A 469,574-nucleotide genomic window follows, 5' to 3' on the forward strand; every position below is an offset into this window, starting at 1 on the left:
CTGGGACGTCAGTTATCCGTGGCCACAGCTAGTGCAACCTGGCTGAAACGTCCGAAAAAAGGTAAAATTATGAAATCGAATCGCGTTAGACCCGTTAATGACATTAATTATCATACCTTACCGTCTAACTAGCCAATTAGCCCGTTTGTCCTTATCCGTCATTATGACATTCGCGTTTGTTAGAAAGGGACCGAATTTAACAAAGTTTTGCAAAGTTTTATGCATACGGAAATATAATATATCTATATCACACACGATTTGATATTAATTTAACTTTATATATATATAACGCATCTCCCAATACACTCTTATTAACACAAAATTGAAAATGTAGACACGACACGATTTTTAGGCTTATTAATAGATAGTCAACTCACCTGGAAACCTCATGTTGCTGAGATATGTCAACAACTAAACAAATCTGGTTATGCACTTTCTAAACTATCAAAAATGGTTAGTCAAGACACAGTTCTGTCGGCCTACCATGGAGACTACAAAGTCTCAAGACTCCGATATGGGATTATATTCTGGGGTAATTCAGTCGATAGGGAAAATGTACTTATAGCCCAAAAACGGTGTGTAAGAGCAATATGCGGGAAAAAACCCGGAGAAAGCAGTGTTCCGTTATTCAAAGTAATGAAAATTTTAACATTTCCGTGTATTTATATCTTAGAAATGGCAGTATTTGTTAAATGCAACTCTAATTTGTTCGCTAAAGTCTCAGAGTACCGCAAATATCCAACGCGATCACAATATGACCAGAAGTTGCACAATGAGCAACGGAACACCACATTGATGCGATAAAGCATTTTTGGAATGGCAACCAGAATATATAACAAAATTCCTGATTGTTTAAAAACATTACCAATATCACAATTTAAAAAACAACTGACTGCACTATTAATCGAAAAATGTTATTATAAAATAAACGAATATTTGAATGAAAATTAAATGTATGAATACATTTTATTTCTTAAGTGTATAATTATGCTCTAAATTCTAATGATTAATATTTAATTTACAACTTGTAAATTTTGAAATAAGCATGTTTCATGTTTATAAGTAGTATAGTATTTGCACGCCACTATTGGCAGAGCATGGTGAGACTACGAAACTATAATGTAAGGTCAATCATTGTACCTGTGTTTTCACAAATAAAGAAACTCTCTCTCTCTCTCACACACATTCATTGCCACTAAGTGCTACGGGTTACGCTCGTAGCGCGTAGCCACGGTTTCGGCGTATGTAGCGAGTAGTCGCTACGAACAGTGTACCCGACAGTCGGGTTCTTGGGCCTGAATGTGTTAAGAGCATAGATTAGGACTCATCTAGACGGACCTTAGAGCAATTATTTCATGAAACCGATGCTGCCAAAAATACGAGGTGAGCGAGTCCCGTGCCGTGATTGGTCCGTTTTCAAAGACACGGACGTCACACAAAGACACTTTGACTCGAAAATGGAGTAAAACTACCGTATATTTGTGGCAGAGGGGGTAGCGCTACTATGCTCAGTCTGGAGGATATCTTGTCTGTGGTTAAGAGTACCTACCTACCTACACACCTACCTACACTGCACCGCCAGTAACAAATGTTCATCTGTGAAACCAAGTAGATTCGAATACCTACCACTGTTTATAATTCTCTACCAACGACATCGCATCAAAACAAAATGGCTGTGTTAAAAATACAATCCGCACAAGTTCGCGCTTCTGAAATTAGCAACTGGACGCCACTATTCATAATCAGATTTGGGAACAAAGTTGCGGGCGCGGACAGTTGACATAAACTGACGACCAAAGTTGGGAAACGGGACACCGCGTGTTCTGTGCTAAGGCGTGGCTAGGGTTGCCAGATGGTCGGGATTTGGCGGGATTCTCCCGATTTTTAGCATGTGTTCCCGATTCCCGACAAAGTGAAAATTGTCCCGAAAAACAGCTTCACGTTATAAAATAATAATTTCAAGTTCCGAACTGTCGTCGAGCGAGCGAGCGACCCACGTCGAGCATAGTGCCCTTAATGTAAAATATCGTTGTTTTTTATACAATTACTTTAATTTGAATGTTTTTTTTTTCCCGACTTAAGTCCCAAAATCCCGAAAAAAATATATTTTTCCCTATAAAAGCACCTTTCGATCTGGCAACCCTAGGTGTGGCTATATGATTCCAAATTCAAATATTTATGCTGCTGCTGTTAAGCTAGAGATATACGTGAGGATACTACAGATGTGTCCCTGAGATCTGTAAGTGTTTGGCGGAGTAGTATTACTCTGATCTGAGGATAGCCTGAAAATCGATATCAGCCTCTTTATTGAAATACAGAAGATTTGGTGGCTTATGAACTTTTGGCAGCCCTGGGCCACAAGCAATAATTGAAAACGGGAGCAAATGATTAAAACGCGCACCATGGTTACACTGTGTGAAACCAATTTGTGTTATTCTAGAGTCTGGCTACTGAAATATTACACAAATGTTTGGCGGGAAATTCAAAAAATGTTGGGCTGGTCACACTTTGTGTAGTAGGAATCAAAGTTTTGATACTAGAAAATATTTTTGATTTTCTGTGCACACGTAAGGTACCTAAGGATATAAGTTAAATATACGTTGACGTGCACTCAAAGTCAGCTCATATAATTTCTACCACAATGTAAAGTACAGTCAACGATAAACACATATGTTAACACTTTCTCACCATATATCATTGTAACAAGGCGTAAAATGAAATGTAGTGTAAATAAGACCTAGCTCGATAATACCGTAATACTAATCCATCACGAAAAAAAATACACAAGTATTGCCGAATATGCTAAATGCCAAGTATCAAAATATTTATAGAGCACCAACCTCCTAATTTGTTTACATTTGCTTAGGAGTTGTAAACATTGCAGTTTTTCGTTATACAACGCTACACGTCGACTTCGCACATTGTCGTAATTATTTACGAACTTAAATAATAGATTGCGAACCTCACTCAGTGTAGATGTTGCAGTCAAAAGTGTGAACTGGTCAAAAGAACTTTTAACCGACAAAAACAGGCAAAACTGCTTTTGACTGAGCATGTTGGTCAAAAGTAGTTTTACCTGAAAATCATACCTATTTCTGGCAGCAGTTTTGTTTTTAGGGCGTAGCAAAAAAAAATAACCCTACCCTACCTATCTCTGCGAGTACTTTTGACTGATAGTAACAGTCACAATTACTATTAACCAATGATTTTCAGGTAAAACTACTTTTGACCAACATGCTCAGTCAAAAGCAGTTTTGCCTGTTTTTGTCGGTTAAAACGACGCTTATCATGAACAGTGGTACAACTAAAAATGAAATGCTATTGCATTTAATATTCTATCTTTTACAGGTAAGATTTAAAGTCGAATGGCATTTCATTTTGTTTTGTGTCACTATTCATGATAAGCAACGAAAAGTTCTATTGACCAGTTCACACTTTTGACTGCGACATAGACACTATTCATATTATTTAAAATAAACCCCTTACAAACCGCAAACAATTTGAATGAATGACATAAATTTACAACTGACTTTTAGCTTTTTTTTTAAATCATAGACAATTGGTGATACAACAACGAAATATCTGTCAACAATATTTGGCTAGCCAGACTCTATCAGTATCTATAACACAGATATAGGTTTGCACGGAGAGATTCCACACACACACACACAATAATAGGTAGTAGTAGTAAACACTTTATTGCACAAAACAAGTACATAACACAGAGAGAATAAGTACAGTAAATGTGTAGGTACAAAAGGTTCTGTATAGACATGAAATTGTCAGCATAATTTTTAGCTTGGGATTTTTGCCTCCATGATATTTTTACCTCAGTGTGTTATTTCATGCGTTTTACTCACCTTTTTATATTTCGTGCATATTCATACATAATTATATCTACGATATAACTAACTAAACGACGAAGCTATCAAGTGGATTAATTCTCTGGAGTTAGATTTATGATTTCTCTGTATCTGTAAATATAATATAATGCCATACGATTAAATAAAACTACGAGTACACTGATAAATTCTTAAGCGGCAGCGGCAGCCATGGGCAAGAATGCTGAGAAAATGAGACGTTTATGAATACAAAACACTTTGAAGCTGCGAGTAGTTGCTGATACTTCATTAAAATAGCTTATAGCCAGGCAAGTAGAAAATATGATTAAACAGTAGCTTTATGGCGCCTATTTATTCTGGTAATTTAATGAGACGCTATCAATTATAAATCTTTTCATCACACCAGCTCGGAAAGGCTTACATTGCACTTCAAAAACTGATAGCAAAGTTGCATTTTATTCACATGTGAGGCAAAGTAATCAAATGCAAATTTTGAGTTGTTTTCTTATGTTTGCTGGTAGAATTGACTTTTAAATGATGATTTTGGATGGTAAATATTTAATAACATTCATTTGGATTTAATTTGGTTTGATTTTCTTTGATAGTTTACATTTAATATTTGCTTCGGGTTGGTGTGGTGAAAAATTTTGTGTTTCACTCGGGGACAAATTGTGCTTAGAAACCCTCGCAACGCTCAAGATTCCATTTTTCGAACCACTCGCTACGCTCGTGGTTCAATTTTGGAATCTTTCGCTTGCTCGGGTATCAATATTAGCACGAGCGGTTAAACAACAACTTTGCCCCCTTGTAAAACAAATAACTATTGTAGCATAGTATTAAAATGGGAATGTTTTTGTTAATAAATTATTATTGTGAAAAATGTTGGTGATTCCTTAATAAATTTGGAAATGTTTAGAAGTAGACGAAAGTTTCCGGTGATGCTGTTTAATTGCTTTTAGTCTTTGTTATTGATATTATAATAATTATGTTATCGATGTATTTTATTCAAGTAGGTACCTAAGGTACAGTCAGCATCACAAAGAGCGTGCATTCTTTGCTTAAAAGATATACCTATCTGTCTATATGTACACAGAACAATTATAATGTGACAGATCCTTTTGAACGAAAACTGCAGAGATATAATTATATCTCTATTTTGAAAATAATTTCTAGATGGCAGATACTTTTGGAGCGTTGTTTCATTCGCTACTATTGATGCTTAATTGCTTAGTGTACCTGTGCCAAAGAATCATTCACAATTATTATAAAAGTAAGAAATTTCGAATTGAATTTGAACCTAAATTATTTGTTATTTAGTCTTGGTAAGTATATTCTTAGTAAATCTAAGGAAAACGGTACAAAGCAATAGTGAAGAAAACATACGACTCTATTAAACGCTAGAAGAAAATGCAGCAATATTGTTTTCCGATATTTTCATTCGCAGCCCAGATTGGCATTTTAACAGCGCTCTCCGCTATAAAGTTCGCAATATTTACACCAGTTAATATTAAAAACGAACAAGAGATCCAGGCAAATGCCATGGCACATAACACAACAGCACAAAATTGCAATAAACCGGGATCTGGCCGTTATGAGGACTGCACGGGCAACAATGGTTACGCATTTGCCCCCAATGGACGTAAGTGCCTTGGACCCTTTGCGCGTATTCGCCGTTTTGAGTATCCCAACTTCACCTGTAGCTTTGAGGTAAGAACGACGTAAGTGATTATACTTTTGACCAGGATTTCGTCTTTTTTGATTATGTTTGGTGTCCGAACAGCTGGATAAGTCACGATGAGCCAGCGAACGACTTATTACCTGCCTTTTATTGCTGAAAACCAATTAAGTATACTGGAGCGAAAAAGGGATTCAGATCGCAAATTTAAGGCGATTGCAGTCTAGATTGAGAGAAGATTGAATCAGAAATTTATACCTACAGATATTGAAGATAGTTGTCACTAATTGTGTTTTTACTGGACTATGGAACAATGAAGGTTTAAGAAACGATTTACTTAGTTGCGCATGGAATCTATCTTAGTCATATTGGTTCATTTATCTTTATAAGTCAATACAAAGCAGTTTAATTTAGGATTCTAGGTATGTAGCCAGTGACAACAAAACACTTTATTGGACTAAAACAAGTACAGTCGCCTTCTGGGGCCCATTTCTCGAACAATATTAGGCTAATATTATTAGTGTGTTGTCATAGAAACCCATTGACTTGACAGTTTATGGACTAATATTAGCCTAATACCGTTCGAGAAATGGACCCCAGCCTAACCTAGTAACATATTGAATTCAAGATATTCGGGAGTATTGGCCAAGATATTGTGTGCTTAGTGCCAACTGCCAGCGGCCTTGTCTGTCTTGGAATTAATTGTGCGTTCCAAGAAAATAACCAGATTTCATAAAGTTTTAGTCGATTGACAAACAAATTATACTTACATATATATTATATAACAGATCCGGACGACTCTGTCAACGATGGTATAAAATAACAAAATTATATTTAAATTTGATGTCTAAGGTCAATGTGGCGAAGACCGGTATAATAAAATTTATTGGTGAGAAGACCGTCATAGGGCAAGAACTCTCGTATTTATTTGTATACATTACTTCGCTCAGACACAGTCAGAAAGGAAGAGCTTCACTCCTTCTGCTCTACCGACCTTCTGTAAGTGGAGTATGCGTACAAACGCAGGAGTTAAAAGCGACGAAAGAGCTTGTAGACGGTCTTCCCTTGTTAGACGGTCTTCTCCACATATACCTTAGATACATCATTTGAACAAACCTATTCTTACAACGCATGATAAAATATCATACGACGCCGAGAAGGGATTTGTCTCTACTCTGAAATACATCTGACTTTAGTGATGAAACCATTTATTCAGCAATTGCAATAATCAACCTTCAGTGTACGTGTTTAAGTTAATTTTTCATGAATATGTGAACAGTTACCTACAGGAGTTTGTGTAAGTTAGTAGTTGGTTGAATAGTTTATTCCAATCTGAGTGTCGTGAGAAGCAATCCCGGCTCCTAATCCAGGTAGGATCTTGACTAACAACACACTAGTTATGAAAACAATTTGATTGGATTATATTGTATGTTTAGATTAGGTAGATGTTCCCTTACATGTCGGTATCCCCCATGAAGGGTGGGGCCAAATTTAAACCGATCGACTTTAGAAGTTTAGATATACTTTGGTAATTAGGTAGGTACTTAGTTTGATGATTCTTTTATTTGATTTTCATTTAGCCTTTTTTAGTTTTATGTTGTTTTTAATTTTGGTTTGTAATTTTTACTTTATGGCTTTATTTATTGTTATTTATATGTTTATTATAATAATTTAATTATGTAGGTAAACCTACAATAATAATTAAGTAGTTTGAAGATTTACTATTAGCATTTCGGTAAAGAACACATCGTAATGAAACAGATACAAATAACATCACTTGCTAATCATAACCCTACCCGTATACCAGGGTAAAAATGCCTAAATATTTTATCATTGAAATTACGTACTTAACACGTAACATAATGTTTTAATTAACGCCCCATTAGTTAGACCCTAATGACTCCATGACAATCTTAACAACAATTTGATGAGGGCTTAATGGGCATAAGCCTATTAAGTCATTTTTTTACGATTATGTAGTTTATGTGTTAATTCTGTGTATGAGAGCCCCCATAGAGCTTATTATCGAGCGTGAACGATTTGATCCACCTTTTAAGTACTTAATCTCTACCTACTAATATTATAAATGCTAAAGTATCTCTGTGTGCTTGTCGGTTACCTCTTCACGTTTAAACCGCTGAACCGATTTAGATAAAATCTGGTAGGTATGGAGATAGTCTTAAGCCTTAGGAAGAACATACGATAGTTTTTATCAATGATCATCATCATCCCACGCAGACTAAGTTCGCGAGGAGAAGCTTGTAGGCGTAAAAAGTGGGGTTTGATTTTGACGCGTGTGTTATGTTATGTGACACTTAACGAAAACATTTTATGAATAGGAGTTTATTTTTTAGTTCGGTAAGGAATTCAAAAACATCTTAGATTCAGCATTCATCGTCTTTCATTGCAGGAAAAATCTCTCACAAAAGAAATATAGGTGCGTTTCTCCGGAACGATCCGGAAAAGTTATTTAAAACAGTTAAAAGTAGTATTTAGCTGGTATCTCGATTTGTTAGACAATTTTCACAAAAGCATATTTTCCGAGTAGCAAATTTTCACATCGCATTTTATCACGATCGCAAATTTCATTAATCGTCTTTTTTAATGCAGCGATTTTTCATGTAGCGTTTTTCAATGCTCGTATATTTTACCAGTTGATCATTATATCACAAGCATATATTTCCAGTACCTTTTTTTTACGAACCTTTAATTGCCATACTGATTTTTTTAGTATTAGTAAAGAGTCTAACGTACGAAACTTTGTTTACAAAAAATATTTCCTTTACAACTTAACTAGACGGAGCCCCGCTACGCGGGGCTCCTATTTCTGGGCGGTTTGCCCTTCGGGCATCTGAAGCTACCTAACGAACCTAACCTACCTATTGATTTAGTTTAGTGTGACGTTCGTGAAAATAGTACACTTTGGGGGGAAAAGCCTAGGTAGATAGATACTGGAAATATTTGCTTGTGATATAATGATCAACTGGTAAAATATACGAGCATTGAAAAACGCTACATGAAAAATCGCTGCATTAAAAAAAGCGATTAATGAAATTTGCGATCGTGATAAAATGCGATGTGAAAATTCGCTACTCGGAAAATATGCTTTTGTGAAAATTGTCTAACAAATCGGTATCTCCGAACACCTTACAAAAATTACAAATCTGTCCATTTGTCGTTTAAGCCGATTCTAACTACCTACTTCACACCTAAATAAACAAATGAATGAGTTAAAATACGGTCCTCCAATAGTTACACGTTCAATAAAGTCAGGCACTCACCCTTCTTTTATTATGGAAAAGGTGAAGTGCTAAAGAGCGAAATGGTGGAGTGTCTAGTGATGGAACATAGGCAATAATTACATTTCCAGGAATCGTTGGTTGGAAATACTGCCGCACTAGTGTAAAGATAAGTACTAAGTTAACTAAGTGTTGAACAATATAAGCAGACAGGTACCAGTGATGAAAATGTAATTGTTAAATCGAACTAAAAACAATAAAAATTAAACAACCCAACTACATATACTAGTTCAAAAAGTTCAAAATATGATTCACAATACATGTTGAATATGAATTTTAATATCAATAACAATGTTCTTTTTAACTGGTAATCCAGCTGACCTACCAATGCTGAAACCGCTCGAGTTACAAAGATCCATAGCTTCCAATACCCGGCTACCATCAGACGGGCCATTACAATTGTTCGCTGCCGCCATCTAGCTTCCTAAGGCTCATGAAATTTAAAATATTTTCAGTTAGAATAGAGTTTCATTTGTTTTGTTTCGTTCAATTTTTTAACAAAAGAAAATTAATTATTTTTTTGCAATATTGGTTCAAATATCACTGGCAAATTTTGGATTTGTGTCTTGTAAGGAGGATAGTAGAAAAATTTTGTTGCTGGCAATATATTCTATTACTCTCGAGTTCTTCACATCACTAGGGATGTCGACAAAGAGGTGTTGGGAAATTTTGCGAGTTCGAGTGAATCTCGACGTCTGAGAGTGAGAATTGTCGCATAGATGCTGATCGTTATATTGCCCACTTGGATTACTTATCCCTTTTTGACAAAGTATTATTTGATTTAGCGATTATACAGCCAATCAGAATTGTACAATTGATGAATTTGATTTGTTGTGAAATAAATCATTTATCTATCTATTGATTAACGCATTCACTGCCAGGGAGCGTGGCCTATATAATAGTTCGTTTTTATTAGCATTAGAAAAAGACTACGCGATCTTGGCGTGTCTTTTAATTAAAAAAACCGGCCAAGTGCGAGTCGGACTCGCGTTCCAAGGGTTCCGTATATTACACAATTTTTAACAATCAGTGCCGGATTAAGATATGTTGATGCCCTAAGGATTTCTAGGTACCCCCTCTCCCTCGGGTCATCAAGATTACATTGATTTTTTGGTAAATTGAGAGAAGTTCATTGCCGCGTTACAGCTGAGAATGGAAATCAGTCACATCATTTTATCACGAAAATTGACAGTGCCGCAGCAGTAATGTTGCAACAGAGTACCTAATGCTGTTGCAGTCGCCACCCGAATGTCACCTTTATCATAGCTTAGAAAGTAATAGAAACGCGAGCGAAGCGAGCGCGGAAATATTTCGATATAAAAACGCAATATGATAGACAGTTGTAAATTTTTACTTTAAAAGTAAAACCATAAATTACGTCATCGATTTTTGACGATTTTGGACCCCCCCCCCCCCCTATAATCATCCAAAAATCATGCTTCAAATGACCCCATTTCCTCCTACTTCATGCTACCGTCATCCGATGTCCAGATCCCCCCCCTAATTTGAAATGACGTAATTTATGAATAGCCCCTTAGTATGGAAATCAGTCACATCATTTTATCACGGAAGTTGACAGTACTGCAGCAGTAACGTTGCAACAGAGTAATGTTGCTGCAGTCGCCACTCGAATGTCACCTTTATCATACCTTATAAAGTTATTGAAAACGCGAGCGAAGCGAGCGCGAAAATTTTTCGATATACAAAATTACAAACGCAATTTTACTTTTAGTCCCAACCAGGCGCGAATCCAGGATTTCATACAGAGAAGGGATGGGACAGTTTTCTATCAGCCTAGCTTCGCATAGGGCTCGATATTTCTTAGGCTTCGATATTCGAGGTTGTTTTCATGCATAAAATATGCAAGAAAGCAGAGCTTGGAATTGAATTGGCGAAGTGTGAGAAAGGCAGTAGGCCTAGCTGCGAAAGAGGAAAGCTTGGATTTGGATCCACGCCCAAGTGTAATTAAGGCAGAAGGCCTCGCATAAGACCTAACGCCGAACCGCAAAAGAGTGGGTTGAAATCGAATCTATGCATGTAATCACGACTCTTCTACTGCTACCGATTGTTTCCCAAAGAATTACGCGCCATTATTTTTGCAAATTAGCTTTTGGACAGCTAAAAAAAATCGTGTGGTAAAAACGATGTGTCTGTCCTTAATTTTAAAATTTGTTCACCTTTTTCAACCTGGCATTTTGGTGCCCCTCCTGAACGTGGTGCCCTAAGCACGTGCTTGTTTTGCTTATTGGTTACAAAGTCTTTATTAATTCAACCATTAAAGTCGACGAGTACAAAAAACTTTAAGCTAGCTCTCAATTTAACATTTTTTTTAACATTATTTTTAATTTGACCTTACAATTACTCGTAAGTAGGTAAGACCGTTAAATATTTAAAATGATTATCTTATCAGAAAATTATCACCAATTACTCTAAGAAAACTACTACTCTAAGTAATCCGGCACTGTTAACAATGTATTTTTTATGTGAAACGTGAGTGAAATCTCTTTAAAAATCCGTAGGGGTCGGATAAAAAACTGCAATTAAGTCCGACTCACGCTTGACTGTACATTTCTAATAGGTTTTCCTGTCATCTATAGGTATAGACCTATTTTATGTATTTTTTTCAAAATTTTAGACCTAGTAGTTTCGGAGATAAGGGGGGGGAATGGTCATTTTTTGCCTATTTTCTTGAATAACTTCTAAACTGTTGATTCGAAAATTATAAAAAAAAATTATTTGAAATCCTTACAATAAGCTCTTTCATTTGATATGTAACATGATATAGTTTGAAAAATTTTTTTTTTCATTTTTTCATTTACCCCCCAAAAGTGGCCCCCATGTTTAAAATTCATTTGTTTACGTTACATGTCCGTATTCGGGTCACAAACTTACATATGTGTACCAAATTTCAACTTGATTGGTCCAGTAGTTCCGGAGAAAATCGGCTGTGACAGACGGACAGACAGACAGACAGACGCACGAGTGATCCTATAAGGGTTCCGTTTTTTCCTTTTGAGGTACGGAACCCTAAAAACGCTTTTGAAATTCAGTAACTATTTACTTATGAAAGTAAAAGAGTGTAAATAATCGTATATGATTCATAATTGTTACATATTTGCCGTGACTTATTTATCAAAAGTGTTTTACAATAAAAATACACGTCAAGATTGTTTAGCTTTTTTCTAATGCTAAAAAAACGAACTATAGGAACAAACTTGTTTGACGGTGAGTGCGTAGGTATGTGCGTTGCTGGGTCATTATTTGAGGTGTAAGATAAATGTTACAGAAATAAAAACGCACATTTTGATGTGGTCTGTTTTGTTTTCAACATTAGGATATAGACCGATAAGGTGCTTAATATTGTCAGAGATCGATAAAGCTTATTTTGTTTTAAAAAAGCTAAAATCCAAATTTAATGGTAACGAAAATGAGGTTTATGACCACGTAAAAGAACATTTTCTTTATTTTAGAATCTCATAACTGCACAATTTGAATGGAAATCCGTTCATAAAGAGAAAACAGTGTGTATTATTTAATTAATAATGTATCAACGGAAATTAACAATCCATGTTTATATAAAAAAACATAACTTTATTTGACCACGAAAATGATGACTTCAAATTGTCATTTATGTACCCTCTTAAATACATAGCTTTAAGGACCTTCTCGCTCTTTATAACATACATATAAGTATTATAGATTACAGTGAAGACTGATATCAGTTGCAAGCAATTGACATCAATCTTCGCTGTCTGAAGAAAATATATTTTTGAATATAATTTTACGGCGATAAGGTTCACCGTCACACCGCACATTAAAGCTAGCAGCTGAACTTCTAGATGATCGACGTACACACATGTTGTTGCCCAGAGTGGGTGACGTCAGCAGCCATTGTTTGTCGTAAGGGGTGGGATTTTTAGGACCGGTATTAGCAGAATTACTAAATGGCGTTTGAAGTATACGCGATGTTCTTGGCTTTGGCTGTTGTGGCGATTCAGCAGACGATATCAGTGACAGTGATAGGGATCAGGGAGAAATGATCGGTGAAAGCGATACTGGTGGCAGTGAATCAGAACAGAAAAGAATCAGGACGGTAAATCAATCGCATCAGCTAAAGCCCTCTCAGGAATCTTTATTGTTTTATAATATAATATCTTTCTCTAGCTTTTCGCCTTTCTTCTTCCAGAGCAACAGGATTTTTTAATATTTTTCCATCATGTTATAGGTGAAATCACTTAATAAATATTTTTTGTGGTCTTAAATCAGTTTCGTAGCCCATAGCACCACGAAAATGATGACCTCAAAATTGAGGACTTCTTGCTTTCGCGGCTTTGCAGTAAATATCCTATAGGTTTGAGGAAAATTTAATAGATATTGTATAATTTAACTGTAAATGACACAGCACCAGCGTAACATTATACATATTTATTTACTCAATACTCACCAAATTAAAATCGTAACGAAATTGATGCTCGATCTTTGACGCAAATCTCGCGTGAACCTTTATTTACATTAATTATTGAAAAATAACGATGGATTGCGGTTGATATTATCCTTCAATGTGAGACAGTCTTATTTCTAAGTGGCTTTATAGTTAAAAAGATGATATACAGGCCTATGACCTCTTTTATTGTTAAAAATATTACTAAATAAGTGTGACCACGAAAATGATGGTGTATTTTGGAACAACGGGAAATGTAAAAAATATAATCTTATCAATGACCAAATTTTTTTGTGTTTGTTGCATGCATAGTATAACACAATTATTAACAATTTACCCATAGCAAACCCATAGTAAACAACATTTTTTTGTATACGTTGTATTTTAACAATACTATAAAGTAGTCAGGGTATCATCCGAACCGGACCACGTAATATGACGTTCGTGCAGAAAATTTAAAATATTATCAAAAGAAAGATAAATTATAATAAAATCTATTCACCAAAAGTTTAAGTGATAACATCCGAAGCTCCAAAAATAAATAAACTGTATTTTTCTAAATTATGATTGAAAATTTGAGTCTGAACACAATTGAACCCCTTTTAATAATAACCCTGCTGGTAGTGAACTTAAATTTTGCCCAGCGTTGTCCCAGCGAAAGAATCGGTACCTACTTACCTACAGGCACTAGTTTTTACGATAGCGTCTGCCATTTAGGAAACATAGTAAATAAAAGTTAGATAAGTTGGTAAATAAGTAAGATTGAAGGAGAAGTGTTCAATGTTCAAATATATAGGTACTTGTGTTATGGTCAGCTCGCTTTCATGAGATGTAACTCAGTTTATTAGCTAGGGAATAAAATTATATCCTTATCGGATATTCCCGACAGCGAATTTATTGCTTTGAAGCAAACATGAAACAGTACGGATATGATGGTCGTTCTTGTCTACGTGACAGCGTGATAAAACGGTTACTTTCTATCCACAGTTATTTTATCACGTAGATAAAGATGGATAAAGCCATCCATAATACGCCGGCTGGTAAGATAATATATCTAAAGTTACGCAATTACCTATTTAATTTCGTAAGTAGTGTCCGCTATATCGGATTTTGTAGTTTTTTATTTATTTAATGAATGTTTTCTTTATTCTTTTGTCATGTGTAAACTGTGAAGTTAAATTAACTATTAAAATTATGTTTACACTCAAACCGAAGCTTCGGTTTTGCTCTACCTTCGGCCGAAATCTGATTTTTATGCCAAAACCTGACGGAACCGAAACTTTAGCCGGACACTAGGTACCGGTTCTAAAGATTCGACAGTTTTTTGGCCGAAGTCGAACCTTAGGCCGAAACCAAAGCTTCGGTCGGATACTACCTACTATTACTAACAGTAGTTTTTTTTTATACCAGATCGGTGGCAAACAAGCTTACGGCCGGCCTGATGGTAAGCAGTCACCGTAGCCTATGGACGCCTGCAACTCCAGAGGTGTTACAAGCGCGTTGCCGACCTATTAAAAACCTGTACACTCCTTTTAGAGTAGTAAACTCTTTATTGTAAAAAACATAGTAAAAGTACTTACAATTTAAAAGCTAAGTAGCGACAAACCTTTGCTTTGCTTTGCCTTGGCAAAGGCAGGCCTTTGAGGGATACTATTTATGTACTTCTTTGTATACCTTACGAGGGCAACTAATGTTTACCACCATTTTTGGCATTAAAGTAATATAAAATACTACTCATCTGCGGATTTTACCGCTTTGTAAAACTACGATCCGTTGATAGCTAGTACATTACTTACCGTGTGCAATACATAGATGTAAGTAAATAAAGGTCATTGGTGCAATACGTATGGGTATGCAATATGCAACCCTTGTCCCACTCTTTGCGACTCAAACTCACAACCTCGCCGTTTTTCTATTTTCTCTCAATACTCAAGAGCGACAAGGATACCAAGCTGTTTCGAATATAGAAATAATATATCCACACGAGTGTCGACATAAAAGCTTTGTCTTGCTAATGCACCGGCAAGGGAATAGAAATAGCACTTTCGTCCCTAGGACTCTTATTAGAACAAGCTACATACAGAGTGGAACATTTCTAGACTGAGCTGAAAGGATAGTGTTATGTAAGTGATCTACAATCGAGTTATTATAATCGTAAAGCTGGATTAAAAAGTAAAATAACATCATGTATGAAGTATTTCTATATCAGTGACAACCCTACAAAGTTATTTATATTTTAAATTGACGCATGGGATTATTCAATAGGATCTACTTGCTAGGGTTGAAACATACAGATGTTTGCACTAATGTTTAAGAAACTGTATTTCTAAAACGGTTAGAAATATTAACGTAATTAATAAGTGAAAAATAAATTACGTAGCCTAAACAATTCCCTATTTGCGTAAAAGTCCTTCGTTCTGTTCTGTTCCACCCGATATATGGAAATGTCGATTCTGAGGCTAGTTTCTATGCACTATCAACCTTTGCCTGGGTACAACGATGTTGAAATACCGTGCATTTCATAGTCCTTTCCTTTGGGCCATATAATTCGATACATAAAATAAGGATTTTGGATTTATTAATTTCCGCAGGTACCTAAAGGTTGTTGGAGATCGCCTTTTAGCTATAAGACCACCTGTTGTTTACCTCTACTTAAGTTGCTGAATTCTGTGTTATTTTCTTGTATTAAGATGTGCAATAAAGAAAGAGTTTTTGCTTTTTTCACCTTAGCTGTGTCTTTATTTATTTTATCCATTCTTTTAAGGCGATACCCATACATTTAAATAAATCAATAAATAAATATAAATAAGTATTAGGAGGACATCTTACACAGATCAACCTAGCCCCAAACTAAGCAAAGCTTGTACTATCGGTGCTAGGCGACGATATACATACTTATATAGATAAATACATACTTATATACATAGAAAACACCCATGACTCAGGAACAAACATTTGTGTTCATCACACAAATAAATGCCCTTACCGGGATTCGAACCCAGGACCATCGGCTTCGCAGGCAGGGTCACTACCCACTAGGCCAGACCGGTCGTCAAATTACACACACATAATAATTAATACATTCTTGTACAGGTTTTAATTTAACGCGTTCACTGCCTACCAGCTCGATTCGGAAAATGAATTAGATTTCTACTAGACTTCAACAAGTTACGATACGGATAATTTAAAGATATTTGTAAGATAGATATGTCAAATTTGACGTTTCCGCGATTCTGGAGGTCCTCTTGAACGATTTCGACAAGTTATGACTTAGATATCCAAGTCACATCTAGTCGATATCTAATGTAGATCTAGTTGATCTCTAAATCGTCTCAAGATCTTGTGATTATCTCGAAATCCGAATAGGCCTGTACGTTTTCGTTACGCTCGTAGCCCATCCCAACGTTTTCCCGCTTTGTAGAGCGCCGAGCGGGTTCCCGGCACTCAATGTGATAAGCTTCAATTATGGTCCCATACAGCAGAATACTTGAAAAAAACTTCAAGTGATTTTCTTATCTGTCTTTCCAAATATTTAACTTACATTCTAAAGAATGTAATAAAGATGTAATTTTAGCCAAGCCATCAATATCAAAGTAAATCTTGCAAGCAAGTATTTCATGAAGAATTTTAATAAACTGTATACCTACTTTGATAATGTACTGTCTCTAGAGCTTGTGGAAAATTAGTTCAAACCAGGAGAGACATGAGAATGAATAGATTGGTAATCTTATATTTTTTTGTACTTCATAGTTATAGATGGCGTCAATGTAACATTAGGGCCAAGCCCCACTGGCATAGACTAATAATACTAAACCGCCATGTCAACCCCCCATGACATGACATGCGCTTAACCAAAACGCTGCTTATTTTCCTAGTCGGCCTCTAGCGTCAAATAGCGTATTTATCAGTACCGCTACTTGACGCTAGGTGTCACGAGTGTCGCGACAAACGAAAAGTGTATTGATCAACAATTTACAACTAATATTACAAGCGGCAGGAGTTGAAATAGAATTCCTGTTATAATATTAGCTGAAAACTGAAAGAGTGCGGAGTGTTGGGATCGGTAACGCGTATGTAACAAATCTGGCGTCCATAGGGGACGTGCATGAACTATAGGGGGCAGCATAGGACCCGTCTGATTTTTGGCGCGAGGCGTAAATGTGACGTTTATGCTTCCGATGTAGCCCACAAGATGGCAGAAACTACTATGCACAAGGAAACGTACCTACGAGAACGGTAGATATTGGCACTAGCTTTGGCAATGTACGTGTGCACATATGTTTCCGATACAGGCCACAAGATGGCTGGCCCTCCAACGCGCACGGTCCCTTTTTAGGCTAGATTTTGTACAAAGTTTGACACTCCTTTTTTACTGTAAGTCTTTGGTTGAAACCCAGAGAGCACCTACTCTTGACAAAGTTGCTTCATTGTCTCCGACTCAATTTTACATGCTCTAAGGATGTTTCATATCACACCGTAGCGAGCAAGGCACATAAATTTGCCTAACATCAGGCGGACTTACCGGGAATTCGAACGTACACTTTGACGGCTAAATGGTCATTTATAGTTATTATATCAATATTAGCACGAGCTACAACAATTTTTCTCTCTGTAAAACAAATAACAATTCTAGGTTCGGCACAGTGTATCATGTGCTATATTTGATGTGGAACGCTTAAACCGATAAACGTTTTGATATCTCCATTTAGTTACGTATTCTTAAAGCGTATCAGTATTACTTCGGGGCACAGAGAACGGCTTTCTCAACACTAAAGTTTTTGGATTATGATACTTGCACTGTTCGAAGGGGATAAATTAAGAGCAATATCTTACCTAGCGACGGATCGATATAAGATTTATATAATTCAAGCTGGGGCATCGTTTTCATGCACTACTATTTTGGTAAGTAGATTGATCAAACACATTTAAGAGCAATATCTATTTTATACTAGTAGTTCGCCCCGAACTGAGAACTCGCGGTTAACCAAAAATTATATAGCGATTGACTTTGTTGCACCTACTTAGGTATAGGTACTCGTATAGTGCGATATAAAATAATAGAAAATAAATGAGGGCGCCACTTTCTACGTAACTGTCACATTTTTAACGTAAAATGCTTACACATGGCAACAATTTAGTATGGACATTTTTAAGTTCCATTTTATTTAATTTCTACTATTTTATGTCGCTCTATAGGCTCTATATTGCAAGGTCTGTGGAGCCCTTAACTGATAGATTTAAGAAAAGAGTAGTATGTATAATATAGTTGGCCAAGCAGATCTTGTCCGTAGAAAAAATGTAGGCGCGAAGGGATATGGTTTAATAGAAAATTTGATTTCGCGCCTTTTTCTACTGACAAGCTTTGCTTTTTTGCATCAATTTTGAAGTGCCATTTACAAGTTTAGCGTTAAGTAATATAGATGGCGCAATTTTTTCGAATAAAGGGCTTCGTATACGGCTGTCCCTCCCCTGGATTTGAGTCACCACCATAGAAATTAAAATAAACTGTATCTGTGCTAAGCCGAAATATTTCCTGTCAAATGTCACATATATTATGTTTATACTATTTTATTTTTATCTTGCTAATTATTTCAAAATGGTAAATTTAAAAACGATATTATAAAAGTGTAAGTCGAGCTGTCGAGCACTTTCATTTGATACTAAACTCGACCATGTTTCTTGCAAATAAAATTACCAGAATAGCAAGACCTCTCACAAACAGCTTTTTGGCCTTCTAAGCTCTTCTAGCTCAATAACCCCTTGATCGGGCCTGCTCATAATTTAATGACTAAAATATAATGCCCTCGACTACACGTTTACTCAATTTCATTTAAATTAGAACAAATTTACTTAAGTTATTGAGTATCAAACTATCTTCTGACAGTTCAGCTTAAAAACATCAAAATGCCGGGACGTGCCGCTAGCCAGCCGCGTGTTCAAAGTCGAATGTAAGAACTTCGCTTCGCTCGCTCGTTCGATTATTTGAAGCTGGGGCATCGTTTTCATGCATGCACTACTATTTTATTAGGTAAGTAGATGGATCAAACACATTTTAGAAAAAGGTCACTTCTGCGGACTTTTCTGTGGGTTTTTCCAAGAGCGACTGAAAGATAAATCTCAAGCCATAGACGGTTATGACCCAAGAGCCTTCCTGTCCTGACTTAAGAGTTTTAATTGATATTTCCTGCAATAGTCTTTGCAGAAAAGAGTTGGTAATTATTTGTTGCGGCTTGCTCGGACGGCAACAAAGCAAATTACCAGTAGCTTAGTCAAAGGAGGATGGGAATGAGAATATAAAGGTTTAGTTTGTTGATGATGTGGTCTAGATGCTTTGGAGTTTTTATCCTGCTGTGTACGGATAAGATGGGCGTATTTGTTTTGTCTAGGAGTTTCAATTACGTGGTGTTGTGCATCTCAGCTGAAACTTCGGAATTTAAGTTAAAAATAATGAAAGTATATCGCGGTAGACCCGTTCGTATAATTTATTTATTTATTTAATCGTATGATTATATACATTAAGGGCAATCAGAGTGTAGCCTTGAGGTTGCCAAGCCAAGCAACCAAGTCAGGTGTCACGGTGTTCAGGTCCTCAGCAGGCCCAGGGTTCGTGTAATTAAATATGTGTACAAAACGCGAGTTTAAAGTCTTACAATAGGGTTTCAAAAAGTTCTCCACCCACCAGAAGCTTTATAAAGCACTTTAGAATTAAACATAATTTGAGGTAAGAACAGGCCTGTAGGAGCCTATATCAATTTTTTAAACTTTAGAATAAGTGCTTACTATGTATATTTCCTTACGCGCAACAAACAAAACCATTTTAAATTAATTTCATTGAAAGTAGCTTGCATATTCTATTCTAAAATGTTTGGTATATCTATTTGAGAGCTACGGTTTTTTTTCCGGCCGACTGAGGAATGCCTAACCTGCGAAAACTTTTGTAAGAAGTACATAAGAAGGCTACGCTAAACAAACTTGTCTTGACCTTTTACAGAGCCTTTTTAGAGAACTAATTGGGAAAGTTTGTCAGATACTGTGCTATTTTTATCCTCTAGACTCATGACATGACTCACCATTTGGTTTAGATTCCCACCATGTCTAACACCAACTTTAAGATAAAAATTAGTGTTGTAGTTGAAATAATGTGTTGACATGTAAAATACCTACTTCTATTTTAACCAGGGATGTTGCGAACATTCGCATCCGCATCCGCAACTGCGGAATGCAAATCGGTTATAACCGTAACCGAAATATTCGGTTATAACCGAATATTTTGACAAAATTTCATAACCGAATATCGGAAACTCGAATAACCGGTTACGGTTATTTTCGGTTATTTATTTATGACTTAAATTGTATGTTTTTGTCATCAAATGACTACAAAATCCTGCCATTTTTGGCTGTGACGCCTGTGACTATAATTGTTATCATTCGTTGACTTTAATAACAAAAATATACCAAATTTACTTCCCTTATTTATGAAATATTATTATTGAATATTGTATCACGTTCAAGGTCATATTTTACTTTTACTATATTTGGTGTGTTTTATTAAAAAACGAAGACTTTTACTCACATTCCCTAATACTGTAGGGTCTGTATAGGTACTAAAACAAAGATTTTTGTATTTTTTTTTTTCATTATTTCATTGTACATTTATAATTTTTCGTGTAAAATAACCGTAACCGATTATAACCGATATTCGGTTATTTTTCGGGCATAACCGTAACCGAAACCGGTTATGAAGTTTGGCCGGTTATTACATTCCCTAATCGGCATCCACATCCGCATAAAATCGATGCGGAGCTTAATGCGGATGCGGATGTCGAATAAGTTGGTACAGGAACGTCTTAGCGGCGGCGTAAGTGCTAGAGAGGTAATTTCGTCATTACCGTTAACGAAATCGTATAGATCCAGAAAAGTCGGCCAAGTTACTGTTTATTAAAAATAACGCACCTACTCGTATATTCTTGCTCAAATACTACTCGTTTCGTTTCTTTTTTAAATAAAAATTACTTACTAAAATATAATATTTGACGTCTTTAAGTACCTAATCATGACATCCGCACCCGCGGATATGAGCCTTTAAATATCTGCATCCGCATCCGAAACCGCGGATGTCAAAAAATCTGCATCCGCAACATCCTTGATTTTAACAATAAAAGTTTGATTGATTGATTGACTGCACTTAACCCAACAAACCTTCCCTGTAGTACTAAATAAGTAGTCTAAATACTTCGGGGACACAGAGAGTTAAAGATTTTTTTTTTTTATAATTATTTTATTCATAATGGTGTCATCTTGTTTTACATTTACCGTCCCCTTGTATGAAAACATCTGAAAACAATTTCAACAATTAATAATTATTGTTTCGCGAAGTTGGTAGACCTGAATTAATTTATCATTGTATCCATCACGTTCAGCAAAATTAAACTTGTGTTTACTGTACAATTCCATTTTAAAAGCTCATTCGTGGAGTGCAATAGCTTGTAAATTTTAATTTAAAATGTTGATTAATAATAGTACAAGTATTATCTATAAAATACTTCATTTTCGAGTCTGCTTGCTTGCTAATTTAAGCACCAAATATTTAAATATGTACTATAAAAAAATAAATGCAGGTCTCATGCTAGACCAGGCCGGGCCGAGGCCGAAGGCGTCCGACACGTCATTATGACGGCTGATCGGTGATCGCGTGGTGCTTTCCATAGAAAACGAAGCGCCGGAAGCTCCGGCCCGGCCCCGGCCCGGTCTAGCGTGAGTCACCCTTTATAGGCCATCCGATCAAGGTGGTAACCGTCCCAAATTATCAAAGAAAAAATAATAATTTGATTTGTTCCGCAGTTGCAAAGGAATCCGGATACTCACTAACACCGCAGTTCCGAGCGCAAATGAACCGGCCCGGGTTAAAGTACGTTACGTTGTTCGATCCGCACACGGGCTTGTATTCTGTGGTCGATGGGCAATCCTGCACACATTGTCTCTGCGTGGGAGTATCACTACTGTAAACAGAGTTTTGTCATGTTTTATGGTGCTGAAAGTTCGATTAAGCTGGCGCGTTGTGCAATCAATAGTTTCTATCGACTTCATTGTTTTTGCTAGCATAAAATTGGAATGGAACACTTTTAAGCACGATAGGTAGAGTTACACGAAGAAATGTCTGCAGCAATTTTGATAGCCCACGCAGTGCAAGTGTTATTTATACGTCATAATTTCATAGAAGTTTGACGTTTAAAATGACACTTGCACTGCGTGGGCTATCTAAATCGCTGCAGACTTGACTTGGTCTAACTCTAGAGTATGTGCGGAAAGAGGAGCGTCGTGGAATGTATGCATGGGAGCCCATAAGTTCTACAACTCTTCTCTTTCCGCACAGACTGTACGCATGTACAGTCACCACACAGGATTGTTATGCCATATATAGGGTTGTTGCTAAATTGGAAATTCTATAGCGTAGATATTGAGCAACCAATTTAACTAGGACCCTGAATGGCGCAACAATCGCGGAGCGTAAAGGTACGAGTGCCTTTTATGTACCTTGGTGATACAATTGTGCAGTGCATTGTACTGCATTATTAAGGCCACCGCAAACACATCAGAATTCAGTTGTTCTAGTTCTGATTAAATTCAGATCTGACCGATTTTGATGAACTGACATTTAAATCAGTGCGTTTTGTCAACAATGTCCTAAAATTTATATGAATTGTAGGTAGGTATTGTGTCCGTGTGCCCCAGTGGCCTATTAAACTTAAGGATATATTGTCACTAGGTTGACTGCCGCCTTCTACCAATAGCACCATACTAAAAGCACTCAGTATAAAAACGTAATAAAACCGTTTATGGCTTGCATATTGACATAAAATTTATTGATCTAGTCGCCGCTAGTACCTAACCACATTCGTCTGAAACAAATTTAAATTGCGGTTTGACTTATAATAACTGAATGTGGCCAGAGGGCCTACCGCGAACCACGTTTGACGTGTTCGTGTTGCCTCCCTGTCACACTTACGTACGAATTTGCAAGTGCGACAGAGATACCCTGTGGTAGGTCCTCTGGATCCACGAGTTATTTTTTATTAAATTATTACTTATTTCCGTGGCATCACTGCCAAGTAATCCTTTAGAGTTAGGTCACGTTCTGAAGGCGTCACTTTGAGGTAGGTCACTTTCTGAGGACGTCACTTCCCAAGTTAGTCACTTTCTTAGTACGTCACTTTACGACATGTATACGATCGTTTTTTTGTCCGAAGCGTATTATGCTACCTCGAAAATGACGTCCTCAGAATGTGACCTAACTCGAAAGTGTCCTACTCCACCTAAAGGTAAAGAATTAGATAATTACTAGATTTATTTTTAATATTTTTTCTGCTTGCAATGGGAAACGTTAAAATAAGGGTCAAATACTTACATTTAAAAATACGCTTTAATTTATACATTTTAACAACAAATACTAAATATTCAATGTCAAAATAGTCAAAAACAAGTGTTGTCATAAAATAATTTTAGTTTTTTATTTGTTATTATACCTATGGGCATCTATATATTTTTAATAAAGAAATCTGTAAAAGCCTATTACTTATTAGCATACAAAACATTTTCGCTTAGAAACGAAGCTTAGGTCGGTCGATGTCCGCCCGGACAAAGTATTTAGTTTACCTCAAATAATTGTAAATTATACCCACCCATCTTGGAAAACAATGCTATCTGGGACAGAAGTAGTCATAGCAACAGGTTTTCCTAATATGGCCACGGGATTGTACTCATCAAGGCCTTGTGGCTTCTGATTTTGAATTGACATCTGGTTTCCATTTTGATTCTGGAACTGTTGGTTTCCCTGATTTTGATTTTGAAATTGGTTTCCAGGATTCCAATTTCCAGGTCGGGACTGGCTGATCCCATTCTGAAGTGGAATGTCGTCTAAAGTGCCAGTGTTAAAATTTTGGTTCTGTCCAAAGTTGTTTCCGTTAAAGTTTTGTTGATTTGATTGGGAAGGGTACTGATTTAACTGTTGGTTGATCTGTTGATCTGGAAATTGTACCGGTGATGGGTATTGGTTTTGGCTATTCCCAAAATTGTTTTGGGAGAAGCCACCCTGAGGATATTGTGGCGTCGATTGGAGATGCTGGTCTAAATTTGATTGCGCTTGATTTGGTGTTTGCATTTGTTGCCAATTGTTGAATTGTGCTTGAGGGTTTTGCTGAAAATAACATACGTTTTAAAGATAGAAACTGCTGATTTAAAGTTATTATGATGATTATGTGAAACTTTTTTGATTGGGGTTTTATAATCGTCCCATAGAAAATTTGAATATCGCGCCTTTTTCTACTGACAAGATTTGCTTGACCAACTATGTGTAGGTAAGTATGTTTAGTTTTATATTTTTATTAGTTAGTTACCAAAGAAATTGGACAGGTGGAATACGAGTGGTATTATCGGCTTGCCCTATGGATATGTTCCATTGAAAGTGGTGTTTAACTTAAAGCCGTCTAACTTTAAGTTAAACACCACCTATTATTTATACTTTATTTAACTTAAAACCGACAATCAAAACATGTGAACACCGAATATTTGGATTCTGATTATGGTTAGAGTGAATAAAAGTACTTATGTAAGTCAAGCCAATCCACATTGTTCAGACTATACTGATCTGTTGCCATATAAATGAGAATAATAGCGCCCTCTTGACAATGATCATATATTCCTGGTCAGGCTTTAGTATGGTAATTCAATCAAAGACCTAATTATTACTTTTTTTTTCATCAAGTTATGACGTATATCGACGTGAGGCCCCGCCATTTATTGAATTAGTTATTTTCCGTGTAAATATTTTGACTGATTCCATTGTCGACTCATTATAAACATTATTTTCGTCACGTTTACAAACTAAAAATACTATTACTATTTTTAACAAACAAGAACGGCTCTTTTTTTAAACTATTTTTTTTTACCAACTTCCGGAGAGAAAGTTTGTTTTCGAAAATAAAGTATCTTAAAATGATCTAAAGCACAGGAATAAAGAAAATTGCCTATTACTAATTAATGTTTAACGTAACCGTACGTATCTTTCTTGGGCTATAACAGACTGCCGCACCACCGCACCGCGACCTTGGTGCGCCGCCCATAAGTGACAGCGAGAAAGAGATATCTCTTTATATGGATATGGCTAAGGTAAACGTACTAGTGCTCGACATGCTAATGCCCAATAGATGACACCTTGATAGAGGTGACCTCTATTGACAATGACTTACGTTTCAAGATGACATATTGTACTGGGAACACGTCGAGCACCAGTACGTTTACCTTATTACGGACAGGATAAATTGTCCAGGTACCTACCTGATTGAGATATCCTGGCCCATGGAATATTTGGCCCAAAATATTTTCCAAACCGAAGAATCTGTTCTTTAACTCCGGCTTCTGTGTTGTTGTTGTTGTTGTAATTCCAACATCCTTTGGATGTGCGAAAACCGCGGCTTTGGAAATAATTCAATACATATTTAATTGATACAATTTAAGAGGAAAAATACATTTAAGATATGATATGATATGAATATCTGCGGCGTTATTTTGTTTATATTGGACACGCATTGAAATCCTAAATCTATGAGTAATGAATGATATCCAGTTGGTAAGATATTTAATTCTAAAGAGCTACCTTAAAAAAACAATATACTTGCCTATACTTTAGTAAAAACTTACACGTGTTTGCGTCAATCAATACAACTAGGGTTGCCAGATAGTCGGGATTTGGCGGGATTCTCCCGATTTTTAGCATGTGTTCCCGATTCCCGACAAAGTGAAAACTGTCCCGAAAAACAGCTTCACGTTATATAACAATAATTTCAAGTTTCGAACTGTCGTCGAGCGAGCGAGCAAACCGCGTCGAGCTACTCGCCGCCCCGAATTTTTTTTTGTTTGTTCAAGATCTCAAAGAATTTATACTATTTTTATATAAAAACGTCTATGGGCAGAGCAGCTGACGTAGTGCCAATAATGTCAAATATCATTGTTTTTAATACAATTACTTTAATTTGAATGTTCTTTTCCCGACTTAAGTCTCAAAATCCCGAAAAATTTATATTTTTTCCCGATAATAGCGCCTTTCGATCTGGCAACCCTAAATACAACCGAACAAACATAATATTTGTAGCCCACCATTGAACGTTTTCCCAGTAAGTGTCAATAATAATTATTGTACTATATGTAGGTATCAATGGGATACCAATGTACGTAGTAAATGTGAAAAGGTTTAACAGTGGGCCAGGAATCGAATTCTACCTACGTACTTACCTAAGATAAAACATAATAATATAAACACTAACTCATGTTTGAACATATTAAACATTTTTAATTTACTTTTGTTTACACTATAGTTGTTTCACCATCGATCGAAATAACAAAACTGACAATCACAAGACATTAAGTCTACCCACAACGTCGTTAAGTTGACCTACGTCATATGAAGTTACTCCAAAAATGATATTACTACTTAATGGCTTCGCTAAAAACTCTGTCTAATCGGGTTTTCGTAATTACTGAATCAATAAAACGATAATTTTAGGTGAATTTTTCTGTCGTTCTGTTTGTTAAGGGTTTTCCGTTTCTTGTTGGTATATTTACTGAAAGGTCCGAGTTCGATTCCGGTCTGATCAATCAGCCTTGTCGAGTTTTTTTTTGCTTATGTTATTTTTCATAAACGGCACTGAGGATTCGATGAAAAAAAAATATTTTATGAGAAAATTTATTATACAGAGTTTTGGCAGTAGGTAGTTCAAATAGTATGTAGGTATATAATATATACCTATCTATTGAGCGCGGCGCGCTCATTCTTTCTTCCGTGTATCTATTATAAGGAGCGTAATCCCATCTTAAAGGCCGGCAACGCACTTGTGACCCCTCTGGTGTTGCAAGTGTCCATTTCTATTTAATAATTATACAGATTAACAATTTCTACGCAGACGAAGCTCACACCCACGTGACATAAGCTCAATAAAGCTTGTGTTGTGGGTAGGATAGGATAGTATATATTACCTGCAAACCTACTTATATAATTACTATTGTTTATTTTTGTTTATATGTGTGTATTGTGGCAATCGATTAATGATTTATAAAAAAACTGGGTCAAGCAGATCTTGGCAGTAGAAAAAGGCGGCAAATTTGAAAAATGTAGGCGTGAAAGGATATCATCCCATAGAAAATTTGAATTTCGCGCCTTTTTCTACTGACAAGATTTGCTTGACCATCTATATCTATTGGAACAAACAAAGTAAGCTAATAAGTCTAACGATGATAAAATAATTGAAATTAATGTTTTTTTTTTGTGTTCGCTGATGTAGGTATAATTATTGTAAATAGTAAATAGAATAAGCTATATAACTAAACGAGAGTCCTATCTAAAGATTCTAAAGCACAGATATAAAGTGCCTTAAGTACTTACCTAGCTATTATGGCGAAACTACAAAGTTAACCTATTAAAACGCAGGTGCCGCTAAGATGGACCGGAGCAATTACTGTGATAGTGGGCAATATGTCGCCATTAGCTGTTAACGACCGTTTTGTCCAAGTTACAAAGTAAAAAAGACAATAACAGTGGCTCAGTGATTTACCCAGATTGTACTATTTAGTGCATACCTAGTCTTCAAGTCATATTTTGATTCAATAAGCGCAATGTAAAATCTGTAAGAGTTACATCCCACGATTGTCACGATTTATTTACCGTTAGCTAGCGTAAAATGTAAATGAACGTACATAGAAAAAAAAATAGCCACAACCGAATACAGAACCTCCTCCTTCTATGAAATTGAAGTCGGTTAAAAATGGGGTAGGGTTTAGACACGAATTTTGACTACATGGAACCTACATGGCTTGCAAATTGTTAACTAAAACAAAAATTGTGATTTTTAAACACACGATGCAGCGCCATCTAACTTCAATGGCCGGTCAAAGTATTTAACAGATGGCGCCAGCATAGCTTGCTCTGCATGAATCTAGTATTAAACTGGATTGGGCATGAGTGGTGGGGATAACTGACAGAACGGGATAGTCTTACGTACTTATCTTTCAGTAGGAGTAGCAGAGAAAGCGCTATTATTGTTTGTCCTTATCACAGTCTCACATATTCTTTTGTTCCCCACCTTTTTTTTAGTATGGATAATGGTGGGCAACAAATAAATTCGACCAATCACAGTGTCGCATTTGCGTATGTTTTGTCCCTCACGGAGGCACGCGTATACCACTTCTATACGATCCTACCTTCTATGTTGCTCTGTCAATCCCTAGAATTGTGTCAACATTTTGTTATTTTAATGGAATTTTATGCCCTGGATGCCAGCCCTTTAAGCCAAATCTCATAGAAAAAGGGGCAAGCCATGAATCTAGTATATAACTGGATCAGGCATGAGGGGGGGGGGGGGGGGGGGAATGACCGAACGGGATAGTATTATGTATTCTTCAGTAGGAGTAGCAGCGATAGCGCTATTATTATTTGTCCTTGTCACAGTCTCACATTTTTTTTATTCCCCACCGTAAATTTAGTATGGATTATGGTGGGCAACAAATAAATTCGACCAATCATAGTGTCGCATTGCGTATGTTTTGTCCCTCACGGACGCACGCGTATAGCACATCTATAGGATCCTACCATCTATGGGGCAAACCATGAATCTAGTATTTAACTGGATCAGGCAAGAGGGGTGGATGGAAATGACGGAACGGGATAGTCTTATGTATCATTCAGTAGGAGTAGCAGCGAAAGCGCTATAATTGTTTGTCCTTGTCACAGTCTCACATTTCTTTTATTCCCCACCGTAAATTTAGTATGGATTATGGTGGACAACAAATAAATTCGATCAATCATAGTGTCGCATTGCGTATGTTTTGTCCCTCACGGACGCACCATCCTACCATCTATGGGGCAAACTATGATAGCGCCATCTGTGCAAACCTTTGACAGTTACCAACCACATTGTATAATTGTATAACCCCCTCCACTCTCTAGCCGCGATACGCGTACGTCCGAGCAAAGAATATAATACTCACTAGGAGAAGAACGGTAACTCCATACAAAAAAATGTCCCCAACCGTTTATACGTTTATACTAGTGGCGCCGTCGCTGTGTACCAATGGAACTAAAGTTGACAACCGGTTTAGCCTGGCGGGTATTGGTAGGTAGTAATTCTGTTGATAAACATATTTGTTCTTTTCATATCACGAAATATATGAAAGATGCAAATATTACCCCTTGTTTGTGGTATTATCAATTAATTTAAATAAAAGGCATATTTATGTTTATAAGTTTTATAACATTGTATTATTTTATTTATTAAAAAAATGTTTTACATATAGAAATATACACTGAAAATGAAACCCTGACAACTTAATAAAAAAATAGACATTAATAAAGCGCATTCACAAAGTTTTCAGTATAATACAAATAACTTTAGGCATGCCTACCTATTACACTTTACACACACAGATACACTACACTTTACACACGGCATTTTACACAGATTTCCAACTTGTATTCATACATTTCTTCACGGTTAATTAATACGCTTTCCAGATGCGTTATGACGCGGTTCCTTCTGAACCCACTAAAGCTATGAATTTCACTCAAATATGTATCTTCAACAGCCGTTGCTCCGCATTTAGCACATTTTCTATGTGCATTGCTGTAATCCATGTAGGTACAGACTTAGGCCCCGTTCGCACGGCAGCTTTTTCAACGCGCGTTAAAAAAGCGTCTGAATGACACAAATGGATAACCATGTATGTATTCACACGAAGGCGGTTTTTAGGCGCGGCGCTTTTTTATCGAGCACTGTTCGATTTTCGGCGTTGAGCGTTGGCGTCAAATTGAATAGAGCATACGGAACTCCGTGTATCTGTTCTCACAAGCGTTAAAAAAGCGCCGGCGCTGCTGTCAGTTGACTGTCAAGTGTCAATTTTTGGTGTCAATCGTCAAGATTATTATTAGTTTCACCTTAAAAATGTCAACTTATGCTTACAAATTCCTGAAATATTCAAGCTATATTCAAATAATACGTCGTAATAGCAAATAAAGTATGGCTTTGCTGAGATGCGTACGTGGCAGTACGACTCATAAGTGATTTTTAAGCGTTCATATGAACACAAATATTGGAAACGGTAAAAAAGCGCCAACGTCGGGTTTTAACGCAACGCTTTTTAAGCTGTCGTGCGAATGGGGCCTTACAGAGTCTTAAGTGGTAGTACCGCTACGTTGTATTTATTATTTAAAGATTTAATAACTAAAATTTTCGTTATGAACTTTAACCACAGCAGTTGGACAGAGTCATTGACAAATATTTTTTTTTATTATGGTGGGTAGACGTACCTACCCTCCATATATTTTATGAACATTGATAAAGACAGTTGGAAGCAAATATTCATTATAAAACTTAATCGCTTGTAGTTAAGTTTTAACTGTTTTAAGTCCCGTTTTATGATTAATAATGTAAAAAAATCGTGAAAATATAAATCTTAGTTGGGAGCAATGTTGCTGTAGAAAAATGTTTTTATTTGATTACTGGCAACTTTTTCTAGGAGGCCAAAGCACACATAGAAGCTTCAGGCGCATACATGCGCAATTATTTGGGGACATAACTTTCTTAGGAAGTGAACAGGCCTTGATCGGGCCACGCAGCTATTAAGCCCCCCATTCACACTCCTACCTTGTAGTCCGCCTCGTTGGGTAGGATTGTGTATGGGGGTTGCAGACTACGAGCCGTCCTACCGTTTAGCCGCTTAGAGGATATAACCAACGGAGACGCCATGTCTAAAATTTTCGGTACAAAATAGTCTGCCGTTTTTTGCGGGGGAGGGGCACATCAAATGTATAGGTACGTCATGTCAGATAAACGTCAGACCATACATATGGTTGACATGTGGTTGACCATTGGCCGCCTATTTTCGACAGAGGGGAAACGCCTGTTAATGGCGGCTCCATTGTTAATTACTCCGAGTTTAGCCGTTTGTAGGGCGGCTCGTAGTCCGCAACCCCCATACACAATCCTACCTAACGAGGCGGACTACAAGGTAGGAGTGTGAATGGGGGGCTTAAGTGAGATCCACGGACGTAGAGAGTAAACTGGATAGTGTACACTGGCCAAAAAGTGTGTCCACATGAGAGGTCAAACCTGAGCCCTCCATCTCTTTCTAATTAGGGTGACCATAAGTCATATGAATGTGGGATATTAGCATAAGATGGAATGTATAGTTTGGCCAAGATCTTTTCTCATTCGTGCATAATCACAGAGAATCATACTGTATTTTCCCTATGCTAGTATAATTGCCCCAGAAAAGAGATGGATATAGTTTTTTTCTCTTCTGTAAAACGCTTCACACAACCTTACTTCATTTAGTCGTTATAAAGCTTTTAGTCGTTATAAAAGCTGTTACAGATGGGATGGGCGTATTGGATCGCGATCAATGCGATCATGCTTGATTGTGAGGAAGGTGGTCCACTGTACGTCCATCGTACGTATTGGGTGAAAACCAGCGTAGTGTCTTACAGACACTGCTTATGCTGAGCGGCATCCTATTTGGTGTATGTTTACTCTATTGTGAACTTTATGTTGTACTTACCGTAATGTAGGTATGTTTTTGTACGCCAAATAAATATTTTCTATTTCTATTTATTTCTATCAAAGACAGCTATAAGAGAGAGCGAGACAGATATCCAGGGTCGGGTAAAACGTTGTAGTTGTACTTGGTAATTCGCAAATCGTATCGATTAAAAACGCTGCCTTCGGTCGTGTTTTAATTTATCACCAGTCGTTGCGAATTTAATTCCTACTTTCAACACTTGCAACGCAAATAAATTTATATTATTACTATGCCCACTGGTTATCGATACTAGTCATTTTGTCAAGCCCTAGCGTAGCGTAAAAATTTATGTTTTTACACGAAATTATCTTGATTATTGACTAAAATGATAAAATATTAGCACACGACGAAATAAAAACTTACATTTAACTGTGTAAACCGGCATTCTACACTATTTATGCTCTTCATAATTCATGATTTAACAAAATACCGATCACTATCAATATCATACTCATGGTGTGTTCATATACGTGATGACTTCCCTTTTGCATACTTTAGCTATTCTTTAACCCCTGGAGCGCCCCAGAATTACCGTAGTATGGAACTCCTATACTAGTTACCAGCACACGTGTCTGTGTAGGGCGCTCCACGGGTTAAGGGTAAGCGTCATCGTAGATCTGTAATGGGAACAACATTTTCAAATTTGCCGCTTTTGTATACTGACGGAAATGTCGGCCCAACCTATATAGAATCGATTACATATATATAAATAGTTAGAATTAACGTTCCAGTAATTAAATATTATGTATATATATGAGTCTGTAATGTCCAAGGACTTCGGATTTAATTTTTGGCAATTATGTAGCTCTCATTACGTGAACCGAATAATTAAACATGCCGAAATAAGTATATCTTTATTTATTTATTAGTATACTATTTAGGTAAAGTTATTTTTACATTAAGTATGAAATAACAATTTTGTAAGACCGATCCAAATCGTACCGACATCATAGTCACCCTAATCGTCATCAAGTTGGGGATACCAATTAATATTCAAAGTTACTACAATTTCTACCATATTCAATTTACTGTTTTTTTGTTGCGCACATGCTTGGCTTAATCAGTTAATAATATTAACATCATAATAATTAACAAATTACTTAAAAGATATCAGAACTGTAATTGGAATATAGCTCTAAAATAGTATAAGAAGGTAATGAATTTCAGTAGTATATTGATATAATTTCTACCAAAATGGTATCTTTTTAACATTGGCGACATGTGCGAGTGAGACACAGGGCTCGGGTTTTTCTATCTCATGTGGACCGTTTTCTCTAGTCTGGTACGAACAACATTCTGTCTCGGTGATAAGGTTCAAATTAGTATGACAAAAAAACTGACAACTCGCTCCAACTTCATGGTGAGATCGAGAAATACATTTTGCTGACCTTGTGCTGACCAGACCAAATCAAGGCTGCGGTCCGGTACGCCCGTCTGTTACAGTTTTACATTTGACAAGAACGAATGTAGGGATATTTTATCTGTAACAGGTTTTGTAATTTGTTTGTCTTGTCTGCGCTGCGCCGGACACTGGAATTTTCTGTAATCCGCCGCAAACAAGAGTTTCTTGCGTCAGTTTAGATACATTAGAATACCGCTAACCAGTTTCTTTATTTCGCATCTTAAGCGTAAGTTGTCTTTTATTTCCAGTCAGAAGTAAATTCTTGATAATTTCTCTGCATTGCCAACTATTTGTAAAAGTAATATCGTTCTGACAGGTGCATTACATTGCAGAATACTTTTCGTGGTTTCGCCGGTAACTCACAGGATTCAAGATGAGTTGTCCATTCAACGAGGAACAGCTGGGGCAACTGAAGATGTTCATAGAAATTTGCAAAAGCCAGCCTCAGATCTTGAACCACCCTAAAATAGTATTCTTCAAGGATTACATTACTTCGCTTGGCGGCACAATACCCGCGGCGACTTTTGGTGCTAAAACGTTTACAGCATCTGGAGATAGGTATGATTGCTTTTTGTTAATTGTTTTTTTTTTATGATTCTTATTGTTGAGCAGCGTGTGAAGGCCTCCCATAAATAGGAGTGATGTATGTTATGTAGAGAACATGAGAACGCTAAGTGCGTCAATGGCCAGCGATCTAGTATTTACGCAGTCATTGGGTCAATATCCTGCATGGATCATATTTTAGCTGAAATGTTGCAAAGTATAAACATTTGCAGCTGTTTTATTTCTTTAGTTTGTTTTCATATAGTGTACCAGATTATTATCCATAAGAAAAAAAACATAATAGATTATAAATAGCTAGTAGCAGAGGGTAGCAAGACCTAACTGACTAGCTTTGGTGTGGGCATAGTCCGGGTGCTTTCTCTATTAATAGTATTAATCTATATTTTTGTGGCAGAAGGCCCTGGACAGTCATTCACATTCCTAATTCCCCAATGCCGCTTGCATCTCTAATTATTTTGACCTAAGGGCCACAACCAGGCTTTCACTTTATTATTGCCGGCTGGATTTTATGGAATTTGTCTCATGGGCCGGATTTTAAGGCTTGCGGACCAGATCTAACGCAACCAAAGCTTAGTTTAGGAACCATTGGGCTATATTAATATATATACTGCTTGAAAAATGAGCCATGCTCACTTGAAAACAATATACTGCATATGACCAATTGCATTTATTTCCATATGATTCTAGAACCTGAATATTTAATTTTGCAGTCTCTTGTTAAATTCTATAACTATAATTTACCTTACAGTGTTCCTCCATCAAATAATAATGCTGATAAGATACCTTCATCTGATGAAGAGTCGGACCCGGAGTCAGATGTTGAGCTGGATATGGAAGGCAAGTTTTTAAGCAATTATTATTTATGTAACATTGTTGGTTGTTTGATAAACACAATTTTTTAATTGGATACCTTTAAACAAGCAATTCTTGCTTATTTATTTATATATATATTTCAGGGATCTCGGAAACGGCTCTAACGATTTCGATGAAATTTGCTATATGGGGGTTTTCAGGGGCCATAAATCGATCTAGCTAGGTCTTATCTCTGGAAAAACGAGCATTTTTGAGTTTTTGTACGTTTTCTGAACAAAGCTCGGTCTCCCAGATATTGTAGTTATCATTAAGGCACAAGTGCCTGACCATAACAATAGGCAGTCAAATCATAAATGCTTACTAAAACCAAATTTGCTTTAAGAATTTTAGGAATTAAAATTTTATAGTTACAAACTGTACTTAACAAACAGTTGTGTCATTTTTTTTTCAAATAGAATGAAAAGGCTTGTGTTACTTATCATTATAAAATCTATATCATATTTTAAATATTTTTATTTGGTTCCTTTTAGTGATGTAATCAAGTCTCTCAGTTGAGCTTTAAAGGCCATCAGTATTCTAGCAGTTTCTGTAGTTTGATAATTACATACCATTTTTTCTACATATGTAAGGTAATCTATTCTGTGTTTGTATTATCTTCAATGAAGATTATTGTATTATTGTATTATCTTCAATGAAGATTATTGTATTATTGTATTATCTTCAATCTTCATATTTGTCTTTAAATTTTTTTTACATTAGGTGTCATAGAACCAGATGTACTAGATGATTCTCAAGTCATGGGCGACCAGTCAAAGGAGACCACAGATGAGGAAAGGGACCAGTCGGACGAGAAGAGGTCTGCGGCCATGAGGGCATTCTCGGAGCAGAACTTTGAGGAGGCCATCAAGTTGTATAATGAGGCTATACAGCTGAACCCACAGAGTGCCTTGCTCTTTGCTAAGAGAGGACAGGTAAGAAATGAAAAAATCTTTAAATGATTCTTAGAAATATAGGAAAAGTGGTTTTTCCACTCACAGTGGCGTTGGGGCCCATTGCTCTGCCTATAGGGAGTATTACTGCAATGTTCTGCCGCCAGAGTGCAGCATTAATTTGTTTAGTAAACGAAGCTAGTAACTTATACATACTATGCCTTAAACAGTTTTTTGACAAGTTTTCACTATGACATTGATGCACCAAGGCGGTTTGTTTACAGGTGGCCTACCGCGAAACGCGAAAATCGGGATTTCTTTATCTGCTCTCGCCTTCGCGGTAGGCCATATGTGATTGACCTAGTGACGCATGATGTGTCATGATGTCAATGAGGTTTGTTTACTGTATGTGCTAGTGGTGCCATGTACACAGAGCTTTGCCTAATATTCCCTATTGAGAGTTACCCATTGACTGCGAAGGTTTCCACCATATCATTCATATGCGCCTTAGGAAGCCGCCAAGTGACATCGAAAAGCATTACACTTAAACGGCTACTGAAGTTCCAAGTCATAGTGGAAATTCAGCAGTAATGATGCGCCACTACATACCAAAATACTTATTTTTCTTAATGCAATGAAATCGCCTTACAAATCTCGCGTAATAGATAAAGAAAGATAAAAAAGCGCGTAAATAAGTGCAAAGTATTGTTGAATGTAGATATTGGTAACCTGTAACAATCTAGTTATCATAAAACCTGCAGTGTCATCTACTTATAGCCTCCTATGTCCCTGCGTACAATTTTTTGTACATATTCCAAAATCTATTTTGAACTTTTATTATGTAACTAAGGGTTCCAATTTCAAAAACAAAACAATTGCTTCTGGGTCTCAGGTGTCAAATTGGCTACAATATTTAGCACAAATTTATTTATCTTAGAATTCCGTTAACTAATTAAATTAACCCTAAATTTGACAACGTCTAAAGTGGACATAACCTTTGACCCCCTTTTATGCTATTTTTCCTAAACAGAACTTTTAGACTCTGACCATACAAAAATCAAAACTTGGCAGTAAAACTGCATACAAATCGCTATAAGCTCCATGGCGAAGTGCTTGGCATGAAAACTTACGTGATCTGACTTTAGTAGGTACTATTTAGCATCAAGGAGTTTTGAACTCACAATCTTCCGTGTTTTCTATTGGTGGGTCAATCTTCAGATACCTTGTTATATTAATTGAATGTATTTGGTTGCAGGTGTATCTAAAGCTGAACAAACCGAACGCGTGCATCAAAGACTGCACACAGGCTCTGGAACTCAACTGCGACAGTGCCGCTGCGTACAAATTCCGCGGGAGAGCGTATAGGTTAGTATTTCATGTTAACCCTTTGAACGCCACGCCTGTCGTGTGCGGTGCGCCATCCTGAACCTTGTCGGAATGCAAAAAGGTTGATATTGGGCTGAAGTCGCGCCAGTTGACGTCTTTGGCGGTTACATGGTTAATGCTTTTTTAGTAAGACATTAAAAACAGCCCAAATGTTTCTAAAACTTTAACCTAATCATTTTACTAGTCTGTTAAAAAAAAAATCTTTATATACTTACCTATTGGTAAACTTCTGCACGAGTGCTTTAAAATTATGCTGATAATCCTTACAGGTTGCTGGGCAAGTTCGAGGAGGCATCTCACGACCTGTGCGAGTCGCTGAAGATCGACTACGACGACCAGACTAACGAGTGGCTGCAAGAAGTCAAGCCTAACGCCGAGAAACTGCGCCAGCACAAGCTGACCATGCAACGCAGGAAGGAGGAGAAGGAGGTTTGTATCCTAACATGTATACATCACCACTAGAGGTGATCGACTACGACGACAAAACTGACGAGTAGCTGCAAGAAGTCAAGCCTAACGCCGAGAAACTGCGCCAGCACAAGCTGACCATGCAACGCAGGAAGGAGGAGAAGGAGGTTTGTATCTTAACATGTATACATCACCACTAGAGGTGATCGACTACGACGACAAAACTGACGAGTAGCTGCAAGAGGTCAAGCCTAACGCCGAGAAACTGCGCCAGCACAAGCTGACCATGCAACGCAGGAAGGAGGAGAAGGAGGTTTGTATCCTAACATGTATACATCACCACTAGAGGTGATCGACTACGACGACAAAACTGACGAGTAGCTGCAAGAGGTCAAGTCTAACGCCGAGAAACTGCGCCAGCACAAGCTGACCATGCAACGCAGGAAGGAGGAGAAGGAGGTTTGTATCCTAACATGTATACATCACCACTAGAGGTGATCGACTACGACGACAAAACTGACGAGTAGCTGCAAGAGGTCAAGTCTAACGCCGAGAAACTGCGCCAGCACAAGCTGACCATGCAACGCAGGAAGGAGGAGGAGGTTTGTATCCTAACATGTATACATCACCACTAGAGGTGATCGACTACGACGACAAAACTGACGAGTAGCTGCAAGAGGTCAAATCTAACGCCGAGAAACTGCGTCAGCACAAGCTGACCATGCAACGCAGGAAGGAGGAGAAGGAGGTTTGTATCTTAACATGTATACATCACCACTAGAGGTGATCGACTACGACGACAAAACTGACGAGTAGCTGCAAGAGGTCAAATCTAACGCCGAGAAACTGCGTCAGCACAAGCTGACCATGCAACGCAGGAAGGAGGAGAAGGAGGTTTGTATCTTAACATGTATACATCACCACTAGAGGTGATCGACTACGACGACAAAACTGACGAGTAGCTGCAAGAGGTCAAGCCTAACGCCGAGAAACTGCGCCAGCACAAGCTGACCATGCAATGCAGGAAGGAGGAGAAGGAGGTTTGTATCCTAACATGTATACATCACCACTAGAGGTAATCGACTACGACGACAAAACTGACGAGTAGCTGCAAGAGGTCAAGTCTAACGCCGAGAAACTGCGCCAGCACAAGCTGACCATGCAACGCAGGAAGGAGGAGAAGGAGGTTTGTATCCTAACATGTATACATCACCACTAGAGGTGATCGACTACGACGACAAAACTGACGAGTAGCTGCAAGAGGTCAAGTCTAACGCCGAAAAACTGCGCCAGCACAAGCTGACCATGCAACGCAGGAAGGAGGAGGAGGTTTGTATCCTAACATGTATACATCACCACTAGAGGTAATCGACTACGACGACAAAACTGACGAGTAGCTGCGAGAAGTCAAGCCTAACGCCGAGAAACCGCGCCAGCACAAGCCGACCATGCAACGCAGGAAGGAGGAGAAGGAGGTATTTAAGTGGTTTCGATTACTTTACTTGATGAATTAATTTTATTTTACGGTACAAACGAGTTAGAGTCAGACCGAGAAAAGTCTGCAGCGATTTTGATAGCCCACGCAGTACAGGTGTCATTTTAAACGCCAAACTTCTATGAAATTATGACGTATAAAAACACTTGCACTGCGTGGGTTATCAAAATCGCTGCAGACTTTTCTTGGTCTAATTCTAGCACCATTTCTTCATTTACGCCAAGCGATCCATTTTTTATTCATCAAGTATATTGAATGCTTTCATCCTTCTAGCATCAAGACAAGCTGCGGCGCGCCCGCAAGGCGCAGGAGGCGCGCGCTCGGGCGGCGCAGGCGCAGGCCGACGCCCCGGGCTTCCCCGGCGGCTTCCCGGGCGCGGGCTTCCCCGGCGCGGGCTTCCCCGGCGGCATGCCGCGCGGCGGCGGCGGCGGCATGCCCGACATCGCCAGTCTCATCAGCGATCCCGAGATTATGGCACTCATTCAGGTAAGCACCTCATTTGTTTAAGTTGTATTTTACGCTCCGCACACTCTTACCTTAATTAAATTCTTTGTCAATATTATTTTTGGGCCAATCTGTATTGTATCGATTGGGACTGCAGTACACGTCACGTACACGTTTACCTAATGCCTATACTCTGTATCTTTAGGTATTTAAATAAAAGTAAACAAAATCTACCCTCAAATGGCTCCTTAAGCCAGTTGAAGGTAGAAGAAAACATTACACGATCAAATAATGCAGGTTAAACTCAGGTCGTTCAGTGACTGATCCAGGCGGTTTAATAATTGGTCGGTTAACCAATACATGTTATAACTACCCGAAATTGTTTGTTTATTTTAATTTAAATACCTAAAGATACAGATTATAATACATACTAACGTAAAAGTCATGTTGACTTAATTTCAGGACCCAGACGTAGCCATGGCCTTCCAAGACGTGTCGTCCAACCCGGCCAACTTCGTGAAGTACCAGAACAACCCCAAGGTGGCCGCCGCCATTGAGAAGCTGCAGAGCAAGTTCTTCAGCGCCGCTGGTGGTACGTACTGTCGAATAATGCTTTTGATTGTGTTTCCCGAGGTAATAAAAAGGCTAGCTTTGCGAGGCCCCCCCCAAAAGTGCGAGGCCGTGGGCGAACGCCACATTCGCCCACGCCTAGCTACGCCACTGAGTAGCAGTTATTCGTCTCTCTTTATTTTATTCATTTTTAAGTTTTAAATTTACCGTTATCCTGAAATCTTTTTTTAGAGCATTTCACCGATGGCTATATAATTTTTTCTTCTCGTATCACCACGCAAATTCTGTTGCTTTCTTAGATATCATCCTATTTATACTTATTTTAATGACAAATGATTTGCCTCAGGATTCGGTGGTGCAGGCGCAGGCGCAGGCGCGCCGGGCGCCGGGCCGAAGCCCGCGACTGACGACGACGTGGGCCTCGACTAGGCCGCGCCCGCGCCGCCCGCCCGCCCCGCCCCGCCCCGCCCCGCCTCGCCCGCCCCGCCGCCAGCACCCGAGGTCGCACGGTCGGGCCAAGGAGCGCTTTCATTTCACCGCCGCACTTTACATAACCTGTTATATATTCATTAATAATGTGCATTTGCATCGCATTTGACTATCGGTGCCGTCTTTGGCGCTCCTAAATGTGAATAAGGTTGTATAATGACCACTTTAGTATGAAAAAAGACAACTTTATGACATCTTGTTCGATCCCAAAAGTCAGTCATTATTCATCTATAATTTTACTAGGTATATAAAATTACCGCGGTCGAGACGCTCCAAGACCCGATTTTTTTAAAATAAACCCTAATATAACGCAAATAAATCTTGTATGATATAATATTCAAATTTCCAATACACAGATACGTCGTCCTAATAACTAAGTATAGATATACAATATTTTTAACGCTCCTAAAAAATAAACTTATGAACACTAAAGTACACTTTTTGTACACTACGCTATTTTTATTTTTCGACGCTAAAAATATTAAGTACATTGATTTAACATTATTGTTTTTTATTTCATTAGGGTGTATATAACAAAAAAAATACAACGCTGTGAATTGTGTCGCTTAACTTCAAACTCGAGTAAATCCATTCGACTCTCAGCAAATATCTACCCTATTACCTTTTCTTAATACCAAAATCGCATAATCTGACAGATGGATTTACCCGAGTTTGAAGTTAAGCTAAATTATGGTTTTTAAATGGAATACCTTCAAAATAATATATAAGATATTACGAGTATAACAAAATATTAATTTAAGCGTGTACGATTTCACACGTCATCATTTCTACTAAAACGGGACTTAAACACGTAGAAAATAAAATATCTCACGCCTATATTTAGATAAAAGGGGTTTGAGGTAAATTTGACGAGATTTTAATAAGTTATTGGTCTCATGTATTGCAATATTTTTCTTTTTCTTAGCCCGTTATAGCGTCCCACTGCTGGGCAAAGGCCTCCCCTCGTTTTCTCCACTCGACCCTGTCATCGGCATTTTCCTACCATTTGGGGCAGAATGCGTCCAAGTCGTCCCACCATCTCATTTTCTAAAAATCTATATGGGTGCTAAAACTTTCCCACGTCAAATACAAGATTTTATACCAAAAAAACACTAATTGTCAGTTAACAAAGTGGACAATGGTAAGGGTTAATTTACTTTATACATGATTATGTCCCGTTTTAGTTTGTATAACTTATATTTAGGGGACTGGTAACAGAGGTTAGTGGTGCTTGAATAATTCCACTTAAAATATATTTATTCGTATGCATTTACTAATATATAAAAATCGCTTGTGTACGATGAGTCAAAGCTGCGTGTTTATTTAGTGTATCCAATTATCTTTCACCAGCTTTAAATTTTTCGAGTTAGTGTATAATATAATAAGCAACTTTCTTTATCTAGTTTCACTTTCGAGAAAGTCTGTTGAAATTCCAAAGTAAGTTTTCTAATCATTACAATACTTGATTACTTTTAAAGGCAATTTTGTTTTATTGTGCTAGTTATTTTTGTATTAAATACTTGAATAAAAGTATGGTTTTTCTCTCTACACTCCCTGCATATTATCCCTTCATACAAATGTAGTGCATAGTTATTTTCCTTCGTATTTTCACGGAAACGTTCGAACGTGTCTTGTTATTTCAGTCAGTCTCGGTACAAAAAGTACTGAGGTTGACTGAAGTAGCATGACAAATACGAACGTTTCCGAGAAAAAACGAAGGAAAACAATTAAGGCCTGTGCACACTGGCTTGCGTGTGCGTGACGTGCACGTGCGCGTGCGCTAAAATGTTGGAGCCGCGCACGCACACGTCACGCAAGCGGTGTGCCGTCTCTCATAAGGATCTGTATACTACAACGCCGCACGCACACGTGCACGTCACGCAGCCGGTGTGCACAGGCCTTTATGCACTACATCCGTACCTACCTTAACGTGCGTCGAGATCCGGTAACGCGTCGCGAATGGCCCTCTTTGCGAAAGGGTCGTCAACAGAGGCCCTATCGCGAAAAACGAAATTTCTTATTTATTTATCTGACTTCGCTTGACATTGGTATAAAAAACCTGACTAAGTATAAACTTTTATAGTATTTCTTGAGGGCACTTTTAATTATTAAGAATTTAGGTAAAAGTATCGTTATTCATGGAATTGGGAGTTAAATATCAGAATGAAAATTGTACAAATCCATTTAAAAGCAGATTTCAATTATCTATGGTAAAAAAAAGCACCTAACTGGAAAGTAAAACGCCCTAGAGCAGAAACGTTTCACTTTCTGCACACTTAAAGAAATATTTACTCGATTTGAACCTTAAAAAAACTCGGGTTCGGGTTATTCCAAGTGTCCAATGTCAGTACGTCTCACTCTCCCATTAAAGCAAAATGTGAGACGCCACACACATTGGACAAAGAAATCGGATAGATATGTGGAATACCACTCTTTTATTTACATAAAGATTAACAATCTCATAGGTCCTACGATATTCACCTTTAAAGCCCCCCATTCACACTCCTACCGTGTAGGCCGCCTCGTAGTCCGCCTCGTTGGGTAGGATTGTGTATGGGGGTTGCGGACTACGAGCCGTCCTACCGTTTAGCCGTTTGTAGGACGGCTCGTAGTCCGCAACCCCCATTCACACTCCTACCTTGTAGTCCGCCTCGTAGTCCGCCTCGTTGGGTAGGATTGTGTATGGGGGTTGCGGACAAACGGCTAGACGGTAGGACGGCTCGTAGTCCGCAACCCCCATACACAATCCTACCCAACGAGGCAGACTACGAGGCGGCCTACACGGTAGGAGTGTGAATGGGGGGCTTAAGAGCGCTCTTACAAGAAAAGTCGAAATAATGCAAAATTGATGATACTAGTCGACGAAATTCAGGACTTTGCGCTCATTATTAGAAACAATGAGTACTTGTTCCAGTAAAAGCGTCTTCTTATCTTTATAAATATCGTTGTAAATATTAGAAAAAGGACTTATTAAATTAGTAATGATTTTTTTTCTGATGGTCGTTTCCGAAAAACCCCGTGAAGCACTGAATGGCGAGATCTTATTTGGAAATGTTGAGAATTTTACTCTGCTAAACCTGGCTATTTTGTATTACTAATACCCTGTACTTTAGGCATATCAAACTATATTTTTCCTACATACCTTTGAGAAAGAGAAAATCAAAGTAAAACGAACTCGATTTTCTCTCCGAAACAAGTGTCAATTCCTACGAAAATCTACTTAATATCGAAGTCATTTTCATACTTAAGCAATCTGCAACGTTTGCTTATACTGTTGGTATACATTAGTGTTTATGAAATTCTACTATAATTTTTTGGCAATTTTTTGAAAACTACTCTATATTACCGATGACGCGCGCTGCGCCAGCTCAGTGCCGCGGCAGAGCTTGTAGAGGCAGGACGTGTGTCGGTCGGCTCCGCACATTTTCAACGGCGACGACGAGGTTTTTTATCATTGTGTGCGGCGGGCGCCGTGTAAAACGCTATACTGTGTGCGTGTAAACCGCAACGAGAGACTTTGATCCTAGCACTGTTTTTATAGTATTATAATTTATAATGGTACAGTTTAATAAACTACCGGACAGGATTAAAAATATTTGAAACGACCTGACATTCTATATGTATTTATTTGACTCAAGATAGTACTCAGGGTCTGATGATGGAGCCGGAAGGTGGTCAAAGGTACCAATCAACCATGCAACTAAACCACTTCGTGTTTGGGCTCGTTTGATTCGGCTCAACAAGATCTTTGACTTAAGATAGTACTCAGGGTCTGATGATGGAGCCGGAAGGTGGTCACCAGTACCAATCAACAATGCAACTAAACCACTTCGTGTTTAGGCTCGTTTTATTCGTCTCAACAAGATCTTTGACTTAAGATAGTACTCAGGGTCTGATGATGGAGCCGGAAGGTGGTCACCGGTACCAATCAACCATGCAACTAAACCACTTCGTGTTTGGGCTCGTTTGATTCGTCTCAACAAGATCTTTGGCACAAGATAATACTCAGGGTCTGATGATGGAGCCGGAAGGTGGTCACCGGTACCAATCAACCATGCAACTTAACCACTTCGTGTTTAGGCTCGTTTGATTCGTCTCAACAAGATCTTTGACACAAGATAGTACTCAGGGTCTGATGATGGAGCCGGCAGGTGGTCACCGGTACCAATCAACCATGCCACTAAACCACTTCGTGTTTAGGCTCGTTTTATTCGTTTCTATAAGATCTTTGACACAAGATAGTACTCAGGGTCTGATGTTGGAGCCGGAAGGTGGTCACCGGTACCAATCAACCATGCAACTAAACCACTTCGTGTTTAGGCTCGTTTGATTCGTCTCAACAAGACCTTAGACACAAGATAGTACTCAGGATCTGATGATGGAGCTGGAAGGTGGCCACGGGTACCAGTCTACCATGTAACTGAACCACTTCGTGTTTGGGCTCGTTTGATTTGTCGCAACAAGATCTTTGACACAAGGTAGTACTGAGGGTCTGATGATGGATCCGGAAGGTGGTGACCGGTACCAATCAACCATGCAACTAAGGGGCTGTCCATAAATTACGTCATCGATTTTTGACCCCCCCCCCCCCCCTATAATCATCCAAAAATCATGCTTCAAATGACCCCATTTCCTCCTACTTCATGCTACCGTCATCCGATGTCCAGACCCCCCCCCCTAATTTGAAATGACGTAATTTATGAATAGCCCCTAAACCACTTCGTGTTTGGCTTCGTTCGATTCGTCGCAACAAAATCTTTGACACAAGTTAGTACTCAGGGTCTGATGATGGAGCTGGACTGTGGCCACGGGTACCAGTCTACCATGTAACTGAACCACTTCGTGTTTGGGCTCGTTTGATTTGTCGCAACAAGATCTTTGACACAAGGTAGTACTGAGGGTCTGATGATGGATCCGGAAGGTGGTCACCGGTACCAATCAACCATGCAACTAAACCACTTCGTGTTTGGCTTCGTTCGATTCGTCGCAACAAGATCTTTGACACAAGTTAGTACTCAGGGTCTGATGATGGAGCTGGACTGTGGCCACGGGTACCAGTCTACCATGTAACTGAACCACTTCGTGTTTGGGCTCGTTTGATTCCTCGCAATAAGATGTTTGAGACAAGATACTACTCAGGTACCCGTCGCCACCTTCGCGCTCCATCATCAGACCCTGAGTACTACCTTGTGTCAAAGATCTTGTTGAGATGAATAAAACGTGCCTAAACACGAAATGGTTTAGTTGCATGGTTGATTGGTACCGGTGACCACCTTCCGGCTCCAACATCAGACCCTGAGTACTATCTTGTGTCAAAGATCTTGTTGAAACGAATAAAACGAGCCTAAACACGAAGTGGTTTAGTTGCATGGTTGATTGGTACCGGTGACCACCTTCCAGCTCCATCATCAGACTCTGAGTATCACCTAGTGTCAAAGATCTTGTTGAGACGAATCAAACGATCCTAAACACGATGTGGTTTAGTTGCATGGTTGATTGGTAATGGTACCTTCCAGCTCCATCATCAGACCCTGAGTACTGTCTTGTCTCAAAGATCTTGTTGAGACGAATCAAACGAGCCCAAACACGAAGTTGTTTAGTTACATGATAGACTGGTACCCGTGGCCACCTTCCAGCTCCATCATCAGACCCTGTGTATCTTCAGTGTCAAAGATCTTGTTGAGACGAATCAAACGAGCCTAATCATGTTACTACATGGTTGATTGGTATCCGTGACCACCTTAATCATCATCAGATCCTCAGTACCAGTTCGTTTTTAAACCCTCGTTGATACAAACTTTACAACCTATAGGTACCAAATGCAATGACGAAACATGTAAATAAGCGAGTAGGTACCTATAATTTCTTTCGAGTAATATACCTTCATAAGTACGAGTATGGGGCTATTCATAAATTACGTCGTTTCAAATGGGAGGAGTGGGGGGGGGGTCTGGACATCGGATGATGGTAACATGACGTAGGAGGAAACAGATTCATCCGAAGCTTGATTTTTGGATGATTTGAGGGGTGGGGGGGGGGGGGGGGTCAAAAATCGTCAAAAATAGATGACGTAATTTATGAACAGCCCCTATGTACATTTGCACTGCATTTAGTATTTTCGTACTTACCAAATAACAGTTTTAGAACTTTAAAAGTTAAGTACAGTTAGTGTTGTTATGGTTGATTTCAATATGCTTCGCGAAGGATCAAGAATGTTTAATCCATCATTGTAGTGCGAGTGTGGTAGAAGGGATCGGCGTACTGAGCTCGCACGGCCTGCCGCAGCGCGTAAAATACCTAAACTCGCTCAACGCCGAAATGTAATAGCGCTCTTAAGGCAACACACGTATTGCTACGAAAGTTTACCATGTCAAAAATAAACTGATGATGAAGACCAGAAGTCTTTCAGAACTCTTCGTCGTAAATGCCGATCATCCTAAGACTACTGCATTTTGCGTCGACACATCGTTCGCTAGTTTGAGCATGGTACAGTGCCATCTACCGACAAATTGAGCTTTTTTTCTGACATTTAAGTCATAGCAAGTTCTCCTATAGAGACAAGAGTCAGCAACTACTGTACTTATCCTAGGGCCTCTAAGGGCCACATGCACCATCACACTAACCCGGGGTTAAACCGTTAACCCACGGTCAAATTTCAAGACAGCTGTAAAACGATTAAATTTAAATATTGTCAAGATTGCTTTCAACAAATCTGTCTTATGAAAGTAGCATTTATTGTAATGAATAAAACACCTAGAAATACTAGCAATACGGTTTATTTGATATATTACATTATAATATTAGACATCATTGACTCTTCCCCACTTCAGCCGAATCTTCTTTTCGTGCAACTTGAGCCACGAAGGCATGTCCTTCGGCATTGGATGGGCATTGGGGAATCTGAAATTTAATTTAAATTGATTAAGGCAACTTTAATAACAAAATTTACGTGAAGATCATACACATTTCATTCCAATTTCGACTTTAAGAACGTGAGTGACTAGTTTTTATAAACACATTTGTGGCTTTCCATCAGAGAAGGGTCCTTATGCTTCATGTGCATAAGAACTAGTGATCCAAAGGACTCGAGCCTTTTAGCTCTTTTTTTAGGGCTCGCCTCATTTCTTGACGCCTAAAAGGCTAAAAGCCTATTTAGCTCTTTAGCCCCCGAGCCTAGTTCTATTTAAGATCCTAGACTCTTGGGGCTAATAACCTTATTAAGCCCGGCCAGCCGGTCGGGGGCTAAAGAGCTAAATAGGCTTTTTTTTAGGGGCTTAATAGCCCCAAGATTCTAGGCTCTTAAATAGAACTAGGCTCGGGGGCTAAAGAGCTAAATATGCTTTTAGCCTTTTAGGCGTCAAGAGATGAGGCGAGCCCTAAAAAAAGAGCTCCAAAGGCTCGAGTCTTATGGATCACTAATAAGAACCTTTCCATTAGAAAACCCTTGGAAAGCCACATTTAATATGTTTGAATAGGACCGTTATCACACTGATGCGGTTTCCGCGAGCCTTTACGATGGTGTGCTGAAAAAAAAATTGTTTATGGACAAACGGCCAAGTCAGCAATTCACTTCTTGATTTGTTATCGCGTAATATTATAGCTGTGTCACTTCAGTTTGCGACTTAGGAAAGAGACATCTCACAACGCAACAACTGTCCACATCAGAAATAAAATAAGTAAGTATAAATCAAGAAAGCAGAGCTTATTTGAAAAATTCTTATTAAAAATAAGCTTCATTCTTAATCCTTTGAACGCCACGCCTAGCGCGTCAACGCGAACCTTGTCGGTTTCCACGAAGGTTGATATTGAGCTGTAGCCACGCGCGTCAGTTGACGTCTTTCCCAGTCAAAAGGTTAATTTACCTGAGTGGAGGCGCCGGTTTCTGGAAGGGATTCTCGTCCTTAAGTTTACGTAGCAAGTACTCCTTGTTGATCTTTTTAGGGTCACGGTACTTGTCCATGTAGATGTTGAACGGTTCCTTCTTTGGATATTTTGTTTGGGGCTTGATGTAGGCCTCCGGGAAATCATATTCATATACTGCAAAGTTGAAAAAAAAAATACTCAAACATGTAAATACAGGTATTTCAAAATAATAATTCGTGGATGCGATGCATTTTGTGCATTTGATTTTCTTCTTTAAGGGGCTACCCGAGGTTTTCATCGAGTTCTGACAAGTTTTGAATTGTATCTCCTTTTTTTGCACTACAGATAGAATTGTAAGACAAACGGTTATCGGTTCTTCAATCTTTTATCTCCGGTTTTGTCTACCGGATTTTGAAAGAAATGAATACGTATTTTATATGATTTTTTTAAACATTGTCTAAAAAAAAACACTCTTTTCCTATCTAGTTTGCTGTGAAGGATCTTACATGTACGAAATCTACATATTTGGTTTCATCTTTGACTTTGACGCCTCGAAAATCGTGTCCGGTTTTAATTATAAACTAATTAGGTAACACAAAAATTGTTCAACTTTGATACCAAATATCTCGAAGACAATGAATTTTGAAGTAAATATGTTTAAAGCCGTTGCTGTTAATATAATAAGCTACAAAAAACATTAGAAAACTAAGGGATTCAGATCGAAGGTCATTGGCGTGGGGTAGCCCCTTAAAGCAAAAAAAAAAGTCAATATTTAAAGCATCTTACAAAAAGCTACAGAATCAAGCACAAAAACCATTGGCGAATTAATAAATTAGAGACACAGTCAAAATCGTTTAAAGACTTCGCTTGGGCCGCGTGCCGCCAGTCCGCGGCCTTATAACGACGAACCAAGTACATCAACGAAATTTTGATGTCCTGTCTTGGTACAATATGAATATGAGAATATGAGTATTTAAGCTTAATTACAGCAACTACAGTTATAACGACCATAATCCATACTTCGATTATTAATCGTATGAAGCAAAATGTAGAGTTAATGCTTGATTTTAATGTGAATAACATTATCCCCGTAATATCCAATTATTTTTGAATCAGAAATTAAAATAGTACCAACTAAATTACTCATCAATAAACCATGCAACATTTAGCCTATTAAATATGTGCGGCGCTTCCTCATGAATCTTCCTATAATTCGTCGGCATGCATTCAACAAGGTAGATACTCGTAACATTGGGCTGTAACAGTAGGTGCGTGCGTCAGTTGACGTCTTGGTGGGTAAAGGGTTAAGTAAAGTAACAATTTACCTGGTTCCTTCTTGTCAAGTACATTGTGGAAAAAGTCTTTAACGGTGTAGTCCCAATCAGTTTGGTAGAAGGCCAGACCTGCCGGGGTGATCTTGTCCTGGTACTTTTGGTACCATTCACGAGTCTCAAATGTGCGTGCTGCTAGGGGAGACGTGGATGTCACTGAAGAGCATACAAAATAATTATTTTATTAAAATTGTAATAAATTCACAGATGATCACTAAACACTTATTTTATTTATTTAAGGTGAAACACTTAGTTGTTTTAACAAACATTTAAAATATCTTTACTTTTTATACTGAAATGTACTTAAATCCTAACAAAATTATTATTTTTGGATAGTTAGAATACAATCTTGTTATGCATAATTATATTTTAAGATGTTTTTAAGTATGTCATTATAAAATGTGTATGTTCCCAAAATATGCACCATTGCGCCCTAGACAGTAAAGTGGGGCGCCATGAGAGGCAATCCTCCTCCCCAATCTATATAGAATAGCCTAACTAGCTTAGGGTGCCAAGATTAAATTTTAAACTTGCAAGTTCACCACCACCTGAAAAAGGTTAGGAACCCCAGCACTGGCTGCACTATACTAAAATAATAAAGGAAAATAAACTGCAACCATGTTATTTCCTTGTTTTTAGCCTTGTATAAAGATGATGTAAGTGTGAATAGGAAACTTGGAAATAAAATTATTATTTACATCCCTATTTGAAAGACTTTTGATTGCATTATTGAGATCTCGCTGTAATTCAAATTAAACTCTTACCTTGAGGGATGTCATAAGTTATTCTTCCATCCTGTTTATACAGCACAAAGGAATATCTGTGATATCCTGTGCCCTTCAAGGGAAATGGTTGCAAATATTCCACTACGCTGTCACCCTTTTCAATAAAATTGCCAGGAATGTTAGCAACAAACCAATGCACATATTCCTTGTCATTCTCATTTAAATGTCCATCTAGGCTTGACATAACTAACGTCCACATAGTGTTTCCATCTGATTCAAACGCAACAGTGGGAGGGTTCAGAGCTTCTGCAGGTTTTATAACATTCCCACAATACACCGGCAAGGAACTGCCATCTTTCAGCTCATACAGTACCTCAAGATTCTTGTACGGCACAAAGTACCCTTCGCCATAAAGATGTTCATAGATACCATAATGATCAGCTACTTGTTTTTTATGATTTGGGCCCTGAGTATTCAGCCATTCTTTCCTGACTTCACTCAAATCCACTTTTAGTTTGTGATTGCGAGCCAACTGTTCTAAATTCTTGTCAGCTTTTACTTTTTTCATGCGCTCAATGCGTGCGTCTCTCAATTCTGAGGACGAATTTCTGTAATAAAAAATAAATACAAAAATACATCCTAACCTATATTAGGTACATGTTTACAAAATATTTCTAAAATTAACTTACTTAGGCCGAGGAAATCCGATGTCGATTCGAGTGGTGTAAAGCTCATCCTTATAATTTAATTCATCTAATCTTTCCTTCAAGGTTCGGCAGAATATGGGAGCTTTACCACGGATCCTGTGCCCTAACCTAACTTGTTGCAGCTGTACATTGGGCATGCAAGCCCTTCGAAGCGAGTTCAGCATTGTATTTACTATGTATGTTAATAGTAGTTCCTAATGTACAATTTTTATTCATAGCCCGTATAGTAAAAATACTCTAATATAATCAATTTACTGCAATAAAATTATCAATACGGTACTGTCACGATGACAGTTGTATTGAATGACATAACAATTGTTTTTGAAGCTAGCTTATTTTATTCCCAATTTCTAAACATGTTTACCAAACGGTGATATATAAATGTTTTGTATATTTTTTGTTTTTGTTAAGTAAGATTACAGGAATTGTAAATTTACTATTGATATTAATCATAACATATTAAGCGTGCATAAGTAAAACAATGCTGTTGGGAATACGGTCTAGCTAGCTCCAAGAACGAATTTGAACCGGGTGTGGTGTGGCTCTACTCAAAAGAGAAGAGTATGGCAATAGCAAGCAAAAAGTATCGAATGAAGAATCTCCATTTCCATTGCGTTACGTTACGTTAGTTACGGAATACGGACACAAGAGTTTGTGTACTAAAATTTGTCCGACATCAATCAATATCTCGGAAATAATTAAATGCATTTTAAAGTGCATTGGTTACGTGTTCGTTATCAACTTTTGTGTTGTGGATGGTTTACGTGTGATTAACCTAATGCTATCTAAAAATCTGTGGACATTTGTTTTTATTATCGCAAGATAATAAAGATTTTAGGAGCCATTTACACATGGCGAGAAGTCACGTAGACTTTGTTTGGTAAAATGTGGAGTGGACATCGACGCGTCAAATAGTGAACAAAACCATTCAATTGTTAGCACAAGTAAAATTAATTAAAATGGATAGCAAAATTATACAAAAAAATGCCATGCAGAAAACAGCCGAGTTTACTTTTACGGCGCCGCCTGAGGCTCCTGTGTTTGAGCCCACGGCCGAAGAGTTCATGGATCCACTCGGCTATATCGCCAAAATTCGGCCCGTCGCGGAAAAGACCGGAATATGCAAAATAAAGCCCCCAGCACGATGGCAACCACCATTTTCGTTAGATGTAGACAAATTGAAATTTGTCCCACGGATTCAGAAAGTTAACGAGTTGGAAGCCATTACGCGATTGAAACTTTTGTTTCTTGAAAAAATTTTGAAATTCTGGGATCTCCAAGGCTCTCCTCTTAAAATACCAATGATAGAAAACAAAACTTTGGATTTGTACTGTCTTAAATTCTGGGTTGATGAAGAGGGCGGTTTTGAAAATTGCAATACTCCGAAAAAGTGGCGTAAGATAGCTCATTCCATGGGATACAGTCAGAATGCAAACACAATGAATTTTCTCAGAAATAATTATGATAAAATCCTCCTGCCCTATGATATTTTTGAAAAGAGCAAAGCTGACATATTAAAAACTGTTAAAAAGACCGAATTAAAAGACGAAAATGATGTTAACAAAGCTCACACATTTCGAGAAATATCACTGGAATCCATAAAAAAATTAAAAGAGGAAGAAGAAGAGAATGAAAAACCCCACACCAGTATTAAAAAGATGAAGACAGGGTCAGATATAAAATCAGATGTGGACATCTCTGGAACTAAAACAGAAAATAAACCAGAAAGTGAAGAAATAAAGTGCAACAGAGAACTCAGAAGACTTGCTTGCTATGGTCCAGGTCCTAAAATGCCTGGATTGAATGATGAGGAATTTGATATAACCAAGTCAAGAAAAAGACCAAGATATGAAATGGACCCTTTAGCCATTTATACCTGTGCTATTTGCCAAAAAGACCATAGAGATGATCTGCTTCTGATTTGTAATGGCTGCTCAGACACTTATCACACCTTCTGCCTGAAACCCCCTCTCAGCACAGTACCAGAAGGAGACTGGCGTTGTCCCTGCTGTATAGCAGAAGAAGTCCACAAACCTGCTGAAGCCTTTGGGTTTGCTCAAGCTGAAAGAGAATATACTCTGCAGCAGTTTGGGGAAATGGCAGATAAATTCAAATCTGATTATTTCGGAATGTCAGGACATCTTGTGCCAACCAGTGTGGCTGAAAAAGAATTCTGGAGGATTATTTCATCAGTAGAAGAAGATGTAACCGTGGAGTATGGTGCAGATTTGCACTCAATGGATCATGGCTCTGGATTTCCAACAAAGTCTTCCTTAAATCTTTATCCAGGCGACCAGGAGTATGTGGACTCTGGATGGAATTTAAACAATCTTCCAGTGCTCAATGGCTCCGTGTTGAGATTCATCAATGCTGATATATCAGGCATGACAGTCCCATGGATGTATGTTGGCATGTGTTTTTCTGCTTTCTGCTGGCACAACGAAGACCACTGGAGCTATTCTATCAACTATTTACATTGGGGAGAAGCTAAAACTTGGTATGGAGTGCCAGGAAGTGGAGCAGAGCTTTTAGAGAAAGCCATGAAGGCAGCAGCCCCTGATCTCTTCCAATCTCAGCCAGATCTACTCCATCAACTAGTTACAATAATGAACCCAAACATCCTAATGGCTGCAGGAGTGCCCATCTACAGGACTGATCAGCAAGCAGGAGAGTTTGTTGTCACTTTTCCCAGAGCCTACCATGCAGGTTTCAACCAAGGTTACAACTTTGCAGAAGCTGTTAACTTTGCTCCACCAGACTGGCTTAAAGTTGGAAGGGACTGCATAACACATTATAAAAACTTGAAAAGGTTCTGTGTGTTTTCACATGATGAGCTGATTTGCAAAATGGCACTTGAAGGTGATCGCTTGGACTTGGAAACTGCCTTAGAGACACAAAAGGAGCTAGTCCAGGCAGCCCGTGATGAAGGACACTTACGAGCATTGATGGCTACCAAAGGTCTGAAGAATGTCTGCAGAACTGCATTTGAACTTCTAGGTGATGATGAGCGATTATGTGAAGTATGTAAAACAACATGCTTCTTGTCTTCTGTGTACTGTGGCAATTGTAAATTCATGGCATGCCTGTCCCACGCAGAAGATGCATGCAACTGTCCGTTAGAGCAGAAAACTCTAAATTACCGATATGACATGGATGAGCTTCATATAATGCTGCAAACTATTGACTTTAGAGTCAATAGCTTTGACAAATGGATGACTGAAACGAAAAACATTTTGCTTCCAACTGCACCCGACATTGGACGTCTCCAAAAATTAAAGAACTTGGTAGATGAAGCAGATGAACTTAAAATACCAAAGTGCTCATTATTGTCACAGCTAAAAGAAGAGTATACTAAAGCAAGTGATAATGTTGAACCAATTGTAATAGAATTAGATGATGATTGAACTTCTACAACAAAGTGGTTTAGTACAAAAGTAATTTTAAGTAAGAATCCTTGTATGAAAATTAGATTTGAACTGCACATTAGATGTAGATGGTTGACTTTTTGGTTTCTTATTTAATTGAGTTGGGGTTAAACTTAAATAAATGTTAATAGGCAGCTTAAGTACCTACATTTGCGATTTTATCAAAATTATCTTGGGTAGCAAATTTAAATATGAATGTTAGTGATTTTGCAAGCAAGAATTAATCTAAGAAACTTGATTAATGAATAAAAAACAATGAGTCCAGGATTTAGATATAATTAATGCCTACATGTAGTGTACATGATTCGACTTTTATTATTTATACACTAGCTAGAAATATATTTTATTGTTTGACAAGTGTATACTCCTGACGACTGGCTTTCAAAATTTGCCAGCTTAATTGAAACTCTGTCAAATTGATAGTGTAAAATTAATTGGGGCCTATGTACAGTCACCATCAAATATTTTGGACCAACCACGGCCAAGCCGCTCAACCTTTTCGCCGCCATTGACTTGATATAAAGTCAGTACATTTCGTGCCCCACACGCCACGTCTTGATATGTTATACGGGTTGACTACGTGAAATTTTTGACATGGCGTTGATGACACTTTATTACTCCATTGACGTGGCGGCGAAAAGGTTAATGTCGTCAGGAGGATATATCATAACACAACTTGCTGCTTGTAATTACTGATGCAGTAATAAAAATAAGTGTAAAAAACACAACACTAGTAAGTTATTTTATTCTGAAGACTGTAAATTTAGCAACTAGTGACCATTGAAAATACTTTTGTATCAACTATGTCATCTGTAATTTTCTTATTACTTTGAGGTTTTGGTTAAACTTCTCACCAAAGTAATTTTAACACTGATCTATGTGGTATAGTCAATTCTTTTCATGGAGATATTGGCGAATAATTCACTAATTACTTGAAATGAGTAACCCTACATCCAAGCTAAATTTGTATTGAAAAAAACATTGCAGTTCAGTGAAAAGTTATTTATATTTTCTGAAAGCACTATAAATATTCGTTAACATAAATATTCATTAGGCTATATTTAAAATAAATTGTATAGCAAACTGTCAAAAAATGTAAATTTTGAAGGAAAGTAGGTAGGTATTTTGTTTTATAAGATTGTAAAATAAGCCCACCGAAATTATCCACAAAATAAGGGTGTGGAAATGTTGATGTAAATCATATGCCACTGTAAGAGGAAAAAAATCTGTTCTATTAATTATAAATTGCTATTGATCTCATCATTAGAAGTTAACTGCTTTCCATTGATTCATCAAAATTATTAATTTCGAATGAAGGGCAAGCAATGTTTCCATGGGCATATTGGAGTGGGTAGTCAAACTATATTCACGTCTGTTTTATTGAATACATACTTGAGATACTTAGGGCTGGTTGCACCACGCTCAATCGATAAATTGGTTACTAGAAATAGAGCCGGCAACTGTCACCCCATCCCATTTAGAACTAAAACTTTTCATACAAATTTTAACGCACTACCATTACAGACTTTAGTGCAACCAGTCCTAAGCCAGTAAAATTTTGAGAAACAAGGCTGATTTTTGCATGATATCTGTACACGATGGTAATTCTTTATTATTTTGACTAAGTGCTGACCCAGTGCTCGCATCCTATGGTAGGGTAAACCTACCTATTGTCAGCCCTCTAATTATTAGTCAATTCTGTTGACGCACCCGCTGCATAAGTTGGAAAGGTCTACAGCGTCTAAGTCAAAGGGTGTCTTACCCTACTATTAGGATGAAGAATGTATTAGATATACTATAATTCGATACCTATCCAATGAAAGTATTTGTACTGGAATGGTATTAATGTCATGCATCACAAAAATAATTTATTATGGCATAGTTTTTAATTCTGAGCTCTTAGAATGTAGGAGTAATTTTAATGTTAACATTACGATTTAGGAAACTAAACGTAAGGCTATGACATAACATTGTATTTGTATATTCGCCTGCTTAGTTCAGTTAAGAATAGGTAGCCAGTATTCTTTTCTATTTATTGTAAATTAATGCTCTCCACTTGCGTTCAAATTTACCTAAGTCGCCTAAGTGTTAGTACCGAATTCAATTTATCCATTCAAAATTTGACCTGAGTATATTAAGTACCTATGTATATTTTCATTGTAAAAAACGTAATCTTGTCCCTCATCATGGTATCAACTTATCAAGTCATAATTGAACCTTATAATAAATTCATTAAGGTTCAATATTTGGATTGGTACTTAGCTGTTTTACCCAGCTTCGCGACGGCAATGCCAGAGTTATGTTTTGTATATTAGTGCATACTTTGACATCCCCCTAGTTTCAATGTGTTAAGCTTAAGCCAAATTTGAAAACAGACTCATTTCTGTTAAATTTCCTTTGCCATTGTTCGAATGAGTGTATGATTTTGTGTTTGATTGAAAAGAAATAGACTAAATAAACAGTCTATTTCTGGATAATTCAAATTATTCCAGTTGCGTGATTTGTACTGTGATTGAAGAATTTTGTTTATTTTATGAATGAGACAGATAAAAAGTTTTTAGCCTCCCAATAAGGCTAGTAAACTTTAAAAATTAAGTTTATTGAGTGAGTATTAGAAATAATAAATATGTTAAAATGAGTAATTAAAATCTTATAAGTCTATACAGAGTTGTTTCATTTCCCCTTAGTATTGTTAGATACCGGACCCACCGATGTAAGTATATAGAACTGCGGTTAGAACGTGACAGGTTATAAAAATGCGACCATGCTACAACAGCTGGAAAGGAATGTCAAAATGTTTGGTTGAAATTTGATCCCTGTCATCAAGCAAGACAGTTGATCATAGCAAACTAGAGAAAACGGTCCTAAAGAAAGAGGAAATCGTAACGAGAGGATTAACTCGCTCGCACTAGTTACAGTATTGTCATAAATTTACTAATTTGAATGTTAACATTATTGCCTAATGAATATATAGTCATTCCCTCTTATCCTTTTCGCCGCCATTGACTTGATATAAAGTCAGTAGGTAGGTACATTTTGTTTACGTGCAATTTTTGACAGTTTGACTTCTGTTCCACACTTTTTTGTCGGAGTAATCCTGAAGTAATCAATCTGGAATATATATGCAGGTCCGTAATCTGAACAAGACAATGAAATTTAATTAAAACTCTTTTTCAATCTTCATATACGTATGTCTGCTAAGGCATTATATGAATGAGCATCGGTAGCAGGCCCATAGTTGTTATTCTTAGGCTAAGTTAATTAGCATAAAATAAAATAAAGAATAGTCTTGGTGCATTTAATTTAACAAAATTAAGTGATAATGATAATCTGTATAGAAGAGAAACAATAAATAAACATTTGCTGAAATGATAAAACTAAGAAATATTTTACAATCCTGTACTTAGTTATTATAACGCCAATCGACAGATGTAATCGATCTTTGATCAATAATGAATTCTTTGCATTGTTAAAAGATAGATAAGTAATTTTAATATAATTTTATGATTGACGTAATTTTTTTTCAATGCGCAAATCAAAATCCAATCTGCCCCTAATAAAATAAACATATAATAGACAAAATATATGTGTCGGCGCAGCATGTGCGACATGCGCAGTGAAAGGTTCACCTTTGTATTAGCATGGACTAATAAAACTGAGTGTGTAAGGGTGGTATTCCACCTATCAAATTTCTATTCCAATGTGTATTGGACATTTTGCTCTCACATTTTGCTTTAATGAGAGAGTGAGTTGAGTTAGATACAAAGTTGCGTTTTCAAATATCAGCGCCATCTATTGGACGGAGGTTCAGTTATTTCGACAAGAGGTCTATAAAGCGTCGAACAAAATGTATGGATCTCAGGACTAACTGCGAAAATCGAAGATTGTAAATTTTCAGCAACTATCTCTGTCACTCTAATTACACGTTAATTGGAGTATGAGAGAAACATGCCGATGCCCTTCAAAATAACTCAACTTCCGTTCAATAGATGGCGCTGCGGAACCCGAATCTGAAAACAGAGGTTAACGTATTTTTTTTTTAATATGTATCGTCGGGTGACAAGCAAAAGTCACTAACTAACACCGTTTAAATTATTGGACAATAAACCGTGTTACAAGTGTAATAAAGTACATTGTTACTTTAATTTTTTGATAGTACTTAGTGACTTTTGCTTGTCACCCGACGATATATTTTGGTCAGTTTAAAAAACAGGTATCTGCTTCGCGCAACCTAAATACATCGGTTATGATTGTTACGAGAATATGCATTATAATGAATTATACAATATAAAAATAATGAATAAGGGAATAGCACCTTTTAAGTACTTATTTCACAAATATCACAACCAGGCTTAAGATAAATATAATACTGACAGTTAAGTCTAGAGTTAGTCTGCATCAGTTACGAGTATTGAGTATTCAGAACCCTTAGTGTACAGTCACCTGCAATAATATGTTACTCTTCGAAGGCCGCATAAATATCTGACACGCTCTTATGGCTTTACAAATAAGATAGTGTGAGATATTTTTGCGGCCTTCGTACATTTCATTCGATAGCGAGACGTGATACGCGTTTGATTTAAGTCTAATTTTGTATGGGATTTTGAACAGCGCACCAAGCGGGACGTTATGGAAACTCTAAATGTACTACGTCTGGTGCTGTCTCACACGGATACTGACCACTTATAAGGCAGGGGTATTCAACCTTTTTCACCCCAGAGCCACACTGCATCTTAGGTAAATTCGTTGGGTTCAAAAATAGGTTTAATGGATGATGTAGGTATTTGAGACCCCTGACTTAAGCCCTCGTTGGTGACCAAAAGTGTTAGTGTTAGTGATATTTCTTCAACTCTGACACTTTATAATACAACTAATATTAATAAATCGTAAATACTTACGGCGCGATTCGGGAAATGAATTAGAGATTCACTAGATATTAAATAGTAAAGATATGTGACGTCCCACGTGTAAAGGTACCTTATGGCGGTTGGCGCTTACGCTATTATTAAAGCCGCTCCAATATTATGCGACGTTTCATATCTAGTGAATCTCTAATTCATTTCTCGAATCGCACTGTTATTGTCTCGTTACTTATGAAGATAGTATTTGCGATAACAATTGCAATATTATACCTTTATTTATAACCGAAGTTTAAACGTTTCGTTAATATAGATACTTATAACTAGATATACAAGTGTAAAAGACTTCGAGCAACACCGGCTTCCGACACATCGGAAGGGAGGGGCCCAAGCGATATCTCACCGTACAAATCTTTCTGCCATTTTTCGCGGGGGGAAAGGTGCACACAGTCGCACTTCTCACACACTTACATACAAAATCCAATTTGTAATGACGACACAAATACATAGAAAATGACACACGTCAAAGACACATCTTGCAAACCTCGATCTCTTTTTGTGTACGGACGAGTGACAAGTGTCACAACACGGACACTAACACATTTTCGTTGAAGTATGTTATTGTATTCTGAGAGATGAGAAGTCGGATTTGTCGCTCGACCGATCCGCAATTTGTACTGAGCGAGCAAAATCGATAAATCCAACAATTACATGAGACTAAAATATAATAATTGTGTTTGAATGTAATTAAACGTATGATATGTAAAAAAAATATTACATGTGAAATGTAACACTTTCTTTTTGTAAATTTGATGTCCCCGACCTCTTTTTATAACAAAAAACCGAGCAAACAGGCATTTTTGTGCAGCAGTGTTCACGCGCGCGTCTGGACTCGGTCTAGTGAAAAATCCAAGTGCAACTAGTTTTATTACCCGCGCTAGATTAGATTCACGCGCTAATCTTGTACCTCGGCAGAGGGGAAATAGTGCGAATGCCGCCTCCCTTCCGTGTTGCTCGAAGGTAAAAGATCAATAGCAAAAGCTAACACGTATAAACATTAAAAAGCGGTTACAAAAACAGTCTTTAAAGATTTCAGTGCTTACAATATATAGACTAGTGTGCTATTTAATAGAAAAGTGGTCCCTTTGTATAGTCATAGCTAAAAATAATAGTCATACAAAAGAAAAATCCAAAATCTGCCACATAAATTTGAATCTATAAAGTAGGAAATAAGAGTTGATATTATTTGAGTGAGATTATTATTACATAGTACTTAACGTAAACTTTAATTGAATTTGAAATCAATATTTTAGGAAATATATTTGAATTATTATAGTTATTAAATCGAACGAAACAAAATAAATTCAACTCTGTTCCATTTGAAAATGGTTTGTTTTACATTGAAGTAATTACTCTAATTAGTGAGTACTATGAGTAGACCATGGGCGTTAAAAGGATAGTCTAATATTAACTTACAAGAATAACAAACAACGTGAAAATATGTGACGTTCTCAATCAGAAGGTACCATATTGTCGCTTGTCATAAGGACGCTCTGACAGGTTATTTGTATTAAAGATACAAGCAAATTTCGTCTTTTTAGTCAGCCACAAAGTGGTACCTTTTGATTGAGAACGTCACATACGGAGGTTAAATTTTTTGCTGGACTGCTCAACTATTTTAATCATGTCTCCACAAGTTACATGTCTTACAATTAGTATTTAAATAAGTTAAAAAATGCATAGTATTCACAATTAACTATTTTTAAATTACTTGTATAAATAAATTTATTATTCGAGTCAATAATTAAAAGTAATTACTGTTTACATATTGCTTTTCTTAGTTTAATTATCTTAATTATTCATGTGTCAAAATCAATATAAACATTATTATTATTAAAAATGCAGAGATGGAGTCAATAAATACGCTAAGCTGTGCAAAATTACCGTTCTAACAATTAAATAATATCTATAGTTTGGCAAAAAAGAGTATAAATTAAATAGTGGCAACAATGTAGTGTCGTCCCTTTCAAACCAATTTATGTAAGAAAACGGGACGACACTACAGTGTTGCCACTTTTTAATTTCTACTCTTTTTTGCCAAGCTGTAGTGTGAGATTCATTATAGCAAATGCCTAAAGTAAATAGCAAAAAGTCAACCGAGATACTCGTATAGGTACTCAACGGCCTAACAGAGGGCCTACCACGTGTTGCCTCCTTGTCACACTTACGTACGAATTTACAAGTGCGACAGAGAGGCAACACGTCGAACGTGGTTAGCGGTAGGCCCTTAGGAATAGCAAGTCCCGTCTTTTCCAGTAACGTACCTACGATTGTTGCCAATAAAAATATTATAATACAGGTACATAATTTTTCTCGTACCGCTTTGAGAATCTTACTATTGGTTATAAATAGTAGTATTTCCACTATTTGAATAGAACAGGTCTTGGTGCCATAATGTACCTGAAGAAAATAATAAAGATGTTAATTAAAAAAAATATATTTGCAAGAACACGGTTTAAATAAAAGGCTTAGGTACATTATACGTAAGGCTCTCTTGATTCTTCAAAAACAAATAGAAAAGTTGTTTTTTATCCTCTAGAGCGGCAATAGTAGTTTATGTAACTGCTACATAATGAAAGGCATTAAAATACGAGTGTGGGTTTATGAAACGAATGAAATGAGTTTCATAATAGTATCACGCGAGTGTTTTAATGCCTAATTATGTACAGTTACATACACTGCTTTATCTACACACATATTATAAACTTTCTATGATATATTCACTAACCTCATATACTTAGCCTACTTTGCTCTCTGGCGGAACTCGCGGATATGAGATGGCATCTCCGAAATATCTTTATCGCACATTTTACACGAAGCTTTTGTTACAGTTACTTTAAAAACAACAAAACAAATTATTTTTTACTTACAAACTAATTAAAAGATAAACTTTACCAAAAATAATAGATAGTATAGAGGGGTCCTGTCATTGTAAATTTTGTAGTCACTGTAAATTTACTGCCATCTATCGACACACGACTAAAACTCAAAATGAAAACGTATAAAGTTATCAAAAAATGTATATATATGGATAAATGATTTTATAATTTTTATATCACTTTGATCCATGTTCATTCACTGATATCTATGTGTTAAAATTGTTAAATATGAAACGGTGTCGTCACGCCATCTAGCCGAGGATAGGCTAAAGGTGTGTGCGCCACCTATTCGAGAATGACTTTTACTTGAATTCCGAGGCACGTTTTTTCCTTAGACTTTATTCGTCTTATACGAAGTTACATATGTCTTTGACTTTACTGTACGTCAAATGGCGGCAAATGAAAACTTTTTTCACGCACGTCACGCATCCATGTTTTGTTTTAATTCAGAGACAAACTAGAGTCGGGGTCGATTACCATATCGTCCGATACCAACTTACATGCGAGATTTGTCAATATTGTATGCAAATTGTCATTTGATTTCGAATAAAACGTCATCTCGACTGATATTAGAATAGGGGTCAAATCAAATTGCTTTTTTTTCAGAGATGTTCGAAATTTGAATGCATTACCAAATCGATTTTGATATAGTAATGAAGCTATTACCACATTTTCACAGATAAGAAATTTGCTGTAACAAAACAGTTTATCGTAATGTGGGCCATTATTTACGGATTTTGAAGGCATCATAGACAGTTTATGATATGTGTGTAGATAAAGTAATTTAATGCACATTTTGAGCCAATCACCTCTACATACTCCTTCCGCATAATGGCAGAAAGGATGAACTTTGGAATAACCATTTCAATAGCATTCCTTTGGATTCGAATAGTATTGATTTACGGAAAATTAGTTATCGTTTGCTGCCTCGAGGGTTGAAGAGTTTTCGGAATGTAAACAGACCTTAAGTAGTGGCGTTGACGGACTCGCGCATCTCCCGGCCCTTGTACGGTTATACCATCAGTTTGTCACTGACATAAACGCCGTCGAGAACGTAATTTACTTTCTATACATCTCGCTCGCACTCGCATATTAGTGCAAACGGGATGTATAGAAAGTAAATTACGTTCTCGACGGCGTTTATGTCAGTGACAAACTGATGGTAACCGTATTGGTCTCGATGGGTAGGAGCAGGCAGGCGGCGGCGGCCAGCACGGCGGCGGCCGCGTACACGCCCGTCGCTAACGCTATTGAGTTGTTCAGTAATACTTGAATACTTCCTAGATCTAGGCAACTAGCCTCGTGTAGCCTAGGTTGCGTATGAGTGCTTAGAGGGCTGAAGGGTTTCGGAATGTAAACAGACCTTAAGTAGTGGCGTTGACGGACTCGCGCATCTCCCGGCCCTTGGTCTCGATGGGTAGGAGCAGGCAGGCGGCGGCGGCCAGCACGGCGGCGGCCGCGTACACGCCCGTCGCTAACGCTATCGAGTTTTTTAGCAGCACCTGGAAACATATGTTAAAAAACCAGGTTAAATAATTTTACAGTATCTAATCTAATCGAATTTAGACTGTTGTGAGTCATACTGACATTTAAATATTTTTACTGTTTAACTCACGTGTTTTAAGCCCGTCACGCGATATGTTTCGGTGAATTTTCAATAGTATAGTGCCGATGCCCGATAGTAATGTTTCAAGACTTTCAACCAAAGATATGCTGAGCATCAATTCGCGATACCCGCGCGCCGCGTACTGCCGAAACATGTCGCGCGAGTAACTAAAATCACATTCTGAGTTAAACCGTAAAATTAAAGCACAGGGCGGACACGCCATACATCAAAAATCATTTGCGTTTATATGTGTGCGCGGCATGTCTGTACACACGTCATTGTGTATGTGTGGGTAAGTCGTTTTACTGAGAGGACGCCAGAAGTCCGCCAGATTCATGTCGCGGCCAGTCGGGCGAGGTAATGCGAGTCGGGGCGGGGCGGTGCGTGGCCGTTCTGTATGATAATACTATTACTTATTCTGTGATTAAAGTAACTGTAGGTACAGTAATTTTATGCAATGACGCCATATAGTTGTGGACCTTATTATTATGATACAAGGGTTAAATTAGCGCACCTGCGCGACGTACGGCGTGATCATGGCGCCGAGCCGCGCCACGCCGCTGCAGGCGCCTACGGCCGTCGATCTCAGCGCTGTGGGGTACACCTGCAAGCGACCACTTACTGTAATCCCTGTCCAACACTCGTACACCCTTATTAATAAACGCGCTACAAACCTCAATTAGCTAATAATCGTTTGTCCTTATCTGTTTCTGACTTATGTATTTAAAAGAAAGGGATAAAACATAATTTAACTAAATCAGTCCCGTACAGTTTTATGAAAAGGAGGGTTAGACTGGCACAATGCCGATTTAAGGTCGATAGTCAATCAAATATGAAATTTAATTAATTCGATTAATCATCCATCGTATAATAATCATAAGATAGCCATATATTCATAGTAGTTATAATTAAGGCAAGGACCGCACAGTCGTCATCAGATATATCGGATCGGCCAAGGTGCTCAGAAATATCTGAACACGCACGCTAACGCATTAACAATAGAGGCGTGTTCAGATGTTTGTGAGCACCTTGGCTGCTTACAACATTAACATTACATTATTTTGCGATGCAAAAGAGGTAAATTGCAGGCCCGTTAAGCATGAAATAAACTTGCTATTTTGCGATACATGCCTATGATAGGCCAGGGGCCGATTGCATAACAAACTACAACTAATATTACAAGCGGAACTCCTTATTTAATAAGTGAAATTAGAAAAGGAGTTCCGCTTGTAATATTAGTTGTAGTTTGTTATGCAATCGGCCCCAGGTCGTAAAAACGTGACTTGACCGTGAGTCTTTACATTTTCATGATATTTCTGGTTATTTGGTACATAATAATAATAATAGAGGTGACTGATACCTCTACTATAGTCTGTATCTTTAGGTATTTAAATAAAAGCATGGTATAATAATATACTCCGCCTGGTACTCTATTCCGAGATTCGCGTATGACCTAACTGACACGGGCCTACGTCATCATGCTGTTTACAGGTTCTCAAACTTTGAAATGTGGGAGAATTTTAACGAACGGTGAAAATTATTTTAACGGCATTAATTTTAAGTTATTCATGTAGAAACATAGTAAAATAAAACAAATCTAATGTATTAAATTAACCTTATTTATCTATACAAGACAAACGTTTGAAAAACTAATTCACAGTTACACATTAATTACCAAGCTTACGGCGTGAAAAGTTTGGAAAACACTGCAACTGCTGACACTGAGCGAGCAGGAAATAACAATTAACACGCGTTCGACAAGGATGACGGTCAGGGCATAAAGTTATCTAGATCCGAATTGTCAAATGTGACAGCGCTATCCTGTGTTGTCAGTAGTGTAAACAGAATTACCCGAACGTCTGAAATTTCTGTCGTGAATCGGAAGATATTGCTAACGAATAATTAAAAATGACGTGTTATTGTAAAATTTAAGATAAAATACATATAAATGAAAATTATAAAATTATAAAGAAATATTTTAACTTATTAACCATAGGTATAATGTACCCATGTAACATGTTATGTTGAAATAAAGTGGCAATGTTATTGTGACGTAGGCCCGTGTCACTCTGGGAATAGAAGACCATGTTTTATTAGACCATGAATAAAAGTAAATAAACAATTTGTACATTTTCGGGTAGTTGTAACATTTATTGGTTAACCGACCAAATACAAAACCGCCTGGACCAGTCACTGAACGACCTGACTTTAACCTACATTATTTGATCGTGTTATGTTTTCTTCTACCCTCAACTGGCTTAAGGAGCCATTTGTAGGGTAGATTTTGTTTACTTTTATTTAAATACCTAAAGACACAGAGTATATACAACCGAAATTGTGAATATATAAAATGTGTCTAAAGAAACTCAGGAGCAAAACCGCTCTATTATTGACCCCTCTTGTTTCCACTTAGCTCGCGTGAAATAATTAGACTACAATAATTGCTGCTTACCTCTGGTGTATAAACGTAAGCGGCTTGAAACAGCCCGGCGATGATGCCACGCGCCAAGAACAGAATACATGTCAGAAATACGCGGCTGAAACGTGAAAGAACAATTTCAATTAATTTCAAACAAAAAGCTTAATACATTAGAGTTTGTATGATCTAAATTCCGAAGCAAAGAAATGTGACCATTAATTAATTCACTCAACAATTTTTAGTTTCCTTGAAAGTAAGCATTACACTAGAACTATTTAAATGTATCCTAAGTAAGGGGAGCCAACCTCAAAAGGCGGCATCGTTTATTACATGAGAAAATACGTCAGTAAATCTTATTGATACGAATAGACTAACATGTTACTATCTAACGGAATAACGAAGCAATATTATGTGTTCCGTATTCTACGTCAGAGGTCTTCATCGAGAGAGTAACGCCTCCGGTGTCCGATAGATGCCGCTAGCGTCTATGTAGTCGCTCCGCCCCACGCCGTGACGTAGTTCCGCTTCCCCTTCCTGCGAACTGTTGCTCGCTTTCCGCGACTCGCCGCCATGACGCATTGTTTCGTCGACCGTCTTGTCCGATGGTCCGCAAATTTTTTTTTGCGTACATTTTTGCAGCATGGTGCTTTAAAATTTCCGAACCAAAGCTTGTTCCATTAAATAGTAAGATATAGCAGAGATCGCTATTATTAGTCTTTTGGCGATCCCGCGATCGAAAGTGTTTTTCGATTCTACCCACTTTTTATTTTTATTTTTCTGGCTAAATGAATTTTTACATACCATGCTGCTAAAATCGTTACCGTTAACAAGCCTGGGAGTACCTCGTGTTGTTAGTTGCGCATTGTAAATGCCTACTTTGACAGGCACGGTTCTCAGGCAGGTCGCGCATTTTCGAGATCGAAGTAGGAAGTGCGTCAGTAGTTTTTTTATCAACAAGTGGTAACTTAAGTCGCTCCGCGTTCGGAGAGGGAACGTGCGGTCATCGTGCCTGCGGCGGCCGGGACGGCGCCCGGGGCGGCGCGGAGGCGGAGGGCCTTCGCGCGCTGCTGTTGGGTGCCGCGCTTCAATAGGACTGATAAGGAGGTTTGGATTGTCTCGAACCATCCGGTGAGCCAGTTTAATGATATTCTAGTTTTATTTGGCGTTCAGAAGCGACGCGACAGGGAAGCCCCCGCCCGTGGCACCGGCGCCGCCGACTTTCTTCTGCTGTCGTCCGAGGTGACTCCGAGACGCCGCGACGCTGCGGGCCGGGGCCCGAGGTGTCGCGGGGCGGGCGCTTCCAGTCCGAGACTCCGAGAGAACACGCCCGCTCCTGTTGCTGCGGTCCGGCGCGGGTGGATTACACCTCTCGATCCCGTCCTGGCGCAAAGGTGAAGGCGGACCGCTCCTGAGTCCCGACTGCTCGAAGTGGAAGGAAGGTAAGTTACGTGGAAGCAGTGGAAACATTACAGTACAGCGGCGGTGCCGTTCGCCCGTCGGTTGCCGTCCGTCATAGCGTCGCTGGTGACCTACGCGCCGGTGGAGGCCACTACGATGACGCCGCCGAGGGCAACAGTGTCGCCGTGATGATGCGTACAACTACGAGCCAGCCGCCACGCGCACACTTCACCCCCCCGAACCAGCGGAGGACGCTACGATGGCGCTGCCCGCCACACGCATCGGCGCCTCCCGTGCAGGTAACGTCCGTCATGTGCACCGGCGCCTGTCGAGCTGGCCGCCACGATGGCGCCTCTCGCCTCACGTACCAGCGCCTCCCGAGCCGGCGGCGGCGGTCGCCACGATGGCGCCGCCCTCCTCACGGCTTTCGAGCTAGCTGCTACTATGGCGCCACCTGAGCCTAGCGGCGGCCGCCTCACGTACCAGTGCCTCCCGAGCTGGCCGCTACGATGGCGCCTCTCGCCTCACGCACCGGCGCCTCCCGAGCCGGCGGTGACGACCACCACGTTGGCGCCGCCCGCCACGATGGAGCCGCCCGCCTAACGCACCGGCGCCTCTCGAGCTGGCCGCCACTATGGCGCCTCTCGCCTCACACAACAGCGCCTCCCGAGCCTGGCGGCGGCCGCCTCACGCACTGGTGCTTCCCGAGCTGGCCGCCACGATGGCGCCTCTCGCCTCACGCACCGGCGCCTCCCTAGCCGGCGGCGGCGGCCGCCACGGTGGTGCCACTCGCCTCACGCGACAGCGCCTCTCGAGCGGGCCGCCATGATGGGTCCTCGCCTCACGCACCAGCGTCTCCTGAGCCAGTGGCGGCCGCCATGATAGCGCCGCCCGCCTCGCGCACCGGTGCCTCCCGAGCCGGCCGCCACGATGGCGCCTCTCGTCTCACGAACCGGCGCCTCTCGAGCCGGCCACCACGAGGCGCCTCTCACCTTATGCACCGGCGCCTCCCGAGCGGCGGCGGTTGCCATGATGGCGCCGACAATCACGCCGATGCTGCCCACCGATGCTGCAACTACGACGATGTCGTCCCTTGCAATGGAGCCCATGTTCTGTTCGCAAGAATACCACCGCGAACTTACCCGTCACCGATGCTGCCTACCAAGCTGACGCTGGCGCCACGGTATCAGTTTTGTCCTGTCCACATGGTCCCATTGAGGTACGCAGGCGCCTATAGTCATGGTGCCACAGCACGAACAGACCGCTAAACTCTTGGTTTCGGTTAAGGATGGCGACGGCAGACAAGGTAGTTAGGAGCCTCGTCCTAGCGTGACTCGACTGGCCGGAGTTGAAAGCGGTAAGATATGTCGATACCCAGAGGAAAATACGTCGCGTCCCTGGGCTTCATAAAGGTGCTGATCGACGAGGAGCCGTGCCGCTTCGGGGGTCCTACGACGTCTCGAGGCCAGCGAGCGATCCAACCGGAGAGCAGCTTTGCGACACGATCCTGTGCGACCGCTCACAACCGGTTGAAGGCATCGAAAAGGTCTGCAGTCCTCACATAATTATCTCTCTGCTGCCCGCGCTCTCCAGCTTAAGTTCCGTCTTACAAAGACGAACTCGTTCGCCAAGCCCCTAATAAACAAAATGGGACAAATAAACCCGCTGCGCCTGAACAAGCTTGAGTTTCCGGTGCTAAGAGAAAGGGGCCAAGAGGACTCCAGCAGTTTGCATCTGTCTGTCTTCGACTTTATCGAAACAGTTTTGTTACGCAAAGCGCCAAAATCGATTTTAGACTTGATTTCATCAGTTCGATTTCCTTAAAAGCATGCAGTACCATACCCCTATACTAGCTCAATATAGGCGTTTCTTCGGATAAAGCGAATTAGACCATCACGCTCCTAGACATCACGTGGGACACGCGGCACAGCACCCCGATTGAAAGTTTTCTTTTCGTGACATACAGGCCTGCCTTGCTGCCGAGTTTCTAGCAGAAATGAGACTCAATGCCTCCTGCTTAATAGTCTAAAATTCACAAACTTTAGTTCATGGAGGAAGGTGACACCTTCGCAGTCCCCAGCAACACTTCTGACAGCTGCCGAAAACCTCGTGCCACTTCCCTCCTCATATTATGCCTGCAGTCCGTTACAATCTCCAATAATGGTAGACAATGTACGAGGTAAGGCCCTTTCAGTGGAGAGTAATCGTTAACGGGCCGCATCTGCAGCGCTGACGACAGTAGTGTACTACAAACATACAACCGGACCGTTACAGTATACATAAAACGACGGCAACACTACATCCCTTCCGTTACTACGGCTGTCGCAAAAACTGCTGATGCCAGCAGATCGTCTACAAGTCGCGCTGGTTTCTTGCTACTTACCAGGTCGGTACAACTCCCGAGGGCGACGGTTTATCAAGAAGTCACTGCGCGCCAGAGGGGCAGCTGCGCCCAGAAGCCGCCGAGAATATCTTCGCCTGGTAGGCGCCCTGTTAGCCAGCCTCCGCTTTCGAGAGACCTCGCACTGTGCCACGGTATTTCTTAACAGACTCTTTGAACTGCTACCATGACGCGTTTGGCAGCTGCCGGTGATACGACTTGGCATGGATGTCTCCACCTCCCAGCCTAGTCTGTTTCCTGTGACGGCGTGATGAGGAGAACCTTCACGCAGCTGTGGTAAGCTTGCAATTTACTGGCGGTCCTAGTGAACACAACGTCAGACCGCCCTTCCTAACGAGTCAACGACCTTAAGAATCGAGGCGTAGCTCCTGTCAGATAGGTCAACACCGGGCTGGCGGGATCAGGAGTGACGTCCGCTTGATGTACCTACTGGCGTGACTGGCGCATGCATGCAACATGCCAAGGGCTAACGCTACGTAGCAAACGAGACGCACCTGTCAGTGTCTCACTAATATGGAAGAGTGATAAAGAGACAGAAAGAAACTCAAGTGATCGTCCGGGGGATGCTCCCGGTACTGAGTTTGTATGGCGAGAACCGGGTATTCCCGGTTCCGGTACTGTGTTTATATACAAAACCAGTACCGGGAGCACTCCTTAGATCGTCCCCTTGTCTAGGCCGCCTGTACGCCCACAATGTAGAAATGGTCTTCATGGTGCATCAAAATTAAGATTGATTGCCAGGTACCTCTAATATCCAGTGAAGTAACGAGCTATCTCAGACATCTATTTCTATTGTCCATGTTAGCTTTCAGAACGACACTTGTTCATAAGCCTATCGGACACTATGCCTTCTTCCAAGGCTATTAATAGCGAGACCAGCGCCTCCCAAACCACCAACTTGGGACGCGAGAAATCTAATAAAAATTATTTGCCCTAACTTGAATAGCCCTACAACGTACCTATATAGAAGAGCTGCCGCACTTTTACTGTTAGCATCAGGCCGCAGGGTCAATGACCTTACTCTACTACTTTGTAGCCCGGGCAATTGCATAGATAACTTTCGCGCTATTATTTTGCGTCCGAAATTCGGCTCTAAACCAGATAACGTGTCTTACCGACTGGACTCTTAGAAGCTCCGGAATAAAGTATAGACCCAGTAAGTAGGTAGTCTGGGTACGTCAATTTGTGAGAATTACACAAAATGTTAGGGGACACTGCGCCTATTTCTTCCAGCCACAGTCTCATCCAAGCCGGCCTCGCCTATTACGATTGCTTTCGATCCACGATGTACTTAATCACTAAATTGGCTGGAAAACTATCCAATTAGCTTAAGTTAATTGGAAACATGACTTTTTCTTTAGACGATTCTATCGCCGAGATTCTGCGGATAGGATGCGATTTCGAATGAGAAATCTCTCAAACCAGTTTAACGTCAGATTGGAACCTGGGATTACAATTTAAATTCTCTTTTTCCTGTAATGTATCATTATAACGAGTCACTGTGATTTCATGGGTTGCAATAAGGCGTATATATTTATTCTTTCTCTGAATTCCATGACAGTAGGTGTAGCCCTAACGCTTGCGCGCCCGCTGACTCGCCACCAGGAGATAATAAACAGGTCTCAATGAAGACCTCTGACGTAGAATACGGAACACATAATATAAAAATTTTACCTTCCAATAAAATTGTTATTATGTTTCCTTCTACGTCAGAGGTCTGAGTAATGCCTTCCTGGCAGGCTACTAGGCTACTTTTATGCCAACGGTACTTCTCCTCAACAATGCGTCATGGCGGCGAGTCGCGGAAAGCGAGCAACAGTTCGCAGGAAGGGGAAGCGGAACTACGTCACGGCGTGGGGCGGAGCGACTACATAGACGCTAGCGGCATCTATCGGACACCGGAGGCGTTACTCTCTCGATGAAGACCTCTGACGTAGAAGGAAACATAATAACAATTTTATTGGAAGGTAAAATTTTTATATTATTAATATCAAAATAGTTTTAACACATTCATTGCCAACCAGGCAAACAAGACATCCGCGCCAGGCCACAACAAGGCAGTAATACCACGATCGGGTCGTCCGGCCTGGGAACGAAATCATAAAATCAGGGATTTTGCGGATGCAGATTTTTTGACATCCACGGATGCGGATGCGGATATTTAAAGCCTCACATCCGCGGATGAGGATGTCAAGATTTGGTACTTAAAAAACGTCAAATATTACATTTTTATAGTTCGTTTTTTTAGCATTAGAAAGAACTTAAAAGAAGGTAAGCGATTTTGACATGACTTTTAATTGAAGAACGCTTTTTAAAAATCAAAAACTATTACTTATGAAAGCAGAAGAATATAAATGATCGTATTAGATTCATAATTGTTACATATTTGCCGTAACTTATTTTTAAAATGTGTTTTTCAATTAAAAGACACATCAAGATTGTTTACTTTATTTCTAATGCTAAAAAAACGAACTATAGTAATTTTTATTAAAAAAAACCGGTCAAGTGCGAGTCGGACTCGCGTTCCAAGGGTTCCGTACATAAGTCCGACTCACGCTTGACTGCACATTTTTCATAGGTTTTCCTGTCATCTATAGGTAAAGTGCTATTTTGTGTATTTTTTTCAAAATTTTAGGCCCAGTAGTTTCAGAGATAAAGGGGGGAATGGTCGGACAGACAGACTGACGCACGAGTGATCCTATAAGGGTTCCGTTGTTCCTTTTGAGGTACGGAACCCTAAAAAGGAAACGTTTAGTATTTGAGCAAGAATATAGGTGCGTTTTATTTAATAAACAGTAACTTGGCCGACTTTTCGGGATCTAGACGATTTCGTTATATATAATGACGAAATTACCTAGCACTTACGGCGCCGCTAAGACGTTCCTGTTACCGACTTGGTCAACATCCGTATCCGCATGAGCTCCGCATCGATTTTATGCGGTTGCGGATGCAGATGCGGATGTTGAACATAATGCGGATGTTCCGCGGATGCGGATGCGAATATTCGCAACATCCCTGCATAAAATACCCGATAGTCGGGTTTTCGGCACTGAATGTGTTAAGGCTCTGGCCTTCTTACACACCGGCTGCGTGTGGGTAGGGTAGGCCTACACGTCACGCAAGCGGTGTACCGTCTCTCATAAGAATATGTACATATATTACGTCTACGCACACGCACCCGGTGTGCACAGGCCTTTAGACAGCACCACAACTTACTTCTCATTGTAGATCAGCATACAAACGCAGACGGAGAATATGATGAACTGTGAGGCCATGGTCTTCTTCCGGCCGAACTTCTCGATAATGAATATGGTTGCGAAGATGCCTAAAAAAATTTAAAGTTGAAATATAACATAATATTATGTTTCGCCGACAAAGTACTTAGGTGTATCGAATTCAATCGATCGCTCAATTGCCGCAATATATCCAAAATCGCATGCAATTTGTTACAAGGTGTATGGAGCTCTATAGTCTAACTCCTCAGGGTGTGTAGCCAAGATGCCAACCGAACGATACGGTACTCTCTCTATTCCACATTAGTGCGATTTCGTTATAGTATAAATTATCTCAGATGACTTTTTCGGGCTCGGGTGCTAATCCGTTAAACAAAAGCCTTTGTTTCTTTTAAGAGCGCTCTACAGCACGTGCCAAAGCAACCATTTCGTTTAAAAAGCAACTATCGTGATAGTATTAAGGTTCAAATTCATGGGACAGCTCGTTCAGAGAACAATCAGGGTGGTCTTGTTTTTGGAGATTACAAAACGTCTTATCTCCGTTATGGGCTGTTTTATGAATATGAACCATATAAATAGAATGGTAAGTTTGCTTTTTAAACGGGCTTGTTCCCGTTACTTATGTCGGGGCTATTAGCAGTAAGTAGTGTAACCACTGCATAAAGGAAACAATACCTTTTGTTCAACAGATTAGGGTCGGAGCCCGAAAAAATCACCTGAGATAATTCATACTATAGTTACGGAGCGTAAACAATGGGCATCTTGGTTACGCACCCAGAGCTCGCGTTCGAAATATTTAATGTAAAGTGTCATTCTATGGAACTTGCTAACTATGTAAACTAACCGCCACATTGAAATTGTCTCTGAATGATGAATTTACTAGTGACTTTTGTTTACATAGTTAGCAAGTTCCATAGAATGACACTTTAATGAGTTTAGTCAATACCTATTTATTTTCAAGTCAAAATGGATTGATGAAATACCTACTTCGGATAAAATAATGATGAGATAAAGGAAATAAGTACCTGGGAACTCAGCAAGCGTAGTCCACAATAAATCCATGTAGTCTGTGGTCTGTAGAGGTCGGCAGTCGGCTGCGCAGGGCTCTAAGGAGCCGCCGGGTTCAGTTTCGAAGAGTTCCGTAGTCATCAGCACGAGGCCGTAGTAGCAGAATGCGCAGGACATCCTGATAAAGTAAATAGATTTCAATGAATCGCTCGCATCGTTTTTTCATGGCTAGTTATTTCTTACAACGGAGTTATTTTTAAAGCTACTCGAATATATCTAAACTCAAGTTAGACGACATCACTACACCTTATATTATAAAATTTATAAAACAAAGTCCCTCGTCGCTTCTGTCTGTATATTCGCGATAAACTCAAAAACTACTGAATGGATTTTCATGCCGTTTTCAATTTTCACCAATCGTTAGAGTGATTCTTGAGGAAGGTTTAAGTGTATAATTTGTTAACCCGTGCGAAGCCGGAGCGGGTCGATAGTTACGAAATAAAACCCACAGCAACAGAGAGGAGCAGATATTTGAGCCGCCCCCGTTGTCCTATACCCACTGAGTCGTCGCACACCAGTCGTGCTAACAACATCGGTCGTCTGTTGTCTGCCGCTAACATTAATTAACAAGTAATTACCATATAAACCACAGCAGTAAGCTAGTCGCTCTCAGATGCGGTATGAGCAGATGTTTGAGCCGCCCCCGTTGTCCTATACCCACCGAGTCGTCGCACACCAGTCGTCCTAACAACATCGGTCGTCCGTTGTCTGCCGCTAACATTAATATAACAAGTATTTACCATATAAACCACAGCAGTAAGCTAGTCGCTCTCAGATGCGGTATGAGCAGATGTTTGAGCCGCCCCCGTTGTCCTATACCCACTGAGTCGTCGCACACCAGTCGTCCTAACAACATGGGTCGTCCGTTGTCTGCCGCTAACATTAATATAACAAGTATTTACCATATAAACCACAGCAGTAAGCTAGTCGCTCTCAGATGCGGTATGAGCAGATGTTTGAGCCGTCCCCGTTGTCCTATACCCACCGAGTCGTCGCACACCAGTCGTCCTAACAACAACGGTCGTCCGTTGTCTGCCGCTAACATTAATTAACAAGTAATTACCATATAAACCACAGCAGTAAGCTAGTCTCAGATGCGGTATGAGCAGATATTTGAGCCGTCCCCGTTGTCCTATACTACTATATAAACCACAGCAGTAAGTAGTCACTCTCAGATGCGGTATGAGCAGATGTTTGAGCCGTCCCCGTTGTCCTATACCAACTGAGTCGTCGCACACCAGTCGTCCTAACAACATTGGTCGTCCGTTGTCTGCCGCTAACATTAATATAGCAACTATTTACCATATAAACCACAGCAGTAAGCTAGTCGCTCTCAGATGCGGTATGAGCAGATGTTTGAGCCGTCCCCGTTGTCCTATACCCACTGAGTCGTCGCACACCAGTCGTCCTAACAACATGGGTCGTCCGTTGTCTGCCGCTATCTAAAATTTATAAAAAATATGATTAGTTAATGTGATGATAAGTTGTTACGACAAAATATGTAGGTCAAATTACCTAGCTTTGGCTGCAATGTGACTAGGCCGGGGCTATTCATAAATTACGTCATTTCAAATGGGGGAGGGGGGGTCTGGACATCGGATGATGGTAGCATGACGTAGGAGGAAACGGGGTCATTCGAAGCATGATTTTTTGGATGATTGTAGGGGGGGGGGGGGGGGGGGGGTCAAAACTCGTCAAAAATAGATGACGTAATTTATGAACAGCTCCTTATATGTATAGTCTGTCAAGCCATTTTCATCAGTAGGTAGGAAAAAGCTGCAATTAAAAAAAAAGTAGGCGCGAAGGGTTATTGTATCATACAAAATTTGAATTTCCCGTCTTTTTCTACTGATAAAGTTGTTTGACAGACTATATATGTATTGCTATGAATATATTACCTGTTCCAGCGTGGATAGTGCTTTGTCCGGTTGCCCGCTAGCGACGTGAAACCTCGCCGATTCCGGCAGCCACTGAAACGAAACAAACAAACTCGTAGAACACGAAAACTCTCTACAATCGGACTAAGCTGACTCTGCGTGCCATTTGCAATCTCTAACAAATACAAATACTCTAAACAAATTTAGTTCAAGCTGAAAAATGACCGGCGCTGCAAGGCCAGTGTCAAGATAATATACATATAATTCCATAGAAGGAAGGAATTGTACCTCATAGGCCGACTGAGAAAATCATATGACATTGTTCAGATTTTTTTTAGATTTGAATGGCATAGTTTTTTCAGACTGCACTCACTATAAGAGAACATATTCCGTCATTAAGTCTACCTTCTCAACACATAGTGTGTATAAAGACTTACCGGGCATATGAGAGCGAATATCAGCAGTGGTATAGTGGAGAGAGCCAGTAACCAGTGGAAGCCCAGGGTCGGCATCACCACCAGCGCCAGCGCCACCTCCAAACAAGCTCCCAGCGCCCAGAAACACTACAAAAAAGTTTGGGGCCATTATTGTTATAAATGTTATAATGATTTGGGGGCCGATTTTTGAATTTCGAGCGCTCGATTTCGTTACTCGAAAATCTGTGCAAAACGACGAATTAATATTTTTGAAATATAAGCAATAGAAATTGGGAATCTAGTGGTATTGACCATTCGTGGTGGAGATATATTGAAGGGAGCCACACGACCTCGAGCGTTAAAAATTAAAAAAATCGGTCCCCAGGTCTTCAATAAGATTAGATGAGAAAGTATAAGGTTAGAAGAAGCTTACATCAAGTAGGACGACGCATTTAGCTCTCTGCTTCGTGGGCAGAAACTCTGCGTACAATGTGACACTGAAAGACAAAAAAATCACATTACTTAAACAAAAAAAGAAATGATGAGCATGCTAGTCAAATTTCAATGGTTTAATAATGGCGTTACATTAAAGACCAAACCACACCAGACGCCTAAGGGAGTTTTTATTACCTACATATAATTTGTTACATTAGGTACCCATTTTAAGAACATCTGTAATACCATGGTTTGCGAAAAGGTTAAATTATTATGATTATCATGTAATACAGCTATGGCTTACTTCGTAGATAGGCACTTGTCGTGGAAAAGTGTCATAAAGGGGCCAGGTTTTGAAACAGCTATTTGCATAATTTCGGTAGTTTCGGAGCCAATATTGAACGAGTATAATTTTTGCAAGTGACGGGAAATTAGTGTTCTCACTAAAAAAATGTCGTACAAAATTCGTTGCGAAGCTACCAAAATAACGCAAGTGGCTTTTTCAAAATCATGCTCCTTTATGTCAATTTCCCCCTACGCCAATTGTTATATTACAATTTGGAATTATAGCTATACTCACTGGCAGCCATTGGCGAAACCCACAAGACCTCCAAAAATTAATAGCCCGAAGAAGTTAGGAGGTACCGCGCTCAACAGTTTATAGTAGAACAACAGAATTCACATAAACTCATATGAACTTGTTGAATGAATATATACTTACGACTGTGGCACACAGCCAATGGCGAAGCCCACAAGGCCTCTTAAAAAGAGTAGCCAGAGGAAGTTCGGGGCTATGGCGCTTAGAAGCCCGTAGTAGAACAGCAGGACTCCGCACATGCTTAGAGCCTGTCAATAAAAAAAGGCATTTAACTAAAAACGATTTGACAAATTTACCTTGTTTACAAATTATCGACGTGTAAAAGTATCGACGAAAAATTGTACAAACTACGGTGTTGTGAGGCCTGTGTGAAGCTGTTAAAAAGATCTATCGTCATTATTACACGATACATAACTCATACGTGATTTGGTAAAGCGATTGAAGTCTTAACTTTTTGAACGTAAAAGACGCACACAGCTCACACGGTTACTTTCCATAAGGTTTACAATGTCGCTTGATATATATAACAGGCGTTGCGTTCAATGGGTTTAATTTAAATCCAAATCAATATATTTTTCAATATTTTGTCATCAAACTTTATATACAAACACTATGTAACTGCGTGTAATTCTATATAAGGGGCTGTCCATAAATTACGTCATCTATTTGTGACGATTTTTGTGTGAATCCTAAAATCATCCAAAAATCATGCTTAGAATGACCCCGTTTCTTCCTACGTCCTACGTCATGCTACCATCATCCGATGTCCAGACCCCCCCCCCCCCCCCCCCCCCCAATTTGAAATGACGTAATTTAAGCCCCTATGCTGTCTTCCATGCCACTGAGGCATGGAAGACAGCATTTAACCCTTTGAACGCCAAGCTAGGCGTGGCTCACTCCGCGATTTCGTCGCTTTGCTATAGGTAGCTAAAAGTACATCCGTTCCACACCAATTTTTGGTGGCTAGCCATAAGCCGCGCGTGGCGCTGTCGCCACCTAGCGGCCATGCCTGTCCTGATCGTAACAGACGCGTTTTGTTAGAGGGTGAGTCTTCTGTACCTAGTACTATTATTTATTCTGTGGCCATGCCTATTGAAAGTTGATTGGGCTGTAGCCGCGCGCGTCATATGACGTATTTAGCAGTCAAAGGGTTGAGCAAGCAAACATGCTTACCGTTTTTCGTCCATAGCGGTCGCTGATGTTGCCCCAGAATGTAGAACTTAGCATCATGCCTAGGAACACCACTGTGGTTGTTAAAGCTTGCTGGTATCTGGTAAAACAAACAGATCATAATAGTACTACGCCCACACTGTTAATGTACATTGGTGGACCTTATGCCTTTTGAAATAAGGCCCACCGATGTACAGTTAGGAGTGTTGCTGTTTGTACATAATGATAATTTACATTAAAACTGTGAAAGTGTAAATAAACTTCTCACAGTTTATAAGTAAATTATCTTCAAAGTAATAAAATAGCCATGTGATTGGGATTTTATTTTTCATAGAGCCAGTGGAACAATATTTTACGTTTATTTAATAAAAGAGTAAATCCATCCAATTACCTATATAGTCTAGTACTACTGCGTCTACTACTATGGTTGACAAGTACAATGCCTAATAATGTTCTTTTTGGTTTTGTATGACTTTTTCTTCCTTTTATGAATATGTTTTGGCTTAGAACTGCAACATTCAAATATATATGCCTGAATGAAGATATTCAAGTTAGTTTTTATATAGAAACCACCATTGTGTGCAGTAAATGGTTGGGCTATTAAGACACATACTTGCTTATATTCCATTCACAATGCAGGGCAGGCGAGAGTATGCTCAGGATGGTCATCTCCATGGAGTCCGCCATCCAGCATAGACCTGTGCAGAGCGACAGCTTCACTTGGAACCAGCCAAAGCCCAGGGCGTTCACAGCCTGCGTTACAGTGAATGTATCTGGAATTAAATAACATAAGCTTTTCTTTACTTCAGCGCTGGAAGCCTGGCCGTAACAGCAAACAACTTTTAATCCACAGATTTGCAGGTTCAAACCCTGGGTCATACCAATGAGGTTTTCCAAACGGTGAAGGAAAGTGTCACGAGGAAACAGGACTAATCCCAATAAGGCCTAGTTATCTCTCTGGGTTAGAAGGTCAGATGGCAGTCGCTTTCGTAAAAACTAGTGTGTCGGTACACACTAGTTTTTAAGAAAGCGGTCAATTCTTGGGATTAGTTGACAAGCTGACCCCAGGCTCCCATGAGCATGAGACAAAAAGCCAGGACAATGAAGGGTGGGTGATGATACTGATGATGCTGCTTTTATCAATTAAATTTGTTTATAAATTTATTATTTATCTGAATGTGAAAGGAATGAAAGATACCAAGCCCTAAACTCAAGAGAAACACCAAAAAGTTTGTGTTAACGAGTTTTTGTCTTACTGATATTGACTTAGAGAGGTAAATGAAATATAAAGGTAATAAAATATGGAGTTATTGGTGTTTTACTCCAAAAATTGAACCGAATAGCCCCACTTTACGGTACCTATAGATTTTTATGCATCAGGAAATTTACAGGAGGGTTTGGACTATAGTTCACACACTAGCTCAACATTAATTGGGGTCTTTACACCTTGTGCAGGTGTATTGCAGGTTTCCTCACAATAAATATCAAATGATACTTAAATGTAAATTCCAAGAAACTCATTGCTACAAACTGGATGTGAATAGAATTCTAAAGACAGAATTACCCAAAAGTTATGTTATTTTAGTGCAAACAGAATATAAAATAGATGTTTGTGATTAATATTTATCAAATATGTTTTAATAGAATAAAAAAGTACAGATGTAAGAATGGATGTAGCATTTCTAGGGTCCTGTAACAATATATATATATATACCTATTTGTCCTCCAATGAACTAAAATTCTGATAAAGAAATTGAATTCACAGCTGAAATAAAATAAATCAAGAACTTTGATGGCTTTATTAACAATTTAGACATAACATTTCTTTTAAGAATTTTATTTTCATGCTCAGCGTCATTAACAATCATTACACGCATTCCGGACAGCGTCTGACGTAGTAAAACAATAAATAATAACAGAATACCACATACCATCGGGGACAACCGTCACCGAAGCCATTTCGATTTCCTGGGGCGCAGGCATCGGCATCGGCGGCGGACCAGGCCGCGGCCCCACCGCATTGTCATCCAAATCTTGATATCCTTTAGCACGACGCATCTTTCACATTCAACAAACACAAACAGTTAAAATCTACGTGGACACTTCGGAATAACGGGAGAAAGAGCGGTTGTTTTATTCTACAGCTAGGCAACTGCAAATCTTTCAGTATTCGTAATATTAGTATGCAAAATGTATTATTGTCGGAATGAACTCTCTTAATTTATTACATTTTTAACGATTTGTGATTGTTACAAATAGAAACAAACTTTCGAGTTTCTTCACCAACTTGCGAAAGTTTTTGTGGCGATGACAGTTTGACGTCAACGTCAATATGACAGTTGGTAGCTGCCAAATGAGTTCCGAATTGGATGTAAAATTAAAATACAAATGTAGAAGAAATTAGCTTGACAAAATAAAATAATTCAATTAAAAGCGATAACGCTTGATTTTATAGGTAAATATTAAAAAATATACTGAAATCCGTACATGACAATAACAGCTTTTGTCTCTTTCTAACACTTACCAAACCAAGAGATGCTGGCCATTACACATCAAAAACTTTAAAAATGCCACGTAAAATAAAAATAAAAACATTTTTTTTATTTACTAGCCAGCCTTACATTGATGACATCAAAAAGGCGGCAAATGATGGATATTTGGATATTTTTAAAATGTTATAAGTACTCAAAATCACGAGCTCTTTAGATCCTTATGGGAAAAAGAAAGTGTCGCAAGATTTTTTTTCATTCCATTGCCATATTTTCATTGACTTTGTATGAGGGTAACGGAATGGAAGTAACGAAAAACGTTACTTCCCTTTACTTTATATCGTGCTTTATATTTATACTTACCTCTACCTTTCAAGAGTTTCAAGGCAATGTCAGTGTCACTTGTAAATATTTACTTAAATACCTACATTATTTGTTGATTAGAATAAATTAAAGGTATGTGGTTGTGGAGTGCAAGTCTTCTTCTCCTTCTTCCTCGCGTTATCGGCTTATGGGAGCCTGCTGGGGTCCGCTTGACAACTAATCCCAAGAATTGACGTAGGTAGTTTTTACGAAAGCGACTGCCATCTGACTTACCAACCCAGAGGGGAAACTATGCCTTATTGGGATTAGTCCGGTTTCCTCACGATGTTTTTTTCACCGAAAAGCAACTGGTAAATATTAAATGATATTTCGGGTAGGTACATAAGTTCCGAAAAACTCACTGGTACGAGCCGGGGTTTGAACCCGCGACCTCCGGATTGAAAGTCGCACGCTTTTACCGCTAGGTCACCAGCGCTTAGTGTAAGGCCTGAGTGGACGCTCGGAGCGGAGCGTTCGGCGGGGCGTGCAGCGTGGCGTCGGGCTCACAAGTGATTTGAGCAGCGTGCACTAAGGCCGCTCCTATACGTTTTCATTTGTTTAACATGCACGCCGCACGCCCAGCCCCGCTGCACGCTCAACTCGAGCGTCCACTCAGGCCTTACACTTATGTGGAATGCAAGTAAGAGAACAAATTAAAGTCCCGCATCATGTAGGTATATGAACATTTTAGGAGTGCAAAAGAGGCAAACTACAAAGCAAAAAACATGACCAGTCTTGAGTTTCATAGCGGCCACTAGCGGCCGCTTGAATGTACCAGAACGTAAGCTTAGCGGACTGGAAAAACGAAAAGTTGTACTTAGGAGATACAATGGGTGGTTTTTATACGCAATCACATAATTATTATTTCGGAATTCAATACTTCCAATGACACTTTAACATTATTCCGATTTTCGTCGCACTTTTGATATTATGACAGTTAATCTTGTACATTCCAGGCCTGTGGGTGTAATAAACATAAGTGCTGCGTAATAAAAGATCGAGGAGCGAAGCCGTCTGACAATCTTCACTAAGTAGTTAGTTCAAGAGGCGGTAGAAAAAGATTTGCAAGGTAAGTGTGATTACAATTCAGAACTATTTGCGGGTTGTTAGAGGCCTAAAGTACAATGTCTAACAAGAACAAAATGTCGTATCTAGTTAGTAGATCTGGGACTATTCTGGCTTATTATGACTGACACCACGCCTTATTTGGGACACTTTCCATCCAGATCCAGTTCCTTGTATCCACTTGATCAGTAATTCGGTGACAATGCAATATTAGGATAGTTATTAAGCTAGTCTGATGAAGATGACTATAGGAACTATGAAAGAAAACAACGTAATAAAAAAAGAACGTACTCCGTCTTAAAGGCCTGCAACGCACTTGCAGCCCCTCTGGTGTTGCTGGTGTCCATGGGTGATGGGTTCTCAGGTGATTCGTCTGTTCGTTGGCTTCCTAAAGGCCTGTGCACACCAGCTGCGTGTTCGTAGACGTGCACGTGCACGTTGTAATATGAGATCCTTATGAGCGACGGCACACCGCTTGCGTGACGTGTGCGTGCACGGTTCAAACATTTTTGGAGCACCCGTACCCTTTGGGGAACATATTTTTTTCTTTCGAAGCGATTATTTCCGGATATGCTTACTTTATCAAAAAATATTCGTTGAAGACAGAGTGGACAGAAAAATAATTGTTAGGTACTTACACCTTTTAACCTTACAGCTTTTTCGCCCAATTACAGGTTTCTAGCACAAACGATCACGGAGGATAGCTTCGGACGGACAGACAGACACACGGATATGGCAAAACTATAAGGGTTCCTAGTTGACTACGGAACCCTAATACCAGTGGGATTAAAAAAATCAGGCCCTCCAGTGTGGAAGCCTTACCTCCTCAGTTAATTACCAGCTCTTTCATTTATTTTATTTATTTATTTATTTTTCATTTATTTTCATTTATTTGTATCTACTCTCTTATAAATACAAATACAAATAACGAATAAACAAAATGTACATCCTAAAAGCAAGTACTTATGTGTTCCGCGTTTCATCCCCAGTGCGGCAGTACTATAGGTTAAAGGTTACACGGGCATGCAAGCCTAGGCAACGTAGCAGTTTGCGGCGTATTTACATGCGTACATTATTTGCCTCGTTTCTGAAAACAACGTGTTTTCAACTTGTTGTTTATGGAAACAGGTTGAAAATACACTTGTATTTCAACAGGCGAGCATATTAACCTTTTAATTCGCATACAGATATACGAGTAGGTACCTAGAGTGGCTACCTACCAGTACGTCTGTGTTGTAACTCTCTTGTGTGTCGGCTGAAGATGGCGTTATACGTACTTAGTTGGTAAAAACTCGAGTCATATGAGTCTGTCTAATACCGCCCACCCATCGCCTAGCAGTCATAGTAGGTACAAGCTTAGCTTAGTTTGGGGCTAGGTTGATCTGTTTAAGATGTCACCTAATATTTTTGTTTTATCTACATTAAGAAATCACTGATGTTAGTGTACGTTCGAATTGGCCTGCTTCTCATTATATTGCAGGCGGATATGACGAAACTATAAGGGTGGTTTCAGACTAGCATTTTATACGAGCGTAGGTACGAGTACGCGCGTGTATGCTCGTATAGACCAAATGTCCATACCCTACATTGGAAATTGGGAAAAGTAACGCGCGTGTAAGCTCGTAAAAACCAAATGTAGCTAAAAGTAACGCGGGTGTAAGCTCGTAACACTGAAACGACCGCATACGCGCAGAAAAGTAGGTACGCTATTCTGAAACCGCCCTAAGGATTTTGTTTATAAGCTACTGCGTGGTATGATGACGATGATTGATAAAAACTATCCTATGTCCTTTTTTAGGCCTCAAAATATCACCATACCAAATTTCATCTAAATCGGTTCAGCGGGTTAAGCGTGAAGAGGTAACATACAGAGTTACTTTCGCATTTATAATTTATAATATGTATACTAGCTTTTTCCCGTGACTTCGTCTGCGTGTACTTATTAATTTGGGTAGCTTATTTTTTATCCAATCTGCTTTTTTCGATTGCCCATACAAACTTCCAACCCCCCTTTTCACCTCCTTAAAGGGTGATTTTGGGATAAAAACTACCCTATGTCCTTCCCCGGGACTCAAACTATCTCTATACCAAATTTCAGCTTTTTAGCTTTTGCGCGCGACTTCATCTGCATGGAATTAGTACCAGCAGTTAGAGTAAGTACAGCGCCTGGATAAAATCTAATGGCAATAATTTCGCGCATAATATGCTTAATTGACTCTTGGATTGGATTGATTTATTTGACTCTTGGAGACCCTATACATCTCTAAGGATAATTTGATTAACTATATAATCTTTTAGTTCTAAATAACCTCACCTCTAAATAATTTTAGATTTATGTTTTTGTATGTTTTAAAAAAATATTATTATATTTTTTTGTTTGTAATTCGACATTTAGAGACTTTATACATCTCTAAACGAATGTAATACTTTAGTTCGAATTGATATTTGCGGTTAGATGTATACCTTCCTATGTTATACATTTTGATGTGTTTTTTTTGCTTGTATGTAAATTCCAATTTGACGTGTGCCCTTGTGGCCTAGTTGCTGAATAAATATTGATGTTTGATGTTTGTTTGATGAATTGCTTACTCCAATTAACAGGCAATTCATTAATTTTCTCATTACTACCCACCTTTTCACGCTCTTTAGGGATGACTTCCGACATAAAAAACTATCCTATGTCCATAGTCTAATAAAACAAGGTCTTCTCTTCCCAGAGTGACACAAGCTTACGTCACAATAACATTGCCACTTTATATAGCGCTATCGCATAATATCATTTAGCGCTGTCACATGATGACGTAGGCTTGTGTCAGTCATGTGACCACGAATAGACGGGAAGAGAGTACCAGGCGGAGTATACGAGTATGTATTGTTATACCATGCCTATGTCCTTCCCCGGGACTTAAATTATCTCTATGCCAAATTTAAACTAAATCCGTTCAGCGGTTTAAGCGTGAAGAGGTAACAGACAGACGGACAGACAGACACACTTACGCATTTATAATAATAAGTAGATATGTATTGAGTATGGATTAGTAGCGGATAGGCTGTGGATCTTTCCCAAAAAATATAGCCAAGGAATTAGATTTGTTGATTTGATTTATATTTTGAGTTATAGTTAGGTAGGTATATATGGCTTCAAAAGTGAAGAATGGAAAATTTCAAATCACAGGTCAGTTTATATTGATGTAATGATTTAATTCCCAGTTTTTTTACACAACTTCTTTAAATAGCTCTCTAAGTTTAGGACTTTTGTCCATAGGTACATTTTATGTTATTTCTACTATATGTAATTAAAATAAAACTTTCTATTTCACCAAAGTATGTTTCTATAAAATATAAATTGATAGGCATTTTTTCTTTTCCCGTGCACTTATTTACATTCAGCGGGACGTTTTTAAACAGCATCTATTTTATATTTTACCATTCAACTGGACAGACTATTGAAATAGTAACATGTCTAGGCACTATGATTAAAACTGTTCTTATAAAATACCATGCTCTAAACAAGAAATAAATTTAGATCTCAAAAGAACCTCAAACATTTATACTGTAACGGCTATTAACATTAAGATTTTAATTCAGTAAATGCCTAACTAATTACATTTTTCACATGTTTATTGTAATACTTTACAGATCGCTACTTATTTGTTATCAATCGGGATAATTGCAACTACGGGACAAATGCGTTTTCTTACAAAAGATTACATGCACCCACCACAATGTCCAAAATATGCATTGAATACCTACAACTGCCATTATTTCCTAGCTACTTGTCTTATAGAAAGTAGGTACATTTGCCCCATGGGCACAATTAACTCGGTTGACCTTACCTTTGTTTGGGGTCACAAAGGATCGTTAGTATATACTAGCTCCATTATTTTTGAAACGTCATTAAAGTTAACATTTTGATTTGAACATGAAAACCGAATCGGGAACGTTTCCTTTTCTATAAATCCCCTGAACAACTTGTATATGTCGCAGTCAAAAGTGTGAACTGGTTAAAAGAACTTTTAACCCACAAAAACATGCAAAACTTTTTTTGACTGAGCATGTTGGTCAAAAGTAGTTTTACCTGAAAATCATTGGTTAATAGTAATTGTGACTGTTACTATCAGTCAAAAGTACTCGCAGAGATAGGTAGGTTAGGGTTATTTTTTTTTGCTACGCCCAAAAAACGAAACTGTTCCCAGAGATAGGTAGGTTAGGGTTATTTTTTTTTGCTACGCTTTAGGGCGTAGATTGCGAAACTGCTGGCAGAAATAGGTATGATTTTCAGGTAAAACTACTTTTGACCAACATGCTCAGTCAAAAGCAGTTTTGCCTGTTTTTGTCGGTTAAAAGTTCTTTTGACCAGTTCACACTTTTGCCTATATGTTGCAGGTTGCATATTGTTTATATTTGTTATTTCTCGTTTTCTTCGTAATTGTTTATGAAACTAGTATACTAACGACCCTTTAAATCTAATGACCATCCTCTAATACTGGAAAGTAAATATATAAACAGATATGTTTTAGTTTACAGAGATACCTACGTCCACATATATACTGTACGAAAGTAGGAGCGTACAGAAAAACCAAATGTTTTCCGCGTCTTTCAAGAATGACAAAGGAGTATTTTTAGTAAAAAAGCTAATTTGCTCGAATAGAAACGAGGACGCAATATTATACTCTATTGATTCAATAAAAGGTCTTAGAGACCTGGTAATGTAAAGCCGTAAAGCTAACGATATCACTCATCCTCCCCTCTTTAGAGAACATTCTTACACAGATAGATACGAACTATGTGTTCATTTTTTTGCTTTGCAAAATATTTAGTGGTATTGTCTAGACATTGTAAGTTGAATGAATTAGCACTCGTGTAAAAGTATAAAGAATCTACTTATTCTACCCTCAACATTAGGCCAAGAAAAGTCAGATTTAAAAACTGTTCAATACGACTTAAAACAAGACAAGATTTCTTATAGAGATCTATATAAAATACAATAGCAATTATTTTCATTCCCTCCGAAAGAGCTCAGGAGGTAACTATGTCTCTCTTTTTCCCAGAACCCTCGCTTAGCTCCAGATATAATAGCGCAGATATTCTACAAACATCATTAATAACATTGTATTTCTATCTAAATAATAATACGTCTTAAATATAATCAGTACAGGTATTTACAAATGCACACTTGTGCGAATTGATTAGCTGCCACTCGAAGGAGCAACATTTCGTCGACATCCTTTAGCACATAATTATACCATCGACAATTTAATGGAGATTATAGTCACATTTTGTACGATTATTAACACTCATATTACACGTTATTTAGTTAGTTATATACCATCGTAGTAAACAATCGAAAAATTATTTGACTACTCAGAAGATGATACATAGGACTTTGATATTTCGCCAGAAGTTGACAACAGGACATGTTTACTAATTATAATATTCCAATAAGATGCCTTTAAGTAATGGATATGACCAAACTCTAAGTTTTTTTTGTCGTTTTGATCGTAGGCCCGGGACTTTCCGTCCAGGTCGTTGCAATAGATACCTATTAAGCTACAAATTACTCAGTCTCATAATTGTTGGCGATAGTCAGGAGAATTTCTTTAAGTTGGTATGCGGTGCTTGAGGCCTCGCAGCTCCATGACCAGATCGGAGTCTCCCGCCACGAAACGCTTGTTGATTTTTCGCAATTTTGCCGAGTCCTGTGAGCAAAATAACATGACTTAGTTCTCGGTTTAACAACATTCCATACCTGAAAATAATACGTCTAAAAAGGTTGTTATATTGAGGTAGCATGAAGACGGTGTTGCTAGACAACTAGCGTCGCATAGGTCATTGCAGTTCTGAGAGTTGTTCGAATGACCCGGCCTCCGGGCTCGGGCCGTGTCACCCGCCACCCCCGGCCCGGCCGGCTATTTTTAGACACGGGGGTTTACCGTTTCACCGAGTTGGAAAACAAGTGACATCATTCCGATTCTGAAGCTAAAACACTAAAAAACATTTGATCAATCCCACTCACCTCAGATTGTGTGTGCATTGAATCCTTTTCTTTCTGCAACAGTTTCGCGAGTCTGCCGTAGAATGCCGACGCCCTTTTGTTTTCGTCGCTCTGGTGTTTGTAGGAGTTCGCCGGCCGGGGCACCATGATCTCCGCTTGTCCAACCTTCGCCGTGGTTGTCGTCACTGGCGCGGTAGTAGTGACGCTTCTCTTGTTGCCGCCGTCCCAGTTAATGAAGCCTTCGTCGTTAGGGTAGTCATCTTCTTCTTCGATTTTAGGAACTGTTTTCGGAACGTGGTACAGTGGTTTGCCAGCTAACGCCTTGAGTTCTCGAACATCTTCATCTTCGACGTCCCGCTCTTCGTAGTCGACTGTGGGGAAGGCCGCTCGGGCGTTCTCGCGCCGCCGTTGGGCGTCCTGGGCCATTTGTGTGAGGATCAAGTTGTCCAGGAAAGCCGCGCTCACATCGTCCACGTCATTGGGGCGCCAGTGAGGAGAGGCATCACTTTCAAACCATGTTTCTTGTCCGATCGGGAGAGCTGCGAACCTCTCCTCTTGCCTCTTCGGAGCCTCATTTGTGAAATGTCCGTATGGATCATAGAAGTACGGATAAGGAACTTGCCCGTATACCTCGGGCGCGTTTACTGTGGGATTATCGTAATAGTATTGTGCTTTCGGTGCGTAATAGTAATCATCGTCTTGATATTCATGGGATGGTTGCGGGTACATAGGCCATGCCGAATAGGCACCACATTGCACGGTAAAACAACCAACCACGAAAGCCCACAATCTATAAAAAAAAAGGAAAATATTGAAGTATAAGCACCTATTTGACCTATTGCCAATTATTCACGAAACGAAAATCTTCAAAATGGTCATGAAAATCTTATTAGGCCCAGTTGCACCAACTATATTTAACAGACCGATTAACGCAAACAACAGTAAAGTGTGAAATTTCCCATTCAATCAAATTTAGCGAACGCTTTAACGGTGACAGACGGTTTGGTGCAACCGGCCCTTAATCTTACAAGTATTATTTTTGTTTTTATTTTGGAAAAATGACTAATTTACAAATGCGTTTTACAAATGAATCGGATATCCACCCACCTTATGCTCGGGATCTGCATGTTGCACTTTTTATCACTTTTCGTTGTTACTTGGTTCGCGAGTAGGGCACGACTATGCGAGGCGGGAGCTCCGGGGGGCTTTATAAGGATCGCGCCCACGCGTGCCGCCCACACTCTCAATGAACCTCCGCCCTGCCCCTTCCCTGTACGAGCCCGTGCCTCCCCGGGGGTCGTGTCGCCCCCGTCTCCCCAACTCCACTCTGCTATCGATCGCGCCCGCAGATTATTATTCATCTCGCTAAATTGTGACACTTTTTTTCTCACCAGACACATTCACTACCATATTAGCATAGGCTAGTTATATGCCAAATTAGATGTCGGATTTATGGGTTCTATTATTGAACAGAAAATAATGTCTTGTTCGTGTGGCGGCGCGCTGTGGAATATTTCTTTGTTGAGAAACGTGACTTGTTCAATTCGAATTTGAACTGTAAGGGCGTAAAGGGATTGCATAAAGATAAATCCCTGATAGTAACCGTTTGGCGTAGTGGTCGTTACTGAGCCATATTGACCAGATTGAAAAGACCATTTTCTTATATGTAATTTTTAAAGTTTTATTTGTGCAATTTAAATAAAAAAGAATATATAATTACACTTAAATACTTATGAAGTAAAACATAGTCAGTGTAGTATTCACGAATAGTTAAAAGTATACGAAGTTATTTTTCTGGATTTATATGGGCGTAGCTTGCCCACATAGCGCTTACTTATCCCAGTTAGCTCCCTGGATAATGAGATGGGCGTTCAAACAATATTTGAATTGTTAAATGCCAAAGTTCACCAAGGAAATTTCTAGTACTATTTGATCTAAAACAGACAGGGGTAGCAGCCTAGTTAGTTAACTACCAGTATAATGACTCACTTCTACTCAGTATAGGTAAATCAGCTACTCCTCCTCATTGATGACGGTCATGGTACGCTCTGACGTCGTGTAGGCGTAAAGTCCTTATTTCAATTATTAATCTATTTATTTAATCTTTATTGCACAAAAGAAATACAACGTGCAAAAGGCTAACTTAATCCCGTAAGGCTTGCTCTACCAGTCAACCTTAGACTTTGAGCTTCTTTTCCACCATTTTCTCTAATCTTCTATAAACAGCTTGACGTTTATGGCTGTTCGGATACTTTCCAAAATGTTGGAGAAGTTCTCGGACACTTCATTTAAATTTCATAAGAAATAAACAAAATTAAATTTTATGAAATAGGAAGTTTCATTTCCCTTACAAAATTATAAGAAGTTTCTGAAATTATTCAATGTAGAAATTTCGCAATTTTGGAAACTCCGAAGGCATGTCAGTAAGTCAGACAATCTTGTTGGACTGCCAGTGCCACTGCAGTCCAACAAGATTGTTTTTTCTTTGCCACTTTTCTTTGCCAGTGATCGCTTTTTGTCCAAGATTCCTCTGGTGTTTTCTTTTTAATTAAGCTAACTAACAACTGATATAGGAAGCAAGTTCAGCGAATCTACAGTTAGTTAATATTATTCCTTTTTTATTGTGGGACGTATCACATTACAATTAGGGCTTGCATTCCGGAATTCCGGAATTTCGAAATTCCGGAATCTCGGACAAATTTTCCGATATTACGATTCCGGAATTAATACAACTGAATATCGAAAATTCCGGAATTGGATTTAAGTACTTTTTTAGGTTTTAATACGTTTATCATTGAAAATTATTAAGAAACTACACTGTACTGGTGTTTTTTGTTGTTATTAAGTGCCTCTTAGTCATTCAGTGAACTATAGTATAGGTACATTTAACTTTTCCGTTTGCTAAAGCGGAAAGAGACAATAATGGACTCATAAAAAAAGCAAAGCCATTTACTTGCTTAGAATAGTCAGAATAGTCTGAATCCCTACATAAGCGAATTTTAAGAATTTTAATTTAAAAATATTTGGACTTTTTATCTTCGATTCAGAGAGGTTTTCTCTATCAACGATTTAGGATCCTGTGGAAGCACATAATATATGATATTCTGAATCATAATTAGGAACTAGGAAGGAAAAAGCCAAACTTAGACCTTCAACTTCTTAAACAACACCACTACCTACTAGGTTAGGAAGAGTAGGAAGCTATTATATTTAACTATTTTATAAAATTATGCATCGAATGGTTTGCTAGCCACTATAGTTTCCCCAAATACATACCCCGTATCATAGAAGTGAATAAATATAATCATTTTAATAAGGTGGGTAAATAAGAAGTGAAAAAAAAACGGACTTCAATTTAAATTTCTCTTAAACAATACACATTTTTTGTTGTTTTTTACTAAAAAATCGAATAAAAATACGATAAACTAACTAACTAACTAATTCCGGAACCAGTTCCGGAATTCCGGAATTGGAATCCAATATCGAAAATCAGTTCCGGAATTGGAAACCATCCGATATTGCAAGCCCTAATTACAATCTATATAATTGTATAGGTATATATTATATAGATACAGATGTCAAAAATATTAACTATGATCAACTCTGGCCAACGTAGGATTCGATCCCACATTTTTGGACTGTCGGACCAACGCGTTGGATTTGGAATAATTTTTAGAATCTACACTTGTGATTCATCTCTTAATTGATCCTTCCTTTTGTTTTCCTGCGAGTATATGATTCTTTTGCATTAGCCATAATAAAGTCAAATGACTGTAAGTAATACTTTAATTGCGCTTATGCCTGCGGCGACCAGTGGGCGTCACAAACAATTTCCACCGTCAGTTTTTCTACACTACCTACCATTAACAATAACCTCTCTCAACCGGACAGCTAGTCCCCAGTATTATTTGAACCCAGGATTTGGAACAACTGATGCGTATTCAAAGACCAAATTATACTAGTTTTCAAGTGCTTTGAAAATAAGAATTGCTAGTCGTACCCAACGGACCACGCATTTTCCTTTCAATAGAATATTAATTGGAAAAAGTCAATATAAACGATATGATTGTTTCGACGGCTTTGTATGTAGGCCTCCACAAAGCCAAGCCACAGTCTGAAAATAGCTAAATCTAAAAGGGTGTGTGACTTATGGCCTCGATGCTATCTTTGTTTTGTCTTTGCGTGGGCGGGCGCGAGGACTTATAGGTGTTTAACCCTTCGAGTTATTAATAAAATTATTAATATACCCCGCTCGAGTCAAAAGCTCACTTAATACCGTTGATTAGTACGAGTATTAGGTGTTTTTATTTTCACTACAAGTGATATGCATTGTGAGATATTACGTAAAAAATTGACTATAGGTAGGTACCTATAGAAATCATTTTATTTTATTTCTCAAAAGGAAAAAACGGAGTCCTTATAGGATCACTCATGCGTCTGTCTGTCTGTCTGTCTGTCTGTCGCAGCCTATTTTCTCGGAAACTACTGGACCAATTAAGTTGAAATTTGGTACACATATGTAAATTAGTTGAGGAAAATATGGAGGAATCGCAACATATATAGAGCCACAAAAATCCGACTACTTCGGGCACTTGTATTCCCCATATTCTTGTATGCCTCAGAAACGTGGACCATGCGCGAAGTAGAGAAGAAGAAGATAGACGCCCTAGAGATGTGGTGCTGGAGAAGAATGCTCGGAGTATCGTGGACTAAATTCCGTACCAACGAGTCTATACTTCGAGAACTCGGCATCAAGCAGCGTTTATCATCTTTGGTGCAGTCTCGTATACTCACCTTTTTTGGTCACGTATGCCGCCGAGGGGAGGTGGCTATTGAGAGACTTAATTGTGGTCCAGGGAAAGGTCGAGGGTACCAGGCCACGAGGAAGATCGCCTATGAGGTGGACTGACCAGATAAAGGCGGCAGTAAATGGCTCATCATCACTACATGAATGCACGAGGAAGGCGGTTATCAGAGAAGAGTGGCGACGTGTTGTGAAGCTTGCCACCAACACCTGAAGTGATGACCACGACCACTCTGTCAAGAGTGATACCGACGAAGAAGAATGTAAATTAGTGACCCAAAGATGGACATCTAACTTAAACAAATGAACTTTTAACATGGGGGCCACTTTTGGGGGGTACTTAAAAAAATGAGAAAGTTAAAAAATAGAGTTATTTAGGGTTCCGTACCCAAAGGGTAAAACGGGACCCTATTACTAAGACTCCGCTGTCCGTCCGTCCGTCCGTCCGTCCGTCCGTCTGTCACCAGGCTGTATCTCACGTCACGGAATTTCAAATATATTTTTTTTATAATTTTTATACACAGGTTAGAAGTTATTTCGGAAAATAGACGAAAAATAACCATTCCCCCCATTTATCTCCGAAACTACTGGGTCTAAAATTTTGAGAAAAATACACATAATAGTTCTTAACATATTAGAAATGTGCAGTCAACCGTGAGCCGGACTTAAGATACGGGACCCTTGGAACGCGAGGCCGACTCGCACTTGGCCGGTTTTTATTTTATTTTATTTGAAATTACCTACATGACCTTACAGAAAGATCGAATGCTCCATGAAACAAGATTAACAAACAGGTACATATAAGTTATTACAAATAACAATCAGGTACAAACAAATAATTACAAATAATACAATTAAATATTACACCTTCACGGATGTAGGCCTCGCATCCATTACCTCACAGAATCTCAGGCATTCATTTCATAACGTTAACTTGGTGACTCTTTGGAAACTATATGAGATTTTTTTAACTGGTTTTTAACATGCTCTTAACTAGTTACACATTCTTTCTAGTTTCTAATAGTTACAGGCCTATTCGGATTTCGAGATAATCACAAGATCTTGAGACGATTTAGAGATCAACTAGATCTACATTAGATATCGACTAGATGTGACTTGGATATCAAGGGCCTATTTTAGATTTAAGCTAGCTATTAATTTAGTTTAGTAGTACCACTGTATATATATTGTATGTAAATAAATGATTTAAAAAAAGCAATAAAAAAAAAAAGTCATAACTTGTCGAAATCGTTCAAGAGGACCTCCAGAATCGCGGAAACGTCAAATTTGAGATATCTATCTTACAAATATCTTTAAATTATCCGTATCGTAACTTGTTGAAGTCTAGCAGAAATCTAATTCATTTTCCGAATCGAGCCGTTAGTTATTATTTAATTTTAGTACCTATTGATTGTGAAAATCTAAAGCCGGAATGTCGAGCGCTGCTAGATTGATTTCTGAATATTTTGTAGATAAGTGCAAATAAAATAATGACCTTCAGTTTTAAGAGACGATTATTTTAAGACCTTCTTACGATTAAATTCAATTTTGTTAAAGCGTACAAAAAATAGCGTAAATTTATGTTATAAGTGTAAAATGAATGGATGTTACAAATGATTGCTACGGGCTACGACGTAGCCCCTGGGTGCCTAGTCAAGATGCCAATCGTTCGCTCCGTAACGAACGAAACGGTAATTTGTCTCTATCACTCTTGCACCAGGGAGACACTAGCGTGCTCCGTAGCAAACGATTGGCATCTTGGCTAGGCACCCAGAAGTTTGAATATTTATTTACTAGCTGTGCCCGCGGCTCCGCCCGCGTGGAATTCGGTCTGTGTCAGTAAGCGGCTAATTTCTAATCCTAATTTCTCTCCCTCTCCCCTGGAGGCGGAACTTGAAGTAAAGTTGACAGATGGATATGCTAGAGGACTGTAGTCCAGATAAAATATTTTACAATTAGTTACCACTAAATAAAACTACACTTCAAAATCAATAGTTCTTTTCGCCCTTATTCAAATTGTACACGTGATTTAAACGACAGAGTAGTAGGTGTAACTATATCAGACGATACAGTAAGGTATACACGCGCGAGCGAAAGCGTTTGACTCCGCAAACGACCAGTGCCGGATTAAGATATTTTGATGCCCTAAGCATTTCTAGACCATGGTGCCCCCTCCCCCTAGGGTCATCAAGATTACATTGATTTTTTTTGGTAAATTGAGTGACGTTACTGATGTTCATTGCCGCATCACAGCTGAGAATGGAAATCAGTGACAGTTCTGCAGCAGTAACGTTGCAACAGAGTAATGCTGCTGCAGTCGCCACCCGAATGTCAGCTTTATCATATCATAGAATGTTATTGAAAACGCGAGCGAAGCGAGCGCGAAAATTTTTCGATATAAAAAACGCAATTTGATAGACAGTTGTATATTTTTACTTTTAGCATGGAAATCAGTCACATCATTTTATCACGAAAATTGACAGTGTTGCAGCAGTAACGTTGCAATAGAGTAATGCTGCTGCAGTCGCCACCCGAATACCTTAGAATGTTATTGAAAACGCGAGCGAAGCGAGCGCGAAAATTTTTCGATATAAAAACGCAATTTGATAGGCAGTAGTAAATTTTTACTGTTTTAGTATGGAAATCAGTCACATCATTTTATCACGAAAATTGACAGTGCTGCAGCAGTAACGTTGCAACAGAGTAATGCAGCTGCAGTCGCCACCCGAATGTCACCTTTATCATATCTTAGAATGTTATTGAAAACGCGAGCGAAGCGAGTGCGAAAATTTTTCGATATAGAAATGCAATTAGATAGACATTTTTACTTTTAGTCCCAACCAGGCGCGAATCCAGGATTTCATACAGAGAAGGGATGGGACAGTTTTCAGGCCTCGCATAAGACCTAACTCCCAACTGCAAAAGAGTGGCTTGAAATCGAATCTATGCATGTAATCACGACTGTTCTACTGCTCGCTCTTTGGCTTCACTCGAAGGCGCTTCTTGATAGGATGCTTTTAGTTTTCGGCTTTCACGGGTCCCCTTATAACACTTTGACAGTTAGGTCTCAGGATTGCGGCTAAGGAGCAACTCGGCTTGGCCGACAAATCTGGCAAGAGAGCAAAATTCGCTATAAAATCGGTAACCTATGTCGAAAAAATCGGCTTGCCGCAAGACCGAAAGCAAGATTTTTTTCCATGAGGGCCTCCGCGTAAGGTCAAATCGAAAGCTAGGTTGGAGATGTTCTTACGTACCCTCACTATCTTACTTGATCCCTACGACTCTTCGTTATTAGATGGGTACTTGTACACGTATAAAAGTTTCATGTTTAGTAGGTACCTACTCCACGACGACTGCAATGCTGAAGCAGCCTGCGCGTTTTTTTTGCCTACGGTTTTGGTGCCCCCTAGACGTGGTGCCCTAAGCAAGTGCTTATTTTGCTTAAAAGGGTTAATCCGACACTGCAAATGACAGAGGTCAATGTTTTTTTTTCAAACCTTCGTGGCCATTATTAAGTGCTTAAAGGAGGCGATACGTATGAATTTGGATTTGATATGGATGCGATATAATTACGATTAGGTATAATAAAATTCTTGACGGAGAGAATTAATAATTTTAAATAATTATGCAATTATACGCGTGTTGATATGTATGTTTATTTTACCACTACGTAACTATGTAAACTCATTTTTAGTTTTCTTGATTACTTAATGTTTACTCAGTTCCCCAAAAGATGGCACTGTGCAATCTGTGCAATTGTCGTTTAATTTTGTTGTATTATTAAATCAACATAATTATGCAATTAAATTTGTTGATATCCGTACCCCCTCTTCTAAACTTAAGAGTTAATTTGGCAAAATCCTTCCTCGGTGGCTTATTCATGTCACAACGTATTAAATTCAGCGCCATCTGTTAGTTTATCAGGGTACTCTATAGCGGTAGCACATATTTGAAAAAAGTTTGCCCCTCCTTCCTAAGTAGCACCATAAGATTCAGGGGCAAACTTAAGTCAATCGAGTGTTGTGGCTGGCCTGACCTGGCCGGGGATTTACTCGACAGATTAGTAAAGTTTTCATCAAAATCCGTTCAGCCGTTTTCACGTGATGCGCGGTCAAATAAACAGACAAACAAATAAACAGATAAACAGACAAAAATTCTAAAAACTTTTGGACCGTGTTCTGTTATCGATTCTAAGTATCCCCAGTCATTTTTTGTTCAAATATCTTCCATGTACAGACTTTCGACCCTCTTCAGCTTTATTATATGTATAGATATCACATTTTCTATGTCCGTGGGTGTCCTGCGGCGTTTTACCTAAAGCTGACAACTATATTAAAATGAGTGCTACCTGCGTGAAAAAAAACCTATTCACACTTATGAAAGTATGTATAACATTTTTAAAGTAGGTCGTGTGCAAAATATTTCTATTTAAATCGAAATAAAAAGGAATTTACCTACTACTGATATACTTAACAAGAAAATTAAATGCATTATTTTTCTACCTATGTAAATACATTCATTAAAATCATGATCATATCACTCACACGGGCTTAACTCCACTCAAAATTATAACAAATTAGCTGAATACAACGGAACAAATATAAAATCACTGTGCTAAATTACGAGTTATGGCTGAGGTAATTTAAACATGCGTCGACCATCTTACTCGTATATCGATAGCTCTTCTAAACTATAAGAATTAACGGTATTTTCCAAAATGTCGCCCCAACGGCGCCAGTCGGTCATTGCCCTGATGTTTGCTTCCTCAACCTGATGCGTTCGCCTGCCGAATTGCACCCTGCACCTACCCTACCCCCTCCGATGCGACCTACCCCATGGAGATGCTCTGTGGCTTCACCTACCGCGATATCTCGGTGTGCCCGGGCTGTAAGTTATGTAATGTCTTAGTTCTATTGACTTTTGGATATTTAAATAAATATTTATACAATACAATATATGTAAATACTCTTTATTGCAGACCTCAATAGGAGAAAATAATACAAAAGAAAACTTGTTGTTTTTATGGTAATTCTTCGTGTCGTGAAACTCTTTCGTTTAACATATGTATATCAGTGAAAGAATGAGGATCAAAGATGCCAGTAAATCTACTTTGGCTACATAATTTACCATGACAGTACCTAACTCTCTATACACTCTATTCTCTTTGCTATAGGTATTTTGTGTTGTTGTATTACTTGTATTGTAAGTATGTTTGCAATGTACATTGTTACAGAGAAGTGGTTCTCTGTTGGTCTAGCATACTTACTAAACTACTTATACTGTAAATTCAATACCCTATCTCCACTACGTATTATAATATTCACAAAGTGTTTTCGAAACTTTGTGAAGGATATTGTAACGTGATACCGTCAACTTTCACAACATTACCTACCATGCCTAGCATTGCCTGGCTTAATAAACGGTGATTCTTTACAAATTGTGATTCTTTTCTTTTTCTAATCCCTTAATATTGGCCGCGATTCTCCTATGTTAATTTTTGTAATTAGATATTAGGTAGACAGCTGTTTTTATAAAGAATCACCGTTTTTTTAAGGCAGGCAATGAACATTGATGGTCAGGCAATGCAAATGACGATACAGTCAGCAGTAGGTAGTGGCTAAGCGGGGCAGGTGTATGATGCATAGGCATAGCACGGGTACGCTCTATCTAAACGATAAAGTTGTACATAGACTATTTGAAACACCCGACCTGCTTAGCTCCTTCTGCTGCTAACTGTTCAAAACATTTTGTGAATACTAAACTATAAGACTAAACTAAACTGTAAGAGCGTTTTCACGTTGTTGGACACGATATCAAATGTCAGTTGCCCTTTGAAGAAAAACAGCTGCTAGGAAATGTCCTATGGCATCGAGTCCTTGTTGTAAGAATATTAAAAAAGCACTTTTTGCTTCTTTGTAGTCCTATCTGACGTCCAATATATCATATCGGACGATGTGATAGCGCTCTACGCTGCAGAGACGTCAGGATCAGCAATGATGCCACTAAAGTTGCAAGCGTCACAGGGTGGCCGCTCGCCATCAGGCGGGCCGTAGGTAGGTACATACTTACGATCGTTTGCCACGGCGAGGTATAAAAATAAACATAAGTAATCTCTTTTAATTTGTCTTAGGTTACAAAATTAAAAATATTAAAATGAATTCTTAATCTAACAAGTCTACTTCACCGTAAGTATTTACCTAATTATGACCTCGGTAGTTAAAATATCCGGGAACCCTTAATTAAATTATACAAAAACAACATCCTTAAAATGTTTGTTACAATATCCCTTTAATCTCTTAACTTCCGGATACTGTGCTCATCAAAAATATGTATACAATCTTCGCTTTATTACGATGGAATACGGTGCAAAAGTGTAAACATATATTTGGCGTTTACAGAAGCCGCCGGCAGTCAAACTGCGTCAAAGGATTGTTTTGTGGGTAGACAAGGCTGTGTATTCTTATTACTCGCATCGCCGCTTTTATATGACTGCCCAGTGTAATGTGAGCTCCTGATCCGTTAGAATAATGCGTAATACTCGACCTACTTATACTAGCTTAAATTATTTAGAATAACTAGGATGAGGCTTACAGTAAGGTCGCGTTCAAGGATGACATTAATACGAAACAAGAGAGACTTAATACCACGCATACACAGATGAAGTGTATTGTTTAACGACCTTCGTCTGGGATAATTTTACAAGGATATCTAGCAACAAATGAAAAAACATCAACAACATCATCAACAACAACAACAACAAGGTACACAAGAACAAGGGTTAAGTATGCGTATAAATCCGTTGATCATGTTAACTTAACCACATGTTAAACTAGTATTATTATTATTAAAGAGCTTGTGTCTTGTACTGATTTGATTAGTGATGCGACAATATATCTATGGTTGACTGGTAGAGAATGCCTTTAGGCATTAAGTCCGCCATTTGTATTTTTTTTTGTATTTTGTGCAATAAAGTTTAAATAAATAAATAATAAATAATACCTCTATGTATCAAATATGAACATATTTTTTTAGCAAAATGTAGATAATGAAATTGAAATGCAATTAAGTAATTAAATGTTGCTAAAAGGACATCGTGCTAATGAATGAGTTTTTTTGTACTGCTTTTTTAACTCACAATCAACAATTTAACACTTGTCAAGTAGTACGAGAAACGTTCTTATTTCTAATGACTTAAAAAAGCGGTCCTTAAAAAACTGACACTTATCTGACACATATCACTGGAAGTTATCCCTACTGCATAAAATATACCTCGCAACTTTGAACATTCCCGCTAGGTATTCAAGAAGAAGTTGTGATTGGTCAATAAAAGTTTAGATTGGCTAAAATAAAATTCCATGTGTCAAACTTCTTGCACGACATTAAAATATTTGACGTTTGACAACATGCGCGCAGTATAGTTGAGGCCCGAGGGGTAGTACACGGGAATTTTATAGTGACTAATGGCACTATAAAATTCCCGTGGTGCCATTTTAGAGCTAGTCAGACTTCTTAGCTATTCTTATTCGTTAGCACATACTTATATGTTGGTACATTTTTGCTTTTATTATATTTTTGTATAAAAAAACAAAGCCCACCAAATGTACCTGGTTCGACACGTAAGTACGAGGCCCATTTTTCTACTGACTCCTGGAGTGACCCTTTGAATGTGAACCACTGAACTTGTTTCAGCAAATTGGGTATCGTTTTACGCAAAATGGGCCAAAAATCTGATACTGAGTGATCTGACATGATGCCGTGTAGCTGATATATTTCAGAGGACATTATATTATGGACATTTTTTATCGTAAGTCTTAAAATAAAGGTGATCATAATTTATGGGCATTTTCAGAAAACTTGTAGGCACCTATTAATTAAGTAAGTACTTTATTTCTACTTAGAAACGTTTATTCATATTGCAAAAATAAAAATGTGTCATTAACATGTTCATATTAAAATTTGACATTGTGTACATGTTGTCAAGACACTTTTCCTATTGGGTCGTGTTTAAGCTCCAACTTCCCCCTCTCGTGTGACGCTTCGGGCCTTCGGCCCTTACGCGGAGCTCGGCCTTCGGCCTTCGCGAGCCTCGACGCTACGCCGTCGTTATATCAAAAACGTTATAAAACTTATAAAAGTGTACCCACAGCACAAACCTCCCGCACTACGTGCGCGGGAGGTTCACTGGTAGAGAATGCCTTATGGCATTAAGTTCGCCTTTTGTACAGTGTGTTTTCTTACGTGCAATAAAGATTAAATAAATAAATAAACCTTTTTGAGCTTATTGTGAGACTAGGTCGGTTTGTGTAAGATTGTCCTATCCTATAATATTTAAGTATATTTATTTTATTTTAATCAACCTAATGTTAAAAATACGAGTAGGTAGATGTTTACGACATTCTGGTGACATAGGTGACCTTATTTTGTCTGGAAATTCCAGTGGGAAGTCCTTTTCGTTAAACAGCTAATACATTTATTTTACAGCATCGGACAAAATGCTTATTTTACTGCGAGTACCTATTCTCGTAAGTCCCCGCGTACTTGTCCAAGTACAAATTAAATTCGAGTTTTGAACTCTTATAGAAATAAAAGAAAGTACCTACCAAATTCAAAAGCGCAAAAATTGATTTGGGTCTTACGAGGCTATGTGTCAGTTGGTGGCCTCATTTATTCTCCTTATTTATTTCTCCTCTTAAGTTAGGTTATTTATAATATGAATATAAAAGTAAAAGTATGTATTTTATATTGTTTTGTAAAAGTAATAATAAAAACATTTACAAAACAATATAAAATACATATAAACACATTATAAAAAACCTAACCTAGATTGCCGCCGGCAGCGGGGCTTGGCCCAAGCTGCCGGTGGTCAGGGCCGCAGAGTGAGGAACCGACGTACTATACGCGCCGTGTCCAAAATTACCGCCTTCTGCATCTGACCCTTGATCCAACCAACCAGCGAGAGTCTCTCTAGGTGTTGGTCGAGACTCTTTGCTATGAGACCGTTCACTGAAACGACTATCGGGACAATGATCGTCGAATCAACATCCCACATGGCGGTTATCTCGTGAGCCAAGTCTAGGTACTTACTGGACTTGTCCTTCTCGGGTGGCCTCATTATTATTATTCTTCATCTTCTTCTCGTGCTGATCTGATGATGTAGATCAGAGGTGGCCATAGTAACTCCGTGATAAAACAACACAACTTTAAATTTGCATTTGTTAGGATCGCCTCCTTCAGTACTTAACGCAATCACTGCCAGCGCGAGCTACGTGCTACGAGCGTAGCCGATAACACGGGAAAACCCGTATGTAGCAAAAAGCGCATACCAACAGAAAATAACCTACTTACAGGCTATAACCGCGAAAATCGAAGTTCGCAAATTGCGGGCATTTTTCTCTGTCACTCTAATTACGCCTTCATTGGAGTAAAAGAGAAAGATCCCCGCAATTTGCGAATTTCGGTTTTCGTGGTATAGCCCCTCAGACGGCGATATTTATCAAGAATTAAATGTTTGACAAACAACCTAATTCAACTATGTTTATGTTATGTGTGTTCGCTATATATCATATTATGAATTTATGAATCATAATAATGTCTTTCTTTCAACACATATAAACTATAGCATCCGCCCGCCATTTCGTCCGAGCAGACGCAGAACTTATAAAAAGCTTTTTTTTTTTTGTTAGCCTGGTTAAGTGTCCCACTGCTGGGCAAAGGCCTCCCCTCGCTCCCTCCACTCAACCCTGTCTTTTGTAGTTTCCCGCCAATCCAGACAAAATACGTCCAAGTCGTCCCGCCATCTCCTTTTCGGTCTGCCTGCACTCCGGCTAGCACCATCTATGGTGTTCCGTGGGTCCCACTCCGTAACCATTTTGGCCCACCTTTCAGGGTGCATGCGGCAGACATGTCCAGCCCAGTCCCACTTAAGCTTAGCGGTCTTGACACCTACATCTACAACTCTAGTTCTGAAGCGCAGTTCCGTGTTTCTGATTCTATCAGTCCTGCGAACACCCAGTATACTGCGCTCCATCGCTCGCTGGCAAACCTTGAGTTTGGACTTCAAAGCCTCAGTCAATGACCATGTCTGAGCACCATAGGTTAGGATAGGCAGGATACACATGTCGATGAGTTTGCGCTTGAGACACAGGGGAAGGTCACCCTTCAATAGCGCCTTCATGGACCAGAAGCTCTTCCAGGCGTTAAAAGCTTTTAACTCCATATAATTATACCACCTTCAAAAAGTACTTGCTCAATGCACCTCAAAACCTTTATATTGTTATGTTTGCACTTGCTTCCTTCAAGAATCCATCCCTGTAGAATTCTATTCCCACTTGGTTAGGTTTTACACAGAAACAGCCTCTGAGTAACATGTGTCTCAATTACATTACGTTCCTCGCGTGGGCGTTACACAGGACCCATTAGTACACCGCTGATTTTATTCTGAATTTTATTTTATTCAGGACCTCTTCGCTTGGGTGTAAGTAGAAAATAACTGAAAGGAAAATATAAAGAAGACATTTATTTTATGTAAATTAGTATTTAATTTAGCCTTAATTAAAATAACACAGTTCTTTTTTTCGAGCGGTAATGTATTGCGTAGTAATTAATCCATACTAAGTTAATATTATAAATGCGAAAGTGTTATCTGTCTGTTACCTCTTCACGCTTAGACCGCTAAACCGATTCGGACCAAATTTGGTATGGAGATTGTTTGGGCCCCAAGACAGGACATAGGGTAGTTTTTGTCAATAATCACCATCATTCCACGCAGACGAAGTCGCTGGCAGAATCTAGTACCTATATCATTATATAGATGAAGTAAAATTCAAATACAATTGTAGGTAAGTACCTAAATACATCTATTCAGTACATACATAACCAGTGATCGTTAATTTTCCAGCAATTTTGGTGCAGCATTGTTGGTTAAAAGCATCTGTATGCCCTACTCTAGGTGGAATAGATAATTAGGGTTAATAACAGTAATACTAACCTTAACCAAACCTCTCCCTAAAAAAAAAATTAAGAAAATCCTTTATTTACTATCATATGCTGCACCAAAATTGCTGGAAAATTAACGATCACTCTACATAACACACCTACAAAGATAAAGTTTTAATTTTTTTTTTATAAAATAATGACTTCCATTTCTTTGAAACTGGAAATATAATAATATCACAAAATAAAGCACGTCTAATAAAACGTTCTTTGAAGTGCTTTCGCGAAAAGTAAAACTAAAAACCAGAATTCGTATAAGCGCCCACGCAACGTCGTTAGGATTTTCTAAGAAAAGCTCGCAATGGAAGTCCCTACTTATAAATGTGTATTATAATATTGTATTATGTGTTCGCCTTTGTACATAACATTTTTATTTATGTTTTATTTTGTCCGTTTACTTACATACATACATATTTTTCTTACATAAGCAACTTATACATTAGGTACTTACATTACGATTATAATTGTACACAACATTATCATGGAATAATAATTATTAAGCTAAATACAAATTTTGACTAAAAAGGTTCTGTTATTAAAGATAATAAAAGAATATAGTACAATAAATAGTTAGCACGATAAGATAATAAGTATTTACTTACAATTTTGGGACAACAATTGTGTGTTGATCCGTTCTAGGTATCTATCTAGATTCTAGACGAAAAGCTTCATTTTTTTAACTTAAAGAATGCAGTCTAGTAAGTCAGCAACCTACATTCTATTGCCTTGACACAGTTCAGGCACCTGACACAACCTCAACAGGCATATTCAGAAACGTAAGACACGATACTAATTTAAAGTCAAAATCAATGTGTCGTATTCGCACACATGTAAATGAGCCCTAGAGCGAGCGGGATGGATATCAGCTTCTGAATTTACTAGTAGACACCGCGATTCGGTGACCCACTTCTGACCTGATTGCACACGCATTATTGATTGGTCGACCGTCGTGAAATCAAAATGGTTACCCAAACCCAACATATAAGTCGAAGACTCACACACAACACACAAGCGAATTTAATACTAACTGCTAGTGTTATAAGACTTAGAATCGTGGATACGTTTATGTGGTTATTGTTTACTGAGTTTCAGGAGTGGAAAAATAACGAGCTCTTAGACAAAGTGTTTGTTGTTTAATGTTTTTTTTATGATGTAGGAGGCAAACGAACATACGAATCGCCTGATGGTAAGCAATTGCCGTTGCCCATGGATGGACCTGTAACACCTGTGGGGTTGCAAGTGCGTTGCTGGCATTTAAGATGGAAGTACGTTCTTTTTTTGAAGGTTTCAAAGTCGTATCGGTCTGGAAATACCGCGAGCGACATTCCACAGTTTAGCAGTTTAGTTTCTGGAGAAACGCACAGTTGACTGCCAGCCATTAAAGCGGTTTTGTTGAATAGGTAGCGAGGGACTGAATAATGGACACACTATAAATTACCTACTATAAATGGCTTGTTCTATTAATGTTATGTGCTATTTACGGGTAGCTGAGTCGGATGGAGCCGAAGGCTTTCAAAACAGAGGTCGTAGGTTAGATAGAACCCTTAACGGGCACCAAGTTTTACCAGGACTTATCGAAATATAATTTGACTATGACCATACCCGATATACCAAACTAGAAACCAGACTAATCCTCATTTGTGTTGGAAGGTCACATGGCAATCTCAGACCCTAAGCTCGTACAGATTGCAGAAGGGAAAATGAAGATGAAGGTAGATTGAGGCTAGTTTTAACTTATGTCGCTACGGTAATTTTATCCTGTGTTGTGGAAATTTGTCAGTTCCGGAACTCAAAGGACCTCAAGGATTAGGATCGTATTCTTTAAAACTTTTACATTAATATAATTATATATATTTATTCCTCGAAACGCAGTGATTCAGCATGTCTAGGTACGCCACACTTAAAGGAGATTGCAGAAAAGAATATTAAAAGAACAAGCGTCCCCTGACTACTTGAGACGGCAGTGCACAATGCGAGGGCGAAGTATAGGTACACTTTAACATGTGTTCAGGTAGACAACACATCAAGCGACAACTACATGCATGAATGTATGTACCTACCTATATAGTTACTTGGTACCCACTTCGACCAACAAATAGAACGAATTGACGTGGACATGTGAACGAAAAGACTCGAATAATTGAAATGACTTAGGAAGGCGAAGTAACAACGTGGTGAACATATCGCTCCTTTCGAATTTTGAAAGACGATAGACCGTGAAACGACATGTTGGGTTGCAAAAATAATACATTTTATTTTTGTTTCAGTTATTAACATATTTACATACAAGTTGGGAATAAAATCACACTGACGTAGGTATGTCAGTGTGATTTTATCTCTCTATTTTTAAATGAGAAATGATTCCGTCTGTCTGTCGCTTACGAGTAACTATTTCACGGTAAAAAAAATACAGATCGGATTTCAATAACATTTTTATACAGAAAGTTTTCAACTCTGTGACGTAATAAGTTGCATTATTTTCTGATATCCAACATCGATTCTGCAATGTAAGCTAAAATGTAAGCTAACTTATATAATCAAACACATAATTGCATGACTCCGTCCAAACGTCGCATTTCTAACCATTCAGACGCTATTTCGGTCCACCCACACAGTATTTTTATTCCCGCTAACATAGCTACCCTTAACCCAAGCTTGGCTGACCAGCATACCCGTATTACATGACTGAATGAAAGATAACGAACACTATAATAGTGATAAAAGTCCGAATGAACGTTGGCAACTTGGTATTATACCCCAACTCGCATGTAAAAGGTCGTCAGTGCTAACAGTTTACTGACAAGATCGGCCATTTTGTTGTTGAGTTATCATGACCCGCGGAAAGGTCAACTGGTGGGTGTAGAGCGTTGGAGTTGCATAGGAGCTGCGCAGATCAATGTGGGTCTTCTGACAGGAAAATACTCGACGAAGCTGCTAAATATAACTGAAGTGGCCTTACCTTTCTGTTATCTTACGTAATTTATTGATTCGGGACTTAATTGGGTTCAATCGTATTTACAAAAGGTGATTGGACTGGCTGGTCTATTAATTATTTGTCTTTATTATGAAAGAAAAAAACCGGCCAAGTGCGAGCAGGACTCGCGGACGAAGGGGTACCATTACGCAAAAAACACGTTTGTTGTATGGGAGTCCCACTTAAATATTTATTTTATTTTTAGTATTTGTTGTACTTATAGCGGCAACAGAAATACATCATCTGTGAAAATTTCAACTGTCTATCACGGTTCTTGAGATACAGCCTGGTGACAGACAGACGGACGGACAGACGGACAGCGGAGTCTTAGTAATAGGGTTCCGTTTTACCCTTTGGGTACGGAACCCTTATAAGCTTGGAAATGAACGAGTCTTATAAACTTGGAAATCAACCTTCAATCGATAATATTGTTTCAATAATTGCTGCAATTATTTATCCACTTCCTGGCTCAATTGACTCGTGAAATTTGTTATGCAAGTAATTGCATTTTCATGAGTTGATTGAATTGCTTTGATATTTAATGGTGGCTACAAGTGGCCATAGGAATGCTTTTATAAATAAATAACCTCATTTTGAGTTTGTTTGGTCTCGATAAAATGTGGTTAAAAACAATCTGTTAATTTAAATGTTTGTGAACTCGACTGTACCGCTACGACGACGTACCGCTACGACGACGTAGCGCTTCGAAAGAATTAATCCACCCACTCATTATTTGTGGGATTTTTTGGCTTATGAGAGTTATGAGCAACGGAGACAAGCTACCTACTTTGTATGGAAAATGTATACAAAGTAAACTGGGGGCCTTGCCAAGGTGACAATCTTTGATTTTCTATCAAACGCCATTCAAAACTTTAATAATGTATGGAAAATATAGTCACGTGACTTTTCGTAGCATCTGTCATCCTAATACATTTTTTTTTCGTTTGGCGTTTGTCGATGTACGATTGTCATATTGGCTAGGCCCTCGGTTTTCACTCCTCCTGAGTGCAGGTTCTTCTTTATAAACCTATTTGATATGTAAGTTTCTTACCTAAGCCTAAGCCATAACATATTTTAACTAGGGAACATAAGCTTTCCAAGTTTTATGGATAAATGGTTAAAACTGGAGGCTTGTAACAATAAGGAAACAAGGCTTTTTACTGCGATGAGTTCCAATAATGTACATGCATCGTCTATATTAAGCTGGGATAGCGTGGGACATAAATTGTTTTGGAATATTTTAAAAACGTCGATAGGTAACGTGTATCATTTATTACAGTGCATTGATTTAAAGCCTGACCAGGAATACTTATATGATTTCGAGCCATGTTGCGGAATTTCACTGGAACTAATTTTTTCATACTACTTATACGGAACTGCCACTCTACAGATGATTCCACGACGCAATAAAATAAAAAACAACATCTATATATGAGAATAACAGCGCCCTCTTGACAATGATCATATATTATTCATTACATACATTGAAGAGAAATGAAACGTAGTCGACAAAGCTTTTAAATAATAGTGCTGACAAGAGGGTTTCCTACATTCATTAAATTTCACATAGATTTCTTCCATTGCAAAACTAAATGAAACTATTAATATAAGCTACTGCAACTAGATATGCAATGCAAGCTCCCACACGAATAAGATTACGAGTTGGCAACCCACCAACCGGGTGAAACAAAACGTTTTCCAAGTGCTCTTACTTATCTAAGTCTTTCTAAACTCGGTGAAATTAAATATAAATATACCTACCTAAATATATTTTTTATTCGCCGAGAAACTAGGCCAACCGCCTGACATGCCAGATGAGCTAACATTATAAAAGGATTTTTGTAAGACGTTGTTGTAAGATGGAAACTAGGGCTCAATTTGTCTCGAGAAAATATAAGGTAATGCTAGCTTTCAGTTATGTGGCAAATGTAGGCAGCACTTAAAAACGGATCTGTAACTGGCGAGTTGGCGACATATACTAAACCGAGTGTTCGAAAAAACCGTTGTTACCAATCACAGATCACCACAACAAGCCCTTTCTGTCTTGGCCTGGTTAGGCAACGTACATTATCCAAGAAAGTGATAAAGTGGTATGTACTGAGTCAACAATATTGAATTTGTGGAAAAACACCTTATTCCTCCCAACTGCTCTGAATTACGATCCATTGAAAAATAATGGGCTCGTATGAAGCAAAAGTTCTTAAAACAAAAAAAATAACTCCATATCAGTTGAAAACTTCAAGCCGAAATGGTAGGCATTACAAGAAAATTACTAAATTCCTGTATGTATAAAGTCAAGAGCTGCAAACATGCGTACTTACATGTTGTTTATTACATTTATAACAAGAATTTACCATTGAAACAGTTGGTTTTTAACTGTTGTGTAAAATTTTGTGGAAATTAACATGCATCATATTTTTCTGGGACAAGCTAAACAGGCCTATTCGGATTTCGAGATAATCACAAGATCTAGAGACGATTTAGAGATCAACTAGATCTACATTAGATATCGACTAGATGTGACTTGGATATCTAAGTCATAACTTGTCGAAATCGTTCAAGAGGACCTCCAGAATCGCGGATACGTCAAATTTGACATATCTATCTTACAAATATCTTTAAATTATCCATATCGTAATTTGTTGAAGTCTAGTAGAAATCTAATTCATTTTCCGAATCGAGCCGTTAGTCATATTTGGGTGGTTTTACGGTACTCTTGTTTCAAAATAGCCAAGCCAGTGAAAATCAAGTGCTTATAATATGCTTCGCCATTGAACCGTATAATGTTGGTTTCCGAATGTGGCTCAAGGAGCCGTGTTCTGAATAGCCTAGGGGGGCACGCAGGGAAATTGCTTGTGAGGGGGACACGGAGGGGCGTTCTATATTTAGAACAAGCTGGCAATTGCCGGCATCTGCTTCGTTATAGGACTTAGCATTAATGAGTGGAAACAGAATTAAATGGGGTATTTTTAAACGAAGCCTTTTCGGTGAAATGCGATAAGAGTGGTACATGTGATTCGCGCACGGCTCCAACGTAGAAAATACTAATGGGCAAGGGATATGATATGGGTTGGATATGGGGTGGCTGAAGTTTTTTTTGTACACTTTTGAAAGCACGATCTAGAAACCGTGGATGCTCACTAGCTCGATATATTAAACAGTTAGGTAACTAACTGGTTGTTAGGAACCGAGCTAGTAGAAAAATGCGTAGATATTCGGCAAAAAGTTTCATTTTCGCTACCTTTGTTCGTAAAACAGAGCATGAAGAAGACCCCTGCCACACGGACAGAATTTATAAAAAGCGGCAGCCTTCATGTTCGTGACATTAAAGATAAACTGCAAAAATACGATAAAAGAAACCCTGGCGCTTATTTTGCCAACTTGACAATTGACACCTGACACTGACACTTTTCCGTACATTTCTGGGTGGGTAAGGGTAACATTCCATTTCTGACCGCAGCTGCACTACTAGTATGAACGCGTCGGTGTTATTGTAGATTTCTATAGTAAAATGAACGGTAGTGCTGCTGTCGTTGGAAATGGACTGTCACCATATGCAGCGACGGTACATAGCGTCAGTGTTTACTTGGACCAGCAATGTTGGGTGATCGAGCCCATGCACGGCAGACTTTACTGAAAACCTGATACTTATTTGTCCGGGTTCGACGGATACGTCTGGGAGGACATCATCATCATCGATGTCAGGCGACAATTTGTCAGCGTGGTGAAACATTGGCCTGGAGGTATTGACTGGCTATCACATGCGCGGTAATTGACTTACAAAAGACGATGACGAAGACCACACAAATTGGAGGAGAACAATGGACCCCAGGCTCTAAAGCAGCATCTGAGGATACAAGCCAGGTAAACTTTAAAACGAAGAGAAAAGGCTGAATTGGCCATGTCACACATTATGTAACAATGGGAATGACACTTAGGTAATATAGTTCGTTTTTTTAGCATTAAAAAGAAGGTAAGCGATCTTGACATGTCTTTTAATTGAAAAACGCTTTTTAAAAATCAGTAACTATTACTTATGAAAGCAGAAGATTATAAATGATCGTATTAGATTTAGAGACGTATTAGATTCATAATTATTACATATTTGCCGTGAATTATTTTTAAAACGTGTTTTACAATAAAAAGACACATCAAGATTGTTTACCTTATTTCTAATGCTAAAAAACGAACTATAGTTACGCCTACGTTGCACACATTCATGCTGTATGCATTATTAATTACCTACTTACTCCAGATAATATAAACTCACAGTAACTTGAAAATAAAATTCCACCCACATTTCGTCGCCAATACTAAGAAGAGAGTTTACTTACTAAAGAAAAATAAAATTTTCAATGTAATATTTTTTATATGATTTCATTTCTCAGTAAGCAAGTAACGAGTTCTCGTTAGTAATTAAATATTAAAAACTTGTTAAAATGTTAGAAAGTTTCCAGTATTTATTGGCTTCGTCCGATTCAAGTCCTACGCAGTAGGATGGAAAATAAATATTTAGTTTATTTCAACAATTTCTTTCCAAGTTCAGTTTGTTTTTAGGTTTTCGCGATTGTTTCACAATTGAAAGAAAACTCCAGAAATTTGCTTAGTCACCTTGTCACGTTTTCTGCAGAGCACGTGACATTGGCCTTCGCTGAATTGAGAGAATTGACTTTTAAAAAATGGGTCACGTGCTAAACACGGGTACCGTAAAACAACCCAACTAAAAAGTCATTATATGGAACTTGCTAACTATGTAAACAAAAGTCACTAGTAAATTCATCATTCAGAGACAATTTCAATATGGGGGTTTGTTTACATATTAGCAAGTTCCATATAATGACACTTTAGGCAAAGTCTAGTACCACAACTATGGTCTACGTGTTCAATACGTAATTGAGTGTAAATACGTAATTATGTGTAAATGTTTCTTTCATTTCTCTTATATACGACATTCGAGTAATAGTCACATCTGTATAAATATCGAGTTAATTTTCACCATAATTTTTGTACTTTTGACACATAGCTTTTTGGACTATAGTAGGGTAGTTTTATGATATCCTTATTGATAAAGCCGATCCGCAAACAAGGCCTAGTCTATTTTATTTTTAATCGACTTCGAAATCTCAAAGAAGGAGGTTATCAATTCGGTTGCATGTTTTTTTATATAAATATTTTCATTTCATTTCATTTATCCTTTGGTTATTATATCATTTCCCGCATGACGGTAAACAGCTTTCTTAGCTTTTAACCCTTGGCAACTCTGTTGTTGTCACTTTATATGACCTGTCCACTCGTTTCTTAAATAATCCCATATTTAGTACCTCTAAATTAGCTATTTTGCGCGCTGTATAGGTAGAGTCTGTGCGGAAAGAGAAGAGTCGTGGAATGTATGGGGCACAATACATTTCACGACTCTTCTCTTTCCGAATAGACTCTATATGATGGTTTTTCAGGGATTCTTTATTATGTGAACCGATTTCACACAATGTTTGTTTTATTTGAAAGAAGGTGTTTTTAGTGTAATATCATAGAAATTTTAAGCATAATAAACTCCCGCAAAGGGGTTTTTTAACTTGCAAATCAAAATAGTTTTTTTTTTTTATAGTTAAAAATGTTTTTAAGATAGAGGTGTGATTATATTTTTCCTGTGATATTTATGATAATGTTAAAATTTCATAATTTTTTGTTGGTAATCTTCGCAGATAAAAAAAATATTTTGTAATTTTCAATTTGAGCTCTTTCAAATGATATCCCACTCGACCTAGCACCTAACTAGACTTTGAACTTTTGTCCCCTCTTTATATTGGGTATTTTACCATAATTAATAATAATAAAATTAACACTTTCAATGTATTTGGGTTAGCGTTGTTCATAACTATTCCAAATTTCAAATCGATAGCTTAAGTAGTTCTCAAGATATTTAGCAATGTGATAGACTTACATACAGACAGATGGATAGAGTCGCACCATAAGGATATGCACTTTTGATCGAAATATATTATTACTGAATTAAATAAGGATTCCTTTTGTACCTTTTTGGTACGGTACCCTAAAAATCTTAAAAGTTTTTGATGATGTAGCAGTCACTACAACTGCTATTTAATACTATAACATATGTATATGTTATAACCAGTGATCGTACATTTTCCAGCATTTTTGGTGCACGAAGTGTTGTGAACGGATTTGGTATAAATAATTTCAACCCTAATGATTAATTAGCGGTTATTACGTTGATATTAACCTTATTTTACAATTTCAGTTGAAATTATCTATACCAATTCCGTTAACACCACGCGAACCGATTTGGTGCAGCGGAGTGGTGTTAACGGAGTTGGTATAAATAATTTCAGCCCTAATGATTAATTAGCGTTAATTACGTTAATATTAACCTTATTTTACCATTTCAGTTGAAATTATCTATACCAATTCCGTTAACACCACTCTGCTGCACCAAAAATGCTGGAAAATGTACGATCACTTGGTTATAACCATAAATAAACAAACATAAGGCTCAATTGATTTCACTGCCAGCGCGAGCTACGCGCTACGAGCGTAGGCGATAATACTTACGGGAAAAACCGTAGATGTATGTAGCAAAAAGCACCTGCGAACAGAGAACTTTTTTACTAGAATTATGGCCCGATTCGGATTTTGAATAGACATCTATTAGACATCTTTTAGACATCACCAAGATACGATAACGATATGTTTAAGATCTAACCTGTCAAATTTGACATTTTCGCGATTCTGGAGATACTGTTGAACGATTTCCACAGGATTGACTTAGAGATCCAATTCACATCTAATAGATATCTTACTCTATCTAACGTAAAAGTGACATTGGTTGCCCGAATTGCGCTGCAAAAGAGAACTAGTTGATATCTAAACTATAACGTATCTAGAATGGATCTAGTACGTGTCTTCTCTTGTGAATATCTTGCAGTTCGAATACGGCAGTCAGTCATAAACTGAAACAGATGTCAATGTAATATACATACGTATGTGCCATTCTCAAGTAAAAGGGTAAGAACCTATTGTCGGTTGTCAATATGGCGCTATTTCCAAAGCTTTAATTTGAAATCAACCTTATCGACGACCGACAATGTGGTACCTTTTAGTGGAAAACGTCACACCTATTAAAGGAAATGTGACGTAGCCCTCCAGTGGCGAAGGCTGGATAGAATTCATCAGTAAAGTTCAAGTTATAAATTACTTATAAGGCCCACGGTTAATAAAGGTACATTTAGGGTGCATTAACACCAAACAAGACGCGTCGAGAATACCTCGAAAGTCATAAGCATCATAGCATAGCAATATACTAACGGCGCGATTCGGGAAATGAATTAGAGATTCACTAGATATGAAATAGTAAAGATATGTAACGTTCCACGGCAAAAGGTACCTTATGGCGGCTGGCGCTTACGCTATTATTAACGCCGCTCCAATATTCAGCCGGGGCAATAGTACCTTTAGCCATGGAACGTCACATATCTTTACTATTTTATATCTAGTTAATCTCTAATTCATTTCCCGAATCGCGTCGTAAGCCCACTGTGCACTGTTGCCAAGGCCCGCCGAACTAATGGAAATTTACAAAGAAAATCCCCGAAAACACCCCAACGAATTCTACGCATAGATAATAAAACTGTAAAAAAAACCCAGACGTCAAGGTTATTATGGTGTCTACGCTAGAGACTCTACGTTACAGAAATGAGATCATGATGGTTTTGGGGCTCTCATTCATGAATGTAAGCCTGTACGTCAGTCGACCCACTCGCGGAGGCGCGGTGCCCCTCCCGCCCCACCGCGCACCCCCCCGCCCCGTGCTGGGGAGGCACTGACGTCAATCGTGCGCAACAAGTGCTCAGATATCGCCTGAATACAGGCTATTTTTAACCTGGTAGCTGCATTATGGGTTGTTACTGAAGACTAAATCTGGAAAGGTTATATCAATGATATTATCGATAGGCGTGGGTAGAGAAACGGTTGACCGCTGTCTTATGGTAACTATGTTCAACACGTAGGTAGGTACCTATTTTTAATAAAACACGTCTGTATTTAAACCACTGAACAAAAATGGGCACTCAGCATCTAAATTTGGTATTTAGGGCGGTGGTTTGAGGTTTAAGCTTTGACGTCTAATTTTAGCCTTTATTTTGGTACGTTTATTTTAACTATGGGCTGGGGTAAATAGTTTCACATAATTAAGGTAAATGTGTTGTACTATAAGCAAAGCAATGCAAAATTATGCATCATTTCATTACCTACTTACCTAGAAAACCACCGCTGGTTTGAGGTTTGAACTTTGACGTCTAAATTTAGCCTTTATTTTGGTACGTTTATTTTAACTATGGGCTGGGGTAAATAGTTTCACATAATTAAGGTAAATTTGTTTTACTATAAGCAATGCAATGCAAGATTATGCATCATTTCAGTACCTACTTACCTAGAAGTTAGACCAAGAAAAGTCTGCAACGATTTTGATAGCATACACAGACACAAATAACACTTGCACTGCGTGTGCTATCCAAATCGTTACAGACTTACCTTGGACTGACTCTACCTAATTCCTATTTCTTAGTACTCGTAAGTGCATGTTAGGGAAGTGAACGGCATGGTATCTTTAAACCAACAAAACATTCATTTAAATACTGGGGCCTTACCATGATGTCCTTACTGCGATTCTGTTTCGGACTATATCGGCCCGGCCACGACGTTGTGCGACCGGCGACGGCGGCGGCGGCAAACATAGGTTGGAGCGAGACACAGCGCCGGTCACGCATTGTCGTGGCCGGGCCGTATAAGTTATATAGCTCCGTCCTTTAGCGATTCAGTTTAGGTCCTAAACAGAATCGCAATAAGGACATCATGGTAAGGCCCCAGAACATACGAGTATGTACCTACCTAATATTGGAAAAAAATATTGTGTCTAACTTAACTATACGATGTTTATTGGTTATAGTAGTTTGGTCCAGTTGTGGGATATAGTTAATTATATATCCCGCCAGTTATTACCTAAGTATTGCGTGAGGTGAATAATTAATTATAATTGAGGTTAACGCCATCTAGCGTTATTTAGTCGCATTACTTGAAATCCCTAAGCACATCCCTGTGAGTACTACAGTTATAATAATTAATACCAGTTTGAGGGAAACTCACTAGACGACATTTAAATCAAAAAAGAAAAACACAATGACATCCCAACTAGCAAAATAGTCGTATAAGAATTGATTTACTCAGCCTGTAATCGTATAACAGCTGAGTTACGGTTGTTGAAGCACCAATATATCGTATAATAGCGGTTAACTCGACTATTTAGCAATTTTCGCTAATTAGTGCTATAATCATGTCGTATAAACGTTTATAGCACTATCTTTTAGCACTTTTATTCCACCTTTTAATAAATGCTGAGTTAGTGCTACTAAATCACTTTTATTCAGCATAATTGTTCTATTAAAATCATATAACAGCTATAGATTAGCTAATTGTCTGAATAAGGCGCTTTAATACAACTGTTACTCAACTCTCTTCTCTGTTGCTATAAAAGCCTATTAAAAGCAATCAAATAACCATTTGGCAACAATGCTGCTGTAACAGCGCGCTTATATCATAATTCGGGTAATGGGGTTCAAACCGCTGTTATAGGAGCTGAAGTGTATTTACAGGTTTTATTCAAAATGTATTCAGCTTAGAGTACTTTTAAAGAGTTTTGAACTACATTAACAGCACAAGTCAGCCATGTCGACGTTTCAATATAGTCCGGTGGCCAACTGCATGAAACCCTACCTGACAAAAAAATAGAATAATCCTACTCTGTAGGGGTAGCTGACTTTTAGTAGCATCAACTGTTCTTGGTCGGCCGCGGTTAAATTTGGAAAATTTTGCGCTAATGGCAAAATAGTGGCACAAAAATTCATAAAAAAAAAAACCCATCGTATAATAGAATGAAACTTGTATGGTAGGATAGCTGCCTTTGAGGACAGCAAAACAAAACTGGTCAGCTACATCCTGTGTTGGCAGGTTCTTGTGTCCGACCGAATTTGTGGTACCACGTGACAGCTACAATTTACCTCATCGAAAAATAGAATCAAAACAACTGATTGTAATACCTACATTAAATTTGTTGACATATGTCTTGGTCGGCCTCACCTTAGCCTGACAGCGTTTTCAGTCCGTCCGCATTAAAAAAAAAGTCAATGGCAGCTATCCTACCATACAAGTGACATTCTATTTTTCGATGAGGTAAATTGTAGCTCACTTGGTACCACAAATTCGGTCGGACACAGGAACCCGCCAACACAGGATGTAGCTGACCACTTTTGTTTTTTTGATGAATATTTGTACCACTTTTTTGCCATTTGCGCAAAATTTGCCAAGTTAAGCCACGGCCGACCAAGAGCAGTTGAAGCTGCTAAAAGTCAGCTACCCCTACAGAGTAGGATTTTTCAATTTTTTTATCAGGTAGGGTTTCATGCAGTCGGCCATCGGACTATAAATCCATAAACATGGCGACATCATGTGCTATAAGTGTAGCAGTAAACGCAGTTACTCGATTTATAGTCGAATTAATGAGATATAACAGAAACTAGATCGTGTAAGCAAATTTTTACTTATTTTTATTAATATTTTTTTATTGAAATTTAAGAAAATAGGCGGCCCATGAATATATATGAACCAGTGCCTTTGGTTTTATCAATAAAGTATTTTTCGCGCTGGGTTTTACTGTATTACATGTACTTACAGACAGTAAAAACTTATGTACACAATCACGGTAAAAATAAATGTCATGGATAACAGCAGTAAAAAATACTTAAGTACCTTTTTGTTTTATTAGACACGTGCGAAGACGATTAGGCCTCAAACTTAATCATATAATAACTTACCTGAGATCGTTTTTAGCACATATTAGTTGAATAAAAGCATTTACTGCACTCTTACACATTTAAAATGCCGAGTAAAAGCAATCCGGCTACCTTTACGAAACATTTTTGCTGAGAAAAAGCAGTGCGGCTGCTTTTATAGAACACTTTTACTGAGTAATAGTAAATTGCTAATGTTTACAGAACAAATACTCGAGTAAAAGCACTATCGTTACTATTCAAACACTAGAAGTGCTTTTATCCACTTTTACTCAACTCTTACAGCATCGATTTGCTTCTTATACAGCGCTTACTCGATTTTTATAACACTTTTAGTCTGTATAAGTGCGCCTTTTCGCGTTGAGTAAACGCTTACAGGACTTTTACTCGACTGTTTTTACACCGTTTATAGCACCAAAAAGCGAAAATAAAAACGTGCTCTCGACTTTTATAGCACATAGATTTGCTAGTTGGGATTGTCCGTCACACGTGACGTCACGCAAGCGCCCTGCGCCGCCTAAACGAAATAGCAGGCTCAGGCATACATTTTCGCCGCGCGGTAGAAAGAGAGGGTTACGCCTTACGCTGTCTCGCGTTTAACATTTTTTCCCCGCCTCAAAAAGTGCACAGCGCCGCTAAAGAAGTTTTCACTTCAAAAAAATAAAAAAAACATACAACCGAATTGATAACCTCCTCCTTTTGAGATTTGGAAGTCGGTTAAAAATGTATCGGGATGACAGATGATACGAAAAATCACGTGACTAATTTCATACGTTTTTTTAAGAATTTCGAATGGCGTTTTCTATCTACGGATCCCTATACCTCTACCACCAGTACAGCTACCAAGCCGCAGCAGGTACGGTCACTACGGTCAGCAGCAGAAGTTGCTAAGGGACGAGGTATTGAAAATTACCTTGACACCCTCTTATTCTCTTAACAATAAAGTCGCGTCAAGATAATTTTGAATACCTGGCCCGCTTAGCTGGCTGCTGACTGTACTAATATGACCACTTTTATCGCATAATAGGTATGATAATTTATACATGTTTGGTTGTTATAAATTGATCTAGATATGAGTAGGTATGTATTATCATTTCTATAAAATCATCATCATCATATTACCTGAAATATGTACTTCTATTCTGCCTGTCTGTATAGTATTATGTCTGTATAGAAGGAGGTATCTCGGCCACAATATGTATTCGATCGCGCCCTCAACCAGAGCTCAGTACGGTTACCATCAGTTTGTCACTGACATAAACGCCGTCGAGAACGTAATTTACTTTCTATATATCCCGTTTGCACTAATATGCGAGTGCGAGCGAGATGTATAGAAAGTAAATTACGTTCTCGACGGCGTTTATGTCAGTGACAAACTGATGGTAACCGTACGGCTCCCTTCTATCAGTCGTTCAATCGTAAAGTCATTTTGTAAGAGACGGTTGTTCCCAGATACACATTTTACCTATGCTGCCCTCCTAAGCTAAAAACCGGTATTTGCATTCAATGTTCATTGAAAATACGTCCTTCCCTCCTAAGCTAAAAGGACGTATTTTCAATGAAAATTAAATGCAAATACCGCTTTTTAGCTTAGGAGGGCAGTATGACAGTAAGGATTTTCTCTGACAATTAGTTCTGACGTCAAAAATGACCTAGGTTCGGTTGCTATGCCGCTCACTTAAATACCATCCGTCTATACAGACTACTCTAATAATCAATGACAGAAACGTTCCTACTTAAGGTTGATAAGGTGGGGTAAGACTAACATAGTTTATTTTGCTCGGGGAAATACTAACTTTAAATAAATAAATATAATTAAATAAATATTATAGGACAATTTTACACAGATCGACCTAGTCCCACAGTAAGCTCAATAAGGCTTCTGTTGTGGGTACTAGACGGCGATATATATAATATACACATATATAAATACTTATATAAATACTTATATACATAGAAAACATCCATAACGCAGGAGTAAATATTTGTGATGAACACACAAATAAATGCCCTTACCAGGATTGGAACCCGGGACCTCCTGCTTCGTAAGCAGGGTCACTACTGACTAGGCTAGGAGGCCATTGTAACAGTATGAGGATTCCATTCCATACATGTGATAGTCTTAGGGTCGGTTGCACCAAACTGTTCGTATCGTTATAGAGTTCGCTAAATTTTTATGTATGGAAAGTTTCATAGTAAAGCGCCGGGGGCGCCGGCTGACGTTGATCAGTCTGTCAAATGTGGTTGGTGCAACTGGCTCTATGAGTTTTGAACGATTCACGATTAGTTTCACAAGACTTATACGTCGAAATATCGGTAGCTCGAAAACAATACAAAAGGTAATCACGGTCCATATCCCGGTCGATATTACGTCAAGTGATAGGCTTATCCTGGTGATAGTCTTACCCCACCTTACCATATATAAACAATTTCATTTCGCCCCCGCGATATGTTATCGCTCTTTTCAACTACAATTTGTCACTATGACGCATTTGGAAGGCTATTAAACGATTGTTATTAAATACAGAATTTTAGATTATAACTTTTAATTCTGTTTTAGAGTAAAAGGCTTAAGCGACATTCGTTCAGTCGTCGTCAAAGATATGTGGATAATTTTGCACCTTCTCCCATTGTGATAAGGTGAATAGTGTATACATATTTTTGTAGCAGTATCTTCATTGCTAACATTAGCTGTTTTATCTGAATATTTGAAGTGACTGAACATTCATTACGCATGCGTGACCTGCGTATTGGCTAGACGAGAGGGGAGGTGAAATATACGTGGGACGTACATTTTTATATTTTTTATACCACGATGGTGGTAAATAAGTTTAAGGATACTAGCTTCTACCATTAGTATCATGTTTCATTTCAAGACTGAGTATCTGTTGATGAAGCTTAAAGCCACGACACAAAATAAATAATAGTATGGCCACGATGGATTGCCGGGCGTTGAGTATTTAAAGGGCGGTTAAATGCGTTTCAAAGTTAATTCTCCATTAGCTGCACACTTCCTCGTTAATTCACTGCATAATAAACTATCAATATTACCTACACTTTACGCATTCACTGCCAGCGATCTGCTATGAGTCTGTATCTTTAGGTATATATGGTTGACCTTCACCAATCTGTCTGACGGATGAAACTATGAAAATATGAAAGAAAATATGTTCCAGAACATAAATAAACAGGGTTGCCTCAAGAAATATGGTCAAGGCTGCTTTTTAATAAATTTTTGAAAAAAAAATTTTTTTTTCTCATATTTCATTGATTTATCTGACGAACGAAATAAGTTTCAATGGAAAGTATACAAACTTGTACAACATAAATAAACTAGGTTGCCTATCTTTATCCGGTCACTATTATGTGGTTGCCGTGTTTAAAGAGGTCATTTTATATCGATAATTGCACTCATCTGTCTGACGCTTGAATTATACATCAAAATGATGGTAATTTTATTGCAAATACAATGGTATAGGATTGCTTGCGAAAATCCGGTCACAAATAAGGGTTGCCAGGCTTTTAAATAAAATAAGAAGGGAAGACTTTTAGCGATAACTCATAAACGGCTTAACTGATCAAGTTTGTTTTAATTTTATTTGAATGAGTTTTTTAGGCACTATTTTCATGATTTATTTTATATTTTTTGAAAAGTTAAAAAGAAAAACAACATAAACAACATTAATAAGCAAAAAACAAAAATATATTCTCGAGACGACTTCGTAATTTCTAATTTCAACCGGAAATCCTGAAATCACATCGTGGGTGGAATACCACAACATTCGTAGCGGTAAGCAAAAAATGTTGACATTTATATTATTTCTTTAAGCCTACCCACACCCACGCATATTTCCAACAGTAATCCAATTATTATGAAAGCATAATATTATTAGTAAAGTTGGAAAATTAATGAAATATCACCCCTTTGTGATTCTCTAATTAACTGACAATTTAATCCAATTTCTCGTTTAATTAGTTGCAAGTAACAAAGTAGTTTTGATTTAATTTTAATAATTGCGTCGAATAGAATGGTTAAAAGGTACATACCTACTATAAATTATTATGCTCATCTCGACACTTAATCGGCTTGATAGGCAAGGTCACCCATACCCACTAGGCCATACCGGTCGTAGATATCTTAGACATTAATATCGTGACAACCAATCTTTGATAGTATAACTATACGAGTAGATAGGTTATACTGGTTATATATCGGGTGGAACAGAACGAAGGACTTTTACGTAAACTGGGAATTATTCAGACTACGTACTTTATTTTTCACTTATTAATCACGTTAATATTTCTAGCCGTTTCTGAGATACAGTTTGTTTAACATTAGTGCGAAAATCTTTATGTTTCAACCCTAGAAAGTAGATCGTATGAATGACATGACATGTGTCAATTGAAAATGTAAATAACTTTGTACGGTTCTCACTGATATAAAAATATTTCATTTTAATGATTTAGTTTTACTTTTAAATCCAGCTTTACGATTATAATAACTCGATTGTAGATCACTTAGATAACACTATCTTTTCAGCTCAGTCTCTAGAAATGTTCCACCCTGTATAATATTATGCTCCAAAAATGAAGTACTTAACTTGTGACGATTTTACACTTATTGGACTTTAACTATAACGCGCATGTGACAAACACAAGTCGTCTCTTTTTACTGACTAGGTATTTTCTTTTAATTATGTTCTTCTCTTTTACGCCTTATGCGTATGTAGGTGTATATTGTGCTACCGTGACGTTGTTGGAAGCTTTTTCATTGAAAATCAGGGTTGGCAAGAATATCTACCGTATGGAACTTTACATGCCCATTTTTATCCAAGTAAATAATAAAATTATAATTTTACCAAAAAATATATATTCATTGAATTCTATATAGAGTTATTTCTATTTTTCTATTTCTTTTATAATGAGCTGCGTAAAATTTGTAAGTAGGTACCTATAAAAGTAAAAAAAATAACATTTCTAAAATAACTTCACCACACGTGGAACTTCGCCTTATCATTTCTTATTATGAAAATTATGCCAAATATTAACACTCACCTATTCCAAATACTAAAATGTCGAATACGCTCGTGAATTCCATAAATTCCATAATGCAATGTACTTATAGCAGAATTATGATTTTCTAATTACAGCGAAGTTATGTAGTGAAACTGTTATGATTATGATTCCAATATCATTCTTATATCGGTTTGATGTTAGCAAAAAGAATAGATAGTATAGAGGGGTCCTGTCATTGTAAATTTTGTAGTCACTGTAAATTTACTGCCATCTATCGACACACGACTAAAACTCAAAATGAAAACGTATAAAGTTATCAAAAAATGTATATTAAGTATATGGATAAATTATTTTATTATTTTTATATCATTTTGATCCATGTTCATTCACTGATATCTATGTGTTAAAATTGTTAAATATGAAACGGTGTCGTCACGCCATCTAGCCGAGGATAGGCTAAAGGTGTGTGCGACATCTACTCGAGAATGACTTTTACTTGAATTCCGAGGCACGTTTTTTCCTTAGACTTTATTCGTCTTATACGAAGTTACATATGTCTTTGATGTTAGTACACGTTTGGATTGGTCTGATTGAGAACAGGGTTAGTTCTTATCATTCTTACTCTACTACCATGTAGCGACATCTATTACTTCCTTAATTAGTGATATACCTAGTTTGACCTCAGCTTCACCTGAACTACCAGCGCCACCTATTGGCGTTTAGGCGCAGCGGCGCGCCGGCACAACACAGATTTTAGGAGCTTTTGTAGAGAAGCGAAGCTTTAGAGGTGAACTCAGTGCTTCTTATTACCGCCAGGTGGCTAAAGTTGGCGATTTCGACGATACGCTGTGTGTTCTCTTGCGTTCCACGGTCATAACTCATAACTAGAGATGGGTATTGAGTAAATACTCATGGGTAAATACCGAGTAAATACTCAGTATTTACTCAATTTACCCGTATTTACTCGTTTATACCCGAATTGGTGGGTATAAACTATTTAGAGTGCTGAAAGGCTCAAATAAATTTGAAATATAGGTATATTTTGTAAGCCGCTACTGGATTAAGTACTCAAAATTGTAAGAAAAGTAATTTTAAGAGGGGCACTCCATACATGTAACTAATTGTCACAAAAAAAAAATTTAGAATCCACCTACGTGTTGCATATCATTAAATGGGTCTTTAAAAATAACAGGAATGTTTCTAAGAACTTTTTTGGATAAATTGAATATTTTTGGAAAAAAGCCGTTTTGAAAGGCCAAAATAATGTTTATCTCTCTATAACTTTCGAACCAAAGTTCAGAAAAAATATGAAAACATATCGGGAGATTAGCCGTATAATAGAGTACAAAAAACAATATTTTGAACATCATAGGTTGAGCCATTTTTGAGTTTTCTTTAAAAAACCCTTAATAAAAGGTCGTAAGTGCCGCGTAAACACGCACTTTTAAGCGACATGCAGTTATCTAGAACATCGATAGAATTTAAGTACCATATTTTTAAAGTAAATACCTTCTTATTTAAAACAAAATTGTTAACTATGCATTATCACAATTTGCCTCTCACTGATAATTACCTTTTTTTCCAAAATTAAGCGTCTTATATGCTTTTTATTTTAAAGATATTGTTAATACACGTTAGCACTCTTCAATAAAAGACAATTTTGTTCTTAAATCTCACTTTTTGAATATTTTATAAGCAATCGTTTTTACCCACCTAAATGAGTAAATACGGGTATTTATCGGGTGCTTTGAGTAAATACCGAGTAAATACTCAGTATTTACTCACCCCTACCCATCTCTACTCATAACACTATGTATTTGTATACCTACTAGTACAAATTACTTCCAAAGAAATTTACATCATTATTAAATGGAACAGAGTTGCTTTTGCTTTGTTTCGTTCGTTTTTTAAACGAAACCAATTCAATTCTATTTTCAAGACAAAAATAAATAGAATTAGATCAAGGGAAGTCAGCAACGATTTTGATAGCACACGCAGTCCAAGTGTTATTTATACGTCATAATAAATTCATAATTTAATAGAAGCTTGACGTTTAAAATAACACTTGCAAATTGCAGAAATTTCTGAACAAGAAATAAAAAGAGGAATCGGGCTCCTAGGCGTAAGTTTGTCATATTAATTTTTAATATCTAGACCGAGCTTTGCTCAAAAACATATAAAAACTCAAAAATGCGCGTTTTCCCAGGGATAAGACCTAGCTAGATCGATTTATCGCCCCCGAAAACCCCTATATAGCAAATTTAACCGAAATCGTTAGAGCCGTTTCTGAAATCCCCGAAATATATATACTTAATATAATTGCTCGTTTAAAGGTGATATGCGGCCTTATTGTGATGCACCGTCAACTAAACTGATTGAAAGCATGGTAAAAAATGTGAGTTTAAAAAAATTAAACCCGCATTCATGTTCTTTTTTAAAATATAGATGGTCAAGCAAATCTTGTCAGTAGAAAAAGGCGCGAAATTCAAATTTTCTATGAGACGATATCCCTTCACGCCTAAATTTTTCAAATTTGCCGCCTTTTTTTACTGACAAGATCTGCTTGACCAAGTATAAATAGTTTGGGTTTATAATTTTTAGTTTTTTTAAGTCAATTTTTTGAAATCGGAAATCTGCCAACAGGCACCCACCCTGTCCGTCCTAGTGAAAATAAACCCAAAATTTGAATCTGTTCACACATAGAAAATAATTAAATTTTGAGAGTGGCCAAGCTTAAGAAACGGGCATTCTTAGGCGCAGTTACCGTATGTTTTTTTTTCATATAATCAGCAATTTCCCTCGGGGTATACAAATACTGTCCTGTATTTAATACGAGCAAAAAATTAAACTGTAGGATATAGTCCTCAAACTGACCAACATTTGTTCAGCAACTTTTAAAAACAACTTTTATTTTGAATTTTAACACACTATAAAGTTTATTCTACGACGCAATGTATTGCGAATTTTGTTATGTTTAAAGCATGACATTTGATGACATGCAACGTCAATTACACTGATGACAGCGTACATTGAAGCTAATATTTAATTTGTATGAAAAATACGAAGTCTAAATAAAGTCTTCATAATTTTTAAAAGTAGCTGAACAAAATGTTGGTCAGTTTGAGGAGTACCACCTGCAATAATATGTTTCTCTTCGAGGGCGCAAAAATAGGTGACACGCTCTTATCGCTTAACAAATAAGGTCGTGTCAGATATTTTTGCGGCCTTCGTTGAGTTTAAGTGTATTAGGGGACTACTAGTCAAATCAGTTTTTTTTTCGAACTGTCAAAACGATTTTGCTACTATGGAATTTATACGAGTATGAAACACTAGCATGTGACGTCACAATGGGGTTGGCCGGTGGAAGTTTTTAGCAGATGGCGCCATCATAGCTTGCCCTGTCAATCCCTATAATTGTGTCAAATTTTTGTTTTTTTAATACACTGGATGCCAGTCCTTTAAGCCAAATCTCATAGAAAAAGGGGCAAGCTATGATGGCGCCATCTATGCAAACCTTTGACAGTTGCCAACCCCATTAACCTACAAATTACCTACTCATTATAGTTTTATACGGGTTTTTAAATAGAAAATGTGTCTAAAAATAACTGCTGTCTACGTTTCTCTATTAATCTTCTGGTACTTTATTTCATGCATGGTGTAAAATAATTTATTTTATATACAGTCAAATACCCTTTTCAACGAAACAAGTCAGGAGACTCAGGAGCTACTTACTGTACTTAGCGAATTTAATTAGGTATTTTACTACGTAGGTAATCGATTTATTTTCCTAAATAGGTGCGCGCCGGCTTGCCTTTTTTAGGGTTCCGTACCCAAAGGGTAAAAACGGGACCCTATTACTAAAACTCCGCTGTCCGTCCGTCTGTCACCAGGCTGTATCTCATGAACCGTGATAGCTAGGCAGTTGAAATTTTCACAGATGATGTATTTCTGTTGCCGCTATAACTAAAAAGTACGGAACCGTCGGTGGGCGAGTCCGACTCGCACTTGTCCGGTTTTTCCTGGCACATATTATACGAAAGACATCAACGCGTAAGCTTTTTGCTTTCATTGTAGGTTTCCGACATTAGGTACAAGTTTATCGAATCAGGTATTTCGTTTAGATTCAATACAAAGTACGCCGTTTTCTTTGCTCTTGAGTCTATGTATTTATCGCTGACAGTAGTTGACTGATATAGACTTACCTGTAAATCAGTAAAGTAGAGTTTAATGGACATTAAGCATTCTAAACAATAGCATAATCAATAGGTACCTATATTATTAACAATGTTTTAATTGTGAACTTCCCATAAATACCTATAGGCGTACCTACTATTGGTTTAAGTGTACCTACATAGAAAAATTCTTTCAATATTTCGCTTCAAACTACTACATATTTTAATACTATTAGCAGTAAAAAAGAAGTTAGGGGGTCATTTATTTAACCCTTATTTCACAAAATAAAAACCTTACCGTACAAAAGGCGGACTTAATACCATAAGGAAACCAGTCAACCTTAAGGCAAAGTAGAGAGATTGTAGGCGCCTACTACAACTACAAAAATACTGATAAAGTACAAAATATATAATTTTACCCATAATTGTAAATATAGAGACTACACAATATAAAGCTAATACATTCCTACACTAAGAATCTTTCATTCTGCTTGTAAAGAAGGAACGTCAAGATTGTTTAAATGCAAATTATCAACACCTATTATTAAAAAGGCTAATTTTTTGTAAGAAGTCTTGCTACAAGGACCAATTGCATAATACTTTAAAATCATCATCTTTAGAAAATACATAAAAACCCTATAAGTCGTGCATCCCTAATGACGGCAATAACTTAATATATCTTAATTTACCTGAGCCAGAACCATGGTAAACTTTGTTTTTTTTCGGCCTACCTGTGCCGTATGCGAGCTTCTCGGAATGACTGGTATCATACAATAAGCAGTAGAATCGTTCGGTGGCCGTTATCTTAGCATCATCATCACGCAGCGGAGCTTTGAAAGCTGCGGGGGAGGGGCGGCGTGAAAGCCTCCGCCCGCCAGTGCCGCGCCGACCGCGACGCGACCCGCATGCCGCGCTGCCTCGCGACCAGCTGACACACCGACATAAACATAACTCCAAAGTTATGACAGACCGTGCTTGAATTAAAAACTCGAAGATACCTGAAGTTCAGTGAAAGATTGTTCTGTGTGTGAAGGATTGTAGTGCAGTGCGTGTCACGTGTGTTTACGAAGCGCGTAGGCGCAGGCGGGTCGCACTTTCCGTGAGATATTCGTGCGCGCAGGTCGCGGCCATGTTGCATACCTGAGGCGAGCGAGCGCGCTAGTGTGCGAACAGGACGGAGCGCTTTCGCCGATAATGTTTTTGTTGATGTCATGATGATGAGCGTTGTGGTGCTGCTGCTGGCGCTCGCGGCGCCGGCGGCGGCGGAGCAGATGCAGTCGCGGGCAGTCGACACCGGCGTCGACCTCCGCGTGCCCGAGGACCAGCCTCCCGGCACACTCGTCGGCAAGATCCCCACCAAACCCGGCTTCACGTACCGCTTCAATGAGCCCCCTAAGGAGTTCGTTCTCGACCCTGTCACCGGAGAGATCAGAACTAATATGGTTCTGGACAGGGAGGCTGTTGATCGCTACGCCTTCGTAGTGCTGTCCAGTCAGCCGACATACCCGATAGAGGTTAGGTTGCGAGTGACGGACGTGAATGACAACTACCCGGAGTTCCCGGAACCGAGCATAGCTGTGGCATTCTCCGAGAGCGCCGCGGCTGGCACCAAGCTGCTGCTTGATGCGGCCACTGATAAGGATCTGGGAGAGAATGGGATCGCTAACGACTACAGGATCGTCGATGGTGACAGTGAAGGAAAGTTTCGTCTCAATGTTACTGTCAATCCGAGTGGACAAACGTCCTACCTACACCTGGAAACCACCGGCCGACTCGATAGGGAAACAAACGATTTCTACATCTTGAATATATCGGCACGCGACGGCGGTAGTCCGCCTAAATACGGGTATCTACAAGTGAATGTAACGATTTTAGACGTTAATGACAATCCACCGATATTCGATCAAAGTGACTTTTCAGTGTCGCTAAACGAGAGCGTGCCGCCCGGAACCACTGTTCTAAAAGTGACAGCAACGGACAGTGATTTAGGTGACAACTGTAAAATAACATACGAAGTGACGGATACTGAGAAGCAGTTCGCGGTGGACCCTGAGTCTGGAGTGATAACGACTGCTAAGAAGTTAAATTGCCCCAAGTATTGCAGCAATATGACGTGCAATATGACGTGTGTGCTGACAATCATTGCGCGGGACCACGGGGTACCTCGGCAGGATGCGAGAACGTACGTTACAGTAAATCTCATCGACGCAAATGATCACGACCCAGTCATTACCTTTACCTACGTACCACCCACAGCCAACTTTGCCACAGTCGATGAAAACGCTAAGAACGGCTCACTAGTCGCCGCCATTACTGTAACTGACTTAGATGCGGGATTAAATGGGATTACTAGTGTTAAAATTACAGCTGGTAACGAGCTAAACCATTTCCGTCTCGAGAATACCTCCAGTGTTTATATAGTTCATGTTAATGGTGTACTTGACAGGGAAGAGATCAGTAAGTACAATTTAACTGTTGTTGCTACTGATAAAGGTAGTCCTCCAAGAACTGCTACCTCATTCTTAGTTATACATGTTAATGATGTTAACGACCATGAACCAGTTTTCGAGAAATCAGAATATTCTGCTATTTTAAGTGAACTCGCACCTCCTGGTACGTACATTGCTGGTATTACGGCTACAGATGAAGATACAGGGGTAAATGCAGAAATATATTACGATTTCTATGACGGAAATCAACAGCAATGGTTTTTCATAGATCATTTGACTGGATTAGTAACAACAAGATCTATTCTAGATCGAGAAATACAAGGTACTGTCGAACTTAATGTATCTGCTAGGGATGGTGGGCCAAATCCTAAATGGGCATTCACAAGACTCAAAATAACTATCTTAGATGAAAATGACGAGGCACCTTCTTTTCCGCAGACTGACATTAATGCTACTTTACACGAAAATATTAAGCCAATAAAAGAAATCTTAATCCTCACCGCTTCGGACTACGACCAGGGCACTAACGGCTCAGTTTCATATTACTTGCCATCAAATATCGAGAGAAAATATCCCAAAACGTTTATATTAGATCCATTAACTGGCCAACTCAGTACAATAATTGAATTAGACAGAGAAAGAATTAGTCTGTACGAAATACAAGTTCTAGCCAAAGATCAAGGATTTCCGCCTCAGTCATCTACTGCAACAGTTTATCTAAATGTCCTTGACGTAAATGATAATGATCCGGTATTCTATCCCAAAAGGTATATAGAAACTATTAGTGAAGATGTTCCACCGGGTTCTACTATAGTACAGGTTAAGTCATTTGATTTAGATGAGGGAGATAACGCTAGAGTGACGTATAAGCTAGAAAGCGGCGGAGATGGATTCTTTGACGTAGAACCGTGGACCGGAAATGTCGTCTTACAAAAAGATTTTCACAAAGCGCCGGCTGCATCCTACACATTAAAAATATCTTGCAGAGATAAAGGACACAGAAGAGCTTATGATGATGCTATAGTAGAAATTGTTAAAATGGCACAGCGTAAAAATCTTGAGTTTGAGGAGTATAATGGGTACACTTTCAAAATTGTTGAAGATGAAGGAACACAAAAATATCAAGCCGGCCGCTTTGTTGGTAAGGTCAGTGCTCGGATGTCAAGTGAAAGAATTACTTATCATATTTTGGAGGGTGACCCTAAAAATATATTTAAGATTGACGAAAGGAGTGGTATAATTACAACAGAGTCGAATATTGACCGTGAAGAGAAAATGAACTACCATCTAACAATACTTGCCAAAAGCGGTGTGGCCTTTGGGTTCACTACTGTAAACATATCTGTTTTGGATATAAATGACAACTATCCTGTATTCATCGAAGATAAGGATGAAATTCATATACCTGAAAACATGGCTGTTGGCCACGAAGTTTATTTCGCAAGAGCTACGGACCGTGATTCTGGCTCAAATAGAACTGTATCTTACACATTGACTTACAACCCTGATAATAATTTTCGTATATCAGAAACCACTGGAGTAATTTATCTTAACAAGCCTATATCGACCGAGCCTGGCAGTGTTGTGCCTATTGAAGTTACAGCAACTGACAATGGAAGCCCTGCCCTTGCTACTAAGCATTCCATAGCTGCAATAATAGACGATGTAAATGATCACACTCCCGTGTTCGACCACACTTCTTATGAAACTTCTTTACTGGAATCTACTCTTGTCAACACTCGATTTTTCGCAATTTCTGCTACGGATGCTGATCTTGATGCAAGTGGCTTAATATCGTATGAAATTGCGGAAGGAAATACTGATAACAAGTTTGGTATATTTCCTGATGGATACCTTTACGTCAAAAGTCCATTAGATCGAGAAGAACGGGACTATTACTCCTTAACGATAGTAGCTTCAGATCAGGGAAAGCCAACCAGATCGTCACAAGTACCTGTTGTTATTCACGTACTCGATGAAAATGATAACAGTCCACAGTTTACAAACACAACGTTTGTATTCAAAATTAAAGAAAATGAACCACAAGATACTTTTGTGGGTAAATTGACAGCAACTGATCGAGACATCGGACGAAACGCTGAACTAACTTTCAGCCTCTCGTCGGCGCAAAATGACTTCAGAATAGATACCAGAAACGGATTTATCAAAACTATGAAATCATTTGATAGAGAAAGCTTAGTACACAATACAGGACAAAATTATATTACATTAACAGTAACAGTTACTGACAACGGAAAACAAAGGCTATCTGATTCCGTTAGAGTTACAATTTACATAACAGATGTAAATGACAATTCTCCTATGTTTGTGAGAACTCCATACAAAGTGGAAGTATCTGAGGGAGCTTCCGTTGGAGCTTCAATAATGAGAGTGTACTCAACTGATGCTGACGAAGGTCTTAATGGGGATATATATTACAAACTTATTGGAGGAGATGACATGGGTAACTTTATGTTAGATGAAGCCACAGGTCAATTGTTGATCAAAAAGTCCCTCGATCGAGAAACAGTCGATAATTATAAGCTAACGATATTAGCACACGATTCAGGACAAACTCAACAGCTGTCCGCGACGACGACCATCTCCGTTAAAGTTCTTGATGAGAACGATAATGCTCCAGTATTCACACAAACCCAAATGAAAGTGTCCGTTCTGGAAACAGAACCTATCAATACAAAGATAATCCAATTTCATGCAACAGACGCGGATCTTGGTATCAATAGAGAAGTGCAATTCTCAATAACGTCAGGTAATAGAAAAGAGTCATTCTTCATCGATAATTATTCTGGTGAGCTTTTCTTACATAAGCAATTGGACTATGAAGATTTGACGTCCTATGTTTTGAATATTACTGCAACCGATAACGGAAACCCAAGTTTATCTTCTAGCATCTCCTTCATCGTTAATGTGATCGACGCAAATGACAATGCACCCATATTCACCAATACAGCTATTGTGCGACAAATTAGAGAAGGGATTCCGAAGCATACCCCGATAGTTACGGTTACCGCAGAAGATCCAGATTCAGGCTTGAATGGCAAAGTTTATTATTCAATCACGCACCAAGACCCAAACGACAACAAAAGACATTTCGCTATAAATAATGTAACAGGGGTCATTCATACTTTATTGCCCATTGATAGAGAAAGTATTGACACGTTCCGCATAACTGTTGTCGCGTATGACAGAGCGGAACCTGCGTCGGCCAGGCTGTCTGCCGAGAAACTTGTCACGGTTATAGTAGAAGACATTAATGATAACGCGCCAACCTTCGTATCAATGAATGCAGCCGTGATTAATTCCAAGAGGCTAGGAAGGAGTGCCGGTCGGGGATTATTCATCATGAACGTGATCGCACGCGATCTGGATTCGGGAACGAACGGACTAGTCACCTACAAGCTGATTCACGGTGGAAATGATTTGTTTGATTTGCATAGAAGTAATGGCGAGCTGACTCTTCGGTATCCGCCAGCAAAGCCAGAAGCTCGGTGGAACCTTGTCATCAAGGCAACGGATGAAGCGGTGCTGAGTGAACAAAAAAGTACTGAAACTTACCTTACTGTGATTATGGGTGGCAGTGAGCTGGAAGGCGTGACTTGGACGAACCCGAGATCGGTATCAGTGGCTGAGAATGAACCCGTGGGTACGGCGGTGCTAAACTTAACAAACAATTACAAGTCCGGGTTGGAGTATTACATAGTGAATGTGACCGGTGACGGCCGACAAGTGGACAGACTATTCGATATAGATTCTTCTCTAGGAATCTTGTCTACTGCTGTTTCTTTAGATCGAGAAGCTGGTGTTGACAGATATGAAGTGGAAATTTGTGCCGTGTCTTCGGGATTGCCTCTGCAAACTACTACAACCAAGGTAAGGTTTTATATTTATAAATTAGGGAAAATCAACCTCACGAGTCTGAAAATATGAATACTTTTAGAATTAAACTATTATTTTAAATCGTCAACTTTTAAGGTTGATTACTACTTATAATATTTAATAATAAGTATATGATCACATGTTAATTAAATTTCATCTATTTACATTTAGTAAGAACCAGAGTTCACACACAAAGCGTGGGCGCGTCGCAAGTTAACGCAAATAAGTTCAGTGGCAACATCCCTACGTAAATGAGGATTGTACGAACAGTAGGTACAGAACGCACTGTGTTCTGGGAACTTTACGATTGGCTCCAATAAATGTAGCCCTGACTAGCGACGCAGGAATTACCTACGCTAACCCGATCTAGCGCATTCGATTACCATTTATGACCCCACGATAAACGCACTACCTTAACGAACAAGTCAAATCGTTTCATACTTCATCCAATAACGTAACGATTCATTTTGTTTTTAACTTTTGTTCTCTTGTTTTTGATGTTAAGAATAAAACCTAATTATTTATAGTTTTGTTATCCTGATTTATTTGCTATGTCTATACAATTATTGGCTTGTCATTATAAAATATCGTCAGATGGCATTTATTGTTTCTGTTCAGTAACATGTTAATTGGACTATCGTCCAATTAAGCTTGCGCAATTGTCGGTTAAACAAAACATCGGAAAATAAGGGGATATTTATTTGAAACGAATGCTCGTTAGCGTCGGTTGGCCGCTGTCTAATCGTGGTTCTAAATTAGTGATAAGTCGCGCCTCGGACCGATATCTTAACATTCGTTCTGAAACCTCCGCAGATTACATGAGGAGCACGGGTTTCGTTTGTTAATCGTATTGCTTCATTATACCTCGCATTATCGTTTGCCTTAATTTCTATTTTAATGTTTCCAATTCAACATTTACTTTATATATAAATTATTCTGCGTGATTAGAGGTTTAAAACAAATTTTAATTACACATTTTTAACTAAATCAAATTTTGTAGGCATCTAACCGTGAATTGATTGGGTTAAGTACTTAGAAGTCAAAAAGGTGTGAAAACTTACATATTTAAATTTGTTCTAATAAAAAAAATACACGCATCAATTTCCTTACAATGTTTCTATCAAACACCAACGAAACGCAAAAGGTCGCCGTGGATCGTTTCGCTTCAGAACCTAGCGTAAGTGAATAATTTATCAGCGCCTTTTTGCTCGTCTAAAGATGTTCTAAATGTTTTATAGACCAAACACCCCCGAGCTGTAACGATCGCTTTTTTCACGCCCGTATCTCTCCCGCAACTTTGTAAACCAAGTTGTTAGATACAGTTGGAAGAGTTTATGACTTCTGGTGCCTGCCCTTACTTAAAGGTTTAACCATTTATTCATTAAGTTGGCATTCCTTTGCTGCGTTCTGTAGTGAAATAGCCGTGATTCGTATAATAAACTTGACTGGCGGATGGATCTGAAGCAAGTTTCTAGTAGGTAAGCTATTCTTTGAAGCATTCACACATTCTTTCCCTGAGTTGTTTGATATTATTTTGCACCTGACATTCCTTTACGTTAACCATTTATTTCAAAAACCTTATGAGTTTCTAAAAAACCTTTCCATTTTTAAATAAATGCTATCAAATTTTTATACTTATGAGAATATTTGTTACGATTCAACATATGAAACTAAAAATTCCAAGTCCTTTTTATCGTGAAGTGATTTCCGATCCCAGCTTTAGGTGCTTAAGTCTCAAATTTTGAGACAACCTTAAAAATGTGAGTCATAAAAAACTTAAAAGTGGCTTGGAGATTTTTTCATCTCAAATTTTGATACCTATACTTGAACGAAGGGTTTCGAAAACCGGATGATATTCAATTGTTTAAAACCGTTGACAATATGGTTAGGTTTATGCTGCACGCGTTCGGAGCGATTCTGGCTTGAAGCAATTAACCTTCGAACTGAAAGGGGCCTTTTATAGTAACGAAAGTCAAATGCGACTTTTTACTTGCCCGCAGTAAAACAGCTAAGAGTTTAAGTCGTAAAATTTCTCGTCGCATTACGAATCCGACCCTTATGACGAAACTATAAAATGTTAACCCGCGATAATTCGAGTAAAATTATGTGTACTTAGTGTTTATTATGTACCTACTAGTATTTTTACATTCATTTGACAACGTAATACTTAAACGATTAACTAGGTACTCGTGGTTGATGAAATGATGACGATTTAGAATCAGCATATTATTCCCAAAATGGGATTGCGTACTAACGGTATTTTAACCATCTTCTGAAAATAAAGGCGTAAGTACCTACATAATGGGTTGGATATACTCGTAGAACAGGTTCCTACTTCTGAAAAAATACTAGAAATGATAGGCGCAGTTAAAAAAATTGTACCTATGGCATGTCAGCAATGGTTTGCAAATTATGAAACAAGAAGCTGATTACCACATGTCAGTACCTATTTATTTTATAAATAAAAATGAATTTAATAACATATATAACAAGAAAGTAACTGTTTAAGAAGCCTCTGCATTTGCGGTAAACCGACCGACAGAGACGCTTTTATGTTTAAAATAAAAAGTAAGTGTTGCTGTCTTTTCCTTTTTTTCTATAAATATCATAATAAGGTGTGTACGCTTAAGAAGTAAAACGCATTTGGAAGAAGAGTTTATCCTTCAAAAGCCGCCACTAACAATGAGATAGATTAGTCAATTTGTGTAAAAATGTCCTATAATATTTATTTATTTATTTATTATTTATAGATGGTTGCTGACTAGTTCGATCGACCCTGGGATGTCGGAAAGTCACACACACAGGTTCAAATCTTTTCTTTTTATATTTATTACATTAAAAGGTTACAGATGTAGAGCATAATTATATCCTATCATGTTTTCACGGAAACTCAAAAATAAAAAATAAAATAATATTAGGGAACATCTTACACAGATCAACCTAGCCCCAAACTAAGCAAATAAGCTTGTACTAGGCGACGATATATTTACATAGATTACAACCATGACTCAGGAACAAATATCTGTGTTATCACACAAATAAATGCCCTTACCGGGATTCGAACCCAGGACCATCGGCTTCGCAGGCAGGGTCACTACCCAATAGGCCAGACCGGTCGTCAAACTTACGAACGTGTCCTGCTATTTCAGTCAGTCTCGGTACAAAAAGTATTGATAATTGACTGAACTAGCATGACAAATACGAACGTTTCCGAGAAAATACGATGGAAAACAATTATTATGCACTACATATATCTTTTCCAGTGGTCAGGGAATAGTCTAGAGATATTTAAACATTGTAAATTGTGGATTTGGCCAATTCCTTAACGTGTTCGGCAGTCACCAAGCAAACGCTTGTCTGTGGTTGAGCCATAACATACGACACTATATTGCAGAGTCGGTGCCAAGCCTTTTTACTACTATTTGTACTGACAAACTTGTCCGATATGGACGTGGCGTGCATGTTTGCCGCACCGTTGACATTATGTGCGCACTTAAAATGCACTTTTACGATGTGTTTGATGCGACTGGCGAGGCGTCAGGCCTGGTAATAATATCTACATAGATATTTCTGGATGTTATAGCAACAGATAAAGTTGCTTTTCGACTTACAGCTTATGTTCCAAGTCTGGCGGTAATTATACCCTTGAACGGTAAAAGCCTTATACTGCGTGTCGATTTACCTTTCTACTATCTATCCCGATTGGTCTATCTAAACACGCCGCCAAACTATATCAAAAATTACCTTTAAAAAATCTTTAAAATACTTAATAGTAAAATTTTAAGACTTAGATGTTTCCAATTATTGGTTATTTATTTTTAGCACCTACCCGTCTCAATAGACTAGCATAGCTTTTTATAATAACAATTTGGGTTTATTTTACTGCATGAAGGATGACTCACGCTAGACCGGCCCGGGGCCGGGCGCCGCGGGTTCTGGCGCTTCGTTTTCTATGGAAAGCAGCGATCAGCCGTCATAGAAAAGGACATATCGGATGCCCCCGCCCAGGCACGGCCCGATCGGTCTAGCGTGAGTCATCCTTAATATCTGGCGGTCATGCCCGATCTTTGACCATTCCGTTGAGTTCTGTCTAATGCCTAAAAACATATAGACAATCCACGTACCGCCTTATCTTCACACGCATTCATACTACATTCTTTACCCGTCATTGCTTCCGCAACGACGAAACGGACCGCGTAGTATCCACGCGGAATCCCGATCCAAATCTATTATCGACAATCACAATCAGACATCAAAACGTACCCAGCAAACCGCTTAAACCGTATAAGGGGACACTTACAAAAATTATTGGTGGAAAAAGCTTAAAGGGTGAGCTATCAACCGACACCAAAAGCGCATTAGGGCGCCGCATTCCCAACCTGATTTATGCAACTTGGCTGGGGGCATCGACATCCTTAATGAACCTGCGGGCCGAAGCGAAAATATAGATGCGGGATCAGTGATCAAAAATATCTCAACATCGAAGTTTGATCAGCTCAAATCTTGAGTTCTCTTAAAACTGGAAAAGAGGTCATTAGAGCAAGATGATGTTGTGAACAAACACTTTATCTATTAGATCGAAATTGCGTCTAGGTACTGTAATATCTTCACAAGCCTCTATACGCATGTTAACAATATAATTTGGATCCTTTGCCTGAGAAATGTTACGGAGAATGCTTTCACAAGGCGCAGATTTGCACAAAGTGGTGGTTACACTAACGAGTACTCATCATCATCAGTTTTATTATATGTACATCCTACTGGTTAGTGAAGGCTTCTTTCTATGGAAGACTTGGAACATACTTAAGTCTCCTTACTCTAACAGTTCCGGATGGAAACTTCACATTTGAACTCTTTCGCTAATGTAAATAAGCAAGTTTCCTTAGTATTCCTTATTGTATACAGACATGTTTATTCCTTAACCGACAACGTACTCTGACTGATAGACAAGTTACTGATGACAATTTCTTACATACATTTCGAGGAGGTCACGAGAACGAGTCAGGATTCGAAGTAGACCCACGACCCCGTGTTTGAAAGTCGCTTATACAACTTATTTCGTCAGAACTACCATGGCCTGTAACTATATGACCCATCCAATAACAATGTTAACTCCCTGTATCTACTGACAAGTGACATGCCATCATGTAGCTGGCATTGTATTAAAAACAGAAGAACGGAAATTACTTAATGGCTTTTAGAGATTACGGCTTTCCTTTATCCCGTGGCATGGAGACGTAAGTAATTTTTTTCTTACGATAACACTTTTAGAGGACGCGCCACCCAAACGCCTTATCATTGCACCTCAGGACGCATTAAGGCACAGCTATAGGTTAAATGTTTGATCCAACATTTAAAGTTGTACTGACCGGCCACCAATAAATCCGTTGATAAAAACGAAACGCTAATAAGTTAAACACTGCTGGCAGTAAATCGGCGATTTAGAGTGACGCATTTTGACGATACTAAATACAAATAATTCCGAAGCCAAAACGTCGATACGAACTAAGTGTATGTGATATAGGTACCGATTATGCCTTTTTAAATTGAAGATGAATTAATCGTCGTTGAAGTGCACTTAGTGCATGATAAAATTGATAAATTCAAAGGAAAAGTTGAAGCAAGCTAATTATTTTGGTTTTAAATTGACACCTTACTTACCCTGCGATACCGCAAAATTAAATAACGAAAGTCGAAACCCAAAATGTGTGTAGGTATAGGTAGGCACATAATCAATGTTGCAGGCATCCAGAGGCTACGGTGACTGCTTTTCATCAGGCGGGCCGACGTTTGTCACCGATGTGGTATTAAAAAAAATGAGAACAGTGAATGACTAGGTTTCATTCCGGGGAAAATTTTTATGCAGGACTCAAAAATAGTCGATTTCGATGAATCAAAAACCTCATTTCATTTCTCGATCAACAATAAATTTTGGCTGAAAGTAAGTATTTCAGCCTTAATATATCGCTGGCCCAATATTACAGGGTTCTATGTTTCACTTTTATCGAATTGAAATTTGAACATTGGCATAGTGACATTAAGTCGAATTTCAACTATCTTGAAAATGTAACATAGTACCCTGTAATATTATGCCAGCGATATTGTAGATCGAGAAATGAAATGAGGTTATTTATATTAAGTATTTTATATGCCAATTTATTTTATTTTAAATTACAGCAATTAGATGACGTTGCAACCTCAAAAAAGAAAAGAAATGTCACCCTTTATTTGTGCTTCTGTTGCATCGCTTGTCACTTAAGTTAGCATGAGGTCTGCTAGAACACGGTATTTACAAATATGGCGCACCTAAACTGAAGGATGTAGGATGGTGTTATACTTGCGCAAGAGTCGATTTCGCTTCAATCGGCCGTTAATAGGCGCGAGCGCAGCCCGGTCACGACGACCCGCACAAACACGACGGCTCACCAACTTGTCACTCAATTAGACGAATGCATTGTCCTTAAGAGGCCTTTTGGACGCGAGTTGTGATTGAGATTATTTCTTGGACGAAGAATGGGGATGATATTTCTCAGTTTTATTTGCTACGATTGATGAAGGAATCTACTGTTGCTTACAATGTGGCTAAACTTTCAACCATCTGTTTTTTTAACTACATATGTGCAAAAAAACTTAATAGTATAAACTTCAAGAGAATTATTGACCTGACGTAACTAATAAAGCGTCGGTCGGTGCAGTTAAGACTAAGGGACAAATCCATTATTAATAAGTACATATTACAAGCGAATAGACGATGGGCCCTATCTATTCTCACCTGAAGCGATATCATGGTCGTATTTTTATCACTTGTCATGCCATGCGTCACTTTAGCACTTACATATTTGTTAGAACGTGACAGGCATGGTGACAAATGATAAAGAGCCGTCCATCTTTGCCCTACTGATAGGAAATCAGAGAAATCACGATAGATGGAAATATGTAGATTTAGGAGAGTTAATCTTACCTCGCCGAGATCTACCTACTAGTGTCTGTCGAGAAAAACAGACGACGGCGAAATGTAATCTCACTGGAAATATTTTCAAAAGATAAATAGAACATTTACCTTTACCAATGTGACCAAACAGACAGGTTGATTCGGTTTCTTTTCGTCGTAATCGGGGTATTAAGACATAAAGATATTCTATCAGCTATTTATTACACGACTGGTTTAAAACACATACACATTTAATTTTGTAGATATATTTTATTAGTGTTTTTCATTAACGTCTATATTCTAGAACATAAAATATTTTTTTAACTCAAACAAGGTTTGCAATTTTGGCGGTATTTATCCGCATCAGCGTAACAACCGCGTAACAAAATTATTTAATTTTTATAAAATATTATGTACCTATCATCAACTGGAAAGGCCTCTTAATAACAACTTCAGCTAGGTATAACAGAAACGGCAGCTGTACACGATTTAGCCTTATAGTTATTTTACATGATTACGTACGAATGAAATTATTTAAGTACATATTTTGTATAGGTGTTTCGTTCAATTCAATAATTATGACGTAGATTAAGATAAGTCTGCAACGATTTTGATAACACACGCAGTGCAAGTGTATTTATACGTCATAATTTCATAGAAGTTTGAGGTTTAAAATAACACTTGCACTGTGTGTGCTATCAAAATCGTTGCAGATTTATTATTTACTTATTATTTCATAAAATACCGATGTATTTATTTAAATAAATAAATAAATAAATAAATGTTTTTGCATTCTTTTACGAATACTTATATTGTCTTCTGGAGCCTTATAAAATGTGTTAGTATATTCTTAATAATAACTCGCCTTAAAAATTTAGCAAAGCCTGCATTTTGGGATTCATATTTAACACGTTCATTGATATCTAAATGGCGTGCGATGTTCGTATTTAGTCGCAACTAATCTGATCATGCATTATCATTGGTGGCGCGAGCTCGGGTGTGCCTTGTCCTTGGGTGAACCAGTGTAAAGTAACCTCAATTCCTAACAACTTTACTTAATCGAAAAATGCTTTTGAAACGCATTGGTTGGCCTCTGAACTCGTCTGCGTAAAGCATGCAATTGGAATGTACCCCAGACCATATCGTACAAAAATCCACAATATTGAGGTATCTTGAAAATTTTATCGTCGTAAATGGCGATGATACTTGAAATAAAATTCGAATAACAATAAGACGCCGTCCAATTAACGTAAAATAAACTCAAAATTACAGAGGTGTTAGAGTTTTAGCTGCAAATCGTTACGTGCCTCTATATTTCTGTCAACCTCGCCAATATTGTTTGTATTTTATTATTGTAACAGAAGCGAGAAACGTTTTAATTGGCATAACATGGCAAATAAAGCTATTAAGCTGATAAGGTTTAAAGTAGGCGCTATTAAAATAAGGCCCATCGGACGTAGTAGCCCATTTTATGGTAGAAATCTTAAAACGTTCTTTCGAATGTAGGAATAGTCTGTCCATTAAAAACTTACATTTTTCATGTCGTTTACCTATTCAAACAGATTGTTAGGTAGTGTTCTTGTTGACTTTGTTACATTGAAAAGCGAAATACATGGAAAAAAAGACCGAACAAACATTTAGCATATTGAAGTAAGCTAAAGTAAACTTAAGCAACATACTTAAATCGATCGTAACTTTTCAATGTAAATTCAAATACAAAAGAATATTCCATCAGTTTTAAAGCTATGACAACTGAAGGTATAAATATAGTATGCCCTTGTTTAATAGTTACTTAAACACGGTAGCCAATCTTTAAGGAATTCTTCATATAAAGGCGCAGTTTTAATTGCCCTCAAGTCTGAATCTAGCCTGACCCTAGCAACCTGTAATTGTGGCTTATACAATAGCCGTGAGATTGAGTAGAAAATCGAATCGTTTACGTCGAAGAGAGAGTTGTGAGAGATCGTGCTCAGGCGCACTGATCTGCAAGCCCAGGAAATAAAGTAACAACTATGTATCAGACCGCGTACATACTTAGGACCTTGTGGTAGTATAGTGATCTAGTACGCGATGAACGAGTGACGAGTACAGGTGACTTACAGAACCTGTTACTAAGTAAATAGAGCAAGTGCTTGCGTGAAAACATGGGTGTCACGTTTGTAGCAAACTTTTTATTTCAACAACAGCGAATGTTGATTCAGTTTTCGCAAATACGTGTCGGGCCACGCGAAACTGAGCAAGCTAATAAAACTACTTAATTTATTAGACAACTGGTAAATCTAGGCAAGAATTTTAAGTTCATTACGTAAATCTGCTTCTAACAGTTTTTATACTAATCCAAAGTCATAAATTATGTTTATATACAGCTCAGATAAAGTTGAAATACTGCTTTGAAGCATTTTCTCATACATAAGCTGAGTATGTAGGCAGATAGGTAACATATTTATATGAGAAGCATTATCGGAGACTATTAAACATTGACAAATTGTATGGGCCGCCTAAAATATCAGGTTCCAATATACCAAAGTGATTAATTTGTCAAATGTTATGGACTGCGGCTGGGACGAATCCGTAATGAGCTTGAAATCAAAGATGCTCGGTTCCAATACGTATTCGAGCGGTCGTACTAATGTATTTATATCAATAAAAACTTTATTATCACACTGTGTGATTGATTCCCGTTTCATGTTTCAAATAATGTTTAAATATGCTTCTTTATGAGTACTTCAAATCCCGTTATATTTAATTTCCGAAACGATGTTTATGTAGAGAAAAAATAGAAACAAAACTCAATCTATTATTATTTAGATATTAATTGAGTTGCTTAACTGTAAGTTAAGATCATGCATTACATTTCTGTTTAATACTCGTAGTTACTGTTGTTTTGAAAAACGACGATGGGCAGTTAAATATGATTTTTATTTGTTAATTAGTAACCGTGCACCTTCCTTGATTTTAGATGTTAGCGCGAGAGGGACTCATTAAATTAATAATCAAAATAATTATATTTATTTAAGCTTTGAGTGCCCCTTATTGTTCTTCGTCTTAAACTGTAATGGTTTCTTATACTTATGTTTGAAATTATCTACGTCAATCTAACTAATGAAACTTCTAGAAGGTCAATATCGCAGGCACGGAGAGATTGCCCCGATACCACTAGTGGGCGGCCGAGTGGTGGAAAATGACACTATTATAGCATCTCGGCCGATGGACTCGCCGCCATTTTCTATGTCGAGAAATATGGCAGTTTAACTGGTTTGACCAGCATTCTTGTTTATATTTAATTTTTAAACTCTTTCCCGGCCGCCTTTTAACAAAGCTTACGGCGCGGCGGCGTTAAAATACCTCGTTATAGTAGTGGTTAAAAGTCTCAATGATTTATGGTTAGTGTCTTATTAGTACGTATTTTTTCTGCACATATGCGCTTTTAGAAATTTTTAATGTAAGATGTAAGTAATACCTACCTCAGTGCTTGGCTTGGCTTTAAAGTAAAAACTGTAAAATGTATTTTCAGAAATATATTTTACAATTATATAGGTACATATATAAAAAAAGGTCAAATTATGAGGCACTCGTAACTGTAATCGTCACAAGCATTCTTTCATAGATCGTTTCTTGACAGTTCTTCGGCTGTGCTTGTTTTCTTATCGCTATTGACTGTAACGACCACCTCGAACCGACCTGCCGCCCTCCGCGCGTCCCCTTTCCCGAAGACCGCAGGAGGGACAGTGATCGGACTGTCACAGGCCTCGCTTAATTGGTTGGCTTATATGTATGCATTCACGTGAAGCCAAACCGGTTTGTGGGTCTGTTGCTTTCTACGTCAGATACCGAGGGATATAGGCGTAGTTATAGAGACATGTAGACCATAAGTTTAAACTTGTATGAAGTTTATTATGATTTGTGTATCATTGGCAGCGGCGTGATGGGACTTTAGCCTGCTGGCTTGTAGCTCTCTTATTTATGTTTCTGTATTGGGAGCTTAGTATATGGATCGTCCTAGCATGTTGCCATTAAGCACACGCACCTCATGTGTAAATTGAATGTCAAACAAAATTATCTCGTATGAGAATAGTTGAGCTTCGTGTTTCCAGATCGTTAGTTATTGTGGCTATGCCTACATTGTTGTAGTCTTTTTAGTAGCAGTCAATTGTCATAATTATATTTAAACCGCCGCAGTTATAGTCCGCCTAAGGTAACTTTGCACTGAATTGAAAACAAAGTAAGGGAGAGTCATCATAAACGTCATTGTTTCATCTCAATTAGCTTTGTCATTGCGAACGCCATGCAGACTAACCTAACCAACTTTAGTTAAACTCTAGTGAATGTACCTACTACAGTACCTACAGTACGCCAGTTCTCATTTCCTCTTAAGCATTTAATGTGGAATATTCCTGAATTATATAGATCGGACGCTACCATTGAGTTCCGAATGCCAATAGCTTTTAAATCGACGTTTTACCGCCACCTGTAACTTAAAGGCCGCAAACCTTACGCCTCCACGACGTTTCGCAGCGAAATTGATTTCCTGATGTTATCTAACCTCCCGAGGGAACATTGGATAAATAAATACTTTACGATAATCTGTGGTGATCTGAGACAGCCCAGAATTACAGCACGGCGGAGATATTATTGCATTTTAATACTGCGCGGGCACACCTCCGTCGCGTTATGTTTTGATATAATTTAGTGCGTTATTGTGCCCACTGCCCGAGGTTCTCCTCCCCGTATCACAAATGTATTTCATTTTCGGGGACGCGCTCTCATCTTGATTTCTCGCGCCCGACGTACTAAATTACAATTAAAGGTATAAATTTTGACATATCGCATTATATTTCGGGGCAAACGGTTCATTCGCGTTGATTTTGTGCTTTGATCAGTCGACGAATGCGATGAGATGGCGAGAAACGCTGACTTACTTTCCTTTCAATGGCTTTTGATTAGCTTTATTCAGATTTCTGAAATAAAAATTACAATGTATGATGATATAAATCATCATAAAACGTTTAATGCGTCTATAAAGACGCATTAAATGTTTAACGGTCTTTCTTGTATTGCCTGTTAGCAAAATAGTTCCCGAAAGAACAAGCGACCTCACCAATTGTTCAAGCAAAATTACTAAATTATTATAAGTAAATATTTTATATTTTTACTTTTAAAATAGAAGATAGGAATGAAATAAAATAATGTCATTTGTTAACAGACATCGGATTTTAGACGGCAATATGAAATGACAGGTATAGGGACGATAAACTCAATCATTGATGCTTTTCCCAGCATGTAATGTACTAGTTGATCACTCAAAGTTTTTCTTGTATTAGGTACTTTAATTGTATTAATTAAAGTATGATAACTAAACAAAATAAAAGCTTAGGTACCGACTATATTTATTTATAGCTATCCATTATTTTTAAATCAATATAAGTTTGAATTCCTGGGCTTTTACTCGTAGTATTTGCGATAAGGTCAATGTGGCGAAGTCCGGCATACTTTTTTTTTTTTTTACTTTGGACTGATCTAGTTCCGTTAATTATTCACCTATGTCACTGCTTGTAATCGCATACGATGAAGAATTTAATAATTAAAAGTTTAGCCTTAGTGACAGATCATTTCAAGCACAAATTAAGCAAAAACAATGGCATTTTTTAAAATTCGGCGAGTAGACGGACTTCCCGTGCAGTTTAAGGGAAGTCCGTCTAGTTATGATATCAGCCAATATATGGGTGCGTATATGTTCGTAGTCAAATTCCTAAAAAGAACGGATCAAGACAATGAAAAGTGTATTTTAAACTTGTTAATATACGGTTCAGATTCGAAATAAACACCATTTTTCTAAAACAAAGGCAAGGCATATACTACCAAAATGGGGTGGTAAACCTTTTTTGCAAATACTTATTTTTATGATTTCCGAAATAAAAGATCAATAGTAATTTTAAAATGAATTTTAATCGTTTCTTTTAATATACTGAGATCAAAATTTAATAAAGTAACATCATGCGCACAGTCTGGAGCATTTTTTGATACCTTATCAAATCGTTATAATATTAAAATCGCAAAAACAGTTGGTAATCTCTGATTTAACGAAATTCCGGCATATGACGGACTTGCCTTGAACATAATAGACGGACTTTCCAACTTAGTCAAATTTTAATATGATAAATTGTGGAACGTATAATTACAAAACTAAGCTAATTTCTAATATTTTAAAAATAGAATAAAGACAGCTGGTTCTTATGCTACCTATGTAGTAACTTTCTGATGCACAATCTTTTCAAAAACTATTTTTAACATTTTTTTTTCGAACGGCTGTCGCACTATGACTTCGAGTTCAAAACACGAAATGACTTATTGAGGCGGATTGCTCTGAAGTTGGTTGTCACAGCGCCATCTGTTTTACAGAGACGGAACTAGCGCGAAAAACTGGTTAATCGACTGGACTCCAAAGTCGCATACGCCTTCAAATTCAAAAGTTATAACGTGTTGACGGACTTGCCTTGTAGACGGACTTACCCACAGTGACCTTACCGGTATCTTGCCCCACCATGCATAACAATAACAAAGTATGTTGTTACATTGGAATGCCTTTCAAAGTTGCATTTTATTACGCGAGAATACGGTAAACAATGGTTGAGTTTTTGAATGTCACATTTGATCGTAAAGGTGACATTCGGATACCAACAGCAGCTACATTACTGTTGCGACAATACTGCTGCAGTACCAACGCCGTCACTGTCTCTATCAAAATCTTTGATAAAATGAGTGACGTTCGCTGCCGCATTACTGCCGTGAATCAAGAAAATTGACAGACACAGCGGCTGCAATAACGCCGCCGCACTGTTCTAGCCGTTCTGCCGCATCTAGATAGAAAATATGTAATAAGATACGCTGTTTTGCTGTAACAGAGCAGTGCAGTAATGTAGCAACATTATTAACGTGGGTTATGCAGTTGCAGTTTACATTTTAGTGTCATATTAATGCAAGGTTTGGCGCCCTTTATATGCATATAAATGAGTAAACTAGGCCCGCAAAATTTCTTAGTGTACTACAATCACCTGCAAAAATATGTGACACGCTTTTATTTTTATTTAATTTATTTATGGCTTTACAAATAAGTTCGTGTCACATAATTTTGCGGCCTTCAAAGAGTAACATTTTATTGCAGGTGACTATACCTACTTTATATCTATAATGACAATTTCCATTAAGAACTTTACGTCTCAAATATCTGCCTTATAAGATAACCATGTAGTATATGGAGCTGTCGGTACTCGCCTTAGCAGAATCTTGTTTAAGTACATCGATAAAAGTTGTAAAATGCAAATGCCGATAGTGAAATGTTAAGAATTTCACGCCCGCGCATATCACCGTTACCTTATTTTAAAGCTAATCTACACTATGAGGGCTTGTAACTCAATTATTTTAATAAGCCACTGTTATTTATCATAATTATTATATTTCTAATAAATGTCTTATTTGTGAATGAATTAATGATATTAGAATCTGAATACGCAGATTAAGTTATAATTTAAGTTTTTTTGGAATTGATTTTGTCACTGAAGAATACAGTGATTTATAACTTTATTATAGAAGTTCCAAATAAAGAGTAATGAATTTTCCTCTAGATAGGTAGGTAGAGTATAATTTTAAACCTAGGTATAACTTATTTTCTATTTTTATAGGTTAACGATAAATAAAACCAATCTCATACTATCCACCCTTTTATAACCAAACTTTAGCTAGTCGTAGAAACAACCGAATGTTAGAGCGAGATAATAGGCGGTGCCAGGGCCTACATTTCATCCAATAATTGCAGAGGGCACGAGAGCTGGCCGGCGCTCGCGCAACCGGCAGCTAAACGCCATTTTGTGACTAGGGACGCCCGGAGACGCCATCGATAACGATAAAATCTCGCTTTTTATTCTCACGCGTAGTATGCGTGTTCGTGTGTTCGTTTTGACATTACACGGAATACGTTTTATTTGGATAGACATGGAGTAAAACGAATGATATGTTAAGATTAACCGCTATAAGCCATTAGTCTCTACAAAAATTTACAGTTTTCGATTTCAAGACAGGTTTAATAAAAAAAATCAGTAAGCGGAATATCACAATACATAGGTAAATAACATAGATATTATTAATATTAAAATGTATTCTGTAAGTGTACACTTAAACCTACTCTAAGACTAAAGGTTTAAATCCGTATAATTCGGGTTAGATACGTTTATTTTATTGCTTCAAATGTTTAACTTCTATCAACCGATTCGTTTTAACTACAAGTAACACTCATTTTATGTATTTTAAACGTGTAAATAACACATATCCGCGCGCTTTCTCTTATCCGCATTCATAACCTAACAATCGATATGTGAACGTCAATTATTATCGATGACGGTATTTAGAAAGGCTTTGTTCCACAGCATTGACACATCACTAATCCAAAGGAAACGGACCGTTCAAAATATTTAATTTGGTTGGCGCGTAGCCCATAATTATACGATACATAGTTATTTATGATCAACAGGTTATACGTAAATTCAGCGTTCAATTGGCTTTAGAGACCTTGTTGATTTAAAGTATGTAACTATTTGGATATAATTTATTAATGGACATAGAGCCAAAATAACGGTTATTTTCTCTTACTTGACGACATGATTGTGAGTGAAGTTATGGTTTTATCGACGTACGAAATAACAGTGGACTTGCCATTTTGACAGACTCTTCACTGATGTGAAATAAATATTATTATAACGATGCAAATACTTTATAACCCTTCCTGATAGTGCGATATGGTAGTTTTCACATGCTTTGCCCATAAATTCCCGAAATTACCCTAGACCAGTACCTACATCAAATATGTTTTTTTTTTAATTTAGCTTATCTTCACCTAGAATGCTTCGACAGTTATATCTCATTCTTGTATGTATTAGGTATTCTAGACCTCAAAAGTCCCAGTACAGTCGTGCACCTAAAACCAAACAAGCGCCGAGTCATCTTTTCTCAGAAATGTCACTTGTTAATTGTCTAATAAATCATCAACATCCTCCGCCAAGGTTAACCTTTGACATGGGAAACCTTTCCGATCCACTCAGTCACCGGCGGCAGGCTCAGGCCAAAGAACAGAGGGCCTACCGCGACCACATTCGACGTGTTCCTCTCTGTCGCACTTGTAAATTCATACGTTAGTGTGACAGCGAGGCAACACGTGAAACGTGGTTCGCGGTTGGCCCCGAGGTTGCTTAAATATGCTTCAGATTTGCACCACGGCCAAAACCACGTTTAGTAATAAGCCTATTCAATACTAATTCATGAGAAGCGAGGGGCTTTGATGATTTTTTTGTATTCATTCTTTATTTATTCTGCCATTTATGCTTGAAAGGGCTCTGTTCTAATTAAAACGCCTTATACTAAAAGATGAATGAGGATTAAGTGCGAGGCTTTTGAAGGACTGACGATGAGTGCGCGTTGGATCTCGGTTGATCTCTTTTTACATGTCATTTAATATGGTTTGTAGAGATAGAATTAGATCAAGAAAAGTCTGCAACGATTATGATAGCACACGCAGTGCAAGTGTTATTTAAAACTTCAAACTTCTATGAAATTATGACGTATAAATAACACTTGCACTGCGTGTGCTATCAAAATCGTTGCAGACTTTTCTTGGTCTAACTCTATTTCTATACTATGGTCAGTAGCTCCTAAGCTTGAAAATTAAACTTTTATGTGGTATCGTTACCTGAAGTTTATCGAGGGATTTATAGTATGGAGATCATAATTATGTATTCATCTCTTCACCTTAGGATGGATTGCAATGGATTATCCATTGCAATAAGATGAAAAACGTATACGTATTTATGAACTCGAATATAGTACTGTGTCAAAAATTTGCTTGATTTGTTATTATATACTCATATCCAAACATCCCCAATAGGACAACGCATATAACTGATATAACATACATGTTTAAAAACCTATATCAACGTTTTTAGACCGGACTATAATGAACATTGCAGCTCTCAGTCTCGTTAGATTAAACGTGCGTCGACCGTGAGTCGACTCTTTGTGGTGTCTTTTACCACAATCTCGTTGTTATTGTTGTCAAAAAGAGATCTCAGTGGTAAAATGTTGCAAGTGAATGTGTTATCATAAACTAATGTGACGTTTTTCTTTTGAGGGAGTGGAATGTACCTGCGTCTGAGGCAGGTAGAGGGTTGCTTTAGTCATCAGATTTACGGCTTTTTCTACGGTAACTGGAATTTGAATTAACGAGAGGTTGGATTGGAACTGATTCTTATCGAAACTTACTGTTTAAATTTGACGCCATGCGCTTTTCTATGGTATTGTAAGATTTTAAACTGTAGCGGTATCTTCTTTGGCGTTTTATTTCTTCGTACGAACATATTATAAAAGTGTATAGGACAACGGAAATAGTGTTAGGAAAAAAATACTTTAAGAGCAGGGCTTAATTTCTACTAAGATGACAAAAACTATTAAGATTTTTCCAAAATATCTGTTCTACACATTTTATCTGTTTTCACGTTCAAAAGTTTTTTGTAACAGATGATTCTGTACCGATAAAGGTGACATTCGGACGTCAACTGCAGCTGCATTAAGTACTATTGCACCGCTGTATTTGCCGATTTGCTCGATAAAATGAGTACCTAACGAATTGAACGTCATGATCGCGGCAGTAATGAAGCGGCGAAAGTCACCAATTTTACCAAGGAATTGACAGATCCAGCGGCGGCATCAACGCCGCACAATAATGACGCAACAGTTAATGAAGCTGTAATTCAACATTTGAATGTCACCGTAACGATAAGACAGCATTTTTCTTTCTAGTTTTTTCATTTTTATAAAGTTTATTAAAAAAGGTTGTAGTGAATATAAAATATATCGTGTGTCCCCTGCACACTAAATCAAAACAATTTGCAATTACAACTTACGAAACTAAAATTCTAACTCCTGCAAGAAACCTCTAACCCCTGCACGAAACCATCGAACTCAATGCACATTACATTACGTAACACATGTAAGTAAATACTGGTACCTACTAGAACAAATTAGAATGAAGAATACTCTCGATATGCCAAATACTTCCAAAGAATGTAATAGCATTCTTCGATTTAGGACGGGCATAATAACGCGAGCTTCGTAAATAAATCAGAGGCAACGTTTACGACATGGCTTCATTTAAACTATAAATAAATACAACTCGAACCCTAGACTGACACTAAATCAAAACAATTTATGCATGAAAATGTCTCTTAATTATTGTAGTGAATGTGGGCATCATTAATTTATTACCGTTTAAAATTGCGTCTGGCCATTATGAAGCTGGAACCTTTAAAGTTGAAGATAATTATTGGGTTTGTTAATTACTAAGGAAGTATGAATCGAGCCGGCGACAGGTATCATCACCAGCTCTTATTCACACAGAACGGCAAATTCCCATTTGTCATATTCCTGCATACTTATATACCTTCTTTTAAAACGTGGCTTTCCATTACAGAAGGATCCTTATGCCTCATGTGCAATAAGGACCTTTTTATAAGAATTTCTGTTTGTATTTCAGATGGAAAGGTTGGTAATGTACTAAATGTACTTGTACTGGAAACATAAGGACCCTTCTGTTATAGAAAGCCACAAATATGTAGTTGTTTCCTTTTCAGCTAAACAGTATTAAAAAACCAAATAAACAAACATTTGGGCGTCTAACCTTGATTGAGGACATACTTAGGATAATATCTGTTATTACCAATCATCATCATCACCATTTCACGCACATGAAGTTGCGGACAGAACCTAAATAATAATATTGCTTCTTTACGCTTCTACGAATGATTTTCTCATACCATCAGCTAGCTTTTAAACACGTTGTATGGGCATAGAGATACTAGATTACTACAGAAATTCAGAAAAATGCAGTCTGACACCAACTGACAGACAATTTTATGACAACTTTTTATAGCAAACCTTCAGCCGTAAGAATCTAAGAATACACCATTCCGAGTGAGAGTCGGTAAAGTAAATGGAAAAGTTTTTGTTATTGGGTCCAAAGTTAGCCAAGGTGGCATGTCCAACTCCTCCGAGGCAGGGCTATAAATGCCCGTGTCATAAAACGGAGCCCGTTTATGACCATTTGACGTAGTTGTATCGTTTTGGAAGCTATTTCTTATTGCGAGTGTTGTAGCTACGAGGCTGACTGAGGCTTGTTACGCATTTTTTCTTTTAACAACCGAACCTATAGCAAAGGAATAGTCTATTTTATAAACAGGAAGATAGAAATGTTTATGTTTTAATTATGTATCTTTTTGTGTTATCTGTCGTGGCATCACCGAATGGGCCCTACGGAAGACCAGCGCTGGCTTTATAGCTAGCATTATGCTGAGTTGGGTCCATTTCGTGATGCACACTTATTGTTCTCTTCTGTTCTTGCTGTTGTTGTCTGTACATGTTCGTACATGTTTTCTGATCGTCACGAATAAAAATATTTTATCTTATCTTATCTTATCAAATTTAAATAAGTATAGCGGGGTCACTCATCGACGTGTATTTATGTTTAATTTATGGTGATTTACACGAAAATGGGACGTAAAACAATATCAAGAGTTTTGGATTTAAAGTTTGTATTCTCGGTTTCAAATAGCGCCAGTATTAGTTTCAAAAAACCCTCCGCGATTATATTTTTTATTAAATATTATTCTTCATATCTTAGAAAAATAAACTTTATAACATTTATTAATCGCTTATTACAACCCATGAAGCTAAAGTTCTAACCCCTGCACGAAACCTTTATAAGGAGCCACATGCAATCGAACCCAATGCACATTGCATTACGTAATCACACATGTAAGTTAACTACTATGTTTACATGTTTATCGTGACCGACCATATCGCGTGGTCATTTAGATCATAAAACAATAGAACAGCGGGGGAATGCAAGCTCAGCTATGCAAATGCGAGGTCGCGACCGCATGCATATTGATACTGCATTGTCGAGATCGCAGATCTGCAGATAGTGCGGCCTGCTTTCTATCAGCACGACTTTTAACGAATTACTTGAACATGATACCTATTGTGGCCGGTGATGTTCAAACATTTTAACAGGTAGCGACCAAGAGATGGTAGTCGTATGACGGGATGTTGACTGTATTTAAAATAAATCATTTCACACCATGCATGAAATAAAGCACCAGAAAATTTATAGAGAAACGTAGAAACTGTAGACAGTATTTTATAAATCGTATAGAACTATAAAGAGTAATTAACTTGATCGTGATGTCATATGTTCGGTTTTAAATTAAATTCTACTCGTATAGTGGCAAATCGTTTTGACAGTTCGAAAAAAGAAACTGATTTGACTAGCAGTTAAATACCCTATTAATCGGTAAATGGGCACACGTTGACGTTAGTATGCATAAGTCTGGGAAATCCCGGGGTGTACGACTAGGCATCAGTGTTGGGCATTCAAGAATAAAATCATTATTTGAATAAGAATTTGTAGGAATAAAATCATCTCGATTTTATTCCCGTCAAAAATATTCAAATAATTTTGGCCGGGAATAATTCGTATGAGAAAAAATTTAATGAGAATAACATATTCTTAATCAAATAAATATAATAATGATTTTTATTCGAAATAATATTCCACGAATAAAAATGTGGTCTGGGTACCGTATCGGTACTAATTACGTATAGTTAGGTAGATGTAATAGTAGTAGTTAGTCTCTTGTCTAATTTATACCCATTTTATGGAATAAAATCTTACAAATCAACTGTCGCATAGTTTCAGTAACCGTATTATTTTGAATTTACTAACCAAATCATTAGGTTCAATTTAGCTGGTCTAGGGGCCTAGCTAAGATGCCAATCGCTTGCGCTCCGACAACGAAGCGCTTTCTGTCTCTATCACTCTTACATATTAGTGCGATCTATCGCGACAACAACTATCTCTGGCTCTCTAGAGCCAGAGATAGCGTTTTGTTGTCGTAGCGCAAACCATTGGCATGTTGGCTACGCACTCCCGGTGCCTACCCAAGATGCCAATTTTTGTTTTTAATTTGATAACCAAATCATTAGATAAATTTAGCTGTTCTGGGGGCCTAGCCAACATGCCAATCGCTTGCGCTGCAACAACGAAGCGCTTTCTGTCTCTATCACTCTTACATATTAATGCGAGAGAGACAGAGATAGCGTTTTGTTGTCGTAGCGCAAACGATTGGCTTGTTGGCTACGAACCCAAGATGCCTAGCCAAGATGACAATTTTTGTTCTTAATTTAAAAACCAAATCTTTGGGTACAATTTAGCAGTTCTGGGGGCCTAGCCAACATGCCAATCGCTTGCGCTCCAACAACGAAGCACTTTCTGTCTCTATCACTCTTACATATTAGTCCGATAGAGAGACAGAGATAGCGTTTCGTTGTCGTAGCGCAAACGTTTGGCATGTTGGCTACGCTCCCAAGGTGCCTAGCCAAGGTGGCAATTTGTGTTTTTATTTTAATAACCAAATCATTAGGTAAATTTAGCTGTTTTGGGGGCCTAGCCAACATGCCAATCGCTTTGCGCTCCAACAACGAAGCGCTTTCTGTCTCTATCACTCTTACATATTAGTGCGATACAGAGGCAGAGATAGCGTTTCGTTGTCGTAGCGCAAACGATTGGCAAGTTGGCTAGGCCCCCAGAACTGCTAAATTGTACCCAAAGATTTTGTTATTAAATTAAAAACAAAAATTTTCATCTTGGCTAGGCACCTTGGGTGCGTAGCCAAAATGCCAATCGTTTGCGCTACTACAACGAAACGGTATCTGTCTCTCTATCGCACTAATATGTAAGAGTGATAGAGGCAGAAAGCGCTTCGTTGTTGGAGCGCAAGCGATTGGCATGTTGGCTAGGCCCCCAGAATTGCTAAATTGTACACAAAGATTTGGTTATTAAATTAAAAACAAAAAATGTCCTTGGCTAGGCACCTTGGGTGCGTAGCCAACATGCCAATCGTTTGCGCTACTACAACGACACGGTATCTGTCTCTCTATCGCACCAATATGTAAGAGTGATAGAGGCAGAAAGTGCTTCGTTGTTGGAGCGCAAGCGATTGGCATCTAGGCTAGGCCCCCAGAACTGCTAAATTGTACCCAAAGATTTGGTTATTCAATTAAAAACAAAAATTGTCATCTAGGCTAGGCACCTTGGGTGCGTAGCCAAAATGGCAATCGTTTGTGCTACGACAACGAAACGCTGTCTGTCTCTCTATCGCACTAATTTGTAAGAGTGATAGAAAGAGACTATACGCAACTCTACGGAGCGTTAACGTTTGGCATATTGGCTAAGCACCCTGATCGGATGATAAAACTAGATAGTGTATAGCGGAACTCTTCAATGTGTACTGTACCTAAACTAAAGTAACAAATATCAATTCAATCCGACTTTTAAATAGAAGGGTGAAAATCAACTTACAAAATATAATCGATTGTACTACAAAAATTAACTTAATTCTAAATAACATTTTAATTGAATAAAACCTTATTTAGAATGGTCCCACTTCTAGAATAATTATTCTGTTTTTTATTCCGCATTTAAAATAAAAGTCACATGATTTATTCACCTTAATTTTATTCTAAAATAACTAGTGCAAGAATTATTTTAATTCAAATCGATTTGAATAAGAATAACATTTCTGTTTTTATTCTTATTCTTATTCAAGTTAATTTTTGCCCAACTCTGCTAGGCATGCATATTGATAAATGATAATTGATAACGCATTGTGGGGATCACAGATCTGTAGATAGTGTTTTCTATCTTATGTTCAATCAGCACGACTTTTAATAACGAATTAAGTACTTGAATAGGTATGATGCCCATTTTGACTAGTGATGTTTAGTTCTAAATAGGTAGCTACCAAGAGCCTATGAAGTATGAACTCGTATTCATTGCTGCCAAATGTGTTTATTGATATCGCATTGTCAAGATCAAATATCTAAAGTATATCCCGCCATCTTGCTTTCTATCAACACGATTTTCAGCTAATTCATTAATGTTTAGCCTAGCGGCGCGAATCGGGATATCTTTACTATTTCATATCTAGTGAATCTCTAATTCAATTCCCGAATCGCGCCGTAGTTGTTTTAAAAAATAATGATCAGGTTGCTCTCGAGATTAGTAGATAGTAGTAACTGATTGTGTTAAGTGCATATGTAAAAAACTCCAGCATAGCATTAGGTAGAAGACAACATAGTATTCTGAAAGAAAAAAATGTATACCGGGTGGAACATTTCTAGGGACTGAGCTGAAAGGATAGTGTTATCTAACTGATCTAAAATCGTTATTATAATCGTAATGCTGGATTAAAAAGTAAAAGAAAATCATTGAAATGAAATATTTTTATATTAGTGACAACCCTACAAAGTTATTTACATTTTAAATTGACATATGTCATGTCATTAATAGGATCTTCTTGCTAGAGTTGTAACATACAGATTTTTGTACTAATGTTTAACAAAACTGTATCTCAAAAACGGTTACAAATATAGTATCAAGTCGTAGCCTAAACTAATCCCTTGCATAAAAGTCCCTCGTTCTGTTCCACCCGATTTAGTTCTCGGAAAACGAAATACATAAATACTTAATTCATTCATGTTGTACGGTTGTAGTAGCTGTATTTGAGGCGATTTTTATTAATCACCATGGTACAAGATTTTCTGTCCGTTAAAAAAAGAAACCGAGGAATGACGCCCGCAGGACAGGTGTAAATGGTATTTTACCCGTACCTACCGGAGGGCACTGAGCGTGAGACTGTGCACAAGTGCAATAAACAAGCATTTTCTAATGAACCAAACTAATCAAGACCGAGATCATGAAATTATTTTGTTTTTATTGTTAATAAAATATGATTTGCGAATTTTATAGTTCCATTTTATCGCTCTCGGATCCGTTGTGTGAGAGACTTGTCTGTTCCTTACAATACTCCACAGATACTGAATTAGGTAAGACATAGCCATCGATATAGACACTACGAACAATGTTTTTGTCCAAAGATAACTTTAAGCCCTATGGCTTAAGACATATGTACATACATAAATGTTACCGTTTAAGTTAAAACACTATTTCCCCAGTAAAAAATGGCCTGGGGGTAAAATTATTTTTAAATGAGATTTTTCAGCAAAAACTAGTTTTTGCAAAATATCTTGCTTAGCTAAAACTGGTTTAAACGGTTTTTTTTTTAATTAAAACAAGGTTTTATAAAGCACTTTTATCAAAAGTAGAATTGATTAATTGTTCAAAGGTTTAGGTAGGTGTATAGACTAAAACTAGTTTTGACTAAGCAATACACAAAAACTTATACACTGAAAACATAAATACATTGTCGGTGTCGTTTTCTGTTTCGGTTAATTATATTATACTTCAATAATTATATCTACTATACACTAACACCCTTATTCATAAACGCGTTACAAACCTCAATTAGCTAATAATCGTTTGTCCTTATCTGTCATTTTGACTTATGTATTTGTTAGAAAGGGATAAAACATAAATTAACTAAAACAGTCCCGTAAAGTTTTAAGAATAAGGGGGTTATATTTTAAATACGAAAGTAACTCTGTCTATCTGTCTGTCTAACTCTGTTACCTCTTCACGCTTAAACCGCGAATCGATTTAGATGACATTTGCTATGGAGATAGTTTGAGGCCCGAACAAGGATATAGGATAGTTTTCATCAAATTCCACACAGACGAAGTCGCGGGCAGAAACTATATCGTATTTACAGTATAAATTTGCAAATTTTTAACACGTTTTTTGATTCGGATTACCTGCACACTTTTTAAAACATAACACCCGCTATAAATTACTTTAACAGTGTTCGGCCATTTATGATGCCACAAACTTACTTCCCGTTACCGTTTAATGACCGTTTATATACTTTATATTAGGTAACAAGTGTTGTATGTAACTGAAAAGTACAGTGGACGTCCATTTATAGTGCCCATTCTTATCCTTGGATACTGAGGTACAGGAAAATATTTTTACACTATTTTATTTATTGCCGCCACTTTGGATTTTGCTCGCTACTTCGTCTGCGTAGGTGATGATGATGATTGATTTAAACTATTCTATCTCCTTTCCCGAGCCTCAAACTATGTCCATACCAAGTTTCATTTTAATAGGTTCAGTGGTTTAAGCGTTAAGAGGCAACAGACAAAATTATGTATGTTACTAATTTAAATATTTTATTTTTTGGTTTAAAAATCTTGATATTGGTTGTAAATATGTATTGAATAAACTAATATCGAGTGTTCTTTTGACCTTATGAACATTTAACAAATTCTACTGCATAAAAAAAACTTACATTCTTGTAAAAACAGGCTTTTTGCCGTCTGTTAACCACCTCTCCTACACACCATTACATAAAACGCTAGAGAAATGGATGTTCGGTGAGGCCGGCCTTAGCCGCCTATAACTCAACTTGTTAGGCTATTTAAAATTATGTTCATAGATGAGCGTTGGAAATGACACCACATAATTTTACAAGTCCTAAAATAAACGAAGTAATACGAGAATACAAATGAGCTACAATATACAATGAAGGAATGCGTTTAAGAAGTATTCTTGCACTTTAGTGTGCGCGGGCGCGCGGAGCGAGTTAAGCATGGGCGCAAATTCTTCATATTTTTATTATTTAATAATCACACTGAATATCACTTTATTTGCGAAGCTTTTTACTAATATTAGACCGGATACATAAATAAAATCTAGTTTGAAATATAAAGCTATTTATAAAAATTATAAAAGTTAAGTGGATTCAATCAGGATTCTTTTAATTTAATCCTTCAGTTCGATCCTCTTTCCACAATTTTATGAAACAAACTAGCTTTTGCTTGCGACTTCTTCTGCGTGGGATGATGATTATGACTGATAAAAACTATCCTATATCCTTCCTCGAGCCTCAAACAATCTCCATACAATATTTCATCTAAATCGGTTCAGCGGTGTAAGCATGAAGAGGTAACAGATTTACTTTCGCATTTATAATTTTAGTACCTACGGATTTACCTGTAAGAATTTGCTAGTTTGAATGTATTCATTAAAGTTGATCGTCTTTGTAATACTTACAGCTACAGACCAGATCGAGTTACAATCTATGTTAATGTATACTACAATTACCATAAAATTGATAAAATATTAGCGTTTCACCTAGCTTAAGTTTAGTCCGAAGCAACAGTGTTATAGAACACCAGCACAACAAAAAACCAGAAAGAGAAATATTTACACCGGACAAGTTTTCACCTCGCTATACGACTTCTTTTATTTTTGAAGCGGCACGTTAAGATTGCAAGTAAGTCTCGATTAATAAAAATGACATCTAGCCTGTCTCGCTACGCTAAAACAGCGTAAGTAATTAAGTTTTCATGGCAAATGCGTCTTTATTTACGAGGCAGTAAAGGTGACACCGTAAACAACTTCCACTTCTTTAATAGCGCATGGTGATCATAAATTCACTTTATTATCATTAAAAATCAAAAAGGGAGATTTAAGGCATGCAGTATTTATTCGTTCGGCTGCATGTTTACCTGAATTAACGCGATACAAACTTATCGCTGTGCCTGGTACAGGTAAGTAACGATATTTCTGATCAAATCTTGACGTATGTCTAGACTTATATAGGTACTTATAGGTAAGTAATGTTTCATTAATTTATTGATTTTTAAAGTGTTGCTTAATTAGAGTACAAATTTGCCTAAGCCGAAATTATAAAAAAAAACCGCCCAAGTGCCAGTCGGACGAAGGGTTCCGTACCATTAAGCAAAAAAACGGCCAAAAAAATCGCGTTTGTTTTATGTGAGCCCCACTGAAATATTTATTTTATTGTGTTTTTAGTATTTGTTGTTATAGCGGCAACAAAAATACATCATGTGTGAAAATTTCAATTGCCTAGCTATCACGGTTCATGAGATACAGCCTGGTGACAGACAGACGGACAGCGGAGTCTTAGTAATTTGGTCCCGTTTTTGCCCTTTGGGTACAGAACCCTAAAAATTAAATTACGCTCATCACGGCCTAAATAAATAATAACAAGAACAGGGCAGCTTGTGGCGAGCTGTTGGGGAGTAACGACCCCACGGACCCGAGTGCTCCCGAGAGTCGGTCAGGGTCTCTGTCTCCGGCGTGTCTTCGTCGGTCGGAGTGGACCCCAAGGACTCTCAGCTCTGGCTTGCCTTCATTGGCCGTCCAGAGAGGAGTCGCTAGAGCTATACGCTACAGGGGTGGAAGTGAAAGATGCATAAGACGCGAGTTGGCACAGTGGCTGTTAACAGCCATTGGGTAGAAAGCGGCGCACACCACTTGACACCCCTGAGCCGCTCACACCGGTGTTGCTCCTGGTCGTCTTTACGACGACAGTTTCAGTGGCCCCTCTAGTCAGCGGCAAGTCACCGTCTGCCTCCATAACGTTTGTTAGCATTATTATTTCAGGTGCCCGGACCTCTTTACAATAGCCCAATCTTAAGCTCGAGCCAAACTTCATCCATAGCCCTGAAAACTTTCCATTTTTGTTACTATAGCCCCAATCAATCAATCAATCAATCAATCAATCAAAGCATTTATTTTCAGGCTACTAAGGCCCATAGATACATACCTTACAAACTAACATATATATACAATAAAAAACTTAAATACTAAAAAATCATTTTCGTGACGCAGTTTTCTGTTGCGGCGTCACTTGCTCTGGTGTAGGATTCGGCAGATTCCCACGGAACCGCCGAAATATCACACCCTTCGGCCAGAAGTCCGTGCTCGCGATGGCTTCCAGCAGCGACCGCGGCACGCGCACCACAAACGAGCTGAAGTGCACGTAATGTCGCGATCGCAGCTGGAACACTTTCAACTCGTAACGGGTCTTCTTGCGAAGATATTCCACCACATCGTCTGCCGTGGCGGAAACATGCAGGCGCGATACGTATAGCGCCGTATTCGGCGTGGCAGCCCTCAGTCCAGATGCAATATCTGGCTCCGCTGTGCCACACTGGCTCTTGCGAGGCGCCTTGCGCGGCCGCCTCTCCTTCGACGCCTACAATACCTGCTGAGACCGGTTCACGGGTATCTATTGTTGTAACCGTGAATGGTTTCCAGCAGGCGTTCTACACGACATCAATATTTTCTTAAGAGCCAACGGGAGTGGTCATTTCTCCATACAAACGTACTCCTCGTTTTCCTCCGTGGTTTTTGAAGCTAGAGCAATGATTTTTTCAACACAGATTAATATTGTCAATATCTGTATCGGACCGTTTTGCTTTTTTTGATATTTTTGTTTTTTAAGGCGCTAGAGCCCTTCAAAAATGGCCTAATTGACTATGCCGCAATGAGAGGCGTGGCATTCAAAACTGATATCAATTAGCCGAAAAAGCAAAACGGTCCGACATAGATAATTTCATAATCGTTTAGATTTCCAAATTTGGTTACGATTGGTTAAGTTTTGGAGGAGGAAACAGAGGAGTACGAAACCTCGATTTTTGAGATTTTTACGCAGGATTTTTCGCCTTGTCCTTATCGCACTACTTTTAGGTGCCGCTTCCGTTAGCGAGACGGGTATATTTAGCTAAAATATTTAAAACTCAGCTCCTGTTTCGTCTTAAGGGCATCTGCGCTGTTTGCTTCGGCCCCACGCACGCTTCCCAGTGGTCCGGGACCCCATGGTCCCGAGATATGGTAAGACGTATCAAAAAACATTGATTATTCAAATTAATAACGAAACATGTCTAGAGTGATTCAACTTTTATATGCCAAATATGTTCTTGTGGGATTGCAACTAGTATCTTAGCGAAACTATCCTAATCAAGAGATGTCTCCGGAATTCCATCGCGTAACAATCTCCGGTAGCCAATGATTAACCAATATGCATCGTAGTAGATCGAGATAGCCCACAAGTTGCTCTTTTGGCTGTTATCTAATCTATAAATCGTTAGCAGGCATACACTCATTAAAATTGTAGTTTACTTGAAGCATATTCAGCCGACGGTAAATGGCAGAGTAAGAGTTTCGCAATGCTTATGGTCGGCGTTTTTCTTTTATCTAGGTAAAAATATTTTGAAATCATGAAAAAAAAATAAGATGAAGTGTATAAAATATGTAAATTAATCTTTATCTAAGTCGCATAGTTGAAGTGTCGTTTTGGTAGTCGCAAGACAAGGATCAGAGACGAGGCCGATAGCCCCGCGACCCGGCGCAACGACTTGTAATGAAATTGTAAACCAGCCTAACATTTAGGATTGTAATTACAACATTTACAAACATGGAGACGCGTTGGATATGCACTTAAATTGAATGTGGAAAGATTTAGCTGATAGGACCAGTTTAGTGAGTATTTACTTTATTTTTCTCTCGGCAACAGCCAACAGTGCAATGAAAAGGCCAATTACCAACAGTTAGCACTGGAGTTCACTTCTTTACTCTTCCCTTAGCTTCTGATTTCAACTTCAATGGACGTTGAGTTGTTTAAGGTTGGTAAGATTAATATCATGTAAATTCACGATGGCTTCTATGTATTATATAACCTCTCTAGCGTACCATAACTAAGTCGCATCAACCGCGTTTTTATAAAAAAATGTATTTTTGCGTCCTGCGTCCTCAAGCCACTTTTTAATCCCCCTTCGTCATCTGCTTTAGCAGCATGTTAAGTTATATAGTTTATTCTAGACGTGTTATCGGATCTTTATCAACAATTAATCATAAATTCGATTAAAAAACTGATGCCTCAACATTTATATCAATTTATATTTGTGTCCCAGTGGCAATAATTGCACCCCGTCATTCTCCTCTCAGTTTTTATCGATATCTCAAGTACACCTGCGAAAGAACTCGTCTAGGAAAATGCAGTGTAAATAAAGAATGTAGTGAGGACTTTTTTCCCAAACATGGATTGTGAGAGCCTTGACAAAGTTTTTTTTAATGGTTTATTAAATGAAATTTCGAGAATAATTGCGACATTCATCATAACCCGGTTCATACATAAACATGTAGGTATTCTATTTTGGTGCGCAAGTTTTTCCTCCCCACAGATGGCGAGCTGCAGGTCGAATCGGCATTGTTTATGGTATGCATGTGCTAAAAACGTGCTTAATAGCATTGCTGCCGTAAATCACTGGAAGATATTGATCGTAAATAAAGTCGCAATTTATGACAAAACAGAGATATCTCGAGGCGTTAGCCGTTTGTGCGCCACCCGCGCCCGATAGCCTTTGCTCTCCTGATGGAAATGTCAGCTTTCAAGTAAATAATCGCATAATAATGTTGCCTGTACTGGCTGTGCAGTGTGCACTTACCGAGTGACGCAATTCGCGTACTATAAAGTTATAACACTCTTGAGTTGTGGTTTTGTATTCGCTAACATATATACCGGGTGTGGCCTGTAATATGAGCAAAAAATTAAACTGTGGGCTGTACTCCTCATACTGACCAACATCTGTTCGGCGACTTTTTAAAATAACTTGTGGTTTGATTTTTAATACACTTTAAAGTTTATTTTAAGACGCAATGTATTGCGAATTTTGTTATGTTTAAGGCGTGACAAGCAACGTCAATCACAATGATATGGCGTGGCGATGGCGTCCATTGAAGATAATATTTATTTTGTATGAAAAATAGGGAGTGGAAATACAGCAAAATTTTTAAAAGTTGTTGAACAAAAGTGTCACCGTTTGAGGAGTACAATCTACGTTTTAATTATTTGCTCGTGTTACAGGCCACACCCGGTATTTATTTGAGTTTAATATAAATATTAGTGATGTACCGACTATTGATTTGGCCGACTAGCCGACTAATCGGCGCTCGAATGGCCGATTAGTCGGCCGACTAGTCGGCTAGTCGGCCAGATCATTAGTTTCGTATAAGTTCAGGTGAAAAACAATAGGTTTGCTCCTTTGGTTGCGCTATTCATCATAATTTAGCTTGGCTAAAAGGTGTTCTCTACAGGTTCAAAGACCTATCACAAGAATCCTCGTTCAATTTCTGCCTTTAGTTCTTTTATTTTACGAACCTTAGCAGACCGTCAATACAGCTTGTAGGAGGTATTTCCAAGCAACATGCCCTGACAATTTTACGAGCAACATGCCCTGACTAAGTCTCTAAATTTTGCAATAACATTAATAGTTCCTCATGGCTCCACCATTAAAAAAAAACTGAATAATAATAAAAAAATATAACTATCGAACTTGCACATGAAATTACACGAGAATCAGTTGAGATCGACCTGAAGAGGAAAACACCAGCCCACCAACATACGATAAGGATCAAACGGTCAATTATATGAACAGAAGTTTTCGTTTGCACCCTGAATAGGTATTTTAGTAAAATAAACATAAAACATATGGTAAATATTGACTGATTTCTTTTTTTTTCTGTTTTTAGGGTTCCGTACCTCAAAAGGAAAAAACGGAACCCTTATAGGATCACTCGTGCGTCTGTCTGTCTGTCTGTCTGTCTGTCTGTCTGTCCGTCTGTCACAGCCGATTTTCTCCGGAACTACTGGACCAATCAAGTTGAAATTTGGTACACATATGTAAGTTTGTGACCCAAATACGGACATGTAACGTAAACAAATGCATTTTAAACATGGGGGCCACTTTTGGGGGGTAAATGAAAAAATGAAAAAAAAAAATTTTTCTAACTATATCATGTTACATATCAAATGAAAGAGCTTATTGTAAGGATCTCAAATATATATATTTTATAATTTTCGAATAAACAGTTTAGAAGTTATTCAAGAAAATAGGTAAAAAATGACCATTCCCCCCCCTTATCTCCGAAACTACTAAGTCTTAAATTTTTTAAAAAGTACATAAATAAGGTCTATACCTATAGATGACAGGAAAACCTATTAGAAATGTACAGTCAAGCGTGAGTCGGACTTAATTACAGTTTTTGATCCGACCCCTACGGATTTTTTAAAGAGATTTCACTCACGTTTCACATAAAAAATACATTGTTAACAGTGCCGGATTACTTAGAGTAGTAGTTTTCTTAGAGTAATTGGTGATAATTTTCTGATAAGATAATCATTTTAAATATTTAACGGTCTTACCTACTTACGAGTAATTGTAAGGTCAAATTAAAAATAATGTTTAAAAAAAAATGTTAAATTGAGAGCTAGCTTAAAGTTTTTTGTACTCGTCGACTTTAATGGTTGAATTAATAAAGACTTTGTAACCAATAAGCAAAACAAGCACGTGCTTACGGCACCACGTTCAGGGGGGGCACCAAAGGCCAGGTTGAAAAAGGTGAACAAATTTTAAAATTAGGGACAGACACATCGTTTTTACCACACGATTTTTTTAGCTGTCCAAAAGCTAATTTGCAAAAATAATGGCGCGTAATTCTTTGGGAAACAATCGGTAGCAGTAGAAGAGTCGTGATTACATGCATAGATTCGATTTCAACCCACTCTTTTGCGGTTCGGCGTTAGGTCTTATGCGAGGCCTTCTGCCTTACGGCAAAGTTGATCTTCTGCCTTAATTACACTTGGGCGTGGATCCAAATCCAAGCTTTCCTCTTTCGCAGCTGGGCCTACTGCCTTTCTCACACTTCGCCAATTCAATTCCAAGCTCTGCTTTCTTGCATATTTTATGCATGAAAACAACCTCGCTGAGACCCTTAAATATCGAGCCCTATGCGAAGCTAGGCTGATAGAAAACTGTCCCGTCCCTTCTCTGTATGAAATCCTGGATTCGCGCCTGGTTGGGACTAAAACTAAAATTGCATTTTTATATCGAAAAATTTTCGCGCTCGCTTCGCTCGCGTTTTCAATAACTTTATAAGGTATGATAAAGGTGACATTCGGGTGGCGACTGCAGCAACATTACTCTGTTGCAACGTTACTGCTGCAGTACTGTCAACTTCCGTGATAAAATGATGTGACTGATTTCCATACTAAAAGTAAAAATGTACAACTGTCTATCATATTGCGTTTTTATATCGAAAAATTTCCGCGCTCGCTTCGCTCGCGTTTCTATTACTTTCTAAGCTATGATAAAGGTGACATTCGGGTGGCGACTGCAACAGCATTAGGTACTCTGTTGCAACATTACTGCTGCGGCACTGTCAATTTTCGTGATAAAATGATGTGACTGATTTCCATTCTCAGCTGTAATGCGGCAATGAACTTCTCTCAATTTACCAAAAAATCAATGTAATCTTGATGACCCTAGGGAGAGGGGGCACCTAGAAATGCTTAGGGCATCAAAATATCTTAATCCGGCACTGATTGTTAAAAATTGTGTAATAAACGGAACCCTTGGAACGCGAGTCCGACTCGCACTTGGCCGGTTTTTCTTTCACTAATAAAGTGCCGACTAATCGGCCATTTTTGCCGACTAGTCGCCGACTAATCGCCGACTACAAATGTGGCCGGATAGTCGGCTTTCCCGACTAGTCGGCGACTAGTCGGTACATCCCTAATAAATATGTTTTAAATTATTAATATAATTCAGTCAGATTGTTTAATTTTGTATTTTTTTTTCAGATCTTATCTAAAAATAGTATATTTTTCTTATAAAATTGCAGAAAAAAGGTCTAAATCAATATCTTTTCTCATTATTAAATAATTGTTTTAGCAATAAAAAGTGATAGTGGACACGATTTTTAGTTCTGACATCAGTCTGCAAGGGAACACTGCTAAAATAATTATTCGCATTTGAATCTCGCATAAGAGAAGATACGTTTATGGCTCGTTTAATTGATACGTTACGTGTTGAGTTATAGTAACTGGTGCCGGCCAACATGTACCCCGGGCGTCTATGTATTGGTCAATTTATTTATGTTGTTCTGCATATCCTTTATATTAATACCCTATTTACGATTATGGTCCTCACTAAAGACATTATTCTAAGAATACTAGGTACCTATTTAATTAATCAGAGGTACAAATATCTAAAAAGACATATCATTAAAATTGTTATATAGGTACTTAGTTGATTGTAAAGATTCGTGGTAGTTTTTAAGATGATAGATAAATTAATTTAGTGTTTTTAAGAAGAATTATGAGTGAGTTGAAGACATGTTAAATTGATACTTGGGTTGGATTTATTTTACAGTAATTAAGGTACTAATTCAGTAAATTTTAATGCAGATGACGATGAAAACTTGGGACTTTATTTTCTAATCTATATCTCTCTTCTCTCTTAATAGTATTTTCTAATATTACATTGGTTTTCAGAATATATACAGTAACTGTAAATATATTAAATCACTACCTATATTACGGTATACTTAAAATGGAGGAAAAGCCTGGTTGCTGATCAAATTACAGGAACATCACCGATTAATTATATTAATAATAACAGGTTAATAGTTGGTCAAATCAAATTTGTCAGTAAAAAGAACAAAAAAACTAAACTCATCCTTTTCTTTTGGGTGCTAGTTGCTAGTACTAGTGCAAGATAAAGATAGCATGATTCTGTCTGTCAATATTTGAACCGTCTTTTGACAAACTATACATCTGTACGGATATGATGGTCGTTTTTGTCTACGTGACAGCGTGATAAAACGGTGTCTGTCACTTTCTATCTCACGGTGTTAAAAAGTGACAGATATTTTATCACGTGGATAAAGATGGATAAAGCTATCCATAATACGCCGACTGGATTCGTTATAGAATATGTCGGCAGTCCACAGTGACATTTCTTCTACCAGAAATGTCACGTTTAAGGCTGACCGATCATCTCAAAAACAAATCCACATCACATTCATAACCTCATAACTTGCTATTACAATCAGAATAAGCCTTAATGAACCTGCCAGCGTATTATGGATGACTTTATCCATCTTTATCCACGTGATAAAATAACTGTCACTTTTTAACACCGTGGGATAGAAAGAGACAGACACCGTTTTATCACGCTGTCACATAGACAAAAACGACCATCATATCCGTACTGGAGTAAATATAACGAGAGTTCACTTTAAGTCACCAGTAACCACGAACAAAATTATTCACTCATAAATTCATATTATATATCTCCCCTTAAACATTTCAAATTGAAATAAATGTCATATTGTACTAAGAAAAAGTGACCAAGGCCTCCAGTGCCCTAGGCTGGAATCGAACCAGCGTGCTCTGCTATCGCGGCAGGTTCCTTTTTCTTAGTATATGACATTAATTTCAGTTTATAAGTTACATAGTGGTGTTTCTACTTGATAAAAACAAATTAAAATATTTTCTGAATATAATTTAATTTAAATTACACAAACGGGTCTACCGCGATATACTTTCATGGTTTTTACCTTTAATTCCGACGTTTCAGTTGAGTTGGTGCACCAGCTGTGGTCACGGAAAGGCTCGTAATCGTTTGTGTAATTAAATATGTGTACAAAACGCGAGAGTTTAAAGTGTTATAATTTAATTTGTTCAAATACTTCTAACCTTTTAAATTGTTATACCAAATCATGTTCGAACGTAATTGGTTTACAGACGCACACTATATACACAGTACAAATGTAGACATGACCAGCGATTGTGATCAAGACAAACACCGAGACAAGTTTTTTCATCTCATAGATAATTCATGAGGCAGGTTTAAATGACTAATTTGTCATGGATGAATTCCCTATTAGTTCTACCTTCTTTAGTTTCTAGTACACCGGTAGGTGTCCGTGGGTGTTCATAATGTTTTAATTGATTACAAGCGTTTGTTTGCTATGGAAGTTGTTATCCATTTAATTTTTAACGTAGCGTATAGTGGTTTATCTAAGTGACCGGCTTACTGTGTTTTGAGTCTAATTGCTAGTTTTGTGTTCTGTATTAGTCATAGCCTTTAAATATAAACGTGCTTAGTTAGAGTTAAATACATTCAGAATTTAACCACTTATCATTAACTATTTCAGCTTTCAGCCTTGTTCTAAAAATGTGTACAAGGAACGGATACTAGCCAGTAGCCATTACTAGAATATTTGCTGACGCATAAGCTTCTCCATTAGGTCTTCGTGAGCCATTCCAATAACTGACTTTCAAACAGCAACTCCTATTAAGATACCACGTGTATTTTTGTGCCGTGAAAAAAGGCCGCAAGTGCTCTGTAAAACCGCATTATTGACAACATTTGCTACTGTGACCGTATGTATGCTAATGATCTACTAAGAATGCTATAGCGTGAGAACAGGCGATGTCCACCACCAAATTATGCCAAGAGCGTTCGATTCTCGTCCTTGAAGCGTGATCAGTTCGCTAAGAAGCAGTAAACTGCCATTGGCTTCCATCGCACGTACTTGACAGACGGTTATAAAATATCACGCCATTTTGCTTATTGTAATAGAACGATAAATAGTCGAGCATCCTTAGCGATTTTCTAACGCTCATCTATTTTATTCCTTATTTATATTCAAGCCAGATTCAGATCGTATATAGCTCTTGTTAGGCATGCGTAATTGCGTATATATGTATAAGTAGAAGAAAAATCAGATACCTAAATGTTTTTTTTATTACTTCACAATTTAAAACTTAAATAGGCGCTAAATGTGTACTAAATGCTAAATGTAAACTAGATATAAGTAGAGCAAAGAGAGAATAAATTATAGATAATATATACCAAGTGCGTATTGTGCGTACATAATGGATAAAAATACAACTACCTACATAGTACTCGTATATCTTAAGGTAACATCTGTAAATTAATAGTTAATCATAAATATTTAAGTTTATGTTAATGGATGTACATAGTTACTTAACTTCTCAAAAGTACTTCTTGTTTAGTTTAATTTGTTTATGGCATGGCTGGAACAGTAAACTATCATCGAATAGCAAATTGTACATTGAAAATTGACTTATAATTTGGTGTCGCGGGTCCTCGAATTTACGACCCCGGTCAGACTCAAAGCAATAAACCGCTAGACCACGACTGCTGCTCTCTATATAATTTATGTGTCTATATTAAATTTAGATTAATTTTGCGATTCAAACATACAAGCTGCTATACCGACGTCTGACTATCTTTCGCGATGCTAATTTATATGTATTTCAGTCATAAGTAGGTTACGTGATCCGTATTTTTTAGGTATTTTTTATATTATATATGTATATGCATATTATAGAGACATTCTTACACAAATTGACTAAGTCACACGGTAAGCTCAAGAAGCTAATATCTTACTTTTAAGGTGATATGAACGCAAGTATTTTATGGGTTAGTATTTTTTACGATTTCGTGGTAAATCCTGTAGTATCAACGATATGTATCTCGCGGAATGGGCATAAAAAACAACCTCTATATATCCAAATACTAAACAAATGGCAAAAAATAATGTCATTATCAGACTTAAGCGAAATGATTAAGACGAATATGCGAGCCGAATACGATTACGGCCGCGATTTGGGCCGATGGGATATTCGAGAATGCGATAAAAGATTTTGTGAGGGCGATGTTACACGTATAATTAGTTTCGGAAGCCGGGTAGTTAGCGAGGGGCGGGTTGTCGTCACGATAAATCATAAGTACGCGGCGCATGGGCGGAGCGGGGCGGGGCGAGTGATTTTTAAAAGCTTTTTTGAGTTTCACGACGACCAATGCGTGAGTAAATTCGGCCAACCATTCCGGGCGCGGTGGCTTTTTCTTTTAATTAGGAAAACCATGATTAGCGCGCTCGCGGGACAAGTACTGAGAGCGCTGTAGCTATACTCGTAAGTGCTACCGTAAGACTGTGATGTGAGGTAGTTTGTCGTGTTTTAACTACTCAGTGCGAGATAAACTTGAAAATGAATTATTTTGGCAATTTAAGGCATTTTAATTTTGCGTTTCATTTTGCCATCATAAATTTGTAAGTTAGTATCCAACTTTATCTTCCATTTCCTTCTTCTTCTCTTCCATTTTTTGACTTAATCTAGTAAGACGAAGGGATGCCCCATTCTAATTTTGGAAAATGTTGCTACAATAACTTAATTATATTTAGGTACTAACGTAATAAGTGTTAAGGGGGAGGCCTATGTTAAGGGGGAGGCCTATGTTCAGCAGTGGACGTCTTATGGCTGAGATGATGATGATGATGATGATGACTAACGTAATAATTGATTTTTAACTAGCCTTTTTTACCCGGTTGACAAAGAAGGGAATCTTAGATCTTTTGAGCTTCAGCCTATTAGGTTAAAGTTTTTGGAGTGCGCCATGTCGTAAGATTTGTTTAAAATTGGAAAGAGAGAATGATAGATTAAAATACTCATTAAATCCGTAAAAAAAACTGAAAAAACTTGTCATGCGATAATACAGCTTTCACGTACACCTTGTCACCATATGTCATCGTCCTTAATTATAAGAAGCCCGGATTGTCACCATAATTCTATGTAATTAAACTCTTTTGTTAGTCGGGCAGGTTTTCGTGTTGTGTGCGTGTGTTTTTGCGCGGCGTCGAGTATTGTTCTCGGCTGGATCGCGACATGGTGCCCTTAATTCGTTCTCACTCTGATGGGCGCAGAATACAGATAGCTTCGAAACTCTGTCACGTTTTCTGTTGATATTTTGAAGTTTGGAAGTATTTTCTAGAATACACGGAAGTATTTAGTTTAATCCATAAAAGTTTCAATTTAGTAATTTAACACTACGATTATATGAAAATGATTAGTATGTAAACTCATATTTGTTCTAATCATTACTTATGTATAGTAGGTATCTACTTAATATGTTTTGAATAAGGAATGTCGTAATTTGGATATCAAATGAGTCATTTAAATAGTTCTTTGGTTTGAAAATGGGTAATTTGAACGTAATAAATTAGTGCTTTATTTTATTGATTAACGAAACGTGATACTTAATAATCCATATCAAGTTACCTAAGTTTACCAGTGTTATTTATTTGAATAGGTCACTGAACTTATTTATTTGTTAGTTAGGTACTACTTAGTCTTACCACTTTCCTTATGTGTCTAGGAACTGCACATCTTCCGAGCTCTTGTACCGTGTTCAAACAATCAACACATTAGAAGTCATATTTACTACGCAATATACTACCGTGAAAACAAAATGAGAAATTTCCGCTCGGCAAACCCCAATGAGATTTTATGCCTACTTTTAATTACGTACCTACTTTATTGATCTTAAATTATTTATGAGCCATAGAAATAGAAGACACTAAACAGATATTTATTTAGGTAAGTAAATGTATTATTGGTAATAACTGACAAGGACTGTAAGCTATACTTTAAATTATGGCAGGATTTGTGAGCTGGGTTTTAGATTAGTTTACAATTACATGAGTTTAGTCAAATAAAAATAAAACTTTGGTTGCGTTTAAAATGGACTATAAAATCTGGCATGAAGTTAAAAGTAAAATTCTGACTAACTCAATTATTGGCGAGTTAAAGTTAATTTTATAATAAGCGTTACTCATTGTTTGTTTCATATTTACATACCTACATTAAATGAAGCAACTGAAGCCTTAAAATATAAAAAAATATCCAGGTAATTACACATACGGGTCTACCGCGATATAATTTCATTGTTTTTAATGAAATGTTGGAATTAAAGGTAAAAACAATGAAATTATATCGCGGTAGACCCGTCTGTGTAATTAAATATGTGTACAAAACGCGAGAGTTTAAAGTGTTATATATCCATGTTGTGTGTTGACGACCGGTCTGGCCTAGTGGGTAGTGACCCTGCCTGTGCAGCCGATGGTCCTGGGTTTGAATCCCAGTAAGGGCATTTATTTGTGTGATGACACAGATGATTTGTTCCTGAGTCATGGTTGTTTTCAATGTATTTAAGTATTTATTATATTATATATATCGTTGTCTGAGTACCCACAACACAAGCCTTCTTGAGCTTACTGTGGGACTTAGTCAGTCTGTGTAAGAATGTCCTATAATATTTATTTATTATTTATTTATATATATCCAGGTACTATCTAGGAAGGTGTAATAAATTAATAGAAACAATTGTTTTATCGCCCGATGATCAACAAACGTACCAGCAATCCCAAACCAGTTTGCTCTCACCCGATTCTAACAAGAATTTAACTCGAACGAGTATAAATATCCACGAAACACGAGAAAGGTTACCTCGTCATGTTGAAATTGTTACCAACCGAGATTATACCCTAAATTAATGTATACAAGATTCACTTTTATTTTAATCTACCCGTATTCAAATCCCATTCTGGATGTGGAAATATCGTACAACATTATTCAGTATTTATTATGACACGTTCCAATAAAGTATAAAATTGATTTTATCGTAGATACAACGCATAGTTTTTTTTGTATATATGAAGGTATAACATATACTTAGGTATTATAGCAGACAATTAAACAGGCAGATTGATTATGACCGTGGACGTAAAAATAAATACAGGTTAGTAATCAATAGATAAATAAATAGAAAAATAATTGTTAACTATTAAGTAGGTACTTTTAGACCGTTCTAAAACTCAAGGTTTAGAACTATTTTAACATGAAGTATTTGTGTAATGATAACTAGATTAATCACTACCAATTATTTCAAATTTGCTTGCAATGTTTCTTATTAAATTGTATACGTGAGTAAGTAATCGTATCTACATGATTTATGTGCATAGCATCTGTCATCTGTATCTTAATTTTATTTTGAAAAATACAGAAAGACTAAAATTAATATTATAAATTATAAATATACAACTTTGTGAGCTTAGTCCCTAAGTATAAGTTCCAAAGTTGGACGTAGACTCACTGTCGCTATAAACTTACGATGTCGTATGTATGGGGAAATTAATTTTTGTAACTACCTGGGTTTATTACGGTGATAAATGTCTTTAATTAATTGAATGATATTTTATGTTAATAATGAACCAATATCGAGTATCACAAGATTTACTGCACTACCGGGTTTCTGTGAAATTAATCTAGTTAAACCTTTCATTCCATGTACCTTACCTAATACCTTCTTATATGGTCACTTATTCCCTGGAACCTTCGTTAACACTTCTAAATTAAATAGACATAGTTTAACTGACATATTTTTTACCATTGCCAGTATTCAAACCGACAGATTTCACACTTAATTTTAACATTATATACTATTAATAAGTTTTAAAGCTTAGCGTTGAGCAGTTTTTATGAATTTCGACACGACATACATTTATTTTATCTTTCGCTTGTTCTTGTCCAAGTGAATACAAAACTTACAGGTTTACAGTGCTGACATTGTTACCTGTGTCAGCACTGTTTGTGTAGTCACAAATAACGGGAAAACGTATCTTCATGCTATCCAAATCAATCGCAATCAACTATCGTAAGTTACGTATCGCAACCACTATATTTTATTACATCAATACGTCATTTTATTTGTGCACTTGCGCACTAAAAATGCGGATTATTTTAGTGGACGGTGGACAATGCGCCTCGCGGGCGCGCGGCCCGAGGCTGCGCGCACGCAGGAAAAAAGACGAGTTTCAATAGTCCTCGACGGCCCACACGCCAGCCTATGGCCACTCAATCGTTCGTATTCCTACGTCTGCACAGAGACCTCCGAGGAAACATGCCTATTTGTAATGTTTACGTGTAGATGAGATATTGTAATGTAATTTACAAAACTTTTGCTCGACCTAAACACCGTTTATTAAATGTTATTATGTAGATATTTTATTATAAGTAGGCACTTTAAATATATTTTTTACATAAAACTGATAATTAATATTTTCTTTTTTTGTTACAGGTAAGCCTTCTTCGTGCTCACGATATTAACTACAAATATTCTTCATTTCTCGTAAGTCTACACGTAGAGGTATCAGTAAAGCCTAAGGCTTAGTAAAGGCTAAGCACTGTAATTTTGCGCTAGTATTATGCTGAGTAGATCGTTACTAAATCTAGACGAGACTATATTAAGCGATTATGTGTTGTCTTATTTTAATTTTGTAGAAAATCCCCAAACAGGGACGTCTAACTTAAGCGATAAAGCTGTTTCTCTTTCGCGATTTTTTGTTAATTAAGAACAGGATGAGTAAAAAATATGAAAGTTTAAACCAGTGACATCCATTATAGCACTCAGATTCATTTAAGTAATACTTAATACACTGTATGCTATTTTAATCAAATCAAGTTGTGCATGATGTGCCTTTCCATTGATTAGAAAATCCGTGACTTCTTTGTACACGGTACTTAAGCAAAAAAATTACTTGGAAGCATCATTAAAATTGTACAAACAATTCAATAAGTAGATTTTCAACTTGGCTTTGAAGTTACTTACACAAAGGCCCCCTAAATGCACTTAATTTTAATTGACAAGCGAACTTAATTATGATCTGCAGGTATGTCAAAGTGTGGCAAGAAAAAATAGGAATACTGTTAAGTGACTCTATTCAACATTTTAGTTTTTATTTTGCTATCCGTCCATTCAATTCATTTTTAAGGCTAAATATATATGCAGATTTTTTAAAAAGGTCCAACTTAAATCTATCATTTTGTAAGTTCGTCTTCTTCGTTTTAAACATCTTAATTTTAACATTTTTTTGCTTTCATATAAAGACCTTTCTGTAAATTGGAGATTTCCAAACTTACTGAACTCTTCTTTACTTTAATATGTTACTATCAAAATATATTGTCTATGATAGCGACTCCACTATCCTCTGTCCATAGCCCGAGCAATGACACAGCGGAACTTTCAAGAGATACTTCGATTCTTTACAAGTTAACTTTAAGTCGAACCCAGCTAACGAGTAGAGATTGACTGGAGCCTTTTTTTCGGCTACATAAATGTTTATTTATATTTCGTAACATAGCGCGCACTAATCTACTCATAGATACAGCACTAAGTATCAAGTAAGTATTTTAAGGTACTATTGCTTCACGTTATATTGTAATGACAGTTTTTAGTTTTAGATATTAGATATATTTTCAAGATATGTTTCGAACAGCTGGTTATAATAATTTTATAGTATGTACGCGGGCGTGCATTCATGCTATTATTAGTCTAGAGTAAAGTAATACTTACTTCTGCTATATAGTTAGGTAGTTTATATTTGTGCCGAGTCGGATAAAGTATTCTATGCGGTGTAACAATGCATTGCCTACACGTCGCGGGTCTCAGTGCCTCTCAAGTCAGATTAAGTTAGGAAAGGCGCATTATTAATAACAGCCAATAACTTAAACGCGACTTGAAATATCGGACTTACTTTTGCTTAAGCGACACTCATATATTATCTCGCCTAAGAATGCGTTTCCGGATCGGGGGGATTTTTGTCATTGGTTCTCCTTTGTCGTTCTTTTTGTCGAGGTGTGAACCATTCGTTCACGGTGCGATGAGAAATATGGCATGTAACATGTAATACAAAAGATCAAAATGTCATAGAACACATAAATGATGGAGCAACGACGTGACGACTTATTTCGAAGTCTATGCATTTGACAAACAAGTTGAACAAAATTGCTGTTATGTTTTCATTGTAAGATTTATTTTGGATAAAAAAGGTTATGATGCTGCGTTCGGATTAATGTGTGGGAGCACGGCGAGTGACAGGGGTCCTGTTTGTTTTATGGATATTTTGTGAGACATAACTAAACATGCACCCACATTATGTCAAGTTAAACGCATCCTCGAATGATTCGAACTGAGCCTTGTAATATATTTTAATAATTACTTTAAATAATTATTATTTATTGTGTTTTGAAGATGAGTTATTCCTGTCCGATCTCTGATTTCTGATCCTTGTTATAAGATTTAAAAATAGTTATTAATTATTCAAAATAGTCAAACAAAGGAACATGGCTACGGTTAATGTACAATAAAAATTGTGTAAAATAATTAACATAATGTCACTATCCAGGAAAGAAAATGGGGAATATTTTCATACGGGGAAGCGGCCGTCCTCTACCCTCTTAACTTCATCCCAAACATTCCTCCAGGCTTGGTTCTTAGTCCTAATAATTTGAAGCCCCGTTCTCTAGCGTATTAAGTTACATTGTTCGGATAAAAGGATACCTGACAATCTGACCATTGCACTAGTCAAATGACTCGGTTTATCTCGGAGATAAAGACAAAGTAGATGAATGTGTCACAGGCGGCAATATATCGCCCGGCGTTGTAGCCGGTGCTTATCTCCCCCTTAATGCCCTTGGCCGTGGAAAGCTTTTAAAAGGTCCATCCTTTCAGCAACGAAAGTCCATGACGGCTTAAAATATTAAGCTTTATTTATTGGTGCCGGCTTGTTAACAAACTATCATAGTAAAAGTGAATTATTCTCTTGCATGCGATTACATACCGTAAAATCAGGTAACTTTAGTCCACAACTTACAACTATGGTCCAAATTCAAGTTCCAGTAAAAAATGTATAAGTATTTTTCAAATTATGTTGAGTATATAATATAGAAAGAGCATAAGTGTATCTAAGCTCCAAAATAAATGTAACGTGTACATCATTAAAGCTCGTTAAGAATCAACGTTAAAAACTGGACCATAGGTTGTACTTAAGGACTATAGTTACCTGATTTTACTTGGTACGTTGAGGCTAAGTTCGATGGATAGAGTTAGAAAAGTTATCGAGGATTTTTGTCGCACCTAAACATGTTGTTGACACGAACATGTTTAGCTAATTGTTAACCCTTTGGATGCCAAAGCTCAAATGCAAAATTTTAAATGTATCCTAGACGTTACGAGCATTACATAGTTTAAATTTACCTACATAAATATAAATTAAATTAGGTCTGAAGATCTACTGCAAACATCGAACAATCGAAAACATTTTTACTGGGTCGGTTTTAAGATGACACAATTAAAGCGGGTTTGATGGTCAAAGATTAAATATCATCGTAAAACTAAAAGCACGATTCACCATTTAGTAAAGTCGGCTAGACACAAAAGCCTTTTATTAGTAGTAAATGACAAATACAACGAGGTTTAACACTATCTCGTGGAGCGCGGGACGTAAAGTGCGCTCGGCTAGACATGGTCGGCCGTTTGGCTGAAATGCATCTCTAAATCTTGGCATCGTTGCCTTGGACCGTGTTTACCTTTTTGCATGGTTTAATGAGGTCATGAAGTTGGAAATGTGGATCGTTTAAACGTATCGTTGCGTCAACTAATATACTTGGTTTACAAGTGTATCGTAGTCTCGTACCAACGTAATACCTGTTTATAACAAATCTGTTACCATCCTGAAAATGTTGCAGAAGTCATGTATATATTGATATTAAATTTACTATTGATCATATCAAAAGGCTACCCGACTCGAATTACATAACAGTTAGACAAATGCGCTGAAAACGTGAATAATCGGTTTCAAATTAAATTGTACTCAAAAGCAGGCAATGTTTATGTTATAAATGTAAATTGTATTGTAATTATTCTCGTAACAGCACAAAGGCAGGCGCCATGCAAGGTCACTCGGCCCAGCAATGGCTAAACGGAGCCCTATAATTCAAAGGGCATTTGCTAATATTAATAGTTGGCTGGGTAATCTATAATTCTAGTTGTATCTCAGCTCGGATTTATAGATGCAGGGATCGGCGCCGGTTCTTGATTTGAATGGCGGCATGTGATTGGCGGGCGCCGGGTGCGCAGGCGAACGTATTTGGGTCAGCGCGTGGGTCGAATCTAGCAGCAGCCTTTATACCATATTTGCCGCATAACTATGAGAACTTTTGATTATTTCACACCTTGTTTTGGAATTGGTCTTTGATGGTCACAATAATGAGACACTCCGCAAAATACTTCAACTAACTTATAGATCTAACTCTAACGGTCAAGCCACATATTTTGACTAAGGTGTAGAGTTTGTGATGTTAGGGCTTGTAGAGTTAGAAGCTTGGCTCTATAAGAGATCTGATAACTTTTTGTCAGTGCGAGCCTTATAGTTTAGTCTTGGCAACGTTTTACATGAAAATGTTTTTGGTGGGATCGAACTTTCAACTGTCGCGTTTCACATGTGATAGAGCTAGTGACGCCCTCTACGCAGATATTTGCGTAATATTCCCTATACCTACAGCAAAAAGTATTTTAAGTCTCAGCATAAATTTATGTTCGTTTAGCCCTAGTTCAGAGTCCGACATAAAACTTTCAAGAAAACACATTTACTCGCTGTTTAAACGTTTTATATCCCATTACATAAAAAAAACAATCGTTTGAGTTCTCAACGTAAATTAGAATGAAAGGCTGATTTAGTTGAACTCGTAAATGGAGTTAAAGGGATTATTTTGTGGAAAAGTCTGGAATAATCATAGGAGGTCTGGGCAATGGGCACAATAGGTGCTCGTCTCGGCGAGAGGCACGTAACTCGTAAATACGACGTCCCTTATTATTAGCGACCATTGTTCGACTCCGTACAGTCACACCGACGCAGGTACAGTCACATCGACGCAATAAGAGGCGTTTTTACGGGTTTAATGATTCGATTATACTATTGTTTTAATGACGCGATTGTTTAATCGAAACATTTCGTATTTAAATAAATAAACGGATGTATATTGTAATTAATGTAAGTAATACATTTAACTGTTTTTGAGTTTGAGTAGAGACGCAGCTGAATACGAAAAATGTTAAGACACCACGAGCACAAGTTTTTGATTCTTACTTTTGAAGTAAAAAGTTGTATTTACAAGTGATATCATAATGTTGACTTTACAGCACTAGTGGTGTTAAGAGGAATAGTTCTTATATGTTTTTGCTAACTGTATGTGTACGTGTGTATGTGTTTTGCTAGCTACATGTGAGACTAAAGAATCTAGAGAATCTATTGAGCGTCGATAACTAACTTAGTTGGTTAACGAATAGACCCGGTGTTCCGCAAGGTGTTCCCGGTGTTCGAATCTGCGTGTTGAATTTTTAAATTTTTCTTAAAATTGTAATTCGCTAGCAACTTAGTAAAAATTATATAGAAGAACTATTGTCCCCGTTCTCCCCTATAATTGCAGGCGAGTGTACACCTAGCCGGCGGACATCCGACACCGTAGCTTTACGCCTGTGCGCAGCCGTTGCACAATTCAATCCAAATAAACCCAATCCTGACATAATTACCTGCGGCCCATGATGAATTCGCCATCATGTCGATTTAATTGCACAGCTTAATTATAAAATGTGTTTATTCAATCTGATACAATTTCCATCAAATTACTTTGCTACTCATATATAAAATGCAAATATGTATGTCATTAAATTTTGAAGAACAAAGAGTGCTTTTACTTACGAGCTGGCGTGGTGAAAACAAATTATAATATCTAACCAATTTTTACTATTTTCGTGTCTGACTATTGCTCGATATTAAGCGCTCGAGGGTAATCTGAATTCTGATAAATATTCTGAGGGCCTACCGCGCACTTGTAAATTCTCTGTCGCACTTGTAAATTCGTACGTAAGTGTGACAGGGAGGCAACACGTCGAACGTGTTTCGCGGTAGGCCCTCTGGTTGGGTTGATCGCAGGTAGAGGGGCTTTAGATTCGAATCATTCATCTTATAAGCTGACGTGGCTTTTGTTGCAATTCATTTGGTCCGGATTGAGGACTATTTGTTATTTTCTATCGTGGATTCAATTCATGTGTTATTCATTTGTGTAGGTATGAGATATGGTTTGAATAATAAAAGCTATGTACTTCGGAATCATTTGCGTCATCCTCGCTTTCCCTGGAGAATATTGTCAGGAATTTATTTACTTTGATTAAAATAATACTAAATGGGACATTAAAAATCTTGTGTACCTACTATAGTTAGTATATATTTTTATTAGCCTCCTTTGGTGTCCCACTGTCAGCAAAGGCCTCGTTTTTTTCACTCCAGGGTTGAGCGGAGAAAACGATCATCGGCATTAGTAATTACGTTTTTTTATTGTCTAATGATGCTCCTACACTGGCAGTTATATAACAATGTGCGACAAGGACATAATTTAACACTATCAATACTATGTTGTGGTCCCGGTCACTCGATGTTAATATAACATTATAACAAGTGTGTGGGAGCACCATAATGTAATAAAACTGAAATAGCAATTAGATATGTAGTTAATCGTTAATATCATCGCCACTTTTCGCTAACAAAATTATCTAGAGTTACACCAAGAAACGTCTGCAGCGATTTGGATAGCCCACGCAGTGCAAGTGTTATTTATACGTCATAATTTCATAGAAGTTTGACATTTAAAATAACACTTGCACTGCGGGGGTTATCAATATCGCTGCAGCCTTTTCTTGGTGTAACTCTAGCTTCTTATTAAACCAAGTATATTATACCTCCTGAAATATTTATAATCAACTTTCCGCTATTAAAATATGAAATTGATATCTACTTGCACATTTTTATTAGTTTTTAGTTAATCATTGTTCACAGCTCGAGAACAATAAAAGTTCTTTGTTCTATTGCCGTACGTGCTTCTATTAGGTTCTTGGAATTAAGCCCGTTTCCTCTCTTAGGCAACTAAAATAACTAAAAACCTGATATTAACAACCTTTTATTTATTATTTTGAACTAAATATATCGATAAACTCAATTATCGATGTTTTTCTCTTATACTAGTGATCGCTCCATTTTTGATTGGTAAGAAAACAATTGTACTGAAAATATTAACATGATAAAATCATTTTTTTTTCTAACGATGATAATGGACCCCAAAATAATTCTTACAAACAATATACAAACGAAGCTGGGGCGATCACGAGTATTAGGGAAAAATATCTATAATTTAATTTATCGATATAGGAATTCCCTACCGGTTATAATAATTCTAATCGATTAGTAAACTCTGCGCAAATGCCTATTTATAAGTAATGCGTTCTCGTTTACTGAACTTGTCTGCAGTATTAGTAACATTTAAATACGCCTTGATAAAAAAAATTAAAAATGAGACTAATTATTGATGATGCTCTCCTGACCGATTTCGGCCACAGTGACTGTGTGCTCTGTGGGCGCAGCACGGTTCCATTTTTATCGTCTATCACTATGCGCGTCCCTTTCGCACTTACATACTTGTTAGAACGTGACAGGCATGGTGACAAGGGATAAAAACGCGAAACGCGATTCGCGTTATTAGGGCGTAGTTGATCCACTCTCTGGTGCGCCCTTAGATGGCTCACGTACTCTACCTTCTTGGTAAATACTCGAGCGCATTATTTATTTATTATTTATTTAAGATTCCATAGTTACTTATTCAAAGTCATAATTATTAATTTATTCTATTTGCTATTTTTTTAATGCAAGGATAGATTTATGGTAAGTACTAATCGATTTTGCAGACTTCCGTAGGTAGCAGTTAGTAGAATCATACTCACACACACACACACACACACACACACACACACACACACACACACACACACACACACACACACACACACACACACACACACACGCACACACACACACGCACACACTTAATAATAATAAAAATGTATATTTTAGCTTAAGTTAGTGTAAGGTAGTTTTTAGATTAGATTACACTAAACTAAATCAAATTTTAAATGTATAACGAATAAATTGTTAGAACAAAAATGTTAGCTGGGAAGAGCGGGGTCTCCTGTCACAGGTATAATTATACTTACTAGGAGACTCCATTAACTGTATTGTTAAAACGAAACCTTTACCTAAATATATAATTTTCATTTTCATTTTTCATTTTCATATTACCTTTCTTCCACAGACGTCGTTACAATCACGGACCAATAATAATCCAAAGGAAGGCAATTTTCCATTATTTTCCTTGTTTTATTTTAGTTTTGCAAAGAAACATCCCCAAGATACGACTTAAATTGCAGTCGACAAGGCAAAGGGAGCCTTCGAGCCTTAATTATAAATAAAACGCATAATACCTATCCCTGCAGCTGAGCTTCATTTAGGCGGTTTATTTGTTGAAACGGTACATACATATAGCATATAGTATGAAAAAAAAAATATATTTGTACTCTGAATAAAATTATACGGAATCAAGGGAAAAAATACTGTTTACGCATGGCCTGTTCCGAACCCCGATCCATCAGACGGTGGGCTAAGATAAGCGTAAGCATGCTTCACTTAAGTACTAAAGCGCACCAAAAGTGCCCAATGATTTCTGTCTCTCCTGTGGTTACCTTTTGACGTTTATTCGTAGGTACCGTAAAACGGGGTGAACAGAAATCGCGGGGTGAATAGAGAAATTATGAACTTTTTCTTTCAAGTTGTTATATTTAAAAACGTACATCTCTAAAATTAGATTTTTTGGAATGCGTATAAAGTAGACTATTTATTCTACATTGATACCAAAAGAACTTAATCAAACTGCCTAAAAGTTAGATTTTTTTTACTCTAAAGTAAGGTCTCGCCGAGGTAAGAAATGAAGCCTGTCTGAACTTTGTTCTAGCGGTTAATGTTTTGACATTAACTAAGTAAAAGTTAGCTAACCTGGTAATATAGTATCTGTAGTACCTAAATAATAAATAATATCACCTATTTTCTCTATAATAAAGCATTTTTTTTTGCAAAAAACCAATAACAAGCAAATTTACGTGATAAAGGGGTCAGTGGACACGCATATGGGGTGAACAGTTACGCCATAGGGGGTGATTAGATACAACAGAGGGGTGTAAAGACACGCCTTGGGGGTTAAAAGACACGAAAAAATAATTTTGTATCAAATAACTGTTTAACAGATATATTTACTATTTTCCAATAAAGTATCAACATAATAATGACCAAATTCGATGCCTATGACTACTAAAACTTAATTTTTCTATTCACCCCTTTCTTGTGTCTATCGACCCCGTTTTAAGGATATGGCTAAAATAGGTAGTTTTCTTTGATTTTCTCTGAATTGGGTGGGTAAAAATTGATTTCACAAATGCAAAATTGAAGAGCTAACCAAGACTCAAAAAATGATATGAAAATTATTACTTTTATCATTTGGATTATTGGCGAAAATCGTCCTTGAAGTTGAAAATCGTGTCTTTTCACCCCGTTTTACGGTACCAACATTGTTGTACGGTGTACATATTTTAGACATTTGTGTACTTACTCCAAAACATATAAGTACAAACAAAGCCCCTAAGAATACATAATTTACCTAACAATACATTACATTGGTTTAACTAAGATTTAAGCATCTCGCTCTTGTAAAGAATATTTTTGAAATACTTAACATACATTTATGTATTTCATAGTAAAGCATTTTATTTACTTATCTCATTTTTATTTTATTAACATTTTTATAACATAATATCATTTTATATATGCACGGTGCATATTTATTATTTATATTACAAACATCATAACATCAGGCTATAGTACTTATTTACTTGCTTATGTGTATGTAACTACCCACTGAAAATAAATAAATACATAACTACGACTGTTCAATGAAATACCAGTGTAGGTATTTAAATCCCTAAATAATTTCATCTCCCGTATTGAAATTCAATAATATCTATTAGAAATAGGTACTTATATAACGCAACAATTTAATCTACCTATAAACCAAGTATTGCTTTTAAAACATACTCGTAAAAATCGGACCTATTATGTGTGAATGGGACTACGGTTGTGTAATGGCTGCAGCTTATTAAGAAGCTTTGATTTATGAAGAAGTCATAAAAATAGAATTGGTCTGCGAGGGACATTCACACAGTTTTGTTTTGAGGTTCATTTTGCGGGGTCATTGTTTTTTGTTAAAATTATATAATTAGATGAGCATATGAGCGTTCCGTGACTAGTATACATATATTTATTTACAAAATGTGTCAAATGTGTTCATGCTTTTTATAGGTGTATAAAATATAATTTATTTAAAACTATGGTTGGTATGCAATGACAGGTGTCTTGATATATTACAGGTACTTTTAACGCAAAAATCCAAATTAAATACAGCCTAAATGAGAAAAAAGTCAGTTTTATGCAGGCGTTGTTTCGAGGCAAAACTGCGTACTTACTTCTGTATAGGATTGACAGTTATTTTATACTAAAATTAAAACTAGTACCTATGCGATTAAAGTCGGAAGGCAATTCAGTGGCAGTGTATACCACTCTTTACACTATCCTATCCTATCACACCTATCTTTGTACATAAAACCTTAGAATCGCCTTATAAATAAATACAATTCGTTTATAGTTAGATATTGAATATCGATAGTCTAACAAACGACTAACACTCAGTCAAAAGAAGCAACATTAGTATTACATATTACTGCTATCCGAGCACTGTAATAGAATCACATACATTTTCTTATTTCCTTTTTAGCAGTAATTACGAGCGAGGAACATTAAGGTTTGCAGGCCCTGTGCATCGCATATAAATCGGGTGTTTCTTGAAATATCGGACGCCGTGGGCAACTTCTCCGTCGCCGCCCGTATCTCTCCCGATACGATTTTATACGATATTCCATTTTTCTTTTTTCGACTTTTATGGATCGGTTGTTCGCGGTGTATCGATAATTCGTGATCGCTCGTATATATTGCAGCAGGTAGCGAAAATTCGCTAATATCAAAGATGATTTTGTAAAGAAATGCCTAGATTAGTAGTAATTTATGTTGTGTATAAAATTTCACGTTCACTAGTCTTTTTTTCATAAAAAGCGTTAAGCTATGAACCGGTCCCGCGGCTGGTTCTCACACGGCCCGGCCGCATCATAACTGGCTACTTTATGCTATTGTAATGACCTAGGGGCTGCTAGTACAAAAACGCTCGCATTGTTTCTAGACTAGTTACCGTATACAGTCCTGTATTTTATCACTTCGCACGTCGAGTTCGACACTTCCTAGAAAAACGTTAAAAGTCGGTTGGTTTTTCTAAAACTAGTATTGCGGCGCGCGGGCGGGTGACAGTTTCGCTCGACTTTTTATTGGACTAAGCGCACGCCTTTTTTCTTCTTTTCTTATAGAATAAATTAAGGCACAAAGTTTTCAAACAAAGGAAGACTGGAGTTTTCGAGAATATACTGATTAAAACTAACACTCGTTCCAACACATCTCGGCTGCTCCGCTGTTTATATATTCTTGTTGTGTACACAGTTTTTCGAAAAAGTTTCGCAGACGAATTATTCATAATGAGTGTCAGAAGATAAAATATCGTTAACGAATTTTATGACTTATATTCATGTTATTACGACACTTTTCTGTCCGGAGATGGTCGCGCCCATGTTCGGAATTTATATACGTGGCGCTTTTTAAAAATACCATGTTTGTTGCTCGAGGGGTGCGGGTCCGATCGATCGAGTTTATGATGGGTATTTTTTATTATTTTATGTTAATGCACTAAATATGTAGTTACACGGTTATGATTGCGTGTATCATGGTAATGCGGCCGTGTGCGAGTACCTGCATAATAGGCAGATCTGCATCTCCTTTATGAGCTCACATATTATTTTGTTTCGAGTCTTGACGAACCTTTTAAATAGGTGAACTCGGGTCCACTTGTGTATCATTTTGATCGTATCATTTTCAAGTCTGAAAAAATGCATGAATTTCACCGATTTCAGTAAAACACTAACCCTTCTATTTCAAAAAACTTAGCAATAATTTGTTACATTTTGTGTCTTTCTAACAAACAATTATGTTAAATGACAGATAAGGATAAACGATTACCTATCATAGTTATCAAGGGCTTGTAGAGTTGACAGACGTTTATAAATAACGCCATAAAATCTGTTATTCTGTATTATAGTAAAAATATCATATACCAGCTTACGATCATACCTACTTTTAACTCGGTGTAAAAAAAACTTACATAGTAAAGTCACCTGCGATAATATGTTACACAACGAAGTCCGCAAAAATATCTGACACGATCTTATTTGTAGAGCCATAAGAGCGTGTCACATATTTAATTTGTGGCCTTCGAAAAATAACATACTATTGCAGGTGGTCTGTACCTATGTGCTAGCATAAACTAAAAAAACGAATTTGAGATGGTTTTCTCATATATCTCCGGTCTGAAGATACAAAATGCCTAGATAGAAAGATCAGCTGTCAAACAATATGACGTGACATGCAATAAAAATCTCAAAACGCGACAGCGCGGATATCGGACAGTATCAAAAATAAATGAAACAATTTAGCGCGTCTCGGGTTTGTAGCCGTGTCGCGTCGCGTCGCGCCGACACCGGACACCTCGCGTGTTGCGTGCGAGCTAAATATTTACGCAGGAATATGTTTTACAGTGAGAATGAGAACCGTTGGAGAGGAAAGCTCCTCTTGACCTGTCGCTTCTGTTGCGTGAATCATCCTTTTTCTGTTGAAGGTATTGCTATGTTTTTGTTTGCTGTATTAGGAAAAAGGATCGATTTGCAAATAAAAAAATTAAAAAGCAAATGTGTCTTACAAGTCATATGTAGAGTCCGTCAGAGAAATAGCATTAATTTTATTCCATTACCCTCATGTTCTAGTCCTTCTTAAAAAGCCCTTTTCTACTTTCAATTAGATCACACATTTATTTATTTTGTTACATGCGATTTCAGAACTATATTAAATTAGATTTAGTATAATTACCTAATTACATTTTGATGATAAATTAAGTATAGCTCTATAATTACACATACGAAGAGTTTGTCTCCGGCATAATCTAAAATCGTTTTACCATGTTTGATCATGTTTAGGAATTTCCGAGACCCAGGAATTTGTACTAACTATCGGCGCATACGCAGCTAATCTGGAGTAATCCGGATTCCGAGCTTAGATTACTAGTCCTGTTTGTTTTAAAGGTTTACATATTCATTAATATTCCTACCTACAGTAAAATATTTGATTTAATTTTTTAACTTTATCCAAATCTATATATTTTGCAGTAGGTATTTCAAATCTCTCATTTTTAAACCACCAGTTTGATTTAGGTGGAACTAAGAATCCAACAACCAAAGCAGACCTTTTACAGAATTACTCTTGGATCATTAATAAAATCAACAACAAAAGAAAAATATTCTAATATTATTAAGTAAGTATATTTGCCAGTTTGCTACATTACCTAGTGTTAAAGTGCAGAGCGAAATAAACAATGAAACTTGTGGGAAGCAAAAGCAACGACAATGTTAAATCTCTCATCGTGTCAATTACCTTTTTTATACTGCCGTATTAAAGTAACGACTTCGTTTATTATTATAACTTAATCTGATCAAAATAAGTCTAGTCTATATTATAAATTTTTTTTTTCAAAAGTAAACGTCGACATCGACATCCTAATAATTGCTACATAAACACGTAATGCAGTGACATCTAAACACGAGCTCATATTTAACTATTAAATAATCTCAGATCAAATCGTAAACAAGTAACAAAGAACCACTTATTATCCTTATATTAAGTTTTCTTAGTCCGGAAATTTTCCATTATGAAACACTTTAAACTATCACGAACCATCAGTAATCAAAACAGTACTCTCTTCTTCGCGCATTCGATGCACCGATTTTTAATTTTTTGGAAAGTTTTCGACTTTTTGACGTATTGTTGTTGATTTTTGTGAATTTTTAAAAACATTTACTTACTCTCACACTAAAAGCTGCTACCGCAGATTTATACAAATTGCTATGCCTACTCTGGAGATTACGACGCGATATATCGTAACCACTTATACAAACGTATTACAGGCATTATAATTTTACCACAACAATATTATCTACAGTTCTTGCACAAAAAAAGAGTTCAAGAAAGTAATGTACAATATAGTGACGCCTCTACGACACACCTCATATCGTTTCTGATTACACTTCACGTTACATCCGAGTCCTCTCCTATCGTGCATAAAACTGTCTCTTTCATACCGAGTATGAATGAAGCAGACGGAACAAGCGATGTTTTACACGTGTACCATCTGCCTGAACACTGCAAATGTAGCCATTTCATTATCGCAAGGTGTATTTGACACAAACGTGTTGGAGGCACTCTTGAGAAATTTTTCATGCCTTAATGATGCTTTCTTAGAAATATTGGCAAGCCGTTTTCTTTGTCTGAAGCGTAACAATTAAGAAATATAATAGTGGTTAAAATCTTTCGCGTTCATTTGTTCCGGATGTTTGCTGTAAGCGCTATAACGGTAGAGTTATATTACATTGGCTTGAATGCCTTCTTAATTATCGACATGAAAACTGAGGAACAAGCTTTGTTAAAAAGTTTTTAATGTTTGTTACGACATTTAATTCAAGGTACTGTATGAAAAAAAATGTTAATTTCATAACTTAAGTACTTACATAAACAGAAATTAAACAAAAGCTCTCATTTATCGCGCATTTATTGTAACAGGCTACAGGATCACTAAAATAACATGACATAACCTCCTAATGGTATCGTGCTGCCCCCGTTCCTAAATCCAACCATGCGGCGGAATGCCGGAGAACGAGTTTTCTATGCGTCCCGCTCTCAACTATGGTGTAACTGTGTCTGTCCTTGTCAGCCGCTTGTCATTTTCTATAAGTTTTTCTAACATTCTCCGCTCGCCCGCCCCCTCGGTTTCGGCCAAACGCCAGGTTTCGGCGCTCGCGCTTCGTGTTTGTACAACAGTTATGAGCATTGTTTGAGACACTAATGTTCGTTACGCCGCCACGCGTTGGCTTTACCCAAGTGTTTGCTAACTAATGAAGCTCTATTAAGCCATCCTTCGTGATTCTGGTCTGGAAGCATAACCAATGGATGTAAAGTTCATTGAGCTGATGGGTTTGCTTATCGCAACAGGTTCTACATTGAGGAAAACTACATAATTGTTTCAAAAGATTTTCTTTTATTAATTAAAACAAGCAGCTACACTGCGCTTAACCATTAAGGTAGGGAGGTGTCGACCCGATTTGCCATTGCATTGTAGATAACTATCATCAATAAGGCAGAATTGTTTTACAATTAACATTAGGTCACCCGTGCATAAATTAGAAGTCGCCCTGATAGCGCGTCGGGCAGACGGGACCTCGCAGCCTTTGAACAAAGCCTAAATCTTTATCTCCACTCTCGCTACACAGACTGCTTAATCCTAACAAGTTACAAATTAAAAGAGACCGGGACGTGTGTGCCAAACGAAACTTTATGGGCTTTGCATGTCTTATATCAATAAATTATTAACTACGCTCCTTGTTTGATTCCACGTCCATATTTACTATTTTCCGTTCAAATATGAACTCTAAAGCTCCGTATCAAAGTTTAAAACGACAAACGGTGGCGATAATCGTTGTCGATTTAATTCAAACCCTATTTACTGGGTGCTAATGTTGAATTTGTGTCGGTGAGGTTGGGATACTTATAGACATCCAAAGTAATGTATTTGAGCGTAAGCAAGTAGAGGCGAGAATCTTTAGTTTTAATTAATACCTGGAGCCGGGTACAGAATATTCGCTATTTTCAATTAGAGCTACCTCTGCCGGTAGCATGTTTTGAGTCGTGGTTTAATGAAACACTATATTTCCTGTACATTTGATATTTTGTGAATTTGATTCTAACAAGGTCAGGTTGCGGCGTGGCCGCAACGCATTATAGCGAGCTGTAAAAGTGTATGGCCACTTTATGATAGAATTCCATTCATAATCTGTATATTCAATTTCGCAGCTCACTATACAGGTAACAATTTTTATAATATGTGTTACGATATTTTGGTCTCACTATTATTAGTCCAATTATCGTTACTTTACCTATATATAGAGGAAGCTATGCATGAAATCAAAGAGTGCACTAAATGGAACACTGTTTCAATGGAACAACTATGCACTGGATCAGATTTGCTGATGACATTGCTCTCATGGCAGACACAGAAGAGACGCTCCAAGTAAATATACGAAAAATGGACGAAATTTTCCGAAAGTACAACCTTAAAATAAACGTTAAGAAAACAAAGGTTCTGGTGACAAGCAAAACCAATTCTCCCAGAGTAAACATCGCTCTCAACTCGGAAAGACTACAACAAGTAAACACATTTACGCATCTGGGAAGCAACATCGAAGAAAAAGGCAGAAGCGAGAAAGAAATAAGAACTAGGATAGCAATGGCAAAGAAAGCTTTTACTTCAAATAGACATATTTACAACAGCAAAATCCACATAAACATAAGGAAAAACTTAATCAAAACCTATATTTGGAGCACCGTCCTCTACGGGTGTGAAAGTTGGAACACCACAACACAAGACCGCCGTCGTCTAGAAGCATTCGAAATGTGGTTTTGGCGAAGGATGCTCAAAATCAGCTGGACAGAAAAGCGCACCAACCTTGAAGTTCTAGAGAAGGCAAAATAGAAGAGACAAATAATGCACGTCATTGAAAAACGTAGAGCCAAATGAGTAAGTCACATACTCCGACACGAAGGCCTAAACAAAATCATACTGGAGGGCAGAATTGAGGAAAAAAGAGGAAGAGGAAGACCCAGAATATCATACGTGACACAGATAAAAGAATGGTGATGTAGCCACTCATATCAGGAAGTAAAAACGAAAGCCCAGAATAGGCTGGAATGGAAAATGCTGCAGCGACAGAGGGCCAGGCCCTCTTAATATTAATATATATTGTCACTGGGCTAGGATCCCTGCAGCGTTATCATGGTCGCGTTTTTATCACCTGTCATGCGTCACTTTCGCACTTACCTACATACTTGTTAGAACATGACAGGCATGGTGACAAATGATAAAGAGCCGGCCATCTTAGCCCTTCTGATCTGTAGGTATAATTTTTGCAATTCCCCTGTAGACAAATGTGCTGGAGCAGCATTCATGACAGAAGCCATCAGTATAACTATAAAAGATGTCAACAATTGGTAATGGTAAGATCAAAGTAGATGAACTTATTTAGTACCTAATTGATTAATGCTTAGTTTATTGTGAAAACTAAATTCTGTAAGCTTAAACAGCTTTTTAACATAATATTGTACGTTAATAATATTTTGTTGGTATATTTTGATGGCTGGGCCGTATTATCCCCGCTTCCTATGCCTAATGCTTTTTAATTCGTCTAATCCATACAGAGAAATATATTTAAAACGCTTATTATGTGTGTCTTGATTGATTGATGGTAATCGTATGTACATATTAAATTATATTGTAAATTTCATCTAAAATATATGAGTTCGACGACCCGCTAGTCAAGTGGGAAGAAAAGCAATAAACACTTTTATGGCCCATCTTTTTCAAGTGAGTTTTGCTTAGTATTTATTTGTATAATACATGCAGACAGAGACTAGTGAACACTAGTGATGTTTAATCTCCATGCAAAGTTGTGTAACACAACACAACATAAATGACAAGCTTGTCACATTAAACACAAGTTGTGTTCCTAGGAATACAACTTGTGTTCCTTGTCATTTCTGTTGGTGGCGCCACCATGCGCCACTGTGCTATACATAGGTTCCTTCTTTTATGCTTGTAATCCTTAATATAACATACCATTTCGGCGCTTAACACCCTGGATACGATTCGCACGCCGTTCCGATGTGCGAGCGGGATACGTGCATAGAGTTGTCTAGGTCAAACATCGGAGCGACGTGCGAATCGTATTTAGTGTGCTAAGCGGCTTCTATTAATGGGGTTTCCAATTATTATTAAGTATTTAATTAGTCTAGTTTTATTAGGAAAAATAACCGGTGTTCATTTTTGTACAGCTTAAAATGCTCCACTAAAGTGATTTTTCTAAAAATGTTAAAATACGTCATGATAAATATGAACCTGACAGCTCACTAACGTGACGCTATCTACAACACCTCACTACTGTAAATATATAGTAGACAGTCTGTATTATTTAGTTCTCTGGCGCAACTACGAGTGTTACTTGTCGCTGAGAGTGGGGTGATTTAGAACCGCATTCAAGCAATAATTGAGGGAACTATTTTGTTGACGAGGCGTGGCGTGGAGGGCGTGGCAAACAATAGAAGTACAGGTATCGCTGGGGTCGTGCACCAAGCGTGCAGTGCCCGCTGAACCTTACCTACTACTGAAATTGTAATCGGGTTAACACTATTGTTGATTTCAAGGGGGTCTGTTTGACTCAACCAGAATGACAGATCATAGTTCGAAGCTGAGTTAATTTTCAAAGTAAACTTGGCGAGAAGCCGATTCAATTCTATTCAATAGACATATTAACCTCATAGCTTTGACATAACTCATCCACTTTCTCGTTTAACAAATATTGCCAATATCTATCGTCAGTTTTTGTTTTTAGTTTCCCCGTCCTATAAAAAAGTCCTTGAGTAATTACTGAATTAGTAGGTTCCTACTTAGTGTGTGCACAGATTAAGAGAGATCAAAAATACAAATCACCTGTCTAAGGAAAACCCCTTTGATTCAAATCTCGCTACTTATTTCTTTAGAGTCTTTAGACCTCCAATCATCTCGTGTTCGTCATGCGAAAGTGTTCTAAAGTTCTAATACTGTATACAGTATTACAATCATTTACTACCACTCTCTAAATACTTATACTAAACATACTTAACATTACTATTTCACTAGCCTGTCTCAATACTTAGCGAAGTATTTACTGGAAAGTGCATTTCCGTACCGCCGAGCGCTTTAGGCGTAATTTCTATTCTGACCCATTGGAACATCAAATTACTGGCTTAGCATCAATAACTCCTGACGCCTCGGCTGGCCATTATACTTATAGGTAACTGGCAAGCGCGTTATTATTTACTCTCCTTATAATTAGGGTATGTGTAACGAGAGGACGGTTTGCACGTGTGCGTGTCTCGGCATAGCGATTAAGCGTATTAGACTCCCGTTTAAATTTTAATTTTGAGTTATAAATGGCGAGGACCTGTTGGGCTTAGGTAGGAGAAAAAGTTCTTGAAGACCTAAGGGCCCATCGCGACCCATTACATTCGAACTGTTTGCCTCTCTATCGCTCGAAAACGCAAATGTGATAGAGTGGTAGATTTGATAAGAGGTAGGTTCTCTGAAGTAATTTAGTAGTTCACATCAATGTAATGAATATAAAATAACCTTTATTATGGCCATTTACACACCTTTGACTACTTTTCTAATCAAGTAGCTACTCACAAACTAGATAAATACACCGTTATTTCATTGACTAGTCAATAGTCATGACTGAGAAACAAGTTAAGGTTTTAGATTCCGACTGCAGTAAGTTTAATAGGTTTACTGAGGGTACCGCGAACCATGTTCGAGTTCAACGTATTGCCTTCCTGTCACACTTACGTACGAATTTACAAGTGCGACAGAGAGGCAACACGTCGAGCGTGGTTCGCGGTAGGCCCTCTGTTTATCGGCTAGCATGAAATAAATGTAGTGGAGCGTGGTAGTAGGACTAGTAGGTCGCATATCGACATTGACAGTGCTTGTTCGGAGAGAGGCTTCCGGCCCGCATGCGGCTTTCTCGATCATCGCATCCAACAAGAAATCCAACGTTTAGAATATTGATGTATACTTGCCATATTGGTCGTATAAAATTACAATTTAGGTAGGTAATAGGTAAATAGAATACGACTGGAGAAACCGGAGAGTTGAATTGTTTTTAGATTCTAGATTGTCTGTATCTATGGTATATATTAACAACAGAGGCTTTTCCTTTATGTGAATCATCTAATTTCCATGAAATAGATATTTTCCTGGCAACGAATTACCTACATCTGGCGCCAATTTCACCAATTTGACAATTGACACCTGACTCTGACAATATCCTATACATTTATGGGTCGGTAAGTCAACGACGGCACATAGCCATAAGAAACAAGCATAATATACAAGTATGTGCACAAACATAGGTCGCTTAATTCGGAACCCTTAAATTTAGCTTTGCGGTAGTAAGGTAAAACCTTCAATTCGTGGAAACAAGAGAGTATCAATACTTGCACCCGGAATAGCAAATAGGCAAGATTGCGTGACCATTAATTACAAATATATATAAATATTTCATTATTGTCTTATTGGGGCCTTTCTAACTGCCACTTAGCCAACAATACTGTCAGCCTTTTATGGTTGCACAACTTTGCAGTATATTTAACTGCTGTCTCTTACTTGAGTCGGCTAAAAGCTTTGTAATTAAATTATGTTACAAGTTATTAATGCGTGCTTCGTGTAGGTATAGTTACATAGAAACTTACTTAGGTACATTTAAACCTGCTTGTTTGCCATAGAATTTATGAAAATGGTAAGGGACTTCAAAATCGAAGGAATTTTGTAAAATCCACTTGATACCAATTAATCTGTTCTTAATATATATGCAGCTTTAGAAATGTATTTAGACATGCATAATAATAAAACATTTGTGTTAGTAACCACTAGTAGAAAAAAAATCCTTAATTATTCTAGAGGCTTCATTTTTAGAGTAGGTCTTAGTCTAAATAACATAAACGGATTATTTTTGTCTTAGTTGCAAACTGTAGGTATGGGGCTTACAATTTTCATACAGATATAAGATTACTTACGCATTTCCAATGTTATTATTGTATGTCTATATGTTTCGTAGTCTTTGGGACACTAGTCCAAAGTATTCACGTTCTAAGTAGCGCCAGTAAAATATTCATTTTTATACAAAGAATAAATGACATTGATTTTCATATCGGAATTCATCTTTGATTTAACTAATCGTCTAATTATATTTAGAAACGGCCATTTGTCTGATGGGAAGTTATTTTCTAATTAACAATTTAAGTAAGTTAAGGAGCAATTTACGTCAAGCTCCTCCGTAAGATAAATATTCGTCTTGTTGTGTATGCGCAGTGGAACTCCTAGATCGGTATCGTGACCACATGGAGGGATGTGGGCATTAATGATGTTAGACCTTGTAATTAGTCATATAACTTTAGCTGTGTCAAAGAGCTTGAGTTTTTAAATATTTCCCTTGATTCTATTTTTTTTACATTGTTGGTAATATAAAGAACGCAAGCTATCTAAGTGCTAGGTACTGAAAAATAAATACATTGGCTAGTTTCTCTATTGAGCTCTAAAGAGCAGCATTTGTAGCAAATTGTTTCAAATCTCTCTCAATAATCCAGTAACTTTGTCGAATTTTTTGCAGACTTATTTATGATATTGGCCCAATGAATAATCCAAGTTTGTGACCTCGAGCGCCGAACGCAACTTTGTCAAAAATCGAAAAAACCGCGAAAATTTCGGTTTTCTTTTAGATTTGGGCGATTATAAGCCTGAAAGGCTGGTTTTTGATAGTACCTTCTCATGACGATTTTAAAGTAGACTAAATTTGCTACAGTGCGTCACTAAAATTGTCTCTGTACATCTAATAGTTTCCGAGATAAAGCCTTTTAAATTTTTTAATTATTTCGAACTTGTATTCGTAGGCTAAGTAAGTGCAGTGAGTATGCACTTTTGTCTCAGGCGATGCCACTTGGCACAATTGTTTCTAAGGTGAAACGAAGCTGATCTGGCCCGGTAGCTATGAGATCGTACTCCCCAAAAAGGGCCGGAATGGGTCGGCTCCCTAGGTCCAAATCTATGCTATATTTCTTCCTGTTATATAGCATTTTCATATAATTTAGGGACGTAAATATTATATTTATACTTCTAAAACGCCAAGTTAAGTTTTTTTTTTACATTTTTAACCTTTGACTTTGGCCATAATTACATTTACTCGTATATGGAAATCGTCACTCAATCCGCTACATATTTTTTCAAAGAAATGTATGAATGCGTGCTTTGAAGTGATACTTTATAGAATAAGGAATCCCTAAATTACATGAAAATTATATATAGCTTGCCCTAGTTGCTAAGAGCAGGAAGAAATATAGCATAGATTGGACCTGGGGACCCGACCATTTCCCCTCCCTTTTTGGGGGGTAGGCATGGTACGATCTCAAAGCTACTTGGCGAAATCAGCTTTGTTTGACCTTAGGAACCATCGTGCCAAGCGGCATCCCCTGAGACAAAAGTGCATATTCACTGCACTCACTTAATTAATTAATTCAATTTCAAAAAATTATAAATTTTGAATGGCTATATCTCGGAATCTCCTAGATCTACAAAGACTATTCTAGTCTCGCATTGTAGAAAATTTTGTCTACTTTAAAAACGTCTTTAGAAGATACTATCAAAAACTAGTCCTTTATGGTTATAAATTGGGATTTATAACCATAAAGGACTAGTTTTTGATAGTATCTTCTAAAGACGTTTAGTATAATCTAAACAAAATTTGAAATTTTCGCTGTTTTTTCGATTTTTGACAAAGTTGCGTTCGGCGCTCGAGGTCTCAAACTTGGATTATTCATTGGCCCAACATCATAAACAAGTTTGCAAAAAATCAGAACTACCGGATTTGACGCAAACGCAAAATGTATAAAATTACTGTATTACAATGCAAATATACTTTTTTTATTTATTGTCAAAAAAACATTACAAAACAACATTTAAGTAGGTCCGACAACATGTCATAGTGACAGACCAACAAACCGAGCTTCACTAAACTAACCAATGCCCCGAGATTACAAATATAAAAAGAAAGGTCTCAAAAGATAGGTAATAGGTAAAGACAAAAAAATACGATTCCAGTCGCTTGAGTTGAGTTCTGGATTCATCCATAATTAAATGGTCAACTGTTCAGTACCAGCTTGTATAACAAAGAGCATAAGTAGAATACAACATATTGAAATAGCAGCGATTGCGAGACGCGTATTGTGTGTCCTTTACGGTATGAAACCGTGTACTTCGTCCTTATTCGGTGTAGTATACGATTTCATTCAACTTTGTCAATACATATATTAAACAACCAGAAACTGCCCATTCATTGGAATATGATTGGTAGGTCTATTTTAGAATGTGATTATGTCGTACAATGAGAATACAGAGTACGACTTACCAAAGTTGACCTGTTGAGAAAAGGTCTCTTTTTTTCTAGAATAGCGTGACGTGATGATAAGATTTAATTCCTAGTTAGGTGATGTTTAGGTATTCCCAAAATAACTGTAGCTTCAAATTGATTCGTCAGCCTTTACAACATTCCCACTATATAAACAGATTACTTAGCCAAAGTACCTATTGGTTTATCTTAAATAAGGTACCTAAAAGCGACCCGACAACGAAGGCAGGATATGCATTGACAGTAAAGCATAAAAAGGTGCAGGAAAAATACACCTCGAAATTGGATTTTTAATCAGAATGCGGGGTCATTTTAGAAATTTATTGCCCCTTCGATCCTCTGGTGTTTGTTTCCATCCGCAGGTAACATATCTCGGAACCGCGGGGGGTGTCTGGGCCGAATGCAAAGGATTCTCTATTTAGGTACCTAATCGTGGAACTATTCAATAACATTGAGGTCACCTTGGGGATTAATTCTTACTGCTTAGAGAAGCCTTTTAATGTGACTAATTTGCTTACGTGTGACAGTTTACCCCTTTTTTTAATTATGTTCATTTTTAATTAATTAAAAACTAGAGTTAGTAAATTTTACTAATTTACCAATTTTAAACTGTACCTACCTACCTACCTAAATAATTTTACGTTACTGTGCTACATTACCAAAATTTACCTACGAGTAGAGATTTTGCCGTGGAGAGAGACAGAAAGTACACATTTTTCATAATTTAACCACTAAAAATTCAACATTATTGTTATAATAATTTTAATGTGCAGTCAGATTAACATATCTCAACGTATCCGTTACTTATAGGTAAATAAGTGACAACTCAGGCATAATAGTCATGTTATTTCCGATATAAATCAAGAACCGTTAACTTTGGCGAGATGCCAGATAGGTATAATGCGTGTAAATGTAGAAAGACACAAGATGTGTGGTCTGATTAAAGTATCTAGGTAGTAGTACCTACTCGTACTCGTAATTAATGTAAAAATTCTCACATGCAATTTTAACGAGCTATATTCAGTCACTCCAGACAAAATGGCAAAATAGATTTATTACCCCCTGTTTTTTTTAACTATCAAACCAAGCTATAATAGGAGCCATATAAGCAGAAGCGTGAAATTACGACACACGACAAAGTTCTTAATAACAACGATAAAAGGTTAATTTTACCTTGACTCGTGTGTCTTTTTAAACCTGTGGCCTTAATGTGGAATCGATTAGATGCGTCTCAAAGACATTTCGTCGGATATCCCGATGACTCGTCCCGACTTTTGTGGCTTGATTGCTTTTTGATGCGGCGATAAATGTGACTTACCTTACCTATGTGGTTTTGGGTTAGCGCGCGATAATGACAGCCTTTGTGCACTTGGGCGAGCGATGTGAGTGTTAACGCGCTCATTATTATTGTTGACCGTGATTTATTGTTTACTGTGATTTTGGCGGTCAATGAACTGAATATTAAGCCCAGACGATTATGTAACAATATTTAATGAATGGAAGGAGGGTTATTCTTTTAACGTGTGCAATAGTAACATATTTTTGTTACATTAAATTTATTTCATGATTGGTTACATCATTTCTAGACGTGCACTAACATTTACTATTTAATTTCCAGGTATGTCAACGTAAAAAGGTGACCAGTGGTACGTAGCAGAGATAAACACTCCTTAACTAAGCTTTTATTACACTCAACACGCAAGATAATGACAGAACACTTATCAAACAAAAAGAATTTTAATTTACCGGCTTCATTCCTGCGTGCCGGGGCCAGATAGATCGGCTCTGGCCGGGGCCAGATCGCCGTTGGCGCAGCGTCGGCTACTAGTCAATCTTGCGCAGGCATGCGCCATTTTGCGGACGCGGACGGACAGACGGACGGACGAAGACGCTCCGGCTATAATTGCAACGCTATTCGCCTCTGGCAGTTTTTTCTAAAATAGTTAGATCTCGCAGTTAAGGAGCGGTTTGCTAAGTTGGTTTAATAAGCTTTATAGAGACAGGGTAAAAGTAAGTTGATTAGTAAACAGGGTCGGATTTGCTTTAAGTAATTGAATAGTTAAGTAGTAAGTAACTGTGTTTCCTTGATAACGATTATACCTAACGGCCAACTGACAATACAATATTAAATTATCTCATCCAATTTATTCCCTAATCGACTAGCAATTGAATATTAGGTACCTATACCTACTATTGAATTTCGTTCGACTTATTTGGGTTACGCTATCATGTGTTCATCCATCTTGAATCAGGTACATTGCAAAATTGTACTTATAGCAAATATGGAGCGCGACTTCTCTTGACTGTGGAGCCGATCCTGCGAAAATCTAACTCAAAAATACAAATACAAAAATACCAGCTTCCCAGGAAGAAAAATGTAGGATTATAAGCGTTATGTAAGGCACGTCGCTACCCCATAAATGGTTTGTAATTGGAGGTGAATGTGAGGTGCTTTTTGCACCTGTGATTACTGTCTCTACGAACCGACGCCGCTTTTTGCTACTTCCCAATGATATATTAGAACCCACATTTTCCCTTTGGAGCGAGTCCCAGGAAACGAGTGGAAATGTAGCGCCTCGCCTTTAAAAGAATCTCATGAAATCTAAGACTATTTAAAAGTTTTATTCTACTATTTTACTATAATTTTGTATGCCCCTTAGCCATGAAGATGCGAAAAAGAAGAAAAAGAATAACTGAAATATCCAGAGCTCTTAACGCGATAATCGAAAATTAAAATTTCGTTAGGCCCTCAGAAAAACAGTTTACAAAGTGTTCGAAATAAACAAAAAATAGGCATTAGTGCAATGCAAGGTGTTACAACGATGATGATTACTTGAGCAACATTTTCAATAAGTATTTCGGTTTTGAAGAGACAACATTACAAAAGGCTTGGCCGCGAGGTCAGTGCCGTGGCGCGACTAGCTTGTATTTTATACCTATTTAATCTTTAAAATTGCGGATACGAAAAAATCTTAAAAATCAATTTAAATTTTAGCGAACTGAGATTAATAAAATTGTACCTATACAAGTACACAATTACACATGCCTACGTACTAAGTACTACAGTTAGGAATAGATTGTAATAATATTTCTTATAATACAATTTAAAAATATAGTTTTATGAAGCTGTAGGTATAAAGGGTAATTTTGAAACCGGAACTCATAATTTTAACGAATATAAAATTTTAAATGGAATAAACATACAGGTTGTTGTCGCAGTTTTTCATACAGGTAAAACATAAAAAGTAATGTTTCCAGTCTTTTTTTATAATGTTGAGTCGTGTTCTTATTTAATGTGCATACTGAGTTTGCGCTTGTCAGCTTTTAGAATACCTATAAAAGCGTTTTTTGCTAACAAGAGCTTTTTGCTAACTTAATGACTATCTTTAGAAATAAGCTGTGACTGACAGTTGAAAAACATCTATTCGAGAAAAATACAACTGGAAGATAACATTAAAATTCATTAAGCTAAAGCTGCGGTAGGAAGTCATTTATCTAGTAAAAAAGTGAGAAGAATGTTCTTAGTTGTGTTCCAGAAATTCAGAGGAGTGACTTGAAAATAATTTTACGGACAACCGATCTGTTCTACTTTAAAAAAGTAAAATTTCTTGAAATTATATTTGAAGTCCTACTAAATTAAATATGTCGTGAAATAACGAATTTGCATAACCACGGGACATGTATCAAGATTGTTTTATCAATATCACGCATACATTACCTTGTCCGTATGTCTGGTGACAGTCAGTTTTGCCATAATTTATGCACCGTTTAAATCTAGCCCACGATACATGTCAGGGCATAGATTTTAACATCTCCAGCATTGTTTGCGACGCAATCCATCCTTCGCATGCGCAATGTCGGCGCGTAGGATATGTGTTAACTTTAAACTAAGTTCTTGGATCGAGAGACGTCTGCTATTAATTATCTTGTCAGGTAAATGGAATATCTTGAAATAATCGCTAAAAGACGCCGACGATTCTAGAGCTAGACAACATCGTAATCGACTGTCGACGAAAATGATTTAAATGGACGGAATATTATGTACGTACGCTTAAAATTAGGAAGAGAATCAGGGCAGAATATATACCTACGTGGTTAGCTTATTTTGTTATTAGTTTTGTAGCACATGAGGAAGCAAAATTTGAAGTAGGTTAGCAACATTAGGATAATAATAACTAAATGATTAGGAACGTGTAATTATTGTTTAATAAATAATCTTTCTTATATAAGTTATCATCGGATTTACAGTAGAAGAAAATCTTCTTCTTCTTCTTCTTTGAAGAAAATCTACTATTTTATTAGGCATGTAGTAGATTCTATGTTACCTACCTACAAATGAAATCAATTAGGTTGTAAAAACTACAAACTAGTTTACCCGCCTTTGACTTATCTGTGGCTTATCTACTTACATGACAATTTATCAAATCTGACATAATGACTGCAATTACCTCGCAAAATAACGTTAATTGGTTTCTAATCTACCCAGCTGTCTCATTCGTGCTGTCTTACTGTCACTTTCTAAGTTGTAATTTAAGTACTCACCTACATGATTGAAAGCGATACGCAATGTTTTAATTGTCCATAGGAAGTAACAAATTTGATTCCGGTCATAGCAAAACAAGATTTTCGTTTGCCCCTAATGCGTTTAGCGATTTCATTTGTTTTTGTGTAAGCTTGTACGACCGCAATCAGTTTGGGTCACGTCTCATCTAATTATTATTTGATTTTGAGCTCCGTCATGTGTGGCAAAGAGTGGATTTTTGCATGGATATTTAATTAAACTTGACGCGACTGCGCTATTTCCATTTGGGTGAGTGCGGAAGTAATGTACCACTTTATGTACATGTAAAAGTAACGTCAATGGACTGTGAGAAGTTTCCAGTCGGTATAATACATCTCACCGAGCTTTGTTTGGCGATTAGTTATCACGTTACGAACCGCTTCATTGATGCTGCTAATTTTATTGTAGTATTTGATTGAGGCAAATGGTATATTCAAATATTTGATGATGCGTAGCGCATAAAACAATTTGTCTCGGATAATATTAATAGACTAACAACACGTGTACGAAATTTTTACACTATTGTAAAGTTTTCGTTATTCTTCCTTCTATTTCTGTTAACACCTTACTTCTTTTATTTCTCTTTCAACTAAGTTTATTATTATGTATGTCTTTCATAAGACAATAAGGTTATTCGACCCTGATGTGGTCGTTAGCAAATTGACATACAAGCATCTATAATAGAGTATAATAATATAGTAATATGAACCATATTATATCGAGTCAAGTTATCACGTAGGTAAAGCTTTAAATGCCTAAACTTTGACTAGGTACATTTGTAAGATCTGCTAACACATGACTGAAACATAATTTAGAAATAGAAGTACTTAAAACTCTTAGTGTGCATATATCTCTTTTGAAAAAGCGATAATATTAACTTATTACCTACCTCACACATGCTAGGCATTATTTCTGCTCAGATATATATGTACTTGCAAACAATTCTATAAATCCAAAAAAACTAAAAACAGTGATATAGGTTTCTTGTGACTTAAACATAAGTACATGTTCCCGTCACATATAATGGTGTATGTTTTCGCCTCAAAAACATTATATCATACTTTTTGTGCTAAGTAGTTATCCGCGCTTAACACATCGACTCACCATAACATGAGAAGCTAAGCCGCTTTGCTAATTGCTCATTGTATTTACATGTTTAAGTAAGAGCCGTTCACATTACGCTCATTGTTTGCGGCTCACAGATAGCCATTACTTACTTATTAATAACGTACAGGGACAGTTGACTCTATTAGAAAATGTTAAAAGATGATGACGTGATAATGGCTACCGTATGGTTAGTTTTGTGATATACTTACCTACATATGACAATATGTCTAGCAATATGTATTTTTTGTTAGTCGACAGTTTGGTCGTGAAAACACCGCTTTTCACAAAACCTAGCTGAATGCGATGTCTACGGACTGTTAACGGGTCCTTGGACGTCAAAAAGAATTATTTGACGCGGTAACCTGAAACTGTTTTGTATTTACGCGGAGCTCTTGGGCGATAATTTTGATACCAGAGAGCCGCCTGAGGCCGTATTCATGTGCTATAATGTATAAAAATAACGCATTTGGTTACGTGTGCTCGCTCACACTACAACTTAGCCTCATATGTGTGAAGGCGACGCGCTGAATTTGATATTCAATTGTTTATATATTGATATTGAATTCCCTTTTCTGAATAAGGTCCCTGCGAGAAGTAACGTGGCATTTATGATTTATAATCCGGCCACGACGGGTCCCCTTTTCTGAGAGACAGCGGGTTTAAAAATAATTTTGATTTTAAATTAGATGCAACTTATTAAGTTCGGATTTTATGTGATGGGACATCGTAAGTGATTGGGTGCCCAATGATTTACGATAGACAAGTCCAAACCTGCCATATGTCCTCGTATTTGCCCTTAATTTACAAAGGTTCGGGACCCGATTCGGATTTTGAAATATACATCTATTAGATATCTTTTAGACATCACCAAGATACGATAACGATATGTTTAAGATCTAACCTGTCAAATTTGACATTTGCGCGATTCTGGAGATACTCTTGAACGATTTCCACAGGATATGACTTAGAGATCCAATTCACATCTAATAAATATCTTACTCTATCTAACGTAAAAGTGACATTGGTTGCCCGAATTGCGCTGCAAAAGAGAACTAGTTGATATCTAAACTATAACGTATCTAGAATGGATCTAGTACGTGTCGTCTCTTGTCAATATCTTGAAGTCGAATACGGCAGTTTATGTGCTGGGACATCGTAAGTGATTGGGTGCCCGATGATTTACGATAGACAAGTCCAAACCTGCCATATGTCCTCGTATTTGCCCTTAATTTACAAAGGTTTAGGTAAGATATTTTATTTTGCTGCAAATTTATTATGTTGTTAACGATGTTTAATACATAAATCTTGCTTAAACTTTTTAGGTTCGTTAATTATGTTAGTATATTCTAGCTAATTTGAATACCTGTCTGTAAGGTACCTGCTCCTCGGATACCCGGTTCTTAAGCTTGTCTGCTTCCAAAATTTTATACTTACTTTTAAAAGAAGTGTGGACGGGTTCCATTTTTACGTCCATGTAGTACCTAAATACCATAGACAAACTGCCGGTTAATATAAACATAAGAAAAAAAAATAACGATGGGCTTTCTTTGGTGCAGGTACTTTACATAGTCAAATAAAAATGACTTATCCACAACTACTTATTCTAATTATGGCCACGTTAACCTATTGCCAGTGCAGTGATAATGCACGTACTAAACTCAAGCACGCCGACTTAATTACGACAGTCACGCTTCGACTAAGAACTTTTTCGAAAAAATGCAACAAAAACTGTTAAAGCATATTTTTTCGTCGAAATGACTTTAGTGTCAGGCCGGTGACGGTATAATGAGAAAGTATTGTGCGGCCGCCAGTCGACTCTGTGTCGAATCGTGGCTCCAATGCTCTTATTTTTCCAGGGATGGTGCGCAGGATTCGGGTACCTAATGCCTTTTAGTCCAATCAACTGAGGGTATTAAATCGCTTACTCGAACGTTTAGGAACTAATTCGGTTGCGCTCGGCTTTTGGATAACTCCGGAAGCCTTACGGCTCGGCCACTACATTGAGCGACTTGCGACAGCGGCAGCGACAACCATAGGTGTGAACGAAAGGTCCGAGCTGTGTCTCGCTTCAACCTAAGGTTATCGCTGCCGCCGTCGCAAGTCGCTCAATGTCGTGGCCGAGCTGTTAGTGGTTTGCACCCGTTATAGTATTAGTCCTTGAAGCGCCATATTTAGTATGTTTACGTAGATGACGCGTAAACTCGACAACCCTAACGAGTCGAATGAGAGCGAGTTATGCGTTAGGAAAGAACGGTATGATTCGTGACTTTTAGCTGACAATAAACATTGATTTTGTTAGACTGACAGTCTTTCTGTATGTTAATAATATCACTTATTATATGTTCCACCTTCCTCCTCCTTGCATCGGTTTCCTCATCACTGAGGTCGTGGACACTTCTAGGGAACAGCTTCTCTTTGACAATTTGCCGCCACCTCTTTCTGTCTGTCGCCGAATGTAGGGCACCGTGGAGCGTTGCATCAAGGGCTGTGCGAATTTGGTCTGTCCACCGCATTGGGCTCCTGCATCTCGGATCATTATGTGCTAGCACGAACTAAGCTAGCCTCCTACCAGTAAGAATCGTCACTTTTGCCAATAAATATAAACTTCCTATCATATCCGAAAATTGTGACGCCACTATTTGCTCTCTAGTGTATACGCTGAGGAATATAGGTATTGGTTAGGACCTTTAACAAGACAGTCCAACGCATAAGAGGTACCACTCTGCTACCGTTGGCCCATTCCTGCAATGCTGCATAAAATTTAGTTACCTACGTAAACAGCAACATTAAAAGTTAAGCATAAGCTGGTGATTAAGAACAAAAATACCACAAGATTAACCTTACGGCTTTCTCTTATCCATGGGAAGTTACGTAGCTCCTTGTGACTTTTTTGTAAAAAAAAGCTTGTCCTAACCGCAACACATATATTATGCATCTTCTACAACCACGTTCAGTATTATGCAGGTTAAAACACTAATATAATTAAAGAGAAACGTACCAAAAACCGTGTTGTTTGAATGAATTGATAAAGTTTTATCTTTTACTCATATTCATTTCTTTCATAAAAAAAAACATGCGAGTCAAAAAAATTTTTCTGTGTTATTTGTGCATCCAGAGATGAATATGATGGCTTGAAAATTTTCGGTCAAATAATTGAGAAATTGAGTCAAACGTCTGAATAAAATGGCTCGTTCGACCGGGGTAAGTGATGCCCCAGTGACAACGCATCGTGTTCGCCGCTCGTACCTATTTGTCAGGAAACCGGCACCATGAATATTTAATGTATGTGTTTATATTACAAATGGTTATTGGTCCGACACAAGTGGGGTTTCCAGGGCGGATAATATTTAAAACTAGAAACCTTTATTCTAACTTATTCATTTATTCAAATACTTACATGATATTATTTGTTTTTAGGCGACTTTATAATTACTCCGTGTATTTTTCAATTACAAATGAATAGAAATCTTGATTAACTGTAGCTTTTTTATCAAAATGCTTTTTTAGGCGTTGAAACTTATTAACGCAATACTGTAAATTTTCGCAGACATGTTCATAAGTATAACATAATGCAGACGTCTGAGTGCTCATCACTATCCCAGTATATTATTATGTCATCTTTAAACTAGTACGTCACTAGCAATAGAGGTAACAACAGGGTGTCAACTAGTGGGCATTAGCGTGTCGAGTACTGGGACTTAAGGGGCTAAACCTTAGAATTTGAAGATACTTGTGTACCTATATTGCTTTTACTTTACTTACTTCGTAGACACATAAAAGACAAGAATTGTGATTAGTACAAGACCTATAAACGTAACAAAAAATCTGTGAATGAGTGGCAATAAGCGTTAAGAAGCGTCGTTACAAACGTGCCCTTAATGTCATTCAACTTTAAGAATAAAATGTATCAGATGAATGGATTATCTGAAATGCTTTAGCGGCGCAATCGTGACGGATGCGTCGTGTCGCGCCCGTGACGAATCCCTATGAGAACCGAACCCTCCGGCCTCGCTCAGAACCCAGAAGGCACATTTAGCTCGCTGACGACAGCCAGAGAGAGCTCAGCGATTCATTTGTAGCCAACTCATGCCACAATTGCATTACGGCTAACGGAAACGCTCTTAAACTTCCAACACTTGACACATTTAAAATAAATTAACACACAATTTCGCTGTTTCATAGTAGCCGCCCATATCCACTCACAAATAATGTGCAATATCCAGTTCGACCTAATAGGGTAGTTGTTTATTGCTCTACTAACTCACCTCAAATCGCAAAGCGCCGTTAACTCAGCTTAACTCAAATCCATCAAAGGAAAATTCCGAGAAATTGGCCATTGTGTCTGGTGAGCTCATAACTCGGGAGGTGCTCTCTAACCCCGGTCGTGATGTCGCTCCGACCCCGTCGAATCAGCTCGCCCCATCATAATCGATGCTTTCAATTTACGGTGGCTATTATATCGCCTAACTAAAGGATTATTTGACATGTTCACAAATAAATGCCACTTTTATTTGCTGTCAAATAAACATGTCCATTCGATTCGATTCGACGACCTACTAATGATAATAACCGACCTGACGACGATTGTACCATGACCTGTTTGAAGCTCCTAAAACCCAAGCCAACTTATGCGCTTTTGAATTTGGAACTTTCTTTTATTTCTATAAGAGTTCAAAACTCGAATTTAATTTGTACTTGTACAAGTACGCGGGAACTTACGAGGAGAAAATGGCTTACGTTCGTAGGTATAAATAAAATCCAGTTAATACTCAAAATTAAATCCCTTTTTTAAAGCTAGATAGACAAAGAACCAAGAAATATTTATGGGCAACTTATACTCGCAATCGCAATAAAACTCGTTTCTTTGTATGAAAAATGCACAATTCAATACAAAATCTTCATACACACCACAATATCTGGATACTGGTTACATATAAATTACAATTTAAATAAACTCAGAAGCATTCCAATACCCACGGGAAGTATGGAAACCTTATCAATAAGACGACGGGGGTCCGATCATATCGCGCGGGCAGGGATACCTACACGGCGCGGAGCTACGAATAGGCCCGACAAAGTCGACAGACACACTCGTACATAAATTGATGTAACACCCGATTTTTGTGTAGTACATATAGTATTTATTTTCCTTTATAATTAAAAAGTAACGGTCTATTCGACAATTTGTATATTCTCCGGATTTTTCCCAACGAGAGCGACAAACATCTAAAATCATCTAAAACTTCCGTTTCACGTTTTTAGCACTTTTCAAAGTTTAGGTATGAATAGGTACACAACGTTATAGAAGACTGCCCATGCGTTTATAATATATTTGGACATTAGCATTACGGACTGTTTATAATCGCAAAGAAAGCCTTAAAGTGAAATGAGCTTAAACCTGAATGATGGCCGTTTTCAATACTAAGATATAAATCTTTGAATACTTAGTTAAACGGTACTAGAACTCCTACATTCTTAGGAAATAGGGGTAAATAGGGGCAATCAAGTGTGTCACCATGCTAATAGACGTTAATTGGTTGTAACTATCCTATCGCACTCAATGAAATAAGGTTCGTTTTACGTTTATAAATTAAATGAAAGTTCGTGCAGAAATTTTATATGGAATTTAGATTAATTTGGCCAACGGTGACTAAGCCAAGTAAATTAATTGTGGACATTTATAATATAAATGTTCATACACACGCTCATAAAAAGATAATAATTATACATTTAGATTTTGAAGATAACCTTTCTAAGAATGGTCTCTAAGCAAGGTTAGCAGAAATTGACCGTGCGTCTCTTTGTCACCCAAAAATAAGAGTAAGTAGAGTCAAACAATTAACAAGATAATGATGTGAGACGCTTTCGTGTTATTTTTTCTTGTGACAATGTATAAAGTGGCACAGAATTCATATTGGTTGGCTTTACAGCGCAAGAATGTCATGTGTCGCTGACTCGGAGTAATTAACAATGGAGCCGCCATTAACAGGCGTTCCCCTCTGTCGAAAATAGGCGGCCAATGGTCAACCACATGTCAACCATATGTATGGACTGACGTTTATCTGACATGACGTACCTATACATTTGATGTGCCCCTCCCCCGCAAAAAACGGCAGACTATTTTGTACCGAAAATTTTAGACATGGCGTCTCCGTTGGTTATATCCTCTAAGGTCGCTGAAGCGCTTAAGTGAGCCATGTAAGCTCCTTTTAAGTATAACTTGTATTCAACGTATAAGCTTATAACTAGATAGGTACCTACGAGTATTGTCTTGCCTCCCTCATTTCTTGAGTTCCTTTAAATATCATGTAATCACAAAAAAATTTCGATATGAACTATCAAATCATGTCCAAATAGCGACCCAGGCAAACACAATCATTGCCTGTGTAATACATTCGTTAGTATAAAAACAGCTGCAGCAAAAACTGCCACTTCAAATAAGTTTATGATAAACGCTCTGAGCTTTATGATTCCGCGGCGTATTAAATCGTGAACAAAGATGGCTGGACATAGTTACTAGTAATGGTCGGGGCATTGGTTAGCGCCGAGTTAGGAAACGATTCATCAATTTTTGTTGGTTCGCAAACCGAGATATGATCGCTGGGAGGTATGATAGAGAAATGAATTGCTGGTTGCGGAGTTGCATTGTCCATTCACGCGTACGTTGGAATGGAACCCGTTTTTTGAACTGGGGGTGCGTAGAGTTATTGTCGGCTTCTATTTTAATGGTATGAAAAATTTTGTTATAAATAAAAATAACTATACAGTTTTTACTCTTAAGTGTTGCAATAATAAATAAGGTTTGGTTATAACTGGATACAGTAATATTTTGGTGATGCTAAATGTCAGGTTTAAGCATTTGGTTTCATAAAAGTTCTTTTGGAGTACAATTGACCCTTGCATTTTAAGTCTTATAGCCAATTATATTATGCACATTGGTAAATTTGTAATAGCTAATAATGTATTCAATTATTGACAGCAAATATTTTACTTGTTGTTTCTAAAGTTAGCTACTTATTGTGACCTTCTTGATTTAGTAGGCTCTTTTAGTGATTCAAATGATTATTACTCTTAGTAAGTATGTATGTGTTAACTCACTCAGTCGTTGGTAATTTAATGAGTGAAAGTGTATTTTTTGTCTTAGTTCATTTATTGCTTCGCTTGCGGTTAAGCAGTTGTCGGTCAAGTTGTTATTTTCACTTAACAAGGTTCTTAAATTCAAATACATTTCTGTAGCGCACATTAACATAATATACTAGATAAAAATAAACCATCTGTGATATACCTACAACATTTGCTTTCTTAGAGTAGCAATTAAATGCTCTCCTCATCTCGAAAGTGTAGTTTTTTCCTCAACTGCAGCCATTTACAGCAGCGTGACTGGAAAGCTCTCACTTCACTCATTTTATACACAGCCATTTATATTTTCAAACATTTCCCCGGGCTCATTAATTTTCCTACAGAACGGCGGCTGTTCAACAACTAATGAAGTGGCAAAAGAAACTAGAGAAAGCGAGGTAGTATTGCTTGTTACTTGTACATAACATAGCCACTGGGTCATCAGGATGTAAATCCCTTTATATTTAACTTGTACCTTTATAGTTTATAGTACTTAAGGGTTAAACGAGCTAAAAAGCATGTCTCGCTATGCTCAGTGTAGGGTTCCGTAGTTATCCATCCATCACAATAGGTTTCCTTGAAAGGGGGCTATTAGTACCTAAGGTAAATTATTTAGGTAGGTACTAAACTCATGGTAGATTGTATTTTTTTTTACTCCAGTCGTAGTATTAAACAAAGGTGCGGCGCTAAGTAGTTACAGAAGGATTCCGGCAAGGCAAGTTTGTTTCAAAGCAGACCTGTGATATAAAATTTAACTATAGGCTTTAATCACTCGATGGAAAAACATACAACACGACGCGCACATTCTTTCAGCAGAGAACTGGGGTATGGACTTTAATTGCGCTTTTTAGGGTTTCGTATTCGAAGGTTTATGGAACCATTGTATAATTCGCTCGTGAGTACCTATGTCGAGATCAATTTTCGCACTTCATTAGGAATATTTTTTTTTAAGTTCTTTAAGTTACAGTTGTCCATCAATAAAATATTCATGTTCAATTAAATATTTAGTAATAGTACAAAAAGATACAAATTGGGTTCTCCGTTGAAATCTTTACCTTCTGTATTATATGGAAATGTTAAAATACGAAAAAACTATATGTAAACACATGAAAGTGTCAAAACCCTCTGTGGACACTCCTTACTTGTACTTTAGCGATTTTTTTGTTTACAAGTCGCTGGCTTCAGAAGCACGTGAGGTGTGATTCCCAATTATTTCGATACTACCTAAGTAGAATAGAATAGAATAGAATCATACCTACGTGGGTATTGGATAGGTACTTTAATTATCCAACAAAAAATAAAGGTTTATGTTAAGGATTCTGCTCATACTTAGGATTGAATTTATGTAATTACTAATTAGTCGGGTATTCGAAATTAACTTTCGCCCATACATAGAATAGGTAACTCAGTATTTCCTAACTTTCTTAGAAATAAGTGGAATTTACCCCTGAATTTAAAAAAATTATATTGCAGGTGCAGAAAAGATTGTAGTTTTACATATGTTTTCTTCTATTCGAAGCGAAGTGATTCTTAGTAAAAACAATAGGTACCTACACTCCTTTTTTGGATAATCGTGTATAAATGTCACCCAATTTCTTTAATTTAACAAATTGATTACATTTTAAATATGTCAAAAAAAATACTATAGTTTTTAACGTGCCTTAGGTATTATCATGTAGGTACGGAGCAATGTTGATACTCGTAAGCTTCTAGAATTGCTGTTTTTATCTGCTATTTAGCTGGAACTATATAAATAAATTCACAGTAAACAATATACTGAAACTATTTAAACAGACATACACGAGCAAATTTACTCCGTAATTATGTCCACTTAACGCAGATATGGACCAACGATTTCACGGTCAATTATTCAAGGGTGAAATAAACTGTTCCATTTATAACTTTCTTATCTGCGGGTACTTCTAGACGCTTCGGCCGCCTGAAGCACTGACAATTTAAAAAGGTATGTGGATGTGTCGCTCCGTTTAAAAAGGGACTTAAGAGCGGGGGGGGGGGGCACTTAATTTTTTAATCTTTTATAAGTATACAATGGATCTTAGTAATATATTAAAAGGTTTGTTTGAACCTCCGTAACCCAAAACTTGCGTAACGAATAGGGTCAAATGGGAGATGAAAAGTAAGCCTGTATAGAGGTGTCATTGATAGGCTCCATGCCGATGAAATCGCTAGTAACTGAAGGTAAGCGGCTTCTAAACCGGACGTCGTGATTCACCCGTACAATTGAGTTTCTCGGAAGCTATGTACCGTAAAACCACCCAGCTACAACTATCCAGAAGGGCTAAGATGGCCGGCTCTTTATCATTTGTCACCATGCCACGTTCTAACAAGTATGTAACGCATGACATGACAGGTGATAAAAACGCGACCATGGTACCGCTGCAGTACGGTCAGCCAAGAAAGTGGTTTACCACTTTTCGACTCTATCATCTGATTGATAGAGTCGAAAAGTGGTAAACCACTTTCTTGGCTGACTATACAACTATAGCTCACAAGTAATTAATTGAAACTACCAATGTTCTATTTGGTTTAGTGTGTGTCTTTTCTCCCATTTATACAATTATTTAGCCAACATGGTTTTATGGTAAGTATTTATGAATCATTGATGTTTATTGATGTCTAAGGAAAACTTCAAGAGGAAGGAATTCTGCAATGACTCAAATATGTGTGTTAAGTCCATCCGTTTTGGGGAAGTAAAGGGACTCAAACTCACACAATTTTTTTCAGGAGATGAGGCTTGTTATTAGCTGGTGACATGCCCACCTTAAGGTATCTTTTTATAATGAACGACACATTTAAGGATCAAAATACACTTACGCCGTTTGATATACAACTCTAATGCAGCCTGTCCGCGATCGGCCCCTAGGCCACACTTGGAATTAATCACGCTGTAACTATTAGTACATTTCCTTAGGTATATAAAACATATTTTTAATATCCTATCCTAGCGAGATGAGCTTCTCAAAACAATTTCAGTTTTTCACTTATTGCTATTAAAAAGGGGTTGGATTAAATCTTGTGGCGATTTTATTTATTTTCTCTTTATTTCTATGTGATAGCATCTGATTAATTAAATTTTGGTCTGTACCTACTCGTGATTTCTTAGAGTATCTAAGGCAATGTCAATGTCAATACAACAGACATGAAAGTGCCTTAATTAAATAAATTAAAATCAAACATTATCAGCAAATAAGCGAACGACGCTTTTATGATGTTTGGAACAAACAATCGTTACCTACATGTGTTATGGTAGCATTTAGTGATGTAGCGACTATTGATTTGGCCGACTAGCCGACTAGCCGGCTAGTCGGCTAGTCGGCCAGATCATTAGTTTCGTATAAGTTCAGGTGAAAAACAATAGTTTTGTCCCTTTGGTTCTTTTCATCATATTAGCTTGGCTAAAAGGTGTTCTCTACAGGTTCAAAGACCTATCACAAGAATCCTCGTTCAATTTCTGTCTTTCTTTTATTTTGTGATCCTGAGAAGCCCATCAGTACAACTTGTAGGAGGTATTTCCAAGGCTCTATTTCCCGTACCTACGTAGTCGCCAGTTAAGAACCTATCCCCCGTGGTCAGCGTCTTTACGAGCAACGTGCCCTGTTTATAAGTCTCTAAATTTTGCAATAACATTAATAGTTCCCCATGGCTCCACCATTTAAAAAAAAAAACAAGAACTGAATAATAATAAAATCATTTAACTATGGAACTTGGCCATGAAATTACACGAGAACCAGTTGAGATCGACCTGTAGAGAAAAACATCAAACGGTCAATTATATGAAAAAAAGTTTTCGTATGCACCCTGAATACGTATTTTGGTAAAATAGACATAAAACATATGGTAAATATTGACTTTTGCTTTCTTTTTTTTCTGTTTTTCTTTCACTAATAAAGTGCCGACTAATCGGTCATTTTTGCCGACTTGTCGCCGACTAATCGCCGACTACAAATGTGGCCGGATAGTCGGCTTTCCCGACTAGTCGGCGACTATTCGGTACATCCCTAGTAACATTCCATATCTAACCGCAGCTGCACTACCGGTACTGAACGCGTCGCTGTCATTGTCAATTTCCATAGTAAAATTGACAGTAATGCAGCTGCAGTTAGAAATGGAATGTTACCCTTATGATGCCTCGACGCCCTATGTTGAATCCATCTAATGTCCTTTATATTGTTTTTTTTTATGATATGCGAGATAAACGAGCAGACGAATCGCCTGATGATAAGCACTTAATGTCGCCAATGGACACATGCTACACCAGAGGGGTTACAATTGCGTTGTTGGCATTTAAGATGGGAGTAGGTACGCTCTTTTCTTGAACTTTTTAATGATGTATCGTTCCGGAAATACCACGCTATTCATGCTAATTTTACAATAGTAGAAAGCGCAAGAATGGGTTAAAGTAATCTGATTTTATGATTTTTATTAATAAATCTCGAGGCAATTAGCTACTGATGGTCATGCTCTATAAATACGCATATATTTCTTAATCATATTTTTTATTCCCTATAATATTTGAATATGTCACACTACTATTTAATAAAATTACAAACTAGGTGTAAGTGGATCTATACTGAAAATGTATGTCAGTAAACTTGGGTTCACAATTTCCTGGTGTTTCTTTGAAATCGATTATAATGACACTACCAATAATTCCTAATTATTATGTTTATGGAAGAGTATAATGTTACAAACGGCACCTTTGCTGTAGCTACTTCATTATCTTCAACTCTTAAAATATCATGACAGCCAATGTTCCTGTCTTATTGCCTCGTACCTGTAAAATATTCATGTTTATAATCATTATTGCTCATTTGATTTGGAGAGCAATTGTAAATTTTATGATATGTCTATAAAATTTTATAACTTGCAATTTGAATAGCAAAATTTAGCTCTTCCGTGACATCGATATATTGCTACAATGGCAATACAAACTTTCTTTATTTTTCACCTATAATCCGCCGTTAAAGCTGATGGCCTACCGTGAACACCGAAGTTCGGAAATTACGGGCATCTTTCTCTTTTACTCCAATTGAAGCATTATTAGAGTGACAGAGAAGGATGCTTGCAATTTGGGAACTTCGGTGTTCGCGGTTCTCGTTATGGAGCGAAACATATCAAACAATATTTGACTTTAAATATACAATCCGTTATAATATACAACAAACCTATTGTAAAAAAAAAATTGCACAGTGGTATTGTCGATAAAAAAATAATCTTCTCGGCAACATTTTGCTATAAAATACTTAGTACTAAGCAACATAAATTGCCCTCTAAATGTCTAAACTGTACACATGAGGTATATAAATCTGTATTAAAAAGCATTGTTCCCATTACACCCGTGTGAATGGACCGGTAACCCGCGGCTAGTATAAATTAAACAATTGGACAACATTTTTTGTATAATCAACAAGAAACATCCGTTGCCCAACTAGTTTGTAAACGTAAACGTTACTTGCCCCGATTAGAGAGCCGCTTATCTCCGAACGAGATGAAGATATCACATTCTTCTATACATGGAATCTTGAACGGAATATATACATTTTGTTAGCGACTTTCGTGTCGATACCTAATTAGACTCGTTATATGTATTTTGAAATAAGCATTTAGCTGATGCAATTTATCGGTATGTCGAAGGTGTTATTTCCTGGTTTAAAACAATAGAAACAAGTATAATTTCTAAATTATACTTATACTGCTATGCAAAGTTTAGTATTTGCAGAATTAAAAAAAAACACTATAATCGCAAAAATCGCGCCTCCCTACTTGTACACAATAGAGTATTCCACTAGTCTGGGTCGTACAGAACAGACGCATGTTTTTTCAACATTTTGTGTTTTTGTAAGTACTTAGTTGGAATAGCAGTAACATATCACAATATACATAATATTAACAGTATCCATATTCAAAGAGAATAATGACGCGTTAATAGCTCATTCAAGGAAAAAAACCCTCAACTGCATTTATGATATCCCTCTGAATACATTTCAAGCAACTTAGGCGTAAAATTTCATGATAAATATGTGACGGCGGATATACAAATTACACTATTTAATGGTTCACATTGCTTAATAAAAATGTAGTTTAATCTTTAACTATAGCTACACAAGTTGTGGTCGTGATAGGTGCATCGTATGATTAACTTCCTAATTATTTAAGTTTATAGTAAACATTTATCTGAAGATGAGTCACATACCGATATCGTCAATTTGTAACTAGTTTGAGGAACCAGTTCCGTTATAGGTACATGTGCATTCCACTTGGTACGCGCAGAGGCGAGTCACCTTCTCGGACGAAACATTTAAAAACCAACTTATACATGACACCTACGAGATTAGTTATTGTACAATTTGGAGCGAGAAATCATATGATATTATCGTAGGCAATAATGGACAGGACATTTTCGCACGAACATGTTAAAAAAATTCAAGGTTATAAAATACAAATTCAGCCATGATTTTGTGTTTATTTACATAAGTGTATCGAGAGCATTTAGGTCCTCGTCTGATATTATACGGCGCCTAGTATACCTAATTTTGTATGGGTTTTTTTACTGTGTCGTACCTATTGTTGATAATTTTAACAAACGTTTGCGTTTACAAGCTAAAGGAGAATATTTAAGATAATACGTTTTGTTTTAGTTAAATGATTGTAGTATTAATTTTTAATTACATTTTGTAAAAGACGTGTACCTAAGTAAGAAAAATAGCATCGTTCGCAGACGTTTCTGCTTGTAAAAAATTAAAAGAAAAATATACCTAAAAAATTCTTGCTCATCGTATTTTTGGGCCATCCTTTTCACCTCCACGGCCCGTCCTTGTTTATAGAAGCAGCTGGAATAAGGCGCCACGACACAGCGCCAAGCGCGGCCGCGTTCACATCTCTATCTATTCACGGACTTATTAGATAGGCACCAAGTGTACCTAGGGCAGTAATTAACATTCTGCCTTGATTTGTAGCGTTATCATGACGTCCCGCGAGATACCAATTTATGGCGCCATTCAAAAGTAACTTACAATTACTGAAGACATATTAAATAATTGGACTGAGACTTTGTACGTTTATAGCGGGCTTTAAGGCAAGGTATTTATTGCGACGTGCTTAAATCAGAAGTGTTTCCTTTATGCATATTATTAAACTATAATTATTCACTTAAACAGTGTTGCCGGGGATAGTGGATTGTGTAATATTTTTATAGGGCTATTGCGTTTTTATCGCCTCCGCGCGGCGTGGCGGCTTCACAGGCGCTGAGAATATTGGAGCCTTAAAATGGATGAATGTTACATTGGCTTTTGATTCTACCTATTGACTGAGAAGTTTACGTTCCGGCGGGAAAACAACGAATCAGCATTTTACTTGGCCACAACAATATTATGAGTGTTGTAGCTGTTAAATGCTATGAGCGGGCAAAAAAACATAATTATGGGTGTTCGTTGAAAAAATATGTACATAGCAGAGCTGTCTTTTATAAAAAAAATGTATTTTAGATTAAAAAGATATTAAAGATACCTATCTCAGTTTTTAAGTATGTTGTGTAACGCAAATGCGTAAATACAAATAACGGACTAAAACTGGTTATATTGTACATACACAACATAAGTCACTTAACTCAAATAATTATACTTCCTGCACAAAAAGTGGAAATTTTGTTTCTCTGTCGGGATTAAAAAAAATAACTTTCCTACTTACAAGTAATCAACTAGATTATTTGTAAGTAGAAAAGTTCACAATATTTTCAATAAAGAGTATAGGAATTACAATTTCCAAAATCGCCCATATCTCACATCAACTTTGTACAACATTCACAACATAATAATAAATAGATACTAATTTTTTTTTTCTCGTGCTTAAACGACTTATTCCATTGTTCTATTATGAAGTTTTCATTCAAGATTGTATAAATATCATCTTATTAAGTACAATTTGGAGGGATGCAGGAGAGTTCTGTTAAGCGGCGGCCATATTTTACATCTTCGTGGGAATCGCGACCAGCGCTTGACAGCGCCTAATAGCGCTCTAAGTTACTTTACGATGAGATAAATATTGAATTGCTATTAAAGTTATAATATCGTAGAATCACAACTTAGTACGTAAATAATATTAACGACGGTAAAATAAATTACCGCAGCTCTATTTAATACGTGTAATGTATTATAATGATTTAGCTAGATCATCTTTTTAGTTAATACAATTTGTACAGCGAGCTGCAAAGTTGCATGGACACAATATTGACGAACGTATGGAGCGCCATAATCGCTCAGCGACTAAGCTCCTAAAATTATTTAAAAAAAATGTCCACTGTATGGCACCCATTGCATTGAAGCAATACAAAAGTCAGAAATTACTTTCAAAGTTTGACAAACGGCACTTCATCGTGACGTCACGCTTGAGTCGAAGCTGTTTTGAAGGAAACAAGAAAATTGCAATTTTGACCGCGAAATATTGGGTTTGTGTACAGCCAAGTGTACAAATATGGGTGTAGACAACTTATTTAAAAATATGTCATATAGTTCTTAATTCGCTGACATAAGAGCTATGGGACATATTATTGAGATGATTGAATCCTCTCAAAAATTTTGTGCACCCATATTTTACTTCTAATGTTTAATAAAATGTAAAGAATCGAATTGTAATTTTTTTTCCTTTTGGATGTTAAAAGAACTTAAATTTTGGATTCGAGGTCTTGTATTTTAGTGTCCAATTTATTGTGATAAATGACTCATTTTACACATAGTAAACTAGATTTTGATATAAAATTCAAAGTGTGACATCATCCCAATTGCTATTAAGGAACGACCATACATGTATTAGACATCAACGCAATCCTCTGAACATTGAGATTGAATAACATTTCTCAGATACCTAAACATTACATCACAGACTGTTAACTAAACAAACATAACTATTTGGCTTCGTAACCCAACAAAGCCAACCTTATTATCCCTAGAGAAAGAAAACAAACAGCCGCGGGTGAACAGATGATATCTATCGGAATCCAGGCAATCTGTGTGAGGCTGAATGCCTAACGGGCGCGTCTGCTGCTGGCGGCGTGACGGCCTGACCAGGGCTGTGCTGTCACTCACTCTTCCAGGCTCTGACCTGGCAGATAACTGTAAGTGCACGCGACATATTTTGTCTTAGCTCTCGCATCCTTGTTTGGTTTTGATGACTGTCGTGAAAAGAATCGCCTAGAGCATTTGTAGATAATTTCTATTTAACAAGTCTAGACTAGACTAGAGCTAAAAATTAGCCCACGTGTATATAAAGTAATGATATTTTATTAATGGCAGAAATACTATAGGAACATTGCAGATACCTATACAAAAAACCGGTCAAGTACTAGTCGGACTCGCGTTCCAAGGGTTCCGTACATTACCCAATTTTTTACATTGTATTTTTTTATATGGAACGTGAATGAAATGTCTTTAAAAAACCCGTAAGGGTCGAATCAAAAACTAAGTAATTAAGTCCGACTCACGCTTGACTGCACATTTCTAATAGGTTTTCCTGTCATCTATAGGTAAAGAACTATTTTGTGTAATTTTTTTTTCTAAATTTTAGACCCAGTAGTTTCGGAGATAAAGGGGTGGGGGAAAGGTCGGATAGACAGACAGACGCACGAGTGATCCTATAAGGGTTCCGTTTTTTCCTTTTGAGGTACGGAACCCTAAAAAAGCGGTCAGTAAAATTAGTTTTATACTGCTCAACGGTTATGCTCCACTTACATTTACAAGTTCAACGACGTAGCAAATGTACTACTCTAGCCATTGTTACAGTGTTTCGTTTAATGTATAAGATTTATCATACAAAATAACGTTGAACCATTAACCACGATAATACTCAATTCTCTAAACCTGAATTAATCTCTACCGTTAATTTACAATCGATTCCCACCAAAAATATATAAATCAACCTTATTAATAAAAATGTGGTTTCAAAATAGATGGCCACGTATTAAAAATTATATCCCAAGACGTACTTAGAGGATTTATGTGAATCGTTTTATCCAATAAAGTACTCGGTGAGTCGTAAATCGTTTGAGTAGGGGACGGATGGCCGCGACACCTAGAGTGGGCGCGTCCACCGTTAGGCCTGGCCCTGGGCACTGGGGTGTCGTTGTAAGCGTTTGTTGGGTGCGAGCTAGTAGAAATTTAACAAACCAGTAGAAATAATTTTCAAAATGAGTTAGCGTTTTAGGTTAGTTATTTCTATAGGATGGATTCACAGAAACCCCACTTACTCACGCAAACGTTTTGAGAAAGTTTTCTGATAATCTATATAAATGATCTACCTTTAAATGTGGCATTTGGATGGCGACTGCAGCAAGAAAATAAAATTGGCAGTCCCATATTTAACCAGCAATGTAGCCAGCAGCCAGTAATGCCACCTTTAAGCGTCATAAAACAGACAAGAAATGAGGACACTTCTTCGAATTAGGTTATTTTTTTCTGAAAATTCTATAATTCTTTGAATACTCATGATCGTCACAGATCTCTTGTCATTTTACTTTGGTTTTCTCCTAAGCCCGAGTCAACAGCGAGCTGCGCTCACCCAATGGAAATACTAGGCGAGTCCCGATCGCTCGTCTATCGCTTGCCTATCATACTTACCGCGCTGGAGTTTATGGTTCGACGTCACACGAATATCATTATGTGCATTACTGTCCTTAAACATAAAGTAGGAAGACGTCCCCTTAAGCCGGACATATCTAAGCCGGGATAATTTTGGCTAATTTGACGTCAGGCGGAGTCAGTAAATGGTTAAAGTTTACTTGGCTCAAATAAAAGGGTTGAGATACTTGAAATACACTGCGCTGTCCCGTTTGAAGGTAGGTACTCCGTTTCATATGTAACTATTAGGACTTTACTGCCAAGCATTGTCTGTAGAAAATGGCACGGGATTCAATATTTTTTGGTCTCATACAAACTAAAAATCTTTCATCTACTTATTTCTAGGAACAATGATAAGTATGTAATTTTGAAATGTTAAAGAGTTACCTATGCTATATAGATAGTCGGGAAATCGCTAGCTTAAATAATGTCGGTCACCTCGGAAACCTTGAAAAAGTGACCGATATTCGAGAAAGTTACATGTAATATTGTCTATTCATCAAAAAAACTTAGCTGTTTTTTTGTTTTTACATATTTCTATCTATCCATCTCCATTGTCTCCCTCACGCTGATCTTAGGTGTTCACCGATGCAACGATCGTGCGTTCAGATGAAAAACCTCACCGCAATAAATTCTCCGAGATGAAAACGATATCGTCCTACATAGCACGACGTATCACCTATCTGGTATTAGAATAATCCACGCGTGTAACTGAACGGTTGTGTACGGCGAACGGTACAAATGGTCCGGACCGCGAGCATCCACGTCGCCCCAGAAACGGGTGTCGGGTGCCGCGGCTGAGGTCACGGGGAGTCAATGGAGAGAATCAATGTTTGAACTGCTACATGCAACAGCAAATTGCAGCTGCAAAATTATAGTGCCGTGTTGCAAATATTGCTGCTGCTTGGGACCTCTTCATTTCTGGTGTGTCGGGTTCTTAAATAAATACCTTTCTTTCGAAGAGAAAACGACAAAGATTAGCCAACCAAGATCATCATCCCATTAGGTTTAACACTTTAAACTCTCGCGTTTTGTACACATATTTAATTACACACTCGTAGACCCGTTTGTGTAATTAAATATATCCCATTAGGTACTTATATTTTTGACACTGGTACTGTCAACCGCGATAGGGCCGATAGGCGCATAAAATCATGTAATTCCCCAAGAGACATAAATTATTGGTCAAATTGGTTTCCTCCGAAAGGACCTCGGGACCTTCAGTAACGACTAGTCGTGCGTTGCTCTTGTATGATGGCACACGTTCCCAGCCATTTAGTCTTGATTATCGGTCCATTTTGTTGAGAATTTCCCTACCCCTGCAAAGCCAGATACAAAATTTTATCTAGAAAATCATTTTTGTTTATTCATGGTTAAACGCGTTGATATTGCCTACATTATACGTGATTAATTAATTCAGACTTCTGGTAGGGACACATTACTTGTATTTGTCACTATATAGATGCATTGCGCATTACGCGTCCCCTATTTGTGGCGATTCCTACCAGATCACGAACGTGTCTGAGTTACTGACGCTCATGCGCGGCCTCTATTGCCATTTTTCAGCCCATGTTCACTGCCATAAAATGTTTTTCTACCGTATCTATCGGCTTATAAGTCCAGCGCGGTGACACTCGGCTTCGATCGGCATGACCTGATAGCTACCCGCGTTGTTACACTGTTGTCGCAAATCCTAATACCTATTGCTTAAATAGATCCTTATCAACTTTCTGCCTCGAAAGCTAGCTAAGATTTAACGAGAATAGATAAATAATGCTCTACAGTTTTATAGGTTTCCAGTTTTATGCGTAGTTATTCAAATAGGTATTTATCTCCCCTGTTAATAGAACCTGGAAGTTGCGTGGATTCTCCGCGGCGAATTCGTCCCACACAAAATCTATCCAATAAATATCCAAAAAGCTTGTTCTGTAAGCATTCCTCGTCCATTGTGTGAGTTGCAGATATATCTTGCGTAAGGAGTTTGCGATGCTCACGGCTGCTTTCGCCCCTGCCCACGCCGCGTTAGTCACTATCTGCTGACAAAGTATCCATTACCTCATTGAAGCAAACTGTTATTGGAATCAATGTAGCGTAAGCGGGTAGTGGACGCGACGGTTTTCAATGTGACGTCCAGAGAATAGGGCGAGCGAGCGCGGTGACCGGTTACCTAATGCAACGGTTGACAAATCGCTCAATTGTCCCGGCCCGGTAGGTTGTCGGTACGACTAGTTGGGTGGCGGGTTGCGCAAGTAGTGGCGACTTCAGGCCATTTGACGAATGCCGGAAGACGTCCAGCTTTATTGTGCTTTATTGCGATTGCCTTGTGGTAAATAGTTGACTAAAGGGAAACGCTTTTATTGAATATGTCCGCGTCCAATCAATGCGGCATGTGTTGAATAAAACCAAAGCCGTGAGTCCACGCAAAACGACCACGGCCGTTTTGCTACAGCAGCACTTATTTTATATTTCGTTTAACATTCTTAATAAGTATACTTTATTGGACCGGTAATAAAAGATATCGCGCCTCGCGCGTGTTTTTATCGGTTTATAGGACAGCTCTTCGGTTTTACATCGATAACTTGATTTGCATTAAAGTAGTCTGATCCAGCCTCGATGTTTTGTACCTACTATGTATTCGAAAAGCAAAGTCACAGCGTGACATGCATTCAATTATTATGCAGTGTGTTTATTTAGGTTCGTTTCAAAATATTGGTCCTGCATGCGAAATTAAAATTCCTCCTGTAAATATGTCTTGTAGCCGCAGCGGGGCGTAGTACCCAATTTTAGCGATTTTTGACACATATGAATAAAAATGAAAAATTTGTATTGCTGCCCTTTAATCGTGGTCGTTTAGCATTCCAACTGATTTCTTAATATGCATGACTACCTAATTTATTTGGGTATCAACCTACACCTTTTAAAACCAACGACTTTGTCGTACCTACTGTCCTTTTATTTGCGTAGCTTTCAATATTTATTAATAAAAATAGTTTAAATTTCCCGCTCAGGCAAGTGTCTAGATTCCCCCTAACTGTACCTACAGGAATGCTAGACGCAATAGCCCTTAGGAAGAACTAGCACTTAAGGCCTTGCCACGGCGATCGCCTCGGGCGTAACGTCTTTCAGCAGTTTTCAATTTACCGCATCTGAGTGAATAGATAAACGTTCCCGCCAAAGAAGGAATCCTAATGTGTTCCGATACTACGGACTACAGGCTAAATGTGTTTTTAGAATAACTTCAATGGAAGTGTTAGGGCGTGTTCAATTGTTTATGCAGGCTTCGTACACTCGAAGTAATAGTTCGTGGTGTTAACTGATAATATCAAGGGAAGCACAAGAATGGCGCTTAATGCCTCAAAATGTCAAGGGCTTACACGTAATATAACTAACATATATAACTAAAAGGATTGCTAAAAAGGATGCTAAGTGCTCATATAATAATTTTAACTGTATTAGCAATTAAGTAATAAATTTAAAGTAAACAATTAAGTAATAAATTTATTTTGTATTTTTCAGGTACATGTCCAAATCTGGTTTGTTAGCGTACGTAAGTAAGAGCCTCATTCTGTCATGTAAAAAACATGTTCCATATAGTTACGCGGGCCAAAGGTCAGATGTAGTCGCTGCCTTCAAAGAGACTATAACCACATCGGCAATGCAATGAGTCCAGTATTTCCATACAATAATACATTGTTATGTCTAATGCTAATTGAAATGAGCTACTATTTGGTGCTCGGGACCTACATAATTAATTCTGTCCTTTATTATCGTTTACATCTTTTAGAACGTTGGTAATTACCTATTTGGAGGAACAGTGGGTCCATTCTCGTGTATTGGGATTAGTTCGGCCTGGCCCGCTCATAAGGACTCACGCTATAAAGTCCATAATGTTTATTTGGGATCGCCATCATCGAAAACGATGAGGAGGACTATATATTGAGATTAGATTGAAAATGTAACGGTTGCACCAATCTATGTTTTTATCAAAATAAATAAATGGGTCACTTGTTTTTTTTCCCAGAAATTAAGTGTATTTCGTTACAACTCTTCAACTCTTTCGTTGGCTCTTGTGTAAGCCTGGATATTTTAGTACTTAGATTTAATCCACAGTCAGAAAATAGGCTCCTACACATCTCCTGTATAAGTCGTATTCCGAGGACAAAAAGGGCCACTTGTTATATAACACTTAAATTAACATTAAGTATTATTGAAACTTTAGTTAGGAAAAAAGTTTGCTCGTAAGATCTAAGGCAGTCTACAGAATGTTCAACTTGTCTGTGAATACAAGGTTTACCTTTGTATTGTAATGCTTTTGATAATCACCGCGTCGGAACGCGAGATGGGGGCGTTATTATCTTACTTTAATATCGCATGCACTTTATTTGAATATTGCTTTGAGAGCTGTCAACAATACGTCGAGACAACAGGTGACCTCAATCTGTAACTCTACATTTAAGGTCATAGCTTAATTTGAATATGATGAAGAAGGTATAGGTAGGTACTTACAACGTGACATTTATATGCGGCGTTACCTTTATAAAACTTCCAGATATACGGATGGATTCGCGGGCGAAGGGTAGTTTATTATAATGCTTTATATATTAAAAATAAGTACCCTAATCAATATCTGTAAGTATAGTCGGCCAAGTTGCTAAAAGATGTCTGAACATGCACTTTAACTTCTTGATAATAGAAGCTTTGTTCAGATATTTTCGAACACCTTGAGCGCTGCGATATATCTGTTGGCGACTGTACTACAGCATCTACATCTGACCTTCTTTAGCCTCGTCAATTAAATTTGTGTAGGGGAAAGCGGGGACAAACGCAACACTTTGTACTTTGTACCTTAGTTTCTGGTTAACCGTTATTATTTTGGTGAAATTAATGTAGTCATATATAACTTCAGTTCATGTTCTGTACATTAACACCTTGTTTAACCTTATAATTGTGTATTTTGTATGTATAAGAGTGTCTTTAAAAAAATCCTCTTTTATTTGTTACTTATGTCCCCGTTGGCGTGCCGAAAGTAACACGTCATCGCCCACACTGATAACTATCCATCGTTAAACCTTATTACACAAGGCATAAGATCCACCGATGGACAGTTAAGAGTGTTGCTGTATGTACAACGCAGCGGTCACAAAAAGCGCATATTTCTGTACGAGTGGACGGGCGATGTGATAAGGTTAACATTAATTACTTACTAAATACAATGATGTAAAACGCGCTCTTTCCCGCGGCGCTCGTCACGATGTGTTACTCTACTAATTTATGGACCCATATTAAATTTTAATGAACTGCCTTATTTAAAAACAAGGAAATCAGATGTCGTTTAACGTTGAGCGTCAAGTTAAGGGGACCCATATAATAGCGTTTTTTTATTTAAAATTTTTGATTTCGGGGTTTTCGGGGGTCAACGTTAAACTTAATTTTTTTTTTCTTTTTCAAAGAATAATGAAGGATTGTTTAGAGTCCGTTTGTCAAAAACTTTTACTTTATAGGTAACATAATTAGTTTATTATATACTTTATCGATAAACTCAAGGCATAGTAAAAGTATTCTAACCTAAGTTAATCTATTACACTAACATTCCTCTGTATACGTACATTAGAAACAAGTATAAGATATGAAACAGTCGAGAATACGAGTAGAGCCTCAAAATTTGAGTTTGTGTGAACGGAGCGCCAGTTAAATTTCCTTTTAATTCACTTTACTGCGCTTTTGTAGAAATTAAAACAAAACACAGTTAAAGGTGTATGAATCGTGTGAAACACAAAGAAATCTTCAAATCTCGGTCCGAATGGCCGGCAGGAGGCTGTGTACCGCGAAATATTTCCAGAGATACATCGGCACGAGTGCGATGGGCCGATATCGCGAGAGCGCGAGTTCGAATCGTCTATCTGGTCTATGATCGGCTCCGAACAGGGGTCACGCGCGCTAAACGTAAATCAACATATCTCTCGACGGGAGATCTAGCGAGCATGCGCCCGACCAACAAAAACTGAATTTTATAGCCGTAACACTACACCCGGGAAAAAAGTAAATAAATTGGACGAGATCGAGTGAACGACCGACTCCCGTGATGCCGTACGGACACCTAAAGCGGCTATCAAAGGAATTTTATTTATAGAGGGACATGTTAAGTATTATCGTCCGCGCCAGCTGCTATCTATAAAATCGAACATCCATGTATAACATTACAACGGTAACAAAAATAAAACAAGATCTGAAAAGATTAACGTTGCAACACGTTTTCCTAATTCATGCCTACGATCGCTATATAAGTTTTCATAATTAACTTCTGATAAAAGGTAACCTTGCCGAGATTTCTTGTAGGTACCATAGACACCTATCAGAAAGTATGACGGCAGATCAGTGGAAATCTCAAAATATGTAATATAATCCAAACTTATCCCGAGTAACAAATATGTAGCACAGTGTCGTATCTATTGTCTTTTGCCGCATATCTTCAGTGTATGAATTTTAAGTTCTAAAGTGATGAATAAATACTTTATTAGTGGGAAAAAATATTACTTACTTGAAGTAGGCAAATTAAATAAATGAAGGTTAAAAAAACATATAACTAGGCTGGTTCAAAAGTTATACATTTACTAACTACCTATTATTAATACAAATTAGATAATTCACCTTTAGGATTTCGGTTGGATTTTCACATCGACATCCGACCTTATGAAATTCTAGTCAAATACAAGCATACCCAACCAAACAATAACTATATATACCGAACTATAAAATAGCGTGTATTTTACAACTACCGTAAACTCGGGTTACGTTGATTCAATGGAGGGTAACTTTGACCCACATGAAAACCTCATTTAAAAGGATCTAATAAAAAACATAAAAACGTCAAGGGTTAGATAAAACCAACCTCATGGCATATTTCCATAATTATATTGCAATAATATAACCTGGACCGACTAAATCTCAATGGCCAAAGTTACCCTCTAGGGCTAAAGTAACCCGACTTTACGGTACCAACCTTCGGCGGGACACGTCGGACCTTAGCTAATGTGTCCGATCCAGTACTCTGAGATCAAAAGACGTTACACAGTGATTACCACTCCAGTGATTACTAAGGTCTAAATAAATTGTTGCTCGCTAGCTGCACCTGTTTAATTTGTGCTCTAATGACGTATTGATAAGGTCGACTTTATGTTTACTATTGTGGTTGCTTTCTATGGAATGTCGGGCAAGCTTGTCAGGTGTCCAAAGGTATTAAGAGGGTATGGGGTTAGTGGTGTGTTAGGATGTTGTTTGTGTGGACTGTGGAACTGTCGTGCGTATTGCGGGCGAGCGATTGAGAGAGTAGATGTGTATCATTACGATCGATTCTAATCGTGACAGTTTTACGCGTCCCACCGCAGTCTCACTCGGACCAGAGACATATGAATAATAAAGACTGGTACACTGAGAGAAAAATCATCACCAGGAATTAATAAACAGTTCTGTAATGGGGGAAAAAATGAAGTTTTAGTAGTAATCATGGAAGTTTCACTATTTCTGTAAAATTTATTTATTTCTACAAACAGCTCAGTAATACTAAATCTAATTTCAGCAAACAGACTTTAGTAAATGGAGCATTAAACAAAGTTCAGTATTTGTTACAATCCATTTTTATTACTACTAAAATTCTCCGATTTTTACTAGTAAAGTTTGTGATTTTTGGAAAAAAGCATCTGTGATTTCAAGTTATGATTTTAGTAAATGTCTCACTTACATAGTTTTGTAATATCTAAAAAACGAGTTCGCGGGAATAACATTACCCCATTTAAAATAACAATTCAGTTGTTACTATAGCGACATTACAAAGTTTACTGGTATTTAGTAGATAGACTTGTTGTGTTTATGTTCATTGTTGTACCAATCACTAAACGAGTTTTGTAATACCAACACAGCGAAACGAATGTTAGTGATTTTAGTAAAATTTACTACTTGCTACGTTCATTTGGTTAGAGTTAGTATTGTGTCGGATGTCGGGCGGGCGTGTCTCGTGTCTTCTTTGTTTAAAACAGACTTAAGTTAAATAATAAATTTAGGATATATTGTGGGCCATGGACATATTAACCCGCGACCTACTGTGTAGTTGGTGTCTACAGGAATATATTGTTCTGCACCTTCGAGCTAGCTGTAGTTATTCTAGTGATAATGACATCATAGGTAAATCTAAACTGTTTGCAATTCCAACCTCCCTAGCACAGGTGCGCCTCGAGAGCATGTTGCGCGCGTAATAAATACTAGTCTCTTTCTGACTGTATGAATAAGAAAGGAATGGGTAGAATATCTCGACAGGCTTTTATAGTGCCTCTTTAGTACAGAGATATACTACCAAACGCTTTTTTATTCATACAGACAGAAATAGAGACGGGTAGCTACCACGCGCGCGACATGCTCTCGCGGCGCCCGTTTGCTAGGGGCGGAGGAATTGCAAACAGTTTAGTTTTTGCCTGTGACGTCATTATCTCTAGAATAACAACAGCTAGCTTGGAATCGCAGTACAGTTTAGTAAAACCTATGACGTCATCGTATCCGATATTGCTAAAGCACGCTTAGAATTACAAAACGGTTAGTTTTCACCCATGACGTCATCACCTCCGATATTGCTAAAGCACCTCTCGGAATAACAAAACCAAATTTCTGAAATTACTCTAGCATACTTCAAATTACAAATATAGAAGTTGTATTTCCTACTAAATGGAAATTGCAAAAGTCAATTTGTTCCTATTAGTTGACTCTCCTTGTCCCCGGATTAAGTTTTATTTTTGTAATTCTAAGTGTGTTTTTGTTAGTTTTTTTTCTCAGTGTATACTACATACAAAGTCTCGATCTTCACGTGGAAAGGAGGCCGCATTTACTTTTATTTTATGCTTTGATCTATCCATATTACGACTATTCGGGCGAGCTCACTAGAAATTTATTAAGAAAAGCTCATCTACTATCGTGGCCAGATCTTAGATATTGATCATGAAATTTCATTTTAGAATTGATCACTTGATTATATGTTTAGGTTAGGTTTGACTTTTTCATGGTGTGGCCAACCGATCATTTCGTGAAATGATTGCCACATCATAAAATTATCAATTCTAAGATCTGGTTACGACATTGCTATTAACCATAATTTTAATAAAAGTTTTGTATACATTTTGACTGTCTACTATTTTGTCGTCTGTACCTCAGACCGACCGGATTATTAAGCATGCGACATCTCAAAAATAATTACTCATAATTCTAAATGACAGCTTCTGCCGCGGCTCGGGCGGGAAACGTCGCTTCGTTATGATTTCAAAATGCGTCATGCGAGAGACTTACCGTAAAGATATGTAACATATAATTATATAAAGTATATGCATGTATGTCATGCGAGCGAGAGACTACTCTTATCTGGAATTATAGTTATCGATAGAATGAGCTAAAGGGTGTAAACTTTAATTGGCGGAGGCGGAGATAAACGAAACGTATTATAGGGGAAATACAGATAAAACCCTGCCTTTGTAAGATAAAAATTAATTAATATACGAACGTAAATTTTACATCAAAAGATTATTGAAAGGAAGGATGGAATTTTGTGTCAGACAATCCTATCCTTCTATCATTGTGGATCATCATTCATCATACACTTCTTAGGTTAGCTCGTAAGAATCCAAAAATCAAAACAGTAGTTAGCAGCAAATGTTTTTTTAAATATCTAGTTACAATCATAATTCGGCTTAGGAGCCATAATGATGTTGCGATGCAAAACATAGGTACCTATTTCCTTATTTGTTCGCTAAGTGCTAATTTTGCAGATAATGCTGATATTCAATTAGTGCCTGAAATTGCTACCGATCGGTGCGAGTACCCTACTAGTATACATATATGTTTATATTTATTAACCAAAGTATAAAATCCCAAGCTAATACCACCCATTAAAATAAAACATACTATAATATTTAGAAAATGAATGTACTGGTCGCATTTTCACATCCGACCTTATGAAGCTCAAGTTGTTAGGTACAGAAATTAACATTTATTTAATTTTACGATCTGAGAATAGCTTAAGAAATAGCAATAATCGTAGTAGCCTATTTCCGCAGTAAAAGTATTTAATTATCGCATACACCTCGCGGCGATAAGACTTAATAAGTATTAAGTATTAATTTAGTAACTACTTAACTAGTATAAAATCGACCGACCATAATTGTAAACCAGTTAATTGCTTTAGGTTTTTGGTTTTGCTAATGTTAACCAACTATAATATAACTATTTGTTAATGGATAAGTGCTAATTAATTAGCATGTGGGCCAAAGCAAATTCGATAATTCTACAGAATATAGTGACCAATCATGATATCCCCCATATGACGCCGTCGATAGTCATGTCGACTGCCCTCTACTGGATTTTCATAAGCTTTCTTGATGATGTCAGTTCAATTTATAGTATCCTTCTAGTGCGCCTGCTTTCTTGGCATAATGATATTTTTTCCAATGAGCTGGTAAATAAACTAAGTATAAAATAATTTAAGTCTAAAGATGGCTGATAAAATTTCTACAGCCATACGATTCTTAGCACTTAGTTTTGTATAAGAAATTTTATAGGTAATTATCCAGTTAGGTATGTACAATGGACGTATTATTAGTCCATTGGTGTAAACGGACTTAAGAGTTTCTTATTTCTGCCACGGTTCACGCTACCATAGTTTACCCCCACCACGAAGATTTCACATAGCCAATACCTAAGTACTTTCTGAAGCGATCGCGCATCAGAGCGCGAGCGGTTGTAAAAGTGTTACAGCCTTGTATATTGCCTACGATCCCAAATAAAGCAAGATCTCCATTTTCAACTCTATCTATAAAGATATAGGGGTGATTGTAGTGTAGTAATATGGTCAGGTACGTAGGCAAGTACTAAAACCGCAGGTAACCATAACATGTTCTGAGGAGAGCAAGACGGATGCCGATAGATACCGCAATGCTATTGAGGCTCACGGTGCAAAATAAATGCGTTAGTTTTTTACTCATACATAAATATGTTAAAGAGGCCCCGAGTTTAGTCGCCCAGATAATTAAGACAAATAAGGCCTGAACTTCCGGCTAATACAAATAACTAAGTAATTAGCTTCCTATAAGGACTTTTCCGCTTAAAGTTATTTTTAATTTGTTTTCTATTGTTTGTAATAGTTATTATTTCTAGTTAGTATTTCTGAAAGTTGTACTTACAACTTGAAAAATTGATTTTAAACGTAACTACTACTAGTAGTATGTAATGCACCCAGTTTGTATGGTGCATTGAAGTAACTTCGAATACGGGGTATTTTTGAAAATCAGTAATATGTAGGTACTATTAAACCATCACTTATGCTTGAGTTATGCTAATTACAACACGTTCCGCAAGACATCCTGTTTATTGTTACTACAACAGAAACTGAACGGATTTAGATGCGGTTTTCACCTATCAATAGAGTGATTCTTGATGAAGGTTTAGGTGCAGCAGGAAGAAGAAGAAGAACGTAAAAGTGACATTGGTTGCCCGAATTGCGCTGCAAAAGAGAACTAGTTGATATCTAAACTATAACGTAACTAGAAAGGATCTAGTACGTGTCGTCTCTTGTGAATATCTTGAAGTTCGAATACGGCAGGTTGTCTCATGGTTGTTTTACCTTTGTTTTGTCAACATTTGAAGGTTCTTCGCTACCGCATTAGGTTACTCTTCGGATCAGGTTTCGGCGAACTAGATTTCGAACAGCGGTTTTGGATCTGATACCGAAATCGACCCCTTGTATGTTCCTATTGCTTACAGAAACGAAACCTAAGCACACCGACAGGCAAAATATGTGTGGCTTTATCCGTATGATTTTTAATATCACGTGATTGAAAGAGACTGAGATTGAGAGAGTACTGTCTTTAGCACGTCACGTAAAGAAACACGACCATCGTATCCCCACAGAACGTTTATCTTGAACATGGTGAATCCTAATTTCGTTATGTATCTCTCGCTCGAATACGGATAATAACGAATGGCGATGTTCGCAATAGGGCCTCATTGCTATTGTGGGTTCAAGAATATTCAAGATCTGTAACAGACTTTGTGACTAAAGGGCCAGTTGCACCAACAACGATTAGCAGCGAGTAGGTATCAACGTCACTCAGTAGAGAACTATAAAACTTCCCACAATGTTTTCCAAACTCGAAGGGTTGGCATGACATCTGTCATTTCAATACAATTTTCCGAGATCTGGTTATACATTGACGTCAATTTGATGTCACTATTATCACTGGCCCGTGAAACGCGCTTGTACTTGTATAGGTATGGTCAAGAAGCGTTGAAAGTTAGCATGCCGTTCCACATCGGCATCGTCACATCAGGGGGCCTAGCCAAGTGATCGTTGATAGAAAGCGCCAATCGAAAGTGACAAAATGTATGAAACTTATCACGTGTCTTTTCGTTGCATCTGTCATCCCCATACATTTTTCTTTTCGATCAAGAGTTTGTACAATTTTAGCACTTCAATTTTGGAACCCCAATAACCTAAATAGTTATAATATCATTGGTTTGAATTTCCTGACCTCTGTAAGCAGTTGGAACGACGCGACGCCTTGTTGCGCTCCAGTTTTTTAAGCTTCCGTCCTTTTGTGGCCGAAAACTTGTCAGTATAATAAATTGCTGTATATTGCATACTATTTATTTTTGTATATTATTAAATCAAGCATCCCATTAATATAAACAATTTGTTACGTCCATTGAACACTCAATATGAAAGTTACCTACGTTACATAAATATGTGTGACGTTCCACGGCAAAAGGTACCTTACGGGCTGGCGCTTACGTCGCATAGCGCCGCATTAATATTTGAGCGGCGTTAATAATAACGTAAGCGGCTACCGCCATAAGGTACCTTTACCCGTGGGACGTCACATTTGAGATTTTTTTCAAAGCAATTGTATAAGTACCTACATACAAACATACAAATAAAAAACTCCTCTTAAGTTCAGCATCTTAACTAAAGAAATTACTATTGAATTTTTATAGTCATAACTCATAAACGACTCGACATAACTATTTAAAGCGTTATAACCACTTACATATCTCTCCATAAAATTAACGCATTTGTGATAACAGTTTGCAATAGTTAGTCTTCCATTTCTCGCTTGAAAGTCTTGAAACACTATTAAAATGAAAATAACTCCCTATCAGACTGGCCATGCGACATCAATTAAAATATATAAGTGCCAGCCCCATTAGTAATGCTTATTAGGGTAAGTGCGCCTGTTCCGAGCCCCGCGAGTTAACCGGCGATATCCGCAAAGCGTTAGTTTGTTTTAGATAATTGCGCTCCTGTCCGCCCTCACTGGCCTTGAGTTTCCCTAATGGCCGCGCAATCGTTCAAACCGCGCCACTTCTGTGACGGCAACATGGGTTCATTAACGCTATCACTCGGCATACAGCTATATGTACGGGTGTATAGATATAGACGGGTATGTAGTAAAGGACTTGCAAGGGCGTAAGTGCATCTTATCTCTCGATGCTTTTAGCGGGAGATTACGGATTCTTCACTTTAAATGCGTGTGTTCTGAGTTGGAATCTATTTACCTAAACGGACTATATACTTTTGCGTATATATATTTTCAAGTTTTTATGTACAGATTACTTATAAAATATTTGCGCTCTGTGTAATCTGGTTCGTTTTAAATATAAAGCTGTCATGCATTTCCGGCTGATACTCTTTAATCCAACATGACAAAAACTCAACAATTATCTTTGCCCAGTTAGCTATGCTTATTGATAAATATCAAATCCAATACGAAATATTGGATATGATATAAAAACAAGATAAAAAACAATCATGGAATACTTATGTCATATTGAAATTATACATGCAAGAACATTAAGACAGTTTTTAATATATTTATATAACAATGTTAATCTGAATAATCCGTGTTTTGATCTCGATTCATATCTTTACAGATGTACTTTGTACTAATGGGTCACCTTAATAGCCATTTTACTTTGCACTAATAATCGTAAATTATCCAAGCACATTTTCTAAAGTTGTTTCTAATCAAGTAACAGCCGATAACTCAGATCGAGTTATAATCATAATTAATAGATAGGTATCTGTCACGGAAGTGGGTCGCACGCGTCTCGTTTCATTATAAGTGGAGGCTTCAGTGTACCCTACTTACGCACTTACCCTACTTGTGTCAGTTACGTGCGCGACATGGGAAACTACGGAACGGACACAATTTGACTTTAGGTATTCATTAATTTAAAATACATTTTTTTAAGAATGACGTTTCGGAATTTATAAGGGCATAAGCTCAAATACTTATTAACAAATGTCCCGTATTTTTTTAAACTGAAATTACATGTCATATGAAAATTTTGACTTCATTTGGTTGTCGCTACTACGACAAAAGGTATTTTTATAACTTTTACTAGAACTAGCAGGATTAAAGAATATTATGAGATTTGCATGGTGTCCAGTGTCCACTTACCATCCGGTGAACAGTAGGGCTTTGCACCGTGGTGGTTTAAAAACAAAAGTAAGACTAGGTACCTATGTGTGCCATAAGTATGATACAACCATCGTGCGTAACATAAAATATGTGTTTGTATAACATTGAGTTAAAACTAACCGTTAACCGCTTTATACACAAGTCCGAAAATGCGAAAGTCGAGAAATGATCTCTACCTATAGCTCGTATAACTTTTAATATCTCGCGCGAAATACAAAAATAAGCGAATTAAAAAACATAATTAAGGCCAAGATACTGTGTGCATTGTAAAAAATGGACTTCGAATTCGATAAGATATAATATTTCTAAAAACAGATGTTAAAAGAGTGTAATCTAAGCTACTGATAGCATCCTTCCGATTATTATCAGGTTCAAATTTATCTTAAAGACATGTATTTTACATATTTTATTATACAATTTATCTAAAACAACTGAGAATCAATTATTTGTATTTTTTACGCCAATCTATAGGTGCTTTACCTTAAATTATGTTTAATTAAGCAAACCTTATAAATCTTATAATGATGTGAGATATTTTTTCATATAAGGAATTTAATTCGTAAGATGAGTCCGCTTCGCCTTAAAGAATGATTGAACGATCCTTAATGAACTGACTTAGCCCTTAGGTAATATAACACGGTGGAATAAGTCGTGTGCAGACGATGGCGAGACGGAATCATTCAGTTGTGTGCAATGGACGATGGATTCTTCGAATCTGCTTCATTCAATGAATGTCTTAATTAAATAAGTATGTGACATATGCATATGACATATCAAATAGTAGGATAATATCTGGGAGACCGAGCTTTGCTCGGAAAATATATAAAAAGTGATAAGACCTAGCTAGATCGATATATCGCTCCCGAAAACCCCCATATAGCAAATTTCATCGAAATCGTTAGAGCCGTTTCCGAGATCCCCAAAATATATATATAAATAAATAAACAAGAATTGCTCGTTTAAAGGTATTAGATAGATAGATAGATAGATAGATATACTTAAACTTAATTGATTTTGATATTAAAGCGATTTATGGTGCGATCAATATGAATTACTTAAAAATTAGAGTGAAGAAAATACGTACCTACAAGTATGGCTGTTGGGCATATTAATGTAAAAAATATAATATTTTTGGGTGTTTTACGCCCAGTCGTGCAGTCGTAACAAAATATATACGAAAAACACCAAATGTACATCTACTTTTTGATTTAAACGTAACATTAACTATCCCCTTAGGCGAAATGTATTATTTAAGTTTAACTCGCTATGATTTATTTAAATAAGGATTAACCATACGTAAGAAAAAAATACTTCATCGCGAAGCTCGTGTATAACCCGCCTTACTTTTTGGCGGTTAAAATAAGTGTGAATTATTTTCGCAGTGACGTCCCATCAATTTTTTGCATTTCGATTAAGTTTAGGGCACGATAATGAACCGCGGTATAATCACCCCGAATTTATTAGTCAATCCATATTGGAGTCATTTTTAACGTCATTCTATTCAAGCCCTAATAAAGAATGTTAAAATTTAATGATCTGATGTCGAATTTATGTGTGGGATGAACAGGGGAATAGTATGTAAATAAAACGCGTCCGCTGATAATCAATGCTGTTAATTGACTTGAAGAACATGTATGTACGGCAAAAAGGGAGAATAGGACAACATGTTTCTTTTATCATTCGTAGCAACATACTAATTCACAGGCTTTGCTCCAGATAGAATATATATCTTCTCCTTTTTAGGGTTTCGTAATCACCTAGAAACCCTTATAGTTTCGCCAAGTCTGTCTGTCTGTCTGTCCGAGGCTTTGCTCCGTCATCGTTAGTGCTAGAAAGCTGCAATTTGGCATGGATACATAAATCATGCATTGCGATAGAACGGTAAAATAAAAAGTACAAAAAAAATTTTTTAGGGTTACTCCCATACAAAAAGTATTATTTTGAATTTTTATGCTTTGTCCCGATATTGTGGGGTATCGTTGGATAGGTCTTTCAAAATGAATAAGGGTCTGGTAAAACCAGTTTTTGATATAGTTAATATTTTTGGAAATATGCGCTCCGAAATAAAAAAAATATGTGCCCCCCCCCCCTCTAACTTCTGAACCACGAGTCCAATAAATATGAAAAAAATTGTTAAACAAGAGCTTAATAAATACTTTCAATGAAAACTATAGCGAACATGATCGGTTTAGTCGTATGTCAATTATTGCAAAAAATCTTTTTTTCTTATTAAAAAGACGTAATGTACAAAGCGCTGCCAAGGTACCTACTCTGTTATGATACTTACTAAGAGCCCCCGTTTGGCCTATTTTGACAGAATGGTAACTACGAAACCCTACACTGAGCATGGCCCGACATGCTCTTGGCCGATTATATTTATCTTGTTTCATCTGGTAAAGAAGGAACTGACTGTGCTTACAGCGACTTCCGAGGCCGTTACAGTGGTTTATATAATATTGATACTAACTTTTTCGTAACGTTCCCTTGTTAGGGAACGCTAAAACGGTATCGAACGTAACAAAAGACTATCGCTGGCGGTCGTTAGCCTGAATTTCGTCGAACGGGAACCGAACCCGGGCCCGCGGCTGTCGTGGCTCGCCGACAAGGATCTCGCCACCATTGTGTGCTCTAAACTTTGATAATGCTTCAGTTAAGAAGAATTTTAATGAAAGCACCGTGGGTACCGTGAAAAACGGGAACTAGGTTACTGAGAAACTTTGTTGAATCCGATCAGAATTGTTAGGACTTTTATGCCGTTGTATTTATTATCATTGGGAAACTATGTATCCTCAATAGGTTGCCCCTACAGGTTTGCCATAAATTGTTACTGCGGCATACTCGTATTGTAGGTAATTTTAATTAACGCTTGCGTTTGTGTCCCAAAGGTGAAGGATAATATTTTGAAGTCGTTTTAATATTTAATGACAATTTGGAAACGACGTGTATTATTCCTAAATCCTAAAAAAATCTGTCAACGCATTTGGGTCACTCTGTAAAGATTTGATATGGTTAGATAACAACATTGACAACCCTTAACATTGACTTTATAATATTGCCGTTCTTGTACAGTCGAGTGTAAAAAATATGGGTGCACAAATCATCTCAAAAATACGTCCTATGTCAGCGAATTATGAGACATATTTTTGAGTAAGTTTTCCATCACTTGTCTGTACCTGTCATCTTTATGTTGGGGCTCGCGCGAATGTATTTTATTCATAGGGTCCTCGGCGGTAGCATGGTCGTGTTTTTATCGTCTGTCACCATGCCTGTCCCGTTCTAACTGGTATGTAAGTGCGAAGTGACGCATGACACGACAGGCGATAAAAACGCGGCCATGCTACCGACGCGGGGTATAGCTTTTCAAATAGGTACAATATTAGTTTTCACAAAAGCGTCGGCCATACAACCTGTCAACCTTCGGGGAATCTGTGCTTTGTTAAGATTTATTAATCTACCAGACTATTGCCTGGTTTCCACGTGATGTTTTTCATTGAAAATATAATTATTTTCCGAGTCCGTGACTTATTAGTTTATGCCCGTATTTAGACCTATAAAAATGAACTAGCTATTGCGCGGAGCGGTGCGAAATTAGGAAAATTACGAATTTAGTGTCCAAGAGAGGTTGCGTTTCGGTTTCGGCCAAAAAACTGCCAAACCTTTCGGCCACACCGAAACTGTGTTTTCGGTTGTGTATGGCCGAAGTCTCGGTTTCGGCAGGTTTCGACAAAAATACCGGTCGGACATATATTCCGATTTGTGTTCCGAATGACATTGCTATTTGTAAGCTCATTTTTTGTACCTCACTCTGTACATACATTCTGCATACATTCTACTACAGATGACGCCCGCACCCAAAAAAATATGCTACTTCTCACTGCTTATCCAACAAAGTCGATACCTACGATGTTGTATTTATTTAATCACTACATCAACATGAGTAATCTTTCATGTCGAGCATCAAAACCTGTTCCAACTTTTTACACCGATAATTATACCCACCTACTAGCATTGTCTCCAAATGCCAAGCTTTCTAGCCCCCATGCTTATGTCATTATGTTGCTGATTAAATTGCAATCACGCATCATCGATCAAATGACAAAAACTAGATAAGAGCTATTTCTTACATGGATAAATATTTTGGCTAATGGGATTGTTGGGTTCAAGAAATAGCTAACAGTACTGACAATACACATCCGACGTCAATTAGGTGGGTTGTCCAATAAAGAAGACTTTTATAAAGCTCGAATCTTATATAACGACACGCTTTAAAAATAAACCTTATGTTGTAGTTGTTAAGTTTGAATTTCTGTTCAACAGTGACGTAATATCGGAGGTTGCGAACGTCAGTCGCGAAGTCGATGACTTTTGCTGTAGGTATTTAAAACAGAATGGAGTTGAGAAAAACATTATCCTAGAGGCGATCCATAAATCGTTGTAACGAGCCTTAGTTGGTGGATACTGGAGCCCTATTCAACGTGTTTTACGATAGTTCCTGACATGCCAACAGTTTTCCGAAAAATTGTTCTTGCCATTTTTGCTATTGGTAAATCTATTAAAAACCATTTATTTACATAATTGACATATACAGTGGTACTAGTAAACTATGTAAGTATGTAAATTATATCTATTACAATATGTGGGTCATTATTGAGTGAACGAAGCTCGAAGTAAGGTTCTATTGCCAACTATTATTTAATTATTGTGTTACGATTACATATTCTATCTGTACTTTTTATGCAGTTAATAAAAATACACTTATGTATACAAATGTTATAATTATAACGTACAATAAAACAGCTTCTTTTAACAGTTCTAACTAACGTATAATAGAGAACATCAATAACTACCATAGATATCAAATTTAACTGGGATGCTTATTAATTCAATGCCTTAATATATAATACAACTTCCAGAATGGTAATGGTGTATTCATTTTCTGATTTAAAATGTCTCATAAAATTCCGATAAATTGTGTCATTTTTACGGCAGTGCATTTACAGCGGGTAGTTGGAGGCGCGACGGGCGGTCCCGCGACACTCTGAAACCACAGATATATCTACGCCATAGATAGAGAAAGAAATACTAAACCGCGTAAAGCAGTGTAAAATATTGCAGCCGCAGATTTGATGGTTATTGTAAATGGTGCTCTGCGGTCCTTTATAGTGTATTATACTATACAATAACTGGGTTGTAAAGCGTTAACCTTTGACAACCCAGGTTATACCCAGGTTAGGTTATAACCAAGCATAGCCACAGCATCTTAGTATCGTCTATACCCCATACCAAACTTGGGCTACTACTTGGATCAAATATGTATATGATGAAAAAACAGACTAACACTGACAATTAATCCGATATATTAGCCAAGCACACACCGATTGATATTAAGCTCCCGATGCTCCGAGGCCCTAAGTTTTGACGACATATCCATAACAGGTTGTCCTAGCGACACAACGCAACTTATACAGTTTTGCAAACATGCCAATCTCATAATATAAAAATAATTTATTGAATATTTTTTCTGATTTAATCTTTAATTATCATTAAATTTTATTTTGATCTAGTCAGTTAAATAAATATGCTGATAAAAAATCTAAATTGATCAAAAATGTTAACCGGTTAAAAATGAATCGGTTAATATTTATGTAATAGCTCATTAAAAACCCCTATCTCTGTCATATAGCATACATTCATAAGTGACTTCGTTAGAGTTTTTTACTTATCGTTGAAATTATCATGGAACCATGGCACGGTATGCTTACACAAAAGTCGCGCTGTACGCGACTTCTATTTAATTGTATGTCTGTGGCTCGACACCATCTAGGTAGGTATGTCTGCTACTTTATTTACATCTAGAGAAACCACATATAACTAACTGCGTCAGATGATTTGTCTAACATTCCCGTGCTGAAGAATAATCAATATCATTTTAATAGTTTACGCTAGTTAACAAACCATAATGTATGTATTGTATGTAGTAGGTAGGTACGTGGTACATACATACATTAGATAGGTATTGAATGTGCCATGACAGTGTCAGTCTTTTTCAATCGCGTGCTGTTAAAAAGTGACACTTATTTTATCACGTGGATAAAAGCCAACCATAATACCTACCTACACCTGCGAAAATGCCTAGGTATGGAAAGTAATGATACTTATATTAGGTACTTACATATTTTCTATATCTCTTCAAAATCATAAGAAATTGTACCTACAAATATTCTTAAAGTTTTTTACACTATAGGTAGGTACGTAGGTATTTATAAAAATAATAGGTAAATAGGTAAATAGTTCTGATAAATTAGGTATAATTAAATGTAGGTACTTATGTCGATTAAAAATGCAAACATGACTTATCTAGTCGCTACCCAATTACTGTCCAACTCATTCTTTATAATTAAGCGCCTACGAATCCGAAGAATGTACCTAAAAAATGATCTGACGTCGGCTCGGGTTCAATACACTTATCTTTATCTGACAGACAAATCGTATCTATAGTTGAGCGTGTAAATCGGCCGTGCGGAAAGCGGCTAGCCAAACTAAACACGGGGCACAATAGTCGGGTCGAGTCGGAAAAAGTCGTGACCGACTCAGTCGGGACGCTGCGGGCGTAAATAATGCTCCGATCTTAATTATCGCTCCATCGTTAGATGACCGACGGGCACTCCGAAATCGGTGTGTTGCGACAGAAGTGGCCGGTCATTATCGGACGTATCGCGTACCGATAAATCGTTAGAACCACCTGCGATTTGGCGGGCGTGTTAATTCTTTTGTTATTGCTATTATTTTTGTTGTGACTGGTGATGAGGCGAAGACGTGGCTACAAATTTTCGTAAAAAGCCGTGTGTAATTTGTAGAGCTTATGGTGTACGTGCTTATTGGCTGTCTATTGTTGTTATTGGTTGTAAATTGCAAATTCAAAGTCGTGTAGGTACTTACCTACAATACAATAACTAACATTTATTTTATTACGGATTTTAATATTCTATTCTATTCTAGAAGTTCAGAAGAATTGGAGTTTTTTGCATAAAATCATGGAGAAAATGAGTTTTCCAAGTTAGGCTTGGAAAACTCATTTTCTCATAGATCTACATTTTGTCTTTATAAACCCTCCTACACTCCCTATAGGTACCTACCTAACATATTCCATGTTTATTTCAGATGTTCCAGGAAGCTCTCTCTCTCTCATCTTGCGCGTCTTTTTGAGCAAATATACTTACACATTTTATTTTTAATTATCTTGTTATAAAATCATAATGGTGCACATTTGCACATTATTAAACACACTAATCGTTGCCCCAAAAGTCTACCAGTAAGTACCTACAAGAAAAGGGCCCGCTAATTAGGGTAGTAATTATGAACAATTTAGCCAAGTTTATCATTGAAATGAATGAATAAACATTACGTAATAAAATGATATGGTTTATTTGGTCCCAGTTCGTTAATCGTCCCCGCTTTGTGGTCGCCGCTGCGCCGGACTCGATCGCGATGCGCGCGCGACGTTGAAAAATTCAGCGGTCGTGATTTTCGTTCGTGTACTTCATTTATTTGCCGCATATTCGTGTTTGCAAGCGCACAAATAGTCAATTAAACCAGAGTAAAACTGCCCTTTACAATTATAATATTTAGTCGTAATCGGGGGGCGCTTTATACCGGTCACCTGAGTGTAAGATTCAGCTAAATGTGGAATAACAGTTGGACGGCGAATATTGTTTACGGCAAACTGTTAGATTGTTTCCGCTATTCATTTCAGTTGTTATCTTTGCTTTATTTTTGTTCCTTGTCTCGTTTTGTGTTTAATTTGCGCTAAACAATGCTTGGAACACCTCTGACCCTTGTTAAGTGATATTTTTTGTAATTTACATGGTGTATATCTTGGCCTATTAAATTTTGCTCTATTAGGTAGAATATTTTATGGAGCATTATGTTGTCTTTAATAAAGAAATTTTAATTTAATTTGATCAGGTCAAATTTGGTACGTATATACTTGTTATGTATTTATTTGACAAAACCTAGTTGTATAGTTACCTAGACTAGAGGGACACCAGTACATGGATTCCACAAAAAAACTGGTAGACATAAGAGCTACTTATTTTTCAGTTTCATTCAGAAAGCTGAAAAATGCAACAATTTCTAACTACGACTATTTGACTGAAATGTTATAATGTCAACAGCCTACTGATTTTAAATCACTGTAATTTGCGTGCTAAAATATTCCAAGCACAGTTATTACGCATTTATCTGATATCGACAAATAAAGTATCAATTTTGCGTAAAATTCAGTTTAAGAATGTACCAATTTTGTCATTCTGGGAAAGCGCACGAGCCTCAGGCAAGGAAGGGTATAGGCAAGGAGTTCAGCTTGCCGTGGCACTCTGAATCTTATGAAGAAGATAATAGAATTGATATTAAGGGCCCTGGAAAACCGGGAAAGGATATGATGTGGTCTTGTCATGGCATTGTATTGATTTTGAACTTTATTTAGCAGGCAATAGAATTGGTATTACGAGGCTCGGGTACATGCAACGTGGTCTGCTGATCATGGCACTGGGTTTGAATTCGAACTTTATTTACAAGGTAGTAGAATTCTTATTCCTGTGCGGTTCTTTGTAGGGTTGTGCGCCAGCTTTGATTACCAGAGAAAAGTCAAAAAGTCAATACTGACTTCCATACAAAGTAGCATTCCCTTCATTCATCATTGTTTTAACTATTAGGCTTTAAGGTCTTGAGTATTTTATAACTTTTATAAGACACGTTGCTGACAATGACGGGCTTAATATATTTTAGAGACTTTACTAGATGACGTCACGAAATTCAAATCCATAGGCAAAATAAGAGGCGTGTGCTTTTCTATCTACGTAGATGTAGGTACATTAATGGAAAAGAGACCAAGTTTTTACAGAAATTGACAGTCTATATCGTTTACATGTCTCTCAGATTACTAAGGGATTTTATATGCATATTAGCAAACTAACCAACTGTTGCATGGGTTATTCTCCTAACTGATTGGCCCACTGTTTTGCATAGCTAATATAGGAAAGTAGTCTTCAACTTCTTGAGAGCACGCGATGTTGTCGTTAATTTGTTACGTTGTAACATTTGTATTTGTACATTTGTGTTTGTACTTTTATAAAGTGACGTTCGACGTGTTGCCTCTGTCACACTTGTAGATTCGTACGTAAGTGCGACAGGGAGGCAACACGTCGAACGTGGTTCTCGATAGGCGCTACGTAAGTACGTAGTTGAAGAATATTGCTAGAGTTTCTGAAGATGCCAAGATGGGCTGTGTTGCCTCCGAGGGTTACAGTTATTGCCGTTTAATTAGTTTTCACATGCGTACTAGTGCATCTGTTACGGTGGTTCAGGTAGGCCGTACACTTGTTTACCACCATCGTGAAATAAAAATAACTCTGTTATTATAAAATTATAGTATCGATCACGCAATAATAGGCTCGGGCGCCCGAGGTTGCGAATTTAGGCGAAATTGTGTTCGCGTGCGACCCATACGCTAACTGCGGCGTTTTGCGGCGCTGTTCCAATTGCTAAGATAGTAAAGGCGAGTTGAATGATATACATATAATATAATAATGCAAACCAGAATGACTTTTTTTGCAATCAGAAACTTTTCGACAATGAAAAGGAAATGATTTTCTTAAAAAAAGATAATAGTTTAATTGCCGTCAGCAGACTGATTACATACAAATATTAATTTGGTATGGCATAGCGAATTGGTACTAAAGATGTTCATATAAGCTTGATTCAGCAGATATCATGAGATAGTTCAGTACAGTTACTGAACTTCTGGATAAGGAACTTGAGAGTACTGACTCTCAGTAGGTAAATGTCTCTATATAGGCGTGTAAGGCAATCAAGGATAGGATAGAATTTTTTGCCAGAATCGGGCAAGCATACGTACCTCAATTGATAGAACACAGTATCTCGCCCGCGAGATAGACTACCCGTGCTCTGACGAATATAGTTAGAAAATGACGGGTAACTAGTCTGTCACCCGGGTGAAATACCTACTCGTCCATCAACTCACCTTATTCGATCGCATGTTACACTGGTAGGTACCCATACACCGCTTTTGGGTGGTATACCCATTAGGAATACGGGACTTGATAAAATATGCAGCGAAATCATACGGCACGTAAAACAACTTTCCAATTCACGCAATCCTTAAATTGTTTGGGAAATTGTTCAAATTTCCAGTGATTATTGTGGTTAAAACACTTTGATACCCTTTTTGTGCCACTTAATGTCAAATGCTTGCATAAATACATATTTAAATTTAATTGTATGGAATTTTATGTTATTGTAAGTACCTATTTCCTACAGGTCTGGCACGCATGAACTTTAAAACATGCTGGAACTTAAGGTTCCAACTTATTAGGGTGCTAGCCATACCTCTATATTTCTGTTTAGTATGTTTAATGAAATAAACTAGATCTCCAAGAGACAACCTTCCCTTATTGTGTTTTAGCACTAAAAGTAGCAGGTATTAGAACTCCCTAAATTAGGTATGTTAATATCATACACATCTATAAAACGTGCTCAAAGCTAGGAAAGCGCTGTAACAACTTTTTTATCCTGAAAGTATATAGTATATTTCTCTAATAAAAAAAACCTGTAACAGACACAGGCACCAATGTAATCACGTACAGACGCCAAAACTTCCGAATTTACACATTAAACCTCAAAACACCGAAACCGTTAGCTACAGGTCATTCATCACCTCACACCGTCATTAGCATCCCCGGTACCATCATTTACATCCCCCAGAATTCCCAAAACGGGTGACGTTTCTCGCTATTTCAAACATATCGCCATGGACAAATAAAAGAAGAAGACCGACAACGTATATACAAAATCACATTCCTCCAATACTCAGGTTACGATAACTCAGTTCCATACATTATATTCGGCGAATAGACCTCTGTTCTCGGGTTCGAATTCCGCAGCGCCGTCAATTGAGTGGAAATTGAGTTAGTTCGCCTAGTTCAGTTCCATGCATTTTATTCGACACTTAGAACTTTTGGACAAAATAACTCCCGTTCACGGACTGATACTGCCAGTCTTCTTGTTTTGTTGGTCCATGATATCGCCGAATATTCGCCGGCCCCGAGCGATGCAAATTGCGTCGCAGTATCGCTGCACTTTATCCGGGGTTCTTTGTGCATATTTTACATATATTTGCGGGGATGCGATAGCCGAGTGGGCGTTGCGATGCTAATGCGAGACGCAGATCATTTACTTACTCGATGAAACATATTGAATTTTAGCCGTATGACAGTAGCACAGCTCTGACAGCTATGTCACACATTATTAATTGCCATGAAAGCTCACATTTTTGACACAACATTGCTTTATAGTGGCCCGGCCAACGAAAGAAAAGTCTTCTAGAAATCGATTTTAACAGTCGGGTTTTTTGTTTGTTTTAATAATAGTTGCAGTTTAATGTAACAGATAATTATACTTTTTCAACTTGATGTACTTTTCTTATTTTTTGATATATCTGGTTAATTATTTTTTAACATTATATAGAGAATATTCACAGTCATTTGGTGTGTATTTTAGACTAATCCATTCAGCCATTTTCAGTTTAGAGCACTTGAAAGTCAACAGTGGATTGTGAAATTTTTGAACGTTTTCTAATAATTTGTTAGACCAAGTATTGAAAATGTTACAGTATGTTATATATTTGTGATCTATTCACAATGCCCTTTCATTTGGTACCCCACATGGTATGTTTAAAAGAAACTTAAAAAAAAGTTTGTACGGCAGACTTTATGACGCCACAGAAACTACCCCCACCACTTTCGCGCTTGTCATCTCATATATTTGTATTCAGGGCATTACACTGAATACATCGATACCATATTCACCCATATCCGAGACGACATGAACGAAACCTAACCTAAAACCTGAAATTACGGCCTGCTATTAAGTATATTTAAGTTAGAAGATAGACGAGTGGTGGTCACCCCACATTAATAATTATTAACTAGTCTAGTGCTGCCATAAACTTCATAAACTCATGTACGAAAAGTCAGACACCGAAATAATAATCTAAGTGTTTGTAAATTTACAGGAACCAAAAAAGTTCTTATTCTTTCTCTACACTAGTTCGACTTATTTAATTGAAGATTTATGACCTATACTTACTACAAAAAATTATCAGCAAAATTTAGTTTTAGGGTTAACTACTGGCTGTTATGGTACAAAATGTTGCAGCTTGTAACTGACTGACGAGTCAGTCATTCCATTTCTAGGTGCGTCGTGTCGTTTATATATGTATGTGCGGCGAGGTGACCACGAGTCCTGGTAAACGCTTTATGCGGTGTCTGTGGCAAACAGTCTATGATGCAAGAACACCGATTCTCATACGAAACGGTCGTAACAGGCCCGCTTTAGGCAAATCTTACGTCGGTTTTGGTTAGAAAGGCAACAGACGGCAGTTAGGCGCATAGTTCCATTTAAACGTGCTTTTTAGGTTCCAACCAAAATATGCATAGCATAAAACGTATTTTGTTTAGGTTTATAAATAAAAATGTTTATAAAAAATAAAATATTACTATACATTTGTAGTATGTATAGGTACTTGTGGTCAATTAATAATGATTATCATTTCGATATTTAAAATAATTTGGATGTGAATAAAAACGCTGGAAAATAATGATAACAAGTACCTACCTTGGGACAGATACAAGTAACAATGACGACAGAGAATACTTTAATTTTAGTATACGCAGCAAGTATATATGACATAAGTACGAGTTTATGCTTGGACATTAAGACATCTGACTCAATAAAATTAGTTCTAATATTAAACGATCTTCAGATAAAACCGCGCATCCAAATATCTCCCCGTTCCCTATCGCTCCGGCAACTAATCTTTAGGCATAACATAATTTGTAACGAGTCCCGGGGGTATAGCGGGCCGCGCGCAGTCACGAGCGGTCTAAACACAGAGCGGGTCTAAACGATGCCACCATATCCGTCGGCGTCCCGCGCGCTATGCGAGCGCAGGGCCCTGTGAAACATAACATGGTTTACCGAGCGATCGACTCAAGAAGACCAGTATTACAGAACTCTTGGCTATAGTTCGTTTTTTTAGCATTAGAAATAAGGTAAACAAAGTTGATGTGTCTTTTAATTGATAAAGACATTTCAAAAATAAGTTACGGCAAATATGTAACAATTATGAATCTAATACGATCATTTATATTCTTCTGCTTTCATAAGTAATAGTCATTGATTTTTAAAAAGCGTTTTTCAATTAAAAGACATGTTAAGATCGCTTACCTTCTTTCAAGTTCTTTCTAATGCTAAAAAACGAACTATAGATTTAGAGTGTCCTCTCTAAAGTCAATTTGTTGGTCTGAAACTATTAAGTTTGAATGCCAAGTGCAAGAGCTGACTTAACCTAGACTGGGCCTAAACGATGCCACCATATCCGTCGGCGTCCCGCGCGCTATGCGGGCGCAGGGCCCTGTAAAACATAACATGGTTTTGGTTTACCGAGCGATCGACTCAAGTAGACCAGTACCACAGAACTCTTGGCTGGACTCGGAGTGTCTATTCTTTTAGTCAATTTGTTAGTCTGAATCTGTTAAGTTGGAATGCATTTGCGACCTGTCATAACATAAAGGGGGCCTAAACGTTGCCACCATATCTGTCGGCGTCCCGTGCGCTATGCACACGTGCAGGGTTTTGCATTATCATGGCTTTTCAATCGACTCTTTCAGAACAATGGAATGTGGCTAGATTTATTAAATTTGGAAATTTTAGGATACCCTGTTCTCTCGTATTAGAATCGAAAGAGTTCTAGCAGAAATTACAAAAAAAAAACATAATCTAAAGGTTCAGATTTTTCTAATAGTATGATGGTAACGTTCGGGTAGTATCTTATATACCTACTGCACCTGCATTTAAGCAAAAGTATCCTTACCATGAATATGACTCTGACATATTGGCTAGCGACTACGTAAACTATACTCTGTATCTTTAGGTATTTAAATAAAGGTAAACAAAATCTACCAATCAAAAAATGTAGGTTAAAGGCAGGTCGTTCAGGGACAGATCCAGGTGGTTTCGTATTTGGTTGGTTAACCAATAAATGTTGTAACTACCCGAAAAAGTACAAATTGTTTGTTTACTTTAATTTAAATACCTAAAGATACAGACTTATGTGATATTTCATAAGATTTCAAGAATAAATTATAATTATTTTGCGTGAGTTATGTTAAACTTATGGCATTCAGTGGGTAGTGATTAAAAATGTGATTTGTGTTTACACGAATATTTGTTAATTAATCTGTGGGTAGTCGCGAAAATGACCCTTCTCTCCTACCCGCCAATTCTAATGAGGAAAAAGTATAAAATGTAACTTACCATGGGATGGAGGGATCATTCTCGCTTGGCGCTTGAACCAGTAACGTGTAGCACGAAGGTTACGGCTTGTTAACTAAATATTGTTAAAGAGTGTTGAAGTAAGAAGTTGGAGTAAAATAAAAGTAATTGATTGTACGAAGGACTTTGATTCATCACACTTATAAGTCACATTCACAATGCATCTCTCTCGTAACTGGCATTGGTGCAAGCGAAATGCACTGCGTTTTGAGTTAACGCAGTCGCTAGCGTTTGAAGCCGCGTAATTAAAATTCATGGTGAGGGTTAAGCTCGCTTGTGGTCGGTAACCGATTGGAATGATAAGTGTGGGCATTTTTCACGTAAACACAAAAACGTACGGAATATTCTCCGACGTGGAAATGAAGTGATTGATACGGAGGCATATTTTAGTTTTGCTTTGTTAGAAGCAATAATATCCTAGCAGTAATTTTGCAGTTATACCTAGCCAGAATTTAATGTTGATGGAGACAAAAATGTGCAAAAAGATATAGCAGGTGAATTATAGAGGTGGCAGTAATTAATCTTGATTTTCCTTCAACATTCCATACCACAATATTATTTCTATCGCAAGGTGTAATATAAATTGCATTCAAGAAATGGAGCAGACATGTGGCTGTAAAGGATTGCCGGTGAAATTTCCGGAGTAAACGATTTTAATGATTGATGTTCCTAAAATTACTTCCAAAAAGAATTTACAAACGAACATGGGAGGAAAGTTTTTTTGGTTACGAGACAGGGTCGATGTCCGTTGATTAAAAAAACGGCGAATGTAAAAATAGGTATGTTTTTATAGGAAGATTTAATAGGCTTACCTAGTATGATCGTTGTTACTCTGTCCTAATAGATCTTTAAATTAATCATATGAATGGTGCACTACATGAAAACGCTCATAAGGTCTTATTAATCTAGTAGCGGAGCATAATCAATTATCGAAACTTGACTAATCGATGATCCCTCTAAGCCGACGTTCTGTCATTTCTCTTCCCTTAATCGATTACTTCAAACATGAGCGGCAGGGGGTCCTCTAGCATACCACGACCTATACGGACGCTTTTTGTTCATGATAAATCTTTTTTGTTTAATATTATAAGCGTTGTGTGGCACCACGCCAGGCGTCTCTTATTTTAAAGTTTTAACTACCAATAAAGAGCATATAAGTTTAATTTCCCCATCAAAACACTAATAAAAAGAAATATCAATAAAATCACCACAATAGTTCCAACAGTTTCTCATACTTTCTCCGGACAACAAATTTTATTAACACATTTCAAATTATTTTGTAAAGACGTGGGATCGGACAATCAGCGTTAATTGCTGCTTCTGTTACGTTACGTAGGCGTCAAGAGCATTCCTGTAGGTACCTATTGAGTCGTTCGACTCTACCCTACAATGAAAAGATTGAGTCATCATAACAAATGCGGCGCGCGTCCTCCGAGGGCACGGAACTCTCCACAATCGCGCTCTTATCTGTGACGGCCCCGATCATTGTGCCCAAAATTCTTCGAGTCCGAAGCACCGATCTACTCACAGATGACGAAATGCTAGCGTCTTGGTCTTTTACTCCTCTGTTCCTTTGTTGACTTGTCGAGTTTGTTCCGAATGGCTTTTTGTAAACGTCCACCGGCTGCGTTTGTAAAGCTCGCTTTTGACTTTATTAATCTTATCTCTCTGATGCATCGCAGGCAATGAGAATTAAACAACGACCGTTACCTTTGGACGGATCAATAAAATCAAGTCACTATTTTTTGTGTAAGAATATGAAGATAGTTTTATCTAGTAAGTCATGCTCAGGAGTTTTGTATAAAAGGTTTCTGGCATGTTTACCTACAGTTATTTAAATTGCTAAAACTGATAAGAGATACAAATCAAATTTCAAAGTGTTAAATTTTGGATAATGAAACCTCAATTCATTGCAAAACTCTTTCATAAAAACCGCAGTAGGTATCACCTCTGGTATAACAAAAGAAATGATGTATGAAACAAAATGGACACAAAAAATAACGTAAGAGAAACAAGTTCATTAATCATATTGATGAATGCATAGGACCACAGATAGGAAAGCCGAGAGCGCTCCTGCTCAATTTCTTCTTGATTTTCTTTCAATTCAGTTCTTTAACGACACCCGAAATCATTAAATTATGCAATTCATCTCAGGCCCGGACAAGGTACTCGTGGAGCAACAAAAAAGCAACAATAATTTAGGCAGGTTCCGAAGATCCCTGAGTATGATACATTAATCCAGTGAACATCGGGTTTCGATTATAAATAAATAATAAAATTATGCATTATGAATTCGATCTAACTATTTAGTTTAGTTACAGCGATTAGCCTTTCAAGATAATCTTTAAAATATCTAAACGGTTTTTATTTGTGGCGGATGAGTTTGAACAGTCTCAAAACACACAAAGTGCGCATTAATGGTTGTTAAGCTTTGCATACATAGTGTTGTTTTTTGTACCGCCTAACTGCATTGTTGCAATTTGCAACCATATAAGTAGTGGTTCGCACAGAGAAAATTCACGACTCGGGATGTGTCATGTGTCGAACACCTTATGGCATTGACATAGCTTGTATTGTCTCGTGGATTAGGTGCAACATTTCCGTAGTTTTGGTGTTTTTACCCTGACTGGTTTGAGCGTACTGAGTCCCACAGGACTGTCGGCCCTGCCGAACAGTTTCACGTCCCCAAAGGGCCACATTGTGTTTATTATTCCGCCCGTCGGAGGAGTCACACTTGTCGAGACAGCCGCTCGCTGGCTGCATTTTTAGAATTATTAATTTGGTTTGTGTTCTTATATTGTGTTAAATTGGCCGATTTTGTGCCAATCTTATGAATAAAACATCACCAGCCTTCTTCTGAGACGGTTTTGTGGCAGTCCAGACATGTTTAAATGCTTTATTACGATTTCACTTTGTTTAACTTTAAAAGACATTGTATTGGGAGTTGATTAAATAGCATTTAAGTTTATTTAAAAATGCACCTTATCTTTTATAATATTTATTGTCAACAAATGAAGTTATAGATAAATAGTGTTGGCATGTGAGAGTGAAGGTACAATAAACCTGTAATAAAGTTTCCATTGGTTAAAAAGGCATTTCATCATTTTTTACCGCATATACCTACTAAATCTGATTCCCATAAGTTGGCATTTAGTTTACATCTACCTAAAAATTTCCAACTTGACAAGGGTCCATTATTCAATCTATTCACGATACTTTTTTTTTTATTTCAGGTCGAGGTCGTGATCTTGGATAAAAATGACAGTCCCCCGGTGTTCAAAAACATTCCGCCGGCGTATTTCGCCTCGGAGGACTTGGCGCCAGGGCAACTGGTGGCCACAATAATCGCGGAAGACCCGGACACCATCGGAACCATCACGTATGGCATCCTGTCGGAGGAGCATACTCCCTTTACACTGGATCCAAACTCAGGCGTTCTGACGCTGAAGGATCCTTTGGATAGGGAGACCATTTCGGAATACCAAGTCGTGATCAGAGCTGACGATGGAGTGCAATTTACTGATGTCACTGTGGTTGTGCAGGTGAGTTTATTTAGACAAAGTTGGTTTTAATATGCAATTTATAATTTATTACAGTAATTCAGTTACAGAAATGTATATAAATTACACACAAAGAAACTTTTCGCAACAAAGTTCAGAAGCGAAATCAATGCTGCTGATATTAAAGAAGTTATACTTATTGTTACTTCTTATAAAACAAGTTAAGTTTAAATGTATGTAAGCAACAATTTGAGCCAAATATAGTAATTAGTTGCCTATGCGCAAATATTAAATCATATAGCGCTCATAAGACTTTTCGCTACAGAACTTATTTGAATAGCAATCGTAAGGAGTGAGCTCAGCGAGCGGCTGTCTCGACAAGTGTGACTCCTCCGACGGGCGGAATAATAAACACAATGTGGCCCTTTGGGGACGTGAAACTGTTCGGACAGGGCCGACAGTCCTGTGGTACTCAGTACGCTCAAACCAGTCAGGGTAAAAACACCAATAGCAAACTAAAAATAATTCATCAACTGGTCATTAATTAGCTGAAACTCCATAAAATTAGGACAGGAAATTAATAGAAGCATAGGAAAAGATTTAAATATCTTCTGAGAATTGCCAGCAAATCTCAAACGTGATTGAATGGACTTTGTACTTGTTAAGGTGACGGACTCCAATGACAACCCGCCCGTATTCAAGGAGAGCGCATATTCCTTCGACATCCTGGAGAACGCCGCCCGGGGCTCCATCGTGGGCACGGTGGCGGCCTACGACCTGGACGCGGGGCCGAACGCCCAGCTCACGTACACGCTCATCAGCGATTGGGCCAATGACGTGTTCTCGCTGAACCCGCAGACTGGCGTGTTCACGCTTACTGCCAGGCTGGACTATGAAGAGGTTAGTAACACATTGGTCTTCGACTTTTATGCTCCAATGCCCAGGTCACTTACATGCTCATCAGCGTCAGCTCATGAGTCCACTACTCCGAGCCGGCTAATTTACGCTCACGGCTAGGTTCAGCTATGAAGAGATAAACTAATGGCGCGATTCGGGAAATGAATGAAAGATTAACTTGATACGATATAGTAAAGATAATATATATTATCTTTACTATTTCATATCTACTCGTAGTAAATCTCTAATTCATTTCCCGAATCGCGGCGCCAGCCGCCATAAGGTACCTTTTGCCATGAAACGTCACATATCTTTGCTATATCGTATCTAGTTAATCTCTAATTCATTTCCCGAATCGAGCCGTAAGTCCCCTCTTCTAAATAGCGATATCTCAAATGAAAATTGAATGCAAACATGTACCTTAAATTATTTATCTGAAGGTGCCATTCTCAAGATCATTTGTTTTTGAGATATCGCCATTTAGCTTAAAGGGGCAGATTGTTGTGAAGCAGTTTCATAGTGGTATGTATCACATGTTTTAAAAAAGGGTGTTTAAGTTCAAATATAGATCGACCCTCCCAAGGCGCATGGCCACGCTACGCACGCTTGAACAATGTTTGTAGATCCGCCCATGTGGCTTGCAATCCTGCGGGGCTTTTGTCGTAGTGGATTCGCTGTAAATATGTTATTCGATCTTTTTTATGATTTAGTCACTCTAAAATTGTTTCAATGTCTTGAGAACGTAGGCAAAAAACGCGAAAAAAATCCACTGCCTAGCTACGCAAAAGAAAACCATGACCACCTAAAATGGTAGTCTTCCACAGAAATGAGAATTAAAATCGGCGCTAAATGATCTCCGCGAATTCAAACGTCTTATTAAAACGTACATAAAATAAACAAATAATTAGCAAATTAAAACAAGATCCAACCAGACAATTGAGTAGCCATGTTTATTCTCAATTAACAAAAGTAGTAAGATAAAGGACAGCGTAAAAGGTGCAGCGACCGTAAAGACAGACCAAATGTTCAATTAAACACATTTTATAATAAATTAAGTGATTACCATGCAAAGTATTCGCACTCAAGCGAAATACCGCTTGAGGACTTCAAGAACCTTGACATTTTGCGAAGGATTTTTATTGGTATATTTGCAAATGAGTACACGAGAACTCGCCCTTACATGCCTCCAGTGGCCTGATTGATTCCGCTCCCGCTTTCGATTATTTGTTGCCAATAAATAACCGTATCGCATGTCCGTCCGCAGTACCTACACCCTATTTATTTTATCTCTCGCTACTACTGGTATATTGTAATTAACACAACACTTTAGCCCGGAATGCGTCAGTAATTAACAATGAAAATAAAGCTTGTCAACATTAACTGGCCGCACCGAATTAAATCATAAACGGTATCAATAAATTGTCCACTTTAGGGAACGTAAAACACTTAAGTTACGGTCAAGTCTGATTGATAAATAACCCGGAAAATCGTGAACAGGGGTGATAAGTATACGTCGGGAGAGTCGCTTGGCCGCCATGCTTTACGATCGTTAGGCCCTCAACGGAGAGCAATCTAGGTACTCGGACAATGATTTTGTAGGTATATATTTGGTGGATACTTTTGACATTTTCGGTTCTGTGAAGTTCTGTCGCATTTTGTGGGAAAAAGTAAATACAGCGTTGATCAAAAGTACAAAGTTTCCCATGGCACCGATATGAAAATCGTGAATAAAATATACTCCTGAGCCCATACGTTTCGTCTACTTCGGGTCGTCAAGGGTGTACTACTGTACATTAGATTTATTTTCGCGATTTTGTGGTTTGGTGGGAAATCTGTTTATTATGACCATCTTCACACATTTTTAACATTCAGGATCACAACCCCAAAATCACCCAGTAATCTGTGTCGTATTTTCAAAATTTAATATCTTTACTAGCAATTCTAAAAACATTTTTATAATCGTTTTTATGCAGAAATCCAATGTTTTAATGTTCCTAAACAGCTATTTCATCCTTTATAAATACGTTTATAACTCATAATGAATGAGCAATATCTTCCTTATTTTTATATGCACGTAAATGCAGAAGCATTATTATTCCAACATAGACAAGTTCTATATCACAACGCCCAAGGGATATTGTTGGCAATTAAAAGTTTAGTGTCAATGGGGAGATAAGGAAGAGACTATTAAAAGAGTAGGTAAGGCCCATAAAATAGTAACGGTGAAAATAAAGCCTATTTTCCAATCAAGCACTAACTTGAGTGTTGTACTAATGGCTTTTAATTAATTTTATTACTCCTGAGAACCACGGAATGTACAGAAGTTACATACTTATCTAGGTACCATTATGTAAATACTAACTTTCAAAAGTTATTTCAAATATTTTTGATATGAAACTTAGATGGCAAATCTACATATAATAAATAAGTTTAGTGAGAATTAAGCACGAATTAAGAGTTTATGGTGCATCACATTTTGACACATTTCACTACACTTTATAAAACATAATCCTCCGCCGCGTCTGTCTGTCTGTATGTTCGTGATAAACTCAAAAACTAGGTACTGAACGGATTTGCATGCGGTTTTCAATCGTGCGGTCATCTATTAATAGAATGATTCTTGAGGAAAGCTTATTATGGTTTTTTGTAACCCATGCGAAGGCGGGGCGGGTCGCTAGTCGTTGCAATATAATAAATATATAGATTGAAATAGTTATAAAACACGGTGGGCACGAATAAATAGAACGAAAAAGACTTTTCTTAAAAAATCAGAGTAAATTTCGGATAGTATGACCTAAGCTCTTAGAGCATTTAATAACCGGAGTCGCCTTTAAGAGCTTACCCCTCTGCCGAAAACCTTGCACAACTGTGCAAACTTTTGTATGGACCGACGTTTATCTGACATGGCTATTTGTACGTTACGTACAAATCATGTACAAATAGCCATACATTTGACGTGCCCCTCCCCCGCAAAAATCGGCAGACTGTTTTGTACAGAAAATGACAGCCACGGCGTCTCCAGTTACTAAATACTCAAAGTCTAAGCTACTCGACGTTTCGAAGCAGCAAGATTGATACAAAACATTTTTACATCAACATAACACAAATCGGTCGTAGCATTTCTCGGCTAAAAATACTTCACACGTCCCGCAAATTCGAACGCTAAAATACTCATTATGTACCTATTATTACTACGAGTACCTAGACACTTAAAAGTTTATTTTTAAAGTACACATGTCTGATTTAGTCTCCGCTCGAGGCTTATTGCGGTCCAAAGAATTATCTAAGCATAGATCTACAAGAGGGCGTTGACCGGACAACTTATATTGGACGTGATGTATAAGTAGCACAGATATGTCGGACAAAAGCCTGTCGCATTTGCTTTTGATCAGTTCTTATGCACTTGTTCATTATAAAATGTATAAATGGAACGTATGTAAGTTGGAATGTATATAAATGATTCTTAATAGAATAAATAAGTACTTAAATACCTCCATATAAAATTGCACGATAATTGGGAGCTACAAAAGTACGAGTAGGTAGGGAAGGGATCGACATTCGACGCGAGAGGTATAAACTCACCAGCTTTTTATTTAGTTATAATTATATAAATACAACTTTATTTAAATTCTTACATATTACTTATATTAGAAGAATACCATATTATCATAGTTTGACGTATTTCAAACCGATTCAAAGTTCTTACCTGTAACATTTGCCATAGCCGCTCTATGAGGGATGCATACCTAAATACAAAAATGCCATTAATATAATAAGACAAGTTAAAAATATACCTATATATTATTTTGTTTTTCCTACTTGAAACCGCACAATTACCTCGTAAAACATTACCCGAGCTATTTGCCGGTATGCCTTTTGGGTATAAAAGTAAAAAAAGTTTATAAAAAATATATTGCACGATGCGTAAACCCCTGCGCGTAGGCAATTCGGAAACGAAGGACGTCCATGCCCCCGAGCGTGTTTTAATTCACCATGTATAAAATAGATTCATAAAACTGTACACAATTTTGACGTTTACTTCCATAGCCACAGCGTTTAAAATTGAACAACACTAACTGGACAGGTTGCCGCTCCTGGACCTGTTGTATATCCAAACGACATCGACGTCGCATTTTATATTGATATTTTTAAGACTGCATATTTTATGATGATTTCATTCAGATCACATATATAGTCATTGTTTTGACTGCACTTATTGTTAAATATACAAGTACTAAGTACTATTAATGCGCTAATTTAATATCCTATTTCCATATTCGTCCAGCAGGCGTTATTATGGCCACTCTTATCTCACTTTCAGATAGGTACCGCGCGTTTAGATATACGGCTCGATTCGGAAAATGAATTAGATTTCTACTAGACTTCAACAAGTTACGATTACGGATATTAATTTAAAGATATTTGTAAGATAGATAAGTATGTCAAATTTAACGTTTCCGCGATTCTGGAGGTCCTCTTGAACGATTTCGACAAGTTATGACTTAGATATCCAAGTCACATCTAGTCGATATCTAATGTAGATCTAGTTGATCTCTAAATCGTCTCAAGATCTTGTGATTATCTCGAAATCCGAATAGGCCTGATAAACGCTATATCTTAACGCGCGGTATCAATAAGAGCTCTATAACGTATACCTCATACAATAAGTTGCCATCAAAGAATCTCTTCTCATTATCCAGCTATCGTAAAGAGCCGTCTGTGTTTAATTAGATATAATCACCTATTGAAACGCAGATGCCTTGAAACGTATCGCAAAATAAGTTATCCGCCCGTCAGACTGACTTACAAACCCGACTTTCAACAAAAAGGATACTTCTAGAATATTTTAATAGTTACTATTGAAACACTAAAAAACTCGTTCCATTGTTTGTTAAATTTATCTCCACGTTTCGTCAGTTGGCCTTTCTCGGCGCTGGAGCGCGCGGGCCGCAAGGGCGCAAGTCGCGGCGCGGCCGAGCCGTCGCCGGAGACTCATCAAGTCGGCCAAGCTCGCTAATTAATAAAAACAATTCGGGGTACACTCGTTCTGTCGACCGCCCGCCAATTCCGCGTACCCCGCTAGAGAGCTGCTAATTTCATCCAGGTACAGTTTTTTCCCGTCGCGCATCATATTCGGCATTTGCCCGCTCGATCCACCATCGAAATTAAGGCTCAAACAATGTCAGACAAAGCAGCCGTCTGCAAAACATCCGCGAGCCGGATTCCGCGAGCACGAACCGTTTTTTAAACGGCCAACTCAGTTCACGATCCGAGAATGAAGGAGCTTGTCATAGCTGGGAGGTTTCGGTGTCGTACTATGTATAATGAAAAATCGACATTACTTTCTCGACCTCATATCTCACTTTTGCGTTATTTAGAAATGTACTTTATTTTGCATAGGGCAAGGTTGCTTTTACAACGGTATTTATAGGTAAAATGAGATGTTGAAAAAGTAAACAGTGGAAATCTGAATGCCAGCGACGTCCGTGAAATGTTACAGCAGCGCTTTATTGCTGTGTGGTTTTTGATATAAATTACGCTATTAAATACTTGTAATTGTCCACATTTATGGTGTTATGCCGGTTATGGGTAAAATACAACTGGACGTTACGATGTCGTTTCGTCAATATTTACAAATCACGTTGTAAATTGCACGGCGTCACGTTATGTCAGTCACAACACCATGTAATACCGCAATACCATACCATACCGTATCGTATGTTGTGGCCATTCCATTTTTATACTTGGTTCTAGCAAATTATACTAACTCTGGTGTTTGTTTATGCTTAAACTACTTAAATGCAACATTTAATTCGAAAACCACATAACAACAAAGATCTTAACTACTTAAATTTAAAAAGCCTTCAAAAATATTAGAGACAATTATGCTGAGAATTTTCGGAATTTTAGTTTTTGACATCACGCGCTTCTGTAGCTTGTGCTTCGTTATTCGGAATTTGAAGCATTTGAGCCATTTTAAACACGCAGCTTGCATTGTTTTATTACTAGCTTTAATAGTAGTATTGGCCATTTTCCAAATCTATAGTTACTTAGGTAACTATCAGACCTGAACAATGATAATACAGTGTAAACTCTATAGTAAGTAACTTAGTGTACACTCAAGGGACTGGACGTTTTTTGACGCTATAGAGAGTTTTCGTTATACAGAGAGAAATTAATATGAAAGTAAAGCAACTAAAGCCAACAAATGTCGACGTTATAGGGAGTGAATCGTTATATTAAGTGACGTTATATGGAGTTTACACTGAATACCTATTGGTTTTCGCACAGGTTTTGTCCACTGCTTATCCCCCACAGTTAAACCTAAAACCAACCTTAACCTGCACCTTTATTTAAGCTTCAATCTTCCATTTTCCAGACGCAGCACTATATCCTGGTAACTCAGGCCGTGGACAATGGTCGGCCCTCGCTCTCGGGCACCGTGACGGTGTACATCAACGTGGTGGACCTCAATGACAACGCGCCGGTCTTCGACCCCATGAGCTTCTCCAATGAGATCCCTGAGGACGTTCCTATCGGCACTTCTGTTGTTACTATCAGTGCTACGGATTTAGATTCGGGTATGTTGAGAAATTTTATGTATGTGATGAGTTTCTTTGCAAAAATGTAATGGTTTGCAATTGAAGCGAAAATGGTTATTTCGATTGGACGTTATAACAATCAGGAAAAGTCGGAGATTTGTGTAATTTTTTTAATACCACATCGTTGGCAAACAATAATAGTATCACACTTTAAACTCTCGCGTATTGTACACATATTTAATTACACCAACGGGTCTACCGCGATATAATTTCATTGTTTTTACCTTTAATTCCGACGTTTCAGCTGAGTTGCACCAGCTGAAACGTCAGCAGTTGTACCGTGTACAATAAACATTAAACTTTAACGGGTAGCTGCAATTTCTTTGTCTTCCCCGAAAATTTTTATAGACAAGACTAATTTCGGGTAGTTTAGTGGTGTTTTATTAATATCTCCGTTGACATTTGTTGGAACGTCAGTCCAAAGAGTAAAGTAAGTATATAGGTAAAGAGAGCCCTCTTGAAGCATTTTAGGGTCGTTCTCTCATTTCGTGCAAATCGGTGATGTTCTCTCGATTTGTAAATTTTCTTTTAAATGGTAAATTTTTGGGTTTTCATGCATTGTGGATTCATTTATTGACACTTTTATGCTAAAGGCACCTTCGTAACCTTATTCCTTTTCTTTTAATAAGACTGGTGGTAATGAACTACGCGCTGGTAATGAAATGGGCATGGATGGTAATTTTATCAGTGGAGGGTAATGAAACAAACTTATGAAATCGCAATAAAAAAACTTCAGTTAACGAAAATTAACACCATTAATATAATGAACAACATTGAAATCACGTGTCTTAAGCGCGGTGCAGACGATCAAGCCGACTTAACAAATACTCCGGCTTGACAATCGCGACTTATGATTTACCACCTAGCTTGTAGCGATTGTCAAGCACAATTTACGTGATTGAAGACGTATTTCTTGTACTGTTTATTTATTTAATGATTACACAGCACTACATCAGTCTTGTCACCAACACACTGAGAAACTACATACTTTAATTTAAAATTAACATCCAAATACACTCGACTGCCAATCCATCCACCGTAGCTCCATAAACTCGCAAAATCTCAAGCACTCATGAGTCAACAGGAGATGCACCAGGAGAAGCCTAAGGGTTATATTTCTAATGTCCGGTACAAAAAGTCTTACAAGCCTCTCTACTAGTTCAAGGCAGCCAGAGTCTCCACGAAAAGCCCAACAAGCTAAAAGTAGTAGGCTTAAGTTGTGCCTCACCTCCAAAGAAATGAAGCCCAGGGTTCCTAAAATAAATATTTTTTGGTAATACATCCTAAGGAAATTCTTTTGGACCTTTTCCAATAGTAGAATGTACGTTGACTCGTAAGGGATCCAGGCTAATGCTGACGCCTCCGACTTGCTTCTGACTAGAACATTGTAAAAAACTTTTATGGGGCAAGGGTCATGGAATTATTTGACGTTGCAAGTGACAAAGCCTAATCTACTGAAGCTACAGTACCAAGTGCTTTGATATGGTCGTGAAATGTTAGCCGCGTATCGAATATGACCGCAAGATCTTATTATTACGACTCTTGTTATTACAAGAGTCTATTGATCTAAGAGTCTATTGGCTCAGGTCCAAGAAAAAATTGAGCATGTGTAGGAAATAGGGCTTGATTAAAACTACACACTTGACACTTAGCCGCATTGAAAGTCAGTTTGTTATCACGACTCCATTGGAACAGAGATGAAACATCCTCCTGCAGCAACTTACAATCCTCCTCCTTCTCAACTCAATATACCAATTTAAGATCGTCAGCGTAGAGTAGACAACGAGCGTTATGGATAACCGAGGGCAGGTCATTGACCATTATTCCAAAAAGGAAAGGCCCCAAGATTGAATCTTGGCTGTCACCAGAACGAGTATGGTACGGATCTGGTACGAAGTGATCATGCTGGTCGTTGCATACTGCGGTTGATCACGCAGATAACTGGCAAAAATGTTAAGCAAATGTGGATTGAACCCAATATAGCGTCTAGTTTGTGTAGGAATACATCGTTACCCACACGATTGAAGGCTTTTCGGAAATCATAATACAGGACGTCTATCAGGATATCAATGTCCAGATGCTCTGAGATGGTGTCAACCAAGGTCAGGTTAGTTTTCACAGACCGTTTCGCTCTGAAACCATGCTGAGTGTTGCACAGGAATAATGGTTTCACTTGTTTCGACAACGTGCCATGGATTATGGACTCAAACAGCTTTGCTAAAGCTGAAAGAAAAGAATACCTTGACTTTGGGATCGCTCTTACCCGTGAAATCTTCCAATGGTGAGGATATGTACTTGTGGAGAGTAGGTACCAGATTAAGCATGGAGTGTATTGGACCATTCAAATGCTCTAAACACCCCTTTAAGATATATGCAGGTACCTAAGTAGTCTGGACCAACAGCATAGAAGCCCGAAAAACTTACTTTGGTGTTAAGACCCCTTATGCAGGTATCTAAGGAATCTGGATCAACAGCATAGAAGCCCGAAAAACTTACTTTGGAGTTAAGACCCCTTAAAGGAAGTACAGAGCGTGCATAGCCTTCGGACACGTACCGCGTGTGTGGAGGATGGTAAAGGTAACGTACTTGCCTAAACCAGGCAAAGCAGATTACACAGAAGCCAAATCATACAGGCCTATAAGTCTGTCATCATTTTTCCTCAAAACACTGGAGAAACTGGTAGACAGACACATAAGGGATGGTCCTCTTAAGAGGCATCCGCTGCACCAATTGCAGTGTGCGTATCAGCCGGGTAAATCGACTGAAACGGCACTACACCTGGTGACAACCAGAGCGGAACAGGCGATAGAGAACAAAGAACTATGTCTGGCCACTTTTATAGACGTGGAGGGGGCATTTGACCGCACCACGTATCAGGCAATCAATATTGCAGCATCTAAACATGGCATAGAACCAACAATCTGTAGATGGATTGGTACTATGCTAAATAGCCGACTAATAAAATCCTCCCTTATGGGAGATGAAATATTAGCTACGGCTACGAAGGGTTGTCCACAGGGTGGGGTTCTCTCACCAACTCTCTGGAGTCTGGTAGTTAACTCACTGTTGGAAGAACTAAACAAAGGCCCAATACACACGGTAGGGTACGCAGATGATTTAGTGATTCTTGTAAACGGGAAATTCCCGGGAACAGTATCGGAAATCATGAATAAATCACTGAAGCAAGTGGAAAGATGGTGCAACTGTCATCAACTCTCCATAAACCCAGGCAAAACAGTGGTAATACCGTTTACCAGGAAAAAGACCCTTAATGGCATAAAGCAGCTGAAGCTTTATGGAAGGGTACCGGAAATGTCCAATGAAGTGAAATATCTAGGCGTTACACTAGATAAAGAGCTGAACTGGAGAAAGCATGTCGAACTAACAACCACCAAGGCACTTAGAGTGTTTGGAATGTGTAGATCGGCTTATGGCAAAACGTGGGGTCTAAACCCAAAGGTACTAAGATGGATCTATACCATGATGGTAAGACCTATCATCTTGTACGGATGCCTGGCATGGTGGCCAAGGACACTAAAGAGCACATGCAGGGATGCCCTTATGAAAATACAAAGAACGGCATGCATGGCTATTACTGGCGCGTTTAGAACGACGCCAACAGCGGCGATGGAGGTACTGCTAGACCTCTCGCCGCTACACCTAGTGATACAATCTGAGGCGCGGAAATCGCTACACAGGTTGACCCTAACAGGCCTCTGGAGCGATAGCAAGCCAAAGACCAAACACACAAACATGGAATGCGACAATTTCATGAAAAGGATTACGAACATGGGCTGCGATAAGATGCAACCCAAGTTTATGTTCCATAAGAATTTTAACGTTAAAATTCCAACAAGGGCTGAGTGGACCGAAGGTCTTGAAGCACCAATCTCTGATGAAAACGACATTATATGGTACACAGATGGGTCTAAGACAGAATCTGGTACGGGGGCAGGCATTTATGCAAATGACTTTAGTAGTAGTATAAGCATGGGCAATTACGCCACTGTCTTCCAAGCCGAGACATTCGCTATAATTGCCTGTGTGCATGAGAATATAGTTAGGCGAACCCAAGGGAAGAATATCTATATACTCAGCGACAGTCAGGCCGCTCTCAAAGCGCTCGAAGCTCCCAGAGTGGACTCTAGACTGGTATATAATGGCGTCCAAGCTCTGAACCAGCTTGGAAGGCAAAACAGGGTGCAACTGGTATGGATCCCAGGGCACGAGGGATTCATAGGCAATGAAAATGCAGATGAACTCGCCAGAGCCGGATCTGTAAGTAACCTTATAGGTCCGGAACCATTCGTGGGGCTCTCACAGGGAACCACCACAACGGCTATTAAAGACCATACCAAGACCAAACACCAGGAAGAATGGGATAGTCTGACGGGTCTAAAGCATGCAAAACTCTTTATGCAAGGAATAGACTCCGGCTGGAGCAAAAAGCTTTGGAAACTTAGCAAAAGACAACTCCAAATCATAACGGGGGTGTTTACTGGCCATTACGGGGTCAAAGGATTTCTGGCCAAGATGGGACACTCTGACAACACCGATTGTCGTATGTGTGGCGAAGAGGAAGAGACAGTAAGACACTTAATGTGTGAATGTCACGCCCTCGCCAGACAAAGAATGAAGGACTTTGGAGCAGGATACCTGGAACCAAAGGACTTTAAAACGCTACCCATGAGCTCCATCATCCGACACATGGATATGGTGGGAAAAGCTCTTGAGTAGTTGACGGATCTCTTCTAGGGGGTAACTGCACAAAAGATCCCTATGGGTCGAAGTGTATCCGCAAGGGCCCCCGAAAACAATAAGATAAGATAAGATAAGATAAGATAAGACCCCTTACATTTTGGTAAATTAGATCCAGTGAAGGTTTCAAATCAGGATTCCGAACTAAGCATTACTGGTTTTTGTCTGACTCCCATTGACGTTGGATTTACGAAATGACCACGATTATCGGGCTACATAGTTGGAAATAAACAGGATTCATACATTGTCGAGGGTACTCCTATTTTGAAAGTCTTGGAGTCCCCTTTGAGCTTAAGTTCATCGACAGTGCACCATGAATAACAGCAGATATGCCCCTATGTCCTCTGATCCTCAAGCTATATTCCACAGATGGATGAACTTGCGATGGTCCACCGCCCTGAGAGGGATTTTACACCGCTTTTTACTGCTGGTATCATTTTTCTGAGATTTATCACGAACGGATTGGGAATTGTCGCTTTTGACGGCGGAGGCACTATTATTGCTTATCGGCCTGTGTTTATGTTTCTGTAGTTTCTGCCCTTTATTCCAAACATTTGCCCCGTTCTCTACCTTATCGTCGACAGGTATCAGATGATTCCAACTCACTTAGTCTCTTAGTAACGTGTCAAATTTCTCAGCACAGTCCTTGAGTGCGGTCTGGTATTATATGTAGAGCGGCAGATTATGTTAATCTACTGCGCTCTAGTTAAATCCAAAAAATCACCAGTGGGCTCCTCTATATATTAATACATACCGTTTTAAATGCTTATACCAACATTCTATTTATAATAACTTAACCCTCTTTCCATTAAGTGCATACTGCCTCAAATACTTCATTACCTTCTAAATTCGTTCATTACCTTCCCTGGCAAAATTGGAAGGAAAAGAAATGAATGAAACAGATATGAATGAAGTTTTGGAAGTTTTCGTCACCTAGGTCGGTTGATATCAGACCTTGATTTTGCAGAATAAGCCACACGAAAGGCAACCCTAAAATACATCAATTAGGTATAATTTTAATAATGTACAATTGGTACTTACTGTATAAATCACTAGATGGCGATGAAGATTTATCTGAACCACACTCCTTCCCGACACGAGAGAACGTAGGTATTTTCGTCAAAAGCAACATACGGACGATCGCTGTGGTAGCACGCGGCCAACTGACTGACGAACAATGTGTTGTATCCGCGGGAAGTGCTATATACCCTTGCTATATAGCAAAAAATAGCTAATCCATTTCTCGCGTCGGTAATGAAGAAATTGCTTGGACCATCACTTATAAGGCTGTATAGTTTTATTGTTAATTTCTTAGCGTATAATATTATAGGATATAAAACATAACTAAATTACTTGTTTACTGAACCAACAACAAGTTTTCTATTTTTAGTATATTAAGGTTCAAATGGAGGTCAAAGTTTAACTTCACGCGTTACATGCAGAGAGGAATGAAAATAGTGGGGTTAATTGTAAATATAAAGAAAATAACCACCTTTTTAGAATTGTTCATGGCGGGCCAATATACTTTAGGTCCTATGTTACAACCTTGCATTAACAGATATTCGAAAACACCATCACATTTTTGGTAAATTGCAAATAATACCGATTTGCACGAAATGCGAGAATGACCCTTTATGGAAACTCATTTGAAAGCGCCATCTTTGATTGTCCCCCGAAACTAAGTATGTATGTGTGCGTGCACAACTACATATGCATCCATACGTGTACTTTCGTCCCACATAATATTAGGTCTACTTGGTCGGTTTACAAGTCCATTTTTGTTTGGTTTCTTGTAACAAATAACTTTAATTGTTTACAAGAAAATAAACAAAAAATGTACTTGTAAACCGCCCAAGAAGACCTAACATTATGTGGAAAAGGTTAATGTTATCAATAATGGAATAAAAAAACAGAATATTAAAGTAAAATGTTTATTGCTTTAATTTTGTTGATAGCGTAAGTAATTAAATAAGTGCAGGGAAAATAGTAACAGAGACAACAGAGTAAGTGTACTCGTAAACTTGTTCTCTTTACCTCTCGTGCTTATATCGAGGTCAAAACATGCGAAATATTCCAAAATTAGTAGTGTATAGAGAGATTAAAAAAGTGGAATCTTGACCGTTGCAGAGTCACGAGAAGCGAGCAAACTTTGCTGCCGAGAGTAATACATAGCACTTTAAACTCTCGCGTTTTGTACACATATTTAATTACACAAACGGGTCTACCGCGATATAATTTCATTGTTTTTACCTTTAATTCCGACGTTTCAGCTGAGTTGAGTAGACCCGTTTGTGTAATTAAATATGAGAGTAATACATGTTTTACACCACATTATCGCTAGGAAAGTACAATTTTAGGTAAACAATAGAAAAGAAAGCGTGAGGTAAAAAAGCATTCACACACAAGAAAATACATATTAATAAGAAAATAACACAGAACACAAAATAACAAACACAATACACAACACATAAATCAGCGAATGCAGAGAACTGGAATTACTTCTCAACGACAAGGCGGAGCAACAGAGATACAACTCAACGCACTTTCTGGGGGTTTTCACAACAGGGCATGTGTTTTCATTCGGGCTATAATCGAATTTCCTCCAGAATCATAACGAATAAAATGGCTCAACCATCACTAAAATATTTTAAATTTAGGTACCCTCTTCCAGTGACAGCAAAAAAATTGCATGTCTTGGCATGGTCTTGGCGATTATGCATGTGTTGCCAGCATAAACAAACAGCATAATTAATCACATTTTAAATAAATTCTTATTTTGTCGCAAAATTAATTGAAAATTATAATAATTACAAATATTAATTCGTACTTATTTTAATTTAAATATTAATGCCACTAAAATTATATCAATTTTATAGTGACATCTGGTGACGTAGTTTGTGTAATCGGAAGTCAACTAATGTTGTCGGGAGCAAGATATAGAAGTCGCCTGTATCTTTACTGACGTTAACTACATTCCTAGTGTCCCCCCCCCCCCCCCTGCGTCAGTCTTTCCGTGACCACAGCTGGTGCAACTCAGCTGAAACGTCGGAATTAAAGGTAAAAACAATGAAATTATATCGCGGTAGAGGTCGTTGGTGTAATTAAATATGAATAATAGTAGGTATCATTTGTCAGATAATTCACCAAGGATATTACAATTTATGGATCTAAACTGATACTTTATACTTTCATGCGTATCTAAGCAGGAAAATTTAAAGTAAGTAAAATTAGGATATGCATAGACAAATAATTTACATATAAACGATTCAGATAGGCTCGCTGAAATAGGTACTTCCAGGCTTAAACCAATTTTATTAACTTGAAAAATATTACATAACATAGGTACTTATTTAAATATGAACTGGAGAAAACGTAAACAAAGACATAATAATGTCCAATTGTCCACATGCGACCTATAATTTGTGACAGTTTTCAGTTTTGATTTCAATAAATCATTATTTATGCATCCTTTTGTTTTGTTTGTCTCGGAAGCGCGAAATAAATATCGTTATGTACAATTTCCAGGATTAAACGGCAAGTTGACCTACAATATCACATCAGGAGATGACGCACAGGACTTCGTTATCGCTCCGAACGGGACGATGTACACCGCACGGGCGCTGGACCGGGAGACGCTGCCCATCTACTACCTCGTTGTAACTGCGAAGGACTCGGCGCGCCCGCCCGAGCCGCAGCTGTCGTCTACCGTGCAGGTACCTACAATATCACATCAGGAGACGACGCACAGGACTTCGTCATCGCTCCGAACGGGACGATGTACACCGCACGGGCGCTGGACCGGGAGACGCTGCCCATCTACTACCTCGTTGTGACTGCGAAGGACTCGGCGCGCCCGCCCGAGCCGCAGCTGTCGTCTACCGTGCAGGTACCTACAATATCACATCAGGAGACGACGCACAGGACTTCGTCATCGCTCCGAACGGGACGATGTACACCGCACGGGCGCTGGATCGGGAGACGCTGCCCATCTACTACCTCGTTGTGACTGAGAAGGACTCGGCGCGCCCGCCCGAGCCGCAGCTGTCGTCTACCGTGCAGGTACCTACATTATCTGTATTATCTGTCTTCAAAAAAGTTTACTGATTATTTGTAAATTTTATTGCAAAGCAACAAGGTCTACCAATAGCCAGTTAGCTGTAATAAGATATAACAACGGCTTAACCCAGTAACTATCAGAAACATTATCGTTTAAACCACTCTCCAAAAAATATGGTTGTCTGTAAAGTCGGTTTACGGACGATAATTTTGCGTGATAACGTCATAAAAAAACATTGATGAAAAATTGCATACTTTGGCCGTAAAGTTACCATGGAGATCTGTCCACAACGTGACACTTTTTCGTGCATGCTACCGGTGTTCATCGATTTATAAGACGTTATCACGTCAAAATATATTAACTAAGTTATTATCTATTTCCCTGTTTGGGAGCTACGGACCTATGCGATTTCTGTTATTTGTGTGGTTTGTTAGTGATTATGATCCCCTCGTCGATCTTTCCTATTTTTCCATTTCTCTACCGCACCTTCGATCCTTAACTTTGAAAACACTTATCAATAGATTTCCCGTATACACGTAGTACAGGCATCATTATTCAGATTAATAGCAATGAAACAAACATAATAAAATAGATTGTTTAAGTTTGCAAATGTGTTAAAATCCTACCCACATCATTAAAACTACTCCAGATCTCACAATCACTGTGTACACAGTTCACTTGTGAAAAAACTTCAGTTTACTCTTGATCATTCGGCCTGTCCAAATGTAGCCGCGGCAATATTTGCTTTAGCGGACACGTGTTATTTTTAGTGGCACTCCTCTAACAAGCTATCACCTCTCCGAATACTATCCCTAACTTAACAAGCCCTTGTGGTTTATGGGAACAAGTCGTTTTCTTATGAAAATTATGTAAAAATGTCAAATTATTTTTTCTTTGAATAATTTCCATGCACACGAAATGATGTCAGTTAGCTTCAAGTTGAAGTAAAAGTAAAAATGTTTTATAAACTTACGTTCATTAGCTCGCATTGTTAAAGAGTGCTATTGTTAAAGAGCACAATATGCCACTGATGAGAGAGAATAAGCAGCTGTGCCTAGGCACTACGAGTACTTACAGTTCATATTCCTTCGTTTATTTTTATAAATCTTCTATTTACAGAAAAGAGATTTATCAGCTCCCCAATTTTATTTGCTGATGTATTTATTTTGTTTCTATACAAATACGCACATTATATGCAGATTTTAAAATATTTCCAAGATAAAATTATTAACTAACGTATATTTTGTGTATTTTTCAGGTCACCATACAATTAAAAGATGTCAATGATATGGCCCCAGAATTCGTTTCTGCAAATGTAATAACCATTTCCGAGAATATTCCTCTCAACACTGTCGTGATGACTGTCAAGGCTGTGGATAAAGACGAGGGAAGAAACGGATATGTTGAGTATTTTATGGCATCGGACCAAGAAGTTAATGGCTACTTTTCGTTGGGAAATGTTGATGGAATACTAAGAGCCACGGGCAAGCTTGATAGAGAACTAAAATCAAGCTATATGCTTTCTGTAACAGCTAAAGATAGGGGTGATCCTCCGAAAGTATCAAAAACGTTGATCGAAGTAAAAATTTTGGATGAAAATGATAACAGTCCTGTATTTGATCCAAAACAGTACAGTGCATCCGTACCAGAAAATGCTAGCATCGGAGCAAGTGTCTTGCAGGTATATATTTGATAAAAAATACTTGTTGATTTGCTTTAAAAATTAAGCGGTACCTTCTTAAAAAAATGATTTGCTATTGCTGAGATTTTCATTTATTTTTTTACAGGTTTCGGCTACTGATATAGATGAAGATGCTAATGGAAGAGTTAGATACTCTATAGCTTCTGGAGACGAGAACCGTGATTTCAGTATTAGCGAAGATACAGGAATTGTAAGGGTTGCTAAAAACCTTAATTTTGAAAGGAAAGCTCGTTACATTCTAACCATAAGGGCCGAAGATTGTGCGGAAGACGACGTTAAATTTGACACGGCTCAGCTGTCTATCTCAATTCAAGACATTAACGATAACCCGCCTACGTTCTTAGATTCACCGTACTTAGCGTACGTAATGGAAAATGTAATACCTCCTAATGGCGGCTATGTTATAACCATTCATGCTTATGACGCCGACTCTCCGCCGTTCAATAATCAAGTGCGCTATTTTATAAAAGAAGGTGATGCTGACCTGTTTAAAATAAATGCGTCTACTGGACAAATATCGTTGTTAAGAACACTCGATCGAGAAATACAAGATGAATACACACTATCACTCGTAGCTATGGATACAGGTAAGGGAGCGTTTACTTAAGAAAATGTAAAGTATTTTTTATTTTGTTCATTGTTGTTTCTTGTTATTTTTTTGCTGTTTTTGGTATCATATCAAATTATTGATTTATTTTGTCTTTTTCAGGTTCACCTCCTTTAACCGGGTCTGGTACAGTGAAAATAATCATACAAGATGTCAATGACAACAGTCCCATATTTGAAAGACAAAGTTACAAAACAAGAGTCAAAGAGAATTTGCCAACAGGAACTATAATACTTAGCCCAAAAGCAACAGATAAGGATATTGGAAATAATGCTAAAATTCGTTACAGCCTTCTGGGTGACAAATCTGAAAGATTTCAAATTGATGCTGGAACAGGCGTTATCTCCACTAATGCATCTTTAGACAGAGAAGAGTGGGATGTCTATTATCTAATAATAATGGCACAAGATTCATCCACGACTGATCCACGCACAGCTACGGCCAATCTTACAATTGTCGTTGACGATGAAAATGACAACACGCCAACCTTTTCTCAACCTGAATACGAAACCTACATTTCAGATCGCACTATCACGGGAGATTTTATTTTTGGTGTTAAAGCTACAGATAGCGATATAGGCTTAAACAAGAAAATAAAATATGATTTAAAAGGTGAACATCAAAATTTATTCACTATAAACAAAGAAACTGGAGTAATAAAAGCGGAGGAAAATCTTATGAAATATCGAGGCAAAAGTGGTTCAACTTTCAATTTAATAATAGTTGCTACAGATTCAGGTACTGCACCGAGACAAACCACAGCTGAATTAAAGCTCATACCCAAGTCAGTAAGAAATTTTCCAAAATTTGCGGTTACTAATAAATTAACCTTCACATTTTCGGAAGATACACCTGAAGGTGTTTTAGTTACAAGACTATCAGCATCATCACCAAAGACAGGTCCAACAGGCCTATTACAATACGCCATTGCTGGCGGCAACGTAGGTGATGCTTTGAGAGTAGAGCCAATGAGTGGAGAAGTTTTTGTCACTGGAAAAGGTCTTGATTATGAAACAATGCCTTTATATGAAGTTTGGTTTGAAGTAAGAGATTCAGATAACCCACCACTAAAGTCTTTTATAGAAATCGAAATCAAAGTAACTGATGCAAACGATAATGCTCCCGTCATTGAACAGGCACTCTACAATGCCACTGTCTTAGAAGAAGAGTCCCCTTCACAACTTGTCATTAAAATAGAAGCTCACGATGATGATTCTAATGAAAATGGTAGAATTAGTTACAGATTGGTTAATGATTATGAAGAAACATTTGAAATCGACTCTGAAAGTGGGGAAATATATACTAATATGGCTTTGGACAGAGAAACAACTCCATTTTATGAATTATTGGTAGAAGCCTACGATCATGGAACTCCTCAGTTGGTAGGAAGTTCAACAGTTATTGTAACTGTTTTAGATAAAAATGACAATCCGCCACGATTTACAAGGCTGTTTAGCGTCAACGTCACAGAAAATGCAGAAATTGGATCCTTTGTAATCAAAGTAACTAGTTCCGATTTGGACTCGGGGCCAAATGCTAATGCGACATACAGTTTTGTAGAAAACCCCGGTGGAAAGTTTGTCATCGATCCCATCAGCGGTAATGTGACTGTCGTTGGATCCTTGGACAGAGAACTACAAGACGAATACATATTAAAAGTTGCCGCTATTGACGGAGCGTGGAGATCAGAAACACCCTTGACAATAACCATACAGGACCAAAATGATAATGCTCCAGAATTTGAGTACTCCTACTACAGTTTCAACTTCCCAGAGTTACAAAAGAAGAATAGTTTTGTAGGACAAGTCATTGCAAATGATAGAGATAAACAAGGACCAAATTCTATAATATCTTATGCATTACAGCAACCTTCGGATATATTTACGATCGATCCTGCAACAGGTGAAATATTGAGCAAATATGTCCTGAGATACAAAAGAACTTCGATAAATTCTTCACCTGAAAATACTTATTCCGTGATTGTCATAGCCACAGATAATGGTAAACCCCCAATGTCATCAGAATGCTTGGTTACGATCAATGTTGTGGATGCGAATAACAATTCGCCAAAATTCCGTGACCACGAAAGATTGGTACCTGTTCCAAAGGATGCTACTTTAGGCGAAAAAATCGTCAAACTGACCGCTGAAGATAATTTGGACTTTGGAATTAACGCAGAAGTTGAATATTACGTGTCCGGAGGCAATGGGTCAACATATTTCACCATCGATAAAAGAGACGGCTGGATAATTGTCAAGAAACAATTTTATGATCTTGGTCAATATTACGACCTGAAAGTAAAAGCCGTTGATCGTGGAGTTCCTCCGCAATCAGATGAAACGTATTTGTCTTTCGTTGTAACTGGTGAGAATATGTTTGCACCTAAATTTACAGCACTAAGCTATCAAGTTATAGTACCAGAAAATGAACCAACCGGATCTTCTATACTAACAGTTAAAGCTAGCGACGATGACGAAGGTCCAAACGGAATAGTCCGATATGCTATATCATCTGGGAATTTCGGAAAATATTTTGCAGTTGATCCCGTATCAGGCACGATAAGCATTCTACGGCCACTTGATTACGACACAATTCAAGAGTATCGTTTGAATATAACTGCCAGCGATCTAGGCTTTAAGCCAAAAGAGACAACAGCTACATTGACTATTATTTTAACCGACATCAATGATAATGCTCCTCTTTTCAACCAAACTCACTATACCGCCTTTTTACCAGAAAATTCACCAGTGAATAGTTTCATTTTCACAGTGAAGGCAATTGATATAGATTCGCCAAAAAATGCAATTATTAAGTATTCAATTAAAAATAATGAAATGAAGTCTCTATTTCGTATTGATGCAAATACTGGCGAAATATTTTCAAAAGAAATATTTGATTATGAAGAAAAGTCCATGTACAAAATTGAAATAATGGCTTCAAATCCAGATACTACAATGAAAAGTATGACTGAAGTATTAGTAGAAATTACAGGCGTAAACGAATTTTATCCAAAGTTTATTCAGCCAGTATTTCACTTTGATGTATCGGAATCAGCTGAGGTTGGCACAAATGTTGGCGTTATTCAAGCAACTGATCAAGATAGCGGTGATGATGGAATAATTTACTACCTATTCGTGGGTTCTAGTAACGATAAAGGCTTCAGTATTAACTCTCAAACCGGTGTTATAAGAGTCGCTCGATACTTAGACAGAGAAACTCAAAATAGAGTAGTGTTGACAGTGCTTGCAAAAAATTCAGGAGGAATACATGGAAACGACACTGACGAAGCACAAGTAATAATATCTATACAAGATGGTAACGATCCACCCGAATTCTTGCGCCATAACTACGAGGCGGTCATTTCTGAAGGTGCAAATATAGGACACCAAGTCATACAAGTTCAAGCCCTTGACAAAGATGTTCGCCCGCAGAATAATCAGTTCAGCTTTTCAATAATTGGAGGAAATGTCAATCAAGATTTTAAAATAGACCCATTATCTGGTGAAATAGAAGTTGCACGTCAGCTGGACAGAGAGGCACTGCCCACATATTCTTTGATTGTTGGCGCAATTGATACCGGTGTTCCACCTCAAACTGGTACAGCCACAGTCACGATAACCTTAACTGACATTAATGACAATGGGCCTATATTTGATGTCGCCAACTTTAATGGCGCTGTTTTTGAAAATGAACCACCAAACACCAGCATAACAACACTCACTGCAAATGATCCCGATCTTCCACCAAACGGTGCTCCATTTTCTTATTCTATCATAGGAGGAAAACATCAAAATTTCGTTAAAGTACACAAACATACAGGAGTTATGTTAACTACAAAGAAAATAGACAGGGAACTGACTCCTTATTTAGAAATAATCATACAGATAGAAGACAGCGGAACACCCGTCATGTCATCAAATTATACAATACCTATAAAAGTGCTAGATCGTAATGATAACCCACCAACATCAAGATCAGTGCATGTACTTGTCTATGCATTTAACAATAAAGTGCCTTCTGGAAAAATTGCCGACGTTAAACCAAATGACCTAGACATTGTTGGTGACTACAAATGCAAAATTATCAAAGACTCGACATCCGACCTCACACTTTCTTTATTGTATGTCAAAAAGGGATGTGAGTTACACACAAATGCAGTGAGACCAGGCCAAGGATATTCATTTTCTGTGTCTGGTAATGATGGCATTCACAGAGATGTGGTCTCATCCGTTAGCGTGGAATACTTCTCTTTTGATAATAATACAGTAGAGCAGTCTGTAACCCTGAGAATTATTAATATGACGGCATCTCATTTCCTGACGCACTATTACAGAAGTTTACTTGAAACTCTTAAAACGGGACTCAAAAGCACAGAAAGTGTTTATTTATACAGTATCAATGAGGATGATGGTAACTTGTATCTTACAATAGCTACTAAAGGAAATCATTCAGTCTGGAAAAGAGAGCTTACAGAAAAACACTTGAAAGCCAAAGAGCGTGACATGTCAAAGTTATTAAAGAGTCAAATAATAGTATCTTACATGCCGTGTTCTTTCCACGAATGTCAAAATAATGGTATTTGCTTCGATTCAATAAAAGTTTTAGACCAAACTAAAATAACAGAAAGTGCCGCTTTGATTCTTTCGTCGCCTTTAGTGCGGCACGAGTTCACTTGTCATTGCACGGAAGGATTTATGGGCGACAAATGTGAAAAACGACAAGATCCGTGCTCTCCAAACCCATGTCGCTTTGGAGGTCAATGTCGAAAACAGGGTCATGACTTTGTTTGTACATGTCAGCCTCGCCGTGAAGGCAAAACGTGTGAATTGGAAAGAGACGACTTATGTAATACAAATCCATGTAAAAATGGTGGATCTTGCAAAGAAAGTGCCGATAGAAAAACATTCTTCTGTTTGTGCCGTCCAGGTTATCGCGGGAATGAGTGTGAAGCCTTAGTGGACTCCTGCAGACCCAACCCATGCCTCAATGGTGGAATATGTATAAGCCTGAAGCCTGGATACAAGTGCAGTTGCACAAATGGCCGTTACGGTGCTCATTGTGAAAGCTCTACTTTCGGATTTAATGAACTATCTTATATGCAATTTCCGGCCTTGGATGCTTCTACCAACGACATAACAATCATATTTGCAACTACTAAGTCTGATGCGCTGCTACTGTACAACTACGGGGCACAAACAGGCGGGAGATCCGATTTTATTGCAATTGAGCTTCTAGGAGGAACACCCGTATTTTCATTTGGAGGTGCAAGGACATCTATTGCTTCAGTTGCTATCACGGATACTAGGAAGAACTTCGCAGACGGCGGATGGTACAAGTTGACCGCAACCAGGAACGGCCGTGTTATCTCGTTGAGCGTCACTTCTTGCATAGACCATGGCGACGTTTGCATGGAATGCGAACCCGGCGACCACTCCTGCTACAACGACGAAACTGGCCAAGCAGGGTACGTATTTGATCACTTAACTCATATTTGTATTAATAGCTACCTTTTCTTGAAATTAAATATTAAAGTCCATTCCATCTTACAAACTAGTTTGAAGATATATGTGTAGTAGGTATATTATTAAAATATATAAAAAAAATATAGTGATGATAGGCAAGACCTGTGAAAGCGTTATTGATTACGGTTATTTTTTAAAATTGACGTTTTGTGTGATTGTTTTCAGGACATTAAACTTCAACAACGAACGCCTTCTCATCGGTGGTCTTCACAAAGCTGATCCAGTCCTAGAACGCCCGGGACAAATTCACACTGATGACTTTATCGGATGTATCCACAGCATATCAATAAATGGACGCTTATTAAATTTAACAAATCCCATAAAATCCCGTGGAGTTGAGCCAAATTGTGGTCGAGAAGAAAAGGGAGCTTGTTATAAAAAGGACGTGTGTGGCAACGGTGAATGCCTAGACCGATGGAAGACAAATTACTGTAAATGCAATGGCAATGTTTTATCCCCAGACTGCGGTTCGTCATTCCAGCCTATATCTGTTGGTGGTAATGGATTTGTCTACTATACAATCTCAGAAAAACATCGAAGAATGCAGCTGTTGGAGACATTCTACATAGAAGACACAGCTTGGAACAAAAAATCTAGTAGACTTTCTGAAAAACACATAAATCCAGCTAAATCACTCACGTTCTTTTTTAGAACGTATCGTAAAGAAGGCATACTATTTTATTCAGCAACTGACAAGTATTACACTTTGATTGAATTAATGGGAGGAAAAATTGTTTACACTTCAAAACAAAATACTATCGTCAATATGACACAACTGGAACAGGTAGATGTTGCTGACGGCACCTGGCACAATGTCACTTTGTTCTCTCTTGGAAGAAGTATTCGCCTTATAGTAGATGGTGCAAATGTAGGCGAAGAACTAGACGCTGCCGGGGTGCATGATTTTTTGGACCCTTATTTAACAGTAATTTCATTTGGCGGCGTAAAAACAGAATTTTTGCCCGTTACTAGCAACAACAATTTTGAAGGCTGTTTAGCAAACTTTTCAATTAATAACGAAATACAACCTTTTACTGGAAACGGAAGTATATTTAAAGAAATAATTCGTAAAGGAAAAATATTGGCTGGATGCCATAGTAGCTTCGGAGTCGGCCTAGCGCAAAATCCTGATCCTCTCAGTATCGGTATTACCCTAGTCATCGTCTTCTTTATTATTCTGATTGTTGCCATTTTAGTATCGTTCGTCGTATTCCGTCTTCGAAAGCAAAAGAAAGAAAAGGGTAACATGCCAACGGGTAAAAGCATCATGCATTCCAAACAAAACGGTGGTCCTGCTATGTTGAATGCACCGAACTTGATAGCTGGTACAAATGACAGTATGATGAGTCGAAATTTACACAGCAACGAGACAAGTCTGAACAGCTATATGTCTGATAATGCTGACATTATGCGAAACGTCGGTCATATAGTTGGCCCAGAACTACTATCTAAAAAGTACAAAGATCGTGAAATAATGAATATAGACCCGCCACGGCCACAAAGACCTGATATCATAGAGCGTGAAGTAGTGGGCAAAAGTCCTGCGCTAAGAGAAGATCATCACCCACCACCGCCACCATCTACAAATAATTCCCATCATACACATGACCACCCAAGTGGAATGGATTTGAACTCAGAGATACCTGAGCATTATGATCTCGAAAACGCCAGTTCTATTGCGCCATCGGACATAGATATTGTTTACCATTACAAGGGATTCCGAGAAGCTGCAGGTATTCGTAAATATAAAGCAACACCTCCTCCCATAGCTGGGTACCACCACAAGCACCAAACACCTCAACACAGGCATTCACCACATCATGCCGGTTACCCACCAAGAGTCCTACCACAACCGTCTCAGCCTCCGTCACAACCAAGACAACACCAAACCACACCATTAGCCCGATTGTCTCCTAGTAGTGAACTAAGCCAACAACCAAGGATACTAACTCTTCACGATATCTCAGGAAAGCCTCTACAAAGCGCATTACTCGCAACTACGTCAAGCTCAGGAGGCGTCGGTAAAGATGCTCTTCATAGCAATAGCGAACGAAGCTTGAACAGTCCGGTCATGTCTCAATTAAGTGGCCAGAGTTCATCCGCTGGGAGAAAAACGCCTAGTGCCCCACCTCAAGTTCCTCAAGTAGTTTCTGTAGGGTCGGGAGCGGTCGGTCTAACCGCAGAAGAAATAGAGAGAATGAATGCACGACAACGAACTTCAAGTCTAGTGTCAACCTTAGATGCAGTATCAAGCTCGAGCGAAGCACCTCGAGGTGGAGGGGTCGGTCATCATATGTCACACAGGCATCACTCACCACCTGTCGACAATAGAAGTTCAACCGGCTCTGACGATGAAAGTGGTAATGATAGCTTTACATGTTCAGAAGTAGAGTATGATAATAATAGTATAAATGCTGACAAGCCAGAGGATGTGAGAAGGCCCAACGTGGGTAGCAATAATTCGAAGAAGCCTATTTTACCACCTCCGTATGAAAGTTTTGATTCGTCCTTTCGGGGATCTCTCAGTACTTTGGTCGCTTCGGATGATGACCTCGCGCCGCACGTCGGGTCCGCGCTGTACCGGCAGGCTAACGGGTCGCCTGCCCCAGCTACCTTAGGTTGGGACTATCTGCTTAACTGGGGTCCGAATTTTGAAAGTATGATTGGCGTGTTTAAAGATATCGCTGAATTGCCCGACTCCGTTAACGGTCGAATATCTTCCTCTTTAAGACTTCCAAATGGCACCCCTAAGCCATCAGAAGAATACGTGTAATGTATAAATTATTATTTAAGGACATATTGTAAATAGACTGGAGTAATTTTAAGTTTTGTACAAATATTTGTTGCGATCTTGTATCAAGGTCTCTCTAGATTCAATTCTCTTGCCATATCTTGTTGATCGTTTTGTGTAATAAACTTCATGCAATTTTGTAATGTATTGAATGAATATTTTGAATGTATATATAGAATAGGAAGTCACTTTGTATATAAGAAATGAAGTTAAGTTTCTGTCTCGTTTTAATATCTAGTTTTGAGATTGTCGTCAAAAATAAATTTATAAATAAGATTGCAGACAACATCAACAGTATTTTTTGGGTTGTGTATCTGAGGCAAGCAAGCATGATTCATTACTATTTTAACCTTTCTAAAAAAATTTGGTTGTTCTAAAAGATAGTAAAATTATTTGCTGTCCTGCAATTTTATTTATTTCAAAAAATAAGTCTCTCTAAATAGTAATTTGACAATACGACTTCTGTTTAAAATTTTATCGAGCCATACTGTTAGCAAACAAAGTGCCAAATGCCTTTTTGTTTACGATGACCGACTGATTTATGTTAATATGAACAATAAAAAATAACAAATAATTAAATATTTTTTATTTATCGATATCCTGAACCTGCTATGAAATAGATTTTTAACGGAACAGTATAGGGAGCGTGCATGAACTATAGGGGGTAGCATTAGGTTAGGAGCCGTCAGATTTTTGGTGCGAGGCGTAAGGGTAACATTCCATTTCTGACCGCAGCTGCACTACTAGTACGAACGAGTCGGTGTTATTGACAATTTCCATAGTAAAATGAATGGTAGTGCTGCTGTCGTTGGAAATGGACTGTCACCTTAAATGTAAGTTTATGCTTGCGATAGAACCCATAAGATGGCAGAACCTGTTATGCACAAGAAAACATACGAGAACGGTAGACGGTAGAGCACTTGCTTTAGCAATATACAATATGTAGGTACATGTTTATGTTTCCGATTCAGGCCTCAATATGGCAGACCCTCCAACGCGCACGATCCCTATAGACGCTTGAAGCTGGCAGGAAAATCGTGTTCGTCCAACATTTAGCGTCATAATATTGAACGAAAATTGAGTTATTTTGACCAGAGGTATAGGTATTAGGTATAAGCACCGAACAAAATCAATGGAACTGAAACCCGTTTCAAAATAACTAGACTTTCGTCAATCGTATAGAACTGCGCTGCGGAACCTGAACTCCAAACCAGAGGAGATAGGATGACTCGCGTTAGACCGGGCTGTGGCCAGGCCGGACCTTCCGGAGCTTCGTTTTCTATGGAAAGAACCACATGTTTACCACGGCCCGGTCTAGCGTGAGTCATCCTTTCTTTAGGTACTGAACTAAATGGATGGAAATGAGATCTGCTGCGTTATTGATACCGTCTGGCAGTAGCCTATATATTCGAGGAACGCGTTTTTATATAAACAAACGCAAAGAAAAAATCTATCGCGATGACAGATGCTACGAAAAGTCACGTGACAATTTCATGCATTATTCTTTGGATTGGCGTTTTCTATCAACGTTTGGCATTTTGACTAGGCCCCCTGAATAGATAAGTATATACATATCTGAGATAAGTGTTTCCGAACCGTCGTTATAACAGAATTCGCCGTAAATGCCAAAACACACGCCATGAAGATAAGCTAATACTCGTATGGGCATGTTCTTTGCGTTAATTTGAAAACATTAACATATTACAATACAGACAAGACTGTGGAGTGTATTAGAATTTTAAACTTTAAATAAGTTTTTTGTTAATAATTTCATTTTTAGTTTTTATTGCTGAGTGTGAATATACTTGTCTTATGGCGTTGTTTTATCACAGAGTTCCTATGGCCGCCTCTGGCAGATCAGTTCTATCTACAGTACCTCTATGCATGATGCATCATATTGCTTTATCACACAACTAATTTAAGCCTTATCCCTTCAAGTGGCGCCAGCGAAAACGCGAAAAGTAGTCAAGTGGCGCCGCGGATTTGCGCAAAAGCAGTCACGTGGCGGGGCCCCGATGGGTGATCAGCGCAGATTAAAAGAATTTTACAAAATCGTCGATTTAAGCTTTTCTATGTTTGAAAGTATATTAAATCACATATCCTTATAATCAGCGTTAAATACGCTATTTGAATATAGCAATTAAATTATTACAATGTTTATACATTTTGCCAGACCTAATCAAAATCCGGAAGAATGATAGTTTTCCAGTTTCCTTGTTTAAAATGAATACCACCATAAAACAAATTGATAATTGGAGGTGATTGCTATTTAATTATCAAATAAAGACATTTATTTTTAAGATTATATCATTTAAAGGGACCTAACATACAATTTATTGTACAAAACAACCTTTTAAAAATCAAGACTGATCTCTGACTAGGCGGTCCCTCCACAATGAATGGTCCTCACCAACAAATTTTATACCAAGTGTATTTGTGTTTCTTACGGTATGCTATTCTTGTCTAACACGCTACCTAATATTGGGCGCTAGAAGAGCATAACTATACTTAAATGCGTTCAATTTCGTCTCTAAATACGGCAACACCTCATTCACCACTCACTGGTGGCCGACAGTTTACTGGTTTTCGCATCGACCCGTGAATGGTGGGCCGCCAGTTTACTGCTTTTCGATCCGACCTTTAACGGGTTGACCGCCACATGAAGGGTTAAATAGGTCGGACGCATTATTTACTTTTGATTAAGTACTGATTCGGCAGTTCGCGTACAACTACAACTTGCGTGACGAAAAACTAGATAATCCGATTCAGCTAAAGATGAGCGATATTTATTTTTTAATATTAAATACGCACAAAAAAATATTTTTAATTACTGTTCTAGAAGCGAGCGGATAACACCTGTGTATATAAAATAGGTACTTTTGTAAAATATAATATTAGGTATTGTAAAAAAGCATGCCTTTCAAACTCCTTTGTAGCTTGGAATCATAAAATCAGCATTATACGTAATCTTGCCAAATTTAAAATCAATCTGACTGATGTACAACCGATGTACTTAAGCCGTGTTTTTGATGAAAATGTAAAAAGAATAATGGAGCTATTGCAGTTATAACAACAAGTGAGATACGATTTACATAATTACTTCTAAATAAATTCAAGACATTCATAAAGTACCTACACCTGATCTAATAAAAAGGAAATAGCGTCAAAAGATTATAACGACCGCTCCATGCCATTAGTTGTGCTTAAAATTTTCAGTCGCTCTTTGGTCTTGGGCGTAAGAGGCTTTTGAAGCACCGAGGCGTGTCATGTGTTTATATATAGGCGAGAGTTTTACTACATTTAATTGTAATTGTATAGGCCTATCTACTTCTTTGAAAATGGATTGTGCTATCTCTGTTTTTATATTTAGTATTGGTAAGTATTTTTAGCAAAATGCATTGCTTCCAGTTATTATTTTTGTAATCCAAAATACAAATCGAAATTAATGTCGTATAAGAAGGAGAAAATTACCAAGGTCTCCAGTGTCCAAGGCTGGAATCGAACCAGCGTCCTCCGTTTATGCGACAGAAGTCTGAATAAATAGTAATAATTAGTAATTTTAAATAGTAGTGTGTCTACTCAATAATTTATCTGTTTTTATACACAAACAAAAATGTTCTTAAAGTATTTTTTTTGTCTTTGGGATACCCAATAAAGTACTCATATTCTATCAATTTCATTTACCATGCAACGAGTAATGTAGAGTATGTGCGGAAAGAGAAGAGTCGTGGAATGTAAGGGTGCCCATACACTTCACGACTCTTTTCTTTCTGCACAGACTCTAACAGGCAAATTGACTTCAATTGTATCTAATCATCAATATTCTGTTAATTTAAGTTTATCGGCGCTTAATTTTATGAATGCATAATCAAGTACAGTCAAGTGTAAAAATATGGGTGCATATAACTTCTCAAAAATATGTCCCATGGATTTTAATTCGATGACATAAGAGCTATGGGATGGGACATATTTTTGAGTATGATGTGTGCAACCATATTATGTTTACACTTGGCTATGTATTCATAAAATTAAGCGCCTATAAACTTAGTAATGGTGCCTTTAGATTTCCTATAGTAAGTCACCGACCGACAAATGCGAAAAAATTGCGTGAGGTATACTTTTACATATGGAGGGTAGAGCTATATAGTACATTACAATACACATGTAGTGTACAACGTTTTACATCAGTACATACGGCCCTTTAAATTTTCGACATAGGCACGTATTGTCCTTAATCCCGCCCCAGGGCCGTAAAGTAGCACAATATGTACTGTAAATATACTTATGTACCATATGCACTCTTTGGGGTAGAGGTACCTCTACCATCCATACATTTACATTTTTGACAGCAGCCGAGTCGTAACCGTCACAGAAGGTGCGCTCTTATCACAATTGTCTTCCGGCGAACCATTCAACTGACACAAATTGCCAATACAATCATCATTTTTATCATGCCAACAAGCAAAGTAAACTGCATTGAAAATTTAGAAGGATTATTAAGGATTCAATTAATTATAGTGAGATCAAATACAGGTTAATTTAAGGTTTAACATAAATAGCGGGGACCCGTTATAGGGCATATTCGGTATCGTGTTGTGATTAGGAAAAAGTAGAAATAGTAAGATCCTAAGTCAAAGCACTGTATGGCTTTAGATACATACCGGGTGTGGCCTGTAACACGAGCAAATAATTAAAACATAGATTGTACTACTCAAACGGTGACACTTTTGTTCAACAACTTTTAAATATTATGAAGTATTTAGAGTTCCTATTTTTCATACTTACTTACTTACTATGTAAGGGGGAGACCTATGTAAGGGGGAGGCCTATGTAAGGGGGAGGCCTATGTTCAGCAGTGGACGTCTTATGGCTGAGATGATGATGATGACTTACTTACTTACTCCGTTGGCTCAGCGACCCAAAAAGAGACTTGGCCTCCGACCCAAGGAAGCCTATCGGTCGGAGGCCTATTTTTCATACAAAATAAATATTATCTTCAATGGACGCCATCGCCACGCCATATCATTGTGATTGACGTTGCTTGTCACGCCTTAAACATAACAAAATTCGCAATACATTGCGTCTTAGAATAAACTTAAAAGTATATTAAAAATCAAACCACAAGTTATTTTTAAAAGTTGCTGAACAAATGTTGGGCAGTATGAGGAGTACAGCCTACAGTTTAATTTTTTGCTCGTATTACAGGCCACAGGCTGTATAATTTTTGAGTTAAGTAATTAGTTTTCACCTTATTTAGTTTTCAGCTACGCAAGAGCACAACAGGGGTGCGTAACACCGCCGATGGAATGCCCGAACCAAAATATTACATTTTGGCTCTACACGAGGTAGGTAACAAACTATGAGTAAATAGATGTAATACTATACATGTCTATTATTGTGAACACGACAGCAGCGTAGGTACATCCTTAATTGAGATTCACGTAGAAAGTATTTTAGAAAAACCGGGCTAAGTTCCTAGTTGACTACCAAAGCTACAGGTAAGCATGTTATTTAAAATAAAATACCTACTGTTTCTACCATTGCTAGAAAATGGGTAGGTTTATTATTTGGTAGTGAAATTTTAATGACAAACTTTATTTGCACTATAACCTTTTAATTCCGATGTTTACTTAGTCAAAAACTCAAGACAAATAATCGTGGTAAAAAACCACCATGCAATGTTTCGACAGAACACACAACGACAAGACGACTTATAGGAAAGGTATGTCTTACTAAGAAAGACGTTGGTTCATATGCAGGGCCAACGAAGAGAAGCCGCATCAAGTACAAGCCAAGGACACAGACTCCATCAAATCGGCGCCGTGGGTCGTGGACGCTCCCATCAAGATCCTCATCCACGGGTACACAGGCCACAAAGACTATTCGCCCAGCAAGGAAATACGACCAGGTAAAAACAAGAAGGAAACCTTGTTGACTTGTCCTGTGACTATTAGGACATGTTTCTTAATCGGCCCAGAATTTGTCTATAGTACTGGAATTTAATTAATAGCTAGCTCTTACACAAATTCTATGCATCAATTTATATCTATTATTTGTTAAGTGTCACGGTACTTTAAAATGAAACCATAAAGATTTAAAGGATTGTACAAATAAAATCTAGAACCTTTCCAATTTAAGATTTACCTATTTGATATCATGTCTGAATATCTTGCTTACATCGCTCTAACTATTCCCCTAAACTCAGCCTACATGAAATGCTGCAACTACAACGTCATCAGCGTCGACTACAACCCCATCGCGCGCGAGCCGTGCTACTTCCAGGCCGCACGGAACACGGAACTGGTCGGCAAGTGCACAGCCCAACTCATCGACCAACTGGTGACCCAACACGGCTTCGATTTGAAGAAGTTCCACATCATCGGTTTTAGTCTTGGAGGACAAACGGCTGGATTGACTGCAAACTTTTTGACAAGTGGGAAGTTGGAAAGGATATCAGGTAAGTGAACCTACCTCACAGCAACACGACACAGAACTGGTGGGCAAGTGCACGGCCCAACTCATCAACCAGGTTTCCGAGCACGGATTCAATTTAAGGAAATTTCATGTGAACGTCATTAGCTTCAGTCTTGAAGGACAGACTGCTGGGTGAATTAAAAAAAATCTGACCAGTGGGAAATTGCAAATAATATCAGGTGAGATCTATTTTCGAACAATACGGAATACAGTTCTGAGCGCCAAAGTGCACTGGCCAACTTTATTGTCAACAACTCTAATCTTACCAAACTAATACATATTTAATTGCTATTGCATATTGAACTAACAAAGTGGTCTCAAATTATTTTACTCACTCATCCAAAAAATGTTAACATCCTGGGCAATACCACGTACCTATAAGGAATTATTATTTATTTTATCATAATGCATTTTTGCAGCCCTTGATCCAGCCATGCCCTTGTTTGTCACCGAAGATAAGAATAAGAAGGTAACGTATACACTAAAGTATAGGATTCAATTTATGATGCAAAATGGAGACGCATCAGCTTTAATTTAGTACGAAAATCAAACCAAAAATTTGGTTTAACCTCGTGAATAACATGGGGATGTTATTTGTATATTACGTACGTACCTAGTCAATCATACATATAAAGTAAAAATTTGTATGTTAGTAAGTCAGTAAAATACCCAAAATATGGTAATTTCTCTTCTGACTCATTTAATGGGTGTTAAGAGCCAACAGGAGTGGTCATTCCTCCATACAAACGTAGTCCTCGTTTTCCTCCGTGGTTTTTGAAGCTAGAGCAATGATTTTTTCAACACAGATTAATATTGTCAATATCTGTGTCGGACCGTTTTGCTTTTTTTGTTATTTTTGTTTTTTAAGGCGCTAGAGCCCTTCAAAAACGGCCAAAATGGCCTAATAGACTATGCCGCAATGAGAGCCGTGGTATTCAAAACTGATATCAATTAGCCAAAAAAGCAAAACGGTCCGACACAGATAATTTCATAATCATTTAGATTTCCAAATTTGGTTACGATTGGTTAAGTTTTGGGGGAGGAAAAAGAGGACTACGAAACCTCGATTTTTGTCATTTTTACGCAGGATTTTTCGCCTCAGCTGCAGTTGTCCCTATCGCACTAATTTTAGGGGCGGAGTCAAGTTTCTAAATACGTACACAGCCAGAAAAGTGATGGGCAATAGTCGACATTTAATGTCGATAATCTAGTGATGTAAGAAGTTATCGATAAACCGTCTTGTGTGAAAATATCTAGATCCTAAGATACAAGGGGTTTTGGGTTGAGAGTAGGGAACACATTTTTGTAGTTATGATATACAATCTATTATGAACTTTTTGATTCTAATATTTCAAATTAGAAATCAAAATCAAAAATATTTTATTGCATGGTTAAAATGGGTTAACAAAATTTTTAGGTACCTACAGGCACGCTTCGTAATTGTCGAGCAATTTAGGGTCCTAGCTGAATTGGTTGTTCCATACTTACTCGTGCTCTATGGAATGTCCAATTTAGCTAGAACCCTAAATGGCTCAACAATCACGGAGCGTGACAGTACTAATGATTCATGTTCTGTATATCCTGCCCTACAATGGCGTTAATATTTGGTTGTCATGACTATACTTCGTTTTTAAGCATTATTGAAAAAAAAAATAGTAAATACTAATATTAACCACTAAGTACATAACTATTACAAAAAAAGCTAAATAATTATACGATTGCATGCTTAAAAAAGACACGTCACCTTCACTCTAATGCTAAACAAACGAAGAATAAGAACTAACAGCGATAAGACCGCCTGTTGCTACCTTTATCTACATTGTAAATCGGTTTTAGGGTTCCGTACCCAAAGGGTAAAACACGGGACCCTATTACTAAGATTCCGCTGTCCGTCCGTCCGTCTGTCACCAGGCTGTATCTCACGAACCGTGATAGCTAGACAGTTGAAATTTTCACAGATGATTTATTTCTGTTGCCGCTATAACAACAAATACTAAAAACAGGATAAAATAAAAATTTTAGTGGGGCCTCCCATACAACAAACGTGATTTTTGACCGAAGTTAAGCAACGTCGGGCGGGGTCAGTACTTGGATGGGTGACCGTTTTTATAAATAATGGTACGGAACCCTTCGTGTGCGAGTCCGACTTGCATTCGCCGGTTTTTTTTAAATTTGTCTTTATGTTTGTGGTGTAATAAAGAATATATTAGAGTCAGACCAAGAAAAGTCTACAGCAATTTTGATAGCACACGCAGTGCAAGTGTTATTTATATGTCATAATTTCATAGAAGCGACGTTTGAAATAATACTTGCACTGCGTGTTCTATCAAAATCGCTATAGATTTTTCTTGGCCTAACTCTACTTTAAATTACAAAGTAAGGCCTAAATTATAAAATAAGGCCCATCAATGTTTTTTTTTTGTGTTTATTAAACTTGATATTTTGTCTATAGTATTAGCGGACATGGCCTCAAAATTTAAACCCGCTTAAGAATCGGGCCTTATTTCGTGCATTATATACAATACTACCCATTTTTGTGTAGTCATTATTTATACTATAGAAGCATTGTTTGAGTAGCCAATTATTTAAACAGTATTTTTTTAAAGGGCAACGGTGGCAATATTTTAAGGTCTGGATAATAAGATACAGATCTTAATAAGGATATCAATGTAAGTGAATGTTACCATGACTACCAAACAAACAAATGTGATAGAATTTGCCAGCTGGCATTGTAACATTCAGACAGTTACCTATGTACCTAATCTGAAATATGAATAAATTAGTAATATTTTAAACAGGAAAGTAAACCGAATTTTGGCCTTTTGCTGGACACAATCACAATAATAATTTGTTTTACAAGAGGGCAAAGTTTATCGCCACCGGTTGATGCATTTGCAGCACCAATGGTAGAAAATGCAAGCTCATCATCAACTGCATAATCGACGTTTGATATGACTATTGAATCCGAGCTTTTTAATCATGAATCATGATAAAACAAAATTTTAGAAGGTCGCAGAATAGTGGATTTAAAATATTTATTTTCTGTGATCTCAAATATCAGGCACGATCATACAAATTGTACATTTGCTGATCTTGCCTTTGTCATTGAAAGACGTAAGGGTTTACACAGAGAATATATACTTAAGTGTAATATGTGCAAAAAAAAGGAAACGATACACTCTGAAGACCCAAAAAGAAAATGTTAGTAAATACTGCTCCTCCCCATGGTTACTTGGTTCCTTATTCAACCTACCTGAAATTAAACGAGTAGGTTAGTAAATTATATCATTTTACATTATAAAGTTAAATGTTTAGGTATCTCAATCACTTACTCACTGGTGGACATGGACGCAAAATTTTTGCCCATCTACTTATACTATCTTATAAAAAATGAAATTTTGAAAGTTAGCACGCTTAAAGTTCGTTTTTAGGGTTCCGTACCCCAAAAGGAAAAAACGGAACCCTTATAGGATCACTCGTGCGTCTGTCTGACGTCCGTCTGTCACAGCCTATTTTCTCGGAAACTACTGGACCAATTAAGTTGAAATTTGGTACACATATGTAAATTAGTGACCTAAAGATGGAAATGTTTTTTTTTATAATTTTAAAATACATAGGTTCGAAGTTATTTAAGAAAACAGCCAAAAAATTACCATTCACCCCCTTTTATCTCCGAAACTACTGGGTCTAAAATATTGAAAAATACACAAAATAGTTCTTTACCTATAGATGACAGGAAAACCTATTAGAAATGTGCAGTCAAGCGTGAGTCGGACTTATGTACGGGACCCTAGTTTTTGCATTAAGGTAACAGATTTTGACATGTCTTATTAAAAATTACCATTGAAAAATAAGTCATAGCAAATGTGTTAGAATTATAAATCATATTAATCATATTAATGAGCAAGAGCACCCTAAACCGGCGAGCGTGTATGAGGAATGTTATGAATGTGAAGGAAGCGAAAGTGGTATGTCAGGATCGTAGCAAGTGGAAATCCGTGGTCTCTGCCTACCCCTCCGGGAAATAGGCGTGATTGTATGTATGTATGTATTAATCATATACTTTTTTATATTCTTTTGCTTTCATAAGTAATATAAACTAATTTTTGAAAGCGTTTTTCAATAATTATTAATAAAAAGACACGTCATGATTGTTTACCTTCTTTCTAATGCTAAAAAATAACGAACTATAATAACCGGGCCTTATTTGGTACAGAACCTTGATTTGATAGGTACATCGGATATTCTGGGCCCCTGAGCTTGTTACGTAAAGGACAAAATGGTGACATGTGGTTAGAGCTGATACTGTTAAACTAGTGGTTCTGTGCGCTAAGTATAAAAAATAAGCTTCAGCGAACTCATTAAGCCTAGAAAAAACCCTACACCCTACTGCCACTTAAGTCAGTCTTGAGTCTTTGAATCAATTTCCGTAGTAGTACTAGTACTACTAAGGTACTAGGAGGTAATAAGGCCTATAGTAGGTATAATAAGGCCTACCTGAAAAATAATGTTCTTACAACAGTGATGTAACCGTGTTAGTTATTTGAGTAACATATATGTAAAGTGATACAATTAAAAGCTAACAGCAAACCAGTACATAAATTATATCTTATGTACTTCTTATGAATTACACTCTTATAAAGGTTTCGGCTAATTACGCTTAATTACTTGAATAAAGGTAGATGAATTGCGTGCGGTCCAATAGGTAACCACAACTCACGGAGTCCAAAACAATAAGCTGATCAGCAAAGTCAAGTAAACAAAGCCAAGTCACAGTAGTAGAAAGATTATCGAGTTCCGTAAACGTAAGCCGGGTCAAAAAATTCAATCGCAACACAGTAAGTAATAAGTGAACGCCTCGTGGCAGTAACGCACGAAAAATAACATTGCAAATAGGCCTGATGACAAATTTTGAAAACCCTTTTAATATCGTCGGTACACTTGTATTAGTTCCGAAAAACACTATATTTCAGTTATACTCATAAGATTTAACATAGATAATTGCATTTTATTATAGCTAGTTTAAACTTCGCGCGAAAACGCCTCGCATGCCATTTGTGACGTCATTATTTAGTTGGTGGTAGGGTGGTAGATATTGTTTACATACTTACAGTTACGAATTTCCCTTGAATCCGAATGATATTGTTAATTCAGCACCATATATTACGATTAGGGATGATAAATACATTACAAAAATTTATCACAATAACTCATTTTACACAAAAACTCTCACACGGTTGCAGTTTAAGATGAATTATTTAGATACATGTACATTTTGAGTGAAAATCACCGAACGCCGGTTTTACTTTTTAATTTTTCATTTTTTCTAGTTACGACAGCCAACATGGCAATGATAGTTCCATTCAGCCAAATAATTAAAAATGTTTGTTGTTGAAATATCGTATTATTTAGCATTTTATTTAAGTAATAACAAATAGATATCTACTTTATATCGTGTAATAATATTTTTTGGACGTAATAAATGTTTAGTGGCGAAATAACATTTTTTTTTGCACCTTTCGAACTCTTTGGTGCCCACGTATAGATTTCGGTCAATGAGGTTGTCTATGTTGCTCTAAGAAATATGTTATGGATTGATGACGTCACTGTTTGGAACGTTTCTGATTGGCGTTTCAGTAAAAATGGCCGATTGGAGAATTTTGCACTTTTATTTTATTGAATATATTAATAATCCTTCAGTTTATACTGAGATTGGGCCATTTTTTAGAATCATATTAACATATATGTTTCGTTGAAACCATTATTTCCATGATTCTTTGTTACTTGCAACAGGCCTATTGTCGGCAATGAGGCGCGCGCGGGTGCAAGCGTACGCATCTGTGTGCGTGCATTACACACACAAATACAGTCTCTCACGCCCCGTCAGAGCGACGGGTATATTCAGCTTGAAATCTCAAAATTGACTTTTAGCTCAGCTCCCGTTTCGTCTTAAAGGTGGACTCCGGTGACGCTAAGTACGTGGACTGTCTGCACACCAACTCGCTGGAGAAGGGGAAGCTGGAGTCCTGCGGCGTGTCCGACTGGTTCCCCAACGGAGGGCTCACACAGCCCGGTTGCTTGCCTACGAAGGAACAAAGTAATTATTATTTGACAGATGAAGTTATAAATATTTTTGATGACAAATGCCATTCACAATGACGCAGGGTTTATTATTGCCCATAAAAAATAAAGTTTATACCCTATCCTATCAGTTAAGCGAGTCCTCAAAACCGTAGTCACAGTATCCATAAAATCCATATATTGCATAGGTACTGCAATTTATTTGCTGCTCATTATTATTCCAGTAATTGCGATGATAAATTTCAATGATTGTGAAGGCAGCTATAGTGTAAACAACGTTATTTGCGGTATTTGACACATTATGACTGACGTATATAGAGATGTAACTAACGCAAATCGATTGTCACAGCAAGCGATTACGATTGGATGGCACGTAGACTGAGGTATCGAATTGTGACGTATAATGAATTTTTATTTGAGATTTAAATAAAGCTAGAATTATATGGTTTTCCCGCAAGCTACCGGTTGGTCGGTGTATTTAATACACCGACCGAGTAGGTCGCACCCATTGTCAAAATTGAAACTAACTGGGGATCTATTTTAAAGTTTATTTATGTTATTACTGTGTCAAATTTGTTGTCTGTTAAGTGACGATAAATATATCCATATTTACAGTTAATTATCCACCTTTTCCTTATTTTTATTAAAAGAAAAATGAAAAATTCATATCGATTTACTTAGACGACTACCGATTCATAACGGTGGTGTCCGGCCAACCCTAAAATTAAAAAAAAAAAGACGTAGAACGTAAACGTTCGCAGTGCAGTTGTTTTCCTTTGTGATTTCGATGTGCAAAACATTTTACGTAGTATTGCTGTTGTGAGTGACAGACGGGGCATTTCATATGAAGCGGACAGGAAAAAAAAAGTGAGGTTCCCGAATTTGTTTATATTTGGTTTAGTTCTTCTTCTAGTAGGTATAAAACCGGACGCCAAATATTTTTTATATATGACGTTTATTTTAAAAATTATGAGGTTTTCAAAAATTTCCGTAATTGAAATTCCGATTTTTTGAAACTCGAATATCGAATAATTAAAAATATAACTTATTATTAAACCAAGCGTTTTGTATAGAAGTTTTAATGATCTTTTTAGCGAAGAAATCAATTTTGAAAAATAAAAAATAAATAATGGTTAAAACCGGAAGTAAACTTTTCGAAACCATTTTTCGAAAACTTTGACCAGTTTTTTTTTATTTTTTTTCATCTCAAAATATAGCCCTAAGTATGTACAAAATACACTAGATTTTGTAGAATGGGATCTCCATTGGTTAAGACAATAGGTCAATAAATGTACATACGTGTCGCCCTGAGTGCGACGTACCGTACTGGTATATAGCAGCTGTTAGGCGATATATGAAGTTAAGATGTCTGCCATCTTTTAGCAGTGAGAAGAACTAGTTACGTATGCAAGAAAGAGATGGCAGTATGACGCCACGCCATTTTGATTTTCCGTTATTGTTTTAGTTGTTACTGTGACCTTGCTGTGAATTGTGCACATTTTACGACACTTAACAATTTAATTATGGCTCCGTACGGATATCGATGTAATAATCCGTTTCGTTTAGTAAATCATCGAAAGACTAAAAATTTAAGAAAAGTTTCTATGTGCTTAGTGCAAAAGTGGGGCTGTCCACCAAATGTGTATGTGTGTGCATCTTGTAGGAAACGACTTTTAAATGAATCACCTCCAGTGCCAGTGCCTCCAGTAGCTAATGAAAACGTTGTGCAATGCAGTCAAACATCGAGTGAATTTTCGCAGAACAACCAAGATGAACCTTTTATTCCTGAAGACAAATTCAAACATAATTCCACTCAAACTGATACAAACATAGAAAGTGAAGAAATTTTACAGCAATTAAAGGAGAAATTTAATGATCCGTCGACGTCTATTTCCATGAAAACTATGATTTTGACAGTAGCACCAAAATCGTGGACAGAGAATAAACTAGCGGAAGAGTTTGGAACATCTAGGCGACAGGCAAGAAAAGCAAAACTACTTGTAGACAAGTTCGGTATATTTTGGTCTCCCAACCCGCGTGGTAGCAGCCGTAAACTGTCAGCTGAGGTCGAAAATATGGTAAAATGTTTTTATCTCCGAGAAGACATTTTGGTGTTACTGTCAAAATCATAGTTTTCATGGAAATAAACGTCGACGGTTCATTAAATTTCTCCTTTAATTGCTGTAAAATTTCTTCACTTTCTATGTATGTATCAGTTTGAGTGGAATTATGTTTGAATTTGTCTTCAGGAATAAAAGGTTCATCTTGGTTGATCTGCGAAAATTCACTCGATGTTTGACTGCATTGCACAACGTTTTCATTAGCTACTGATGGAGGCACTGGCACTGGAGGTGATTCATTTAAAAGTCGTTTCCTACAAGATGCACACACATACACATTTGGTGGACAGCCCCACTTTTGCAATAAGCACATAGAAACTTTTCTTAAATTTTTAGTCTTTCGATGATTTACTAAACGAAACGGATTATTACATCGATATCCGTACGGAGCCATAATTAAATTGTTAAGTGTCGTAAAATGTGCACAATTCACAGCAAGGTCACAGTAACAACTAAAACAATAACGGAAAATCAAAATGGCGTGGCGTCATACTGCCATCTCTTTCTTGCATACGTAACTAGTTCTTCTCACTGCTAAAAGATGGCAGACGTCTTAACTTCATATATCGCCTAACAGCTGCTATATAATACCAGTACGGTACGTCGCACTCAGGGCGACACGTATGTACATTTATTGACCTATTGTCTTAACCAATGGAGATCCCATTCTACAACTTCTAGTGTATTTTGTACATACTTAGGGCTATATTTTGAGATGAAAAAAAATAAAAAAAAACTGGTCAAAGTTTTCGAAAAATGGTTTCGAAAAGTTTACTTCCGGTTTTAACCATTATTTATTTTTTATTTTTCAAAATTGATTTCTTCGCTGAAAAGATCATTAAAAATTCTATACAAAACGCTTGGTTTAATAATAAGTTATATATTTTAATTATTCGATATTCGAGTTTCAAAAAATCGGAATTTCAATTACGGTAATTTTTGAAAAGCTCATAATTTTTAAAATAAACGTCATATATAAAAAATATTTGGCGTCCGGTTTTATACCTACTAGAAGAAGAACTAAACCAAATATAAACAAATTCGGGAACCTCACTTTTTTTTTCCTGTCCGCTTCATATGAAATGCCCCAGACGTCAAATACCGTAAATAACGTTGTTTACACTATAGAATAGTTTTGTTGTAGTTCGCGCGCGAGTTTATAGTTGCACGCCCTCGCAGAAAACGCCTGTAGATTTTATATGAGCAGTTCAACGAAACCGATATTTGTCGGTCAACGCTAGTTTGTTTAAAAAAAGCGGCCAAGTGCGAGTCGGACTCGCCCATGAATGGTTCCGTAGCAGCAAGTAACATAATAAAATTGCGGTTTACGATTTATGACGTATTAAAAAAAACCGGGCAAGTGCGAGTCGGACTCGCGCACGAAGGGTTCCGTACCATTATGCAAAAAAAAAAAACGAAAAAAACAAGCAAAAAAAACGGTCAACCATCCAAGTACTGACCACTCCCGACGTTGCTTAACTTTGGTCAAAAATCACGTTTGTTGTATGGGAGCCCCATTTAAATCTTTATTTTATTCTGTTTTTAGTATTTGTTGTTATAGCGGCAACAGAAATACATCATCTGTGAAAATTTCAACTGTTCGTGCTCAGTATCAGCGTGCTAGCTATCACGGTTCGTGAGATACAGCCTGGTGACAGACAGACGGACGGACGGACGGACAGCGAAGTCTTAGTAATAGGGTCCCGTTTTACCCTTTGGGTACGGAACCCTAAAAAACTACTTACTAGATCTCTTTCAAACCAATTTTCGGTGGAAGTTTGCATGGTAATGTACATCATATATTTTTTTTAGTTTTATCATTCTCTTATTTTAGAAGTTACAGGGGGGGGGGGGACACATTTTACCACTTTGGAAGTGTCTCTCGCGAAAATTTTGAGTTTCAGTTCTAAGTATGGGGAACCCCCAAAATTTATTGTTTTTTTTTTCTATTTTTGTGTGAAAATTTTAATTCGGTTCACAGAATACATCTACTTACCAAGTTTAAACAGTATAGTTCTTATAGTTACGGAAAAAAGTGGCTGTGATATACGGACGGATAGACAGACAGACAGACATGACGAATCCATAAGGGTTCCGTTTTTTTCCATTTGGCTACGGAACCCTAAAAATTATCCTTATCCTCCCCAGCCATACAAGAAAATAATCCAAAATTTTCAAGTGAAATTTGAACCTATAATTTAGGAAATAGAGTTGATGTTGTTTTGTTCTAAAATTAAACTAAACAAATGCAACTCTTTTTCAATATAAGTACTACCTATAGGGGCTATAGGTAGAACCGTGAGCCTTAGGAGGTTAGGAGCATTATAGGTACCTTGGTCTCCTAGTATTATCAGATACAACATTAGCGTTTGCGGAGAGATAGAAGAGCGGGAGCCAAAGTCTTGCGAAGACTGAGCGAGAGCTGTTTGTTCTACTCTATAGGTCACATTTCTACCGATTCTAATAAAATATTGTAAGCAGATTTTGGCTCAATTTGCAAGTTTCCTGGCAAATACCAGGTAGTAAACTAAACAAAGTTTACTTATTTGAGAATACAATTGTGAGTACTAATTTCTCCAATCTCTCGTTTGCTGAAAAAGTAATCTTTGGTTCTAACTTTTATCGGCTTTTACTTCTACTACTAAAGAGGTAGGTATATTTTTTTTTCAAGTACGTAAGTAAGTATAAATTAAGTACCAATTGTGTACTAAATTCTTAAATAATTAAAAATGCCAAAACGTAGTGTGGGGTTGCCAGAGAGGATGACGTGAATGTAGTGGTCGATTCACCACTAGTATAAAAAGCAAAATGAATTTTCGTTTTGGTCACTCTGTATGCTAGTAGCCAATAACCAACTACGAACTCTAATTAAATTCCAGCTAAATCAGGCTGCGATCACGCTAGAGCTCCGGCGTATTACGCGGAATCCATAACCACCGAGGTCGGCTTCTACGGTACCAAGTGCCACTCGTGGTTCTCCTACATGATCGGGTGGTGCAGCGGGCGGTCTGATGACGACGAGCTATATGGAGAATGGATGTCATTAAAGTAAATATTATATGGCTTCTACCGTACCAAGTACCACGACTCATGTGTTATCGATATTGATACCAAGCTACCACTGCACCTTATAAAACAAAGACACCCGCCGCGTCTGTCTGTTTGTATGTATGTATGTTTGCGATAAACTCAAAAACTACTGAACGGATTTGCATGCAGTTTTCATTTATCAACAGAGTGATTTTTGAGGAAGGTTTAGTTGTATAATTTGTTAAGGTTTTATGTAACCCGTGCGAAGCAGAGGCGGGTCGCTAGTTCCAATAATGACAAAAAAGTGACTCCTCCTTCTCATTCTGGCAAACTTATTCAAGGGACCGTTATAAGTAGGTAGATTTGTCGAGGTTAAAAATTGTATTTGGTTGCTTTTCGTTCTTTTGTCAATGCATTTTTTTTCCAGCGCTTCGGGTCTTTACTTCTTCGTGACCAACTCCGAGTCACCGTACGCCCGTGGCCGCAACAAGAGAGATTCCAGAAGTATTTTCAACCGATAGCATTTGTAAAATATGTTTAGAAGCTTCAGCCTGATTTATTGTTACTAAATTAAATTAAATAAGCCTCTAATCCATATATAAGAGGCACTTGTAAATACAGATTCGATATTTAGTTTGTGGATGTACATTGTTTATAGAATGTCTCTTAATGTGGTGTGCCTGTCGGCATAGGCCTCTTCCAACTCTCTCCAATGCTGTCTATCCAAGGCAATTCTAGTCCAGTGGGGTCCTAAAGTAAGCTGGATGTCATCTTCCCATCTGGTTACTTGTTTTCCGGTGTTGCGCTTACAGCCGAGTGGGTACCAGTGTGTCACTTGTTTGCTCCATTTTTCCCTATTGTCTCGCAGCATGTGACCACATGCCACATGGTCACATGTTACTAAATACTGAAATGTATAATTGTAGATGTAAATAAGTACCTATAACATTTCACCCTAAAAATAAATGAAGTAACAATTAAGAGCACATACTTAAATAAAAATATAAGTAAGTATATAATTATATTTTAGTGTGTATTTTCTGTGGGTATCCCACTTTGTTAAAGATGGTTTGGCATGCGAGCGAACGGTAAGACCACGATCCACGATACAAATATAAAAAATCACAATTGTATCGTAAATAACTATTATGCAACAGAAGAGTTGTAATAGCACACAAGAAAAAAAAATTGCTTATGGTTTCGAAGATTAAGGATATTAACACTTGATCGTATTGTGAAATAACTATAGGTATCACCTAAAACCTTTGACTACGATAGAGGAGAAAATTTTGTCCTCTGTCGTAGTCAAAGGCAATGTACTCTAAGCATCTATTTCGCCAATTTCCTCAACTTTTAGATAAGTACTTACAAAAATACCAAATTGGATTGGATTCTCCATGATTATGACACAGGTGTCCCTGTGCCCCTTAAGCGAGTACCATAGACTCGTAATAAATAGGACCTTAAATTTTCTAATAATAAGCAAAATACGAGGTTAATGTTCGTATTGTTTGTACCTACCAGAAAAAAATATTTCCATGTGAATGAATAGATAGACTGTTGCTGCCCAGTGCTGCAAATATAAGGAAAAAATCGTCCAAACCACTTATAAGCGTATATAGGCAGTACATTATTCCATTCAAGAGCGTGCTGTACTTTCACTTGACATTTCCCTTTTAATTTGAGACGCTTCCTTGAGCTCGAGTTGCAATGTAACACTTGACAGCGACACTCTTGAACAATGTAAAGCAAAGTAGCTAATGTTCTCAGTAAATAAATGGACCTCCAACATGCCGCACTTGGTCCAACTGTCCTCAAAATAATATGTTTTCACTGGTTCATCGGAATTAGATTTAGGTACTTTTAATTGCAACATTTTAATAAGGGATTCAGGGCCTTGAACAACAGAACTGACAGCAGCAATACATCAGTGCGAGCGAGATGAACTGCGATCGAGTTTACGAAGTCGCTAGCGTAAACGTCAAGTTTCAACTCATGGTAGGCGTACTGAAACATAGGTATCACATTGAAATGCTTCAAAAAGAAACATACTCGCATGAGGATTGTACTTATCAGTGACTTTTATAGTTACAATTGTTACAAATCGACCTACAATTTTGTAGGTACATCTACAAAAACTTGAACATCTGCCTACTCCTTTAAGTCATTTCAGTTGTAGGACGCGAAAAAAAATACAGCCAAGTCAAATTATGGTCAATTTATAAAAAACCCGGTCTATAATAACGTACAACCACAATTTTGGATAGGACATTTGCATCAAACATCCTCGAGAGACCATCCCATTGGTTTTGCAACTCCGGTGTTGCAGCACTTTTAGCATCCGAAGCTATTATGACATACGTGCCTGCTAACTATTCAGCGACAGGCAAATGTACCTATTGAGAAGTGTCGTTAGAAGGCATTTTCAGGGTGAGGTCTGGTGGATAGCACAGCTGTGGGCGGCTTAGCGAGCGCACGTACCCTCTACTGAAGGGAGCGTTCATGTAGGAACTGTAAGGTCAGAACTGTAGGTCCCTGTCTATTAAAGCGATGTGTAAATGTCAAATGTTTCCGTAGAAGACAGATGCTTCTTACTAGAGTTAAATGTCAATGATAAGTTAAAATTTATGATTTAGGTCACATACCTAAGCTTGTAAATAGCCTCAGCAGCTGATGTTGTTGGGAGAGTAAAATAGTGAAGCGATGAGCAAGAGAAAAAATCGGGCAAGTGCGAGTCGGACTCGCGCACGAAGGGTTCTGTACCATTTAAAAAAAAAAACAAAAAAAAAAGCAAAAAAAAAAAACGGTCACCCATCCAAGTACTGACCACTCCCGACGTTGCTTAACTTTGGTCAAAAATCACGTTTGTTGTATGGGAGCCCCATTTAAATCTTTATTTTATTCTGTTTTTAGTATTTGTTGTTATAGCGGCAACAGAAATACATCATCTGTGAAGATTTCAACTGTCTAGCTATCACGGTTCGTGAGATACAGCCTGGTGACAGACGGACGGACGGACGGACGGACAGCGAAGTCTTAGTAATAGGGTCCCGTTTTACCCTTTGGGTACGGAACCCTAAAAAAGAGAGAGCGTCTCGAGAATAGATATGTAAGTAAACATATTTTGATGATTTTGACCATATTTGAAAAAATCGGGCAAGTGCGAGTCGGACTCGCGCACGAAGGGTTCCGTACCATATATAAAAAAAAAAAAAAAAAAAGCAAAAAAAAAAACGGTCACCCATCCAAGTACTGACCACTCCCGACGTTGCTTAACTTTGGTCAAAACTCACGTTTGTTGTATGGGAGCCCCATTTAAATCTTTATTTTATTCTGTTTTTAGTATTTGTTGTTATAGCGGCAACAGAAATACATCATTTGTGAAAATTTCAACTGTCTAGCTATCACGGTTCGTGAGATACAGCCTGGTGACAGACGGACGGACGGACGGACGGACGGACGGACGGACGGACGGACGGACGGACAGCGAAGTCTTAGTAATAGGGTCCCGTTTTACCCTTTGGGTACGGAACCCTAATAGGGTCCCGTTTTACCCTTTGGGTACGGAACCCTAAAAAGGGGCCTTAGAGTCCAACCAGTAAGGAAACAGACGAGAAAATGTACATGCATCGCATGTAAATTTTTAACCGCTCATATTACATAGCAAGCTGTAAAGAACATTTTTCATTCATTTATTGCAACACCATCAGTTACACCAGTCCTATAGTTCTTAGTAAAGTTAAACAGGGAATGATGAATAAATACCAGTTATATAATAAACGTCAAATCATTAAGGTCTTAAAATACATATTTGTAAATACACATTTGCCATCTATCCAATTTCAAAACTTATACCGATGGAGTACGAGTCAAAATTGCATGCTTTATTTAACGAGATAGTTCAAGTACTTACTTGATGAGGTAATTCGTTAAACCTTTATGAGCAGTCACCGCACAACCTTTCATTTTTAACATTTTTAAATGGTGTGTCTTTATCTGTGATCGGTAATCGCGATCATATTGTAACGGTGTGCAACTTATAATGCTTACAATCATACAAAAAAGAAATAACGTGTAGGCACTAAATAACTTTTAGCAATAAAAAAAGGGCTGACTTCACAAAACTGTTGGCTCTTTGGGCCCGCGATTTTTCAAATGTCATCCACATTTGAAAAATCGCGGGACACTTCTGGGTGAGACTAGCCCAGGATCGGGATAAGTGGCGTACACGAAGAAAGGCCTATGCTTAGCAGTGGGCGACAGGAGGCTAAAATGATGATGATGATGATGATCTTCATCAGTTCCACTATACTAAATGATGTTTTCCGAAAGCAAACGAGTTACTGTAAAAATACCGACATCACAAAAAAATATTTTAAGAGCTCCCTCGATTTGTCTAAGACCAGATCCTATCCATGGTCTAATAAAACATGGTCTTCTATTCCCAGAGTGACACGGGCCTACGTCACAATAACATTGCCACTTTATTTCAACATAACATGTTACATGGGTACATTATACCTATGGTTAATAAGTTAAAATATTTCTTTATAATATTATAATTTTCATTTATATGTATTTTATCTTAAATTTTACAATAACACGTCATTTTTAATTATTCGTTAGCAATATCTTCCGATTCACGAATGAAATTTCAGACGTTCGGGTAATTCTGTTTACATTACTGGCAACACAGGATAGCGCTGTCACATTTGACAATTCGGATCTAGATAACTTCATGCCCTGACCGTCATCCTTGTCGAACGCGTGTTAATTGTTATTTCCTTCTCGCTCAGTGTCAGCAGTCGCAGTGTTTTCCAAACTTTTCACGTCGTAAGCTTGGTAATTAATGTGTAACTGTGAATTAGTTTTTCAAACGTTTGTCTTGTATAGATAAATAAAGTTTAATTTAATACATTAGATTTGTTTTATTTTACTATGTTTCTACATGAATAACTTAAAATTAATGCCGTTAAAATAATTTTCACCGTTGGTTAAAATTCTCCCACATTTTAAAGTTTGAGAACCTGTAAACAGCATGATGACGTAGGCCCGTGTCAGTTAGGTCATACGCGAATCTCGGAATAGAGTACCAGGCGGAGTATATTATTATACCATGATCCTATCTTGACATTGGGACTAACAGTGTTATCCCTTTCAATCTAAAGAGTGGCTTATGCCTATTTAAGTGAAGCTATTTTGATTTATTATAATGTAAAATTTCACAATACAATACAAATCTTACAATCTACAATATATATAATACAATACAATACAAATCCAAAAATTACTAATGTCTTAACCTAAACTAACAACTAACAAAACTAAAACTATTCACAAAATTCGTTCCGAGTCTCTCCAGATGCAAAGGAGCCCATCACGCTCGCTGCGTTGCCACGTTGCACCGCGATGGACAACCTTTGCAATCAATCAATCTAAAGAAGATTCGATCTAACTTCGAGAAATCAGGAAACATTAAAAATATCCCGAAGAATTTAGAAACTCCTTCTTCGAAATTTTCAAAGTGGGTATAGGTATAGGTACTAATATTTTAAGACGGTTTCATGGTTTAATATAAAAATTCATTCATGTATGTAAAAAATATGGAATCGATTAATAAATGAGTTGTGATCTGAGGAAACAACTTAAAAGATGTTAGGTATTCTGTATTGTTATTAATGGCAATGGGGTGACCCTAAACATCCTCCGTTGTCCTCTGACATAAATAGTAATACATTTTAATTTGCATGCAGTGTTTACCTCAATTTTATTGTAAGAGGTTAGTGATATATGCGTCAGTATAACAGTTACTGGTAAATCAACAAAATAAAATAAAATAAAAAATAAAATAGACTTGACCGCCCAAAAAGGAAAAAAAAAGCCAGTATAAATTAGAGACCAGATTAAAATTTCTTGTGATTTTAAAAAGTCCTGCATTCTTGCTGCCAAGTTTGTGCAAAATTAGCGTGGTCAGAGTCTATTAAGATAATATCAGGTTTAACTATTTGTACCTATCTTAGATAATATCTAAGTACTCGGTCTTTTGCCAGACAGTTTATTAAAGAAGAATAGACTAAATACAGTTACGGCTTAGGTACATAAATACTTATTTATATAACTTATTTATGTAACTAAGCCGTAACTGTATTTAGTCTATTAGTTACTTAACTAAAATAGTACTTGTCTAGCGAATCTCAAACCGGACAGGGAGGTTTACGCAAATGCGAGTGCACTGTTACGATTTAAGCTGTTACATAAAATATATGAGCCGCTGACACGGATGCATTCTGCGGATCCTGTGCGTCAGTCAGCGAAATCAATATATTGCATTCGAGATCTCAGAATTAAATACGTTATGGCCGTCGCCGATTGGGTCAAAAACCGCTTAGTAGTTAAGTTATGAGTTAAGGTTATGTGATTTTCCTGTGGACATCATTAAAAAAATTAAGTTTAAAGCCAAATTTTCTTACTGGACCCTTAAATGAATGTCAAAACCTTTTATTGGGCACTTAAAAACTATACGATGAAAGCCTTAGTAAAATTTACGTAAACCGTTATGTTTCACAATGTCCATCGTAAAGACGCTCGTTTTCCCGAACGCTTTTGAACCGATTGCGAGACTTTCCTGTTTAGAGATTTACGATGTAGACTAGTAAGTACTTGACAGAAAAATCTTAAAACAGACCAAAATAACGTCGGAAACTCTAACAATGTACAGAATAGAATATAACAATAATGATATTTCTAAAACAATCTCAAGTTTAACATTTGCAAGTAGGTATGTAGGTTACTACCATTAACCCAAAAGACCCTTAAAGCCTGTCAAAGTAACATCCCTGCGATCCGTGCGTGTGCGCGTGCGTCTGGTAAGGTTCGCAACCCTAGAGGCCAATTCAAAAGTACATTTTGATATTCGTATCTAAATCATGTCCTTTCAATACAATGTACGAACAAGTACGAGCAAAACGCACGCGTAACATAATAACAGAAGAAAATGTACGTTCCCATTGGCCACCTGTACCTTGGTTGTTTGCTTGTTCCTTATGCGTGTGTGTGACATTTTTGGATATAACAAAAAAAAATGCCCGCAAAATTGTTACCTACTTGACGACCAATGACCTTCTAAGGCCGGAAAAGATTAAGTGAAGTTACGACACTTCCCAGTCAACAGAAAATGCTTAGAACTGCTATTAAGTATAATTTTGCGGTTGTGCGACACAGAAGTACGAGAATTAAATATTACTGCAGTGTATCTATGTGTAAAAAACCTAAAGATTCCGTTCATTTTCATTCATTTTATTTAACAAGATAAGTATCGTTTTCGGAGCCTGCCACCTACAAGACCAATATCAAAGCATGAAAAAAATTATAAATTTAAGCTGTGTATTATGTTGTCCAGATAGCTACATTTGTATGGGGTAAGTTTTGAGCTCTAGTCAGGCTTTTATAGGTAGGTATATCTACGTGGTTATTCTAGTTTAGTGGTGGGCAGTGTGTATATGTATGTATGGCCAGCGATATAATAAAAATGCATCTTGTTGTAAATCTGGCCCTCCTCTGAAATTCCTTCAAGTTTTGACCCCTCATGAAGAAAGTTTGCCCACCATTGTTCTAGTTTGTTGTTTCAGTTAAAAAAAATCTTTAAAATATGTGGGCATAGCATAGGTAATACCACTATGAATTATTTTTAAAATAATGTAGGAAAAACACCGGGTGCATAAAAGAGCAACTTTCGTGCGTTCAAGGGAGTTTTGGAAACGGAACCGGTTGTCGAACGACGGGCGACGCCGGGACGCCCATTCGAACTTACAGATTGATGTCAATTTGATATCATTTTGACATCCCGCGCCCGGGTATCTCGCTTGTGCTTATTTAATAGCTAGGGGTATAAGTACAGATACGTACTAGAGTTAAACCAAGAAAATTCTGCAGAGATTTTGATAGCCCACGCAGAGCAAGTGTTATTTAAAACGGCGAACTTAAATAACACTTGCACTGCGTGGGCTGTCAATCGCAACAGACTCTTCTTGGTCTAACTATAGCTACGTGAGATCTATCTGGGATATGTGTACCGTAAACTCGGGTTACTTTGACCCAATGGCGGGTAACTTTGACCCACATGAAAACCTCATTTAAAAGGGTCCAATAAAAAACATATAAACGTCATTGGGTTAGCTAAAACCAACCTCATGTCATATTTCCATAATTACAGTGCGATAATATAACCTGGACCAAGTAAATCTATTGAGATGAACGTATCTTATTTGCCACTCCAAAGTTACCCTCTAGGGCTAAAGTAACCCGACTTTACGGTATGGCCAACAAATCAGTCAATGTCTGCGGATAGATCTCCGCGGTAAACATATAGGTAAAGTAAGGACGCTAAGCACGAAGAAATTCGTACATTGACCTACCTGTTCCTGTCTCGTTCCCATTAACCGCCGGCGTCATGGGCAGGGGCCCGTTTCTCAAAAGCTTGTAACTTGCAATACAACCGAATGTTACTTTTTGACAGCTTTTGTTAGAAAGGGACTTCCACTTGCATTACAAGTTACAAGCTTTTGAGTAACGGGCCCCTAGATAGCAATATAATTATGCTCGTGTAACCTCTATGGGTGCAAGCAAATTGCACTGTATGTAATCGGTAACACATCAATAACAGGTTATTGAAGTTCGAATAGCACTCCGGGAGGTTTAAACATACTTGGAATCTTAATTAATACGAGCGAGGTTGCCAAACTGTTTAACCGGCATACAAAAAAGAGGACTGCAACCGCGAATCAATAAATGTTTATAGTTATTTGTTTTACAAGGGGGCAAAGTTGTTGTTTAACCGCTTGTGCTAATATTGATACCCGAGCAAGCGAAAGATTCCAAAATTGTTCGAAAAATGGAATCTTGAGCGTTGCGAGGGTTTCAAAGCACGAGGGTTAAACAAAATTTGCCCCCGAGTGAAACACAAAATTTTTCACCACACCAACCCGAAGCAAATATAAAATGTAAAATATCAAACAAAATCAAACCAAATCATATTCAAATGAATGTCATTAAATATTTATCATCCAAAATTATCATTTAAAAGTCAATTCTACCAGCAAACATAAGAAAACCACTCAAAATTTGCATTTGATTACTTTGCCTCACATGTGAATTACTGGTAGCAAAGTGCAACTTTGCTATCCGTTTTTGAAGTGCAAAGTAAGCCTTTCCGACCTGGTGTGGTGAAAAGATATTTATTAAGGCATTACCGATTGCTTCCTAAAGGAGAGAAATTAATAATGAGCTCTAGATTTTACTAATGCTAACTGACATTACTACGTTATTGTTATTTCTCTTTATTCGTCATTTTTCTTAGGCTAGGGTTTTTATAATATTATGAATATAAAAGTAAAATATAAAAACACTTACAAAACAATAAAAAATACATATAAACACATTATAAAAAACCTAACATAGGGTGCCGCCAGCAGCGGGGCAAGGCCCAAGCTACCGGTGGTCAGGGCTGCAGAGAGAGGAACCGACGTACTATCCGCACCGTGTCCAAGACCACCGCCTTCTGCATCTGTCCCTTGATCCAACCACCTAGCGAGAGTCTCTCGAGATGTTGGTCGAGACTCTTCGCTATTAAACCGTTCACTGAAACGACTATCGGGACAACGATCGTCGAATCAACATCCCACATGGCGGTTATCTATTATTATTATTATCGTTTATCGTACTTTATACATTATCAGTACCTAGGTAGATAATAACACAGTAGTAGTAGTAGTGTAGTTTTTAAGTGACATAGTTAGTGTGAAAGAGGCACGATACTTGTCCTAGTCTTTTGATGTTTATGGAAGCACTTCCACACTTTGTTTTTGCAAAGAATGTACGATTAGCTTGATCCGACTTTAGAAACCTTATTCGACTGTACGTATTGTTGTGCTCCTGTTATCTGTTAAGTGACCTGGGTGCGTGGACAAGATGCCAATCGTTCACGCTCAGTAGCGTAGCGTAGTTATCTCTCTCTATCACTCTTCCATATTAGTGCGACGGAGACAGTTGCGTTTCGTTCGCTAACGGAGCGTTAACGACACAGAAATAAGAATAACCTCTTTAATATGTTCTGTGGTTAACGATCTTGTATACGCACCCTGGCATTTTTGTCTCAGGCGACACAAATTAATATAATAGAACCGCGCTAGAGGGACAGAAAATAGCTCTCAGTCTGATATGACTGTGTGTTGCTAGATGCTTACGGCGCGATTCGGGAAATGAATTAGAGATTCACTAGATATGAAATAGTAAAGATATCTGACGTTCCACGGCAAAAGGTACCATTGCCCCGGCAAAATATTGGAGCGGCGTTAATAATAGCGTAAGCGCCAGCCGCCATAAGCTACCTTTTGCCGTGGAACGTCACATATCTTTACTATTTGATATCTAGTGAATCTCTAAATCATTTCCCGAATCGCGCCGTACGTTAGAGATGAGTGTTAAAAACATTTCACAAGATGTATAATTTTATTAACACGTATCTTATTGCCTAATGAATACCTGTCAAAAGTATCCAAATATAAATTAGCGATTGGCATTTATAGTCATTGTGTAAGCGATAGACAATGCATCATTTTGCGTAAGGTGTATCGCTAGAGAATCACGCTCAATAACGCGTACAAAAAAAATCTACGTGCATACATTGTAATATTGTACATTTGTGCACTATTGTACAGGTCCCTGTTTCACCATTGTCACTGTGATAATTCGCCGTAGGTGTATTGCTGGCATAACAAGTAAATGTGTATTGACACTACATACTATTCTTACTTTATCGACCCAGAAGTGTACATAAATTTTATGATGAATGAATGGAACTACACACATAAGTATATATTTTGTATACTTGACGATGACTGATGGTTATTAAATACATAATAGAATCTGTGCGGAAAGAGAAGAGTCGTGGAATGTATGGAAACCAATATATTCTATGAGTTTTCTCCTTCGGCACACACTATAATTATATTAAAAAAAAATGTTTTTGTTTATTTAACTTTAACTCAACAATTATGACAGCCTTCCGCCAGTGACGCACGCCCACTCCTTTCTCAAGGTAGGATAACACGCCTAACATGTGGTTATCATATCCATGGTGCAGCGCAAGAGGAAGCCGCTCGAGGGTCACACTGTCCCAACGTCTCCACTTTCGCTGGCCAGTACCCGCGCGGCACACGACCGGCACACACGCACCCGTGCGACATGATCACGCGGTAAACAATCATATTAGTTATGGTCTGTGATAACAAATATTAATTAGTTATGTTCCGTGTGAAATTGTGATGCTTAGTTAAAATATTTATTGGGAAAATGGTTGATACGAAGTGGTTGCTGGTTGTCGGAGTAGTCCTTTTGCAATTTCCTGGTAAGTAAACGGCGTTTAGTGATAATAATCAGTTTTGCAGCATTTTTGCAGTTTGTAATAATTGCACGTTAACGACAATTAAGACGTTATCTATTCACAAAAAAGGAATTTTAGTACCTACAATACTTTTTATTTCATTAATTTGTTCTGCATTTGCTTACTTATCCTTCTTCAGGTACAGGGTGTTTTCAGTAAATTTACCAATGCAGTAGAATTATCAACTCCTAAATCCGTCCGTCCGGACGTCCGTCGTTATATATCCGTCCTAAATTGCGATTGAGGTAGGTTAAAGAAGCAATGGCTAGACCTCGTCAAGCCAATGCTAGGGTACGAGCTAGTGAAAAATATTCCCAGGATTATGCAAAGTAAAGGGCAGCAAGCTAGCAATCGAAAATTAAAAGCCGGAATAACCATATAGAGTTCAAGTTATTAAACCACTGCGACTTAATAAGCAGCACTTAAATTGAGACGCATCCTTGCGGTAGATTAAAGACGTGACAATGGCTGGGGGCCGATTTTTGAATTTCGATCGCTCGATTTCGTCACTCGAAAATCGGTGGAAAACGGCGAAATGCAATTTTTTTAAATACGAGCGATCGAAATTTGGAATCTAGTGGTATTGACCGCTCGATTTCAATTCTATTAGTAGAAATTAAATGCCTAGTAGTGGAGATATTAATGAACGAAATACACGAAACCGAGCGGTCGAAATTCAAAAATCGGCCCCCTGGACGTCGCCAAGCTGGGCTACGAGCTAATAAAAAAACAGGATTTTACAAGCAAGCAATCGAAAAGGACTAATGGAATTAAAGTCGGAAAAATGTATAGACAAAATTATTTAAATGCAATTTAATTATCATCTCACACTTCGACAGCTACGTAAGTTAACGAATATCATATCGTGCGTGTCGGAAACTGCCGCAAAAACAGAGTCGAAGAGAATTCAGTTTGCGTGCAGTCCTGACAGAAAATGCAACAAGCCTAGTGCATTTGGAAAAACAATATTAATTAGGTATATTGTCTGTAGGTTGATTAAACTTAGTGAAATAATGTGTTTATAACATCAGCGGCAATTGTTCTTTTATGCTCTACGAACAATTATTTACGAACAAACATAGAGATATTTTGTATACCATATACCTTTTTTTTAATTATTAGTTCACTATCTTCTTAATCTTGTATGTATTTATTACCTCTATCTTTCTCGTGCATGGAACAATGGTCTTCCGGGCATTAAGGAGGAGTGCACGAAGGGGATTAACCCTTGACCTTATACGCATGTATACACATTTAAATTGTACTAATATCTTACTGAAAACGAAGTACTAAATAATGGTTTATTTGGATGAAAAAAATTAAACGATTTTTAGTTATCTAAAGCAGAGCCTAAAGTCTCACCTGGAGATCAAGTAATACTGGAGACTGGCTCACAGTCGAGACAGACGGCGCGATTCGGAAAATGATTTAGAGATTCACTAGATATGAAATAGTCAAGATATGTGACGTTCCACGGTAAAATATACTTATGGCGACTGGCGCTTACGCTATTATTAACGCCGCTCCAATATTCAGCCGGGGCAATGGTACCTTTTGCCGTGGAACGTCCATATCTTTACTATTTCATATCTAGTGAATCTCTAATTCATTTCCCGAATCGCGCCGAGAGTGATTTGTAAATAGATAGACAGGCAGAACACAGACCTGACCTACGTGACACGCCACGTTAACACAATGTGGCTAAAATACATATTTGTAAGTATTTACATGACAATGTATTGTATTGTATTATATTCTATCTGTGGCGTAATGTTATAGGCTTTTTGTCATTTATTCATTTTCACCTTTCTCGTTAAGGCTGCTGCAGAGATGTGCGAGGGTGCGTATAGAGAGGAGCGTCTTTGTTAAGATGCAATAGAATATGGTCCTCTAGAGCTGCGCTGGGCGACGGCAGCAGGTACCTAATTGAAGAAGGTAATTCTATTAGTTCTTAACAAACATATCCCTCGCTCGCTACCCATCCTCGCATATCTCTGATGGAAAAGCAGCGTAAAAAGGGTCTATTTAACGCAAAGTTGTAGTTTGTATATTCAATTGTTACACGTTTTTTTAAAGGCATGCCATGAAAACTAGATTGTATTTGTAAGGGCTCCAACCCAAAACCGCTTCAAAGTCAGCTTAATAAAAGAATAACGCGAAAACATGGCTAGTTTTTATTTAATTTCAATTGTACCATGTGCATGCATACCAAAGCAGTTGAAGATTGGTATAAAATCTAGTGATGTAGCCAAGGGACGTGACGAGCAAAATTTAAAGCAGAAGTGTATTTTAATAATAATTAAGGTACTTAATTACATTATAAAATCTTTCGTTCTTAAGACTTTAACAGATACTTAACTCAGAAACAGTGTTTATTAGGTAGGTATTTAATGGACTTAGGATTTGCTTTTAACTTTGTTTTACTCATTTACGTACCAAGTCGTTATGTTATCCTCAAAGTTCATAGCCACTTTTAACCTAACCAACCAGTGATTATCCAATCCCATGCACGCAAGTAATAATTACAGTCCGACCAAGGTAACTCTGCATGGAAAAAGCAATAACAAATTGTGGCAATGTTATATTTAATGTCAAATTTCAATGAAAACATGACGTTTATAATGACACTTACTCACTTTGTCGGTGTGTGTAAAGTTAGCTTAGATGGACTCTGTACCTGTAGTTAACGGCCTCCTAGCCTAGTCGGTAGTGACCTACGAAGCAGGAGGTCCCGGGTTCGAATCCTGGTAAAGGCATTTATTTGTGTGTTTATCATAAATATTTGTTCGTGAGTTATGGATGTTTTCTATGTATGTAAGTATTTATATATAGGTATGTGTATATTATATATATCGACGTCTAGTACCCACAACACAAGCGTTATTGAGCTCAGGTACTGTGGGACTAGGTCGATCTGTGTAAAATTGTCCTATAGTATTTATAAATTGTTATTAGATACGAAGGTAAAGCATAACCTTAATAAAATAACCAACTACCTGGGTCTATTACATTTATCTGAAAACGAAATGATGCTAAAATAAAAGTCAACATTATCCTCACAAATATAAACAGAACCGACTAGAACTTCCTTACGCATAACACTTCCACTGCGCTACTTCCGAACGCAAGCGCAGACCACATTTCATTGCGTAATCCCGCGTGTGCGCGCGCAAGAGAAAGGCGGAGCACACTTTTCAAACATATGAACATAAGACCTTATTCCACAAACTACTCTCACCGTCTTACCTAACTTTGATACGTTACATTGTAAACGTGACTGACTGATTTGGGACAATTTTGAACAGATTCACTTCTTGTTATTGTCACGTTTCTCCCATTCGATGGTATCGCGATTTTGGTAATGGGTTAGGTAATGTGACAACGTTACGAATGAAATGGGAGAAAATCTTTGATAATTTAGGAAACAAAAGATGTCATTGACTACAATAGTCCATAAAAATACATTATTTGTGAATCATGGTTAATGGATATTATTGTCTGATGGAACGACCAATTACTTAGTATATTTTCCTAATTAACATAAATGTCCTCCCGGTTACTTTTTAACAGTCTTGTTTTCTACTTACTTTTTACTAGTCTTGACTTCCCTTCCCTTTTCTTCTCCCTGGGTTCTCGCAGGGCCATCTAAAACTATGTTGGGGCCCTTGGGCACATAATAATTTGGGGCCCTTTTGGAAAGTAAAGAAAGCAAAATTGAACTAACATTTTTCTACTATGACCTTCTATTTATTTTGGGTAATCAAATATACTGTTACTGCCTGATCTCGGGGCCCCCTGAGGATGGGGGCCCTGGGCACGGGCCCCGTGTGCCCTTATGGTAAAGACGGTACTGGTTTCCCGGGTCTTTACCTCTCACATCATGACTATTAGGCGGCGTTTCCACGCGTAGCGAGGAATGTGTTTGTTAAGAACCAATAGTAATATTGTGCTGCGCTGAGCGAGGATAGGTAAAGGAAGTGATTCTATTGATTCTTAACCAACACATCCCTCGCTAGACATTAACAGACAGCATCCTTCCACTGCTGTTCTTAGGCCACCATCATGTTGTTATACCGGATCCTGGGCATCATCTATCAAGTCATTATTGTTAACAGCCATCCTAAGGCAATCTTAACCTTTGCCCCATACAAACATTTATATAGATGCAAAGTAGGTACTGCAATAAAAACCAACATGATCAGTGGCTGGCCAACACTGGACCCTAACATCTTTGCTATAAGATTTACGAATAATCAGACGGTCTACCCAAGGTGACAATCGCTTGCGCATCGAATCGCTGTGTCTCTCTATCACTCTTTCATATTAGTGTGACAGTGACAGTTGCGTTTCGTTCGCTACGTAGCGTTAGCGATTGGCATGTTGTCTACCGGGCCAATTAATAGTGTTGACGATGGTAGAGTCTGTTCAGAAAGAGAAGAGTCGTGGAATGTATTGGGCCTCGTATATTCCACGACTCTTCTCTTTCCGCACAGACTCTATATGATTTGCAGCATAGTTACAAACGTAGCCAATATTTACTATGTGGGTCATGATACTCATGATATACTCTGTATCCCAATCACGTTCTTTTGCGTGCCCGTTGCCTTCGGTAATGGAAATGAGAATACTAATGGACATACAACTCCTATTCATATATCGAACTCACTGTAGGTAGGGTTGGAATTCAGATGAGGAGTGCAACTATTAGGAGTCTCCAAGCATTTGTAAATTAATGTGAACGCCATTGAACTAATGCACGAAGGTGGGTTAGCAAAATCTGTCTCTGGTCACCGGCCGGTTGGCCATACAAAACAAAAAAAATACAATGAGATACACGCTTAGATTATTTACCTACAATGTTCAACCAAAAGCTGCATGCAATTTTATACTTTGATGTCTGAATCGAAATCATTTTCATTCTTCACTTGAGCGACTCTATTATTTATTCCAAACGTTATATAACATAATAACAGTGATTAAACTCCTTTAAAAACCATAATTTTGCAAATTGCATCGATCTTTTGACACAGTATCATCCGAGTTGCGCAAGAGTAGATCCGTGTCAGAGATCGAGTAACATGCAGTCGCGCCTACCAGTTTGTATTATGACATGGTTCGTATGTCCTCGTTATACTTTTTTTCTTGTAAATCTCAGGCTTTTATTTACGATGTATCGCACGAATTTTGTACTTACAGAGGTAATATGTCAGGATCACAGCAGGTGGAAATCCGTGGTCCGCACCGCAAAACTTTAAGCTCTACCTTGGAGACAAATTCGACTTGTTATTTATAATAAATAGTCCGTGACTTCACTCTCGGGTGTGTAATGATCCGTATAACAATTTTTGATATATTTTCAAAAGATATAACAACTTTTGATATAATTTCATGGTGTATTCACTTAAGCGGTATAATGAACTTTTGATATAACAACAAAATAACTATTTTCATGGAGTATAATGCTTAATCGATATAAAAGCTATTCGATATAACGTTTACTGGATATAATGAATATTTGTTATAAGTGTTTATGGTATAATGTATTCTAATGTATAAAAATAAGTTGAGGTTTGTAAAAAAAGTAAAGTAATAAAAAAAGTCGGTTCTGGCGCTTCGCCGGCCGCTACCTCGGCACGCTCGCTTCGCTCGCTCGGCTCGCGCGCTGTAGGGTCGCAGTTCTGCCTAACACTCCTCCTCGCTTCGCTCGTCGTCGTACCTAACTGAGACCTTTTTTTTTTTTTTAAAGAGGGGAAATGCTTTACGCATACCACCCGGCGCGGGGACGGGCCGGGATGGTTATGTGGGACTCCCTGTTGTGGGCTAATGAGACCCCAGGTTTACCCACTAAAACCCCTCTATTGCCGCCTCGCTGCTATATGGCGAGGTCCCAGGAACGCCGAAGTACTCTTCCGCAACCTCGCCAGCGGCCGTCCGGACTCGGACCCGACTCTAGGGGAAATCACCCCTTCACCTCAGTGGGCGCGTTGATTACACATCGCGCCCGCCCACGCAGGGACCTTTGTGTGGGCGACAGACGTCCCCGAGCCTGCCGCCCACAAGTGCCCTTATGGGGGTAACCGGCGGTCGTATGCCAACCGCCGCCGCCCCACGCGCTTGCGGCGCATTGGCTGAGAGGCCGGATCTTCCTCTCTGCTACGCTCCGCTGCCTCCTTCTGCACCATCACGTCCTAGCAGAAGGAGGCCACCGCCTTCCATCGACTCTCCCCACCAAGCATGGCTTTTACCACCGCTGGCAAGGACAAGTCTCTCCCCACTACGGCCACGAGTGCGGCCCTCTCATCAGCCCACGCTGGGCAAATGGCCAGCGTGTGTAGCGCCGTGTCTTCGGCATTGCCGCAGTCATGGCATTGCATAGTTGGTTCCCGTCCCGCCCTCCTACACAGGTATCTCCCGAAGCAACCATGCCCCGAGAGGACCTGAGTAAGGTGGAAGGAGAGGAACCCCCCCTTTCTTCTGATCCATCGCTCCAGAACGGGTCGGAAGGCTTCGACGGTCCAGTGGCCGGCACTTGGCGCCTCCAATCTCTCTTTCCACTTCTGGAGGAGCACTCGACGGGAATCAAATCTCCAGCGTCTTACCTCCTCCAGAGGGCCTAACTGAGATCTGCCTTAAGTTCTAATACGTAGGTTGTTATAATAGTAGTAAATATTACAAATTATACCAGTACTACATTATGCCAACTGAGCGTTATATCGAACATAATTATATCACATATACGTTATACGCTGTTAATGTTAGATTAGAAGTTGTTATATTACAAGTTCATTATACTTGACGATAGTTAGACTGTCTAAGAATATACCATGTATTGTTATAGCAAAAGTGCATTATGTCCCTCAATCGTTATATCGACTAAAAATATATCAAAAGTTGTTATATGGACCGTTACGCACCCTTCACTCTCGTCTTCACTCAGTGAACAGTTAGTGTTAAGTTAGGGCAAAGAAGCCGCCGTAACGATGAGCTTGGGCTTAACCGAATTTAACGACTTATCGACCTTAATATTGTCGCTTTCAAAACACGAATTATATATGATCACGCGCCATGTTGCGGAATTTCACTGGAACTATTTTTTTCATACTATACTGAACTGTCACCCTATACATGAGAATAACAGCGCCCTCTTCTTTTCGATCTTAATTACTGGTCAGGCTTTGAATAAACCTAAAGCAGTAATATAAGAATTAAAGTAGTAAAAATCACCTATTCCAAATGTTACTGTTACATTGCTAACTCTAACTCGCTTCCTAAAGTTTAATTAATTATTAATTATACACTAACTTAAAACTGTCGTAATTGGCGTAGATGGTAAAATATAACCTGATAATGATTGGAAATATTATTAACTACGTAATAATTAATCACTAAATACCAGTCTGACTACATTATTTGCAATACTAACACTGCAATACGGCCAAAGGGCCGTAAACAGATTTACGGCTATTAACTTTTTTAATGTCTACTCATATACTCGTACTTCAATGCAAATAATAACAGGCTGCAAAGGCAGGCTGTGAAAAATTTTAGTTTTTCATCGTACTTGATAATAAATGTATTATTTACTACTACTGCTACTACTACAATAAATAAAAAGTTACTCTATGTTGTAAAATCAAAGTTGGTGATTCACTTCGGAATGAAAACCACTTGTAACATATACGTCTGTGTTTTTTCACAAATATTCTACCTGTGACTAACACCACTGTAGCATCATCACAAGAAGACATGTTTATGTCGTACACTTTCTGTTTCGTTAATTGAACTACGTCTAACAATAGCGGGGTTACTTAACAAGCATTTTCTCGTGAGAAAGGGAGCAAAGTATAGTAATTCTCATGTTTTACTTATTACGAACTCTAAAGGTTAACTTTGTTGAGACCTTAGTATGGCGTTATGAAGACAAATAAGGCGCAATTAGATACAAGATTAGCCGCATTACGCGTTTGATTGTTACTCAATTATTATACTTAATAGCGGCTGAACAGGTTTAGTTGCCGAGTGCCGTTTGATTAATACATGCAGGTTAATTATATCCCCAATTTACATACTTACCTAAAGTGAAATGGGAGCAGAAATTAATGACATAAAATTTGGATGACTTTATGAGATTGTATTTATGTGATTAAAATTAACTTGTGGCACGTTAACTTTAGGCACGTTAACTAGTAGGTACCATTGTGAAAAGACCTACACCGGCATACATTTCTCAACAGACATACCGGGAACTTCGTCAACTGTACTAACTGCAACAGTTTTAGGGAACTACTGGTAGACCTTATGATGCTGAACTAAAGTCCGGTCGGGTTTAAGAGTCATTTTAAGACGACCTTCTGATATAATAATTTCACATGAACATTCAAGTACTTAACATATAATATACAACGTTTAATATAGTCGTTTTCGTGGGTAGAAATATTAATAAAATAGTACATTGTAGGAGAGGACGGAAAACCGATAAAAGATGGACGAGTGACTTTTTGGACCGACACGTTAGTGGAGGCCCCCAAATAATACGAGTCCATCTTTAGCGTTTCTGGCCGAGGCATTACATAGGTAGTGCTTTTCACGACTACTGCGAGGAAATAAGAAAACATTTGCATAACTATAAGTACTAGCTCGCGATTTCTCTGGTAGCAAATTACTAGCCACTGCCTGTGCTGTCTCTTGAATTTCGGTAGGCGTCAGCGTAAGAATATCATTTTCTTCACTAGAATAACTCAATTTTATAGCGAGCGTAGATACGCGTTTCTTGTATTTTTTAGTCAAACACAATTTACACTATCCAATTCAGTGAGTATTTTCCGATCCCGCCATTTTTACTTTTTTTATCACTTTTAAGAGGCGTTTTTCTGTTGTTTGCTTCAAACCGACTCTAAACTTAGAAGCGTTTTTGCTAAAAAACCACAAACAGCTACAAAAGTAAAAAACGCCTTAAGCGTGAATCGAATGGGCCATAATTGTTAAAAAAATGAATCGAATGAACTGACTGAATGAATGAATGGTTTTGACATTTCTTTTTTTTTAAACAAGAAATTGGTCCTATAAATAACCTAATTTTATTTTCACGCCACTGTTCGGAAATGTGGCAATAGATGGTCTAAAACCAAGCTGGAAAGTATAGGCAATAGCTGTAGCACCTGAACCACCACTACTACAATGTTTCATTGTTATCATCATCTGTCATTGGTGACGGTTCGCTACAGCAATGAGTATCATTTAAAACATAAAAATCAATAAAAGGTCTTTATGGCGCAACTTTTTCCTTCAGAAATGAATTTGTTTTGTACGTGGAGCGAGCGAGAGATACGTTAAGGAAAGCGGTGGTGGCCGAGTGGATATAACGTCGGACTTTCAATCCGGAGGTCGCCGGATCAAATCCTGGCTCGTACCAATGAGTTTTTCGGAACCTATGTACGAAATATCATTTGATATTTACCACTAGCTTTTCGGTGAAGGAAAACATCGTGAGGAAACCTGCATACATCTGCGAAGAAATTCAAAGGTGTATGTGAAGTCCCCAATCCGCATTGGGCTAGCGTGGGGACTATTATATAGCCCAAGCCCTCTCGCGCCTGAGAGGAGGCCTGTGCCCAGCAGTGGGACGTATATATAGGCTGAATTATATTATTATTATTATTTATTTGTACGTAACGCTTGTAACCTTTACCTACTCTATTATCTTTTTAAAAATTTTACGATCTTCTTCTTCTTCTAAACAAGTATCAGACATAGATATAGGTATGTTACGTAAATGTTCATGCCAAGTTTCATGTATGTCATCATCATCTGTTTAAGCACTGCGATAGTATGGGAGCGGCTTTTTGGCGGCGGGTTCGTATGAGTGTTAATTGTACCGACACCATTGTAAACCCTAGATTGGCATGTAAAAAGGTGATGAGGCAAGCGACCTCCGTGGTCCTCAAAGGTGGATGTTTCTCAATACATGTCAACCGCAAGGCGATGGTATTGCACGGCGGTAGGTAATGATTATATTATAGACTCATTATAGTCGTTAGATCGCGCGACCACGCGTGTCGGTCTTACGATGCCTTCCTTCATTGTAAACAAATGCTTACAATTACAAATGTACACTACTTTGTTTGATGTGCTTGTGGTTGATTGTTGGTGATCATTGACAGTTTTTTATTCGGATATTCTTTTAAAACCTCTGCTTAGTTTGTTAGCCCCTTATTATTACATTTTACAAGCTTCAATTACCTAGTAGAAATGTATTTATTTAAACAATATGAATAAGAACAGGAATATAAAACTAAAACTAACTACAATTAAAATAACTAAAACTAAAAAGTTATTACCTAGTATGTTATATCTGTTTCTTACACACACGTAAATTAATATGACAGATTAGGAGATTAGGACAAACAATATTATGTATGGAAGCGGCTTTTTGGCGACGTGTTCGTAACTATGTTACAGTGGTAGCATGGCCAATCATGCGGAAAACTAACCACTTTTCCCACTTCATTATTATTCAAAAATTCTGAATGTCAAGACCATTTTTACTAGGTAAGTACCTACGACATTACATAAGTCAGGCATAACATTCATAACGCGTCCACACAGTGCGAACCCGATCAGTGAAAGCGCATTGACTCATTCAGTAGGTATACAAACCACTAGTTGTTGACTCTTGTGATTCATAATGAAATGGGTAAATAATGGATCATATCGTGTTTGCTAATAGTAATGATTTGTGAGAAAACCCGAGCGTTGCGTCGAAACATGATTTGGTTAGGCTGTGGCGGAGGGTGTGGTAAGCGAATCCAGGTGCAACAGATACTAAAGTATAGGTACTATGAATTACTATGAATGTAGTGGGATTACTCATCAAAAATTAAATATTATGAATAGGTATCTGTTTGGTATTTTTATATTTATATATATATATATATCATAAAAATGTGTAACAAGACCCCGTCCATTTAAAACCCGATTGGTGACAGGGAAGCATATTTTTTCTATATAAGCGTATTTTCTATACGTATAGCACTTTCATACGATATGATCGACGATCTAGCACTTAATAAACGCACTCGTAGTAACTTTATCTTACTCTTTACTTGGATGTCGGTGTCATGAAACATTTGTTCGATTACTGTCAGTGAAGAGACCGCTTTCCGCTAAGCGCAGCAACAAAGCGTGACCTTAGTTCATGAGAACATTTTTTATGCTGTATAAATACTATAAAAGATAATAAACAGTGCAGTAATTTATTGAGTTTTATCTATGTAACGAGTACCTACGGGTATGGCGTATCGTCTAACAGGCCTATTCGGATTTCGAGATAAGCACAAGATCTTGAGACGATTTAGAAATCAACTAGATCTACATTAGATATCGACTAGATATGACTTGGATATCTAAGTCATAACTCATAACTTGTCGAAATCGTTCAAGAGGACCTCCAGAATCGCGGAAACGTCAAATTTGACATATCTATCTTACAAATATCTTTAAATTATCCGTATCGTAACTTGTTGAAGTCTAGTAGAAATCTAATTCATTTTCCGAATCGAGCCGTATGTGTGTGACCACCTCGATAAAAGCTGTTTAATTTATTTAAATATAATTGCAAGCTGTCAGGACAAAGGTTTTACTTATGTTGAATGATGGGTAAACCTAACCTCAGTACCTAAACTTACTTAAAGTTCAAAAATCTGGCACTGATATTCTATCGATTTCTCATTATTCTGAATGCATTTTGGGAAAATCTTACTCAGATCGACCTTACCCAAACTAAGCAAACCTTGTACTATGGGATGGGTAGGTACATACTAGGCATACTAGGCGACGATATAGGTACTTAACCCTCTGCAACTGAGGTAGGTTTATTGTAATCATTTTAGTGTGGAGTAGTCTGTCAGACGTACATTTTTCATTATAACCACCATTATTTTTAAAAATTATGAAGTTTTATAGCTATACGTGTATGTTTATTAGTAAGATATAAAACATGTTCCGCTTAATTTAACGTAATTAAACTCACGGATCAGTAAAATATTCAATTTTGTTTAGGTAATATTAATAATCATATTATTCTAGGATTTTTTGACACAGCCGTCTTTAAAAAGCAATATAAAAATATAAGCATAAAATCAACAATTTGTAAGTACTTTGGAATTGCAAAATCATTTGAACATTATTTAAATGACGTGCTTATGTCCTCAGACGTAATTTTAGAAAATTACTAAAACGCTTGGTATTTGAGCTCCTGCAGTAGGTACCTAAAGTCAGCATAGTTTTCTTGAGAGACTACTTGAGGTAAACGAAGCATTGCACAAAACCATTGCATCAAGACATGGCGCATTAGATTTAAAAAAATATGACATTTGTTTGATATTAAGTTAAGTATTAAGAGAACAGTGTGGATACGCACTTACTCGTACGTGGATAGAATTTAATAACAGTAAAAATGCCAACATAACCAGAACAGTGTAACGACTAGTTTCTTTGCGCTCTGTTTATTAGATAATAGCTCACGCAGAATAAATTAAAACAAAGACGTATTTACATATTAGTCGTTTGTTACATAATAAACGTATTCCTCCATTTGTCTTTTTCGTTGGGTCAGGTCAGTGCACAATCTATTTCGAAAAATGTAATTTTTATTTGTGTCAGATTTCTGTATTTTTTTCTAAGCAATGGCCAGTGGGTATTTTATGATTTTTGTAAGAAACACAAGCGATGTCGACAAAACCAGAGAAATTCTTTTATCTCAAACCATAAACTAGGTAGGTATTTGTATCTTTAAAAATATTCGTAGCAATTCGATGAAACGTAATACCAAAGCAATTGGAAGCAATTACTCGTGTCTGTATTCATAAGTAACTTGTTTAGCTGGTTTCAGTACTGTTGTAAATGTAATGTAATGCTGCAATATGTATATAGCAGCATTACATTACATTGTAAGAAGACATCTACCTACTAAAGAAATGTAGTGGTGCAGAAACACTTACCGTTCGGCTATATCGGATAGGATACCTAGGTATCAACTATTCATATCCGTGGATTATGTATAAAGTACACACTCCCGTTATCGCAGAGTTTTGCATTTGATGGGCTAAGCCAGTCAAGCTGCAAAAATCAATTTAATTGGTAGAATGGGACGGGTGAGCCTATTGCATGGCATTTTGCAAAGTCCCAAGGTTAAAGACACCCAAAAAGTAAAAATTTTCATGTCATTACATTACCAAAGAGAAATATTAAAACTGTACTATTCACAACTAATTTTTGAACCATTTGTTGCAGCATCAGAGAGCCAACGCCAACGCAACCCCAACAAGATACGCGTCAATCCCGGACCTCAGCAGCTGCAGGACATATTCAACACCACCTCATGTATCCCTCCGCCTTATCGCTGTCCGCACGCTGGGATGCAGTTCTACCTGTACACCAGGTGAGTGTGGAATTACAAGTACAATGCAACCCAGTTTGTTGTGCATCAAATCCGAAGCCAAACCGCTACAGCAAAAATTCAACACTCTACCGCTGCCTTTTCCCTGGGATGAAGTTCTGCCTCTTCACCAAGTGAGTGATTCATCAGGCAGTGACAACTCAACCCCATCAGTACCTCAACCTGGAATTGTAGCAGTAGGTAATATCAATTCGGGGGTTGGTAGGTAGGTATTTTGGTAATAACGTAATTAACTCCATCTCCTGCATCATACCACTAAACCGCTGCGTGCATCCTGGGTTGCAATTTTTTGTGATCATATACACCAAGAGCATGGGTTACACACTACACAGGGTTACCTGGGGTCGCAGATGACAAATCAGCGTTGTCCTCAGTTTTTTTAAGTTACCCAAATATGCTTAATATTCATGCAACAGCAGGTAGCTTAGAAAACGATATTTTAAAATTCAAAAATGGCTTTTACGGCTCGCCAATGTCGAATGCTAATCCGAGACCCTCGCATCCACCTTTACCTCAACCTCTGCACACAAGGTCGATTAACGTTTTGATTGCTTAAAAAATATGCGCATTGGCGAAGTCAATGGGAAATATTAAATATTTAAAATTATGCATTTTGTTGTTGTGTAACTTTGATTAATGACCGTCATCGAGATGTAAATAGAAGTCTCCACCTGTAGTTGACTATTTTAATAGGCGTAATATATAAGAAAATCATATTAATTGCTAATCTCCATACAAATACTTTAGGATGCAAAAAGCAGATGTAATAGGGCAAGTGAGAAATATTCCAATGAAGTAAAGTTCGTTCTTAATAGTTACCTAAAGTTATAAAAGTCATATAAATACATAATAAAAAAAACTTTTCCAACAATTAATCTTTCATCAGAGTATCTACAATTATTTATTCGTCTACTCTACTGCATTAATTGCCATTTTACAGCTAGTTCTTCTCGTGCCAAATTTGAATAATAATCTTCCGGTTTTTTATTTCTTACGCTGCTCTTACGTAAATTATGTTTCATGCTTAAGTAGTATATTATGTGCATATGAATTTGCTCATAAGTATAGACGTTTCAAGGTTTCTGGATTTGTCGTTTTAGGTAGAGCGGCTTGTTTTGAGTATTTTGTCCCAATTCTATATGATGTGACAAAGTGGGTGAGACATATTATATTACTTATAGAACCGATGGTCATTGGGGCAGAGTGTTTCTCCATATCGTGAACAGGAGTCTAACGGCCCGATTCGAACTATAAGATACGTCAAATATTACCTACGCCTAGAGACGATATGGATGAGATATGTCAGTGTCAAAAGTCACGTTTCTTTAAACAAAAACGTAGCTTAAAGTTCGAATTGGCCGTAAATCTAGCCGATGTCTGTGGACTGGAAAATCGATCTCTACTCATTTTATAATTACGAAAGCAACTCTGTCTGTTATCTCTTCACGCTTAAGCTGCTGAACTGATTTAGAAGCTTGATATGGAGGTAGTTTGAGGCCCTGGGAAGGACATAGGATAGTTTTTATCAGTCATCGTCATCATGATTCTAAGCAGACGAAGTCGCGGACAGAAGCTAGTATTATATCTCTTCTTCGTCGTAACCTCGTGACTGAGGGTCGTGACCGCCATAAGTTGCGTTTTCTTGGATTGCTCTCCAACCTGGCCGATCTTCTGCCTTCCGCATAGAGCCCTGGAACTACCCATATAACCATTCCAGTCGCAGAATCACAAAGTGGTAACTAAATGTCAGATGTGTCGTAACAGAGTCCACACAATGTGTCTAGAATTGTTTCGAAACAAAGTGTCGTCGCCGTGTCTACACTTTTCCGTAACAAGGTGTCGACACATTTGTGTGCACTTTGCGTGCGGTTTGCGACTAAATCTGACAGCAAATTTGTGACAGCAAATGTCAATATAAAATACCTCTTGAAAACCAAGGTTTGTCAAACTACTATTAGTGTCTCGTGTGCTCGTAATTCTAGTAAGTCATCATGGGCAATGCAAATGATAATAATCGACCGAAACCATATAAACACCCAACACCCGTCAACCTTTTACAGAAAAGTTTTTAAAGAAATTCAATAAGCTACTTAGGTCAGACAACGAATGCTCCAAAAGTTGTAGAGGGAAATGCTCGGAACACAATTTTTGACTCCGTAACTCGGTTTGACAAGTTAGGAGGTGAACATATCAAAAGTCCCCGGCCGTAGCCCTTGAGCGGGGGGGAGAGAGGGGGCTTTGAAGGTCCCATTTTCGATTATATCTCGGAAACTATGCATCTCAGCGACATGGCCACTTATACAAAATGAAAGTTAATTTAATTTGTTACAAGTTTATTCGGTCAATTTTTTCGATATGTTGAATAGTTTTTGAGATATCCGCTCTTGATAGTTTATTTAGGGCTCTCAATTTTATCTTGATATATCTATATCAGTGAAGGTGCTAGGCCGTGTTTGGTATCGTTTTCGTATAAATCTGGGGTGCTGAATCCATTTAAGATATCACATTGACACCATTCCACAAAATAAAAATAAATCTTTTTAGGGTTCCGTACCTCAAAAGGAAAAAACGGAACCCTTATAGGATCACTCGTGCGTCTGAATGTATGTCCGTCTGAATACACAAAATAGTTCTTTACCTATAGATGACAGGAAAACCTATTAGAAATGTGCAGTCAAGCGCGAGTCGGACTTAATGTACGGAACCCTTAATACGCGAGTCCGACTCGCACTTGGCCGGTTTTTTTGAAACTCTTCTTGACGCTTAACCGCTGAACCGATTTCGTTGAAATTTGGTATAGAAATAGTTTGCGTCCCGGAACAGGACATAGGATAGATCTTATAACCAAAATCATCTTTTGAAGGTGTGAAAAGTGGCGTGGAAATTTGTACGGGAAATCTATTGATGCTGAACCGATTTATATGAAATTTGGGATGGTCTACATCTTTGATTTAGTTAAAAATGATGAAAAAACATGACTTCAAACCTAAACTTAAACAGTATTAACTTCAAGAAGTCAATTCTGAATTCCCCCCTACACCTCATTTCACACCTTTAAAGGGTGATTTTTGAGATAACTTATTATATCCTGTCTCGGGACTCAAAATATATGTGTACCAAATTTAAATTAAAACTGTTCAGCAGTTTAAGCGTGAAGAGGAGTTTAAAAGAAAGTATTTTAATAAGTTTATGTTTTTACTTCGGAATGGTGTCAATGTGATACCTTAACTAAATTTGGTAGGTACTGCGAATTTATACGAATCCATACCAAAACATGGCCTCGTAGCTTTACTGTTGTAGAAGTCAAAATAAAATTGAGTGCCCTAAATTCTTATTACTTGGCCAAACTTGTGTAGAAGGAAAAGGTAAAATAAAAGTCTTCGGCAGGAATATAAGACACAAATATATATATTTTTTGCGTTACTATTTCATTCATCAAATATAAACATACCTTTACTTAAAAAATTACAAGGTCGAAATGTCACGGAACTTTTTTTTTTTCCTTTATTAAGGGGCTTTTTCGATTGAACGAATATGTCACCCCATAAAAAACAGACTTAATTAACAAAGTTAAAAGAAAGTAAATAGCTACATCTAGTTTAATTACATCACACATTTCTGTCCCTCAGACCGCACTTAACAATATTTAGTACCTTTTCAACAACCTCAGACATGGGGTTCGAAAGGTAGGTATTACATAACCCAATGGAACTGTCATTGTCATGAAATATCTGTCTTCTAAGTCGCTCATTTCGGACACACTCCATTAAAATATGATACACATCCTCGACGCGATTACATAAGGTGCATAATTCCGAATTCACTTTACGCATGAGGTAGGCGAACTTATTCAATGGAATGTGTCCAGAGCGCAATCTCAATAATAAAACTAGATCCTGCCTACACAACACACTATTATCAATCCAAGGAGAATTAAAGGGTTGTGGCTGTATTGTCTTATACCAAATACCTTTGTCCCTAGATCTCTCGTCGAAATATTCCTTCCACAATTCGCGACACTTTAATTTGACTAAATGTAAACAGTCATTATTGCCCCCATATAATGTTTCAAGTGAAATTCAATGCCATCGCTGCATGCCTGTTTTGCTAATGCATCAGCTGTCTCATTGCCACTTATACCTACTTGCGATGGAATCCATTGCAATATTATAACTTTTGCCATAGATTTAGTAATATGTGAAAAATATAAACTTTTATGACAAAAAAAATCTGGACACAATTTAAGAATCACGCAATTGCGTCGAGGAATCATCTGTATTTTTGCTTGTTTCATTACCTTCTCGCTTCTTTTTTGTCCTTTGTATTCTGTAGCAATTTGTTAGATCTGAAAATAAAGATAACTTGCGTCGTCACGGATGTCGATTTATAGGTTTTAGGGAGTGCAGAATTCGAAAACGATGATCATTTTATAATCCAAGATGGCGGCTACGTATTTTGTCATAAAAGTGGAATCCAAAATAGTCATCATTTTCGAAATCTGCGCCCCCTAAAACCTATAAAACGACATCCATGACGACTTTTATGACATAGTGCATGGCCGCCATCTTGGAATCCAAAATAGTCATCATTTTCGAAATCTGCGCCCCCTAAAACCTATAAAACGATATCCATGACGACTTTTATGACATAGTGCATTGCCGCCATTTTTAAATTGAAAATGTTATCATTTTCGAAATCTGCGCCCCCCAAAACCTATAAAACGACACCCATGACGACTTTTATGACATAGTGCATGGCCGCCATTTTGGATTTCAAAATGGTCATCATTTTCTAAATCGGGGCCCCCTAAAACCTATAAAACGACATCCATGACGACTTTTATGACATAGTGCATGGCCGCCATCTTGGAATCCAAAATGGTTATCATTTTCGAAATCTGCGCCCCCTAAAACCTATAAAACGACACCCATGACGACTTTTATGGCATAGTGCATGGCCGCCATTTTGGATTCCAAAATGGTCATCATTTTCAAAATTGGGGCCCCCTAAAACGTATAAAACGACATCCATGACGACTTTTATGACACAGTGCATGGCCGCCATTTCGGATTCCAAAATGGTCATTATTTTCGAAATCGGCACTCCCTAAAACCTATATATCGACACCCATCTCGACTTTTATGACAAAGTGTTTTGCTACCATCTGCATGCAAGACATTTCTATTATTTTTACGTACAAAAATGGCCCCCTGTCAACTTTCAATCGAGATTTAATCGATAATTTATTCGATTAATATTCAGATTAATTCAATTTCAATCTATGTTAGGTCGACTAAACTAATCGCGATTAAAATTTGAGAATTAACTTTTTTTATTCCATTAATTAGTCGAATAAACAGTTAATCGATTAATGCCCATCTCTGACCACGGCATTTTTACACTTTGAGAATATCTGAAAACAAATCAACACAAGGAGCCATTTTGCAAATCCAGTAACATACCAGTAACTTTGTTATTACTTTTGACAGCGCGTGTCATGTGTCAACACAGAGTCGACACAAAGTCGAAACATTGCAACTACTTTGTGACTGCAATATTTCTCAGCCTTGAACCATATTTATACATCATAATTAACAAGTTTCGTAGTATGTAAAGCGTTATTTCTGTTATTTAAGTATAGTATACGCATCGAAGTACTAAAAATGCTTCAAATAATATAGTTATGAACACAGGCACTGAGAAGTAAACAATTTCATTTCCGGCTAAACTAAAACAATGTGGTGGCGCGTTGATTATATTACACTTAGTTTATCAAATCACTCGAGCAGTTTAATTCCCCACAATAATTTAAGTCATATTGTAATATAAATGCAAACAATATATAATTACGTCTTGTAATCCGTTTTAGAGATGGCGTATTAATGTCACTTATTTTTATTTAAGTATTTTTCCATCTGACAGTTTCCATTTGACAGGAACAAAATGAACGAATGAACGAATGATTTTGGCATAAAGTAGTCGCAAACCCGAAACAATGTGTGCACACGGCGACCACACTTTATGTCACTTTGTGTCATGTGTCGACCCTTCCCCATTTCTGGTAACTGTGTCGACACGGCGACGACTCTGCGACTGGAATTGTGACCGAAACAGACGGTGTCGACACAAGATGTGTCAACACCGCGTCGTAACGGCGACTGGAAATGGTTGTATGGGATAGACGCGTGTGACTGCCTCAATGGCATCAAACCAGCGTGTGGGTATTCTGCCTCTGCCTCTATAATATTATATAAGTATTATATAAGTTCTAATAAAAAAATGCTTATCCTCTCATTTCAGAACGACGCAAGCAAAGGGTGAACTCCTCGACACATTAGACAACGACTCCCTCACGAACTCTCGCTTCAACCCCAGCCACCCGACCAAGGTGGTCGTCCACGGCTTCGGCGGCGGCAGGAACCTCTCACCCAGCACTGACATGCGCAAAGCTTACTTCACTAAGGGAGACTACAACATTATTATCGTGGATTATGGCAGTTTGGTCAAGGAGCCTTGTCTTGGGCAGGTTAGTTAGTTATAGCTTTTCGCTTACCAGACTTACACCAATCCCGGCTAAGACCTGGAAATTCGGGACAAGGCCACCCGTATTCGCTACAGGTCCCCGCCCCAATAGACCCGTAATAGACACCTACAAGATTAGACACATCAAATATAGCTTCTATCCGACAAAGAGCAACCGGCCGCCCGTATTTCTAGCGAGGACCGATTGACTCACACAAACAAATGATACAAATTAGAAAAAAAAAGTTAGTTATAGCTTTATTCATTTCAGCTTGCTGGTTAGAGCCAGTGATCGGAAAACAGAAAAAGAGCACAGGATTATCCCGAACTTAATCCAATTTTATTAATGCCATGACATCATGACTAACCTGTGACTAACCCACTATCTAAATAGCTTATTGAGTCGATTCTGTTGATAGCTCAACAAGCTAGTTACTTAACTAACATTGCTTAATCATCAATAGGTAATGCGGAAAAGCTCAAGCGTAGAATAGTTCTAGACTTAGAACTGAAAATGTCACGGCCACAGGCAAAATTAATCAACATTAGTGAAGCCTGACCAGTTATATATACAGGGTGGAACATTTCTAGAGACTGAGCTGAAAGGATAACGTTATCTAAGTGATCTACAATCGAGTTATTATAATCGTAAAGCTGAAGTAACAAATAAAACAAAATCACTAAAATGAAATATTTTTATATCAGTGACAATGACAACCCTACAAAGATATTTACATTTTAAATTGACACATGTCATGTCATACAATAGGATCTACTTGCTAGGATTGTAACATACAGATTTTTGCACTAATGTTTAACAAACTGTATCTCTAAAACGGTTAGAAATATTAACGTGATTAATAAGTGAAAAATAAAGTACGTAGCCTAAACAATTCCCCGTTTGCGTAAAAGTCCTTCGTTCTGTTCCACCCGATATATGATCGTTGTCAAGAGCATAGATGTAAGTAAATTGAGGTAGATATGGTACCAGGCGCACGATCGTGAGCCATTAAATATAGGTTCCGGAACCTATATTTAGTTAGTCGTATGGGTGACGCCAACCTGTCAAGTTGTCAAAATCGTTGGATCAAATTTTAGTTTTGTCAACTATGAACGTCACACGTCTACATAAATAAAAGGTCATTGGTCAAGAGGGCGTTATTCTCATTGTATAGATAGAGTGACAGTTCAGTGTAGTATGAAAAAATTAGTTCCAGTGAAATTCCGCAACATGACGCGTGATATACAATAATAAATATTCCTGGTCAGGCTTTGGATGAATATAATGAGTATAAAGAATGACTGTTTTTTTTTACTTTGTTGCGTAGTTTGTTGGAGTTTAGTAATAAATAATAAATTAAATTAATAGGGAATATTACGCGAAACTGTGCGTAGGAGGCGCCACAACCACTATCCGTCACAATCTGGGGGTCTACCGCGAAACAAGAAAATCTAAATTTTGTTATCTAACTTCTCTATCACTCTTGCATATTCGAGCGATAAAGAGGCAGATATAGCTAAATGTCGATTTTCGCGTTACCGGTAGGCCCTTGTTAACAAACCGCCTTGATGCATCAATCTCATATTTTATTGTCTGTAAAAACTTGTCAAAAACAGTTTAAGGCGCAGTATGTATAAGTTACTCTATGGTTTACTAGAGAAGCTAGTGCTGCACTCTGGTGGCAGAACATTGCAGTAATACAATATAAAATATGAGACCGTAAATTAATATAACATATTCACCTTGATCTTTGGCAACTAATACGTGTACCTCGGAGGTTAAGGTATTTCATATAATTATGTAATATTGTATTATGTATGCAGGGAGAAGGACAAGTGTTGATGAATATATGTATATTGTCATTATCATGAAACTAAGCCTTTTGATAGAGTATTAAGTATGAGCAGGTTATTGCGAAACAAATAATGTATATTTTATTAAAACTAGATGGGTACGCTGATAGATGTCATCTCGTATTGCATTTTTAGGTTATAAATTAGGTATATGGTAATGCCATCTGTCATCGGGATTGAAAAATAGTATAGGATTGAAACAAGAAGCTAAGTTTTGAACGATTTCGGGTTGCGGGTTGCGGTGAATATATTTTTTTAAATTTATAACACTGCAAATAATACTAATTTAATATGTACATCGTTTTCAATTTCCGATTTAAATACCTAACTTTTTTGCGATGATCTGCCCGATCTGTCAGAAAACTTGTTCCTCTCGTAAGAAAACATTCAACAAAATTTACCTCCTTAAACCTTAAAATATATTTGTTCTTCTTGTTCCCGCTTGAATTTTCGCCGAGTAGGTAGATAATGTATTTCTACACTTATAAATCTTCACATTTCAGATCGAATGGGCTCCCCGCTTCGCCGGCATGTGCATAGCGCAGATGCTGGAATACTTACGGAAGCACCCGACGAAGAGTTTTCCACCGGAACAAGTACACACCATCGGGTACAGCGTGGGGGCGCACATTCTGGGCCTGGTCGCCAACTTCCTGCCTAAAAGAAAACTTGGTCGCATTACAGGTAAGCTTGCCTAATGGAGCTAACGTCATTAGAAGATGAGAATAACATCAGGTACAACGTAGTGATTCACGTTTATGGGCGGTCGCGAATCACCTGCCTAAAGGAAAACTTGGACGCATCACATCAGTTAAGGGGTACCTCATTGGAACGGGTGCACAACTGCACATTATCGGGTACCGCCGGCCTAGCCAAGGTTACAATCGCTATCGCTTGGACAACGAAAAGCATTATGTCTCTCTATCACTCTTCCATATTAGCGCGACAGTGACAGTTACGTTTCGATCGCTACGGAGCGTAAGCGATTGGCATCTTGGCTACGCGGCCAGTTTGGGCACTCATTTTGGTCGCGAATTTCCGGCCACAAGGAAAACTTGATCACATCACAGGTAAGAGTACCTACTTACTTGTGATTACTTGTGACGGCTTCATTACTCATTATGTCATTATACCGTTGATTGTGCAACACCAATATAATTAGGGAACCGACGATAATTAACCGACTTAAAATATGTCTAGAAGTGGGTTGTATTGTATTGAACCATATGCAAATAAATGTAACGGTTTATACACTTTTGAAGAGATGATTCAGTTATGACAAGCCCAACACATTTAACTACATCTTTAAGGTTCCCTTGGCATTCTAATATATTTGCATGATAAATGGACATCAGAATTTTTACCATCCGTTAATTAGCATGGTCTATCTACATATACAGTATTAGCCTTTATGGACTGATCGACCTCTAAACACCTTGATTACCTACAAACGTACCGAATGTCATAATTCACCTTGACCATAATATACAAATTATAATATAGGTACACTTAACTATTCGATACAATAACCGGATAGTCAAAAATAAGTGATGTGTTGTTTGATACATGAATAAAGTAGGACCTAACCTATTGTAAAGAAAAACTGCTAAGTTTTGACACTTAAAGAATGAAGATGTTATGATTTCCCCTCGTCTAGAGTCCGTCTAAGCTCTAAAGCCTCTGAACCGACTTTGACGAGACAAAATGTGTGGCAGTGTCATTACATACCTCTTAGTTTCAAAGTATTTTGTCGTTTCATGGTGATTCTTCCACACTCTGTCACTGCAAAGTATGTGCAGAGTTAACCTTGTCCGACTTTATGAACCAACCCATGCCAAACCCAAGGGATTTTTTTTTTCAGGTTTAGACCCAACGATCTTGTTCTACATGGGCAACAACCGTTCTCGGGACCTGGACCATACGGACGCCCTATTTGTGGACATCCTACACACGGGAGCCGGTATACTTGGCCAATGGGGTCCCAATGGCCACGCCGACTTTTACGTCAATGGCGGCTCAAGCCAGCCTGGATGCGCTCATGACACAATCTTCCGTAAGTAACAAACATAACTTTAAAAAATTATAAATTATAAAGACAGCCAAAACCAACAATCATCATCATATATATAAAATTGAAAAACCAGAACGGGGTAAAAAACGAGGGAAGAAGCGAGATGGCGCCTTACAAATTTCTAAAAAAGTTTTTGAAACGTTCACGAATAAGACGCACGTATGATAAGAAAAACCTGTTAAAATCAATTATCTACATATGGGAATAGAACTAGAGCATAAAAACTATCGCTTCCGATGCATATTTAATTTACAATAAGGAAAAGAAATTTTCATAACAATCTTCATTTTACGACATCGGCCATTTCTCGGCAACTCTCGGTTGCTTTCGTTTGGCGGTGCTAAAGATTAGACCAAATAATCCGTAAGTTAAAGTAAACTAAATTATGTTTCTCATGTTGGTATACAGGTATTTCTGAGTTTTTTTACACGAAGTAAAATAAAAAGTGCTGTCAACCTCAACCTTAGTCTATAGAGCCCATACGAGTGATTTATGTCATATATGACTTATCATTCTTATCAATCAAAGTAATTACTATATTATTATTATCAATTTGTATTTTGTTGTTTTAAATTTATTTTTGAGTTATATTATTCAGATTGACTTTCACGGCTTCGGCAAACATTGCCATTCGTCCGGGGAACGGGCTAAGAATGCTGAGATGGGCCAAAAATACAAAGCTGATACTAAGTTATGTAGGTAGATTAAAGTGCATGTTGAAATATTATTGAGCGACCTGATAAAAATAAGCAAATGTACAGTCAGCAGTCAGCCAAATATCGTAATATAATTTTGTTGCCTTAGAAATAAGGATGTGGTCCGATATAGTGGCGAAATATTGAGAGACAAAAGCGGCTAAATTCAGTGGTGGCTCGGACTCTTAGAGAGAATGGGAGAGGATCGTGCCGTGAAGAGAGCGCAGGTACTTGGGACAACAAAATAGGTGACGCCCGAGTGGACGTCCTAGGTACCGCTGAAACGACGTAGTTGCTCAAGACCTGCTCAACCTCGGCCATGGCGACTGGCGAGATGAGGTGGAATCTTGGTATCAGATACCCAGTAAGTGTTAATAATTTAGGAGTATCACCCCATAATAAGGAAGCAATAAATTTAAAATAGTTAGACGGACAAAAACGACAGGCTAAAATAAACAACGATAAGTTAAAGCGAAACCATAAGTAAAAAGGGTGTAATTTATGAGTTGTCCGATGTATAGTTTCGAGGAAATTACAAAAACTACGCAAACAACGTCGATTCTGGCTTTCGCTGGGAGAAATAAAGGGCCGTCACTGTACACAACGGTAAACTAATCTAGAACCTCAACACATGACCCTAAGGTCTACAATACGATACGTAGCGGTATCTACTTTGGTCAATTCGAATGTTTCAGTAACATGTGCGAACTCTGCGCGCGCGTCGCTGGTGGCGGGCATTTTGGCATCCCTGTGCGAGCGAGCGAGACAGAGCAACACCAGCTGATGGCGCCATGTGTGGGAAGAAGACAACAAAACGCGTCTTCGGACGGGACGTCACGACAAACGGGGATGTGCAGACACTTGTAGCGAGAATGTATTTTATTCACCATTAATAAAGTCGACCCTAATTTAAGTAGAGATAAGCGAGTATTGTAAAGGTTTTTCGCTAAGAACGGGCGAGGAGAAGGGACACTCAGATTCCAGACACCAAAGAGGGCGGCGCGACCATTAGATTTGCTCTTGCTACGAAATATCGCCAAGTGTTATCTAACTTTGTAAATTATATTTAATTCTGTATAAAATCAGATCTAGAATCAGTGGTTCCGGTTGGGCGATATAACCAGTTAAGTACTTACCTAGCATTAGGCCAAGAGTAATAATGTTACCTATAGCCTGCCAAGCTATATTATGAGTATTTAAAGGTGACATCCTATAATTATATTATATCTAATGAGTTCGACTCTCATTATTGTTGCCTAATAAATATGGTTAAATACAGCTATAGAATCAGGGATTCAAGCTCCCGCAGATAATTTGATGTAAATGAATTGTATATGGAAATATGTACTGGTATTGTATTTTGTAGTTGAATATTACCGACTAATCATGTTAAACGGTCATTCGCAATTATACTGTGTATACTGTCTTGGAAATTACGAGTAGATTGTTCTTTATTCTTTATTCTTTTTTCAAACACTATGTATAAGTTTACAGCTCCAGCCATTAAATGTTTATTGTTAGATAACTGAAACGTGTAAGCACCAATGTATCTAGACATTACAATGTTGATTATTAAGGGTCGAGCCAAGGTTTTCCTGGGTTTTTCCTTGGTTCGAAGAGTACATACATATTGTTCCCAGGGGGGTATGTGCGTTGGTAATTGTTATTGTATTTAATAAAGACTTCATTCAATTTTGGTAATGGTTCGAGCAATAAAAGGCATAGGTTGCTCTTCATATTTGTATTACCACAGTGTAGAGATTACTTATTGAGTTTATATCCAAGCACGGATAATTGACTTCCAGAAAACTAATGCCTAGTGGAATTTTTCATAGGAACGCACAATACCCCACGAATTTGCGATAATAAATTCAAGTATATAAATCGCCATGCGCATTTTTTCTACAGACACCCCAAAGTAGTTCAGACCCCTGTTATAAGACAGGAATTACATCTAGTTTCTCTCTTTATGATCCAACGACTTAGACTGGTATATTTTATCAACCCCAAATGCCATCTCACGTGATGCCGTGGCGCAGAATCTAGATTTTGTGTCTAAATTAAATTACACAAAAAAAAAAGACACAACTAGAAAAAGAACCTGTAACTAAAAAAAATCAAACACAACGTAGGAAACTTTAAATGTTATTAAAATAATTGACGATCACTATTATATATTTACATACTTGAGAAAGGTCTGAGAGGGGTATTAGGTTACCTAGAGTGCTAATAGACTTTGTTATAAGGTTTAACAATCAAAAATTCCAAGACAGTATACCTACTTATATGTCATTGAATTTTATTTTGTGTGTGTTTTGTGTACAGTGACGTAGATATTTTGTGCTAAACAGTCTTTTGTAGTAAAAGTTTATTTGATTAGTTTAGACTATGGTTTATAATTCGCCTTGAAGGTTGCAAATAGGCGCGAAGCAGGTACCAAACGACGGACTACAATAGGACCAGATGGGTTGCCTGGGCAGTTCAAGATTAGATAGCGTAGTACGAATGCTGTTGTAGAAATATCGACCATAGGACGTAATATAATAGAGTTATTGATGGCGGGATGTGACAGGCGTGGTATTTTACTTAAAGCGGAGAGTGAGATATTTAGATCGAGTTTTAATGTCGCCGAATAAATAGTAACTCTTATAATATAAAGTTAGTAATGTGCGAGCTTCTGTAGCGAAGGACCTTACCTTATGATACGAAGGTCAATTCGGTTGTTATGAGTTTTACGAGGTTACATAAATTATGTACAGCTCTAGTAGAATCAATGTTGTTGCATTTGTTATAGTTGATACTTAAGGGAAACCGAATAATAGTGCAAAACTGAGTAGTATTCGCTTGTGAATTTACGACGAACGCGGTGTATAATTAATTTCAAAGATCATGTAGTATGTATGTATGTCACAAGTAGATATACCGTTTAAAATTGTAGGTTTACACGCACCTCTTGTTGCACATATCTTCCTATAATTAAAGGTACACAAAGTAATTATTTATTTCCATTGATGTTGTTCCACATAAAATGCGTTTATATATTTGCTATTGAAGATGGTCATTAATTATTGAAAGAGAACTAATCAATTATGATTGCCCGTTTTAATAGTCCTTGGTAGTAATTTTACAGATGACACTAATTTCTATTGTTTTACATATGGCAAGCAAGTAAAGCTGTCATTAGCGAGGTTGAACAGACAATATTAGAAAATTACATGTGACATTATGTGCCTGGTTTTAATAAACAACTAGATTTGATCTCAGGTAGAAAAGCTTTGATGTGTACTGGTAGTTTTGACGCTATTAGAGGCAATACACGACGACGCCATTCGGCCTGACTGTGGACGGCCTCTAGTATGCCTCTTGGGTTCATTTTGATTTCCAAATATCTAATTTTCATTACCTATTTTGATTAAAGTTTGCCGCTATTAAACTACGGGGGGTTAAAGCCGTTACTATTGTAACTGCAGGAATAGGGATTTGATTAATTACCAGTACAGACCACGGTTATACGGCTTGCGTAGGATACCCTGTGCCCACCCAAATTGAAGCGCTGAGGGTCAGCACTGGCCATAAATAAAAGAAAAAAAAATTGGTACCGTTTAACATCAAATACTATCACAAACCAACATAGTGCACTTGTGCACTTGCTGACCCTCCATATGAAAAGGCTACGTAGCAATCACACATATTACTGGAGCCAGGCCCTACGTGGGTGGTGCAAACGGGATCAATTCTAGAAGTTTTGGCGTTATGGATGACGGACCCGGTCTAGTCAATCAAACCTATCGTCATTTACGCTTAGGAGCGACTGTTCTTGCGCCCCTCCTCTGTTGGACGCAACAGACCCAGGGAATTAAACACTCTCGTACTAGACGAACGATATTTATAGCAGTTCATGTCCCGCTCCATGAGGAAATGACTCTGTAACGTGTGGCCAGGCCATTGTCTGTTCGAACTATTATTTCTTTTGGAAAAAAAAATCAAGTAACTTACTAAAATTTTACAGCCATATTACATCATTTATAGACTCTATTATAACAGTATTTAAAGACTCCAAAGAAAACATTTAACAAAGGGGCTTTGATATCATGACAGTAATCGAATAAATGAAGGAAAGTAAATTTTACTATAACACAAGATATTATATATCTTAACTCTATTATAACAATATTTAAAGACTCCAAAGAAAACATTTAACAAAGGGGTTTTGATATCATGACAGTAATCGAATAAATGAAGGAAAGTAAATTTTACTATAACACAAGATATTATATATCTTATCAATTGCAATCTAACCATAATTTGGATAACATGGACACGGAAAAGTTTGTTTTAAATGCAGTTTTATGGGGCGAGATCTCTTGACAAAAATACAGGCGTTATTATCAGCAAATGTACAAACATGATGGGTAAATAGTTAATATCATAATGGATGAGAATTAAATTATAATCAACAAACTAATTTGTAATACGTGTGAACTTAGTATGAAAAATCTCTGGCCAGAGTACTGCGTGAATTTGAAAGGAGTGGACGAATGCAACTTAGAATCTTGAGAGGTGAGTGAATATTACGATTGTTAGATGACGAATGAGTCAAGGGATCTCGTCGTTATAACTGTAACTTACGGGCTCGGCAATTTCTCTTAATGAATTTATAATTATATAAACGCATTAGTGTTGAACATACAGCTGTAATTCAATTTCATTATCACATAGGAACAACGTTCAAAGATACGTAACGACTTACGTAGACAGGTAGCGACTTAAGTTCAAGAGTACCTACGAAAATTATTTGTCATTTAAGATAAGCATTAAATGCATACAGTAGTCAACGGGTGTGTAATGTTTAGTATAATTATAAAAAAAAAAACTATCATACATTCGTTATAACGCCATTTGATATATTATTTTATGTTATAATGTAAATTTTTATTATACGTTTCCTTTATTATATAGTGATTTCATCTAAACTGTCATGGATATAATGCCTAATGTAATATAATTTTCAAATAGTATATAGACATGTTTTATAATGACATTTGTTATATTATATTTTTGTATAACGTAATACTTCATACAATTTTATCAAGCATAAATATACATATCGTATAACATTTTTGTCATATTTCATTTACTGATAACGTAAAGTTTTACATACTTTTTATAACTAGTACGCAGGCCTACTGCTTTTGCTAGCTATTTTATTCTAGGAAGGCCGCAGTTCAAACCTAACCCTCTTTTTGTTAGGTAGTTATTCGTTTGTGCGGACTCGCAGTTCCAACCTAACCTAACCCATTTATGTCATGCAACTATTATGCTACATAAATAATTATGTGATGTCACTTGTTATAACAAATAATATGCTTTAGAGTATGTAATAATTATGACAATGTATATTAGACGAAGTGTAAATGTACCTTATGACCATTATACCAATAATAAAATTATGTGTACCGTTAATTAGGTATTACGGTAGTATGCCATTTATTACGTTATTCAAAATAACGATATATCAAACTATAATATATGAAAAGTAATTATAACAAATGTAATGCACCCGTAGTCAACCCCTCCATAATAGTCAATAGCCAGGTAGTCACATAAAACATAAGCGCCGGCGCTAGGGTTTTATTTGTTTATTGCCCACTACAAATCTCATAATAGACCGTGGGTAAAGAAAGACAATGCTCACTTAAGTACGAGAGGACTGGGGTTAGTTTTTTTTAATATCGAGACAGTTATTTGAAGGGAGAGATAGGTTACCAAGATCCTCTGTTGTTCTACATAGTTTGTGTAGAAGACCAAAAGAGAACGATGTAGTTTTGGTCATCTACCCAGAGAGGGGTGTGAGGTGGAATCTTGGTATCAGATACCCAGTAAGTGTTAATAATTTAGGAGTATCACCCCATAATAAGGAAGCAATAAATTTAAAATAGTTAGACGGACAAAAACGACAGGCTAAAATAAACAACGATAAGTTAAAGCGAAACCATAAGTAAAAAGGGTGTAATTTATGAGTTGTCCGATGTATAGTTTCGAGGAAATTACAAAAACTACGCAAACAACGTCGATTCTGGCTTTCGCTGGGAGAAATAAAGGGCCGTCACTGTACACAACGGTAAACTAATCTAGAACCTCAACACATGACCCTAAGGTCTACAATACGATACGTAGCGGTATCTACTTTGGTCAATTCGAATGTTTCAGTAACATGTGCGAACTCTGCGCGCGCGTCGCTGGTGGCGGGCATTTTGGCATCCCTGTGCGAGCGAGCGAGACAGAGCAACACCAGCTGATGGCGCCATGTGTGGGAAGAAGACAACAAAACGCGTCTTCGGACGGGACGTCACGACAAACGGGGATGTGCAGACACTTGTAGCGAGAATGTATTTTATTCACCATTAATAAAGTCGACCCTAATTTAAGTAGAGATAAGCGAGTATTGTAAAGGTTTTTCGCTAAGAACGGGCGAGGAGAAGGGACACTCAGATTCCAGACACCAAAGAGGGCGGCGCGACCATTAGATTTGCTCTTGCTACGAAATATCGCCAAGTGTTATCTAACTTTGTAAATTATATTTAATTCTGTATAAAATCAGATCTAGAATCAGTGGTTCCGGTTGGGCGATATAACCAGTTAAGTACTTACCTAGCATTAGGCCAAGAGTAATAATGTTACCTATAGCCTGCCAAGCTATATTATGAGTATTTAAAGGTGACATCCTATAATTATATTATATCTAATGAGTTCGACTCTCATTATTGTTGCCTAATAAATATGGTTAAATACAGCTATAGAATCAGGGATTCAAGCTCCCGCAGATAATTTGATGTAAATGAATTGTATATGGAAATATGTACTGGTATTGTATTTTGTAGTTGAATATTACCGACTAATCATGTTAAACGGTCATTCGCAATTATACTGTGTATACTGTCTTGGAAATTACGAGTAGATTGTTCTTTATTCTTTATTCTTTTTTCAAACACTATGTATAAGTTTACAGCTCCAGCCATTAAATGTTTATTGTTAGATAACTGAAACGTGTAAGCACCAATGTATCTAGACATTACAATGTTGATTATTAAGGGTCGAGCCAAGGTTTTCCTGGGTTTTTCCTTGGTTCGAAGAGTACATACATATTGTTCCCAGGGGGGTATGTGCGTTGGTAATTGTTATTGTATTTAATAAAGACTTCATTCAATTTTGGTAATGGTTCGAGCAATAAAAGGCATAGGTTGCTCTTCATATTTGTATTACCACAGTGTAGAGATTACTTATTGAGTTTATATCCAAGCACGGATAATTGACTTCCAGAAAACTAATGCCTAGTGGAATTTTTCATAGGAACGCACAATACCCCACGAATTTGCGATAATAAATTCAAGTATATAAATCGCCATGCGCATTTTTTCTACAGACACCCCAAAGTAGTTCAGACCCCTGTTATAAGACAGGAATTACATCTAGTTTCTCTCTTTATGATCCAACGACTTAGACTGGTATATTTTATCAACCCCAAATGCCATCTCAGAGAGCTATCGCAAGACCGAGAGGACTAGACTACCTATGTTTGTATGAAAAGGCGATTTAAGGGCGGTGGTCGTCCATATTCGTCTTAAGGCGAAAATTAATCTAATGAACGTTTTTGCAACTATATAGGCTTATAAGAACAAATAATAATTTTATCTTGAAACAAGTTTTAAATAAATACGACAAATTTGCGAATTGAGTTATCCAAATAACGGCTACAAATAAGAAATCCCTATCACAGTTTTAAACCATGGCAGGGTTGAATACATAATAATGTCGGTATTTAACTAAACATAAGACGAACTCTTTATTTCATTTACGCGAGCGGAGCTGCGGGCCCGTCTAGTATTTTATAAAGTTCAATAAAAAACTGCAGTGAATTACTTGTGCTTAGAGCGTCATCTCTTATCAAAATGTTACACTAACAAGCCTTACTTACCTACGTGAATAATGGGAAAGTACGGTAAAGTGAGTTTTGCTCTGTATTTGATAGAGGCCACTGTAATCTCACTTATTTTAACGCCATCTATTGGTCTAACATTACACTGCGAGTTCAGTGAGTTTGGTGAGTCTTTGTGAAACTTGCAGACAGGGGGCGGGCGTAGCTAAACGGGATACACAGGGGTTAGTAGCCGTTTGATAGAGAATTTTGATTAGGTATTTTGGTATCAGATTATTTTTATTTTTTCAATTCTCCTGGTAACCATATTTATTTATTAATTAAAAAAAAATAATCAGGCAACAAGGCCCATATATTACAAATACCTTACAGAGGGTTTATGAATGAAACCTCCAGATACTTAGGCTGTTGGCTAAAAACGTACGGATACATATTATTCTTATTCCAATTTATTTGTCCAATGTTTCTTGCATCCCACATTTTGATTTAGTGACAGAGTGAGACGCACTGACATTGGACAGGTAGAATACCACCCTAACAAAGGTGTCTTAAGATATATTTGACAACTTTGGCCGTCCCATTCATCTCATGCTGACTTTACCTAATCAAAAAATGTTCAGTTCAAGTATTTGCGAGACAATCAAAAATATAGGTACCTACTGGAAATGTTTGTTAATTTTTTCTTCCACGTTCCAGAAACGCTCTCATGCGACCACACAAAGGTGACGCCGTACTTCATCGAGTCGATCAACTCTCGCGCAGGCTTCTGGGCCGGACCGTGTCCTAGTTTATTCTCCTACCTCATTGGCTGGTGTGAACCTAAGGACACAGAGTATGTGCTCATGGGGGAGCACCTCACGCACAAGTAAGTATTTATCTTATAGTCGTTAAGTAGATCAAGTCTCGCACAGGCTTCTGGGCCGGACCGTGCCGTAGTTTATTCTGCTGCATGCACAAGTAAGGATCATTTTTCTTATAGTCGTTAAGTAGATCAAGTCTCGCGCAGGTGTCTGGACCGAACCATGCCTTTTCCTACCTCCTACCTCATTGACTGGTGTGAGTTAAAATATTTGCAAATATGTCCAAAACCTACAAAATTTGTACCTATGTAAACTGACTCGCGAGCATTGTCCTTCTTACAAAAGATGTATGTTCTGTTTTTTACAGAGCACGTGGCGTGTACTATGTGACGACAAACGCGAAGCCCCCTTACGCACGCGGCTTCCCCGGCAAATCGCGTCGACTGCGTTCCGCACCACCTTATCCTTACAGTTCTAATAGCTGAGGTTCTGCTAACTCAACTACCTGCAAACCAAACTGATGTTCTGGGACGTAGAACTTCTCATTCACACTCGCGCGGTTGTAGGTATAGTGATATGATCCTCAGTTTGGTTATAGCGGCTGCTATAGCAGACTTTTGTTATACCAACCTGACAGTAGGGTACAAAACATAAAGATAGTATATCTTTCTTAGACACATTTGGTTCTCACGGGAAATGGAATTGCAAACAGCGTCCAAAAATGTATGCATACTTAATGCTATAATTACGCTAACGCAGCGTTTAAGAGTCAAGCGGTACATCTAAACGCGGAACAGTCGGAACATCTTGTATTGTATTTGTATTATATCCAACTCATGACACCACTCTAAGCCTTTATAGACCTTGTGGTGTTCGTCGGTCTTCGTTAATAAAAATTCACCGTATGTTTTGACTTTTAACTTCAGTACAAAATAATATTTATCGCTAGGCATCAATGTTGTTATTTGTTGCCTTACGAATTTTCGGTGTATTGAGTGTCAGGTGACAATTGTCAGGTTCGTATAATAGGGGTAATAAATAACAACGGTGGAGCAACTAGGTACTCGTATTATATTATTATCGAATATTGCAAATAGAAGACAATTAATTCAGTTGATCATCCAAATAACGCAATGTAACGAAAATGGCAAGCAAGTTTTTGATCTGTCTAAATGGAGCTTTAGTGGAGTTACAGGCAAATTAAGGATTATACTGATTAAGTTACCAAACATTACTTTAAAAAGTTGACTGTATTTAAATTCCATTAATGGTTGCTACACCGTGTTAGTTCTTTCTGGTTACCATCATTCATAGTTTTAGTTCTTAGTTAGGCATGTGTTTTCTTGTCAATTGAATAGTTCACCAATATAATTTATTAATAGGTCATAGGTGTTTGTGATATTTGCCACTCTTGATAGGTTTACAGACTTTTATCGGTTTTCGGTATGCTTAGTTGACTTATGTTAAGTGTAATACAATTATTTCGTTTTTTTATTAATTTTAGAAGTGATCGCAGACCTAGCGTGTTAGATAGGTACCTATGTTGCAATAGTCTTACTACGAACTAGCTAAAAGTTGATCGCGATTGATTATTCCAATAGGTGCATTCCCATTTGTCCCGCTGGCCACAGGTGGGAAAAGGTGCATTCATATAAATAATCCCCATCTGTCCCCACCTCAGTATGGTGGCGCTCACGTGGGATGGGGACAAATAGGAATACACTTTCCAATAATGTATGGGTACATTATTTTATATTGTCTATCATGTCTATATTGTCTATTGGAATTTGTAATTCTCGCAGTTGGAATTATTATAGATAATATGTAGGTATAATTTAATGTGGTTATTATGATTGTATGTAACAATTATAGTTAGATTATTTGTATTGTTTTTGTATGTCTTTTTGTATTTTGCTTTTTTATCCATATATTTATAAATCCCTAAACTAAGACAAATAAATTAAAGGAATAGGTGATTTTAATTATTATATTTTTGCATTGTAAGTAAACTTTGTAAAAAACGTGTTTTTGTTTTATTAAGGCACCGGCAATGAAATAAAGAACAAAAATTTCATACATTTATTATAAGGGAAGATAATGTCACCATTTAAATTAAACAACATTGAGCTAAAACTCTATACAAGCACATGAAGTAAAGACAAAAAAGATGTTTTAATATATTATACAGTAGATAACAAGTCGAAGCCGAGTATAACACTGAGAAAAGAGTCAACATATAAATGCACTATAAAGTGATATTTAAAATACATCATTAATCTATGACAAATTATCTAACTACTTTATTAATGATGATTGATTAAACTACTTTATCGTTTGCAACATCAATATCAAAAACAGGAAATATAAGGTATCTTTGAATCATCGATATTTTGATTTCTTATTGAACTAAGTAGGTAGGTAATAGAATGTTTCACTTGTATCAGCCAAAGTAAGAAACCTTTTTCGTGAATTTATTGGTTGTAGCTCAAGAAAATTTCTGCTGATAAAGGCTTTAGATTTCTAGTGAGTAAAATGTTGTGTCATCAAAGTAAAAAATAATAATGATTCGAAAGAAAATTTTGTGTAGGTATGAATAAAATATGGGACGACCTAAAAATTAGCTCCGCTGTTAGTTAACCTTGGCTGATACATGCACTCCAATATTATCCCAGCCAAATAAGTGTACATATTAAACAACCATTAATATTGAACATGATTAAGTATGAAGTATCAACATGCTTACATTGAATCGACCACTGTTTCTTTGAAATGTACACCTACAATGTCAACTAGAGTTTAACAAACTTTCAGGATCAAGGCCCTGTTTAATAAACATTACGAATTGTAAATTGTAGATTGTACCTGACAGGTTACAATTCTACAAGTTTCTGTTTAATAAAAATTATAAGTTACAAATTTGTATTAGCGGAAAATTTACAAAATTGTATAATTCTGCCCTCTTAAGCTAAAAAGCCGTATTTGCATTCAGTTTTCATACAAATTGACTGCAAATACGGCTTTTTAGCTTAGGAGGGCAGAATTGTAGATACAATTTTACATAATTCTGTTTAATAAACATTTTCACCTTACAGGTTTACAATTTTGTATGGAAATGTACTTTATTAAACACATAATTGTACTGACAAGTTTATTTTGTAAATTGTAATATAATTACGACAGGTGTTTAAAGCTGTGTCAAAACTTGATTTGAAGTGTGCTTTACGATCTGAATAAGTAAAAAACATGGTTCTAACAACAAGTAGTGACAGTAATAGTGAGGATAGTGATAACGAATATGTAATTCAACGTAATCGGGGAGTTTTTCGTAAAAGGATACATTTTACTTTTGATGTAACGGATTTTACGTTCAACGAAAAATTTCGGGTGAGCAAGACTTCTTTCGAATATTTACTTTTGAAAATAGGGCATAATCTTGAACATGATACAAAAAGAAATGCATATCATGGGTTAATTTTTCGCGAAACCGGCCGAGTAATATATCTTTATTCTCGTATATTAGAGATAAAATTGTAATTTTGTTGTTGTTCTCTATGATTTCAATAGGTAAACCAATTTAATAATTTCTTAATGAGTAACAAATAAGTCTATCCTCATTTATTAAGAACTTGTAGAAAAAACTTACATTTTATGTAAATTGTACCTCACAATTACAATTTTGTAAGGACAATATTGTCATTGAAAGCGACAGGCGTTTTTTACATATGTAAACGTTTATTAAACAATGTTTACAATGGTAATAATTGTAAGTTATTTACTTGTAAGCTTCTTACTTATTTGTAGGATTTATTAAACAGTACTTGTATATAAATTTCACAAATATGTTACTTTTTTACAAAATTGTCGAATTGTAACGTTTATTAAATAGGGCCCAGAAACCACAGTGAAAATATTTACAGTAAAGTTACTATAGTACCCGTAGTCTCCATCGAGAGCATTATTTTACCTTCAACCACCAATCACATCACATTTCCCCGTCTTATCTCATTATTTGTAATTTCCTTCATCTAACTTTCATTTTCTAATTTATGGAAGTTGCCATAGACACACTCTAAACGTTGTGAGCTTGCAAGCTTATATTTATGAAATCTCATGTATCTAAAACCTTATCAAATAATTTAACCCACTTTTTTATTTACAATCTTTGTCGTCTGCGCAACATTTTCAATATTAAATTCATTCAAAGAACTCGTACTGTTTACCTTATATAGTTTACAAGATCTTATCCAAAAAAGTCAGTAACACATAACAGAAATTCTGTTTCTTTGTTAATAATTAATCCAAAACTAGCTTTAAGTTACATAGTTTTCATTTACTGAACTGCAAAAATAATGGCACCTATTTTACTAACTTGACAGTTGACAGATGAGGTTGGCAGTTGGCGGGCAACATGACATATAGTGTCAGTAACATGAGAGCCAGAATTTCAAGCGAAATTGTCAGTGTCAGAAATCGATTGTCAAGTTAGTGAAATAAGGCCTGTTTGTTTTGTACAACTCCTAATTACTAGTTACGATAGGCCAGATTGAAACTAAATGCCGACCACTGTCTTATCCACAGTCAACTTAACTGAGCACACACTACGGTACGTTTATACGACTCGGTGACCTAATAATCTAGCTACTTCATTCTGTAAATACATTTTTTATAACTTTTGTTTTCGACAGTAAAATTAGTGACGAATAAATAAATAAACCTTTTCGGCTTCTGTTTCACCAAATCTCCAATGACAATTCGCAATACGTGTTATATAATATATCATTATATAAGACAAAAGAGTCAAAACATCTTTTGGTTAAAAATAGTAATGCCAAATTGTCAGTGTCAGTTGACAATTGTCAACCTGGTGTAACCAGCTGGAGATTATTTTCTGCTTTTACCACCGCTGCCGGTTAGTATGTAACAAACAACACACAAGTTAATGTAGTAAATGACCGGGTGAACCTTTTTTATTATCTACAAACTGTATTAATCCATAAATGCATGGCTTTTTATTTTGTTTTTGACTGGATGTAGAACCAAGGTGTCAGGTCGAGTAAAACGACTTCAGGTCATATAATAACAAAGTCTTCTTTAACACCAACATTTAATTTGAGCCTGTAACAGAACAAGAGTCAGAGGTCCCAGTAGAAATTACTTCAGTCACAGATTATAGTGTTTAATTTGAAAAGAAAACGGCAGTTCTACAAACGATAACCTATTGCATTACATTACAGTAGCTTGGTGAAATTGTTTCAAAACAATTAATTATTTATGGACTTTTATTTTATGGCATTAAATGGAAATTTACACCATGCATTCAATGGTTGAATAAAGATTAACGCAACAGGATCAAATGAGACTTAAGCGACACAAATTATTTACAGCGGTTGTCAATATCAGGACTTTGAAAGCAAATCCTTAACATGAGTCTAATCAGTAATTGACAAATCAGTGCCTTTGTGTAATTAATACTTACTTCAAGGCTTATGTTAAATATTAATTTGACTTGCAACCATGCAGAGAAATTTACATAATCAAGTTAATGTCCAGTATTTTATCGTGGCAATCGTTTTATATCAACCTGCTGTTGGCCTCTCTCAGAATGGTACTGGTAGAATGGCCGCTCCTAAAATGGTACGAGTAAGAAATCTGTATTCATACAGTTTCATAACATACATAGCAAAGTACATACATTACAGGAAAGTATGTATTTATTGTATGACAACTTCGCCTTTGTACATAAACAAGAATAATCATAATAAGTACATTACATATATTAAAAGATATTAGACCAAGGTTCTCTGCATGAAAACATTCAAAATAAGTATAGTCTATTGTAGGTACAGTCAACTGTAAAAATATGGGTGTAGCCAACTTATTCAAAAATATGTCCCATAGTTCTTAATTCGCTGACATAAGAGCTATGGGACATATTTTTGAGACGATTTGTGCACCCATATTTTTACAGTTGACCCTACATAAATTATCTATGTTATAATTAGTATTCTTATTTTTTTTTAATATCTACTATAGTTCCATTTTTATATCAATCAATAAATTAAATATTATATCTAAGAAAGTAGCCAATGAATTTTCTATAAACACCGCATTCGAACTATTTACATTATTATTTCATTAAAAAGGATAACCAAACGGTACAAAGTCGGAATTATTATATGTATACACAGCATTGTTGTGGAACTGTCTGGACAAACCCAGAAAAGGAACAGAGAGCCTACCCCGAAAAACGCTACTCTTGCATAATCGAGCGATACCTATAGAGAGACAAATTAAGATTTTCGCTTTTGCGGTAGGGCTTCTGCTTCTGAAACGACGAGTATAACTGCCACATGAAGTATAAATACAATATAACAATAGAATATTAAACGGTGATCTAAAATCGCTAATATAATTATACATAGACGAATACGTAGTTGAGCTGAATATATGCATTTTCGTACAATTTACTTTAGATTAAGTATTACAATTTCTATATATGTTTTAAAATATTATTGTCTCTCCCCTTAAGTACGAGATATCAAAATAAAATAAAATAAATATTCTAAAGTAATTTTATACATTTTTAAAGAAGTTTATCTTATGTTGCGTATCATATTGTAACACTTATTATATTCCTTAATTTCTAATTATACAGGCTAATTGTCGTTCCCCAGGGGAACATTATTGTCAACACAGCCTTATAGAGTGAGATCACCCCTTTTAAGAATATAATTATTGTCGTATATTTAACTTACCTAGTAATGCATGTACAGTGATTTCAATAAATAAAAAATATTTAATAGAAATTTAAATGTGATTAAGGTTTGTTATACTAACATAATTATATAAGACCCGGAGGTGTATTCAAATTGTAAGAACAGGTTAAGAATTCGATCGGGATTTCTTTAACTAGGAACATCACTTTTAAAACGGACAGATAAATTTATAACCTCTTATTACAATCAGAATACGTCCCCCGTTGTATTATCACAAAATTGGTAAATTAAGTTGTATAAGAAAATATCCGAATTGTGTGAGCTCTCGTTCTTACAGCTTGGCAAAAAAGAGTAGTCCCTTTCAAACCAATATAATATAAAAAAACGGGATGACGCTACAGTGTTGCCACTTTTTAATTTCTACTCTTTTTTGCCAAGCTATAACTAACATTTTAATTCTCTTATCAAAACAATTAATAACGCGAATGGTTTAAAAATTAAGCACAACAATCAATTCTCTTTAACACAGTATGATAATGATAAATGATAATACAAACCGTATGTCACACGTGAAACTTAATTGCAAAATTATTCATTAGGCAATTAGACTTTATTAGAAAGAAAAGTAACACACACTGACAACTATATAAACGCGACATTTAGCCACTTTAGACGTCGATGGCGTTCTACAAACAAGTCAAGTATCAATAACTGATTCGATGATTACTGGCTATGGATAAATTTAATTATGATTACAATGAGTGTTACGCTAACTTATCCTCCTAAATAGTGCACGTCAAACAAGTGACCGGGTGATCGGTACCCTTCCCGCCATAAACATTGGACATCGTGAAAATTATCATTGATTTTTTTTATACGTTATGATATGATTGAGTTTAGCAATTCTTAGCAAAAATGACCATCTTAACCATTAGAATGTTAAATTATTACACCTTTAAGACGTCAAATTAAAACTCGACCATAATTATTACATGTAATATAGTTACTCAATTGCCAATTATTTTTAATACTTATAAGCTTTGCTAAGTGTTTCAGCTCCGTAGATATTTCACTAAATTGACAATTGTTATATGACATTGACAATTGTCGGTAGGTTTTTATATTAACATATTCACTAGCTGGCCCAATAATGAACAGGGATTGTCAGTTTTAGATTGGTTAACTAGTATTTCTTGTTTCCAAGAGACCTTACGCTGCTTATCGATCCAAAAACGTACCTACGTCAAATTGACACTCTGGGGTGACAATTATCAAGTTGGTGAAATAGGGGATCGGATGCTATTTTTGTTTGTACAAAAATATATTGCGACTCTTTTGAAAATTGTGTCTGGTCAAAGTAGGAAAAAACTTCCTATTCACATGTGCAATAATGTGAATAGGAAGTTTTGCCTTTGATTTGCGTACCTGTAATAAACGTAGTCGCAACATAAGAACTAGAAATATGACACAAGATTAAAAGCTTTATGTCATTTGAAATATAATATTTGTAATTTTCACATTTATTATATTTTTCTAGCTCATATCAAATATACAAATTCTTTAAAATCCAAACGGTTTATCAAAGTTCCACAGTCTTTGAAAAGAACTGAGATACCTGTTAGTTTAAGGATGATCGTCAACGTCACTTTAAACAATTGCATTATTGCTAAAATTATTAACTTTCTAGTCATGATACAAAATACTACACATTCAAGTAATATTTTAAAAGTTAGTCAAAATATTTTACAACACAGAAATTGACGGTGTAGAGATTCTTTAAAACAACCACTTGCTCTATATTATAATTTAAGTCATGAATCTAATGACATGAAAATAATAAAAGATGTTAGTTACTACAATTTTATATCTCTTTGAAAAGTAAAATAACTCGCAGATATGTTTAGACAAAGTTTCACTGAACTACTGGAATCAACGCCCAGCAATCAGGTAAAGCATTGTTTGCCTGGGTATCTAACATGCCTACACCTATGATAATTCTCACCCATGTCCAACAAACCAACTAATAACAGAATTATATTAAGTCGACCTAACCTGGCTATAATGTATATAAATATAAATTACTTATCTTGTTTTTATCAAATGCGCATTTCTCAAAAACATTAAAGACTAGTATGTTAATGTATGCTATCTCCAACCTCTCATTGTCTTAGCTTTAATATCTATCTTCCATTGAATAAAATTAGAGTAGAAGACCGTATAACCTCGAAAATATATGTGGCCTGCATGATGACATTGGCCATTATGTTTGTTTAAATATATCTAACTACTAAAGTTATAGTCGCCTGGGTTAAAATAACGGCATCTTTCGTATATTTTGCACACATTTTCTAAATCTTAACGTGCACCGCATAACAAGTGTTCTTACGCTAGTCTCTTATCCAACATCAGTCATAAATTATTGTCACAAACCTGCTTTTCCATATTGTCGTTGACGCATACCCTGTGAAAGTAGGTTGCCGTGGAGCTATATTGTCAAGTAAGCCACTAAGTTTTGTTAGTTCAAACACCAATAGTGGGAACAGTTTGTTGATCAGCGATATTGCATCGCTGCAGTCAGCTCCTCCAGATATGGGAGCCTTTTGATGTGAATAGTTTACTACGACTTGATTATATTATAGACATTTGAGTAGGTAAAGTGCAACGTGCGAGTCTACTAGTGAAGGTGAGACTGAAAATTGGTGCCGTGCTTTAAACCCAGAAACCATAAGGTGAAAATTAAATATTTTAAAGCAATATTGTGTCATGCATTACACTAACTGTGTATTTACATTCAATAGGTGAGAAAGGATAATCATAAAGTTTGTATATTTTAGACTTATTCTAAGGTGTGCATATGTATTTACAAAAGTGCAAGTTTATATAATAAACTGGTTGGTATTTACAGGTGAATAATAATTATGAGTATACTACTAACTACTTACGTGCATGTTGCCTGCAATGAGATCCGTGGTTTGGGATTCTAAACAATCTACACCTACTGTACCTAAAGTGTAAATATTAGTTAGAAATAATGCTAACGTTGCACGAGATTCATGAGAATATTATTTTCGTAGAGTTATTTTATTATTATCATCAATACTTTCATTTTTGCTTCTTAAAGATCTATTATCACATTATTGACTATGTGGTTGAATTACTGAAACTGAATCACACACATCACATGCCTACTAACAAAATATAACTTAGATTCACGAACGAATCTCTGATATGTAGTGAAAACTCAATGGAATGTTTCACTTGACAAAGCTTAACTACAATAATAACAAAATGACACTAATTTTTCACATTAACCCCTTTGGTATACTTATTTTAAAACACAAATTTACTTTATTTCTTTAACCTTATTTACCCTAGATTAAATACTTTCTTTAATCTTATTAGTATTAGTTACTCTAGGAAGACGGGGAAATGTGTTTCAGATTGCAGATCCATAAATATATTTATGGAAATTTGCTACATATATACAAATTCAAAGCATTGTGATAACAAAGTCCTTAACAGCACAGATACTACTGATATTATATACGTACATTGGATATTATAAGTATTATAACTAATATTTCAACTCATGATCCTCCTAAATGACATTCTTCTTCTTACAAGCAATCACAAAGCTCAAAATGTAAAATGTATGAATGCGTTGTATGTTTTGTAACGTTTTTTAAACTAAATGAGAAATTTAATGCAATAATCTCAACACAAAGCTCGCAAAAAATACACGTGTAATTATTAAACAATGATTGCATTACTTCCCTCTGTAGTTAACATTCCCTAGTAAGTACATAATATATTTCTACATCTATAATATTGTTTTATATTTTAAATAGGTACAGGTAAATCTAAATTTGAACAATTTAATTACATATTTATTTGTAAAGATATAAACATTTTACAACAATTAGCAACAAGAGAGCAATGTATATATATCTATGGGACTCATGCATTAACATTCAGTAACGTGTGTTCTCATTTGCTCAGGCTCGGGATAGTTGCGACGGGAGTGATTAAAATAAATATCGAGGCCATGGCATATTTCACTATTTTGACAATTGTAACCTTACAATGTCAGTTTGTTGTTTATTTATAAGCTACAACAAATAATTAATGGTCGCTAGACACCATTGGATCGTCAGTGTCAGATGACAATTGTCAACTTGGTATAATTATGCGCTTGGTTGATTATGGGCCATTTTATTTAAAGTTGTCCCCTACACATTTTTCAAAATTGGGATTTTTTATGTTATTTCTACTCAGAATCATGAGCTCTTTTGATCCTAATAGGAGAAAAAAAGTGTCCCAAGATTTCCATACATCTTTCGATCTTTCCATTCCGAAACCGCCAGCCATACAAAGTCTATGAAAAAATGGTAACGGAATGGGGAAAAAACCCTGGGACACTTTTTTTCTCCTATTAGGATAGAAAGAGCTCGTGATTCTGAGTAGTAATAACATAAAAAATCCCAATTTTGAAAAAAAAGTGGAGGGGACAACTTTAAATAAAATGGCCCTTATACTAAAAAAAGAGTAATCGCACATAATCCCTGAACGAGGCTGTTCAAATAGTCACACACCTTAAAAGAAAATGAAGTAAAAATAAAACGACCCTAAGGTATATTTATTACTTGATGATATGTCAATAAATATAACGATACTTAACGAGACTTTTTTAAGCTATAAGGAAAATCAGCACGGTTTAAACCGAGCAACAAAACAGACTTCAACCTGAATGGATTTTAATATGAATACGATATAGTACAATGACCGAGTGCATAAAAAAATAACGAAGATCTGAACAGGTACTGTTAATTTCTATAACGATATGACGTAGTACAAGCTAACCATGGCGAGAGTAACAGCACATGTAATTTCACCTATCTACTCGTTTATGACTAGTTCACCACCCGAGCAAGGGGCGGCGCTCGCATCGAGTGGTCAACTAGTTGGAAATACTATAGTGAGCACAAAATCTTGAAAATCAGTAATAGAAAATCATAAACCTCAATATAATACTAGACAAGAAGTAAGATTTTCATCAATCATTACATCAATCTTATGATATTGTGTTGAAATACTTCTTTGAATATTTCGAGAAATCGTCGATAGCGTAAAAAGGACCACTTTGTCAATTCAACTATAAAGTTCATTCGCTGCTATTCTGCGGTCGTAGCCGTTTTATAATGTTTCCCGTTATGGAGTGAACACGGTTTGCAGAGCCGAAATGTCAATGTTTCGTAATTAGTGCTCAATAGATCAAGCCTTATCGTTATGAAAGACAGAAGTCCAGATTTTTTATGGCGACACCTAATGAGGTGTCGCCATACAATGGTATGAGATTCACTAACAAAACATTTTTCTGAAACTTGGGGAACCAATGTAATTATTTTATGTATTTTTTACACCACTGTTTTTCGACTTACAGTCGTAAGAGTGAAGCTTATACGATTTAGTTTGCTAGTTGGCCAGTTCATAATTTTTCTGCAAATTAATAGAGCTGAAAACCAAACCTCAAGTCTAAGTACCGCATTGAGCTACAATCTAGTAAGTGCCGTCATCCGTGAGCTCAGGGTACTGTTGGGCCGGAGGCTGCACGGGCTCCGCCTGATAGAAGGCGCCGGACACGAAGGGGTTGTTGGGCACGTGGGCTTGCGGCGCGGGCGCGGCGCCGGGCGCGGGCGGGCGCGGCGGCGCCACTGCACCGTACCCTGGTGGTGAGCTGCTTTTCAGCGGCGCCGATGGGTTGCCCATCTAGATCAAAAAAAGTATAAAAGCTTATCGTTTTCCCAAGAATCTTACGTGGTTTAGGAAACAAGTTTTTAATTTCTTTAATCCAATTCAAAATTTAACATTTATTTCAAGCCACTTGCTTATGACCTTGTTAAACGTCTGGCCCAACAACCTATGTGCAAAGTTTTATACTGCAGACACAGACATGTTATAGACGATAGCAAAGACATATGTAACTTCGTATAAGACGAATAAAGTCTAAGGAAAAAACGTGCCTCGGAATTCAAGTAAAAGTCATTCTCGAATAGATGGTGCACACACCTTTCGCCTATCCTCGGCTAGATGGCGTGACGACACCGTTTCATATTTAACAATTTTAACACATAGATATCAGTGAATGAACATCGATCAAAATGATATAAAAATAATAAAATCATTTATCCATATATATACATTTTTTGATAACTTTATACGTTTTCATTTTGAGTTTTAGTCGTGTGTCGATAGATGGCAGTAAATTTACAGTGACTACAAAATTTACAATGACAGGACCCTTCTATACGATAGTAAGTAAGTATACCTACAGTTATGTAACAGTAACTTACGAAGGTAAACTCAAGCTCGTTTAATCCACAGGTGACACAATAAATGCCACAGATTCATCCATGTCAATTATACCGCGCTCGATTGTAAGATGAGACAGTATACGGGATTGTTAATCTTACGAAGGTGGTCTCATGGTCTTTAGACTTGACAGGTGATACGTACCTAAGATGGCGGTGGCTCGGCCCTCGACTGCGCCTCACACGACGCGATGATTCGACAATATAGTCAATATACACGATCGTTAGTACTTACGAAGGTGGTCTCATGGTCCTTAGACTTGACAGGTGACTCGTAAGAAGGCGGTGGTTCAGCCCATGACTGCAGCTCGCCCGACGCGAATATACCGTAGATGGTGATGCCGATGAAGTGCACCGTCGCGCCCATTAAGAACACCTCGCGCCATTCTGTTATTGCTTTCTCGAGCTTATCCTGCACGATATATACCAATGTCAGATATTTGGTTGCAATTATTTTGAAACACAGTGAAATAGGAAATAGTAAAAATCTTAGTCAGAGTTTTTTTCATAGGCCTCTTTCAAACCAAAAATGCATCCGTTAAGATATACCTAATCGGATCTAACTCTATACCGAATTTGACGTGATTAATGTGGAAATACCATGGGAAACGTTAGATAGTAATTTGAGGTTTATGTTGCCGTTAGCTAGTAACTAGGTAAGATTGTAAAACAGCAATTTAATCTAATAGGTAAATTGTTTCTAAAGACAATATCAATAATCTTTAAGTAACAAAACCTGAATCAATACACAGATGATTTTAATATATTTTTCATCACACTTGCTCGGAAAAGATGTATTTACACGTAGGGCTTGCGGGCGGGAAATTGAATTTTTCGCCCTAGGGCGGAAAAAATCTTTTCCGAGCAAGTGTGATGAAAAACACTTATTTACACGTAGGGCTTGCGGGCGGGAAATTGAAATTTTCGCCCTAGGGCGGAAAAGTGTTTTATACAGAAGTTTGTTTTTATTAATTCTCCTTTTTTTCCTTACAAGTGTGATGAAAAACATTGTGTGTGCCACGGGCGGTAAAGAAATTCCGAACTCGTGAACATTTTAAGCCCTCGCTTCGCGTCGGGCTTAAAATTGACACTCGTTCGTAATTTCTTATTTCCCGCCCTTAATACACAATGTACTATTTCATCACACTTGCTCGGAAAAGATGTATTTACACGTAGGGCTTGCGGGCGGGAAATTGAATTTTTCGCCCTAGGGCGGAAAAAATCTTTTCCGAGCAAGTGTGATGAAAAACACTTATTTACACGTAGGGCTTGCGGGCGGGAAATTGAAATTTTCGCCCTAGGGCGGAAAAGTGTTTTATACAGAAGTTTGTTTTTATTAATTCTCCTTTTTTTCCTTACAAGTGTGATGAAAAACATTGTGTGTGCCACGGGCGGTAAAGAAATTCCGAACTCGTGAACATTTTAAGCCCTCGCTTCGCGTCGGGCTTAAAATTGACACTCGTTCGTAATTTCTTATTTCCCGCCCTTAATACACAATGTACTATTTCATCACACTTGCTCGGAAAAGATGTATTTACACGTAGGGCTTGCGGGCGGGAAATTGAATTTTTCGCCCTAGGGCGGAAAAAATCTTTTCCGAGCAAGTGTGATGAAAAACACTTATTTACACGTAGGGCTTGCGGGCGGGAAATTGAAATTTTCGCCCTAGGGCGGAAAAGTGTTTTATACAGAAGTTTGTTTTTATTAATTCTCCTTTTTTTCCTTACAAGTGTGATGAAAAACATTGTGTGTGCCACGGGCGGTAAAGAAATTCCGAACTCGTGAACATTTTAAGCCCTCGCTTCGCGTCGGGCTTAAAATTGACACTCGTTCGTAATTTCTTATTTCCCGCCCTTAATACACAATGTACTATTTCATCACACTTGCTCGGAAAAGATGTATTTACACGTAGGGCTTGCGGGCGGGAAATTGAATTTTTCGCCCTAGGGCGGAAAAAATCTTTTCCGAGCAAGTGTGATGAAAAACACTTATTTACACGTAGGGCTTGCGGGCGGGAAATTGAAATTTTCGCCCTAGGGCGGAAAAGTGTTTTATACAGAAGTTTGTTTTTATTAATTCTCCTTTTTTTCCTTACAAGTGTGATGAAAAACATTGTGTGTGCCACGGGCGGTAAAGAAATTCCGAACTCGTGAACATTTTAAGCCCTCGCTTCGCGTCGGGCTTAAAATTGACACTCGTTCGTAATTTCTTATTTCCCGCCCTTAATACACAATGTACTATTTCATCACACTTGCTCGGAAAAGATGTATTTACACGTAGGGCTTGCGGGCGGGAAATTGAATTTTTCGCCCTAGGGCGGAAAAAATCTTTTCCGAGCAAGTGTGATGAAAAACACTTATTTACACGTAGGGCTTGCGGGCGGGAAATTGAAATTTTCGCCCTAGGGCGGAAAAGTGTTTTATACAGAAGTTTGTTTTTATTAATTCTCCTTTTTTTCCTTACAAGTGTGATGAAAAACATTGTGTGTGCCACGGGCGGTAAAGAAATTCCGAACTCGTGAACATTTTAAGCCCTCGCTTCGCGTCGGGCTTAAAATTGACACTCGTTCGTAATTTCTTATTTCCCGCCCTTAATACACAATGTACTATTTCATCACACTTGCTCGGAAAAGATGTATTTACACGTAGGGCTTGCGGGCGGGAAATTGAATTTTTCGCCCTAGGGCGGAAAAAATCTTTTCCGAGCAAGTGTGATGAAAAACACTTATTTACACGTAGGGCTTGCGGGCGGGAAATTGAAATTTTCGCCCTAGGGCGGAAAAGTGTTTTATACAGAAGTTTGTTTTTATTAATTCTCCTTTTTTTCCTTACAAGTGTGATGAAAAACATTGTGTGTGCCACGGGCGGTAAAGAAATTCCGAACTCGTGAACATTTTAAGCCCTCGCTTCGCGTCGGGCTTAAAATTGACACTCGTTCGTAATTTCTTATTTCCCGCCCTTAATACACAATGTACTATTTCATCACACTTGCTCGGAAAAGATGTATTTACACGTAGGGCTTGCGGGCGGGAAATTGAATTTTTCGCCCTAGGGCGGAAAAAATCTTTTCCGAGCAAGTGTGATGAAAAACACTTATTTACACGTAGGGCTTGCGGGCGGGAAATTGAAATTTTCGCCCTAGGGCGGAAAAGTGTTTTATACAGAAGTTTGTTTTTATTAATTCTCCTTTTTTTCCTTACAAGTGTGATGAAAAACATTGTGTGTGCCACGGGCGGTAAAGAAATTCCGAACTCGTGAACATTTTAAGCCCTCGCTTCGCGTCGGGCTTAAAATTGACACTCGTTCGTAATTTCTTATTTCCCGCCCTTAATACACAATGTACTATTTCATCACACTTGCTCGGAAAAGATGTATTTACACGTAGGGCTTGCGGGCGGGAAATTGAATTTTTCGCCCTAGGGCGGAAAAAATCTTTTCCGAGCAAGTGTGATGAAAAACACTTATTTACACGTAGGGCTTGCGGGCGGGAAATTGAAATTTTCGCCCTAGGGCGGAAAAGTGTTTTATACAGAAGTTTGTTTTTATTAATTCTCCTTTTTTTCCTTACAAGTGTGATGAAAAACATTGTGTGTGCCACGGGCGGTAAAGAAATTCCGAACTCGTGAACATTTTAAGCCCTCGCTTCGCGTCGGGCTTAAAATTGACACTCGTTCGTAATTTCTTATTTCCCGCCCTTAATACACAATGTACTATTTCATCACACTTGCTCGGAAAAGATGTATTTACACGTAGGGCTTGCGGGCGGGAAATTGAATTTTTCGCCCTAGGGCGGAAAAAATCTTTTCCGAGCAAGTGTGATGAAAAACACTTATTTACACGTAGGGCTTGCGGGCGGGAAATTGAAATTTTCGCCCTAGGGCGGAAAAGTGTTTTATACAGAAGTTTGTTTTTATTAATTCTCCTTTTTTTCCTTACAAGTGTGATGAAAAACATTGTGTGTGCCACGGGCGGTAAAGAAATTCCGAACTCGTGAACATTTTAAGCCCTCGCTTCGCGTCGGGCTTAAAATTGACACTCGTTCGTAATTTCTTATTTCCCGCCCTTAATACACAATGTACTATATCGAAGCCTTATGCATAAAACAAAGGTATCGAAGCGCACTACCACAGCAGGAAAGCACCATAATAAAGTGCTAACTCATAAATACTGTTTCATACTCCGGAGTAACGCATCGCCGCGCACCCACAAAGCGATTCATTTCATATTCCGAACACAACTCGCTCGGAGCTCGATTTCCTTTTTAAAATTAGCCACGGCCGAATGTCCTTTTTGTTGCGCCAGTTATCGCCGAGGAGCGATACGGTGGGGGTCGCTTTCATTTCAATATAACGTAAGGACTTTAAACTGAGGCAGGAAATGCAAAATAATTTCATCTGTGAATAGATGTCGTCGTTTTTACATTATGTTCATTTTACGGATCGAATAGAATGCAGGGGAAAACATTTTAAGAAATAGAACGGCAGTATGATTTGCCATCTAGGTACAAACATAAGCATAAAAAAAATAATTAAAATAGCAAGCAATTATTCCTTACACTATTTCCCATCTTTCATCTATATAATAGGTATTTTAATAACATTTTCGCATTAAAACGCACGGTATTTTCCCCGACAATAGTATTTCTTCAGCTCAGTTTTTAGAATGTATGACTTTCTTTTTGTGCCATTTGGTGTTAAGAATGCCTCAATACGGTGGTCAGAGATCTGAACTTAACACACTATGTTCACCCACCTTCTCCTGAGTAATGTAGTTGATGACAATAGGCACCACAAAGCCGGCAATGGTGCCGATGCCGTTGGACAGGCCCATGAGGATGGAGGCGTATCGCGGCGCGATGTCCAGATGGTTCACATTGTAGCCGGAGATGGCAAAACCGCTGCATGCCACGCCCAGCGTCAGTTCTATAGTCGCCACATACTGACAAAGAGAAATTAGAATTAATTGAAGACATCAAAATGATGTGAAATATACCGTGTACAATGACTTATCCTTTGTGAGAGCAATGTCGGGATGCGTCATTTAGAAAGAAAAATTTATACCCATGTGTAGGCGCAATAAAAAAAAACTGATCAAGTATGTGTGCGTGTAGTAGGTATCACGAAAATTTAGGGGCCTGTCTTTTCACAGAAAACAAAATGCGATAGCAGAAAAATATTATAATACCTGTTTGTCAACTACAATCCACTAAAAGACAAACACACACACACACACTTCATGTATGAACAAATAATATAAACAAATACTTTTATACTAGGCAAGGGGCGTTTTTTTACCACCAGGATGATTCAGATTTTAAACAAAAATGGTGGAATTAAATATCGCGTAATTTCTGAGATCCTTCTGCTTTATTAAGGGTTCATTAAATATTGACTATATTCTCAAACTCACCTTATTATCGGCATAGGCAACAAGTACAAAAAAGAACGCCTCCAGCCCGAACCCTCCGCAGTTGAACAGCTTGCGCACGTTGGTGGTGGTCATCGTGCCACTCTTGCGCAGGTAGTCGGCCAACATGCCGCCGATCGGCACCAGCGACGTCATGATCAAGTGAGGGATAGCACCCACGAAGCCAGACTATAACAACAAGATACCATACCAATGTAAGTTTGGCCAAGACTTAAAAAAAGTAACAAGGCATTATTTATAGGCTTTTAGTTGCGTGAAACAGCTAACGGCATGAAAGGTTTCTATACATTTTTGGACAGTCAGGTGTCAAAATACGGGTGCATACGACTTACTTACTCAAAAACCTGTGCCATAGTTCTTAATTTGTTAATTGCCATAAAAGCTAGGGTCATAGATATTACTGAGTAAAATGCACCCTATTTTACAAGCTTTTATTTACACTTGACTGTAACACGTCGTTGGTTACTCACCTCTGTGATTTGCATTTGAAATCTTGAATTAAAATATGCAGACTGGAAAATAACTAGCAAACAGAAATTCCATGTTCTGCAGAAATTCGCTACAATAATGGCGTATACCTGAAACAAAAAAAAGTTTAAATGATCACAAACACTCAAAACATCATAAAAGATCAAGTGCCTTAAGATCGAAAAGTTTCACACGAAGATTATTGTACGGCTGTTAATGACAATCAGTATTGTGAAACAAAATAAGAGAAGCATGCATAGGTAATGTCGACGGGTCGGGGTCCCTTTGTTTCCCATAAAGTTTTAAGTCATAATGTATTGTTTGTCATATTATCGTTAGTCATAAAACGGAAACTGTTAACTTTTCAGAATTTTCGTAAGGTTATTCTATAGATAAGTTAGGTTAGGTTAGGTTTGTTTTATGGCAATCCTGACAAGTTACGCGTTTCTGAGAAAAACCAATTATGACTAACGAAAATTCTGACAAACAATACATTATGACTTAAAACTATTTGGGAAACAATAGAGACCCCGACGGGTCTCCCCAAATATATCGACGCGCATTCGGCAAAAACGCGTCGGCAGGCGCCGGCCGATGCGAGCCGAGCCGAACGACGGCCTTTTCGCTCTTATTGCGCAGACATAAAGCTTTTTCCTATCGGATATTGCCGATTTCGCGTCGACATATGTGGGGAAATCCTTACTGGGGGTGAAGTAAAAAAGGCCTTCCACGGGGTGCCCCAAAAGCTGGGCATGGGGGCCTGCGAGGCGGTGCCGAGGGACTGCTCGATATAGGCCATCTCCTTGCCAGAGATCTGCGGGTGCTTGCTCGGCCGCTCGAACACCAACCACAGCCACATTGTATACCTGCACAATAACAAACAGAGTCAGCGATAACAGTGACTGGCGAAATGACTGATCCCTCTATACAAAAAACCAGTTTTTAGAACTAAGTGGACAAGACCAAGTGAGTCACTCTAAAAAAAAAATTAATGATATTATATTTCATATAGGTAGTCAAATGTTGAGAGGTGGTGATCCTCGCTCTGGATCGTACTTGATTCAACCAGGTCTCCATACTAGCAGTTCAGCGGGGGAATGCTGCAGGCAATATGGGGTCCCCATTTGAGCCAGTTACGATGCAGGGTGTGATAGGTATTTTAGGCTTAGAGTAGGTTAAGTTTTATTTGGATTAATAGTGGCGTTTTTTTATGTATAATTTAACGTTTTGTCAAATGTTTAATATGAATACCTACATTAATATTGACAACAGGCAACGTTACCCAAATTTCGTAGCCAACATATGAGACAAACACCTCATAAAGGTAGAACGGCGCCTGACAATTAATGTAGGTACTTACTAGAAAATTATCCCGAAGAGCGAGTTGCCAGTGCCCGCAAAGTCTTCGAGAAGGCCAAGGCGTCCCGCTATAGGACCTGTCACGACTATAAATCTCAAGATGCATCCTTCACAAGGACAATTCTAAACTCACCATATAAGACCGAAGACCCCGTAGAAGTAGAACGGCGCCTGCCAGCCGATGTAATCTGACAGCATTCCAGAGAGTGGCATGCCAATGACGATGCCGGCATAAGTCCCGCAGAAGGCCAGCGTGGCCAGCCGCGAGCGCTCCAGCGGAGGCGCCCACATGCGCCAGATGCCGTGGCATGAAGGATATGTCACACCCTGAACAGATAATTAATTTGGCTAACGTCTTAAATATCTTATCTCCAAGAGCGAAGTTAAGATGGTTGCGACGAGATTATGTGTTTACTTCCACATATAAAAAACTGTCAGGTAACTTTTGGCTGTTAGTACTTTTTTAAAGTACTTATATACATATTTTAAAGCAACAGTTCAATAAAGTTTAGTCGTATCTAAATAAATTACATGGTGATTATAACACGCGTTCAAACCTCAAAGCCCTTACAAGTATTTAAAGAAATTTACTACTCTTTACTTCATGAAAAATATAGTAGGCACGAACCTATAATGTACAATTTCTATAAGACAAGTATATATCTAAAGATTTCTGTAAGATACATCAGTCAATAGAAAATCTTCACAAAGCGTCCCATAAAATGGGATTCTTTTGTCAGTATATCTACAGTTATCAATGATTAGATTTAAGGGGATATCATGGGTATTGAGGAGTCAGCTAAGTCGCGATACACGGGCGCGCAAATACGTCGCCATGGCAACGGGGCCCGCGTAATCCTAAAGAGGCTTTTGAACATCGGAATCGATGCCGACTGTACTTGAGAGCGATTAGGAATGGATACGGTGGAGGCTAAATTGTAAAACCTCTTAAATGTGATCCAAATGGGAATACCATATACCTATACTCGTTATGTAAAAATTGTGAAAAAACCAACGGTATTACATGGTATTACATTACATTACGATCACCGTCTAGAAAATAGCAAATTAAAAACAAAAATAGGAGGATTTAAATTCGAAAGATATTTTCCTTTATTATCTCCTTTATTCAATTAGGGTCTTAGGTTAGGTTATTTTACAATGTGAGTATAAAAGTAAAATATAAAAACTACAAAACATTACAAAAATATATAAACACATTATAAAAGACCTAACCTAGGGTGCCGCCGGCAGCGGGGCAGGGTCCAAGCTGCCGGTGGTCAGGGCCGCAGAGTAGTGTCCGACCGAAGGTTCGGTTTCGGTTTCGGTTTCGGCCAGTTTCGGCCAAAAAATCATGTTTCGGCTGTAGTTTCGGTTTCGGCCAAAAAACGGCCGAACCTTTCGGCCGGGCCGAAACTTACGAAATGGCACTTCGGACAAAGACCAAAAGTTGGGGAATAAGTAGGACAACAATAGTAATAACCTACATTTACTGATTCATGTATAGGTATATTATAAAACACAATTCCACCAATGAGGGCGCCACTGGACGGTCGACGCAGTCTTATGAGGCTGTCAATACCTATAACGCGCACACTGTCTATCGCACACATTGTATCGGAGTGAATGAGATAGCACTATCGCACGTAGCCGTTGGCCGAGTATCAGCTCGGCCCGAGTCGAACGATGTCTTTTTCGCTCTTATTCAGTCACTTTCCTATCTACCTCTAATGGCAAATTTTAAGCGAGGCTAAAGGCTACGCTCAAGTAGTACTGCAAAGTTGATTTTCTGACTATTGATTAAAACGAAGATAAAACCCTTAAAAGTGTCCCCAGTGCAGTTTTTCATACGAATGCTCGACCTTAGCCTCACTTTTTACCTCAATTTACCATTTGGTTTGTGTTCCACATGTCCTCTACTTCAACTTAGCCGTTCGCCTCGCTGCGCCATGCTCGGCCTGCGCGTCTCGCTTTTTAATACAATGGACATTGGTTGGAGTCTGTGCTCAACTACTTATCCTGAAGCCTGAAGCACGGCTTTTACTTCGCATGAAAGTTCGCCTCACTGGGGCACTTCGGACTTTTAGGCCCAGGTGAAGATCGGTACCCGGCCTTACGATTATCATCATTCACTTGCCCTTATCCCATTCATTTGGGGTCGGCGCAGCATGTCTTTTTCTTCCATACCTCTCTCTCGCCCGTCATCTCATCATTCACTTGCGTTCGTTTCATATCATCTCTCACACAGTCCATCCACCTTTTTCTCGGTTTTCCACTCCCGTTACTTCCCTTGCGATATTGTTAACAAAAAATTTCGCGCTCGCTGCGCTCGCGTTTTCGGTTGGTTTTTGGTTGACCCTGTATCTGATCTACATGTTAGCTTGACTGGTGAATGAATAGAGTTAGACCAAGAAAATTCTGCAATGATTTTGATAGCATACGCAGTGCTACTAGTGCAAATGTTATTTATACGTCATAATTTCATAGAAATTTTGACGTTTAAATAACACTCGCACTGCGTGTGTTATCAAAATCGTTGCAGAATTATCTTGGTCTAACTCTAGTAATTTTCTTAAAAAACTGCTTAACATCAATTTCAAGGACATTGGGTGTTGACAGCCCCATAATATTTGTGTAAAAGCGGTTTTATGACATTTTTTCAACGATTTTATCAAGTCTACAAAAGGTTCGGTTTCGGTTTCGGTTTCGGCCGAAACTAGAGCCAAAGCCGAACATTCGGTTTCGGTTTCGGTTTCGGCAAAAAAACATGTTTCGGTCGGACACTACCGCAGAGTGAGGAATCGACGTACTATACGCGCCGTGTCCAAAATTACCGCCCTCTGCATCTGACCCTTGATCCAAACACCCAGCGAGAGTCTCTCGTGTTGGTCGAGACTCTTCGCTATGAGACCGTTCGCTGACACGACTATAGGAACAATGATCGTCGAGTCAACATCCCACATGGCGGTTATCTCGTGAGATAAGTCTAGGTACTTGCTGGACTTGTCCTTCTCGGCCTTCACGAGATTCTCATCATGGGGAATGGTGACGTCGACGAGCACGGTCCGGCGTTGCGATCGCTTTATTATTATTATTAAATAAAGAATCAAGTTTATTTTAAGAACACGTTTCCTTCAAAATCTGACTTATCAATCTTATCATATAGTCTCAAAACTATAGTAGGTATTAAATTAACCCATTATCGCTATGCGTATACGAAGCCTTGTCGCTTTCGCTTTTTCGCGGGAAAAGTATCTTAAAGTATCATAAAGTGTAGCTTAGCAGTGAATGCTTTAATCTGATTTTCGCACCGTTTTTAATAATATATGTTTAATAGCATACGTACCGCTTCTTACACTTTTAATACAACATCGTAATATAAAAGGAGACTCTTTTTAGCTCTGATTTATGATTAATAGATGCATGACCACTATTATGCTAATATCATTATCCGATGCTGTTTACACTTATTAATAAGGGATCGCACCGACCGCTTCCGCCGAGCGGCACTAACGCGCTGCTAATGCATTCCTAAAGACTACATTACACCATGTAGAAAAGCTGTAATATGCAAAATGTTGTTTGTCTACAGAAGGGGAGTAAAATCCAAACGTGACGAGCGGAACGATCGACGGGCCCTCGAAATTCGGAGCCTTTGTAATAGGCCTCATCATGCGATGGCACGATCCGACCAATGCCAAATGTTCAAAATTTTAAACGTATGACGTTTTACTTGTTACATGTTCATCTTCACCCTCTTTGTTCTATTATTAAATGGTATCAGTAATATGTGTTACACGATGTGTTTTATACCGAATCGTTTGTCCTATTTTTCGGTGACTCAAATAAAATAGACAGAACAGTTTAAAGTCCCATTACTTAATGTTTTTAATATTACGAAGCTTGGCATTTTGCTTTGCATTAAATATAATACTGAAAAGTATATTGACTTTTGTAGTACCCCATTAATTAATGCAAAATGTGAGAGTTCGTCAGATTGCCGCTAGTTAAAAAAAAAACTATTTTTATTAGCATGTACCTTTAACTGTTTCCTTTCAAAAATTAAATTCGAACGATTCTCTCGAATTTCTCGATAAAATCACATTTAAAACAAAATAAAAACATCGGATTATCTACACATTGTGATGCCGCATACTGATGCTTACAGTATACTTAAACCACTGTATCAAAAATAAAAAGAACCTCACCTCAACAAATCCCTGCGCGACCTTCAATAAGACGACTGCAGTCGGCCCCACAGCCATGGCGCCAGGGATAGCCATGTTGAAGATGGCTGACGCCACAATGGCCGCCCCAAAGATCCTGTTGGCCGGGTACATGGACGCCAGGAAACCACCCGGCAGCTGCGTGATGAAGTAGCCGAAGAAGTAGGACGAATCGATGGAGGCTTCTACTTCTACCGTCCAGTTGAATGGCGTGTCTTCTTTGACGCCGCTTGATGTCTGTAAATTCAATGATGACGTGTAAAAGTGCCCTTGTGGCCTATTTGCTGAATAAATGTTGATGTTTGATGTTTGATGTTCAACGTTCGTGTTATGACGTGTCTATGTGCCTTAGAAAAAACTGCTATGTGTAACATGGACTCACATTATGCTTCTCTGTCATCTTGAGCTTGGCCATGCTCATGTTGCAGCGCATGCCGAACATGATGCTGAAGCCGAAGCAGGCGAGCAGCGCCACCGTGTAGCGCGCGCTCAGGCATGGCAGCTCCGCTTTGATGTACTTATCTTTAACAAAATGTATCGTTTTAAGGAAGGACAAGCAATCTAATTTATACAGATTAAACCTACTGCTCAAGCTATGCAATATAATAACAGCTTACAATGCAGAATAATAATTGCTGTTCGGAAAGAGAAGAGTATTGGGATTGGGCCCCATACATTCCACGACTCATCTCTTTCCGAACAAGTCTGTTCGACAGACTTGACTTGTTGAACAGACTTGTTCGGAAAGAGAAGAGTATGGGGCCCAATCCCAATACTAGTGGAGTCCCACTAATTACGTATTGCTGTCTTGAATCATAATAATCATGGTCACTCTGTTTCGCCCGCGCTCAATAAGCGATACAAATACACGATCAGGGCCACAAAACTCAATTGTCTGGACTTCTTCCAATTGAAATCCTTAGATTGGTCTGAAAGTAAGCCTACGACATGTTATAAGAATAAACAGGACTAAACACAGTCATTAGCTCAACCTGATGAAAACGGCGAATTAGGGATGAAAGCGGAAAATTAGACATACGGTCTAAAGTTTCCTTTACCACTCGTGGCTAGTACAATATTTGAGAGTACAGAAGTCTTTCCTATATGTATTAATAAAGCTGTTTTTTTTTCTTTAGAGAAATATTCGATACTTAAAACTACCTACCTATATGTCGTGGCGGGGGCCGATCGGGTGAAGGTGGTGTTTCCAGGTCCTCCCCGTCGTACATCTGATCGTAGCCCTTCTGGTCCACATGAAAGTTTTCATACTGGCTGTTCCTGGAACAAAGAAAATCACTCCATTAGACATTTATATAAAGATTCACTTACAATACGTAAGTAAAATGCTTTAAAAATTATAATCCGATTAGGTACAGATTTACACAATAATATGTCATCCTTATTGGAAGCCGAATAAAATGTAGGCTATATAATGTCACCCGAGTGACAAAGGTGCTACAGTGTAACACACTCACGATAGCATCGAAAGTACTAGACCTGTGTTATTTTATTCATTTTTAGGGTTCCGTACCCAAAGAGTAATAACGGGACCCTATTACTAAGACTCCACTGTCCGTCTGTCTGTCTGTCTGTCTGTCTGTCTGTCTGTCTAGCTAGGACAGTTGAAATTTTCACAGATGATGTTCTGTTTCCGATTCTGTTGCCGTTATAATAACAAATACTAAAAAGTACGGAACCCTCGGTGGGCGAGTCCAACTCGCACTTGTCCGGTTTTTATTATGTATCGTGTGACAAAGGCTATATTTTTAAATAATTTCTAAAATAGGCAAGCACCATCAGAAAACATTTATGCTTATAGTTATCATGGCTCTCAAATATTCGAACGGTGGTGGTACTGGTGCTCGACGCGGTCCCAGTACATGTCATCTTGAAACTTAAGTCATTTTCAATAGAGCTGACAGCAGGGTGTCATCTATTGGGCATTAGCATGTCGAGCACTATTAGTACCACCACCTTACCACATATTATGTTAGCGTGAGCTAAAATCTCACTGTTTGCAAAACATCCTTAAACGAAACATAAAAGCAAAATAAGTGCTCACTACCCCGCCCAGCGTCATGGATATTCCTTTTTAACGAAATTAGTCTCCCGTGAGCTGTCGTGTCGCGGCGATTAGATTGCAAACAATGCGACGTGCGACATGCGACGACACTGCTAATTCAATCTCAGCGCTTAATGGCCTCAGTGTGCGTCCCAAACAGAGCGCATATACGCATTGTAGTTGTAATACTTTTCGAAAAATATCAACGACTTTCTACCACTTACTCACGACTGTTAATAAGAAGTTATTATGGACTACGGTGTGGTTTATGATGATGTAAAAATTTTATACTTAAACGTGCTTAAACTTAAGACTAAACATTTATTGTCAAACCACGCTAACTCCCACGAGAGAACCGCCACATAACTACCTCTGAGTTAAATTAAAGAGCTATCATGAGGCCAATTCAAACACACACTTTGACATCAAAATGATATCTATTATTCGCCCATGCTTCCCGCTCGCGCCAGTACATGTATGTACCGACAAGTAAGAGGGAATTGCACTCGCGAACGTTAAGTAAATTATTATTTTGTGTCAGAATGTAAGTTTGGATTGGCCTCCATGTCTCTGATCGCGGAAAAGTGTTCAGATGTTTTTTGCAGAAAATTTTATGGAGATTATTTATTCATAAAAACCTATTTTGCTATGGGACACTGTTTACGAGTTATTTACAAAAAACTAAAAAGGGAATTTAAAATTGATTATAATTGACTTACCGGATGCTTTGTCTTTTTAAATATTGATCCTAGCGAAAAGTGTGCTACATGTTTCTTGTAGGAAATTCTATGTTTATTATTTGTGTAAAATTTGTTTTTGCTATGAAAGTGATTATAATTAACTTTCCCGCCTTAATATCTCTTTGAATATTGATCCTAGCGAACAATTGTACGGAATCTTTCTTGTAGGCAATTTTATGCAGATTATTTATGTTTGAGAAAATTTTTTGCTATGCGCCACCGTTTAAGAGTTATTTACGAAAAACTAAAAAAAGGGACCTTTAATATCAACTATCTCACTTCCAGTCAAGAATTCGATCAAGCAACCGGCAATTTCGGATTCAGCGGGGTCTAATTAGGTTAAAAAACCCGGTTGCCAAAAAATAATATGTTTTGCCAGTCGAAATCGATTTTTACAAAAACATGATCAGTCAAGTATACACTCATATTGTATATAATTAATAATTATTTAGGTACACTCACCGTCTTACCTACCATGTTTAGGATTCCCTACCCAAACGGTAAAACGGAACCCTATTAGTAAGACTCCGCTGTCCGTCCGTTCGTCCGTCCGTCTGTCACCAGGCTGTATCTCACGAACCGTGATAGATAGATAGATGATGTATTTCTGTTGCCGCTGTAACAACAAATACTAAAAAGTACGGAACCCTCGGTGGGCTCAGTGGGCGAGTCCGACTCGCACTTGTCCGGTTTTTAATTTCATTAAGTACTCATCAAAATTCGAATTTACTAATAAATCTTATTCAATATTAATTGCCGAACTAAAAATCCCGGAACTGACAATTCAGAATACCGATGTCGTCAGAATAAGGACGTAGACGTGCTGCGCGGGAATGGTGCGGTGCGCCGCGCGGGGCGCCCGCCTGCCCGATCTACCACGCGTCTGCTTCACCCCCTTGAAAACGTAAAACTCGAGTATAAGAGCGCCTTAAATAAAAGGAGGACCTTTTCACGTGGATAAGGGTTAAATAAGAAAATTAACCTTTATAGCCCTTAACTCTTGTGTATGTCTACAGGAAAGACATAACACAGTGATCTGTTTGACCCTCTAACGTGAGTCATCCTTCATTTGTTATTTGAATCATCTCAACGAAAATTAACTGCCTTGCCTACTCAAGTTTGACGACCTTCACCAACTAAACACACCCAACGAGAATTTTAATTGTTAACTGAGAAAAGCTTTTGAGTATATTAAAAATCCATTCGATTAATATGCTATTATGATACTGTTCGATACGCCAGCACCTGAGCGCCGACAAATCTCAATTACTACATTGTTAAGTCACCCACACACCCCGTCGCCGTCGACGCTAGATTTTAATCCTGCATTTATTTGCACCTGCGATAGACGCTGCTTAACTGTCGATAACTGCTCTTTGATCGTATTTTATGTAATGCACAAAAAATATATGAAAGTGTAAGGCATTAATATAAAGTATTAAATAAATAGCTACTGTCATCAGTGTCATCACACAAACACAATGTCAACATTAAAATTAAGCAATGAAATTAATGCTTAAATTGCAAATATGCTGTAAACTTAACGCTTTCTGTAACGCTGTAAAAGAAAAAGGAAGTAAGTACCTATGGTAAAAATTGCGCTAATTACCTAACTGTTTATTCATTCAAGAATCATAAACTTATATGATCTGAGTAGGTAACCCTAGTGATTAGCACTAGCAGTTTACTTAGGCAATAATAGTAACCCATTGTCCCATTAACAGTTACTAGGGTTGTCACTCTGACGTTTCCACTCCGCTAAATATGCTCTTTATGTGACGAATTTAGCATTGAAAACTGCCTCCACATACTAAGCTCCAAAATAATGTGTCCCTAAGCTTGACTAGATACGTAATTGTATAGATTACGATCATTACAATAAATACTCAAAAAAATATTAGTATGACTACGAATGTGACGACTCTTCTAATTACAGGATCATTTTTCAAAAATATTTATTTCTAAATAACTAGATTCTTTCTTAATCTAGTTAGTTACTTAATGTTTATAAGAGCCATTACAACTATGTATTATGTTTAATGTATCTATAGATTCGCAGTTAAGAATCAAACCCTATTGTCCCATACCGTCGCTAGGGCTGACACCCCGTATCCTTCGTTTCCACTTGGTTATGCCCTTTATGCGTCGATTCATTACCGCCCAAAAGGGACGCGGACAGATAGCCGCGCTTATTACTTTTGTCAGTGGAAAAATGAATTCACACCGATGAATGTTACATTACATGTTTGCTTGATTGTCATTTTATTTTGATGTGATGTTTGTAAATTATCTTATTAAATAAACTATATTTGCACTTGTAAAACCTTCTATTAACGGATTGTAAGAGGTAGTTGATGGCTACCTCTCACACACTAGCTAGATTGATAAGGTTATATAGTATCGCCTCCCGCTCTGGCAAGGCGTTATACGACAATGTAAAAATAACATTTACGATCATCGCTCATTTCTATCTAACAATATATTTTTTATTTAATTACATTTAAAGTAAATATCCTACTAACAAAATAATGACATTCAGACAACATAAAAATTAGGCACGTATGCTAGTTGAGAGAACAACTAGGTAAAAGTAGTTTCCTCTAAGATAGTCATACTTATATTATAACAATAAAAGGATATATTTCACTAGGTATCACGTTAAAATATATATGTTACGGGTAATGTTAGAGGGTTGGTGAAACTTATGTTTACCCGGGTATAACTAGTATTATCCAATCCTTTTGGGTAAAGTCCGAAAATTTAAACAACATTAATCTGTATTCGGGGTTTACCCATACACACCTAGGTCTGCTCAACACTGGCTGGGTAATGGTGTAAAAGTTGATTTAATTTTCGGGCTTTACCCAAAAGGCATGGGTAATACTAGGTATACCCAGGTAAACTTTAGTTTAATTAAATTAAGTCCCATGTACGTGCCAGAATATTAAGTAAACTTAGGTTTACCCGGGGTTACTTAGTATTACCCAAGCTTTTTGGTATTTTATTCTTCATAAATCAAAAGTTCAATTATGTTTCATGACTGATGCTCCCGCTAACCTGTTTACACGCTAAAAGTCGTATTAAATTTATTTTTTATTTGGCCATCGCGCCTCATCTAAATAACTGGTGCATCGCCGATCGGGGGAGTCGGGAAACAAATTTAACCGACAATTGTAAATCAATTAGAGAGGGTGGTTTTATGGGGTGTAATAGCTACCCCCGCAGCAAGGGCCGGATTCTGAACAAACTAATACAAATATTTATTATATCTTGTTATAATTTGTGTTGATAGGTATTACGAATTGTTTTATTCAGATTATGCCGAATTAAAAAATAAGGAAGTTATAATAAGATAAATTTTATTGATAACATACAGGGACCTACGTAAGTGAAACAGGGCTGCATTTTATTATGAAATGAAAATAAATATTACGTGATTGTTGGGACAATATAATATAGGTAACAAACATGTTCTAACAAAACACGAGTTACAAAATAATAAATATTTTAATAAAGCTTTGAGAGCTCAGACAATATTTGATATATCTCGATTCAGCACAATAATACAATATTTCTAAACATGTTCATATATATATAACTTGATTCTCGAACCTCTCATATCACGCCAAGTAGATTTGATATGTAGCGAAGGACTCGAATAAGTTATTACTTTTGTCGTAATATATGTAGTAATAGTTTTATTCAGTCCTGTTTTATTGAGGTTTATTTTAGATATAGGTAACGGTATTGAAAAACATATAAAATTTCTTCGTAACTTTGCAAACTACACTAAGGCAAATATGGACTTTAATTAATATTTAAGGATCAGAAGGAACTAATCAAAGTGGAAAAAAAATCTGCTGTTTTTTGAGGTTTGTAATAGTTAATTTCCTGTACGCACTAACACAAAATTCTAAACTTTGGACTACAAAAGTAAATTTAATTAATAAATAAGGTTATAAGGTTGACATTTTCCGTCATTTGAAACACACCTATCAAAAAAATATATCACTAAGCGCCACTTGCACCATCCAGGGTTAGCCCACTAACCCGGGGTTAACCGGTTAAACCTGGAGCTACAATGGTTATTGGTTACCAGTACAATTCGACACTGGGTTAACGTTTAACCCCGGGTTAGGCTTACCCTGGATGATGTCGGTGGTGCTAAGCGACATAGGTATACATTCCTCAGATGATACGTAAACTACGAGTTAACACAATGGGCACTACTCCCTTGTTTAATTAATTACTTTAATTAGCGAAGAAGTCGCGTACCTCCCTGTAGTATTCAGCGTTCGAGTGCATATTGTGATCTCCCCGCTCTTCACGTCTCCGCCAGGATCTCGGCGGAACCTGCACGACGCTTTATTCTGTTCTCGAGTGTTCTGGGTTAAGAAATCTGCATTCTGGGTGTTTATGGTTGAAGACTGACTATAAAGTTTAAGTAATTCTGCGTTAAATATGTACCTATGTATAAATACTTATTTTTCAATCTTAAGATCTCAGTCAGTTATTGTCATCGTTTTGAACGACATTCTACTTTGCCGGTTTTGTGATACGAAGCTTAAGGAATCTGTAATAGGTTATTTGTGTAAATTTTTACGGTATTTGAAATCATCTCTAAAAATAAAAAATACTGATTATTTATTATTATTGCGAGCCTATTGTGTCCCACTGCTGGGCAAAGGCCTCCCCTCTCTTCTTCCACTCCTCCCGATTTTTAGCTGCATCTGGCCAGTCTCTCAAAAAGGAGTCTAAGTTATCCCGCCATCGCCGACGAGGTCTGCCGGATCCCCGCTTCGACTCACGGGGCCACCCACTCCGTGGTTATCTTGGCCCATAAGTCATTTGGCAAAAATACTTAAACACTTCTAATTCTGAATAATATTTAACGACCTTTTCTTCAGTTTATAACCGTTAAGTTTTATTTTTGACTGGCTTACTAATTGATTATCATATTACATCAAGAATCCTTACACTTAAATATCACAAAATTACTATCATTATTCGATATTCCCACTAATTCATTATTAAGTATATAAACAATGGCAGTTACCAAGAATGTTCTCAAGAGGCTCGGAACTGGGAGCATACCGAGAGTGGGTCTATTAACGAAGTTAGCGGCTAACTAAAGTTAGCGACTAGCGTGGGCCCAATGACGCCCCGTATTGTCCAGCTATCGCCGTGATGAAAATAGTTCTACTTCTGATAATGGCAATGGAAGAGTTTGTTTCTTTGAGCACGTAATACCTGCAAGGTATAAATAGACAATGTGAATAAGAAAAGAAATAGAAATAATTTTCTGATACAAGCTTTTATCGTGATTTTCTTTCAAGAGTCACCTACTCTTAGTACTCATTGAGGCAAATTTAAAGAGATTAAAATGAAAGTGGTAGGCTATTTTATCTCCAATACCGTCTTTGATCTTCATCATTTGATTAGTACGATGTCAACATGATATGCCAAATTTCCGCGCATACGTAAGAAAATAAGTGGTCGAAAATTGGATGTAAAAATTAAAGAGAGTTGCAGGCGTCCATTGATTTTGCCACCTACGGGGTATATAAATTAAGAAAACTTATCCGTACAAATATTGCAAGTTAATTAAAAACTTATTATAGCCTACTCTACCGTCAAAGAAACGTCTTCTCCGCTACATATAAGTTTCAAAACAAGTCCAACTTAGCTCTTTACCCCAAACGGACTCCCTGATCGATCAGCCAGTGTATTAAAACCAGTGATTACAGCGACAAAGTTAAATGCCTTAATAACTATATCCATTAACGGGTATGACAAAACAGTAATTACGCGTCGCGTCGCGTCGCGTAATGACGGCCCCGGTGGTGCATTAGCGGAACAAAGGGGGAGACATAGATAATCAGTTCAACTTTTGGATGTACAGTTTCGGCTTTTGATTTCTGATGTGAGGGTTGAGTTATGGTTTTATGACTTTGTACCTACATTAGTACCTATACTTAGTTTTCATTTCATAACGATGAGTATACATAGAAAAATTACTGAAACATGTCATATTAATTTTATTATCATATATTATATGTGTTATTCACCTTAATAGTGTCAAAATTTACAACCGTTAATATCCAGAATAAGCACTTAGTTTTTATCCAAAATAATATTAAATCCAACAAAAAATGGCGTTGTTCACAATCATAAAGTACGCATACACCGTTACGAATGGGTTATTCCCACTAGTTACAACCAAGTTCTTACCAGTGGTAACTACTGGGAATTTTTTTCCCACCTTTTACCACTGGTTATCCCAGTAGTTACCACCAACTCGGCTTGGAGGTAACTACAGGGAATTTTTATTCCCAGTAGTTACCACTGGTAAAAGGTGGGATTTTTTTTTCCCAGTAGTTACCCCCAAAATATTGGTAGAATTCAATACTAATAAAAACAGTATAAATAGTATAGTATAAATATAGCGTGCTGTAATAAATAATTATTGTGTCAGTTAGTGATTCAGTAAACTGCTTTAAAAGTGATCAAAAATATTAATTACATATCTGCCACCACTAGTTCTTCCAATAAACATATTTGCCAAAATAATAAAAAATAAATACAAAAAAAAAAGTGTACGAAATAGTACTGATGCCCCTCTGGTAGAGTGTTATTACCATCCCGCTAGCGTGGGTGTTTAAGCAATCGAGCCAACCAGCGTAACATGACCGAGCGATGTACTACCCGAGCGTAATTGGAATGCGAGCCTATGCTGGTTAGTCCGAGCAGTCAGCCCATCCGAAGCGCGCCTTAAGCGGTTTTAATAACAACCATGGCCTTAAGTTATTTAGCCTGGTTACAAATTATGAATACCTAAATATTCCAGCTCTGCGTGTTATAATAGAACGAAATGAAGTAGCTGTAAATAATAAAACGAAACCAGTTCTGTCGGTTTTTGACTGATTTGTTTGTTCGTTTATATAAACATGTAATTCAATTTACAGTTAATAAGGTAAATTTAATCCGGATAATAAGTTAATTTCTACTGAACTCGAATGAGACTCTCCTATTTTAGTTTTTACACTTATACCGGTAAAACTGTGTTCATATTTTTGATAACTTTTAAAGCAGTTTACTGAATCACTAACTGACACAATAATTATTTATTACAGCACGCTATATACATTTATACTATACTATTTATACTGTTTTTATTAGTATTGAATTCTAACAATATTTTGGTGGTAACTACTGGGAAAAAAAATCCCACCTTTTACCAGTGGTAACTACTGGGAAAAAAAATCCCACCTTTTACCAGTGGTAACTACTGGGAATAAAAATTCCCAGTAGTTACCACCAAGCCGAGTTGGTGGTAACTATTATATATTACCAGTGGTAAAAGGTGGGAAAAAAATTCCCAGTAGTTACCACTGGTAAGAACTTGGTGGTAACTAGTGGGAATAACCCTTACGAATGAATGTCTACACAGCAAGTCCCTATTTTAATGTGCACTTTACTAACCAGAATTTTAAGACAGGTTTATTTTTAAATATCATTATAGACCGGGAGATAGTGACACATTTTACTGGGTCATTTGTACCAGTATGGCGGTTCGTCAGGGGTCTAAGCATGTAATGAAGGAAAGAAAATGCTATGACCATAGCGCTGGTACCGGCGGCCCAATCGCATGGGCGTTAGTCGAACGTGTCGGATAAAATACGAGTGTCGAACGATTTGTACCACAACAATCCTCGTATTATTCGATAGTCCATAAAAAAGAAGTAGGCGGTAGCGTAATGCCATACTTCTCCGGTGTGACTTACAGCCCGCCATACTGAGGCGAACACGTTAATTAAAAAAAAACAATTCAACCATTTGTACCAAGCTAATTTTTGCACAGGTGATCATCGTCGAGCAGCCATTCATGGACATCACCATGCCATACTTTTCGGATGGTTCCAAATGCCCGCCATACCGCCGCAAGGGAGTTAATTTTTTTTTTATTGCTAAACGATTTGTACCATCTTGAATTATTTTTTCAACACTTTCTGTGTGATCATAAATAGAAATCTCATAATGCCATACCTGTAGGAGGTGGCAAATGTGCACAATATTTTTTTTTTATTGTAAGATTTTATTCGTATTTTTGACGATTTGTACCAGTATGGCACTAATTTTTCCTGAAAGTTTAAGTTTTACCGAATATAAATCCAAAATTTCAAAGACGTAGGTGGCGGCAATCTTGTCTTATAACTATATATTATGTTGAATAATATTGTACGGCTACCACCGCTCGAACGATTTCTCGAATCATAGAGATCTCGGCTCATCGTGCTGTAAACCTCCATTCACCATTAAATTACATCAAATCTACCACTGTGTTGCCAGTAAAATGAAACGTTTTATTAATAGTAAATATATTTATCGGCGGAAGAATGCACATAAGTAAATAAATTACTACTAATTAAAAATACAATATTTAAATGCTTATTTTAAATAATCAGTCTTCTAAAAAGCTGTCCCATGAATTAATATTGAATTATAACTATTTTGAGGTAGAAAAGTTCGTATTGAATTGGTAATACTTCAGGTCCTTAGAGAATATAACCAACGGAGTGGTCATTAACAGGCGTTCCCCTCTGTCGAAAAAAGGCGGCCAATGGTCAACGACTTGTCAACCATATCTATGGAATGACGTTTATCTGACGTTTATGTCTTGTACTTTGAAAACCCGTCGAAATATCAACTTTTTCAAGTATGGTGCCCCTTTTTCCCCCTATTAGAAGTATGGCAAATACAATAATGGTCACATTGCATCACCTAATTTCCAAAAATCCAAATGCCATACTGGTACAAATCGTCAAATTTTTTTTTATTTTTTAAGTCTTGGCTTAAGTCTCACAGTCGTCCGCCCCGTAGTTATAATCCGGAATAATTTATTTTTAGGTATAATTGTATCCAATCAAACATAATATGATGATGCCATGCTGTAAAAAATTATTTTACGTATTGTATAGTCGTATTTTTGAAACGTGTCGATTAAATAAGTTTTTCAAGTATGGCAGCACTTTTTCCCCCTACTATAAGTATGGCAATTATAATAACGGTCACATTTTATCAAATACTCTCCAAAAATTTAAATGCAATACTGGTACAAAACGTTTAGCAAAAAAAAAAAAATTAACTTCCTTGCGGCGGTATGGCGGGCATTTGGAACCATCCGAAAAGTATGGCATGGTGATGTCCATGAATGACTGCTCAACGATGATCACCTGTGCAAAAATTAGCTTGGTACAAATGGTTGAATTGTTTTTTTTTAATTAACGTGTTCGCCTCAGTATGGCGGGCTGTAAGTCACACCGGAGAAGTATGGCATTACGCTACCGCCTACTTCTTTTTTATGGACTATCGAATAATACGAGGATTGTTGTGGTACAAATCGTTCGACACTCGTATTTTATCCGACACGTTCGACTAACGCCCATGCGATTGGGCCGCCGGTACCAGCGCTATGGTCATAGCATTTTCTTTCCTTCATTACATGCTTAGACCCCTGACGAACCGCCATACTGGTACAAATGACCCAGTAAAATGTGTCACTATCTCCCGGTCTATTACCTATGTTGTTAAAAAGTCTCTAACTCTGACAATATATACATACCTATTGAAAATCTTGAATTCGAAAAACAATATTTTAATTTGAAAGCTCGATGTGCAGCTCAGTGTGCTATTTAAAACAATCTTTTTTATTCATATTTCCATCTTATGCGAATTATAGGTACATCTGGAAGTTCTTGAGTTTATTTTTAAAAGAGAACGTTAGCATTACAATTTTAGGCACTGGTTACAACAACCAGTTTTCTCATCTATGACACCGATAAACTCAACGAACTCAAACCGAGTCCCAGTCTCACAACAACAGCCAACTCTATATCCGGCTCATTACTTGCTCTGCAAGTTATGGAGTTAGTTAACAAGAGCCTTCGCTGTGTGCGATTTGCGGTCCACACGCTGACAGTAAGAATTATGAAATAAATTAAATGGATAATTTAATCAATTTGTAAATATATCAGTCTCGCTGAATCTTGTCCATTTTACTACACAAATATTATTAAACTCTACCTACTTTTATGTTTGTTTGTGTTAGTAAATAAATATTGTTATATTTATTTTTAACATTCCTTATATTCAATTTTTCATAGTGTGTAATAGGTATTTAATTTCACTCCACTCAGTAGTACACTGTCAATAGTAATGTCATTACTTAAAGGTCATGACATTATTACTGATTGTGCTCTCAGCTACATTTGCTAACTGTGTTACGAGTTTTATCAAGGTAGTAGTATTCTTTTAAATTAAAGGGTGAACCTGTAACTAAAGATAAGTTTGGCCTGATTGCCATCAGTCAGTCCAGTCACTTAGATAGGTAGGTATATTATAATAGAGTGGGCAGAAGGGCAAGCCGATGGCGTCCAAACGCCAAGACTTTGAATAAAACATGTAATAAATAAACGCAGGGCTGACATGCTTCTTAAACTTAGGTTAAATTACAATTATTTAAAGTTATGTTCGTAGATTCCGCACTCCTTACACCAGCTGTCAGCTTGGCTGAGATGATATGTGATTACATTACTACACCTTATAAAACAAAGTCCCCCCCGCCGCGTCTGTCTGTTTGTGGGTTTGTTTGTATGTTCGCGATAAACTCAAAAACTACTGAACGGATTTTCATGCGATTTTCACCTATCAATAGAGTGATTCTTGAGGAAGGTTTAGGTCTATAATTTATAAACCCGTGCGAAGCTAGGGCGGGTCGCTAGTTTATTATATTACTTTTAATACTCCTTTTGTTTTACGCAATGTAACAAAACTAAACCTATTTCAACTATCAATTGTGATTTTTAAGGTAGGTAGATACACATAAACATGTAAATGTTCACAGCAAGAACGCGGTATAAATGAATAAAGAAAGCCCCATAAATAAATCACGAGAACGGTCTCGCGTTTCGACACTCGCGAGCATAATGGAGTTATGACAAAAATGGCGAAGCCCGAGAAATATCACTTGGCGAACCCGAGACGCTTGTTAGCGTCTTTATTTATGGCCAGATTTATTTTATGGCCGGCGAGGATATCGCTGAATCAATGGGGAAGAATTGCTCTAAAAACAGGCAATCACATCGATTTTTCTGTTAAACTGTCTCTTTTGCCCGGCTAACGAGGAGGGTAATGTTCTTGGAGTTTATTATTTCTTATTTATTTACGCTTTGCTATGGTAGATGGATATATTGAATTATGTACGATTCAGGTGTTGTTAGGTAGGTGTTAGTTGTACAGGCTAAATCAGACTACAGCCGTGACTATGAATACAGGCGGCACACAGTGTTCGATTTCCCTCAAAAAATTTCCCTATGCTGTTAATTGCATAAATCAATCAAGGAATGCATTTGAAATGCAAGACTAGAACACCCAGAAGTCTATTTCAAATACTTTTTTTTATAAAAAATAAATTATATTTCATGACCTTGACATCGAAAAATTACTAAATAAATTCTACAAAAGTATCTGATGAAGAAGTCGCTTTTTAATCAATGTAGTACGATAAAGAAGCCTTTGGCGCATATTTTCTAGTTCTTAGTTTTGGAATTTACCCTCTGGTTACCGAGTAATTCATATAAATAGAGATTTTTTATTTCATTTTTTAACTCCTAAATAATTCAAAAGTGCGACTTGTGACTAGCACTAAAAGATTGCTCTTAACTAGGTCTACCACTGGTAAAAAAATCAAGTTCCACTATCGCGGCGTTTGAGAGTTATCGAATTTAAAAATACAGTGTTAGGGTTGACCCTCAACTTGACCTTTAATTTTTAGTAAGAATTAATTCAAAATTTTCCTCTATTACAAAACTGTATATTGTTTAGACATACTCCAGGTACATAAATAAAAATACAGGAACACTGGATTGACGGGGGCAAAAGTGCACCAGTGCTAGTGATTAATTAAAAATCGACTAATCGTAAAAAAACAATTTTATCCATCATTATCAAAATGGCTAAGTTTGAATACATTTAATTGTGTGCAAACCTCTTTCATTTATACTTATCACAAGTATAAACAACCGATATCTGACATTGACGGTGTCGAGTCACTTGTGACAAGTATTGAAATTATATTGAATAATTAATTCAGTACAACAATATTAGTTAGCACGATTACGTTAGATACGTTTGAAAATAAAATTATTTGTTGTTAGACGAGTGGTTAACGATGCTGTGGACTGCACCACAGCCGGTACTTCTCAAACTCCGGAAGTAACCGCAAATATGCAAGGAGGTTGTACGCGATATCATATTTTTGAGTGCTTTTACGCAGAAAGTAAAAAATATAAAAAAAACGGAGCACCTGACGACCTATCATCATCAGATTTGACTACCGTACTTTTCAGAGAAATGGGTCAAGACCTTAAAGATCTCTCTCCCAGCGAAGAAGATACACTTTTACGCTTAGTTGTTCACCCATTTCTTAGGAAAGCCATGAGTTTTTACAAAAAATGCAACAGGAACAAAAAGAGGTTCAAAGACAAGCATGGCGTTTTCTTGAACAAACAATTCATTGACGACATACCGCTCGAATTTAAGAGGGTTATTGCACGCTTTCCGACATTCAGTGAGATGTGCAGTACTTCACAACCATTGGAAACGGTTGCCATGAACAATGATACACCCGGTGAAGGATGCAGTACTGAAGTACCCCCGGAATCCACAGCATTGGACGTCACACAGTCCGACGTAACGCTCATGAATTCAACTGGCATGTCATCATTGGGATCTTCTAAATCAACCAATGATCCCAGTGTAAGTTATAAACAAGACCTTAAAATTAGAAAACAGATCATGAAGTCCCTGGAAGGTGAACCTCAAGCTAAAGTGATAAAATCTTTTGCGTCGACGATTACTTCAGACAATGGAAGCAAAATCACTCCAAAAGCTTCAAAAGATTTAGAAAATGTTATAAAACTTTGTCTGAAATCACCAAAAGAACCATCTGTAGTTTTGAAAAAAATTTCTACGATAACAAAACCTTATTCGCCAGAAGAAGCATTAGGTTTCATTATAGACAGAAAACTGAGTGTGGAGACTTATAAACTTTTGAGACAAGATTTAAAGAGTCGGGGTTATCCTGCTTACCCACCTTACCAGGATTTATTAAATGCAAGAAAATCATGTTATCCAGCAGAAGAAATATATGTGTCGGAAATAGAAGCATCAGTTTCGTTGCATGGTTTACTTGCGCATACTATTCAACGACTTGTTCGAAGTTGTGATGCTAGTTTTGTCGAATACTGTAATAGGAAAGGCAATCAAGAAGTCTCGTGCCTATTTGAAGGGTCCTGGGGTTTCGACGGAAGCACAGGCCAATCATTGTATAAGCAACATTTCCCAGGATCAAGCGAAGATATTTCCAAAAACGAAAGTAGTCTTTTTGCCACAACTTTCCTGCCTTTACGTATGGTAATCGACAAACATTTTATTGCCTGGCTCAACCCGACACCCCAGTCGTATAGATTTTGTCGGCCTCTCCACATCCAATACAGAAAAGAAACTACTAATCTTATTCTTGAGGAAAAAGCGTCTGTAGAAGAGCAAATTAAAAGTTTACCTCCAATTACTGTAGAAACTTCAGAAGGGCACCATATCATATTTGTTTGTGAGTTAACTTTAAGTATAATTGATGGCAAAGTTCTCAACGCTATTACTAGAACGCTTTCACAGTTAAGATGTCCCTTTTGCAAGCTTACTGCGAGTCAGTTTAATGATTTGAAAATGTCATACACAAAAGAAACTATAAAAGAAAATATGCGACACGGTATCAATCCACTTCATGCGTGGATTCGAATTTTAGAGTTTCTATTACATCTGAGTTATAAAAACGACCCTTCAGTTCGAAAATGGCGAATCAAGAAGAGTAGCAGGGAAGGCCAAATTGTTGAAGAACGAAAAAAACTTATTCAATCTGAAATAAGAAAAAAGATAGGATTATTGGTGGACGTAGTAAAACCTAATTCAGGTACAACTAATGATGGCAATTCAGCCCGGACAGCACTATCCGATAAATATCGTGCCATATTTACTGAGATATTAGGTCTTGATGCGTGGTTAATCGACGGATTACATATTATACTTGTCGCCATATCTTGCGAGTATCCTATCGATGCAAAAAAGTTCGGTACTTTTTGCCGTACGCTCGCGGAAAGGTATGTGAAGAAGTCGTCATATAAATGGCATCCGATGACTGTAACGGTACACAAAATTCTAGTACACGGCGAAGAGATCATAGATTCATGTTCTCTTCCTGTTGGTATGCTCTCAGAGCAAGCGGCCGAATCGCGCAATAAATTTTGGCGGTCAGATAGGGAACACCATTGCCGGAAAATGAACAGGAGAAAAACTATGATAGATCTCTTTCACCGTGCACTAGAATCATCAGATCCGTTCGTGTCTATGGCACACTACAGACAACGCCAAAAATCGTCCAGTAGGATTAGTCTACCAGAAGCAGTTCGTGAACTTCTGAAGCCGATTCATGAAGAAAACTTACAAGAGGCTGAAGTCGATGATGAAGATCTAGCTAATGATGGATCTTCGTTAATAGACGGTGATGAAAATCCATCCCATGTTGACGACTGCACGTTAGTTCTCGAAAATGAAAATGATTTGTATGAGCCACAAAATACATAAAATCTGAGACCAACTTGCGAAAAGAAACTATAACTTGACTTCTGAATTTCTTTCTTTCTTTTCTGAATTTAATGACTTTATTGTTTAACAAAGTGCACTGCACTTAAAAGTTTCTGCGTGGCCCATTGGTTGACTGGTAGGGAATGCCTTTTGGCAGGTCTGCCATTTGTAATTTCTTGTATTGTGCAATAAAGGTTAAATAAATAAATATAAATAAAGTTTCTTATGTTGTTCCTTAATTTAATTTAATCAGATTTTTTAATTACTCCGACCTTATCCTGTTATTTGTTTGACCTTTAAGTAACAACCCTAAAAAGTATAATTTGACCTTTATACGTAACTCCCAAACGCCGCGATAGTGGAACGTGATTTTTTTACCAGTGATAGACCTAGTTAAGAGCCATCTTTCAGTGCTAGTTACAAGTCGCACTTTTGAGTTTTTCAGGAGAAAAAAAATGAAATAAAAAATCTGTATTTATATGAATAACTCGGTAAGCAGAGGGTAAATTCCAAAACTAAGAACTAGAAAATATGCGCCAAAGGCTTCTTTATCGTACTACATTGATTAAAAAGCGACTTCTTCATCAGATACTTTTGTAGAATTTATTTAGTAATTTTTCGATGTCAAGGTCATGAAATATAATTTATTTTTTATAAAAAAAAGTATTTGAAATAGACTTCTGGGTGTTCTAGTCTTGCATTTCAAATGCATTCCTTGATTGATTTATGCAATTAACAGCATAGGGAAATTTTTTGAGGGAAATCGAACACTGTGCGGCAGCATGAGTTGCGTTCTCGCGCGCGAGTCCATACTTGAAGTCGCGCTAGATGTATACACATACCTCTGATGTTCGGGTCATGTAACCCATAAATATTTGAAGTATTATACTTAGAGTTCGTCTGAGCTATCTTTGCATCGAATTGAACAGACCAAAGTGAAGAAGTATAATTATAAACGTAATATTTTTATAGAAATTTGACATTAATTATGACTCTGCCACACTTTGTTTTGCAATTTATTCAGAGTTAGCTTGCTCCGACTTTATTGTAAAAATATTTTGTTAAATTTGACGAGGATGACATTAGGTATTTCCAAAACAACAACTTTACTAAAAACAGATCCTGAAAACAGACTGCAGCCTACACCGAACGTGCTTTTGGGCGATTCTATTCCAAATATTGTGTTTCCCGGGAGCGAGGCGAGCGACAAATATAATAAAAATGGAAGGCAAACAGTGCGGGACGTATTTGCGATGATATTTGTTTCGTAGGTTCTTACTCTCTGCTCTAATCTGCCGGGGGAGGCGGAACTCACGCGCGGGATTTTGTTTCTTGATTTTTATTTCCAAATCAATTACGGTTTCCTCTATTTATTTATTGCCAAGGGCATGTTTTACTTGGTTTAATGGTGACACGTAAAAAAATTGTCAACGTTATAATTATAACATGACAGAAAGGTGTATCACGTGTTTTATGTAGCACTAGTTATTTTGAGGTAATATTTAATTATTTTGTTTTGTTAAGACATCTAAAATTAAGCCTTTTTGCCTTTTCAGTAAAACTATAATACTAAATAATTTGATTTATATAGTAGTATACCCTATAATGGACACGGAACCAGTAATGGGACAAAAAAACACAATTCCTCTAAAATAAGTATATAAAAGTAGTTTATAAACACTGGATATATTTTTATCATAAATAAGAGTCCTAGAGCTGATTATGTTTGAATTTTTATTAAATTCGGTTATTTTTTAAGAAATGTGCGTCAACCCAAAAGTTGTCGTGCCACTGAAAAAAAATATCACTAAAAATTCTTAACAACTTCGCTAAGAGAGGTGAGTTAATTTATTAAATTTTAATTAATTAATACTTGATGAAAACTAGAATGTGTTTTGTTAATTGCATTTACCATGAGATAAGGTATACAACACACTATGTTGTGACTCCACAGATGTAAAAAAATAGTGGTATTTGGCCCAATCCCATTATAGGAGCTGTAAAACTGCATACCTCCTATGATGGGACAATTGACATAATGATGCTTGCCATGCCATAATTTCATGTTTTAAACAATACAGAAGTAAAATGTAGTTACGAAATATGTGAACCAGGAGGTATTCTCGGACTTAGGATAAATTAATATCGTTTTTCCAAACTTTTATTTAACTTGCCTTGTTAGTTAGTGTGGGTCAAATCTTGGTAGCTGAATTTGACCCACTTTTCGATTTTCGATTCAGTTGAAATTTTGTGTAAGTACGTAATTAAGTATGCAAATCGGATGATAATGCAACATTATGATAACATGGACTTGATCTGATGATGGAGACAGGAGGTGGCCATGGGAACTTTATCGCAATAAACCCTAACTAATTGTGTTTGGGTATATTAGAATTGTCTCGATGAATCTAATACAATAATAATTGGCTGTGGAAAGAAAAATACATTCAGCGATAAAAGCTTATACCAAAAATTGATTTTTTTGCCATAACTTATTCCCCATTTCAATATTTTATACTGATAGAGCAATGTCCATTATAGGGGGCCCATTACTGGATCCACGTCCATTACCGGGGGCCCATTAGTGGAGCTTTGGTGTCCAAGACTGGAGAAAAAAAGCATAGTTTTAATTTGTTAATTATGTGGAAACTCATTGCAGTATCTTTGATACAACACGCCTAAAACATGACAGACGGATAGGACTTTCATCTTTTAACACGCTAAGCAGAAGACCATTTACATGTACAAGGGAAATATCATAAATACTCCAAATTTCCTCTTAAATGTCCCATGACTGGTGCTGTTACTATAGTTGGCCCAACTCAAAATTCAAAGGATATATCATAGTTGAAAATCCTTGCAGTCGACAATTCTTCTACCGTGTTTGAATGGATTCACCTGATCTTTTGAGTCGTTTAACAGGATTACCTACTTTCAAAATTACCTTATTTGATTCATTCTTTTTCGTTCAAACAAATCCAAGACGCTCTACAACTTAAGCCCATCTCCACCCGAAGTGTAAACGTTATTGCACGCAGTAAATAAATTGAAGACTCGAAAGGGGGATCCGGACAAATCCCCGGTTAATCCAGGAAAGAGCTCCGAATGCAGGTTAGTTGTAAATATCAATTACGCAAATATCCTGGCTTAAGTGTAGACGGATGCTTTGCGAGGATAAAGTGAATTAGAGCGAAGGGGCGGCTCTAGCGTAACTCCCTGGAGCGTTTTAGGGAACACGCTGACCGTGGTGTGATATAGCTGCGAACCGCCGATTACACGATAACACAGGAGATACACCACTCTCAAATACACAAGGGAACGATGTGAATTATGATGACACGACATTTAAAATTGAACAATATTTTGTGACAAACATCCAGAACAAACAGTGTGGCTAAATGAAGTAAAATTACATCAGCAGTATCAGTCGGTACAATGCTCACAATAAATGTCGAGGTATTTTTTTCTAAGCTAAGATATTTTCCTGAGCAAAAAATAAATATAATCAATGGGTGTTTTTTTATATATGTACATACTTAATACTTACACGAGTTATCTAAGTAGAGTGTAAGTTATAAGTCTAACCATAAAATAATCCGTGATCTGAACTACGGCGATAAAAATATAATAACATACCTCTTCTGATAAGCTCACTTTCATTAGGTAGATAAGTTAACTCTAGTATCAGCATAGCTAAATACTGTACGTAGGTGTTGATCAATTTTTAAATATTAATTCCTTCCTTTTCCTAAACCCGCTTTCCCGAAAGTAGCTCAAAGTAATCAAAGATAGGCCGCAACTAATAGAGAAATACGGCGGCAGACAATTGGAAAACGTCCCCGGGGGCAATTTTTTCAAATCTAATAGAAATGGGAGTACACAATTTCAATATTCGTACCGCTGACTCGCAGGTTCTGATCATGGTTATTGTTCTGATCAGTTGAAGAGTCCGGGTGAGTCTAAGCGAACTTTGCACCGACATGAATAAAACTGAGTGTCTTTCCCTTTCTTGGAGGAAGATGGGACTTGGAGGCGAAGGAAAAATAGGGAGCTAGAGGAGCTTGTTGCGATGCCCAATATAATTGGCGAGATCAAAGCCACACGACTCCGCTGGCTCGGTCACCTGGAGAGGATGGGGGAGGATCGTGCTGTGAGAAGAGCGTATGTGGGGCACCCGGGCGGAAAACGTCCGTCGGGGCGTCCCAGATACCGCTGGAGTGACGAAGCCCAAAAAGACCTGTCCGCCCTCGGAATACCCAACTGGCGTGAAGTGGCGCAGAATAGGGCAGAGTGGCGCTCTCTTGTGTCAGAGGCCAAGATCCTCTTTGGGTCACTGAGCCAGTGATGTATGTATGTATGTCTTTCCCATCACGGAACAATGGTGTTCCGTGATGGGAAAGACACACAGATGGTGGGAGGCGTGCGCGGAGCCGAAGCCAACATGTAGAGTCCCTTTTGACACTTTAATGAAATGTAAGGGGTGCCCGCGGATGCTGCCCTTGCCCGTGTCGTGGGACGCACGCAGAGGCAGCACCCGCCAGGGTGTAAGGACTATTGAGAGTTGATGGGATCTAAAATGAACTAAGTTATTAGGTGAAAGCGATGGACTAAGTACTGAGCTATGGGATAAAAAATCGGACGCATGCCTAATAAAATGGTATGCAATTTTATTTTGAGAGTGTCATTATTAAAGTCATAATTTTCATTGAAATTTGACATTCATGATGACTTTGATGACTGGCTTTTCAGACTGTGTCTGAGCGAAGTACTTATGCATACGAGAGTTCTTGCACTATGACGGTCTTTCCAACCAAAAATTGTATATACCGATATTCCCCACATTGATCTTAGTAAATGCTACTTATCTTGGGTTCATTTGACACCTGTATGTACATACAAAAACTCACTTAACTCGCGCTCGCTACCAACGAGAATGTCCGCACAGCTTAGCGACCTCTCGCTCTGTGGCCGGTATTGGGTCACGGTTTTAAATTAATTACGGAATTCTAAACATTGTACATTGATTGGATCGTTTGGATGAAACGGTCAGTCATAATTATGAAGATTTTAAAAGTGTTTACTAATTTGAATATTTTAAAGAAAAAAGTTGGTTAGTTTTGAATAAAATGGGGCCGAGGCGGGTATCCGGAGAGTTGGTTATATTGTACGAGGTTTTACTTGAACGTGGCTATTTTTGTTTATGAAGGTAGTTACTAATGTGTTTGACCGTTCATGTAAAAGTTCAGTATCCTGGATACATTCATTAGGAAGATGAGCATTTGGAGATTAAACTAAGAATCAAAATGCATTTGGTTGACGATTTGGTTACCCTCAACATTAAAATTGTATCCATGAAACATTTAGCAAGTTTATTGGTTAAGTATTTTAGGTTTAAAGAACGAATATTTATTGCCAATGACCAAAATTGTTACAGTATATGCAATAAAAAAGACAAATAAATCGTTAACGTAGACATGTAAAAACCATCCATGTAAGCATGAACTAACAAAGAATGGTAGACACGACATCCCTTACCCTAGTCAGTAGTTCAATCATAAAAAGAAATTGGCATACCTGTGTGCCGTAATGCCGGCCCTGGGGACCGAGGGATGACATGTGAAGACATAAAACTTAACTAGGACTAAATGTAGGAAACGGAAAATGGTACTTGTTGGAAAATGTTGATTTATTCTTGCGAAGATTTTTGTTTCTTTCGAACATACCACGTATTTAAATTTAAATTGTTTCTTTGTTTCAATGAGTGTTTAATCGTTAAATTTTTTTTTTAACATTTAAATTTGAATAATAAATTATAAACTGAAACAGACGAAACCTGAGGTGGATGAGCTATATGTATGATGACGAAGCCTGCGCTGTGGATCTGAAGGTACCTATGCTGTTGTTGTTGTTATTTTTGGTCAATAAATTAATTTGCAGGGTTACTGAAACAGATGTCATATTATACTAAAGAAAAGTGGCAAATCGGGCCTTCGCCACTAGAGGACTTTGTCACTTTTTCATCTATTAAAATTAAAAAAATTCTTAGGGTGTTTATAATATAAACATATTATGTAACAGTTTGGTAGCAGTTAATGCCAATTTTATTTTACTGTAAGTACATCCAGAAATTAAACGCTAGTGTAAGAACACACGATTAATAGGTACAGTACCCCGACTTCTTCTACATGAAATGGTGATGATTGATGAAAACTACCCTGACTTCAAACATATCAGTTGCCAGGGCATATAAAAGGGATAACGTTTTATTTTATCCTTTTTGAAGTCGTTTCATTTTTGCCATTTCTCCTGTCTGATTTACCCTTTTGTAACATTACATTACCTCTATAGTGTTCGAGTCAGTGTGGGTGCTACGCCGCGTCGTAGCATTATTTAGCGTAGCATTCGGTGCCGCTCTCGATCCACGATTACAGAGATGTTATTCCAAGCAAGGGAACATTTTGAACTCAACATGCACCGAAGTGACACACAGGTTGTATTCGGGTAATCACAAAAAAATGTACTATAGAGTGATTTTCGGAATTAGCCGACATTTAGAAGTACCTAGTCATAATTACCCGAATACACCTTACCCATTTTATTTACTTGCTTGTCGGCTTGGCCCGATTTCGAAATTTACATCTATAGGTACCGCGTAGGACCGTAGGTACTTACATTATCCATCGCCAAAACATGGTCCCAGTGGATTTGTACCCGGGGAATCAACAGGTGATACCACACAACGCTAGCAAACTTCACACAAACTTACACCCTCTCCCTTCCCCTCAAAGTCCAACTTTGAATCACACGTTTATTATTTCTAAGTAAAGGCAACCTGTGGATTTTCGCGAGGTTACTTTCGCCGAAAATTGAGAACCGTTGTGAAAATACACTTTTAAGGAAATGCAGTGTACGATAGCTATACTTGTAAGTACTTGCATACAGTGAAGTGCAATAAAAGAGTAGTGATAATGAATGTTAATCGCGTTATGGAGATGATATCTAGGCGCGAGCGAGCGGTCGTGACGTCACGGGCGCTGGTATCAAACTAGCCAGATGCGTGCCACGCTCCCTCAGTCCTTACTCAAAGAGCGATTCTGCAATCATTTGCTCATTATCTTTTTTTGCATTTGGAGGTAAAATAAGTATTTGTATTATAAATGTGTTGCTTGAGCTGCTGTATTTGTGAATAATACTGTTAAAAGGAACTACTTTTGCTAACATTGTATGAATAAGTTTTGCACATTATTTACAATAATGTTAATTGTTTATGATAATGTGATAATGAATAAAAGGAAATTGCTAAGGTATAACATGAGTTAAGGTTTTTTTTATCTTATTTTTGGTTTGTTTCAATAAACTTAACTGAGGTAGGTTTTCTATAAACTACTACTATGATTATTATTTTTTCACTAAAAGCTTAGTTTATAAATTGGCATCGATACATTCAACATGTGTTCCTGTTTTATTAAAAAATTGCAAGCTTGAACCTAAGGAAAAAATTTATATATTTGTAGCTTCAGAAACGTGTCATAAAATAACCACAAGATAGTTTGAAATCCAATAAAGCTTCATTAGTATTCGAATTGCCTCCGTTTTCCTCGTACAAGACAATAAGTATTATTGTTGAAAGCGCGCCGAATCGCTCTGCCGATTGATCTCGTATTCGGGTGACAAGAAGGTGTAGTGGGAGGGAAAGAAACGAAAACTCGAACAGAGAGAGAAGAAAACAAAAGGAATTCAACCATTTAAATATTAAAGAATTTCTTTCCAATTAACGAATAAAAGTAAAAATTGTTATGTGATGTTTTAGGTATTATTTGTAGTTGCAGAATGACGAAGACAGTCTCGCGAATGCTCCAGATTCGCAGACAATGCCCTAATTTATATCCAACTCACTTACTGAGGTGTTATTCTATTCGTATGCCTCTCGTGAACTTTCTTCCGGGCCAGTTCAAGCGCGCTCTCTGCTTACGCAGCTTAAGGTTGACTAGGGGGCTATTGCGTTGGTTTTTAATAGCTGTTTACTAGTATAGGCTTAGGAACGTTTGGGCCGGAGTCAGGCCGGGAGTCGGCGCGGTGGGGTAAGTACGTCTATCTCATTACACACGACTGCGCCGCCATGTCCGCGGAGTTTTAGTGAGTGTTTGAAAGTTCACTAACTTCTGTTCTCGCCTTTAATGGGTATGTTAAGTGTCGGTCGTTTTGAAGACGATGTTGCAAACTTCTAATTGGATTTCTTAATCCGTGTCATCATTTTCCGTTAATACGCTTAAGCACAGATGCCTGAGAATGGTCTATACTAGTTAAAAGTATAGAATTTCTTACTTAAAGCTAAAAAAATCTTTTTATACATTTGTATGGAAAATTACATAGATCATAGATTTTTTAAACGACATTTTGTGTTGTTAACTTAATCACACGGAATAATAGTTATTATCAGGAGATGTAAAAGAATTCAGATGCCCCTTCAAACTAATATCTACGTAAAAAATTGATTAAATTAACAGCTTTCAAAAAACCTAACTAAATTAAAACCGCCTAACAAAACCTTTACTCGTCACGATCATCACAATGGTATCATTGTTGCCAAAAACTACTAAGCCTTATTAAACGGCAGCAAAACATGCGCCATGAAAACGTACAAGTCACAAAGCCAATTACATTAAAACATTCGGCACAAAGGGCGCGGAACAATGGAGCCTGCGAGGAGCCGCGATATGTCTTTCAATGCTTTTAACTTTGCTCTGATGGCGGGGGAAATGGTGACGCGCCGCGACAAATGCCCGTGACGTAGGGGTGTGACGTGTCGATGTCATCATTTCATTTTTTTGGATTACATCGATGTTTTTAAAGTTTTAATTATAAAGTTCGGTTTCTAATATGCATTCTTGCTGTCAAGTTTGTGCAAAGTTAGCATGGTTAGAGTCTACTTACGCATCCGCATTGTAATTAGTAAAACGTCTTTTGCACGTTTAAGTCAAAGTTCTATCTCGGCCGTCTGTTTTAAAGAGGTTTCAAGTAAAAATGCGATATTTTATCAATACACAGTAGCAATCAGAATGAACTATTGAGAAAGCGAGACGTAAGAAAGGGTATCGGTGTAATTGGCAACTAACTCCTTTCATTGCCGTCCTCACATTAAATTCAGAAAGAAAGAAAGAAACGCAACCACATGAAACCGAACTATGCGCACTAAAATAAATAAATAAATATTAGATATATGGGACAATTTTATACAGATCCGCCAAGTCCCATAGTAAGCTCAATAAGGCTTGTGTTGCGGGTACTAGACAACGATATACCGGGTGTGGCCTGTAACATGAGCAAAAAATTAAAATGTAGGCTGTACTCCTCATACTGACCAACATTTGTTCAGCGACTTTTAAAAATAACTTGGGGTTTGATTTTTAATACACTTTAAAGTTTATTCTAAGACGCAATGTATTACGAATTTTGTTATGTTTAAGGCGTGACAAAGCAACGTCAATCACAATGATATGGCGTGGCGATGGCGTCCATTGAAAATAATATTTATTTTGTATGAAAAATAGGGAGTCTAAATACTTCATAATTTTTAAAAGTTGTAGAAAAGTGTCACCGTTTGAGGAGTACAATCTATGTTTTAATTATTTGCTCGTGTTACAGGCCACACCGTGTATATATAATATACACATATAACTCAGCAATAAATATATGTGATGAACACACAAATAAATAAATGCCCTTACCAAGATTCGAACCCGGGACCTCCTGCTTCGTAGACAGGGTCACTACCAACTAGGCTACGATAGGAAAATAAGTATCAAATCGTAGATTTTTAAGACAGATCATGTAAAATAGATGAAGAATATACCTATTATCGATACTTGGTAACCACGCAGTGTGCACTAGCATAAAGAAGTGAGACGTAACCAATGGGGTATCACGGCGTGGTTGCACCGCAAACTCATTTTATAAATCGTCCGCCCGCTGGCCCGGAACCGCGTTAGCCACCCTTCTACACTAATGCACTACCTTTATATACTGCGATAAAAAATGGCCACCGAGAACCTTTTTAAAAAGCAGTTTCAGACTTTTATTACTGAATTGGTTTCGTAGTTGCATATAAATATACCTATTCCTAACATTATTTTCAATTAAGTACTACTTAAGTTTGTGGTTTAGAAAAAGTTCAATACTACATTGGGAAGTTATTAAAATCTATCGATAAAAGATTCACGGCGAGATTATCTCTTAGGTTATCCACTTTAATGCCGCTAATCTGGAACTTTAACTAGCAATGTTAATTACCTTCTAAATTATTGATAGGCTACACATCTCGCATTAAAAAAAGAAGGCAGAAACAAAATCAAAATATTAGAATTAGATCAGAAAATATTCAATTAATATACAAATAAGGAACTAGAATGCTTATTTGTATGTTACTTGAATATTTTCTTTTAAGCGATCTCTCCGCCATTTTAAAGAACCTTCAATACACTGCCAACAGTCAACACGTGACATTACTCCCCATATAAACGACCGTCCTCGGCCACTCTCTTAATAGACAGTATCTACCCGAGATCTTAAGTAAATCAAATCGCCCCATGAATGGGAATGAGCCGGGGCTTTTCACGGACTTTTCTGAACCGTCACAATGGCGGGATCAAGGAAACTTATCTCGGGGACTCGCCAAAATGTTTCTTAATGCTTATTTAAGTAGCTGCTATTTGATGTTATCTGTGGGAGTATATCTTCGTTTTCTTGTTTAAGTTGAATGGGTTTTATAGATAAGCGTAAGTCGTCTAGACTATAATCTACTTAGTTCTTCGTTCTTCAGTATTGGGGTTATTAAGCTGAATTTATGACTTACACGTTAGTATACTTATACCCGAATAATTTTGCAATTTATACTCATTCCTCGCGTCCATTTTAAAATATTGTTGTTTTAATTTTAAAGTAGCCAAGTAGTATAGTTCAAAAGCCTCTTAAGCAAAGTGACAGCGTAATTGTTAATGTTAACTAAGCGAACAGTCAAATGTGACCGTAATAACAATATCGTTAAAATTCATAACTAAAGCTTATGTACCTACTTACTTAATCATCATACAAATTATTAATGCTCTAATTCAGAATCCCCGCAATGCACATTTTCATCAAAGTTAACACGTTTTTACGATGTCTTCAAATTTGCATTTTTATGGTGCTTTAACACTTAAACGGACGGTATAAAACCCCACGATGAAACCACAGGACGTACAAGATACATGTTTCGTAAAACATCTAAAGTTGCTTCGAAATTCCAAAGTACATAGTTCCTTTTAGAACGGCGTAAGTGAGATGTAAAGATTTGTGGACCCTTTCAGCTAGGAACGGCTGTACCGCGAGCTTTGAAAAACAACAATAACCCTCCACATACGTAGATGAGAATACGCAATATACTTTGAAAGTACGCCTCTTGTAGAGTTAAGAAGATGAAGAACTGTCTATGTTTGTCAGGAAGCACTAGTATTGTATGTACAATTTAGTCATTCACTCGCTGAGTACTTAAGTATAAAACAAAGAGATTTTAGGAATTTTTATTTTAAATACTAACCTCTATACCCTCTATTCCTAAAACTGCGTACGTTAACTTCTAGTAGTAGTAAAACATTTTATTGCACAAAAAAATACAATAAATGTACCTATACAAAGATGGACTTATCCTTTTATGTAATCTCTTTCAGATAACCATTAAGCAACTGAGATAGATAAATATGAAATAACTTGACTTGTTTGAGTAAAAGTAATTTATTAGCGACATTTTTACTTAATTTATGACGTTAAAGTATGAAACCGTTTATGTGTTTATTTTTACACACAAAATGAACGTGCAAACGAGAATTCTCTCAAACCTAGTACGCATTTAAATGTGTTTATGATAGAGATGCACCGAATATTCGGTTATTATCCGGTATCCGGCCTATGTGGCCATTAGTTTAACATCCGGCCGGATACCGGATAGTTGCCTAATATCCGGCCGGATACCGGATAGTTGCCTACTATCCGGCCGGATACCGGATAGTAACATTGCTTAATTTCGGAGTAAACAAAATTGGAATAAGAAACAGTCACGGTTATGATCGTACTCGTTTATAATTTTAAAACCATTTAAACATTCCACTCACTTGCACGCGCACTCATTTAGAACCTTGAAATGAGTCCGCGCGAACGTTCACTACGAACCAGGTCAAAACTTGCATAACGCGCACCTGAAAAACCGAAATGTAGGTATAGTTCCGCCGGACGAATATTCGGCGGCCGGATACCGAATATTCGGCCGACGGTCAGGCGAATATCCGGTATCCGGTATCCGGCAAAACAACTATCCGTTGCATCTCTAGTTTATGACCACCAGTGATTAAAATTCGATGTGTAATCAAAACAAATCTTGCACAACTCGCAGTGCACCCTTTTTGTGCTGCCGCTTCACATATTTTATTAACTCTACGCCGCCCCCCTCAGTTTAAGAGCCACGCTATTTTCATGTTTCGCAGTACAAATGGGAATCCATTTAAATACTAAGCCAACGTTTCAATACGCCATGTAAAGTGTTTTGGCAGGATTGGGACCCCGCAAGCATCGAACTTGTAAGATTGAATCTAGCTTATGAGGGGTAAACAAATTGGTAGAATATAACTCATGAAAGGTACTATTAGGTCCAAATAGTATATTATGGACTCATCAAGAAGGTACAGTGAGCTGCCAAATTGTATGGGCACAAATTATGAATGAATTCATGTAAGTAGAGTGGCCATTCAATTATGCGGCTAGGTGTACTTGCCACTAGCATTACTGATTTTAGTAGATTATTATTTAGTAGTCCTAGTACTAATTATCTTAGATATAATTAAATTATGTCTTATACCTCATACTTCAACTTTATAATTTAGAAAATAGATATTTGTGTGCATTGTTACTTAAAACGATGGTACAGTTTTACACAGAAAGTTTTTAATTCGCCTTAAAATATAAGACTTATTTTCTCGAAAATCTGCTCATGAGATGCGTGGGATAGTGGAATAACTCTTCGCTCACATCATACAGGAACCTGGTGTGATATGGACGAAGTTGTGAGCAGCTGGTTGTCATAAAAAAGTACAAAACAGTAGAGAGAGAGTATTCTGTAATTGAAGGAAACCCTCCAACTTCTGGCTTCTAGTTGCAGAAGGCATATTAATCAGCTTTAACTTCTACTGACCCGGATACATAATGGAATACAGGCCTATTCGGATTTCGAGATAATCGCAAGATCTTGAGACGATTTAGAGATCAACTAGATCTACATTAGATATCGACTAGATGTGACTTGGATATCTAGGTCATAACTTGTCGAAATCGTTCAAGAGGACCTCCAGAATCGCGGAAACGTCAAATTTGACATATCTATCTTACAAATATCTTTAAATTATCTGTATCGTAACTTGTTGAAGTCTAGTAGAAATCTAATTCATTTTCCGAATCGAGCTGATAGTTTGTCATCGCCACAATAGGAGTTCATGCTACGCCGTAGACTCTGCTACGAAGCTTTGTCATAAGGACAGTACGGGTAATAGTGTAGTAAATGAGGCAAGTTGTTGTATGGAGACCCATGCATTAATTTCTCAGTCGATGAAATTTAGCTTGGTTATTGTATAGTATGAGCCGAGACTAACATTAAAAATATCCAAAAAAAAAAAACACTCCTAAGTTAGGTAAAAACACAAATCTGATTATATATTGAACCGAGTAATTCCTCAGTCCAAAATTATTTTACAAAATAAGTTATTTGTATCAGTATGTGATACTAGAAAAAAATCTAAAAGTTTTGTCAAACATGAGAATATTTTTTTATGATACTTCATTTTTTTGACGCTCATTTTCATCGGAAAATTGCTCTGTCATTTTTTTCTTCTTATATGATCTTAGAATATAATTTGGCGCAGTGGGTAAAAAAATCCAAAAAAAATGCGTATCAAAATGTATGCATTATAGAACTATTAAAAACTGAGTGGAAAATTTTTAGATTTTCATTTTGTAGGTATAAAACGGCAATAAAATGGCATTCCAGTGAAAAAATTAGACTGAGCAATTTTCCGGTCCAAGACAAGCCAAAAAAATTTATTTTATTAATACTGGTATTTCTGCTGGGATATTTTTTTGATATTTCATATATTGTTGCAATACGTTACATGAATATGTCTAGTGAAGAAAGTTTGAACGGAGCATTTTTCCTTAAAAAGATATTAACGATTTAAGACTTTAGGTATTTACTTTAATTCTATTATTATTATTCTTTGGAAATTTATACAATACTTTTTATTTATTGATACTTTATCATACTGTAAAGTTTTTTCTGGCTGAGGAATTACTGCGAGGTCCACTACCTTTATTTACTACACTATAAGTGTGGCTGGCCTCAACATTGGGACTATGTTAGTACACGAGTATTATGGTCTCGCTTATCGCATATGACATGACATGATATTGATATAGCATAGGTCACTTATGTAAAAGAACGTTATATGATTATCATATTCTATTGAGATAAAATGAACATTTTATATAATTAAGTAAGATTCTTTCACTTAACTAGCCTTATAAAATTAAAACCCGAGCAACGCATTTTAAATCTGGCTAATATTTAACAACGTAGGCACATAATATAAGTTTTGAAATCAATTTTAGTCGGGATATATCAGAATATTATAAATAATGTCAACTTCACCTATAACTTAATTTGATCACTTAGCAAAATTAATTTGATAATTTCCTAATAACATTATTGCCATTGTCTACGGAAACGACGCACTTGAGACACTGAGACGAAACAGTCTCGTCCGACATTAACAAAATACCTATAAGAGACCTATCTTTAGTACCCTTAGAGAATATAACCAAACGGAGTGGTCATTAACAGGCGTTCCCCTCTGTCGAAAATAGGCGGCCAATGGTCAACCACATCTATGGACTGACGTTTATCTGACATGGCTATGTTTACGTTACGTATACATTTGATGTGCCCCTCCCCCGCAAAAAACGGCAGAATATTTTGTACCGAAAATTATAGACATGGCGTCTCCGTTGGTTATATCCTGTAAGTTAGTACCTATCGTAGAATATTCTTTCAAAGCATACATTATCCGTTACTAGTAACTAGTAACCCACGCGTTTGCCATTAATTTGTTAAACCTCTTTATTGTCCACGCTTTATGGTCCATATAAATATACATTAAAACGTAACCAGTCCCTTCACAGCAATATTTTTATTGCTCGCCCCCTAATGCCATTCCGTTTCACGCTCCATCCCTCCGTAGTCGATCAGCAAACAAATAAGTTTGTTGCCTACAATCGAGTTCCATTCCACGCAGCTCAAAGAGAAGCCAGCGCGGTGCAAAGGCCTTTGCATCCAAGTTACAAAGGAGGTTCTAAGTATTCGATACACGTGCAGTGTAAGACGGAACGTAATCAAGTCTTGGCATCGTTAAAAAGTTCGTTACTGTCCTTAGAACAAAGTTGTTAGGTGATGAACAGAGTCTCTATGAAACTCTAGAGATGCTCTAGAGATCTATGCGATATCTACTGGTAATTAAGATTTCTACGGATTATAGTATAAATATAATTAGACGTCAGTTTCTTCTTTGTTTAATTTTAATGGTCCATAGTAGCCTTGTCTACGAAATATATGAAGCTCCAGTAACTACGGCTGAAGTTTTACTTTAGATCATGTATTTTCGAATTTAAGTATATAACTATCGATTATAATATTTAAAACTAGCGACCCGCCCCGGCTTTGCACGGGTTAACAAATTATACACCTAAACCTACCTCGAGAATCACTCTCTCGATAGGTGAAAACCGGATGAAAATCCGTTCGGTAGTTTTTGTGTTTACCGCGAACATACATACACACAAACAGACAGACGCGGCGGAGGAGTTTGTTTTATAAGGTGTAATGTGTACAAGTAGGTAATGTGTATGTAATATCGAAACTTATTTTAGCAAAAACAAAGTGCAATACAAAATATGGATTGAGACTCCGCTAAATGGCGCATACTGTCAGCACCATCAGAATGAATTAATGAGAAACGCAACTACTTTAATTCAATATACTCATCTCTAGTTACATAAACGCTTATCCCAAAGTATTGTCAACACATCGTATGTTCACCGCGCCGCACATTCGCACCCTTTGCTCGCACTGGGTCACAGCCGCGACAAAGGGTTGCACTACCAGATTGCCTAATGGACAGTGAAGGCGAGATACCGCGTGATAAATCACCGTCGTGATTACTCCCATTATCTTAAATACGATCTCGGGGGCGAAGTAAAGTTGTTGATGTAATTGACGGAGACGGACGGCTCATTTTGTAATGGAGGGATTTTAAAAGTTGCTTGTTTGTTTTGAAAGTCTTTCAATATACGAGGAAGCTCTCAGTGATAAATATTGTTGTTATCTTTAATCGATATTGGGGGAGAAATCAGTATTACACACATCAATCTAATCACAGATTATGTAAGATTTTTACAAAATATGCTAATAGCCTATGAGCAGGAATGAAACATGTATTTATGGAAATAATCTATCTAAAATTCGTAAATAGATATTTGTGGCAATAATTACACTCAAGAACAATGACCACGAGGCAGCGGGTGATTTAGCATTTCCATCCAATCCATACTAATATTTAAATAAACGCCGCTGATCAATTTATTTGCTAAGGTAAAAATTAAATGGATTTCTGAACTGATTTTACCTGGCTAACTACTTAGGGCTTTTATTTTATGATAGTTTATTTATAGATAGTTTGTATTATTATTTTTAAGGTTATTTAATGTAATGTTTATTTAATTGTATGTTAATTGACGTTTGTCTTCGCAAACAAACTAGTCACTTCTCACATTTGACGGAAAAGCATGCACGCTTATTAGCTTGTTAATTTCTTATCCCCAATTCTCGCAAAATATGGCCGTCAGGGGCTAACAGCGTTAAGGGCACAACAATTGACATGCATTAACGGTATTTCCGGTGGCGCTTCTCCAACGTCGTTACGGACCGGAAATTCAATCGAGTTTGGGGACGCCTCGCGCGGGTACTTCGCCACTTGGTTGCAGTATCACTTTCCTTATGAAGATGAGAATGTGATCAGTGGGACTATCTTAAAGAACAACGCTTTTAGAAAGCCTATGTTAGCTTTAGCACTATTAACAATACTAGAGAAAGAGAAGGGAGAAATCTTGCTCGGGTACGAAGACACATTTTATCACGGAAAGAGCGAAGATCTAAACTTTCACAATTTAAGCAGTTTAGAGAATGTAGCGTAGGTACACTGATTATATTGATTATTTGATTAGTTTATTACACCACCTCCCCACTTAAAATAATAATCTCGCCCCAAAAAAAGCAATGTGAAAAAATAATAAGATCATTGCAATAAAATAAAATTAACCAACCAAATCAAACACTTTACCTATTGCTAGACTTCCAATTCACTGGATATATATTCTACAGTGGGTCTTGGTAGTTTAAGTCATAATGTAAGTAGTTTATTTGATACGAAATCCCCGAATCGTGCCTTCCACTACATTGCTCTCGAGGTGCAAATAGCTGTGAAGACAGACTACAAACATAGGGGGCACCGCATGCACACGGACCTACGAGTAGGGTTGCCATATGAAAAAATGGAATATCCTGACAAAAGTTCGGACATCACCCTAAAAATCCTGACATTAGCCGGATGGTCTTCCACTCATCAAATTCCTTACAATCAATCAATCAATAACATGCTTTATTCAAGTAGGCCTAGCAACAAGCTCTTTCGAATAGTCGTTTACCTATCACGGCTACCACCTATAAAATTTTAATTTATACCTACAGGATGTCAAAAATAAGATTTACCATTTTTGCCAAGCATCGCGTTTCTGAGGAGAAACGCTTTGTTGCGATGTAAATATGGGAGCTGATTATTAGTCAGAACTAACATATGAAATTCAAATTTAGAATTTGTGAATTCATAACTATTGGCCAGCTCTGGCATATGCAGCTTAACAGAGCCTTGAGACCTGCCGACATCGAGTGATACCGCTGATCAAGTCTTGCTTCACATTGCATTTGTTTAAACTCTCCGTTATCACCCACCCTAAACTAAACAAAGACCTTTGTGAGCTATTAAGGAGACTCAAGACGTGCCGACAGCGAGTGATCTCGCTTATCGAGTCTAGCGCCATGTTTGTTTAAACTCTAGTTGGTGAGTTTCTCTACTCTACTTACTATTTACCACCCTAAGCGCCACTTGCACCATCTCACTAACCCAGGGTTAAGCGGTTAAACAGTTAACTCAGTGTCAAATTGTACTGGTAACCATGGTAACTCCAGGTTTAACCGGTTAACCCCGGGGTTGTGAATGGTGCAAGTGGCCCTAAGACGTTTGTTCAACGTTTAAGAGCGAAAAATCGTGGACTTATAGCTAAACATGCCCTCAAGACGTGCCGAGAGCGAGTGATTTCGCTGTTCCTTTCATGGTCATAAATCATTAATTTTAACCTCGGTTGTGAAAACATTCATCAACAACATTTTCGAAAAAAATGCAAAAAGGTGACTAAAAAATGCGGTCAGGATCCTTAGGTAAGTATTATACAAAGAAAAGAGGTTGAATTCCCCGATTACGTCACTATTGACTATTCTATGACGTTTGCACGACGTTAAAAGTGCGAGATTGCTGGCTTACAACTAAACAGGCCCTCGAGACTCGACGGCGAGTGATCCCGCTGATCAATAAGTCTTGCCAAGTCAAATATTTGCACACGACGCACATTAGTGGAGATGGAGACGCGCGCAATACCGCCGATGTGACGGATTTATTAAACGCAGAGTATGCCAGATTCAGGTATGTCTTATTTTCAAAGTATTAAGTAAGTTTTCTTTAAATGTTTACAGTTTTAGTGATAACTTCGTGTACTTCTTTAGGGGTCGAGCAAGAGTAGATAGGTTAGTGTATGTTTTTTTTCCTTTCTTACAAATATATACATAAATCAAAATGACAGATTAATACAAACTGTTATTAGCTAATTGGGGCTTGTAGCACGTTTATGAATAAGGGGGTTAAGTAAAGCTCTGTCAGCAGTATATACAGATATTACGTACTTTTTTGAGTAGAACTCTTCCAACAGTTAGTCTTATATTCATACAAAAAATATACATACGAAATTTTTTTTATACGACATCGGTGGCAAACAAGCATACGGCCCGCCTGATGGTAAGCAGTCACCGTAGCCTATGGACGCCTGCAACTCCATAGGTGTTACATGCGCGTTGCCGACCTTTTAAAAACCTGTACACTCCTTTTTTGAAGCACCCCATACTACATGTAGACCCTCGGGAAAACCTCGGAAGGGAGCTCATTCCACAGCCGGAGCGTCCGCGGGAGGAAATTCCTCTTAAATCGCACAGTACGCGACCATTTACTCAAAAATCATAATTTATCGGCAACGGTAAACCGCTTTCCTTGGAACTTGCTGGTGCCATGCAAGCGCTTGTGCTTTCATCCCAGAAAACACGAGTGACCACTAGCGCATCTCAAGTACGGTAGGTACTCTGCGTTTAATAACACGGTGCTTTATGACTTTTTATGCTTTGTCATCACTTCGTCTCCAAACTGTAATGCATAATAGGAAAGGGGACGATTGCTTCTTCATACAAACGTAGTCCCCATTTTTCTCTCTGGATATTGACAATGGAAAATATATTTAATAAATTAACTAAGTATTTTTAACTTTGGGAAACAGGAACGCAACTCTTGATTTATTGTGTAAAGGGGCCCACTGATTAACAGTCCGCCGGACGGTATCGGCCTGTCAGTTAGAACAAAATTTTGACAGTTCCGAACAACTGACAGGCCGATACCGTCCGGCGGACTGTTAATCAGTGGGCACCTTAAGTATGAGCAAACTAAATTAAACCTTCTAGTGCTCGAAGTTTAAATGCCCAATAGATGACACGTAGGTACTAGGAAGTGACGAGCACTCGGACGTTTACCTCATTCCATAGTTTTGAAAGTTATACACCTAAACCTTCCTCAAGAATCGCTCTATTGATAGATGAAAACGGCATGAAAATCCGTTCAGTAGTTATTTGAGTTTATCGCGAACATACAGACATACAGACGGGGCGGGGGACTTTGTCTTATGTAGTGATACTACATCTTCGCTCGACAGAGCGTTAAGAACCGAGTACTCTGTAGCATGTAACATAATGTTTCGTGAAAGCGCAGAGCCTTAAGTGGGCGCCACGTCGTCTCGTGGGCGCTTCGCTACGACTTGTCCTTGTGTTGGGAAACGCGTGAAGCTTTTTGAAACAATGAGAAACATAATGTCAACGAGTAACCGTTTCAAGATATTTTAATGATTCTGCAATTTTATAGCTTGTTACGGCCATCACTAAAGCCCTATAAAATGGGGGGCAAATGATTAAGTGTTCATATTAGGTGTTTACGGTGTTTACACTCGAGAAGAGTGAAAACGGGTCATAGTACTAGCGGTTGACCAAAATCAGCTGCAAATGGTGTTAAAGGTATGAAAATCGGCACGATTAATCTTTAGGCCATTTGAATTAATTTGACCCGTAGCACCAAAAAAAAAAACAAACGGAAAGGAGTTATGACGTCATCCTTTTTTTGTATGGAAAATATAAAAAAATTGTTCAGAAACCTATCGTGTGTGGTACTTAATGAAAGGGCATTTTGAGCCGGTTCTAAAAATATATCACATTATTATATTTCCGCCACTTGCATTCAATTAAAATAAAAATAATTTTCAAAACATACCAAGTTTGAGCTCCTCCAGATACGAAACGGTTGAATTATTTTTTGTAAAATATACCTCAAGTAATACCCAATATCCTCATATCTAACCCCAAGAAATTAATTTCGAAAATATTTAGTTTTAGTATTTTTTTTTATTTTTTTATTATTACAAATTGTGATCAATAATCTATCAATGAAACGGCCTCCTAGCCTAGTCGATAGTGACCCTGCCTATGAAGCAGGAGCTCCCAGGTTTGAATCCTGGTAAGGGCATTTATTTGTGTGTTCATCATCATCATCACCACACAAATAAATGCCCATATACACATGTATACAAGCCCTGGTAAGGGCATTTATTTGTGTGATGATGATGATGAACACACAAATAAATGCCCTTACCAGGATTCGAACCTGGGACCTCCTGCTTCATAGGCAGGGTCACTATCGACTAGGCTAGGAGGCCGTTTCATCGATAGATTGATAGATCACAACTTGTAATAATTGAAAATTTTAAAAAAATACTAAAACTAAATATTTTCGAAATTAATTTCTTGGGGTTAGATATGAGGATATTGGGTATTACTTGAGGTATATTTTACAAAAAATAATGCAACGGTTTCGTATCTGGAGGAGCCAAAACTTGGTATGTTTTGAAAATTATTTTTATTTTAATTGAATGCAAGTGACGGAAATATAATAATGTGATATATTTTTAGAACCGGCTCAAAATGCCCTTTCATTGAATACCACACACGATAGGTTTCTGAACATTTTTTTTTTATTTTCCATACAAACAAAAGATGAAGTCATAACTCCTTTCCGTTTGTTTTTTTTTTGGTGCTACGGGTCAAATTGATTCAAATGGCCTAAAGATTAATCGTGCCGATTTTCATACCTTTAACACCATTTGCAGCTGATTCCCGAATTTCAGGTTGTACCGCTATCGCTATCACTTTGACAATTTTGTTTAATAGAACAACATTAAAACACGTATCATACAGGTCAAATGCTTTACATATTAAATCCTAAAGACGGTCGGCTAATTAGTAGTGAAAGGTAAGAAAAACTCATTGCTATTTACATACATTTAAGTTTTAAAAAACCCTAATTAAGTTCTCCAAACAAATCTACGCAAACCACGAAGCCTACAGCTCTGAAGCAAAAAGCAAAGCAAAAAAATCTGTCAAAGCCTCAAAAACGGCTTCCCAATCAAAATTCTGCGGACTTAATTAAACATGGCTTCCACTGTGACGTCAAAAATAATTAATTTCTCCATTGCTACGATTTGAATACAATGTTGGCTATATGTGTGTCCTTTGAAGTGGGATTAGGTACCCGCCCGGCCCCCGCTCCGCAAATTAAATCCGTGTCTCGGAGGATCCTCATTGACAATTTAGTGTAGTTAATGAGGTGCCCGGCAAGGGTGGATTTTAATCTACCTATGAAAAAGATTAAAGTCAGTGGACAAATGAATGTTTGATATATTGCCGTATTCGAACTTCAAGATATTCACAAGAGATGACTGACACGTACTAGATCCATTCTAGATACGTTATAGTTTAGATATCAACTAGTTCTCTTTTGCAGCGCAATTCGGGCAACCAATTTCACTTTTACGTTAGATAGAGTAAGATATCTATTAGATGTGAATTGGATCTCTAAGTCATATCCTGTGGAAATCGTTCAAGAGTATCTCCAGAATCGCGCAAATGTCAAATTTGACAGGTTAGATCTTAAACATATCGTTATCGTATCTTGGCGATGTCTAAAAGATGTCTAATAGATGTCTATTTCAAAATCCGAATCGGGCCCAGAGAAGCTTTAGAGAAGTCATAATGAGCAGTCTAATGGTGCTCTACTGGTCTAGATTACATCCAAATTTAGAATTTAACATGTGATTATTGACATGTGACAAGAGAAGAAGGGAAACCTAGAATTACTTATTTCAGCCAAATAAAAAATAATGCGTCGTATGAGGAAATTAAAAGACTAGCACAAGAAAGAAATGATTAGCGATTACTCCACCGACAAGAGCAAAGCTCTCAAGTTATGATGATGATGATGATGATGATGATGATGTGATTTTTAATAGAGAAGTGCACTGTTTTAGAAACACGACGAGGTGCCTTATCCTGAGCTACTATGGTAAATCTTACATATTTTAACTGACCGAAAACATATTAACGTGACGTCGTGTGTTTTTTCGAGCTATTAATTGATTTATCCCTTAAAGTTTTGCTTGAAGTTCACGTACTGTTATAAATTAATATATATTACGTTGAAAATTGCATGGAAAATCGTGCATCGTGAAAAATCTGTGTATTTACAAGTTGACAGCAATGTCACGTCGGAAACGCACGTATTTTTCGATGACATCTGTCTCGTTTATTCGTGTAAAGTATTTACGTAGAATAATTCTGGCTCAGTTTTCATTATATAATTAGAAAGAGAACGTTTTAGGTGTGCACTTAGGCAAGTATGGAAAACTCACGTAAAAACGTTTGTAACTCATGGTACCAATTGAAATTTTTAGTTCTTTAGGTGACCGGTAGAGGCACTGTACAATTACTCCATACATTTTCCTTAACTTTCTCACTATCGACTGTCATTTACGGAAATCATGGTAGAGCTTCTGTGACCAAAACGTAGGTAAAGTCACGTTATAAGACTGGCCGGAAAGCCAAATTGAATATGCTTAAGAAATATCAATAACATATTTTGTATTACTTTATTAGCTCAGTCCAGGGTCAAATGTTGGAAAAAACAGTGGCATATTCTCTGAGCATGAAACTGCTGCTTCAGACCGCGATCGATGTTTTCCTCAACAGATAATAACTGATTGTTTGTATAGACTCGAGAGCCCCCTGGCGTCGTAATATAGAGTATGCGAAACGTTCAATAAACCAATTCCTAGCTGAAAATGGAAAACGTAGCTTCATTTTCACATATTACTTAATTATTGACTCAAGATGAAGTCTTGCAAAAGAATTTCACTTATTTACCTGTTTAGTATAATGGAGGCAATTTACATTTACTTTATTGCGAAACGATTTCGTTTCGCTTAACGAAGAACTGATTTCATCAGTTAAAATTATATTTAAATTATAACATATTAGGTACTGAAGTAATCCAAGCGTATTGCTTAGAAAGCAGAGTTTTGGTTTGATTCATCTCAAAAATATTTTTAAAGATCGGTCGTAGGCTACACTGGATGCCCCTGCTCAAAATCGCGACCGCACAAAACTACTGCTAATAAAGATGACTGTTTGCACAGATCTGATTCGGAAGCCGGCCCCCTGGCGCCGCGCGGCGTCGCGCCGTCCCGCCGGCCGGTCGGCCAGACTCCGCGGCGACTATCGATCCCGGGGGATGACGGATTGTCCCACTGGCTTGCTAACAACAATGCTGCTATGGGTATTCTATATAAAAAAAAACTACAAGATTCAAGAAAAATATAAAAAAATATGTCGAAAAATACATCTTCCTTTCAGTAATTATAAATCAGCACTCTTACATGTACATAAATTGATTGTTTGTGACGTCACAGTTTGTATTAACTAGTAACCTTTTTAAGGATTCATAAAGAGTAACTGGTGAGAAAAAAGCTATTTCCGTGAATCAGCAACGATCTACGAGTATATGCATGTATTTACCTTTGTTCATATCTTATATCATATATGTTGTATCCTTTATTGTTAGAATTTTCAAGCACAATATGTTTTAAAAGTAATGTGATACTTTTTAAGAAACCCCTTTAGAAATAACAGTGATTAATTGAAGTTTAGTTCTTCTAAAGACGTGCTGGCGAATCTGTTTTATATTAACGTGATACCATCGATCTCATGGGGATCGCGGCCACTCGCTGCTTTCCAACAACAATGCAATATGCAATGGATTTCGATATTTTAGAATACTCGTATTTGTTGACAAAGTACTCGTCGAGGATAACAATGACTATATGAACGCTGGTTAGCAAAAAATGTCCTGCTTTCGTTTACCTTTATAAGTACGTTAAATAGACAAAAAACAACCAAAAAAATCAGTTCTGACAGCTTTTTCGCCGACAGTACTTCCTTTCATCTGCTACGAGTACCCTTAATACTATTCTAAAATTTCGAAAAAATCCAATATAAATGGGGTTGCGTAGTCAGTTTAGACCTCAAAACAATGCTACCTACCTACTTCATTCAGCTCACTCAGAAATGGGGAAGTGTGTCAAATTTCACTTACATGGTTTAATTAAGTACAAATAAAAAGACACAGGTACAGAACAATTAATATCTAAAAACTTATTGTGGAAATAAACCTACATTAATTATATTTCTACTAATTAGGTTTTTAAACATATTACAAATATTTTTCATAAAGCACCTCTATGCCCCCAATTAGGCGAAATACGATTGAAAGAAAGTTTTTGACTCCCTGAAAGACACCGTCGAGACATTACCCTAACTTATCAAAAATGATTTTAAAGATATCAAAATTAAATATTCAAAGCAAAACTCAAATCTGTATCCATTGATTCCCCTCATTCGGCAAACGGCAGCATTAGGAGCCGTCGTCACATCACAACTAATTGGACGTCCGTGCCCACAATGAGACCACAGCTTAGCTTCATTAAAATTTCATCCCGCCGGCGGTAACTGGCCAATTTGCGCGTAACGCGACACCCCACGAGTCGTGAATACGTATTGACAGACGCCTTTGTAACATGTTTAAATACCCTTGGGCTATGGATAATTAAATACGTTAAGTATTTAGAAGGAACGAAAAATTGAATTGAAAACCAAACGGTATTTACCGAGATTTTTCGTATCTAGAAAACATAATTATCAATAATAACTGGCCAATTTGTGCGTAATGCGACACACCACGCTCAGAATACCTACGTATCGAAAGCCTTTGTAATAAAATTTTAATTTTTCACTCATACATATATAAACATAATTCAAAAGCCATTTAGTTTTAGTTAGGCTAACAGCAAGTAATAAGGGATAATATATCAAGGGTCTGCCTGAAAACCAGCGTTGCAGTAAATACACTGCAACATTATGCTGAGGCCAGCTCCTATTTAACTTTCATGAATATTTCTCCCTTGGCTGTGCAACTAAATTTCTTAGTTTTTAAATAAGTCTTAAGGTTTATCTGTAAAAAATGTGTTACACTATCTGTTAACTCTGTCATTTCATGTGATGTTGAATAAAAAAAATGCTATATCTATGTCTAAAATGTTTTAACAGCCGTGGGTTATGGACAATTAAATACTGAACGTCTTTTTTTACTTCTATAGAGAAGTACAAAAACACAGACAGAGACATATTTAAGTATCCAACAGGATTCACCGTAAATGATTATAAAAACTTGTTCATGTTTTAATGCAAGGATTCTTGCACTTCTGGAAAATATATCTTGACTGAGATATTGCTAACAAATAAGGGATATGCGTAGTGCCTTACAAGGAAAAGTAACGGATATTAAATATAATATAAGTGTATTCGTTCATCATATTTTCCCGAATGTACAATAAACATCTATTATGACATATTTTTGGAGAGATTTCTTGATCAGGTAAATTGTATCAAGAATAATAACATGTGAATAAAACTAAATCATCCTTCATTCTGCATCCTTCCCGGAAATTGGTCACTATACCCGTTAAAAGATGTAATTGTCTGTCGGTAGATGTCGCTATACGCCACCCCAAAGGCGTGTTTACATAAAGAAAAGAATGGAAAGATTTGCGATGTCCTGGTAGGCTTCCGTAGCTCAATTGGTTAAGAGCAACACACGGATTGTGGAGGATGCGGGTTCAAGTCCTGCCGGAAGCGTAAATTTTTCCATTTTTTCCTTTAATATAAAATTCACATCAAAATGTCAAGTCAAAAACTATTTCCCTCTTTAATACATTTTTAAAAGTTAAAGGCACAAACTTATTCTGCCATTCAGTACCATTCAATATTCGTTCATTCAATATAATTGTGCAATATAGTTGGTCAAACTAATTTGTCAATCAGTAAGAACCAGGAAAACTATACCCATCCTTTTCTTTTGGGTGCTAGTACTAGTGTAAGACAAAGATAGTATGATTATCTTTGTCTATGATTGAAATGAGAAAGTCCTTTGACAAACTATATAAGCTTTATGAACACCGATGAGATCCTTAAAAAAATATAAAAATAATCTTTGATTTTATTAAGCAGTATTCGCACGATCATACACGAGCACAAGGGTCTTGTAAGAACGAGACAAGTAAGGTCGTTTATCTTATTATCTCACTCTATCCTATAGCTTGAAATGATAGCTGATCGGGACGTGTAGACGCGGCTCGCGGTTATAATAATTGGCTGTTTGCGTTTTTATTTTTAAAAAGTATAAAACACTACAGTAATAAGTTATTACTGTAGTGTTTTTTTACTTCCCGTCCGCTAGAGCAGGACAGCGATAGTTTGATTTTTTTTAATTAGAGTTTGACAATAACGAAGAACTTCGCGTACTATTTTTGCTACAATAAGGTGAACATTTCCGAGCATATTGGAGAAAAAGTGTGTTACGATATTGGCTGAATTTGTTTTGTTTAAACTTTAACGAAACAAAAGAAATGCAACTCCGTTCCAATCCAAAAAGGTTTAAGTAAAATTTAACTAGGTAAATAATTAGTGCTTTAGGCAGGACCGTGGGCTTTAGGAGGCGAAACGTACAATAAAGATAAAAAATCAATAAAACACTAACCGTCCTTATTAATCTCTGTTGAACACTCCTATAATTCCACTTAAGGCGTATAGGTACTTTAAACAAACAATTAAACAGGAAAATTACAAGCTTTCAAATCTCCGTATTAAATTCTAATCCGTACTCAGCTAATGCAGATGTTTTATTTCAATATCCGCTTTGTTCAAGTGGAATAAAACAAAATGCCTGAGCAATTAATTGAGGGTCCCGCCGCGGGCCGGACCCATCGGCAAATTGTCGCTGGTAATATTCAAATGACGGAAACAATTAGTGTGAGTGCTATGTGCTATTTAGCACTATCGGGATGTATATGTATGGTAAAAACAAAAGGACAAACTAATAAGGAACCAGTGTGGAGATACGGCGTTTTGAATGGTGGCGTAGGTGGCGGGAGAAGAATGGCCCATGTGGGGATTGTGGGGTGCAGGCGGTTTTTAGCACTTTTTGTTTATCATCCATTTCGCTTAGGTACGTATTAAATTTTCATACAAAAATATTATGAGTAGGTACTTTTATATCGAGTAACAGGTCAAAAACATAAACGCATTCAAAAGTAAGTACTATGTTTGAAATTTTAGCAATTGATCAGTGTTGTACATTATTTTAAAATTTGTGTCAAAATTCAAACATGGTACATAAAATCTCAGAAAATACCACCATCTTGTATGGATGGATATTCCCTGAAATAATTTATTTTGTCGAATAATCACCCTACAACAATTTTAATTGATACGTTAATAACCATCAAATGCGCAACGACGGTAGACAGCAAAATATGAGTAATAATTGTCGGGCCCTCCCCCAGTACGTAGCAAATCTCTTTTGTGTTCGCTGATAACGGCACAAAGCCTGCTAATGTCTTTTAAGGACTTAGTGATTTAAACGGACTAAATAATGAGAGCTACCCTTCCTCGCCTGCCAATTTATGAGCTTAAGACCGTAGGGATAACATTGATGGACTGTAGTTCAGTGTAGACAATGTCCACAAAAATATCTACAACCTTAGACAAACAATGTTTTAGTGGAATTATATTTCAAAAATAATCGCAAACATCAACTTTTTTCAGCAATCAGCAATTTATAATAAATTCATAACTGTTAAATTTTGGCAAAAAAATATGAAATTAAAGATACTTAAGTAAGGCTCAAGGAACGGCTGTTTTGTTTGCTTACTGTCTAAAAATAAAATAAAATCTCCTCCGTTAAATTCATTCATTCCAAATTCATTTACATTTATTCCAAAACTCAATAAATTAACATTCACACAGGATACTTGTATTGTTTTATATAGCCAAAATAGATAGAGTATATTAATCACTGGATTAAACAATCAAATTATCTCTGCGTAATACTTAGGTACCTATGTACAGTCACATGCAATAATATGTTACTATTCGAAGGCCGCAAAAATATGTGACACGCTCTTATGGCTCTACAAATAAGATTGTGTCAGATATTTTTGCAGCCTTCGTTGTATAACATATTATTGCAGGTGACTGTACAATGATATAAATTGTAGTCTATTTTTTTCGTAATTATTTACCCCACAACAAAAACGACGATGGCTACAACATCGGAACAGAAACACTTCCACGCTATTATCGTTATGTCTTATCCGTTTCACTAGATCCTTTGTCAGAAAATGTTTCTGGATTATTGAATCAAAATCCACATTGTGTTGGCTTACTCGTGTCAGATGAATCGGGCAGCCAAGCGAATAAAGTAAAGCAAGTGTATACTAAAATAAATATAATAATCCTCATATTATTCGTTCTTTACAGTTTTAGTGGTTTCGTAATGTAGGACATAAATTATATTTTGTACCTATTAGTTACCAAAAGAAGTAATTATTAATGGCGACCTCGCGTTAAGTAATTCTGACGTTCCACGAGAAAAGGTACCTTATGGCGGCTGGCGCTTACGTTGCATAACACCACAATAGTATTGGAGTGGCGTTAATAATAGCGTAAGCACAACCGCCATATGGTACCTTTACCGTGGGACATCACAATTTATTTTTTTGCAAAATACAAGTGAATTACATTTATTTTCCCTATATAGTCTAGCTGCCCAGACTCCTATAAAGAGGCCCTTCATTCCTTTATATTTTGACAAAAAGTACAACTATCAAAACCACCAAAATATCTCAATACGCACAATAACCGCAGTCGTTCAGGCGATTTGCCGACAAATCTCTGGCAGTCGAGTCGCAAGTCGCGGTGCGCATGGCGACGCAAAGCCGGATGATGTCTGTTTGTTATCAGCGCGGAGCACTCGGCTGTGCCGGGGGTTGCCGTTCGTTACGGAATAATCGCTTTATTTATCGATTGCGAACTAGACTGGTGTCATTAAGATTATTATTTTTATCGAGGAGTATGTAGAGTTAGACTAGAAATAAGTAAGGTGCGGGGGGGGCAATTTAGACTGCGGGGTAAATAATCGAAATACTAGAGTGCCATATATGCCCAGATACCGAAAAATATATATTATGTTGTGTGTGACTCTAGTTAATAATGTAAAATATGGAAGATATTTCGATTAGTTTAAATTACCCCGCAATCTAAATTGTCCCCCTGCACCTTAGTTAATATTCACAAGTTTGTGACAAGGTTTTAGAAGGCTGTGTCTTATCTGTTGCCTTTATTTATCGATTGCGACTGAGACTATTTGGTGAGTCATTAAGATTCAATTTTGTATCAAAGAATGTATAGACATTCGCATGCTATTGACTCCTATTATGATTTATGTCAGATATTAGCTATTGCCGTTCGTTACCAAATTATAGCTTTTTTTATCGTTTGTTATTCAAAAGTTTCATAAGCAAATACTTAGATGTTCGCAAGTTCGTGATCTAAGCTAATGAGAAAATACGCCTCTACGAGACATATTTTTGGTTACATTATGAGTATTATGACATACGAGACTAGCAATAAATGAGTCAGTTATTTTATTTCTCAACTTGCAATTCATTTTCAGCTATTTATTTGTAATTAGTACCTATCTACTCTGATTTTGTAAACCGTGTTAGCTAGAATAATAGGATACAAATCTAGATAGATGTTGATGACTGATTATTAGGTACTAATACATATTATATTCTTTAAAAAAATATTGATAAAATAATCCAAATCAAGGTACTGGAAACTGATAAGTAGTTACCAGAAAATATAATTGGTTCAATGGTCGAACTAAATACAGTCCGACGACTATCATTCAAAGTAAAAAAGTCAAACGCGGATCAGCAAAGTTTGCAATAACAGTATCACGAGTTATGGAGAAACATTGTGGAACTTCTAAGTCAGCCCCCACGTTTCATTTCCAGTGCAGCGCATAATCCGCCGTCAATATTATCGGCGATGGCCGCTGCCGCTCCCGTCTGATTGCTCCTCACGGTCGCAAACAAAACTTTCTGTTTCGAGATGTTATTGCCTTTGTTTCAAGCGGAAAAACTGTATTATTATGAGCGATTATTTTCGATTAAAAAACGTAACGACGACTATTGTATTGCTTGTTGCAGCGATGAATTGAGGATAAATGAGATCTTAATTTAATTAATGTATTTTATGTAATAGTGTTTTTTTTACCTGGCCATTCTTACTTCTTGCAGATAGGAATGCTTGATTAGGCCGCTGATCCAATTTGTTAATGGATTCTGATCATGCTAACTTGCCACAAACTTGGCATTAAGAATGCATACATACCTATCTATCAGCTTTTTTTTATGTGAGAGTCAACAAACGCGCAGACGAGCTTCGTACTTGACGTAACACTTGGCATGAAAACTTAGCATTGTTCGACTCTAATAGGGTATTTTTTTACACGTAATAGTCATGAAATATTAGTAATATTACCATTAACATAAAACGACCAATTAGGATTCATAGTTGAAACCAGTTAAATCGGCATTACTACAGTTCATATGCGGAGCCTAATTAATTTAATCTTCCAAATTTTAAACGATAAAACAACGTCAAAGGTCACTTTTTATGTACGTTATTATGGTTACAATCATTTAAAAGTCATCTAAAAACTATTTAGTCGTATAATTTAAACGTAATCCTTTTTTTATGAGGGTAGGATAAAACGATCTGGTTGAAAGATTAATATACCTAGTGCCAGACTAAAAGCGTGTGTGTGTACTAACCCCCTTAGTCATAAAACTTTACGGGTCTGATTTAGTTAAATTATGTTTTATCCTTTTCTTACAAATACATAAGTCAAAATGATAAATAAGGACAAACGATTATGAGATAATTGAGGTTCGTAGCGCGTTTATGAATAAGTATGGGGTAAGAGTTTGAATACAGGACTCTTCGGTCTTCTCAAGATGAACCTTTACTAAACAAAGACTAGTTACTAGGCTAATCAAATTTTTGATATTGTGTAATTTCCCAACAAAACAAAATTTTATGATGTCCATCGCGTGATGAGGAAATTAACGAATGCACCCAGTAGAGACAGAAAACAGTGTACGACAATAAAGAGTACAAAATAATTGAGAGAGTCACTGAGCGGTGAGCGTATATAAGCAGGCAATATTACACACGATTCACACGATTGTTGCAAAAGCCAACCATCCATCGCATCCTGCCTTCTGCCGTCGTTTACGTAAGCTGTTTGCCACCATGTAAATGCAACAATAGTTGTTGACATATTTACTAGAAATTTGGTGTTGCCAGGTATAAAAAAAATATTCCTATTTATTTTATTTATTGTCTTTGTCATGACAATGTGGTTGCAATTGCGATGAATGGGCGAGAAAGATAATCACTTACTTGAACAGAAGGGGTTTGTTGGCGAAGAGGCCTGAGGCCTTCTCTTTCGCGGCCTGCAGCCCCTGCATGGTGGACGCCCGATGTCCCACATCAAAGTGCACCTAACACCTGAGGAAAGAAACACGATTGTTACGAACACAAAAATATACAATGACATCTGTTTCCGCAAGTTACAGTAGGTATTAGAAGTCTAACTAGGTTTTGTGACATCTTTTGGGCTCGCCCTTAGAATTTTTGAATTTAAACTGTCGTGACACATACACTAACATTAAAATAATTTTACAGTACAATATAGTGCTACTTGTAAGAGCAATTAAAACGGGTATCGTCGTGACGGGGTAGCCTAGAGGTCCAGGTTTAGCCGAGATAGCTGAAGACGCCAGTTCGAATCCGGCCTCCGTCACTAGAAGGCTTGGTCACTTTTTCGTTCGTAATATTGTCAATGTCATATACGAATAGATGTCCTATTTTAGTTTATAGTATTTGTGACTTAAATATATCGATGAAAACCACCCCCTTTAGTGTCCTTAGGCCTTAAAAATACCGGACAAAATGATAGACCTTATTTTGCTTCGCGGTAGTCAGGTAAAAATAAGTAGACTTAGTCTAATTTGGCAGAAAGCGTGAAACTTAGTATGCGTGTATACTAAGTTTCACGCTTTCTGCCATAATAGAGGTACTTTCCAAAAAATTGAGGTAAGGAAAAAACACACGACGATTGGTTGCTTCCAAGTTTCATGCGTTCTGACTCTGACTGAAAGCAGCGCCATATTTTTTAAGCGAAGGATCTGTACTACGAAATTATTTTAAACTCTATGAAAATTTTGGGTCCGATCAATTGAGAATTTTCAGAAGCAGGATTAGCTCCTTAAAGGTTATCCTAAATTAGATTTTCCTGCTTTTAAAAATTATATTTATTCTTAACTTAAGCGGAGAATCTGTACCACTAAATTATTTTTATCTGTATTAAAATTGAGGGTTATATTGAGGGCCAATTAAGAATTTCCAGGAGCAACAAAAACGAATTATAACCTAAATAAGTGTTTGACACAGGTTTGACCTGTATAATCTAGCAATTTCAATAATTGAACTAAATATATCGGTCGGTATTCATTGAACTTCTACTAGAATACCTTACATAATAATACCTTATAAAAATATACAATATGACTAAATATAAACTACCTAAATTAAATCTAATAAAATAAAGAAACGTAAATAAAACCCCACCTATGAAAAGTTCCCCAGGTCTGTTCCCTGCGGAAGGTTGCCCATAAAGCTGGCTACATTCCCTACTTATAATGTAAAAAATAGGTTTTTGTCTCTTTCTAAGTGAAAAGGTGAAAGTGACAGACAAAGGATTTGAAGACTTCCTAAAATTGTCGTTAGTTGCCGTGCCCATAGGCCCAAGAATCTTTATAAAATAAATATTTGTCGATGACAAATGACACACACACTCCACACTCTCAAATAAGACTCTTATTTAAGAGCTCATCAACGTGCACACTAGCGCCACAGCTAAATAATCGTGATTATTGAAATTTAACGACAGGTATTTAAAAAAGGGGCCGCTACGTACTGTATTGTGTATGTAAGCACCTTTTGAATACATCAAACTAGTTTTTATGCTGCTGGATTCGTCGATCTAGGAACTCAAAACAAAAACGGCCGTTTTAACTTTGGACGCATAGATTGACGAATCCAGCAATACAAAAACTAGTTTAATGTATTCAAAAGGCACTTAGATACACAATACAGTACGTAGCGGCCCCCTTGTTTAAATACCTGTCGTTAAATTTAAATAATCACGATTATTTAGCAGTGGCGCTAGTGTGCACGTTGATGGGCTAGCTCTTAGAGTAAGACCGTGAAAAGTCTGCAGCAGATTTGATAGCCCACGCAGTGCAAGTGTCATTTTAAACGTCAAACTTCTATGAAATTATGACGTATAAATAACACTTACACTGCGTGGGCTATCAAATCTGCTGCAGACTTTTATTGGTGCGACTCTAACAGATTTCTTGATTATAGACAATCACGTTGGTTTAAAGCGTGACAGGTACTACATTTTCTACATATAACTCGTAAGGCCCACCCTACCCGTGGTACAGACAGCAACACTCTTAACTGTCCATCAGTAGACCTTATGCCTTCTGTAATAAGGTTTACGAACTATCAGTTAACAGTGTGGGCGATGGTACAGTCACCTGCAATAATAAGTTACACAACGAAGGCCGCAAAAATATCTGACACTTTCTTATTTGTAGAGCTATAAGAGCGTGTCACATATTTACGCGGCCTTCGAAGAGTAACATATTATTGCAGGTGACTGTACTAATTACTTCGATGTAATTTAAACCATTTTCAATTCGAACAGAGAACAGAGGAGTATTTCTTTTGTCTCATTCGTTTTTAATCAGACTAAATTCTACAATATCTCCTACAGTATTGATTTCAAAGTTAATCGGCATTGTTTGTATGGTGCCCTCAAAAAATTAGTACAACTTTACGACTGTCACTATTTGGTACACCAAGATACTTGTGAAGTTTATTTGAAACAACGGAGCATACGTTAGGTAACCCCTTCAGCATTAATTACTAGGTAGGTACTTGATTTCGTAAAAAATTTACAGGATTTTTTACTTAATTAGCTACAAAGCCAAAAATGTGCTGCTCTTGAGAACGTTCTCCCTTTTGTACGGGCAATATTTTCGCTCGAGCCCATGGTAAATTAAGAACGTTCTCGAGAACGGCACATCTATATACAAAGCACACTTGTTATATAAGAAGCATAATCATATAAATATGTACTTAATCCTCTGAACCTTTAAATGATTGCATCGATTATTAAAAGAACTTTAGACAGGCAATTCAGTTAATAAAATTAAATATTATCTTGTTAAGAGATATAAAATCAGTGCTTGACAGTGTTACATAACGTTCAGATATACATAGATATAGCTATATGTATACAACCCCACCCCTGACTCAAAAATCGATATTTAATATATTCTCGTGCATAATTTTAAGCCCTCTGCTTAAACAATAATGAAAATAGCACAGAAATATAATTTAAATGTCAAAAAAACTTACATAGCTTCCAGTTCCCGGTATTCGCAGCTACGCAGCGTCTGTCGATGGCGTAGCGCCCCGCGCGCCTCTACGCCGTAGCACGACGGCTGCGCGTAGCCCCCGCCGCCATTGGCCTGGCGCCTACGTACGTAGACGGTGACCCACCAATCACAAACGGAGCTGGAAAAGAGGCGTGGTTTTAAAATTTTCAGAAATTTTCAGGAGGACCATGCAGCCTCCGAAAGGCACCCCCAACAATGTTTCCACATGAGTGCAGTGCAGGGGGACGAAATGCTTTATGCAGTTCTTGGAAACGCCGTTTGAAATATTATTGATTTAGTAATATAAGTACATTTCACAACTGTCGGTTTAATAAATTACCCTTAAAACCAAAAAGTCACAATGGTAGTAATGACACTAACAAACAAACCTACCTAAATAAAAATAAAAAATATCCATAATTCAGGAACAAATATTCGTATTAATAGATTTCTAGACTACACTAGACAAATAAATGGTTGGCGGTATCTGAACCCAGAACCACCAGCTTCAGAAGTAGCTACAACACCAAGTAGCCTTTGAACTAAAGCTTAGGCAGTATATTAATCAGTAGCTACTTTATGATAAAAGGAGAGGTTCCAAAACAATGTCCCTTTGGTATTTTATATTACACGAAGACGTATAAATTAAATAGAATGTATGAATATGATTTACACAAAATTGATACCGATTTTGACCACATGGACCAAGTTTTTTTCCGAAATTTTTGAGGCACCCCGCCTTAAGACTAAGATTTTCATTGGCATCAAATACTTGATTGGTTTCCCCTTCTTAAATCTATCTGCGAATCAAAAGAACTAACGCTGAAAAAAGAAATTCATTAAAAGAAATTAAAATTATAAAAGGTTTTATGTCAAAAATGTCTTTATGGATGCAAGCTTTTATCGCTGACTGTACTTGAGGCGTGTCTTGATTTTATTACCTAATAGGTTAAGATTTGGATCTGGATTTGTTATGCATAATATGATCTGTTAGTGTCATAATTATAATTTCATCAACCAGAAATGTATTTTTTCTTATAACAAGCAACTAATAGATACCTACTCATCGACACAATCCCAACAAACCCAAACACATTCAGGTTGCGTTGTTTTATTACAGAGTTCCTATGACTACCTCTGGCCTCCATCGTCGCATCGCATCCGCGGAACATCCGCATTATTTTCAACATCCGCATCTGCATCCGCATCCGCATAAAATCGATGCGGAGCATCCGCATGATGCGCATGTCGACCAAGTCGGTAACAGGAACGTATTAGCGGCGGCGCCGGCGGCGTAGGTGCTAGGTAATTTCGTCATTATATATAATGAAATCGTCTGGATCCCGAAAAGTCGGCCAAGTTACTGTTTATTAAATAAAACGCACCTATATTCTTGCTCAAATACTAAACGTTCCGTTTTATTTAAATAAAAAATGCTAAAAATGTAATATTTGACGTTTTTTAAGTACCAAATCTTGCCATCCGCATCCGCATCCGCATCCGCGGATGTCAAAAAATCTGCATCCGCGACATCCCTAATCCTAATATTGCATTGTCACCCAACATACTAATTAAATGTATGTGAAGTTTCAGCTCGATCGAATAATGGGAAGTGGGTTTAATTTACACTGGTGAAACTGAGTAGATGCTAGTGAAATTACCAAAGGCATAGATCAGTCAAGCGTTTCTACAGTTCCAGTAAAGGAATCTTCTGTGCCTCACCTACACATAAAATGACCTTAACTTAAGTATATAAAACTCTAACAATTACTATTATTTTGAAATAGAGACATCACATGTCAACAAACTGCAAAATGGGACACAAAGTTGAGAAAAAGAGGGAAACATCTTCAGACCACTTGACAAGTTGGTTCTTCTTCTATGATTTTTTTGCATAAATAAGGTACATGCATGCCAAGTTTTATGTTTCCTTCTATATGTGACTATAAGTACTTTTGAATTTTTATAGGGGAAAGATCCGTACTAAATATGATCCAAAACATTATTATTAATGCTCACAAATACGTAATACTTAACAAACTGTAAGTTATAATTAAAAACTAAACAAGAAATACATTAAATGTAGTGCTACTACAAGTCTCAGTATCAAATTACACCAGTTACGATGTCAAAGACAAATGCAAACCCCTTATACGAATATACAAGCGTATCGATATAGCGGAGCAGGTTGCCTAGCCAATGTGCCAATCGTTAACGCTCCGTGGCGTATCGTAGTCATCTCTCTCAATAACTCTTACTTATTAGTGCGACAATGAAACGCAACTGTCGCAGTTGCGTTTCATTCGCTACGGAGCGTAAACGATTGGCATGTTGGGTACGCACCCTGCTCTGCAACCCCGTATGAAACGAATAGACAGGCGTATCGATATAGCGGAGCAGTTCATTTCACGGGCACTGGAGCCCGCAAATGAAGTTTCCGCGGTCCAGCGGCCACCGCCGATATTATTCGATATTCAGCGTTTTGTGAAGACCCATCGCTCGTTATGAGCGAGCACGGTGGGAGGCAGTGGAAAAATCACGCTTAAATAAAATGAATCGGCTTATCTGAGGAGACGTTTTAGGAGGGGCGAAAAGTGTCTATTGAGTAAAAAAAGTTAAAAACAATTGGAATTAAATATTTCTGTATGACTTTTGTTTTGGCAATTGTGTTTTAGTATAGACCCGTTCTAGTGTTCGACAGCGGTTGGTATTTTTAACCTTGAACACATAATATTTGAGGAAACAATAGACTGTTCAACTGGAGCAAACGTCCCAGTGTTGGACACTCTGTTTGTCTGATTTGAAGAAATCCATTAAAATAAATTAAAAAGTTTAAAATGTTTACCTACTTTACACAACATAATTTGTTTAAATGTTTTTCTTCAATTACTCGTCGTGTATACTAATCCAATAATTTGGTTAAGATACTTTTTCGAACGGTACAAACACAAAGCTAGTAGTTTTTTGATTTGATTAATTTTGACGGGATAGGTTTAAACAAATTTAGTAAGGCCTGACTTGACGTAACTAGAGCAAGATAATTAAATAGACTACGATTTTACAGATTCATCTTTGTAACCCACTCCCAGGTTCTACTTAAACCACTTCGAATTAGTATTTAAATGTATTTTAATCAAAATAGCAATCCTAAAACATATCCCATAAAATCCACGATTTGCTTGACATACTGCATCCAACCCTCAGCTTGATTAATGCATTCTTTTATAATCTAAAACGTCAGCCAGGGGCCGCCCCAATCCAGTTAAATAGATCCAAAACCGCTGACGGCGCCGCTCATGCACGTCATAATGAATGGAGTTAACATTTAGCTACATTTGCGTATTCGTGCGACGTGGTGGGCGGAGGGAATTTAGTGGAACTGAATTTATGACTTTGAAGGGACTTTCGACTATGCAAAATAATGTTGTCACTCGAAAAGACTGCTTTTGTCGTTTAAAACCTGGGCTCTAAAATCTTCTTTATTGTGCTCATGCTGTGGAAAGTAATCCATCGCATATACATTTTTTTTTTTGTTCAATTTATTCTCTACGCTATGCGCAGATTGATTTTTTCGCGCGAATTGAAATGCGCTTAGATCGCAACAATGGAATATAAAATTTAAATTTGTAGTATTATTTGCAGATGTATCGACTTGGTAAAAAATAGATTTCCGTAAGAATTTCAACTCCTATTTCATACAGTAAAGCCGGGGTATCGGACGGAGAGTGGTTACTTGCTAAGGACCGGTAAGGACGGCTGAAGGACCGATAAGCGCTGAGTGAGCGCGAGTGTCGATCGCTGTTAAGTGCCGGTCGATATCGTGCTAGCATCAGTAGCATCATAAAACCTTAACCACGTAATGAAATACATGTATACATAATAAAATAGACGTGATCACATGCAGATCTATAAATGATTATAGCAGGCAGAAGCCCGCGACTTCGTCTGAGTGGAATGATGTAAGTATGATAAAAACTACCCTATATCCTTTCCCGGACCTAAGACTACCTACACACTAAATTTCATCTAATCGGTTCAGCGGGTTAAGCGTGAAGAAATAACAGACAGATAGAGTGACTAGCGCATAAATCGCATTTATAATTTAGTACGATTTATACCCCAAGTTAGATAGGTTCTTAATTTTTCTTTTTGCGCAATTAAATTACTAAATAAATTGTTTTTCACGTGATTTTCAAATATTTGTTGCTTTCCTTGTAAGGTAATTGAACATTTAGTAAAGTCTGGAATCGTCACGTCAATGGTTACGTTATTTACTCGTAGCAGATTAAATTCACTAAAGACAGTTGTCACATGTTTTAATAGTTATTTTATTTAGAAAGGTAAAGGTGGCTTTTAGAACAGTGGCTACATGGCAAATACAGCGGGAGGGTGTCCCGAGTTACACTTACCGCTCAAGAGCGACGAGGGCTGATAAAAGCTGAGCACGCAGTATCAAGTGCCCGATCACCTCTTTAATTGCATTTTATGGCATTTAATATCGTTTAGATTTTTTTTTATTGACATTGCCTAGAGACTTTTAAAAAAGAGGCTTTCAATTTGGCTGCTTGGTTTAATTTTAGTCTCTTCTAAAGTGTCATTCTATGGAACTTGCTAACTATGTAAACAAACCGCCATACTGAAATCATCATTCAGTGACAATTTCAATATGGCGGTTTGTTTACATAGTTAGCAAGTTCCAAAGAATGACACTTTAAGAACTTTGTACATAAAACAAAACGTTTTTATAAAGCCTTAGAACGACTGTTGACGGCTTTTAAAATTATTATATTTTAGAAACCATCAGTGGCAGCGCGTCAAAATGACTCCTAGGAAAACCGGAGCAAAGCTGGTCAGACTTTCCTTTTCTTTACTCAGTAAAAGTACCTAATAAACTCTCAGAAGATTGGGTAAGCTCTGGTAGGAATCGAGTTATGGACCTTCCGCCGCTGGCATCGCTGGCACAAGAGCAGCCGATGCAACGGAGCCACGCCGTTTTGTCGACTAAATAGTGTTTAGTTTTTAGTTTATTAAATACAAATGTATGTTAGTCTGTAAGGTATTTGTAATATGGGCCTTGTTGCCTGAATTAAAATTCTAAATAAAATAGAAATAAATAAATACATATACACCTCAGTTATCGCGTCTTATATGATTTTTTCACGACTATTAATAAATATTAAAATATGTAGAATAGGTGGACTCTGGAATGGAATACATCAAAGTACCCATTACACCATTCAACCTTTTCAGCCTGTAAGGTGTATTCGGCTAATTTCAGAAATTCAAATCCTTAAATCATTTAAAAATCCTTCATATTCCGTTGTATTAAGAGTCCCTTTTCGGAATTATTCGCCACTTTTTTAGTATATTCTCCTTTCGGAATACCAGAATACACCCTAATACATTTTACCGCCAGTCTTTGGGTAGTTTAACATCGATGCTATCCGTGTGTATTGTCCCGTCGGGCTGCACTTACTCTCAAGAGCGGGGAGAGCCGATAAGTGCTGAGCGCGCCGCATTTAGTGCTCGATTAAGGCTTCGGTTGCATTTTACACAATGTTTAATTAACATATACAAAAAATACATTTACAATGACTTAATGCGAAGTTGTATGAAACAGAAGCTATTGCGTGTTTTGTCCTGAAGAGTTGCACTTAGGTACTCTCAAGAGTGGGAGTGCCGATAAGTGCTGAGCGCGCCGCATCGAGTCGAGTCTAAACCTCGACAGATTTTTTTATAATATCCATTCTCATTTCTTCATACTTCGCGAACAAAAGAGAATGTTTTATGCATATAGAAAAAACTATCAAATAACGACTTTGTTAGTAAACTACTATGCGGTATAACGTGGATTCGATAATAGAGTCATTTGTGTCAAAAATCGCATCAGCAGAGACACCTCATCACCTCCAAATGAACCTTTTTCCACACGATTGCGTGTCACCGCGCCACCTGGGGTGCATCCCTCTCCCTCCCACCCCAGCCAGGCACCTCGCCCCGTCCCCCTCACTCAGGCTATTCATGACTTATTAACTTCTCTGAGGTATCATGGCAACCTCCGCTTCGACGATTTAATATAGAAAATTGGGAAGTCGGTCGGAAACAAGATCTATACAGTTTATTAAATTCTCTGGGCTCGTGTCGATTAAATTTTAAGTGGTTTTGATTTGATTTTGTTACTATTGAAGAGATTGAGTGGGGTAGGTAATTTACTTAATTAATTTACTGTAATTTATACTGTATTCATCAAGCAGCATGTTTGGCGTACAGTACTATAAAATTTATACTTACCTGATCAACAAATATCTTTGGGATCTCCCTTAGAATATGGCCTTTCCATAAAAAGTATCTTTATCGTCTATTAGTTTAAGAAATGATGTGTAAGGTGGTGGTACTAATGCTCGACATGCTAATGCCCAAGATGACACCCTGCTGTCATCTCTATTGACAATGACTTAAGTTTCAAGATGACATGTACTGGGACCGCGTCGAGGACCATATTCACTTATTTAGAAGAGTGATGTTGGTTTTGGTACCTAATGATGAGTAATGAAATATGTTTAAAAGTTCCATTTTTATGATTCGGTTTTGTGGTCATCCATAAATAATGTATTTTAAAAGTCACAAATTGAGTACGTTACTTTTATGTGTAAATTGAGTACGTTGTGTAATTTTATGTGTAGTACATGTATGCAAAGAATTAATTTTCAAGTTCTGGTGATATTTTTCTGATACCAAACGTTCATTCACCCCCTGAATGTGTGTTCGACCATCCCAAGACTGCAGGAGGTCGCTTCTCGCTGTGTCACGATGACATACATAAAATAATTATAATTGTACCGCCACAGATACCTAATAACATGCTTTGAAGTTAATCTTTTACAAGCTTTTATGTAAATTGCAATGTTTGTAAGTATTTTCGGGTCAAATCTTGCAAGCTAAATTAGACCCACTTCCCATTATTCGATTGAGCTAAAACTTCACTTTTGTATGTAAGTTGGGTGACAATGCAATGGTACCGTCGAGCTGATCTGATGATGGACACAAGAGGTGGCCATTGTTACCCTGTGATAACACGACGCAATCTAATTGAGTTTGGGTTCGTTTTAATTTTCTCATTGAGTAGTAGTTTCCTGTTGAAAGAAAAGCACAGTCATCGATAAAAGCTTATCAGACATGAAACTTTGACAAAAAAAAATGTTTTTTAGCAAAAAACAACGACTAGTATCACTACACCTTATAAAACAAAGTCCCCCGCCGCGTCTGTCTGTTTGTGTGTTAGTATGTTCGCGATAAACTCAAAAACTACTGCACGGATTTTCTTACGGTTTTCACCTATCAATGTAGAGTGATTCTTGAGGAAGGTTTAGGTGTATAATTTGTTAACCCGTGCGAAGCCGGGGCGGATCATTGTATTTATCAAAATAAATTTTAAAAATCGGTATCGTTATTTTTATTTGTTCTAAAACATCGCCAACAGCGAAACGCTTGAATTCGAATCCCGGCGAATGTTTGCCGACCGATCGCTCCCCGAGGAGCAAAGCAATAAAGCGTTCTAAACCCCGCGTATTTATTGGAAATACATCGGAGCGATTTTCTCGGATACCTGGAGTGGGTGGAAGATGTTGAGAATTCTTTGGTAGAAAATATTGAGACAAATGAGGGATCTTCTACTTGTTAATAAAAAATATTTTATAATGTTATTATATATATATCAAAAACTACGTTCAACAACACGAAAATAATACATAAATGTGAAATCCGCCATTTTTTTTCGCACATTTTGTAAAGGTATTTTTCTTGCTCTAATACATATATTAACACTTATATTATATGCTCGTAGCTAATTTCTATACATAGGTAGCGACATATTTCGTATCCTTAGATAGGTGGAACTATTACCTATTATCTAAGAATAGCTTTACTATGACTTCGAAATTTTTGTAAAAAATTTACTCAGGTTTAAGATTTTATTAATATTTATCAGTGCTAAGAATATAATATATCTTTGATTATTCTTATCCCATGTTGCACTAGTAACTACGTAGGTAGTTAATCATTTCTTTGCTCAATACTTATTTTGCAATAAATCTGAATTAAAAAAAAACTAGGACATTAGATGGCTATTGGTTTCAGATCGTTCAAAAGAAATGTATCGAGTGTACACCAATACACCGTGCATACACTCAAAGAATATTAGAATTTTTTCTTTAGATTGAGTAAAAGGTCCACCGGTACAATAAGAAACGTTTTAGGTTTTTAAGAAGTGAAGGGGGTCGGTAAATTTTTCCAAGAAAAAATCTAATTAAAGCAAACGGCATCCTCTAATGGCATTTTAAAGCCCGCCATCATCGGTTTTTACATGGAGACCGTTTCAGTAACGATCGTGATTTCAGCCCAGGTGAGGGCGGGGCTAGGCAGGCGCCGCCCACCAGCCATTGTTCCTGCACCGAAATTGAATAAATTAACTTGAAATTTAATAGATAACTCTATTAATGCCCCAAACAAGGTCTGACTCGCCGACGTCAAGTACGAGTTAGCGAAAATTGTTTGCCGCGTGATTGAATTTGGCCGGAGCGAGGGGTAAAAGCTTCTAGCATCCGATATAGCATTAGCCAAATCGGTAGGGCGGTGGAGTCTACATTAAAGCTTGCTAAGTATTTGTACATCGTATTTTATTATAAATTAGACATTTTTCAAAATATCGCTGATATTTACAGACAAAAAAGACGATATAGTTAACGGCGACTAAATAATCAAAATCGAAAAACCGTGTGTGCAAAAAATCTTTCTCTGAATTATGGACACGTATGGAATTTTTGTAACTCAAAAGAATTTTTTTGTGCAAGTTGTGATTTCGTATTAAATTCGCATTCTCTCCGTTCGAATTCTCTTCAAATCAACCAAATTTTATCGAAATCTAACGAACAAAAAATCGACAACTAAATAAAAATCGGCCCTAATTTCCTAACATCATGTTTTCAAAGAAATTTCATGTTTATGGTACGACACTTCCACACTCGGTCGCTTGCCAAGTCTGTCTATCTATAGTTAGCTTGGTCTAACACTAACTATGTATAATAATAGTTAACCCATATTAATGCCAACGGCAAAAAACTTTTCACAGATTTATAAAGAGTTTTAGTAGATAGTTGATATATAATTTCATAATCGTTCATTACTAGTTTGGCTCGACTCAAATTTAATTAAGCACCTAATTATTATTAATGCATATCCTTTTTACGCCTAATTTCCGCAAGCACCAACACTTTTTCTTAATGCCTTTTTTTGTTTTACGATGCTGATAAAGCCTGACCAGTAATATATGATCATTGTCAAGAGGGCGCTATTATTCTCATTTATATGGCAACAGTTCAGTATAGTCTGAACAATGTGGATTAGCAACTCGTTATTTTGACATACATACTTTTACTCACTCTAATCATAATCAGTATCCAAATATTCGGTGTTCACATTTTTTTAGTGTCGGTTTTTACCGTATAAAATTCATGTATTTTCTTACGCGTCACACATTGGTCAAAATTACCTTACATAGGGCCTGCTACATTGTCAACAAGATTAAAACTAAAAATGAAAATCTATGTTATGTATATCTTTGCCCATAGTAAATATTTTTCAAACACATCTTTGTTACTGTACTTAAGTATTTCCTCGCTTATGTATAACATAACACTACAATAACCAAGTCGTAATAACCAGACTATAATGACATTTTGATTTGTTTACCTGTCAGCTCTGATAGCAGCGAAATAGTTTAATTTACAGAACGGTTCTTTTCCAGCAGTTTATTATTTACATTATTTACAATGTTTCGCTCTTGATTATGTATAGTTTTGGCCATTTTTTGTCATTTATTATTTAATATTCAACACTTAAGTATTATTCAAGTAAACCGCCACAATGACACTGACAACAGTGACAATGACAACCTATCATTAAAATTATTGCCAGTGTAAGAAATTAGTTCCAATGAAATTCCGCAACATGGCGCATGATCATATATTAATGGCCAGGCTTTACATTATTATGATAAGAGATACATTCATTACCAACAAACAAAGTAAAATAAATTCGACAATAACAACAACAAACAATGCCTGATACGACTGGCTGATAATATTTCAAAGGGCTAGCAATACATTTTTTTCTTATAGGTATCTGTTAATTAATCTGCATTTTTTCTAAATAAAGGGTCAGGCTAGCCGCCTACGGTAAAACAGCCCGACTCAATAAATTTTTTGCTCATATTTGAGTTTATACCTAGAAGTTTATAATAGTAAAACTTTTTTTAACCAAAGTAACCATGCCTTTGTAATTTGGATATGTTATACCTACCTAAAATAATATAGATATGGATCTCCTTTAGCGAAAAGGTGAAAATAGACCCATTTCAATTTATAATATTAAGAGTTGAGGCAACCTATAATTTTAGTTATTTATTATTTAACACGTAACATATTTGAAAAAAATCTTTAAATTGGCTTTTCTAGTAGATTCCAAGTACCCTACCCATAGTAATCGCAAGTACAGAAAAAAGAAAGATATGTAAGTATGTTACGACAATATGTCATCATTAGCACATGAATTGATAACAGGATAGTTAAAAAACATGCACTTTTTTTTAAGTTAAATAACATAAATCCAAATAAAGTTAATTCAGTAACAAGAATCAACCCCACAAATGATAACAAACCAATGACAAAACAGGAATAAAATAAAATTATGAATTGTAATTTAACTTACCAATGCCAAATCAGCTTCAGAAATGTACACCTTACACTTAAATATCATAGACACCGATATTAGTGAAGATATGTTATTGTTAAGTTACCTACTTATACAACGTTAACTAACAATACTTATGAATAGATATGTGATTTGTTGATATGTTTTGTATTGATATTCTTTAGAGTTGTTGTTGTATTATATACAATTACTCTAATTCAATACGTGAACATTTAATCTAATGATATATTTAATGAAATGTATTCCTATAGTGTTCACTGTCATCCGGGAGACATCACTCTTAAGGTTTTATTCACTTTGGTACTTTGTTTACTTTTTAAAATACTTGTTTATACTTTTTGTTTGTTACGAAATTCTAGATTATTTCTCTTCTTATTTTTTGAGCTTTGTAAACATTTTTATTCCACTTCACTTTAAAAGTTTCAGTGCTTTGTTGACGTTTTTTTTATGTATCTTTTTAATTAAAAAAAATCAAATCAATTTGTATCTGTTATTTAAATATTTGGCCAATAATACTTTCATAATTGTTAAACAAAGCTTCGTCAGTTTGAAATCTAAAGTGTTATTTGATGTTTACCGCGTGCCTTGGTCCGGTTGGTTACAACCCTTAAGAGTGATGCGCCCCCGGCGCGCACCACGTGACTGCCGCGCTCAACTTTTCTGTTTACATCCCCGTCACCCCTCCCCCCTCCCCCCACCATCGCCTCAGCACCCGCGCGCCGGGAAACTCACTATGCTAATATTTTGCAATAGTTCTAAGCGGACACGGGTTTTAGAGCACGGATTATGTTTTAAAGCGAGGATGAAAGTTTAAATCCGTCTGGCGACAGGTTTGAAATAAAATTGATGCAAATTACGTAGTTAGCGGGAAGGGATTAATAGACAAATGATAAGTGGGTGGATCAACTTTTGTTATCCTATCAGTCAGGCGACAATACTAGTAGTAATATGTAGCATAGTTTGTTAGAAGAAATGTTATATGATTTTACTAATATGCTAAGTAGATGACCCATTATGGAAACGGGATTATAACTGGCATACAAATGTACGTTTGGTTATTAAATTTTAAAAGTGACCCAAGTTGCTGCACTCAAGTAGGTATATTGTAGACGCTGAAGAGATATATACGTTTTCAGTGACAACGCTTTTGTGCCAAGTATTTTTTTTAAATCTTTGAATTTAAAACATTTAAAGCGTAATTCTCATGACTTTAATAAATATATTTAAATTTTGACACTTTTTGAAATAACTAATAATACGAAAAATAAGTTTTAATTTTCCTTGGGAACACCTTTATAAATATGATAGGTACCTTTAAACGTCGTTTCCGTTCTAACTTCTAACCGTTATAAGGGGCGCGAGAACTAGAGCCTGGACTCGAATCCACAACATCAATTCGATCGATAATAATCGTACGCCTAATCAACATAGCTACAAGATCTTTTTGTTTATTTCCCGTTTAGGTACTATAGATTTATAGAAGAACAGAACCTGTGGCACAGTCTTAAGTAGATAAACAAGCCTTCTTACGCCTGCCGCGTTGCCACGGCAACGCAGTAGTTGGACTGGAAACCGCGATAAGCAGCTTTGCTCTGCAAATACGTCTGGGGGCGCGGATTTATGATAAAAGAACAAAATAATGATGCAATATTACGGCGTTTTACTATAATATAAATAGGTCGGTCATAGATGAAGACAGTTTTTAGGGTTCCATACCCAAAGGGTAAAAACGGGACCCTATTACTAAGACTCTACTGTCCGTCTGTCTGTCTACCCTAAAAAGTACCATTTTTAATTAATTTTTTGAAGTGTCTATTCTAAGCTAGCTGTGCTCCAAAACACTGTGATTTGAGCAAAACAAAGTGAGGAGTGTCATTATAAACATCATATTTTCATAAATAATTAACGTTACTGAAGGACATCGCCACTTTGACATTGCAAATGGCACGCAGAGTTAGTTTGGTCCGCCAGTTTATCCACAATACAGTAAATATAGTTTTTACTTACTTGTTATTCAGGAGCACTTTGCACACAAACTTAGAGGAATTTTAAGGAAGCCCAGCTCCCACACTCCCACGCATGGGGCTTCTGCGGCTAATCCCCTCCCGCTTCTTCAGCTCGAAAATGCACGGAAAACTTGTTCGGACTGTACAAAAACACTGTAAGTAACTGACACGATAAGGTATATGTGGAGAAGACCATCTGATAAGGGAACACCATCTACAAGCTCTTTCGTCACTTTTAACTCGTTTATGCGCATACTCCACTGAACAGAAGATCGGTAGAGCAAAAGGAGTGAAGCTCGTCCTTTCTGACTGTGTCTGAGCCAAGTATGTATCCAAATAAATACAACAGTTTTTGCACTATGACGGTCTTCACAGCAATAATATGCTGGTCTCCGCCACATTGACCTTAGGTATAACTTAACTTCAGTAGGCACCGACGCGAAAGAAACTAACTTTAAATAATTGTACTTACTCGAACAGCTCACGGAAAACTACGAGTATCTTATTTTAGATAAGTGAACACATTGAGACCAATATAGAATTTGTTTATACATATTACGAAGTACTCACTGTGGATCCATCGTTAAGGGTGCAAACACCATGTGCAGAATTAATATAATTTATTTCTAAGAAGATTATTAAGCATAATTTTTGATTCATGTTTGATTATTTAGTTAAAAAATTAAAAATACTTTGTTAGGTAAACTTCAAGATTTACAGAATGGTAATTTGACAGTGTTTGTCATAAATTAGATGATGATATATCATAAATTAGACGACAAATAATTGATGTAGGTTATATATCATCTTATGAATGTTATGATACTTAACCATTGCCACTTCATCATCACATCATAACCATACCAACTTCTGACTCAGTAACAACAAAGAAAACTATACTCATCCCTTTCTTTTGGGTGTTAGTACTCGACTCGTACTAGCATAAAACAAAGACAGTATGATTCTATCGGACTTTATTTGAAATGAGACAGTCCTGGGCTAAACTATAATAGTATAAAATTTAAAGAACGCTAATAATATGGTCCAAGTTAATCGTGCCCTTAAGATGTAAATATGCGAAACGCATTGCGAATGTCACATTATATCATACACATTAGGTATCTATCTCTGTCATTGCCTTTGACTGTGAACTCATGATAACAAACATAAATAAACATGTATGATTTAGAAATATATAGATGGTCAAGCAAATCTTGTCAGTAGAAAAAGGCGCGAAATTCAAATTTTCTATGAGACAATATCCCTTCGCGCCTACATTTTTCAAATTTGCCGCCTTTTTCTACTGACAAGATCTGCTTGACCAGCTATAGATTATAATATGGAGTATTACTGCAATGTTCTGCCGCCAGAGTGCAGCACTAATTTGTTTAGTAAACTATAGAGTAACTTATGCATACTAGGCCTTAAACAGTTTTTTGACAAGTTTTCACTATAATATTGATACATCACGGCGGTTTGCTTACAGGTGGCCTACCGACCGCGAAACGCGAAAATCGAAATTTCTTTACCTGCCTCTCTATCGATCGAATAGGCAAGAGTAATAGAGAGGCAGAAACCGAACTTTCGATTGTCGTGTTTCACGGTAGGCCATATGATTGACTTAGTGACGCCCTCTACGCAGAGTTTTGGGTAATATTCCCTATTAGGTATTTTAACAAATAAAATGTACCGGCTGATCGCACTCCCGCGTTGGAGATTTTGTTTCCTTCTTCAATCAATTAGTCTATTTAATTGCCTCTCTATCGCTCTTGCATGTTCGAGCGACAAGGAGGCAAATTTCGTAATTATCATATACCCTCTAATGTGTTAAATAACTGCAAATTACGGACAGGTCATATTTATGCTCTCTCTATGAACCCTTTTGTTTACAAGTTTCTTATTTGTGAAAATGTTATTTTAGCGTAGTAATAACGTCGATATCGATTTAATAATGTACAATTTCCAACATCTCCGAAAAACAGGGAAATTTGATTTGGCCTCATTTTTCATAGTATCAGTCGAGACGACGTTTTATTGAGTGTGTGATGTCGCAATGGCGGTCATAGCATGCGGTTCCGGAACACATCATTGAGAGATCATAATATGTGTAGATAGGGTATGTAACTGTAGGCTTGTGCCTGCTCGGTCACTACAGAGAGCGCTCCGCTCTCGGTCAATCGGTCAAACGAACTAGTTCGGTCCTTTAGTTCCTTTAGGACAGTTCGGCCGTTGAGAGCTGGAATGAATATGAATCGATTTTACAGTATTTTTTTTTAAATCTTTGGCAACTGAATTATTATTTAAGTTGTACGATACTATATGACGGTTAAACATTAAAAAACTTGACACAATAAAAACAATTATTTGATTTTCCTTCATACTTTTGGTTTAGGACTCTTTGTCGCTGTTTTATCTCGTTCACACACGTGCCAGCGTCATTGTGAACCATTTCGTTCAGTTTATTTTCTGTTTCACTCGTGCCAAGCGCTCACCATTCTCACCAATCCCACTGAACTAAAGGACCTAAAGACCGATAAAGAGCGTACAAAAAGATTTAGTTCCTTTCGGTCCTTTATGGGATTTCATACTTAACAGTTAGTTCTTCGTTCATGACCGACACAAGCCTATGTAACTGTAAATAATCAGGCATTAAGGCTCCCGTGTGATGTTTTTATGATAAACCCACACGCGTATTTTGATGTCTTTTATTATGTAGCATATACATGTGTTTTATTATATTGACATATTATTCACATAATACACATCGAGCCTGTGCGGAAAGAGAAGAGTCGTAGAATGTATTGGCCCACACACATTCCACGACTCTTCTCTTTCCGCACAGACTCTACTGCTGCTGTTACATACACACATAATAAAACACAATACATAATACTGTGTACATGTCTGTGTCTCACGGAAGTTTTGTTATTTAAAATGTATCAGGCTCATAAACGACTATTAAGTGTATAGAAAGCAACAATACTAAATACTACAACTTAATACTATTAAACATACTATATTATACTATTAAACCTCCATAGTTGAACCATTTTACTAGTAGGTACCAATGACCTTTTATTTATGTAGACGTGTGACGTTCATAGTTGACAAAACTAAAATTTGATCCAACGATTTTGACAACTTGACAGGTTGGCGTCACCCATACGACTAACTAAATATAGGTTCCGGAACCTATATTTGATGGCTCACGATCGTGCGCCTGGTACCATATCTACCTCTTTTTACTTACATCCATGGTAGATACCCATAAAAAATATACATTTAGGTTCGAAACAAAACACTGTTGACTTATCACTTCATTGTCAGAGTAATATTCCAGCTAGGGTCTTGCTGTATACTGTAAAACATTTATTTATTTAGGGTATTATATTGCCTATATCGAATACTTGTATAACTACTGGGTTATTGTGACGTGTTTTTTGTGAGGACATTTCTTAGACTCCCTATCCTACGCTGCGAGTTAGATACTGCTTACATGTAAGTCTTATTTTAAATCTAACCGGATTAAAAATTCTTCTTACTTTACTATTTATTTTGTTATACGAAGGTTAAATAAGTCAATATACTTAAAAAAAATTATAAAAGTGAAATCTGTTTGCATAGCCATATACGCAGCAATATTACTAAAAGGTAAACGTACTGGTGCTCGACGCGGTCCTAGTACCTACATGTCATCTTGAAACTTAAGTCATTAATTGTCAATATAAGTGACAGCAAGGTTTCATCTATTGGGCATTAGCATGTCGAGCACTAGTACGTTTACCTTACAGAACGCAAGATTTGAATGGCTACAAATATAATGACCACCAAAAAATACTTTGGTACCCTAAATAAAAAAATCATGCTTACCAAAAAAAATTACTGAACACCAAAAAAATAAGGCCTAAAAATACAAAAGTACCACCACTTTAATTACGACTGCACTTCAAATTGTATTCAAATACCAAATATATTGAATGATCACCAAAAATCATTAATGATCACCAAATCTTGAAGACCAAATTAATGCGATATTTTCACCTAAATAAACCACTATGATTACCAAAAAATTTATACATATTAACAAATAAAGTAAACTGATGCCAAAATTACTAGCCCCTCCCGCTCAACCCCCCGTAGCCCGCACCGCATACCTACCTAACCTAATCTACTTTTCTAGTAGCATTTCGTTATGCTACTAGAAAAGTAAGTTAAACTGCTATCAGTTAAGTGGGTTAGGTTAGGTTAGCACTGCGACCCTTACAGAAACGAAATGGTACTAGAAAAGTAGGTTAGGTTAAGTTTCAACTGCTACCCATATAGATACGAAACGCTACTAGAAAAGTGGGTTAGGTTAGGTTTGAACTGCGACCCTTACAGAAAAGAAATGCTACTAGAAAAGTGGGTTAGGTTAGGTTTGAACTGCGACCCATACAGAAACGAAATGCTACTAGAAAAGTGGGTTAGGTTAGGTTTGAACTGCGACCCTTGCAGAAAAGAAATGCTACTAGAAAAGTGGGTTAGGTTAGGTTTGAACTGCGACCCTTACAGAAACAAAATGCTACTAGAAAAGTGGGTTAGGTTAGGTTAGAACTGCGACTGTTACAGAAATAAAATGCTACTAGAAAAAGGTGACGAAGTGGATTAATTAATTTAATAGGATAACGATATATTAAATGATTGCACATTTTTAATTAAAATGTGGTTACAATTTTGTGATCATTTACTATTTTTGCGTTTACAATTATTATTTTGGAGCCATTTGCTTTAATAGGATAGCAAGATTTAAAAATTTGGTTATCATTTTACATTAAAATGGAGTTCTAATTTTGGTGGTCATTTACTATTTTTGGGTTTACAATGATTATTTTGGTGTCATTTTCTTTAATAGGATAGCAAGATGTAAAAATTTGGTTATCATTTCACATTAAAATGGGGATTGAAATTTGGTAATCATTGACTATTTTTGGGTTAATAATGATTATTTTGGTGTCATTTCCTTTAAAAGGATAGTAAAATGTAATAAAATTGGTAATCATTTCACATTAAAATGGTGTTATAATTTTGGTGATCATTCATGATTTTAGGGTGGTAAAATAGATTTTTTTGGTATAATAATTTTACTAAATCTGGTGATCAGTTAAATAGCAGCCGATTTGAATGTCGAAGATGAATAAAGATAGCAGGGAACGTGTTACCTAATGGACTACCAATGTCAGCCCTGTAATTATTACTTATTAGTCACACGCCATATAAATATCGCAATGTTTTGTTAATGTTTTTTTATGTCATAGCATGGTTTCAGTTTGGCCAGAAAACTCCTTGTGGACAACTGTCATTTCTGTTTGTCTGATATCATTATTTTGGTCAGTTCTACAGCTGTTACTCCGGACAGTGTTTCTGACGAACCTTCAAACGAGTTACTTTTTCAGGAGCCATTCCCTGAGAAGTCAGTACATATATATATTCAAAAGACCGGCCAAGTGCGAGTCGGACTCGCGCATGAAGGGTTCCGCTATTACGCAAAAAAATCACAAAAACAAATTGTTGTATGGGAGCCCCATTTAAATATACTATATTATGTTTTTAGTATTTGTTGTTATAGCGGCAACAGAAATACTTACATCATCTGTGATAATTTCATTTCAACTGCCTAGCTATCACGGTTCATGAGATAAAGCCTGGTGACAGACAGACGGACGGACGGACGGACAGACGGACAGCGGAGTCTTAGTAATAGGGTCCCGTTTTTACCCTTTGGGTACGAAACCCTAAAAAAGATCTTAGTTTTAAATATAAGTTAGACTTAGGCCCACTTGCACCATCTCATTAACCCGGGTTAAGCGGTTAAACCGTTAACTCCGTGTCAAATTGTACTGGTAACCATGGTAACTTCAGGTTTAACCGGTTAACCCGGGTTAGTGGGATGGTGCAAGTGGCGGTCAGAAGCTACCTAGTGAACCAGCGGGTATCGGTTTAAAACTGAGCAGAATAGAACAGAAGACATCATGGATATGAATGATTGATGGTCACCAATGTATATATATGTTAGTATGTAAGGTATGTATCTATGGGCCTTAGTAGCCTGAAAATAAATGCTTTGATTGATTGATTGATTGATTGATTGAATACCGACTTGATAGAGTTTTAAGGGTCAAAAACGTCCTAGGAAAGGAAATGTTTCCTGTGGACATTACAAAAGTTAACTATTTGGGTGCATTTTACTAACTCTCTATCACTCTTACATATTAGTGCGATAGAGAGACAGATAGCGTATCGTTGTCGTAGCGCAAGCAATTGGCAGTTAGACCAAGAAAAGTCTGCAGCGATTTTGATAGCCCACGCAGTGCAACTGTTATTTACTCGTATACGTCATAACTCCATAGAAGTTTGACATTTAAAATAACATTTTCACTGCGTAGGTTATCAAAAACTAGGCACCCAGATATATCGAAGCGGCTAAGGTACTCACTAATATCTGAACACGCCTTTATTCTCAAGGCGTTAAAGTGCGTGTTCAGATATTTTTGAGTATCGCGATGGCGACTGTACTGCAAACTAAACGCAACGCATTAACGACGTAAAGATGGATGAAGATAGCCGGGACCGCGACCGTGTAGCGTAATGGACGACCGCCATTAACTGCTGTCAACTCAGTAACTATTAGTCACACGCCAACATAATGCCGCAATGTTGTGTCAAATTCACGCAATCACTGGTTGTAATGAATAAAGATATACCTACCTACATAAATTCGGCATGTAATATGCTACAGTCAGTTTTATACTTAGAGCATTTAGTAACTGGAGATGTCATCGCTGTCATTTTCTCTACAAAACAGTCCATACAAACGTTTGCACAATTGTGCAAGTTTTTCAGCAGAGACTCTTAATCGCCACTCCAGTTATTAACATATTCACTGCCCCCGACGCACATGTGCGTCCACCGTCATACAAGTTTGTTCCTAGGCCACGCCACCTGGCAGTGAATGCGTTAAATGCTCTAAGATTTTATGTCATAAGAGTATTCAACAATGCATAAATTACGCACAAATAGGTACCTAGTTAAAAGTACCTATCTAAGGCCCACATGCACCATTCAACTAACCCGGGGTTAACCGGGTAAACATGTAGTTACCATGGTTAACGGTTTATCCACTTAACCTCGGGTTAGTGGAATGGTGCAAGTGGGCCTAAGTAAAACAAAGGATACATTATTGGCTCTACTTATGTGCGAAGTTAGGTAGTGGGGGAAATACAAGCGATGCCAACGGATGTGGTGAAAGTCATTATTATGAACTTTCGTGGGACATCTTCATACTACTTATTTGGCAGCTGTGAACCAAATCCACAAGACGGTGCCACAGTCTGCACGAAGCGATGAGGTGGAGGTAGACAATCGAAAAGTGAGGGAAAATCAAAAGCTAAATTGTAGCTGGATTCGTTTTCGGTAGGTCACTACCAACTATTAGTCCTAATAGGCTAGAAGGCCGTTAAAATTTTAATTCATGATTTATATTAAAAAGTAACCACAGGCTTCTGAGCCTGTTTCAATTAAAGTCACAACCCTTTTTTTATATCATGCTGCGTTGTGAAATATTTGCTCAAACTTATCACAGTCTAATTTTATTACAAGGGCTTTGAATTTTTTGTCTAACTCGTTTTCTTCTCTGCGGGGTGCCTTTACCCTTTCCGAAATAAATAGATTATATTTGAAACTTTCAAAACAAGCATAAAAATCATGTAGCGCCGCTTGCACCATTCCACTAACTCGGGTTAACCCGTTAACCCTAGAGTTACCATGGTTACCAGTACAATTTGACACTGGTTTAGCGGTTTAACCGGTTAACCCCGGGTTAGTGGGCTGGTCCAACTGTTTATAGCGCACTCATAGATACTTGTAACAAAAAAACTCTTTTAATTTTAAGGTTTGTTTTCGTAATCCGGATAAAAAAAGCTAGGTACGCACCCAGATGTGCAAAAGAAGGAAAATTAAAAAAAAAATGAAAACTACCTAAACTAGGAAATTTTAGGTTAATCTGAAGGAAACTTATTTTGAAAACGGAAAATTTCGATTCTCATACAAAAATTACAAACATGAGTATTTGTTTCCGCAATTTTCCAATGTGGAAATTTCACAATTGTCATCATCATCTATCATCAGTAGCCGTACTAAGACTTATCGTACCGGAAATAGGCAACTTAAGGGGCCCACTGATTAACAGTCTGCCGGACGGTGTCGGCCTGTCAGTTGTTCGGAACTGTCTAAATTTTGTTCTAACTGACAGGCCGATATTTACCGTCCGGCGGACTGTTAATCAGTGGGCCCCTTTAGGTATCGGATCAACTCAGTGACGCCATATTTAGATTTAAATCCATAAACAAAAGAAACATTGGTCAGGTTTCGTTCAAAGTTTCCAGCCTACATCAGCCTCGGATTCAAATTAAAGCCTCTTAGGTACAGTCAGCGCCAGAAGTGGTACAGTAGTAGCCTAAAATATCATTTGCCTTTGCTTTGGTACACAAATACAAACGTTAAAATTTCATCTATATGCACAGTAAACAATCTTTGTCAGGGATAAGTAAATAAGACTCTCAATCACCACTTGAAATTACGTGGTTTAAAGTTCTAAGTACCTAGGTACCTTATTGGATCATTACGGACACATCTAAATTCAGATCCTAAAAGTGTGGTTTATAAATTAAAATGTCAGTTATTCAAAATAGCTCACTGTCCATCTCAAATATTTTAGCACAAACCAGGTCTAAGGTGCAGGGGGGCCAATTCGACTGGATTAAATCCCTAGAAAGTACTCTGCCTCCCTGTATGTTACCTCTTCACGCTTAATTCGCCGAACCGATTTAGATGTAATTTGATATCAGACATAGTTTGAAGCCCGGGAAAGAACAAGTTAAGCCAAAGTGACCTTATAGTTTGTGCAGCATTTTGAATATGTAACTCGACTAACTGTTGCCACGGACTGTACATTTTAAGCTTCTCTAATTGCTGCCTTTGAGTGGGCTGAATCGCTAGTGATTGCACCGTTAATGTAGAACGTCTACGTTTGCACATAATGCACACTTCAACGTTTATGTGGCTGAAACGTTGAATACCTTCCATAATATGTCCTGTAATAATCGCAAATTCTCTGTTGGTAGGGGTACCTACGCTTGTCAGACTTGACTGTCATTTCTGGCTTTTGTATTGATTTCACCATTCACTAATCCGGGGTTGACCGGTTAAACCTGGAGTTACCATGATTAGTACAATTTGACACTGGTTTAACGGTTTAACCGGTTAACCCCGGGTCAGTAGGATGGTGCAAATAGCGCTAATAGACATTTGATCCTAAAAACAAACCTGATGAATCTGATGATTAACTGAGACCATTAATTATAATAAAAACTTGTCATTATATCCTTTTCAACCTAAGTCAGATGGCTAGGTTGGAAAACGAGTGACGAGTAGGTATGACCCGCAATATGAATCTTATCGTTAGTATTTCACATAATAGACATCTTTTGAATCCTACTCCTTATTAAGAGTTGTTACCTCCATTCCAAGTTGCCCGCCGGCAAATTATTCGTCGTATTCATCGCCATGGCATCGACGGTTGAATGAGGATATAATCTCCATGGGGTTGGAAACTGTGTTGCAATTTATACAGATTTATCTGTACATTACATAAGTTTAATAAGTACCTACAGAGCTTTAGCTTTTGTGAGATTTTGATAGGTAAGTACAGATACTTGACGGGCCCACTGATTAACAGTCCGCCGGACGGTATCGGCTTGTCAGTTAGAACAAAATGTTGACAGTTCCGAACAACGGACAGGCCGATACCGTCCGGTGGACTGTTAATCAGTGGGCCCCTTTAGGTATAGTAACTGTCAACAAGCGCCATGACAGTTACTATAAAAACCTCGTATGTCGTAACTTGTGTGTTGCTTTACTTACAAGTTTACATTGCGGGTCGAATTATTTTGTACGGTTAATATTTTATTGTATTTCTAAGCAAAAGTTATCTCAATATATTTCTTAGGTCCTATGCTGACCACCGTTTAAAGGTTTGCCCGTATCGGATTTACACACTGTATAATCGCGAAAACTTAAAACCTTTTACAAACACAGTTTACACTTTGAATTAACAAAGATTTCTTACTTGACCACCTGGCAACACTGGTTGGGAAGGGGGGGGGGGGGGGGGGAGAGGGGCGGAACAACGGGCTCGTTACGACGCATCCGCCGGATGTCCTCGCGATGCATTGTTGGGGGCCATGGATGTTTTTATTTTCAAGCAAACATTAATGATAAAATCGAAATCGCTCGGACTTAGGTATTGGTGGATGGAGATTGTTAGATTTGGCTTACGCGCTGCTCACCTACGCGTAGACCAGGGAAAAAATACTTCCCACAGGGAAACTTTTTTGTTTAATTCGAATTGAAAAACTGTGCATTTTTTTTACTAGTAGTAAGGAAATACCAAATTTTATTTCATACATAAGTTCGAAAATCTCAATGTATACCAAGCTCTCTCTACCGTCTATACGAATTACATCTGTAATATCGTAAGTCAAACGTCACTCGTAATAATCAGTTACACGCGAAAATAATTACGATATCCCGAAATGATTAGCGCGTCCCTAAATAACCGACTTTTCGTTTGCACACAGCATCGCTTTTATTTCCTGGCAGTTAAGGCTTAATTTTTATTTAGCTGGTGTTTGTGGATGTTTTGCCGTTCCGAGTAGTGAAAAGCGCTAGTAAGGTAACCAGATGTCTCGTATTTTACGGATCGTCTCATTTATATTGGACCATGATATTTGTATTAGGTAATCGATACATTAAACTACAAACAGCAATTGGTAACCCAATTGTCTTTATACTTTATTCTTTATTCAAACACTATGTATAAGTTTACAGCTCCAGCCAAGGCACTTATACTGTTAATAGGTACATATGTTGTCAGTATCAGTCAGTATCATAAAATTAGTAGGTACACTTATTGTATTACTACTGATACTTATGCTTATGTATGTGCTTCAAATCTTGCAACTGCAACTTAAATTATGATCAGTCCCTGGTATATGATTCAGTTGAAATTTGGATTACTTATTCCCTAATTCCGATGACAATGCAATAATATGCTAACATGGAGTTGGTCTGATGATGCAGTCAGAAGGTAATCAAAGGAACTACTCGATGGAAAACAACCCATCGATAAAGTAATAAAAGCAATATTCATCTAATGTCTTGTTTACAAGTTCATTTACTTTAAACCCTGCACCTACTTAATATTTCTGGTTTGGTCCATAGATTGACTGGTAGAGAATGCCTTACGGCATTAATTCCGCCATTCGTACTATTATGTATTGTGCCCTTAAGATTAAATAAATAAAACATAATCAAACGCGAATTTTCTGGAGATTTGCAAGTGTGGGAGTTCCTTTTCCTGTGACAAAGGATTAAAAAAAATCACCGCCTTAAAACAGTAAAAAAATAATTTTGATACGTAAACATATTAAAATGTGTTTGTAAATGTCAGCCCAGGTAATGCTCCAAAAAAGTATACCGTCCCGTAGTCGGTGTGGTAACCCTATATGTATGGGAAAGTAATAACGTGGATGCAGTGAGGTGTCTTTTCGGTCCGGCCCTCCCGGGAAATCACCGTAAGCCGCGCGTCGACAGCCGTCGGCTAAATCTCTACCAGCCAATGATGGGATACGACATATCGATAGTTTTTCACGTTTTCGAAATTTCTCGAAGGTAAAAGGAAGGTTGGTAGGTATTCCACCGGTCCAATTTCTTGATCCAATGTCCAATAATTTTATTTCATTTAATTTCTATGTTAATTTAAAAATATACATATATTGTTGTTCAATTACCAACTAACTTCGATGAACACCGGCTTCCGACACGTCGGAAGGAGGGGCCCAAGCGATATCTTACCGTACAAATCTTTCTGCCATTTTTTGCCGGGGGAAATGTGCACATAGTCGTACTTCTCACACATGCACATACAAAATCCAATCTGTAATGACGACACAAATACATAGAAAATGACACACGTCAAAGACAAATCTTGCAAACCTCGATCTCTTTTTGTGTACGGACGAGTCACAAGTGTCACAACACGCACACTTACACATTTTCGTCGAAGAATTTTATTGTATTCTGAGAGATGAGAAGTCGGATTTGTCGCTCGGCTCGACCGATCCGCAATTTGCGCAATACTGGGCGAGCAAAATCGATAAATCCAAGAATTACATGAGACTAAAATATAATAAGTAATTGTGTTTGAATGTAATTAAACGTATGATATGTAAAAAAAATATTACATGTGGAATGTAACACCTTCTTTTTGTTTGTTTGATGTTCCCGACCTCTTTTTACAACAAAAAACCGAGCAATTAGGTATTTTTTCTGCTGCTGTGTTCACTCGCGCGACTGGACTTGGTCTGGTGAAAAATCCGAGCGCAGCTAGTTTTATTACCCGCGCTAGATCAGTTGATCGTGTACCTAGGCAGAGGGGAAATAGTGCGAAAGCCGCCTCCCTTCTGTGTTGCTCGAAGCCAACTGAGGAAGAGCGGTGCCTCTTAACACAGGTATTTGTTACTTAAAAAGAGGCGCCAACACTTACAACTGTATAAGTAATTCTTAAACTGAATAAACATTTTTTCATTTTCTATTTCAATGTGAATTTGCGTCTCACATTTTGCCTAATAAGAGACTGAGTCACAATGCACATTGGACAAAGAAATTGGATAGGTGGAATACCATCCTAAGCTACAGTAAATAAGATTAGCCAGAGCTATTCTCCAATTGTGTGCGCGACATTAACTCTGGTGTCGATGCCGACGTACGTGACCACGACGTTGCCTTGTAAAGATGTCTGTACTAAACTCGACTGTACCTAAGACTTGGTAGCTAAGCGATAGTCTAACAGGTGAACTGCTCATTTAGATGTTCAGCTCATTAGATAAGGCACGACAATATGTCTAAACAATGTTCTTTATCTATTTCCTGACTGAGGGCCTACCACGAAGCACGTTCGACGTGTTCCCACTGTGTGGCACTTGTAAATTCGTACGTAAGTGTGACAAGGAGGCAACACGTCGAACGTGGTTCGCGGTAGGCCCTCTGAACTAACCGTTTCATGAAGATTCCCCACCACCACAACAGTGAACGAACTTTACGGTGCAGCTCACATATTTTAAGTCACTCGCGATATGCGTGACATAGGTACATAGGTAAATACCTGAGCTAAGCCATAAAATTAGTTTCATTAGACTCACGACGGCTTAAATTCAATTAACTGCACCAGTCATCGAAAAACTCATTCAATTATTCACATTGCCTTATCGTTATCGATAAAATGAAGTATTCATCACCAACCTACTTAAACCGCATCTCAATCCAGAGATCGCCGTGAATGGGCCCTGATGAATCGCGCCACCCGTACGCACATTATTACGCTCAAAGGGGGTTTAAACCGCTAAGGAGGTGTACCTTACCTTCTACTTAGTGTGGAACATGGTTATTTACAGATGCCGAGAAAAATCTGTTTGTAATGTGACTTATGTGACCCATGGTAATTTTAACTATGCGGTATCGGTATTAAGTATTTAAACTTTATTGCTCTAGTAAAGAACCAAAGTGTCATTGATCGCGTTGCTTCAAACTGACCAAGTAGAGTTAAACCAAAAAAAGTCTGCAGCGATTTTGATAGCCTAGAAATATAAATATAATTTCATAGAAATTTGACGTTTAAAATAACACTTGCACTGCGTGGGCTATCAAAATCACTGCAGACTTTTTCTTGGTCTAACTCTACCTAACGATAAGCAGCTGATTATTTGAGGAATTGCCATACATCCGTTTATAAACATCAATAATATGCAAAAAGTAAAAAGCGTTCCCATAGTAATTATATAATTTACGTAATTAATATGCCTACTTCGACATTCGCAATAAAAGAGCGCCTACCCGCTTTAAGCGGGGTACCCGTTTTAGGCTCCCCTCCCCTACAATTATGTTACATACAAAGTAGGTATAACTTATTTAGAAGTTCAATATGCTACACACAGTAATGCGTCAATAACAATTTCTTATTTTTTCGTTCTTTCTAATTTACTCTGTTGACCAAATAGCCTCCCAAACACCAAAAAAAATCGTTAAAGCACCATATCTGCTGAGCAGGCATCAATTAAAATTACGCCACTGTCATCAAAGCCCCTCCAATAAGACGAGATGACAGTCGAGACAGCGCCATAACTCTTCATTACCGAGGTGCCGAGAAACTTGCCGGCTTACGGATGATCGCTTTATAACGATGTCCACCCGAGTTGCTGATCCTACTTTTTGTAAAAATGGGGTTTAAAATTAAACGGGTAATGTATGCGGTGTGCATGGTATTGGCGGCGAATCGGCGATTAAGTAGGTATTGGCTGCGGGCTGGCGGCAATATGAGTTATTATTTGACAGCTTACTCGTACAGATTCGAAATAGTCTGAAAAGTTCACATTTTTAACCTCTATGGGCCAGTTGTACCAACCACATTTTAACGCAGTGAACTATGAAACGTCCCATTCCCATACAATAATGCGAATAATTCCCATATAATTGTTTTAATTTTTGGATATTTTTAAATGAAATATTTTTTTCTCAAACATGCAATGAAATATTGATGTTATGTTCCTTATAATAGGCTGCGAAGTATGACGTTTCAGGTGCGGCTAGGACAAAAGGTCGTTAATGGAATTTCATACACATCTTGAAGGCCTAGGCCGGCAAAGTCCTCTTTTTTAATTTTCATTTCACAGATATTTGTGACACAGCATCGTGGCATTCATCCATTAAAAAAAACTAGAGGCAGTATTTGCTTTATGGTTCGTAATGACACTGCCACTACGCCTATAAAAAAAAAACAAAAAACAATGTTTGCTATAATTTGCAGTTTTATTTGTATAAAATCAACATGAACTTAATAAATAATACATTCTATAATTTTATAATTTTAAATTATAAATTTAACTACACAAATAAAAACATTTAAAATATTTCATCTAAACGTTAGCGGTAAAAAGGTCTACTCAAACACGCGTAGTTATATTTTTTAAATTGTTATGGAGGTAAAGTTGAAAAATATTCATTCTGTTTTATTGGATTTATGGTGCGTTGTTGGTTTTTTGACCTTAATATGAGTTCCGACGAAATAATGAAATTAATATTAATTGTAATCGTAGGTGTTGGAATTGGCAGCGTAAGCAGAATTGATTTTAATAACTTGCTGCCTCTGCCGCCAAGTCAAAGACGAAGTATGTATATGGTTGCTTATGGCAATTTTATTATTTGAGAAACTAAGAAAAATGGCTTACAGTTTATTAGAAACAGTTTTGTGGCATATTTTAAATGAATGTAACTACAAATTCGTCAACACTGTGGAAATTATTCTTATTTACTCCATGCATAAAGCAACGATGTATGTGAAACATGATATCAACATGAAAGACTATGTAAACTTATGTGACGAAAACGACAGTCAGACGGATACAAGGCGAAAAAATCAAAGATACATGAAAATATACGGGTAGTAAAAATACACGACTCGTGTAAAACATACGCGTGATAATGATATAGGTACGTGTTGGTTATATTTTGGGTGTAGTTTACTTTTTGTTTTTTCTATAAATAAAACTTGGGTTTCGTGGATTTTTTATTTTATTTATTTCATTGCATGTTTGAGAAAAGCACTATACATACCTCGGCGGGAAATGGGGTTGCCCGCGCTCAGACCTATCCGGCCTCGCTTCGCTCGGCCGTCTATATGTCTTCGGCCGGCAACCCCTTTCGTCCCGGCCTCTGTAGTAATGTACTATTATCTTATCTTATCTTAATAAAATTTAGCTAATACTTTAATGGTGCCGATGCTAACTCTACAAGCCGTTAACTCTATAAAGGGGCCCACAGATTACCAGTTTACTGGATGATATCAGCCTATCAGTTAATCGCAAACGGTGACAGTTCCGAACAACTGACAGGCTGATATATCGTCTGGTGAACTGGTATCTAATCTGTGGGCCCCTTAAAGACTTGCTACTAGGTAGATAAATTTGAATGGCTTCCATCCTGTAACCCAGGTGTCGTAGGTACCAAAAAGAGAAAGACCACTCTCCAACTGTCTCTTTTCTTGCTAGCCCATTTTCCCTGACTAACCAATAGGGAACATAAGTGTGTTGCGCGATTTTTGCCTCGCCACTCGTGCGAATATAGGTATGATTAAAAGTGTGATATAAACTGTTTTTCACATCTCATGTTCTGAAAGACGGTCATTGTTGTTCTAAAAGGTGTGCAGAAAATGACACGCACTAGAGCATTTTAGGTTCCAAGTACGATTTTTGACAAGTACAATTGAAATTTGGGTATAAATTATAAATAGATTTGTTATACAATTTCCATTCTGGAAAGTCAACATTTTGGGATTTCAACATTTTAGGAATTCAACTTTGTGGTCCTGGAGGTGATATTTGACTCCCCATTCCATAAATAACGATACTTTTGGGTCAAAAAGATCACTGTGTTACGTCTTTCCTGTAGACATACACAAGAGTTAAGGGCTATAAAGGTTAATTTTCTTATTTAACCCTTATCCACGTGAAAAGGTCCTCCTTTTAATTAGAGAGCTATGATAAAATGAAAACTAGCGTGTTCGCGCGAACAGTACATTTTTCTCTCCTGTGGGCAATAGTTAACAGCTTGTGGGCATGTAAGTAATGATTTTATCATAGTTCTATAAATAAAAGGAGGATCTTTTCACGTGGATAAGGGTTAAACAAGAAAATTAACCTTTATAGCCCTTAACTCTTGTGTATGTCTACAGGAAAGACGTAACACAGTGATCTGTTTGACCCTTTTGCCTAAATTGTTAATTGAAAGTACCCTCCAAAAATACTATAAAAATGTATACTTAGTCATGTTCTTATAAAAACACAATACATCCATTTTACTTTCCTCGTATTCGAAATGAAAAGTAGAGTGTTTAACTCTGGTGAAAGGCATAATTTCATCCATTGGTAAACAATCTACTATTAAAAGTTTGTGCAAGCGTTATCAACAAGAATCATTACATTATCACTCAACGACAAAATTAATCGGAATAATTTGTTTGCTTATGCTCTCCGATACCCAAGCCAGGATAAAAGCAAAGTTAAAATTTGATCAGAATTAGAGGCGTCATTAAAAGTGACGCGCGAGGGGCGACAATGAGATTGCATTACAGAGTAATTAGTGCGCACTCAGCTGAGACCGTTGGTGTGACAGTGTGACTGATCCTTTTACACTATATTTGCGGCTTATATTTACCTATCTATTTGTAAATATGAAAAATCGTGCTCATAAAATAAACAACAGTGGTTTTTTACGAACTCTAATGAACCGGACCGGTCAATCAGATATTAGTAACCACAAATCTCTTCGGCAATAGATACCTAGATAGAGCGCTTTGTCTTGTCTTGGCAGTGTACTTTTATGTCCCAAATCCTTATTGCTCATTAACAAATCGTTCTTTTTATGGAAATAGCTTTAAGGACGACTCACGCTAGACCAGGCCGTCCGCATCGAGACGTCAAGACATGTCATTTTTTATGACGGCTGATCGGTGATCACGCTGTGCTTTCCATAGAAAACGAAGCGTCGGAAGCTCCGGCTCGGCCCCGGCCCGGCCCCCGCCCGGTCTAGCGTGAGTCATCCTTTATACAGATTTTAGGTGTTAACATTCTAAAATTCAATCTTAGAACTTATTCCTATACAGGATGCCCAGTAATTAATGGACAACCTTCTAACCATCGACAGGGCAACTTAGGCTGGTCCAGAAAATGCACTTATAGGTCTAGTAAAAGTTTCGTGGTTTTCGAGATAATCGAACTTTTCTGTGTTTTTTACTAGTTAGCACCATACTTCACTTTAATCGCCATCTAGGCCATATTCTTTTGTATAAATGTAAATAGCATGCAGTATTAGATAAACTATTTTTAAGAAAGTTGGCCACTCTGTTCTCCATAAATTTTTTTTTTCATTACAAGCGATAATACTTTTTAAAAATGTTAGAGTACAATGTAATTTTTTCGATTAAGGTCTTCTAAAAATACACATTGGCTATGGAAAAACTGTATTGCCTATCGGTTAGCAGGCCTATTTGAGAATATTTTTCAAAAAACAGAAGGTAAAAATCTTTTCATTTGTGGCCTAAAAACGATCATTACAGTGAAACAAGGAACCACAATAAGCAAAGTGCGATTATCTCGAAAACCACGAAACTTTTACTAGACCTATAAGTGCATTTTCTGGACCAGCCTAAGGTGCCCTGTCGATGGTTAGAAGGTTGTCCATTAATTACTGGGCATCCTGTATGATACTAACTACTAAACCGAATAGCTCCAAGCAACCTTGTATTAATCGAACAATCAATTACATACTTTCAATTTGTATGCTCTCTTGTCTTATCACTTATCAGTCCTGTAGGCCAAGCACATGATTGGCGCGACAGTATCTCGCGGCGAGATAGACTACCCGTCTTTTTAACCGACTTCCAAATATCAAAGAAGGAGGTTATCAATTTTGTCGGTTGTATGTTTTCTTTTTTTTTTTTAATGTTATTTACTCTATAAGTCTATATCTCCGTCATTACTGGACCGATTTTGAAAATTCTTTTTTTGATTGTATGTATATGCATACAGATTGGTCCCGTTTCTGTCAAAACCCAGATCTGATCATGGAACTCCTCAAATCTTAAAGGCATATAGTGATTTTTGTGTATTTATCAACAAATCAAGCATATACATTCAAAAACGTGACATTTGATGAAGTGGAACTGCTGATGATGATCAGAACCAAACTCTTCAACGATGCATAGTTCACGTTTGGCGATTTGTCCTCTTCGTTATGTTTGTTAAGCAAGATTAGTTTTTAAGCCACATTTTTGTTAAGCTCGAGTTCTGATGATGGGATCCATGAGAAATCGAGAGAACTCCTGAAATCTTAAAGGCATGCGTATAGAGATCTTTGCATTTTCATCAGAAAATCAAGCATTTTCATTAAAAACTGTCGCATTTGATGAAGTGAAACTGCTGATGATGATCAGAACAGAACTCTTCAACGACGCATAGTTCACGTTTGGCGATTCGTCCTCTTCGTTATGTTTGTTAAGCAAGTTTAGTTTTTAAGCCACATTTCTGTCAAGCTCGAGTTTTGATGATGGGATCCATAAGGAATCGAGGGAACTCCTCAAATCTTAAAGGCATACATATAGTGATTGTTGTATTTTTATCAACAAATCAAGCATATACATTAAAAAAGTGACATTTGAGGAAGTGGAACTGCTGATGATGACCAGAACGAAACGCTTTAACGACGCATAGCTCGCGTTTGGCGATTTTTCCTCTTCGTTATGTTTGTTAAGCAAGTTACGTTTTTAAGCCATATTTATGTCAAGCTTAAGTTCTGAACATGGGATCCATGAGGAATCGAGGGAACTCCTCAAATCTTAAAGGCATACGTATAGAATTTTCTGTATTTTCATCATAAAATCAAGCATTTACATTAAAAACTGTCGCATTTGATGAAGTGGAACTGCTGATGATGATCAAAACAGAACTCTTCAACGACGCATAGTATACGTTTGGTGATTTCGAATTTCGATTTTGACTTGGACTGAGACCCGGACTCGGACACAGACCCGGAACCGGTTCGGACCCGGACCTGGACTCGGACTCGGATATATCCACTATGGTTACCTACCATAAAATGTATAAAGTATGATGATGCCAAACCCCTCCCGCTCAAACCCCCGTACACCGCAGCGCATGCGCCGTTAAGTGGGTTAGGTTAGGTTTGAACTGCGATCTTCACAGAACCGAACAAAAGTGGGTTTAGATTAGATTAGGTTAGAACTGCGAGCCTTACAGAAACGAAATGCTACTAGAAAAGTGGGTTTGATTAGGCTCGAACTGCGATCCTCATAGAACCGAACTGCTATCAGAGAACTGGGTTAGGTTAGGCTAGGACTACGACCCTTACAGAAACGAAATGCTACTAGAAAAGTGGGTGGTTTTACCTCCTTTTCTACATAGTGCACCATCTACCATAATCTTTCACCGGGCCCCAAAGAAGTCGGTATTTTTTTCTTAAAAATTATTCTAACTATGTTAACAAAAGAGGGACGCGTAGTCTATCATGCCGCGAGATACTGTCGCGCCAATCATGTGCTAGCCCGGCAGGTTGACTCACACTTACCCATTTTAGAATATCGTAGTTAGTCGCTATGGTTCCACGTGCTCCACGTCAGTTCAGTGTACAGATTTAGATATTTTAATAAGCAAAACAAACTCCTAATCCATTGAAACAAAAGCTGTTTTTAAATAAATGTGAATATATGGTGCGTAGTTTTCCTGATAACTATGTGGGCCACCTAACTTATCTATAGAACGTTTGATAAGAGAACGTAATTTCCGCTTATCGACAGGGTCGGGTCAGAACTACAATTATTTCCATTTTTAATTAACTACTTGAATAGACCAACGAATTTTGTGTTCTAAGTAAACATTCCTTATTACTCCAATAATTAAAATTAGAAGTTACAAAGGGATAAGGTAAACGTACTAGTGCTCGTCACGGTCCCAGTACATGTCATCTTTAAACTTAAGTCATTGTCCTCGGAGTAATTAACAATGGAGCCGCCATTAACAGGCGTTCCCCTCTGTCGAAAATAGGCGGCCAATGGTCAACCATATGTATGGACTGACGTTTATCTGACATGACGTACCTATACATTTGATGTGCCCCTCCCCCGCAAAAACGGCAAACTATTTTGTACCGAAAATTTTATACATGGCGTCTCCGTTGGTTATATCCTCTAAGTCATTGTCAATAGAGGTGACAGCAGGGTGTCATCTATTGGGCATAAGCATGTCGAGCACTACTAGTACGTTTACCTTAGCCGCCACCATACAATCGAACCTATGCTTTCATTTAAAAACGACGTTCTGAAATAACATGAAATTTGACATGTACATTCAAGTACCTAATGTATATCTATGTCTAGTACTAGATATTGAAATATATGTATACAAAGAAATTAGAGCGAGTAGTAGTATTACACACTTACAAAAATTCTACTCGCTCTATTTAGCAACGAAAACTAGTATGTATCTACCTACTTACCACACATAAATAGATATAAATATGTGACGTAAAAGTACATGCCAAGTAGGTATCATGTGACTTTTAAGCAGAACAACTAGAATGTAGGTAGCAACAGGCGGCCTTATCTCAATAATTATAGAATGCGACGCAGCGCGCCTTATGCATGGGTAGTATAGTACCGTGTAGGTGTAGGTAGGGTTACCAGATCCAAATTTGGAATTTCCTGACAATGATTTGCGAATATTTTTCCTGACACTCATATCGGCGAGGGGGGGGGGGGGGCTACGTATGCTTGATACATTGTTTAAATTTGATTTATGTAAGTAAATTTGAATAATGTACCTTTTTAGGTTCATAATAGAAAAGTCTGTTAATTCACTAAAATTCCTGACATTTTCGTATTCCGGCCGCATTCCTTACAAACGGCCAAAATTCCTGACATGTCAGGAAAATTCCTGTCATCTGGTAACCCTAGGTGTAGGTGATACCTTTTTCTACTCGTCGACTGTAATTCCTGAATTAAGATTTCGTATACCTACCAAACTGCATTTGGGTATTTTTAATGTATGGGCTCCCAACTCAACTAATATTTATTTCGATACAGTTTAGTCAACTATAATGAAATTGACCAATCACAGCTCGTCTCGGTCAAGAGGACGAAACAAAACCATAGCTCAAATTAATTACTTATTTTAGGTTGTATATTGTAGGAACAATTGCTTCATAAGTCAGAAACGCGCATGTGACACCCTTAATATAGGAAAATCATACAATAGTGATATAATCAAGCTTTTCAATCTCGTACCTTACTTAGGCAACTCAGCAAGCTTCGTTGTCTAAACACGGTACTCGACTGAAAAGCTCTCTATGATATCACGATTGTATAAAATACTATATTAGCTCTATTATACTTGTAAAATATTGTGTATAACATCACTGTATCGGTACGTAAATGATTCCAGTTTTTTCATCTCTTTACAAAAATGGAAACAAACCCGTAATTAAAGCTCGGAGTTCAATAAGAGAGCTAAGCCGTGCAGAGCATACAGCATACTGATCCATCATTATCATATCGAGGGCCCAGGGCCGCAGTCAAAGTTATAAACAGTGCAATGACTCTCCCGTTGCTACGAAATTCTGCACACAAATTCAAAACGGTAAATTGACCAATCATAAACTTGCGTTCATCATTGCAATATTCTTAAAGATAAGGTTTAACTGCTTTAACTATACCCAATAACAACATAGTCGTCCATAGCTACGAGTACATCTGTGAAGTATTCTATCAGTATAGTGCAGCAGCGTGAATTTTTCTATCCACTACATTCCGACAACACAGTACTTATATGACTGCTCCCTTGTTTCTTAATATGTATTACAAACGAAATTGACAGTTTGCGTGGCATGCATATTGCGGGGATCGAGTATTAGTTGTTGTTTTAAAGGATAACTCACGTTAGACCGGGCCGTGACCGGGCCGGAGCTTCCGGAGCATCGTTTTCTATGGAAAGCATCACGTGATCGCCTGTCATGTCATAGAAAAGTAAGCGCCGGAAGCTCCGGCCCGGACATAGCCCGGTCTAACGTGAGTCATCCTTAAGGCTGGCGTCCACTAGACTCGCCGAGGCGAATCGAATCGAATCGCAATAATTCGCCGCCTCCTATATTTTTACACAAGAATCGGCGCCGCGGTTCTTCGTCAATGGACGCAGTTGCATAGAAAATATAGGAGGCGAATTATTGCGATTCGATTCGCCTCGGCGAGTCTAGTGGACGCCAGCCTTTATATGGCTAACTCGGCTAACTCCACAAGCCAATCACTGTACTGCGTCAAGTACTTGTACTGTGCCGGAAGCGAGTCTCGCCGGGAGGCGCAACGATATTGCTGTTTGCCGAGCACAAATGTTTGCGCGCCCGCCCTCTACTTACTGGAGTTAGATCAATATTTAAATCATTCCCAACTTTGATTAATTTGCAGATTTATTGTTTACAATGATGTCGAGGATTAAAAGTGTATTAATTCATAACTTTTGTGCCGTAGGTAAGTATTATGTAGGTAGGTAGGTATTAAGCGTAGCACGAGAGGCGCAGCGTTGGCAGGCCGGAATATTTATGACGAGTTAGTTTATCTATTTTGTTAATGTGTGATATTCTTTGTCTGGCTACTGAAATATTACACAAGTTTTTGGCGGGAAATTCAAAAAATCTTGGGCTGGTCACACTTTGTGTAGTAGGAATTATAGTTTTGATACTAGACAATATTTTTTATTTTCTGTGCACACGTAAGGTACCTAAGCAAATAAGTTAAATATACGTTTACGTGCACTCAAAGTCAGCTCACATAATTTCTAGCACCATTTAAAGTACAGTCAACGACAAACACATATGTTTACGTTCCAATGTTTAGATTTTATTGATATTTTCCAGAACTTCTAGTTTTTCCGTTTCTTTACACACTTGTCCTGTTTATAAGATTCAGGCATTAATAAATTCACGTACTTTATCAAAGTAATAGGCAAATGTTAGAACTAGTACTTAAAGTATCAAAATATTAATAGAGCACCAACCTACTAATTGTGTACGACTTGTAAACATTGCAGTTTTTCGTTATACCGCGCTTCACGTCGACTTTGCCCATTGTCGTAATTATTCACGGGCTTAAATAATAGTTTGCGGACCTCACTGGGTATACTAATTATTAATGTTATTTAAAATAAACGCCTTATAAACCGCAAACAATTTGAATGAATGACATAAATTGACAGCAGACTTTTAACTTTTTTTTAATCATAGAACAAACAAGGAAATATCTGTCAACAAAATTTGGCTATATTACTGGTGTCTTTTATACAACTTGTTGAGTTTCAATTTCAGTGTCAGGTTAGTCATATTATCATATCGGTTTTCGCCATCAGATATATCAGATCGACCGCTGAGGTGCTCAAAAGTATCCACGCACTCTAGCGCCTTGACAAATAGAGGCGTGCTCAGATATTTGTGAGCACCTTGTCCGCTCCAATATATCTGATGGCGACTGTACAAGATGACAATGACTAATTAATCGTTGCCTACAATTCTGTAGATCGCTAAGGTACTTAAAATGTGCCTAATTTCCTCACTTCTATTTAGGGTTGCCAGATCGAAAGGCGCTATTATCGGGAAAAAATATCAATTTTTCGGGTTTTTGGAACTTAAGTCGGGAAAAATAACATTAAAGTTAAAGTAATTGTATTAAAAACAACGATATTTTACATTATTGGCACTACGTCAGCTGCTCTGCCCATAGACGTTTTTATATAAAAATAGTATAAATTCTTTGAGATCTTGAACAAACAAAAAAATGTCTTCTCATTATCTACCTATATTATCAACGCGGGTCGCTCGCTCTCTGGACGACAGTTCGGAACTTGAAATTATTGTTTTATAACGTGAAGCTGTTTTTCGGGACAGTTTTCACTTTGTCGGGAATCGGGAACACATGCTAAAAATCGGGAGAATCCCGCCAAATCCCGACCATCTGGCAACCCTACTTCTATTAAGTAATTGTGCACCAGCAGTTTTTAATAATTATGTACCTACTTTTAAGGAAACTGTATAAATCACAAGCTTATTTATTTATTTATTACAAAAAGTTATACCTACAGTATAACAGTTTTAAACTAAAGCACTGGACAATTCAAAATATAATTAAAGGTAAAAGAAAATATTCAATTTCCATCCATCACCTCACAGTACCTCAAGCACATACGACACACATCCGTCCACTGACTTGCTAAAACAGGTCACTTTCTGGTGCCCATGACAGAAATGAGTTTAAGACGTACGTACATTGTGCAACATGGGGCGTAAGTTGAATATTGCAAACGAGAGTAAGTTAAATTTATATTCTCGATTTATAGACTCGAGTTTGCAATATTATTACGCCCCGAGTTACACACAATGTTTTTCATCACACTTGCGATACAAAAATTAAGTATAAAGACAAAAAACTGTTAATTATGGCACTAGAAACTTCATAACTCCCTAGGGAGAACGCTTTTTCTATAACTCCCGCTAAACCTGCGCGCAATTCCACATTTACTGAGCGAGTGTGATGAAAAATTACTTAATTGTTACACTAATTTAATTGTTACAATATAACATGACAGTAGTGATGGTCTACTTTAAATCGGCAGTATTAACATAAATCTACCACAGTATAATAATTTACAAATTTTGGAGCAAAGTAAGCACATGTAGTACCTAACGGTACTTCGTTGCGCTAGCTTAGCCCCTTTCAGCTCTCACTATCATAAATATGCTAAAGAGAATACATCGCTCCTAAACGTAGCTATTAACCGGGTTGAAACCGTACACATTGTTTACCTTCTAAAGCTCGTATCTACCCTAACCACTAACCATTCAAATCGCTACCTTATTTCATACACTACAAAGTTTATTTTCAAAAAGTTTGGTAAAAGTTTGGTGTCGCCAGTCCCTAGGGACGCAGGGACCTTGTACAAAACTCTACTAGCACTTAATTAAGGGGAAGCGCAGGGAATAGATTTCAATTAACATAACGTAACGCCCACGGTTCTTTTGTTTATTCCAAATTGAAAATCTAGATAAATGGTGATTTGGTGATGAGTTGGTTCTCTGAATTCCGTTGAATGAAACTTGCCGTTAGCGTTAGGCCCCGTTCGCACGGCAGCTTTTTCAACGCGCGTTAAAAAAGCGTTTGAATGACGCAAATGGATAACCATGTACGTATTCACACGAAGGCGGTTTTTAAGCGCGGCGCTTTTTTTCGAGCACTGTTCGATTTTCGGCGTTGAGCGTTGGCGTCAAATTGAATAGAGCATACGGATCTCCGTGTATCTGTTCTCACAAGCGTTAAAAAAGCGCCGGCGCTGCTGTCAGTTGGCTGTCAAGTGTCAATTTTTGGTGTCAATCGTCAAGATTATTATTAGTTTCACCTTAAAAATGTCAACTTATGCTTAAAAATTCCTGAAATATTCAAGCTATATTCAAATAATACGTCGTAATAGCAAATAAAGTATGGCTTTGCTGAGATGCGTACGTGACAGTACGACTCACAAGTGATTTTTAAGCGTTCGTATGAACACAAATATTGGAAACGGTAAAAAAGCGCCAACGTCGGGTTTTAACGCAACGCTTTTTAACGGGCGTTAAAAAAGCGTTTGAATCTGTCCGCACTCTAAATTCGATTTAACGACCAAGGCTTAAAGTCGAATATCCAACAACGCTTAATAAAAAGCGCCACCGCTGTCGTGTGAATAAATAGTCATAGTCATAGTCATAGTCATTTATTTGATAAAACCGGTTTACATGTCAAAGATGATAATTATAATGATTCCCAACAGATTACAGTATTGTAAAATGATTGAGTTAAAATTAGATCACAATATGATAAAAATAAAATATTAGTAAAAATGTGCAATTATACAACCATAATTAGTCACTTCACGAATTCATCCGAATAAATTATAACACATACCTAATAATAGTACCTAATATTGAAGTCAGTACCGAAATAATAAATAAATAATTACACTTAAGGATGTTGGTATATGGACTAACTGTCTTTATACATTAAAAATTCATCGTAGTTATAGAACGAGCGCTCAATAAGCCAGTGTTTTAGACGGCACTTAAACCTATGCAGACTTGTGGCCTCAGTTACAATGCTTGGTAACTTGTTGTAGACCGTGGGGCCCATAACGTGAGTTAACTTGGACGACTTCACAAGTTTGCGGCTAATACCTACAAGCTTGTTAGCGTTTCGCGTATTGTACTCGTGTACCATTGCGTTCGTTTTGTAGGACGTAAGGTGTTCACGCACGTACACCGCCACCTGCATTATTACTACTGCGGGTAATGTGAGAATGCCCAGTTTTGTGAACAGTTGCTTTGCCGGAGTATCTAGCGGTACTCGTGAGATGGTTCGTATGGCGCGTTTCTGGAGGCGAAAAACTCTTTCCCACTCGGCACAGCGTCCCCAGAGTTCCGCCCCGTACTGTATTAGGGAGTGAACTGTGGCAAAATAACACGCGCGGGCAACCTCCGGAGTCACAGTATCCATTTGTATCCATACACATGTATCCATTTGTGTCATTCAAACGTTTTTTTAACGCGCGTTGTAAAAGCGCCCGTGGGAATGGGGGCCTATGGCGTACTGTGTTGCGAGCTAAAAAAAATATCACAAGCATTTATTTAACGTACAATATCTGTTAGCCCCCATTCGCACGACAGCTTTTTCAACGCGCGTTAAAAAAGCGCTTGAATCTGTCCGCACTCTAATTTCGACTTAACGTCCAAGGCTTAAAGTCGAAAATCCAACAACGCTTGATAAAAAGCGCCACCGCTGTCGTGTGAATAAATACACACGTATCCATTTGTGTCATTCAAACGCTTTTTTAACGCGCGTTAAAAAAGCTGTCGTGCGAATGGGGGCTTAGTGTGTTTGAACGTTTTCCAAAAAAAAAATACATTTCATCCATGTCTTCAAAATATTGACTTTTAGGGCTCATTTTACTAGAATCCTTTGTACATTCACGCCTCATACATGAAAAAAAGTGTCCCAAGTTTTCCTTTGCAGATCGTCACATTTTTGTATGAATAATTTTTTTATCTGTATGTACGTGACGCACTGGAAAAATTTTGTTTCATACAACATTTTGGGACACATTTTTTTCATGTATGAGGAAGGCTTGAATGTGCAAATGATTCTGAGTAAAATGAGCCCAAGCAGTCAATATTTTGAAGACATTAATGAAATGTAGGTACATTTTTTTTGGAAAACGCTCGTTTAATACATAGGTACAGTCGCCATCAGATATATCAGAGCGGCCAAGGCGCTCACAAATATCTGAACACGCCTCTATTGTCAGGGCGTTAGAGTGCGTGTTCAGATATTGTGAACACCTTGGCCGCGCCGATATATCTGGTGGCGACTGTACCTAGAATATAATTTAAAATCTTCCTCCTCAATCCGCGTTTCTGATCTTTTCTGTTTAGTAAAATGTTATACGATCAAATCAAGTAGGGGAAGTCCGGATATAGTGAACACCTTAAGCTTTGACTTGACATAACAGAAAAATTTAACAAGGAAGAAATGAAAAAAGTGTCAATATAATAAGTCTTTTTTTAATAAACTTGTAATTTAAAACAACACTGGCTTCCAATGTTTAATAATTGCTGCAATGTTGAACAAAACGTAAAAAAAAGATATTTTATTCGCTTTGCCCAGGGTGCCGGGCAAAGTGAAACAGGCCTCCGGGCAAAGCAAATTAAATATCTCTCATAAAATCTTAGTGAACTTAATAACTAAGTGAAAATTAATCAACATAAGATCATTTCAATAATATTAATTAGAAAAAGCTGTCACAAGTAACTTTTGATATATTTTCACTAATTTCATAAGCATAAGTCTTCACGGCATCTCTGAAGACTTTTTAACACAGCGAATCCACGTTTTGATAGCCATTTCCATGACGTCTATTAGCCAGGAGCCATGATTGATCTTTTTTTGATATTTATATACCATCTGCTGTAACAAAATATTATCATAAAAAAATTTACCTAATAAATTCAAAGTGAACACGCTATCCGCTTTGCCCGATCCACTTTGCCCATTCAGTCAGTTTAAGAAATTAAGAATTCAAAAAAAATAACCGTTGGATTGTTTTAAAAGAAATGCGTTGTAAAAGGAAGATACTTTAAGAAGCAATAGAAGCATCTTGAATTATAATTCTTTCCGGTGACGAATGCACTAGTCTCAAAACGCACTATTAAGTCACTACACTCTAATTTCGAAAGCCCCTCTTCTCATAAAGCCCCCTCCACACTCGTGCGCGAATCGCGGCGCGAAGCCGCGAACGCGAGTGTGGCGTCGATTTTCGCAGACAGCGAAATCGACTCCACACTCGCGTTCGCGGCTTCGCCCGCGATTCACGCACATAGTCTGGAGGGGGCTTAAGAAACTAGGCCCAAAATACCATATTTCCAAAAAGGCTCATTCTCGATTTACACGAGAACGATTGAGAACTAGTCCCAAAAAATACACCTTTCCCAAAATACCCCAAATTGTGTTCACCTGTGCGTGGCGTAATATGTACTTTATTCTCATAATGCATAGGTCTCAAAACACTCTAGTTCCATAATACCCAATTTTTTTTGAATGTCTCTTTCTGATTGCTTTCAGCCGTAACCATTAAGCCCCCTCCAGACTATGTGCGTGAATCGCGGCGCGATGTCGCGAAGCGAACATATCGCGAAGTTGACGTATGACTCCACACTCGCACACTTCACGGCGATTTCGCAGTTTGGTTTGCGGCAAGATGGCGGAAAAGCATCAGCTGATCGAGTTTAACTGTTAGTTACCTATGGCATCATACGTGATTTAGCTGTTTTTCCATTTTGTTTTCTAAGTTTTCTTGTGAAACCGTAAAATATAGCTGCTTAATATAATATAATTAATATTTATCTTGCCACAGAAGAGCCAAAATAGTGTGTAATGTGGAGTCTTGCAAGTTCGCGCTTCGCGTCTCCTTTGACGCGGGCCGAAATACCGACAAAAAACGGAGAACAAGGCGCGAAGGCGTGAACAATCTGCGAAATCAACGCCACACTCGCATTCGCGGCTTCGCCCGCGATTCACGCGCATAGTCTGGAGGAGGCTTTACCCGTTTGATGCCAAAAATATTTTTTGCAAAAATAGGATTTATTTAATTATTATTTTGAACTATACAGGGTGTAATCGTTAAGTGTTGCTCGGCGATAGTTCCGTAAATATAGCAGATATCAGAAAATTTCAAATTGATATCGAAAGTGCATAAAGTGAAAGTGAAGGGCAATATACACACGAGTGTTGTAATGCCTAATTATGATAGTTCCATACGCTGCTTTATCCACACAGGCAATTTTTCCACAATTTTGGGCCTAGTTTCTTATGAGAAGAGGGGCTTTCGAAATTAGAGTGTATTGACTAATAGTGCGTTTTGAGACTAGTGCATTCGCCACCGGAAAGTTAAAATTCGAGATAATTACTATGACAAAATAACATACAATCGGGCGTATTTACCCTAGGGCCATGACCCGGGGCGCCAATCCGCCAGGGGCGGCATATGGGCCGTATGGCGCCCCAGGCGAATTGCATTTTGTTTTTCTTCCTTGACTCAGAAGTCACTGCCCAGAGGGCGGCGAAACGTATTGGCCCGGGGCGCGAAATTTCAAAATACGCTCCTGCATACAATGTACTTACCTTTCAAAATCGAATATATTTTGCACTAAAAACACATTTTGACTCGTCACCGACGACGCTCGCAGCGACCGCTCCCTGTGACGCTTGCCGCTCATAGAGCGAAGGATCCTGAACATCATATAGGCGCGTGGTGCGACAAAGTCGAATAGTTTAGGATTGGGAGCCCGAATTCGCTTTCGCCCCTACCTATAAAATTAGTATTGTATTAAGCAAAAACTTATGCAAAAGATACCATGCATAAGATACAATGCTTAGAAGTCTCTGGCGAAACTCGCGACTCCGCGCCGTTCTACCAACTGAGCTACCAAGACTTACCCGTTGACAGCGAATATTTACACCATGTCCTTCATAAACGCCTCAGAGGGGCACCTAGCGACATCTATCGTAAGAATATTATACTTCTTAAACGGCTACCGGAGTTCCAAGTCATACCTATTGAAAATTCACCAGTTTTTGCATAAACATTGTCACATCAAGCAGGTGGGTATATCAACCAAACACTCGCAGTTTCGGCCTCTTGTATCAAGATTGTTTTACTTTCACAGGAAAGACAAATTAAAACCTTATCAAGTTATCACCTAATGTCCCAAATAACTCCTTGTAATAAAAACGCGCATCAAAAAAACTGCAAAAGCTTTTCCTACAAAATAAACTTGCAAACTGTAACTAACTTACTTATACTTCCGTAACTGAGACAATGAAGGAAAGCAAATAAAAGGGAGTATTCTTTTAAGAATTTGAATAAATTTCCACTAAAAGAGGGCTCTCCAGTTACAGAGCGAAGAGGGAGCTGGAGAAAACGAAAGCTAATAAAAATGCCGGGGCAAAACGTGCAATTTAAAAGCAGTGTCGGATGGATATGGAATCTTGATTTAAATTCAGAACCGGTAAAGATAAACAAATAATATAGACAGTCAATGTCCATACAAAGTTCCATATCTCATTATTGTTGACGGCGGTGACGCACCTCTTCTGTTCTAAGATACCAAGTATTAATAAAATAAAAACACTGACTTATTAACCGAACGAAATAAGTTCCAATGGAACCGACAGGGACGCGGCAATACCTGTCGTCAGATACTTAATTAATTAAAGGTGTGTGACGCGCTTAAATGAGCCCTTAAGATTAAACCAGTCCTTTGTATTCCTTTGAAACGATCCCAATTCTTTCAATTTTTCTTTTCCCCTATCGGACCCTAAGTTCGCCAAAGGGCCGGTGTCAGCGGCCTACCCGCCAATTCGTCACTCGGTCACGCCATTAATTTCTATACCAAAATACAACGGACGCTTTTACAGCACTTTCGATAACATCAAAACGACATTAGGAACGTATTTTTCCTTCATACGGCCGTTTCTTGGTAAGACTATTATGTATTCTGTGACGTATGAAGGAAAAAACCAGCCAAGAGCATGTTGGGCCATGCTCAGTGTAGGGTTCCGTAGTTAAGTACCCTTCCGTCATAATAGGCCAAACTGGAGCTATTAGTATAGAAGAATGTTAACAAAGGGATGAAATAATACTTGGCGCCTTTCACACGAGTTAAACAATCTCCTTTTTATATAGAATATACGAGGAAAACCAAAAAGACAAGGCAAATTTGCATCATCACTTAATTCATTCCGGGAGTGGGCAGTCAACGTGAAAAAATGTTCAAACGCTGGAAAGTGCAGGGGTCAAAATGTCCATACGGAACCGGCTGTCTATGTAACTAGACGTAACTAGACGGAGCCCCGCTTCGCGGGGCTCCTATTTCTGGGCGGTTTGCCCTTCGGGCATCTGAAGCTACCTAACGAACCTAATCTACCTACTTATTGCCACATAGACAGCCGGTTCCGTATGGACATTTTGACCCCTGCACTTTCCAGCGTTTGAATATTTTTTCACGTTGACTGCCCACTCCCGGAACGACTTAATTAAAGTACTTAATGGACGTATGGCCATGATACCCATGATGCCCATGTTTTTTTCCTTAGAACTTAAGCGGGCATTCCATTACATTATACAACCCTAAAATCATCCAAAAATCATGCTCCTACGTGATATAGGCCTACTGTTGCGCATTGCAAAGCATGGCTTGGCATGGACCATCCTTGACCACTGTGTACTGGAGCCTTTAGACAAGGACACACTCCGTTCAACTATCCACTCGCTGGTCCCGTTTGTTTGTAGCAAAGCAATATCAACCTTAGTAGCTATTAAATACGATTTCAAAAATGGTTTGTCAAAAATCTTCAGTGCACCGTACTTACATGTTATAGTAAAACGTCTTTGGTCTGGTCATAATAATCCATAGGTAAATATAGTTTGTCAAAGGACTGTCTCATTTCAGTCATAGACAGAGAGAATCATACTATCTTTGTATTACACCGAAAAGAAAAGGATGAGTATAGTTTTCCTAGTTCTTACTGCCTGAAAAATTGGTTTGACCAACTATAGCGAAAAACGTTAAGGTCATAACACACTATCGCACCGCACCAAGGTCATTGTGCGACGCACCGATAAGTAAGAGCGAGAAAGCGATATCTCTTTCAATCTCTTCTTCTCAATTTTTCTTTCAATTTTTTCTTCTTTTATGGGTGCGTCGCACAATGACCTTGGTGCGGTGCGATAGTGTGTTACGGCCTTAATGCTGGCTACATACCAAGGCCTATTGACTTCCTTGAAACGATGTGACCCTTCAAAATTGTATATGTGTTGTCCGTTCCCAGACGAGATTGCCAGTAATTAACATCAAAATATTTTACTACAGCAACATTGCTAGAACTGGCTTTGTCTATACGATTTCTAGGAACAAATCAAATTATTTTATCAAATATATTTTGATTTGTATTTTATGAAGTAGTCATATGTAAATTATTATTTATTTTTTGATATATGTATATTATTATCTATTATATTTCAGTTTGTCTTTGTCTATGTTCATAAAATCTACGAAGGGTAGACGTGCCTCTACCCTCCTTGATAAAATAAAAAAAAAATCTTTGTCAATTGGCCTCTTTGATAGGCCTTGATTTGGGTCTGGCCGGTAAGAACATAGACAAGATAAAAGTCTGTAATGTCAATGTCAATGTCATTTAAGTCATTTAATGCAAAAATATCAATTTTCATATAAAACGATTTATTCACTTGAAATATATTTATTTACCTATTAATTTAAAAAATAAAAACTATTCATATGTACGAGCAACATATCTAAATGCGTCTTCGCACAGACTTAGTTAAATTTAAACCGTTGTCTCTCTTCCTTCCTTGCTGTATGTATCCGGCAATGGCGACTTTATCAACAATTCTTATCCGGATTATGGAAAGCCCTAATGTGTGTGTGGAAACCGTTGTAGTAAATCAGAAACAGCGATAATTTCAAGGTAAGATATATATTAATCTTTAAATAAAAATGAGCGTTCTAATTACCAAATTCAAATATAATAATTTAATCTTACTATCCCCGTAAGTCCCGCGGACGCTATATCGCGTCAGAAATTATAATCAAAATTCAACATAGATGTAAAACCCCACATTGTTTAAGCTGGTAACCCTAGGAATTAGCGACGTTAGTAATTAGGAAGATAGATTATATTGTTTAATTTTTTGACTATTTTGTTTTAGAAAGTGAATCAGCAGATGGCTTGAGCGTGAGATAATAATATAATCCTGGGCCGTCATATGATTTCTTGGAAAAAGCTCAGAAGGGCACGTATCTGCCGCATATCCAAACTAGTTTCCCGGTGACCAAGAACGCTGCGCGGAGCTGTGAAGCAGAAAATGTCCGATAACCGGATAGATGTAATAACAACTTGTAACCATTTGCCATATCAGTGTATGTATTCATATGTATTATGAAAATATTCATATCTTAATAATACGTACATAACTTTTTGTTACCTTTTATATTTCACGAATTTCTGAATATAGTACCTAATCATTATCTTTTAACGTATTTTTTTACTTATTTGTGAAATGCTAATTTAAGAGCCCAACAACGTGCACACTAGCGCCACTGCTAAATAATCGTGATTATTTAAATTTAACGACATGTATTTAAAAAAGGGGCCGCTACGGACTGTATTGTGTATTTAGGTACCTTTTGAATACATCAAACTAGATTTTATGTTGCTGGATTCGTCGATCTATGAGCTCAAAACAAAAACGGCCGTTTTAACTTTGGACGGGTAGATTGACGAATCCAATAACATAAAAACTAGTTTAATGTATTCAGCAGTGGCGCTAGTGTGCACGTTGATGGGCTCTTAAAAACCTGACCCCAACAAAAAAGAAAAAAATACAAAAAGAAGTTCCCTCTCTGGGATTCGAACCCAGGACCATTAGCTTCCTGAACTGGATTACTGCCAATACCCGCTAGGCTAAACGGGTTGTCAATTCTAATTACAATGGTATCCTACCAGAGCGCTAGTAGTATAAACGAACTTTTGAAAGGGACATTTTTTTGTATGGAGTTATCGTTCTTCTCCTAGTGAGTATTATATTCTTTGCTACATACTAACCCCGGCTACACACGTAACTATAAATCGTAGCGATTAAACTGTGCAGTCCGAACTGCGCAGTTTTATCTACCGTGTGTATGACAAATCGTTACGATAATCGACAACGATTTGTCATACACACGGTAGATAAAACTGCGCAGTTCGGACTGCACAGTTTAATCGCTACGATTTATCGTTACGTATGTAGCCGGCATTACGATAAATCGTAGCGATGCGACGTAGATAAGTGGCAACACTGTAGTGACGTCCCGTTTTCTATAAATTGGTTTGAAAGGGACGACACTACATGTTGCCACTTTCTAATTTGTACTCTTTTTTGCCAAGCTGTAATTTTCCCGGGCGGTACGGAATGACAGGTGGGTACGGGACGTCGCTCTACAAATGCATAGCGCTTTTCGCTTGCACATGTCATTCTGTACGGAAAATTCCGAACGTGTGCGGCCAGGCTAAGCAGCAAAAATCACAAAACAATTTGTTGTCACTGTTGTCTGATGGCCTACCGCGAACCAAGTTCGACGTGTTGTCTCCCTGTCACACTTACGTACGAATTTACAAGTGCGACAGAGAGGCGGCAACACGTCGAACGTGGTTCGCGGTAGGCTCTCAGGTACGTCCTCAACGATCCGACAGACCGTCCGGTCGTTTGATAGTAGTCTA

General features: G+C 37.5%; 10 protein-coding genes and 1 non-coding gene across 14 annotated transcripts; 6 read left to right on the plus strand and 5 right to left on the minus strand.

Annotated features, from left to right (window-relative positions):
• Positions 1 to 21,521: 21,521 nt before the first annotated feature.
• On the minus strand, positions 21,522 to 26,627 carry LOC134793120 (myb-like protein M). The gene is made up of 5 exons (XM_063764667.1): positions 26,545 to 26,627; positions 25,591 to 25,727; positions 23,937 to 24,451; positions 22,123 to 22,256; positions 21,522 to 21,591 (listed from the first exon to the last, which is right to left on the minus strand). The coding sequence occupies exons 1-5, from the start codon at positions 26,597 to 26,599 to the stop codon at positions 21,551 to 21,553; spliced, it is 882 nt and encodes a 293-aa protein (XP_063620737.1). The 5' UTR covers positions 26,600 to 26,627; the 3' UTR covers positions 21,522 to 21,550.
• Positions 26,628 to 33,380: 6,753 nt separating this feature from the next.
• LOC134793126 (hsc70-interacting protein-like) lies at positions 33,381 to 40,351 on the plus strand. The gene is made up of 9 exons (XM_063764681.1): positions 33,381 to 33,506; positions 33,597 to 33,838; positions 34,593 to 34,681; positions 35,417 to 35,628; positions 36,842 to 36,951; positions 37,242 to 37,401; positions 39,149 to 39,361; positions 39,782 to 39,911; positions 40,236 to 40,351. Exons 2-9 carry the CDS (start codon positions 33,654 to 33,656, stop codon positions 40,316 to 40,318), a joined length of 1,182 nt encoding a protein of 393 aa, XP_063620751.1. The 5' UTR covers positions 33,381 to 33,506; positions 33,597 to 33,653; the 3' UTR covers positions 40,319 to 40,351.
• Positions 40,352 to 47,139: 6,788 nt separating this feature from the next.
• On the minus strand, positions 47,140 to 51,213 carry LOC134793131 (large ribosomal subunit protein mL38). Its single transcript, XM_063764695.1, has 5 exons — positions 50,987 to 51,213; positions 50,337 to 50,905; positions 49,567 to 49,728; positions 48,241 to 48,415; positions 47,140 to 47,278 (listed from the first exon to the last, which is right to left on the minus strand). Exons 1-5 carry the CDS (start codon positions 51,166 to 51,168, stop codon positions 47,179 to 47,181), a joined length of 1,188 nt encoding a protein of 395 aa, XP_063620765.1. The 5' UTR covers positions 51,169 to 51,213; the 3' UTR covers positions 47,140 to 47,178.
• A 266-nt stretch (positions 51,214 to 51,479) lies between these two features.
• Positions 51,480 to 369,411, plus strand: LOC134793230 (lysine-specific demethylase 5-like). Of its 2 annotated transcripts, XR_010144520.1 has the most exons (2): positions 51,480 to 55,308; positions 369,401 to 369,411. XR_010144520.1 is itself a non-coding variant. In XM_063764800.1 (1 exon), the coding sequence occupies exon 1, from the start codon at positions 51,964 to 51,966 to the stop codon at positions 54,406 to 54,408; it is 2,445 nt and encodes an 814-aa protein (XP_063620870.1). In that variant the 5' UTR covers positions 51,480 to 51,963; the 3' UTR covers positions 54,409 to 57,090. The 2 variants fall into 2 exon arrangements, 1 of the variants encoding a protein (XP_063620870.1); XM_063764800.1 differs by lacking the exon at positions 369,401 to 369,411 and having other exon boundaries at positions 51,480 to 57,090.
• LOC134793376 (synaptic vesicle 2-related protein) lies at positions 63,591 to 81,131 on the minus strand. Its single transcript, XM_063764946.1, has 13 exons — positions 80,780 to 81,131; positions 79,462 to 79,621; positions 78,852 to 78,948; positions 77,802 to 77,926; positions 77,079 to 77,142; positions 76,667 to 76,792; positions 76,251 to 76,322; positions 75,655 to 75,794; positions 74,310 to 74,470; positions 73,268 to 73,376; positions 66,286 to 66,370; positions 64,348 to 64,437; positions 63,591 to 63,729 (listed from the first exon to the last, which is right to left on the minus strand). The coding sequence occupies exons 1-13, from the start codon at positions 80,904 to 80,906 to the stop codon at positions 63,592 to 63,594; spliced, it is 1,494 nt and encodes a 497-aa protein (XP_063621016.1). The 5' UTR covers positions 80,907 to 81,131; the 3' UTR covers position 63,591.
• Positions 87,194 to 90,149, minus strand: LOC134793137 (uncharacterized). The gene is made up of 3 exons (XM_063764709.1): positions 89,868 to 90,149; positions 88,782 to 89,550; positions 87,194 to 88,464 (listed from the first exon to the last, which is right to left on the minus strand). The coding sequence occupies exons 1-3, from the start codon at positions 90,119 to 90,121 to the stop codon at positions 88,366 to 88,368; spliced, it is 1,122 nt and encodes a 373-aa protein (XP_063620779.1). The 5' UTR covers positions 90,122 to 90,149; the 3' UTR covers positions 87,194 to 88,365.
• On the plus strand, positions 128,243 to 281,790 carry LOC134793350 (cadherin-related tumor suppressor). Its single transcript, XM_063764908.1, has 9 exons — positions 128,243 to 133,918; positions 254,020 to 254,328; positions 254,953 to 255,186; positions 261,563 to 261,764; positions 270,069 to 270,256; positions 271,859 to 272,281; positions 272,388 to 272,889; positions 273,012 to 278,373; positions 278,597 to 281,790. Exons 1-9 carry the CDS (start codon positions 128,789 to 128,791, stop codon positions 281,202 to 281,204), a joined length of 14,958 nt encoding a protein of 4,985 aa, XP_063620978.1. The 5' UTR covers positions 128,243 to 128,788; the 3' UTR covers positions 281,205 to 281,790.
• On the plus strand, positions 286,485 to 299,472 carry LOC134803937 (pancreatic lipase-related protein 2-like). Its single transcript, XM_063776803.1, has 7 exons — positions 286,485 to 286,567; positions 286,982 to 287,130; positions 287,428 to 287,679; positions 288,116 to 288,165; positions 293,652 to 293,793; positions 298,777 to 298,945; positions 299,355 to 299,472. The coding sequence occupies exons 1-7, from the start codon at positions 286,524 to 286,526 to the stop codon at positions 299,446 to 299,448; spliced, it is 900 nt and encodes a 299-aa protein (XP_063632873.1). The 5' UTR covers positions 286,485 to 286,523; the 3' UTR covers positions 299,449 to 299,472.
• LOC134793330 (inactive pancreatic lipase-related protein 1-like) lies at positions 310,132 to 344,203 on the plus strand. Its single transcript, XM_063764873.1, has 7 exons — positions 310,132 to 310,331; positions 323,658 to 323,805; positions 330,124 to 330,349; positions 332,703 to 332,883; positions 334,061 to 334,252; positions 343,598 to 343,766; positions 344,069 to 344,203. The coding sequence occupies exons 1-7, from the start codon at positions 310,277 to 310,279 to the stop codon at positions 344,184 to 344,186; spliced, it is 1,089 nt and encodes a 362-aa protein (XP_063620943.1). The 5' UTR covers positions 310,132 to 310,276; the 3' UTR covers positions 344,187 to 344,203.
• Positions 354,961 to 434,090, minus strand: LOC134793253 (vesicular glutamate transporter 1). 3 transcript variants are annotated; one of them, XM_063764836.1, is made up of 13 exons: positions 433,956 to 434,090; positions 421,162 to 421,320; positions 418,069 to 418,176; positions 369,430 to 369,542; positions 368,647 to 368,786; positions 368,247 to 368,501; positions 364,172 to 364,365; positions 363,383 to 363,545; positions 362,682 to 362,789; positions 362,194 to 362,379; positions 361,537 to 361,722; positions 357,021 to 357,197; positions 354,961 to 356,183 (listed from the first exon to the last, which is right to left on the minus strand). In XM_063764836.1, the coding sequence occupies exons 3-13, from the start codon at positions 418,134 to 418,136 to the stop codon at positions 355,974 to 355,976; spliced, it is 1,800 nt and encodes a 599-aa protein (XP_063620906.1). In that variant the 5' UTR covers positions 418,137 to 418,176; positions 421,162 to 421,320; positions 433,956 to 434,090; the 3' UTR covers positions 354,961 to 355,973. The 3 variants fall into 3 exon arrangements, with proteins under 3 accessions (XP_063620906.1, XP_063620891.1, XP_063620898.1); XM_063764821.1 differs by lacking the exon at positions 433,956 to 434,090 and adding an exon at positions 431,946 to 432,186; XM_063764828.1 differs by lacking the exon at positions 433,956 to 434,090 and having other exon boundaries at positions 421,162 to 421,449.
• Trnas-gga (transfer RNA serine (anticodon GGA)) lies at positions 412,320 to 412,392 on the plus strand. Its single transcript has one exon. It is a non-coding gene; the product is annotated as a tRNA-Ser (tRNA).
• Positions 434,091 to 469,574: the final 35,484 nt, after the last annotated feature.

This window comes from Cydia splendana, chromosome 1, assembly GCF_910591565.1.
Source record: "Cydia splendana chromosome 1, ilCydSple1.2, whole genome shotgun sequence".
In the NCBI taxonomy this organism is placed as follows: Eukaryota; Metazoa; Arthropoda; class Insecta; order Lepidoptera; family Tortricidae; genus Cydia; species Cydia splendana.

Bases quoted from the DNA above. Each gene is read 5' to 3' on its own strand.
- LOC134793120 (XM_063764667.1), bottom strand. From the start codon at position 26,599: ATGTTTAATATGTTCAAACATGAGTTAGTGTTTATATTATTATGTTTT. The intron at 22,257-23,936 runs GTGGGTATAATT...CTCTGTTTACAG, and splicing joins AGCATTGTTTTCCAAGATGG to TAGTGATACTCCCACGCAGA. The intron at 21,592-22,122 runs GTGAGTATCCGG...AATTGTTTTCAG, and splicing joins CGCTCGGAACTGCGGTGTTA to ATGTTTTCATACAAGGGGAC.
- LOC134793126 (XM_063764681.1), top strand. From the start codon at position 33,654: ATGAGTTGTCCATTCAACGAGGAACAGCTGGGGCAACTGAAGATGTTC. The intron at 34,682-35,416 runs GCAAGTTTTTAA...TTTTTACATTAG, and splicing joins TGTTGAGCTGGATATGGAAG to GTGTCATAGAACCAGATGTA. The intron at 36,952-37,241 runs GTTAGTATTTCA...TAATCCTTACAG, and splicing joins TTCCGCGGGAGAGCGTATAG to GTTGCTGGGCAAGTTCGAGG.
- LOC134793131 (XM_063764695.1), bottom strand. From the start codon at position 51,168: ATGCTGAACTCGCTTCGAAGGGCTTGCATGCCCAATGTACAGCTGCAA. The intron at 49,729-50,336 runs GTAAGAGTTTAA...TATGCTCTTCAG, and splicing joins AACTTATGACATCCCTCAAG to TGACATCCACGTCTCCCCTA. The intron at 48,416-49,566 runs GTAAATTGTTAC...TCAACTTTGCAG, and splicing joins ACTTGACAAGAAGGAACCAG to TATATGAATATGATTTCCCG.
- LOC134793230 (XM_063764800.1), top strand. From the start codon at position 51,964: ATGGATAGCAAAATTATACAAAAAAATGCCATGCAGAAAACAGCCGAG.
- LOC134793376 (XM_063764946.1), bottom strand. From the start codon at position 80,906: ATGCGTCGTGCTAAAGGATATCAAGATTTGGATGACAATGCGGTGGGG. The intron at 76,793-77,078 runs GTAAGCTTCTTC...ACTTTTTTGTAG, and splicing joins AATGCGTCGTCCTACTTGAT to TGTTTCTGGGCGCTGGGAGC. The intron at 66,371-73,267 runs GTAAGTTGTGGT...TTCACGTTTCAG, and splicing joins ATGCTGATCTACAATGAGAA to CCGCGTATTTCTGACATGTA.
- LOC134793137 (XM_063764709.1), bottom strand. From the start codon at position 90,121: ATGAATAATAATCTGCGGGCGCGATCGATAGCAGAGTGGAGTTGGGGA. The intron at 89,551-89,867 runs GTGGGTGGATAT...TTTTTTTTATAG, and splicing joins ATGCAGATCCCGAGCATAAG to ATTGTGGGCTTTCGTGGTTG. The intron at 88,465-88,781 runs GTGAGTGGGATT...TTTTGCTCACAG, and splicing joins CAATGCACACACAATCTGAG to GACTCGGCAAAATTGCGAAA.
- LOC134793350 (XM_063764908.1), top strand. From the start codon at position 128,789: ATGATGATGAGCGTTGTGGTGCTGCTGCTGGCGCTCGCGGCGCCGGCG. The intron at 133,919-254,019 runs GTAAGGTTTTAT...TTTTTATTTCAG, and splicing joins TGCAAACTACTACAACCAAG to GTCGAGGTCGTGATCTTGGA. The intron at 278,374-278,596 runs GTACGTATTTGA...GATTGTTTTCAG, and splicing joins GACGAAACTGGCCAAGCAGG to GACATTAAACTTCAACAACG.
- LOC134803937 (XM_063776803.1), top strand. From the start codon at position 286,524: ATGGAATGCCCGAACCAAAATATTACATTTTGGCTCTACACGAG. The intron at 286,568-286,981 runs GTAGGTAACAAA...GTTCATATGCAG, and splicing joins ACATTTTGGCTCTACACGAG to GGCCAACGAAGAGAAGCCGC. The intron at 293,794-298,776 runs GTAATTATTATT...ATTAAATTCCAG, and splicing joins CTTGCCTACGAAGGAACAAA to CTAAATCAGGCTGCGATCAC.
- LOC134793330 (XM_063764873.1), top strand. From the start codon at position 310,277: ATGGTTGATACGAAGTGGTTGCTGGTTGTCGGAGTAGTCCTTTTGCAA. The intron at 330,350-332,702 runs GTTAGTTAGTTA...TTCACATTTCAG, and splicing joins AGGAGCCTTGTCTTGGGCAG to ATCGAATGGGCTCCCCGCTT. The intron at 334,253-343,597 runs GTAAGTAACAAA...TCCACGTTCCAG, and splicing joins CGCTCATGACACAATCTTCC to AAACGCTCTCATGCGACCAC.
- LOC134793253 (XM_063764836.1), bottom strand. From the start codon at position 418,136: ATGCAGGGGCTGCAGGCCGCGAAAGAGAAGGCCTCAGGCCTCTTCGCC. The intron at 368,502-368,646 runs GTGAGTCCATGT...TTGAATTTACAG, and splicing joins AGATGACAGAGAAGCATAAT to ACATCAAGCGGCGTCAAAGA. The intron at 361,723-362,193 runs GTGAGTTTGAGA...TCTCTTTGTCAG, and splicing joins TTGCCTATGCCGATAATAAG to TATGTGGCGACTATAGAACT.